The 528,799-nt window shown below is 53.7% G+C and overlaps 1 protein-coding gene and 2 pseudogenes across 1 annotated transcript; 1 reads left to right on the top strand and 2 right to left on the bottom strand.

Moving 5' to 3' along the window:
- Positions 1 to 50,254: 50,254 nt before the first annotated feature.
- LOC139255402 (F-box/WD repeat-containing protein 1A-like) lies at positions 50,255 to 492,180 on the bottom strand (annotated as a pseudogene).
- On the bottom strand, positions 334,995 to 337,864 carry LOC139260423 (uncharacterized; the record flags this gene model as incomplete). The annotated part of the gene is made up of 2 exons (XM_070876988.1): positions 334,995 to 335,114; positions 337,811 to 337,864. Coding segments are annotated over 2 exons (174 nt in total), but the record flags the coding sequence as incomplete, so codon positions are not given.
- LOC139260513 (U2 spliceosomal RNA) lies at positions 345,752 to 345,956 on the top strand (annotated as a pseudogene).
- Positions 492,181 to 528,799: the final 36,619 nt, after the last annotated feature.

The raw sequence follows: 528,799 nt of genomic DNA, 5'->3' as shown, positions 1-528,799 counted from the left end.
TAAGCAATGCCTCGATTTCAAAATTCTCATCCTTGATTTCAAATTCCTCCATGGCCCTCGCCCCTCCCTATTTCTGTAATTTCCTCCAGCCCCACAACCCCCTGAGATGTCTGTGTTCCTCTAATTCTGCCCTCCTGAGCATCCCTAATTATAATCACTCAACCATTGGTGGCTGTGCCTTCATCTGCCTGGGCCCTGAACTCTGGAACTCCCTCCTTAAACCTCTCCGTCTCTCAACCTCTCTCCCCTCTTTTAAGATGCTCCTCAAAACCTACTTCTTTGACCAAGCTTTTGGTCACCTGTCCTAATATCTTCTTAGAACATAAGAACATAAGAAATAGGAAGAGGAGTCGGCCATTTGACCCCTCGAGCCTGCTCCATCATTCAATAAGTTCATGGCTGATCTGATCATGGACTCAGCTCCACTTCCCTGCCCGCTCCCCATAACCCTTTATTCCTTTATCGCTCAAAAATCTGTCTATCTCTGCCTAAATATATTCAATGACCCAGCCTCCACAGCTCTCTGGGGCAGAGAATTCCATAGATTTAGAACCATCTGAGAGAAGAAATTTCACCTCATCTCAGTTTTAAATGGGCTTCCCGTTATTCTGAGATTATGTCCCCTAGTTTTAGTTTCCCCTATGAGTGGAAATATCCTCTCTGCATCTACCTTGTCGAGCCCCCTCATTATCTTTTAAGTTTCAATAAGATCACCTCTCATTCATCTGAACTCCAATGTGTTAAGGCCCAACCTACACAACCTGTCTTCATAAGTCAACCCTCTCAACTCCAGAATCAACCTAATGAACCTTCTCTGAACAGCCTCCAATGCAAGTATATCCTTCCTTAAATACGGAGACCAAAACTGTATGCAGTACTCTAGGTGTGGCCTCACCAATACCCTGTACAGTTGTAGCAGGAATTCTCTGCTTTTATGCTCCATCCCCATTCCATTTGCCTTCCTGATTACTTGCTGTATCTGCATACTAACTTTGTGTTTCATGCACAAGGACACCTGTCTGTACTGACACTTTGCAATTTTTCTCATTTAAATTAAAATTTGCTTTTCTATTATTTCTGCCAAAGTGGATAACCTCACATTTTCCCACATTATACTCCATCTGCCAAATTTTTGCTCACTCACTCAGCCTGTCTATATCCGTTTGCAGATTTTGCATGTCCTCTTCACAATTTGCTTTCCCACCCATCTGTGTATCATCAGCAAACTTAGCTACATTACACTCGGTCCCTTCATCCAAATCATTAATATAGATTGTAAATAGTTGAGGACCCAATGATCATTGCCTCACTCCATGAGTCACTGTTTGCCAACCGGAAAATGACCCATTTATCCCGACTCTCTGTTCTCTGTTAGTTAGCCAACCCTCTATCCATGCTAATATATTACCCTCAACCCCATGAACTTTTATCTCGTGCACCTTATGGAAATCCAAATACACCGCATCCACTGGTTCCCCATTATCCACCCTGTTCATTACATCCTCAAAGAACTCCAGCAAATTTGTCAAACAGGATTTCCCTTTCATAAAACCATGCTGACTCTGCTTGATTGAATCATGCTTTTCCAAATGTCCTACTACTGCTTCCTTAATAATGGACCCCAGCATTTTCCCAATGACAGATGTGAGGCTAACCGGTCTATAGTTTCCTGCTTTTTGTCTGTCTCCTTTTTTAAATAGGGCTCGGTGTCAAATTTTTTTGTTTTATAACACTCCTGTGAAGCACCTTGGGACATTTTACTACATTAAAGGCACTATATAAATATACCTTGTTGTTGTTGTTCTCTGCAATGTGCCTGTGATTCCCCGTCATGAGATGGCACTCTATTATTTTTCCACACGAGGCAATTAACATGCTTTCTGATTAAAAGTTATTTTTTTGTCTCAGTAATTCAATTTTCTATATCCAAAATATGGCATTAAACAGAATAATGACATATTTCACAACAAAAAGAAAGACTTGCATTTATATAGCACCTTCCTCATCATCATCATAGGCAGTCCTTCGAAATCGAGGAAGACTTGTTTCCACTCCAATCATGAGATATCAGATGGCTGAACAGTCCAATACGGGAATTACAGTCTGTCACAGGTGGGACAGACAGTTGAAGGAAAGGGTGGGTGGGACTGGTTTGCCGCATGCTCCTTCCGCTGCCTGCGCTTGCTTTCTGCATGCTGTCGGCGACGAGACTAGAAGTGCTAAGCACCCTCCCGGATGCTCTTCCTCCACTTAGTACGGACTTTGGCCAGGGATTCCCAAGTGCCGGTGAAAATGTTGCATTTTATGAAGGAGGCTTTGAGGGTGTTCTTGAAACATTTCCTCTGCCCACCTGGGGCTCGCTTGCGGTGTAGGAGTTCCGAGTAGAGCGCTTGCTTTGGGAGTCTTGTGTCAGGCATGCGAACGATGTGGCCTGCCCAGCGGAGCTGATCAAGTGTGATCAGTGCGTTGATGCTGGGGATGTTGGCCTGGTCGAGGACGCTAATGTTGGTGCGTCTGTCCTCCCAGGGGAGTTGCAGAATCTTGCGGAGACATCGTTGGTGGTATTTCTCCAGCGACTTGAGATGTCTGCTGTACATGGTCCATGTCTCTGAGCCATACAGGAGGGCGGGTATTACTACAACCCTGTAGACCATGAGCTTGGTGGCAGATTTGAGGGCCTGATTTTTGAACACTCTTTTCCTCAGGTGGCCGAAGGCTGCGCTGGCGCACTGGAGGCGGTGTTGAATCTCCTCATCAATGTCTGCTCTTGCTGATAATAGGCTCCCGAGGTATGGGAAATGGTCAACGTTGTCCAGGGCCACGCCGTGGATCTTGATGACTGGAGGGCAGTGCTGTGTGGTTGGGTCAGGTCAGTGGAGGACCTTTGTCTTACAGATGTTTAGTGTAAGGCCCATGCTTTCATATGCCTCAGTGAAGATGTTGACTATGACTTGGAGTTCAGTCTCTGAATGTGCGCAGACGCAAGCTTCATCCGCGTGCTATAGTTCAATGACAAAGGATGGGACGGTCTTGGACCTGGCCTGGAGACGGCGAAGGTTGAACAGGTTCCCACTGGTTCTGTAGTTTAATTCCACTCCAGTGGGGAGCTTGTTGAGTGTGGGGTGGAGCATGGCAGCGAGGAAGATTGAGAAGAGGGTTGGGGCGATGACGCAGCCCTGCTTTGACCCCGGACTGGACGTAGATTGGGCCTGTGGTGGCTCCGTTGGTCAGGATCACGGCCTGCATGTCGTCATGGAGCAGGCGGAGGATGGTGACAAACTTTTCGGGGCAGCCGAAATGGAGGAGGACGCTCCATAGACCCTCGCAGTTGATAGCGTCAAAGATCTTACATGACCAGCGAACATCCCAAAGGGCTTTATAGCCAATTAAAGTGCAGTCACTGTTGTAAGGTTGTAATTGAAGGCCTCAGCCTCTATCCAAAAGCCTGGACTTGGAGTTAAAAGAAAGAAAAGACAATTCAATGGATAAATATAATCATGTTATTTGTGTCAACTGTGGCTCATTGGGTTGCACTCTCACCTCTGAATCAAAAGGTTGTGGGTTCAAATCCCACTCCAGGGACTTGAGCATAAAATCCAGGCTGACACTCCCAGTAGAGTACTGAGGGCGCGCTGCACTGTTGGGGGGGCAGTACTGAGGGAGCTCTGCACTGTTGGAGGGGCAGTACTGAGGGAGTGCTGCATTGTCAGAGGGGCAGTACTGAGGGAGCGCTGCACTGTCAGAGGGGCAGTACTGAGGGAGCGCTGCAATGTCGGAGGGACAGTACTGAGGGAGCACTGCACTGTTGGAGGGGCAGTACTGAGGGAGTGCTGCACTGTTGTAGGGGCATAACTGAGAGAGTGCCGCACTGTCAGAGGAGCAGTACTGAGGAAGTGCTGCACTGTTGCAGGGTCAGTACTGAGGGAGCGCTGCACTGTCGGAGGGGCAATACTGAGGGAGCACTGCATTGTCACAGGTTTGTTTTTTGTATAGAAACATAGAAACATAGAAACATAGAAAATAGGTGCAGGAGTAGTCCATTCGGCCCTTCTAGCCTGCACCACAATTCAATGAGTTCATGGCTGAACATGCAACTTCAGTACCCCATTCCTGCTTTCTCACCATACCCCTTGATCCCCCTAGTAGTAGGGACTTCATCTAACTCCTTTTTGAATATATTTAGTGAATTGGCCTCAACAACTTTCTGTGATAGAGAATTCCACAGGTTCACCACTTTCTGGGTGAAGAAGTTTCTCCTCATCTCAGTCCTAAATGGCTTACCCCTTATCCTTAGACTGTGACCCCTGGTTCTGGACTTCCCCAACATTGGGAACATTCTTCCTGTATCTAACCTGTCTAAACCCATCAGAATTTTAATGTTTCTATGAGGTCCCCTCTCATTCTTCTGAACTCCAATGAATACAAGCCCAGTTGATTCAGTCTTTCTTGATAGGTCAGTCCTGCCATCCCGGGAACCAGCCTGGTGAACCTTCGCTGCACTCCCTCAATAGCAAGAATGTCCTTCCTCAGGTTAAGAGACCAAAACTGTACATAATACTCCAGGTGTGGCCTCACCAAGGCCCTGTACAACTGTAGCAACACCTCCCTGCCCCTGTACTCAAATCCCCTCGCTATGAAGGCCAACATGCCATTTGCTTTCTTAACCGCCTGCTGTGCCTGCATGCCAACCTTCAATGACTGATGTACCATGACACCCAGGTCTCGTTGCACCTCCCCTTTTCCTAATCTGTCACCATTCAGATAATAGTCTGTCTCTTTGTTTTTACCACCAAAGTGGATAACCTCACATTTATCCACATTATACTTCATCTGCCATGCATTTGCCCACTCACCTAACCTATCCAAGTCACTCTGCAGCCTCATAGCATCCTCCTCGCAGCTCACACTGCCACCCAACTTAGTGTCATCCGCAAATTTGGAGATACTACATTTAATCCCCTCGTCTAAATCATTAATGTACAGTGCAAACAGCTGGGGCCCCAGCACAGAACCTTGCGGTACCCCACTAGTCACTGCCTGCCATTCTGAAAAGTCCCCATTTACTCCTACTCTTTGCTTCCTGTCTGACAGCCAGTTCTCAATCCATGTCAGCACACTACCCCCAATCCCATGTGCTTTAACTTTGCACATTAATCTCTTGTGTGGGACCTTGTCGAAAGCCTTCTGAAAGTCCAAATATACCACATCAACTGGTTCTCCCTTGTCCACTCTGCTAGTTACATCCTCAAAAAATTCCAGAAGATTTGTCAAGCATGATTTCCCTTTCACAAATCCATGCTGACTTGGACCTATCATGTCACCTCTTTCCAAATGCGCTGCTATGACATCCTTAATAATTGATTCCATCATTTTACCCAGTACCGATGTCAGGCTGACCGGTCTATAATTCCCTGTTTTCTCTCTCCCTCCTTTTTTAAAAAGTGGGGTTACATTGGCTACCCTCCACTCGATAGGAACTGATCCAGAGTCAATGGAATGTTGGAAAATGACTGTCAATGCATCCGCTATTTCCAAGGCCACCTCCTTAAGTACTCTGGGATGCAGTCCATCAGGCCCTCGGGATTTATCGGCCTTCAATCCCATCAATTTCCCCAACACAATTTCCCGACTAATAAGGATTTCCCTCAGTTCCTCCTCCTTACTAGACCCTCTGACCCCTTTTATATCCGGAAGGTTGTTTGTGTCCTCCTTAGTGAATACCGAACCAAAGTACTTGTTCAATTGGTCTGCCATTTCTTTGTTCCCCGTTATGACTTCCCCTGATTCTGACTGCAGGGGACCTACGTTTGTCTTTACTATCCTTTTTCTCTTTACATATCTATAGAAACTTTTGCAATCCGTCTTAATGTTCCCTGCAAGCTTCTTCTCGTACTCCATTTTCCCTGACCTAATCAAACCCTTTGTCCTCCTCTGCTGAATTCTAAATTTCTCCCAGTCCCCAGGTTCGCTGCTACTTCTGGCCAATTTGCATGCCACTTCCTTGGCTTTAATACTATCCCTGATTTCCCTTGATAGCCACGGTTGAGCCACCTTCCTTTTTTTATTTTTACGCCAGACAGGAATGTACAATTGTTGTAGTTCATCCATGCGGTCTCTAAATGTCTGCCATTGCCCATCCACAGTCAACCCCTTAAGTATCATTCGCCAATCTATCCTAGCCAATTCACGCCTCATACCTTCAAAGTTACCCTTCTTTAAGTTCTGGACCATGGTCTCTGAATTAACTGTTTCATTCTCCATCCTCATGCAGAATTCCACCATATTATGGTCACTCTTCCCCAAGGGGCCTCGCACAATGAGATTGCTAATTAATCCTCTCTCATCAAACAACACCCAGTCTAAGATGGCCTCCCCCCTAGTTGGTTCCTCGACATATTGGTCCCTTCTGGACTCCATGAAATCCTCCTCCACCGTATTGCTTCCAGTTTAGTTAGCCCAATCTATGTGCATATTAAAGTCACCCATTATAACTGCTGCACCTTTATTGCATGCACCCCTAATTTCCTGTTTGATGCCCTCCCCAACATCACTACTACTGTTTGGAGGTCTATACACAACTCCCACTAACGTTTTTTGCCCTTTCGTGTTCTGCAGCTCTACCCATATAGATTCCACATCATCCAAGCTAATGTCCTTCCTAACTATTGCATTAATCTCCTCTTTAACCAGCAATGCTACCCCACCTCCTTTTCCTTTTATTCTATCCTTCCTGAATGTTGATTACCCCTCGATGTTAAGTTCCCAGCCCTGATCATCCTGGAGCCATGTCTCTGTAATCCAAATAACATCATATTTGTTAACATCTATTTGCACATTTAATTCATCCACTTTATTACGGATACTCCTTGCATTAAGACACAAAGCCTTCAGGCTTGTTTTTTTAACACCCTTTGTCCTTTTAGAATTTTGCTGTACAGTGGCCCTTTTTGTTCTTTGCCTTGGGTTTCTCTGCTCTCCACTTTTCCTCATCTCCTTTCTGTCTTTTGCTTTTGTCTCCTTTTTGTTTCCTCCGTCTCCCTGCATTGGTTCCCATCCCCCTGCCATATTAGTTTAACTCCTCCCCAACAGCACTAGCAAACACTCCCCCTAGGACATTGGTTCCAGTCCTGCCCAGGTGCAGACCGTTCGGTTTGTACTGGTCCCACCTCCCCCAGAACCGGTTCCAATGCCCCAGGAATTTGAATCCCTCCCTGCTGCACCACTGCTCAAGCCACGTATTCATCTGCGCTATTCTGCGATTTCTACTCTGACTAGCACGTGGCACTGGTTGTAATCCCGAGATTACTACTTTTGAGGTCCTACTTTTTAATTTAGCTCCTAGCTCCTTAAATTCGTTTCGTAGGACCTCATCCCTTTTTTTACCTATGTCGTTGGTACCAATGTGCACCACTACAACTGGCTGTTCTCCCTCCCTTTTTAGAATGTCCTGCACCCGCTCCGAGACATCCTTGACCCTTGCACCAGGGAGGCAACATACCATCCTGGAGTCTCGGTTGCGGCCGCAGAAACGCCGATCTATTCCCCTTAAAATTGAATCCCCTATCACTATCGCTTTCCCACTCTTTTTCCTGCCCTGCTGTGCAACAGAGCCAGCCACGGTGCCATGAACTTGGCTGCTGCTGCCCTCCCCTGATGAGTCATCCCCCTCAACAGTACTCAAAGCAGTTTATCTATTTTGCAGGGGGATGACCACAGGGGACCCCTGTACTACCTTCCTTGCACTACTCTTCCTGCTGGTCTTCAATTCCCTAGCTGGCTGTGGACACTTTACCTGCGGTAAGACCAACTCGCTACATGTGATACTCACGTCATTCTCAGCATCGTGGATGCTCCAGAGTGAATCTACCCTCAGCTCCAACTCCGCAACGCGGTCCGTCAGGAGCTGGAGGCGGATACACTTCTCGCACACGTAGTCGTCAGGGACACCGGAAGTGTCCCTGAGTTCCCACATGGTGCAGGAGGAGCATAACACGTGACCGAGCTCTCCTGCCATGACTTAACCCTTAGATAGGCAACAACAATGCTAAAGTTTACTCACTGTTATAGAAGAGAAAAAAGAAAAACTACTCACCAATCACAAGCCAATCACTTACCCCCTTAGCTGTGACGTCACCTTTCTCTTTCTTTCTACTTCTTTTTTGCTTTCTCCCTGTAGCTGCACAAGTCACGCCTTTTATAGGCCTCACCAACGCACCTCCTCGACGCTGCTCCCGACTGCCGCCGATGCTAAACCAAGGCCCTGTTTGCTCCCTCAGGTGGATGTAAAAGTTCCCATGGCTCTGTTTCAAAGAAGAGCGGGGGAGTTCTCTACTGTGTCCTGGCCAATATTTATCCCCCAATGAACATCACTAAAACAGATTATCTGGTCATTATCATATTGCTGTTTGTGGGAGCTTGCTGTTTGCAAATTGGCTGTCGCGTTTCCTTTATTACAACAGTGACTACACGCCAAAAGTACTTCATTGGCTGTAAAGTGTCACATCTTTGGAAAGCACACAATACACAACCTGTAAGATGGCTGCCAGTTCCGGAATCTTCTGACCTGCTGGTTAGGTGACCTGCTCTTTATTAAACAGCACTTGCTGCAGTAGCACAGCTGCCAACAGTGTGGAGCTACAGACATTACACTTCGGCAGCATCGGAGGTGCATGGAGAGGCGTGAGTTCCGGGGTCGGCGAGAGGCCTATAAAAGCCCAACGCGGCGGCAGTCGGGAGCAGCGCGAGGAGGTGCGTGGAGAGCCTTGTGCAGCTACAGGGAGAAGGCAAAAAAGAAGTAGAAAGAAACAGAAAGGTGACATCACAGCCAAGGGGGTAAGTGATTGGCTGGTGATTGGTGACTAGTTTTTCTTTTTTCTCTTCTATAACAGTGAGTAAACTTTAGCATTGTTGTTGCTTATCAAAGGGTTAAGTCATGGCAGGAGAGCTCGGTCACGTGTTATGCTCCTCCTGTATCATGTGGGAACTCAGGGACGACACCAGTGTTCCTGACAACTACGTGTGCGGGAAGTGTATCCGCCTCCAGCTCCTGACGGACCGCGTTGCGGAATTGGAGCTGAGGGTGGATTCACTCTGGAGCATCCACGATGCTGAGAATGACGTGAGTATCATGTGTAGCGAGTTGGTCGTACTGCAGGGAAAGGGTCCACAGCCAGATAGGGAATGGAAGGCCAGCAGGAAGAGCAGTGCAAGGATGGTAGTGCAGGGGTCCCCTGTGGTCATCCCCCTGCAAAACAGATACACTGCTTTGAGTACTGTTGAGGGGGATGACTCATCAGGGGAGGGCAGCAGCAGCCACGTTCATGGAACCGTGGCTGGCTCTGTTGCACAGCAGGGCAGGAAAAAGAGTGGGAGAGCAATAGTGATAAGGGGTTCAATTGTGAGGGGAATAGATAGGGGAATAGAGGGAAACAAAAAGGAGACAAAAGCAAAAGACAGAAAGGAGATGAGGAAAAGTGGAGGGCAGAGAAACCCAAGGCAAAGAACAAAAAGGGCCACTGTACAGCAAAATTCTAAAAGGATAAAGGGTGTTAAAAAAACAAGCCTGAAGGCTTTGTGTCTAAATGCAAGGAGTATCCGTAATAAGGTGGATGAATTAAATGTGCAAATAGATGTTAACAAATATGATGTGATTGGGATTACAGAGACGTGGCTCCAGGATGATCAGGGCTGAGAACTCAACATCCAGGGGTATTCAACATTCAGGAAGGATCGAATAAAAGGAAAAGGATGTGGGGTAGCATTGCTGGTTAAGGAGGAGATTAATGCAATAGTTAGGAAGGACATTAGCTTGGATGATGTGGAATCTATATGGGTAGAGCTGCAGAACACCAAAGGGCAAAAAACATTAGTGGGAGTTGTGTACAGACCTCCAAACAGTAGTAGTGATGTGGGGGAGGGCATCAAACAGGAAATTAGGGGTGCATGCAATAAAGGTGCAGCAGTTATAATGGGTGACTTTATTATGCACATAGATTGGGCTAACCAAACTGGAAGCAATATGGTGGAGGAGGATTTCCTGGAGTGCATAAGGGATGGTTTTCTAGATCAATATGTCGAGGAACCAACTAGGGGGGGGGCCATCTTAGACTGGGTGTTGTTTAATGAGAGAGGATTAATTAGCAATCTCGTATGCGAGGCACCTTGGGGAAGAGTGACCATAATATGGTGGAATTCTGCATGAGAGTGGAGAATGAAACAGTTAATTCAGAGACCATGGTCCAGAACTTAAAGAAGGGTAACTTTGAAGGTATGAGGCGTGAATTGGCTAGGATAGATTGGCGAATGATACTTAAGGGGTTGATAGTGGATGGGCAATGGCAGACATTTAGAGACGGCATGGATGAACTACAACAATTGTAATACCTGTCTGGCGTAAAAATAAAAAAGTGAAGGTGGCTCAACCGTGGCTATCAAGGGAAATCAGGGATAGTATTAAAGCCAAGGAAGTGGCATACAAATTGGCCAGAAATAGCAGCGAACCTGGGGACTGGGTGAAATTTAGAACTCAGCAGAGGAGGACAAAGGGTTTGATTAGGGCAGGGAAAATGGAGTACGAGAAGAAGCTTGCAGGGAACATTAAGACGGATTGCAAAAGTTTCTCGAGATATGTAAAGAGAAAAAGGTTAGTAAAGACAAATGTAGGTCCCCAGCAGGAAGTCATAACGGGGAACAAAGAAATGGCGGACCAATTGAACAAGTACTTTGGTTCGGTATTCACTAAGGAGGACACAAACAACCTTCCGGATATAAAAGGGGTCAGATGGTCTAGTAAGGAGGAGGAACTGAGGGAAATTCTTATTAGTCGGGAAATTGTGTTGGGGAAATTGATGGGATTGAAGGCCGATAAATCCCCAGGGCCTGATGGACTGCATCCCAGAGTACTTAAGGAGGTGGTCTTGGAAATAGCGGATGCATTGACAGTCATTTTCCAACATTCCATTGACTCTGGATCAGTTCCTATCGAGTGGAGGGTAGCCAATGTAACCCCACTTTCTAAAAAAGGAGGAAGAGAGAAAACAGGGAATTATAGACCGGTCAGCCTGACATCGGTACTGGGTAATATGATGGAATCAATTATTAAGGATGTCATAGCAGCGCATTTGGAAAGAGGTGACATGATAGGTCCAAGTCAGCATGGATTTGTGAAAGGGAAATCATGCTTGACAAATCTTCTGGAATTTTTTGAGGATGTTTCCAGTAGAGTGGACAAGGAAGAACCAGTTGATGTGGTATATTTGGACTTTCAGAAGGCTTTCGACAAGGTCCCACACAAGAGATTAATGTGCAAAGTTAAAGCACATGGGATTGGGGGTAGTGTGCTGACATGGATTGAGAACTGGTTGTCAGACAGGAAGCAAAGAGTAGGAGTAAATGGGGACTTTTCAGAATGGCAGGCAGTGACTAGTGGGGTACCGCAAGGTTCTGTGCTGGGGCCCCAGCTGTTTGCACTGTACATTAATGATTTAGACGAGGGGATTAAATGTAGTATCTCCAAATTTGCGGATGACACTAAGTTGGGTGGCAGTGTGAGCTGCGAGGAGGATGCTATGAGGCTGCAGAGTGACTTGGATAGGTTAGGTGAGTGGGCAAATGCATGGCAAATGAAGTATAATGTGGATAAATGTGAGGTTATCCACTTTGGTGGTAAAAACAGAGAGACAGTCTATTATCTGAATGGTGACAGATTAGGAAAAGGGGAGGTGCAACGAGACCTGGGTGTCATGGTACATCAGTCATTAAAGGTTGGCATGCAGGTACAGCAGGCGGTTAAGAAAGCAAATGGCATGTTGGCCTTCATAGCGAGGAGATTTGAGTACAGGGGCAGGGAGGTGTTGCTACAGTTGTACAGGGCCTTGGTGAGGCCACACCTGGAGTATTATGTACAGTTTTGGTCTCCTAACCTGAGGAAGGACATTCTTGCTATTGAGGGAGTGCAGCGAAGGTTCACCAGACTGATTCCCGGGCTGGCGGTACTGACCTATCAAGAAAGACTGGATCAACTGGGCTTGTATTCACTGGAGTTCAGAAGAATGAGAGGGGACCTCATAGAAACGTTTAAAATTCTGATGGGTTTCGACAGGTTAGATGCAGGAAGAATGTTCCCAATGTTGGGGAAGTCCAGAACCAGGGGTCACAGTCTAAGGATAAGGGGTAAGCCATTTAGGACCGAGATGAGGAGAAACTTCTTCACCCAGAGAGTGGTGAACCTGTGGAATTCTCTACCACAGAAAGTTGTTGAGGCCAATTCACTAAATATATTCAAAAAGGAGTTAGATGAAGTCCTTACTACTCGGGGGATCAAGGGGTATGGCGAGAAAGCAGGAATGGGGTACTGAAGTTGCATGTTCAGCCATGAACTCATTGAATGGCGTTACAGGCTAGAAGGGCCGAATGGCCTACTCCTGCACCTATTTTCTATGTTTCTGTGTTTCTATGTTTCTCTCTCCTTCATGAAGAAGTTATTTTCACAAACAATCATCAAACATAACTTGCATGGTTATACATGACAAAGGTTATAGCCTTATTTTGCCATATTTACAAATCAAGCTTAACCACTTGTTTTCTGTTTCGAAGAGGATACTTTCGCTCTCGAACCTTTCAAACATGGTGTTGAATTTAAACTCATTCGAGGCTGATCCTGAGGGAAGTTTTCCTCCAAGCGTTGCCCTTGATTTCCATTTGAACTCTCTCTAACTTCAGATTGGCTGTTTTCCTGACTCGGACTCAGACTTGAATTCTGACTTTCTCTTGGATTTGTTTCCAGTACATTGGATGTTGGATATGCTACTGGTGATGAGTCAGAAATAATTGAATCACTCCCACCTTCAACTACTTCCATGTCTGTGGATAACATATGATCAATATGAACAAAACTTACCTGTCCATTATCAAACATCTTGATCAAATATGTGCGAGGGCCACATATCTTCCCCACTCTTCCTGGTAACCACTTTACCCATTTATGGTGATGGTTCTTCACTCTCACCTTCTGATTTAATTTCACACTTCTCTCTTTTACTTTACTTCTATTATGATTCTCTTTCTGTCTTAATTGTGTCTCTTCTACGGACTGTGCCAAGTTTGGTTTTAACAACGAGAATCTGGTTCGCGGCTGTCGTTTGAGAAACAACTCTGCTGGTGTTCTACCAGTAGTTGTATGAGGAGTATTACGACACGGTGTTAGAAAATTAGCCAATTTGTGGTTCAATGACAACTGTGGTTTCTTTGGATTTGGATCTAACATTTGTTTGATGAGGGCACGTTTTACAATTTGTACAGTGCGCTCTGCTGCACCATTTGAGGCAGAGTGGTATGGTGGAACCTTGCTATGTTTCACACCATTTTTGATTGTGAATTGTGCAAATTGTTCTGAATGAAATTGTGGTCCATTATCCGAAACAATTTCTTCTGGGAGGCCAAATGAAGAAAATAATCTTCGCAAAATGTCTAATGATTTATTTGTTGTTATTTTCCACATTGGTAACACCCCGACCCACTTCGACTGGCTATCAATCACAATGAACAATTGTTGTCCTTCTAGCTCAGCAAAATCAATATGTAGCCTTTGCCACACCCTGGGAGGCCATTTCCATGGCTGTAATGGTACTGATGATGGTTGCTTGCTTACCGATTGACATGTCGTACACTGAATGATGATGTACTCTATATCTTTATTAAGACCTGGCCATCATAAGTAACTGCGTGCAAACTCTTGGTCAAGCACATTCCCAGGAAATGGTCATGGAGGTATCCTAATGATTTGGACCTGAATTTATTTGGTATAACCACTCTTGCACCCCGCATGATACAATCTTTATCGACCGATAATTCATTCCTACGAATGAAAAATGGATGAATATCTTTGTCTGATACCTGGTTTGGCCATCCGTTTACAATATAATCATACACCTTTGATATAACTGGGTCTCGTTTGGTTGCTCTACCAATCTCTTCAGCTGTAACTGGCAGTTCATTGATGTATGAAAAATAGAACATCTCTTCCCCATCAGGTGTAACTTGTGATGAGGAAGGCAATCTAGACATAGCATCAGCATTACTGTGATCAGCTGATCGTCTGTATTCAATATCACATGCATATGTTGACAAAATCAAAGCCCATCTCTGGATTCAGGCTGCAGCTAATGTTGGAACTGGGGACTTTGGATGGAGGATTGCTGTCAGGGGCTTATGGTCCGTAACGAGATTAAATTTACGACCATACAAGTATTTGCGGAACTTCTTGACCCAAAAAATTAATGCCAAAGCTTCCCTTTCGAGTTACACATAATTATGCTCACTGGCACTGAGAGTGCGTGAAGCAAAAGCAATTGGTCTCTCCTCCCCACGTGAGAGATCACTGCCCCAACTCCATATGGAGAGGCATCACATGCTAGCTTGATCTCCTTCGATATGTCATAATGAACTAACATGGTGCTCTCTACCAAGGTGCTTTTACACTCCTTGAATGATGTATTGCATTCTTCTGACCACTTCCAATGGACCTGTTTTTTCAATAGTTCATTCAGTAGACGTAATACTGTAGCCAAATTTGATAGGAACTTCCCATAATATTTCAAAAGACCCAAAAATGATCGAAGTTCAGTTACATTCTTGGGAGTGGGTGCATTTCTGATTGCATCCAATTTTTCCATGGTTGAATGTAAACCATCTTTGTCTACTCTGTATCCTAAGTACTCCACTGAGTTTTGAAATAACTCACACTTACGAGCAGTCACTCATACACTGTGCTTCTCTAGCCGTTTGAGGACTTCATTCAATATGTTATTATGAATTTGCCTATTTGGTGCTGAAATTAGTATGTCATCCAAATAACATACTACCCCTTCAATACCTTGCAAAATCTGGTTCATCACCCCTTGGAATATGGCAAGGGCCGAAGGCACTTTAAATGGTCACCTTTCAAATTGGTATAGGCTTAGATGAGTATTTATAGTCAAGCATGACTTGGACTCCTCATCTAGTTCAAGCTGTAAGTAAGCATTCGTCAGATCCAACTTTGATAAAATGTGACCCCCTGTCAGTGTTGTGAACAAATCTTCTATATTTGGCAATGTATTGGGGACATTACCCTCTAGAACCTGGTTTACGGTTACTTTATAATCACCACACAATCTTACCTTACCATCGGACTTAGGTACAACAACAATGGATGTAGCCCAATTACATCGATCTATCTTACAAATAATGTTCTCAGTCTCGTCTTTTGAGTTCGTGCTCAACTTTCTCCTTGAGTGCATATGGTGTCCTTCTGTACCCTGAAACTTGCCTTGAAGCTATGGATCGGACTGCCCGTAGAACACCTTCGGATAATTCTTGATGACATCATCCTTTGACGTAAATCTCGTTTTAACACAAAAAATCTCACTCCAATCCAGCTTCAGTGATCCCAACCAATTTCTTCCTAGTAAGGCAGGCTTGTCTCCTGCCACTACTATTAGAGGCAAGCTCTGAACTTGTTCCTTGTATTTCACGAGTACGGTGATACAACCTACCACAGGAATGTTCTCTCCCGAGTAGCCTCGCAGCTCTATATTCTCCAATGGGAAATCCCACAATTTGTTGAGGTATCGCAACTCCGGTACTACATTCACGGATGCACCAGTGTCGATTTCCATGGGTATCTTGAATCCTGCAAAATCTATGTGGATTATGACACTTTTCGAATCGCCGTCCATTAACCTCATCCTCCTGATGATGCTTAACTCTAACATCTCCTCGTCCTGTTGTTGTTCTTCCATGCTATGTAGTCTCTGGGAATTTTGCTGGTTTATGTGCTCTGCTGGTCGTTGCACATAAAACCAATGAGCTTTACAGAGTCGAGTTTGCTTGATGGCGAATTCGTTGGAGGTAGTGTACTGACGTGGATAGAGAACTGGTTGGCAGATAGGAAACAGAGAGTCGGGATAAACGGGTCCTTTTCAGAATGGCAGGCAGTGACTAGCTCAGTGCTGGGACCCCAGCTATTTACAATATACATTAATGATTTGGATGAAGGAATTGAGTGTAATATCTCCAAGTTTGCAGATGACACTAAGCTGGGTGATGGTGTGAGCTGTGAGGAGGACGCTAAAAGGCGGCAGGGTGACTTGGACAGGTTAGGTGAGTGGGCAAACGCGTGGCAGACAAAGTATAATGTGGATAAATGTGAGGTTATCCACTTTGGTGGCAAAAACACGAAGGCAGACTTTTATCTGAATGGCGGCAGATTAGGAAACTGGGAGGTCCAACCAGATCTAGGTGTCATGGCACATCAGTCATTGAAAGTTGGCATACAGTTACAGCAAGCTGTGAAGGAGGCATTTGAGTATAGGAGAAGGGAGGTCTTACTGCAGTTGTACAGGGCCTCACCTGGAATATTGTGTTCAGTTTTGGTCTCCTAATCTGAGGAAGGACGTTCTTGCTATTGAGGGAGTGCAACGAAGGTTCGCCAGACTGATTCCCGGGATGGCAGGACTGACATATGAGGAGAGACTAGATCGACTGGGCCTGTATTCACTGGAGTTTAGAAGGATGAGAGGGGATCTCATAGAAACATATAAAATTCTGACGGGACTGGACAGGTTAGATGCAGGAAGAATGTTCCCAATGTTGGGGAAGTCCAGAACCAGGGGACATAATCTAAGGATTAGGGGTAAGCCATTTAGGACTGAGATGAGGAGAAACTTCTTCACTCAGAGAATTGTGAACCTGTGGAATTCCCTACTGCAGAGCGTTGTTGATGCCAGTTCATTGGATATATTCAAGAGGGAGTTAGATATGGCCCTTACGGTTAAAGGGATCAAGGGGTATGGAGAAAGCGGGAAAGGGGTACTGAGGTGAATGATCAGCCATGATCTTATTGAATGGTGGTGCAGGCTCAAAGGGCCGAATGGCCTACTCCTGCACCTATTTTCTATGTTTCTATGTTTCTACTCATAGCCTTGAAAGTTGGTTTACCCTTCAGTCGGCATGCCTTCGCAAGATGCCCAGTTTTCCTGCAGGCGAAACATTCTGCATTCACATATGGACAACTTTGAGCAATGTGTTTCCCAGGCCGAAAGCAGGACGTCAATGCTCTGTTCCCATTTCCAGTTTCTGAGACTTTGGGGCCCCACCACCTTTTACTTTGAGCCTGCAGGCAATTCACCTCGGTTGTCTGATGACTGAAATTAGTATGAAATTCTTGGGAATATTGGTTGGCCATGCTCATCGACCTAGCTGTCTGACAAGCTAAATCAAAAGTCAAATTAAGCGTCGTCAATAACTTTCTTCTGATCGTATCATTTTTCATCCCACAAACAAAGCGGTCTCACAATGCTCGGTTCTGAAAGTCTCCGAAATTACAGTGAATGGATAGCTTTTTTAATGCTACAATGTACTCACTGATATTTTCTTCGGCCTTCTGATTTCGTATTCCAAAATGATAACTTTCAGCAATTTCTAATGGAATGGGGCTGCAATGTTGTTCTAACTTAGTTAGAATCTGTTTCAGCATTGTATCCTTTGGCTTGTCAGGCACAAGCAAATCTATCAGCATTTCATACAACTCGGGCCTGGCCTCAGTTAAGAATATAGCTCTTTTTCGTTCCAACACCGCCCGGTTATTGTCTTCATTATCAGGGATTTCAATGATATTATTTGCAGTGAAAAACATTTCTAGCCGATCCACATATGCTCTGAAACTTTCACGGTTGTGTTGAAATGCCCCCAAATGTCCTATAACTCCCATAGGGGCAGCAATTTTGACTCTGGCAGTTTAACCAACCGTGCTTGTAATTTACCTCGGATTTGTAACTGTTTCCAAAAACAGAGAAGCTTTCAAAGTCTCTCTGTCGGCTGGCTGAATCCTTCACCCAAAAAATTTCAGCTTTGTATTATCCGATTACATCCCATTCTCATCGCTAAATGTCATATCTTTGGAGTGCACACAAGACACAACCTGTAAGATGGTTGACAGTTCCGGAATCTTCTGATCTGCTGGTCAGGTGACCTGCTCTTTATTCAACAGCACTAGCTGCAGTAACACAGGCGTCCACAGTGTGGAGCTACAGATATAAGATTATGTGGTCATTATCACCTTGCTGTGTGCAAAATGGCTGCTGCGTTTCTGACATTGCAACAGTGACTACAGTCCAAAGGTACTTTATTGGCTGTAAAGTGCTTTGGGGCATTCTGAGGTCATGAAAGGCGCTATAGAAATGCAAGTGCAATGGGGACCCAGGAGGTAGTGATGGAGGAGCCTCAGCCCTTGCTCTTGTCCAACAGGTACGAGATTCTTACTCCCTGTGTGGACGAAAGCTGGGACTGCAGGGAGGATGAACAAACTGACCACAGCACCGTGGTACAGGAGGCCATTCAAGCTGGTGGAGTAAAAAGAAATGTTGTAGGGGAAGGGGACAGTATAGTTAGGGGGATAGAGCGGCTGAGAGCGTGAGTTCCGAAGGCTGTATTGCCTGCCCGGTGACAGGGTTAAGGACATCTCCTCTGGGCTGGAGAGGAACTTGGAGTGCGGGGGGAAGATCCAGTTGTCGTGGTCCACGTAGGTACCAACGACATAGGTAGGACAAAGAAGTTCTGCTGAGGGATTATGAGCAGCCTGGGACCAAATTAAAAAGCAGAACCACAAAGGTAATAATCTCTGGATTACTACCCGAGCCACGAGCAAATTTGTATAGGGTAAATAAGATCAGAGAGTTAAACATGTGGCTCAAAGACTGGTGTGGGAGAAATGGGTTTCAGTTCATGGGGCACTGGCATCAGTACTGGGGTAAGAGGGAGCTGTTCCGCTGCGACGGGCTTCACTTGAACCAGGCTGGGACTAGTGTCCTGGCGAACCGAATAACTAGGGCTGTAGAGAGGGCTTTAAACTAAATAGAAGTGAGAGGAAATTAAAAGCTCTTTATCTGAATGCACGTAGCTTTTGTAACAACATAGATGGGTTGACGGCACAAATAGATACAAATGGGTATGATCTGATAGCCATTACAGAGACGTAGTTGCAAGGTGACCAAGTCTGAGAACTGAATATTCAGGGGTATTTGACAATTTGGAAGGATAGGCAGAAAGAAAAAGGAGGTGTGGTTGCTCTGTTAATAAATGATGAGATCAGTGCAGTAGTGAGAAATGATATTGGCTCAGAAGATCAAGATGGTGAATGAGTTTGGGTGGAGATAAGGACTAATAAGTGGAAGAAGTCACTGGTGGGCATAGTCTAAAGGCCCCTTAACAGTAGCTACACTGTTGGACACAGTATAAATCAAAGTAATAATGGAGGCTTGTGATAAAGGAATGGCAATAATCATGGGCGATTTTAAACTTCATATTGATTGGACAAAGCAAATTGGCCAGGGTAGCCTTGAGGAGGAGTTCATAGAGTGTATCCGGGATAGTTTCCTTGAACAGTACGTTGCAGAACCAACCAGGGAGCAGGATATCTTAGATCTGGTATTGTATAATGAGACAGGATTAATAAATGACCTCGTAGTAAAGGATCCTCTAGGAAAGAGTGATCATAGCATGGTTGAATTTCAAATTCAGTTGAGAAAGTTGGGTCTCAAACTAGTGTCCTCAGCTTAAATAAAGTCGATTACAAAGGTATGAAGGCAGAGTTGGCTAAAGTGGACTGGGAAAATAGATTGAAGAGTGGGACGGTTGACAAACAGTGGCAGACATTTGTGGAGATATTTCATAACTCTCAACAAAAATATATTCCAGTGAGAAGGAAAGACTTTAAGAGAAAGGAAAACCATCCCTGGCTAACTAAGGAAGTAACGGATGGGATCAAATTGAAAACAAAGGCATACAATGTTGCGAAGATTAGTGGGAGGCCAGAGGATTGGGACCTTTTTTAGAAATCAACAAAGGATGACTAAAAAAATAATAGAGAGAGAAAAGATGGATTGTGAGAGTAAACTAGCAAGAAATATAAAAATAGATAGTAAGAGTTTCTACAGGTATACAAAAAGGAAGAGGGTAGCTAAAGTAAATGTTGGTCCCTTAGAGGATGAGACTGGGGAATTAATAATGGGGGACAGGGAAATGGCAGAGACTTTGAACAAATATTTTGTATCGGTCTTCATGGTAGAAGACACTAAAAGCATCCCAATAATGGATAATCAAGGGGCTATAGTGAGCGGGGAAGTTAAAACAATCACTATCACTAAAGAAAAATTACTTCGTAAAATAATGGAACTAAAGGTGGACAAGTCCCCTGGACCTGATGGCCTACATCCTAGGGCATTAAAAGAAGTGGTTGCAGAGATAGTGGATGCATTGGTTGTAATCTACCAAAATTCCCTGGAGTCTGGAGAGGTCCCAGCGGATTGGAAAACCGCAAATGTAACGCCCCTATTTAAAAAAGGAGGCAGACAGAAAGCAGGAAACTATAGACCAGTTAGCCTAACATCTGTCATTGAGAAAATACTGCAGTCCATTATTAAGGAAACAGCAGCAGGACATTTGGAAAATAATAACGGATGGAGAATGAAACAGTTAATTCAGCGACCATGGTCCAGAACTTAAAGAAGGATAACTTTGAAGGTATGAGGCGTGAATTGGCTAGGGTAGATTGGCGAATGGGGTTGAGTGTGGATGGGCAATGGCAGACATTTAGAGACTGCATGGATGAACTACAACAATTATACATCCCTGTCTGGCGTAAAAATAAAAAAGGGAAGGTGGCTCAACCGTGGCTATCAAGGGAAATCAGGGATAGTATTAAAGCCAAGGAAGTGGCATACAAATTGGCCAGAAATAGCAGTGAACCTGGGGACTGGGAGAAATTTAGAACTCAGCAGAGGAGGACAAAGGGTTTGATTAGGGCAGGGAAAATAAAGTACGAGAGGGCAGGGAACATTAAGACGGACTGCAAAAGTTTCTATAGATATGTAAAGAGAAAAAGGTTAGTAAAGACAATCGTAGGTTTCCTGCAGTCAGAATCAGGGGAAGTCATAACGGGGAACAAAGAAATGGCAGACCAATTGAACAAGTACTTTGGTTCGGTATTCACTAAGGAGGACACAAACAACCTTCCGGATATAAAAGGGGTCAGAGGGTCTAGTAAGAAGGAGGAACTGAGGGAAATCCTTATTAGTCGGGAAATTGTGTTGGGGAAATTGATGGGACGGAAGGCCGATAAATCCCCAGGGCCTGATAGACTGCATCCCAGAGTACTTAAGGAGGTGGCCTTGGAAATAGCGGATGCATTAAGTACTCTGGGATGCAGTCTATCAGGTACTTGGGGATTTATCGGCCTTCCGTCACATCATTTTCCAACATTCCATAGACTCTGGATCAGTTCCTATGGAGTGGAGGGTAGCCAATGTAACCCCACTTTTTAAAAAAGGAGGGAGAGAGAAAACAGGGAATTATAGACCGGTCAGCCTGACATCGGTAGTGGGTAAAATGATGGAATCAATTATTAAGGATGTCATAGCAGCGCATTTGGAAAGAGGTGACATGATAGGTCCAAGTTAGCATGGATTTGTGAAAGGGAAATCATGCTTGACAAATCTTCTGGAATTTTTTGAGGATGTTTCCAGTAGAGTGGACAAGGGAGAACCAGTTGATGTGGTATATTTGGACTTTCAGAAGGCTTTCGACAAGGTCCCACACAAGAGATTAATGTGCAAAGTTAAAGCACATGGGATTGGGGGTAGTGTGCTGACATGGATTGAGAACTGGTTGTCAGACAGGAAGCAAAGAGTAGGAGTAAATGGGGACTTTTCAGAATGGCAGGCAGTGACTAGTGGGGTACCGCAAGGTTCTATGCTGGGGCCCCAGCTGTTTACTGATTAATGATTTAGACGAGGGGATTAAATGTCGTATCTCCAAATTTGCAGATGACACTAAGTTGGGTGGCAGTGTGAGCTGCGAGGAGGATGCTATGAGGCTGCAGAGTGACTTGGATAGGTTAGGTGAGTGGGCAAATGCATGGCAGATGAAGTATAATGTGGATAAATGTGAGGTTATCCACTTTGGTGGTAAAAACAGAGAGACAGACTATTATCTGAATGGTGACAGATTAGGAAAAGGGGAGGTGCAATGAGCCCTGGGTGTTATGGTACATCAGTCATTGAAGGTTGGCATGCAGGTACAGCAGGCGGTTAAGAAAGCAAATGGCATGTTGGCCTTCATAGCGAGGGGATTTGAGTACAGGGGCAGGGAGGTGTTGCTACAGTTGTACAGGGCCTTGGTGAGGCCACACCTGGAGTATTGTGTACAGTTTTGGTCTCCTAACTTGAGGAAGGACATTCTTGCTATTGAGGGAGTGCAGCGAAGGTTCACCAGACTGATTCCCGGGATGGCGGGACTGACATATCAAGAAAGACTGGATCAACTGGGCTTGTATTCACTGGAGTTCAGAAGAATGAGAGGGGATCTCATAGAAACGTTTAAAATTCTGACGGGTTTAGACAGGCTAGATACAGGAAGAATGTTCCCAATGTTGGGGAAATCCAGAACCTGGGGTCACAATCTAAGGATAAGGGGTAAGCCATTTAGGACCGAGATGAGGAGAAACTTCTTCACCCAGAGAGTGGTGAACCTGTGGAATTCTCTACCACAGAAAGTTGTTGAGGCCAATTCACTAAATATATTCAAAAAGGAGTTTAATGTAATCCTTACTACTAGGGGGATCAAGTGGTATGGCGAGAAAGCAGGAATGGAGTACTGAAGTTGCATGTTCAGCCATGAACTCATTGAATGGCGGTGCAGGCTCGAAGGGCCGAATGGCCTACTCCTGCACCTATTTTCTATGTTTCTATGTTTCTATGTCAAGCAGAGTCAGCATGGTTTTATGAAAGGGAAATAACATTTGACAAATTTGCTGGAGTTCTTTGAGGATGTAACAAGCAAGTTTGCTGATGATACAAAGATGGATGGCAAAGCAAGTTGTGAGGAGGACACAAAGAATCTGCAAAGGGATATAGACAGGCTAAGTGAGTGGGCAAAAATTTGGCAGATGTCGTATAATGTGGGAAAATGTGAGCTTATCCACTTTGGCAGAAAAAATACAAAAGCTAATTATTATTTAAATGGAGATTACAAAATGCTGCAGTACAGAGAGACCTGGGGATCCTTGTGCATGAAACACAAAAAGTTAGTATGCAGGTACAGCAAGTAATCAGGAAGGCAAATGGAATGTTGGCCTTTATTGCAAGGGGGATAGAGTATAAAAGCAGAGAAGTCCTGCTACAACTATACAGGGCATTGGTGAGGCCACATCTGGGGTACTGCATACAGTTTTGGTCTCCGTATTTAAGGAAGGATATACTTGCATTGGAGGCAGTTCAGAGAAGGTTCACTAGGTTGGTTCCTGAGATGAGGGGTTGACTTATGAAGAAAGATCGAGCAGGTTAGACCTATACACATTAGAGTTTGGAAGAATGAGAGGTGATCTTATCGAAACATATAAGATACTGAGGGGTCTCAACAAGGTAGATGAAGAGAGGATGTTTCCACTCGTGGGGAAATCTAGAACTACCGGACATAGTTTAAAATAAGAGGTTGCCCATTTAGAACTGAGATGAGGAGGAATTTCTTCTCTCAGAGGGTTGTAAATCTGTTGCATTCTCTGCCCCAGAAAGCTGTAGAGACTGGGTCATTGAATATATTTTTGAACAATAAGGGAGTAAAAGGTTATGGGGAGTGGGCAGGAAAGTGGAGCTGAGTCCATGATCAGATCAGCCATGATCTTATTGAATGGAGGAGCAGGTTCGAGGGGCCAAATGGCCTACTCCTGTTCCTATTTCTTATGTTCTTAAGTCTGTCTTTCAAAGATGTTTGATTGGCTGCTCTCCGGACCTCCCGGCACTACTTGCATATTTAAGGAGGATAAAAAATTGCGACCACTGCCTCTGCTGTTTCCACCCTGACTTCCTCCAACAGGTGCACACCGCCAGTCTCGTATCCAGCTTGAATTTTACTCAGTTTCTCAGAAGCAATTCATTTTCTCCAGTTCGCTCTCACAATTGTTCTCTATCAAACAACAACATAAGGACAGCAGGAGGCCATTCAGCCCCTCGAGCCTGTTGCACCATTCAATGAGATGATGGCTGATCTGCAACCTAACTCTATCCCACCCGCCTTTTCCCCCCAACCCTTAATACCTTTGGTTAACAAAAATATTAGTAATCTCAGATTTAAAGTTATCAATTCACCTAGCATCAGTTGCTGCTTGTGGAAGAGAGTTCCAAACTTCTACCACACCTTGGGCTCAAATTTGGCCCTCCGTTTTTTTCGGTGTACTTACCTGAGGTGCGATAACTTTCTGCTCCCAAAACGGCGCTGAAAATGTAGTTCCGTATTTTCCCCACTCTGTGGCCTCTCCCATGGCTTTGCGTGATGTGGTCTGTCCATTAGGGGCAGAGCTAGGACCCTGCGCGAAAAACAGTGCCGGCAGCTCAACGCATGTGCACTGGAGGTTTCGCGCATGCGCAGTAGCTCCTGCCCCCGGCCGGAGGTCCCTCGGAGAAGTCCTCAGAGAAGTCCCTGGAAGAAGTTCCTCGGAGAAGTCCCTCGGAGAAGTCCAGTCCTCGGAGAAATCCTCGGAGAAGTCCTCGGAGAATTCCCTCGGAGAAGTCCCTCGGAGAAGTCCAGTCCTTGGAGAAATCCTCAGAGAAGTCTCTCGGAGGTGTCCATGGATAAGTCCCTCGGAGAAGTCGTCGGAGAATTCCAGTCTTCGGAGAAATCCTCGGAGAAGTGCCTCGGAGAAGTGCCTGGAGAAGTTCTCGGAGAAGTCCCTCGGCGGAGTCCCTGGAGAAGTCCCTCAGAGAAGTCCCTCAGTGAAGTCCTCGGAGTAGTCCCTCAGAGAAGTCCTGTCCTCGGAAAAGTCCCTCGGAGAAGTCCAGTCCTCAGAGAGAGAGTCAGTGCGTTCTCCCGCACCAGCCAGCCCGGCTCTCTGACTTCCCCGGCCAGGTAGGGCTTGAGTTTTATTTTTTATTTATTGATGGTTGTGCTTTGTTTTGATGGGGGGCGGTGGGGGGGGGGGGGGGGAGAGTTTTGATATGAAGGTAGGACTTAAGTTTTATTTTTTATTTATTATTGATGGTTTTTATGTTTCTTTAATGTTGTTGTGAAGGTGTTTAGTGCTTTGCAAGGTCCTCTGTGCTTCCCTTACCCCCTATCTCCGGCTACCTGCGCTGATTTCTTAACTCTCCCCAAGAATTTTCTGTGTGGCCACAAGTGGGCACATACGCTGGCCTAAGTTAGTTTGGAGCAACTATTAGTTGTCGAAACTAGCTTAAATGGCCAAAACAGGCGTAGGTGGCTGGTAATGCCCCCTTTTGAAAAAAAAACAAAACTAAATAAAATCCTAACTAACTCACTTACATTGGCGCAAATTGAATGTGCAGAATGGGGATTTTTAAGTTACTCCAGAAAAATCAAGTTGCTCCAAAAAAAACAGAGCAACTCCTGGGCAAATTTGGGCCCAATGTGTATAGAAGTGTTTCCTAATTTCACTCCTGAAAGATCTGGCTCTAATTTTGAAACTCTGCCCCCTCGTCCTAGACTCCCCAACCAGCGGAAATAGTTTCTCTCTATCCACCCATTCTCTTCCCCTTAATGTCCCGAAAACTTTGATCAAATCACCCCTTAACCAGGGAATACAACCCGAGTTTGTGTAAACTCTCCTTGTAACTTAATCCTTGGAGTCCAGGGGTCACAACAACAACTTGCATTTATATAGCGCCTTTAACATAGTGAAACGTCCCAATATTCTCCTCTAGTGCCCCTACACGCTCTCGTCACCCACATCTGTAAAATCTGATGCCAATTGTTCCTTTGATATCTCCGTCTTACCTTCATCATCTGCAATTAGACCCCCCTCTTCATCCACGAGAGTCCCACCCTCGCAGACCGTTTTATATGATTTAACCTCTTTATATGATCGGTTTTTCCCCCTTTTATCCATTTTCACCTCCCTGTTACACTTTCTATATTCCTTGTGACTTTCTGTAGTGATGTCAGGTGAAGTTTTATCCCATGCACGGCCTTTTTAAATATCAGTTTAGCTGTAATGTATTTATTTACAGAACTCTGTTCTTTAAGGCATCCTCGTTTTGCTTTGTAGGATTGTATTTATTTTGTACTATTTGAAGAGTTCTCACTGCCGTTCTGTTGATCTGTTTACGAACCTTTCTGCCATTCAACATGTGACAGACTCTCCTTTCATGGAGCTCTGCCTGTTTTTAGCTCTGCACCCTCATCGTTCACTCTTTATTCTCCTTTCTCTGTCCTCACATCGAAGTTGACTATGATGCAGTCGCTGTTCTCCTACTTTCACATCACTTTCTTTCATTCCCCAGAACTACATCAACCAACGCTTCTTGCTGTGTTGGACGACAAACCTGCTGACCGAGGAAGAACTCGAGGAAATCCTCCTCACTCTGACCACGCGCATTAACTTTATTCCTAGCTTGGGAATAGTCAAAATATTATTGCTCTGTGTAAACTGCCAATGAATTTCGATATAGATCAGGGGGAGATGGTGCATTGTGGTAGGATGAATAAGGAGGCCACATACTCCTTGGAAAATAAGGATCTAAATGGGGTCGAGAAGCAAAGGGGTCTGGGGGTACAGAGGGGTCTGAGGGTACAAAGGTGTGCGGGGTACAGAGGGATCTGGGGGTACAAAGTGATCCAGGGATACAGAGAGGTCTGGGGGTACAGAGGGGCCTGGGGGTACAGAGTGGCCTGGGGGTTCAGAGGTATGCGGGGGTACAGAGGGGTCTGGGGATACAGAGGTGTGCGGGAGTACAGAGGGGTCTGGGGGTACAGAGGGGTCTGGGGGTACAGAGGTGTGCGGGAGTACAGAGGGGTCTGGGGGTACAGAGGTATGCGGGGGTACAGAGGGGTCTAGGGGTACAGAGGAGTCTGGGGATACAGAGGTGTGCAGGAGTACAGAGGGGTCTGGGGGTACAGAGGTGTGCGGGAGTACAGAGGGGTCTGGGGGTACAGAGGTATGCGGGGGTACAGAGGGGTCTGGGGGTACAGAGGTGTGCAGGAGTACAGAGGGGTCTGGGGGTACAGAAAGGTATGGGGGTACAGAGGGGTCTGGGGGTACAGAGGTATGCGGGGGTACAGAGGGGTCTAGGGGTACAGAGGGGTCTGGGGGTACAGAGGTGTGCAGGAGTACAGAGGGGTCTGGGGGTACAGAGGTGTTCGGGAGTACAAAGGGGTCTGGGGGTACAGAGGTGTGCGGGAGTACAGAGGGGTCTGGGGGTACAGAGGGGTCTGGGGTACAGAGGCGTGCGGGAGTACAGAGGGGTCTGGGGGTACAGAGGGGTCTGGGGGTACAGAGGGGTCTGGGGTTACAGAGGCGTGCGGGAGTACAGAGGGGTCTGGGGGTACAGTAGTATGCGGGAATACAGAGGGGTCTAGGGGTACAGAGGGGTCTGGGGGTACAGAGGTGTGCAGGAGTACAGAGGGGTCTGGGGGTACAGAGGTGTGCGGGAGTACAAAGGTGTCTGGGGGTACAGAGGTATGCGGGGGTACAGAGGGGACTAGGGGTGCAGAGGGGTCTGGGGGTACATAGGCGTGCAGGAGTACAGAGGGGCCTGGGGGTACAGAGGGGTTGGGGGTACAGAGGTATGCGGGGGTACAGAGGGGTCTGGGGGTACAGAGGGGTCTGGGGTACAGAGGGGTCTGAGGGTACAGAGGTGTGCGGGAGTACAGAGGGGTCTGGGGGTACAGAGGGGTCTGGGGGTACAGAGGTGTGCGGGAGTACAGAGGGGTCTGGGGGTACAGAGGTGTGCAGGAGTACAGAGGGGTCAGGGGGTACAGAGGGGTCTGGGGGTACAGAGGGGTCTGGTGGTACAGAGCTGTGCGGGAGTACATAGGGGTCTGGGGGTACAGAGGTATGCTGGGGTACAGAGGGGTCTAGGGGTACAGAGGGGTCTGGGGGTACAGAGGTGTGCAGGAGTACAGAGGGGTCTGGGGGTACAGAGGTGTGCAGGAGTACAGAGAGGCCTGGGGGTGCAGAGATGTGTAGGGGTACAGAGGAGTCTGGGGGTGCAGAGGGGCCTGGGGGTACAGAGGTATGCGGGGGTACAGAGGGGTCTGGGGGTACAGAGGGGCCTGGGGGTACAGAGGGGTCTGGGGATACAGAGGTATGCGGGAGTACAGAGGGGTCTGGGGGTACAGAGGGGCCTGGGGTTACAGAGGGGCCTGGGGGTACAGAGGGGTCTGGGGATACAGATGTATGCGGGGGTACAGAGGGGTCTGGGGGTACAGAGGTGTGCGGGAGTACAGAGGGGTCTGGGGGTACAGAGGTGTGCAGGGGTACAGAGGGGTCTGGGGGTACAGAGGGGCCTGGGGGTACAGAGGGGTCTGGGGATACAGAGGTGTGCGGGAGTACAGAGGGGTCTGGGGGTACAGAGGGGTCTGGGGATACAGAGTTATGCGGGGGTACAGAGGGGTCTGGGGGTATAGAGGTATGCGGGAGTACAGAGGGGTCTGGGGGTACAGAGGTGTGCGGGGGTACAGAGGGGTCTGGGGGTACAGAGGTATGCGGGGGTACAGAGGGGTCTGGGGGTACAGAGGTGTGCGGGGGTACTGAGGGGTCTGGTGGTACAGAGCTGTGCGGGAGTACATAGGGGTCTGGGGGTACAGAGGTATGCTGGGGTACAGAGGGGTCTAGGGGTACAGAGGGGTCTGGGGGTATAGAGGTGTGCAGGAGTACAGAGGGGTCTGGGGGTACAGAGGTGTGCAGGAGTACAGAGGGGCCTGGGGGTGCAGAGATGTGTGGGGGTACAGAGGAGTCTGGGGGTGCAGAGGGGCCTGGGGGTACAGAGGTATGCGGGGGTACAGAGGGGTCTGGGGGTACAGAGGGGCCTGGGGGTACAGAGGGGTCTGGGGATACAGAGGTATGCGGGAGTACAGAGGGGTCTGGGGGTACAGAGGGGCCTGGGGGTACAGAGGGGCCTGGGGGTACAGAGGGGTCAGGGGATACAGAGGTATGCGGGGGTACAGAGGGGTCTGGGGGTACAGAGGTGTGCGGGAGTACAGAGGGGTCTGGGGGTACAGAGGTGTGCAGGGGTACAGAGGGGTCTGGGGGTACAGAGGGGCCTGGGGGTACAGAGGGGTCTGGGGATACAGAGGTGTGCGGGAGTACAGAGGGGTCTGGGGGTACAGAGGGGTCTGGGGATACAGAGTTATGCGGGGGTACAGAGGGGTCTGGGGGTATAGAGGTATGCGGGAGTACAGAGGGGTCTGGGGGTACAGAGGTATGCGGGGGTACAGAGGGGTCTGGGGGTACAGAGGTATGCGGGAGTACAGAGGGGTCTGGGGGTACAGAGATGTGCGGGGGTACAGAGGGGTCTGGGGGTACAGAGGAGCCTGGGGGTACAGGTACACAGATCACTGAAAGTAGCGACGCAGTTTAATAAGGCCATAAATAAATTCACACATTGCACCGGGGATAATTTCTGGAAGGGTGAATTGAAACGCAGAGAAGTTATGCTAAACTTGTATCGAAGCTTGGTTAAACCATACTTGGAGCACTGTGAACAGTTCTGGACTCCATAATACAGAAAGGAATACAGGTTCGGGATGGGAGACAGATTACACAGGGGAAGGGGGAGGGGGAGATAGATTGGGGCGGGGGAGGGGGAGATAGATTACGAAGGGAGAGGGGAAGGGTGCGGGGGAGAGAGATTACACAGGGGGAGGGGGAAGAGTCCTGAATATTGGACCGGTCAGGAAACTCCTCCAGCTCCCTGCAGGCTGTGACATAAATGAGATGTGCGGCTCAGGGGGCAGCACTCACACCTCGGAGTCAGAAGGTTGTGGATTCAAGCCCCAAGCCAGGGTCTTGAGCACATAAATCTAGGCTGACACTCCCAGTGCAGGACTGACTGAGGGGCAGTACTGTCAGAGGTGCCGTCTTTCGGATGAGACAGTAAACTGAGGTCCCGTCTGCCCTCTCAGGTGGATGTAAAAGATCCCATGGTACTATTTTGAAGAAGAGCAGGAGAGTTTTCCCTGGTGTCCTGGGGCCAATATTTATCCCTCAATCAACATAACAAAAAACAGATTATCTGCTCATTATCACATTGCTGTTTGTGGGAGCTTGCTGTGCACAAATTAGCAACTGTGTTTTCTACATTACAACAGTGGCTACACTTCAAAAGTATTTATTGGCTGTAAAGCGCTTTGGGACGTTCGGTGGTTGTGAAAGGCACAATGTAAATGCTAGTCTTTCTTTCTCAAACTAAGCCGGTGATACAACTTGTGTGGGCTAAGGACAAACTCCAGTGAATATTCAACAGAGTGCTGGCCCTCGGGGCCACATGATTCCATTGCAGTGGTTTTGTTTTTGGAGACGAGAAGCACTGAGCACAGCGTGTTACTGTGGTGAGGAAGGCCCCTGTTTAATAATTAGCTGTGCACCGGCCCGGCGAGCTTGTGGTCACTCAGACAGATCCTCGGCCAACTGCACAAACCATCTGTTTGCTGCTCACTGCCCGTTTAACAAAGTGTCGGTTCAGCTGGTGCCGGGATCGACATGATCGCTAGGACTTGGCACATCTATCTGTGTTGTGAATGGGCTGTGACTGTGCGAAGGACGGGCTCGCTGATCTATCCATTCCCAGCACCCCCCCCCGCAGGCCAGCAGGCCGCCTTAGATGAGATTTCGAACCTTATTCATCTGTTGTGTCCAGCCAGCTCTATATAGGGCCTGCGCTGCGTCCATTCAACCAGCCCCCGGGCCAGAGAATCCCATTGCAAACAAGCTTTCAAACCAAGCTTAAATAGGACACTGCCTGATCCATATTACCCTCCGTAAAATAAATGGCCACAATGAGCCTTCTTGCTGTAGTTGCTGGGCGTGCGGTGAGTGAGGAAGGGGGTTCGAGGAGGCGAGGAGGAGAAGGCGAGGAGGAGGGATTCGGGGAGGGGAGGGCGAGGAGGAGGGATTTGGGGATGCGAGGAGGAGGGGGAGGGGAGGGCTTCATGGAGGGTGGGGTTGGGGGAGGGTGGTGTTGGGGGAGGGGTTCATGGAGAGCGAGGGATTCGGAGTGGGGGAGGGATTCGGGGAGGAGAAGGGGTTCGGGGAGGGAGGGGAGCGTTAGGGAAGGCGTAAGGGGAAGCTTCGGGGAGGGGGATGGTTCGGGGAGGGGGATGGTTCGGGGAGTGTGGTGTTCGGGGAGGGGAGGGGAGGACGGGTAATTCGGGGAAGGGGGAGGGGAGGGGAGGGGAGGGGAGTTGGTGGGGTTCGGGGAGGGGGAGGGGACGGTTGGGGGAGGGTTCGGGGAGGGGATGGTGTTCTGAGAGGGGGAGGGGCAGTTGGGGTTCGGAGAGGGGGAGGGGAGGGGAGGAGGAGGTTTTGTGGGGTTCGGAGAGGGGGAGGGGAGGAGGTGGGGTGGGGTTCGGGGAGGGGTCGGGCGGGACGTTTGGGGAGGGGGAGAGATCGGGGAGGGGGTGGGGTTTGGGGAGGGGTAGGGCGGGATGTTCGAGGAGGGGGAGGGGAGTGAGAGGGTTCAGGGAGGAGTTCGGACAGGGGCTGGTGGAGGGGGAGGGGGAGGGGGAGGTGGTCGGGGAGGGGAGGAGTTAGGGGAGGGGGAGGGGTTAGGGGAGAGCAAAGGGTTCGGGGAGGGCAAAGGGGAGGGGTTTCGGGAGGGGAGGGGTTCGGTGAGTTTTTCGGGGAGGGTGGGGTTCGGGAAGTTCGAAGAGGGGGAGGGGAGGGAGAGTGTTCAGGGAGGGCTTCGGGGAGGGGGAGGGGGTTCGGCAAGGGGGAGGGGGCTCGGGGAGGTGGAGTGGTTCGGGGAGGGGGAGGGGTTCTGGAGGGGGAGAGGTAGATGGTTCGGGGAGGTGGAGAGCAGTAATTTTAAAGGAGGTGGGGAGGGAGAGGGTTCAGGGAGGGGGAAGGGTTTGGGGAGGGGGAGAGGTTTGAGGAGGGGTTCGGGGAGGGCAAGGGGGAGGGGAGGAAGATGGGTTCTGGGAGGGGGAGGGGAGGGTTCGAGGAAGTGCTCGTGGAGGGGGGGATTTGGAGAGGCGGAGGGGATGGTGGAGTTTGCAGGGGGGAGGAGTTTGGGGGCGCGGGAAGTTTAGAGAGGGGGCGGGGTTCTGGGAGGGTGGGGTTCGGGGAGGGGGAGGGGGTTCGGGGAGGGGGAGGGCAGGAATTTCAAAGAGGAGGAGGGGAGGGAGAGGGTTCAGGGAGGGGGAAGGGTTTGGGGAGGGGGAGAGGTTCGAGGAGGGGAAGGGCAGGAATTTCAAAGAGGAGGAGGGGAGGGAGAAGGTTCAGGGAGGGGAAGGGTTTGGGGAGGGGGAGAGGTTCGAGGAGGGGTTCGGGGAGGGCAAGGGGGAGGAGAAGGGGATGGGTTCTGGGAGGGGGAGGGTTCGAGGAAGTGTTTGGGGAGGGGAAGGGTTTGGGAATGGTGGAGTTCGTGGGGGGAGTTCTGGGGGGAGGAGATTGGGGGGCGGGAAGTTTAGAGAGGGGGGCGGGGTTCAGGGGAGGGTGGGGTTCGGGGAGGGGGAAGGGCTTCTGGGAAGGGGAGGGGGTTCGTGGAGGGCGAGGGGGTTCGTGGAGGGCGAGGGGGTTCGGCGAGGGCGAGGGGGTTCAGGAGGAAGTTCGAGGAGGGGGAGGGTTGGGAGAGGGTTAGGGGAAGGCGAGGGGGTTCGGGGAGGGAGAGAGGTTTGGGGAGGGCGAGGGGTTCGGGGAGGGCGAGGAGGTTCGGGGAGGGCGAGGGGGTTCGGGGAGGGAGAGAGGTTCGGGGAGGGAGAGAGGTTCGGGGAAGGCGAGGGGTTCGGGGAGGGCGAAGGGGCTCGGGGAAGGTGAGAGGCTCGGGAAGGGTGAGGGGTTCGGGGAGGAGGAGGTGTTCGGGGAGGGGGAGGGGGAGGGGTTCGGGGAGGGGGAGGGGTTCGGGGAGGGGAGGGGTTCGGGGTCCGGGGAGGGCGAGGGGTTCGGGGAGGGCGAGGGGTTCGGGGAAGGGGAGGGGTTCGGGGTTCGGGGAAGGGGCGCGGTGCGATCCCACCATTTGACAGTGTGTACGGTGCAGTGAGCAGTAACTGTCGATTCAGTCCCCCCACGATCCCAGTGGGGGCGTATTGCAGATAGAGGCCCACCCCTGCTCCCCCGGAGCTCAGCTCCTAGCGGGAGCACTGATCGGCAGCTGTATACTTAATGGAGTGCAAGAAAAATAAAGACTTGCATTTCTGTAGCGCCTTTCACGACCTCAGAATGTCCCAATGCGCTTTACAGCCAAATAAATATTTTTGAAGTGCAGTCACTGTTGCAATGTGGGAAACGCAGCAGCCAATTTTGCGCACAACAAACTCCCACAAACAGCAGTTTGATACTGATTAGGCAATCTGTTTTAATGATGTTGATTGAGGGATAAATGTTGGCCGCAGGATACTTTGTCCCCTACTCTTCTTCAAAATAGTGCCCAGGGGATCTTTTGAGTCCAATTGAAAGGCCTCGGTGTAACATTTCATCCGAAAGATGACACCTCCGACAGTGAGGCGCTCCTTCCGTACTGCCCCTCTGACAGTGCGGCACTCCCTCAGTGCGGCACTGGGGAGTGTCAGGCAGAATTTTAGTGCTTAACAACCTTCTGAGTGCTGGCCCACTGAGCCTCAGCTAACATTGACGATATGGAAACAATAAGTGTGCCACCCTGTCAGACTGTGACTCAGCCTGAGTTCTCCCACTGTCACATTGTTCACCAAGAGGAAGAAAGCTAAATAGCAAAACAATAAACTGCTCCCCCTCTCCCCCTCTCCCCTCTCCCCCTCTCCCCCTCTCCCCCTCTCCCCCTCTCCCCCTCTCCCCCTCTCCCCCTCTCCCCCTCTCCCCCTCTCCCCCTCTCCCCCTCTCTCCCTCTCTCCCCTCCCTCTCTCCCTCTCCCCTCTCCCCCTCTCTCCCTCTCTCCCTCTCCCCCTCTCTCCCTCTCCCCCTCTCCCCTCTCCCCCTCTCCCCCTCTCCCCCTCTCCCCCTCTCCCCCTCTCCCCCTCTCCCCCTCTCCCCCTCTCTCCCTCTCTCCCTCTCTCCCTCTCTCCCTCTCTCCCTCTCTCCCTCTCCCCCTCTCCCCCTCTCCCCCTCTCCCCCTCTCTCCCTCTCTCCCTCTCCCCCTCTCTCCCTTCTCCCTCTCTCCCTCTCTCCCTCTCTCCCTCTCTCCTTCTCTCCTTCTCTCCTGCAAAGGCAGCCCAGCCAAAACACATATCAATTTGTTTTATTACCGAGATAAGTGTCCTCTAAGACAATTTATTTGTGCAGAAATTAATTAGGAGTGAAACTAATTAAATTATTTGAGATTATTGCTCCAGATCAATTGATGTAATAATGGTGACTGCCTCCGGCCAAACAATTTCTCTTTTTTACTTCCGATGCCTGTTGCTATAAATCACCTTATATAACTTGTATTTTGTGTAAAACTTAATTAGAGTCAGAAATAAAACAATTTAAATTTCTTTTAGATTGTTACTCCTGGATCAATTGGTGTTTGGTGTTAATATTAGACAACACCCACAGCCTGGCAAGATTCCTATGCAGTGAGATTGAAAGTAATTAACTGCAGCAATGCTGGAAGCTGATTTATATTACTACAAAGACTGATTACAGATTGATTACTGTTGTGTTCATACTCTGTTTGTTTGATGCACGAACTCTCACTGGACGGGCATTAGGACCCTGCAGGAGCTATTCACACACTGTTGTAAACATGCTGGTTCATGCTGGTTTTGGGACACCATTTTGGGAGTTGCTATAAAGGACACAGGTAAGTTATATTTCTCCTGGCTATTTACGTACACAACATAATTTGGTGACGAGGATTAATCAAATTAACCTCCCTACCGCCGCCCCACCCCCCCACCCCCACCTCCGCCTTTCTTCTCCCACACCCGGGGACCCTCCAATCCCAAGACCGAGATGGATAAAAACCTTTTCGACATACATCACGGCGCGTGGGTTAGACAGCGACAACGTAACACCAGCTCACCACCGTGCAATATTATCCACTGCCTCGGCACTGAAGGCCAACGCATCATTGGCCAAATTGAAGACACAGAGTCCTACCACAAAGCAGTAAGCGTCCTAGAGAAATATTTTGGGCCAAAGAAAAGTATCATGATGGAGAGATACAAATTTTGTCAAGGGGGCAAGGGAACTGTTATGTTTAGAATAGCTCCACAAGACTGTATATCTTAAGCTCAAACTGTTGTGACCTTGGTCTCTTTAATGTAACTCCAGAGTGAGGAAGCATCATGGTCGACTGCCTTTTATACCTGCTTGCCCAGGGTGTGCAGGTGACCCTTGGATCTCCCACAGGTTCGCTCCCTGGTGGCAAGTCTTACACATTGGTAATGTTTACATACATAACATCATTCCCCCCCGAAGTCTTAGATACAAGTTATTTACAAGTTGAGGCGATCCAGGGCTCTGCGTTCCCGGGTTGATCGCCTGAGTTGAAGTCCTGACATGGGTGAGTCAGTCGGATCACTGCTGCACTGCTGTGTGGCTGGTCTGATTGGACTGTCGGGCATGGTGGGTTCATCCTCGTGGTTGACCGCGAGGTCAATTGCTGGTTGGGTGTGTGTTGGTGGATCAATGATGGTAATGTCCTCTTCAAACTGTTGTTGGTTGTCAGTGAATCGCAGTTTGGTCTGATCCAAGTGCTTTTTGCACGTTTGTCCATTCAAAAGTTTGACAACAAACACTCTATTCCCCTCATTGGCTGACACAGTGCCAGAAACCCATTTGGGACCATGACCATAATTAAGAACAAACATAGGGTCATTAACCTCAATGTCACGTGATACAGCCGCGCAATCGTGGTACACGTTATGCCGGTGACGCGGGGTTTTCTACATGATCATTGAGATCCGGGTGGACTAAGGAGAGCCTGGCTTTAAGTGCTCTCCTCATTAGCAATTCTGCGGGGGGAACCCCGGTAAGTAAGTGGGGTCGCAAGCAGTAGCTGAGCATAATCCGAGATAACCGGGTCTGCAGGGAACCGTCCGTCATGCGTTTCAAGCTCTGCTTGATGGTTTGGACTGCCCGTTCCACTTGACCATTGGATGCGGGCTTAAACGGTGCAGACCTGACATGCTTGATGCCATTGCAGGTCATGAACTCATTGAATTCCGAGCTGGTGAAGCATGGCCCATTGTCACTAACAAGGACGTCGGGCAAACCATGGGTGGCGAACATGGCCCGGAGGCTTTCAATGGTGGCAGTGGACGTACACGAAGACATTATTATACATACATTCCATTTAGAGTAAGCATCCACTGCTACTAGGAACATCTTTCCTAGAAAGGGGCCAGCGAAATCTACGTGGACCCTGGACCACGGTTTGGAGGGCCATGACCACAGACTCAGTGGAGCCTCCCTTGGTGCATTGCTCAACTGTGAGCAAGTGTTACATTGGTGTACGCATAACTCCAATTCCGAGTCAATGCCGGGCCACCAAACGTGTGACCTGGTGATAGCCTTCATCATGACTATGCCTGGGTGGGTACTCTGAAGTTCGCGTTTAAACGTTTCCCTGTCTTTTTTTGGCAAAATTACACGATTCCCCCATAAGAGACATTCCGAATGGATGGACATATCGTCCTTGCGTTGGTGGAACGGCTTAATTTCGTCTTGCATTTCCCCTGGGACCACCGACCAGCTCCCAGTGAGGATGCAGCTTTTTACTAGTGACAGCACCGGGTCCTGGCTGGTCCAGGTCCTGATCTAGCGAGCCGTGACAGGTGACCCCTCGCTCCCAAAAGCATCCATTACAAGGAGCAAGTCTACGGGTTCTGCCATTTCCATCCCGGTGCTGGGCAATGGTAGCCGACTGAGGGCATCCACACAGTTCTCAGTGCCTGGTCTGTGGCGGCTTACATAATCATACGCAGATAACGTTAGTGCCCATCTTTGGATGCGGGATGAAGCATTGGTGATAATACCTTTGCTTTCTGAGAACAACAAAATGAGCGGCTTGTGGTCGGTTTCGAGCTGGAGCCGGAGCCCAAATAGGTATTGGTACATTTTCTTAACCCCTATATGCATGCTAATGCTTCTTTCTCAATCATACTGTAGGCTCTTTCAGCCTTAGATAAACTTCTGGATGCCTATGCAACCGGTTGCAGTTTTCTTCACCCATTGGTTTGCTGTAACACACAACCGGCCCTGTACGAAGATGCAGCACAAGCTAGTACTACACGTTTACATGGGTCATACAATACAAGTAACTTGTTAGAATAAAGCAGGCTTCAGGCCTTCTCAAAGGCTATCTCTTGAGATTTACCCCAAACCCACTCGACACCCTTGCGTAGCAATAAATGCAATGGTCCCACCAAAGTGCTCAACCCCGGTAGAAAGTTACCAAAATAGTTGAGGAGTCCCAGGAACGAATGCAGCTCCATCACATTCTGTGGTCTGGGTGCATTCTTGATGGCCTCCATCTTGGAGTCCGTGAGTCTGATGCCGTCCGCCGCAATCTTTCTCCCCAAAAATTCGACCTCTGGCACCAGGAAAACACACTTGGAGCGTTTCAGCCTGAGTCCCACTCTGTCCAGTCGCTTTAGAACCTCTTCCAGGTTGTGCAGTGTTTGGTGATGTTGCAACCAGTGATCAGGATGTCATCTTGAAACACCACGGTGTGCGGAACTGATTTCAGCAGACTCTTCATGTTCCTCTGGAAGATGGCCGTCGCCGAGTGAATCCCAAAGGGGCCTCTGTGGTATATGAACAGTCCTTTGTGCGTGTTGATGCACATCAATTTTTTCGAAGGTTCAGCCAGCTCCTGTGTCATGTAAGCAGAGGTTAAATCCAGCTTGGTGAACAACTTCCCCCCTGCTAGTGTTGCGAACAGGTCATCCACTTTGGGTAGTGGGTACTGGTCCTGTAACGAAACTCGCTTGATTGTTACCTTGTAGTCTCCGCAGATTCTGACTGTCCCATCGCTTTTTAATACCTGGCCCACTCGTTGAACTTGACTGGTGATATGATCCCTTCTCATTGAAGTCTGTCCAGCTCGATCTCAACTTTCTCTCGCATCATGTATGGAACCGCTCGGGCCTTGTGATGAACGGGTCATGCATCAGGGACTACGTGGATCTGCACTTTGGAGCCTGTGAAGTTGCCGATGCCTGGCTCGAATAACGACGGGAATTTGTTTAGCACTTTCCACCGAAAGACAGTGCTTTGATGTTGTTCCAGTTCCATCGGATCTTTCCTAGCCAGCTTCTGCCGAATAGCGTTGGGCCATCGCCTGGTACAATCCATAGTGGTAAATCATGCACAGCTCCATCGTACAATACCTTCACTGCCACACTGCCAATGACCGGTATGAGCTCTTTGGTGTAAGTGCGCAACTTGATGTGGATCGGGCTTAGTTTTGGCCTTTGTCCCTTGTTGCCCCACAGTTTCTCAAAAGCTCTGGCTCATAATTGACTGACGTGCCCCTATGTCCAATTCCATGGAAACTGGAATGCTGTTTAATTTGACTTTTTACATTATCGGAGGGCTTATGGTGGTGAAGGTGTGTACCCCATACACTTCCTCTTCAGCCTCGGGTTGAGTTGCCTCTCTTACTCGTTCAGCGTGATTCACGCCGGATCGGTCATCTTCTGCCGACTCTGCCACGCGGTGAGTCGCAGCACGTCTGCACATTCGCTGGAGGTGCCCCATTGTTCCACAGCCCTTGCACATGTAGTGCTTGAATCGACATTGATGGGCTCGATGATTACCCCCGCAGGGCCAACATGGTGCTAATGGATTCGCCTTCACGCTCCACGGCGGACTCTAATCATCCTAGGTCTGGCCTCTGCAGGCGTGTCGGCCCTGCCATGTACAGTTCTGCCTGCTGAAGGTGTTATTTTATGCACAGTACTTGCCGGTGAGTTCCAATGGTGCAACGATATCTGTGTAGTATTATCGTTCGTGGACATGAAAGCCTGGGCTATCGTGATGGCCTTGCTCAGATCTAGGGGTTCGGCAGACAGCAGTTTGCGAAGAATGACCTCATGACCAATTCCAAGCACGAAAAAGTCCTACAACACTTTCCCCAAAAATCCAGCAAATACGCACGGTCCCGCAAGGCGTCTTAGGTCGGTGACATGGCTCGCCACGTCTTGGCCCTAGGAGCGATGGTGCATATAAAAGTGATACCTGGCCATCAAGATGCTTTCCTTCGGCTTGAGGTGTTCCCGAACCAGCGTGCACAGCTCTTCATATGTCTTGTCCGTTGGTTTCGTCGGTGCTAGGAGATTTTTGATGAGGCCATATATCGTGGACCCGCAGACGGTGAGGAGAATCGCCCTGCGCTTGACCGCGGTTTCTTCCTTTTTCAGCTCGTTGGCCATGAAGTACCGGTCAAGTCGCTCAAGGAAGGCTTCCCAATCATTACCCTCAAGAAATCTCTCAAGAATACCAACGGCAGCCATAACCGCGTGAAAATTCGTGATCTGTTACTCGTCGCCAATTGTAACATTTAGAATAACTCCACAAGACTGTATATCTTAAGCTCAAACTGTTTTGACTTTGGTCTCTCTAATGTAACTCCCGAGTGAGGAAGCAGCATGGTAGACTGCCTTTTATACCTGCTTGCCCAGGGTGTGCAGGTAACCCTTGGGTCTCCCACAGGTACGCCCCCTGGTGACAAGTCTTACACATTGGTAATGTTTACATACATAACAGGAACGGTGAACCAATCAAACAGTACATCGTTTCATTAACTGAACTTGCCGTGTAACTTTGGAGCACTCACAGAGGAAATGATCAGGGATCAAATTATTGAGAAAACAATGATTCCCGCATTCGGGAACACTTGCTAATGGAGGATGATAAATTAACATTGGACAAAGCAACTAATTTGTCAATCCAAATCGAATCAGTGCTTTCCGATTCAAAAGCGATCAGATCCCCTGCTCCCCCAGTGCAGCAGAATGCAGCTACAGCCCATGTGCAAGACGTTTGTCCAAAGCAGAAATCACAGCAGAGACCCAGGGCTAGTAATAAGCCACCCACTATGGATCACGGGCCTAACTTCCACTTCTTTAACTGTGGGGACAAATTACACTCAGCAAAGAGTCCTAACTGCCCTGCACATGGGAAGAAATGCACTGCATGTGGTAAAATGAACCATTTTGCTCGTGTCTGTCACAGCATATTCGACATGTGGACAACCCCGATAGCGATGGACCCAGTATGGTTTACAGTGTTACAGTGACAGTTCGCACTCGGTTCGGGCAAATTCAAGGACTGTGATGTAAACATTGACGGCACGCCCTGCTGCCTCCTCATTGACCTTGGAGCCAAAGTCTCCATATTGAGCGAGGCTGTGTACAAAACTCACTGTCAACTGCAGCCCGCAACTTCCATTCTAAATGCGTACTCCGACTCCAAATTTGAGGTACTTGGGGTCATAGCTGTCCTGATATACCACAAGGACAAAACTTTGGAAAACTTTTCCTTTCATGTTGCGAAGGGACGACGCCTCATGGATGTTGACTTTTTTGACAATCTTGGGTTCAAAGTTTATGACCCAACAGGCACACCTGTGTACACGGTGGACTTTGACAAACAGTATCCCTCAATCTTCACAGGGTTTGGAGTGACAACAAAATTCTGCCATCATCCCCGCATTGAACCTTCTGTCAAACTGGTTACGCAATGACTTCGCCTTCTCCCATTCGCGGTTTGCGACCAAGTATCCTCAGAATTAACGCAACTGGCCTCTCAGGGTGAGCATCGACTCCTCACCCTGGTTCTCGAACATAGTCAATGCTTGGTGTAAAAATGGGGAGATCCGCCTATGCACCAAACGGAAAGAGGTCAACAAGGCCATCATCCCAGACAAGTACCCTCTTCCTACCATCGACGAACTGTCTTCAGAATTCCACGGCTCATTAGTTTTCATGAAACTTGACATGCGCCGCAATTACCTGCAAATATCCCCAGCAGAGGATAGCAAACTGCTCAAGGCATTCACGACGCATGATGGTCTGTATCAGTATTGACGCATGCCCTACGGACTATCTTCCGCACCAAATGCATGTCAGAAGATTGTCACTACTATGTTAGCAGGCATGGAGGGAGCCCTCAATCTGCTTGACGATATCGTCGTCCAGCTACGCACAATGGAAGAACATGACCAGCGACTTCACGCAGTTATGGCTAGACTTGCTACACATAACATTATACTTAATGCCGATAAGTGCACATTCGCTGCTGGAGAAATAAACTTTGTGGGCTACAGAGTCGTAGCACAAGGTGTCAAGCCGATACTTGACAACATTGATGCAATGCAGTGAAAGCAGGAGGCTACCAATGTCAAAGAACTTTCATCATTCCTCGGCACTTGCAACTTCTATCCGAAGTTCGTCCCGCACTAAGTGCACATTGCCGAACCACTTCGCAAGTTGCTGCGCAAGGACGTCCCTTGGGAATGGACAGATTCCCAGGCTCAGGTATTCACCACACTCAAGGAGAAAATCACATCCCCTCCTTTCCTCGCGAATCTTTGATCCGAATGCCATTACGTACGTCATCACGGATGCATCAGGCACTGCCATGGGTGCTGTACTGTCGCAATCGATTGATGGCCTGGAACAGCCAGTAGCCTTCGCCTCTCGCATGCTCTCGTCTGTAAATACTCTACAGGGAAATGCGAAGCACTCACTTGCATCTACGCATGTGAACACTGGCACATCTACCTCTATGGCAGGAAATTTACCCTCTGTACGGATCACCAAACGCTAACTACGCTATTCACTACAACTGAATCTGGGCACAGACCACTATGAATCAGCCGATGGTCAGATCACCTTCATCAGTATAACTTTGATGTACAGTACATTGCTGGCAGTCGCAACCACGTAGCTGACATGCTCAGCCGCTCGACACCTGCTTCGGACTCTGGTCCTGACTTGTTCACAGATGACGACACATATGTCACGGCGATCATCACTCAGTCCATCAGGAACCTTGTCTCCTGCGACGGACTCAAAAACCGAATCACAGAGTGATGCTACACTCCAGCACTTCCTCCAGACTGAGTGGCCTAAGCAAATTCCGTAAGAGCTGAAAACCTTCCACAGACTTTGCGATGAATTTTCCGTTTGGAACGATGGTTGCCGAGCTCGTGGTGATAGAGCAGTAATTCCCAAGTCACCTCATCAGTCGCTTCTCTCATTGGCACATGATGGACACCCTGGCACAGTCCGCATGAAACATAGATGTCGCGATTCTGTATGGTGGCCTGGGATTGACACTTACGTCAAGGAGTTTGTTTCACACTGCAAAGTATGCAGTCTGAGCTAAAAGGCCACAAATATCCGACCAGCGCCAATGAAGCTCATTCCATGGCCACAAAGACCATGGCAACAACTTCAGTTGGATATCTTCGGTCCAGTTGAAGCAGTTCCACAGCACCAGCATTTCTTTGTTGTAGTACATGGCCTGCATTCCAAATGGCCAGAAATCGCTGCATGTTTAGTGACCTCCACAACGATCGTCACTACTCTGCAGCATATGTTCACAAAGTGGGGCCTCCCAGAGGTCATAATCACTGATAGTGGACCACAGTTTGTGTCCGACCAGTTCGCGGATTTCCTCATGGGTCCTTTTCAGAATGGCAGGCAGTGACTAGTGGAGTGCCGCAGGGCTCAGTGCTGGGACCCCAGCTATTTACAATATACATTAATGATTTGGATGAAGGAATTGAGAGTAATATCTCCAAGTTTGCAGATGACACTAAGCTGGGTGGCGGTGTGAGCTGTGAGGAGGATGCTAAAAGGCTGCAGGGTGACCTAGACAGGTTAGGTGAGTGGGCAAATGCATGGCAGATGCAGTATAATGTGGATAAATGTGAGGTTATCCACTTTGGTGGCAAAAACACGAAGGCAGAATATTATCGGAATGGCGGCAGATTAGGAAAAGGGGAGGTGCAACGAGACCTGGGTGTCATGGTACATCAGTCATTGAAAGTTGGCATGCAGGTACAGCAGGCGGTGAAGAAGGCAAATGGTATATTGGCCTTCATAGCTAGGGGATTTGAGTATAGGAGCAGGGAGGTCTTACTGCAGTTGTACAGGGCCTTGGTGAGGCCTCACCTGGAATATTGTGTTCAGTTTTGGTCTCCTAATCTGAGGAAGGACGTTCTTGCTATTGAGGGAGTGCAGCGAAGGTTCACCAGACTGATTCCTGGGATGGCAGGACTGACATATGGGGAGAGACTGGATCGACTGGGCCTTTATTCACTGGAGTTTAGAAGGATGAGAGGGGATCTCATAGAAACATAAAATTCTGATGAGACTGGACAGGTTAGACGCAGGAAGAATGTTCCTGATGTTGGGGAAGTCCAGATCCAGGGGACACAGTCTAAGGATAAGGGGTAAATCATTTAGGATTGAGATGAGGAGAAACTTCTTCACTCAGAGAGTTGTTAACCTGTGGAATTCCCTATCACAGAGAGTTGTTGATGCCGGTTCATTGGACATATTCAAGAGGGAGTTAGATGTGGCCCTTACGGCTAAAGGGATCAAGGGATATGGAGAGAAAGCAGGAAAGAGATACTGAGGTGAATGATCAGCCATGATCTTATTGAATGGTGGTGCAGGCTCGAAGGGCCGAATGGCCTACTCCTGCACCTATTTTGTATGTTTCTATATTACAATCCTCAAAGCAACGGAGGTGTTGAACGTTTATAACCATTTCATCAAAGAGGGTTTGAAAGCCAGCCTCACAGCAGGCCAAACATTCGCCGAAGTGGTTCAAACCATTCTCTGCACATACCATTCGACAAAGCACTCGCTAATGGGGAAGACACCCGCTGAGCTCATGATTGGGCTCGATGATGGAACTCGATGGAACGCTCGTAGACTGATCCCAACTCACAGGCCAACAGACCAGCAGGATGGGACAGAGGCACCGTTCTGTTTCCCAACCCAAAACCTCGATCAAACACCGCAAGCTCCACGCCGGTCTCAGCGTATCAGAACACGACCTGGCTATCTCAAGGACTTTGTCTCTTCATAAGCTGTGGTTTCGGGGGGTCGGGGGGCGAAATATGTTGTGTTCAACCTCGCACTGGCATTAGGGTCCTGCGGGAGCTATTCACACATTGCTGTAAACATGCTGGTTCATGCTGGTTTTGGGACACCATTTTGGGAGTTGCTATAAAGGACACAGTTAAGTTACATTTCTCCTGGCTCAGTTAGTCTGTTTATTTATGTACATAATTACTACACATCGATTCCATTATTCGATCCTGCCTTTCGTCTGTAACCAAGCAAAGTGAGGTGATGTTGTGCATGTGGTGGTCAGCCACCTTACTCTCGACCTCTCTGTTAACATGACCCACACAGATTAACCCAATGTTGCTTGCCTCCTGTGCTTCTTTATGCTAGCCACTGACTTCATCCCTCTCCCAAATTCTGTCTGAGACTGAACCAGACTGTTCACAACCTTAGTGTCATATTTGACCCAGAAATGAGCTTCCGACCACATATCCGCAGGATTACTAAGACCACCTATTTACACCGACATAACATCACCCATCTCCGCCCTTGCCTCAGCTCATCTGCTACTGAAGCCCTCATCCATGCCTTTGTTACCTTGAGACTTGACTAGTCCTGGCTGGTCTCCCACATTCTACCCTACGTAAACTAGAGCTCATCCAAAACTCGGCTGCCCCGTGTCCTAACTCGCACCAATTCCTGCTCACCCATCACCCCTGTGCTCACTGACATACATTGGTTCTGGTTCAGCAATGTCTCGATTTTAAAATTCTCATCCTTGTTTTCAAATCCCTCCATGGCCCTCGCCCCTCCCTATCTCTGTAATCTCCTCCAGCCCCACAACCCCCGAGATGTCTGCGCTCCTCTAATTCTCCCCTCTTGAGCATCCATCAACCATTTCTGGCCGTGCCTTCTGTTGCCTGGACCCCAAGCTCTGGAACTCCCTGCCTAAACCTCTCTGTCTCTCTACCTCTCCCTCCTCCTTTAAAACACTCCTTAAAACCTACCTCTTTGACCAAGCTTTTGGTCACCTGCGCTAATTTCTCCTTCTGTGACTCGGTGTCAAATTTTTTATGTATAATACTCCTGTGAAGCGCCTTGGGATGTTTCACTACATTAAAGGCGCTATATAAATGCAAGCTGTGCTGTTGTGTAGGAGAAAGACTTGCAATTGTACAGCTCCTCATCGCATTAGTCAAAAATTAGTCCAGAAACGCTTTGCATATAATTCATTAACTGATGGTTGTTACGTAGGCAAATGTGGCAGCCATGTTGAGCACAGCACGATCCAACAAACAGCACTGGGGTAAGTGAGCAGCTTACCCGTTCGTTGTGGATGTTGGTTGAAGGAGGAATGTTAGTCAAAGGATTATTTTTTTTTAATATGCATCAGAAGCAGCGCAACAAGCGGACGGGAGCTCGGTTTACCGTCTCCTGCGAAGTAGGGCGGGAGGAATTAGCAGCGTTCAAACAAAAAAGCGGGGTAACTGTGTAGAGAAATTGTCACTGCGGTCTTTGCAGAATAACCTCGGCAGCCAGTCAACAGGCTACGAGCAGGGCAGCATCTATACAAAGAGCAGGAGTGAGGCCCACTAATCGCCTCACTTGTCGATGGAGCAGGCTACCCTGTGAGTCGAGTGGTTTAATTAACCCCGCAGTATTAGTATTAGGCTGTCCCTCGTATCGAGGGTGACTTGCTTCCACACCAAGAAGGGATGAGTTCACAGGTGTTTCAATGAGGGACCTGACAATCTAGGTCCCGAACTACATACTAAAGGATGGAAGATGCCTGTGCATGGATTCTTTAAACATGGGGTGGCCGTTGCACACCAACCACCACACGGGCTTGACAGAGCCAGGTCTTGATCCAGTGGCAAGGTTAACCAAGACGACTGGAGACCAAGCTCTGCTGCACAGACCCAGTGTGCACACATGCTCCTACTATCCATAGATCGTAGTGTGGGTTGGCCCGTGCTGCCCCTGAGCCCTCGCCTCTACTGGGCCCCGAACCCTCCCCTCTCCTGGGCCCCGATCACAATGCTCCTGGGCCCCGATCTCTCACTGCTCCTCCGCCCCGATAAAAATAGAGCAGTCAGAAACAGGACATCTCCCGCAGTAAGGGCTAGGAGTTTGGCGCTCAGTCCAACATCTAATATTGTCTTGGCCTCTGGACAGACTCATCATTTCCTTCACCGGGTCATTCCTGCCTCTCTATTTTGGCCATCCCAGATGGACACTCACTGTTCTCTTGAGCATCACTGATTATAATCGCTCAACCATTGGTGGCCGTGCCTTCAGCTGCCTGGGGCCCAAGCTCTGGAACTCCCTCCCTAAACCTCTCTGCCTCTCTTTTCTCCTTTAAGACGTTCCTTAAAACCTACCTCTTTGACCAAGCTTTTGGTCACCTGCCGTAATTTCTTCTGTGGCTCAGTGTTAAATTTATTATTTTGTCTTAAAACACTCCTGTGAAGCGCCTTGGGTCGTTTTACTACGTTAAAGGTGCTATATAAATACAAGTTGTTGTTGCTGATGTTCAATGGTGCTGCTGGGATCTCTGTGCTGCCTGCTCCCTGTTTAATGAGAGTCTCAATACCGGACTGATAGTTATCTGTGGAGGAATTGGATGCAATTTATTTCTTTGGAGTTCCGTGCCAGTTGGTGCCAACAGTTCTTTAACAACAATTCACATGTCTGCAACAGCTTGACTGATAGAAAGATTATGGGTGCAGTTATCCAGCAGTGGCCACGGACAACCGGCTCTGTGTCAATAACCAGTCAGATCCAGAGCTGTGCCATCTCCAGCAAGGATACCTGCAGGCTAACATGCACTTGGGCGGGCGGGCGGCCGATGCAGTTCAATGCCGAGGTGGGAGGTAGTGCATTTGTAGATATATGAAATCGATGGGCAGGTAAAGACCAGCTTGTCCATCAAACCTGCCCAACATTCATGCTGCATGAAGAATTGTGACTTCCAACAGCAAGCCCCCCTTCCCCCCCCACCCCCTGACGTCCCACACCGAGGGTCCTTGAATGCAGGGAGCATGTAAATGAGGGGACCAAGGATGGAAGAAACCATGTCGGGATGGGAGGGGCAGTCTTTCCAGCAGCAAGACGTCCCCTCGTTGACATCATCTACAGCACCTTTCACGAGCACCGGACGTTCCAAAGCCCTTTACAGACAATTAAGTGCTTTTTTGAATGTAGTCACTGTTGTAATGTGGGAAACGCGGCAGCCAATTTGGGCACAGTAAGCTCCCACAAACAGCAATGTGGCAATGACCCACATAATCTGTTTTAGTGATGTTGGTTGAGGGATAAATATTGGCCACGACACTGAGGAGAACTCCCATGCTCTTCTTCGAAATAGTACCATGGGATCTTTTACATCCACCTGAGAGAGCAGTCAGGGCCTCAGTTTAACATTTCATCCCCAGCGCCCTGTGTTACTGACTGTATCTCTACTGATGTTAATCCAGCTCCCTCACACTGTCACTCAGTAACCCCTCTCCCCCAGTGCCCTGTGTTATTGACTGTATCTGTACTGATATTAATCCAGCTCCCTCACACTGTCACTCAGTAACCCCTCTCCCCCAGTGCCCTGTGTTATTGACTGTATCTGTACTGATATTAATCCAGCTCCCTCACACTGTCACTCAGTAACCCCTCTCCCCCAGCATCCTGTGTTACTGACTGTATCTGTACTGATATTAATCCAGCTCCCTCGCACTGTCACTCAGTAACCCCTCTCCCCCAGCGTCCTGTGTCACTGACTGTATCTGTACTGATATTAATCCAGCTCCCTCACACTGTCACTCAGTAACTCCTCTCCCCCAGTGCCCTGTGTCACTGACTGTATCTGTACTGATATTAATCCAGCTCCCTCACACTGTCACTCAGTAACTCCTCTCCCCCAGTGCCCTGTGTCACTGACTGTATCTGTACTGATGTTAATCCAGCTCCCTCACACTGTCACTCAGTAACCCCTCTCCCCCAGCGCCCTGTGTTATTGACTGTATCTGTACTGATGTTAATCCAGCTCCCTCACACTGTTACTGTAAGGGGAATGCTGAGGGTAATGTTTCAGGCAGTCATCATTAAAGGCAGTCCCTCGGGATCGAAGAAGACTTGCTTCCACTCTTAGCATGAGTTGTTAGGTGGCTGTACAGTCCAATACGAGAACCACAGTATCTGTCACAGGTGGGACAGACAGTCGTTGAGGGAAAGGGGGGTGGGATTGGTTTGCCGCACACTCCTTCTGCTGCTTGCGTTTGATTTCTGCATGCTCTCGGCAACGATACTCGAGGTGCTCAGCGCCCTCCTGGATGCACTTCCTCCACTTAGGGCGGTCTATTGCCAAGGACTCCCAGGTGTCAGTGGGAATGTTGCACTTTATCAGGGAGGCTTTGAGGGTGTCCTTGTAACGTTTCCTCTGCCCACCTTTAGCTCATTTGCCATGGACGAGTTCCGAGTAGAGCGCTTGCTTTAGGAGTCTCTTGTCTGGCTTGCACACTATGTGGCCTGCCCAGCGGAGCTGATCAAGTGTGGTCAATGCTTCAATGCTGGGGATGTTGGTCTGGACGAGGACGCTAATGTTGGTGCGTCTGTCCTCCCAGGGGATTTGTAGGATCTTGCAGAGATACATAGAAACATAGAAAATAGGTGCAGCAGTAGGCCATTCGGCCCTTCGAGCCTGCACCACCATTCAATAAGATCATGGCTGATCATTCACCTCAGTACCCCTTTCCTGCTTTCTCTCCATACCCCTTGATCCCTTTAGCAGTAAGGGCCATATCTAACTCCCTCTTGAATATATCCAATGAACTGGCATCAACAACTCTCTGCGGTAGGGAATTCCACAGGTTAACAACTCTCGGAGTGAAGAAGTTTCTCCTCATCTCAGTCCTAAATGGCTTACCCCTTATCCTTCGACTATGTCCCCTGGTTCTGGACTTCCCCAACATCAGAAACATTCTTCCTGCATCTAACCTGTCCGGTCCCGTCAGAATCTTGTAAGTTTCTATGAGATCCCCTCTCATTCTTCTAAACTCCAGTATATAAAGGCCCAGTTGATCCAATCTCTCCTCATATGTCAGTCCCGCCATCCCGGGAATCAGTCTGGTGAACCTTCACTGCACTCCATCAATAGCAAGAACGTCCTTCCTCAGATTAGGAGACCAAAATTGAACACAATATTCCAGGTGAGGCCTCACCAAGGCCCTGTACAACTGCAGTAAGACCTCCCTGCTCCTATACTCAAATCCCCGAGCTATGAAGGGCAACATACCATTTGCCTTCTTCATCGCCTGTTGTACCTGCATGCCAACTTTCAATGACTGATATACCATCACACCCAGGTCTCATTGCACCTCCCCCTTTTCTAATCTGCCGCCATTCAGATAATATTCTGCCTTCGTGTTTTTGCCCCCAAATTGGATAACCTCACATTTATTCACATTATATTGCATCTGCCATGCATGTGCCCACTCACCTAACCTGTCCAAATCACCCTGCAGCCTTTTAGTGTCCTCACAGCTCACACCGCCACCCAGTTTAGTGTCATCTGCAAACTTGGAGATATTACACTCAATTCCTTCATCTAAATCATTAATGTATATTGTAAATAACTGGGGTCCCAGCACTGGTAGTATTTCTTCAGCGACTTGAGGTGTCTACTGTACATGGTCCACGTCTCTGAGCCATACAGGAGGGCGGTTATTACTACGGCCCTGTAGACCATAAGCTTGGTGGCAGTTTTGAAGGACTGGTCTTCGAACTCTCTTTTCCTCAGGGCGGCCGAAGGCTGCACTGGCGCACTGGAGGCAGTGTTGGATCTTGTCGTCAATGCCTGCTCTTGTTGATAGGAGGCTCCCGAGATATGGGAAAGTGGTCCATGTTGTCCAGGGCCACGCCGTGGATCTTGATGTTTGGGGGGCAGTGCTGTGCGGCGAGGACAGGCTGGTGGAGGACCATTGTCTTACTAATGTTTAGCGTAAGGCCCATGCTTTCATACGCCTCGGTAAATGCGTCGACTATGTCCTGGAGTTCAGCCTCTGTGTGTGCACAGACGCAGGCGTCGTCCGCGTACTGAAGCTCAACGACAGAGTTGGGGTGGTCTTGGACCTGGCATGGAGACGGCGAAGGTTGAACAGGTTCCCACTGGTTCTGTAGTTCAGCTTCCCGGAGCAGTATGTCGGAGCCCAGTGACAGGAATGTTACAATGGAAGAGATGAGTGGGCAGCGTCACCTGTGGAAGTATGAGGGTGAGGCGGAGAGTTGTCTATCTGAAGGTGTAGGTAAAGCCCTGGGAAGCCGAACACTCTGACTCATCCTGTCCTGTCCGGTCGTTCAGGAAGTCCCAGATCCAGATCGTGTCATTGTGGGAACTGATCACAAAATCCGAAACTCTGAACTGCATACGGAAAACTCGGCCAGAATGTTCCTGGAATTGGAAACAAAAGATTAAACCCACAAGCAGTTATATTCTGAGCCATCCTCCCATGGACAGGGGAACATCTCCCATCAGGTGAAAGGGGAAAATCTCCCGGGGAAAGGGGAACATGTCCCGGGGAAAGGGGAACATGTCCCGGGGAAAGGGGAACAAGTCCCTCCCGGGGAAAGGGGAACATATCCCAGGGAAAGGGGAATGAGTCCCTCCCGGGGAAAGTGGAACACATCACAGGGAAAGAGGAACATGTCCTGTGGAAAGGGGAACATGTCCCAGGGAAAGGGGAACATGTCCCGGGGAAAGGGGAACATGTCCCAGGGAAAGGGGAACATGTCCCGGGGAAAGGGGAACATGTCCCAGGGAAAGGAGAACATGTCCCGGGGAAAGGGGAAAATGTCCCAGATAAGGGGAACATGACCCAGGGAAAGGGGAACATGTCCCAGAAAAGGGAACACGTCCCGGGGAAAGGGACACATGTCCCAGGGAAAGGGGAACATGTCCCAGGGGAAGGGGAACATGTTCCAGGAAAAGGGAAACATGTCCCGGGGAAAGGGGAACATGTCCCTCCCGGGGAAAGGGGAACATGTCCCTCCCGGGGAAAGGGGAACATGCCCCGGGGAAAGGGGAACATGTCCTTGGAAAGGGGAACGTGTCCTGGGAAAAGGGTTACATGTTCCAGGAAAAGGGAAACATGTCCCGGGGAAAGGGGAACATGACCCGGGGAAAGGGGAGCATGTCCCTCCCGGGGAAAGTGGAACATGTCCTGGGGAAAGAGGAACATGTCCCGGGGAAAGTTGAACATGTCCCGCGGAAACGTGAACGTGTCCCGGGGAAAGTGGAACATGTCCCGGGGAAAATGTAACATGTCCCGGGGAAAGGGGAACATGTCCCTCCCGGGGAAAGGGGAACATGTCCCGCCCGGGGAAAGGGGAACACGTCCCGGGGAAAGGGGAACATGTCCCTCCCGGGGAAAGGGGAACATGTCCCTCCCGGGGAAAGGGGAACATGTCCCGCCCGGGGAAAGGGGAACATGTCCCGGGGAAAATGGAACATGTCCCTCACGGGGAAAGGGGAACATGTCCCGCCCGGGGTAGGGGAACATGTCCCGGGGAAATTGCAACATGTCCCTCCCGGGGAAAGGGGAACATGTCCCGGGGAAAGGGTAACATGTCCCGGGGAAAGGGGAACATGTACCGGGGAAAGGGGAACATGTCCCGCTGGAGAAAGGGAAACAACTCCCTCTCGGGGAAAGGGGAACATGTACCGGGGAAAGACGAACATGTCCCGGGGAAAGAGTAACATATCCCAGGGAAAGGGTAACATGTCCCGGGGAAAGGGGAACATGTACCGGGGAAAGGGGAACATGTCCCGCTGGAGAAAGGGAAACAACTCCCTCTCGGGGAAAGGGGAACATGTACCGGGGAAAGACGAACATGTCCCGGGGAAAGAGTAACATATCCCAGGGAAAGGGAAACATGTACCGGAGAAATGGGAACATGTCCCGGGTAAAGGGTAACATTTCCCGCTGGAGAAAGGGGAACAACTTCCTCCCGGGGAAAGGGGAACATGTCCCGGGGAAAGGATAACATGTCCCAGGGAAAGGCGAACATGTCCCTCCCGGGGAAATTGGAACATGTCCCGGGGAAAGGGGAACATGTCCCCGGGAAAGGGAAACATATCCCGGGGAAAGGGGAACACGTCCAGGGGAAAGGGGAACATGTCCCTCCCGGGAGAAGGGGAACATTTCCCGGGGAAAGGGGAACATGTCCCTCCCGGTGAAAGGGGAACATGTTCCAGGGAAAGGGGAACATGTCCCGGGGAAAGGGGAACATGTCACGGGGAAAGGGGAACAAGTCCTGGAGAAAGGGGAACATGTCCCTCCCGGGGAAATGGGAACATGTCCTGGGGAATAGGGAACATGTCCCGGTGGAAAGGGGAACATGTCCCGGGGAAAGGGGAACATGTCCCGTGGAAAGGGGAACATGTCCCGGGGAAAGGGGAACATGTCCTGGGGAAAGGGGAACTTGTCCCGTGGAAAGGGGATCATGTCCCTCCCGGAGAAAGGGGAACATGTCCCGGGGAAAGGGGAACATATCCCGGGAGAAGAGGAACATTTCCCGGGGAAAGGGGAACACGTCCGGGGAAATGGGGAACATGGCCCGGCGAAAGGGGAATATGTCCGATGGAAAGTGGAAAATGTCCCTCCCGGGGAATGGGGAGCATATCCCTCCCAGGGAAAGGGGAAATGTTCCGGGGAAAGGGGAACATGTCCCAGGGAAAGGGGAACATATCCCGGGGAAAGGGTAATATATCCCGGGAAAAGGGGAACATGTCCTGGGGATAGTGGAACATATCCCGGGGAAAGGGGAACAAGTCCCAGGCAAAGGGGAACATGTCCCAGGGAAAGAGGAACATGTCCCGAGGAGAGGGTAAAATATCCCGGCGATTGGGTAACATATCCCAGGGAAAGAGGAACATGTTCCGGGGAAAGGGGAACATGTCCCAGGGAAAGGGGAACATGTCCCGAGGAAAGGGGAATGTTTAATGGGGAAATGGATACATATCCCGGGGAAAGGGGAATATGTCCCAGGGAAAGGGGAATATGTCCCTCCAAGGAAAAGGGGAACATGTCCCTCCAAGGGAAAGTGGAACACATCCCAGGGAAAGGGGAACATGTTCCGGGGGAAGGGGAGCATGTCCCTCCTGTGGAAAAGGGAACATGTCCCAGGGAAAGGGGAACATGTCCCAGTGAAAGGGGAACATGTCCTGGGGAAAGGAGAATATGTTCCAGGAAAGGGGAACATGTCCCGGGGAAAGGGGAACATGTCCCGGGGAAAGGGGAACATGTCCCAGTGAAAGGGGAACATGTCCTGGGGAAAGGAGAATATGTTCCAGGAAAGGGGAACATGTCCCGGGGAAAGGGGAACATGTCCCGGGGAAAGGGGAACATGTCCTTCCCAGGGAAAGGGGAACATGTCCCGGGAAAGTGGAACATGTCCCGGGGAAAGGGGATCATCTCCCTCCGGCGAAAGGGGAACGCGTATCGGGGAAAGGGTAACATATCCCGGGGAAAGGGTAACATGTCTCTCCCAGGGAAAGGGGAACATGTCCCGGGGAAAGTGGAAGATGTCCCGGGGAAAGGGGATCATCCATGTCCCGGGGAAAGGGGATCATCTCCCTCCGGGGAAAGGGGAACATGTATCGGGGAAAAGGTAATATATCCCGGGGAAAGGGGAACATGTCCCGGGGAAAGGGGAACATGTCCCAGGGAAAAGGGAACATTTCCCTCCTGGGGAAAGGGGAACATGTTCCGGGAAAAGGGGAACATGTCCCAGGAAAAGGGGAACATGTCCCGGGAAAAGGGGAACTTGTTCTGGGGAAAAGGAAACATGTAACGGGGAATGGGGAACATGTCCCGGGGAAAGGGGAACATGTCCCTCCCGGGGAAAGGGGAACATGTCCCGCCCGGGGAAAGGGGAACACGTCCCGGGGAAAGGGGAACATGTCCCTCCCGGGGAAAGGGGAACATGTCCCTCCCGGGGAAAGGGGAACATGTCCCGCCCGGGGAAAGGGGAACATGTCCCGGGGAAAATGGAACATGTCCCTCACGGGGAAAGGGGAACATGTCCCGCCCGGGGTAGGGGAACATGTCCCGGGGAAATTGCAACATGTCCCTCCCGGGGAAAGGGGAACATGTCCCGGGGAAAGGGTAACATGTCCCGGGGAAAGGGGAACATGTACCGGGGAAAGGGGAACATGTCCCGCTGGAGAAAGGGAAACAACTCCCTCTCGGGGAAAGGGGAACATGTACCGGGGAAAGACGAACATGTCCCGGGGAAAGAGTAACATATCCCAGGGAAAGGGTAACATGTCCCGGGGAAAGGGGAACATGTACCGGGGAAAGGGGAACATGTCCCGCTGGAGAAAGGGAAACAACTCCCTCTCGGGGAAAGGGGAACATGTACCGGGGAAAGACGAACATGTCCCGGGGAAAGAGTAACATATCCCAGGGAAAGGGAAACATGTACCGGAGAAATGGGAACATGTCCCGGGTAAAGGGTAACATTTCCCGCTGGAGAAAGGGGAACAACTTCCTCCCGGGGAAAGGGGAACATGTCCCGGGGAAAGGATAACATGTCCCAGGGAAAGGCGAACATGTCCCTCCCGGGGAAATTGGAACATGTCCCGGGGAAAGGGGAACATGTCCCCGGGAAAGGGAAACATATCCCGGGGAAAGGGGAACACGTCCAGGGGAAAGGGGAACATGTCCCTCCCGGGAGAAGGGGAACATTTCCCGGGGAAAGGGGAACATGTCCCTCCCGGTGAAAGGGGAACATGTTCCAGGGAAAGGGGAACATGTCCCGGGGAAAGGGGAACATGTCACGGGGAAAGGGGAACAAGTCCTGGAGAAAGGGGAACATGTCCCTCCCGGGGAAATGGGAACATGTCCTGGGGAATAGGGAACATGTCCCGGTGGAAAGGGGAACATGTCCCGGGGAAAGGGGAACATGTCCCGTGGAAAGGGGAACATGTCCCGGGGAAAGGGGAACATGTCCTGGGGAAAGGGGAACTTGTCCCGTGGAAAGGGGATCATGTCCCTCCCGGGGAAAGGGGAACATGTCCCGGGGAAAGGGGAACATATCCCGGGAGAAGAGGAACATTTCCCGGGGAAAGGGGAACACGTCCGGGGAAATGGGGAACATGGCCCGGCGAAAGGGGAATATGTCCGATGGAATGTGGAAAATGTCCCTCCCGGGGAATGGGGAGCATATCCCTCCCAGGGAAAGGGGAAATGTTCCGGGGAAAGGGGAACATGTCCCAGGGAAAGGGGAACATATCCCGGGGAAAGGGTAATATATCCCGGGAAAAGGGGAACATGTCCTGGGGATAGTGGAACATATCCCGGGGAAAGGGGAACAAGTCCCAGGCAAAGGGGAACATGTCCCAGGGAAAGAGGAACATGTCCCGAGGAGAGGGTAAAATATCCCGGCGATTGGGTAACATATCCCAGGGAAAGAGGAACATGTTCCGGGGAAAGGGGAACATGTCCCAGGGAAAGGGGAACATGTCCCGAGGAAAGGGGAATGTTTAATGGGGAAATGGATACATATCCCGGGGAAAGGGGAATATGTCCCAGGGAAAGGGGAATATGTCCCTCCAAGGAAAAGGGGAACATGTCCCTCCAAGGGAAAGTGGAACACATCCCAGGGAAAGGGGAACATGTTCCGGGGGAAGGGGAGCATGTCCCTCCCGTGGAAAAGGGAACATGTCCCAGGGAAAGGGGAACATGTCCCAGTGAAAGGGGAACATGTCCTGGGGAAAGGAGAATATGTTCCAGGAAAGGGGAACATGTCCCGGGGAAAGGGGAACATGTCCCGGGGAAAGGGGAACATGTCCCAGTGAAAGGGGAACATGTCCTGGGGAAAGGAGAATATGTTCCAGAAAAGGGGAACATGTCCCGGGGAAAGGGGAACATGTCCCGGGGAAAGGGGAACATGTCCTTCCCAGGGAAAGGGGAACATGTCCCGGGAAAGTGGAACATGTCCCGGGGAAAGGGGATCATCTCCCTCCGGCGAAAGGGGAACGCGTATCGGGGAAAGGGTAACATATCCCGGGGAAAGGGTAACATGTCTCTCCCAGGGAAAGGGGAACATGTCCCGGGGAAAGTGGAAGATATCCCGGGGAAAGGGGATCATCCATGTCCCGGGGAAAGGGGATCATCTCCCTCCGGGGAAAGGGGAACATGTATCGGGGAAAAGGTAATATATCCCGGGGAAAGGGGAACATGTCCCGGGGAAAGGGGAACATGTCCCAGGGAAAAGGGAACATTTCCCTCCTGGGGAAAGGGGAACATGTTCCGGGAAAAGGGGAACATGTCCCAGGAAAAGGGGAACATGTCCCGGGAAAAGGGGAACTTGTTCTGGGAAAAAGGAAACATGTAACGGGGAATGGGGAACATGTCCCGGGGAAAGGGGAACATGACCCTCCCAGGGAAAGGGAAACATGTCCCAGGGAAAGGGGAACATGTCCCGGGGAAAGGGGAACATGTCCCGGGGAAAGGGAACTTGTCCCGTGGAAAGGGGATCATGTCCCTCCCGGGGAAAGGGGAACATTTCCCGGGGAAAGGGGAACATATCCCGGGGAAAGTGGAAGATGTCCCGGGGAAAGGGGATCATCCATGTCCCGGGGAAAGGGGATCATCTCCCTCCGGGGAAAGGGGAACATGTATCGGGGAAAAGGTAATATATCCCGGGGAAAGGGGAACATGTCCCGGGGAAAGGGGAACATGTCCCAGGGAAAAGGGAACATTTCCCTCCTGGGGAAAGGGGAACATGTTCCGGGAAAAGGGGAACATGTCCCAGGAAAAGGGGAACATGTCCCGGGAAAAGGGGAACTTGTTCTGGGGAAAAGGAAACATGTAACGGGGAATGGGGAACATGTCCCGGGGTAAGGGGAACATGACCCTCCCAGGGAAAGGGAAACATGTCCCAGGGAAAGGGGAACATGTCCCGGGGAAAGGGGAACATGTCCCGGGGAAAGGGAACTTGTCCCGTGGAAAGGGGATCATGTCCCTCCCGGGGAAAGGGGAACATTTCCCGGGGAAAGGGGAACATGTGCTGGGGAAAGGGGAACATGTCCCTCCCGAGGAAAGGGAAACATGTAACGGGGAAAGGGGAACATGTCTTGGGGAAAGGGGAACATGTCCCTCCCAGGGAAAGGGAAACATGTCCTGGGGAATAGGGAACATGTCCCGTTGGAAAGGGGAACATGTCCCGGGGAAAGGGGAACATGTCCCGTGGAAAGGGGAACATGTCCTGGGGAAAGGGGAACTTGTCCCGTGGAAAGGGGATCATGTCCCTCCCGGGGAAAGGGGAACATGTCCCGGGGAAAGGGGAACATATCCCGGGAGAAGAGGAACATTTCCCGGGGAAAGGGGAACAAGTCCTGGAGAAAGGGGAACATGTCCCTCCCGGGGAAAGGGGAACATGTCCTGGGGAATAGGGAACATGTCCCGGTGGAAAGGGGATCATGTCCCGGGGAAAGGGGAACATGTCCCGTGGAAAGGGGAACATGTCCCGGGGAAAGGGGAACATGTAACGGGGAAAGGGGAACATGTCCCGGGAAAAGGGGAACATGTCCCTCCCAGGGAAAGGGAAACATGTCCTGGGGAATAGTGGAACATGTCCCGGTGGAAAGGGGAACATGTTCCGGGGAAAGGGGAACATGTCCCGTGGAAAGGGGAACATGTCCTGGGGAAAGGGGAACTTGTCCCGTGGAAAGGGGATCATGTCCCTCCCGGGGAAAGGGGAACATGTCCCGGGGAAAGGGGAACATATCCCGGGAGAAGAGGAACATTTCCCGGGGAAAGGGGAACACGTCCGGGGAAATGGGGAACATGGCCCGGCGAAAGGGGAATATGTCCGATGGAAAGTGGAAAATGTCCCTCCCGGGGAATGGGGAGCATGTCCCTCCCAGGGAAAGGGGAAATGTTCCGGGGAAAGGGGAATATGTCCCAGGGAAAGGGGAACATATCCCGGGGAAAGGGTAATATATCCCGGGAAAAGGGGAACATGTCCCGGGGAAAAGGGAAAACGTCCGGGGGAAAGGGTAACATATCCTGGGGATAGTGGAACATATCCCGGGGAAAGGGGAACAAGTCCCTGGCAAAGGGGAACATGTCCCAAGGAAAGGGGAACATGTCCCGGGGAAAGTGGAACATGTTCCTCCAGGGGAAAGGGGAAGATTTAACGGGGAAATGGGAACATATCCCAGGGAAAGGGGAACATGTCCCAGGAAAAGGGGAATATGTCCCTCCAAGGGAAAGTGGAACACGTCCCAGGGAAAGGGGAACATGTTCCGGGGCAAGGGGAGCATGTCCCTCCCGTGGAAAGGGGAACATGTACCAGGGAAAAGGGAACATGTCCCAGTGAAAGGGGAACATGTCCTGGGGCAAGGAGAACATGTCCCGGGGAAAGGGGAACATGTACCGGGGAAAGGGGAACATGTCCCAGGGAAAGTGGAACATGTTCCTCCCGGGGAAAGGGGAAGATTTAACGGGGAAATGGGAACATATCCCGGGGAAAGGGGAACATGTCCCAGGGAAAGGGGAATATGTCCCTCCAAGGGAAAGGGGAACACGTCCCTCCAAGGGAAAGTGGAACACGTCCCAGGGAAAGGGGAACATGTTCCGGGGCAAGGGGAGCATGTCCCTCCCATGGAAAGGGGAACATGTCCCAGGGAAAGGAGAATATGTCCCAGGAAAGGGGAACATGTCCCGGGAAAGTGGAACATGTCTCGGGGAAAGGGGATCATCCATGTCCCGGGGAAAGGGGATCATCTCCCTCCGGGGAAAGGGGAACATGTCCCGGGGAAAGGGGAACATGACCCTCCCAGGGAAAGGGAAACATGACCCTCCCGGGGAAATTGGAACATGTCCCGGGGAAATGGGAACATGTCCCGGGTAAAGGGTAACATTTCCCGCTGGAGAAAGGGGAACAACTTCCTCCCGGGGAAAGGGGAACATGTCCCGGGGAAAGGATAACATGTCCCAGGGAAAGGCGAACATGTCCCTCCCGGGGAAATTGGAACATGTCCCGGAGAAAGGGGAACATGTCCCCGGGAAAGGGAAACATATCCCGGGGAAAGGGGAACACGTCCAGGGGAAAGGGGAACATGTCCCTCCCGGGAGAAGGGGAACATTTCCCGGGGAAAGGGGAACATGTCCCTCCCGGTGAAAGGGGAACATGTTCCAGGGAAAGGGGAACATGTCCCGGGGAAAGGGGAACATGTCACGGGGAAAGGGGAACAAGTCCTGGAGAAAGGGGAACATGTCCCTCCCGGGGAAATGGGAACATGTCCTGGGGAATAGGGAACATGTCCCGGTGGAAAGGGGAACATGTCCCGGGGAAAGGGGAACATGTCCCGTGGAAAGGGGAACATGTCCCGGGGAAAGGGGAACATGTCCTGGGGAAAGGGGAACTTGTCCCGTGGAAAGGGGATCATGTCCCTCCCGGGGAAAGGGGAACATGTCCCGGGGAAAGGGGAACATATCCCGGGAGAAGAGGAACATTTCCCGGGGAAAGGGGAACACGTCCGGGGAAATGGGGAACATGGCCCGGCGAAAGGGGAATATGTCCGATGGAAAGTGGAAAATGTCCCTCCCGGGGAATGGGGAGCATATCCCTCCCAGGGAAAGGGGAAATGTTCCGGGGAAAGGGGAACATGTCCCAGGGAAAGGGGAACATATCCCGGGGAAAGGGTAATATATCCCGGGAAAAGGGGAACATGTCCTGGGGATAGTGGAACATATCCCGGGGAAAGGGGAACAAGTCCCAGGCAAAGGGGAACATGTCCCAGGGAAAGAGGAACATGTCCCGAGGAGAGGGTAAAATATCCCGGCGATTGGGTAACATATCCCAGGGAAAGAGGAACATGTTCCGGGGAAAGGGGAACATGTCCCAGGGAAAGGGGAACATGTCCCGAGGAAAGGGGAATGTTTAATGGGGAAATGGATACATATCCCGGGGAAAGGGGAATATGTCCCAGGGAAAGGGGAATATGTCCCTCCAAGGAAAAGGGGAACATGTCCCTCCAAGGGAAAGTGGAACACATCCCAGGGAAAGGGGAACATGTTCCGGGGGAAGGGGAGCATGTCCCTCCTGTGGAAAAGGGAACATGTCCCAGGGAAAGGGGAACATGTCCCAGTGAAAGGGGAACATGTCCTGGGGAAAGGAGAATATGTTCCAGGAAAGGGGAACATGTCCCGGGGAAAGGGGAACATGTCCCAGTGAAAGGGGAACATGTCCTGGGGAAAGGAGAATATGTTCCAGGAAAGGGGAACATGTCCCGGGGAAAGGGGAACATGTCCCGGGGAAAGGGGAACATGTCCTTCCCAGGGAAAGGGGAACATGTCCCGGGAAAGTGGAACATGTCCCGGGGAAAGGGGATCATCTCCCTCCGGCGAAAGGGGAACGCGTATCGGGGAAAGGGTAACATATCCCGGGGAAAGGGTAACATGTCTCTCCCAGGGAAAGGGGAACATGTCCCGGGGAAAGTGGAAGATGTCCCGGGGAAAGGGGATCATCCATGTCCCGGGGAAAGGGGATCATCTCCCTCCGGGGAAAGGGGAACATGTATCGGGGAAAAGGTAATATATCCCGGGGAAAGGGGAACATGTCCCGGGGAAAGGGGAACATGTCCCAGGGAAAAGGGAACATTTCCCTCCTGGGGAAAGGGGAACATGTTCCGGGAAAAGGGGAACATGTCCCAGGAAAAGGGGAACATGTCCCGGGAAAAGGGGAACTTGTTCTGGGGAAAAGGAAACATGTAACGGGGAATGGGGAACATGTCCCGGGGAAAGGGGAACATGACCCTCCCAGGGAAAGGGAAACATGTCCCAGGGAAAGGGGAACATGTCCCGGGGAAAGGGGAACATGTCCCGGGGAAAGGGAACTTGTCCCGTGGAAAGGGGATCATGTCCCTCCCGGGGAAAGGGGAACATTTCCCGGGGAAAGGGGAACATGTGCTGGGGAAAGGGGAACATGTCCCTCCCGAGGAAAGGGAAACATGTAACGGGGAAAGGGGAACATGTCTTGGGGAAAGGGGAACATGTCCCTCCCAGGGAAAGGGAAACATGTCCTGGGGAATAGGGAACATGTCCCGTTGGAAAGGGGAACATGTCCCGGGGAAAGGGGAACATGTCCCGTGGAAAGGGGAACATGTCCTGGGGAAAGGGGAACTTGTCCCGTGGAAAGGGGATCATGTCCCTCCCGGGGAAAGGGGAACATGTCCCGGGGAAAGGGGAACATATCCCGGGAGAAGAGGAACATTTCCCGGGGAAAGGGGAACAAGTCCTGGAGAAAGGGGAACATGTCCCTCCCGGGGAAAGGGGAACATGTCCTGGGGAATAGGGAACATGTCCCGGTGGAAAGGGGATCATGTCCCGGGGAAAGGGGAACATGTCCCGTGGAAAGGGGAACATGTCCCGGGGAAAGGGGAACATGTAACGGGGAAAGGGGAACATGTCCCGGGAAAAGGGGAACATGTCCCTCCCAGGGAAAGGGAAACATGTCCTGGGGAATAGTGGAACATGTCCCAGTGGAAAGGGGAACATGTTCCGGGGAAAGGGGAACATGTCCCGTGGAAAGGGGAACATGTCCTGGGGAAAGGGGAACTTGTCCCGTGGAAAGGGGATCATGTCCCTCCCGGGGAAAGGGGAACATGTCCCGGGGAAAGGGGAACATATCCCGGGAGAAGAGGAACATTTCCCGGGGAAAGGGGAACACGTCCGGGGAAATGGGGAACATGGCCCGGCGAAAGGGGAATATGTCCGATGGAAAGTGGAAAATGTCCCTCCCGGGGAATGGGGAGCATGTCCCTCCCAGGGAAAGGGGAAATGTTCCGGGGAAAGGGGAACATGTCCCAGGGAAAGGGGAACATATCCCGGGGAAAGGGTAATATATCCCGGGAAAAGGGGAACATGTCCCGGGGAAAAGGGAAAACATCCGGGGGAAAGGGTAACATATCCTGGGGATAGTGGAACATATCCCGGGGAAAGGGGAACAAGTCCCAGGCAAAGGGGAACATGTCCCAAGGAAAGGGGAACATGTCCCGGGGAAAGTGGAACATGTTCCTCCAGGGGAAAGGGGAAGATTTAACGGGGAAATGGGAACATATCCCAGGGAAAGGGGAACATGTCCCAGGAAAAGGGGAATATGTCCCTCCAAGGGAAAGTGGAACACGTCCCAGGGAAAGGGGAACATGTTCCGGGGCAAGGGGAGCATGTCCCTCCCGTGGAAAGGGGAACATGTACCAGGGAAAAGGGAACATGTCCCAGTGAAAGGGGAACATGTCCTGGGGCAAGGAGAACATGTCCCGGGGAAAGGGGAACATGTACCGGGGAAAGGGGAACATGTCCCAGGGAAAGTGGAACATGTTCCTCCCGGGGAAAGGGGAAGATTTAACGGGGAAATGGGAACATATCCCGGGGAAAGGGGAACATGTCCCAGGGAAAGGGGAATATGTCCCTCCAAGGGAAAGGGGAACACGTCCCTCCAAGGGAAAGTGGAACACGTCCCAGGGAAAGGGGAACATGTTCCGGGGCAAGGGGAGCATGTCCCTCCCATGGAAAGGGGAACATGTCCCAGGGAAAGGAGAATATGTCCCAGGAAAGGGGAACATGTCCCAGGGCTAAGTGGAACATGTCCCGGGGAAAGGGGAACATGTCCCTCCCGGGGAAAGGGGAACATGTCCCTCCCGGGGAAAGGGGAACATGTCCCGCCCGGGGAAAGGGGAACATGTCCCGGGGAAAATGGAACATGTCCCTCACGGGGAAAGGGGAACATGTCCCGCCCGGGGTAGGGGAACATGTCCCGGGGAAATTGCAACATGTCCCTCCCGGGGAAAGGGGAACATGTCCCGGGGAAAGGGTAACATGTCCCGGGGAAAGGGGAACATGTACCGGGGAAAGGGGAACATGTCCCGCTGGAGAAAGGGAAACAACTCCCTCTCGGGGAAAGGGGAACATGTACCGGGGAAAGACGAACATGTCCCGGGGAAAGAGTAACATATCCCAGGGAAAGGGTAACATGTCCCGGGGAAAGGGGAACATGTACCGGGGAAAGGGGAACATGTCCCGCTGGAGAAAGGGAAACAACTCCCTCTCGGGGAAAGGGGAACATGTACCGGGGAAAGACGAACATGTCCCGGGGAAAGAGTAACATATCCCAGGGAAAGGGAAACATGTACCGGAGAAATGGGAACATGTCCCGGGTAAAGGGTAACATTTCCCGCTGGAGAAAGGGGAACAACTTCCTCCCGGGGAAAGGGGAACATGTCCCGGGGAAAGGATAACATGTCCCAGGGAAAGGCGAACATGTCTCTCCCGGGGAAATTGGAACATGTCCCGGGGAAAGGGGAACATGTCCCCGGGAAAGGGAAACATATCGCGGGGAAAGGGGAACACGTCCAGGGGAAAGGGGAACATGTCCCTCCCGGGAGAAGGGGAACATTTCCCGGGGAAAGGGGAACATGTCCCTCCCGGTGAAAGGGGAACATGTTCCAGGGAAAGGGGAACATGTCCCGGGGAAAGGGGAACATGTCACGGGGAAAGGAGAACAAGTCCTGGAGAAAGGGGAACATGTCCCTCCCGGGGAAATGGGAACATGTCCTGGGGAATAGGGAACATGTCCCGGTGGAAAGGGGAACATGTCCCGGGGAAAGGGGAACATGTCCCGTGGAAAGGGGAACATGTCCCGGGGAAAGGGGAACATGTCCTGGGGAAAGGGGAACTTGTCCCGTGGAAAGGGGATCATGTCCCTCCCGGGGAAAGGGGAACATGTCCCGGGGAAAGGGGAACATATCCCGGGAGAAGAGGAACATTTCCCGGGGAAAGGGGAACACGTCCGGGGAAATGGGGAACATGGCCCGGCGAAAGGGGAATATGTCCGATGGAAAGTGGAAAATGTCCCTCCCGGGGAATGGGGAGCATATCCCTCCCAGGGAAAGGGGAAATGTTCCGGGGAAAGGGGAACATGTCCCAGGGAAAGGGGAACATATCCCGGGGAAAGGGTAATATATCCCGGGAAAAGGGGAACATGTCCTGGGGATAGTGGAACATATCCCGGGGAAAGGGGAACAAGTCCCAGGCAAAGGGGAACATGTCCCAGGGAAAGAGGAACATGTCCCGAGGAGAGGGTAAAATATCCCGGCGATTGGGTAACATATCCCAGGGAAAGAGGAACATGTTCCGGGGAAAGGGGAACATGTCCCAGGGAAAGGGGAACATGTCCCGAGGAAAGGGGAATGTTTAATGGGGAAATGGATACATATCCCGGGGAAAGGGGAATATGTCCCAGGGAAAGGGGAATATGTCCCTCCAAGGAAAAGGGGAACATGTCCCTCCAAGGGAAAGTGGAACACATCCCAGGGAAAGGGGAACATGTTCCGGGGGAAGGGGAGCATGTCCCTCCCGTGGAAAAGGGAACATGTCCCAGGGAAAGGGGAACATGTCCCAGTGAAAGGGGAACATGTCCTGGGGAAAGGAGAATATGTTCCAGGAAAGGGGAACATGTCCCGGGGAAAGGGGAACATGTCCCGGGGAAAGGGGAACATGTCCCAGTGAAAGGGGAACATGTCCTGGGGAAAGGAGAATATGTTCCAGAAAAGGGGAACATGTCCCGGGGAAAGGGGAACATGTCCCGGGGAAAGGGGAACATGTCCTTCCCAGGGAAAGGGGAACATGTCCCGGGAAAGTGGAACATGTCCCGGGGAAAGGGGATCATCTCCCTCCGGCGAAAGGGGAACGCGTATCGGGGAAAGGGTAACATATCCCGGGGAAAGGGTAACATGTCTCTCCCAGGGAAAGGGGAACATGTCCCGGGGAAAGTGGAAGATGTCCCGGGGAAAGGGGATCATCCATGTCCCGGGGAAAGGGGATCATCTCCCTCCGGGGAAAGGGGAACATGTATCGGGGAAAAGGTAATATATCCCGGGGAAAGGGGAACATGTCCCGGGGAAAGGGGAACATGTCCCAGGGAAAAGGGAACATTTCCCTCCTGGGGAAAGGGGAACATGTTCCGGGAAAAGGGGAACATGTCCCAGGAAAAGGGGAACATGTCCCGGGAAAAGGGGAACTTGTTCTGGGAAAAAGGAAACATGTAACGGGGAATGGGGAACATGTCCCGGGGAAAGGGGAACATGACCCTCCCAGGGAAAGGGAAACATGTCCCAGGGAAAGGGAAACATGTCCCGGGGAAAGGGGAACATGTCCCGGGGAAAGGGAACTTGTCCCGTGGAAAGGGGATCATGTCCCTCCCGGAGAAAGGGGAACATTTCCCGGGGAAAGGGGAACATATCCCGGGGAAAGTGGAAGATGTCCCGGGGAAAGGGGATCATCCATGTCCCGGGGAAAGGGGATCATCTCCCTCCGGGGAAAGGGGAACATGTATCGGGGAAAAGGTAATATATCCCGGGGAAAGGGGAACATGTCCCGGGGAAAGGGGAACATGTCCCAGGGAAAAGGGAACATTTCCCTCCTGGGGAAAGGGGAACATGTTCCGGGAAAAGGGGAACATGTCCCAGGAAAAGGGGAATATGTCCCGGGAAAAGGGGAACTTGTTCTGGGGAAAAGGAAACATGTAACGGGGAATGGGGAACATGTCCCGGGGAAAGGGGAACATGACCCTCCCAGGGAAAGGGAAACATGTCCCAGGGAAAGGGGAACATGTCCCGGGGAAAGGGGAACATGTCCCGGGGAAAGGGAACTTGTCCCGTGGAAAGGGGATCATGTCCCTCCCGGGGAAAGGGGAACATTTCCCGGGGAAAGGGGAACATGTGCTGGGGAAAGGGGAACATGTCCCTCCCGAGGAAAGGGAAACATGTAACGGGGAAAGGGGAACATGTCTTGGGGAAAGGGGAACATGTCCCTCCCAGGGAAAGGGAAACATGTCCTGGGGAATAGGGAACATGTCCCGTTGGAAAGGGGAACATGTCCCGGGGAAAGGGGAACATGTCCCGTGGAAAGGGGAACATGTCCTGGGGAAAGGGGAACTTGTCCCGTGGAAAGGGGATCATGTCCCTCCCGGGGAAAGGGGAACATGTCCCGGGGAAAGGGGAACATATCCCGGGAGAAGAGGAACATTTCCCGGGGAAAGGGGAACAAGTCCTGGAGAAAGGGGAACATGTCCCTCCCGGGGAAAGGGGAACATGTCCTGGGGAATAGGGAACATGTCCCGGTGGAAAGGGGATCATGTCCCGGGGAAAGGGGAACATGTCCCGTGGAAAGGGGAACATGTCCCGGGGAAAGGGGAACATGTAACGGGGAAAGGGGAACATGTCCCGGGAAAAGGGGAACATGTCCCTCCCAGGGAAAGGGAAACATGTCCTGGGGAATAGTGGAACATGTCCCGGTGGAAAGGGGAACATGTTCCGGGGAAAGGGGAACATGTCCCGTGGAAAGGGGAACATGTCCTGGGGAAAGGGGAACTTGTCCCGTGGAAAGGGGATCATGTCCCTCCCGGGGAAAGGGGAACATGTCCCGGGGAAAGGGGAACATATCCCGGGAGAAGAGGAACATTTCCCGGGGAAAGGGGAACACGTCCGGGGAAATGGGGAACATGGCCCGGCGAAAGGGGAATATGTCCGATGGAAAGTGGAAAATGTCCCTCCCGGGGAATGGGGAGCATGTCCCTCCCAGGGAAAGGGGAAATGTTCCGGGGAAAGGGGAACATGTCCCAGGGAAAGGGGAACATATCCCGGGGAAAGGGTAATATATCCCGGGAAAAGGGGAACATGTCCCGGGGAAAAGGGAAAACGTCCGGGGGAAAGGGTAACATATCCTGGGGATAGTGGAACATATCCCGGGGAAAGGGGAACAAGTCCCTGGCAAAGGGGAACATGTCCCAAGGAAAGGGGAACATGTCCCGGGGAAAGTGGAACATGTTCCTCCAGGGGAAAGGGGAAGATTTAACGGGGAAATGGGAACATATCCCAGGGAAAGGGGAACATGTCCCAGGAAAAGGGGAATATGTCCCTCCAAGGGAAAGTGGAACACGTCCCAGGGAAAGGGGAACATGTTCCGGGGCAAGGGGAGCATGTCCCTCCCGTGGAAAGGGGAACATGTACCAGGGAAAAGGGAACATGTCCCAGTGAAAGGGGAACATGTCCTGGGGCAAGGAGAACATGTCCCGGGGAAAGGGGAACATGTACCGGGGAAAGGGGAACATGTCCCAGGGAAAGTGGAACATGTTCCTCCCGGGGAAAGGGGAAGATTTAACGGGGAAATGGGAACATATCCCGGGGAAAGGGGAACATGTCCCAGGGAAAGGGGAATATGTCCCTCCAAGGGAAAGGGGAACACGTCCCTCCAAGGGAAAGTGGAACACGTCCCAGGGAAAGGGGAACATGTTCCGGGGCAAGGGGAGCATGTCCCTCCCATGGAAAGGGGAACATGTCCCAGGGAAAGGAGAATATGTCCCAGGAAAGGGGAACATGTCCCGGGAAAGTGGAACATGTCTCGGGGAAAGGGGATCATCCATGTCCCGGGGAAAGGGGATCATCTCCCTCCGGGGAAAGGGGAACATGTCCCGGGGAAAGGGGAACATGACCCTCCCAGGGAAAGGGAAACATGTCCCTCCCGGGGAAATTGGAACATGTCCCGGGGAAATGGGAACATGTCCCGGGTAAAGGGTAACATTTCCCGCTGGAGAAAGGGGAACAACTTCCTCCCGGGGAAAGGGGAACATGTCCCGGGGAAAGGATAACATGTCCCAGGGAAAGGCGAACATGTCCCTCCCGGGGAAATTGGAACATGTCCCGGAGAAAGGGGAACATGTCCCCGGGAAAGGGAAACATATCCCGGGGAAAGGGGAACACGTCCAGGGGAAAGGGGAACATGTCCCTCCCTGGAGAAGGGGAACATTTCCCGGGGAAAGGGGAACATGTCCCTCCCGGTGAAAGGGGAACATGTTCCAGGGAAAGGGGAACATGTCCCGGGGAAAGGGGAACATGTCACGGGGAAAGGGGAACAAGTCCTGGAGAAAGGGGAACATGTCCCTCCCGGGGAAATGGGAACATGTCCTGGGGAATAGGGAACATGTCCCGGTGGAAAGGGGAACATGTCCCGGGGAAAGGGGAACATGTCCCGTGGAAAGGGGAACATGTCCCGGGGAAAGGGGAACATGTCCTGGGGAAAGGGGAACTTGTCCCGTGGAAAGGGGATCATGTCCCTCCCGGGGAAAGGGGAACATGTCCCGGGGAAAGGGGAACATATCCCGGGAGAAGAGGAACATTTCCCGGGGAAAGGGGAACACGTCCGGGGAAATGGGGAACATGGCCCGGCGAAAGGGGAATATGTCCGATGGAAAGTGGAAAATGTCCCTCCCGGGGAATGGGGAGCATATCCCTCCCAGGGAAAGGGGAAATGTTCCGGGGAAAGGGGAACATGTCCCAGGGAAAGGGGAACATATCCCGGGGAAAGGGTAATATATCCCGGGAAAAGGGGAACATGTCCTGGGGATAGTGGAACATATCCCGGGGAAAGGGGAACAAGTCCCAGGCAAAGGGGAACATGTCCCAGGGAAAGAGGAACATGTCCCGAGGAGAGGGTAAAATATCCCGGCGATTGGGTAACATATCCCAGGGAAAGAGGAACATGTTCCGGGGAAATGGATACATATCCCGGGGAAAGGGGAATATGTCCCAGGGAAAGGGGAATATGTCCCTCCAAGGAAAAGGGGAACATGTCCCTCCAAGGGAAAGTGGAACACATCCCAGGGAAAGGGGAACATGTTCCGGGGGAAGGGGAGCATGTCCCTCCTGTGGAAAAGGGAACATGTCCCAGGGAAAGGGGAACATGTCCCAGTGAAAGGGGAACATGTCCTGGGGAAAGGAGAATATGTTCCAGGAAAGGGGAACATGTCCCGGGGAAAGGGGAACATGTCCCGGGGAAAGGGGAACATGTCCCAGTGAAAGGGGAACATGTCCTGGGGAAAGGAGAATATGTTCCAGGAAAGGGGAACATGTCCCGGGGAAAGGGGAACATGTCCCGGGGAAAGGGGAACATGTCCTTCCCAGGGAAAGGGGAACATGTCCCGGGAAAGTGGAACATGTCCCGGGGAAAGGGGATCATCTCCCTCCGGCGAAAGGGGAACGCGTATCGGGGAAAGGGTAACATATCCCGGGGAAAGGGTAACATGTCTCTCCCAGGGAAAGGGGAACATGTCCCGGGGAAAGTGGAAGATGTCCCGGGGAAAGGGGATCATCCATGTCCCGGGGAAAGGGGATCATCTCCCTCCGGGGAAAGGGGAACATGTATCGGGGAAAAGGTAATATATCCCGGGGAAAGGGGAACATGTCCCGGGGAAAGGGGAACATGTCCCAGGGAAAAGGGAACATTTCCCTCCTGGGGAAAGGGGAACATGTTCCGGGAAAAGGGGAACATGTCCCAGGAAAAGGGGAACATGTCCCGGGAAAAGGGGAACTTGTTCTGGGGAAAAGGAAACATGTAACGGGGAATGGGGAACATGTCCCGGGGAAAGGGGAACATGACCCTCCCAGGGAAAGGGAAACATGTCCCAGGGAAAGGGGAACATGTCCCGGGGAAAGGGGAACATGTCCCGGGGAAAGGGAACTTGTCCCGTGGAAAGGGGATCATGTCCCTCCCGGGGAAAGGGGAACATTTCCCGGGGAAAGGGGAACATGTGCTGGGGAAAGGGGAACATGTCCCTCCCGAGGAAAGGGAAACATGTAACGGGGAAAGGGGAACATGTCTTGGGGAAAGGGGAACATGTCCCTCCCAGGGAAAGGGAAACATGTCCTGGGGAATAGGGAACATGTCCCGTTGGAAAGGGGAACATGTCCCGGGGAAAGGGGAACATGTCCCGTGGAAAGGGGAACATGTCCTGGGGAAAGGGGAACTTGTCCCGTGGAAAGGGGATCATGTCCCTCCCGGGGAAAGGGGAACATGTCCCGGGGAAAGGGGAACATATCCCGGGAGAAGAGGAACATTTCCCGGGGAAAGGGGAACAAGTCCTGGAGAAAGGGGAACATGTCCCTCCCGGGGAAAGGGGAACATGTCCTGGGGAATAGGGAACATGTCCCGGTGGAAAGGGGATCATGTCCCGGGGAAAGGGGAACATGTCCCGTGGAAAGGGGAACATGTCCCGGGGAAAGGGGAACATGTAACGGGGAAAGGGGAACATGTCCCGGGAAAAGGGGAACATGTCCCTCCCAGGGAAAGGGAAACATGTCCTGGGGAATAGTGGAACATGTCCCAGTGGAAAGGGGAACATGTTCCGGGGAAAGGGGAACATGTCCCGTGGAAAGGGGAACATGTCCTGGGGAAAGGGGAACTTGTCCCGTGGAAAGGGGATCATGTCCCTCCCGGGGAAAGGGGAACATGTCCCGGGGAAAGGGGAACATATCCCGGGAGAAGAGGAACATTTCCCGGGGAAAGGGGAACACGTCCGGGGAAATGGGGAACATGGCCCGGCGAAAGGGGAATATGTCCGATGGAAAGTGGAAAATGTCCCTCCCGGGGAATGGGGAGCATGTCCCTCCCAGGGAAAGGGGAAATGTTCCGGGGAAAGGGGAACATGTCCCAGGGAAAGGGGAACATATCCCGGGGAAAGGGTAATATATCCCGGGAAAAGGGGAACATGTCCCGGGGAAAAGGGAAAACATCCGGGGGAAAGGGTAACATATCCTGGGGATAGTGGAACATATCCCGGGGAAAGGGGAACAAGTCCCAGGCAAAGGGGAACATGTCCCAAGGAAAGGGGAACATGTCCCGGGGAAAGTGGAACATGTTCCTCCAGGGGAAAGGGGAAGATTTAACGGGGAAATGGGAACATATCCCAGGGAAAGGGGAACATGTCCCAGGAAAAGGGGAATATGTCCCTCCAAGGGAAAGTGGAACACGTCCCAGGGAAAGGGGAACATGTTCCGGGGCAAGGGGAGCATGTCCCTCCCGTGGAAAGGGGAACATGTACCAGGGAAAAGGGAACATGTCCCAGTGAAAGGGGAACATGTCCTGGGGCAAGGAGAACATGTCCCGGGGAAAGGGGAACATGTACCGGGGAAAGGGGAACATGTCCCAGGGAAAGTGGAACATGTTCCTCCCGGGGAAAGGGGAAGATTTAACGGGGAAATGGGAACATATCCCGGGGAAAGGGGAACATGTCCCAGGGAAAGGGGAATATGTCCCTCCAAGGGAAAGGGGAACACGTCCCTCCAAGGGAAAGTGGAACACGTCCCAGGGAAAGGGGAACATGTTCCGGGGCAAGGGGAGCATGTCCCTCCCATGGAAAGGGGAACATGTCCCAGGGAAAGGAGAATATGTCCCAGGAAAGGGGAACATGTCCCGGGAAAGTGGAACATGTCTCGGGGAAAGGGGATCATCCATGTCCCGGGGAAAGGGGATCATCTCCCTCCGGGGAAAGGGGAACATGTCCCGGGGAAAGGGGAACATGACCCTCCCAGGGAAAGGGAAACATGTCCCTGGGAAAGGGGAACATGTCGCGGGGAAAGGGAACTTGTCCCGTGGAAAGGGGATCATGTCCCTCCCGGGGAAAGGGGAACATGTCCCGGGGAAAGGGGAACATGTGCTGGGGAAAGGGGAACATGTCCCTCCCGAGGAAAGGGAAACATGTAACGGGGAAAGGGGAACATGTCCCTCCCAGGGAAAGGGGAACATGTGCTGGGGAAAGGGGAACATGTCCCTCCCGAGGAAAGGGAAACATGTAACGGGGAAAGGGGAACATGTCCCGGTGGAAAGGGGAACATGTCCCTCCCGAGGAAAGGGAAACATGTAACGGGGAAAGGGGAACATGTCCCGTGGAAAGGGGAACATGTCCTGGGGAAAGGGGAACTTGTCCCGTGGAAAGGGGATCATGTCCCTCCCGGGGAAAGGGGAACATGTCCCGGGGAAAGGGGAATATATCCCGGGAGAAGAGGAACATTTCCCGGGGAAAGGGGAACAAGTCCTGGAGAAAGGGGAACATGTCCCTCCCGGGGAAAGGGGAACATGTCCTGGGGAATAGGGAACATGTCCCGGTGGAAAGGGGATCATGTCCCGGGGAAAGGGGAACATGTCCCGTGGAAAGGGGAACATGTCCCAGGGAAAGGGGAACATGTAACGGGGAAAGGGGAACTTGTCCCTCCCAGGGAAAGGGGAACATGTGCTGGGGAAAGGGGAACATGTCCCTCCCGAGGAAAGGGAAACATGTAACGGGGAAAGGGGAACATGTCCCGGTGCAAAGGGGAACATATCGCGGGGAAAGGGGAACACGTCCAGGGGAAAGGGGAACATGTCCCTCCCGGGAGAAGGGGAACATTTCCCGGGGAAAGGGGAACATGTCCCTCCCGGTGAAAGGGGAACATGTTCCAGGGAAAGGGGAACATGTCCCGGGGAAAGGGGAACATGTCACGGGGAAAGGAGAACAAGTCCTGGAGAAAGGGGAACATGTCCCTCCCGGGGAAATGGGAACATGTCCTGGGGAATAGGGAACATGTCCCGGTGGAAAGGGGAACATGTCCCGGGGAAAGGGGAACATGTCCCGTGGAAAGGGGAACATGTCCCGGGGAAAGGGGAACATGTCCTGGGGAAAGGGGAACTTGTCCCGTGGAAAGGGGATCATGTCCCTCCCGGGGAAAGGGGAACATGTCCCGGGGAAAGGGGAACATATCCCGGGAGAAGAGGAACATTTCCCGGGGAAAGGGGAACACGTCCGGGGAAATGGGGAACATGGCCCGGCGAAAGGGGAATATGTCCGATGGAAAGTGGAAAATGTCCCTCCCGGGGAATGGGGAGCATATCCCTCCCAGGGAAAGGGGAAATGTTCCGGGGAAAGGGGAACATGTCCCAGGGAAAGGGGAACATATCCCGGGGAAAGGGTAATATATCCCGGGAAAAGGGGAACATGTCCTGGGGATAGTGGAACATATCCCGGGGAAAGGGGAACAAGTCCCAGGCAAAGGGGAACATGTCCCAGGGAAAGAGGAACATGTCCCGAGGAGAGGGTAAAATATCCCGGCGATTGGGTAACATATCCCAGGGAAAGAGGAACATGTTCCGGGGAAAGGGGAACATGTCCCAGGGAAAGGGGAACATGTCCCGAGGAAAGGGGAATGTTTAATGGGGAAATGGATACATATCCCGGGGAAAGGGGAATATGTCCCAGGGAAAGGGGAATATGTCCCTCCAAGGAAAAGGGGAACATGTCCCTCCAAGGGAAAGTGGAACACATCCCAGGGAAAGGGGAACATGTTCCGGGGGAAGGGGAGCATGTCCCTCCCGTGGAAAAGGGAACATGTCCCAGGGAAAGGGGAACATGTCCCAGTGAAAGGGGAACATGTCCTGGGGAAAGGAGAATATGTTCCAGGAAAGGGGAACATGTCCCGGGGAAAGGGGAACATGTCCCGGGGAAAGGGGAACATGTCCCAGTGAAAGGGGAACATGTCCTGGGGAAAGGAGAATATGTTCCAGAAAAGGGGAACATGTCCCGGGGAAAGGGGAACATGTCCCGGGGAAAGGGGAACATGTCCTTCCCAGGGAAAGGGGAACATGTCCCGGGAAAGTGGAACATGTCCCGGGGAAAGGGGATCATCTCCCTCCGGCGAAAGGGGAACGCGTATCGGGGAAAGGGTAACATATCCCGGGGAAAGGGTAACATGTCTCTCCCAGGGAAAGGGGAACATGTCCCGGGGAAAGTGGAAGATGTCCCGGGGAAAGGGGATCATCCATGTCCCGGGGAAAGGGGATCATCTCCCTCCGGGGAAAGGGGAACATGTATCGGGGAAAAGGTAATATATCCCGGGGAAAGGGGAACATGTCCCGGGGAAAGGGGAACATGTCCCAGGGAAAAGGGAACATTTCCCTCCTGGGGAAAGGGGAACATGTTCCGGGAAAAGGGGAACATGTCCCAGGAAAAGGGGAACATGTCCCGGGAAAAGGGGAACTTGTTCTGGGAAAAAGGAAACATGTAACGGGGAATGGGGAACATGTCCCGGGGAAAGGGGAACATGACCCTCCCAGGGAAAGGGAAACATGTCCCAGGGAAAGGGGAACATGTCCCGGGGAAAGGGGAACATGTCCCGGGGAAAGGGAACTTGTCCCGTGGAAAGGGGATCATGTCCCTCCCGGAGAAAGGGGAACATTTCCCGGGGAAAGGGGAACATATCCCGGGGAAAGTGGAAGATGTCCCGGGGAAAGGGGATCATCCATGTCCCGGGGAAAGGGGATCATCTCCCTCCGGGGAAAGGGGAACATGTATCGGGGAAAAGGTAATATATCCCGGGGAAAGGGGAACATGTCCCGGGGAAAGGGGAACATGTCCCAGGGAAAAGGGAACATTTCCCTCCTGGGGAAAGGGGAACATGTTCCGGGAAAAGGGGAACATGTCCCAGGAAAAGGGGAATATGTCCCGGGAAAAGGGGAACTTGTTCTGGGGAAAAGGAAACATGTAACGGGGAATGGGGAACATGTCCCGGGGAAAGGGGAACATGACCCTCCCAGGGAAAGGGAAACATGTCCCAGGGAAAGGGGAACATGTCCCGGGGAAAGGGGAACATGTCCCGGGGAAAGGGAACTTGTCCCGTGGAAAGGGGATCATGTCCCTCCCGGGGAAAGGGGAACATTTCCCGGGGAAAGGGGAACATGTGCTGGGGAAAGGGGAACATGTCCCTCCCGAGGAAAGGGAAACATGTAACGGGGAAAGGGGAACATGTCTTGGGGAAAGGGGAACATGTCCCTCCCAGGGAAAGGGAAACATGTCCTGGGGAATAGGGAACATGTCCCGTTGGAAAGGGGAACATGTCCCGGGGAAAGGGGAACATGTCCCGTGGAAAGGGGAACATGTCCTGGGGAAAGGGGAACTTGTCCCGTGGAAAGGGGATCATGTCCCTCCCGGGGAAAGGGGAACATGTCCCGGGGAAAGGGGAACATATCCCGGGAGAAGAGGAACATTTCCCGGGGAAAGGGGAACAAGTCCTGGAGAAAGGGGAACATGTCCCTCCCGGGGAAAGGGGAACATGTCCTGGGGAATAGGGAACATGTCCCGGTGGAAAGGGGATCATGTCCCGGGGAAAGGGGAACATGTCCCGTGGAAAGGGGAACATGTCCCGGGGAAAGGGGAACATGTAACGGGGAAAGGGGAACATGTCCCGGGAAAAGGGGAACATGTCCCTCCCAGGGAAAGGGAAACATGTCCTGGGGAATAGTGGAACATGTCCCGGTGGAAAGGGGAACATGTTCCGGGGAAAGGGGAACATGTCCCGTGGAAAGGGGAACATGTCCTGGGGAAAGGGGAACTTGTCCCGTGGAAAGGGGATCATGTCCCTCCCGGGGAAAGGGGAACATGTCCCGGGGAAAGGGGAACATATCCCGGGAGAAGAGGAACATTTCCCGGGGAAAGGGGAACACGTCCGGGGAAATGGGGAACATGGCCCGGCGAAAGGGGAATATGTCCGATGGAAAGTGGAAAATGTCCCTCCCGGGGAATGGGGAGCATGTCCCTCCCAGGGAAAGGGGAAATGTTCCGGGGAAAGGGGAACATGTCCCAGGGAAAGGGGAACATATCCCGGGGAAAGGGTAATATATCCCGGGAAAAGGGGAACATGTCCCGGGGAAAAGGGAAAACGTCCGGGGGAAAGGGTAACATATCCTGGGGATAGTGGAACATATCCCGGGGAAAGGGGAACAAGTCCCTGGCAAAGGGGAACATGTCCCAAGGAAAGGGGAACATGTCCCGGGGAAAGTGGAACATGTTCCTCCAGGGGAAAGGGGAAGATTTAACGGGGAAATGGGAACATATCCCAGGGAAAGGGGAACATGTCCCAGGAAAAGGGGAATATGTCCCTCCAAGGGAAAGTGGAACACGTCCCAGGGAAAGGGGAACATGTTCCGGGGCAAGGGGAGCATGTCCCTCCCGTGGAAAGGGGAACATGTACCAGGGAAAAGGGAACATGTCCCAGTGAAAGGGGAACATGTCCTGGGGCAAGGAGAACATGTCCCGGGGAAAGGGGAACATGTACCGGGGAAAGGGGAACATGTCCCAGGGAAAGTGGAACATGTTCCTCCCGGGGAAAGGGGAAGATTTAACGGGGAAATGGGAACATATCCCGGGGAAAGGGGAACATGTCCCAGGGAAAGGGGAATATGTCCCTCCAAGGGAAAGGGGAACACGTCCCTCCAAGGGAAAGTGGAACACGTCCCAGGGAAAGGGGAACATGTTCCGGGGCAAGGGGAGCATGTCCCTCCCATGGAAAGGGGAACATGTCCCAGGGAAAGGAGAATATGTCCCAGGAAAGGGGAACATGTCCCGGGAAAGTGGAACATGTCTCGGGGAAAGGGGATCATCCATGTCCCGGGGAAAGGGGATCATCTCCCTCCGGGGAAAGGGGAACATGTCCCGGGGAAAGGGGAACATGACCCTCCCAGGGAAAGGGAAACATGTCCCTCCCGGGGAAATTGGAACATGTCCCGGGGAAATGGGAACATGTCCCGGGTAAAGGGTAACATTTCCCGCTGGAGAAAGGGGAACAACTTCCTCCCGGGGAAAGGGGAACATGTCCCGGGGAAAGGATAACATGTCCCAGGGAAAGGCGAACATGTCCCTCCCGGGGAAATTGGAACATGTCCCGGAGAAAGGGGAACATGTCCCCGGGAAAGGGAAACATATCCCGGGGAAAGGGGAACACGTCCAGGGGAAAGGGGAACATGTCCCTCCCTGGAGAAGGGGAACATTTCCCGGGGAAAGGGGAACATGTCCCTCCCGGTGAAAGGGGAACATGTTCCAGGGAAAGGGGAACATGTCCCGGGGAAAGGGGAACATGTCACGGGGAAAGGGGAACAAGTCCTGGAGAAAGGGGAACATGTCCCTCCCGGGGAAATGGGAACATGTCCTGGGGAATAGGGAACATGTCCCGGTGGAAAGGGGAACATGTCCCGGGGAAAGGGGAACATGTCCCGTGGAAAGGGGAACATGTCCCGGGGAAAGGGGAACATGTCCTGGGGAAAGGGGAACTTGTCCCGTGGAAAGGGGATCATGTCCCTCCCGGGGAAAGGGGAACATGTCCCGGGGAAAGGGGAACATATCCCGGGAGAAGAGGAACATTTCCCGGGGAAAGGGGAACACGTCCGGGGAAATGGGGAACATGGCCCGGCGAAAGGGGAATATGTCCGATGGAAAGTGGAAAATGTCCCTCCCGGGGAATGGGGAGCATATCCCTCCCAGGGAAAGGGGAAATGTTCCGGGGAAAGGGGAACATGTCCCAGGGAAAGGGGAACATATCCCGGGGAAAGGGTAATATATCCCGGGAAAAGGGGAACATGTCCTGGGGATAGTGGAACATATCCCGGGGAAAGGGGAACAAGTCCCAGGCAAAGGGGAACATGTCCCAGGGAAAGAGGAACATGTCCCGAGGAGAGGGTAAAATATCCCGGCGATTGGGTAACATATCCCAGGGAAAGAGGAACATGTTCCGGGGAAATGGATACATATCCCGGGGAAAGGGGAATATGTCCCAGGGAAAGGGGAATATGTCCCTCCAAGGAAAAGGGGAACATGTCCCTCCAAGGGAAAGTGGAACACATCCCAGGGAAAGGGGAACATGTTCCGGGGGAAGGGGAGCATGTCCCTCCTGTGGAAAAGGGAACATGTCCCAGGGAAAGGGGAACATGTCCCAGTGAAAGGGGAACATGTCCTGGGGAAAGGAGAATATGTTCCAGGAAAGGGGAACATGTCCCGGGGAAAGGGGAACATGTCCCGGGGAAAGGGGAACATGTCCCAGTGAAAGGGGAACATGTCCTGGGGAAAGGAGAATATGTTCCAGGAAAGGGGAACATGTCCCGGGGAAAGGGGAACATGTCCCGGGGAAAGGGGAACATGTCCTTCCCAGGGAAAGGGGAACATGTCCCGGGAAAGTGGAACATGTCCCGGGGAAAGGGGATCATCTCCCTCCGGCGAAAGGGGAACGCGTATCGGGGAAAGGGTAACATATCCCGGGGAAAGGGTAACATGTCTCTCCCAGGGAAAGGGGAACATGTCCCGGGGAAAGTGGAAGATGTCCCGGGGAAAGGGGATCATCCATGTCCCGGGGAAAGGGGATCATCTCCCTCCGGGGAAAGGGGAACATGTATCGGGGAAAAGGTAATATATCCCGGGGAAAGGGGAACATGTCCCGGGGAAAGGGGAACATGTCCCAGGGAAAAGGGAACATTTCCCTCCTGGGGAAAGGGGAACATGTTCCGGGAAAAGGGGAACATGTCCCAGGAAAAGGGGAACATGTCCCGGGAAAAGGGGAACTTGTTCTGGGGAAAAGGAAACATGTAACGGGGAATGGGGAACATGTACCGGGGAAAGGGGAACATGACCCTCCCAGGGAAAGGGAAACATGTCCCAGGGAAAGGGGAACATGTCCCGGGGAAAGGGGAACATGTCCCGGGGAAAGGGAACTTGTCCCGTGGAAAGGGGATCATGTCCCTCCCGGGGAAAGGGGAACATTTCCCGGGGAAAGGGGAACATGTGCTGGGGAAAGGGGAACATGTCCCTCCCGAGGAAAGGGAAACATGTAACGGGGAAAGGGGAACATGTCTTGGGGAAAGGGGAACATGTCCCTCCCAGGGAAAGGGAAACATGTCCTGGGGAATAGGGAACATGTCCCGTTGGAAAGGGGAACATGTCCCGGGGAAAGGGGAACATGTCCCGTGGAAAGGGGAACATGTCCTGGGGAAAGGGGAACTTGTCCCGTGGAAAGGGGATCATGTCCCTCCCGGGGAAAGGGGAACATGTCCCGGGGAAAGGGGAACATATCCCGGGAGAAGAGGAACATTTCCCGGGGAAAGGGGAACAAGTCCTGGAGAAAGGGGAACATGTCCCTCCCGGGGAAAGGGGAACATGTCCTGGGGAATAGGGAACATGTCCCGGTGGAAAGGGGATCATGTCCCGGGGAAAGGGGAACATGTCCCGTGGAAAGGGGAACATGTCCCGGGGAAAGGGGAACATGTAACGGGGAAAGGGGAACATGTCCCGGGAAAAGGGGAACATGTCCCTCCCAGGGAAAGGGAAACATGTCCTGGGGAATAGTGGAACATGTCCCAGTGGAAAGGGGAACATGTTCCGGGGAAAGGGGAACATGTCCCGTGGAAAGGGGAACATGTCCTGGGGAAAGGGGAACTTGTCCCGTGGAAAGGGGATCATGTCCCTCCCGGGGAAAGGGGAACATGTCCCGGGGAAAGGGGAACATATCCCGGGAGAAGAGGAACATTTCCCGGGGAAAGGGGAACACGTCCGGGGAAATGGGGAACATGGCCCGGCGAAAGGGGAATATGTCCGATGGAAAGTGGAAAATGTCCCTCCCGGGGAATGGGGAGCATGTCCCTCCCAGGGAAAGGGGAAATGTTCCGGGGAAAGGGGAACATGTCCCAGGGAAAGGGGAACATATCCCGGGGAAAGGGTAATATATCCCGGGAAAAGGGGAACATGTCCCGGGGAAAAGGGAAAACATCCGGGGGAAAGGGTAACATATCCTGGGGATAGTGGAACATATCCCGGGGAAAGGGGAACAAGTCCCAGGCAAAGGGGAACATGTCCCAAGGAAAGGGGAACATGTCCCGGGGAAAGTGGAACATGTTCCTCCAGGGGAAAGGGGAAGATTTAACGGGGAAATGGGAACATATCCCAGGGAAAGGGGAACATGTCCCAGGAAAAGGGGAATATGTCCCTCCAAGGGAAAGTGGAACACGTCCCAGGGAAAGGGGAACATGTTCCGGGGCAAGGGGAGCATGTCCCTCCCGTGGAAAGGGGAACATGTACCAGGGAAAAGGGAACATGTCCCAGTGAAAGGGGAACATGTCCTGGGGCAAGGAGAACATGTCCCGGGGAAAGGGGAACATGTACCGGGGAAAGGGGAACATGTCCCAGGGAAAGTGGAACATGTTCCTCCCGGGGAAAGGGGAAGATTTAACGGGGAAATGGGAACATATCCCGGGGAAAGGGGAACATGTCCCAGGGAAAGGGGAATATGTCCCTCCAAGGGAAAGGGGAACACGTCCCTCCAAGGGAAAGTGGAACACGTCCCAGGGAAAGGGGAACATGTTCCGGGGCAAGGGGAGCATGTCCCTCCCATGGAAAGGGGAACATGTCCCAGGGAAAGGAGAATATGTCCCAGGAAAGGGGAACATGTCCCGGGAAAGTGGAACATGTCTCGGGGAAAGGGGATCATCCATGTCCCGGGGAAAGGGGATCATCTCCCTCCGGGGAAAGGGGAACATGTCCCGGGGAAAGGGGAACATGACCCTCCCAGGGAAAGGGAAACATGTCCCTGGGAAAGGGGAACATGTCGCGGGGAAAGGGAACTTGTCCCGTGGAAAGGGGATCATGTCCCTCCCGGGGAAAGGGGAACATGTCCCGGGGAAAGGGGAACATGTGCTGGGGAAAGGGGAACATGTCCCTCCCGAGGAAAGGGAAACATGTAACGGGGAAAGGGGAACATGTCCCTCCCAGGGAAAGGGGAACATGTGCTGGGGAAAGGGGAACATGTCCCTCCCGAGGAAAGGGAAACATGTAACGGGGAAAGGGGAACATGTCCCGGTGGAAAGGGGAACATGTCCCGGGGAAAGGGGAACATGTCCCGTGGAAAGGGGAACATGTCCTGGGGAAAGGGGAACTTGTCCCGTGGAAAGGGGATCATGTCCCTCCCGGGGAAAGGGGAACATGTCCCGGGGAAAGGGGAATATATCCCGGGAGAAGAGGAACATTTCCCGGGGAAAGGGGAACAAGTCCTGGAGAAAGGGGAACATGTCCCTCCCGGGGAAAGGGGAACATGTCCTGGGGAATAGGGAACATGTCCCGGTGGAAAGGGGATCATGTCCCGGGGAAAGGGGAACATGTCCCGTGGAAAGGGGAACATGTCCCAGGGAAAGGGGAACATGTAACGGGGAAAGGGGAACTTGTCCCGGGAAAAGGGGAACATGTCCCTCCCAGGGAAAGGGAAACATGTCCTGGGGAATAGTGGAACATGTCCCGGTGGAAAGGGGAACATGTTCCGGGGAAAGGGGAACATGTCCCGTGGAAAGGGGAACATGTCCTGGGGAAAGGGGAACTTGTCCCGTGGAAAGGGGATCATGTCCCTCCCGGGGAAAGGGGAACATGTCCCGGGGAAAGGGGAACATATCCCGGGAGAAGAGGAACATTTCCCGGGGAAAGGGGAACACGTCCGGGGAAATGGGGAACATGGCCCGGCAAAAGGGGAATATGTCCGATGGAAAGTGGAAAATGTCCCTCCCGGGGAATGGGGAGCATGTCCCTCCCAGGGAATGGGGAAATGTTCCGGGGAAAGGGGAACATGTCCCAGGGAAAGGGGAACATATCCCGGGGAAAGGGTAATATATCCCGGGAAAAGGGGAACATGTCCCGGGGAAAAGGGAAAACGTCCGGGGGAAAGGGTAACATATCCTGGGGATAGTGGACCATATCCTGGGGAAAGGGGAACAAGTCCCAGACAAAGAGGAACATGTCCCAGGGAAAGGGGAACATGTCCCGGGGAAATTGGAACATGTTCCTCCAGGGGAAAGGGGAAGATTTAACGGGGAAATGGGAACATATCCCAGGGAAAGGGGAACATGTCCCAGGAAAATGGGAATATGTCCCTCCAAGGGAAAGGGGAACACGTCCCTCCAAGGGAAAGTGGAACACGTCCCAGGGAAAGGGGAACATGTTCCGGGGGAAGGGGAGCATGTCCCTCCCATGGAAAGGGGAACATGTCCCAGGGAAAGGGGAACATGTCCCAGTGAAAGGGGAACATGTCCCGGGAAAGTGGAACATGTCCCGGGGAAAGGGGATCATCCATGTCCCGGGGAAAGGGGATCATCTCCCTCCGGGGAAAGGGGAACATGTCCCGGGGAAAGGGGAACATGTCCCAGTGAAAGGGGAACATGTCCTGGGGCAAGGAGAACATGTCCCGGGGAAAGGGGAACATGTACCGGGGAAAGGGGAACATGTCCCAGGGAAAGTGGAACATGTTCCTCCCGGGGAAAGGGGAAGATTTAACGGGGAAATGGGAACATATCCCGGGGAAAGGGGAACATGTCCCAGGGAAAGGGGAATATGTCCCTCCAAGGGAAAGGGGAACACGTCCCTCCAAGGGAAAGTGGAACACGTCCCAGGGAAAGGGGAACATGTTCCGGGGGAAGGGGAGCATGTCCCTCCCATGGAAAGGGGAACATGTCCCAGGGAAAGGGGAACATGTCCCAGTGAAAGGGGAACATGTCCTGGGGAAAGGAGAATATGTCCCAGGAAAGGGGAACATGTCCCGGGAAAGTGGAACATGTCCCGGGGAAAGGGGATCATCCATGTCCCGGGGAAAGGGGATCATCTCCCTCCGGGGAAAGGGGAACATGTCCCGGGGAAAGGAGAACATGACCCTCCCAGGGAAAGGGAAACATGTCCCGGGGAAAGGGGAACATGTCCCGGGGAAAGGGAACTTGTCCCGTGGAAAGGGGATCATGTCCCTCCCGGGGAAAGGGGAACATGTCCCGGGGAAAGGGGAACATGTGCTGGGGAAAGGGGAACATGTCCCTCCCGAGGAAAGGGAAACATGTAACGGGGAAAGGGGAACATGTCCCGGGGAAAGGGGAACATGTCCCTCCCAGGGAAAGGGAAACATGTCCTGGGGAATAGGGAACATGTCCCGGTGCAAAGGGGAACATGTCCCGGGGAAAGGGGAACATGTACCGTGGAAAGGGGAACATGTCCTGGGGAAAGGGGAACTTGTCCCGTGGAAAGGGGATCATATCCCTCCCGGGGAAAGGGGAACATGTCCCGGGGAAAGGGGAACATATCCCGGGAGAAGAGGAACATTTCCCGGGGAAAGGGGAACAAGTCCTGGAGAAAGGGGAACATGTCCCTCCCGGGGAAAGGGGAACATGTCCTGGGGAATAGGGAACATGTCCCGGTGGAAAGGGGAACATGTCCCGGGGAAAGGGGAACATGTCCCGTGGAAAGGGGAACATGTCCCGGGGAAAGGGGAACATGTCCTGGGGAAAGGGGAACTTGTCCCGTGGAAAGGGGATCATGTCCCTCCCGGGGGAAGGGGAACATGTCCCGGGGAAAGGGGAACATATCCCGGGAGAAGAGGAACATTTCCCGGGGAAAGGGGAACACGTCCGGGGAAATGGGGAACATGGCCCTGCGAAAGGGGAATATGTCCGATGGAAAGTGGAAAATGTCCCTCCCGGGGAATGGGGAGCATGTTCCTCCCAGGGAAAGGGGAAATGTTCCGGGGAAAGGGGAACATGTCCCAGGGAAAGGGGAACATATCCCGGGGAAAGGGTAATATATCCCAGGAAAAGGGGAACATGTCCCGGGGAAAGGGGAACATGTCCCGAGGAAAGGGGAATGTTTAATGGGGAAATGGATACATATCCCGGGGAAAGGGGAATATGTCCCAGGGAAAGGGGAATATGTCCCTCCAAGGGAAAGGGGAACACGTCCCTCCAAGGGAAAGTGGAACACATCCCAGGGAAAGGGGAACATGTTCCGGGGGAAGGGGAGCATGTCCCTCCCGTGGAAAAGGGAACATGTCCCAGGGAAAGGGGAACATGTCCCAGTGAAAGGGGAACATGTCCTGGGGAAAGGAGAATATGTTCCAGGAAAGGGGAACATGTCCCGGGGAAAGGGGAACATGTCCCGGGGAAAGGGGAACATGTCCTTCCCAGGGAAAGGGGAACATGTCCCGGGAAAGTGGAACATGTCCCGGTGAAAGGGGATCATCTCCCTCCGGCGAAAGGGGAACGCGTATCGGGGAAAGGGTAACATATCCCGGGGAAAGGGTAACATGTCTCTCCCAGGGAAAGGGGAACATGTCCCGGGGAAAGTGGAAGATGTCCCGGGGAAAGGGGATCATCCATGTCCCGGGGAAAGGGGATCATCTCCCTCCGGGGAAAGGGGAACATGTATCGGGGAAAAGGTAATATATCCCGGGGAAAGGGGAACATGTCCCGGGGAAAGGGGAACATGTCCCAGGGAAAAGGGAACATTTCGCTCCCGGGGAAAGGGGAACATGTTCCGGGAAAAGGGGAACATGTCCCAGGAAAAGGTGAACATGTCCTGGGAAAAGGGGAACTTGTTCCGGGGAAAAGGAAACATGTAACGGGGAATGGGGAACATGTCCCGGGGAAAGGGGAACATGACCCTCCCAGGGAAAGGGAAACATGTCCCAGGGAAAGGGGAACATGTCCCGGGGAAAGGGGAACATGTGCTGGGGAAAGGGGAACATGTCCCTCCCGAGGAAAGGGAAACATGTAACGGGGAAAGGGGAACATGTCCCGGGGAAAGGGGAACTTGTCCCTCCCAGGGAAAGGGAAACATGTCCTGGGGAATAGGGAACATGTCCCGGTGGAAAGGGGAACATGTCCCGGGGAAAGGGGAACATGTCCCGTGGAAAGGGGAACATGTCCTGGGGAAAGGGGAACTTGTCCCGTGGAAAGGGGATCATGTCCCTCCCGGGGAAAGGGGAACATGTCCCGGGGAAAGGGGAACATATCCCGGGAGAAGAGGAACATTTCCCGGGGAAAGGGGAACAAGTCCTGGAGAAAGGGAAACATGTCCCTCCCGGGGAAAGGGGAACATGTCCTGGGGAATAGGGAACATGTCCCGGTGGAAAGGGGAACATGTCCCGGGGAAAGGGGAACATGTCCCGTGGAAAGGGGAACATGTCCCGGGGAAAGGGGAACATGTCCTGGGGAAAGGGGAACTTGTCCCGTGGAAAGGGGATCATGTCCCTCCCGGGGAAAGGGGAACATGTCCCGGGGAAAGGGGAACATATCCCGGGAGAAGAGGAACATTTCCCGGGGAAAGGGGAACACGTCCGGGGAAATGGGGAACATGGCCCTGCGAAAGGGGAATATGTCCGATGGAAAGTGGAAAATGTCCCTCCCGGGGAATGGGGAGCATGTTCCTCCCAGGGAAAGGGGAAATGTTCCGGGGAAAGGGGAACATGTCCCAGGGAAAGGGGAACATATCCCGGGGAAAGGGTAATATATCCCGGGAAAAGGGGAAAATGTCCCGGGGAAAGGGGAACATGTCCCGAGGAAAGGGGAATGTTTAATGGGGAAATGGATACATATCCCGGGGAAAGGGGAATATGTCCCAGGGAAAGGGGAATATGTCCCTCCAAGGGAAAGGGGAACACGTCACTCCAAGGGAAAGTGGAACACATCCCAGGGAAAGGGGAACATGTTCCGGGGGAAGGGGAGCATGTCCCTCCCGTGGAAAAGGGAACATGTCCCAGGGAAAGGGGAACATGTCCCAGTGAAAGGGGAACATGTCCTGGGGAAAGGAGAATATGTTCCAGGAAAGGGGAACATGTCCCGGGGAAAGGGGAACATGTCCCGGGGAAAGGGGAACATGTCCTTCCCAGGGAAAGGGGAACATGTCCCGGGAAAGTGGAACATGTCCCGGGGAAAGGGGATCATCTCCCTCCGGCGAAAGGGGAATGCGTATCGGGGAAAGGGTAACATATCCCGGGGAAAGGGTAACATGTCTCTCCCAGGGAAAGGGGAATATGTCCCGGGGAAAGTGGAAGATGTCCCGGGGAAAGGGGATCATCCATGTCCCGGGGAAAGGGGATCATCTCCCTCCGGGGAAAGGGGAACATGTATCGGGGAAAAGGTAATATATCCCGGGGAAAGGGGAACATGTCCCGGGGAAAGGGGAACATGTCCCAGGGAAAAGGGAACATTTCCCTCCAGGGGAAAGGGGAACATGTTCCGGGAAAAGGGGAACATGTCCCAGGAAAAGGGGAACATGTCCCGGGAAAAGGGGAACTTGTTCCAGGGAAAAGGAAACATGTAACGGGGAATGGGGAACATGTCCCGGGGAAAGGGGAACATGACCCTCCCAGGGAAAGGGAAACATGTCCCAGGGAAAGGGGAACATGTCCCGGGGAAAGGGGAACATGTCCCGGGGAAAGGGAACTTGTCCTGTGGAAAGGGGATCATGTCCCTCCCGGGAAAAGGGGAACATGTCCCGGGGAAAGGGGAACATGTGCTGGGGAAAGGGGAACATGTCCCTCCCGAGGAAAGGGAAACATGTAACGGGGAAAGGGGAACATGTCCCAGGGAAAGGGGAACATGTCCCTCCCAGGGAAAGGGAAACATGTCCTGGGGAATAGGGAACATGTCCCGGTGGAAAGGGGAACATGTCCCGGGGAAAGGGGAACATGTCCCGTGGAAAGGGGAACATGTCCTGGGGAAAGGGGAACTTGTCCCGTGGAAAGGGGATCATGTCCCTCCCGGGGAAAGGGGAACATGTCCCGGGGAAAGGGGAACATATCCCGGGAGAAGAGGAACATTTCCCGGGGAAAGGGGAACAAGTCCTGGAGAAAGGGGAACATGTCCCTCCCGGGGAAAGGGGAACATGTCCTGGGGAATAGGGAACATGTCCCGGTGGAAAGGGGAACATGTCCCGGGGAAAGGGGAACATGTCCCGGGGAAAGGGGAACATGTCCTGGGGAAAGGGGAACTTGTCCCGTGGAAAGGGGATCATGTCCCTCCCGGGGAAAGGGGAACATATCCCGGGAGAAGAGGAACATTTCCCGGGGAAAGGGGAACACGTCCGGGGAAATGGGGAACATGGCCCGGCGAAAGGGGAATATGTCCGATGGAAAATGGAAAATGTCCCTCCCGGGGAATGGGGAGCATGTCCCTCCCAGGGAAAGGGGAAATGTTCCGGGGAAAGGGGAACATGTCCCAGGGAAAGGGGAACATATCCCGGGGAAAGGGTAATATATCCCGGGAAAAGGGGAACATGTCCCGGGGAAAGGGGAAAACGTCCGGGGGAAAGGGTAACATATCCTGGGGATAGTGGAACATATCCCGGGGAAAGGGGAACAAGTCCCAGGCAAAGGGGAACATGTCCCAGGGAAAGAGGAACATGTTCCGGGGAAAGGGGAACATGTCCCAGGGAAAGGGGAACATGTCCCGAGGAAAGGGGAATGTTTAATGGGGAAATGGATACATATCCCGGGGAAAAGTGAATATGTCCCAGGGAAAGGGGAATATGTCCCTCCAAGGAAAAGGGGAACACGTCCCTCCAAGGGAAAGTGGAACACATCCCAGGGAAAGGGGAACATGTTCCGGGGGAAGGGGAGCATGTCCCTCCCGTGGAAAAGGGAACATGTCCCAGGGAAAGGGGAACATGTCCCAGTGAAAGGGGAACATGTCCTGGGGAAAGGAGAATATGTTCCAGGAAAGGGGAACATGTCCCGGGGAAAGGGGAACATGTCCCGGGGAAAGGGGAACATGTCCTTCCCAGGGAAAGGGGAACATGTCCCGGGAAAGTGGAACATGTCCCGGGGAAAGGGGATCATCTCCCTCCGGCGAAAGGGGAACGCGTATCGGGGAAAGGGTAACATATCCCGGGGAAAGGGTAACATGTCTCTCCCAGGGAAAGGGGAACATGTCCCGGGGAAAGTGGAAGATGTCCCGGGGAAAGGGGATCATCCATGTCCCGGGGAAAGGGGATCATCTCCCTCCGGGGAAAGGGGAACATGTATCGGGGAAAAGGTAATATATCCCGGGGAAAGGGGAACATGTCCCGGGGAAAGGGGAACATGTCCCAGGGAAAAGGGAACATTTCCCTCCCGGGGAAAGGGGAACATGTTCCGGGAAAAGGGGAACATGTCCCGGGAAAAGGGGAACTTGTTCCGGGGAAAAGGAAACATGTAACGGGGAATGGGGAACATGTCCCGGGGAAAGGGGAACATGACCCTCCCAGGGAAAGGGAAACATGTCCCGGGGAAAGGGGAACATGTCCCGGGGAAAGGGGAACATGTCCCGGGGAAAGGGAACTTGTCACGTGGAAAGGGAATCATGTCCCTCCCTGGGAAAGGGGAACATGTCCCGGGGAAAGGGGAACATGTGCTGGGGAAAGGGGAACATGTCCCTCCCGAGGAAAGGGAAACATGTAACGGGGAAAGGGGAACATGCCTCGGGGAAAGGGGAACATGTCCTGGGGAATAGGGAACATATTCCCGGTGGAAAGGGGAACATGTCCCGGGGAAAGGGGAACATGTCCCGTGGAAAGGGGAACATGTCCTGGGGAAAGGGGAACTTGTCCCGTGGAAAGGGGATCATGTCCCTCCCGGGGAAAGGGGAACATGTCCCTCCCGGGGAAAGGGGAACATATCCCGGGAGAAGAGGAACATTTCCCGGGGAAAGGGGAACAAGTCCTGGAGAAAGGGGAACATGTCCCTCCCGGGGAAAGGGGAACATGTCCTGGGGAATAGGGAACATGTCCCGGTGGAAAGGGGAACATGTCCCGGGGAAAGGGGAACATGTCCCGTGGAAAGGGGAACATGTCCCGGGGAAAGGGGAACATGTAACGGGGAAAGGGGAACATGTCCCGGGGAAAGGGGATCATCTCCCTCCGGCGAAAGGGGAACGCGTATCGGGGAAAGGGTAACATATCCCGGGGAAAGGGTAACATGTCTCTCCCAGGGAAAGGGGAACATGTCCCGGGGAAAGTGGAAGATGTCCCGGGGAAAGGGGATCATCCATGTCCCGGGGAAAGGGGATCATCTCCCTCCGGGGAAAGGGGAACATGTATCGGGGAAAAGGTAATATATCCCGGGGAAAGGGGAACATGTCCCGGGGAAAGGGGAACATGTCCCAGGGAAAAGGGAACATTTCCCTCCCGGGGAAAGGGGAACATGTTCCGGGAAAAGGGGAACATGTCCCAGGAAAAGGGGAACATGTCCCGGGAAAAGGGGAACTTGTTCTGGGGAAAAGGAAACATGTAACGGGGAATGGGGAACATGTCCCAGGGAAAGGGGAACATGTCCCTCCCAGGGAAAGGGAAACATGTCCTGGGGAATAGGGAACATGTCCCGGTGGAAAGGGGAACATGTCCCGGGGAAAGGGGAACATGTCCCTCCCGAGGAAAGGGAAACATGTAACGGGGAAAGGGGAACATGTCCCAGGGAAAGGGGAACATGTCCCTCCCAGGGAAAGGGAAACATGTCCTGGGGAATAGGGAACATGTCCCGGTGGAAAGGGGAACATGTCCCGGGGAAAGGGGAACATGTCCCGTGGAAAGGGGAACATGTCCTGGGGAAAGGGGAACTTGTCCCGTGGAAAGGGGATCATGTCCCTCCCGGGGAAAGGGGAACATGTCCCGGGGAAAGGGGAACATATCCCGGGAGAAGAGGAACATTTCCCGGGGAAAGGGGAACAAGTCCTGGAGAAAGGGGAACATGTCCCTCCCGGGGAAAGGGGAACATGTCCTGGGGAATAGGGAACATGTCCCGGTGGAAAGGGGAACATGTCCCGGGGAAAGGGGAACATGTCCCGGGGAAAGGGGAACATGTCCTGGGGAAAGGGGAACTTGTCCCGTGGAAAGGGGATCATGTCCCTCCCGGGGAAAGGGGAACATGTCCCGGGGAAAGGGGAACATATCCCGGGAGAAGAGGAACATTTCCCGGGGAAAGGGGAACACGTCCGGGGAAATGGGGAACATGGCCCGGCGAAAGGGGAATATGTCCGATGGAAAATGGAAAATGTCCCTCCCGGGGAATGGGGAGCATGTCCCTCCCAGGGAAAGGGGAAATGTTCCGGGGAAAGGGGAACATGTCCCAGGGAAAGGGGAACATATCCCGGGGAAAGGGTAATATATCCCGGGAAAAGGGGAACATGTCCCGGGGAAAGGGGAAAACGTCCGGGGGAAAGGGTAACATATCCTGGGGATAGTGGAACATATCCCGGGGAAAGGGGAACAAGTCCCAGGCAAAGGGGAACATGTCCCAGGGAAAGAGGAACATGTTCCGGGGAAAGGGGAACATGTCCCAGGGAAAGGGGAACATGTCCCGAGGAAAGGGGAATGTTTAATGGGGAAATGGATACATATCCCGGGGAAAAGTGAATATGTCCCAGGGAAAGGGGAATATGTCCCTCCAAGGAAAAGGGGAACACGTCCCTCCAAGGGAAAGTGGAACACATCCCAGGGAAAGGGGAACATGTTCCGGGGGAAGGGGAGCATGTCCCTCCCGTGGAAAAGGGAACATGTCCCAGGGAAAGGGGAACATGTCCCAGTGAAAGGGGAACATGTCCTGGGGAAAGGAGAATATGTTCCAGGAAAGGGGAACATGTCCCGGGGAAAGGGGAACATGTCCCGGGGAAAGGGGAACATGTCCTTCCCAGGGAAAGGGGAACATGTCCCGGGAAAGTGGAACATGTCCCGGGGAAAGGGGATCATCTCCCTCCGGCGAAAGGGGAACGCGTATCGGGGAAAGGGTAACATATCCCGGGGAAAGGGTAACATGTCTCTCCCAGGGAAAGGGGAACATGTCCCGGGGAAAGTGGAAGATGTCCCGGGGAAAGGGGATCATCCATGTCCCGGGGAAAGGGGATCATCTCCCTCCGGGGAAAGGGGAACATGTATCGGGGAAAAGGTAATATATCCCGGGGAAAGGGGAACATGTCCCGGGGAAAGGGGAACATGTCCCAGGGAAAAGGGAACATTTCCCTCCCGGGGAAAGGGGAACATGTTCCGGGAAAAGGGGAACATGTCCCGGGAAAAGGGGAACTTGTTCCGGGGAAAAGGAAACATGTAACGGGGAATGGGGAACATGTCCCGGGGAAAGGGGAACATGACCCTCCCAGGGAAAGGGAAACATGTCCCGGGGAAAGGGGAACATGTCCCGGGGAAAGGGGAACATGTCCCGGGGAAAGGGAACTTGTCACGTGGAAAGGGAATCATGTCCCTCCCTGGGAAAGGGGAACATGTCCCGGGGAAAGGGGAACATGTGCTGGGGAAAGGGGAACATGTCCCTCCCGAGGAAAGGGAAACATGTAACGGGGAAAGGGGAACATGTCTCGGGGAAAGGGGAACATGTCCTGGGGAATAGGGAACATATTCCCGGTGGAAAGGGGAACATGTCCCGGGGAAAGGGGAACATGTCCCGTGGAAAGGGGAACATGTCCTGGGGAAAGGGGAACTTGTCCCGTGGAAAGGGGATCATGTCCCTCCCGGGGAAAGGGGAACATGTCCCTCCCGGGGAAAGGGGAACATATCCCGGGAGAAGAGGAACATTTCCCGGGGAAAGGGGAACAAGTCCTGGAGAAAGGGGAACATGTCCCTCCCGGGGAAAGGGGAACATGTCCTGGGGAATAGGGAACATGTCCCGGTGGAAAGGGGAACATGTCCCGGGGAAAGGGGAACATGTCCCGTGGAAAGGGGAACATGTCCCGGGGAAAGGGGAACATGTAACGGGGAAAGGGGAACATGTCCCGGGGAAAGGGGATCATCTCCCTCCGGCGAAAGGGGAACGCGTATCGGGGAAAGGGTAACATATCCCGGGGAAAGGGTAACATGTCTCTCCCAGGGAAAGGGGAACATGTCCCGGGGAAAGTGGAAGATGTCCCGGGGAAAGGGGATCATCCATGTCCCGGGGAAAGGGGATCATCTCCCTCCGGGGAAAGGGGAACATGTATCGGGGAAAAGGTAATATATCCCGGGGAAAGGGGAACATGTCCCGGGGAAAGGGGAACATGTCCCAGGGAAAAGGGAACATTTCCCTCCCGGGGAAAGGGGAACATGTTCCGGGAAAAGGGGAACATGTCCCAGGAAAAGGGGAACATGTCCCGGGAAAAGTGGAACTTGTTCCGGGGAAAAGGAAACATGTAACGGGGAATGGGGAACATGTCCCGGGGAAAGGGGAACATGACCCTCCCAGGGAAAGGGAAACATGTCCCAGGGAAAGGGGAACATGTCCCGGGGAAAGGGGAACATGTCCCTCCCAGGGAAAGGGAAACATGTCCTGGGGAATAGGGAACATGTCCCGGTGGAAAGGGGAACATGTCCCGGGGAAAGGGGAACATGTCCCGTGGAAAGGGGAACATGTCCTGGGGAAAGGGGAACTTGTCCCGTGGAAAGGGGATCATGTCCCTCCCGGGGAAAGGGGAACATGTCCCGGGGAAAGGGGAACATATCCCGGGAGAAGAGGAACATTTCCCGGGGAAAGGGGAACAAGTCCTGGAGAAAGGGGAACATGTCCCTCCCGGGGAAAGGGGAACATGTCCTGGGGAATAGGGAACATGTCCCGGTGGAAAGGGGAACATGTCCCGGGGAAAGGGGAACATGTCCCGTGGAAAGGGGAACATGTCCCGGGGAAAGGGGAACATGTCCTGGGGAAAGGGGAACTTGTCCCGTGGAAAGGGGATCATGTCCCTCCCGGGGAAAGGGGAACATGTCCCGGGGAAAGGGGAACATATCCCGGGAGAAGAGGAACATTTCCCGGGGAAAGGGGAACACGTCCGGGGAAATGGGGAACATGGCCCTGCGAAAGGGGAATATGTCCGATGGAAAGTGGAAAATGTCCCTCCCGGGGAATGGGGAGCATGTTCCTCCCAGGGAAAGGGGAAATGTTCCGGGGAAAGGGGAACATGTCCCAGGGAAAGGGGAACATATCCCGGGGAAAGGGTAATATATCCCGGGAAAAGGGGAACATGTCCCGGGGAAAGGGGAACATGTCCCGAGGAAAGGGGAATGTTTAATGGGGAAATGGATACATATCCCGGGGAAAGGGGAATATGTCCCAGGGAAAGGGGAATATGTCCCTCCAAGGGAAAGGGGAACACGTCCCTCCAAGGGAAAGTGGAACACATCCCAGGGAAAGGGGAACATGTTCCGGGGGAAGGGGAGCATGTCCCTCCCGTGGAAAAGGGAACATGTCCCAGGGAAAGGGGAACATGTCCCAGTGAAAGGGGAACATGTCCTGGGGAAAGGAGAATATGTTCCAGGAAAGGGGAACATGTCCCGGGGAAAGGGGAACATGTCCCGGGGAAAGGGGAACATGTCCTTCCCAGGGAAAGGGGAACATGTCCCGGGAAAGTGGAACATGTCCCGGGGAAAGGGGATCATCTCCCTCCGGCGAAAGGGGAATGCGTATCGGGGAAAGGGTAACATATCCCGGGGAAAGGGTAACATGTCTCTCCCAGGGAAAGGGGAACATGTCCCGGGGAAAGTGGAAGATGTCCCGGGGAAAGGGGATCATCCATGTCCCGGGGAAAGGGGATCATCTCCCTCCGGGGAAAGGGAAAATGTATCGGGGAAAAGGTAATATATATTCCGGGGAAAGGGGAACATATCCCGGGAGAAGAGGAACATTTCCCGGGGAAAGGGGAACAAGTCCTGGAGAAAGGGGAACATGTCCCTCCCGGGGAAAGGGGAACATGTCCTGGGGAATAGGGAACATGTCCCGGTGGAAAGGGGAACATGTCCCGGGGAAAGGGGAACATGTCCCGTGGAAAGGGGAACATGTCCCGGGGAAAGGGGAACATGTCCTGGGGAAAGGGGAACTTGTCCCGTGGAAAGGGGATCATGTCCCTCCCGGGGAAAGGGGAACATGTCCCGGGGAAAGGGGAACATGTCCCAGGGAAAAGGGAACATTTCCCTCCCGGGGAAAGGGGAACATGTTCCGGGAAAAGGGGAACATGTCCCAGGAAAAGGGGAACATGTCCCGGGAAAAGGAAACATGTAACGGGGAATGGGGAACATGTCCCGGGGAAAGGGGAACATGACCCTCCCAGGGAAAGGGAAACATGTCCCAGGGAAAGGGGAACATGTCCCGGAGAAAGGGGAACATGTCCCGGGGAAAGGGAACTTGTCCCGTGGAAAGGGGATCATGTCCCTCCCGGGGAAAGGGTAACATATCCCGGGGAAAGGGTAACATGTCTCTCCCAGGGAAAGGGGAACATGTCCCGGGGAAAGTGGAAGATGTCCCGGGGAAAGGGGATCATCCATGTCCCGGGGAAAGGGGATCATCTCCCTCCGGGGAAAGGGGAACATGTATCGGGGAAAAGGTAATATATCCCGGGGAAAGGGGAACATGTCCCGGGGAAAGGGGAACATGTCCCAGGGAAAAGGGAACATTTCCCTCCCGGGGAAAGGGGAACATGTTCCGGGAAAAGGGGAACATGTCCCAGGAAAAGGGGAACATGTCCCGGGAAAAGGGGAACTTGTTCCAGGGAAAAGGAAACATGTAACGGGGAATGGGGAACATGTCCCGGGGAAAGGGGAACATGACCCTCCCAGGGAAAGGGAAACATGTCCCAGGGAAAGGGGAACATGTCCCGGGGAAAGGGGACCATGTCCCGGGGAAAGGGAACTTGTCCCGTGGAAAGGGGATCATGTCCCTCCCGGGAAAAGGGGAACATGTCCCGGGGAAAGGGGAACATGTGCTGGGGAAAGGGGAACATGTCCCTCCCGAGGAAAGGGAAACATGTAACGGGGAAAGGGGAACATGTCCCAGGGAAAGGGGAACATGTCCCTCCCAGGGAAAGGGAAACATGTCCTGGGGAATAGGGAACATGTCCCGGTGGAAAGGGGAACATGTCCCGGGGAAAGGGGAACATGTCCCGTGGAAAGGGGAACATGTCCCGGGGAAAGGGGAAGATATCCCGGGGAAAGGGTAACATGTCTCACCCAGGGAAAGGGGAACATGTCCCGGGGAAAGTGGAAGATGTCCCGGGGAAAGGGGATCATCCATGTCCCGGGGAAAGGGGATCATCTCCCTCCGGGGAAAGGGGAACATGTATCGGGGAAAAGGTAATATATATTCCGGGGAAAGGGGAACATATCCCGGGAGAAGAGGAACATTTCCCGGGGAAAGAGGAACAAGTCCTGGAGAAAGGGGAACATGTCCCTCCCGGGGAAAGGGGAACATGTCCTGGGGAATAGGGAACATGTCCCGGTGGAAAGGGGAACATGTCCCGGGGAAAGGGGAACATGTCCCGTGGAAAGGGGAACATGTCCCGGGGAAAGGGGAACATGTCCTGGGGAAAGGGGAACTTGTCCCGTGGAAAGGGGATCATGTCCCTCCCGGGGAAAGGGGAACATGTCCCGGGGAAAGGGGAACATGTCCCAGGGAAAAGGGAACATTTCCCTCCCGGGGAAAGGGGAACATGTTCCGGGAAAAGGGGAACATGTCCCAGGAAAAGGGGAACATGTCCCGGGAAAAGGAAACATGTAACGGGGAATGGGGAACATGTCCCGGGGAAAGGGGAACATGACCCTCCCAGGGAAAGGGAAACATGTCCCAGGGAAAGGGGAACATGTCCCGGAGAAAGGGGAACATGTCCCGGGGAAAGGGAACTTGTCCCGTGGAAAGGGGATCATGTCCCTCCCGGGGAAAGGGTAACATATCCCGGGGAAAGGGTAACATGTCTCTCCCAGGGAAAGGGGAACATGTCCCGGGGAAAGTGGAAGATGTCCCGGGGAAAGGGGATCATCCATGTCCCGGGGAAAGGGGATCATCTCCCTCCGGGGAAAGGGGAACATGTATCGGGGAAAAGGTAATATATCCCGGGGAAAGGGGAACATGTCCCGGGGAAAGGGGAACATGTCCCAGGGAAAAGGGAACATTTCCCTCCCGGGGAAAGGGGAACATGTTCCGGGAAAAGGGGAACATGTCCCAGGAAAAGGGGAACATGTCCCGGGAAAAGGGGAACTTGTTCCAGGGAAAAGGAAACATGTAACGGGGAATGGGGAACATGTCCCGGGGAAAGGGGAACATGACCCTCCCAGGGAAAGGGAAACATGTCCCAGGGAAAGGGGAACATGTCCCGGGGAAAGGGGACCATGTCCCGGGGAAAGGGAACTTGTCCCGTGGAAAGGGGATCATGTCCCTCCCGGGAAAAGGGGAACATGTCCCGGGGAAAGGGGAACATGTGCTGGGGAAAGGGGAACATGTCCCTCCAGAGGAAAGGGAAACATGTAACGGGGAAAGGGGAACATGTCCCAGGGAAAGGGGAACATGTCCCTCCCAGGGAAAGGGAAACATGTCCTGGGGAATAGGGAACATGTCCCGGTGGAAAGGGGAACATGTCCCGGGGAAAGGGGAACATGTCCCGTGGAAAGGGGAACATGTCCTGGGGAAAGGGGAACTTGTCCCGTGGAAAGGGGATCATGTCCCTCCCGGGGAAAGGGGAACATGTCCCGGGGAAAGGGGAACATATCCCGGGAGAAGAGGAACATTTCCCGGGGAAAGGGGAACAAGTCCTGGAGAAAGGGGAACATGTCCCGGGGAAAGGGGAACATATCCCGGGAGAAGAGGAACATTTCCCGGGGAAAGGGGAACACGTCCGGGGAAATGGGGAACATGGCCCGGCGAAAGGGGAATATGTCCGATGGAAAATGGAAAATGTCCCTCCCGGGGAATGGGGAGCATGTCCCTCCCAGGGAAAGGGGAAATGTTCCGGGGAAAGGGGAACATGTCCCAGGGAAAGGGGAACATATCCCGGGGAAAGGGTAATATATCCCGGGAAAAGGGGAACATGTCCCGGGGAAAGGGGAAAACGTCCGGGGGAAAGGGTAACATATCCTGGGGATAGTGGAACATATCCCGGGGAAAGGGGAACAAGTCCCAGGCAAAGGAGGACATGTCCCAGGGAAAGAGGAACATGTTCCGGGGAAAGGGGAACATGTCCCGAGGAAAGGGGAATGTTTAATGGGGAAATGGATACATATCCCGGGGAAAAGGGAATATGTCCCAGGGAAAGGGGAATATGTCCCTCCAAGGGAAAGGCGAACACGTCCCTCCAAGGGAAAGTGGAACACATCCCAGGGAAAGGGGAACATGTTCCGGGGGAAGGGGAGCATGTCCCTCCCGTGGAAAAGGGAACATGTCCCAGGGAAAGGGGAACATGTCCCAGTGAAAGGGGAACATGTCCTGGGGAAAGGAGAATATGTTCCAGGAAAGGGGAACATGTCCCGGGGAAAGGGGAACATGTCCCGGGGAAAGGGGAACATGTCCTTCCCAGGGAAAGGGGAACATGTCCCGGGAAAGTGGAACATGTCCCGGGGAAAGGGGATCATCTCCCTCCGGCGAAAGGGGAACGCGTATCGGGGAAAGGATAACATATCCCGGGGAAAGGGTAACATGTCTCTCCCAGGGAAAGGGGAACATGTCCCGGGGAAAGTGGAAGATGTCCCGGGGAAAGGGGATCATCCATGTCCCGGGGAAAGGGGATCATCTCCCTCCGGGGAAAGGGGAACATGTATCGGGGAAAAGGTAATATATCCCGGGGAAAGGGGAACATGTTCCGGGAAAAGGGGAACTTGTTCCGGGGAAAAGGAAACATGTAACGGGGAATGGGGAACATGTCCCGGGGAAAGGGGAACATGACCCTCCCAGGGAAAGGGAAACATGTCCCGGGGAAAGGGGAACATGTCCCGGGGAAAGGGGAACATGTCCCGGGGAAAGGGAACTTGTCACGTGGAAAGGGGATCATGTCCCTCCCAGGGAAAGGGGAACATGTCCCGGGGAAAGGGGAACATGTGCTGGGGAAAGGGGAACATGTCCCTCCCGAGGAAAGGGAAACATGTAACGGGGAAAGGGGAACATGTCTCGGGGAAAGGGGAACATGTCCCTCCCAGGGAAAGGGAAACATGTCCTGGGGAATAGGGAACATGTCCCGGTGGAAAGGGGAACATGTCCCGGGGAAAGGGGAACATGTCCCGTGGAAAGGGGAACATGTCCTGGGGAAAGGGGAACTTGTCCCGTGGAAAGGGGATCATGTCCCTCCCGGGGAAAGGGGAACATGTCACTCCCGGGGAAAGGGGAACATATCCCGGGAGAAGAGGAACATTTCCCGGGGAAAGGGGAACAAGTCCTGGAGAAAGGGGAACATGTCCCTCCCGGGGAAAGGGGAACATGTCCTGGGGAATAGGGAACATGTCCCGGTGGAAAGGGGAACATGTCCCGGGGAAAGGGGAACATGTCCCGTGGAAAGGGGAACATGTCCCGGGGAAAGGGGAACATGTCCCGGGGAAAGGGGAACATGTCCCGGGGAAAGGGGATCATCTCCCTCCGGCGAAAGGGGAACGCGTATCGGGGAAAGGGTAACATATCCCGGGGAAAGGGTAACATGTCACTCCCAGGGAAAGGGGAACATGTCCCGGGGAAAGTGGAAGATGTCCCGGGAAAAGGGGATCATCCATGTCCCGGGGAAAGGGGATCATCTCCCTCCGGGGAAAGGGGAACATGTATCGGGGAAAAGGTAATATATCCCGGGGAAAGGGGAACATGTCCCGGGGAAAGGGGAACATGTCCCAGGGAAAAGGGAACATTTCCCTCCCGGGGAAAGGGGAACATGTTCCGGGAAAAGGGGAACATGTCCCGGGAAAAGGGGAACTTGTTCCGGGGAAAAGGAAACATGTAACGGGGAATGGGGAACATGTCCCGGGGAAAGGGGAACATGACCCTCCCAGGGAAAGGGAAACATGTCCCAGGGAAAGGGGAACATGTCCCGGGGAAAGGGGAACATGTCCCAGGGAAAGGGAACTTGTCCCGTGGAAAGGGGATCATGTCCCTCCCGGGGAAAGGGGAACATGTCCCGGGGAAAGGGGAACATGTGCTGGGGAAAGGGGAACATGTCCCTCCCGAGGAAAGGGAAACATGTAACGGGGAAAGGGGAACATGTCCCGGGGAAAGGGGAACATGTCCCTCCCAGGGAAAGGGAAACATGTCCTGGGGAATAGGGAACATGTCCCGGTGGAAAGGGGAACATGTCCCGGGGAAAGGGGAACATGTCCCGTGGAAAGGGGAACATGTCCTGGGGAAAGGGGAACTTGTCCCGTGGAAAGGGGATCATGTCCCTCCCGGGGAAAGGGGAACATGTCCCGGGGAAAGGGGAACATATCCCGGGAGAAGAGGAACATTTCCCGGGGAAAGGGGAACAAGTCCTGGAGAAAGGGGAACGTGTCCCTCCCGGGGAAAGGGGAACATGTCCTGGGGAATAGGGAACATGTCCCGGTGGAAAGGGGAACATGTCCCGGGGAAAGGGGAACATGTCCTGGGGAAAGGGGAACTTGTCCCGTGGAAAGGGGATCATGTCCCTCCCGGGGAAAGGGGAACATGTCCCGGGGAAAGGGGAACATATCCCGGGAGAAGAGGAACATTTCCCGGGGAAAGGGGAACACGTCCGGGGAAATGGGGAACATGGCCCGGCGAAAGGGGAATATGTCCGATGGAAAATGGAAAATGTCCCTCCCGGGGAATGGGGAGCATGTCCCTCCCAGGGAAAGGGGAAATGTTCCGGGGAAAGGGGAACATGTCCCAGGGAAAGGGGAACATATCCCGGGGAAAGGGTAATATATCCCGGGAAAAGGGGAACATGTCCCGGGGAAAGGGGAAAACGTCCGGGGGAAAGGGTAACATATCCTGGGGATAGTGGAACATATCCCGGGGAAAGGGGAACAAGTCCCAGGCAAAGGGGAACATGTCCCAGGGAAAGAGGAACATGTTCCGGGGAAAGGGGAACATGTCCCAGGGAAAGGGGAACATGTCCCGAGGAAAGGGGAATGTTTAATGGGGAAATGGATACATATCCCGGGGAAAAGGGAATATGTCCCAGGGAAAGGGGAATATGTCCCTCCAAGGAAAAGGGGAACACGTCCCTCCAAGGGAAAGTGGAACACATCCCAGGGAAAGGGGAACATGTTCCGGGGGAAGGGGAGCATGTCCCTCCCGTGGAAAAGGGAACATGTCCCAGGGAAAGGGGAACATGTCCCGGGGAAAGGGGAACATGTCCTTCCCAGGGAAAGGGGAACATGTCCCGGGAAAGTGGAACATGTCCCGGGGAAAGGGGATCATCTCCCTCCGGCGAAAGGGGAACGCGTATCGGGGAAAGGGTAACATATCCCGGGGAAAGGGTAACATGTCTCTCCCAGGGAAAGGGGAACATGTCCCGGGGAAAGTGGAAGATGTCCCGGGGAAAGGGGATCATCCATGTCCCGGGGAAAGGGGATCATCTCCCTCCGGGGAAAGGGGAACATGTATCGGGGAAAAGGTAATATATCCCGGGGAAAGGGGAACATGTCCCGGGGAAAGGGGAACATGTCCCGGGAAAAGGGGAACATGTCCCAGGAAAAGGGGAACATGTCCCGGGAAAAGGGGAACTTGTTCCGGGGAAAAGGAAACATGTAACGGGGAATGGGGAACATGTCCCGGGGAAAGGGGAACATGACCCTCCCAGGGAAAGGGAAACATGTCCCAGGGAAAGGGGAACATGTCCCGGGGAAAGGGGAACATGTCCCGGGGAAAGGGAACTTGTCCCGTGGAAAGGGGATCATGTCCCTCCCGGGGAAAGGGGAACATGTCCCGGGGAAAGGGGAACATGTGCTGGGGAAAGGGGAACATGTCCCTCCCGAGGAAAGGGAAACATGTAACGGGGAAAGGGGAACATGTCCCGGGGAAAGGGGAACATGTCCCTCCCAGGGAAAGGGAAACATGTCCTGGGGAATAGGGAACATGTCCCGGTGGAAAGGGGAACATGTCCCGTGGAAAGGGGAACATGTCCTGGGGAAAGGGGAACTTGTCCCGTGGAAAGGGGATCATGTCCTTCCCGGGGAAAGGGGAACATGTCCCGGGGAAAGGGGAACATATCCCGGGAGAAGAGGAACATTTCCCGGGGAAAGGGGAACAAGTCCCGTGGAAAGGGGAACATGTCCCGGGGAAAGGGGAACATGTAACGGGGAAAGGGGAACATGTCCCGGGAAAAGGGGAACATGTCCCTCCCAGGGAAAGGGGAACATGTCCTGGGGAAAGGGGAACTTGTCCCGTGGAAAGGGGATCATGTCCCTCCCGGGGAAAGGGGAACATGTCCCGGGGAAAGGGGAACATATCCCGGGAGAAGAGGAACATTTCCCGGGGAAAGGGGAACACGTCCGGGGAAATGGGGAACATGGCCCGGCGAAAGGGGAATATGTCCGATGGAAAGTGGAAAATGTCCCTCCCGGGGAATGGGGAGCATGTCCCTCCCAGGGAAAGGGGAAATGTTCCGGGGAAAGGGGAACATGTCCCAGGGAAAGGGGAACATATCCCGGGGAAAGGGTAATATATCCCGGGAAAAGGGGAACATGTCCTGGGGAAAAGGGAAAACGTCCGGGGGAAAGGGTAACATATCCTGGGGATAGTGGAACATATCCCGGGGAAAGGGGAACAAGTCCCAGGCAAAGGGGAACATGTCCCAGGGAAAGGGGAACATGTCCCGGGGAAAGGGGAACATGTACCGGGGAAAGTGGAACATGTCCCAGGGAAAGTGGAACATGTTCCTCCAGGGGAAAGGGGAAGATTTAACGGGGAAATGGGAACATATCCCAGGGAAAGGGGAACATGTCCCAGGAAAAGGGGAATATGTCCCTCCAAGGGAAAGGGGAACACATCCCTCCAAGGGAAAGTGGAACACGTCCCAGGGAAAGGGGAACATGTTCCGGGGGAAGGGGAGCATGTCCCTCCCGTGGAAAGGGGAACATGTACCAGGGAAAAGGGAACATGTCCCAGTGAAAGGGGAACATGTCCTGGGGCAAGGAGAACATGTCCCGGGGAAAGGGGAACATGTACCGGGGAAAGGGGAACATGTCCCAGGGAAAGTGGAACATGTTCCTCCCGGGGAAAGGGGAAGATTTAACGGGGAAATGGGAACATATCCCGGGGAAAGGGGAACATGTCCCAGGGAAAGGGGAATATGTCCCTCCAAGGGAAAGGGGAACACGTCCCTCCAAGGGAAAGTGGAACACGTCCCAGGGAAAGGGGAACATGTTCCGGGGGAAGGGGAGCATGTCCCTCCCATGGAAAGGGCAACATGTCCCAGGGAAAGGGGAACATGTCTTGGGGAAATTGGAACATGTCCCGGGGAAAGTGGATCATCCATGTCCCGGGGAAAGGGGATCATCTCCCTCCGGGGAAAGGGGAACATGTACCAAGGAAAGGGGAACATGTCCCAGTGAAAGGGGAACATGTCCTGGGGAAAGGAGAATATGTCCCAGGAAAGGGGAACATGTCCCGTGGAAAGGGGAACATGTCCCAGGGAAAGGAGAACATGTCCCGGGGAAAGAGTAACATATCCCGGGGAAAGGGGAACATGTACCGGGGAAAGGGGAACATGTCCCAGGGAAAGTGGAACATGTTCCTCCCGGGGAAAGGGGAAGATTTAACGGGGAAATGGGAACATATCCCGGGGAAAGGGGAACATGTCCCAGGGAAAGGGGAATATGTCCCTCCAAGGGAAAGGGGAACACGTGCCTCCAAGGGAAAGTGGAACACGTCCCAGGGAAAGGGAAACATGTTCCGGGGGAAGGGGAGCATGTCCCTCCCATGGAAAGGGGAACATGTCCCAGGGAAAGGAGAATATGTCCCAGGAAAGGGGAACATGTCCCGGGAAAGTGGAACATGTCCCGGGGAAAGGGGATCATCCATGTCCCGGGGAAAGGGGATCATCTCCCTCCGGGGAAAGGGGAACGTGTATCGGGGAAAGGGTAACGTATCCCGGGGAAAGGGGAACATGTCTCGGGGAAAGGAGAACATGTCCCGGGGAAAAGGGAACATTTCCCTCCCGGAGAAAGTGGAACATGTCCCGGGAAAATGGGAACATGTCCTGGGAAAAGGGGAACATGTCCCGGGAAAAGGGGAACTTGTTCCGGGGAAAGGGGACCACGTCCAGGGGAAAGGGGAACATGTCCCTCCCGGGAGAAGGGGAACATTTCCCGGGGAAAGGAGGACATGTTCCTGGAAAAGGGGAATATGTCCGAGGGAAAGGGGAACATGTCCCGTGGAAAGGGGAACATGTCCTGGGGAAAGGGGAACTTGTCCCGTGGAAAGGGGATCATGTCCTTCCCGGGGAAAGGGGAACATGTCCCGGGGAAAGGGGAACATATCCCGGGAGAAGAGGAACATTTCCCGGGGAAAGGGGAACAAGTCCCGTGGAAAGGGGAACATGTCCCGGGGAAAGGGGAACATGTAACGGGGAAAGGGGAACATGTCCCGGGAAAAGGGGAACATGTCCCTCCCAGGGAAAGGGGAACATGTCCTGGGGAAAGGGGAACTTGTCCCGTGGAAAGGGGATCATGTCCCTCCCGGGGAAAGGGGAACATGTCCCGGGGAAAGGGGAACATATCCCGGGAGAAGAGGAACATTTCCCGGGGAAAGGGGAACACGTCCGGGGAAATGGGGAACATGGCCCGGCGAAAGGGGAATATGTCCGATGGAAAGTGGAAAATGTCCCTCCCGGGGAATGGGGAGCATGTCCCTCCCAGGGAAAGGGGAAATGTTCCGGGGAAAGGGGAACATGTCCCAGGGAAAGGGGAACATATCCCGGGGAAAGGGTAATATATCCCGGGAAAAGGGGAACATGTCCCGGGGAAAAGGGAAAACGTCCGGGGGAAAGGGTAACATATCCTGGGGATAGTGGAACATATCCCGGGGAAAGGGGAACAAGTCCCAGGCAAAGGGGAACATGTCCCAGGGAAAGGGGAACATGTCCCGGGGAAAGGGGAACATGTACCGGGGAAAGTGGAACATGTCCCAGGGAAAGTGGAACATGTTCCTCCAGGGGAAAGGGGAAGATTTAACGGGGAAATGGGAACATATCCCAGGGAAAGGGGAACATGTCCCAGGAAAAGGGGAATATGTCCCTCCAAGGGAAAGGGGAACACATCCCTCCAAGGGAAAGTGGAACACGTCCCAGGGAAAGGGGAACATGTTCCGGGGGAAGGGGAGCATGTCCCTCCCGTGGAAAGGGGAACATGTACCAGGGAAAAGGGAACATGTCCCAGTGAAAGGGGAACATGTCCTGGGGCAAGGAGAACATGTCCCGGGGAAAGGGGAACATGTACCGGGGAAAGGGGAACATGTCCCAGGGAAAGTGGAACATGTTCCTCCCGGGGAAAGGGGAAGATTTAACGGGGAAATGGGAACATATCCCGGGGAAAGGGGAACATGTCCCAGGGAAAGGGGAATATGTCCCTCCAAGGGAAAGGGGAACACGTCCCTCCAAGGGAAAGTGGAACACGTCCCAGGGAAAGGGGAACATGTTCCGGGGGAAGGGGAGCATGTCCCTCCCATGGAAAGGGCAACATGTCCCAGAGAAAGGGGAACATGTCTTGGGGAAAGGAGAATATGTCCCAGGAAAGGGGAACATGTCCCGGGAAAGTGGAACATGTCCCGGGGAAAGTGGATCATCCATGTCCCGGGGAAAGGGGATCATCTCCCTCCGGGGAAAGGGGAACATGTACCAGGGAAAGGGGAACATGTCCCAGTGAAAGGGGAACATGTCCTGGGGAAAGGAGAATATGTCCCAGGAAAGGGGAACATGTCCCGTGGAAAGGGGAACATGTCCCAGGGAAAGGGGAACATGTCCCGGGGAAAGAGTAACATATCCCGGGGAAAGGGGAACATGTACCGGGGAAAGGGGAACATGTCCCAGGGAAAGTGGAACATGTTCCTCCCGGGGAAAGGGGAAGATTTAACGGGGAAATGGGAACATATCCCGGGGAAAGGGGAACATGTCCCAGGGAAAGGGGAATATGTCCCTCCAAGGGAAAGGGGAACACGTCCCTCCAAGGGAAAGTGGAACAAGTCCCAGGGAAAGGGAAACATGTTCCGGGGGAAGGGGAGCATGTCCCTCCCATGGAAAGGGGAACATGTCCCAGGGAAAGGAGAATATGTCCCAGGAAAGGGGAACATGTCCCGGGAAAGTGGAACATGTCCCGGGGAAAGGGGATCATCCATGTCCCGGGGAAAGGGGATCATCTCCCTCCGGGGAAAGGGGAACGTGTATCGGGGAAAGGGTAACATATCCCGGGGAAAGGGGAACATGTCTCGGGGAAAAGGGAACATGTCCCGGGGAAAGGGGAACATTTCCCTCCCGGAGAAAGTGGAACAAGTCCCGGGAAAATGGGAACATGTCCTGGGAAAAGGGGAACATGTCCCGGGAAAAGGGGAACTTGTTCCGGGGAAAGGGAAACATGTAACGGGGAAAGGGGAACATGTCCCGGGGAAAGGGGAACATGTCCCTCCCAGGGAAAGGGAAACATGTCCCAGGGAAAGGGGAACATGTCCCGTGGAAAGGGAACTTGTCTCGTGGAAAGGGGAGCATGTCCCTCCCGGGGAAAGGGGAACATGTCCCGGGGAAAGGGTAACAGATCCCGATGAAAGTGGAACATGTCCCGGGGAAAGGGGAACATGTGCCGGGGAAAGGGGAACATGTCCCTCCCGGGGAAAGTGGAACATGTCCCGGGGAAAGGGAAACATATCCCGGGGAAAGGGGACCACGTCCAGGGGAAAGGGGAACATGTCCCTCCCGGGAGAAGGGGAACATTTCCCGGGGAAAGGAGGACATGTTCCTGGAAAAGGGGAATATGTCCGAGGGAAAGGGGAACATGTCCCGGGGAAAGGGGAACATGTCCCTCCCGGTGAAAGGGGAACATGTCCCAGGGAAAGGGGAACAAGTCCTGGGGAAAGGGAACATGTAACGGGGAAAGGGGAACAAGTCACAGGGAAAGGGGAACATGTCCCAGGGAAAGGGGAACATGTCCCTCCCGGGGAATAGGGAACATGTCCCGGGGAAAGGGGAACAAGTCCTGGGGAAAGGGGAACTTGTCCCGTGGAAAGGGGTCATGTCCCTCCCGGGGAAAGGGGAACATGTCCCGGGGAAAGGGGAACATATCAAGGGAGAAGAGGAACATTTCCCGGGGAAAGGGGAACACGTCCGGGGAAATGGGGAACATGGCCCGGCGAAAGGGGAATATGTCCGATGGAAAGTGGAAAATGTCCCTCCCGTGGAATGGGGAGCATGTCCCTCCCAGGGAAAGGGGAAATGTTCCGGGGAAAGGGGAACATGTCCCAGGGAAAGAACATATCCCGGGGAAAGGATAATATATCCCGGGGAAAGGGGAAAACGTCCGGGGGAAAGGGTAACATATCCTGGGGATAGTGGAACATATCTCGGGGAAAGGGGAACAAGTCCCAGGCAAAGGGGAACATGTCCCAGGGAAAGGGGAACATGTCCCAAGAGAGAGGGTAAAATATCCCGGCGAAAGGGTAACATATCCCAGGGAAAGAGGAACATGTTCCGGGGAAAGGGGAACATGTCCCAGGGAAAGGGGAACATGTCGCGGGGAAAGGGTAACATATCCCGGGGAAAGGGGAACATGTACCGGGGAAAGGGGAACATGTCCCAGGGAAAGTGGAACATGTTCCTCCCGGGGAAAGGGGAAGATTTAACGGGGAAATGGGAACATATCCCGGGGAAAGGGGAACATGTCCCAGGGAAAGGGGAATATGTCCCTCCAAGGGAAAGGGGAACACGTCCCTCCAAGGGAAAGTGGAACACGTCCCAGGGAAAGGGGAACATGTTCCGGGGGAAGGGGAGCATGTCCCTCCCTTGGAAAGGGGAACATGTCCCAGGGAAAGGGGAACATGTCCCAGTGAAAGGGGAACATGTCCTGGGGAAAGGAGAATATGTCCCAGGAAAGGGGAACATGTCCCGGGAAAGTGGAACATGTCCCGGGGAAAGTGGATCATCCATGTCCCAGGGAAAGGGGATCATCTCCCTCCGGGGAAAGGGGAACATGTACCAGGGAAAGGGGAACATGTCCCAGTGAAAGGGGAACATGTCCTGGGGAAAGGAGAATATGTCCCAGGAAAGGGGAACATGTCCCGTGGAAAGGGGAACATGTCCCAGGGAAAGGGGAACATGTCCCGGGGAAAGAGTAACATATCCCGGGGAAAGGGGAACATGTACCGGGGAAAGGGGAACATGTCCCAGGGAAAGTGGAACATGTTCCTCCCAGGGAAAGGGGAAGATTTAACGGGGAAATGGGAACATATCCCGGGGAAAGGGGAACATGTCCCAGGGAAAGGGGAATATGTCCCTCCAAGGGAAAGGGGAACACGTCCCTCCAAGGGAAAGTGGAACACGTCCCAGGGAAAGGGAAACATGTTCCGGGGGAAGGGGAGCATGTCCCTCCCATGGAAAGGGGAACATGTCCCAGGGAAAGGAGAATATGTCCCAGGAAAGGGGAACATGTTCCGGGAAAGTGGAACATGTCCCGGGGAAAGGGAATCATCCATGTCCCGGGGAAAGGGGATCATCTCCCTCCGGGGAAAGGGAAACATGTCCCAGGGAAAGGGGAACATGTCCCGTGGAAAGGGAACTTGTCTCGTGGAAAGGGGAGCATGTCCCTCCCGGGGAAAGGGGAACATGTCCCGGGGATAGGGTAACAGATCCCGATGAAAGTGGAACATGTCCCGGGGAAAGGGGAACATGTGCCGGGGAAAGGGGAACATGTCCCTCCCGGGGAAAGTGGAACATGTCCCGGGGAAAGGGAAACATATCCCGGGGAAAGGGGACCACGTCCAGGGGAAAGGGGAACATGTCCCTCCCGGGAGAAGGGGAACATTTCCCGGGGAAAGGAGGACATGTTCCTGGAAAAGGGGAATATGTCCGAGGGAAAGGGGAACATGTCCCGGGGAAAGGGGAACATGTCCCTCCCGGTGAAAGGGGAACATGTCCCAGGGAAAGGGGAACAAGTCCTGGGGAAAGGGAACATGTAACGGGGAAAGGGGAACAAGTCACAGGGAAAGGGGAACATGTCCCAGGGAAAGGGGAACATGTCCCTCCCGGGGAATAGGGAACATGTCCCGGGGAAAGGGGAACAAGTCCTGGGGAAAGGGGAACTTGTCCCGTGGAAAGGGGTCATGTCCCTCCCGGGGAAAGGGGAACATGTCCCGGGGAAAGGGGAACATATCAAGGGAGAAGAGGAACATTTCCCGGGGAAAGGGGAACACGTCCGGGGAAATGGGGAACATGGCCCGGCGAAAGGGGAATATGTCCGATGGAAAGTGGAAAATGTCCCTCCCGTGGAATGGGGAGCATGTCCCTCCCAGGGAAAGGGGAAATGTTCCGGGGAAAGGGGAACATGTCCCAGGGAAAGGAGAACATATCCCGGGGAAAGGATAATATATCCCGGGGAAAGGGGAAAACGTCCGGGGGAAAGGGTAACATATCCTGGGGATAGTGGAACATATCTCGGGGAAAGGGGAACAAGTCCCAGTCAAAGGGGAACATGTCCCAGGGAAAGGGGAACATGTCCCAAGAGAGAGGGTAAAATATCCCGGCGAAAGGGTAACATATCCCAGGGAAAGAGGAACATGTTCCGGGGAAAGGGGAACATGTCCCAGGGAAAGGGGAACATGTCGCGGGGAAAGGGTAACATATCCCGGGGAAAGGGGAACATGTACCGGGGAAAGGGGAACATGTCCCAGGGAAAGTGGAACATGTTCCTCCCGGGGAAAGGGGAAGATTTAACGGGGAAATGGGAACATATCCCGGGGAAAGGGGAACATGTCCCAGGGAAAGGGGAATATGTCCCTCCAAGGGAAAGGGGAACACGTCCCTCCAAGGGAAAGTGGAACACGTCCCAGGGAAAGGGGAACATGTTCCGGGGGAAGGGGAGCATGTCCCTCCCATGGAAAGGGGAACATGTCCCAGGGAAAGGGGAACATGTCCCAGGGAAAGGGGAACATGTCCTGGGGAAAGGAGAATATGTCCCAGGAAAGGGGAACATGTCCCGGGAAAGTGGAACATGTCCCGGGGAAAGGGGATCATCCATGTCCCGGGGAAAGGGGATCATCTCCCTCCGGGGAAAGGGGAACATGTCCCGTGGAAAGGGGAACATGACCCTCCCAGGGAAAGGGAAACATGTCCCGGGGAAAGGGGAACCTGTCCCGGGGAAAGGGGAACATATCCCGGGAGAAGAGGAACATTTCCCGGGGAAAGGGGAACAAGTCCTGGAGAAAGGGGAACATGTCCCTCCCGGGGAAAGGGGAACATGTCCTGGGGAATAGGGAACAAGTCCCGGTGGAAAGGGGAACATGTCCCGGGGAAAGGGGAACATGTCCCGTGGAAAGGGGAACATGTCCCGGGGAAAGGGGAACATGTCCTGGGGAAAGGGGAACTTGTCCCGTGGAAAGGGGATCATGTCCCTCCCGGGGAAAGGGGAACATGTTCCGGGGAAAGGGGAACATATCCCGGGAGAAGAGGAACATTTCCCGGGGAAAGGGGAACACGTCCGGGGAAATGGGGAACATGGCCCTGCGAAAGGGGAATATGTCCGATGGAAAGTGGAAAATGTCCCTCTCGGGGAATGGGGAGCATGTTCCTCCCAGGGAAAGGGGAAATGTTCCGGGGAATGGGGAACATGTCCCAGGGAAAGGGGAACATATCCCGGGGAAAGGGTAATATATCCCGGGAAAAGGGGAAAATGTCCCGGGGAAAGGGGAACATGTCCCGAGGAAAGGGGAATGTTTAATGGGGAAATGGATACATATCCCGGGGAAAGGGGAATATGTCCCAGGGAAAGGGGAATATGTCCCTCCAAGGGAAAGGGGAACATGTCCCTCCAAGGGAAAGTGGAACACATCCCAGGGAAAGGGGAACATGTTCCGGGGGAAGGGGAGCATGTCCCTCCCGTGGAAAAGGGAACATGTCCCTCCCGGGGAAAGGGGAACATGTCCCAGTGAAAGGGGAACATGTCCTGGGGAAAGGAGAATATGTTCCAGGAAAGGGGAACATGTCCCGGGGAAAGGGGAACATGTCCCGAGGAAAGGGGAATGTTTAATGGGGAAATGGATACATATCCCGGGGAAAAGGGAATATGTCCCAGGGAAAGGGGAATATGTCCCTCCAAGGAAAAGGGGAACACGTCCCTCCAAGGGAAAGTGGAACACATCCCAGGGAAAGGGGAACATGTTCCGGGGGAAGGGGAGCATGTCCCTCCCGTGGAAAAGGGAACATGTCCCAGGGAAAGGGGAACATGTCCCAGTGAAAGGGGAACATGTCCTGGGGAAAGGAGAATATGTTCCAGGAAAGGGGAACATGTCCCGGGGAAAGGGGAACATGTCCCGGGGAAAGGGGAACATGTCCTTCCCAGGGAAAGGGGAACATGTCCCGGGAAAGTGGAACATGTCCCGGGGAAAGGGGATCATCTCCCTCCGGCGAAAGGGGAACGCGTATCGGGGAAAGGGTAACATATCCCGGGGAAAGGGTAACATGTCTCTCCCAGGGAAAGGGGAACATGTCCCGGGGAAAGTGGAAGATGTCCCGGGGAAAGGGGATCATCCATGTCCCGGGGAAAGGGGATCATCTCCCTCCGGGGAAAGGGGAACATGTATCGGGGAAAAGGTAATATATCCCGGGGAAAGGGGAACATGTCCCGGGGAAAGGGGAACATGTCCCAGGGTAAAGGGAACATTTCCCTCCCGGGGAAAGGGGAACATGTTCCGGGAAAAGGGGAACATGTCCCAGGAAAAGGGGAACATGTCCCGGGAAAAGGGGAACTTGTTCCGGGGAAAAGGAAACATGTAACGGGGAATGGGGAACATGTCCCGGGGAAAGGGGAACATGACCCTCCCAGGGAAAGGGAAACATGTCCCAGGGAAAGGGGAACATGTCCCGGGGAAAGGGGAACATGTCCCGGGGAAAGGGAACTTGTCCCGTGGAAAGGGGATCATGTCCCTCCCGGGGAAAGGGGAACATGTCCCGGGGAAAGGGGAACATGTGCTGGGGAAAGGGGAACATGTCCCTCCCGAGGAAAGGGAAACATGTAACGGGGAAAGGGGAACATGTCCCGGGGAAAGGGGAACATGTCCCTCCCAGGGAAAGGGAAACATGTCCTGGGGAATAGGGAACATGTCCCGGTGGAAAGGGGATCATGTCCCTCCCGGGGAAAGGGGAACATGTCCCGGGGAAAGGGGAACATATCCCGGGAGAAGAGGAACATTTCCCGGGGAAAGGGGAACACGTCCGGGGAAATGGGGAACATGGCCCGGCGAAAGGGGAATATGTCCGATGGAAAATGGAAAATGTCCCTCCCGGGGAATGGGGAGCATGTCCCTCCCAGGGAAAGGGGAAATGTTCCGGGGAAAGGGGAACATGTCCCAGGGAAAGGGGAACATATCCCGGGGAAAGGGTAATATATCCCGGGAAAAGGGGAACATGTCCCGGGGAAAGGGGAAAACGTCCGGGGGAAAGGGTAACATATCCTGGGGATAGTGGAACATATCCCGGGGAAAGGGGAACAAGTCCCAGGCAAAGGGGAACATGTCCCAGGGAAAGAGGAACATGTTCCGGGGAAAGGGGAACATGTCCCAGGGAAAGGGGAACATGTCCCGAGGAAAGGGGAATGTTTAATGGGGAAATGGATACATATCCCGGGGAAAAGGGAATATGTCCCAGGGAAAGGGGAATATGTCCCTCCAAGGAAAAGGGGAACACGTCCCTCCAAGGGAAAGTGGAACACATCCCAGGGAAAGGGGAACATGTTCCGGGGGAAGGGGAGCATGTCCCTCCCGTGGAAAAGGGAACATGTCCCAGGGAAAGGGGAACATGTCCCAGTGAAAGGGGAACATGTCCTGGGGAAAGGAGAATATGTTCCAGGAAAGGGGAACATGTCCCGGGGAAAGGGGAACATGTCCCGGGGAAAGGGGAACATGTCCTTCCCAGGGAAAGGGGAACATGTATCGGGAAAGTGGAACATGTCCCGGGGAAAGGGGATCATCTCCCTCCGGCGAAAGGGGAACGCGTATCGGGGAAAGGGTAACATATCCCGGGGAAAGGGTAACATGTCTCTCCCAGGGAAAGGGGAACATGTCCCGGGGAAAGTGGAAGATGTCCCGGGGAAAGGGGATCATCCATGTCCCGGGGAAAGGGGATCATCTCCCTCCGGGGAAAGGGGAACATGTATCGGGGAAAAGGTAATATATCCCGGGGAAAGGGGAACATGTCCCGGGGAAAGGGGAACATGTCCCAGGGAAAAGGGAACATTTCCCTCCCGGGGAAAGGGGAACATGTTCCGGGAAAAGGGGAACATGTCCCAGGAAAAGGGGAACATGTCCCGGGAAAAGGGGAACTTGTTCCGGGGAAAAGGAAACATGTAACGGGGAATGGGGAACATGTCCCGGGGAAAGGGGAACATGACCCTCCCAGGGAAAGGGAAACATGTCCCAGGGAAAGGGGAACATGTCCCGGGGAAAGGGGAACATGTCCCGGGGAAAGGGAACTTGTCCCGTGGAAAGGGGATCATGTCCCTCCCGGGGAAAGGGGAACATGTCCCGGGGAAAGGGGAACATGTGCTGGGGAAAGGGGAACACGTCCCTCCCGAGGAAAGGGAAACATGTAACGGGGAAAGGGGAACATGTCTCGGGGAATCGGGGAACATGTCCCTCCCAGGGAAAGGGAAACATGTCCTGGGGAATAGGGAACATGTCCCGGTGGAAAGGGGAACATGTCCCGGGGAAGGGGGAACATGTCCCGTGGAAAGGGGAACATGTCCTGGGGAAAGGGAACTTGTCCCGTGGAAAGGGGATCATGTCCCTCCCGGGGAAAGGGGAACATGTCCCTCCCGGGGAAAGGGGAACATATCCCGGGAGAAGAGGAACATTTCCCGGGGAAAGGGGAACAAGTCCTGGAGAAAGGGGAACATGTCCCTCCCGGGGAAAGGGGAACATGTCCTGGGGAATAGGGAACATGTCCCGGTGGAAAGGGGAACATGTCCCGGGGAAAGGGGAACATGTCCCGTGGAAAGGGGAACATGTCCCGGGGAAAGGGGAACATGTAACGGGGAAAGGGGAACATGTCCCGGGGAAAGGGGATCATCTCCCTCCGGCGAAAGGGGAACGCGTATCGGGGAAAGGGTAACATATCCCGGGGAAAGGGTAACATGTCTCTCCCAGGGAAAGGGGAACATGTCCCGGGGAAAGTGGAAGATGTCCCGGGGAAAGGGGATCATCCATGTCCCGGGGAAAGGGGATCATCTCCCTCCGGGGAAAGGGGAACATGTATCGGGGAAAAGGTAATATATCCCGGGGAAAGGGGAACATGTCCCGGGGAAAGGGGAACATGTCCCAGGGAAAAGGGAACATTTCCCTCCCGGGGAAAGGGGAACATGTTCCAGGAAAAGGGGAACATGTCCCAGGAAAAGGGGAACATGTCCCGGGAAAAGGGGAACTTGTTCCAGGGAAAAGGAAACATGTAACGGGGAATGGGGAACATGTCCCGGGGAAAGGGGAACATGACCCTCCCAGGGAAAGGGAAACATGTCCCAGGGAAAGGGGAACATGTCCCGGGGAAAGGGGAATATGTCCCGGGGAAAGGGAACTTGCCCCGTGGAAAGGGGATCATGTCCCTCCCGGGGAAAGGGGAACATGTCCCGGGGAAAGAGGAACATGTGCTGGGGAAAGGGGAACATGTCCCTCCCGAGGAAAGGGAAACATGTCCCGGGGAAAGGGGAACATGTCCCGGGGAAAGGGGAACATGTCCTGGGGAAAGGGGAACTTGTCCCGTGGAAAGGGGATCATGTCCCTCCCGGGGAAAGGGGAACATGTCCTGGGGAAAGGAGAACATATCCCGGGAGAAGAGGAACATTTCCCGGGGAAAGGGGAACACGTCCGGGGAAATGGGGAACATGGCCCGGCGAAAGGGGAATATGTCCGATGGAAAATGGAAAATGTCCCTCCCGGGGAATGGGGAGCATGTCCCTCCCAGGGAAAGGGGAAATGTTCTGTGGAAAGGGGAACATGTCCCAGGGAAAGGGGAACATATCCCGGGGAAAGGGTAATATATCCCGGGAAAAGGGGAACATGTCCCGGGGAAAGGGGAAAACGTCCGGGGGAAAGGGTAACATATCCTGGGGATAGTGGAACATATCCCGGGGAAAGGGGAACAAGTCCCAGGCAAAGGGGAACATGTCCCAGGGAAAGAGGAACATGTTCCGGGGAAAGGGGAAAATGTCCCAGGGAAAGGGGAACATGTCCCGAGGAAAGGGGAATGTTTAATGGGGAAATGGATACATATCCCGGGGAAAAGGGAATATGTCCCAGGGAAAGGGGAATATGTCCCTCCAAGGAAAAGGGGAACACGTCCCTCCAAGGGAAAGTGGAACACATCCCAGGGAAAGGGGAACATGTTCCGGGGGAAGGGGAGCATGTCCCTCCCGTGGAAAAGGGAACATGTCCCAGGGAAAGGGGAACATGTCCCAGTGAAAGGGGAACATGTCCTGGGGAAAGGAGAATATGTTCCAGGAAAGGGGAACATGTCCCGGGGAAAGGGGAACATGTCCCGGGGAAAGGGGAACATGTCCTTCCCAGGGAAAGGGGAACATGTCCCGGGAAAGTGGAACATGTCCCGGGGAAAGGGGATCATCTCCCTCCGGCGAAAGGGGAACGCGTATCGGGGAAAGGGTAACATATCCCGGGGAAAGGGTAACATGTCTCTCCCAGGGAAAGGGGAACATGTCCCGGGGAAAGTGGAAGATGTCCCGGGGAAAGGGGATCATCCATGTCCCGGGGAAAGGGGATCATCTCCCTCCGGGGAAAGGGGAACATGTATCGGGGAAAAGGTAATATATCCCGGGGAAAGGGGAACATGTCCCGGGGAAAGGGGAACATGTCCCGGGAAAAGGGGAACATGTCCCAGGAAAAGGGGAACATGTCCCGGGAAAAGGGGAACTTGTTCCGGGGAAAAGGAAACATGTAACGGGGAATGGGGAACATGTCCCGGGGAAAGGGGAACATGACCCTCCCAGGGAAAGGGAAACATGTCCCAGGGAAAGGGGAACATGTCCCGGGGAAAGGGGAACATGTCCCGGGGAAAGGGAACTTTTCCCGTGGAAAGGGGATCATGTCCCTCCCGGGGAAAGGGGAACATGTCCCGGGGAAAGGGGAACATGTGCTGGGGAAAGGGGAACATGTCCCTCCCGAGGAAAGGGAAACATGTCCTGGGGAATAGGGAACATGTCCCGGTGGAAAGGGGAACATGTCCCGGGGAAAGGGGAACATGTCCCGTGGAAAGGGGAACATGTCCTGGGGAAAGGGGAACTTGTCCCGTGGAAAGGGGATCATGTCCCTCCCGGGGAAAGGGGAACATGTCCCGGGGAAAGGGGAACATATCCCGGGAGAAGAGGAACATTTCCCGGGGAAAGGGGAACAAGTCCTGGAGAAAGGGGAACATGTCCCTCCCGGGGAAAGGGGAACATGTCCTGGGGAATAGGGAACATGTCCCGGTGGAAAGGGGAACATGTCCCGGGGAAAGGGGAACATGTCCCGTGGAAAGGGGAACATGTCCCGGGGAAAGGGGAACATGTCCCAGGGAAAGTGGAACATGTTCCTCCCGGGGAAAGGGGAAGATTTAACGGGGAAATGGGAACATATCCCGGGGAAAGGGGAACATGTCCCAGGGAAAGGGGAATATGTCCCTCCAAGGGAAAGGGGAACACGTCCCTCCAAGGGAAAGTGGAACAAGTCCCAGGGAAAGGGAAACATGTTCCGGGGGAAGGGGAGCATGTCCCTCCCATGGAAAGGGGAACATGTCCCAGGGAAAGGAGAATATGTCCCAGGAAAGGGGAACATGTCCCGGGAAAGTGGAACATGTCCCGGGGAAAGGGGATCATCCATGTCCCGGGGAAAGGGGATCATCTCCCTCCGGGGAAAGGGGAACGTGTATCGGGGAAAGGGTAACATATCCCGGGGAAAGGGGAACATGTCTCGGGGAAAAGGGAACATGTCCCGGGGAAAGGGGAACATTTCCCTCCCGGAGAAAGTGGAACAAGTCCCGGGAAAATGGGAACATGTCCTGGGAAAAGGGGAACATGTCCCGGGAAAAGGGGAACTTGTTCCGGGGAAAGGGAAACATGTAACGGGGAAAGGGGAACATGTCCCGGGGAAAGGGGAACATGTCCCTCCCAGGGAAAGGGAAACATGTCCCAGGGAAAGGGGAACATGTCCCGTGGAAAGGGAACTTGTCTCGTGGAAAGGGGAGCATGTCCCTCCCGGGGAAAGGGGAACATGTCCCGGGGAAAGGGTAACAGATCCCGATGAAAGTGGAACATGTCCCGGGGAAAGGGGAACATGTGCCGGGGAAAGGGGAACATGTCCCTCCCGGGGAAAGTGGAACATGTCCCGGGGAAAGGGAAACATATCCCGGGGAAAGGGGACCACGTCCAGGGGAAAGGGGAACATGTCCCTCCCGGGAGAAGGGGAACATTTCCCGGGGAAAGGAGGACATGTTCCTGGAAAAGGGGAATATGTCCGAGGGAAAGGGGAACATGTCCCGGGGAAAGGGGAACATGTCCCTCCCGGTGAAAGGGGAACATGTCCCAGGGAAAGGGGAACAAGTCCTGGGGAAAGGGAACATGTAACGGGGAAAGGGGAACAAGTCACAGGGAAAGGGGAACATGTCCCAGGGAAAGGGGAACATGTCCCGTGGAAAGGGGAACACATCCCAGGGAAAGGGGAACATGTTCCGGGGGAAGGGGAGCATGTCCCTCCCGTGGAAAAGGGAACATGTCCCAGGGAAAGGGGAACATGTCCCAGTGAAAGGGGAACATGTCCTGGGGAAAGGAGAATATGTTCCAGGAAAGGGGAACATGTCCCGGGGAAAGGGGAACATGTCCCGGGGAAAGGGGAACATGTCCTTCCCAGGGAAAGGGGAACATGTATCGGGAAAGTGGAACATGTCCCGGGGAAAGGGGATCATCTCCCTCCGGCGAAAGGGGAACGCGTATCGGGGAAAGGGTAACATATCCCGGGGAAAGGGTAACATGTCTCTCCCAGGGAAAGGGGAACATGTCCCGGGGAAAGTGGAAGATGTCCCGGGGAAAGGGGATCATCCATGTCCCGGGGAAAGGGGATCATCTCCCTCCGGGGAAAGGGGAACATGTATCGGGGAAAAGGTAATATATCCCGGGGAAAGGGGAACATGTCCCGGGGAAAGGGGAACATGTCCCAGGGAAAAGGGAACATTTCCCTCCCGGGGAAAGGGGAACATGTTCCGGGAAAAGGGGAACATGTCCCAGGAAAAGGGGAACATGTCCCGGGAAAAGGGGAACTTGTTCCGGGGAAAAGGAAACATGTAACGGGGAATGGGGAACATGTCCCGGGGAAAGGGGAACATGACCCTCCCAGGGAAAGGGAAACATGTCCCAGGGAAAGGGGAACATGTCCCGGGGAAAGGGGAACATGTCCCGGGGAAAGGGAACTTGTCCCGTGGAAAGGGGATCATGTCCCTCCCGGGGAAAGGGGAACATGTCCCGGGGAAAGGGGAACATGTGCTGGGGAAAGGGGAACACGTCCCTCCCGAGGAAAGGGAAACATGTAACGGGGAAAGGGGAACATGTCTCGGGGAATCGGGGAACATGTCCCTCCCAGGGAAAGGGAAACATGTCCTGGGGAATAGGGAACATGTCCCGGTGGAAAGGGGAACATGTCCCGGGGAAGGGGGAACATGTCCCGTGGAAAGGGGAACATGTCCTGGGGAAAGGGAACTTGTCCCGTGGAAAGGGGATCATGTCCCTCCCGGGGAAAGGGGAACATGTCCCTCCCGGGGAAAGGGGAACATATCCCGGGAGAAGAGGAACATTTCCCGGGGAAAGGGGAACAAGTCCTGGAGAAAGGGGAACATGTCCCTCCCGGGGAAAGGGGAACATGTCCTGGGGAATAGGGAACATGTCCCGGTGGAAAGGGGAACATGTCCCGGGGAAAGGGGAACATGTCCCGTGGAAAGGGGAACATGTCCCGGGGAAAGGGGAACATGTAACGGGGAAAGGGGAACATGTCCCGGGGAAAGGGGATCATCTCCCTCCGGCGAAAGGGGAACGCGTATCGGGGAAAGGGTAACATATCCCGGGGAAAGGGTAACATGTCTCTCCCAGGGAAAGGGGAACATGTCCCGGGGAAAGTGGAAGATGTCCCGGGGAAAGGGGATCATCCATGTCCCGGGGAAAGGGGATCATCTCCCTCCGGGGAAAGGGGAACATGTATCGGGGAAAAGGTAATATATCCCGGGGAAAGGGGAACATGTCCCGGGGAAAGGGGAACATGTCCCAGGGAAAAGGGAACATTTCCCTCCCGGGGAAAGGGGAACATGTTCCAGGAAAAGGGGAACATGTCCCAGGAAAAGGGGAACATGTCCCGGGAAAAGGGGAACTTGTTCCAGGGAAAAGGAAACATGTAACGGGGAATGGGGAACATGTCCCGGGGAAAGGGGAACATGACCCTCCCAGGGAAAGGGAAACATGTCCCAGGGAAAGGGGAACATGTCCCGGGGAAAGGGGAATATGTCCCGGGGAAAGGGAACTTGCCCCGTGGAAAGGGGATCATGTCCCTCCCGGGGAAAGGGGAACATGTCCCGGGGAAAGAGGAACATGTGCTGGGGAAAGGGGAACATGTCCCTCCCGAGGAAAGGGAAACATGTCCCGGGGAAAGGGGAACATGTCCCGGGGAAAGGGGAACATGTCCTGGGGAAAGGGGAACTTGTCCCGTGGAAAGGGGATCATGTCCCTCCCGGGGAAAGGGGAACATGTCCTGGGGAAAGGAGAACATATCCCGGGAGAAGAGGAACATTTCCCGGGGAAAGGGGAACACGTCCGGGGAAATGGGGAACATGGCCCGGCGAAAGGGGAATATGTCCGATGGAAAATGGAAAATGTCCCTCCCGGGGAATGGGGAGCATGTCCCTCCCAGGGAAAGGGGAAATGTTCCGTGGAAAGGGGAACATGTCCCAGGGAAAGGGGAACATATCCCGGGGAAAGGGTAATATATCCCGGGAAAAGGGGAACATGTCCCGGGGAAAGGGGAAAACGTCCGGGGGAAAGGGTAACATATCCTGGGGATAGTGGAACATATCCCGGGGAAAGGGGAACAAGTCCCAGGCAAAGGGGAACATGTCCCAGGGAAAGAGGAACATGTTCCGGGGAAAGGGGAAAATGTCCCAGGGAAAGGGGAACATGTCCCGAGGAAAGGGGAATGTTTAATGGGGAAATGGATACATATCCCGGGGAAAAGGGAATATGTCCCAGGGAAAGGGGAATATGTCCCTCCAAGGAAAAGGGGAACACGTCCCTCCAAGGGAAAGTGGAACACATCCCAGGGAAAGGGGAACATGTTCCGGGGGAAGGGGAGCATGTCCCTCCCGTGGAAAAGGGAACATGTCCCAGGGAAAGGGGAACATGTCCCAGTGAAAGGGGAACATGTCCTGGGGAAAGGAGAATATGTTCCAGGAAAGGGGAACATGTCCCGGGGAAAGGGGAACATGTCCCGGGGAAAGGGGAACATGTCCTTCCCAGGGAAAGGGGAACATGTCCCGGGAAAGTGGAACATGTCCCGGGGAAAGGGGATCATCTCCCTCCGGCGAAAGGGGAACGCGTATCGGGGAAAGGGTAACATATCCCGGGGAAAGGGTAACATGTCTCTCCCAGGGAAAGGGGAACATGTCCCGGGGAAAGTGGAAGATGTCCCGGGGAAAGGGGATCATCCATGTCCCGGGGAAAGGGGATCATCTCCCTCCGGGGAAAGGGGAACATGTATCGGGGAAAAGGTAATATATCCCGGGGAAAGGGGAACATGTCCCGGGGAAAGGGGAACATGTCCCGGGAAAAGGGGAACATGTCCCAGGAAAAGGGGAACATGTCCCGGGAAAAGGGGAACTTGTTCCGGGGAAAAGGAAACATGTAACGGGGAATGGGGAACATGTCCCGGGGAAAGGGGAACATGACCCTCCCAGGGAAAGGGAAACATGTCCCAGGGAAAGGGGAACATGTCCCGGGGAAAGGGGAACATGTCCCGGGGAAAGGGAACTTTTCCCGTGGAAAGGGGATCATGTCCCTCCCGGGGAAAGGGGAACATGTCCCGGGGAAAGGGGAACATGTGCTGGGGAAAGGGGAACATGTCCCTCCCGAGGAAAGGGAAACATGTCCTGGGGAATAGGGAACATGTCCCGGTGGAAAGGGGAACATGTCCCGGGGAAAGGGGAACATGTCCCGTGGAAAGGGGAACATGTCCTGGGGAAAGGGGAACTTGTCCCGTGGAAAGGGGATCATGTCCCTCCCGGGGAAAGGGGAACATGTCCCGGGGAAAGGGGAACATATCCCGGGAGAAGAGGAACATTTCCCGGGGAAAGGGGAACAAGTCCTGGAGAAAGGGGAACATGTCCCTCCCGGGGAAAGGGGAACATGTCCTGGGGAATAGGGAACATGTCCCGGTGGAAAGGGGAACATGTCCCGGGGAAAGGGGAACATGTCCCGTGGAAAGGGGAACATGTCCCGGGGAAAGGGGAACATGTAACGGGGAAAGGGGAACATGTCCCGGGAAAAGGGGAACATGTCCCTCCCAGGGAAAGGGAAACATGTCCTGGGGAATAGTGGAACATGTCCCGGTGGAAAGGGAACATGTTCCGGGGAAAGGGGAACATGTCCCGTGGAAAGGGGAACATGTCCTGGGGAAAGGGGAACTTGTCCCGTGGAAAGGGGATCATGTCCCTCCCGGGGAAAGGGGAACATGTCCCGGGGAAAGGGGAACATATCCCGGGAGAAGAGGAACATTTCCCGGGGAAAGGGGAACACGTCCGGGGAAATGGGGAACATGGCCCGGCGAAAGGGGAATATGTCCGATGGAAAGTGGAAAATGTCCCTCCCGGGGAATGGGGAGCATGTCCCTCCCAGGGAAAGGGGAAATGTTCCGGGGAAAGGGGAACATGTCCCAGGGAAAGGGGAACATATCCCGGGGAAAGGGTAATATATCCCGGGAAAAGGGGAACATGTCCCGGGGAAAAGGGAAAACGTCCGGGGGAAAGGGTAACATATCCTGGGGATAGTGGAACATATCCCGGGGAAAGGGGAACAAGTCCCAGGCAAAGGGAAACATGTCCCAGGGAAAGGGGAACATGTCCCGGGGAAAGGGGAACATGTACCGGGGAAAGGGGAACATGTCCCAGGGAAAGTGGAACATGTTCCTCCAGGGGAAAGGGGAAGATTTAACGGGGAAATGGGAACATATCCCAGGGAAAGGGGAACATGTCCCAGGAAAAGGGGAATATGTCCCTCCAAGGGAAAGGGGAACACGTCCCTCCAAGGGAAAGTGGAACACGTCCCAGGGAAAGGGGAACATGTTCCGGGGGAAGGGGAGCATGTCCCTCCCGTGGAAAGGGGAACATGTACCAGGGAAAAGGGAACATGTCCCAGTGAAAGGGGAACATGTCCTGGGGCAAGGAGAACATGTCCCGGGGAAAGGGGAACATGTACCGGGGAAAGGGGAACATGTCCCAGGGAAAGTGGAACATGTTCCTCCCGGGGAAAGGGGAAGATTTAACGGGGAAATGGGAACATATCCCGGGGAAAGGGGAACATGTCCCAGGGAAAGGGGAATATGTCCCTCCAAGGGAAAGGGGAACACGTCCCTCCAAGGGAAAGTGGAACACGTCCCAGGGAAAGGGGAACATGTTCCGGGGGAAGGGGAGCATGTCCCTCCCATGGAAAGGGGAACATGTCCCAGGGAAAGGGGAACTTGTCCTGGGGAAAGGAGAATATGTCCCAGGAAAGGGGAACATGTCCCGGGAAAGTGGAACATGTCCCGGGGAAAGGGGATCATTCATGTCCCGGGAAAAGGGGATCATCTCCCTCCGGGGAAAGGGGAACATGTACCAGGGAAAGGGGAACATGTCCCAGTGAAAGGGGAACATGTCCTGGGGAAAGGAGAATATGTCCCAGGAAAGGGGAACATGTCCCGTGGAAAGGGGAACATGTCCCAGGGAAAGGGGAACATGTCCCGGGGAAAGAGTAACATATCCCGGGGAAAGGGGAACATGTACCGGGGAAAGGGGAACATGTCCCAGGGAAAGTGGAACATGTTCCTCCCGGGGAAAGGGGAAGATTTAACGGGGAAATGGGAACATATCCCGGGGAAAGGGGAACATGTCCCAGGGAAAGGGGAATATGTCCCTCCAAGGGAAAGGGGAACACGTCCCTCCAAGGGAAAGTGGAACACGTCCCAGGGAAAGGGAAACATGTTCCGGGGGAAGGGGAGCATGTCCCTCCCATGGAAAGGGGAACATGTCCCAGGGAAAGGGGAACATGTCCCAGTGAAAGGGGAACATGTCCTGGGGAAAGGAGAATATGTCCCAGGAAAGGGGAACATGTCCCGGGAAAGTGGAACATGTCCCGGGGAAAGGGGATCATCCATGTCCCGGGGAAAGGGGATCATCTCCCTCCGGGGAAAGGGGAACGTGTATCGGGGAAAGGGTAACATATCCCGGGGAAAGGGGAACATGTCCCGGGGAAAAGGGAACATTTCCCTCCCGGAGAAAGTGGAACATGTCCCGGGAAAATGGGAACATGTCCTGGGAAAAGGGGAACATGTCCCGGGAAAAGGGGAACTTGTTCCGGGGAAAGGGAAACATGTAACGGGGAAAGGGGAACATGTCCCGGGGAAAGGGGAACATGTCCCTCCCAGGGAAAGGGAAACATGTACCAGGGAAAGGGGAACATGTCCCGTGGAAAGGGAACTTTTCTCGTGGAAAGGGGAGCATGTCCCTCCCGGGGAAAGGGGAACATGTCCCGGGGAAAGGGTAACAGATCCCGATGAAAGTGGAACATGTCCCGGGGAAAGGGGAACATGTGCCGGGGAAAGGGGAACATGTCCCTCCCGGGGAAAGTGGAACATGTCCCGGGGAAAGGGAAACATATCCCGGGGAAAGGGGACCACGTCCAGGGGAAAGGGGAACATGTCCCTCCCGGGAGAAGGGGAACATTTCCCGGGGAAAGGGGGACATGTTCCTGGAAAAGGGGAATATGTCCGAGGGAAAGGGGAACATGTCCCGGGGAAAGGGGAACATGTCCCTCCCGGTGAAAGGGGAACATGTCCCGTGGAAAGGGGAACATGTCCTGGGGAAAGGGGAACTTGTCCCGTGGAAAGGGGATCATGTCCCTCCCGGGGAAAGGGGAACATGTCCCGGGGAAAGGGGAACATATCCCGGGAGAAGAGGAACATTTCCCGGGGAAAGGGGAACAAGTCCTGGAGAAAGGGGAACATGTCCCTCCCGGGGAAAGGGGAACATGTCCTGGGGAATAGGGAACATGTCCCGGTGGAAAGGGGAACATGTCCCGGGGAAAGGGGAACATGTCCCGTGGAAAGGGGAACATGTCCCGGGGAAAGGGGAACATGTAACGGGGAAAGGGGAACATGTCCCGGGAAAAGGGGAACATGTCCCTCCCAGGGAAAGGGAAACATGTCCTGGGGAATAGTGGAACATGTCCCGGTGGAAAGGGAACATGTTCCGGGGAAAGGGGAACATGTCCCGTGGAAAGGGGAACATGTCCTGGGGAAAGGGGAACTTGTCCCGTGGAAAGGGGATCATGTCCCTCCCGGGGAAAGGGGAACATGTCCCGGGGAAAGGGGAACATATCCCGGGAGAAGAGGAACATTTCCCGGGGAAAGGGGAACACGTCCGGGGAAATGGGGAACATGGCCCGGCGAAAGGGGAATATGTCCGATGGAAAGTGGAAAATGTCCCTCCCGGGGAATGGGGAGCATGTCCCTCCCAGGGAAAGGGGAAATGTTCCGGGGAAAGGGGAACATGTCCCAGGGAAAGGGGAACATATCCCGGGGAAAGGGTAATATATCCCGGGAAAAGGGGAACATGTCCCGGGGAAAAGGGAAAACGTCCGGGGGAAAGGGTAACATATCCTGGGGATAGTGGAACATATCCCGGGGAAAGGGGAACAAGTCCCAGGCAAAGGGAAACATGTCCCAGGGAAAGGGGAACATGTCCCGGGGAAAGGGGAACATGTCCCGGGGAAAGGGGAACATGTCCCAGGGAAAGTGGAACATGTTCCTCCAGGGGAAAGGGGAAGATTTAACGGGGAAATGGGAACATATCCCAGGGAAAGGGGAACATGTCCCAGGAAAAGGGGAATATGTCCCTCCAAGGGAAAGGGGAACACGTCCCTCCAAGGGAAAGTGGAACACGTCCCAGGGAAAGGGGAACATGTTCCGGGGGAAGGGGAGCATGTCCCTCCCGTGGAAAGGGGAACATGTACCAGGGAAAAGGGAACATGTCCCAGTGAAAGGGGAACATGTCCTGGGGCAAGGAGAACATGTCCCGGGGAAAGGGGAACATGTACCGGGGAAAGGGGAACATGTCCCAGGGAAAGTGGAACATGTTCCTCCCGGGGAAAGGGGAAGATTTAACGGGGAAATGGGAACATATCCCGGGGAAAGGGGAACATGTCCCAGGGAAAGGGGAATATGTCCCTCCAAGGGAAAGGGGAACACGTCCCTCCAAGGGAAAGTGGAACACGTCCCAGGGAAAGGGGAACATGTTCCGGGGGAAGGGGAGCATGTCCCTCCCATGGAAAGGGGAACATGTCCCAGGGAAAGGGGAACTTGTCCTGGGGAAAGGAGAATATGTCCCAGGAAAGGGGAACATGTCCCGGGAAAGTGGAACATGTCCCGGGGAAAGGGGATCATTCATGTCCCGGGAAAAGGGGATCATCTCCCTCCGGGGAAAGGGGAACATGTACCAGGGAAAGGGGAACATGTCCCAGTGAAAGGGGAACATGTCCTGGGGAAAGGAGAATATGTCCCAGGAAAGGGGAACATGTCCCGTGGAAAGGGGAACATGTCCCAGGGAAAGGGGAACATGTCCCGGGGAAAGAGTAACATATCCCGGGGAAAGGGGAACATGTACCGGGGAAAGGGGAACATGTCCCAGGGAAAGTGGAACATGTTCCTCCCGGGGAAAGGGGAAGATTTAACGGGGAAATGGGAACATATCCCGGGGAAAGGGGAACATGTCCCAGGGAAAGGGGAATATGTCCCTCCAAGGGAAAGGGGAACACGTCCCTCCAAGGGAAAGTGGAACACGTCCCAGGGAAAGGGAAACATGTTCCGGGGGAAGGGGAGCATGTCCCTCCCATGGAAAGGGGAACATGTCCCAGGGAAAGGGGAACATGTCCCAGTGAAAGGGGAACATGTCCTGGGGAAAGGAGAATATGTCCCAGGAAAGGGGAACATGTCCCGGGAAAGTGGAACATGTCCCGGGGAAAGGGGATCATCCATGTCCCGGGGAAAGGGGATCATCTCCCTCCGGGGAAAGGGGAACGTGTATCGGGGAAAGGGTAACATATCCCGGGGAAAGGGGAACATGTCCCGGGGAAAAGGGAACATTTCCCTCCCGGAGAAAGTGGAACATGTCCCGGGAAAATGGGAACATGTCCTGGGAAAAGGGGAACATGTCCCGGGAAAAGGGGAACTTGTTCCGGGGAAAGGGAAACATGTAACGGGGAAAGGGGAACATGTCCCGGGGAAAGGGGAACATGTCCCTCCCAGGGAAAGGGAAACATGTACCAGGGAAAGGGGAACATGTCCCGTGGAAAGGGAACTTTTCTCGTGGAAAGGGGAGCATGTCCCTCCCGGGGAAAGGGGAACATGTCCCGGGGAAAGGGTAACAGATCCCGATGAAAGTGGAACATGTCCCGGGGAAAGGGGAACATGTGCCGGGGAAAGGGGAACATGTCCCTCCCGGGGAAAGTGGAACATGTCCCGGGGAAAGGGAAACATATCCCGGGGAAAGGGGACCACGTCCAGGGGAAAGGGGAACATGTCCCTCCCGGGAGAAGGGGAACATTTCCCGGGGAAAGGGGGACATGTTCCTGGAAAAGGGGAATATGTCCGAGGGAAAGGGGAACATGTCCCGGGGAAAGGGGAACATGTCCCTCCCGGTGAAAGGGGAACATGTCCCAGGGAAAGGGGAACAAGTCCTGGGGAAAGGGAACATGTAACGGGGAAAGGGGAACAAGTCACAGGGAAAGGGGAACATGTCCCAGGGAAAGGGGAACATGTCCCTCCCGGGGAATAGGGAACATGTCCCGGGGAAAGGGGAACAAGTCCTGGGGAAAGGGGAACTTGTCCCGTGGAAAGGGGTCATGTCCCTCCCGGGGAAAGGGGAACATGTCCCGGGGAAAGGGGAACATATCAAGGGAGAAGAGGAACATTTCCCGGGGAAAGGGGAACACGTCCGGGGAAATGGGGAACATGGCCCGGCGAAAGGGGAATATGTCCGATGGAAAGTGGAAAATGTCCCTCCCGTGGAATGGGGAGCATGTCCCTCCCAGGGAAAGGGGAAATGTTCCGGGGAAAGGGGAACATGTCCCAGGGAAAGGGGAACATATCCCGGGGAAAGGGTAATATATCCCGGGGAAAGTGGAAAACGTCCGGGGGAAAGGGTAACATATCCTGGGGATAGTGGAACATATCTCGGAGAAAGGGGAACAAGTCCCAGGCAAAGGGGAACATGTCCCAGGGAAAGGGGAACATGTCCCAAGAGAGAGGGTAAAATATCCCGGCGAAAGGGTAACATATCCCAGGAAAAGAGGAACATGTTCCGGGGAAAGGGGAACATGTCGCGGGGAAAGGGTAACATATCCCGGGGAAAGGGGAACATGTACCGGGGAAAGGGGAACATGTCCCAGGGAAAGTGGAACATGTTCCTCCCGGGGAAAGTGGAAGATTTAACGGGGAAATGGGAACATATCCCGGGGAAAGGGGAACATGTCCCAGGGAAAGGGGAATATGTCCCTCCAAGGGAAAGGTGAACACGTCCCTCCAAGAGAAAGTGGAACACGTCCCAGGGAAAGGGGAACATGTTCCGGGGGAAGGGGAGCATGTTCATCCCGTGGAAAGGGGAACATGTCCCGGGGAAAGGGGAACATGTTCCAGTGAAAGGGGAACATGTCCTGGGGAAAGGAGAATATGTCCCAGGAAAGGGGAACATGTCCCAGGGAAAGGGGAACATGTCCCAGTAAAAGGGGAATATGTCCCAGAAAAGGGGAACATGTCCCGGGGAAAGGGGAACATGTCCCGGGGAAAGAGGAACATGTCCCGGGGAAAGGGGATCATCTCCCTCTGGGGAAAGGGGAACGTGTATCGGGGAAAGGGTAACATATCCCGGGGAAAGGGTAACATGTCTCTCCCAGGAAAGGGGAACATGTCCCGGGGAAAGTGGAACATGTCCCGGGGAAAGGGGATCATCCATGTCCCGGGGAAAGGGGGATCATCTCCCTCCGGGGAAAGGGGAACGTGTATCGGGGAAAAGGGAACATTTCCCTCCCGGGGAAAGGGGAACATGTCCCTGGAAAAGGGGAACATGTCCCGGGAAAAGGGAACTTGTTCCGGGGAAAAGGAAACATGTAACGGGGAAAGGGGAACATGTCCCGGGGAAAGGGGAACATGACCCTCCCAGGGAAAGGGAAACATGTCCCAGGGAAAGGGGAACATGTCCCGGGGAATAGGGGAACATGTCCCGGGGAAAGGGAACTTGTCCCGTGGAAAGGGGAACATGTCCCACCCGGGGAAAGGGGAACACGTCCCGGGAAAAGGGGAACATGTCTCGGGGAAAGGGGAACATGTCCCGCCCGGGGAAAGGGGAACATGTCCTGGGGAAATTGCAACATGTCCCGGGGAAAGGGTAACATATCCCGATGAAAGTGGAACATGTCCCGGGGAAAGGGGAACATGTGCTGGGGAAAGGGAAACATGTCCCTCCCGAGGAAAGGGGAACGTGTCGCGTGGAAAGGGGAAAATGTGCCGGGGAAAGGGAAACATGTCCCGGGGAACGGCGAACATGTCCCAGGGAAAGTGGAACATATCCCGGGGAAAATGGAACATGTCCCGGGGAAAGGGGAACATGTCCCGGGGAACGGCGAACATGGCCCAGGGAAAGTGGAACATATCCCGGGGAAAATGGAACATGTCCCGGGGAAAGGGGAACATGTCCCGGGGAACGGCGAACATGGCCCAGGGAAAGTGGAACATATCCCGGGGAAAATGGAACATGTCCCGGGGAAAGGGGAACATGTCCCGCCCAGGGAAAGGGGAACATGTCCCAGGGAAAAGGGAACATTTCCCTCCCGGGTAAAGGGGAACATGTCCCGGGAAAAGGGGAACATGTCCGGGGAAAGGGGAACTTGTTCCGGGGAAAAGGAAACATGTAACGGGGAAAGGGGAACATGTCCCGGGGAAAGGGGAACATGACCCTCCCAGGGAAAGGGAAACATGTCCCAGGGAAAGGGGAACATGTCCCGGGGAATAGGGGAACATGTCCCGGGGAAAGGGAACTTGTCCCGTGGAAAGGGGAACATGTCCCACCCGGGGAAAGGGGAACACGTCCCGGGAAAAGGGGAACATGTCTCGGGGAAAGGGGAACATGTCCCGCCCGGGGAAAGGGGAACATGTCCTGGGGAAATTGCAACATGTCCCTCCCGGGGAAAGGGGAACATGTCCCGAGGAAAGGGTAACATGTCCCGCGGAAAGGGTAACATGTCCCGGGGAAAGGGTAACATGTACCGGAGAAAGGGGAACATGTCCCGCTGGAGAAAGGGAAACAACTCCCTCTCGGGGAAAGGGGAACATGTCCCGGGGAAAGAGGAACATGTCCCGGAGAAAGGGTAACATATCCCAGGGAAAGAGGAACATGTACCGGAGAAAGGGGAACATGTCCTGGGTAAAGGGTAACATGTCCCGCTGGAGAAAGGGGAACAACTCCCTCCCGGGGAAAGGGGAACATGTCCCGGGGAAAGAGGAACATGTCCCGGAGAAAGGGTAACATATCCCAGGGAAAGAGGAACATGTACCGGGGAAAGGGGAACATGTCCCGGGGAAAGAGGAACATGTCCCGGGGAAAGGGTAACATATCCCAGGGAAAGGGAAACATGTACCGGAGAAAGGGGAACATGTCCTGGGTAAAGGGTAACATGTCCCGCTGGAGAAAGGGGAACATGTCCCGGGGAAAGGGGAACATGTCCCGGGGAAAGAGGAACATGTCTCGGAGAAAGGGTAACATATCCCAGGGAAAGAGGAACATGTACCGGGGAAAGGGGAACTTGTTCCGGGGAAAGGGAAACATGTAACGGGGAAAGGGGAACATGTCCCGGGGAAAGGGGAACATGTCCCTCCCAGGGAAAGGGAAACATGTACCAGGGAAAGGGGAACATGTCCCGTGGAAAGGGAACTTTTCTCGTGGAAAGGGGAGCATGTCCCTCCCGGGGAAAGGGGAACATGTCCCGGGGAAAGGGGAACATGTCCCTCCCGGGGAAAGTGGAACATGTCCCGGGGAAAGGGAAACATATCCCGGGGAAAGGGGACCACGTCCAGGGGAAAGGGGAACATGTCCCTCCCGGGAGAAGGGGAACATTTCCCGGGGAAAGGGGGACATGTTCCTGGAAAAGGGGAATATGTCCGAGGGAAAGGGGAACATGTCCCGGGGAAAGGGGAACATGTCCCTCCCGGTGAAAGGGGAACATGTCCCAGGGAAAGGGGAACAAGTCCTGGGGAAAGGGAACATGTAACGGGGAAAGGGGAACAAGTCACAGGGAAAGGGGAACATGTCCCAGGGAAAGGGGAACATGTCCCTCCCGGGGAATAGGGAACATGTCCCGGGGAAAGGGGAACAAGTCCTGGGGAAAGGGGAACTTGTCCCGTGGAAAGGGGTCATGTCCCTCCCGGGGAAAGGGGAACATGTCCCGGGGAAAGGGGAACATATCAAGGGAGAAGAGGAACATTTCCCGGGGAAAGGGGAACACGTCCGGGGAAATGGGGAACATGGCCCGGCGAAAGGGGAATATGTCCGATGGAAAGTGGAAAATGTCCCTCCCGTGGAATGGGGAGCATGTCCCTCCCAGGGAAAGGGGAAATGTTCCGGGGAAAGGGGAACATGTCCCAGGGAAAGGGGAACATATCCCGGGGAAAGGGTAATATATCCCGGGGAAAGTGGAAAACGTCCGGGGGAAAGGGTAACATATCCTGGGGATAGTGGAACATATCTCGGAGAAAGGGGAACAAGTCCCAGGCAAAGGGGAACATGTCCCAGGGAAAGGGGAACATGTCCCAAGAGAGAGGGTAAAATATCCCGGCGAAAGGGTAACATATCCCAGGAAAAGAGGAACATGTTCCGGGGAAAGGGGAACATGTCGCGGGGAAAGGGTAACATATCCCGGGGAAAGGGGAACATGTACCGGGGAAAGGGGAACATGTCCCAGGGAAAGTGGAACATGTTCCTCCCGGGGAAAGTGGAAGATTTAACGGGGAAATGGGAACATATCCCGGGGAAAGGGGAACATGTCCCAGGGAAAGGGGAATATGTCCCTCCAAGGGAAAGGTGAACACGTCCCTCCAAGGGAAAGTGGAACACGTCCCAGGGAAAGGGGAACATGTTCCGGGGGAAGGGGAGCATGTTCATCCCGTGGAAAGGGGAACATGTCCCGGGGAAAGGGGAACATGTCCCAGTGAAAGGGGAACATGTCCTGGGGAAAGGAGAATATGTCCCAGGAAAGGGGAACATGTCCCAGGGAAAGGGGAACATGTCCCAGTAAAAGGGGAATATGTCCCAGAAAAGGGGAACATGTCCCGGGGAAAGGGGAACATGTCCCGGGGAAAGAGGAACATGTCCCGGGGAAAGGGGATCATCTCCCTCTGGGGAAAGGGGAACGTGTATCGGGGAAAGGGTAACATATCCCGGGGAAAGGGTAACATGTCTCTCCCAGGAAAGGGGAACATGTCCCGGGGAAAGTGGAACATGTCCCGGGGAAAGGGGATCATCCATGTCCCGGGGAAAGGGGGATCATCTCCCTCCGGGGAAAGGGGAACGTGTATCGGGGAAAAGGGAACATTTCCCTCCCGGGGAAAGGGGAACATGTCCCTGGAAAAGGGGAACATGTCCCGGGAAAAGGGAACTTGTTCCGGGGAAAAGGAAACATGTAACGGGGAAAGGGGAACATGTCCCGGGGAAAGGGGAACATGACCCTCCCAGGGAAAGGGAAACATGTCCCAGGGAAAGGGGAACATGTCCCGGGGAAAGGGTAACATATCCCGATGAAAGTGGAACATGTCCCGGGGAAAGGGGAACATGTGCTGGGGAAAGGGAAACATGTCCCTCCCGAGGAAAGGGGAACGTGTCGCGTGGAAAGGGGAAAATGTGCCGGGGAAAGGGAAACATGTCCCGGGGAACGGCGAACATGTCCCAGGGAAAGTGGAACATATCCCGGGGAAAATGGAACATGTCCCGGGGAAAGGGGAACATGTCCCGGGGAACGGCGAACATGGCCCAGGGAAAGTGGAACATATCCCGGGGAAAATGGAACATGTCCCGGGGAAAGGGGAACATGTCCCGGGGAACGGCGAACATGGCCCAGGGAAAGTGGAACATATCCCGGGGAAAATGGAACATGTCCCGGGGAAAGGGGAACATGTCCCGCCCAGGGAAAGGGGAACATGTCCCAGGGAAAAGGGAACATTTCCCTCCCGGGTAAAGGGGAACATGTCCCGGGAAAAGGGGAACATGTCCGGGGAAAGGGGAACTTGTTCCGGGGAAAAGGAAACATGTAACGGGGAAAGGGGAACATGTCCCGGGGAAAGGGGAACATGACCCTCCCAGGGAAAGGGAAACATGTCCCAGGGAAAGGGGAACATGTCCCGGGGAATAGGGGAACATGTCCCGGGGAAAGGGAACTTGTCCCGTGGAAAGGGGAACATGTCCCACCCGGGGAAAGGGGAACACGTCCCGGGAAAAGGGGAACATGTCTCGGGGAAAGGGGAACATGTCCCGCCCGGGGAAAGGGGAACATGTCCTGGGGAAATTGCAACATGTCCCTCCCGGGGAAAGGGGAACATGTCCCGAGGAAAGGGTAACATGTCCCGCGGAAAGGGTAACATGTCCCGGGGAAAGGGTAACATGTACCGGAGAAAGGGGAACATGTCCCGCTGGAGAAAGGGAAACAACTCCCTCTCGGGGAAAGGGGAACATGTCCCGGGGAAAGAGGAACATGTCCCGGAGAAAGGGTAACATATCCCAGGGAAAGAGGAACATGTACCGGAGAAAGGGGAACATGTCCTGGGTAAAGGGTAACATGTCCCGCTGGAGAAAGGGGAACAACTCCCTCCCGGGGAAAGGGGAACATGTCCCGGGGAAAGAGGAACATGTCCCGGAGAAAGGGTAACATATCCCAGGGAAAGAGGAACATGTACCGGGGAAAGGGGAACATGTCCCGGGGAAAGAGGAACATGTCCCGGGGAAAGGGTAACATATCCCAGGGAAAGGGAAACATGTACCGGAGAAAGGGGAACATGTCCTGGGTAAAGGGTAACATGTCCCGCTGGAGAAAGGGGAACATGTCCCGGGGAAAGGGGAACATGTCCCGGGGAAAGAGGAACATGTCCCGGAGAAAGGGTAACATATCCCAGGGAAAGAGGAACATGTACCGGGGAAAGGGGAACTTGTTCCGGGGAAAGGGAAACATGTAACGGGGAAAGGGGAACATGTCCCGGGGAAAGGGGAACATGTCCCTCCCAGGGAAAGGGAAACATGTACCAGGGAAAGGGGAACATGTCCCGTGGAAAGGGAACTTTTCTCGTGGAAAGGGGAGCATGTCCCTCCCGGGGAAAGGGGAACATGTCCCGGGGAAAGGGTAACAGATCCCGATGAAAGTGGAACATGTCCCGGGGAAAGGGGAACATGTGCCGGGGAAAGGGGAACATGTCCCTCCCGGGGAAAGTGGAACATGTCCCGGGGAAAGGGAAACATATCCCGGGGAAAGGGGACCACGTCCAGGGGAAAGGGGAACATGTCCCTCCCGGGAGAAGGGGAACATTTCCCGGGGAAAGGGGGACATGTTCCTGGAAAAGGGGAATATGTCCGAGGGAAAGGGGAACATGTCCCGGGGAAAGGGGAACATGTCCCTCCCGGTGAAAGGGGAACATGTCCCAGGGAAAGGGGAACAAGTCCTGGGGAAAGGGAACATGTAACGGGGAAAGGGGAACAAGTCACAGGGAAAGGGGAACATGTCCCAGGGAAAGGGGAACATGTCCCTCCCGGGGAATAGGGAACATGTCCCGGGGAAAGGGGAACAAGTCCTGGGGAAAGGGGAACTTGTCCCGTGGAAAGGGGTCATGTCCCTCCCGGGGAAAGGGGAACATGTCCCGGGGAAAGGGGAACATATCAAGGGAGAAGAGGAACATTTCCCGGGGAAAGGGGAACACGTCCGGGGAAATGGGGAACATGGCCCGGCGAAAGGGGAATATGTCCGATGGAAAGTGGAAAATGTCCCTCCCGTGGAATGGGGAGCATGTCCCTCCCAGGGAAAGGGGAAATGTTCCGGGGAAAGGGGAACATGTCCCAGGGAAAGGGGAACATATCCCGGGGAAAGGGTAATATATCCCGGGGAAAGTGGAAAACGTCCGGGGGAAAGGGTAACATATCCTGGGGATAGTGGAACATATCTCGGAGAAAGGGGAACAAGTCCCAGGCAAAGGGGAACATGTCCCAGGGAAAGGGGAACATGTCCCAAGAGAGAGGGTAAAATATCCCAGCGAAAGGGTAACATATCCCAGGAAAAGAGGAACATGTTCCGGGGAAAGGGGAACATGTCGCGGGGAAAGGGTAACATATCCCGGGGAAAGGGGAACATGTACCGGGGAAAGGGGAACATGTCCCAGGGAAAGTGGAACATGTTCCTCCCGGGGAAAGTGGAAGATTTAACGGGGAAATGGGAACATATCCCGGGGAAAGGGGAACATGTCCCAGGGAAAGGGGAATATGTCCCTCCAAGGGAAAGGTGAACACGTCCCTCCAAGGGAAAGTGGAACACGTCCCAGGGAAAGGGGAACATGTTCCGGGGGAAGGGGAGCATGTTCATCCCGTGGAAAGGGGAACATGTCCCGGGGAAAGGGGAACATGTCCCAGTGAAAGGGGAACATGTCCTGGGGAAAGGAGAATATGTCCCAGGAAAGGGGAACATGTCCCAGGGAAAGGGGAACATGTCCCAGTAAAAGGGGAATATGTCCCAGAAAAGGGGAACATGTCCCGGGGAAAGGGGAATATGTCCCGGGGAAAGAGGAACATGTCCCGGGGAAAGGGGATCATCTCCCTCTGGGGAAAGGGGAACGTGTATCGGGGAAAGGGTAACATATCCCGGGGAAAGGGTAACATGTCTCTCCCAGGAAAGGGGAACATGTCCCGGGGAAAGTGGAACATGTCCCGGGGAAAGGGGATCATCCATGTCCCGGGGAAAGGGGGATCATCTCCCTCCGGGGAAAGGGGAACGTGTATCGGGGAAAAGGGAACATTTCCCTCCCGGGGAAAGGGGAACATGTCCCTGGAAAAGGGGAACATGTCCCGGGAAAAGGGAACTTGTTCCGGGGAAAAGGAAACATGTAACGGGGAAAGGGGAACATGTCCCGGGGAAAGGGGAACATGACCCTCCCAGGGAAAGGGAAACATGTCCCAGGGAAAGGGGAACATGTCCCGGGGAAAGGGTAACATATCCCGATGAAAGTGGAACATGTCCCGGGGAAAGGGGAACATGTGCTGGGGAAAGGGAAACATGTCCCTCCCGAGGAAAGGGGAACGTGTCGCGTGGAAAGGGGAAAATGTGCCGGGGAAAGGGAAACATGTCCCGGGGAACGGCGAACATGTCCCAGGGAAAGTGGAACATATCCCGGGGAAAATGGAACATGTCCCGGGGAAAGGGGAACATGTCCCGGGGAACGGCGAACATGGCCCAGGGAAAGTGGAACATATCCCGGGGAAAATGGAACATGTCCCGGGGAAAGGGGAACATATCCCGGGGAACGGCGAACATGGCCCAGGGAAAGTGGAACATATCCCGGGGAAAATGGAACATGTCCCGGGGAAAGGGGAACATGTCCCGCCCAGGGAAAGGGGAACATGTCCCAGGGAAAAGGGAACATTTCCCTCCCGGGTAAAGGGGAACATGTCCCGGGAAAAGGGGAACATGTCCGGGGAAAGGGGAACTTGTTCCGGGGAAAAGGAAACATGTAACGGGGAAAGGGGAACATGTCCCGGGGAAAGGGGAACATGACCCTCCCAGGGAAAGGGAAACATGTCCCAGGGAAAGGGGAACATGTCCCAGGGAATAGGGGAACATGTCCCGGGGAAAGGGAACTTGTCCCGTGGAAAGGGGAACATGTCCCACCCGGGGAAAGGGGAACACGTCCCGGGAAAAGGGGAACATGTCTCGGGGAAAGGGGAACATGTCCCGCCTGGGGAAAGGGGAACATGTCCCGGGGAAATTGCAACATGTCCCTCCCGGGGAAAGGGGAACATGTCCCGAGGAAAGGGTAACATGTCCCGCGGAAAGGGTAACATGTCCCGGGGAAAGGGTAACATGTACCGGAGAAAGGGGAACATGTCCCGCTGGAGAAAGGGAAACAACTCCCTCTCGGGGAAAGGGGAACATGTCCCGGGGAAAGAGGAACATGTCCCGGAGAAAGGGTAACATATCCCAGGGAAAGAGGAACATGTACCGGAGAAAGGGGAAAATGTCCTGGGTAAAGGGTAACATGTCCCGCTGGAGAAAGGGGAACAACTCCCTCCCGGGGAAAGGGGAACATGTCCCGGGGAAAGAGGAACATGTCCCGGAGAAAGGGTAACATATCCCAGGGAAAGAGGAACATGTACCGGGGAAAGGGGAACATGTCCCGGGGAAAGAGGAACATGTCCCGGGGAAAGGGTAACATATCCCAGGGAAAGGGGAACATGTACCGGAGAAAGGGGAACATGTCCTGGGTAAAGGGTAACATGTCCCGCTGGAGAAAGGGGAACAACTCCCTCCCGGGGAAAGTGGAACATGTCCCGGGGAAAGGGGAACATGTCCCAGGGCTAAGTGGAACATGTCCCGGGGAAAGGGGAACATGTCCCTCCCGGGGAAAGGGGAACATGTCCCGAGGAAAGGGTAACATGTCCCGCGGAAAGGGTAACATGTCCCGGGGAAAGGGTAACATGTACCGGGGAAAGGGAAACATGTCCCGCTGGAGAAAGGGAAACAACTCCCTCTCGGGGAAAGGGGAACATGTCCCGGGGAAAGAGGAACATGTCCCGGAGAAAGGGTAACATATCCCAGGGAAAGAGGAACATGTACCGGAGAAAGGGGAACATGTCCTGGGTAAAGGGTAACATGTCCCGCTGGAGAAAGGGGAACAACTCCCTCCCGGGGAAAGGGGAACATGTCCCGGGGAAAGAGGAACATGTCCCGGAGAAAGGGTAACATATCCCAGGGAAAGAGGAACATGTACCGGGGAAAGGGGAACATGTCCCGGGGAAAGAGGAACATGTCCCGGGGAAAGGGTAACATATCCCAGGGAAAGGGAAACATGTACCGGAGAAAGGGGAACATGTCCTGGGTAAAGGGTAACATGTCCCGCTGGAGAAAGGGGAACATGTCCCGGGGAAAGGGGAACATGTCCCGGGGAAAGAGGAACATGTCCCGGAGAAAGGGTAACATATCCCAGGGAAAGAGGAACATGTACCGGGGAAAGGGGAACTTGTTCCGGGGAAAGGGAAACATGTAACGGGGAAAGGGGAACATGTCCCGGGGAAAGGGGAACATGTCCCTCCCAGGGAAAGGGAAACATGTACCAGGGAAAGGGGAACATGTCCCGTGGAAAGGGAACTTTTCTCGTGGAAAGGGGAGCATGTCCCTCCCGGGGAAAGGGGAACATGTCCCGGGGAAAGGGTAACAGATCCCGATGAAAGTGGAACATGTCCCGGGGAAAGGGGAACATGTGCCGGGGAAAGGGGAACATGTCCCTCCCGGGGAAAGTGGAACATGTCCCGGGGAAAGGGAAACATATCCCGGGGAAAGGGGACCACGTCCAGGGGAAAGGGGAACATGTCCCTCCCGGGAGAAGGGGAACATTTCCCGGGGAAAGGGGGACATGTTCCTGGAAAAGGGGAATATGTCCGAGGGAAAGGGGAACATGTCCCGGGGAAAGGGGAACATGTCCCTCCCGGTGAAAGGGGAACATGTCCCAGGGAAAGGGGAACAAGTCCTGGGGAAATGGAACATGTAACGGGGAAAGGGGAACAAGTCACAGGGAAAGGGGAACATGTCCCAGGGAAAGGGGAACATGTCCCTCCCGGGGAATAGGGAACATGTCCCGGGGAAAGGGGAACAAGTCCTGGGGAAAGGGGAACTTGTCCCGTGGAAAGGGGTCATGTCCCTCCCGGGGAAAGGGGAACATGTCCCGGGGAAAGGGGAACATATCAAGGGAGAAGAGGAACATTTCCCGGGGAAAGGGGAACACGTCCGGGGAAATGGGGAACATGGCCCGGCGAAAGGGGAATATGTCCGATGGAAAGTGGAAAATGTCCCTCCCGTGGAATGGGGAGCATGTCCCTCCCAGGGAAAGGGGAAATGTTCCGGGGAAAGGGGAACATGTCCCAGGGAAAGGGGAACATATCCCGGGGAAAGGGTAATATATCCCGGGGAAAGTGGAAAACGTCCGGGGGAAAGGGTAACATATCCTGGGGATAGTGGAACATATCTCGGAGAAAGGGGAACAAGTCCCAGGCAAAGGGGAACATGTCCCAGGGAAAGGGGAACATGTCCCAAGAGAGAGGGTAAAATATCCCGGCGAAAGGGTAACATATCCCAGGAAAAGAGGAACATGTTCCGGGGAAAGGGGAACATGTCGCGGGGAAAGGGTAACATATCCCGGGGAAAGGGGAACATGTACCGGGGAAAGGGGAACATGTCCCAGGGAAAGTGGAACATGTTCCTCCCGGGGAAAGTGGAAGATTTAACGGGGAAATGGGAACATATCCCGGGGAAAGGGGAACATGTCCCAGGGAAAGGGGAATATGTCCCTCCAAGGGAAAGGTGAACACGTCCCTCCAAGGGAAAGTGGAACACGTCCCAGGGAAAGGGGAACATGTTCCGGGGGAAGGGGAGCATGTTCATCCCGTGGAAAGGGGAACATGTCCCGGGGAAAGGGGAACATGTCCCAGTGAAAGGGGAACATGTCCTGGGGAAAGGAGAATATGTCCCAGGAAAGGGGAACATGTCCCAGGGAAAGGGGAACATGTCCCAGTAAAAGGGGAATATGTCCCAGAAAAGGGGAACATGTCCCGGGGAAAGGGGAACATGTCCCGGGGAAAGAGGAACATGTCCCGGGGAAAGGGGATCATCTCCCTCTGGGGAAAGGGGAACGTGTATCGGGGAAAGGGTAACATATCCCGGGGAAAGGGTAACATGTCTCTCCCAGGAAAGGGGAACATGTCCCGGGGAAAGGGGATCATCCATGTCCCGGGGAAAGGGGGATCATCTCCCTCCGGGGAAAGGGGAAAGTGTATCGGGGAAAAGGGAACATTTCCCTCCCGGGGAAAGGGGAACATGTCCCTGGAAAAGGGGAACATGTCCCGGGAAAAGGGAACTTGTTCCGGGGAAAAGGAAACATGTAACGGGGAAAGGGGAACATGTCCCGGGGAAAGGGGAACATGACCCTCCCAGGGAAAGGGAAACATGTCCCAGGGAAAGGGGAACATGTCCCGGGGAAAGGGTAACATATCCCGATGAAAGTGGAACATGTCCCGGGGAAAGGGGAACATGTGCTGGGGAAAGGGAAACATGTCCCTCCCGAGGAAAGGGGAACGTGTCGCGTGGAAAGGGGAAAATGTGCCGGGGAAAGGGAAACATGTCCCGGGGAACGGCGAACATGTCCCAGGGAAAGTGGAACATATCCCGGGGAAAATGGAACATGTCCCGGGGAAAGGGGAACATGTCCCGGGGAACGGCGAACATGGCCCAGGGAAAGTGGAACATATCCCGGGGAAAATGGAACATGTCCCGGGGAAAGGGGAACATGTCCCGGGGAACGGCGAACATGGCCCAGGGAAAGTGGAACATATCCCGGGGAAAATGGAACATGTCCCGGGGAAAGGGGAACATGTCCCGCCCAGGGAAAGGGGAACATGTCCCAGGGAAAAGGGAACATTTCCCTCCCGGGTAAAGGGGAACATGTCCCGGGAAAAGGGGAACATGTCCGGGGAAAGGGGAACTTGTTCCGGGGAAAAGGAAACATGTAACGGGGAAAGGGGAACATGTCCCGGGGAAAGGGGAACATGACCCTCCCAGGGAAAGGGAAACATGTCCCAGGGAAAGGGGAACATGTCCCGGGGAATAGGGGAACATGTCCCGGGGAAAGGGAACTTGTCCCGTGGAAAGGGGAACATGTCCCACCCGGGGAAAGGGGAACACGTCCCGGGAAAAGGGGAACATGTCTCGGGGAAAGGGGAACATGTCCCGCCCGGGGAAAGGGGAACATGTCCCGGGGAAATTGCAACATGTCCCTCCCGGGGAAAGGGGAACATGTCCCGAGGAAAGGGTAACATGTCCCGCGGAAAGGGTAACATGTCCCGGGGAAAGGGTAACATGTACCGGAGAAAGGGGAACATGTCCCGCTGGAGAAAGGGAAACAACTCCCTCTCGGGGAAAGGGGAACATGTCCCGGGGAAAGAGGAACATGTCCCGGAGAAAGGGTAACATATCCCAGGGAAAGAGGAACATGTACCGGAGAAAGGGGAACATGTCCTGGGTAAAGGGTAACATGTCCCGCTGGAGAAAGGGGAACAACTCCCTCCCGGGGAAAGGGGAACATGTCCCGGGGAAAGAGGAACATGTCCCGGAGAAAGGGTAACATATCCCAGGGAAAGAGGAACATGTACCGGGGAAAGGGGAACATGTCCCGGGGAAAGAGGAACATGTCCCGGGGAAAGGGTAACATATCCCAGGGAAAGGGAAACATGTACCGGAGAAAGGGGAACATGTCCTGGGTAAAGGGTAACATGTCCCGCTGGAGAAAGGGGAACATGTCCCGGGGAAAGGGGAACATGTCCCGGGGAAAGAGGAACATGTCCCGGAGAAAGGGTAACATATCCCAGGGAAAGAGGAACATGTACCGGGGAAAGGGGAACATGTCCCGGGGAAAGGGGAACATGTCCCGGGGAAAGGGTAACATATCCCAGGGAAAGGGGAACATGTACCGGAGAAAGGGGAACATGTCCTGGGTAAAGGGTAACATGTCCCGCTGGAGAAAGGGGAACAACTCCCTCCCGGGGAAAGTGGAACATGTCCCGGGGAAAGGGGAACATGTCCCAGGGCTAAGTGGAACATGTCCCGGGGAAAGGGGAACATGTCCCTCCCGGGGAAAGGGGAACATGTCCCACCCGGGGAAAGGGGAACACGTCACGGGAAAAGGGGAACATGTCCCGGGGAAAGGGGAACATGTCCCGCCCGGGGAAAGGGGAACATGTCCCGGGGAAATTGCAACATGTCCCTCCCGGGGAAAGGGGAACATGTCCCGAGGAAATGGTAACATGTCCCGCGGAAAGGGTAACATGTCCCGGGGAAAGGGTAACATGTACCGGGGAAAGGGGAACATGTCCCGCTGGAGAAAGGGAAACAACTCCCTCTCGGGGAAAGGGGAACATGTCCCGGGGAAAGAGGAACATGTCCCGGAGAAAGGGTAACATATCCCAGGGAAAGAGGAACATGTACCGGAGAAAGGGGAACATGTCCTGGGTAAAGGGTAACATGTCCCGCTGGAGAAAGGGGAACAACTCCCTCCCGGGGAAAGGGGAACATGTCCCGGGGAAAGAGGAACATGTCCCGGAGAAAGGGTAACATATCCCAGGGAAAGAGGAACATGTACCGGGGAAAGGGGAACATGTCCTGAGGAAAGGGTAACATGTCCCGCGGAAAGGGTAACATGTCCCGGGGAAAGGGGAATATGTACCGGGGAAAGGGGAACATGTCCCGCTGGAGAAAGGGAAACAACTCCCTCTCGGGGAAAGGGGAACATGTCCCGGGGAAAGGGGAACATGTCCCGGGGAAATTGCAACATGTCCCTCCCGGGGAAAGGGGAACATGTCCCGAGGAAAGGGTAACATGTCCCGCGGAAAGGGTAACATGTCCCGGGGAAAGGGTAACATGTACCGGGGAAAGGGGAACATGTCCTGCTGGAGAAAGGGAAACAACTCCCTCTCGGGGAAAGGGGAACATGTCCCGGGGAAAGAGGAACATGTCCCGGAGAAAGGGGAACATGTCCTGGGTAAAGGGTAACATGTCCCGCTGGAGAAAGGGGAACAACTCCCTCCCGGGGAAAGTGGAACATGTCCCGGGGAAAGGGTAACATGTCCCAAGGAAATGCGAACATGTCCCTACCCGGGGAAAGTGGAACATGTCCCGGGGAAAGGGGAACATGTCCCGGGGAAAGGGAAACATATCCAGGGGAAAGGGGAACACGTCCAGGGGAAAGGGGAACATGTCCCTCCCGGGAGAAGGGGAACATTTTCCGGGGAAAGGGGAACATGTCCCTGGAAAAGGGGAATATGTCCGAGGGAAAGGGGAACATGTCCCGGGGAAATTGCAACATGTCCCTCCCGGTGAAAGGGGAAAATGTCCCAGGGAAAGGGGAACAAGTCCTGGGGAAAGGGAACATGTCCCGGGGAAAGGGGAACAAGTCCCAGGGAAAGGGGAACATGTCCCAGGGAAAGGGGAACATGTCCCTCCCGGGGAAAGGGGAACCCCTCCCGGGGAAAGGGGAACGTGTCCCGGGGAAAGGGGAACAAGTCCTGGAGAAAGGGGAACATGTCCCTCCCGGGGAAAGGGGAACATGTCCTGGGGAATAGGGAACATGTCCCGGTGAAAAGGGGAACATGTCCCGGGGAAAGGGGAACATGTCCCTCCCGGGGAAAGGGGAACATGTCCCGGGGAAAGGGGAACATATCCCGGGGAAAGGGAAACACGTCCGGGGAATTGGGGAACATGGCCCGGCGAAAGAGGAATATGTCCGAGGGAAAGTAAAAAATGTCCCTCCCAGGGAATGGGGAGCATGTTCCTCCCAGGGAAAGGAGAAAATGTTCCGGGGAAAGAGGAACATGTCCCAGGGAAAGAGGATCATATCCCGGGGAAAGGGTAACATATCCGGGGAAAATGGGAACATGTCCTGGGGAAAGGGGAAAACGTCCGGGGGAAAGGGTAACATATCCCGGGGAAAGGGTAACATATCCCGGGGATAGGGGAACATGTCCTGGGGAAAGGGGAACAAGTCCCAGGTAAAAGGGGAACATGTCCCAGGGAAAGGGGAACATGTCCCGCAGAAAGGGTAAAATATCCCGGCGAAAGGGTAACATATCCCAGGGAAATGGGAACATATCCCGGGGAAAGGGGAACATTTCCCAGGGAAAGGGGAATATGTCCCTCCAAGGGAAAGGGGAACACGTCCCTCCAAGGGAAAGTGGAACACGTCCCAAGAAAAGGCGAATATGTTCCGGGGGAAGGGAAGCATGTCCCTCCCATGGAAAGGGGAACATGTCCTGGGGAAAGGAGAATATGTCCCAGGAAAGGGGAACATGTCACGGGAAAGTGGAACATATCCCGGGGAAAGGGGATCATCTCACTCCGGGGAAAGGGGAACGTGTATCGGGGAAAGGGTAACATACCCCGGGGAAAGGGTAACATGCCTCTCCCAGGGAAAGGGGAACATGTCCCGGGGAAAGTGAAACATGTCCCGGGGAAAGGGGATCATCCATGTCCCGGGGAAAGGGGATCATCTCCCTCCGGGGAAAGGGGAACGTGTATCGGGGAAAGGGTAACATATCCCGGGGAAAGGGGAACATGTCCCGGGGAAATTGCAACATGTCCCTCCCGGGGAAAGGGGAACATGTCCCGAGGAAATGGTAACATGTCCCGCGGAAAGGGTAACATGTCCCGGGGAAAGGGTAACATGTACCGGGGAAAGGGGAACATGTCCCGCTGGAGAAAGGGAAACAACTCCCTCTCGGGGAAAGGGGAACATGTCCTGGGGAAAGAGGAACATGTCCCGGAGAAAGGGTAACATATCCCAGGGAAAGAGGAACATGTACCGGAGAAAGGGGAACATGTCCTGGGTAAAGGGTAACATGTCCCGCTGGAGAAAGGGGAACAACTCCCTCCCGGGGAAAGGGGAACATGTCCCGGGGAAAGAGGAACATATCCCGGAGAAAGGGTAACATATCCCAGGGAAAGAGGAACATGTACCGGGGAAAGGGGAACATGTCCTGAGGAAAGGGTAACATGTCCCGCGGAAAGGGTAACATGTCCCGGGGAAAGGGGAACATGTACCGGGGAAAGGGGAACATGTCCCGCTGGAGAAAGGGAAACAACTCCCTCTCGGGGAAAGGGGAACATGTCCCGGGGAAAGGGGAACATGTCCCGGGGAAATTGCAACATGTCCCTCCCGGGGAAAGGGGAACATGTCCCGAGGAAAGGGTAACATGTCCCGCGGAAAGGGTAACATGTCCCGGGGAAAGGGGAACATGTACCGGGGAAAGGGGAACATGTCCCGCTGGAGAAAGGGAAACAACTCCCTCTCGGGGAAAGGGGAACGTGTCCCGGGGAAAGAGGAACATGTCCCGGAGAAAGGGTAACATATCCCAGGGAAAGAGGAACATGTACCGGAGAAAGGGGAACATGTCCTGGGTAAAGGGTAACATGTCCCGCTGGAGAAAGGGGAACAACTCCCTCCCGGGGAAAGTGGAACATGTCCCGGGGAAAGGGTAACATGTCCCAAGGAAATGCGAACATGTCCCTACCCGGGGAAAGGGGAACATGTCCCGGGGAAAGGGGAACATGTCCCGGGGAAAGGGAAACATATCCCGGGGAAAGGGGAACACGTCCAGGGGAAAGGGGAACATGTCCCTCCCGGGAGAAGGGGAACATTTTCCGGGGAAAGGGGAACATGTCCCTGGAAAAGGGGAATATGTCCGAGGGAAAGGGGAACATGTCCCGGGGAAATTGCAACATGTCCCTCCCGGTGAAAGGGGAAAATGTCCCAGGGAAAGGGGAACAAGTCCTGGGGAAAGGGAACATGTCCCGGGGAAAGGGGAACAAGTCCCAGGGAAAGGGGAACATGTCCCAGGGAAAGGGGAACATGTCCCTCCCGGGGAAAGGGGAACCCCTCCCGGGGAAAGGGGAACGTGTCCCGGGGAAAGGGGAACAAGTCCTGGAGAAAGGGGAACATGTCCCTCCCGGGGAAAGGGGAACAAGTCCTGGGGAATAGGGAACATGTCCCGGTGAAAAGGGGAACATGTCCCGGGGAAAGGGGAACATGTCCCTCCCGGGGAAAGGGGAACATGTCCCGGTGAAAGGGGAACATATCCCGGGGAAAGGGAAACACGTCCGGGGAAATGGGGAACATGGCCCGGCGAAAGAGGAATATGTCCGAGGGAAAGTAAAAAATGTCCCTCCCAGGGAATGGGGAGCATGTTCCTCCCAGGGAAAGGGGAAAATGTTCCGGGGAAAGAGGAACATGTCCCAGGGAAAGAGGATCATATCCCGGGGAAAGGGTAACATATCCGGGGAAAATGGGAACATGTCCTGGGGAAAGGGGAAAACGTCCGGGGGAAAGGGTAACATATCCCGGGGAAAGGGTAACATATCCCGGGGATAGGGTAACATGTCCTGGGGAAAGGGGAACAAGTCCCAGGTAAAAGGGGAACATGTCCCAGGGAAAGGGGAACATGTCCCGCAGAAAGGGTAAAATATCCCGGCGAAAGGATAACATATCCCAGGGAAATGGGAACATATCCCGGGGAAAGGGGAACATTTCCCAGGGAAAGGGGAATATGTCCCTCCAAGGGAAAGGGGAACACGTCCCTCCAAGGGAAAGTGGAACACGTCCCAAGAAAAGGCGAACATGTTCCGGGGGAAGGGGAGCATGTCCCTCCCATGGAAAGGGGAACATGTCCCAGGGAAAGGGGAACATGTCCCAGTGAAAGGGGAACATGTCCTGGGGAAAGGAGAATATGTCCCAGGAAAGGGGAACATGTCCCGGGAAAGTGGAACATATCCCGGGGAAAGGGGATCATCTGACTCCGGGGAAAGGGGAACGTGTATCGGGGAAAGGGTAACATACCCCGGGGAAAGGGTAACATGCCTCTCCCAGGGAAAGGGGAACATGTCCCGGGGAAAGTGAAACATGTCCCGGGGAAAGGGGATCATCCATGTCCCGGGGAAAGGGGATCATCTCCCTCCGGGGAAAGGGGAACGTGTATCGGGGAAAGGGTAACATATCCCGGGGAAAGGGGAACATGTCCCGGGGAAAGAGGAACATGTCCCAGGGAAAGGGTAACATGTCCCAGGGAAAGGGGAACATGTACCGGAGAAAGGGGAACATGTCCTGGGTAAAGGGTAACATGTCCCGCTGGAGAAAGGGGAACAACTCCCTCCCGGGGAAAGTGGAACATGTCCCAGGGAAAGTGGAACATGTCCCGGGGAAAGGGGAACATGTCCCAGGGAAAGTGGAACATGTCCCGGGGAAAGGGGATCATGTCCCTCACGGGGAAAGGGGAACATGTCCCACCCGGGGAAAGGGGAACACGTCACGGGAAAAGGGGAACATGTCCCGGGGAAAGGGGAACATGTCCCGCCCGGGGAAAGGGGAACATGTCCCGGGGAAATTGCAACATGTCCCTCCCGGGGAAAGGGGAACATGTCCCGAGGAAAGGGTAACATGTCCCGCGGAAAGGGTAACATGTCCCGGGGAAAGGGTAACATGTACCGGGGAAAGGGGAACATGTCCCGCTGGAGAAAGGGAAACAACTCCCTCTCGGGGAAAGGGGAACATGTCCCGGGGAAAGAGGAACATGTCCCGGAGAAAGGGTAACATATCCCAGGGAAAGAGGAACATGTAACGGAGAAAGGGGAACATGTCCTGGGTAAAGGGTAACATGTCCCGCTGGAGAAAGGGGAACAACTCCCTCCCGGGGAAAGGGGAACATGTCCCGGGGAAAGAGGAACATGTCCCGGAGAAAGGGTAACATATCCCAGGGAAAGAGGAACATGTACCGGGGAAAGGGGAACATGTCCTGAGGAAAGGGTAACATGTCCCGCGGAAAGGGTAACATGTCCCGGGGAAAGGGGAACATGTACCGGGGAAAGGGGAACATGTCCCGCTGGAGGAAGGGAAACAACTCCCTCTCGGGGAAAGGGGAACATGTCCCGGGGAAAGGGGAACATGTCCCGGGGAAATTGCAACATGTCCCTCCCGGGGAAAGGGGAACATGTCCCGAGGAAAGGGTAACATGTCCCGCGGAAAGGGTAACATGTCCCGGGGAAAGGGGAACATGTACCGGGGAAAGGGGAACATATCCCGCTGGAGAAAGGGAAACAACTCTCTATCGGGGAAAGGGGAACATGTCCCGGGGAAAGAGGAACATGTCCCGGAGAAAGGGTAACATATCCCAGGGAAAGAGGAACATGTACCGGAGAAAGGGGAACATGTCCTGGGTAAAGGGTAACATGTCCCGCTGGAGAAAGGGGAACAACTCCCTCCCGGGGAAAGTGGAACATGTCCCGGGGAAAGGGTAACATGTCCCAAGGAAATGCGAACATGTCCCTACCCGGGGAAAGTGGAACATGTCCCGGGGAAAGGGGAACATGTCCCGGGGAAAGGGAAACATATCCCGGGGAAAGGGGAACACGTCCAGGGGAAAGGGGAACATGTCCCTCCCGGGAGAAGGGGAACATTTTCCGGGGAAAGGGGAACATGTCCCTGGAAAAGGGGAATATGTCCGAGGGAAAGGGGAACATGTCCCGGGGAAATTGCAACATGTCCCTCCCGGTGAAAGGGGAAAATGTCCCAGGGAAAGGGGAACAAGTCCTGGGGAAAGGGAACATGTCCCGGGGAAAGGGGAACAAGTCCCAGGGAAAGGGGAACATGTCCCAGGGAAAGGGGAACATGTCCCTCCCGGGGAAAGGGGAACCCCTCCTGGGGAAAGGGGAACGTGTCCCGGGGAAAGGGGAACAAGTCCTGGAGAAAGGGGAACATGTCCCTCCCGGGGAAAGGGGAACATGTCCTGCGGAATAGGGAACATGTCCCGGTGAAAAGGGGAACATGTCCCGGGGAAAGGGGAACATGTCCCTCCCGGGGAAAGGGGAACATGTCCCGGGGAAAGAGGAACATATCCCGGGGAAAGGGAAACACGTCCGGGGAAATGGGGAACATGGCCCGGCGAAAGAGGAATATGTCCGAGGGAAAGTAAAAAATGTCCCTCCCGGGGAATGGGGAGCATGTTCCTCCCAGGGAAAGGGGAAAATGTTCCGGGGAAAGAGGAACATGTCCCAGGGAAAGAGGATCATATCCCGGGGAAAGGGTAACATATCTGGGGAAAATGGGAACATGTCCTGGGGAAAGGGGAAAACGTCCGAGGGAAAGGGTAACATATCCCGGGGAAAGGGTAACATATCCCGGGGATAGGGGAACATGTCCTGGGGAAAGGGGAACAAGTCCCAGGTAAAAGGGGAACATGTCCCAGGGAAAGGGGAACATGTCCCGCAGAAAGGGTAAAATATCCCGGCGAAAGGGTAACATATCCCAGGGAAATGGGAACATATCCCGGGGAAAGGGGAACATGTCCCAGGGAAAGGGGAATATGTCCCTCCAAGGGAAAGGGGAACACGTCCCTCCAAGGGAAAGTGGAACACGTCCCAAGAAAAGGCGAACATGTTCCGGGGGAAGGGGAGCATGTCCCTCCCATGGAAAAGGGAACATGTCCCAGGGAAAGGGGAACATGTCCCAGTGAAAGGGGAACATGTCCTGGGGAAAGGAGAATATGTCCCAGGAAAGGGGAACATGTCCCGGGAAAGTGGAACATATCCCGGGGAAAGGGGATCATCTGACTCCGGGGAAAGGGGAACGTGTATCGGGGAAAGGGTAACATACCCCGGGGAAAGGGTAACATGCCTCTCCCAGGGAAAGGGGAACATGTCCCGGGGAAAGTGAAACATGTCCCGGGGAAAGGGGATCATCCATGTCCCGGGGAAAGGGGATCATCTCCCTCCGGGGAAAGGGGAACGTGTATCGGGGAAAGGGGACCAAGTCCCAGGGAAAGGGGAACATGTCCCAGGGAAAGGGGAACATGTCCAGAGGAAAGAGTAACATATCCCGGGGAAAGGGGAACATGTATCGGGGAAAGGGGAACATGTCCCAGTGAAAGTGGAACATGTCCTTCCCGGGGAAAGGGGAAGATTTAACGGGGAAATGGGAACATATCCCGGGGAAAGGGGAACATGTCCCGGGGAAAGGGGAACATGTCCCTCCCAGGGAAAGGGAAACATGTCCCAGGGAAAGGGGAACATGTCCCGTGGAAAGGGAACTTGTCCCGTGGAAAGGGGAGCATGTCCCTCCCGGGGAAAGGGGAACATGTGCCGGGGAAAGGGGAACATGTCCCTCCCGGGAGAAGGGGAACATTTCTCGGGGAAAGGGGGACATGTCCCTGGAAAAAGGGAATATGTCCGAGGGAAAGGGGAACATGTCCGAGGGAAAGGGTAACATGTCTCTCCCAGGGAAAGGGGAACATGTCCCGGGGAAAGTGAAACATGTCCCGGGGAAAGGGGATCATCCATGTCCCGGGGAAAGGGGATCATCTCCCTCCGGGGAAAGGGGAACGTGTATCGGGGAAAGGGTAACCTATCCCGGGGAAAGGGGAACATGTCCCGGGGAAAGAGGAACATGTCCCAGGGAAAGGGTAACATATCCCAGGGAAAGGGGAACATGTACCGGAGAAAGGGGAACATGTCCTGGGTAAAGGGTAACATGTCCCGCTGGAGAAAGGGGAACAACTCCCTCCCGGGGAAAGTGGAACATGTCCCAGGGAAAGTGGAACATGTCCCGGGGAAAGGGGAACATGTCCCAGGGAAAGTGGAACATGTCCCGGGGAAAGGGGATCATGTCCCTCCCGGGGAAAGGGGAACATGTCCCACCCGGGGAAAGGGGAACACGTCAAGGGAAAAGGGGAACATGTCCCGGGGAAAGGGGAACATGTCCCTCCCGGGGAAAGGGGAACATGTCCCGGGGAAATTGCAACATGTCCCTCCCGGGGAAAGGGGAACATGTCCCGAGGAAAGGGTAACATGTCCCGCGGAAAGGGTAACATGTCCCGGGGAAAGGGTAACATGTACCGGGGAAAGGGGAACATGTCCCGCTGGAGAAAGGGAAACAACTCCCTCTCGGGGAAAGGGGAACATGTCCCGGGGAAAGAGGAACATGTCCCGGAGAAAGGGTAACATATCCCAGGGAAAGAGGAACATGTACCGGAGAAAGGGGAACATGTCCTGGGTAAAGGGTAACATGTCCCGCTGGAGAAAGGGGAACAACTCCCTCCCGGGGAAAGGGGAACATGTCCCGGGGAAAGAGGAACATGTCCCGGAGAAAGGGTAACATATCCCAGGGAAAGAGGAACATGTACCGGGGAAAGGGGAACATGTCCTGAGGAAAGGGTAACATGTCCCGCGGAAAGGGTAACATGTCCCGGGGAAAGGGGAAAATGTACCGGGGAAAGGGGAACATGTCCCGCTGGAGAAAGGGAAACAACTCCCTCTCGGGGAAAGGGGAACATGTCCCGGGGAAAGGGGAACATGTCCCGGGGAAATTGCAACATGTCCCTCCCGGGGAAAGGGGAACATGTCCCGAGGAAAGGGTAACATGTCCCGCGGAAAGGGTAACATGTCCCGGGGAAAGGGGAACATGTACCGGGGAAAGGGGAACATGTCCCGCTGGAGAAAGGGAAACAACTCCCTCTCGGGGAAAGGGGAACATGTCCCGGGGAAAGAGGAACATGTCTCGGAGAAAGGGTAACATATCCCAGGGAAAGAGGAACATGTACCGGAGAAAGGGGAACATGTCCTGGGTAAAGGGTAACATGTCCCGCTGGAGAAAGGGGAACAACTCCTTCCCGGGGAAAGTGGAACATGTCCCGGGGAAAGGGTAACATGTCCCAAGGAAATGCGAACATGTCCCTACCCGGGAAAAGTGGAACATGTCCCGGGGAAAGGGGAACATGTCCCGGGGAAAGGGAAACATATCCCGGGGAATGGGGAACACGTCCAGGGGAAAGGGGAACATGTCCCTCCCGGGAGAAGGGGAACATTTTCCGGGGAAAGGGGAACATGTCCCTGGAAAAGGGGAATATGTCCGAGGGAAAGGGGAACATGTCCCGGGGAAATTACAACATGTCCCTCCCGGTGAAAGGGGAAAATGTCCCAGGGAAAGGGGAACAAGTCCTGGGGAAAGGGAACATGTCCCGGGGAAAGGGGAACAAGTCCCAGGGAAAGGGGAACATGTTCCAGGGAAAGGGGAACATGTCCCTCCCGGGGAAAGGGGAACCCCTCCCGGGGAAAGGGGAACGTGTCCCGGGGAAAGGGGAACAAGTCCTGGAGAAAGGGGAACATGTCCCTCCCGGGGAAAGGGGAACATGTCCTGGGGAATAGGGAACATGTCCCGGTGAAAAGGGGAACATGTCCCGGGGAAAGGGGAACATGTCCCTCCCGGGGAAAGGGGAACATGTCCCGGGGAAAGAGGAACATATCCCGGGGAAAGGGAAACACGTCCGGGGAAATGGGGAACATGGCCCGGCGAAAGAGGAATATGTCCGAGGGAAAGTAAAAAATGTCCCTCCCGGGGAATGGGGAGCATGTTCCTCCCAGGGAAAGGGGAAAATGTTCCGGGGAAAGAGGAACATGTCCCAGGGAAAGAGGATCATATCCCGGGGAAAGGGTAACATATCCGGGGAAAATGGGAACATGTCCTGGGGAAAGGGGAAAACGTCCGGGGGAAAGGGTAACTTATCCCGGGGAAAGGGTAACATATCCCGGGGATAGGGGAACATGTCCTGGGGAAAGGGGAACAAGTCCCAGGTAAAAGGGGAACATGTCCCAGGGAAAGGGGAACATGTCCCGCAGAAAGGGTAAAATATCCCGGCGAAAGGGTAACATATCCCAGGGAAATGGGAACATATCCCGGGGAAAGGGGAACATGTCCCAGGGAAAGGGGAATATGTCCCTCCAAGGGAAAGGGGAACACGTCCCTCCAAGGGAAAGTGGAACACGTCCCAAGAAAAGGCGAACATGTTCCGGGGGAAGGGGAGCATGTCCCTCCCATGGAAAAGGGAACATGTCCCAGGGAAAGAGGAACATGTCCCAGTGAAAGGGGAACATGTCCTGGGGAAAGGAGAATATGTCCCAGGAAAGGGGAACATGTCCCGGGAAAGTGGAACATATCCCGGGGAAAGGGGATCATCTGACTCCGGGGAAAGGGGAACGTGTATCGGGGAAAGGGTAACATACCCCGGGGAAAGGGTAACATGCCTCTCCCAGGGAAAGGGGAACATGTCCCGGGGAAAGTGAAACATGTCCCGGGGAAAGGGGATCATCCATGTCCCGGGGAAAGGGGATCATCTTTCTCCGGGGAAAGGGGAACGTGTATCGGGGAAAGGGGACTAAGTCCCAGGGAAAGGGGAACATGTCCCAGGGAAAGGGGAACATGTCCCGAGGAAAGAGTAACATATCCCGGGGAAAGGGGAACATGTATCGGGGAAAGGGGAACATGTCCCAGTGAAAGTGGAACATGTCCTTCCCGGGGAAAGGGGAAGATTTAACGGGGAAATGGGAACATATCCCGGGGAAAGGGAAACATGTCCCAGGGAAAGGGGAACATGTCCCGTGGAAAGGGAACTTGTCCCGTGGAAAGGGGAGCATGTCCCTCCCGGGGAAAGGGGAACATGTGCCGGGGAAAGGGGAACATGTCCCTCCCGGGAGAAGGGGAACATTTCTCGGGGAAAGGGGGACATGTCCCTGGAAAAAGGGAATATGTCCGAGGGAAAGGGGAACATGTCCGAGGGAAAGGGTAACATGTCTCTCCCAGGGAAAGGGGAACAAGTCCCGGGGAAAGTGAAACATGTCCCGGGGAAAGGGGATCATCCATGTCCCGGGGAAAGGGGATCATCTCCCTCCGGGGAAAGGGGAACGTATATCGGGGAAAGGGTAACATATCCCGGGGAAAGGGGAACATGTCCCGGGGAAAGAGGAACATGTCCCAGGGAAAGGGTAACATATCCCAGGGAAAGGGGAACATGTACCGGAGAAAGGGGAACATGTCCTGGGTAAAGGGTAACATGTCCCGCTGGAGAAAGGGGAACAACTCCCTCCCGGGGAAAGTGGAACATGTCCCAGGGAAAGTGGAACATGTCCCGGGGAAAGGGGAACATGTCCCAGGGAAAGTGGAACATGTCCCGGGGAAAGGGGATCATGTCCCTCCCGGGGAAAGGGGAACATGTCCCACCCGGGGAAAGGGGAACACGTCACGGGAAAAGGGGAACATGTCCCGGGGAAAGGGGAACATGTCCCTCCCGGGGAAAGGGGAACATGTCCCGGGGAAATTGCAACATGTCCCTCCCGGGGAAAGGGGAACATGTCCCGAGGAAAGTGTAACATGTCCCGCGGAAAGGGTAACATGTCCCGGGGAAAGGGTAACATGTACCGGGGAAAGGGGAACATGTCCCGCTGGAGAAAGGGAAACAACTCCCTCTCGGGGAAAGGGGAACATGTCCCGGGGAAAGAGGAACATGTCCCGGAGAAAGGGTAACATATCCCAGGGAAAGAGGAACATGTACCGGAGAAAGGGGAACATGTCCTGGGTAAAGGGTAACATGTCCCGCTGGAGAAAGGGGAACAACTCCCTCCCGGGGAAAGGGGAACATGTCCCGGGGAAAGAGGAACATGTCCCGGAGAAAGGGTAACATATCCCAGGGAAAGAGGAACATGTACCGGGGAAAGGGGAACATGTCCTGAGGAAAGGGTAACATGTCCCGCGGAAAGGGTAACATGTCCCGGGGAAAGGGGAAAATGTACCGGGGAAAGGGGAACATGTCCCGCTGGAGAAAGGGAAACAACTCCCTCTCGGGGAAAGGGGAACATGTCCCGAGGAAAGGGTAACATGTCCCGCGGAAAGGGTAACATGTCCCGGGGAAAGGGGAACATGTACCGGGGAAAGGGGAACATGTCCCGCTGGAGAAAGGGAAACAACTCTCTCTCGGGGAAAGGGGAACATGTCCCGGGGAAAGAGGAACTTGTCCCGGAGAAAGGGTAACATATCCCAGGGAAAGAGGAACATGTACCGGAGAAAGGGGAACATGTCCTGGGTAAAGGGTAACATGTCCCGCTGGAGAAAGGGGAACAACTCCCTCCCGGGGAAAGTGGAACATGTCCCGGGGAAAGGGTAACATGTCCCAAGGAAATGCGAACATGTCCCTACCCGGGGAAAGTGGAACATGTCCCGGGGAAAGGGGAACATGTCCCGGGGAAAGGGAAACATATCCCGGGGAAAGGGGAACACGTCCAGGGGAAAGGGGAACATGTCCCTCCCGGGAGAAGGGGAACATTTTCCGGGGAAAGGGGAACATGTCCCTGGAAAAGGGGAATATGTCCGAGGGAAAGGGGAACATGTCCCGGGGAAATTGCAACATGTCCCTCCCGGTGAAAGGGGAAAATGTCCCAGGGAAAGGGGAACAAGTCCTGGGGAAAGGGAACATGTCCCGGGGAAAGGGGAACAAGTCCCAGGGAAAGGGGAACATGTCCCAGGGAAAGGGGAACATGTCCCTCCCGGGGAAAGGGGAACGCCTCCCGGGGAAAGGGGAACGTGTCCCGGGGAAAGGGGAACAAGTCCTGGAGAAAGGGGAACATGTCCCTCCCGGGGAAAGGGGAACATGTCCTGGGGAATAGGGAACATGTCCCGGTGAAAAGGGGAACATGTCCCGGGGAAAGGGGAACATGTCCCTCCCGGGGAAAGGGGAACATGTCCCGGGGAAAGAGGAACATATCCCGGGGAAAGGGAAACACGTCCGGGGAAATGGGGAACATGGCCCGGCGAAAGAGGAATATGTCCGAGGGAAAGTAAAAAATGTCCCTCCCGGGGAATGGGGAGCATGTTCCTCCCAGGGAAAGGGGAAAATGTTCCGGGGAAAGAGGAACATGTCCCAGGGAAAGAGGATCATATCCCGGGGAAAGGGTAACATATCCGGGGAAAATGGGAACATGTCCTGGGGAAAGGGGAAAACGTCCGGGGGAAAGGGTAACATATCCCGGGGAAAGGGTAACATATCCCGGGGATAGGGGAACATGTCCTGGGGAAAGGGGAACAAGTCCCAGGTAAAAGGGGAACATGTCCCAGGGAAAGGGGAACATGTCCCGCAGAAAGGGTAAAATATCCCGGCGAAAGGGTAACATATCCCAGGGAAATGGGAACATATCCCGGGGAAAGGGGAACATGTCCCAGGGAAAGGGGAATATGTCCCTCCAAGGGAAATGGGAACACGTCCCTCCAAGGGAAAGTGGAACACGTCCCAAGGAAAGGCGAACATGTTCCGGGGGAAGGGGAGCATGTCCCTCCCATGGAAAAGGGAACATGTCCCAAGGAAAGGGGAACATGTCCCAGTGAAAGGGGAACATGTCCTGGGGAAAGGAGAATATGTCCCAGGAAAGGGGAACATGTCCCGGGAAAGTGGAACATATCCCGGGGAAAGGGGATCATCTGACTCCGGGGAAAGGGGAACGTGTATCGGGGAAAGGGTAACATACCCCGGGGAAAGGGTAACATGCCTCTCCCAGGGAAAGGGGAACATGTCCCGGGGAAAGTGAAACATGTCCCGGGGAAAGGGGATCATCCATGTCCCGGGGAAAGGGGATCATCTCCCTCCGGGGAAAGGGGAACGTGTATCGGGGAAAGGGGACCAAGTCCCAGGGAAAGGGGAACATGTCCCAGGGAAAGGGGAACATGTCCCGAGAAAAGAGTAACATATCCCGGGGAAAGGGGAACATGTATCGGGGAAAGGGGAACATGTCCCAGTGAAAGTGGAACATGTCCTTCCCGGGGAAAGGGGAAGATTTAACGGGGAAATGGGAACATATCCCGGTGAAAGGGGAACATGTCCCAGGGAAAGGGGAATATGTCCCTCCAAGGGAAAGGGGAACACGTCCCTCCAAGGGAAAGGGGAACACGTCCCGGGGAAAGGGGAACAAGTCCCGTGGAAAGGGGAACATGTCCCGGGGGACGTGGAACACGTCCAGGGGATATGGGAACATATCCCTCCCGGGGAAAGGGGAACATGTGCCGGGGAAAGGGGAACATGTCTCAGGGAAAGGGGAACATGTCCCAGGGAAAGGGGAACATGTCCCTCCCGGGGAAAGAGGAACATGTCCCGGGGAAATTGCAACATGTCCCGGGGAAAGGGGAACATGTCCCAGGGAAAGGGGAATATGTCCCTCCAAGGGAAAGGGGAACACGTCCCTCCAAGGGAAAGGGGAACACGTCCCGGGGAAAGGGGAACAAGTCCCGTGGAAAGGGGAACATGTCCCGGGGGACGTGGAACACGTCCAGGGGATATGGGAACATATCCCTCCCGGGGAAAGGGGAACATGTCCCGGGGAAAGGGAAACATATCCCGGGGAAAGGGGAACACGTCCAGGGGAAAGGGGAACATGTCCCTCCCGGGAGAAGGGGAACATTTTCCGGGGAAAGGGGAACATGTCCCTGGAAAAGGGGAATATGTCCGAGGGAAAGGGGAACATGTCCCGGGGAAATTGCAACATGTCCCTCCCGGTGAAAGGGGAAAATGTCCCAGGGAAAGGGGAACAAGTCCTGGGGAAAGGGAACATGTCCCGGGGAAAGGGGAACAAGTCCCAGGGAAAGGGGAACATGTCCCAGGGAAAGGGGAACATGTCCCTCCCGGGGAAAGGGGAACCCCTCCCGGGGAAAGGGGAACGTGTCCCGGGGAAAGGGGAACAAGTCCTGGAGAAAGGGGAACATGTCCCTCCCGGGGAAAGGGGAACATGTCCTGGGGAATAGGGAACATGTCCCGGTGAAAAGGGGAACATGTCCCGGGGAAAGGGGAACATGTCCCTCCCGGGGAAAGGGGAACATGTCCCGGGGAAAGAGGAAAATATCCCGGGGAAAGGGAAACACGTCCGGGGAAATGGGGAACATGGCCCGGCGAAAGAGGAATATGTCCGAGGGAAAGTAAAAAATGTCCCTCCTGGGGAATGGGGAGCATGTTCCTCCCAGGGAAAGGGGAAAATGTTCCGGGGAAAGAGGAACATGTCCCAGGGAAAGAGGATCATATCCCGGGGAAAGGGTAACATATCCGGGGAAAATGGGAACATGTCCTGGGGAAAGGGGAAAACGTCCGGGGGAAAGGGTAACATATCCCGGGGAAAGGGTAACATATCCCGGGGATAGGGGAACATGTCCTGGGGAAAGGGGAACAAGTCCCAGGTAAAAGGGGAACATGTCCCAGGGAAAGGGGAACATGTCCCGCAGAAAGGGTAAAATATCCCGGCGAAAGGGTAACATATCCCAGGGAAATGGGAACATATCCCGGGGAAAGGGGAACATGTCCCAGGGAAAGGGGAATATGTCCCTCCAAGGGAAAGGGGAACACGTCCCTCCAAGGGAAAGTGGAACACGTCCCAAGAAAAGGCGAACATGTTCCGGGGGAAGGGGAGCATGTCCCTCCCATGGAAAAGGGAACATGTCCCAGGGAAAGGGGAACATGTCCCAGTGAAAGGGGAACATGTCCTGGGGAAAGGAGAATATGTCCCAGGAAAGGGGAACATGTCCCGGGAAAGTGGAACATATCCCGGGGAAAGGGGATCATCTGACTCCGGGGAAAGGGGAACGTGTATCGGGGAAAGGGTAACATACCCCGGGGAAAGGGTAACATGCCTCTCCCAGGGAAAGGGGAACATGTCCCGGGGAAAGTGAAACATGTCCCGGGGAAAGGGGATCATCCATGTCCCGGGGAAAGGGGATCATCTCCCTCCGGGGAAAGGGGAACGTGTATCGGGGAAAGGGGACCAAGTCCCAGGGAAAGGGGAACATGTCCCAGGGAAAGGGGAACATGTCCCGAGGAAAGAGTAACATATCCCGGGGAAAGGGGAACATGTATCGGGGAAAGGGGAACATGTCCCAGTGAAAGTGGAACATGTCCTTCCCGGGGAAAGGGGAAGATTTAACGGGGAAATGGGAACATATCCCGGGGAAAGGGGAACATGTCCCAGGGAAAGGGGAATATGTCCCTCCAAGGGAAAGGGGAACACGTCCCTCCAAGGGAAAGGGGAACACGTCCCGGGGAAAGGGGAACAAGTCCCGTGGAAAGGGGAACATGTCCCGGGGGACGTGGAACACGTCCAGGGGATATGGGAACATATCCCTCCCGGGGAAAGGGGAACATGTGCTGGGGAAAGGGGAACATGTCTCAGGGAAAGGGGAACATGTCCCAGGGAAAGGGGAACATGTCCCTCCCGGGGAAAGAGGAACATGTCCCGGGGAAATTGCAACATGTCCCGGGGAAAGGGGAACATGTCCCAGGGAAAGGGGAATATGTCCCTCCAAGGGAAAGGGGAACACGTCCCTCCAAGGGAAAGGGGAACACGTCCCGGGGAAAGGGGAACAAGTCCCGTGGAAAGGGGAACATGTCCCGGGGGACGTGGAACACGTCCAGGGGATATGGGAACATGTCTCTCCCGGGGAAAGGGGAACATGTGCCGGGGAAAGGGGAACATGTCTCAGGGAAAGGGGAACATGTCCCGGGGAAAGGGGAACATGTCCCTCCCGGGGAAAGAGGAACATGTCCCGGGGAAATTGCAACATGTCCCGGGGAAAGGGGAACATGTCATAGGGAAAGTGGAACATGTCCCGGGGAAAGGGGAACATGTCCCGGGGAAAGGGGAACATGTCCCTCCCGGGGAAAGTGGAACATGTCCCGGGGAAAAGGGAACATGTATCGGGGAAAGGGGAACATGTCCCTCCCGGCGAAACGGGAACATGTCCCTCCCGGGGAAAGGGGAACATGCCCCGGGGAAATGGGAACATGTCCTTGGAAAGGGGAACATGTCCCGGGAAAAGGGGAACATGTTCCAGGAAAAGGGGAACATGTCCTGGGGAAAGGTGAACATGTCCCAGGGAAAGTGGAACATGTTCCGGGGAAAATGTAACATGTCTCGGGGAAAGGGGAACATGTCCCTCCCGGGGAAAGGGGAACATGTCCCGCCCGGGGAAAGGGGAACACGTCCCGGGAAAAGGGGAACATGTCCAGGGGAAAGTGGAACATGTCCCAGGAAAGGGGAACATGTCCCAGTGAAAGGGGAACATGTCCCAGTGAAAAGGGAACATGTCCTGGGGAAAGGAGAATATGTCCCAGGAAAGGGGAACATGTCCCGGGGAAAGGGGAACATGTCCCGGGGAAAGAGGAACATGTCCTGGGGAAAGGGGATCACCTCCCTCCGGGGAAAGGGGAACGTGTATCGGGGAAAGGGTAACATATCCCGGGGAAAGGGTAACATGTCTCTCCCAGGGAAAGGGGAACATGTCCCGGGGAAAGTGGAACATGTCCCGGGGAAAGGGGATCATCCATGTCCCGGGGAAAGGGGGATCATCTCCCTCCGGGGAAAAGGGAACGTGTATCGGGGAAAGGGTAATATATCCCGGGGAAAGGGGAACATGTCCCGGATAAAGGGGAACATGTCCCGGGGAAAAGGGAACATTTCCCTCCCGGGGAAAGGGGAACATGTCCCGGGAAAAGGGGAACATGTCCTGGGAAAAGGGAACTTGTTCCGGGGAAAAGGAAACATGTGCTGGGGAAAGAGGAACATGTCCCTCCCGAGGAAAGGGGAACGTGTCGCGGGGAAAGGGGAAAATGTGCCGGGGAAAGGGAAACATGTCCCGGGGAACGGCGAACATGGCCCAGGGAAAGTGGAACATATCCCGGGGAAAATGGAACATGTCCCGGGGAAAGGGGAACATGTCCCTCCCGGGTAAAGGCAAACATGTCCCGGGAAAAGGGGAACATGTTCGGGGAAAGGGGAACTTGTTCCAGGGAAAAGGAAACATGTAACGGGGAAAGGGGAACATGTCCCGGGGAAAGGGGAACATGACCCTCCCAGGGAAAGGGAAACATGTACCAGGGAAAGGGGAACATGTCCAGGGGAATAGGGGAACATGTCCCTCCCAGGGAAAGGGAAACATGTCCCAGGGAAAGGGAAACATGTCCCAGGGAAAGGGAAACATGTCCCAGGGAAAGGGGAACATGTCCCGGGGAATAGGGGAACATGTCCCGGGGAAAGGGAACTTGTCCCGTGGAAAGGGGATCATGTCCCTCCCGGGGAAACGGGAACATGTCCCGGGGAAAGGGTAACATATACCGATGAAAGTGGAACATGTCCCGGGGAAAGGGGAACATGTGCTGGGGAAAGAGGAACATGTCCCTCCCGAGGAAAGGGGAACGTGTCGCGTGGAAAGGGGAACATGTGCCGGGGAAAGGGAAACATGTCCCGGGGAACGACGAACATGGCCCAGGGAAAGTGGAACATATCCCGGGGAAAATGGAACATGTCCCGGGGAAAGGGGAACATGTCCCGCCTAGGGAAAGGGGAACATATCCCGGGGAAAGGGGAAAACGTCCGGGGGATAGGGGAACATGTCACTCCCGAGGAAAGGGAAACATGTCCCAAGGAAAGGGGAACATGTCCCGGGGAAAGGGTAAATTATCCCGGGGAAAGGGGAACATGTCCCGGGGAAAGGGGAAAACGTCCGGGGGAAAGGGTAACATTTCCCGGGGAAAGTGTAACAAAACCCGGGGATAGGGGAACATGCCCCAGGTAAAGGGGACCAAGTCCCAGGGAAAGGGGAACATGTCCCAGGGAAAGGGGAACATGTCCCGAGGAAAGTGTAACATATCCTGGGGAAAGGGGAACATGTATCGGGGAAAGGGGAACATGTCCCGGGGAAAGGAGATCATGTCCCAGTGAAAGTGGAACATGTCCTTCCCGGGGAAAGGGGAAGATTTAACGGGGAAATGGGAACATATCCCGGGGAAAGGGGAACATGTCCCAGGGAAAGGGGAATATGTCCCTCCAAGGGAAAGGGGAACACGTCCCTCCAAGGGAAAGGGGAACACGTCCCGGGGAAAGGGGAACAAGTCCCGTGGAAAGGGGAACATGTCCCGGGGGACGTGGAACACGTCCAGGCGATATGGGAACATATCCCTCCCGGGGAAAGGGGAACATGTGCCGGGGAAAGGGGAACATGTCTCAGGGAAAGGGGAACATGTCCCGGGGAAAGGGGAACATGTCCCTCCCGGGGAAAGGGGAACATGTCCCGGGGAAATTGCAACATGTCCCGGGGAAAGGGGAACATATCCCAGGGAAAGTGGAACATGTCCCGGGGAAAGGGGAACATGTCATAGGGAAAGTGGAACATGTCCCGGGGAAAGGGGAACATGTCCCTGGGAAAGGGGAACATGTTCCTCCCGGGGAAAGTGGAACATGTCCCGGGGAAAAGGGAACATGTCCCGGGGAAAGGGGAACATGTCCCTCCCGGGGAAAGGGGAACATGACCCTCCCGGGGAAAGGGGAACATGCCCCGGGGAAATGGGAACATGTCCTTGGAAAGGGGAACATGTCCCGGGAAAAGGGGAACATGTTCCAGGAAAAGGGGAACATGTCCTGGGGAAACGTGAATATGTCCCAGGGAAAGTGGAACATGTTCCGGGGAAAATGTAACATGTCTCGGGGAAAGGGGAACATGTCCCTCCCGGGGAAAGGGGAACATGTCCCGCCCGGGGAAAGGGGAACACGTCCCGGGAAAAGCGGAACATGTCCCGGGGAAAGGGGATCATCTCCCTCCGGGGAAAGGGGAACGTGTATCGGGGAAAGGGTAACATATCCCGGGGAAAGGGTAACATGTCTCTCCCAGGGGAAGGGGAACATGTCCCGGGGAAAGTGGAACATGTCCCAGGGAAAGGGGAACATGTCCCAGTGAAAGGGGAACATGTCCTGGGGAAAGGAGAATATGTCCCAGGAAAGGGGAACATGTCCCGGGGAAAGGGGAACATGTCCCGGGGAAAGAGGAACATGTCCCGGGGAAAGGGGATCATCTCCCTCCGGGGAAAGGGGAACGTATATCGGGGAAAGGGTAATATATCCCGGGGAAAGGGGAACATGTCCCGGATAAAGGGGAACATGTCCCGGGGAAAAGGGAACATTTCCCTCCCGGGGAAAGGGGAACATGTCCCGGGAAAAGGGGAACATGTCCCGGGGAAAGGGTAACATGTCTCTCCCAGGGAAAGGGGAACATGTCCCGGGGAAAGTGGAACATGTCCCGGGGAAAGGGGATCATCCATGTCCCGGTGAAAGGGGGATCATCTCCCTCCGGGGAAAAGGGAACGTGTATCGGGGAAAGGGTAATATATCCCGGGGAAAGGGGAACATGTCCCGGATAAAGGGGAACATGTCCCGGGGAAAAGGGAACATTTCCCTCCCGGGGAAAGGGGAACATGTCCCGGGAAAAGGGGAACATGTCCCGGGAAAAGGGAACTTGTTCCGGGGAAAAGGAAACATGTAACGGGGAAAGGGGAACATGTCCCGGGGAAAGGGGAACATGACCCTCTCAGGGAAAGGGAAACATGTCCCAGGGAAAGAGGAACATGTCCCGGGGAATAGGGGAACATATCCCGGGGAAAATGGAACATGTCCCGGGGAAAGGGGAACATGTCCCGCCCAGGGAAAGGGGAACATGTCCCAGGGAAAAGGGAACATTTCCCTCCCGGGGAAAGGGGAACATGTCCCGGGAAAAGGGAAACATGTTCGGGGAAAGGGGAACTTGTTCCGGGGAAAAGGAAACATGTAACGGGGAAAGGGGAACATGTCCCGGGGAAAGGAGAACATGACCCTCCCAGGGAAAGGGAAACATGTCCCAGGGAAAGGGGAACATGTCCCGGGGAATAGGGGAACATGTCCCGGGGAAAGGGAACTTGTCCCGTGGAAAGGGGATCATGTCCCTCCCGGGGAAAGGGGAACATGTCCCGGGGAAAGGGGAACATGTGCTGGGGAAAGGGGAACATGTCCCTCCCGAGGAAAGGGGAACGTGTCGCGTGGAAAGGGGAACATGTGCCGGGGAAAGGGAAACATGTCCCGGGGAACGGCGAACATGGCCCGGGGAAAGTGGAACATATCCCGGGGAAAATGGAACATGTCCCGGGGAAAGGGGAACATGTCCCGCCTAGGGAAAGGGGAACATATCCCGGGGAAAGAGGAAAACGTCCGGGGGATAGGGGAACATGTCACTCCCGAGGAAAGGGAAACATGTCCCAAGGAAAGGGGAACATGTCCCGGGGAAAGGGTAAATTATCCCGGGGAAAGGGGAACATGTCCCGGGGAAAGGGGAAAACGTCCGGGGGAAAGGGTAACATTTCCCAGGGAAAGTGTAACATATCCCGGGGATAGGGGAACATGCCCCAGGGAAAGGGGACCAAGTCCCAGGGAAAGGGGAACATGTCCCAGGGAAAGGGGAACATGTCCCGAGGAAAGGGTAACACATCCTGGGGAAAGGGGAACATGTATCGGGGAAAGGGGAACATGTCCCGGGGAAAGGGGAACATGTCCCGGATAAAGGGGAACATGTCCCGGGGAAAAGGGAACATTTCCCTCCCGGGGAAAGGGGAACATGTCCCGGGAAAAGGGGAACATGTCCCGGGGAAAGGGTAACATGTCTCTCCCAGGGAAAGGGGAACATGTCCCGGGGAAAGTGGAACATGTCCCGGGGAAAGGGGATCATCCATGTCCCGGGGAAAGGGGGATCATCTCCCTCCGGGGAAAAGGGAACGTGTATCGGGGAAAGGGTAATATATCCCGGGGAAAGGGGAACATGTCCCGGATAAAGGGGAACATGTCCCGGGGAAAAGGGAACATTTCCCTCCCGGGGAAAGGGGAACATGTCCCGGGAAAAGGGGAACATGTCCCGGGAAAAGGGAACTTGTTCCGGGGAAAAGGAATCATGTAACGGGGAAAGGGGAACATGTCCCGGGGAAAGGGGAACATGACCCTCTCAGGGAAAGGGAAACATGTCCCAGGGAAAGGGGAACATGTCCCGGGGAATAGGGGAACATGTCTCGGGGAAAGGGAACTTGTCCCGTGGAAAGGGGATCATGTCCCTCCCGGGGAAAGGGAAACATGTCCCGGGGAACGGCGAACATGGCCCAGGGAAAGTGGAACATATCCCGGGGAAAATGGAACATGTCCCGGGGAAAGGGGAACATGTCCCGCCCAGGGAAAGGGGAACATGTCCCAGGGAAAAGGGAACATTTCCCTCCCGGGGAAAGGGGAACATGTCCCGGGAAAAGGGGAACATGTTCGGGGAAAGGGGAACTTGTTCCGGGGAAAAGGAAACATGTAACGGGGAAAGGGGAACATGTCCCGGGGAAAGGGGAACATGACCCTCCCAGGGAAAGGGAAACATGTCCCAGGGAAAGGGGAACATGTCCCGGGGAATAGGGGAACATGTCCCGGGGAAAGGGAACTTGTCCCGTGGAAAGGGGATCATGTCCCTCCCGGGGAAAGGGGAACATGTCCCGGGGAAAGGGGAACATGTGCTGGGGAAAGGGGAACATGTCCCTCCCGAGGAAAGGGGAACGTGTCGCGTGGAAAGGGGAACATGTGCCGGGGAAAGGGAAACATGTCCCGGGGAACGGCGAACATGGCCCGGGGAAAGTGGAACATATCCCGGGGAAAATGGAACATGTCCCGGGGAAAGGGGAACATGTCCCGCCTAGGGAAAGGGGAACATATCCCGGGGAAAGAGGAAAATGTCCGGGGGATAGGGGAACATGTCACTCCCGAGGAAAGGGAAACATGTCCCAAGGAAAGGGGAACATGTCCCGGGGAAAGGGTAAATTATCCCGGGGAAAGGGGAACATGTCCCGGGGAAAGGGGAAAACGTCCGGGGGAAAGGGTAACATTTCCCAGGGAAAGTGTAACATATCCCGGGGATAGGGGAACATGCCCCAGGGAAAGGGGACCAAGTCCCAGGGAAAGGGGAACATGTCCCAGGGAAAGGGGAACATGTCCCGAGGAAAGGGTAACATATCCTGGGGAAAGGGGAACATGTATCGGGGAAAGGGGAACATGTCCCGGGGAAAGGGGAACATGTCCCGGGGAAAAGGGAACATTTCCCTCCCGGGGAAAGGGGAACATGTCCCGGGAAAAGGGGAACATGTCCCGGGGAAAGGGTAACATGTCTCTCCCAGGGAAAGGGGAACATGTCCCGGGGAAAGTGGAACATGTCCCGGGGAAAGGGGATCATCCATGTCCCGGGGAAAGGGGGATCATCTCCCTCCGGGGAAAAGGGAACGTGTATCGGGGAAAGGGTAATATATCCCGGGGAAAGGGGAACATGTCCCGGGGAAAATGGAACATGTCCCGGGGAAAGGGGAACATGTCCCGCCTAGGGAAAGGGGAACATATCCCGGGGAAAGAGGAAAACGTCCGGGGGATAGGGGAACATGTCACTCCCGAGGAAAGGGAAACATGTCCCAAGGAAAGGGGAACATGTCCCGGGGAAAGGGTAAATTATCCCGGGGAAAGGGGAACATGTCCCGCGGAAAGGGGAAAACGTCCGGGGGAAAGGGTAACATTTCCCAGGGAAAGTGTAACATATCCCGGGGATAGGGGAACATGCCCCAGGGAAAGGGGACCAAGTCCCAGGGAAAGGGGAACATGTCCCAGGGAAAGGGGAACATGTCCCGAGGAAAGGGTAACATATCCTGGGGAAAGGGGAACATGTATCGGGGAAAGGGGAACATGTCCCGGGGAAAGGGGAACATGTCCCAGGGAAAGGGGAACATGTCCCTCCCGGGGAAAGGGGAAGATTTAACGGGGAAATGGGAACATATCCCGGGGAAAGGGGAACATGTCCCAGGGAAAGGGGAATATATCTCTCCAAGGGAAAGAGGAACACGTCCCTCCAAGGGAAAGGGGAACACGTCCCGGGGAAAGGGGAACAAGTCCCGTGGAAAGGGGAACATGTCCCGGGGGAAGTGGAACACGTCCAGGGGATATGGGAACATATCCCTCCCGAGGAAAGGGGAACATGTGCCGGGGAAAGGGGAACATGTCTCAGGGAAATGGGAACATGTCCCAGGGAATGGGGAACATGTCCCTCCCGGGGAAAGAGGAACATGTCCCGGGGAAATTGCAACATGTCCCGGGGAAAGGGGAACATGTCCCAGGGAAAGTGGAACATGTCCCGGGGAAAGGGGAACATGTCCCGGGGAAAGGGGAACATGTCCCTCCCGGGGAAAGTGGAACATGTCCCGGGGAAAAGGGAACATGTCCCGGGGAAAGGGGAACATGTCCCTCCCGGGGAAAGGGGAACATGTCCCTCCCGGGGAAAGGGGAACATGCCCCAGGGAAAGGGGAACATGTCATTGGAAAGGGGAACATGTCCCGGGGAAAGGGGAACATGTCCCGGGGAAAATGTAACATATCTTGGGGAAAGGGGAACATGTCCCTACCGGGGAAAGGGGTACATGTCCCGCCCGGGGAAAGGGGAACATGTCCCGGGGAAATTGCAACATGTCCCTCCCGGGGAAAGGGGACCATGTCCTGAGGAAAGGGTAACATGTCCCGCGGAAAGGGTAACATGTCCCGGGGAAAGGGGAACATGTACCGGGGAAAGGGGAACATGTCCCGCTGGAGAAAGGGAAACAACTCCCTCTCGGGGAAAGGGGACATGTCCCGGGGAAAGAGGAACATGTCCTGGGGAAAGGGTAACATATCCCAGGGAAAGGGGAACATGTACCGGAGAAGGGGAACATGTCCTGGGTAAAGGGTAACATGTCCCGCTGGAGAAAGGGGAACAACTCCCTCCCGGGGAAAGTGGAAATGTCCCAGGGAAAGTGGAACATGTCCCGGGGAAAGGGGAACATGTCCCGGGGAAAGGGGAACATGTCCCAGGGAAAGTGGAACATGTCCCGGGGAAAGGGGAACATGTCCCTCCCGGGGAAAGGGGAACATGTCCCGCCCGGGGAAAGGGGAACACGTCCCGGGAAAAGGGGAACATGTCCCGGGGAAAGGGGAACATGTCCCGCCCGGGGAAAGGGGAACATGTCCCGCCCGGGGAAAGGGGAACATGTCCCGGGGAAATTGCAACATGTCCCTCCCGGGGAAAGGGGAACATGTCCCGCCCGGGGAAAGGGGAACACGTCCCGGGAAAAGGGGAACATGTCCCGGGGAAAGGGGAACATGTCCCGCCCGGGGAAAGGGGAACATGTCCCGCCCGGGGAAAGGGGAACACGTCCCGGGAAAAGGGGAACATGTCCCGCGGAAAGGGGAACATGTCCCACCCGGGGAAAGGGGAACATGTCCCGGGGAAATTGCAACATGTCCCTCCCGGGGAAAGGGGAACATGTCCCGAGGAAAGGGTAACATGTCCCGCGGAAAGGGTAACATGTCCCGGGGAAAGGGTAACATGTACCGGGGAAAGGGGAACATGTCCCGCTGGAGAAAGGGAAACAACTCCCTCTCGGGGAAAGGGGAACATGTCCCGGGGAAAGAGGAACATGTCCCGGAGAAAGGGTAACATATCCCAGGGAAAGAGGGACATGTACCGGAGAAAGGGGAACATGTCCCGCTGGAGAAAGGGAAACAACTCCCTCTCGGGGAAAGGGGACATGTCCCGGGGAAAGAGGAACATGTCCTGGGGAAAGGGTAACATATCCCAGGGAAAGGGGAACATGTACCGGAGAAGGGGAACATGTCCTGGGTAAAGGGTAACATGTCCCGCTGGAGAAAGGGGAACAACTCCCTCCCGGGGAAAGTGGAAATGTCCCAGGGAAAGTGGAACATGTCCCGGGGAAAGGGGAACATGTCCCGGGGAAAGGGGAACATGTCCCAGGGAAAGTGGAACATGTCCCGGGGAAAGGGGAACATGTCCCTCCCGGGGAAAGGGGAACATGTCCCGCCCGGGGAAAGGGGAACACGTCCCGGGAAAAGGGGAACATGTCCCGGGGAAAGGGGAACATGTCCCGCCCGGGGAAAGGGGAACATGTCCCGCCCGGGGAAAGGGGAACATGTCCCGGGGAAATTGCAACATGTCCCTCCCGGGGAAAGGGGAACATGTCCCGCCCGGGGAAAGGGGAACACGTCCCGGGAAAAGGGGAACATGTCCCGGGGAAAGGGGAACATGTCCCGCCCGGGGAAAGGGGAACATGTCCCGCCCGGGGAAAGGGGAACACGTCCCGGGAAAAGGGGAACATGTCCCGGGGAAAGGGGAACATGTCCCACCCGGGGAAAGGGGAACATGTCCCGGGGAAATTGCAACATGTCCCTCCCGGGGAAAGGGGAACATGTCCCGAGGAAAGGGTAACATGTCCCGCGGAAAGGGTAACATGTCCCGGGGAAAGGGTAACATGTACCGGGGAAAGGGGAACATGTCCCGCTGGAGAAAGGGAAACAACTCCCTCTCGGGGAAAGGGGAACATGTCCCGGGGAAAGAGGAACATGTCCCGGAGAAAGGGTAACATATCCCAGGGAAAGAGGGACATGTACCGGAGAAAGGGGAACATGTCCCGCTGGAGAAAGGGAAACAACTCCCTCTCGGGGAAAGGGGAACATGTCCCGGGGAAAGAGGAACATGTCCTGGGGAAAGGGTAACATATCCCAGGGAAAGGGGAACATGTACCAGAGAAAGGGGAACATGTCCTGGGTAAAGGGTAACATGTCCCGCTGGAGAAAGGGGAACAACTCCCTCCCGGGGAAAGTGGAACATGTCCCGGGGTAAGGGGAACATGTAACAGGGAAAGTGGAACATGTCCCGGGGAAAGGGGAACATGTCCCTCCCGGGGAAAGGGGAACACGTCCCGGGAAAAGGGGAACATGTCCCGGGGAAAGGGGAACATGTCCCGCCCGGGGAAAGGGGAACATGTCCCGCCCGGGGAAAGGGGAACACGTCCCGGGAAAAGGGGAACATGTCCCGGGGAAAGGGGAACATGTCCCGCCCGGGGAAAGGGGAACATGTCCCGGGGAAATTGCAACATGTCCCTCCCGGGGAAAGGGGAACATGTCCCGAGGAAAGGGTAACATGTCCCGCGGAAAGGGTAACATGTCCCGGGGAAAGGGTAACATGTACCGGGGAAAGGGGAACATGTACCGCTGGAGAAAGGGAAACAACTCCCTCTCGGGGAAAGGGGAACATGTCCCGGGGAAAGAGGAACATGTCCCGGAGAAAGGGTAACATATCCCAGGGAAAGAGGGACATGTACCGGAGAAAGGGGAACATGTCCTGGGTAAAGGGTAACATGTCCCGCTGGAGAAAGGGGAACAACTCCCTCCCGGGGAAAGTGGAACATGTCCCGGGGAAAGGGTAACATGTCCCAGGGAAATGCGAACATGTCCCTACCCGGGGAAAGTGGAACATGTCCCGGGGAAAGGGGAACATGTCCCGGGGAAAGGGAAACATATCCCGGGGAAAGGGGAACACTTCCAGGGGAAAGGGGAACATGTCCCTCCCGGGAGGAGGGGAACATTTTCCGGGGAAAGGGGAACATGTCCCTGGAAAAGGGGAATATGTCCGAGGGAAACAGGAACATGTCCCGAGGAAATTGCAACATGTCCCTCCCGGTGAAAGGGGAAAATGTCCCAGGGAAAGGGGAACAAGTCCTGGGGAAAGGGAACATGTCCCGGGGAAAGGGGAACATGTCCCAGGGAAAGGGGAACATGTCCCTCCCGGGGAAAGGGGAACCCCTCCCGGGGAAAGGGGAACGTGTCCTGGGGAAAGGGGAACAAGTCCTGGAGAAAGGGGAACATGTCCCTCCCGGGGAAAGGGGAACATGTCCTGGGGAATAGGGAACATGTCCCGGTGAAAAGGGGAACATGTCCCGGGGAAAGGGGAACATGTCCCTCCCGGGGAAAGAGGAACATGTCCCGGGGAAAGGGGAACATATCCCGGGGAAAGGGAAACACGTCCGGGGAAATGGGGAACATGGCCCGGTGAAAAGGGGAACTTGTCCCGGGGAATGGGGAACATGTCCCTCCCGGGGAAAGGGGAACATGTATCGGGGAAAGGGGAACATGTCCCAGTGAAAGTGGAACATGTCCTTCCCGGGGAAAGGGGAAGATTTAACGGGGAAATGGGAACATGTCCCGGGGAAAGGGGAACATGTCCCAGAGAAAGGGGAATATGTCCCTCCAAGGGAAAGGGGAACACGTCCCTCCAAGGGAAAGGGGAACACGTCCCGGGGAAAGGGGAACAAGTCCCGTGGAAAGGGGAACATGTCCCGGGGGACGTGGAACATGTCCAGGGGATATGGGAACATATCCCTCCCGGGGAAAGGGGAACATGTGCCGGGGAAAGGGGAACATGTCTCAGGGAAAGGGGAACATGTCCCAGGGAAAGGGGAACATGTCCCTCCCGGGGAAAGAGGAACATGTCCCGGGGAAATTGCAACATGTCCCGGGGAAAGGGGAACATGTCCCAGAGAAAGGGGAATATGTCCCTCCAAGGGAAAGGGGAACACGTCCCTCCAAGGGAAAGGGGAACACGTCCCGGGGAAAGGGGAACAAGTCCCGTGGAAAGGGGAACATGTCCCGGGGGACGTGGAACACGTCCAGGGGATATGGGAACATATCCCTCCCGGGGAAAGGGGAACATGTGCCGGGGAAAGGGGAACATGTCTCAGTGAAAGGGGAACATGTCCCCGGGAAAGGGGAACATGTCCCTCCCGGGGAAAGAGGAACATGTCCCGGGGAAATTGCAACATGTCCCGCGGAAAGGGGAACATGTCATAGGGAAAGTGGAACATGTCCCGGGGAAAGGGGAACATGTCCCGGGGAAAGGGGAACATGTCCCTCCCGGGGAAAGTGGAACATGTCCCGGGGAAAAGGGAACATGTCCCGGGGAAAGGGGAACATGTCCCTCCCGGGGAAACGGGAACATGTCCCTCCTGGGGAAAGGGGAACATGCCCCGGGGAAATGGGAACATGTCCTTGGAAAGGGGAACATGTCCCGGGAAAAGGGGAACATGTTCCAGGAAAAGGGGAACATGTCTTGGGGAAAGGTGAACATGTCCCAGGGAAAGTGGAACATGTTCCGGGGAAAATGTAACATGTCTCGGGGAAAGGGGAACATGTCCCTCCCGGGGAAAGGGGAACATGTCCCGCCCAGGGAAAGGGGAACACGTCCCGGGAAAAGGGGAACATGTCCCGGGGAAAGAGGAACATGTCCCGGGGAAAAGGGATCATCTCCCTCCGGGGAAAGGGGAACGTGTATCGGGGAAAGGGTAACATATCCCGGGGAAAGGGTAACATGTCTCTCCCAGGGAAAGGGGAACATGTCCCGGGGAAAGTGGAACATGTCCCGGGGAAAGGGGATCATCCATGTCCCGGGGAAAGGGGGATCATCTCCCTCCGGGGAAAAGGGAACGTGTATCGGGGAAAGGGTAATATATCCCGGGGAAAGAGGAACATGTCCCGGATAAAGGGGAACATGTCCCGGGAAAAGGGAACATTTCCCTCCCGGGGAAAGGGGAACATGTCCCGGGAAAAGGGGAACATGTCCCGGGAAAAGGGAACTTGTTCCGGGGAAAAGGAAACATGTAACGGGGAAAGGGGAACATGTCCCGGGGAAAGGGGAACATGACCCTCTCAGGGAAAGGGAAACATGTCCCAGGGAAAGGGGAACATGTCCCGGGGAATAGGGGAACATGTCCCGGGGAAAGGGAACTTGTCCCGTGGAAAGGGGATCATGTCCCTCCCGGGGAAAGGGGAACATGTCCCGGGGAAAGGGTAACATATCCCGATGAAAGTGGAACATGTCCCGGGGAAAGGGGAACATGTGCTGGGGAAAGAGGAACACGTCCCTCCCGAGGAAAGGGGAACGTGTCGCGGGGAAAGGGGAACATGTGCCGGGGAAAGGGAAACATGTCCCGGGGAACGGCGAACATGTCCCGGGGAAAGTGGAACATATCCCGGGGAAAGGGGAACATGTCCCGGGGAAAGTGGAACATATCCCGGGGAAAGGGGAACATGTCCCTCCCGGGGAAAGGGGAACATGTCCCGGGAAAAGGGGAACATGTTCGGGGAAAGGGGAACTTGTTCCGGGGAAAAGGAAACATGTAACGGGGAAAGGGGAACATGTCCCGGGGAAAGGGGAACATGACCCTCCCAGGGAAAGGGAAACATGTCCCAGGGAAAGGGGAACATGTCGCGGGGAATAGGGGAACATGTCCCGGGGAAAGGGAACTTGTCCCGTGGAAAGGGGATCATGTCCCTCCCGGGGAAAGGGGAACATGTCCCGGGGAAAGGGGAACATGACCCTCCCAGGGAAAGGGAAACATGTCCCAGGGAAAGGGGAACATGTCGCGGGGAATAGGGGAACATGTCCCGGGGAAAGGGAACTTGTCCCGTGGAAAGGGGATCATGTCCCTCCCGGGGAAACGGGAACATGTCCCGGGGAAAGGGTAACATATCCCGATGAAAGTGGAACATGTCCCGGGGAAAGGGGAACATGTGCTGGGGAAAGGGGAACATGTCCCTCCCGAGGAAAGGGGAACGTGTCGCGTGGAAAGGGGAACATGTCCCGGGGAAAGGGGAACATGTCCCGGGGAACGACGAACATGGCCCGGGGAAAGTGGAACATATCCCGGGGAAAATGGAACATGTCCCGGGGAAAGGGGAACATGTCCCGCCTAGGGAAAGGGGAACATATCCCGGGGAAAGGGGAAAACGTCCGGGGGATATGGGAACATATCACTCCCGAGGAAAGGGAAACATGTCCCAAGGAAAGGGGAACATGTCCCGGGGAAAGGGTAAATTATCCCGGGGAAAGGGGAACATGTCCCGGGGACCGGGGAAAACGTCCGGGGAAAAGGGTAACATTTCCCGGGGAAAGTGTAACATATCCCGGGGATAGGGGAACATACCCCAGGGAAAGGGGACCAAGTCCCAGGAAAAGGGGAACATATCCCAGGGAAAGGGGAACATGTCCCGAGGAAAGGGTAACATATCCTGGGGAAAGGGGAACATGTATCGGGGAAAGGGGAACATGTCCCGGGGAAAGGGGAACATGTCCCAGTGAAAGTGGAACATGTCCTTCCCGGGGAAAGGGGAAGATTTAACGGGGAAATGGGAACATATCCCGGGGAAAAGGGAACATGTCCCAGGGAAAGGGGAATATGTCCCTCCAAGAGAAAGGGGAACACGTCCCTCCAAGGGAAAGGGGAACACGTCCCGGGGAAAGGGGAACAAGTCCCGTGGAAAGGGGAACATGTCCCGGGGGACGTGGAACACGTCCAGGCGATATGGGAACATATCCCTCCCGGGGAAAGGGGAACATGTGCCGGGGAAAGGGGAACATGTCTCAGGGAAAGGGGAACATGTCCCGGGGAAAGGGGAACATGTCCCTCCCGGGGAAAGGGGAACATGTCCCGGGGAAATTGCAACATGTCCCGGGGAAAGGGGAACATATCCCAGGGAAAGTGGAACATGTCCCGGGGAAAGGGGAACATGTCATAGGGAAAGTGGAACATGTCCCGGGGAAAGGGGAACATGTCCCTGGGAAAGGGGAACATGTCCCTCCCGGGGAAAGGGGAACATGTCCCTCCCGGGGAAAGGGGAACATGCCCCAGGGAAATGGGAACATGTCCTTGGAAAGGGGAACATGTCCCGGGAAAAGGGGAACATGTTCCAGGAAAAGGGGAACATGTCCTAGGGAAACGTGAACATGTCCCAGGGAAAGTGGAACATGTTTCGGGGAAAATGTAACATGTCTCGGGGAAAGGGGAACATGTCCCTCCCGGGGAAAGGGGAACATGTCCCGCCCGGGGAAAGGGGAACACGTCCTGGGAAAAGGGGAACATGTCCCGGGGAAAGAGGAACATGTCCCGGGGAAAGGGGATCATCTCCCTCCGGGGAAAGGGGAACGTGTATCGGGGAAAGGGTAACATATCCCGGGGAAAGGGTAACATGTCTCTCCCAGGGAAAGGGGAACATGTCCCGGGGAAAGTGGAACATGTCCCAGGGAAAGGGGAACATGTCCCAGTGAAAGGGGAACATGTCCCAGTGAAAGGGAACATGTCCTGGAGAAAGGAGAATATGTCCCAGGAAAGGGAACATGTCCCGGGGAAAGGGGAACATGTCCCGGGGAAAGAGGAACATGTCCTGGGGAAAGGGGATGATCTCCCTCCGGGGAAAGGGGAACGTATATCGGGGAAAGGGTAATATATCCCGGGGAAAGGGGAACATGTCCCGGATAAAGGGGAACATGTCCCGGGGAAAAGGGAACATTTCCCTCCCGGGGAAAGGGGAACATGTCCCGGGAAAAGGGGAACATGTCCCGGGGAAAGGGTAACATGTCTCTCCCAGGGAAAGGGGAACATGTCCCGGGGAAAGTGGAACATGTCCCGGGGAAAGGGGATCATCCATGTCCCGGGGAAAGGGGGATCATCTCCCTCCGGGGAAAATGGAACGTGTATTGGGGAAAGGGTAATATATCCCGGGGAAAGGGGAACATGTCCCGGATAAAGGGGAACATGTCCCGGGGAAAAGGGAACATTTCCCTCCCGGGGAAAGGGGAACATGTCCCGGGAAAAGGGGAACATGTCACGGGAAAAGGGAACTTGTTCCGGGGAAAAGGAAACATGTAACGGGGAAAGGGGAACATGTCCCGGGGAAAGGGGAACGCGACCCTCTCAGGGAAAGGGAAACATGTCCCAGGGAAAGGGGAACATGTCCCGGGGAATAGGAGAACATGTCCCGGGGAAAGGGAACTTGTCCCGTGGAAAGGGGATCATGTCCCTCCCGGGGAAAGGGGAACATGTCCCGGGGAAAGGGTAACATATCCCGATGAAAGTGGAACATGTCCCGGGGAAAGGGGAACATGTGCTGGGGAAAGAGGAACATGTCCCTCCCGAGGAAAGGGGAACGTGTCGCGGGGAAAGGGGAAAATGTGCCGGGGAAAGGGAAACATGTCCCGGGGAACGGCGAACATGGCCCAGGGAAAGTGGAACATATCCCGGGGAAAATGGAACATGTCCCGGGGAAAGAGGGAACATGTCCCGCCCAGGGAAAGGGGAACATGTCCCAGGGAAAAGGGAACATTTCCCTCCCGGGGAAAGGGGAACATGTCCCGGGAAAAGGGGAACATGTTCGGGGAAAGGGGAAATTGTTCCGGGGAAAAGGAAACATGTAACGGGGAAAGGGGAACATGTCCCGGGGAAAGGGGAACATGACCCTCCCAGGGAAAGGGAAACATGTCCCAGGGAAAGGGGAACATGTCCCGGGGAATAGGGGAACATGTCCCGGGGAAAGGGAACTTGTCCCGTGGAAAGGGGATCATGTCCCTCCCGGGGAAAGGGGAACATGTCCCGGGGAAAGGGTAACATATCCCTCCCGAGGAAAGGGGAACGTGTCGCGTGGAAAGGGGAACATGTCCCGCCTAGGGAAAGGGGAACATATCCCGGGGAAAGGGGAAAACGTCCGGGGGATAGGGGAACATGTCACTCCCGAGGAAAGGGAAACATGTCCCAAGGAAAGGGGAACATGTCCCGGGGAAAGGGTAAATTATCTCGGGGAAAGGGGAACATGTCCCGGGGAAAGGGGAAAATGTCCGGGGGAAAGGGTAACATTTCCCGGGGAAAGTGTAACATATCCCGGGGATAGGGGAACATGCCCCAGGGAAAGGGGACCAAGTCCCAGGGAAAGGGGAATATGTCCCAGGGAAAGGGGAACATGTCCCGAGGAAAGGGTAACATATCCTGGGGAAAGGGGAACATGTATCGGGGAAAGGGGAACATGTCCCGGGGAAAGGGGAACATGTCCCAGGGAAAGTGGAACATGTCCCTCCCGGGGAAAGGGGAAGATTTAACGGGGAAATGGGAACATATCCCGGGGAAAGGGGAACATGTCCCAGGGAAAGGGGAATCTATCTCTCCAAGGGAAAGAGGAACACGTCCCTCCAAGGGAAAGGGGAACACGTCCCGGGGAAAGGGGAACAAGTCCCGTGGAAAGGGGAACATGTCCCGGGGGACGTGGAACACGTCCAGGGGATAAGGGAACATATCCCTCCCGGGGAAAGGGGAACATGTGCCGGGGAAAGGGGAACATGTCTCAGGGAAATGGGAACATGTCCCAGGGAAAGGGGAACATGTCCCTCCCAGGGAAAGAGGAACATGTCCCGGGGAAAGGGGAACATGTCCCGGGGAAAGGGGAACATGTCCCAGAGAAAGTGGAACATGTCCCGGGGAAAGGGGAACATGTCCCTCCCGGGGAAAGTGGAACATGTCCCAGGGAAAAGGGAACATGTCCCGGGGAGAGGGGAACATGTCCCTCCCGGTGAAAGGGGAACATGTCCCTCCCGGGGAAAGGGGAACATGCCCCAGGGAAAGGGGAACATGTCCTTGGAAAGGGGAACATGTCCCGGGGAAAGGGGAACATGTCCCGGGGAAAATGTAACATGTCTCGGGGAAAGGGGAACATGTCCCTACCGGGGAAAGGGGAACATATCCCGCCCGGGAAAAGGGGAACATGTCCCGGGGAAAGGGGAACATGTCCCGCCCGGGGAAAGGGTAACATGTCCCGGGGAAAATGGAACATGTCCCTCCCGGGGAAAGGGGTACATGTCCCGCCCGGGGAAAGGGGAACACGTCCTGGGGAAAGGGGAACATGTTCCAGGAAAAGGGTTACATGTCCCGGGGAAAGGGGAACATGTCCCGTGGAAATTGCAACATGTCCCTCCCGGGGAAAGGGGAACATGTCCCGAGGAAAGGGTAACATGTCCCGCGGAAAGGGTAACATGTCCCGGGGAAAGGGGAACATGTACCGGGGAAAGGGGAACATGTCCCGCTGGAGAAAGGGAAACAACTCCCTCTCGGGGAAAGGGGAACATGTCCCGGGGAAAGAGGAACATGTCCCGGAGAAAGGGTAAGATATCCCAAGGAAAGAGGAACATGTACCGGAGAAAGGGGAACATGTCCTGGGTAAAGGGTAACATGTCCCGCTGGAGAAAGGGGAACAACTCCCTCCCGGGGAAAGAGGAACATGTCCCGGAGAAAGGGTAACATATCCCAGGGAAAGAGGAACATGTACCGGGGAAAGGGGAACATGTCCTGAGGAAAGGGTAACATGTCCCGCGGAAAGGGTAACATGTCCCGGGGAAAGGGGAACATGTACCGGGGAAAGGGGAACATGTCCCGCTGGAGAAAGGGAAACAACTCCCTCTCGGGGAAAGGGGAACATGTACCGGGGAAAGGGGAACATGTCCTGAGGAAAGGGTAACATGTCCCGCGGAAAGGGTAACATGTCCCGGGGAAAGGGGAACATGTACCGGGGAAAGGGGAACATGTCCCGCTGGAGAAAGGGAAACAACTCCCTCTCGGGGAAAGGGGAACATGTCCCGGGAAAAGAGGAACATGTCCTGGGGAAAGGGGAACATGTCCCAGGGAAAGTGGAACATGTCCCGGGGAAAGGGGAACATGTCCCTCCCGGGGAAAAGGGAACATGTCCCGCCCGGGGAAAGGGGAACACGTCCCGGGAAAAGGGGAACATGTCACGGGGAAAGGGGAACATGTCCCGCCCGGGGAAAGGGGAACATGTCCCGGGGAAATTGCAACATGTCCCTCCCGGGGAAAGGGGAACATGTCCCGAGGAAAGGGTAACATGTCCCGCGGAAAGGGTAACAAGTCCTGGGGAAAGGGGAACATGTACCGGGGAAAGGGGAACATGTCCCGCTGGAGAAAGGGAAACAACTCCCTCCGGGGAAAGGGGAACGTGTATCGGGGAAAGGGTAACATACCCCGGGGAAAGGGTAACATGCCTCTCCCAGGGAAAGGGGAACATGTCCCGGGGAAAGTGAAACATGTCCCGGGGAAAGGGGATCATCCATGTCCCGGGGAAAGGGGATCATCTCCCTCCGGGGAAAGGGGAACGTGTATCGGGGAAAGGGTAACATATCCCGGGGAAAGGGGATCATGTCCCGGGGAAAGGGGAACATGTCCCGAGGAAAGTGTAACATATCCCGTGGAAAGGGGAACATGTATCGGGGAAAGGGAAACATATCCCGGGGAAAGGGGAACACGTCCAGGGGAAAGGGGAACATGTCCCTCCCGGGGAAAGGGGAACATGTCCCTCCCGGGGAAAGGGGAACATGTCCCGGGGAAATGGGAACATGTCCTTGGAAAGGGGAACATGTCCCGGGAAAAGGGGAACATGTTCCAGGAAAAGCGGAACATGTCCCGGGGAAAGGGGAACATGACCCGGGGAAAGGGGAACATGTCCCTCCCGGGGAAAGTGGAACATGTCCTGGGGAAAATGTAACATGTCTCGGGGAAAGGGGACCAAGTCCCGAGGAAAGGGTAACATATCCCGGGGAAAGGCGAACATGTATCGGGGAAAGGGGAACATGTCCCAGTGAAAGTGGAACATGTCCTTCCCGGGGAAAGGGGAAGATTTAACGGGGAAATGGGAACATATCCCGGGGAAAGGGGAACATGTCCCAGGGAAAGGGGAATATGTCCCTCCAAGGGAAAGAGGAACACGTCCCTCCAAGGGAAAGGGGAACACGTCCCGGGGAAAGGGGAACAAGTCCCGTGGAAAGGGGAACATGTCTCAGGGAAAGGGGAACATGTCCCAGGGAAAGGGGAACATGTCCCTCCCGGGGAAAGAGGAACATGTCCCGGGGAAATTGCAACATGTCCCGGGGAAAGGGGAACATGTCCCAGGGAAAGTGGAACATGTCCCTGGGAAAGGGTAACATGTACCGGGGATAGGGGAACATGTCCCGCTGGAGAAAGGGAAACAACTCCCTCTCGGGGAAAGGGGAACATGTACCGGGGAAAGAGGAACATGTCCCGGAGAAAGGGTAACATATCCCAGGGAAAGAGGAACATGTACCGGAGAAAGGGGAAATGTCCTGGGTAAAGGGTAACATGTCCCGCTGGAGAAAGGGGAACAACTCCCTCCCGGGGAAAGGGGAACATGTCCCGGGGAAAGAGGAACATGTCCCGGAGAAAGGGTAACATATCCCAGGGAAAGAGGAATATGTACCGGGGAAAGGGGAACATGTCCTGAGGAAAGGGTAACATGTCCCGCGGAAAGGGTAACATGTCCCGGGGAAAGGGGAACATGTACCGGGGAAAGGGGAACATGTCCCGCTGGAGAAAGGGGAACAACTCCCTCCCGGGGAAAGTGGAACATGTCCCAGGGAAAGTGGAACATGTCCCGGGGAAAGGGGAACATGTCCCAGGGAAAGTGGAACATGTCCCGGGGAAAGGGGAACATGTCCCTCCCGGGGAAAGGGGAACATGTCCCGCCCGGGGAAAGGGGAACACGTCCCGGGAAAAGGGGAACATGTCCCGGGGAAAGGGGAACATGTCCCGCCCGGGGAAAGGGGAACATGTCCCGGGGAAATTGCAACATGTCCCTCCCGGGGAAAGGGGAACATGTCCCGAGGAAAGGGTAACATGTCCCGCGGAAATGGTAACATGTCCCGGGGAAAGGGGAACATGTACCGGGGAAAGGGGAACATGTCCCGCTGGAGAAAGGGAAACAACTCCCTCTCGGGGAAAGGGGAACATGTCCCGGGGAAAGAGGAACATGTCCCGGAGAAAGGGTAACATATCCCAGGGAACGAGGAACATGTACCGGAGAAAGGGGAACCATGTCCTGGGTAAAGGGTAACATGTCCCGCTGGAGAAAGGGGAACAACTCCCTCCCGGGGAAAGTGGAACATGTCCCGGGGAAAGGGTAACATGTCCCAGGGAAATGCGAACATGTCCCTACCCGGGGAAAGTGGAACATGTCCCGGGGAAAGGGGAACATGTCCCGGGGAAAGGGAAACATATCCCGGGGAAAGGGGAACACGTCCAGGGGAAAGGGGAACATGTCCCTCCCGGGAGAAGGGGAACATTTTCCGGGGAAAGGGGAACATGTCCCTGGAAAAGGGGAATATGTCCGAGGGAAAGGGGAACATGTCCCGGGGAAATTGCAACATGTCCCTCCCGGTGAAAGGGGAAAATGTCCAGGGGAAAGGGGAACAAGTCCTGGGGAAAGGGGAACATGTCCCAGGGAAAGGGGAACATGTCCCTCCCGGGGAAAGGGGAACATGTCCCGGTGAAAAGGGGAACATGTCCCGGGGAATGGGGAACATGTCCCTCCCGGGGAAAGGGGAACATGTCCCGGGGAAAGGGGAACATATCCCGGGGAAAGGGAAACACGTCCGGGGAAATGGGGAACATGGCCCGGCGAAAGAGGAATATGTCCGAGGGAAAGTAAAAAATGTCCCTCCCGGGGAATGGGGAGCATGTTCCTCCCAGGGAAAGGGGAAAATGTTCCGGGGAAAGGGGAACATGTCCCAGGGAAAGAGGATCATATCCCGGGGAAAGGGTAACATATCCGGGGAAAATGGGAACATGTCCTGGGGAAAGGGGAAAACGTCCGGGGGAAAGGGTAACATATCCCGGGAAAAGGGTAACATGTCCCGGGGATAGGGGAACATGTCCTGGGGAAAGGGGAACAAGTCCCAGGTAAAAGGGGAACATGTCCGAGGGAAAGGGGAATATGTCCCTCCAAGGGAAAGGGGAACACGTCCCTCCAAGGGAAAGTGGAACACGTCCCAAGAAAAGGCGTACATGTTCCGGGGGAAGGGGAGCATGTCCCTCCCATGGAAAGGGGAACATGTCCCAGGGAAAGGGGAACATGTTCCAGTGAAAGGGGAACATGTCCTGGGGAAAGGAGAATATGTCCCAGGAAAGGGGAACATGTCCCGGGAAAGTGGAACATGTCCCGGGGAAAGGGGATCATATCCCTCCGAGGAAAGGGGAACGTGTATCGGGGAAAGGGTAACATACCCCGGGGAAAGGGTAACATGCCTCTCCCAGGGAAAGGGGAACATGTCCCGGGGAAAGTGAAACATATGCCGGGGAAAGGGGATCATCCATGTCCCGGGGAAAGGGGATCATCTCCCTCCGGGGAAAGGGGAACGTTTATCGGGGAAAGGGTAACATATCCCGGGGAAAGGGAACATGTATCGGGGAAAGGGGACCAAGTCCCAGGGAAAGGGGAACATGTCCCAGGGAAAGGGGAACATGTCCCTCCCAGGGAAAGGGGAAGATTTAACGGGGAAATGGGAACATATCCCGGGGAAAGGGGAACATGTCCCAGGGAAAGGGGAATATGTTCCTCGAAGGGAAAGGGGAACACATTCCTCCAAGGGAAAGGGGAACACGTCCCGGGGAAAGGGGAACAAGTCCCATGGAAAGGGGAACATGTCCCGGGGGACGTGGAACACGTCCAGGGGATATGGGAACATATCCCTCCCGGGGAAAGGGGAACATGTGCCGGGGAAATTGCAACATGTCCCGGGGAAAGGGGAACATGTCCCAGGGAAAGTGGAACATGTCCCGGGGAAAGGGGAACATGTCCCAGGGAAAGGGGAACATGTCCCGGGGAAAGGGGAACATGTCCCGCCCGGGAAAAGGGGAACATGTCCCGGGGAAATTGCAACATGTCCCTCCCGGGGAAAGGGGAACATGTCCCGAGGAAAGGGTAACATGTCCCGCGGAAAGGGTAACATGTCCCGGGGAAAGGGTAACATGTACCGGGGAAAGGGGAACATGTCCCGCTGGAGAAAGGGAAACAACTCCCTCTCGGGGAAAGGGGAACATGTCCCGGGGAAAGAGGAACATGTCCCGGAGAAAGGGTAACATATCCCAGGGAAAGAGGAACATGTACCGGGGAAAGGGGAACGTGTATCGTGGAAAGGGTAACATATCCTGGGGAAAGGGAACATGTATCGGGGAAAGGGGACCAAGTCCCAGGGAAAGGGGAACATGTCCCAGGGAAAGGGGAACATGTCCCTCCCAGGGAAAGGGGAAGATTTAACGGGGAAATGGGAACATATCCCGGGGAAAGGGGAACATGTCCCAGGGAAAGGGGAATATGTCCCTCGAAGGGAAAGGGGAACACGTCCCTCCAAGGGAAAGGGGAACACGTCCCGGGGAAAGGGGAACAAGTCCCGTGGAAAGGGGAACATGTCCCGGGGGACGTGGAACACGTCCAGGGGATATGGGAACATATCCCTCCCGGGGAAAGGGGAACATGTGCCGGGGAAAGGGGAACATGTCTCAGGGAATGGGGAACATGTCCCAGGGAAAGGGGAACATGTCCCTCCCGGGGAAAGAGGAACATGTCCCGGGGAAATTGCAACATGTCCCGGGGAAAGGGGAACATGTCCCAGGGAAAGTGGAACATGTCCCGCGGAAAGGGTAACATGTCCCGGGGAAAGGGTAACATGTACCAGGGAAAGGGGAACATGTCCCGCTGGAGAAAGGGAAACAACTCCCTCTCGGGGAAAGGGGAACATGTCCCGGGGAAAGAGGAACATGTCCCGGAGAAAGGGTAACATATCCCAGGGAAAGAGGAACATGTACCGGAGAAAGGGGAACATGTCCTGGGTAAAGGGTAACATGTCCCGCTGGAGAAAGGGGAACAACTCCCTCCCGGGGAAAGGGGAACATGTCCCGGGGAAAGAGGAACATGTCCCGGAGAAAGGGTAACATATCCCAGGGAAAGAGGAACATGTACCGGGGAAAGGGGAACATGTCCTGAGGAAAGGGTAACATGTCCCGCGGAAAGGGTAACATGTCCCGGGGAAAGGGGAACATGTACCGGGGAAAGGGGAACATGTCCCGCTGGAGAAAGGGAAACAACTCCCTCTCGGGGAAAGGGGAACATGTCCCGGGGAAAGAGGAACATGTCCTGGGGAAAGGGTAACATATCCCAGGGAGAGGAGAACATGTACCGGAGGAAGGGGAACATGTCCTGGGTAAAGGGTAACATGTCCCGCTGGAGAAAGGGGAACAACTCCCCCCCGGGGAAAGTGGAACATGTCCCAGGGAAAGTGGAACATGTCCCGGGGAAAGGGGAACATGTCCCAGGGAAAATGGAACATGTCCCGGGGAAAGGGGAACATGTCCCTCCGGGGAAAGGGGAACATGTCCCGCCCGGGGAAAGGGGAACACGTCCCGGGAAAAGGGGAACATGTCCCGGGGAAAGGGGAACATGTCCCGCCCGGGGAAAGGGGAACATGTCCCGAGGAAAGGGTAACATGTCCCGCGGAAAGGGTAACATGTACCGGGGAAAGGGTAACATGTACCGGGGAAAGGGGAACATGTACCGCTGGAGAAAGGGAAACAACTCCCTCTCGGGGAAAGCGGAACATGTCCCGGGGAAAGAGGAACATGTCCCGGAGAAAGGGTAACATATCCCAGGGAAAGAGGAACATGTACCGGAGAAAGGGGAACATGTCCTGGGTAAAGGGTAACATGTCCCGCTGGAGAAAGGGGAACAACTCCCTCCCGGGGAAAGTGGAACATGTCCCGGGGAAAGGGTAACATGTCCCAGGGAAATGCGAACATGTCCCTACCCGGGGAAAGTGGAACATGTCCCGGGGAAAGGGGAACATGTCCCGGGGAAAGGGAAACATATCCCGGGGAAAGGGGAACACGTCCAGGGGAAAGGGGAACATGTCCCTCCCGGGAGAAGGGGAACATTTTCCGGGGAAAGGGGAACATGTCCCTGGAAAAGGGGAATATGTCCGAGGGAAAGGGGAACATGTCCCGGGGAAATTGCAACATGTCCCTCCCGGTGAAAGGGGAAAATGTCCCAGGCAAAGGGGAACAAGTCCTGGGGAAAGGGAACATGTCCCGGGGAAAGGGGAACAAGTCCCAGGGAAAGGGGAACATGTCCCAGGGAAAGGGGAACATGTCCCTCCCGGGGAAAGGGGAACCCCTCCCGGGGAAAGGGGAACATGTCCCGGGGAAAGGGGAACATATCCCGGGGAAAGGGAAACACGTCCGGGGAAATGGGGAACATGGCCCGGCGAAAGAGGAATATGTCCGAGGGAAAGTAAAAAATGTCCCTCCCGGGGAATGGGGAGCATGTTCCTCCCAGGGAAAGGGGAACATGTCCCAGGGAAAGGGGAATATGTCCCTCGAAGGGAAAGGGGAACACGTCCCTCCAAGGGAAAGGGGAACACGTCCCGGGGAAAGGGGAACAAGTCCCGTGGAAAGGGGAACATGTCCCGGGGGTCGTGGAACACGTCCAGGGGATATGGGAACATATCCCTCCCGGGGAAAGGGGAACATGTGCCGGGGAAAGGGGAACATGTCTCAGGGAATGGGGAACATGTCCCAGGGAAAGGGGAACATGTCCCTCCCGGGGAAAGAGGAACATGTCCCGGGGAAATTGCAACATGTCCCGGGGAAAGGGGAACATGTCCCAGGGAAAGTGGAACACGTCCCGGGGAAAGGGGAACATGTCCCAGGGAAAGGGGAACATGTCCCGGGGAAAGGGGAACATGTCCCGCCCGGGGAAAGGGGAACATGTTCCGGGGAAATTGCAACATGTCCCTCCCGGGGAAAGGGGAACATGTCCCGAGGAAAGGGTAACATGTCCCGCGGAAAGGGTAACATGTCCCGGGGAAAGGGTAACATGTACCGGGGAAAGGGGAACATGTCCCGCTGGAGAAAGGGAAACAACTCCCTCTCGGGGAAAGGGGAACATGTCCCGGGGAAAGAGGAACATGTCCCGGAGAAAGGGTAACATATCCCAGGGAAAGAGGAACATGTACCGGAGAAAGGGGAACATGTCCTGGGTAAAGGGTAACATGTCCCGCTGGAGAAAGGGGAACAACTCCCTCCCGGGGAAAGGGGAACATGTCCCGGGGAAAGAGGAACATGTCCCGGAGAAAGGGTAACATATCCCAGGGAAAGAGGAACATGTACCGGGGAAAGGGGAACATGTCCTGAGGAAAGGGTAACATGTCCCGCGGAAAGGGTAACATGTCCCGGGGAAAGGGGAACATGTACCGGGGAAAGGGGAACATGTCCCGCTGGAGAAAGGGAAACAACTCCCTCTCGGGGAAAGGGGAACATGTCCCGGGGAAAGAGGAACATGTCCTGGGGAAAGGGTAACATATCCCAGGGAGAGGAGAACATGTACCGGAGGAAGGGGAACATGTCCTGGGTAAAGGGTAACATGTCCCGCTGGAGAAAGGGGAACAACTCCCCCCCGGGGAAAGTGGAACATGTCCCAGGGAAAGTGGAACATGTCCCGGGGAAAGGGGAACATGTCCCAGGGAAAATGGAACATGTCCCGGGGAAAGGGGAACATGTCCCTCCGGGGAAAGGGGAACATGTCCCGCCCGGGGAAAGGGGAACATGTCCCGAGGAAAGGGTAACATGTCCCTCCCGGGGAAAGGGGAACATGTCCCGAGGAAAGGGTAACATGTCCCGCGGAAAGGGTAACATGTCCCGGGGAAAGGGTAACATGTACCGGGGAAAGGGGAACATGTACCGCTGGAGAAAGGGAAACAACTCCCTCTCGGGGAAAGCGGAACATGTCCCGGGGAAAGAGGAACATGTCCCGGAGAAAGGGTAACAAATCCCAGGGAAAGAGGAACATGTACCTGAGAATGGGGAACATGTCCTGGGTAAAGGGTAACATGTCCCGCTGGAGAAAGGGGAACAACTCCCTCCCGGGGAAAGTGGAACATGTCCCGGGGAAAGGGTAACATGTCCCAGGGAAATGCGAACATGTCCCGACCCGGGGAAAGTGGAACATGTCCCGGGGAAAGGGGAACATGTCCCGGGGAAAGGGAAACATATCCCGGGGAAAGGGGAACACGTCCAGGGGAAAGGGGAACATGTCCCTCCCGGGAGAAGGGGAACATTTTCCGGGGAAAGGGGAACATGTCCCTGGAAAAGGGGAATATGTCCGAGGGAAAGGGGAACATGTCCCGGGGAAATTGCAACATGTCCCTCCCGGTGAAAGGGGAAAATGTCCCAGGGAAAGGGGAACAAGTCCTGGGGAAAGGGAACATGTCCCGGGGAAAGGGGAACAAGTCCCAGGGAAAGGGGAACATGTCCCAGGGAAAGGGGAACATGTCCCTCCCGGGGAAAGGGTAACCCCTCCCGGGGAAAGGGGAACATGTCCCGGGGAAAGGGGAACATATCCCGGGGAAAGGGAAACACGTCCGGGGAAATGGGGAACATGGCCCGGCGAAAGAGGAATATGTCCGAGGGAAAGTAAAAAATGTCCCTCCCGGGGAATGGGGAGCATGTTCCTCCCAGGGAAAGGGGAAAATGTTCCGGGGAAAGGGAAACATGTCCCAGGGAAAGAGGATCATATCCCGGGGAAAGGGTAACATATCCGGGGAAAATGGGAACATGTCCTGGGGAAAGGGGAAAACGTCCGGGGGAAAGGGTAACATATCCCGGGGAAAGGGTAACATATCCCGGGGATAGGGGAACATGTCCTGGGGAAAGGGGAACAAGTCCCAGGTAAAAGGGGAACATGTCCCAGGGAAAGGGGAACATGTACCGCAGAAAGGGTAAAATATCCCGGCGAAAGGGTAACATATCCCAGGGAAATGGGAACATATCCCGGGGAAAGGGGAACATGTCCCAGGGAAAGGGGAATATATCCCTCCAAGGGAAAGGGGAACACGTCCCTCCAAGGGAAAGTGGAACACGTCCCAAGAAAAGGCGTACATGTTCCGGGGGAAGGGGAGCATGTCCCTCCCATGGAAAGGGGAACATGTCCCAGGGAAAGGGGAACATGTCCCAGGAAAGGGGAACATGTCCCGGGAAAGTGGAACATGTCCCGGGGAAAGGGGATCATCTCCCTCCGGGGAAAGGGGAACATGTCCCGGGGAAAGTGAAACATGTCCCGGGGAAAGGGGATCATCCATTTCCCGGGGAAAGGGGATCATCTCCCTCCGGGGAAAGGGGAACGTGTATCGGGGAAAGGGTAACATATCCCGGGGAAAGGGGAACATGTCCCGGGGAAAGGGGACCAAGTCCCAGGGAAAGGGGAACATGTCCCAGGGAAAGGGGAACATGTCCCGAGGAAAGGGTAACACATCCCGTGGAAAGGGGAACATGTATCGGGGAAAGGGGAACATGTCCCAGGGAAAGTGGAACATGTCCCTTCCGGGGAAAGGGGAAGATTTAACGGGGAAATGGGAACATATCCCGGGGAAAGGGGAACATGTCCCAGGGAAAGGGGAATATGTCCCTCCAAGGGAAAGGGGAACACGTCCCTCCAAGGGAAAGGGGAACACGTCCCGGGGAAAGGGGAACAAGTCCCATGGAAAGGGGAACATGTCCCGGGGGAAGTGGAACACGTCCAGGGGATATGGGAACATATCCCTCCTGGGGAAAGGGGAACAACTCCCTCTCGGGGAAAGGGGAACATGTCCCGGGGAAAGAGGAACATGTCCCGGAGAAAGGGTAACATATCCCAGGGAACGAGGAACATGTACCGGAGAAAGGGGAACCATGTCCTGGGTAAAGGGTAACATGTCCCGCTGGAGAAAGGGGAACAACTCCCTCCCGGGGAAAGTGGAACATGTCCCGGGGAAAGGGTAACATGTCCCAGGGAAATGCGAACATGTCCCTACCCGGGGAAAGTGGAACATGTCCCGGGGAAAGGGGAACATGTCCCGGGGAAAGGGAAACATATCCCGGGGAAAGGGGAACACGTCCAGGGGAAAGGGGAACATGTCCCTCCCGGGAGAAGGGGAACATTTTCCGGGGAAAGGGGAACATGTCCCTGGAAAAGGGGAATATGTCCGAGGGAAAGGGGAACATGTCCCGGGGAAATTGCAACATGTCCCTCCCGGTGAAAGGGGAAAATGTCCAGGGGAAAGGGGAACAAGTCCTGGGGAAAGGGGAACATGTCCCAGGGAAAGGGGAACATGTCCCTCCCGGGGAAAGGGGAACCCCTCCCGGGGAAAGGGGAACATGTCCCGGTGAAAAGGGGAACATGTCCCGGGGAAAGGGGAACATGTCCCTCCCGGGGAAAGGGGAACATGTCCCGGGGAAAGGGGAACATATCCCGGGGAAAGGGAAACACGTCCGGGAAAATGGGGAACATGGCCCGGCGAAAGAGGAATATGTCCGAGGGAAAGTAAAAAATGTCCCTCCCGGGGAATGGGGAGCATGTTCCTCCCAGGGAAAGGGGAAAATGTTCCGGGGAAAGGGGAACATGTCCCAGGGAAAGAGGATCATATCCCGGGGAAAGGGTAACATATCCGGGGAAAATGGGAACATGTCCTGGGGAAAGGGGAAAACGTCCGGGGGAAAGGGTAACATATCCCGGGGAAAGGGTAACATATCCCGGGGATAGGGGAACATGTCCTGGGGAAAGGGGAACAAGTCCCAGGTAAAAGGAGAACATGTCCCAGGGAAAGGGGAACATGTACCGCAGAAAGGGTAAAATATCCCGGCGAAAGGGTAACATATCCCAGGGAAATGGGAACATATCCCGGAGAAAGGGGAACATGTCCCAGGGAAAGGGGAATATATCCCTCCAAGGGAAAGGGGAACACGTCCCTCCAAGGGAAAGTGGAACACGTCCCAAGAAAAGGCGTACATGTTCCGGGGGAAGGGGAGCATGTCCCTCCCATGGAAAGGGGAACATGTCCCAGGGAAAGGGGAACATGTCCCAGTGAAAGGGGAACATGTCCTGGGGAAAGGAGAATATGTCCCAGGGAAAGGGGAACATGTCCCGGGAAAGTGGAACATGTCCCGGGGAAAGGGGATCATCTCCCTCCGGGGAAAGGGGAACATGTCCCGGGGAAAGTGAAACATGTCCCGGGGAAAGGGGATCATCCATTTTCCGGGGAAAGGGGATCATCTCCCTCCGGGGAAAGGGGAACGTGTATCGTGGAAAGGGTAACATATCCCGGGGAAAGGGGAACATGTCCCGGGGAAAGGGGACCAAGTCCCAGGGAAAGGGGAACATGTCCCAGGGAAAGGGGAACATGTCCCGAGGAAAGGGTAACATATCCCGTGGAAAGGGGAACATGTATCGGGGAAAGGGGAACATGTCCCAGGGAAAGTGGAACATGTCCCTTCCGGGGAAAGGGGAAGATTTAACGGGGAAATGGGAACATATCCCGGGGAAAGGGGAACATGTCCCAGGGAAAGGGGAATATGTCCCTCCAAGGGAAAGGGGAACACGTCCCTCCAAGGGAAAGGGGAACACGTCCCGGGGAAAGGGGAACAAGTCCCATGGAAAGGGGAACATGTCCCGGGGGAAGTGGAACACGTCCAGGGGATATGGGAACATATCCCTCCTGGGGAAAGGGGAACATGTGCCGGGGAAAGGGGAACATGTCTCAGGGAAAGGGGAACATGCCCCGGGGAAAGGGGAACATGTCCCTCCCGGGGAAAGAGGAACATGTCCCGGGGAAATTGCAACATGTCCCGGGGAAAGGGGAACATGTCATAGGGAAAGTGGAACATGTCCCGGGGAAATGGGAACATGTCCCGGGGAAAGGGGAACATGTCCCTCCTGGGGAAAGTGGAACATGTCCCGGCGAAAAGGGAACATGTCCCGGGGAAAGGGGAACATGTCCCTCCCGGGGAAAGGGGAACATGCCCCGGGGAAATGGGAACATGTCCTTGGAAAGGGGAACATGTTCCGGGAAAAGGGGAACATGTTCCAGGAAAAGGGGAACATGTCCTGGGGAAAGGGGAACATGACCCGGGGAAAGGGGAACATGTCCCTCCCGGGGAAAGTGGAACATGTCCTGGGGAAACGTGAACATGTCCCAGGGAAAGTGGAACATGTTCCGGGGAAAATGTAACATGTCTCGGGGAAAGGGGACCAAGTCCCAGGGAAAGGGGAACATGTCCCAGGGAAAGGGGAACATGTCCCGAGGAAAGGGTAACATATCCCAGGGAAAGGGGAACATGTATCGGGGAAAGGGGAACATGTCCCAGTGAAAGTGGAACATGTCCTTCCCGGGGAAAGGGGAAGATTTAACGGGGAAATGGGAACATATCCCGGGGAAAGGGGAACATGTCCCAGGGAAATGGGAATATGTCCCTCCAAGGGAAAGGGGAACACGTCCCTCCAAGGGAAAGGGGAACACGTCCCGGGGAAAGGGGAACAAGTGCCGTGGAAAGGGGAACATGTCCCGGGGAAAGGGGAATATGTCATAGGGAAAGTGGAACATGTCCCGGGTAAAAGGGAAACATGTCCCGCAGAAAGGGTAAAATATCCCGGCGAAAGGGTAATATATCCCAGGGAAAGGGCAACATGTTCCGGGGAAAGGGGAACGTGTCCCAGGGAAAGGGGAACATGTCGCGGGGAAAGGGGAACATATCCCGGGGAAAGGGGAACATGTACCGGGGAAAGGGGAACATGTCCCAGGGAAAGGGGAATATGTCCCTCCAAGGGAAAGGGGAACATGTCCCTCCAAGGGAAAGTGGAACACGTCCCAGGGAAAGGGGAACATGTTCCGGGGGAAGGGGAGCATGTCCCTCCCATGGAAAGGGGAACATGTCCCAGGGAAAGGGGAACATGTCCCAGTGAAAGGGGAACATGTCCTGGGGAAAGGAGAATATGTCCCAGGAAAGGGGAACATGTCCCGGGAAAGTGGAACATGTCCCGGGGAAAGGGGATCATCTCCCTCCGGGGAAAGGGGAACGTGTATCGGGGAAAGGGTAACATACCCCGGGGAAAGGGTAACATGTCTCTCCCAGGGAAAGGGGAACATGTCCCGGAGAAAGTGAATCATGTCCCGGGGAAAGGGGATCATCCATGTCCCGGGGAAAGGGGATCATCTCCCCCCGGGAAAAGGGGAACGTGTATCGGGGAAAGGGTAACATATCACGGGGAAAGGGGAACATGTCCCGGGGAAAGGGGAACATGTCCCGGGGAAAAGGGAACATTTCCCTCCAGGAGAAAGTGGAACATGTCCCGGGAAAATGGGAACATGTCCTGGGAAAAGGGGAACATGTCCCGGGAAAAGGGGAACTTGTTCCGGGGAAAGGGAAACATGTCCCAGGGAAATGGGAATATGTCCCTCCAAGGGAAAGGGGAACACGTCCCTCCAAGGGAAAGGGGAACACGTCCCGGGGAAAGGGGAACAAGTCCCGTGGAAAGGGGAACATGTCCCGGGGGACGTGGAACACGTCCAGGGGATATGGGAACATATCCCTCCCGGGGAAAGGGGAACATGTGCCGGGGAAAGGGGAACATGTCTCAGGGAAAGGGGAACATGTCCCGGGGAAAGGGGAACATGTCCCTCCCGGGGAAAGGGGAACATGTCCCGGGAAAATTGCAACATGTCCCGGGGAAAGGGGAACATATCCCAGGGAAAGTGGAACATGTCCCGGGGAAAGGGGAATATGTCATAGGGAAAGTGGAACATGTCCCGGGGAAAGGGGAACATGTCCCTGGGAAAGGGGAACATGTCCCTCCCGGGGAAAGTGGAACATGTCCCGGGGAAAAGGGAACATGTCCCGGGGAAAGGGGAACATGTCCCTCCCGGGGAAAGGGGAACATGTCCCTCCCGGGGAAAGGGGAACATGCCCCGGGGAAATGGGAACATGTCCTTGGAAAGGGGAACATGTCCCGGGAAAAGGGGAACATGTTCCAGGAAAAGGGGAACATGTCCTGGGGAAACGTGAACATGTCCCAGGGAAAGTGGAACATGTTCCGGGGAAAGGGGAACATGTCTCGGGGAAAGGGGAACATGTCCCTCCCGGGGAAAGGGGAACATGTCCCGCCCAGGGAAAGGGGAACACGTCCCGGGAAAAGGGGAACATGTCCCGGGGAAAGGGGAACATGTCCCGCCCGGGGAAAGGGGAACATGTCCCGGGGAAAATGGAACATGTCCCTCCCGGGGAAAGGGTAACATGTCCCGACGGGGAAAGGGGAACATGTCCCGGGGAAATTTCAACATGTCCCTCCCGGGGAAAGGGGATCATGTCCCGAGGAAAGGGGAACATGTCCCGCGGAAAGGGTAACATGTCCCGGGGAAAGGGGAACATGTACCGGGGAAAGGGGAACATGTCCCGCTGGAGAAAGAGAAACAACTCCCTCTCGGGGAAAGGGGAACATGTCCCGGGGAAAGAGGAACATGTCCCGGGGAAAGGGTAACATATCCCAGGGAAAGGGGAACATGTACCGGAGAAAGGGGAGCATGTCCCGGGTAAAGGGTAACATGTCCCGCTGGAGAAAGGGGAACAACTCCCTCCCGGGGAAAGTGGAACATGTCCCGGGGAAAGGGTAACATGTCCCAGGGAAATGCGAACATGTCCCTACCCGGGGAAAGTGGAACATGTCCCGGGGAAAGGGGAACATGTCCCGGGAAGAAGGAAACATATCCCGGGGAAAGGGGAACATATCCAGGGGAAAGGGGAACATGTCCCTCCCGGGAGAAGGGCAACATTTTCCGGGGAAAGGGGAACATGTCCCTGCAAAAGGGGAATATGTCCGAGGGAAAGGGGAACATGTCCCTCCCGGGGAAAGGGGAACGTGTCCCGGGGAAAGGGGAACAAGTCCTGGAGAAAGGGGAACATGTCCCTCCCGGGGAAAGGGGAACATGTCCTGGGGAATAGGGAACATGTCCCGGTGGAAAGGGGAACATGTCCCGGGGAAAGGGGAACATGTCCCTCCCGGGGAAAGGGGAACATGTCCCGGGGAAAGGGGAACATATCCCGGGGAAAGGGAAACACGTCCGGGGAAATGGGGAACATGGCCCGGCGAAAGGGGAATATGTCCGAGGGAAAGTAAAAAATGTCCCTCCCGGGGAATGGGGAGCATGTCCCTCCCAGGGAAAGGGGAAAATGTTCCAACGAAAGGGGAACATGTCCCAGGGAAAGGGGATCATATCCCGGATAAAGGGTAACATATCCGGGGAAAAGGGGAACATGTCCTGGGGAAAGGGGAAAACGTCCGGGGGAAAGGGTAACATATCCCGGGGAAAGGGTAACATATCCCGGGGATAGGGGAACATGTCCTAGGGAAAGGGGAACAAGTCCCAGGTAAAAGGGAAACATGTCCCGCAGAAAGGGTAAAATATCCCGGCGAAAGGGTAATATATCCCAGGGAAAGGGCAACATGTTCCGGGGAAAGGGGAACGTGTCCCAGGGAAAGGGGAACATGTCGCGGGGAAAGGGGAACATATCCCGGGGAAAGGGGAACATGTATCGGGGAAAGGGGAACATGTCCCAGGGAAAGGGGAATATGTCCCTCCAAGGGAAAGGGGAACATGTCCCTCCCGGGGAAAGTGGAACATGTCCCGGGGAAAAGGGAACATGTCCCGGGGAAAGGGGAACATGTCCCTCCCGGGGAAAGGGGAACATGTCCCTCCCGGGGAAAGGGGAACATGCCCCGGGGAAATGGGAACATGTCCTTGGAAAGGGGAACATGTCCCGGGAAAAGGGGAACATGTTCCAGGAAAAGGGGAACATGTCCTGGGGAAACGTGAACATGTCCCAGGGAAAGTGGAACATGTTCCGGGGAAAGGGGAACATGTCTCGGGGAAAGGGGAACATGTCCCTCCCGGGGAAAGGGGAACATGTCCCGCCCAGGGAAAGGGGAACACGTCCCGGGAAAAGGGGAACATGTCCCGGGGAAAGGGGAACATGTCCCGCCCGGGGAAAGGGGAACATGTCCCGGGGAAAATGGAACATGTCCCTCCCGGGGAAAGGGTAACATGTCCCGCCCGGGGAAAGGGGAACATGTCCCGGGGAAATTTCAACATGTCCCTCCCGGGGAAAGGGGATCATGTCCCGAGGAAAGGGGAACATGTCCCGCGGAAAGGGTAACATGTCCCGGGGAAAGGGGAACATGTACCGGGGAAAGGGGAACATGTCCCGCTGGAGAAAGAGAAACAACTCCCTCTCGGGGAAAGGGGAACATGTCCCGGGGAAAGAGGAACATGTCCCGGGGAAAGGGTAACATATCCCAGGGAAAGGGGAACATGTACCGGAGAAAGGGGAGCATGTCCCGGGTAAAGGGTAACATGTCCCGCTGGAGAAAGGGGAACAACTCCCTCCCGGGGAAAGTGGAACATGTCCCGGGGAAAGGGTAACATGTCCCAGGGAAATGCGAACATGTCCCTACCCGGGGAAAGTGGAACATGTCCCGGGGAAAGGGGAACATGTCCCGGGAAGAAGGAAACATATCCCGGGGAAAGGGGAACATATCCAGGGGAAAGGGGAACATGTCCCTCCCGGGAGAAGGGCAACATTTTCCGGGGAAAGGGGAACATGTCCCTGCAAAAGGGGAATATGTCCGAGGGAAAGGGGAACATGTCCCTCCCGGGGAAAGGGGAACGTGTCCCGGGGAAAGGGGAACAAGTCCTGGAGAAAGGGGAACATGTCCCTCCCGGGGAAAGGGGAACATGTCCTGGGGAATAGGGAACATGTCCCGGTGGAAAGGGGAACATGTCCCGGGGAAAGGGGAACACGTCCGGGGAAATGGGGAACATGGCCCGGCGAAAGAGGAATATGTCCGAGGGAAAGTAAAAAATGTCCCTCCCGGGGAATGGGGAGCATGTTCCTCCCAGGGAAAGGGGAAAATGTTCCGGGGAAAGGGAAACATGTCCCAGGGAAAGAGGATCATATCCCGGGGAAAGGGTAACATATCCGGGGAAAATGGGAACATGTCCTGGGGAAAGGGGAAAACGTCCGGGGGAAAGGGTAACATATCCCGGGGAAAGGGTAACATATCCCGGGGATAGAGGAACATGTCCTGGGGAAAGGGGAACAAGTCCCAGGTAAAAGGGGAACATGTCCCAGGGAAAGGGGAACATGTACCGCAGAAAGGGTAAAATATCCCGGCGAAAGGGTAACATATCCCAGGGAAATGGGAACATATCCCGGGGAAAGGGGAACATGTCCCAGGGAAAGGGGAATATATCCCTCCAAGCGAAAGGGGAACACGTCCCTCCAAGGGAAAGTGGAACACGTCCCAAGAAAAGGCGTACATGTTCCGGGGGAAGGGGAGCATGTCCCTCCCATGGAAAGGGGAACATGTCCCAGGGAAAGGGGAACATGTCCCAGGAAAGGGGAACATGTCCCGGGAAAGTGGAACATGTCCCGGGGAAAGGGGATCATCTCCCTCCGGGGAAAGGGGAACATGTCCCGGGGAAAGTGAAACATGTCCCGGGGAAAGGGGATAATCCATTTCCCGGGGAAAGGGGATCATCTCCCTCCGGGGAAAGGGGAACGTGTATCGGGGAAAGGGTAACATATCCCGGGGAAAGGGGAACATGTCCCGGGGAAAGGGGACCAAGTCCCAGGGAAAGGGGAACATGTCCCAGGGAAAGGGGAACATGTCCCGAGGAAAGGGTAACACATCCCGTGGAAAGGGGAACATGTATCGGGGAAAGGGGAACATGTCCCAGGGAAAGTGGAACATGTCCCTTCCGGGGAAAGGGGAAGATTTAACGGGGAAATGGGAACATATCCCGGGGAAAGGGGAACATGTCCCAGGGAAAGGGGAATATGTCCCTCCAAGGGAAAGGGGAACACGTCCCTCCAAGGGAAAGGGGAACACGTCCCGGGGAAAGGGGAACAAGTCCCATGGAAAGGGGAACATGTCCCGGGGGAAGTGGAACACGTCCAGGGGATATGGGAACATATCCCTCCTGGGGAAAGGGGAACAACTCCCTCTCGGGGAAAGGGGAACATGTCCCGGGGAAAGAGGAACATGTCCCGGAGAAAGGGTAACATATCCCAGGGAACGAGGAACATGTACCGGAGAAAGGGGAACCATGTCCTGGGTAAAGGGTAACATGTCCCGCTGGAGAAAGGGGAACAACTCCCTCCCGGGGAAAGTGGAACATGTCCCGGGGAAAGGGTAACATGTCCCAGGGAAATGCGAACATGTCCCTACCCGGGGAAAGTGGAACATGTCCCGGGGAAAGGGGAACATGTCCCGGGGAAAGGGAAACATATCCCGGGGAAAGGGGAACACGTCCAGGGGAAAGGGGAACATGTCCCTCCCGGGAGAAGGGGAACATTTTCCGGGGAAAGGGGAACATGTCCCTGGAAAAGGGGAATATGTCCGAGGGAAAGGGGAACATGTCCCGGGGAAATTGCAACATGTCCCTCCCGGTGAAAGGGGAAAATGTCCAGGGGAAAGGGGAACAAGTCCTGGGGAAAGGGGAACATGTCCCAGGAAAAGGGGAACATGTCCCTCCCGGGGAAAGGGGAACCCCTCCCGGGGAAAGGGGAACATGTCCCGGTGAAAAGGGGAACATGTCCCGGGGAAAGGGGAACATGTCCCTCCCGGGGAAAGGGGAACATGTCCCGGGGAAAGGGGAACATATCCCGGGGAAAGGGAAACACGTCCGGGAAAATGGGGAACATGGCCCGGCGAAAGAGGAATATGTCCGAGGGAAAGTAAAAAATGTCCCTCCCGGGGAATGGGGAGCATGTTCCTCCCAGGGAAAGGGGAAAATGTTCCGGGGAAAGGGGAACATGTCCCAGGGAAAGAGGATCATATCCTGGGGAAAGGGTAACATATCCGGGGAAAATGGGAACATGTCCTGGGGAAAGGGGAAAACGTCCGGGGGAAAGGGTAACATATCCCGGGGAAAGGGTAACATATCCCGGGGATAGGGGAACATGTCCTGGGGAAAGGGGAACAAGTCCCAGGTAAAAGGGGAACATGTCCCAGGGAAAGGGGAACATGTACCGCAGAAAGGGTAAAATATCCCGGCGAAAGGGTAACATATCCCAGGGAAATGGGAACATATCCCGGAGAAAGGGGAACATGTCCCAGGGAAAGGGGAATATATCCCTCCAAGGGAAAGGGGAACACGTCCCTCCAAGGGAAAGTGGAACACGTCCCAAGAAAAGGCGTACATGTTCCGGGGGAAGGGGAGCATGTCCCTCCCATGGAAAGGGGAACATGTCCCAGGGAAAGGGGAACATGTCCCAGTGAAAGGGGAACATGTCCTGGGGAAAGGAGAATATGTCCCAGGGAAAGGGGAACATGTCCCGGGAAAGTGGAACATGTCCCGGGGAAAGGGGATCATCTCCCTCCGGGGAAAGGGGAACATGTCCCGGGGAAAGTGAAACATGTCCCGGGGAAAGGGGATCATCCATTTTCCGGGGAAAGGGGATCATCTCCCTCCGGGGAAAGGGGAACGTGTATCGTGGAAAGGGTAACATATCCCGGGGAAAGGGGAACATGTCCCGGGGAAAGGGGACCAAGTCCCAGGGAAAGGGGAACATGTCCCAGGGAAAGGGGAACATGTCCCGAGGAAAGGGTAACATATCCCGTGGAAAGGGGAACATGTATCGGGGAAAGGGGAACATGTCCCAGGGAAAGTGGAACATGTCCCTTCCGGGGAAAGGGGAAGATTTAACGGGGAAATGGGAACATATCCCGGGGAAAGGGGAACATGTCCCAGGGAAAGGGGAATATGTCCCTCCAAGGGAAAGGGGAACACGTCCCTCCAAGGGAAAGGGGAACACGTCCCGGGGAAAGGGGAACAAGTCCCATGGAAAGGGGAACATGTCCCGGGGGAAGTGGAACACGTCCAGGGGATATGGGAACATATCCCTCCTGGGGAAAGGGGAACATGTGCCGGGGAAAGGGGAACATGTCTCAGGGAAAGGGGAACATGCCCCGGGGAAAGGGGAACATGTCCCTCCCGGGGAAAGAGGAACATGTCCCGGGGAAATTGCAACATGTCCCGGGGAAAGGGGAACATGTCATAGGGAAAGTGGAACGTGTCCCGGGGAAATGGGAACATGTCCCGGGGAAAGGGGAACATGTCCCTCCTGGGGAAAGTGGAACATGTCCCGGCGAAAAGGGAACATGTCCCGGGGAAAGGGGAACATGTCCCTCCCGGGGAAAGGGGAACATGCCCCGGGGAAATGGGAACATGTCCTTGGAAAGGGGAACATGTTCCGGGAAAAGGGGAACATGTTCCAGGAAAAGGGGAACATGTCCTGGGGAAAGGGGAACATGACCCGGGGAAAGGGGAACATGTCCCTCCCGGGGAAAGTGGAACATGTCCTGGGGAAACGTGAACATGTCCCAGGGAAAGTGGAACATGTTCCGGGGAAAATGTAACATGTCTCGGGGAAAGGGGACCAAGTCCCAGGGAAAGGGGAACATGTCCCAGGGAAAGGGGAACATGTCCCGAGGAAAGGGTAACATATCCCAGGGAAAGGGGAACATGTATCGGGGAAAGGGGAACATGTCCCAGTGAAAGTGGAACATGTCCTTCCCGGGGAAAGGGGAAGATTTAACGGGGAAATGGGAACATATCCCGGGGAAAGGGGAACATGTCCCAGGGAAATGGGAATATGTCCCTCCAAGGGAAAGGGGAACACGTCCCTCCAAGGGAAAGGGGAACACGTCCCGGGGAAAGGGGAACAAGTCCCGTGGAAAGGGGAACATGTCCCGGGGAAAGGGGAATATGTCATAGGGAAAGTGGAACATGTCCCGGGTAAAAGGGAAACATGTCCCGCAGAAAGGGTAAAATATCCCGGCGAAAGGGTAATATATCCCAGGGAAAGGGCAACATGTTCCGGGGAAAGGGGAACGTGTCCCAGGGAAAGGGGAACATGTCGCGGGGAAAGGGGAACATATCCCGGGGAAAGGGGAACATGTACCGGGGAAAGGGGAACATGTCCCAGGGAAAGGGGAATATGTCCCTCCAAGGGAAAGGGGAACATGTCCCTCCAAGGGAAAGTGGAACACGTCCCAGGGAAAGGGGAACATGTTCCGGGGGAAGGGGAGCATGTCCCTCCCATGGAAAGGGGAACATGTCCCAAGGAAAGGGGAACATGTCCCAGTGAAAGGGGAACATGTCCTGGGGAAAGGAGAATATGTCCCAGGAAAGGGGAACATGTCCCGGGAAAGTGGAACATGTACCGGGGAAAGGGGATCATCTCCCTCCGGGGAAAGGGGAACGTGTATCGGGGAAAGGGTAACATACCCCGGGGAAAGGGTAACATGTCTCTCCCAGGGAAAGGGGAACATGTCCCGGAGAAAGTGAATCATGTCCCGGGGAAAGGGGATCATCCATGTCCCGGGGAAAGGGGATCATCTCCCCCCGGGAAAAGGGGAACGTGTATCGGGGAAAGGGTAACATATCACGGGGAAAGGGGAACATGTCCCGGGGAAAGGGGAACATGTCCCGGGGAAAAGGGAACATTTCCCTCCAGGAGAAAGTGGAACATGTCCCGGGAAAATGGGAACATGTCCTGGGAAAAGGGGAACATGTCCCGGGAAAAGGGGAACTTGTTCCGGGGAAAGGGAAACATGTCCCAGGGAAATGGGAATATGTCCCTCCAAGGGAAAGGGGAACACGTCCCTCCAAGGGAAAGGGGAACACGTCCCGGGGAAAGGGGAACAAGTCCCGTGGAAAGGGGAACATGTCCCGGGGGACGTGGAACACGTCCAGGGGATATGGGAACATATCCCTCCCGGGGAAAGGGGAACATGTGCCGGGGAAAGGGGAACATGTCTCAGGGAAAGGGGAACATGTCCCGGGGAAAGGGGAACATGTCCCTCCCGGGGAAAGGGGAACATGTCCCGGGAAAATTGCAACATGTCCCGGGGAAAGGGGAACATATCCCAGGGAAAGTGGAACATGTCCCGGGGAAAGGGGAATATGTCATAGGGAAAGTGGAACATGTCCCGGGGAAAGGGGAACATGTCCCTGGGAAAGGGGAACATGTCCCTCCCGGGGAAAGTGGAACATGTCCCGGGGAAAAGGGAACATGTCCCGGGGAAAGGGGAACATGTCCCTCCCGGGGAAAGGGGAACATGTCCCTCCCGGGGAAAGGGGAACATGCCCCGGGGAAATGGGAACATGTCCTTGGAAAGGGGAACATGTCCCGGGAAAAGGGGAACATGTTCCAGGAAAAGGGGAACATGTCCTGGGGAAACGTGAACATGTCCCAGGGAAAGTGGAACATGTTCCGGGGAAAGGGGAACATGTCTCGGGGAAAGGGGAACATGTCCCTCCCGGGGAAAGGGGAACATGTCCCGCCCAGGGAAAGGGGAACACGTCCCGGGAAAAGGGGAACATGTCCCGGGGAAAGGGGAACATGTCCCGCCCGGGGAAAGGGGAACATGTCCCGGGGAAAATGGAACATGTCCCTCCCGGGGAAAGGGTAACATGTCCCGACGGGGAAAGGGGAACATGTCCCGGGGAAATTTCAACATGTCCCTCCCGGGGAAAGGGGATCATGTCCCGAGGAAAGGGGAACATGTCCCGGGAAAAGGGGAACATGTTCCAGGAAAAGGGGATCATGTCCCGAGGAAAGGGGAACATGTCCCGCGGAAAGGGTAACATGTCCCGGGGAAAGGGGAACATGTACCGGGGAAAGGGGAACATGTCCCGCTGGAGAAAGAGAAACAACTCCCTCTCGGGGAAAGGGGAACATGTCCCGGGGAAAGAGGAACATGTCCCGGGGAAAGGGTAACATATCCCAGGGAAAGGGGAACATGTACCGGAGAAAGGGGAGCATGTCCCGGGTAAAGGGTAACATGTCCCGCTGGAGAAAGGGGAACAACTCCCTCCCGGGGAAAGTGGAACATGTCCCGGGGAAAGGGTAACATGTCCCAGGGAAATGCGAACATGTCCCTACCCGGGGAAAGTGGAACATGTCCCGGGGAAAGGGGAACATGTCCCGGGAAGAAGGAAACATATCCCGGGGAAAGGGGAACATATCCAGGGGAAAGGGGAACATGTCCCTCCCGGGAGAAGGGCAACATTTTCCGGGGAAAGGATGTCCCTCCCGGGAGAAGGGCAACATTTTCCGGGGAAAGGGGAACATGTCCCTGCAAAAGGGGAATATGTCCGAGGGAAAGGGGAACATGTCCCTCCCGGGGAAAGGGGAACGTGTCCCGGGGAAAGGGGAACAAGTCCTGGAGAAAGGGGAACATGTCCCTCCCGGGGAAAGGGGAACATGTCCTGGGGAATAGGGAACATGTCCCGGTGGAAAGGGGAACATGTCCCGGGGAAAGGGGAACATGTCCCTTCCGGGGAAAGGGGAACATGTCCCGGGGAAAGGGGAACATATCCCGGGGAAAGGGAAACACGTCCGGGGAAATGGGGAACATGGCCCGGCGAAAGGGGAATATGTCCGAGGGAAAGTAAAAAATGTCCCTCCCGGGGAATGGGGAGCATGTCCCTCCCAGGGAAAGGGGAAAATGTTCCAACGAAAGGGGAACATGTCCCAGGGAAAGGGGATCATATCCCGGATAAAGGGTAACATATCCGGGGAAAAGGGGAACATGTCCTGGGGAAAGGGGAAAACGTCCGGGGGAAAGGGTAACATATCCCGGGGAAAGGGTAACATATCCCGGGGATAGGGGAACATGTCCTAGGGAAAGGGGAACAAGTCCCAGGTAAAAGGGAAACATGTCCCGCAGAAAGGGTAAAATATCCCGGCGAAAGGGTAATATATCCCAGGGAAAGGGCAACATGTTCCGGGGAAAGGGGAACGTGTCCCAGGGAAAGGGGAACATGTCGCGGGGAAAGGGGAACATATCCCGGGGAAAGGGGAACATGTATCGGGGAAAGGGGAACATGTCCCAGGGAAAGGGGAATATGTCCCTCCAAGGGAAAGGGGAACATGTCCCTCCCGGGGAAAGTGGAACATGTCCCGGGGAAAAGGGAACATGTCCCGGGGAAAGGGGAACATGTCCCTCCCGGGGAAAGGGGAACATGTCCCTCCCGGGGAAAGGGGAACATGCCCCGGGGAAATGGGAACATGTCCTTGGAAAGGGGAACATGTCCCGGGAAAAGGGGAACATGTTCCAGGAAAAGGGGAACATGTCCTGGGGAAACGTGAACATGTCCCAGGGAAAGTGGAACATGTTTCGGGGAAAGGGGAACATGTCTCGGGGAAAGGGGAACATGTCCCTCCCGGGGAAAGGGGAACATGTCCCGCCCAGGGAAAGGGGAACACGTCCCGGGAAAAGGGGAACATGTCCCGGGGAAAGGGGAACATGTCCCGCCCGGGGAAAGGGGAACATGTCCCGGGGAAAATGGAACATGTCCCTCCCGGGGAAAGGGTAACATGTCCCGCCCGGGGAAAGGGGAACATGTCCCGGGGAAATTTCAACATGTCCCTCCCGGGGAAAGGGGATCATGTCCCGAGGAAAGGGGAACATGTCCCGCGGAAAGGGTAACATGTCCCGGGGAAAGGGGAACATGTACCGGGGAAAGGGGAACATGTCCCGCTGGAGAAAGAGAAACAACTCCCTCTCGGGGAAAGGGGAACATGTCCCGGGGAAAGAGGAACATGTCCCGGGGAAAGGGTAACATATCCCAGGGAAAGGGGAACATGTACCGGAGAAAGGGGAGCATGTCCCGGGTAAAGGGTAACATGTCCCGCTGGAGAAAGGGGAACAACTCCCTCCCGGGGAAAGTGGAACATGTCCCGGGGAAAGGGTAACATGTCCCAGGGAAATGCGAACATGTCCCTACCCGGGGAAAGTGGAACATGTCCCGGGGAAAGGGGAACATGTCCCGGGAAGAAGGAAACATATCCCGGGGAAAGGGGAACATATCCAGGGGAAAGGGGAACATGTCCCTCCCGGGAGAAGGGCAACATTTTCCGGGGAAAGGGGAACATGTCCCTGCAAAAGGGGAATATGTCCGAGGGAAAGGGGAACATGTCCCTCCCGGGGAAAGGGGAACGTGTCCCGGGGAAAGGGGAACAAGTCCTGGAGAAAGGGGAACATGTCCCTCCCGGGGAAAGGGGAACATGTCCTGGGGAATAGGGAACATGTCCCGGTGGAAAGGGGAACATGTCCCGGGGAAAGGGGAACACGTCCGGGGAAATGGGGAACATGGCCCGGCGAAAGAGGAATATGTCCGAGGGAAAGTAAAAAATGTCCCTCCCGGGGAATGGGGAGCATGTTCCTCCCAGGGAAAGGGGAAAATGTTCCGGGGAAAGGGAAACATGTCCCAGGGAAAGAGGATCATATCCCGGGGAAAGGGTAACATATCCGGGGAAAATGGGAACATGTCCTGGGGAAAGGGGAAAACGTCCGGGGGAAAGGGTAACATATCCCGGGGAAAGGGTAACATATCCCGGGGATAGAGGAACATGTCCTGGGGAAAGGGGAACAAGTCCCAGGTAAAAGGGGAACATGTCCCAGGGAAAGGGGAACATGTACCGCAGAAAGGGTAAAATATCCCGGCGAAAGGGTAACATATCCCAGGGAAATGGGAACATATCCCGGGGAAAGGGGAACATGTCCCAGGGAAAGGGGAATATATCCCTCCAAGCGAAAGGGGAACACGTCCCTCCAAGGGAAAGTGGAACACGTCCCAAGAAAAGGCGTACATGTTCCGGGGGAAGGGGAGCATGTCCCTCCCATGGAAAGGGGAACATGTCCCAGGGAAAGGGGAACATGTCCCAGGAAAGGGGAACATGTCCCGGGAAAGTGGAACATGTCCCGGGGAAAGGGGATCATCTCCCTCCGGGGAAAGGGGAACATGTCCCGGGGAAAGTGAAACATGTCCCGGGGAAAGGGGATAATCCATTTCCCGGGGAAAGGGGATCATCTCCCTCCGGGGAAAGGGGAACGTGTATCGGGGAAAGGGTAACATATCCCGGGGAAAGGGGAACATGTCCCGGGGAAAGGGGACCAAGTCCCAGGGAAAGGGGAACATGTCCCAGGGAAAGGGGAACATGTCCCGAGGAAAGGGTAACACATCCCGTGGAAAGGGGAACATGTATCGGGGAAAGGGGAACATGTCCCAGGGAAAGTGGAACATGTCCCTTCCGGGGAAAGGGGAAGATTTAACGGGGAAATGGGAACATATCCCGGGGAAAGGGGAACATGTCCCAGGGAAAGGGGAATATGTCCCTCCAAGGGAAAGGGGAACACGTCCCTCCAAGGGAAAGGGGAACACGTCCCGGGGAAAGGGGAACAAGTCCCATGGAAAGGGGAACATGTCCCGGGGGAAGTGGAACACGTCCAGGGGATATGGGAACATATCCCTCCTGGGGAAAGGGGAACAACTCCCTCTCGGGGAAAGGGGAACATGTCCCGGGGAAAGAGGAACATGTCCCGGAGAAAGGGTAACATATCCCAGGGAACGAGGAACATGTACCGGAGAAAGGGGAACCATGTCCTGGGTAAAGGGTAACATGTCCCGCTGGAGAAAGGGGAACAACTCCCTCCCGGGGAAAGTGGAACATGTCCCGGGGAAAGGGTAACATGTCCCAGGGAAATGCGAACATGTCCCTACCCGGGGAAAGTGGAACATGTCCCGGGGAAAGGGGAACATGTCCCGGGGAAAGGGAAACATATCCCGGGGAAAGGGGAACACGTCCAGGGGAAAGGGGAACATGTCCCTCCCGGGAGAAGGGGAACATTTTCCGGGGAAAGGGGAACATGTCCCTGGAAAAGGGGAATATGTCCGAGGGAAAGGGGAACATGTCCCGGGGAAATTGCAACATGTCCCTCCCGGTGAAAGGGGAAAATGTCCAGGGGAAAGGGGAACAAGTCCTGGGGAAAGGGGAACATGTCCCAGGAAAAGGGGAACATGTCCCTCCCGGGGAAAGGGGAACCCCTCCCGGGGAAAGGGGAACATGTCCCGGTGAAAAGGGGAACATGTCCCGGGGAAAGGGGAACATGTCCCTCCCGGGGAAAGGGGAACATGTCCCGGGGAAAGGGGAACATATCCCGGGGAAAGGGAAACACGTCCGGGAAAATGGGGAACATGGCCCGGCGAAAGAGGAATATGTCCGAGGGAAAGTAAAAAATGTCCCTCCCGGGGAATGGGGAGCATGTTCCTCCCAGGGAAAGGGGAAAATGTTCCGGGGAAAGGGGAACATGTCCCAGGGAAAGAGGATCATATCCTGGGGAAAGGGTAACATATCCGGGGAAAATGGGAACATGTCCTGGGGAAAGGGGAAAACGTCCGGGGGAAAGGGTAACATATCCCGGGGAAAGGGTAACATATCCCGGGGATAGGGGAACATGTCCTGGGGAAAGGGGAACAAGTCCCAGGTAAAAGGGGAACATGTCCCAGGGAAAGGGGAACATGTACCGCAGAAAGGGTAAAATATCCCGGCGAAAGGGTAACATATCCCAGGGAAATGGGAACATATCCCGGAGAAAGGGGAACATGTCCCAGGGAAAGGGGAATATATCCCTCCAAGGGAAAGGGGAACACGTCCCTCCAAGGGAAAGTGGAACACGTCCCAAGAAAAGGCGTACATGTTCCGGGGGAAGGGGAGCATGTCCCTCCCATGGAAAGGGGAACATGTCCCAGGGAAAGGGGAACATGTCCCAGTGAAAGGGGAACATGTCCTGGGGAAAGGAGAATATGTCCCAGGGAAAGGGGAACATGTCCCGGGAAAGTGGAACATGTCCCGGGGAAAGGGGATCATCTCCCTCCGGGGAAAGGGGAACATGTCCCGGGGAAAGTGAAACATGTCCCGGGGAAAGGGGATCATCCATTTTCCGGGGAAAGGGGATCATCTCCCTCCGGGGAAAGGGGAACGTGTATCGTGGAAAGGGTAACATATCCCGGGGAAAGGGGAACATGTCCCGGGGAAAGGGGACCAAGTCCCAGGGAAAGGGGAACATGTCCCAGGGAAAGGGGAACATGTCCCGAGGAAAGGGTAACATATCCCGTGGAAAGGGGAACATGTATCGGGGAAAGGGGAACATGTCCCAGGGAAAGTGGAACATGTCCCTTCCGGGGAAAGGGGAAGATTTAACGGGGAAATGGGAACATATCCCGGGGAAAGGGGAACATGTCCCAGGGAAAGGGGAATATGTCCCTCCAAGGGAAAGGGGAACACGTCCCTCCAAGGGAAAGGGGAACACGTCCCGGGGAAAGGGGAACAAGTCCCATGGAAAGGGGAACATGTCCCGGGGGAAGTGGAACACGTCCAGGGGATATGGGAACATATCCCTCCTGGGGAAAGGGGAACATGTGCCGGGGAAAGGGGAACATGTCTCAGGGAAAGGGGAACATGCCCCGGGGAAAGGGGAACATGTCCCTCCCGGGGAAAGAGGAACATGTCCCGGGGAAATTGCAACATGTCCCGGGGAAAGGGGAACATGTCATAGGGAAAGTGGAACGTGTCCCGGGGAAATGGGAACATGTCCCGGGGAAAGGGGAACATGTCCCTCCTGGGGAAAGTGGAACATGTCCCGGCGAAAAGGGAACATGTCCCGGGGAAAGGGGAACATGTCCCTCCCGGGGAAAGGGGAACATGCCCCGGGGAAAGGGTAACATGTCCCAGGGAAATGCGAACATGTCCCTACCCGGGGAAAGTGGAACATGTCCCGGGGAAAGGGGAACATGTCCCTCCCGGGGAAAGGGAAACATGTCCCTCCCGGGGAAAGGGGAACATGCCCCGGGGAAATGGGAACATGTCCTTGGAAAGGGGAACATGTCCCGGGAAAAGGGGAACATGTTCCAGGAAAAGGGGAACATGTCCTGGGGAAACGTGAACATGTCCCAGGGAAAGTGGAACATGTTCCGGGGAAAGGGGAACATGTCTCGGGGAAAGGGGAACATGTCCCTCCCGGGGAAAGGGGAACATGTCCCGCCCAGGGAAAGGGGAACACGTCCCGGGAAAAGGGGAACATGTCCCGGGGAAAGGGGAACATGTCCCGCCCGGGGAAAGGGGAACATGTCCCGGGGAAAGGGGAACATGTCCCGGGGAAAATGGAACATGTCCCTCCCGGGGAAAGGGTAACATGTCCCGCCCGGGGAAAGGGGAACATGTCCCGGGGAAATTTCAACATGTCCCTCCCGGGGAAAGGGGATCATGTCCCGAGGAAAGGGGAACATGTCCCGCGGAAAGGGTAACATGTCCCAGGGAAAGGGGAACATGTACCGGAGAAAGGGGAGCATGTCCCGGGTAAAGGGTAACATGTCCCGCTGGAGAAAGGGGAACAACTCCCTCCCGGGGAAAGTGGAACATGTCCCGGGGAAAGGGTAACATGTCCCAGGGAAATGCGAACATGTCCCTACCCGGGGAAAGTGGAACATGTCCCGGGGAAAGGGGAACATATCCAGGGGAAAGGGGAACATGTCCCTCCCGGGAGAAGGGCAACATTTTCCGGGGAAAGGGGAACATGTCCCTGCAAAAGGGGAATATGTCCGAGGGAAAGGGGAACATGTCCCTCCCGGGGAAAGGGGAACGTGTCCCGGGGAAAGGGGAACAAGTCCTGGAGAAAGGGGAACATGTCCCTCCCGGGGAAAGGGGAACATGTCCTGGGGAATAGGGAACATGTCCCGGTGGAAAGGGGAACATGTCCCGGGGAAAGGGGAACGTGTCCCGGGGAAAGGGGAACATATCCCGGGGAAAGGGAAACACGTCCGGGGAAATGGGGAACATGGCCCGGCGAAAGGGGAATATGTCCGAGGGAAAGTAAAAAATGTCCCTCCCGGGGAATGGGGAGCATGTCCCTCCCAGGGAAAGGGGAAAATGTTCCGGGGAAAGGGGAACATGTCCCAGGGAAAGGGGATCATATCCCGGATAAAGGGTAACATATCCGGGGAAAAGGGGAACATGTCCTGGGGAAAGGGGAAAACGTCCGGGGGAAAGGGTAACATATCCCGGGGAAAGGGTAACATATCCCGGGGATAGGGGAACATGTCCTAGGGAAAGGGGAACAAGTCCCAGGTAAAAGAGAAACATGTCCCGCAGAAAGGGTAAAATATCCCGGCGAAAGGGTAATATATCCCAGGGAAAGGGCAACATGTTCCGGGGAAAGGGGAACGTGTCCCAGGGAAAGGGGAACATGTCGCGGGGAAAGGGGAACATATCCCGGGGAAAGGGGAACATGTATCGGGGAAAGGGGAACATGTCCCAGGGAAAGGGGAATATGTCCCTCCAAGGGAAAGGGGAACATGTCCCTCCAAGGGAAAGTGGAACACGTCCCAGGGAAAGGGGAACATGTTCCGGGGGAAGGGGAGCATGTCCCTCCCATGGAAAGGGGAACATGTCCCAGGGAAAGGGGAACATGTCCCAGTGAAAGGGGAACATGTCCTGGGGAAAGGAGAATATGTCCCAGGAAAGGGGAACATGTCCCGGGAAAGTGGAACATGTCCCGGGGAAAGGGGATCATTTCCCTCCGGGGAAAGGGGAACGTGTATCGGGGAAAGGGTAACATACCCCGGGGAAAGGGTAACATGTCTCTCCCAGGGAAAGGGGAACATGTCCCGGAGAAAGTGAATCATGTCCCGGGGAAAGGGGATCATCCATGTCCCGGGGAAAGGGGATCATCTCCCCCCGGGGAAAGGGGAACGTGTATCGGGGAAAGGGTAACATATCCCGGGGAAAGGGGAACATGTCCCGGGGAAAGGGGAACATGTCCCGGGGAAAAGGGAACATTTCCCTCCCGGAGAAAGTGGAACATGTCCCGGGAAAATGGGAACATGTCCTGGGAAAAGGGGAACATGTCCCGGGAAAAGGGGAACTTGTTCCGGGGAAAGGGAAACATGTAACAGGGAAAGGGGAACATGTCCCGGGGAAAGGGGAACATGTCCCTCCCAGGGAAAGGGAAACATGTCCCAGGGAAAGGGGAACATGTCCCGTGGAAAGGGAACTTGTCCCGTGGAAAGGGGAGCATGTCCCTCACGGGGATAGGGGAACATGTGCCGGGGAAAGGGGAACATGTCCCTCCCGGGAGAAGGGGAACATTTCTCGAGGAAAGGGGGACATGTCCCTGGAAAAAGGGAATATGTCCGAGGGAAAGGGGAACATGTCCGAGGGAAAGGGGAACATGTCCCTCCCGGTGAAAGGGGAACATGTCCCAGGGAAAGCGGAACAAGTCCCGGGGAAAGGGAACATGTCCCGGGGAAAGGGGAACAAGTCCCAGGGCAAGGGGAACATGTCCCAGGGAAAGGGGAACATGTCCCTCCCGGGAAAAGGGGAACATGTCCCAGGGAAAGGGGAACTTGTCCCGTGGAAAGGGGATCATGTCCCTCCCGGGGAAAGGGGAAAATGTTCCGGGAAAAGGGGAACATGTCCCAGGGAAAGAGGATCATATCCCGGGGAAAGGGTAACATATCCGGGGAAAATGGGAACATGTCCCGGGGAAAGGGGAACATATCCCGGGGAAAGGGAAACACGTCCGGGGAAATGGGGAACATGGCCCGGCGAAAGGGGAATATGTCCGAGGGAAAGTAAAAAATGTCCCTCCCGGGGAATGGGGAGCATGTCCCTCCCAGGGAAAGGGGAAAATGTTCCGGGGAAAGGGGAACATGTCCCAGGGAAAGAGGATCATATCCCGGGGAAAGGGTAACATATCCAGGGAAAATGGGAACATGTCCTGGGGAAAGGGGAAAACGTCCGGGGGAAAGGGTAACATATCCCGGGGAAAGGGTAACATATCCCGGGGATAGGGGAACATGTCCTGGGGAAAGGGGAACAAGTCCCAGGTAAAAGGGGAACATGTCCCAGGGAAAGGGGAACATGTCCCGCAGAAAGGGTAAAATATCCCGGCGAAAGGGTAACATATCCCAGGGAAATGGGAACATATCCCGGGGAAAGGGGAACATGTCCCAGGGAAAGGGGAATATGTCCCTCCAAGGGAAAGGGGAACACGTCCCTCCAAGGGAAAGTGGAACATGTCCCAGGAAAAGGGGAACATGTTCCGGGGGAAGGGGAGCATGTCCCTCCCATGGAAAGGGGAACATGTCCCAGGGAAAGGGGAACATGTCCCAGTGAAAGGGGAACATGTCCTGGGGAAAGGAGAATATGTCCCAGGAAAGGGGAACATGTCCCGGGAAAGTGGAACATGTCCCGGGGAAAGGGGATCATCTCCCTCCGGGGAAAGGGGAACGTGTATCGGGGAAAGGGTAACATACCCCGGGGAAAGGGTAACATATCTCTCCCAGGGAAAGGGGAACATGTCCCGGGGAAAGTGAAACATGTCCCGGGGAAAGGGGATCATCCATGTCCCGGGGAAAGGGGATCATCTCCCTCCGGGGAAAGGGGAACGTGTATCGGGGAAAGGGTAACATATCCCGGGGAAAGGGGAACATGTCCCGGGGAAAGGGGACCAAGTCCCAGGGAAAGGGGAACATGTCCCAGGGAAAGGGGAACATGTCCCGAGGAAAGGTTAACATATCCCGTGGAAAGGGGAACATGTATCGGGGAAAGGGGAACATGTTCCAGGGAAAGTGGAACATGTCCCTCCCGGGGAAAGGGGAAGATTTAACGGGGAAATGGGAACATATCCCGGGGAAAGGGGAACATGTTCCAGGGAAAGGGGAATATGTCCCTCCAAGGGAAAGGGGAACACGTCCCTCCAAGGGAAAGGGGAACACGTCCCGGGGAAAGGGGAACAAGTCCCGTGGAAAGGGGAACATGTCCCGGGGGAAGTGGAAAACGTCCAGGGGATATGGGAACATATCCCTCCCGGGGAAAGGGGAACATGTGCCGGGGAAAGGGGAACATGTCCCGGGGAAAGGGGAACATGTCCCAGGGAAAGTGGAACATGTCCCGGGGAAAGGGGAACATGTCATAGGGAAAGTGGAACATGTCCCGGGGAAAGGGGAACATGTCCCGGGGAAAGGGGAACATGTCCCTCCCGGGGAAAGTGGAACATGTCCCGGGGAAAAGGGAACATGTCCCGGGGAAAGGGGAACATGTCCCTCCCGGGGAAAGGGGAACATGCCCCGGGAAAATGGGAACATGTCCTTGGAAAGGGGAACATGTCCCGGGAAAAGGGGAACATGTTCCAGGAAAAGAGGAACATGTCCCGGGGAAAGGGGAACATGACCCGGGGAAAGGGGAACATGTCCCGGGGAAAATGTAACATGTCTCGGGGAAAGGGGAACATGTCCCTCCCGGGGAAAGGGGAACATGTCCCGCCCGGGGAAAGGGGAACATGTCCCGGGGAAAGGGGAACATGTCCCGGGGAAAGGGGAACATGTACCGGGGAAAGGGGAACATGTCCCGCCCGGGGAAAGGGGAACATGACCCGGGGAAATTGCAACATGTCCCGGGTAAAGGGTAACATGTCCCGGGGAAAGTGGAACAACTCCCTCCCGGGGAAAGGGGAACATGTCGCGGGGAAAGGGGAACATGACCCTCGCGGGGAAAGGGTAACATGTCCCGGGGAAAGTGGAACATGTCCTGGGGAAAATGTAACATGTCCCAGGGAAAGGGGAACATGTTGTGCCCGGGAAAAGGAGAACACATCCCGGGGAAAGGGGAACATGTTCCAGGAAAAGGGTTACATGTCCCGGGGAAAGGGGAACATGACCCGGGGAAAGGGGAACATGTCCCTCCCGGGGAAAGGGAAACATGTTCCGCCCGGGGAAGGGGGAACACGTACCGGTGAAAGGGGAACATGTCCCGGGGAAAGTGGAACATGTCCCGGGGAAAATGGAACATGTCCCGGAGAAAGGGGAACATGACCTTCCCGGGGAAAGGGGAACATGTCCCGGGGAAAGGGGAACATGACCCGGGGAAAGGGGAACATGTCCCTCCCGGGGAAAGTGGAACATGTCCAAGGGAAAGGCGAACATGTCCCTCCCGGGGAAAGTGGAACATGTCACGGGGAAAGGGGAACATGTCCCGGGGAAAGGGAAACATATCCCGGGGAAAGGGGAACACGTCCAGGGGAAAGGGGAACATGTCCCTCCCGGGAGAAGGGGAACATGTCCCGGGGAAAGGGAAACATGTCCCTCGCGGGAAAAGGGAAACATTTCCCGGGGAAAGGGGAACATGACCCGGGGAAAGGGGAACATGTCCCTCCTGGGGAAAGTGGAACATGTCCAAGGGAAATAGGAACATGTCCCGGGGAAAGGGGAACATGTCCCAGGGAAAGGGGAACATGTCCCTCCCGGGGAAAGGGGAATGTGTCCCGGGGAAAGGGGAACATGTCCCTCCCGGGGAAAGGGGAACATGTCCCGCCCAGGGAAAGGGGAACACGTCCCGGGAAAAGGGGAACATGTCCCGGGGAAAGGGGAACATGTCCCGCCCGGGGAAAGGGGAACATGTCCCGGGGAAAATGGAACATGTCCCTCCCGGGGAAAGGGTAACATGTCCCGCCCGGGGAAAGGGGAACATGTCCCGGGGAAATTTCAACATGTCCCTCCCGGGGAAAGGGGATCATGTCCCGAGGAAAGGGGAACATGTCCCGCGGAAAGGGTAACATGTCCCGGGGAAAGGGGAACATGTACCGGGGAAAGGGGAACATGTCCCGCTGGAGAAAGAGAAACAACTCCCTCTCGGGGAAAGGGGAACATGTCCCGGGGAAAGAGGAACATGTCCCGGGGAAAGGGTAACATATCCCAGGGAAAGGGGAACATGTACCGGAGAAAGGGGAGCATGTCCCGGGTAAAGGGTAACATGTCCCGCTGGAGAAAGGGGAACAACTCCCTCCCGGGGAAAGTGGAACATGTCCCGGGGAAAGGGTAACATGTCCCAGGGAAATGCGAACATGTCCCTACCCGGGGAAAGTGGAACATGTCCCGGGGAAAGGGGAACATGTCCCGGGAAGAAGGAAACATATCCCGGGGAAAGGGGAACATATCCAGGGGAAAGGGGAACATGTCCCTCCCGGGAGAAGGGCAACATTTTCCGGGGAAAGGGGAACATGTCCCTGCAAAAGGGGAATATGTCCGAGGGAAAGGGGAACATGTCCCTCCCGGGGAAAGGGGAACGTGTCCCGGGGAAAGGGGAACAAGTCCTGGAGAAAGGGGAACATGTCCCTCCCGGGGAAAGGGGAACATGTCCTGGGGAATAGGGAACATGTCCCGGTGGAAAGGGGAACATGTCCCGGGGAAAGGGGAACATGTCCCTCCCGGGGAAAGGGGAACATGTCCCGGGGAAAGGGGAACATATCCCGGGGAAAGGGAAACACGTCCGGGGAAATGGGGAACATGGCCCGGCGAAAGGGGAATATGTCCGAGGGAAAGTAAAAAATGTCCCTCCCGGGGAATGGGGAGCATGTCCCTCCCAGGGAAAGGGGAAAATGTTCCAACGAAAGGGGAACATGTCCCAGGGAAAGGGGATCATATCCCGGATAAAGGGTAACATATCCGGGGAAAAGGGGAACATGTCCTGGGGAAAGGGGAAAACGTCCGGGGGAAAGGGTAACATATCCCGGGGAAAGGGTAACATATCCCGGGGATAGGGGAACATGTCCTAGGGAAAGGGGAACAAGTCCCAGGTAAAAGGGAAACATGTCCCGCAGAAAGGGTAAAATATCCCGGCGAAAGGGTAATATATCCCAGGGAAAGGGCAACATGTTCCGGGGAAAGGGGAACGTGTCCCAGGGAAAGGGGAACATGTCGCGGGGAAAGGGGAACATATCCCGGGGAAAGGGGAACATGTATCGGGGAAAGGGGAACATGTCCCAGGGAAAGGGGAATATGTCCCTCCAAGGGAAAGGGGAACATGTCCCTCCCGGGGAAAGTGGAACATGTCCCGGGGAAAAGGGAACATGTCCCGGGGAAAGGGGAACATGTCCCTCCCGGGGAAAGGGAAACATGTCCCTCCCGGGGAAAGGGGAACATGCCCCGGGGAAATGGGAACATGTCCTTGGAAAGGGGAACATGTCCCGGGAAAAGGGGAACATGTTCCAGGAAAAGGGGAACATGTCCTGGGGAAACGTGAACATGTCCCAGGGAAAGTGGAACATGTTCCGGGGAAAGGGGAACATGTCTCGGGGAAAGGGGAACATGTCCCTCCCGGGGAAAGGGGAACATGTCCCAGGGAAAGGGGATCATATCCCGGATAAAGGGTAACATATCCGGGGAAAAGGGGAACATGTCCTGGGGAAAGGGGAAAACGTCCGGGGGAAAGGGTAACATATCCCGGGGAAAGGGTAACATATCCCGGGGATAGGGGAACATGTCCTAGGGAAAGGGGAACAAGTCCCAGGTAAAAGGGAAACATGTCCCGCAGAAAGGGTAAAATATCCCGGCGAAAGGGTAATATATCCCAGGGAAAGGGCAACATGTTCCGGGGAAAGGGGAACGTGTCCCAGGGAAAGGGGAACATGTCGCGGGGAAAGGGGAACATATCCCGGGGAAAGGGGAACATGTATCGGGGAAAGGGGAACATGTCCCAGGGAAAGGGGAATATGTCCCTCCAAGGGAAAGGGGAACATGTCCCTCCAAGGGAAAGTGGAACACGTCCCAGGGAAAGGGGAACATGTTCCGGGGGAAGGGGAGCATGTCCCTCCCATGGAAAGGGGAACATGTCCCAGGGAAAGGGGAACATGTCCCAGTGAAAGGGGAACATGTCCTGGGGAAAGGAGAATATGTCCCAGGAAAGGGGAACATGTCCCGGGAAAGTGGAACATGTCCCGGGGAAAGGGGATCATTTCCCTCCGGGGAAAGGGGAACGTGTATCGGGGAAAGGGTAACATACCCCGGGGAAAGGGTAACATGTCTCTCCCAGGGAAAGGGGAACATGTCCCGGAGAAAGTGAATCATGTCCCGGGGAAAGGGGATCATCCATGTCCCGGGGAAAGGGGATCATCTCCCCCCGGGGAAAGGGGAACGTGTATCGGGGAAAGGGTAACATATCCCGGGGAAAGGGGAACATGTCCCGGGGAAAGGGGAACATGTCCCGGGGAAAAGGGAACATTTCCCTCCCGGAGAAAGTGGAACATGTCCCGGGAAAATGGGAACATGTCCTGGGAAAAGGGGAACATGTCCCGGGAAAAGGGGAACTTGTTCCGGGGAAAGGGAAACATGTAACAGGGAAAGGGGAACATGTCCCGGGGAAAGGGGAACATGTCCCTCCCAGGGAAAGGGAAACATGTCCCAGGGAAAGGGGAACATGTCCCGTGGAAAGGGAACTTGTCCCGTGGAAAGGGGAGCATGTCCCTCACGGGGAAAGGGGAACATGTGCCGGGGAAAGGGGAACATGTCCCTCCCGGGAGAAGGGGAACATTTCTCGGGGAAAGGGGGACATGTCCCTGGAAAAAGGGAATATGTCCGAGGGAAAGGGGAACATGTCCGAGGGAAAGGGGAACATGTCCCTCCCGGTGAAAGGGGAACATGTCCCAGGGAAAGCGGAACAAGTCCCGGGGAAAGGGAACATGTCCCGGGGAAAGGGGAACAAGTCCCAGGGCAAGGGGAACATGTCCCAGGGAAAGGGGAACATGTCCCTCCCGGGAAAAGGGGAACATGTCCCAGGGAAAGGGGAACTTGTCCCGTGGAAAGGGGATCATGTCCCTCCCGGGGAAAGGGGAAAATGTTCCGGGAAAAGGGGAACATGTCCCAGGGAAAGAGGATCATATCCCGGGGAAAGGGTAACATATCCGGGGAAAATGGGAACATGTCCCGGGGAAAGGGGAACATATCCCGGGGAAAGGGAAACACGTCCGGGGAAATGGGGAACATGGCCCGGCGAAAGGGGAATATGTCCGAGGGAAAGTAAAAAATGTCCCTCCCGGGGAATGGGGAGCATGTCCCTCCCAGGGAAAGGGGAAAATGTTCCGGGGAAAGGGGAACATGTCCCAGGGAAAGAGGATCATATCCCGGGGAAAGGGTAACATATCCGGGGAAAATGGGAACATGTCCTGGGGAAAGGGGAAAACGTCCGGGGGAAAGGGTAACATATCCCGGGGAAAGGGTAACATATCCCGGGGATAGGGGAACATGTCCTGGGGAAAGGGGAACAAGTCCCAGGTAAAAGGGGAACATGTCCCAGGGAAAGGGGAACATGTCCCGCAGAAAGGGTAAAATATCCCGGCGAAAGGGTAACATATCCCAGGGAAATGGGAACATATCCCGGGGAAAGGGGAACATGTCCCAGGGAAAGGGGAATATGTCCCTCCAAGGAAAAGGGGAACACGTCCCTCCAAGGGAAAGTGGAACACGTCCCAGGAAAAGGGGAACATGTTCCGGGGGAAGGGGAGCATGTCCCTCCCATGGAAAGGGGAACATGTCCCAGGGAAAGGGGAACATGTCCCAGTGAAAGGGGAACATGTCCTGGGGAAAGGAGAATATGTCCCAGGAAAGGGGAACATGTCCCGGGAAAGTGGAACATGTCCCGGGGAAAGGGGATCATCTCCCTCCGGGGAAAGGGGAACGTGTATCGGGGAAAGGGTAACATACCCCGGGGAAAGGGTAACATATCTCTCCCAGGGAAAGGGGAACATGTCCCGGGGAAAGTGAAACATGTCCCGGGGAAAGGGGATCATCCATGTCCCGGGGAAAGGGGATCATCTCCCTCCGGGGAAAGGGGAACGTGTATCGGGGAAAGGGTAACATATCCCGGGGAAAGGGGAACATGTCCCGGGGAAAGGGGACCAAGTCCCAGGGAAAGGGGAACATGTCCCAGGGAAAGGGGAACATGTCCCGAGGAAAGGTTAACATATCCCGTGGAAAGGGGAACATGTATCGGGGAAAGGGGAACATGTTCCAGGGAAAGTGGAACATGTCCCTCCCGGGGAAAGGGGAAGATTTAACGGGGAAATGGGAACATATCCCGGGGAAAGGGGAACATGTTCCAGGGAAAGGGGAATATGTCCCTCCAAGGGAAAGGGGAACACGTCCCTCCAAGGGAAAGGGGAACACGTCCCGGGGAAAGGGGAACAAGTCCCGTGGAAAGGGGAACATGTCCCGGGGGAAGTGGAAAACGTCCAGGGGATATGGGAACATATCCCTCCCGGGGAAAGGGGAACATGTGCCGGGGAAAGGGGAACATGTCCCGGGGAAAGGGGAACATGTCCCAGGGAAAGTGGAACATGTCCCGGGGAAAGGGGAACATGTCATAGGGAAAGTGGAACATGTCCCGGGGAAAGGGGAACATGTCCCGGGGAAAGGGGAACATGTCCCTCCCGGGGAAAGTGGAACATGTCCCGGGGAAAAGGGAACATGTCCCGGGGAAAGGGGAACATGTCCCTCCCGGGGAAAGGGGAACATGCAACGGGAAAATGGGAACATGTCCTTGGAAAGGGGAACATGTCCCGGGAAAAGGGGAACATGTTCCAGGAAAAGAGGAACATGTCCCGGGGAAAGGGGAACATGACCCGGGGAAAGGGGAACATGTCCCGGGGAAAATGTAACATGTCTCGGGGAAAGGGGAACATGTCCCTCCCGGGGAAAGGGGAACATGTCCCGCCCGGGGAAAGGGGAACATGTCCCGGGGAAAGGGGAACATGTCCCGGGGAAAGGGGAACATGTACCGGGGAAAGGGGAACATGTCCCGCCCGGGGAAAGGGGAACATGACCCGGGGAAATTGCAACATGTCCCGGGTAAAGGGTAACATGTCCCGGGGAAAGTGGAACAACTCCCTCCCGGGGAAAGGGGAACATGTCGCGGGGAAAGGGGAACATGACCCTCGCGGGGAAAGGGTAACATGTCCCGGGGAAAGTGGAACATGTCCTGGGGAAAATGTAACATGTCCCAGGGAAAGGGGAACATGTTGTGCCCGGGAAAAGGAGAACACATCCCGGGGAAAGGGGAACATGTTCCAGGAAAAGGGTTACATGTCCCGGGGAAAGGGGAACATGACCCAGGGAAAGGGGAACATGTCCCTCCCGGGGAAAGGGAAACATGTTCCGCCCGGGGAAGGGGGAACACGTACCGGTGAAAGGGGAACATGTCCCGGGGAAAGTGGAACATGTCCCGGGGAAAATGGAACATGTCCCGGAGAAAGGGGAACATGACCTTCCCGGGGAAAGGGGAACATGTCCCGGGGAAAGGGGAACATGACCCGGGGAAAGGGGAACATGTCCCTCCCGGGGAAAGTGGAACATGTCCAAGGGAAAGGCGAACATGTCCCTCCCGGGGAAAGTGGAACATGTCACGGGGAAAGGGGAACATGTCCCGGGGAAAGGGAAACATATCCCGGGGAAAGGGGAACACGTCCAGGGGAAAGGGGAACATGTCCCTCCCGGGAGAAGGGGAACATGTCCCGGGGAAAGGGAAACATGTCCCTCGCGGGAAAAGGGAAACATTTCCCGGGGAAAGGGGAACATGACCCGGGGAAAGGGGAACATGTCCCTCCTGGGGAAAGTGGAACATGTCCAAGGGAAATAGGAACATGTCCCGGGGAAAGGGGAACATGTCCCAGGGAAAGGGGAACATGTCCCTCCCGGGGAAAGGGGAATGTGTCCCGGGGAAAGGGGAACATGTCCCTCCCGGGGAAAGGGGAACATGTCCCGCCCAGGGAAAGGGGAACACGTCCCGGGAAAAGGGGAACATGTCCCGGGGAAAGGGGAACATGTCCCGCCCGGGGAAAGGGGAACATGTCCCGGGGAAAATGGAACATGTCCCTCCCGGGGAAAGGGTAACATGTCCCGCCCGGGGAAAGGGGAACATGTCCCGGGGAAATTTCAACATGTCCCTCCCGGGGAAAGGGGATCATGTCCCGAGGAAAGGGGAACATGTCCCGCGGAAAGGGTAACATGTCCCGGGGAAAGGGGAACATGTACCGGGGAAAGGGGAACATGTCCCGCTGGAGAAAGAGAAACAACTCCCTCTCGGGGAAAGGGGAACATGTCCCGGGGAAAGAGGAACATGTCCCGGGGAAAGGGTAACATATCCCAGGGAAAGGGGAACATGTACCGGAGAAAGGGGAGCATGTCCCGGGTAAAGGGTAACATGTCCCGCTGGAGAAAGGGGAACAACTCCCTCCCGGGGAAAGTAGAACATGTCCCGGGGAAAGGGTAACATGTCCCAGGGAAATGCGAACATGTCCCTACGCGGGGAAAGTGGAACATGTCCCGGGGAAAGGGGAACATGTCCCGGGAAGAAGGAAACATATCCCGGGGAAAGGGGAACATATCCAGGGGAAAGGGGAACATGTCCCTCCCGGGAGAAGGGCAACATTTTCCGGGGAAAGGGGAACATGTCCCTGCAAAAGGGGAATATGTCCGAGGGAAAGGGGAACATGTCCCTCCCGGGGAAAGGGGAACGTGTCCCGGGGAAAGGGGAACAAGTCCTGGAGAAAGGGGAACATGTCCCTCCCGGGGAAAGGGGAACATGTCCCGGGGAAAGGGGAACATATCCCGGGGAAAGGGAAACACGTCCGGGGAAATGGGGAACATGGCCCGGCGAAAGGGGAATATGTCCGAGGGAAAGTAAAAAATGTCCCTCCCGGGGAATGGGGAGCATGTCCCTCCCAGGGAAAGGGGAAAATGTTCCAACGAAAGGGGAACATGTCCCAGGGAAAGGGGATCATATCCCGGATAAAGGGTAACATATCCGGGGAAAAGGGGAACATGTCCTGGGGAAAGGGGAAAACGTCCGGGGGAAAGGGTAACATATCCCGGGGAAAGGGTAACATATCCCGGGGATAGGGGAACATGTCCTAGGGAAAGGGGAACAAGTCCCAGGTAAAAGGGAAACATGTCCCGCAGAAAGGGTAAAATATCCCGGCGAAAGGGTAATATATCCCAGGGAAAGGGCAACATGTTCCGGGGAAAGGGGAACGTGTCCCAGGGAAAGGGGAACATGTCGCGGGGAAAGGGGAACATATCCCGGGGAAAGGGGAACATGTATCGGGGAAAGGGGAACATGTCCCAGGGAAAGGGGAATATGTCCCTCCAAGGGAAAGGGGAACATGTCCCTCCCGGGGAAAGTGGAACATGTCCCGGGGAAAAGGGAACATGTCCCGGGGAAAGGGGAACATGTCCCTCCCGGGGAAAGGGAAACATGTCCCTCCCGGGGAAAGGGGAACATGCCCCGGGGAAATGGGAACATGTCCTTGGAAAGGGGAACATGTCCCGGGAAAAGGGGAACATGTTCCAGGAAAAGGGGAACATGTCCTGGGGAAACGTGAACATGTCCCAGGGAAAGTGGAACATGTTCCGGGGAAAGGGGAACATGTCTCGGGGAAAGGGGAACATGTCCCTCCCGGGGAAAGGGGAACATGTCCCGCCCAGGGAAAGGGGAACACGTCCCGGGAAAAGGGGAACATGTCCCGGGGAAAGGGGAACATGTCCCGCCCGGGGAAAGGGGAACATGTCCCGGGGAAAGGGGAACATGTCCCGGGGAAAATGGAACATGTCCCTCCCGGGGAAAGGGTAACATGTCCCGCCCGGGGAAAGGGGAACATGTCCCGGGGAAATTTCAACATGTCCCTCCCGGGGAAAGGGGATCATGTCCCGAGGAAAGGGGAACATGTCCCGCGGAAAGGGTAACATGTCCCGGGGAAAGGGGAACATGTACCGGGGAAAGGGGAACATGTCCCGCTGGAGAAAGAGAAACAACTCCCTCTCGGGGAAAGGGGAACATGTCCCGGGGAAAGAGGAACATGTCCCGGGGAAAGGGTAACATATCCCAGGGAAAGGGGAACATGTACCGGAGAAAGGGGAGCGTCCCGGGTAAAGGGTAACATGTCCCGCTGGAGAAAGGGGAACAACTCCCTCCCGGGGAAAGTGGAACATGTCCCGGGGAAAGGGTAACATGTCCCAGGGAAATGCGAACATGTCCCTACCCGGGGAAAGTGGAACATGTCCCGGGGAAAGGGGAACATGTCCCGGGAAGAAGGAAACATATCCCGGGGAAAGGGGAACATATCCAGGGGAAAGGGGAACATGTCCCTCCCGGGAGAAGGGCAACATTTTCCGGGGAAAGGGGAACATGTCCCTGCAAAAGGGGAATATGTCCGAGGGAAAGGGGAACATGTCCCTCCCGGGGAAAGGGGAACGTGTCCCGGGGAAAGGGGAACAAGTCCTGGAGAAAGGGGAACATGTCCCTCCCGGGGAAAGGGGAACATGTCCTGGGGAATAGGGAACATGTCCCGGTGGAAAGGGGAACATGTCCCGGGGAAAGGGGAACATGTCCCTCCCGGGGAAAGGGGAACATGTCCCGGGGAAAGGGGAACATATCCCGGGGAAAGGGAAACACGTCCGGGGAAATGGGGAACATGGCCCGGCGAAAGGGGAATATGTCCGAGGGAAAGTAAAAAATGTCCCTCCCGGGGAATGGGGAGCATGTCCCTCCCAGGGAAAGGGGAAAATGTTCCGGGGAAAGGGGAACATGTCCCAGGGAAAGGGGATCATATCCCGGATAAAGGGTAACATATCCGGGGAAAAGGGGAACATGTCCTGGGGAAAGGGGAAAACGTCCGGGGGAAAGGGTAACATATCCCGGGGAAAGGGTAACATATCCCGGGGATAGGGGAACATGTCCTAGGGAAAGGGGAACAAGTCCCAGGTAAAAGGGAAACATGTCCCGCAGAAAGGGTAAAATATCCCGGCGAAAGGGTAATATATCCCAGGGAAAGGGCAACATGTTCCGGGGAAAGGGGAACGTGTCCCAGGGAAAGGGGAACATGTCGCGGGGAAAGGGGAACATATCCCGGGGAAAGGGGAACATGTATCGGGGAAAGGGGAACATGTCCCAGGGAAAGGGGAATATGTCCCTCCAAGGGAAAGGGGAACATGTCCCTCCAAGGGAAAGTGGAACACGTCCCAGGGAAAGGGGAACATGTTCCGGGGGAAGGGGAGCATGTCCCTCCCATGGAAAGGGGAACATGTCCCAGGGAAAGGGGAACATGTCCCAGTGAAAGGGGAACATGTCCTGGGGAAAGGAGAATATGTCCCAGGAAAGGGGAACATGTCCCGGGAAAGTGGAACATGTCCCGGGGAAAGGGGATCATTTCCCTCCGGGGAAAGGGGAACGTGTATCGGGGAAAGGGTAACATACCCCGGGGAAAGGGTAACATGTCTCTCCCAGGGAAAGGGGAACATGTCCCGGAGAAAGTGAATCATGTCCCGGGGAAAGGGGATCATCCATGTCCCGGGGAAAGGGGATCATCTCCCCCCGGGGAAAGGGGAACGTGTATCGGGGAAAGGGTAACATATCCCGGGGAAAGGGGAACATGTCCCGGGGAAAGGGGAACATGTCCCGGGGAAAAGGGAACATTTCCCTCCCGGAGAAAGTGGAACATGTCCCGGGAAAATGGGAACATGTCCTGGGAAAAGGGGAACATGTCCCGGGAAAAGGGGAACTTGTTCCGGGGAAAGGGAAACATGTAACAGGGAAAGGGGAACATGTCCCGGGGAAAGGGGAACATGTCCCTCCCAGGGAAAGGGAAACATGTCCCAGGGAAAGGGGAACATGTCCCGTGGAAAGGGAACTTGTCCCGTGGAAAGGGGAGCATTTCCCTCACGGGGAAAGGGGAACATGTGCCGGGGAAAGGGGAACATGTCCCTCCCGGGAGAAGGGGAACATTTCTCGGGGAAAGGGGGACATGTCCCTGGAAAAAGGGAATATGTCCGAGGGAAAGGGGAACATGTCCGAGGGAAAGGGGAACATGTCCCTCCCGGTGAAAGGGGAACATGTCCCAGGGAAAGCGGAACAAGTCCCGGGGAAAGGGAACATGTCCCGGGGAAAGGGGAACAAGTCCCAGGGCAAGGGGAACATGTCCCAGGGAAAGGGGAACATGTCCCTCCCGGGAAAAGGGGAACATGTCCCAGGGAAAGGGGAACTTGTCCCGTGGAAAGGGGATCATGTCCCTCCCGGGGAAAGGGCAAAATGTTCCGGGAAAAGGGGAACATGTCCCAGGGAAAGAGGATCATATCCCGGGGAAAGGGTAACATATCCGGGGAAAATGGGAACATGTCCCGGGGAAAGGGGAACATATCCCGGGGAAAGGGAAACACGTCCGGGGAAATGGGGAACATGGCCCGGCGAAAGGGGAATATGTCCGAGGGAAAGTAAAAAATGTCCCTCCCGGGGAATGGGGAGCATGTCCCTCCCAGGGAAAGGGGAAAATGTTCCGGGGAAAGGGGAACATGTCCCAGGGAAAGAGGATCATATCCCGGGGAAAGGGTAACATATCCGGGGAAAATGGGAACATGTCCTGGGGAAAGGGGAAAACGTCCGGGGGAAAGGGTAACATATCCCGGGGAAAGGGTAACATATCCCGGGGATAGGGGAACATGTCCTGGGGAAAGGGGAACAAGTCCCAGGTAAAAGGGGAACATGTCCCAGGGAAAGGGGAACATGTCCCGCAGAAAGGGTAAAATATCCCGGCGAAAGGGTAACATATCCCAGGGAAATGGGAACATATCCCGGGGAAAGGGGAACATGTCCCAGGGAAAGGGGAATATGTCCCTCCAAGGGAAAGGGGAACACGTCCCTCCAAGGGAAAGTGGAACATGTCCCAGGAAAAGGGGAACATGTTCCGGGGGAAGGGGAGCATGTCCCTCCCATGGAAAGGGGAACATGTCCCAGGGAAAGGGGAACATGTCCCAGTGAAAGGGGAACATGTCCTGGGGAAAGGAGAATATGTCCCAGGAAAGGGGAACATGTCCCGGGAAAGTGGAACATGTCCCGGGGAAAGGGGATCATCTCCCTCCGGGGAAAGGGGAACGTGTATCGGGGAAAGGGTAACATACCCCGGGGAAAGGGTAACATATCTCTCCCAGGGAAAGGGGAACATGTCCCGGGGAAAGTGAAACATGTCCCGGGGAAAGGGGATCATCCATGTCCAGGGGAAAGGGGATCATCTCCCTCCGGGGAAAGGGGAACGTGTATCGGGGAAAGGGTAACATATCCCGGGGAAAGGGGAACATGTCCCGGGGAAAGGGGACCAAGTCCCAGGGAAAGGGGAACATGTCCCAGGGAAAGGGGAACATGTCCCGAGGAAAGGTTAACATATCCCGTGGAAAGGGGAACATGTATCGGGGAAAGGGGAACATGTTCCAGGGAAAGGGGAACATGTCCCAGGGAAAGGGGAACTTGTCCCGTGGAAAGGGGATCATGTCCCTCCCGGGGAAAGGGGAAAATGTTCCGGGAAAAGGGGAACATGTCCCAGGGAAAGGGGAATATGTCCCTCCAAGGGAAAGGGGAACACGTCCCTCCCGGGGAAAGGGGAAGATTTAACGGGGAAATGGGAACATATCCCGGGGAAAGGGGAACATGTTCCAGGGAAAGGGGAATATGTCCCTCCAAGGGAAAGGGGAACACGTCCCTCCAAGGGAAAGGGGAACACGTCCCGGGGAAAGGGGAACAAGTCCCGTGGAAAGGGGAACATGTCCCGGGGGAAGTGGAAAACGTCCAGGGGATATGGGAACATATCCCTCCCGGGGAAAGGGGAACATGTGCCGGGGAAAGGGGCACATGTCCCGGGGAAAGGGGAACATGTCCCAGGGAAAGTGGAACATGTCCCGGGGAAAGGGGAACATGTCATAGGGAAAGTGGAACATGTCCCGGGGAAAGGGGAACATGTCCCGGGGAAAGGGGAACATGTCCCTCCCGGGGAAAGTGGAACATGTCCCGGGGAAAAGGGAACATGTCCCGGGGAAAGGGGAACATGTCCCTCCCGGGGAAAGGGGAACATGCCCCTGGAAAATGGGAACATGTCCTTGGAAAGGGGAACATGTCCCGGGAAAAGGGGAACATGTTCCAGGAAAAGAGGAACATGTCCCGGGGAAAGGGGAACATGACCCGGGGAAAGGGGAACATGTCCCGGGGAAAATGTAACATGTCTCGGGGAAAGGGGAACATGTCCCTCCCGGGGAAAGGGGAACATGTCCCGCCCGGGGAAAGGGGAACATGTCCCGGGGAAAGGGGAACATGTCCCGGGGAAAGGGGAACATGTACCGGGGAAAGGGGAACATGTCCCGCCCGGGGAAAGGGGAACATGACCCGGGGAAATTGCAACATGTCCCGGGTAAAGGGTAACATGTCCCGGGGAAAGTGGAACAACTCCCTCCCGGGGAAAGGGGAACATGTCGCGGGGAAAGGGGAACATGACCCTCGCGGGGAAAGGGTAACATGTCCCGGGGAAAGTGGAACATGTCCTGGGGAAAATGTAACATGTCCCAGGGAAAGGGGAACATGTTGTGCCCGGGAAAAGGAGAACACATCCCGGGGAAAGGGGAACATGTTCCAGGAAAAGGGTTACATGTCCCGGGGAAAGGGGAACATGTCCCTCCCGGGGAAAGGGAAACATGTTCCGCCCGGGGAAGGGGGAACACGTACCGGTGAAAGGGGAACATGTCCCGGGGAAAGTGGAACATGTCCCGGGGAAAATGGAACATGTCCCGGAGAAAGGGGAACATGACCTTCCCGGGGAAAGGGGAACATGTCCCGGGGAAAGGGGAACATGACCCGGGGAAAGGGGAACATGTCCCTCCCGGGGAAAGTGGAACATGTCCAAGGGAAAGGCGAACATGTCCCTCCCGGGGAAAGTGGAACATGTCACGGGGAAAGGGGAACATGTCCCGGGGAAAGGGAAACATATCCCGGGGAAAGGGGAACACGTCCAGGGGAAAGGGGAACATGTCCCTCCCGGGAGAAGGGGAACATGTCCCGGGGAAAGGGAAACATGTCCCTCGCGGGAAAAGGGAAACATTTCCCGGGGAAAGGGGAACATGACCCGGGGAAAGGGGAACATGTCCCTCCTGGGGAAAGTGGAACATGTCCAAGGGAAATAGGAACATGTCCCGGGGAAAGGGGAACATGTCCCAGGGAAAGGGGAACATGTCCCTCCCGGGGAAAGGGGAATGTGTCCCGGGGAAAGGGGAACAAGTCCTGGAGAAAGGGGAACATGTCCCTCCCGGGGAAAGGGGAACATGTCCTGGGGAATAGGGAACATGTCCCGGTGGAAAGGTGAACATGTCACTGGGAAAGGGGAACATGTCCCGGGGAAAGTGTAACATGTCCCAGGGAAAGGCGAACATGTCCCGGGGAAAGGGTAACATGTCCCGGGGAAAGTGTAACATGTCCCAGGGAAAGGCGAACATGTCCCGGGGAAAGGGTAACATGTCCCGGGGAAAGGGGAACATGTCCCGCTAGAGAAAGGGGAACAACTCCCTCCCGGGGAAAGGGGAACATGTCCCTCCCGGGGAAAGTGGAACATGTCCCGGGGAAAGGGGAACATGTCCCTCCTGGGGAAAGGGGAACATGTCCCTCCCGGGGAAAGGGGAACATGCCCCGGGAAAATGGGAACATGTCCTTGGAAAGGGGAACATGTCCCGGGAAAAGGGGAACATGTTCCAGGAAAAGGGGAACATGTCCCGGGGAAAGGGGAACATGACCCGGGGAAAGGGGAACATGTCCCTCCCGGGGAAAGTGGAACATGTCCTGGGGAAACGTGAACATGTCCCAGGGAAAGTGGAACATGTTCCGGGGAAAATGTAACATGTCTCGGGGAAAGGGGAACATGTCCCTCCCGGGGAAAGGGGAACATGTCCCGCCCGGGGAAAGGGGAACACGTCCCGGGAAAAGGGGAACATGTCCCGGGGAAAGGGGAACATGTCCCGCCCGGGGAAAGGGGAACATGTCCCGGGGAAAGGGGAACATGTCCCTCCCGGGGAAAGGGGATCATGTCCCGAGGAAAGGGGAACATGTCCCGCGGAAAGGGTAACATGTCCCGGGGAAAGGGAAACATGTACCGGGGAAAGGGGAACATGTCCCGCTGGAGAAAGAGAAACAACTCCCTCTCGGGGAAAGGGGAACATGTCCCGGGGAAAGAGGAACATGTCCCGGGGAAAGGGTAACATATCCCAGGGAAAGGGGAACATGTACCGGAGAAAGGGGAACATGTCCCGGGTAAAGGGTAACATGTCCCGCTGGAGAAAGGGGAACAACTCCCTCCCGGGGAAAGTGGAACATGTCCCGGGGAAAGGGTAACATGTCCCAGGGAAATGCGAACATGTCCCTACCCGAGGAAAGTGGAACATGTCCCGGGGAAAGGGGAACATGTCCCGGGAAAAGGGAAACATATCCCGGGGAAAGGGGAACATGTCCAGGGGAAAGGGGAACATGTCCCTCCCGGGAGAAGGGGAACATTTTCCGGGGAAAGGGGAACATGTCCCTGGAAAAGGGGAATATGTCCGAGGGAAATGGCAACATGTTCCGGGGAAAGCGGAACATGTCCCTCCCGGGGAAAGGGGAACGTGTCCCGGGGAAAGGGGAACAAGTCCTGGAGAAAGGGGAACATGTCCCTCCCGGGGAAAGGGGAACATGTCCTGGGGAATAGGGAACATGTCCCGGTGGAAAGGGGAACATGTCCCGGGGAAAGGGGAACATGTCCCTCCCGGGGAAAGGGGAACATGTCCCGGGGAAAGGGGAACATATCCCGGGGAAAGGGAAACACGTCCGGGGAAATGGGGAACATGGCCCGGCGAAAGGGGAATATGTCCGAGGGAAAGTAAAAAATGTCCCTCCCGGGGAATGGGGAGCATGTCCCTCCCAGGGAAAGGGGAAAATGTTCCGGGGAAAGGGGAACATGTCCCAGGGAAAGGGGATCATATCCCAGGGAAAGGGTAACATATCCGGGGAAAAGGGGAACATGTCCCTCCCAGGGAAAGTGGAACATGTCCAAGGGAAATAGGAACATGTCCCGGGGAAACGGGAACACCTCCCGGGGAAAGGGGAACATGTCCCGGGGCAAATGTAACACGTCCCGCGGAAAGGGGAACATGTCCCGGGGAAATGGGAACACGTCTCGGGAGAAGGGGAACATGTCCCTCCCGGGAGAAGGGGAACATTTTCCAGGGGAAAGGGGAACATGTTCCAGGAAAAGGGGAACATGTCCCGGTGAAAGGGGAATATGACCCGGGGAAAGGGGAACATGTCCCTCCCGGGGAAAGTGGAACATGTCCTGGGGAAAGAGGAACTTGTCCCGGGGAAAGCGGAACATGTCCCTCCCGGGGAAAGGGCACCATGTCCCGCCCGGGGAAAGGGGAACACGTCCCGGGGAAAGTGGAACATGTCCCGGGGAAAGTGGAACATGTCCCTCCCGGGGAACGGGGAACATGTCCCGAGGAAAGGGGAACATGTCCCGGGGAAAGGGGAACATGTCCCGCTAGAGAAAGGGGAACATATCCCGAGGAAAGGGGAACATGTTCCAGGAAAAGGGGAATATGACCCGGGGAAAGGGGAACATGTACCGGAGAAAGGTGAACATGTCCCGGGTAAAGGGTAACATGTCCCGGGGAAAGTGGAACAACTCCCTCCCGGGGAAAGTGGAACATGTCACGGGGAAAGGGGAACATGTCCCGGGGAAAGGGAAACATATCCCGGGGAAAGGGGAACACGTCCAGGGGAAAGGGGAACATGTCCCTCCCGGGAGAAGGGGAACATGTCCCGGGGAAAGGGGAACATGTCCCTCGCGGGAAAAGGGAAACATTTCCCGGGGAAAGGGGAACATGACCCGGGGAAAGGGGAACATGTCCCTCCCGGGGAAAGTGGAACATGTCCAAGGGAAATAGGAACATGTCCCGGGGAAAGGGGAACATGTCCCAGGGAAAGGGGAACATGTCCCTCCCGGGGAAAGGGGAATGTGTCCCGGGGAAAGGGGAACAAGTCCTGGAGAAAGGGGAACATGTCCCTCCCGGGGAAAGGGGAACATGTCCTGGGGAATAGGGAACATGTCCCGGTGGAAAGGTGAACATGTCACTGGGAAAGGAGAACATGTCCCGGGGAAAGTGTAACATGTCCCAGGGAAAGGCGAACATGTCCCGGGGAAAGGGTAACATGTCCCGGGGAAAGGGGAACATGTCCCGCTAGAGAAAGGGGAACAACTCCCTCCCGGGGAAAGGGGAACATGTCCCTCCCGGGGAAAGTGGAACATGTCCCGGGGAAAGGGGAACATGTCCCTCCTGGGGAAAGGGGAACATGTCCCTCCCGGGGAAAGGGGAACATGCCCCGGGAAAATGGGAACATGTCCTTGGAAAGGGGAACATGTCCCGGGAAAAGGGGAACATGTTCCAGGAAAAGGGGAACATGTCCCGGGGAAAGAGGAACATGACCCGGGGAAAGGGGAACATGTCCCTCCCGGGGAAAGTGGAACATGTCCTGGGGAAACGTGAACATGTCCCAGGGAAAGTGGAACATGTTCCGGGGAAAATGTAACATGTCTCGGGGAAAGGGGAACATGTCCCTCCCGGGGAAAGGGGAACATGTCCCGCCCGGGGAAAGGGGAACACGTCCCGGGAAAAGGGGAACATGTCCCGGGGAAAGGGGAACATGTCCCGCCCGGGGAAAGGGGAACATGTCCCGGGGAAAGGGGAACATGTCCCTCCCGGGGAAAGGGGATCATGTCCCGAGGAAAGGGGAACATGTCCCGCGGAAAGGGTAACATGTCCCGGGGAAAGGGAAACATGTACCGGGGAAAGGGGAACATGTCCCGTTGGAGAAAGAGAAACAACTCCCTCTCGGGGAAAGGGGAACATGTCCCGGGGAAGAGGAACATGTCCCGGGGAAAGGGTAACATATCCCAGGGAAAAGGGAACATGTACCGGAGAAAGGGGAACATGTCCCGGGTAAAGGGTAACATGTCCCGCTGGAGAAAGGGGAACAACTCCCTCCCGGGGAAAGTGGAACATGTCCCGGGGAAAGGGTAACATGTCCCAGGGAAATGCGAACATGTCCCTACCCGGGGAAAGTGGAACATGTCCCGGGGAAAGGGGAACATGTCCCGGGAAAAGGGAAACATATCCCGGGGAAAGGGGAACATGTCCAGGGGAAAGGGGAACATGTCCCTCCCGGGAGAAGGGGAACATTTTCCGGGGAAAGGGGAACATGTCCCTGGAAAAGGGGAATATGTCCGAGGGAAATGGCAACATGTTCCGGGGAAAGGGGAACATGTCCCTCCCGGGGAAAGGGGAACGTGTCCCGGGGAAAGGGGAACAAGTCCTGGAGAAAGGGGAACATGTCCCTCCCGGGGAAAGGGGAACATGTCCTGGGGAATAGGGAACATGTCCCGGTGGAAAGGGGAACATGTCCCGGGGAAAGGGGAACATGTCCCTCCCGGGGAAAGGGGAACATGTCCCGGGGAAAGGGGAACATATCCCGGGGAAAGGGAAACACGTCCGGGGAAATGGGGAACATGGCCCGGCGAAAGGGGAATATGTCCGAGGGAAAGTAAAAAATGTCCCTCCCGGGGAATGGGGAGCATGTCCCTCCCGGGGAAAGGGGAATGTGTCCCGGGGAAAGGGGAACAAGTCCTGGAGAAAGGGGAACATGTCCCTCCCGGGGAAAGGGGAACATGTCCTGGGGAATAGGGAACATGTCCCGGTGGAAAGGTGAACATGTCACTGGGAAAGGGGAACATGTCCCGGGGAAAGTGTAACATGTCCCAGGGAAAGGCGAACATGTCCCGGGGAAAGGGTAACATGTCCCGGGGAAAGGGGAACATGTCCCGCTAGAGAAAGGGGAACAACTCCCTCCCGGGGAAAGGGGAACATGTCCCTCCCGGGGAAAGTGGAACATGTCCCGGGGAAAGGGGAACATGTCCCTCCTGGGGAAAGGGGAACATGTCCCTCCCGGGGAAAGGGGAACATGCCCCGGGAAAATGGGAACATGTCCTTGGAAAGGGGAACATGTCCCGGGAAAAGGGGAACATGTTCCAGGAAAAGGGGAACATGTCCCGGGGAAAGAGGAACATGACCCGGGGAAAGGGGAACATGTCCCTCCCGGGGAAAGTGGAACATGTCCTGGGGAAACGTGAACATGTCCCAGGGAAAGTGGAACATGTTCCGGGGAAAATGTAACATGTCTCGGGGAAAGGGGAACATGTCCCTCCCGGGGAAAGGGGAACATGTCCCGCCCGGGGAAAGGGGAACACGTCCCGGGAAAAGGGGAACATGTCCCGGGGAAAGGGGAACATGTCCCGCCCGGGGAAAGGGGAACATGTCCCGGGGAAAGGGGAAAGGGGAACATGTCCCTCCCGGGGAAAGGGGATCATGTCCCGAGGAAAGGGGAACATGTCCCGCGGAAAGGGTAACATGTCCCGGGGAAAGGGAAACATGTACCGGGGAAAGGGGAACATGTCCCGCTGGAGAAAGAGAAACAACTCCCTCTCGGGGAAAGGGGAACATGTCCCGGGGAAAGAGGAACATGTCCCGGGGAAAGGGTAACATATCCCAGGGAAAGGGGAACATGTACCGGAGAAAGGGGAACATGTCCCGGGTAAAGGGTAACATGTCCCGCTGGAGAAAGGGGAACAACTCCCTCCCGGGGAAAGTGGAACATGTCCCGGGGAAAGGGTAACATGTCCCAGGGAAATGCGAACATGTCCCTACCCGGGGAAAGTGGAACATGTCCCGGGGAAAGGGGAACATGTCCCGGGAAAAGAGAAACATATCCCGGGGAAAGGGGAACATGTCCAGGGGAAAGGGGAACATGTCCCTCCCGGGAGAAGGGGAACATTTTCCGGGGAAAGGGGAACATGTCCCTGGAAAAGGGGAATATGTCCGAGGGAAATGGCAACATGTTCCGGGGAAAGGGGAACATGTCCCTCCCGGGGAAAGGGGAACGTGTCCCGGTGAAAGGGGAACAAGTCCTGGAGAAAGGGGAACATGTCCCTCCCGGGGAAAGGGGAACATGTCCTGGGGAATAGGGAACATGTCCCAGTGGAAAGGGGAACATGTCCCGGGGAAAGGGGAACATGTCCCTCCCGGGGAAAGGGGAACATGTCCCGGGGAAAGGGGAACATATCCCGGGGAAAGGGAAACACGTCCGGGGAAATGGGGAACATGGCCCGGCGAAAGGGGAATATGTCCGAGGGAAAGTAAAAAATGTCCCTCCCGGGGAATGGGGAGCATGTCCCTCCCGGGGAAAGGGGAATGTGTCCCGGGGAAAGGGGAACAAGTCCTGGAGAAAGGGGAACATGTCCCTCCCGGGGAAAGGGGAACATGTCCTGGGGAATAGGGAACATGTCCCGGTGGAAAGGTGAACATGTCACTGGGAAAGGGGAACATGTATCGGGGAAAGTGTAACATGTCCCAGGGAAAGGCGAACATGTCCCGGGGAAAGGGTAACATGTCCCGGGGAAAGGGGAACATGTCCCGCTAGAGAAAGGGGAACAACTCCCTCCCGGGGAAAGGGGAACATGTCCCTCCCGGGGAAAGTGGAACATGTCCCGGGGAAAGGGGAACATGTCCCTCCTGGGGAAAGGGGAACATGTCCCTCCCGGGGAAAGGGGAACATGCCCCGGGAAAATGGGAACATGTCCTTGGAAAGGGGAACATGTCCCGGGAAAAGGGGAACATGTTCCAGGAAAAGGGGAACATGTCCCGGGAAAGGGGAACATGACCCGGGGAAAGGGGAACATGTCCCTCCCGGGGAAAGTGGAACATGTCCTGGGGAAACGTGAACATGTCCCAGGGAAAGTGGAACATGTTCCGGGGAAAATGTAACATGTCTCGGGGAAAGGGGAACATGTCCCTCCCGGGGAAAGGGGAACATGTCCCGCCCGGGGAAAGGGGAACACGTCCCGGGAAAAGGGGAACATGTCCCGGGGAAAGGGGAACATGTCCCGCCCGGGGAAAGGGGAACATGTCCCGGGGAAAGGGGAACATGTCCCTCCCGGGGAAAGGGGATCATGTCCCGAGGAAAGGGGAACATGTCCCGCGGAAAGGGTAACATGTCCCGGGGAAAGGGAAACATGTACCGGGGAAAGGGGAACATGTCCCGTTGGAGAAAGAGAAACAACTCCCTCTCGGGGAAAGGGGAACATGTCCCGGGGAAAGAGGAACATGTCCCGGGGAAAGGGTAACATATCCCAGGGAAAGGGGAACATGTACCGGAGAAAGGGGAACATATCCCGGGTAAAGGGTAACATGTCCCGCTGGAGAAAGGGGAACAACTCCCTCCCGGGGAAAGTGGAACATGTCCCGGGGAAAGGGTAACATGTCCCAGGGAAATGCGAACATGTCCCTACCCGGGGAAAGTGGAACATGTCCCGGGGAAAGGGGAACATGTCCCGGGAAAAGGGAAACATATCCCGGGGAAAGGGGAACATGTCCAGGGGAAAGGGGAACATGTCCCTCCCGGGAGAAGGGGAACATTTTCCGGGGAAAGGGGAACATGTCCCTGGAAAAGGGGAATATGTCCGAGGGAAATGGCAACATGTTCCGGGGAAAGGGGAACATGTCCCTCCCGGGGAAAGGGGAACGTGTCCCGGGGAAAGGGGAACAAGTCCTGGAGAAAGGGGAACATGTCCCTCCCGGGGAAAGGGGAACATGTCCTGGGGAATAGGGAACATGTCCCGGTGGAAAGGGGAACATGTCCCGGGGAAAGGGGAACATGTCCCTCCCGGGGAAAGGGGAACATGTCCCGGGGAAAGGGGAACATATCCCGGGGAAAGGGAAACACGTCCGGGGAAATGGGGAACATGGCCCGGCGAAAGGGGAATATGTCCGAGGGAAAGTAAAAAATGTCCCTCCCGGGGAATGGGGAGCATGTCCCTCCCGGGGAAAGGGGAATGTGTCCCGGGGAAAGGGGAACAAGTCCTGGAGAAAGGGGAACATGTCCCTCCCGGGGAAAGGGGAACATGTCCTGGGGAATAGGGAACATGTCCCGGTGGAAAGGTGAACATGTCACTGGGAAAGGGGAACATGTCCCGGGGAAAGTGTAACATGACCCAGGGAAAGGCGAACATGTCCCGGGGAAAGGGTAACATGTCCCGGGGAAATTGGAACATGTCCCGCTAGAGAAAGGGGAACAACTCCCTCCCGGGGAAAGGGGAACATGTCCCTCCCGGGGAAAGTGGAACATGTCCCGGGGAAAGGGGAACATGTCCCTCCTGGGGAAAGGGGAACATGTCCCTCCCGGGGAAAGGGGAACATGCCCCGGGAAAATGGGAACATGTCCTTGGAAAGGGGAACATGTCCCGGGAAAAGGGGAACATGTTCCAGGAAAAGGGGAACATGTCCCAGGGAAAGAGGAACATGACCCGGGGAAAGGGGAACATGTCCCTCCCGGGGAAAGTGGAACATGTCCTCGGGAAACGTGAACATGTCCCAGGGAAAGTGGAACATGTTCCGGGGAAAATGTAACATGTCTCGGGGAAAGGGGAACATGTCCCTCCCGGGGAAAGGGGAACATGTCCCGCCCGGGGAAAGGGGAACACGTCCCGGGAAAAGGGGAACATGTCCCGGGGAAAGGGGAACATGTCCCGCCCGGGGAAAGGGGAACATGTCCCGGGGAAAGGGGAAAGGGGAACATGTCCCTCCCGGGGAAAGGGGATCATGTCCCGAGGAAAGGGGAACATGTCCCGCGGAAAGGGTAACATGTCCCGGGGAAAGGGAAACATGTACCGGGGAAAGGGGAACATGTCCCGCTGGAGAAAGAGAAACAACTCCCTCTCGGGGAAAGGGGAACATGTCCCGGGGAAAGAGGAACATGTCCCGGGGAAAGGGTAACATATCCCAGGGAAAGGGGAACATGTACCGGAGAAAGGGGAACATGTCCCGGGTAAAGGGTAACATGTCCCGCTGGAGAAAGGGGAACAACTCCCTCCCGGGGAAAGTGGAACATGTCCCGGGGAAAGGGTAACATGTCCCAGGGAAATGCGAACATGTCCCTACCCGGGGAAAGTGGAACATGTCCCGGGGAAAGGGGAACATGTCCCGGGAAAAGGGAAACATATCCCGGGGAAAGGGGAACATGTCCAGGGGAAAGGGGAACATGTCCCTCCCGGGAGAAGGGGAACATTTTCCGGGGAAAGGGGAACATGTCCCTGGAAAAGGGGAATATGTCCGAGGGAAATGGCAACATGTTCCGGGGAAAGGGGAACATGTCCCTCCCGGGGAAAGGGGAACGTGTCCCGGGGAAAGGGGAACAAGTCCTGGAGAAAGGGGAACATGTCCCTCCCGGGGAAAGGGGAACATGTCCTGGGGAATAGGGAACATGTCCCAGTGGAAAGGGGAACATGTCCCGGGGAAAGGGGAACATGTCCCTCCCGGGGAAAGGGGAACATGTCCCGGGGAAAGGGGAACATATCCCGGGGAAAGGGAAACACGTCCGGGGAAATGGGGAACATGGCCCGGCGAAAGGGGAATATGTCCGAGGGAAAGTAAAAAATGTCCCTCCCGGGGAATGGGGAGCATGTCCCTCCCGGGGAAAGGGGAATGTGTCCCGGGGAAAGGGGAACAAGTCCTGGAGAAAGGGGAACATGTCCCTCCCGGGGAAAGGGGAACATGTCCTGGGGAATAGGGAACATGTCCCGGTGGAAAGGTGAACATGTCACTGGGAAAGGGGAACATGTATCGGGGAAAGTGTAACATGTCCCCGGGAAAGGCGAACATGTCCCGGGGAAAGGGTAACATGTCCCGGGGAAAGGGGAACATGTCCCGCTAGAGAAAGGGGAACAACTCCCTCCCGGGGAAAGGGGAACATGTCCCTCCCGGGGAAAGTGGAACATGTCCCGGGGAAAGGGGAACATGTCCCTCCTGGGGAAAGGGGAACATGTCCCTCCCGGGGAAAGGGGAACATGCCCCGGGAAAATGGGAACATGTCCTTGGAAAGGGGAACATGTCCCGGGAAAAGGGGAACATGTTCCAGGAAAAGGGGAACATGTCCCGGGGAAAGGGGAACATGACCCGGGGAAAGGGGAACATGTCCCTCCCGGGGAAAGTGGAACATGTCCTGGGGAAACGTGAACATGTCCCAGGGAAAGTGGAACATGTTCCGGGGAAAATGTAACATGTCTCGGGGAAAGGGGAACATGTCCCTCCCGGGGAAAGGGGAACATGTCCCGCCCGGGGAAAGGGGAATACGTCCCGGGAAAAGGGGAACATGTCCCGGGGAAAGGGGAACATGTCCCGCCCGGGGAAAGGGGAACATGTCCCGGGGAAAGGGGAACATGTCCCTCCCGGGGAAAGGGGATCATGTCCCGAGGAAAGGGGAACATGTCCCGCGGAAAGGGTAACATGTCCCGGGGAAAGGGAAACATGTACCGGGGAAAGGGGAACATGTCCCGTTGGAGAAAGAGAAACAACTCCCTCTCGGGGAAAGGGGAACATGTCCCGGGGAAAGAGGAACATGTCCCGGGGAAAGGGTAACATATCCCAGGGAAAGGGGAACATGTACCGGAGAAAGGGGAACATGTCCCGGGTAAAGGGTAACATGTCCCGCTGGAGAAAGGGGAACAACTCCCTCCCGGGGAAAGTGGAACATGTCCCGGGGAAAGGGTAACATGTCCCAGGGAAATGCGAACATGTCCCTACCCGGGGAAAGTGGAACATGTCCCGGGGAAAGGGGAACATGTCCCGGGAAAAGGGAAACATATCCCGGGGAAAGGGGAACATGTCCAGGGGAAAGGGGAACATGTCCCTCCCGGGAGAAGGGGAACATTTTCCGGGGAAAGGGGAACATGTCCCTGGAAAAGGGGAATATGTCCGAGGGAAATGGCAACATGTTCCGGGGAAAGCGGAACATGTCCCTCCCGGGGAAAGGGGAACGTGTCCCGGGGAAAGGGGAACAAGTCCTGGAGAAAGGGGAACATGTCCCTCCCGGGGAAAGGGGAACATGTCCTGGGGAATAGGGAACATGTCCCGGTGGAAAGGGGAACATGTCCCGGGGAAAGGGGAACATGTCCCTCCCGGGGAAAGGGGAACATGTCCCGGGGAAAGGGGAACATATCCCGGGGAAAGGGAAACACGTCCGGGGAAATGGGGAACATGGCCCGGCGAAAGGGGAATATGTCCGAGGGAAAGTAAAAAATGTCCCTCCCGGGGAATGGGGAGCATGTCCCTCCCGGGGAAAGGGGAATGTGTCCCGGGGAAAGGGGAACAAGTCCTGGAGAAAGGGGAACATGTCCCTCCCGGGGAAAGGGGAACATGTCCTGGGGAATAGGGAACATGTCCCGGTGGAAAGGTGAACATGTCACTGGGAAAGGGGAACATGTCCCGGGGAAAGTGTAACATGTCCCAGGGAAAGGCGAACATGTCCCGGGGAAAGGGTAACATGTCCCGGGGAAAGGGGAACATGTCCCGCTAGAGAAAGGGGAACAGCTCCCTCCCGGGGAAAGGGGAACATGTCCCTCCCGGGGAAAGTGGAACATGTCCCGGGGAAAGGGGAACATGTCCCTCCTGGGGAAAGGGGAACATGTCCCTCCCGGGGAAAGGGGAACATGCCCCGGGAAAATGGGAACATGTCCTTGGAAAGGGGAACATGTCCCGGGAAAAGGGGAACATGTTCCAGGAAAAGGGGAACATGTCCCGGGGAAAGGGGAACATGACCCGGGGAAAGGGGAACATGTCCCTCCCGGGGAAAGTGGAACATGTCCTGGGGAAACGTGAACATGTCCCAGGGAAAGTGGAACATGTTCCGGGGAAAATGTAACATGTCTCGGGGAAAGGGGAACATGTCCCTCCCGGGGAAAGGGGAACATGTCCCGCCCGGGGAAAGGGGAACACGTCCCGGGAAAAGGGGAACATGTCCCGGGGAAAGGGGAACATGTCCCGCCCGGGGAAAGGGGAACATGTCCCGGGGAAAGGGGAACATGTCCCTCCCGGGGAAAGGGGATCATGTCCCGAGGAAAGGGGAACATGTCCCGCGGAAAGGGTAACATGTCCCGGGGAAAGGGAAACATGTACCGGGGAAAGGGGAACATGTCCCGTTGGAGAAAGAGAAACAACTCCCTCTCGGGGAAAGGGGAACATGTCCCGGGGAAAGAGGAACATGTCCCGGGGAAAGGGTAACATATTCCAGGGAAAGGGGAACATGTACCGGAGAAAGGGGAACATGTCCCGGGTAAAGGGTAACATGTCCCGCTGGAGAAAGGGGAACAACTCCCTCCCGGGGAAAGTGGAACATGTCCCGGGGAAAGGGTAACATGTCCCAGGGAAATGCGAACATGTCCCTACCCGGGGAAAGTGGAACATGTCCCGGGGAAAGGGGAACATGTCCCGGGAAAAGGGAAACATATCCCGGGGAAAGGGGAACATGTCCAGGGGAAAGGGGAACATGTCCCTCCCGGGAGAAGGGGAACATTTTCCGGGGAAAGGGGAACATGTCCCTGGAAAAGGGGAATATGTCCGAGGGAAATGGCAACATGTTCCGGGGAAAGGGGAACATGTCCCTCCCGGGGAAAGGGGAACGTGTCCCGGGGAAAGGGGAACAAGTCCTGGAGAAAGGGGAACATGTCCCTCCCGGGGAAAGGGGAACATGTCCTGGGGAATAGGGAACATGTCCCGGTGGAAAGGGGAACATGTCCCGGGGAAAGGGGAACATGTCCCTCCCGGGGAAAGGGGAACATGTCCCGGGGAAAGGGGAACATATCCCGGGGAAAGGGAAACACGTCCGGGGAAATGGGGAACATGGCCCGGCGAAAGGGGAATATGTCCGAGGGAAAGTAAAAAATGTCCCTCCCGGGGAATGGGGAGCATGTCCCTCCCAGGGAAAGGGGAAAATGTTCCGGGGAAAGGGGAACATGTCCCAGGGAAAGGGGATCATATCCCAGGGAAAGGGTAACATATCCGGGGAAAAGGGGAACATGTCCTGGGGAAAGGGGAAAACGTCCGGGGGAAAGGGTAACATATCCCGGGGAAAGGGTAACATATCCCGGGGATAGGGGAACATGTCCTAGGGAAAGGGGAACAAGTCCCAGGAAAAGGGGAACATGTCCCAGGGAAAGGGGAACATGTCCCGCAGAAAGGGTAAAATATCCCAGCGAAAGGGTAACATATCCCAGGGAAAGGGCAACATGTTCCGGGGAAAGGGGATAATGTCCCAGGTAAAGGGGAACATGTCGCGGGGAAAGGGTAACATATCCCGGGGAAAGGGGAACATATCCCAGGGAAAGGGGAATATGTCCCTCCAAGGGAAAGGGGAACACGTCCCTCCAAGGGAAAGTGGAACACGTCCCAGGGAAAGGGGAGCATGTTCCGGGGGAAGGGGAGCATGTCCCTCCCATGGAAAGGGTAACATGTCTCTCCCAGGGAAAGGGGAACATGTCCCGGAGAAAGTGAAACATGTCCCGGGGAAAGGGGATCATCCATGTCCCGGGGAAAGGGGATCATCTCCCTCCAGGGAAAGGGGAACGTGTATCGGGGAAAGGGTAACATATCCCGGGGAAAGGGGAACATGTACCGGAGAAAGGGGAACATGTCCCGGGTAAAGGGTAACATGTCCCGCTGGAGAAAGGGGAACAACTCCCTCCCGGGGAAAGTGGAACATGTCCCGGGGAAAGGGTAACATGTCCCAGGGAAATGCGAACATGTCCCTACCCGGGGAAAGTGGAACATGTCCCGGGGAAAGGGGAACATGTCCCGGGAAAAGGGAAACATATCCCGGGGAAAGGGGAACATGTCCAGGGGAAAGGGGAACATGTCCCTCCCGGGAGAAGGGGAACATTTTCCGGGGAAAGGGGAACATGTCCCTGGAAAAGGGGAATATGTCCGAGGGAAATGGCAACATGTTCCGGGGAAAGGGGAACATGTCCCTCCCGGGGAAAGGGGAACGTGTCCCGGGGAAAGGGGAACAAGTCCTGGAGAAAGGGGAACATGTCCCTCCCGGGGAAAGGGGAACATGTCCTGGGGAATAGGGAACATGTCCCGGTGGAAAGGGGAACATGTCCCGGGGAAAGGGGAACATGTCCCTCCCGGGGAAAGGGGAACATGTCCCGGGGAAAGGGGAACATATCCCGGGGAAAGGGAAACACGTCCGGGGAAATGGGGAACATGGCCCGGCGAAAGGGGAATATGTCCGAGGGAAAGTAAAAAATGTCCCTCCCGGGGAATGGGGAGCATGTCCCTCCCGGGGAAAGGGGAATGTGTCCCGGGGAAAGGGGAACAAGTCCTGGAGAAAGGGGAACATGTCCCTCCCGGGGAAAGGGGAACATGTCCTGGGGAATAGGGAACATGTCCCGGTGGAAAGGTGAACATGTCACTGGGAAAGGGGAACATGTCCCGGGGAAAGTGTAACATGTCCCAGGGAAAGGCGAACATGTCCCGGGGAAAGGGTAACATGTCCCGGGGAAAGGGGAACATGTCCCGCTAGAGAAAGGGGAACAACTCCCTCCCGGGGAAAGGGGAACATGTCCCTCCCGGGGAAAGTGGAACATGTCCCGGGGAAAGGGGAACATGTCCCTCCTGGGGAAAGGGGAACATGTCCCTCCCGGGGAAAGGGGAACATGCCCCGGGAAAATGGGAACATGTCCTTGGAAAGGGGAACATGTCCCGGGAAAAGGGGAACATGTTCCAGGAAAAGGGGAACATGTCCCGGGGAAAGAGGAACATGACCCGGGGAAAGGGGAACATGTCCCTCCCGGGGAAAGTGGAACATGTCCTGGGGAAACGTGAACATGTCCCAGGGAAAGTGGAACATGTTCCGGGGAAAATGTAACATGTCTCGGGGAAAGGGGAACATGTCCCTCCCGGGGAAAGGGGAACATGTCCCGCCCGGGGAAAGGGGAACACGTCCCGGGAAAAGGGGAACATGTCCCGGGGAAAGGGGAACATGTCCCGCCCGGGGAAAGGGGAACATGTCCCGGGGAAAGGGGAACATGTCCCTCCCGGGGAAAGGGGATCATGTCCCGAGGAAAGGGGAACATGTCCCGCGGAAAGGGTAACATGTCCCGGGGAAAGGGAAACATGTACCGGGGAAAGGGGAACATGTCCCGCTGGAGAAAGAGAAACAACTCCCTCTCGGGGAAAGGGGAACATGTCCCGGGGAAAGAGTAACATGTCCCGGGGAAAGGGTAACATATCCCAGGGAAAGGGGAACATGTACCGGAGAAAGGGGAACATGTCCCGGGTAAAGGGTAACATGTCCCGCTGGAGAAAGGGGAACAACTCCCTCCCGGGGAAAGTGGAACATGTCCCGGGGAAAGGGTAACATGTCCCAGGGAAATGCGAACATGTCCCTACCCGGGGAAAGTGGAACATGTCCCGGGGAAAGGGGAACATGTCCCGGGAAAAGAGAAACATATCCCGGGGAAAGGGGAACATGTCCAGGGGAAAGGGGAACATGTCCCTCCCGGGAGAAGGGGAACATTTTCCGGGGAAAGGGGAACATGTCCCTGGAAAAGGGGAATATGTCCGAGGGAAATGGCAACATGTTCCGGGGAAAGGGGAACATGTCCCTCCCGGGGAAAGGGGAACGTGTCCCGGGGAAAGGGGAACAAGTCCTGGAGAAAGGGGAACATGTCCCTCCCGGGGAAAGGGGAACATGTCCTGGGGAATAGGGAACATGTCCCAGTGGAAAGGGGAACATGTCCCGGGGAAAGGGGAACATGTCCCTCCCGGGGAAAGGGGAACATGTCCCGGGGAAAGGGGAACATATCCCGGGGAAAGGGAAACACGTCCGGGGAAATGGGGAACATGGCCCGGCGAAAGGGGAATATGTCCGAGGGAAAGTAAAAAATGTCCCTCCCGGGGAATGGGGAGCATGTCCCTCCCGGGGAAAGGGGAATGTGTCCCGGGGAAAGGGGAACAAGTCCTGGAGAAAGGGGAACATGTCCCTCCCGGGGAAAGGGGAACATGTCCTGGGGAATAGGGAACATGTCCCGGTGGAAAGGTGAACATGTCACTGGGAAAGGGGAACATGTATCGGGGAAAGTGTAACATGTCCCAGGGAAAGGCGAACATGTCCCGGGGAAAGGGTAACATGTCCCGGGGAAAGGGGAACATGTCCCGCTAGAGAAAGGGGAACAACTCCCTCCCGGGGAAAGGGGAACATGTCCCTCCCGGGGAAAGTGGAACATGTCCCGGGGAAAGGGGAACATGTCCCTCCTGGGGAAAGGGGAACATGTCCCTCCCGGGGAAAGGGGAACATGCCCCGGGAAAATGGGAACATGTCCTTGGAAAGGGGAACATGTCCCGGGAAAAGGGGAACATGTTCCAGGAAAAGGGGAACATGTCCCGGGAAAGGGGAACATGACCCGGGGAAAGGGGAACATGTCCCTCCCGGGGAAAGTGGAACATGTCCTGGGGAAACGTGAACATGTCCCAGGGAAAGTGGAACATGTTCCGGGGAAAATGTAACATGTCTCGGGGAAAGGGGAACATGTCCCTCCCGGGGAAAGGGGAACATGTCCCGCCCGGGGAAAGGGGAACACGTCCCGGGAAAAGGGGAACATGTCCCGGGGAAAGGGGAACATGTCCCGCCCGGGGAAAGGGGAACATGTCCCGGGGAAAGGGGAACATGTCCCTCCCGGGGAAAGGGGATCATGTCCCGAGGAAAGGGGAACATGTCCCGCGGAAAGGGTAACATGTCCCGGGGAAAGGGAAACATGTACCGGGGAAAGGGGAACATGTCCCGTTGGAGAAAGAGAAACAACTCCCTCTCGGGGAAAGGGGAACATGTCCCGGGGAAAGAGGAACATGTCCCGGGGAAAGGGTAACATATCCCAGGGAAAGGGGAACATGTACCGGAGAAAGGGGAACATATCCCGGGTAAAGGGTAACATGTCCCGCTGGAGAAAGGGGAACAACTCCCTCCCGGGGAAAGTGGAACATGTCCCGGGGAAAGGGTAACATGTCCCAGGGAAATGCGAACATGTCCCTACCCGGGGAAAGTGGAACATGTCCCGGGGAAAGGGGAACATGTCCCGGGAAAAGGGAAACATATCCCGGGGAAAGGGGAACATGTCCAGGGGAAAGGGGAACATGTCCCTCCCGGGAGAAGGGGAACATTTTCCGGGGAAAGGGGAACATGTCCCTGGAAAAGGGGAATATGTCCGAGGGAAATGGCAACATGTTCCGGGGAAAGGGGAACATGTCCCTCCCGGGGAAAGGGGAACGTGTCCCGGGGAAAGGGGAACAAGTCCTGGAGAAAGGGGAACATGTCCCTCCCGGGGAAAGGGGAACATGTCCTGGGGAATAGGGAACATGTCCCGGTGGAAAGGGGAACATGTCCCGGGGAAAGGGGAACATGTCCCTCCCGGGGAAAGGGGAACATGTCCCGGGGAAAGGGGAACATATCCCGGGGAAAGGGAAACACGTCCGGGGAAATGGGGAACATGGCCCGGCGAAAGGGGAATATGTCCGAGGGAAAGTAAAAAATGTCCCTCCCGGGGAATGGGGAGCATGTCCCTCCCGGGGAAAGGGGAATGTGTCCCGGGGAAAGGGGAACAAGTCCTGGAGAAAGGGGAACATGTCCCTCCCGGGGAAAGGGGAACATGTCCTGGGGAATAGGGAACATGTCCCGGTGGAAAGGTGAACATGTCACTGGGAAAGGGGAACATGTCCCGGGGAAAGTGTAACATGACCCAGGGAAAGGCGAACATGTCCCGGGGAAAGGGTAACATGTCCCGGGGAAATTGGAACATGTCCCGCTAGAGAAAGGGGAACAACTCCCTCCCGGGGAAAGGGGAACATGTCCCTCCCGGGGAAAGTGGAACATGTCCCGGGGAAAGGGGAACATGTCCCTCCTGGGGAAAGGGGAACATGTCCCTCCCGGGGAAAGGGGAACATGCCCCGGGAAAATGGGAACATGTCCTTGGAAAGGGGAACATGTCCCGGGAAAAGGGGAACATGTTCCAGGAAAAGGGGAACATGTCCCAGGGAAAGAGGAACATGACCCGGGGAAAGGGGAACATATCCCTCCCGGGGAAAGTGGAACATGTCCTCGGGAAACGTGAACATGTCCCAGGGAAAGTGGAACATGTTCCGGGGAAAATGTAACATGTCTCGGGGAAAGGGGAACATGTCCCTCCCGGGGAAAGGGGAACATGTCCCGCCCGGGGAAAGGGGAACACGTCCCGGGAAAAGGGGAACATGTCCCGGGGAAAGGGGAACATGTCCCGCCCGGGGAAAGGGGAACATGTCCCGGGGAAAGGGGAAAGGGGAACATGTCCCTCCCGGGGAAAGGGGATCATGTCCCGAGGAAAGGGGAACATGTCCCGCGGAAAGGGTAACATGTCCCGGGGAAAGGGAAACATGTACCGGGGAAAGGGGAACATGTCCCGCTGGAGAAAGAGAAACAACTCCCTCTCGGGGAAAGGGGAACATGTCCCGGGGAAAGAGGAACATGTCCCGGGGAAAGGGTAACATATCCCAGGGAAAGGGGAACATGTACCGGAGAAAGGGGAACATGTCCCGGGTAAAGGGTAACATGTCCCGCTGGAGAAAGGGGAACAACTCCCTCCCGGGGAAAGTGGAACATGTCCCGGGGAAAGGGTAACATGTCCCAGGGAAATGCGAACATGTCCCTACCCGGGGAAAGTGGAACATGTCCCGGGGAAAGGGGAACATGTCCCGGGAAAAGGGAAACATATCCCGGGGAAAGGGGAACATGTCCAGGGGAAAGGGGAACATGTCCCTCCCGGGAGAAGGGGAACATTTTCCGGGGAAAGGGGAACATGTCCCTGGAAAAGGGGAATATGTCCGAGGGAAATGGCAACATGTTCCGGGGAAAGGGGAACATGTCCCTCCCGGGGAAAGGGGAACGTGTCCCGGGGAAAGGGGAACAAGTCCTGGAGAAAGGGGAACATGTCCCTCCCGGGGAAAGGGGAACATGTCCTGGGGAATAGGGAACATGTCCCAGTGGAAAGGGGAACATGTCCCGGGGAAAGGGGAACATGTCCCTCCCGGGGAAAGGGGAACATGTCCCGGGGAAAGGGGAACATATCCCGGGGAAAGGGAAACACGTCCGGGGAAATGGGGAACATGGCCCGGCGAAAGGGGAATATGTCCGAGGGAAAGTAAAAAATGTCCCTCCCGGGGAATGGGGAGCATGTCCCTCCCGGGGAAAGGGGAATGTGTCCCGGGGAAAGGGGAACAAGTCCTGGAGAAAGGGGAACATGTCCCTCCCGGGGAAAGGGGAACATGTCCTGGGGAATAGGGAACATGTCCCGGTGGAAAGGTGAACATGTCACTGGGAAAGGGGAACATGTATCGGGGAAAGTGTAACATGTCCCCGGGAAAGGCGAACATGTCCCGGGGAAAGGGTAACATGTCCCGGGGAAAGGGGAACATGTCCCGCTAGAGAAAGGGGAACAACTCCCTCCCGGGGAAAGGGGAACATGTCCCTCCCGGGGAAAGTGGAACATGTCCCGGGGAAAGGGGAACATGTCCCTCCTGGGGAAAGGGGAACATGTCCCTCCCGGGGAAAGGGGAACATGCCCCGGGAAAATGGGAACATGTCCTTGGAAAGGGGAACATGTCCCGGGAAAAGGGGAACATGTTCCAGGAAAAGGGGAACATGTCCCGGGGAAAGGGGAACATGACCCGGGGAAAGGGGAACATGTCCCTCCCGGGGAAAGTGGAACATGTCCTGGGGAAACGTGAACATGTCCCAGGGAAAGTGGAACATGTTCCGGGGAAAATGTAACATGTCTCGGGGAAAGGGGAACATGTCCCTCCCGGGGAAAGGGGAACATGTCCCGCCCGGGGAAAGGGGAATACGTCCCGGGAAAAGGGGAACATGTCCCGGGGAAAGGGGAACATGTCCCGCCCGGGGAAAGGGGAACATGTCCCGGGGAAAGGGGAACATGTCCCTCCCGGGGAAAGGGGATCATGTCCCGAGGAAAGGGGAACATGTCCCGCGGAAAGGGTAACATGTCCCGGGGAAAGGGAAACATGTACCGGGGAAAGGGGAACATGTCCCGTTGGAGAAAGAGAAACAACTCCCTCTCGGGGAAAGGGGAACATGTCCCGGGGAAAGAGGAACATGTCCCGGGGAAAGGGTAACATATCCCAGGGAAAGGGGAACATGTACCGGAGAAAGGGGAACATGTCCCGGGTAAAGGGTAACATGTCCCGCTGGAGAAAGGGGAACAACTCCCTCCCGGGGAAAGTGGAACATGTCCCGGGGAAAGGGTAACATGTCCCAGGGAAATGCGAACATGTCCCTACCCGGGGAAAGTGGAACATGTCCCGGGGAAAGGGGAACATGTCCCGGGAAAAGGGAAACATATCCCGGGGAAAGGGGAACATGTCCAGGGGAAAGGGGAACATGTCCCTCCCGGGAGAAGGGGAACATTTTCCGGGGAAAGGGGAACATGTCCCTGGAAAAGGGGAATATGTCCGAGGGAAATGGCAACATGTTCCGGGGAAAGCGGAACATGTCCCTCCCGGGGAAAGGGGAACGTGTCCCGGGGAAAGGGGAACAAGTCCTGGAGAAAGGGGAACATGTCCCTCCCGGGGAAAGGGGAACATGTCCTGGGGAATAGGGAACATGTCCCGGTGGAAAGGGGAACATGTCCCGGGGAAAGGGGAACATGTCCCTCCCGGGGAAAGGGGAACATGTCCCGGGGAAAGGGGAACATATCCCGGGGAAAGGGAAACACGTCCGGGGAAATGGGGAACATGGCCCGGCGAAAGGGGAATATGTCCGAGGGAAAGTAAAAAATGTCCCTCCCGGGGAATGGGGAGCATGTCCCTCCCGGGGAAAGGGGAATGTGTCCCGGGGAAAGGGGAACAAGTCCTGGAGAAAGGGGAACATGTCCCTCCCGGGGAAAGGGGAACATGTCCTGGGGAATAGGGAACATGTCCCGGTGGAAAGGTGAACATGTCACTGGGAAAGGGGAACATGTCCCGGGGAAAGTGTAACATGTCCCAGGGAAAGGCGAACATGTCCCGGGGAAAGGGTAACATGTCCCGGGGAAAGGGGAACATGTCCCGCTAGAGAAAGGGGAACAGCTCCCTCCCGGGGAAAGGGGAACATGTCCCTCCCGGGGAAAGTGGAACATGTCCCGGGGAAAGGGGAACATGTCCCTCCTGGGGAAAGGGGAACATGTCCCTCCCGGGGAAAGGGGAACATGCCCCGGGAAAATGGGAACATGTCCTTGGAAAGGGGAACATGTCCCGGGAAAAGGGGAACATGTTCCAGGAAAAGGGGAACATGTCCCGGGGAAAGGGGAACATGACCCGGGGAAAGGGGAACATGTCCCTCCCGGGGAAAGTGGAACATGTCCTGGGGAAACGTGAACATGTCCCAGGGAAAGTGGAACATGTTCCGGGGAAAATGTAACATGTCTCGGGGAAAGGGGAACATGTCCCTCCCGGGGAAAGGGGAACATGTCCCGCCCGGGGAAAGGGGAACACGTCCCGGGAAAAGGGGAACATGTCCCGGGGAAAGGGGAACATGTCCCGCCCGGGGAAAGGGGAACATGTCCCGGGGAAAGGGGAACATGTCCCTCCCGGGGAAAGGGGATCATGTCCCGAGGAAAGGGGAACATGTCCCGCGGAAAGGGTAACATGTCCCGGGGAAAGGGAAACATGTACCGGGGAAAGGGGAACATGTCCCGTTGGAGAAAGAGAAACAACTCCCTCTCGGGGAAAGGGGAACATGTCCCGGGGAAAGAGGAACATGTCCCGGGGAAAGGGTAACATATTCCAGGGAAAGGGGAACATGTACCGGAGAAAGGGGAACATGTCCCGGGTAAAGGGTAACATGTCCCGCTGGAGAAAGGGGAACAACTCCCTCCCGGGGAAAGTGGAACATGTCCCGGGGAAAGGGTAACATGTCCCAGGGAAATGCGAACATGTCCCTACCCGGGGAAAGTGGAACATGTCCCGGGGAAAGGGGAACATGTCCCGGGAAAAGGGAAACATATCCCGGGGAAAGGGGAACATGTCCAGGGGAAAGGGGAACATGTCCCTCCCGGGAGAAGGGGAACATTTTCCGGGGAAAGGGGAACATGTCCCTGGAAAAGGGGAATATGTCCGAGGGAAATGGCAACATGTTCCGGGGAAAGGGGAACATGTCCCTCCCGGGGAAAGGGGAACGTGTCCCGGGGAAAGGGGAACAAGTCCTGGAGAAAGGGGAACATGTCCCTCCCGGGGAAAGGGGAACATGTCCTGGGGAATAGGGAACATGTCCCGGTGGAAAGGGGAACATATCCCGGGGAAAGGGGAACATGTCCCTCCCGGGGAAAGGGGAACATGTCCCGGGGAAAGGGGAACATATCCCGGGGAAAGGGAAACACGTCCGGGGAAATGGGGAACATGGCCCGGCGAAAGGGGAATATGTCCGAGGGAAAGTAAAAAATGTCCCTCCCGGGGAATGGGGAGCATGTCCCTCCCAGGGAAAGGGGAAAATGTTCCGGGGAAAGGGGAACATGTCCCAGGGAAAGGGGATCATATCCCAGGGAAAGGGTAACATATCCGGGGAAAAGGGGAACATGTCCTGGGGAAAGGGGAAAACGTCCGGGGGAAAGGGTAACATATCCCGGGGAAAGGGTAACATATCCCGGGGATAGGGGAACATGTCCTAGGGAAAGGGGAACAAGTCCCAGGAAAAGGGGAACATGTCCCAGGGAAAGGGGAACATGTCCCGCAGAAAGGGTAAAATATCCCAGCGAAAGGGTAACATATCCCAGGGAAAGGGCAACATGTTCCGGGGAAAGGGGATAATGTCCCAGGTAAAGGGGAACATGTCGCGGGGAAAGGGTAACATATCCCGGGGAAAGGGGAACATGTCCCAGGGAAAGGGGAATATGTCCCTCCAAGGGAAAGGGGAACACGTCCCTCCAAGGGAAAGTGGAACACGTCCCAGGGAAAGGGGAGCATGTTCCGGGGGAAGGGGAGCATGTCCCTCCCATGGAAAGGGTAACATGTCTCTCCCAGGGAAAGGGGAACATGTCCCGGAGAAAGTGAAACATGTCCCGGGGAAAGGGGATCATCCATGTCCCGGGGAAAGGGGATCATCTCCCTCCAGGGAAAGGGGAACGTGTATCGGGGAAAGGGTAACATATCCCGGGGAAAGGGGAACATGTACCGGAGAAAGGGGAACATGTCCCGGGTAAAGGGTAACATGTCCCGCTGGAGAAAGGGGAACAACTCCCTCCCGGGGAAAGTGGAACATGTCCCGGGGAAAGGGTAACATGTCCCAGGGAAATGCGAACATGTCCCTACCCGGGGAAAGTGGAACATGTCCCGGGGAAAGGGGAACATGTCCCGGGAAAAGGGAAACATATCCCGGGGAAAGGGGAACATGTCCAGGGGAAAGGGGAACATGTCCCTCCCGGGAGAAGGGGAACATTTTCCGGGGAAAGGGGAACATGTCCCTGGAAAAGGGGAATATGTCCGAGGGAAATGGCAACATGTTCCGGGGAAAGGGGAACATGTCCCTCCCGGGGAAAGGGGAACGTGTCCCGGGGAAAGGGGAACAAGTCCTGGAGAAAGGGGAACATGTCCCTCCCGGGGAAAGGGGAACATGTCCTGGGGAATAGGGAACATGTCCCGGTGGAAAGGGGAACATGTCCCGGGGAAAGGGGAACATGTCCCTCCCGGGGAAAGGGGAACATGTCCCGGGGAAAGGGGAACATATCCCGGGGAAAGGGAAACACGTCCGGGGAAATGGGGAACATGGCCCGGCGAAAGGGGAATATGTCCGAGGGAAAGTAAAAAATGTCCCTCCCGGGGAATGGGGAGCATGTCCCAGGGAAAGGGGATCATATCCCAGGGAAAGGGTAACATATCCGGGGAAAAGGGGAACATGTCCTGGGGAAAGGGGAAAACGTCCGGGGGAAAGGGTAACATATCCCGGGGAAAGGGTAACATATCCCGGGGATAGGGGAACATGTCCTAGGGAAAGGGGAACAAGTCCCAGGAAAAGGGGAACATGTCCCAGGGAAAGGGGAACATGTCCCGCAGAAAGGGTAAAATATCCCAGCGAAAGGGTAACATATCCCAGGGAAAGGGCAACATGTTCCGGGGAAAGGGGATAATGTCCCAGGTAAAGGGGAACATGTCGCGGGGAAAGGGTAACATATCCCGGGGAAAGGGGAACATGTACCGGGGAAAGGGGAACATGTCCCAGGGAAAGGGGAATATGTCCCTCCAAGGGAAAGGGGAACACGTCCCTCCAAGGGAAAGTGGAACACGTCCCAGGGAAAGGGGAACATGTTCCGGGGGAAGGGGAGCATGTCCCTCCCATGGAAAGGGTAACATGTCTCTCCCAGGGAAAGGGGAACATGTCCCGGAGAAAGTGAAACATGTCCCGGGGAAAGGGGATCATCCATGTCCCGGGGAAAGGGGATCATCTCCCTCCAGGGAAAGGGGAACGTGTATCGGGGAAAGGGTAACATATCCCGGGGAAAGGGGAACATGTCCCGGGGAAAGGGGAACATGTCCCGGGGAAAAGGGAACATTTCCCTCCCGGAGAAAGTGGAACATGTCCCGGGAAAATGGGAACATGTCCTGGGAAAAGGGGAACATGTCCCGGGAAAAGGGGAACTTGTTCCGGGGAAAGGGAAACATGTAACAGGGAAAGGGGAACATGTCCCGGGGAAAGGGGAACATGTCCCTCCCAGGGAAAGGGAAACATGTCCCATGGAAAGGGGAACATGTCCCGTGGAAAGGGAACTTGTCCCGTGGAAAGGGGAGCATGTCCCTCCCGGGGAAAGGGGAACATGTGCCGGGGATGGGGAACATGTCACTCCCGGGAGAAGGGGAACATTTCTCTGGGAAAGGGGGACATATACCTGGAAAAGGGGAATATGTCCGAGGGAAAGGGGAACATGTCCGAGAGAAAAGGGAAACATGTCCCTCCCGGTGAAAGGGGAACATGTCCCAGAGAAAGCGGAACAAGTCCCGGGGAAAGGGAACATGTCCCGGGGAAAGGGGAACAAGTCCCAGGGAAAGGGGAACATGTCCCAGGGAAAGGGGAACATGTCCCTCCCGGGGAAAGGGGAACATGTCCCGGGGAAAGGGGAACAAGTCCTGGAGAAAGGGGAACATGTCCCGGGGAATAGGGAACATGTCCCGGGGAAAGAGGAACATGTCCCAGGGAAAGTGGAACATGTTCCGGGGAAAATGTAACATGTCTCGGGGAAAGGGGAACATGTCCCTCCCGGGGAAAGGGGAACATGTCCCGCCCGGGGAAAGGGGAACACGTCCCGGGAAAAGGGGAACATGTCCCGGGGAAAGGGGAACATGTCCCGCCCGGGGAAAGGGGAACATGTCCCGGGGAAAGGGGAACATGTCCCTCCCGGGGAAAGGGGATCATGTCCCGAGGAAAGGGGAACATGTCCCGCGGAAAGGGTAACATGTCCCGGGGAAAGGGAAACATGTACCGGGGAAAGGGGAACATGTCCCGCTGGAGAAAGAGAAACAACTCCCTCTCGGGGAAAGGGGAACATGTCCCGGGGAAAGAGTAACATGTCCCGGGGAAAGGGTAACATATCCCAGGGAAAGGGGAACATGTACCGGAGAAAGGGGAACATGTCCCGGGTAAAGGGTAACATGTCCCGCTGGAGAAAGGGGAACAACTCCCTCCCGGGGAAAGTGGAACATGTCCCGGGGAAAGGGTAACATGTCCCAGGGAAATGCGAACATGTCCCTACCCGGGGAAAGTGGAACATGTCCCGGGGAAAGGGGAACATGTCCCGGGAAAAGAGAAACATATCCCGGGGAAAGGGGAACATGTCCAGGGGAAAGGGGAACATGTCCCTCCCGGGAGAAGGGGAACATTTTCCGGGGAAAGGGGAACATGTCCCTGGAAAAGGGGAATATGTCCGAGGGAAATGGCAACATGTTCCGGGGAAAGGGGAACATGTCCCTCCCGGGGAAAGGGGAACGTGTCCCGGGGAAAGGGGAACAAGTCCTGGAGAAAGGGGAACATGTCCCTCCCGGGGAAAGGGGAACATGTCCTGGGGAATAGGGAACATGTCCCAGTGGAAAGGGGAACATGTCCCGGGGAAAGGGGAACATGTCCCTCCCGGGGAAAGGGGAACATGTCCCGGGGAAAGGGGAACATATCCCGGGGAAAGGGAAACACGTCCGGGGAAATGGGGAACATGGCCCGGCGAAAGGGGAATATGTCCGAGGGAAAGTAAAAAATGTCCCTCCCGGGGAATGGGGAGCATGTCCCTCCCGGGGAAAGGGGAATGTGTCCCGGGGAAAGGGGAACAAGTCCTGGAGAAAGGGGAACATGTCCCTCCCGGGGAAAGGGGAACATGTCCTGGGGAATAGGGAACATGTCCCGGTGGAAAGGTGAACATGTCACTGGGAAAGGGGAACATGTATCGGGGAAAGTGTAACATGTCCCAGGGAAAGGCGAACATGTCCCGGGGAAAGGGTAACATGTCCCGGGGAAAGGGGAACATGTCCCGCTAGAGAAAGGGGAACAACTCCCTCCCGGGGAAAGGGGAACATGTCCCTCCCGGGGAAAGTGGAACATGTCCCGGGGAAAGGGGAACATGTCCCTCCTGGGGAAAGGGGAACATGTCCCTCCCGGGGAAAGGGGAACATGCCCCGGGAAAATGGGAACATGTCCTTGGAAAGGGGAACATGTCCCGGGAAAAGGGGAACATGTTCCAGGAAAAGGGGAACATGTCCCGGGAAAGGGGAACATGACCCGGGGAAAGGGGAACATGTCCCTCCCGGGGAAAGTGGAACATGTCCTGGGGAAACGTGAACATGTCCCAGGGAAAGTGGAACATGTTCCGGGGAAAATGTAACATGTCTCGGGGAAAGGGGAACATGTCCCTCCCGGGGAAAGGGGAACATGTCCCGCCCGGGGAAAGGGGAACACGTCCCGGGAAAAGGGGAACATGTCCCGGGGAAAGGGGAACATGTCCCGCCCGGGGAAAGGGGAACATGTCCCGGGGAAAGGGGAACATGTCCCTCCCGGGGAAAGGGGATCATGTCCCGAGGAAAGGGGAACATGTCCCGCGGAAAGGGTAACATGTCCCGGGGAAAGGGAAACATGTACCGGGGAAAGGGGAACATGTCCCGTTGGAGAAAGAGAAACAACTCCCTCTCGGGGAAAGGGGAACATGTCCCGGGGAAAGAGGAACATGTCCCGGGGAAAGGGTAACATATCCCAGGGAAAGGGGAACATGTACCGGAGAAAGGGGAACATATCCCGGGTAAAGGGTAACATGTCCCGCTGGAGAAAGGGGAACAACTCCCTCCCGGGGAAAGTGGAACATGTCCCGGGGAAAGGGTAACATGTCCCAGGGAAATGCGAACATGTCCCTACCCGGGGAAAGTGGAACATGTCCCGGGGAAAGGGGAACATGTCCCGGGAAAAGGGAAACATATCCCGGGGAAAGGGGAACATGTCCAGGGGAAAGGGGAACATGTCCCTCCCGGGAGAAGGGGAACATTTTCCGGGGAAAGGGGAACATGTCCCTGGAAAAGGGGAATATGTCCGAGGGAAATGGCAACATGTTCCGGGGAAAGGGGAACATGTCCCTCCCGGGGAAAGGGGAACGTGTCCCGGGGAAAGGGGAACAAGTCCTGGAGAAAGGGGAACATGTCCCTCCCGGGGAAAGGGGAACATGTCCTGGGGAATAGGGAACATGTCCCGGTGGAAAGGGGAACATGTCCCGGGGAAAGGGGAACATGTCCCTCCCGGGGAAAGGGGAACATGTCCCGGGGAAAGGGGAACATATCCCGGGGAAAGGGAAACACGTCCGGGGAAATGGGGAACATGGCCCGGCGAAAGGGGAATATGTCCGAGGGAAAGTAAAAAATGTCCCTCCCGGGGAATGGGGAGCATGTCCCTCCCGGGGAAAGGGGAATGTGTCCCGGGGAAAGGGGAACAAGTCCTGGAGAAAGGGGAACATGTCCCTCCCGGGGAAAGGGGAACATGTCCTGGGGAATAGGGAACATGTCCCGGTGGAAAGGTGAACATGTCACTGGGAAAGGGGAACATGTCCCGGGGAAAGTGTAACATGACCCAGGGAAAGGCGAACATGTCCCGGGGAAAGGGTAACATGTCCCGGGGAAATTGGAACATGTCCCGCTAGAGAAAGGGGAACAACTCCCTCCCGGGGAAAGGGGAACATGTCCCTCCCGGGGAAAGTGGAACATGTCCCGGGGAAAGGGGAACATGTCCCTCCTGGGGAAAGGGGAACATGTCCCTCCCGGGGAAAGGGGAACATGCCCCGGGAAAATGGGAACATGTCCTTGGAAAGGGGAACATGTCCCGGGAAAAGGGGAACATGTTCCAGGAAAAGGGGAACATGTCCCAGGGAAAGAGGAACATGACCCGGGGAAAGGGGAACATGTCCCTCCCGGGGAAAGTGGAACATGTCCTCGGGAAACGTGAACATGTCCCAGGGAAAGTGGAACATGTTCCGGGGAAAATGTAACATGTCTCGGGGAAAGGGGAACATGTCCCTCCCGGGGAAAGGGGAACATGTCCCGCCCGGGGAAAGGGGAACACGTCCCGGGAAAAGGGGAACATGTCCCGGGGAAAGGGGAACATGTCCCGCCCGGGGAAAGGGGAACATGTCCCGGGGAAAGGGGAAAGGGGAACATGTCCCTCCCGGGGAAAGGGGATCATGTCCCGAGGAAAGGGGAACATGTCCCGCGGAAAGGGTAACATGTCCCGGGGAAAGGGAAACATGTACCGGGGAAAGGGGAACATGTCCCGCTGGAGAAAGAGAAACAACTCCCTCTCGGGGAAAGGGGAACATGTCCCGGGGAAAGAGGAACATGTCCCGGGGAAAGGGTAACATATCCCAGGGAAAGGGGAACATGTACCGGAGAAAGGGGAACATGTCCCGGGTAAAGGGTAACATGTCCCGCTGGAGAAAGGGGAACAACTCCCTCCCGGGGAAAGTGGAACATGTCCCGGGGAAAGGGTAACATGTCCCAGGGAAATGCGAACATGTCCCTACCCGGGGAAAGTGGAACATGTCCCGGGGAAAGGGGAACATGTCCCGGGAAAAGGGAAACATATCCCGGGGAAAGGGGAACATGTCCAGGGGAAAGGGGAACATGTCCCTCCCGGGAGAAGGGGAACATTTTCCGGGGAAAGGGGAACATGTCCCTGGAAAAGGGGAATATGTCCGAGGGAAATGGCAACATGTTCCGGGGAAAGGGGAACATGTCCCTCCCGGGGAAAGGGGAACGTGTCCCGGGGAAAGGGGAACAAGTCCTGGAGAAAGGGGAACATGTCCCTCCCGGGGAAAGGGGAACATGTCCTGGGGAATAGGGAACATGTCCCAGTGGAAAGGGGAACATGTCCCGGGGAAAGGGGAACATGTCCCTCCCGGGGAAAGGGGAACATGTCCCGGGGAAAGGGGAACATATCCCGGGGAAAGGGAAACACGTCCGGGGAAATGGGGAACATGGCCCGGCGAAAGGGGAATATGTCCGAGGGAAAGTAAAAAATGTCCCTCCCGGGGAATGGGGAGCATGTCCCTCCCGGGGAAAGGGGAATGTGTCCCGGGGAAAGGGGAACAAGTCCTGGAGAAAGGGGAACATGTCCCTCCCGGGGAAAGGGGAACATGTCCTGGGGAATAGGGAACATGTCCCGGTGGAAAGGTGAACATGTCACTGGGAAAGGGGAACATGTATCGGGGAAAGTGTAACATGTCCCCGGGAAAGGCGAACATGTCCCGGGGAAAGGGTAACATGTCCCGGGGAAAGGGGAACATGTCCCGCTAGAGAAAGGGGAACAACTCCCTCCCGGGGAAAGGGGAACATGTCCCTCCCGGGGAAAGTGGAACATGTCCCGGGGAAAGGGGAACATGTCCCTCCTGGGGAAAGGGGAACATGTCCCTCCCGGGGAAAGGGGAACATGCCCCGGGAAAATGGGAACATGTCCTTGGAAAGGGGAACATGTCCCGGGAAAAGGGGAACATGTTCCAGGAAAAGGGGAACATGTCCCGGGGAAAGGGGAACATGACCCGGGGAAAGGGGAACATGTCCCTCCCGGGGAAAGTGGAACATGTCCTGGGGAAACGTGAACATGTCCCAGGGAAAGTGGAACATGTTCCGGGGAAAATGTAACATGTCTCGGGGAAAGGGGAACATGTCCCTCCCGGGGAAAGGGGAACATGTCCCGCCCGGGGAAAGGGGAATACGTCCCGGGAAAAGGGGAACATGTCCCGGGGAAAGGGGAACATGTCCCGCCCGGGGAAAGGGGAACATGTCCCGGGGAAAGGGGAACATGTCCCTCCCGGGGAAAGGGGATCATGTCCCGAGGAAAGGGGAACATGTCCCGCGGAAAGGGTAACATGTCCCGGGGAAAGGGAAACATGTACCGGGGAAAGGGGAACATGTCCCGTTGGAGAAAGAGAAACAACTCCCTCTCGGGGAAAGGGGAACATGTCCCGGGGAAAGAGGAACATGTCCCGGGGAAAGGGTAACATATCCCAGGGAAAGGGGAACATGTACCGGAGAAAGGGGAACATGTCCCGGGTAAAGGGTAACATGTCCCGCTGGAGAAAGGGGAACAACTCCCTCCCGGGGAAAGTGGAACATGTCCCGGGGAAAGGGTAACATGTCCCAGGGAAATGCGAACATGTCCCTACCCGGGGAAAGTGGAACATGTCCCGGGGAAAGGGGAACATGTCCCGGGAAAAGGGAAACATATCCCGGGGAAAGGGGAACATGTCCAGGGGAAAGGGGAACATGTCCCTCCCGGGAGAAGGGGAACATTTTCCGGGGAAAGGGGAACATGTCCCTGGAAAAGGGGAATATGTCCGAGGGAAATGGCAACATGTTCCGGGGAAAGCGGAACATGTCCCTCCCGGGGAAAGGGGAACGTGTCCCGGGGAAAGGGGAACAAGTCCTGGAGAAAGGGGAACATGTCCCTCCCGGGGAAAGGGGAACATGTCCTGGGGAATAGGGAACATGTCCCGGTGGAAAGGGGAACATGTCCCGGGGAAAGGGGAACATGTCCCTCCCGGGGAAAGGGGAACATGTCCCGGGGAAAGGGGAACATATCCCGGGGAAAGGGAAACACGTCCGGGGAAATGGGGAACATGGCCCGGCGAAAGGGGAATATGTCCGAGGGAAAGTAAAAAATGTCCCTCCCGGGGAATGGGGAGCATGTCCCTCCCGGGGAAAGGGGAATGTGTCCCGGGGAAAGGGGAACAAGTCCTGGAGAAAGGGGAACATGTCCCTCCCGGGGAAAGGGGAACATGTCCTGGGGAATAGGGAACATGTCCCGGTGGAAAGGTGAACATGTCACTGGGAAAGGGGAACATGTCCCGGGGAAAGTGTAACATGTCCCAGGGAAAGGCGAACATGTCCCGGGGAAAGGGTAACATGTCCCGGGGAAAGGGGAACATGTCCCGCTAGAGAAAGGGGAACAGCTCCCTCCCGGGGAAAGGGGAACATGTCCCTCCCGGGGAAAGTGGAACATGTCCCGGGGAAAGGGGAACATGTCCCTCCTGGGGAAAGGGGAACATGTCCCTCCCGGGGAAAGGGGAACATGCCCCGGGAAAATGGGAACATGTCCTTGGAAAGGGGAACATGTCCCGGGAAAAGGGGAACATGTTCCAGGAAAAGGGGAACATGTCCCGGGGAAAGGGGAACATGACCCGGGGAAAGGGGAACATGTCCCTCCCGGGGAAAGTGGAACATGTCCTGGGGAAACGTGAACATGTCCCAGGGAAAGTGGAACATGTTCCGGGGAAAATGTAACATGTCTCGGGGAAAGGGGAACATGTCCCTCCCGGGGAAAGGGGAACATGTCCCGCCCGGGGAAAGGGGAACACGTCCCGGGAAAAGGGGAACATGTCCCGGGGAAAGGGGAACATGTCCCGCCCGGGGAAAGGGGAACATGTCCCGGGGAAAGGGGAACATGTCCCTCCCGGGGAAAGGGGATCATGTCCCGAGGAAAGGGGAACATGTCCCGCGGAAAGGGTAACATGTCCCGGGGAAAGGGAAACATGTACCGGGGAAAGGGGAACATGTCCCGTTGGAGAAAGAGAAACAACTCCCTCTCGGGGAAAGGGGAACATGTCCCGGGGAAAGAGGAACATGTCCCGGGGAAAGGGTAACATATTCCAGGGAAAGGGGAACATGTACCGGAGAAAGGGGAACATGTCCCGGGTAAAGGGTAACATGTCCCGCTGGAGAAAGGGGAACAACTCCCTCCCGGGGAAAGTGGAACATGTCCCGGGGAAAGGGTAACATGTCCCAGGGAAATGCGAACATGTCCCTACCCGGGGAAAGTGGAACATGTCCCGGGGAAAGGGGAACATGTCCCGGGAAAAGGGAAACATATCCCGGGGAAAGGGGAACATGTCCAGGGGAAAGGGGAACATGTCCCTCCCGGGAGAAGGGGAACATTTTCCGGGGAAAGGGGAACATGTCCCTGGAAAAGGGGAATATGTCCGAGGGAAATGGCAACATGTTCCGGGGAAAGGGGAACATGTCCCTCCCGGGGAAAGGGGAACGTGTCCCGGGGAAAGGGGAACAAGTCCTGGAGAAAGGGGAACATGTCCCTCCCGGGGAAAGGGGAACATGTCCTGGGGAATAGGGAACATGTCCCGGTGGAAAGGGGAACATGTCCCGGGGAAAGGGGAACATGTCCCTCCCGGGGAAAGGGGAACATGTCCCGGGGAAAGGGGAACATATCCCGGGGAAAGGGAAACACGTCCGGGGAAATGGGGAACATGGCCCGGCGAAAGGGGAATATGTCCGAGGGAAAGTAAAAAATGTCCCTCCCGGGGAATGGGGAGCATGTCCCTCCCAGGGAAAGGGGAAAATGTTCCGGGGAAAGGGGAACATGTCCCAGGGAAAGGGGATCATATCCCAGGGAAAGGGTAACATATCCGGGGAAAAGGGGAACATGTCCTGGGGAAAGGGGAAAACGTCCGGGGGAAAGGGTAACATATCCCGGGGAAAGGGTAACATATCCCGGGGATAGGGGAACATGTCCTAGGGAAAGGGGAACAAGTCCCAGGAAAAGGGGAACATGTCCCAGGGAAAGGGGAACATGTCCCGCAGAAAGGGTAAAATATCCCAGCGAAAGGGTAACATATCCCAGGGAAAGGGCAACATGTTCCGGGGAAAGGGGATAATGTCCCAGGTAAAGGGGAACATGTCGCGGGGAAAGGGTAACATATCCCGGGGAAAGGGGAACATGTCCCAGGGAAAGGGGAATATGTCCCTCCAAGGGAAAGGGGAACACGTCCCTCCAAGGGAAAGTGGAACACGTCCCAGGGAAAGGGGAGCATGTTCCGGGGGAAGGGGAGCATGTCCCTCCCATGGAAAGGGTAACATGTCTCTCCCAGGGAAAGGGGAACATGTCCCGGAGAAAGTGAAACATGTCCCGGGGAAAGGGGATCATCCATGTCCCGGGGAAAGGGGATCATCTCCCTCCAGGGAAAGGGGAACGTGTATCGGGGAAAGGGTAACATATCCCGGGGAAAGGGGAACATGTACCGGAGAAAGGGGAACATGTCCCGGGTAAAGGGTAACATGTCCCGCTGGAGAAAGGGGAACAACTCCCTCCCGGGGAAAGTGGAACATGTCCCGGGGAAAGGGTAACATGTCCCAGGGAAATGCGAACATGTCCCTACCCGGGGAAAGTGGAACATGTCCCGGGGAAAGGGGAACATGTCCCGGGAAAAGGGAAACATATCCCGGGGAAAGGGGAACATGTCCAGGGGAAAGGGGAACATGTCCCTCCCGGGAGAAGGGGAACATTTTCCGGGGAAAGGGGAACATGTCCCTGGAAAAGGGGAATATGTCCGAGGGAAATGGCAACATGTTCCGGGGAAAGGGGAACATGTCCCTGGAAAAGGGGAATATGTCCGAGGGAAATGGCAACATGTTCCGGGGAAAGCGGAACATGTCCCTCCCGGGGAAAGGGGAACGTGTCCCGGGGAAAGGGGAACAAGTCCTGGAGAAAGGGGAACATGTCCCTCCCGGGGAAAGGGGAACATGTCCTGGGGAATAGGGAACATGTCCCGGTGGAAAGGGGAACATGTCCCGGGGAAAGGGGAACATGTCCCTCCCGGGGAAAGGGGAACATGTCCCGGGGAAAGGGGAACATATCCCGGGGAAAGGGAAACACGTCCGGGGAAATGGGGAACATGGCCCGGCGAAAGGGGAATATGTCCGAGGGAAAGTAAAAAATGTCCCTCCCGGGGAATGGGGAGCATGTCCCTCCCGGGGAAAGGGGAATGTGTCCCGGGGAAAGGGGAACAAGTCCTGGAGAAAGGGGAACATGTCCCTCCCGGGGAAAGGGGAACATGTCCTGGGGAATAGGGAACATGTCCCGGTGGAAAGGTGAACATGTCACTGGGAAAGGGGAACATGTCCCGGGGAAAGTGTAACATGTCCCAGGGAAAGGCGAACATGTCCCGGGGAAAGGGTAACATGTCCCGGGGAAAGGGGAACATGTCCCGCTAGAGAAAGGGGAACAGCTCCCTCCCGGGGAAAGGGGAACATGTCCCTCCCGGGGAAAGTGGAACATGTCCCGGGGAAAGGGGAACATGTCCCTCCTGGGGAAAGGGGAACATGTCCCTCCCGGGGAAAGGGGAACATGCCCCGGGAAAATGGGAACATGTCCTTGGAAAGGGGAACATGTCCCGGGAAAAGGGGAACATGTTCCAGGAAAAGGGGAACATGTCCCGGGGAAAGGGGAACATGACCCGGGGAAAGGGGAACATGTCCCTCCCGGGGAAAGTGGAACATGTCCTGGGGAAACGTGAACATGTCCCAGGGAAAGTGGAACATGTTCCGGGGAAAATGTAACATGTCTCGGGGAAAGGGGAACATGTCCCTCCCGGGGAAAGGGGAACATGTCCCGCCCGGGGAAAGGGGAACACGTCCCGGGAAAAGGGGAACATGTCCCGGGGAAAGGGGAACATGTCCCGCCCGGGGAAAGGGGAACATGTCCCGGGGAAAGGGGAACATGTCCCTCCCGGGGAAAGGGGATCATGTCCCGAGGAAAGGGGAACATGTCCCGCGGAAAGGGTAACATGTCCCGGGGAAAGGGAAACATGTACCGGGGAAAGGGGAACATGTCCCGTTGGAGAAAGAGAAACAACTCCCTCTCGGGGAAAGGGGAACATGTCCCGGGGAAAGAGGAACATGTCCCGGGGAAAGGGTAACATATTCCAGGGAAAGGGGAACATGTACCGGAGAAAGGGGAACATGTCCCGGGTAAAGGGTAACATGTCCCGCTGGAGAAAGGGGAACAACTCCCTCCCGGGGAAAGTGGAACATGTCCCGGGGAAAGGGTAACATGTCCCAGGGAAATGCGAACATGTCCCTACCCGGGGAAAGTGGAACATGTCCCGGGGAAAGGGGAACATGTCCCGGGAAAAGGGAAACATATCCCGGGGAAAGGGGAACATGTCCAGGGGAAAGGGGAACATGTCCCTCCCGGGAGAAGGGGAACATTTTCCGGGGAAAGGGGAACATGTCCCTGGAAAAGGGGAATATGTCCGAGGGAAATGGCAACATGTTCCGGGGAAAGGGGAACATGTCCCTCCCGGGGAAAGGGGAACGTGTCCCGGGGAAAGGGGAACAAGTCCTGGAGAAAGGGGAACATGTCCCTCCCGGGGAAAGGGGAACATGTCCTGGGGAATAGGGAACATGTCCCGGTGGAAAGGGGAACATGTCCCGGGGAAAGGGGAACATGTCCCTCCCGGGGAAAGGGGAACATGTCCCGGGGAAAGGGGAACATATCCCGGGGAAAGGGAAACACGTCCGGGGAAATGGGGAACATGGCCCGGCGAAAGGGGAATATGTCCGAGGGAAAGTAAAAAATGTCCCTCCCGGGGAATGGGGAGCATGTCCCTCCCAGGGAAAGGGGAAAATGTTCCGGGGAAAGGGGAACATGTCCCAGGGAAAGGGGATCATATCCCAGGGAAAGGGTAACATATCCGGGGAAAAGGGGAACATGTCCTGGGGAAAGGGGAAAACGTCCGGGGGAAAGGGTAACATATCCCGGGGAAAGGGTAACATATCCCGGGGATAGGGGAACATGTCCTAGGGAAAGGGGAACAAGTCCCAGGAAAAGGGGAACATGTCCCAGGGAAAGGGGAACATGTCCCGCAGAAAGGGTAAAATATCCCAGCGAAAGGGTAACATATCCCAGGGAAAGGGCAACATGTTCCGGGGAAAGGGGATAATGTCCCAGGTAAAGGGGAACATGTCGCGGGGAAAGGGTAACATATCCCGGGGAAAGGGGAACATGTCCCAGGGAAAGGGGAATATGTCCCTCCAAGGGAAAGGGGAACACGTCCCTCCAAGGGAAAGTGGAACACGTCCCAGGGAAAGGGGAGCATGTTCCGGGGGAAGGGGAGCATGTCCCTCCCATGGAAAGGGTAACATGTCTCTCCCAGGGAAAGGGGAACATGTCCCGGAGAAAGTGAAACATGTCCCGGGGAAAGGGGATCATCCATGTCCCGGGGAAAGGGGATCATCTCCCTCCAGGGAAAGGGGAACGTGTATCGGGGAAAGGGTAACATATCCCGGGGAAAGGGGAACATGTACCGGAGAAAGGGGAACATGTCCCGGGTAAAGGGTAACATGTCCCGCTGGAGAAAGGGGAACAACTCCCTCCCGGGGAAAGTGGAACATGTCCCGGGGAAAGGGTAACATGTCCCAGGGAAATGCGAACATGTCCCTACCCGGGGAAAGTGGAACATGTCCCGGGGAAAGGGGAACATGTCCCGGGAAAAGGGAAACATATCCCGGGGAAAGGGGAACATGTCCAGGGGAAAGGGGAACATGTCCCTCCCGGGAGAAGGGGAACATTTTCCGGGGAAAGGGGAACATGTCCCTGGAAAAGGGGAATATGTCCGAGGGAAATGGCAACATGTTCCGGGGAAAGGGGAACATGTCCCTCCCGGGGAAAGGGGAACGTGTCCCGGGGAAAGGGGAACAAGTCCTGGAGAAAGGGGAACATGTCCCTCCCGGGGAAAGGGGAACATGTCCTGGGGAATAGGGAACATGTCCCGGTGGAAAGGGGAACATGTCCCGGGGAAAGGGGAACATGTCCCTCCCGGGGAAAGGGGAACATGTCCCGGGGAAAGGGGAACATATCCCGGGGAAAGGGAAACACGTCCGGGGAAATGGGGAACATGGCCCGGCGAAAGGGGAATATGTCCGAGGGAAAGTAAAAAATGTCCCTCCCGGGGAATGGGGAGCATGTCCCAGGGAAAGGGGATCATATCCCAGGGAAAGGGTAACATATCCGGGGAAAAGGGGAACATGTCCTGGGGAAAGGGGAAAACGTCCGGGGGAAAGGGTAACATATCCCGGGGAAAGGGTAACATATCCCGGGGATAGGGGAACATGTCCTAGGGAAAGGGGAACAAGTCCCAGGAAAAGGGGAACATGTCCCAGGGAAAGGGGAACATGTCCCGCAGAAAGGGTAAAATATCCCAGCGAAAGGGTAACATATCCCAGGGAAAGGGCAACATGTTCCGGGGAAAGGGGATAATGTCCCAGGTAAAGGGGAACATGTCGCGGGGAAAGGGTAACATATCCCGGGGAAAGGGGAACATGTACCGGGGAAAGGGGAACATGTCCCAGGGAAAGGGGAATATGTCCCTCCAAGGGAAAGGGGAACACGTCCCTCCAAGGGAAAGTGGAACACGTCCCAGGGAAAGGGGAACATGTTCCGGGGGAAGGGGAGCATGTCCCTCCCATGGAAAGGGTAACATGTCTCTCCCAGGGAAAGGGGAACATGTCCCGGAGAAAGTGAAACATGTCCCGGGGAAAGGGGATCATCCATGTCCCGGGGAAAGGGGATCATCTCCCTCCAGGGAAAGGGGAACGTGTATCGGGGAAAGGGTAACATATCCCGGGGAAAGGGGAACATGTCCCGGGGAAAGGGGAACATGTCCCGGGGAAAAGGGAACATTTCCCTCCCGGAGAAAGTGGAACATGTCCCGGGAAAATGGGAACATGTCCTGGGAAAAGGGGAACATGTCCCGGGAAAAGGGGAACTTGTTCCGGGGAAAGGGAAACATGTAACAGGGAAAGGGGAACATGTCCCGGGGAAAGGGGAACATGTCCCTCCCAGGGAAAGGGAAACATGTCCCATGGAAAGGGGAACATGTCCCGTGGAAAGGGAACTTGTCCCGTGGAAAGGGGAGCATGTCCCTCCCGGGGAAAGGGGAACATGTGCCGGGGATGGGGAACATGTCACTCCCGGGAGAAGGGGAACATTTCTCTGGGAAAGGGGGACATATACCTGGAAAAGGGGAATATGTCCGAGGGAAAGGGGAACATGTCCGAGAGAAAAGGGAAACATGTCCCTCCCGGTGAAAGGGGAACATGTCCCAGAGAAAGCGGAACAAGTCCCGGGGAAAGGGAACATGTCCCGGGGAAAGGGGAACAAGTCCCAGGGAAAGGGGAACATGTCCCAGGGAAAGGGGAACATGTCCCTCCCGGGGAAAGGGGAACATGTCCCGGGGAAAGGGGAACAAGTCCTGGAGAAAGGGGAACATGTCCCGGGGAATAGGGAACATGTCCCGGGGAAAGAGGAACATGTCCCTCCCGGGGAAAGGGGAACACGTCCTTCCCGGGAGAAGGGGAACATTTTCCGGGGAAAGGGGAACATGTCCCTGGAAAAGGGGAATATGTCCGAGGGAAATGGCAACATGTTCCGGGGAAAGGGGAACATGTCCCTCCCGGGGAAAGGGGAACGTGTCCCGGGGAAAGGGGAACAAGTCCTGGAGAAAGGGGAACATGTCCCTCCCGGGGAAAGGGGAACATTTCCTGGGGAATAGGGAACATGTCCCGGTGGAAAGGGGAACATGTCCCGGGGAAAGGGGAACATGTCCCTCCCGGGGAAAGGGGAACATGTCCCGGGGAAAGGGGAACATATCCCGGGGAAAGGGAAACACGTCCGGGGAAATGGGGAACATGGCCCGGCGAAAGGGGAATATGTCCGAGGGAAAGTAAAAAATGTCCCTCCCGGGGAATGGGGAGCATGTCCCTCCCAGGGAAAGGGGAAAATGTTCCGGGGAAAGGGGAACATGTCCCAGGGAAAGGGGATCATATCCCAGGGAAAGGGTAACATATCCGGGGAAAAGGGGAACATGTCCTGGGGAAAGGGGAAAACGTCCGGGGGAAAGGGTAACATATCCCAGGGAAAGGGTAACATATCCCGGGGATAGGGGAACATGTCCTAGGGAAAGGGGAACAAGTCCCAGGAAAAGGGGAACATGTCCCAGGGAAAGGGGAACATGTCCCGCAGAAAGGGTAAAATATCCCAGCGAAAGGGTAACATATCCCAGGGAAAGGGCAACATGTTCCGGGGAAAGGGGATAATGTCCCAGGTAATGGGGAACATGTCGCGGGGAAAGGGTAACATATCCCGGGGAAAGGGGAACATGTACCGGGGAAAGGGGAACATGTCCCAGGGAAAGGGGAATATGTCCCTCCAAGGGAAAGGGGAACACGTCCCTCCAAGGGAAAGTGGAACACGTCCCAGGGAAAGGGGAACATGTTCCGGGGGAAGGGGAGCATGTCCCTCCCATGGAAAGGGTAACATGTCTCTCCCAGGGAAAGGGGAACATGTCCCGGAGAAAGTGAAACATGTCCCGGGGAAAGGGGATCATCCATGTCCCGGGGAAAGGGGATCATCTCCCTCCAGGGAAAGGGGAACGTGTATCGGGGAAAGGGTAACATATCCCGGGGAAAGGGGAACATGTCCCGGGGAAAGGGGAACATGTCCCGGGGAAAGGGGAACATGTCCCGGGAAAAGGGGAACTTGTTCCGGGGAAAGGGAAACATGTAACAGGGAAAGGGGAACATGTCCCGGGGAAAGGGGAACATGTCCCTCCCAGGGAAAGGGAAACATGTCCCAGGGAAAGGGGAACATGTCCCGTGGAAAGGGAACTTGTCCCGTGGAAAGGGGAGCATGTCCCTCCCGGGGAAAGGGGAACATGTACCGGGGATGGGGAACATGTCACTCCCGGGAGAAGGGGAACATTTCTCTGGGAAAGGGGGACATATACCTGGAAAAGGGGAATATGTCCGAGGGAAAGGGGAACATGTCCGAGAGAAAAGGGAAACATGTCCCTCCCGGTGAAAGGGGAACATGTCCCAGAGAAAGCGGAACAAGTCCCGGGGAAAGGGAACATGTCCCGGGGAAAGGGGAACAAGTCCCAGGGAAAGGGGAACATGTCCCAGGGAAAGGGGAACATGTCCCTCCCGGGGAAAGGGGAACATGTCCCGGGGAAAGGGGAACAAGTCCTGGAGAAAGGGGAACATGTCCCGGGGAATAGGGAACATGTCCCGGGGAAAGAGGAACATGTCCCTCCCGGGGAAAGGGGAACATGTCCCAGGGAAAGGGGAACATGTCCTGGGGAAAGGGGAACTTGTCCCGTGGAAAGGGGATCATGTCCCTCCCGGGGAAAGGGGAACATATCCTGGGAGAAGAGGAACATTTCCCAGGGAAAGGGGAACACGTCCGGGGAAATGGGGAACATGGCCCGGCGAAAGGGGAATATGTCCGATGGAAAGTGGAAAATGTCCCTCCCGGGGAATGGGGAGCATGTCCTGGGGAATAGAGAACATGTCCCGGTGGAAAGGTGAACATGTCACGGGGAAAGGGGAACATGTCCCGGGGAAAGTGTAAGATGTCCCAGGGAAAGGCGAACATGTCCCTCCCGGGGAAAGGGGAACATGTCCTGGGGAAAGGGTAACATGTCCCTCGCGGGAAAAGGGAAACATATCCCGGGGAAATGGGAACACGTCTTGGGAGAAGGGGAACATGTCCCGGGGAAAGAGGAACATGACCCGGGGAAAGGGGAACATGTCCCTCCCGGGGAAAGGGTAACATGTCCCAGGGAAACGTGAACATGTCCCTCCCGGGGAAAGGGGAACATGTCCCGGGGAAAGGGGAACATGTCCCTCGCGGGAAAAGGGAAACATTTCCCGGGGAAAGGGGAACATGTTCCAGGAAAAGGGGAACATGTCCCGGGGAAAGGGGAACATGACCCGGGGAAAGGGGAACATGTCCCTCCCGGGGAAAGTGGAACATGTCCAAGGGAAATAGGAACATGTCCCGGGGAAACGGGAACACCTCCCGGGGAAAGGGGAACATGTCCCGGGGCAAATGTAACATGTCCCGGGTAAAGGGGAACATGTCCCTCGCGGGAAAAGGGAAACATTTCCCGGGGAAAGGGGAACATGTTCCAGGAAAAGGGGAACATGTCCCAGGGAAAGGGGAACATGACCCGGGGAAAGGGGAACATGTCCCTCCCGGGGAAAGTGGAACATGTCCAAGGGAAATAGGAACATGTCCCGTGGAAACGGGGACACCTCCCGGGGAAAGGGGAACATGTCCCGGGGCAAATGTAACACGTCCCGCGGAAAGGGGAACATGTCCCGGGGAAATGGGAACACGTCTCGGGAGAAGGGGGACATGTCCCTCCCGGGAGAAGGGGAACATTTTCCAGGGGAAAGGGGAACATGTTCCAGGAAAAGGGGAACATGTCCCGGTGTAAGGGGAATATGACCCGGGGAAAGGGGAACATGTCCCTCCCGGGGAAAGTGGAACATGTCCTGGGGAAAGAGGAACTTGTCCCGGGGAAAGTGGAACATGTCCCTCCCGGGGAAAGGGGAACATGTCCCGCCCGGGGAAAGGGGAACACGTCCCGGGGAAAGTGGAACATGTCCCGGGGAAAGTGGAACATGTCCCTCCCGGGGAACGGGGAACATGTCCCGAGGAAAGGGGAACATGTCCCGGGGAAAGGGGAACATGTCCCGCTAGAGAAAGGGGAACAACTCCCTCCCGGGGAAAGGGGAACATGTCCCTCGCGGGGAAAGGGAAACATATCCCAGGGAAAGGGGAACACGTCTCGGGAGAAGGGAAACATGTCCCTCCCGGGAGAAGGGGAACATTTCCCGAGGAAAGGGGAACATGTTCCAGGAAAAGGTGAACATGACCCGGGGAAAGGGGAACATGTACCGGAGAAAGGTGAACATGTCCCGGGTAAAGGGTAACATGTCCCGGGGAAAGTGGAACAACTCCCTCCCGGGGAAAGGGGAACATGTCGCGGGGAAAGGGGAACATGACCCTCGCGGGGAAAGGGAAACATATCCCGGGGAAAGGGGAACACGTCCTGGGGAAAGAAGAACATGTCCCGGGGAAAGGGGAACAACCCCCGGGGAAAGGGTAACATGTCCCAGGGAAAGGGGAACATGTCCCTCCCGGGGAAAGGGGAACATGTCCCGGGGAAAGGGGAACAAGTCCTGGAGAAAGGGGAACATGTCCCGGGGAATAGGGAACATGTCCCGGGGAAAGAGGAACATGTCCCTCCCGGGGAAAGGGGAACATGTCCCAGGGAAAGGGGAACATGTCCTGGGGAAAGGGGAACTTGTCCCGTGGAAAGGGGATCATGTCCCTCCCGGGGAAAGGGGAACATATCCTGGGAGAAGAGGAACATTTCCCAGGGAAAGGGGAACACGTCCGGGGAAATGGGGAACATGGCCCGGCGAAAGGGGAATATGTCCGATGGAAAGTGGAAAATGTCCCTCCCGGGGAATGGGGAGCATGTCCTGGGGAATAGAGAACATGTCCCGGTGGAAAGGTGAACATGTCACGGGGAAAGGGGAACATGTCCCGGGGAAAGTGTAAGATGTCCCAGGGAAAGGCGAACATGTCCCTCCCGGGGAAAGGGGAACATGTCCTGGGGAAAGGGTAACATGTCCCTCGCGGGAAAAGGGAAACATATCCCGGGGAAATGGGAACACGTCTTGGGAGAAGGGGAACATGTCCCGGGGAAAGAGGAACATGACTCGGGGAAAGGGGAACATGTCCCTCCCGGGGAAAGGGTAACATGTCCCAGGGAAACGTGAACATGTCCCTCCCGGGGAAAGGGGAACATGTCCCGGGGAAAGGGGAACATGTCCCTCGCGGGAAAAGGGAAACATTTCCCGGGGAAAGGGGAACATGTTCCAGGAAAAGGGGAACATGTCCCGGGGAAAGGGGAACATGACCCGGGGAAAGGGGAACATGTCCCTCCCGGGGAAAGTGGAACATGTCCAAGGGAAATAGGAACATGTCCCGGGGAAACGGGAACACCTCCCGGGGAAAGGGGAACATGTCCCGGGGCAAATGTAACATGTCCCGGGTAAAGGGGAACATGTCCCTCGCGGGAAAAGGGAAACATTTCCCGGGGAAAGGGGAACATGTTCCAGGAAAAGGGGAACATGTCCCAGGGAAAGGGGAACATGACCCGGGGAAAGGGGAACATGTCCCTCCCGGGGAAAGTGGAACATGTCCAAGGGAAATAGGAACATGTCCCGTGGAAACGGGGACACCTCCCGGGGAAAGGGGAACATGTCCCGGGGCAAATGTAACACGTCCCGCGGAAAGGGGAACATGTCCCGGGGAAATGGGAACACGTCTCGGGAGAAGGGGGACATGTCCCTCCCGGGAGAAGGGGAACATTTTCCAGGGGAAAGGGGAACATGTTCCAGGAAAAGGGGAACATGTCCCGGTGTAAGGGGAATATGACCCGGGGAAAGGGGAACATGTCCCTCCCGGGGAAAGTGGAACATGTCCTGGGGAAAGAGGAACTTGTCCCGGGGAAAGTGGAACATGTCCCTCCCGGGGAAAGGGGAACATGTCCCGCCCGGGGAAAGGGGAACACGTCCCGGGGAAAGTGGAACATGTCCCGGGGAAAGTGGAACATGTCCCTCCCGGGGAACGGGGAACATGTCCCGAGGAAAGGGGAACATGTCCCGGGGAAAGGGGAACATGTCCCGCTAGAGAAAGGGGAACAACTCCCTCCCGGGGAAAGGGGAACATGTCCCTCGCGGGGAAAGGGAAACATATCCCAGGGAAAGGGGAACACGTCTCGGGAGAAGGGAAACATGTCCCTCCCGGGAGAAGGGGAACATTTCCCGAGGAAAGGGGAACATGTTCCAGGAAAAGGGGAACATGACCCGGGGAAAGGGGAACATGTACCGGAGAAAGGTGAACATGTCCCGGGTAAAGGGTAACATGTCCCGGGGAAAGTGGAACAACTCCCTCCCGGGGAAAGGGGAACATGTCGCGGGGAAAGGGGAACATGACCCTCGCGGGGAAAGGGAAACATATCCCGGGGAAAGGGGAACACGTCCTGGGGAAAGAAGAACATGTCCCGGGGAAAGGGGAACAACCCCCGGGGAAAGGGTAACATGTCCCGGGGAAAGTGGAACATGTCCCGGGGAAAATGTAACATGTTCCAGGGAAAGGGGAACATGTCCCTCACGGGGAAAGGGGAACATGTTGTGCCCGGGAAAAGGAGAACACATCCCGGGGAAAGGGGAACATGTCTCGGGGAAAATGGAACATGTCCCGGGGAAAGGGGAACATGACCTTCCCGGGGAAAGGGGAACATGTCCCGGGGAAAGGGAAACATGTTCCGCCCGGGGAAGGGGGAACACGTCCCGGTGAAAGGGGAACATGTCCCGGGGAAAGTGGAACATGTCCCGGGGAAAATGGAACATGTCCCGGGGAAAGGGGAACATGACCTTCCCGGGGAAAGGGGAACATGTCCCGGGGAAAGGGGAACATGACCCGGGGAAAGGGGAACATGTCCCTCCCGGGGAAAGGGGAACATATCCCGGGGAAATGGGAACACGTCTTGGGAGAAGGGGAACATGTCCCGGGGAAAGAGGAACATGACCCGGGGTAAGGGGAACATGTCCCTTCCGGGGAAAGGGTAACATGTTGTAGGGAAAGGCGAACATGTCCCTCCCGGGAAAAGGGGAACATGTCCCAGGGAAAGGGGAACATGTCCCTCGCGGGAAAAGGGAAACATTTCCCGGGGAAAGGGGAACATGTTCCAGGAAAAGGGGAACATGTCCCGGGGAAAGGGGAACATGACCCGGGGAAAGTGGAACATGTCCCGGGGAAAATGGAACATGTCCCGGGGAAAGGGGAACATGACCTTCCCGGGGAAAGGGGAACATGTCCCGGGGAAAGGGGAACATGACCCGGGGAAAGGGGAACATGTCCCTCCCGGGGAAAGTGGAACATGTCCAAGGGAAAGGCGAACATGTCCCTCCCGGGGAAAGTGGAACATGTCACGGGGAAAGGGGAACATGTCCCGGGGAAAGGGAAACATATCCCGGGGAAAGGGGAACACGTCCAGGGGAAAGGGGAACATGTCCCTCCCGGGAGAAGGGGAACATGTCCCGGGGAAAGGGGAACATGTCCCTCGCGGGAAAAGGGAAACATTTCCCGGGGAAAGGGGAACATGTTCCAGGAAAAGGGGAACATGTCCTGGGGAAAGGGGAACATGACCCGGGGGAAGGGGAACATGTCCCTCCCGGGGAAAGTGGAACATGTCCAAGGGAAATAGGAACATGTCCCGGGGAAAGGGGAACATGTCCCAGGGAAAGGGGAACATGTCCCTCCCGGGGAAAGGGGAACGTGTCCCGGGGAAGGGGAACAAGTCCTGGAGAAAGGGGAATATGTCCCTCCCGGGGAAAGGGGAACATGTCCCTCCCGGGGAAAGGGGAACATGTCCCGCCCGGGGAAAGGGGAACATGTCCCGGGGAAAATGGAACATGTCCCTCCCGGGAAACGGGGAACATGTCCCGAGGTAAGGGGAACATGTCCTGGGGAATAGGGAACATGTCCCAGTCGAAAAGTGAACATGTCACGGGGAAAGGGGAACATGTCCCGGGGAAAGTGTAACATGTCCCAGGGAAAGGCGAACATGTCCCTCCCGGGGAAAGGGGAACATATCCCGGGGAAATGGGAACACGTCTTGGGAGAAGGGGAACATGTCCCGGGGAAAGAGGAACATGACCCGGGGAAAGGGGAACATGTCCCTTCCGGGGAAAGGGTAACATGTTGTAGGGAAAGGCGAACATGTCCCTCCCGGGAAAAGGGGAACATGTCCCAGGGAAAGGGGAACATGTCCCTCGCGGGAAAAGGGAAACATTTCCCGGGGAAAGGGGAACATGTTCCAGGAAAAGGGGAACATGTCCCGGGGAAAGGGGAACATGACCCGGGGAAAGTGGAACATGTCCCGGGGAAAATGGAACATGTCCCGGGGAAAGGGGAACATGACCTTCCCGGGGAAAGGGGAACATGTCCCGGGGAAAGGGGAACATGACCCGGGGAAAGGGGAACATGTCCCTCCCGGGGAAAGTGGAACATGTCCAAGGGAAAGGCGAACATGTCCCTCCCGGGGAAAGTGGAACATGTCACGGGGAAAGGGGAACATGTCCCGGGGAAAGGGAAACATATCCCGGGGAAAGGGGAACACGTCCAGGGGAAAGGGGAACATGTCCCTCCCGGGAGAAGGGGAACATGTCCTGGGGAAAGGGGAACATGTCCCTCGCGGGAAAAGGGAAACATTTCCCGGGGAAAGGGGAACATGTTCCAGGAAAAGGGGAACATGTCCTGGGGAAAGGGGAACATGACCCGGGGGAAGGGGAACATGTCCCTCCCGGGGAAAGTGGAACATGTCCAAGGGAAATAGGAACATGTCCCGGGGAAAGGGGAACATGTCCCAGGGAAAGGGGAACATGTCCCTCCCGGGGAAAGGGGAACGTGTCCCGGGGAAGGGGAACAAGTCCTGGAGAAAGGGGAACATGTCCCTCCCGGGGAAAGGGGAACATGTCCCTCCCGGGGAAAGGGGAACATGTCCCGCCCGGGGAAAGGGGAACATGTCCCGGGGAAAATGGAACATGTCCCTCCCGGGAAACGGGGAACATGTCCCGAGGTAAGGGGAACATGTCCTGGGGAATAGGGAACATGTCCCAGTCGAAAAGTGAACATGTCACGGGGAAAGGGGAACATGTCCCGGGGAAAGTGTAACATGTCCCAGGGAAAGGCGAACATGTCCCTCCCGGGGAAAGTGGAACATGTCACGGGGAAAGGGGAACATGTCCCGGGGAAAGGGAAACATATCCCGGGGAAAATGGAACATGTCCCGGGGAAAGGGGAACATGTCCCTCCCGGGGAAAGGGGAACATGTCCCGGGGAAAATGGAACATGTCCCTCCCGGGGAACGGGGAACATGTCCCGAGGAAAGGGGAACATGTTCCGGGGAAAGGGTAACATGTCCCGGGGAAAGGGGAACATGTCCCGCTAGAGAAAGGGGAACAACTCCCTCCCGGGGAAAGGGGAACATGTCCCTCGCGGGGAAAGGGAAACATATCCCGGGGAAAGGGGAACACGTCTCCGGAGAAGGGAAACATGTCCCTCCCGGGAGAAGGGTAACATTTCCCGAGGAAAGGGGAACATGTTCCAGGAAAAGGGGAACATGACCCGGGGAAAGGGGAACATGTACCGGAGAAAGGGGAACATGTCCCGGGTAAAGGGTAACATGTCCCGGGGAAAGTGGAACAACTCCCTCCCGGGGAAAGGGGAACACGTCCTGGGGAAAGGGGAACATGTTCCAGGAAAAGGGTTACATGTCCCGGGGAAAGGGGAACATGACCCGGGGAAAGGGGAACATGTCCCTCCCGGGGAAAGGGAAACATGTTCCGCCCGGAGAAGGGGGAACACGTCCCGGGGAAAGGGGAACATGTCCCGGGGAAAGTGGAACATGTCCCAGGGAAAATGGAACATGTCCCGGGGAAAATGGAACATGACCTTCCCGGGGAAAGGGGAACATGTCCCTCCCGGGGAAAGGGGAACATGCCCTGGGGAAAGGGGAACATGTCCTTGGAAAGGGGAATATGTCCCGGGAAAAGGGGAACATGATCCGGGGAAAGGGAAACATGTCACTCCCGGGGAAAGTGGAACATGTCCTGGGGAAAATGGAACATGTCCCGGGGAAAATGTAACATGTCCCGGGGAAAGGGGAACATGTCCCTCCCGGGGAAAGGGGAACATGTCCCTCCCGGGGAAAGAGGAACATGTCCCGCCCGGGGAAAGTGGAACATGTCCCGGGGAAAGGGGAACATGTCCCTCCCAGGGAAAGGGGAACATGTCCCAGGGAAAGGGGAACAAGTCCTGGGGAAAGGGGAACACGTCCAGGGGAAAGGGGAACATGTCCCTCCCGGGAGAAGGGGAACATTTCCCGGGGAAAGGGGAACATGTCCCTGGAAAAGGGGAATATGTCCGAGGGAAAGGGGAACATGTCCCGGGGAAAGGGGAACATGTCCTGGGGAAAGGGAACATGTAACGGGGAAAGGGGAACATGTCCCGGGGAAAGGGGAACATGTCCCTCCCAGGGAAAGGGGAACATGTCCCGGGGAAAGGGTAACATATGCCGGGGAAAGGGGAACATGTCCCGGGAAAAGGGGAACATGTCCCTGGAAAAGTGGAAATTGTTCCAGGGATAGGGAAACATGTAACGGGGAAAGGTGAACACCTCCCGGGGAAAGGTGAACATGTCCCGGGTAAAGTGGAACATGTCCCTCCCGGGGAAAGGGGAACATGTCCTTCCCGGGGAAAGGGTTACATGTCCCGGGGAAAGGGGAACATGTCCCGCTAGAGAAAGGGGAACAACTCCCTCCCGGGGAAAGGGGAACATGTCCCTCGCGGGGAAAGGGAAACATATCCCGGGGAAAGGGGAACACGTCTCGGGAGAAGGGAAACATGTCCCTCCCGGGAGAAGGGGAACATTTCCCGGGGAAAGGGGAACATGTCCCTGGAAAAGGGGAATATGTCCGAGGGAAAGGGGAACATGTCCCGGGGAAAGGGGAACATGTCCTGGGGAAAGGGAACATGTAACGGGGAAAGGGGAACATGTCCCGGGATAAAGGGGAACATGTCCCTCCCAGGGAAAGGGGAACAAGTCCTGGGGAAAGGGGAACACGTCCAGGGGAAAGGGGAACATGTCCCTCCCGGGAGAAGGGGAACATTTCCCGGGGAAAGGGGAACATGTCCCTGGAAAAGGGGAATATGTCCGAGGGAAAGGGGAACATGTCCCGGGGAAAGGGGAACATGTCCTGGGGAAAGGGAACATGTAACGGGGAAAGGGGAACATGTCCCGGGGAAAGGGGAACATGTCCCTCCCAGGGAAAGGGGAACATGTCCCGGGGAAAGGGTAACATATGCCGGGGAAAGGGGAACATGTCCCGGGAAAAGGGGAACATGTCCCTGGAAAAGTGGAAATTGTTCCAGGGATAGGGAAACATGTAACGGGGAAAGGTGAACACCTCCCGGGGAAAGGTGAACATGTCCCGGGTAAAGTGGAACATGTCCCTCCCGGGGAAAGGGGAACATGTCCTTCCCGGGGAAAGGGTTACATGTCCCGGGGAAAGGGGAACATGTCCCGCTAGAGAAAGGGGAACAACTCCCTCCCGGGGAAAGGGGAACATGTCCCTCGCGGGGAAAGGGAAACATATCCCGGGGAAAGGGGAACACGTCTCGGGAGAAGGAAACATGTCCCTCCCGGGAGAAGGGGAACATTTCCCGGGGAAAGGGGAACATGTCCCTGGAAAAGGGGAATATGTCCGAGGGAAAGGGGAACATGTCCCGGGGAAAGGGGAACATGTCCTGGGGAAAGGGAACATGTAACGGGGAAAGGGGAACATGTCCCGGGATAAAGGGGAACATGTCCCTCCCAGGGAAAGGGGAACATGTCCCGGGGAAAGGGTAACATATCCCGGGGAAAGGGGAACATGTCCCGGGAAAAGGGGAACATGTCCCGGGAAAAGGGGAACATGTCCCTGGAAAAGTGGAAATTGTTCCGGGGAAAGGGAAACATGTAACGGGGAAAGGGGAACATGTCCCGGGGAAAGGGAACTTGTCCTTGGAAAGGGGAGCATGTCCCTCCCGGGGAAAGGGAACATGTCCCGGGGAAAAGGTAACATATCCCGATGAAAGTGGAACATGTCCCGGGGAAAGGGGAACATGTGCCGGGGAAAGGGGAACATGTCCCTCCCGAGGAAAGGGGAACATGTCCCGGGGAAAGGGGAACATGTGCCGGGGAAAGGGAAACATGTCCCGGGGAACGGCGAACATGTCCCGGGGAAAGTGAAACATATCCCGGGGAAAATGGAACATGTCCCGGGGAAAATGGAACATGACCTTCCCAGGGAAAGGGGAACATGTCCCTCCCGGGGAAAGGGGAACATGCCCTGGGGAAAGGGGAACATGTCCTTGGAAAGGGGAACATGTCCCGGGAAAAGGGGAACATGATCCGGGGAAAGGGAAACATGTCCCTCCCGGGGAACGGGGAACATATCCCGAGGAAAGGGGAACATGTCGCGGGCAAAGGGTAACATGTCCCGGGGAAAGGGGAACTTGTCCCGCTAGAGAAAGGGGAACAACTCCCTCCCGGGGAAAGGGGAACATGTCCCTCGCGGGGAAAGGGAAACATATCCCGGGGAAAGGGGAACACGTCTCGGGAGAAGGGAAACATGTCCCTCCCGGGAGAAGGGGAAAATTTCACGAGGAAAGGGGAACATGTTCCAGGAAAAGGGGAACATGACCCGGGGAAAGGGGAACAAGTACCGGAGAAAGGTGAACATGTCCCGGGTAAAGGGTAACATGTCCCGGGGAAAGTGGAACAACTCCCTCCCGGGGAAAGGGGAACATGTCGCGGGGAAAGGGGAACATGACCCTCGCGGGGAAAGGGTAACATATCCCGGGGAAAAGGGAACACGTCCTGGGGAAAGGGGAACATGTTCCAGGAAAAGGGTTACATGTCCCGGGGAAAGGGGAACATGACCCGGGGAAAGGGGAACATGTCCCTCCCGGGGAAAGGGAAACATGTTCCGCCTGGGGAAGGGGGAACACATCCCGGGGAAAGGGGAACATGTCCCGGGGAAAGTGGAACATGTCCCGGGGAAAATGGAACATACCCCGGGGAAAATGGAACATGACCTTCCCGGGGAAAGGGGATCATGTCCCTCCCGGCGAAAGGGGAACATGCCCTGGGGAAAGGGGAACATGTCCTTGGAAAGGGGAACATGTCCCGGGAAAAGGGGAACATGATCCGGGGAAAGGGAAACATGTCCCTCCCGGGGAAAGTGGAACATGTCCTGGGGAAAGAGGAACATGTCCCGGGGAAAGGTGAACACCTCCCGGGGAAAGGTGAACATGTCCCGGGGAAAGTGGAACATGTCCCGGGGAAAATGTAACATGTCCCGGGGAAAGGGGAACATGTCCCTCCCGGGGAAAGGGGAACATGTCCCTCCCGGGGAAAGGGGAACATGTCCCGCCCGGGGAAAGGGGAACACGTCCCGGGGAAAGGGTAACATGTCCCGGGGAAAGGGGAACATGTCCCTCCCGGGGAAAGGGGAACATGTCCCGCCCGGGGAAAGGGGAACATGTCCCGGGGAAAGGGGAACATGTCCCGGGGAAAATGGAACATGTCCCTCCCGGGGAAAGGGGAACATGTCCCGCCGGGGAAAGGGGAACATGTCCTGGGGAAATTGCAACATGTCCCTCCCGGGGAAAGGGGAACATGTCCCGAGAAAAAGGTAACATGTCCCGGGGAAAGGGTAACATGTACCGGGGAAAGGGGAACATGTCCCGCTGGAGAAAGGGAAACAACTCCCTCTCGGGGAAAGGGGAACATGTACCGGGGAAAGGGGAACATGTCCCGGGGAAAGGGTAACATATCCCAGGGAAAGGAGAACATGTACCGGAGAAAGGGGAACATGTCCCGGGTAAAGGGTAACATGACCCGCTGGAGAAAGGGGAACAACTCCCTCCCGGGGAAAGCGGAACATGTCCCGGGGAAAGGGGAATACGTCCAGGGGAAAGGGGAACATGTCCCGGGGAAAGGGGAACATGTCCCTCCCGGTGAAAGGGGAACATGTCCCAGGGAAAGGGGAACAAGTCCTGGGGAAAGGGGAACACGTCCAGGGGAAAGGGGAACATGTCCCTCCCGGGAGAAGGGGAACATTTCCCGGGGAAAGGGGAACATGTCCCTGGAAAAGGGGAATATGTCCGAGGGAAAGGGGAACATGTCCCGGGGAAAGGGGAACATGTCCTGGGGAAAGGGAACATGTAACGGGGAAAGGGGAACATGTCCCGGGGAAAGGGGAACATGTCCCTCCCAGGGAAAGGGGAACATGTCCCGGGGAAAGGGTAACATATCCCGGGGAAAGGGGAACATGTCCCGGGAAAAGGGGAACATGTCCTGGGAAAAGGGGAACATGTCCCTGGAAAAGTGGAAATTGTTCCGGGGAAAGGGAAACATGTAACGGGGAAAGGGGAACATGTCCCGGGGAAAGGGAACTTGTCCTTGGAAAGGGGAGCATGTCCCTCCCGGGGAAAGGAAACATGTCCCGGGGAAAAGGTAACATATCCCGATGAAAGTGGAACATGTCCCGGGGTAAGGGAAACATGTGCCGGGGAAAGGGGAACATGTCCCTCCCGAGGAAAGGGGAACATGTCCCGGGGAAAGGGGAACATGTGCCGGGGAAAGGGAAACATGTCCCGGGGAACGGCGAACATGTCCCGGGGAAAGTGAAACATATCCCGGGGAAAATGGAACATGTCCCGGGGAAAATGGAACATGACCTTCCCAGGGAAAGGGGAACATGTCCCTCCCGGGGAAAGGGGAACATGCCCTGGGGAAAGGGGAACATGTCCTTGGAAAGGGGAACATGTCCCGGGAAAAGGGGAACATGATCCGGGGAAAGGGAAACATGTCCTTCCCGGGGAACGGGGAACATATCCCGAGGAAAGGGAAACATGTCGCGGGCAAAGGGTAACATGTCCCGGGGAAAGGGGAACTTGTCCCGCTCGAGAAAGGGGAACAACTCCCTCCCGGGGAAAGGGGAACATGTCCCTCGCGGGGAAAGGGAAACATATCCCGGGGAAAGGGGAACACGTCTCGGGAGAAGGGAAACATGTCCCTCCCGGGAGAAGGGGAAAATTTCAAGAGGAAAGGGGAACATGTTCCAGGAAAAGGGGAACATGACCCGGGGAAAGGGGAACATGTACCGGAGAAAGGTGAACATGTCCCGGGTAATGGGTAACATGTCCCGGGGAAAGTGGAACAACTCCCTCCCGGGGAAAGGGGAACATGTCGCGGGGAAAGGGGAACATGACCCTCGCGGGGAAAGGGAAACATATCCCGGGGAAAGGGGAACACGTCCTGGGGAAAGGGGAACATGTTCCAGGAAAAGGGTTACATGTCCCGGGGAAAGGGGAACATGACCCGGGGAAAGGGGAACATGTCCCTCCCGGGGAAAGGGAAACATGTTCCGCCTGGGGAAGGGGGAACACATCCCGGGGAAAGGGGAACATGTCCCGGGGAAAGTGGAACATGTCCCGGGGAAAATGGAACATACCCCGGGGAAAATGGAACATGACCTTCCCGGGGAAAGGGGATCATGTCCCTCCCGGGGAAAGGGGAACATGCCCTGGGGAAAGGGGAACATGTCCTTGGAAACGGGAACATGTCCCGGGAAAAGGGGAACATGATCCGGGGAAAGGGAAACATGTCCCTCCCGGGGAAAGTGGAACATGTCCTGGGGAAAGAGGAACATGTCCCGGGGAAAGGTGAACACCTCCCGGGGAAAGGTGAACAAGTCCCGGGGAAAGTGGAACATGTCCCGGGGAAAATGTAACATGTCCCGGGGAAAGGGGAACATGTCCCTCCCGGGGAAAGGGGAACATGTCCCTCCCGGGGAAAGGGGAACATGTCCCGCCCGGGGAAAGGGGAACACGTTCCGGGGAAAGGGTAACATGTCCCGGGGAAAGGGGAACATGTCCCTCCCGGGGAAAGGGGAACATGTCCCGCCCGGGGAAAGGGGAACATGTCCCGGGGAAAGGGGAACATGTCCCGGGGAAAATGGAACATGTCCCTCCCGGGGAAAGGGGAACATGTCCCGCCGGGGAAAGGGGAACATGTCCCGGGGAAATTGCAACATGTCCCTCCCGGGGAAAGGGGAACATGTCCCGAGAAAAGGGTAACATGTCCCGGCGAAAGGGTAACATGTACCGGGGAAAGGGGAACATGTCCCGCTTGAGAAAGGGAAACAACTCCCTCTCGGGGAAAGGGGAACATGTACCGGGGAAAGACGAACATGTCCCGGGGAAAGGGTAACATATCCCAGGGAAAGGGGAACATGTACCGGAGAAAGGGGAACATGTCCCGGGTAAAGGGTAACATGACCCGCTGGAGAAAGGGGAACAACTCCCTCCCGGGGAAAGGGGAACATGTCCCGGGGAAAGGGGAACATGTTCCGGGGAAAGGGGAATACGTCCAGGGGAAAGGGGAACATGTCCCGGGGAAAGGGGAACATGTAACGGGGAAAGGGGAACATGTCCCGGGGAAAGGGAACTTGTCCTTGGAAAGGGGAGCATGTCCCTCCCGGGGAAAGGGAACATGTCCCGGGGAAAAGGTAACATATCCCGATGAAAGTGGAACATGTCCCGGGGTAAGGGAAACATGTGCCGGGGAAAGGGGAACATGTCCCTCCCGAGGAAAGGGGAACATGTCCCGGGGAAAGGGGAACATGTGCCGGGGAAAGGGAAACATGTCCCGGGGAACGGCGAACATGTCCCGGGGAAAGTGAAACATATCCCGGGGAAAATGAAACATGTCCCGGGGAAAATGGAACATGACCTTCCCAGGGAAAGGGGAACATGTCCCTCCCGGGGAAAGGGGAACATGCCCTGGGGAAAGGGGAACATGTCCTTGGAAAGGGGAACATGTCCCGGGAAAAGGGGAACATGATCCGGGGAAAGGGAAACATGTCCTTCCCGGGGAACGGGGAACATATCCCGAGGAAAGGGAAACATGTCGCGGGCAAAGGGTAACATGTCCCGGGGAAAGGGGAACTTGTCCCGCTAGAGAAAGGGGAACAACTCCCTCCCGGGGAAAAGGGAACATGTCCCTCGCGGGGAAAGGGAAACATATCCCGGGGAAAGGGGAACACGTCTCGGGAGAAGGGAAACATGTCCCTCCCGGGAGAAGGGGAAAATTTCACGAGGAAAGGGGAACATGTTCCAGGAAAAGGGGAACATGACCCGGGGAAAGGGGAACATGTACCGGAGAAAGGTGAACATGTCCCGGGTAATGGGTAACATGTCCCGGGGAAAGTGGAACAACTCCCTCCCGGGGAAAGGGGAACATGTCGCGGGGAAAGGGGAACATGACCCTCGCGGGGAAAGGGAAACATATCCCGGGGAAAGGGGAACACGTCCTGGGGAAAGGGGAACATGTTCCAGGAAAAGGGTTACATGTCCCGGGGAAAGGGGAACATGACCCGGGGAAAGGGGAACATGTCCCTCCCGGGGAAAGGGAAACATGTTCCGCCTGGGGAAGGGGGAACACATCCCGGGGAAAGGGGAACATGTCCCGGGGAAAGTGGAACATGTCCCGGGGAAAATGGAACATACCCCGGGGAAAATGGAACATGACCTTCCCGGGGAAAGGGGATCATGTCCCTCCCGGGGAAAGGGGAACATGCCCTGGGGAAAGGGGAACATGTCCTTGCAAAGGGGAACATGTCCCGGGAAAAGGGGAACATGATCCGGGGAAAGGGAAACATGTCCCTCCCGGGGAAAGTGGAACATGTCCTGGGGAAAGAGGAACATGTCCCGGGGAAAGGTGAACACCTCCCGGGGAAAGGTGAACAAGTCCCGGGGAAAGTGGAACATGTCCCGGGGAAAATGTAACATGTCCCGGGGAAAGGGGAACATGTCCCTCCCGGGAAAAGGGGAACATGTCCCTCCCGGGGAAAGGGGAACATGTCCCGCCCGGGGAAAGGGGAACACGTTCCGGGGAAAGGGTAACATGTCCCGGGGAAAGGGGAACATGGCCCTCCCGGGGAAAGGGGAACATGTCCCGCCGGGGAAAGGGGAACATGTCCCGGGGAAATTGCAACATGTCCCTCCCGGGGAAAGGGGAACATGTCCCGAGAAAAGGGTAACATGTCCCGGGGAAAGGGTAACATGTACCGGGGAAAGGGGAACATGTCCCGCTGGAGAAAGGGAAACAACTCCCTCTCGGGGAAAGGGGAACATGTACCGGGGAAAGACGAACATGTCCCGGGGAAAGGGTAACATATCCCAGGGAAAGGGGAACATGTACCGGAGAAAGGGGAACATGTCCCGGGTAAAGGGTAACATGACCCGCTGGAGAAAGGGGAACAACTCCCTCCCGGGGAAAGGGGAACATGTCCCGGGGAAAGGGGAACATGTTCCGGGGAAAGGGGAATACGTCCAGGGGAAAGGGGAACATGTCCCGGGGAAAGGGGAACATGTCCCTCCCGGTGAAAGGGGAACATGTCCCAGGGAAAGGGGAACAAGTCCTGGGGAAAGGGGAACACGTCCAGGGGAAAGGGGAACATGTCCCTCCCGGGAGAAGGGGAACATTTCCCGGGGAAAGGGGAACATGTCCCTGGAAAAGGGGAATATGTCCGAGGGAAAGGGGAACATGTCCCGGGGAAAGGGGAACATGTCCTGGGGAAAGGGAACATGTAACGGGGAAAGGGGAACATGTCCCGGGGAAAGGGGAACATGTCCATCCCAGGGAAAGGGGAACATGTCCCGGGGAAAGGGTAACATATCCCGGGGAAAGGGGACCATGTCCCGGGAAAAGGGGAACATGTCCCGGGAAAAGGGGAACATGTCCCTGGAAAAGTGGAAATTGTTCTGGGGAAAGGGAAACATGTAACGGGGAAAGGGGAACATGTCCCGGGGAAAGGGAACTTGTCCTTGGAAAGGGGAGCATGTCCCTCCCGGGGAAAGGGAACATGTCCCGGGGAAAAGGTAACATATTCCGATGAAAGTGGAACATGTCCCGGGGAAAGGGGAACATGTGCCGGGGAAAGGGGAACATGTCCCTCCCGAGGAAAGGGGAACATGTCCCAGGGAAAGGGGAACATGTGCCGGGGAAAGGGAAACATGTCCCGGGGAACGGCGAACATGTCCCGGGGAAAGTGAAACATATCCCGGGGAAAATGGAACATGTCCCGGGGAAAATGGAACATGACCTTCCCAGGGAAAGGGGAACATGTCCCTCCCGGGGAAAGGGGAACATGCCCTGGGGAAAGGGGAACATGTCCTTGGAAAGGGGAACATGTCCCGGGAAAAGGGGAACATGATCCGGGGAAAGGGAAACATGTCCCTCCCGGGGTACGGGGAACATATCCCGAGGAAAGGGGAACATGTCACGGGCAAAGGGTAACATGTCCCGGGGAAAGGGGAACTTGTCCCGCTAGAGAAAGGGGAACAACTCCCTCCCGGGGAAAGGGGAACATGTCCCTCGCGGGGAAAGGGAAACATATCCCGGGGAAAGGGGAACACGTCTCGGGAGAAGGGAAACATGTCCCTCCCGGGAGAAGGGGAAAATTTCACGAGGAAAGGGGAACATGTTCCAGGAAAAGGGGAACATGACCCGGGGAAAGGGGAACATGTACCGGAGAAAGGTGAACATGTCCCGGGTAAAGGGTAACATGTCCCGGGGAAAGTGGAACAACTCCCTCCCGGGGAAAGGGGAACATGTCGCGGGGAAAGGGGAACATGACCCTCGCGGGGAAAGGGAAACATATCCCGGGGAAAGGGGAACACGTCCTGGGGAAAGGGGAACATGTTCCAGGAAAAGGGTTACATGTCCCGGGGAAAGGGGAACACATCCCGGGGAAAGGGGAACATGTCCCTCCCGGGGAAAGGGAAACATGTTCCGCCTGGGGAAGGGGGAACACATCCCGGGGAAAGGGGAACATGTCCCGGGGAAAGTGGAACATGTCCCGGGGAAAATGGAACATACCCCGGGGAAAATGGAACATGACCTTCCCGGGGAAAGGGGATCATGTCCCTCCCGGGGAAAGGGGAACATGCCCTGGGGAAAGGGGAACATGTCCTTGGAAAGGGGAACATGTCCCGGGAAAAGGGGAACATGATCCGGGGGAAGGGAAACATGTCCCTCCCGGGGAAAGTGGAACATGTCCTGGGGAAAGAGGAACATGTCCCGGGGAAAGGTGAACACCTCCCGGGGAAAGGTGAACATGTCCCGGGGAAAGTGGAACATGTCCCGGGGAAAATGTAACATGTCCCGGGGAAAGGGGAACATGTCCCTCCCGGGGAAAGGGGAACATGTCCCGCCCGGGGAAAGGGGAACACGTCCCGGGGAAAGGGTAACATGTCCCGGAGAAAGGGGAACATGTCCCTCCCGGGGAAAGGGGAACATGTCCCGCCCGGGGAAAGGGGAACATGTCCCGGGGAAAGGGGAACATGTCCCGGGGAAAATGGAACATGTCCCTCCCGGGGAAAGGGGAACATGTCCCGCCGGGGAAAGGGGAACATGTCCCGGGGAAATTGCAACATGTCCCTCCCGGGGAAAGGGGAACATGTCCCGAGAAAAGGGTAACATGTCCCGGGGAAAGGGTAACATGTACCGGGGAAAGGGGAACATGTCCCGCTGGAGAATGGGAAACAACTCCCTCTCGGGGAAAGGGGAACATGCACCCGGGAAAGACGAACATGTCCCGGGGAAAGGGTAACATATCCCAGGGAAAGGGGAACATGTACCGGAGAAAGGGGAACATGTCCCGGGTAAAGGGTAACATGACCCGCTGGAGAAAGAGGAACAACTCCCTCCCGGGGAAAGGGGAACATGTCCCGGGGAAAGGGGAACATGTTCCGGGGAAAGGGGAATACGTCCAGGGGAAAGGGGAACATGTCCCGGGGAAAGGGGAACATGTCCCTCCCGGTGAAAGGGGAACATGTCCCAGGGAAAGGGGAACAAGTCCTGGGGAAAGGGGAACACGTCCAGGGGAAAGGGGAACATGTCCCGGGGAAAATGTAACATGTCCCGGGGAAAGGGGAACATGTCCCTCCCGGGGAAAGGGGAACATGTCCCTCCCGGGGAAAGGGGAACATGTCCCGCCCGGGGAAAGGGGAACACGTCCCGGGGAAAGGGTAACATGTCCCGGGGAAAGGGGAACATGTCCCTCCCGGGGAAAGGGGAACATGTCCCGCCCGGGGAAAGGGGAACATGTCCTGGGGAAAATGGAACATGTCCCTGCCGGGGAACGGGGAACATGTCCCGAGGAAAGGGGAACATGTTCCGGGGAAAGGGTAACATGTCCCGGGGAAAGGGGAACATGTCCCGCTAGAGAAAGGGGAACAACTCCCTCCCGGGGAAAGGGGAACATGTCCCTCGCGGGGAAAGGGAAACATATCCCGGGGAAAGGGGAACACGTCTCGGGAGAAGGGAAACATGTCCCTCCCGGGAGAAGGGGAACATTTCCCGGGGAAAGGGGAACATGTCCCTGGAAAAGGGGAATATGTCCGAGGGAAAGGGGAACATGTCCCGGGGAAAGGGGAACATGTCCTGGGGAAAGGGAACATGTAACGGGGAAAGGGGAACATGTCCCGGGGAAAGGGGAACATGTCCCTCCCAGGGAAAGGGGAACATGTCCCGGGGAAAGGGTAACATATCCCGGGGAAAGGGGAACATGTCCCAGGAAAAGGGGAACATGTCCCGGGAAAAGGGGAACATGTCCCTGGAAAAGTGGAAATTGTTCCGGGGAAAGGGAAACATGTAACGGGGAAAGGGGAACATGTCCCGGGGAAAGGGAACTTGTCCTTGGAAAGGGGAGCATGTCCCTCCCGGGGAAAGGGAACATGTCCCGGGGAAAAGGTAACATATCCCGATGAAAGTGGAACATGTCCCGGGGAAAGGGGAACATGTCCCTGGAAAAGTGGAAATTGTTCCGGGGAAAGGGAAACATGTAACGGGGAAAGGGGAACATGTCCCGGGGAAAGGGAACTTGTCCTTGGAAAGGGGATCATGTCCCTCCCGGGGAAAGGGGAACATGTCCCGGGGAAAGGGGAACATGTGCCGGGGAAAGGGGAACATGTCCCTCCCGAGGAAAGGGGAACATGTCCCGGGGAAAGGGGAACATGTGCCGGGGAAAGGGAAACATGTCCCGGGGAACGGCGAACATGTCCCGGGGAAAGTGAAACATATCCCAGGGAAAATGGAATATGTCCCGGGGAAAATGGAACATGACCTTCCCAGGGAAAGGGGAACATGTCCCTCCCGGGGAAAGGGAAACATGCCCTGGGGAAAGGGGAACATGTCCTTGGAAAGGGGAACATGTCCCGGGAAAAGGGGAACATAATCCGGGGAAAGGGAAACATGTCCCTCCCGGGGAAAGTGGAACATGTCCTGGGGAAAGAGGAACATGTCCCGGGGAAAGGTGAACACCTCCCGGGGAAAGGTGAACATGTCCAGGGGAAAGTGGAACATGTCCCGGGGAAAATGTAACATGTCCCGGGGAAAGGGGAACATGTCCCTCCCGGGGAAAGGGGAACATGTCCCTCCCGGGGAAAGGGGAACATGTCCTGCCCGGGGAAAGGGGAACACGTCCCGGGGAAAGGGTAACATGTCCCGGGGAAAGGGGAACATGTCCCTCCCGGGGAAAGGGGAACATGTCCCGCCCGGGGAAAGGGGAACATGTCCCGGGGAAAGGGGAACATGTCCCGGGGAAAATGGAACATGTCCCTCCCGGGGAAAGGGGAACATGTCCCGCCGGGGAAAGGGGAACATGTCCCGGGGAAATTGCAACATGTCCCTCCCGGGGAAAGTGGAACATGTCCCGAGAAAAGGGTAACAAGTCCCGGGGAAAGGGTAACATGTACCGGGGAAAGGGGAACATGTCCCGCTGGAGAAAGGGAAACAACTCCCTCCCGGGGAAAGGGGAACATGTACCGGGGAAAGACGAACATGTCCCGGGGAAAGGGTAACATATCCCAGGGAAAGGGGAACATGTACCGGAGAAAGGGGAACATGTCCCGGGTAAAGGGTAACATGACCCGCTGGAGAAAGGGGAACAACTCCCTCCCGGGGAAAGGGGAACATGTCCCGGGGAAATGGGAACATGTTCCGGGGAAAGGGGAATACGTCCAGGGGAAAGGGGAACATGTCCCGGGGAAAGGGGAACATGTCCCTCCCGGTGAAAGGGGAACATGTCCCAGGGAAAGGGGAACAAGTCCTGGGGAAAGGGGAACACATCCAGGGGAAAGGGGAACATGTCCCTCCCGGGAGAAGGGGAACATTTCCCGGGGAAAGGGGAACATGTCCCTGGAAAAGGGGAATATGTCTGAGGGAAAGGGGAACATGTCCCGGGGAAAGGGGAACATGTCCCGGGGAAGGGGGAACATGTCCCTCCCAGGGAAAGGGGAATATGTCCCGGGGAAAGGGTAACATATGCCGGGGAAAGGGGAACATGTCCCGGGAAAAGGGGAACATGTCCCTGGAAAAGTGGAAATTGTTCCGGGGATAGGGAAACATGTAACGGGGAAAGGTGAACACCTCCCGGGGAAAGGTGAACATGTCCCGGGTAAAATGGAACATGTCCCGGGGAAAATGTAACATGTCCCGGGGAAAGGGGAACATGTCCCTCCCGGGGAAAGTGGAACATGTCCCGGGGAAAATGTAACATGTCCCGGGGAAAATGGAACATGCCCCTCCCGGGGAAAGGGGAACATGTCCCGCCGGGGAAAGGGGAACATGTCCCGGGGAAATTGCAACATGCCCCTCCCGGGGAAAGGGGAACATGTCCCGAGAAAAGGGTAACGTGTCCCGGGGAAAGGGGAACATGTCCCGAGAAAAGGGTAACATGTCCCGGGGAAAGGGTAACATGTACCGGGGAAAGGGGAACATGTCCCGCTGGAGAAAGGGAAACAACTCCCTGTCGGGGAAAGGGGAACATGTAACCGGGAAAGACGAACATGTCCCGGGGAAAGGGGAACATGTCCCAGGGAAAGGGGAACATGTACCGGAGAAAGGGGAACATGTCCCGGGTAAAGGGTAACATGACCCGCTGGAGAAAGGGGAACATGTCCCTCCCGGGGAAAGTGGAACATGTCCAAGGGAAAGGCGAACATGTCCCTCCATGGGAAAGTGGAACATGTCACGGGGAAAGGGGAACATGTCCCGGAGAAAGGGGAACATGTCCCTCCCGGGGAAAGGGGAACATGTCCCGCCCGGAGAAAGGGGAACATGTCCCGGGGAAAGGGGAACATGTCCCGGGGAAAATGGAACATGCCCCTCCCGGGGAAAGGGGAACATGTCCCTCCCGGGGAAAGGGAAACATGTTCCGCCCGGGGAAGGGGGAACACGTCCCGGGGAAAGGGGAACATGTCCCGGGTAAAGGGTAACATGACCCGCTGGAGAAAGGGGAACATGTCCCTCCCGGGGAAAGTGGAACATGTCCAAGGGAAAGGCGAACATGTCCCTCCATGGGAAAGTGGAACATGTCACGCGGAAAGGGGAACATGTCCCGGGGAAAGGGGAACATGTCCCTCCCGGGGAAAGGGGAACATGTCCCGGGGAAAGGGGAACATGTCCCTCCCGGGGAAAGGGGAACATGTCCCGCCCGGGGAAAGGGGAACATGTCCCGGGGAAAGGGGAACATGTCCCTCCCGGGGAAAGGGGAACATGTCCCGCCCGGGGAAAGGGGAACACGTCCCGGGGAAAGGGTAACATGTCCCGGGGAAAGGGGAACATGTCCCTCCCGGGGAAAGGGGAACATGTCCCGCCCGGAGAAAGGGGAACATGTCCCGGGGAAAGGGGAACATGTCCCGGGGAAAATGGAACATGCCCCTCCCGGGGAAAGGGGAACATGTCCCGCCGGGGAAAGGGGAACATGTCCCGGGGAAATTGCAACATGCCCCTCCCGGGGAAAGGGGAACATGTCCCGAGAAAAGGGTAACGTGTCCCGGGGAAAGGGGAACATGTCCCGAGAAAAGGGTAACATGTCCCGGGGAAAGGGTAACATGTACCGGGGAAAGGGGAACATGTCCCGCTGGAGAAAGGGAAACAACTCCCTGTCGGGGAAAGGGGAACATGTAACCGGGAAAGACGAACATGTCCCGGGGAAAGGGGAACATGTCCCTGGAAAAGTGGAAATTGTTCCGGGGATAGGGAAACATGTAACGGGGAAAGGTGAACACCTCCCGGGGAAAGGTGAACATGTCCCGGGTAAAGTGGAACATGTCCCGGGGAAAATGTAACATGTCCCGGGGAAAGGGGAACATGTCCCTCCCGGGGAAAGGGGAACATGTCCCTCCCGGGGAAAGGGGAACATGTCCCGCCCGGGGAAAGGGGAACACGTCCCTCCCGGGGAAAGGGGAACACGTCCCTCCCGGGGAAAGGGGAACATGTCCCGCCCGGGGAAAGGGGAACACGTCCCTCCCGGGGAAAGTGGAACATGTCCTGGGGAAACGTGAACATGTCCCAGGGAAAGTGGAACATGTTCCGGGGAAAATGTAACATGTCTCGGGGAAAGGGGAACATGTCCCTCCCGGGGAAAGGGGAACATGTCCCGCCCGGGGAAAGGGGAACACGTCCCGGGAAAAGGGGAACATGTCCCGGGGAAAGGGGAACATGTCCCGCCCGGGGAAAGGGGAACATGTCCCGGGGAAAGGGGAACATGTCCCTCCCGGGGAAAGGGGATCATGTCCCGAGGAAAGGGGAGCATGTCCCGCGGAAAGGGTAACATGTCCCGGGGAAAGGGTAACATGTCCCGGGGAAAGGGGAACATGTCCCTCCCGGGGAAAGGGGAACATGTCCCGCCCGGGGAAAGAGGAACATGTCCCGGGGAAAATGGAACATGCCCCTCCCGGGGAAAGGGAAACATGTTCCGCCCGGGGAAGGGGGAACACGTCCCGGGGAAAGGGGAACATGTCCCGGGTAAAGGGTAACATGACCCGCTGGAGAAAGGGGAACATGTCCCTCCCGGGGAAAGTGGAACATGTCCAAGGGAAAGGCGAACATGTCCCTCCATGGGAAAGTGGAACATGTCACGGGGAAAGGGGAACATGTCCCGGGGAAAGGGGAACATGTCCCTCCCGGGGAAAGGGGAACATGTCCCGGGGAAAGGGGAACATGTCCCTCCCGGGGAAAGGGGAACATGTCCCGCCCGGGGAAAGGGGAACATGTCCCGGGGAAAGGGGAACATGTCCCTCCCGGGGAAAGGGGAACATGTCCCGCCCGGGGAAAGGGGAACACGTCCCGGGGAAAGGGTAACATGTCCCGGGGAAAGGGGAACATGTCCCTCCCGGGGAAAGGGGAACATGTCCCGCCCGGAGAAAGGGGAACATGTCCCGGGGAAAGGGGAACATGTCCCGGGGAAAATGGAACATGCCCCTCCCGGGGAAAGGGGAACATGTCCCGCCGGGGAAAGGGGAACATGTCCCGGGGAAATTGCAACATGCCCCTCCCGGGGAAAGGGGAACATGTCCCGAGAAAAGGGTAACGTGTCCCGGGGAAAGGGGAACATGTCCCGAGAAAAGGGTAACATGTCCCGGGGAAAGGGTAACATGTACCGGGGAAAGGGGAACATGTCCCGCTGGAGAAAGGGAAACAACTCCCTGTCGGGGAAAGGGGAACATGTAACCGGGAAAGACGAACATGTCCCGGGGAAAGGGGAACATGTCCCAGGGAAAGGGGAACATGTACCGGAGAAAGGGGAACATGTCCCGGGTAAAGGGTAACATGACCCGCTGGAGAAAGGGGAACATGTCCCTCCCGGGGAAAGTGGAACATGTCCAAGGGAAAGGCGAACATGTCCCTCCATGGGAAAGTGGAACATGTCACGGGGAAAGGGGAACATGTCCCGGGGAAAGGGAAACATATCCCGGGGAAAGGGGAACACGTCCAGGGGAAAGGGGAACATGTCCCTCCCGGGAGAAGGGGAACATGTCCCGGGGAAAGGGGAACATGTCCCTCGCGGGAAAAGGGAAACATTTCCCGGGGAAAGGGGAACATGACCCGGGGAAAGGGGAACATGTCCCTCCTGGGGAAAGTGGAACATGTCCAAGGGAAATAGGAACATGTCCCGGGGAAAGGGGAACATGTCCCTCCCGGGGAAAGGGGAATGTGTCCCGGGGAAAGGGGAACAAGTCCTGGAGAAAGGGGAACATGTCCCTCCCGGGGAAAGGGGAACATGTCCTGGGGAATAGGGAACATGTCCCGGTGGAAAGGGGAACATGTCCCGGGGAAAGGGAAACATATCCCGGGGAAAGGGGAACATGTCCCGGGGAAAGTGTAACATGTCCCAGGGAAAGGTGAACATGTCCCGGGGAAAGGGTAACATGTCCCGGGGAAAGGGGAACATGTCCCGCTAGAGAAAGGGGAACAACTCCCTCCCGGGGAAAGGGGAACATGTCCCGGGGAAAGGGGAACATGTTCCGGGGAAAGGGGAATACGTCCAGGGGAAAGGGGAACATGTCCCGGGGAAAGGGGAACATGTCCCTCCCGGTGAAAGGGGAACATGTCCCAGGGAAAGGGGAACAAGTCCTGGGGAAAGGGGAACATGTCCAGGGGAAAGGGGAACATGTCCCTCCCGGGAGAAGGGGAACATTTCCTGGGGAAAGGGGAACATGTCCCTGGAAAAGGGGAATATGTCCGAGAGAAAGGGGAACATGTACCCGGGGAAAGGGGAACATGTCCTGGGGAAAGGGAACATGTAACGGGGAAAGGGGAACATGTCCCGGGGAAAGGGGAACATGTCCCTCCCAGGGAAAGGGGAACATATCCCGGGGAAAGGGGAACATGTCCCGGGAAAAGGGGAACATGTCCCAGGAAAAGGGGAACATGTCTCTGGAAAAGTGGAAATTGTTCCGGGGAAAGGGAAACATGTAACGGGGAAAGGGGAACATGTCCCGGGGAAAGGGGAACATGTCCCGGGGAAAGCGAACTTGTCCTTGGAAAGGGGAGCATGTCCCTCCCGGGGAAAGGGAACATGTCCCGGGGAAAAGGTAACATATCCCGATGAAAGTGGAACATGTCCCGGGGAAAGGGGAACTTGTGCCGGGGAAAGAGGAACACGTCCCTCCCGAGGAAAGGGGAACATGTCCCGGGGAAAGGGGAACATGTGCTGGGGAAAGGGAAACATGTCCCGGGGAACGGCGAACATGTCCCGGGGAAAGTGAAACATATCCCGGGGAAAATGGAACATGTCCCGGGGAAAGGGGAACATGTCCCGGGGAAAGGGGAAAACTTCCGGGGGATAGGGGAACATGTCACTCCCGAGGAAAGGGGTACATGTCCCAAGGAAAGGGGAACATGTCCCGGGGAAAGGGGAAAACTTCCGCGGGAAAGGGTAACATATCCCGGGGAAAGGGCAACATATCCCTGGGATAGGGGAACATGTCCCGGGGAAAGGGGAACATGTCCCAGGGAAAGGGGAACATGTCCCGAGGAAAGGGTAACATATCCCGGGGAAAGGGGAACATGTCCCGGTAAGAAAGGGGAACATGTCCCAGGGAAAGTGGAACATGTCCCTCCCGGGGAAAGGGGAAGATTTAATGGGGAAATGGTAACATATCCCGGGGAAAGGGGAACATGTCCCAGGAAAAGTGGAACATGTCCCGGTAAGAAAGGGGAACATGTCCCAGGGAAAGTGGAACATGTCCCTCCCGGGGAAAGGGGAAGATTTAACGGGGAAATGGTAACATATCCCGGGGAAAGGGGAACATGTCCCAGGAAAAGTGGAACATGTCCCGGGGAAAGGGGAACATGTCCCAGGGAAAGGGGAACATGTCCCGGGGAAAGGGGAACATGTCCCTCCAAGGGAAAGGGGAACACGTCCCTGCAAGGGAAAGGGGAACTCATCCTGGGGAAAGGGGAACAAGTCCCGTGGAAAGGGGAACATGTCCCGGGGTAAGTGGAACACGTCCGGGGGATAAGGGAACATATCCCTCCCGGGGAAAGGGGAACATGTGCTGGGGAAAGGGGAACATGTCTCAGGGAAAGGGGAACATGTCCCGGGGAAAGGGGAACATGTCCCTCCCGGGGAAAGGGGAACATGTCCCAGGAAAAGTGGAACATGTCCCGGGGAAAGGGGAACATGTCCCAGGGAAAGTGGGACATAGAAACATAGAAACATAGAAACATAGAAAATAGGTGCAGGAGTAGGCCATTCGGCCCTTCTAGCCTGCACCGCCATTCAATGAGTTCATGGCTGAACATTCAACTTCAGTACCCCATTCCTGCTTTCTCGCCATGTCCCGGGGATAGGGGAACATGTCCCGGGGAAAGGGGAACATGTCCCTCCCGGGGAAAGGGAAACATGCCCCTCCCGGGGAAAGGGGAACATGCCCCGGGGAAAGGGGAACATGTTCCAGGAAAAGGGGAACATGTCCCGGGGAAAGGGGAACATGACCCGGGGAAAGGGGAACATGTCCCTCCCAGAGAAAGGGAAACATGTCCCGAGAAAAGGGGATCATGTCCCTCCCGGGGAAAGGGTAACACGTCTCGGGGAAAGGGGAACATGACCCGGGGAAAGGGGAACTTGTCCCGGGGAAAGGGGAACAAGTCCCGGGGAAAGGGGAACATGTCCCTCGCGGGGAAAGGGGAACATGTCCCGGGGAAAGGGAAAAATGTGCTGGGGAAAGGGGAACATGTCCCGGGGAAAGTGGAACATGTCCCGGGGAAAGGGGAACATGTCCCGGGGAAAATGGAACATGTCCCGGGGAAAGGGGAACATGACCTTCCCGGGGAAAGGGGAACATGTTCCGGGGAAAGGGGAACATGACCCGGGGAAAGGGGAACATGTCCCTCCCGGGGAAAGTGGAACATGTCCAAGGGAAAGGCGAACATGTCTCTCCCGGGGAAAGTGGAACATGTCACGGGGAAAGGGGAACATGTCCCGGGGAAAGGGAAACATATCCCGGGGAAAATGGAACATGTCCCTCCCGGGGAAAAGGGAACATGTCCCTCCCGGGGAAAGTGGAACATGTCCCGGGGAAAATGGAACATGTCCCTCCCGGGGAAAGGGGAACATGTCCCTCCCGGGGAAAGTGGAACATGTCCTGGGGAAAGAGGAACTTGTCCCGGGGAAAGGGGAACATGTCCCTCCCGGGGAAAGTGGAACATGTCCTGGGGAAAGAGGAACTTGTCCCGGGGAAAGGGGAACATGACCCTCCCGGGGAAAGTGGAACATGTCCTGGGGAAAGAGGAACTTGTCCCGGGGAAAGGGGAACATGTCCCTCCCGGGGAAAGGGGAACATGTCCCACCCGGGGAAAGGGGAACACGTCCCGGGGAAAGGGAAACATATCCCGGGGAAAGGGGAACACGTCCAGGGGAAAGGGGAACATGTCCCTCCCGGGAGAAGGGGAACATGTCCCGGGGAAAATGGAATATGTCCCTCGCGGGAAAAGGGAAACATTTCCCGGGGAAAGGGGAACATGACCCGGGGAAAGGGGAACATGTCCCTCCCGTAGAAAGGGGAACATGTCCCAGGGAATTGCAACATGTCCCGGGGAAAGGGGAACATGTCCCAGGAAAAGTGGAACATGTCCCGGGGAAAGGGGAACATGTCCCAGGGAAAATGGGACATGTCCCGGGGAAAGGGGAACATGTCCCGGGGAAAGGGGAACATGTCCCTCCCGGGGAAAGGGGAACATGCCCCTCCCGGGGAAAGTGGAACATGCCCCGGGGAAAGGGGAACATGTTCCAGGAAAAGGGGAACATGTCCCGGGGAAAGGGGAACATGACCCGGGGAAAGGGGAACATGTCCCTCCCAGAGAAAGGGAAACATGTCCCGAGGAAAGGGGATCATGTCCCTCCCGGGGAAAGGGTAACACGTCCCGGGGAAAGGGGAACATGTCCCGGGGAAAGGGGAACTTGTCCCGGGGAAAGGGGAACAAGTCCCGGGGAAAGGGGAACATGTCCCTCGCGGGGAAAGGGGAACATGTCCCGGGGAAAGGGGAAAATGTGCTGGGGAAAGGGGAACATGTCCCCGGAAAAGGAGAACATGTCCCAGGCAAAGGGGAACATGTCCCGGGGAAAGTGGAACATGTCCCTGGGAAAGGGGAACAAGTCTCGGGTAAAATGGAACATGTCCCGGGGAAAGGGGAACATGACCTTCCCGGGGAAAGGGGAACATGTCCCGGGGAAAGTGTAACATGTCCCAGGGAAAGGCGAACATGTCCCTCCCGGGGAAAGGGTAACATGTCCCTCGCGGGAAAAGGGAAACATATCCCGGGGAAATGGGAACACGTCTTGGGAGAAGGGGAACATGTCCCGGGGAAAGAGGAACATGACCCGGGGAAAGGGGAACATGTCCCTCCCGGGGAAAGGGTAACATGTCCCAGGGAAAGGCGAACATGTCCCTCCCGGGGAAAGGGGAACATGTCCCGGGGAAAGGGGAACATGTCCCTCGCGGGAAAAGGGAAACATTTCCCAGGGAAAGGGGAACATGTTCCAGGAAAAGGGGAACATGTCCCGGGGAAAGGGGAACATGACACGGGGAAAGGGGAACATGTCCCTCCCAGGGAAAGTGGAACATGTCCAAGGGAAATAGGAACATGTCCCGGGGAAACGGGAACACCTCCCGGGGAAAGGGGAACATGTCCCGGGGCAAATGTAACATGTCCCAGGGAAAGGGAAACATGTCCCTCCCGGGGAAAGGGGAACATGTGCCGCCCGGGGAAAGGGGAACACGTCCCGCGGAAAGGGGAACATGTCCCGGGGAAATGGGAACACGTCTCGGGAGAAGGGGAACATGTCCCTCCCGGGAGAAGGGGAACATTTTCCAGGGGAAAGGGAAACATGTTCCAGGAAAAGGGGAACATGTCCCGGTGAAAGGGGAACATGACCCGGGGAAAGGGGAACATGTCCCTCCCGGGGAAAGTGGAACATGTCCTGGGGAAAGAGGAACTTGTCCCGGGGAAAGGGGAACATGTCCCGGGGAAAGGGGAACATGTACCCGGGAAAGGGGAACATGTCCCAGGGAAAGTGGAACATGTTCCTCCAAGGGAAAGGGGAACACGTCCCTCCAAGGGGAAGTGGAACACGTCCCAGGGAAAGGGGAACATGTTCCGGGGGAAGGGGAGCATGTCCCTCCCGTGGAAAGGGGAACATGTCCCAGGGAAAGGGGAACATGTCCTGGGGAAAGGAGAATATGTCTCAGAAAAGGGGAACATGTCCCGGGGAAAGGGGAACATGTCCCGAGGAATGAGGAACATGTCCCGGGGAAAGGGGAACATGTCCCTCCCAGGGAAAGGGGAACATGTCCCGGGAAAGTGGAACATGTCCCGTGGAAAGGAGATCATCTACCTCCGGGGAAAGGGGAACGTGTAACGGGGAAAGGGTAACATATCCCGGGGAAAGGGTAACATGTCGCTCCCAGGGAAAGAGGAACATGTATCGGGGAACGTGGAACATGTCCCGGGGAAACGGTATCATCCATGTCCCGGGGAAAGGGGATCATCTCCCTCCGGGGAAAGGGGAACGTGTATCGGGGAAAGGGTAACATATCCCGGGGAAAGGGGAACATGTCCCGGGGAAAGGGGAACATGTCCCGGGGAAAAGGGAACATTTCCCTCCCGGAGAAAGTGGAACATGTCCCGGGGAAAGGGGAACATGTCCTGGGAAAAGGGGAACATGTCCCTCCCGGGAAAAGGGGAACATGTCCCGGGGAAAGGGGAACATATCCCGGGGAAAGGGTAACATGTCGCTCCCAGGGAAAGGGGAACATGTCCCGGGGAAAGTGGAACATGTCCCGGGGAAACGGGATCATCCATGTCCCGGGGAAACGGGATCATCTCCCTCCGGGGAAAGGGGAACATGTATCGGGGAAAGGGTAACATATCCCGGGGAAAGGGGAACATGTCCCGGGGAAAGGGGAACATGTCCCGAGGAAAAGGGAACATTTCCCTCCCGGAGAAAGTGGAACATGTCCCGGGGAAAGGGGAACATGTCCCTGGAAAAGTGGAAATTGTTCCGGGGAAAGGGAAACATGTAACGGGGAAAGGGGAACATGTCCCGGGGAAAGGGGAACATGTCCCTCCCAGGGAAAAGGAAACATGTCCCAGGGAAAGGGGAACATGTCCCGGGGAAAGGGAACTTGTCCTTGGAAAGGGGAGCATGTCCCTCCCGGGGAAAGGGAACATGTCCCGGGGAAACGGGATCATCCATGTCCCGGGGAAACGGGATCATCTCCCTCCGGGGAAAGGGGAACGTGTATCGGGGAAAGGGTAACATATCCCGGGGAAAGGGGAACATGTCCCGGGGAAAGGGGAACATGTCCCTGGAAAAGTGGAAATTTTTCCGGGGAAAGGGAAACATGTAACGGGGAAAGGGGAACATGTCCCGGGGAAAGGGGAACATGTCCCTCCCAGGGAAAAGGAAACATGTCCCAGGGAAAGGGGAACATGTCCCGGGGAAAGGGAACTTGTCCTTGGAAAGGGGAGCATGTCCCTCCCGGGGAAAGGGAACATGTCCCGGGGAAAAGATAACATATCCCGGGGAAAGGGGAACATGTCCCGGGGAAAGGGGAACATGTGCCGGGGAAAGGGGAACATGTCCCTCCCGAGGAAAGGGGAACATGTCCCGGGGAAAGGGGAACATGTGCCGGGGAAAGGGAAACATGTCCCGGGGAATGGCGAACATGTCCCGGGGAAAGTGAAACATATCCCGGGGAAAATGGAACATGTCCCGGGGAAAGGGGAACATGTCCCGGGGAAAGGGGAAAACGTCCGGGGGATAGGGGAACATGTCACTCCCGAGGAAAGGGGAACATGTCCCAAGGAAAGGGGAACATGTCCCGGGGAAAGGGTAACATATCCCGGGGAAAGGGGAACATGTCCCGGGGAAAGGGGAAAACTAAAAACTTCCGGGGGAAAGGGTAACATATCCCGGGGAAAGGGTAACATGTCCCAAGGAAAGGGGAACATGTCCCGGGGAAAGGGGAACATATCCCGGGGAAAGGGGAACATGTCCCGGGGAAAGGGGAAAACTAAAAACTTCCGGGGGAAAGGGTAACATATCCCGGGGAAAGGGTAACATGTCCCGGGGAAAGGGGAACATGTCCCAGGGAAAGGGGAACATGTCCCGGGTAAAGGGAACTTGTCCTTGGAAAGGGGAGCATGTCCCTCCCGGGGAAAGGGAACATGTCCCGGGGAAAAGATAACATATCCCGGGGAAAGGGGAACATGTCCCGGGGAAAGGGGAACATGTGCCGGGGAAAGGGGAACATGTCCCTCCCGAGGAAAGGGGAACATGTCCCGGGGAAAGGGGAACATGTGCCGGGGAAAGGGAAACATGTCCCGGGGAACGGCGAACATGTCCCGGGGAAAGTGAAACATATCCCGGGGAAAATGGAACATGTCCCGGGGAAAGGGGAACATGTCCTGGGGAAAGGAGAATATGTCTCAGAAAAGGGGAACATGTCCCGGGGAAAGGGGAACATGTCCCGAGGAATGAGGAACATGTCCCGGGGAAAGGGGAACATGTCCCTCCCAGGGAAAGGGGAACATGTCCCGGGAAAGTGGAACATGTCCCGTGGAAAGGAGATCATCTACCTCCGGGGAAAGGGGAACGTGTAACGGGGAAAGGGTAACATATCCCGGGGAAAGGGTAACATGTCGCTCCCAGGGAAAGAGGAACATGTATCGGGGAACGTGGAACATGTCCCGGGGAAACGGTATCATCCATGTCCCGGGGAAAGGGGATCATCTCCCTCCGGGGAAAGGGGAACGTGTATCGGGGAAAGGGTAACATATCCCGGGCAAAGGGGAACATGTCCCGGGGAAAGGGGAACATGTCCCGGGGAAAAGGAACATTTCCCTCCCGGAGAAAGTGGAACATGTCCCGGGGAAAGGGGAACATGTCCTGGGAAAAGGGGAACATGTCCCTCCCGGGAAAAGGGGAACATGTCCCGGGGAAAGGGGAACATATCCCGGGGAAAGGGTAACATGTCGCTCCCAGGGAAAGGGGAACATGTCCCGGGGAAAGTGGAACATGTCCCGGGGAAACGGGATCATCCATGTCCCGGGGAAACGGGATCATCTCCCTCCGGGGAAAGGGGAAAATGTATCGGGGAAAGGGTAACATATCCCGGGGAAAGGGGAACATGTCCCGGGGAAAGGGGAACATGTCCCGAGGAAAAGGGAACATTTCCCTCCCGGAGAAAGTGGAACATGTCCCGGGGAAAGGGGAACATGTCCCTGGAAAAGTGGAAATTGTTCCGGGGAAAGGGAAACATGTAACGGGGAAAGGGGAACATGTCCCGGGGAAAGGGGAACATGTCCCTCCCAGGGAAAAGGAAACATGTCCCAGGGAAAGGGGAACATGTCCCGGGGAAAGGGAACTTGTCCTTGGAAAGGGGAGCATGTCCCTCCCGGGGAAAGGGAACATGTCCCGGGGAAACGGGATCATTCATGTCCCGGGGAAACGGGATCATCTCCCTCCGGGGAAAGGGGAACGTGTATCGGGGAAAGGGTAACATATCCCGGGGAAAGGGGAACATGTCCCGGGGAAAGGGGAACATGTCCCGAGGAAAAGGGAACATTTCCCTCCAGGAGAAAGTGGAACATGTCCCGGGGAAAGGGGAACATGTCCCGGGAAAAGGGGAACATGTCCCTGGAAAAGTGGAAATTTTTCCGGGGAAAGGGAAACATGTAACGGGGAAAGGGGAACATGTCCCGGGGAAAGGGGAACATGTCCCTCCCAGGGAAAAGGAAACATGTCCCAGGGAAAGGGGAACATGTCCCGGGGAAAGGGAACTTGTCCTTGGAAAGGGGAGCATGTCCCTCCCGGGGAAAGGGAACATGTCCCGGGGAAAAGATAACATATCCCGGGGAAAGGGGAACATGTCCTGGGGAAAGGGGAACATGTGCCGGGGAAAGGGGAACATGTCCCTCCCGAGGAAAGGGGAACATGTCCCGGGGAAAGGGGAACATGTGCCGGGGAAAGGGAAACATGTCCCGGGGAATGGCGAACATGTCCCGGGGAAAGTGAAACATATCCCGGGGAAAATGGAACATGTCCCGGGGAAAGGGGAACATGTCCCGGGGAAAGGGGAAAACGTCCGGGGGATAGGGGAACATGTCACTCCCGAGGAAAGGGGAACATGTCCCAAGGAAAGGGGAACATGTCCCGGGGAAAGGGTAACATATCCCGGGGAAAGGGGAACATGTCCCGGGGAAAGGGGAAAACTAAAAACTTCCGGGGGAAAGGGTAACATATCCCGGGGAAAGGGTAACATGTCCCAAGGAAAGGGGAACATGTCCCGGGGAAAGGGGAACATATCCCGGAGAAAGGGGAACATGTCCCGGGGAAAGGGGAAAACTAAAAACTTCCGGGGGAAAGGGTAACATATCCCGGGGAAAGGGTAACATGTCCCGGGGAAAGGGGAACATGTCCCAGGGAAAGGGGAACATGTCCCGGGGAAAGGGAACTTGTCCTTGGAAAGGGGAGCATGTCCCTCCCGGGGAAAGGAAACATGTCCCGGGGAAAAGATAACATATCCCGGGGAAAGGGGAACATGTCCCGGGGAAAGGGGAACATGTGCCGGGGAAAGGGGAACATGTCCCTCCCGAGGAAAGGGGAACATGTCCCGGGGAAAGGGAAACATGTCCCGGGGAACGGCGAACATGTCCCGGGGAAAGTGAAACATATCCCGGGGAAAATGGAACATGTCCCGGGGAAAGGGGAACATGTCCCGGGGAAAGGGGAAAACTTCCGGGGGATAGGGGAACATGTCACTCCCGAGGAAAGGGGTACATGTCCCAAGGAAAGGGGAACATGTCCCGGGGAAAAGGGAAAACTTCCGCGGGAAAGGGTAACATATCCCGGGGAAAGGGCAACATATCCCTGGGATAGGGGAACATGTCCCGGGGAAAGGGGAACATGTCCCAGGGAAAGGGGAACATGTCCCGAGGAAAGGGTAACATATCCCGGGGAAAGGGGAACATGTCCCGGTAAGAAAGGGGAACATGTCCCAGGGAAAGTGGAACATGTCCCTCCCGGGGAAAGGGGAAGATTTAATGGGGAAATGGTAACATATCCCGGGGAAAGGGGAACATGACCCAGGAAAAGTGGAACATGTCCCGGTAAGAAAGGGGAACATGTCCCAGGGAAAGTGGAACATGTCCCTCCCGGGGAAAGGGGAAGATTTAACGGGGAAATGGTAACATATCCCGGGGAAAGGGGAACATGTCCCAGGAAAAGTGGAACATGTCCCGGGGAAAGGGGAACATGTCCCAGGGAAAGGGGAACATGTCCCGGGGAAAGGGGAACATGTCCCTCCAAGGGAAAGGGGAACACGTCCCTGCAAGGGAAAGGGGAACTCATCCTGGGGAAAGGGGAACAAGTCCCGTGGAAAGGGGAACATGTCCCGGGGTAAGTGGAACACGTCCGGGGGATAAGGGAACATATCCCTCCCGGGGAAAGGGGAACATGTGCTGGGGAAAGGGGAACATGTCTCAGGGAAAGGGGAACATGTCCCGGGGAAAGGGGAACATGTCCCTCCCGGGGAAAGGGGAACATGTCCCAGGAAAAGTGGAACATGTCCCGGGGAAAGGGGAACATGTCCCAGGGAAAGTGGGACATAGAAACATAGAAACATAGAAACATAGAAAATAGGTGCAGGAGTAGGCCATTCGGCCCTTCTAGCCTGCACCGCCATTCAATGAGTTCATGGCTGAACATTCAACTTCAGTACCCCATTCCTGCTTTCTCGCCATGTCCCGGGGATAGGGGAACATGTCCCGGGGAAAGGGGAACATGTCCCTCCCGGGGAAAGGGAAACATGCCCCTCCCGGGGAAAGGGGAACATGCCCCGGGGAAAGGGGAACATGTTCCAGGAAAAGGGGAACATGTCCCGGGGAAAGGGGAACATGACCCAGGGAAAGGGGAACATGTCCCTCCCAGAGAAAGGGAAACATGTCCCGAGAAAAGGGGATCATGTCCCTCCCGGGGAAAGGGTAACACGTCTCGGGGAAAGGGGAACATGACCCGGGGAAAGGGGAACTTGTCCCGGGGAAAGGGGAACAAGTCCCGGGGAAAGGGGAACATGTCCCTCGCGGGGAAAGGGGAACATGTCCCGGGGAAAGGGAAAAATGTGCTGGGGAAAGGGGAACATGTCCCGGGGAAAGTGGAACATGTCCCGGGGAAAGGGGAACATGTCCCGGGGAAAATGGAACATGTCCCGGGGAAAGGGGAACATGACCTTCCCGGGGAAAGGGGAACATGTTCCGGGGAAAGGGGAACATGACCCGGGGAAAGGGGAACATGTCCCTCCCGGGGAAAGTGGAACATGTCCAAGGGAAAGATGAACATGTCTCTCCCGGGGAAAGTGGAACATGTCACGGGGAAAGGGGAACATGTCCCGGGGAAAGGGAAACATATCCCGGGGAAAATGGAACATGTCCCTCCCGGGGAAAAGGGAACATGTCCCTCCCGGGGAAAGTGGAACATGTCCCGGGGAAAATGGAACACGTCCCTCCCGGGGAAAGGGGAACATGTCCCTCCCGGGGAAAGTGGAACATGTCCTGGGGAAAGAGGAACTTGTCCCGGGGAAAGGGGAACATGTCCCTCCCGGGGAAAGTGGAACATGTCCTGGGGAAAGAGGAACTTGTCCCGGGGAAAGGGGAACATGACCCTCCCGGGGAAAGTGGAACATGTCCTGGGGAAAGAGGAACTTGTCCCGGGGAAAGGGGAACATGTCCCTCCCGGGGAAAGGGGAACATGTCCCACCCGGGGAAAGGGGAACACGTCCCGGGGAAAGGGAAACATATCCCGGGGAAAGGGGAACACGTCCAGGGGAAAGGGGAACATGTCCCTCCCGGGAGAAGGGGAACATGTCCCGGGGAAAATGGAATATGTCCCTCGCGGGAAAAGGGAAACATTTCCCGGGGAAAGGGGAACATGACCCGGGGAAAGGGGAACATGTCCCTCCCGTAGAAAGGGGAACATGTCCCAGGGAATTGCAACATGTCCCGGGGAAAGGGGAACATGTCCCAGGAAAAGTGGAACATGTCCCGGGGAAAGGGGAACATGTCCCAGGGAAAATGGGACATGTCCCGGGGAAAGGGGAACATGTCCCGGGGAAAGGGGAACATGTCCCTCCCGGGGAAAGGGGAACATGCCCCTCCCGGGGAAAGTGGAACATGCCCCGGGGAAAGGGGAACATGTTCCAGGAAAAGGGGAACATGTCCCGGGGAAAGGGGAACATGACCCGGGGAAAGGGGAACATGTCCCTCCCAGAGAAAGGGAAACATGTCCCGAGGAAAGGGGATCATGTCCCTCCCGGGGAAAGGGTAACACGTCCCGGGGAAAGGGGAACATGTCCCGGGGAAAGGGGAACTTGTCCCGGGGAAAGGGGAACAAGTCCCGGGGAAAGGGGAACATGTCCCTCGCGGGGAAAGGGGAACATGTCCCGGGGAAAGGGGAAAATGTGCTGGGGAAAGGGGAACATGTCCCCGGAAAAGGAGAACATGTCCCAGGCAAAGGGGAACATGTCCCGGGGAAAGTGGAACATGTCCCTGGGAAAGGGGAACAAGTCTCGGGTAAAATGGAACATGTCCCGGGGAAAGGGGAACATGACCTTCCCGGGGAAAGGGGAACATGTCCCGGGGAAAGTGTAACATGTCCCAGGGAAAGGCGAACATGTCCCTCCCGGGGAAAGGGTAACATGTCCCTCGCGGGAAAAGGGAAACATATCCCGGGGAAATGGGAACACGTCTTGGGAGAAGGGGAACATGTCCCGGGGAAAGAGGAACATGACCCGGGGAAAGGGGAACATGTCCCTCCCGGGGAAAGGGTAACATGTCCCAGGGAAAGGCGAACATGTCCCTCCCGGGGAAAGGGGAACATGTCCCGGGGAAAGGGGAACATGTCCCTCGCGGGAAAAGGGAAACATTTCCCAGGGAAAGGGGAACATGTTCCAGGAAAAGGGGAACATGTCCCGGGGAAAGGGGAACATGACACGGGGAAAGGGGAACATGTCCCTCCCAGGGAAAGTGGAACATGTCCAAGGGAAATAGGAACATGTCCCGGGGAAACGGGAACACCTCCCGGGGAAAGGGGAACATGTCCCGGGGCAAATGTAACATGTCCCAGGGAAAGGGAAACATGTCCCTCCCGGGGAAAGGGGAACATGTGCCGCCCGGGGAAAGGGGAACACGTCCCGCGGAAAGGGGAACATGTCCCGGGGAAATGGGAACACGTCTCGGGAGAAGGGGAACATGTCCCTCCCGGGAGAAGGGGAACATTTTCCAGGGGAAAGGGAAACATGTTCCAGGAAAAGGGGAACATGTCCCGGTGAAAGGGGAACATGACCCGGGGAAAGGGGAACATGTCCTTCCCGGGGAAAGTGGAACATGTCCTGGGGAAAGAGGAACTTGTCCCGGGGAAAGGGGAACATGTCCCGGGGAAAGGGGAACATGTACCCGGGAAAGGGGAACATGTCCCAGGGAAAGTGGAACATGTTCCTCCAAGGGAAAGGGGAACACGTCCCTCCAAGGGGAAGTGGAACACGTCCCAGGGAAAGGGGAACATGTTCCGGGGGAAGGGGAGCATGTCCCTCCCGTGGAAAGGGGAACATGTCCCAGGGAAAGGGGAACATGTCCTGGGGAAAGGAGAATATGTCTCAGAAAAGGGGAACATGTCCCGGGGAAAGGGGAACATGTCCCGAGGAATGAGGAACATGTCCCGGGGAAAGGGGAACATGTCCCTCCCAGGGAAAGGGGAACATGTCCCGGGAAAGTGGAACATGTCCCGTGGAAAGGAGATCATCTACCTCCGGGGAAAGGGGAACGTGTAACGGGGAAAGGGTAACATATCCCGGGGAAAGGGTAACATGTCGCTCCCAGGGAAAGAGGAACATGTATCGGGGAACGTGGAACATGTCCCGGGGAAACGGTATCATCCATGTCCCGGGGAAAGGGGATCATCTCCCTCCGGGGAAAGGGGAACGTGTATCGGGGAAAGGGTAACATATCCCGGGGAAAGGGGAACATGTCCCGGGGAAAGGGGAACATGTCCCGGGGAAAAGGGAACATTTCCCTCCCGGAGAAAGTGGAACATGTCCCGGGGAAAGGGGAACATGTCCTGGGAAAAGGGGAACATGTCCCTCCCGGGAAAAGGGGAACATGTCCCGGGGAAAGGGGAACATATCCCGGGGAAAGGGTAACATGTCGCTCCCAGGGAAAGGGGAACATGTCCCGGGGAAAGTGGAACATGTCCCGGGGAAACGGGATCATCCATGTCCCGGGGAAACGGGATCATCTCCCTCCGGGGAAAGGGGAACATGTATCGGGGAAAGGGTAACATATCCCGGGGAAAGGGGAACATGTCCCGGGGAAAGGGGAACATGTCCCGAGGAAAAGGGAACATTTCCCTCCCGGAGAAAGTGGAACATGTCCCGGGGAAAGGGGAACATGTCCCTGGAAAAGTGGAAATTGTTCCGGGGAAAGGGAAACATGTAACGGGGAAAGGGGAACATGTCCCGGGGAAAGGGGAACATGTCCCTCCCAGGGAAAAGGAAACATGTCCCAGGGAAAGGGGAACATGTCCCGGGGAAAGGGAACTTGTCCTTGGAAAGGGGAGCATGTCCCTCCCGGGGAAAGGGAACATGTCCCGGGGAAACGGGATCATCCATGTCCCGGGGAAACGGGATCATCTCCCTCCGGGGAAAGGGGAACGTGTATCGGGGAAAGGGTAACATATCCCGGGGAAAGGGGAACATGTCCCGGGGAAAGGGGAACATGTCCCTGGAAAAGTGGAAATTTTTCCGGGGAAAGGGAAACATGTAACGGGGAAAGGGGAACATGTCCCGGGGAAAGGGGAACATGTCCCTCCCAGGGAAAAGGAAACATGTCCCAGGGAAAGGGGAACATGTCCCGGGGAAAGGGAACTTGTCCTTGGAAAGGGGAGCATGTCCCTCCCGGGGAAAGGGAACATGTCCCGGGGAAAAGATAACATATCCCGGGGAAAGGGGAACATGTCCCGGGGAAAGGGGAACATGTGCCGGGGAAAGGGGAACATGTCCCTCCCGAGGAAAGGGGAACATGTCCCGGGGAAAGGGGAACATGTGCCGGGGAAAGGGAAACATGTCCCGGGGAATGGCGAACATGTCCCGGGGAAAGTGAAACATATCCCGGGGAAAATGGAACATGTCCCGGGGAAAGGGGAACATGTCCCGGGGAAAGGGGAAAACGTCCGGGGGATAGGGGAACATGTCACTCCCGAGGAAAGGGGAACATGTCCCAAGGAAAGGGGAACATGTCCCGGGGAAAGGGTAACATATCCCGGGGAAAGGGGAACATGTCCCGGGGAAAGGGGAAAACTAAAAACTTCCGGGGGAAAGGGTAACATATCCCGGGGAAAGGGTAACATGTCCCAAGGAAAGGGGAACATGTCCCGGGGAAAGGGGAACATATCCTGGGAAAGGGGAACATGTCCCGGGGAAAGGGGAAAACTAAAAACTTCCGGGGGAAAGGGTAACATATCCCGGGGAAAGGGTAACATGTCCCGGGGAAAGGGGAACATGTCCCAGGGAAAGGGGAACATGTCCCGGGTAAAGGGAACTTGTCCTTGGAAAGGGGAGCATGTCCCTCCCGGGGAAAGGGAACATGTCCCGGGGAAAAGATAACATATCCCGGGGAAAGGGGAACATGTCCCGGGGAAAGGGGAACATGTGCCGGGGAAAGGGGAACATGTCCCTCCCGAGGAAAGGGGAACATGTCCCACCCGGGGAAAGGGGAACACATCCCGGGGAAAGGGAAACATATCCCGGGGAAAGGGGAACACGTCCAGGGGAAAGGGGAACATGTCCCTCCCGGGAGAAGGGGAACATGTCCCGGGGAAAATGGAATATGTCCCTCGCGGGAAAAGGGAAACATTTCCCGGGGAAAGGGGAACATGACCCGGGGAAAGGGGAACATGTCCCTCCCGTAGAAAGGGGAACATGTCCCAGGGAATTGCAACATGTCCCGGGGAAAGGGGAACATGTCCCAGGAAAAGTGGAACATGTCCCGGGGAAAGGGGAACATGTCCCAGGGAAAATGGGACATGTCCCGGGGAAAGGGGAACATGTCCCGGGGAAAGGGGAACATGTCCCTCCCGGGGAAAGGGGAACATGCCCCTCCCGGGGAAAGTGGAACATGCCCCGGGGAAAGGGGAACATGTTCCAGGAAAAGGGGAACATGTCCCGGGGAAAGGGGAACATGACCCGGGGAAAGGGGAACATGTCCCTCCCAGAGAAAGGGAAACATGTCCCGAGGAAAGGGGATCATGTCCCTCCCGGGGAAAGGGTAACACGTCCCGGGGAAAGGGGAACATGTCCCGGGGAAAGGGGAACTTGTCCCGGGGAAAGGGGAACAAGTCCCGGGGAAAGGGGAACATGTCCCTCGCGGGGAAAGGGGAACATGTCCCGGGGAAAGGGGAAAATGTGCTGGGGAAAGGGGAACATGTCCCCGGAAAAGGAGAACATGTCCCAGGCAAAGGGGAACATGTCCCGGGGAAAGTGGAACATGTCCCTGGGAAAGGGGAACAAGTCTCGGGTAAAATGGAACATGTCCCGGGGAAAGGGGAACATGACCTTCCCGGGGAAAGGGGAACATGTCCCGGGGAAAGTGTAACATGTCCCAGGGAAAGGCGAACATGTCCCTCCCGGGGAAAGGGTAACATGTCCCTCGCGGGAAAAGGGAAACATATCCCGGGGAAATGGGAACACGTCTTGGGAGAAGGGGAACATGTCCCGGGGAAAGAGGAACATGACCCGGGGAAAGGGGAACATGTCCCTCCCGGGGAAAGGGTAACATGTCCCAGGGAAAGGCGAACATGTCCCTCCCGGGGAAAGGGGAACATGTCCCGGGGAAAGGGGAACATGTCCCTCGCGGGAAAAGGGAAACATTTCCCAGGGAAAGGGGAACATGTTCCAGGAAAAGGGGAACATGTCCCGGGGAAAGGGGAACATGACACGGGGAAAGGGGAACATGTCCCTCCCAGGGAAAGTGGAACATGTCCAAGGGAAATAGGAACATGTCCCGGGGAAACGGGAACACCTCCCGGGGAAAGGGGAACATGTCCCGGGGCAAATGTAACATGTCCCAGGGAAAGGGAAACATGTCCCTCCCGGGGAAAGGGGAACATGTGCCGCCCGGGGAAAGGGGAACACGTCCCGCGGAAAGGGGAACATGTCCCGGGGAAATGGGAACACGTCTCGGGAGAAGGGGAACATGTCCCTCCCGGGAGAAGGGGAACATTTTCCAGGGGAAAGGGAAACATGTTCCAGGAAAAGGGGAACATGTCCCGGTGAAAGGGGAACATGACCCGGGGAAAGGGGAACATGTCCCTCCCGGGGAAAGTGGAACATGTCCTGGGGAAAGAGGAACTTGTCCCGGGGAAAGGGGAACATGTCCCGGGGAAAGGGGAACATGTACCCGGGAAAGGGGAACATGTCCCAGGGAAAGTGGAACATGTTCCTCCAAGGGAAAGGGGAACACGTCCCTCCAAGGGGAAGTGGAACACGTCCCAGGGAAAGGGGAACATGTTCCGGGGGAAGGGGAGCATGTCCCTCCCGTGGAAAGGGGAACATGTCCCAGGGAAAGGGGAACATGTCCTGGGGAAAGGAGAATATGTCTCAGAAAAGGGGAACATGTCCCGGGGAAAGGGGAACATGTCCCGAGGAATGAGGAACATGTCCCGGGGAAAGGGGAACATGTCCCTCCCAGGGAAAGGGGAACATGTCCCGGGAAAGTGGAACATGTCCCGTGGAAAGGAGATCATCTACCTCCGGGGAAAGGGGAACGTGTAACGGGGAAAGGGTAACATATCCCGGGGAAAGGGTAACATGTCGCTCCCAGGGAAAGAGGAACATGTATCGGGGAACGTGGAACATGTCCCGGGGAAACGGTATCATCCATGTCCCGGGGAAAGGGGATCATCTCCCTCCGGGGAAAGGGGAACGTGTATCGGGGAAAGGGTAACATATCCCGGGGAAAGGGGAACATGTCCCGGGGAAAGGGGAACATGTCCCGGGGAAAAGGGAACATTTCCCTCCCGGAGAAAGTGGAACATGTCCCGGGGAAAGGGGAACATGTCCTGGGAAAAGGGGAACATGTCCCTCCCGGGAAAAGGGGAACATGTCCCGGGGAAAGGGGAACATATCCCGGGGAAAGGGTAACATGTCGCTCCCAGGGAAAGGGGAACATGTCCCGGGGAAAGTGGAACATGTCCCGGGGAAACGGGATCATCCATGTCCCGGGGAAACGGGATCATCTCCCTCCGGGGAAAGGGGAACATGTATCGGGGAAAGGGTAACATATCCCGGGGAAAGGGGAACATGTCCCGGGGAAAGGGGAACATGTCCCGAGGAAAAGGGAACATTTCCCTCCCGGAGAAAGTGGAACATGTCCCGGGGAAAGGGGAACATGTCCCTGGAAAAGTGGAAATTGTTCCGGGGAAAGGGAAACATGTAACGGGGAAAGGGGAACATGTCCCGGGGAAAGGGGAACATGTCCCTCCCAGGGAAAAGGAAACATGTCCCAGGGAAAGGGGAACATGTCCCGGGGAAAGGGAACTTGTCCTTGGAAAGGGGAGCATGTCCCTCCCGGGGAAAGGGAACATGTCCCGGGGAAACGGGATCATCCATGTCCCGGGGAAACGGGATCATCTCCCTCCGGGGAAAGGGGAACGTGTATCGGGGAAAGGGTAACATATCCCGGGGAAAGGGGAACATGTCCCGGGGAAAGGGGAACATGTCCCTGGAAAAGTGGAAATTTTTCCGGGGAAAGGGAAACATGTAACGGGGAAAGGGGAACATGTCCCGGGGAAAGGGGAACATGTCCCTCCCAGGGAAAAGGAAACATGTCCCAGGGAAAGGGGAACATGTCCCGGGGAAAGGGAACTTGTCCTTGGAAAGGGGAGCATGTCCCTCCCGGGGAAAGGGAACATGTCCCGGGGAAAAGATAACATATCCCGGGGAAAGGGGAACATGTCCCGGGGAAAGGGGAACATGTGCCGGGGAAAGGGGAACATGTCCCTCCCGAGGAAAGGGGAACATGTCCCGGGGAAAGGGGAACATGTGCCGGGGAAAGGGAAACATGTCCCGGGGAATGGCGAACATGTCCCGGGGAAAGTGAAACATATCCCGGGGAAAATGGAACATGTCCCGGGGAAAGGGGAACATGTCCCGGGGAAAGGGGAAAACGTCCGGGGGATAGGGGAACATGTCACTCCCGAGGAAAGGGGAACATGTCCCAAGGAAAGGGGAACATGTCCCGGGGAAAGGGTAACATATCCCGGGGAAAGGGGAACATGTCCCGGGGAAAGGGGAAAACTAAAAACTTCCGGGGGAAAGGGTAACATATCCCGGGGAAAGGGTAACATGTCCCAAGGAAAGGGGAACATGTCCCGGGGAAAGGGGAACATATCCCGGGGAAAGGGGAACATGTCCCGGGGAAAGGGGAAAACTAAAAACTTCCGGGGGAAAGGGTAACATATCCCGGGGAAAGGGTAACATGTCCCGGGGAAAGGGGAACATGTCCCAGGGAAAGGGGAACATGTCCCGGGTAAAGGGAACTTGTCCTTGGAAAGGGGAGCATGTCCCTCCCGGGGAAAGGGAACATGTCCCGGGGAAAAGATAACATATCCCGGGGAAAGGGGAACATGTCCCGGGGAAAGGGGAACATGTGCCGGGGAAAGGGGAACATGTCCCTCCCGAGGAAAGGGGAACATGTCCCGGGGAAAGGGGAACATGTGCCGGGGAAAGGGAAACATGTCCCGGGGAATGGCGAACATGTCCCGGGGAAAGTGAAACATATCCCGGGGAAAATGGAACATGTCCCGGGGAAAGGGGAACATGTCCCGGGGAAAGGGGAAAACGTCCGGGGGATAGGGGAACATGTCACTCCCGAGGAAAGGGGAACATGTCCCGGGGAAAGGGGAACATGTCCCGGGGAAAGGGTAACATATCCCGGGGAAAGGGGAACATGTCCCGGGGAAAGGGGAAAACTAAAAACTTCCGGGGGAAAGGGTAACATATCCCGGGGAAAGGGTAACATGTCCCAAGGAAAGGGGAACATGTCCCGGGGAAAGGGGAACATATCCCGGGGAAAGGGGAACATGTCCCGGGGAAAGGGGAAAACTAAAAACTTCCGGGGGAAAGGGTAACATATCCCGGGGAAAGGGTAACATGTCCCGGGGAAAGGGGAACATGTCCCAGGGAAAGGGGAACATGTCCCGGGTAAAGGGAACTTGTCCTTGGAAAGGGGAGCATGTCCCTCCCGGGGAAAGGGAACATGTCCCGGGGAAAAGATAACATATCCCGGGGAAAGGGGAACATGTCCCGGGGAAAGGGGAACATGTGCCGGGGAAAGGGGAACATGTCCCTCCCGAGGAAAGGGGAACATGTCCCGGGGAAAGGGGAACATGTGCCGGGGAAAGGGAAACATGTCCCGGGGAACGGCGAACATGTCCCGGGGAAAGTGAAACATATCCCGGGGAAAATGGAACATGTCCCGGGGAAAGGGGAACATGTCCTGGGGAAAGGAGAATATGTCTCAGAAAAGGGGAACATGTCCCGGGGAAAGGGGAACATGTCCCGAGGAATGAGGAACATGTCCCGGGGAAAGGGGAACATGTCCCTCCCAGGGAAAGGGGAACATGTCCCGGGAAAGTGGAACATGTCCCGTGGAAAGGAGATCATCTACCTCCGGGGAAAGGGGAACGTGTAACGGGGAAAGGGTAACATATCCCGGGGAAAGGGTAACATGTCGCTCCCAGGGAAAGAGGAACATGTATCGGGGAACGTGGAACATGTCCCGGGGAAACGGTATCATCCATGTCCCGGGGAAAGGGGATCATCTCCCTCCGGGGAAAGGGGAATGTGTATCGGGGAAAGGGTAACATATCCCGGGGAAAGGGGAACATGTCCCGGGGAAAGGGGAACATGTCCCGGGGAAAAGGAACATTTCCCTCCCGGAGAAAGTGGAACATGTCCCGGGGAAAGGGGAACATGTCCTGGGAAAAGGGGAACATGTCCCTCCCAGGAAAAGGGGAACATGTCCCGGGGAAAGGGGAACATATCCCGGGGAAAGGGTAACATGTCGCTCCCAGGGAAAGGGGAACATGTCCCGGGGAAAGTGGAACATGTCCCGGGGAAACGGGATCATCCATGTCCCGGGGAAACGGGATCATCTCCCTCCGGGGAAAGGGGAAAATGTATCGGGGAAAGGGTAACATATCCCGGGGAAAGGGGAACATGTCCCGGGGAAAGGGGAACATGTCCCGAGGAAAAGGGAACATTTCCCTCCCGGAGAAAGTGGAACATGTCCCGGGGAAAGGGGAACATGTCCCTGGAAAAGTGGAAATTGTTCCGGGGAAAGGGAAACATGTAACGGGGAAAGGGGAACATGTCCCGGGGAAAGGGAACTTGTCCTTGGAAAGGGGAGCATGTCCCTCCCGGGGAAAGGGAACATGTCCCGGGGAAACGGGATCATCCATGTCCCGGGGAAACGGGATCATCTCCCTCCGGGGAAAGGGGAACGTGTATCGGGGAAAGGGTAACATATCCCGGGGAAAGGGGAACATGTCCCGGGGAAAGGGGAACATGTCCCGAGGAAAAGGGGAACATGTCCCTGGAAAAGTGGAAATTTTTCCGGGGAAAGGGAAACATGTTACGGGGAAAGGGGAACATGTCCCGGGGAAAGGGGAACATGTCCCTCCCAGGGAAAAGGAAACATGTCCCAGGGAAAGGGGAACATGTCCCGGGGAAAGGGAACTTGTCCTTGGAAAGGGGAGCATGTCCCTCCCGGGGAAAGGGAACATGTCCCGGGGAAAAGATAACATATCCCGGGGAAAGGGGAACATGTCCCGGGGAAAGGGGAACATGTGCCGGGGAAAGGGGAACATGTCCCTCCCGAGGAAAGGGGAACATGTCCCGGGGAAAGGGGAACATGTGCCGGGGAAAGGGAAACATGTCCCGGGGAATGGCGAACATGTCCCGGGGAAAGTGAAACATATCCCGGGGAAAATGGAACATGTCCCGGGGAAAGGGGAACATGTCCCGGGGAAAGGGGAAAACGTCCGGGCGATAGGGGAACATGTCACTCCCGAGGAAAGGGGAACATGTCCCAAGGAAAGGGGAACATGTCCCGGGGAAAGGGTAACATATCCCGGGGAAAGGGGAACATGTCCCGGGGAAAGGGGAAAACTAAAAACTTCCGGGGGAAAGGGTAACATATCCCGGGGAAAGGGTAACATGTCCCAAGGAAAGGGGAACATGTCCCGGGGAAAGGGGAACATATCCCGGAGAAAGGGGAACATGTCCCGGGGAAAGGGGAAAACTAAAAACTTCCGGGGGAAAGGGTAACATATCCCGGGGAAAGGGTAACATGTCCCGGGGAAAGGGGAACATGTCCCAGGGAAAGGGGAACATGTCCCGGGGAAAGGGAACTTGTCCTTGGAAAGGGGAGCATGTCCCTCCCGGGGAAAGGAAACATGTCCCGGGGAAAAGATAACATATCCCGGGGAAAGGGGAACATGTCCCGGGGAAAGGGGAACATGTGCCGGGGAAAGGGGAACATGTCCCTCCCGAGGAAAGGGGAACATGTCCCGGGGAAAGGGGAACATGTGCCGGGGAAAGGGAAACATGTCCCGGGGAACGGCGAACATGTCCCGGGGAAAGTGAAACATATCCCGGGGAAAATGGAACATGTCCCGGGGAAAGGGGAACATGTCCCGGGGAAAGGGGAAAACGTCCGGGGGATAGGGGAACATGTCACTCCCGAGGAAAGGGGAACATGTCCCAAGGAAAGGGGAACATGTCCCGGGGAAAGGGTAACATATCCCGGGGAAAGGGGAACATGTCCCGGGGAAAGGGGAAAACTAAAAACTTCCGGGGGAAAGGGTAACATATCCCGGGGAAAGGGTAACATGTCCCAAGGAAAGGGGAACATGTCCCGGGGAAAGGGTAACATAGCCCGGGGAAAGGGGAACATGTCCCGGGGAAAGGGGAAAACTAAAAACTTCCGGGGGAAAGGGTAACATATCCCGGGGAAAGGGTAACATGTCCCGGGGAAAGGGGAACATGTCCCAGGGAAAGGGGAACATGTCCCGAGGAAAGGGTAACATATCCCGGGGAAAGGGGAACATGTCCCGGTAAGAAAGGGGAACATGTCCCAGGGAAAGTGGAACATGTCCCTCCCGGGGAAAGGGGAAAATTTAACGAAGAAATGGTAACATATCCCGGGGAAAGGGGAACATGTCCCAGGGAAAGGGGAATATGTCCCTCCAAGGGAAAGGGGAACACGTCCCTCCAAGGGAAAGGGGAACTCATCCTGGGGAAAGTGGAACAAGTCCCGTGGAAAGGGGAACATGTCCCGGGGAAAGTGGAACACGGCCGGGGGATAAGGGAACATATCCCTCCCGGGGAAAGGGGAACATGTGCTGGGGAAAGGGGAACATGTCTCAGGGAAAGGGGAACATGTCCCCGGGAAAGGGGAACATGTCCCTTCCGGGGAAAGGGGAACATGTCCCAGGGAATTGCAACATGTCCCGGGGAAAGGGGAACATGTCCCAGGAAAAGTGGAACATGTCCCGGGGAAAGGGGAACATGTCCCAGGGAAAGGGGAACATGTCCCTCCCGGGGAAAGGGGAACATGTCCCTCCCGGGGAAAGGGGAACATGCCCCGGGGAAAGGGGAACATGTTCCAGGAAAAGGGGAACATGTCCCAGGGAAAGGGGAACATGACCCGGGGAAAGGGGAACATGTCCCTCCCAGAGAAAGGGAAACATGTCCCGAGGAAAGGGGATCATGTCCCTCCCGGGGAAAGGGTAACACGTCCCGGGGAAAGGGGAACATGTCCCGGGGAAAGGGGAACAAGTCCCGGGGAAAGGGGAACATGTCCCTCGCGGGGAAAGGGGAACATGTCCCGGGGAAAGGGGAAAATGTTCTGGGGAAAGGGGAACATGTCCCCGGAAAAGGAGAACATGTCCCAGGCAAAGGGGAACATGTCCCGGGGAAAGGGGAACATGTCCCGGGGAAAGGGGAACATGAGCCGGGGAAAGGGGAACATATTCCGGGGAAAGTGGAACATGTCCGGGGAAAGTGGAATATGTCCCAGGGAAAGGGGAACACGTCCCGTTGAAAGGGGAACATGTCCCGGGGAAAGGGGAACATATCCCGGGGAAAGTGGAACATGTCCCGGGCAAAGGGGAACATGTCCCAGGGAAAGGGGAACACATCCCGTTGAAAGGGGAACATGTCCCGGGCAAAGGGGAACATGTCCTTCCCAGAGAAAGGGAAACATGTCCCGAGGAAAGGGGATCATGTCCCTCCCGGGGAAAGGGGAACACATCCCGGGGAAAGGGGAACATGTCCCGGGGAAAGGGAAACATGTCCCTCCCATGGAAAGGGGAACATGTCCCGGGGAAAGGGGAACATGTCCCAGGGAAAGGGGAACACATCCCGTTGAAAAGGGAACATGTCCCGGGGAAAGGGGAATATGTCCCAGGGAAAGGGGAACATGTCCCAGGGAAAGGGGAACACATCCCGTTAAAAGGAGAACATGTCCCAGGGAAAGGGGAACAAGTCCCTCCCAGGGAAAGGTGAACGTGTCCTGGGTAAAGGGGAACATGTCACGGGGAAAATGCAACATGTCCCGGGAAAAGGGGAACATGTCCCGGGAAAATGGGAACATGTCCCGGGGAAAGGGGAACACGTTCCGGGGAAAGGGGAACATGTCCCGGGGAAAGTGGAACATGTCTCTTCCGTGGAAAGGCGAACATGTTCCGGAGAAAGGGGAATATGTCCCTCCCAGAGAAAGGGAAACATGACCTGGGAAAAGGGGACCAAATTCCGGGGAAAGTGGAACATGTCTCAGGTGCAGCCGCTCCGTGTCTCGCCCCCTCGCCCCCTCACCCCTCCACACCCCCCTGCCTGTCTGCAACCGCTCCGTGTCTCACCCCCTCACCCACCCCCGCCTACACCCCCCTGCCTGTCTGCAACCGCTCCGTGTCTCACCCCCTCGCCCCCCCCCCACACCCCCCTGCCTGTCTGCAACCGCTCCGTGTCTCACCCCCTCACCCACCCCCCCCTACACCCCCCTGCCTGTCTGCAACCGCTCCGTGTCTCGCCCCCTGGCCCCCCCCCAAAACCCCCCTGCCTGTCTGCAACCGCTCCGTGTCTCGCCCCCTCGCCCCCCCCCACACCCCCCTGCCTGTCTGCAACCGCTCCGTGTCTCGCCCCCTCGCCCCCCCCCACACCCCCCTGCCTGTCTGCAACCGCTCCGTGTCTCGCCCCCTCACCCCCCTACAGCCCCCTGCCTGTCTGCAACCGCTCCGTGTCTCGCCCCCTCGCCCCCCCCCCCACACCCCCCTGCCTGTCTGCAACCGCTCCGTGTCTCGCCCCCTCGCCCCCCCGGAAAAAGGGGAACATGTCCCGGGAAAGGGTAACATGTCCCAGGGAAATGGGAACATGTCACTTCTGCGAAAAGCGGAACATGTCCCAGGGAAAAGGGGAACATGTACCTCCCGGGAAAAGGGGAACATGTCCCGGGGAAAGGGGAACATGTCCCTCCCGGGGAAAGGCGAACATGTCCCGGGGAAAGGGGAACATATTCCGGGGAAAGTGGAACATGTCCGGGGAAAGTGGAATATGTCCCAGGGAAAGGGGAACACGTCCCGTTGAAAGGGGAACATGTCCCGGGGAAAGGGGAACATATCCCGGGGAAAGTGGAACATGTCCCGGGCAAAGGGGAACATGTCCCAGGGAAAGGGGAACACATCCCGTTGAAAGGGGAACATGTCCCGGGCAAAGGGGAACATGTCCTTCCCAGAGAAAGGGAAACATGTCCCGAGGAAAGGGGATCATGTCCCTCCCGGGGAAAGGGGAACACATCCCGGGGAAAGGGGAACATGTCCCGGGGAAAGGGAAACATGTCCCTCCCATGGAAAGGGGAACATGTCCCGGGGAAAGGGGAACATGTCCCAGGGAAAGGGGAACACATCCCGTTGAAAAGGGAACATGTCCCGGGGAAAGGGGAATATGTCCCAGGGAAAGGGGAACATGTCCCAGGGAAAGGGGAACACATCCCGTTAAAAGGAGAACATGTCCCAGGGAAAGGGAAACAAGTCCCTCCCAGGGAAAGGTGAACGTGTCCTGGGTAAAGGGGAACATGTCACGGGGAAAATGCAACATGTCCCGGGAAAAGGGGAACATGTCCCGGGAAAATGGGAACATGTCCTGGGGAAAGGGGAACACGTTCCGGGGAAAGGGGAACATGTCCCGGGGAAAGTGGAACATGTCTCTTCCGTGGAAAGGCGAACATGTTCCGGAGAAAGGGGAATATGTCCCTCCCAGAGAAAGGGAAACATGACCTGGGAAAAGGGGACCATGTCCCGGGGAAAGTGGAACATGTCTCAGGTGCAGCCGCTCCGTGTCTCGCCCCCTCGCCCCCTCACCCCTCCACACCCCCCTGCCTGTCTGCAACCGCTCCGTGTCTCACCCCCTCACCCACCCCCCCCACACCCCCCTGCCTGTCTGCAACCGCTCCGTGTCTCACCCCCTCACCTACCCCCCCCTACACCCCCCTGCCTGTCTGCAACCGCTCCGTGTCTTGCCCCCTCGCCCCCCCCACACCCCCCTGCCTGTCTGCAACCGCTCCGTGTCTCGCCCCCTCACCCCCCTACATCCCCCTGCCTGTCTGCAACCGCTCCGTGTCTTGCCCCCTCGCCCCCCCCCACACCCCCCTGCCTGTCTGCAACCGCTCCGTGTCTCGCCCCCTCACCCCCCTACATCCCCCTGCCTGTCTGCAACCGCTCCGTGTCTCGCCCCCTCGCCCCCCCACACCCCCCTGCCTGTCTGCAACCGCTCCATGTCTCGCCCCCTCGCCCCGCCCCCCTACACCCCCCTGCTTGTCTGCAACCGCTCCGTGTCTCGCCCCCCACCCACCCCCCCTACACCCCCCTGCCTGTCTGCAACCGCTCCGTGTCTCGCCCCCTCGCCCACCCCCACACCCCCCTGCCTGTCTGCAACCGCTCCGTGTCTCGCCCCCCCCCCACACCCCCCTGCCTGTCTGCAACCGCTCCGTGTCTCGCCCCCCACCCACCCCCCCTACACCCCCCTGCCTGTCTGCAACCGCTCCATGTCTCACCCCCTCACCCCCCCCCACACCCCCCTGCCTGTCTGCAACCGCTCCGTGTCTCGCCCCCTCACCCACCCCCCTACACCCCCCTGCCTGTCTGCAACCGCTCCGTGTCTCGCCCCCTCGCCCACCCCCCACACCCCCCTGCCTGTCTGCAACCGCTCCGTGTCTCGCCCCCCACCCACCCCCCTACACCCCCCTGCCTGTCTGCAACCGCTCCGTGTCTCACCCCCTCACCCCCCCCCACACCCCTCTGCCTGTCTGCAACCGCTCCGTGTTTCGCCCCCTCGCCCCCCCCCACACCCCCCTGCCTGTCTGCAACCGCTCCGTGTCTCGCCCCCTCGCCCACCCCCCTACACCCCCCTGCCTGTCTGCAACCGCTCCGTGTCTCGCCCCCTCGCCCCCCCCCCCCACACCCCCCTGCCTGTCTGCAACCGCTCCGTGTCTCGCCCCCTCGCCCCCCCCCCACACCCCCCTGCCTGTCTGCAACCGCTCCGTGTCTCGCAGCCTCGCCCCCCCCGCCCCCTCCCCCCTCGCCCGCCTGCAGCTGTTCCGTGTCTCGCCCCCCACCCACCCCCCTCCCCTGCCCCCGCCCCCGGCGACCGTCCATACCAAGCGGTTCCTGTGCCCCGGCCCGACACCACCAGGCTGTGCAGACACAGCGTGCCGGTGGGAGCTCGCGGATCCATCACAGCCTCCAGCTCCCACACCTCGATCTTCCTGTTTAAACACAGAAACAAAATCAGCGTGGAGGCTGAAAGAGACGGCCAAGATGGCTGCCTCCTTTGCAACAGTTATTGCAATTCAATGACGCATCAAAAAAAGAAAGACCTGCATTTATATAGCGCCTTTCACGACCACCTGGCGTCCCAAAGTTATTTACAGCCAATTAAATACTTTTGTCATGTAATCACTGTTGTAATGTGGGAAACATGACAACAATCTTGCACACAGTAAGCTCCCACACACAGCAATGTGATAATCACCAGATAATCAGTTTTAGTGATGTTGATTGAGGGATAAGTATTGACCCAGGACACCGGGGATAACTCCCCTGCTCTTCTTCAAATAGTGCCTTGGGATCTTTTACATCCACCTGAGAGGGCAGACAGGGCCTCGGTTTAATGTCTCATCCGAAAGACGACACCTCCGACAGTGCAGCACTCTCTCCGCACTGCATTGGGAGTGTCAGCCTAGATTTTGTTTGTGCTCCAATCCTTGGAGCAGGACTTGAACCCACAACCTTCTGACTCAGAGGCGAGAGTGCTGCCCACTGAGCCACAGCTGGCACACAACGTGCAAAGCTTTTTGAAATATTTCTGTAACATAGAAATAAAGAACTTGCATTTCTCTAGTGCCTTTCATGACCTCTGGATATCCAAAAATGCTTCACAGCCAATGAAGTACACGGCAGCCAAATTGTGCACAAGGTCCCACAAACAGCAATAAATGATCGGCTAATCTGTTTTAGTGATGTTGGTTGAGGAATAAATACTGGCCAGGACACCAGGGAGAACTTCCCTTCTCTTTTTCCAATAATGGCCATGGGATCTTTTATATCCACCTGAGAGGGCAGACGGAGCCTCGGTTTAATAGTGTATCTGAAATAGAGCGCCTCTGACAGTGCGGAACTGGGAGTCAGCCTGCATTATTACATATTAATTCTTTATTCATTCATGGGATGTGGGCATCGCTGGCAAGGCCAGCAGTTATTGCCCATCCCTAGCAGTTTGGTACAACTGAGTGTCTTGCTGGACCATTTCAGAGGGCAGTTAAGAGTCAACCACATTGCTGTGGGTCTGGAGTCTCATGTAGGCCAGACCGGGTAAGGACGGCAGATTTTCTTCCCTAAAGGACATTAGTGAACCAGATGGGTTTTTACGACAATCTGCTAGTTTTACGGTCACCATTATTGATATTAGCTTTTTAAAAAATTCCAGATTTATTTAATTAACGGAATTTAAATTCCACAGCGGCCCGGGTGGGATTTGAACCCATGTCTCAGGATCAATAGGTGATGTGCTCAAGGCTCTGGAGAGGAACTCGAGCTCACTGGCACAGAGGAGAGAGTGCTGCCTGGGCCAGTCCAAGCTCTTTCTCTCCTGTCTCAGATCTCCGATGTCAAAGAACAACGCCAGTCAAACACTCGAGCCAAAGTGACTAACCTGTCCAACCCCAGCTGGAGGTGGAGAGACACTTGATTATATCACACCAATCACTAACCAACAGACCATCGTTTATGGTTAAAAAAAATACCACGCCATTTGTAATATCTGTCCCGGTGAGGATGCTCACAGAATTGTAGAGCTGTTGGGTTGGGAGTGGCTTAGCCAGTCACGTAATGTTCACAAGACTCAATAAAACCCCAGCCAGTTGGGTTCAGGGGATCCACGATGAGGCAGGTGGTTGTGAGCCTAGTGGATGAACTGGTAATGTCTAGTATGATTGTTAAACCTTTCGCTAATAAACCAACGCGTTCTTAAGAGCAATGTGTTGCTTTGAATTCTTAAGCAAAGAACCCATGGAGTATATACATTACAAGGTTTGCCACAGAGAGTGGAGAGTGTTCAGGAGCAGGAAATCCAGCCGATCTCCTCTTCCCGAGTGTGTAATCTGACCTGCTCCACGGCCTGCTCCGATGGTGCTCGCAGAGCCCATAATCCCTTGAATCAGGTACAGCAGGAGCAGCAAAGCCGGGATGAAGGAGCAGCGAGAAATTGTACAGGGATGTGATCGGGGCCCAGGAGAGGCGTGAGTTCGGGGCCAGGGGCCCAGGGGCAGCACAGGCCAGCCCACACTGCGATATGTGTGCGCACTATGTCCTTCAGCAGAGCTGGTCTCCAGTTGTATAGAAATATAGAAATATAGAAAATAGGTGCAGGAGTAGGCCATTCGGCTCTTCTAGCCTGCACCGCCATTCAATGAGTTCATGGCTGAACATTCAACTTCAGGACCCCATTCCTGCTTTCTCGCCATACCCCTTGATCCCCCTAGTAGTAAGGACTTCAGCTAACTCCTTTTTGAATATATTTAGTGAATTGGCCTCAACAACTTTCTGTGGTAGAGAATTCCACAGGTTCACCACTCTCTGGGTGAAGAAGTTTCTCCTCATCTCGGTCCTAAATGGCTTACCCCTTATCCTTAGACTGTGACCCCTGGTTCTGGACTTCCCCAACATTGGGAACATTCTTCCTGCATCTAACCTGTCTAAACCCGTCAGAATTTTAAACGTTTCTATGAGGTCCCCTCTCATTCTTCTGAACTCCAGTGAATACAAGCCCAGTTGATTCAGTCTTTCTTGATAGGTCAGTCCCACCATCCCGGGAATCAGTCTGGTGAACCTTCGCTGCACTCCCTCAATAGCAAGAATATCCTTCCTCAAGTTAGGAGACCAAAACTGTACACAATACTCCAGGTGTGGCCTCACCAAGGCCCTGTACAATTGTAGCAACACTTCCCTGTCCCTGTACTCAAATCCCCTCGCTATGAAGGCCAACATGCCATTTGCTTTCTTAACCGCCTGCTGTACCTGCATGCCAACCTTCAATGACTGATGTACCATGACACCCAGGTCTCGTTGCACCACCCCTTTTCCTAATCTGTCACCATTCACATAATAGTCTGTCTTTCTGTTTTTACCACCAAAGTGGATAACCTCACATTTATCCACATTATACTTCATCTGCCATGCATTTGCCCACTCACCTAACCTTTCCAAGTCACTCTGCAGCCTCATAGCATCCTCCTCGCAGCTCACACTGCCACCCAACTTAGTGTCATCCGCAAATTTGGAGATACTACATTTAATCCCCTCATCTAAATCATTAATGTACAATGTAAACAGCTGGGGCCCCAGCACAGAACCTTGCGGTACCCCACTAGTCACTGCCTGACATTCTGAAAAGTACCCATTTACTCCTACTCTTTGCTTCCTGTCTGACAACCAGTTCTCAATCCATGTCAGCACACTACCCCCAATCCCATGTGCTTTAACTTTGCACATTAATCTCTTGTGTGGGACCTTGTCAAAAGCCTTCTGAAAGTCCAAATATACCAAATCAACTGGTTCTCCCTTGTCCACTCTACTGGAAACATCCTCAAAAAATTCCAGAAGATTTGTCAAGCATGATTTCCCTTTCACAAATCTATGCTGACTTGGACCTATCATGTCACCTCTTTCCAAATGCGCTGCTATGACATCCTTAATAATTGATTCCATCATTTTACCCACTACTGAGGTCAGGCTGACCGGTCTATAATTCCCTGTTTTCTCTCTCCCTCCTTTTTTAAAAAGTGGGGTTACATTGGCTACCCTCCACTCGATAGAAACTGATCCAGAGTCAATGGAATGTTGGAAAATGACTGTCAATGCATCCGCTATTTCCAAGGCCACCTCCTTAAGTACTCTGGGATGCAGTCCATCAGGCCCTGGAGATTTATCGGCCTTCAATCCCATCAATTTCCCCAACACAATTTCCCGACTAATAAGGATTTCCCTCAGTTCCTCCTCCTTACTAGAGCCTCTGACCACTTTTATATCCGGAAGGTTGTTTGTGTCCTCCTTAGTGAATACCGAACCAAAGTACTTGTTCAATTGGTCTTCCATTTCTTTGTTCCCCATTATGACTTCCCCTGATTCTGACTGCAGGGGACCTATGTTTGTCTTTACTCACCTTTTTCTCTTTACATATCTATAGAAACTTTTGCAATCCGTCTTAATGTTCCCTGCAAGCTTCTTCTCGTACTCCATTTTCCCTGCCCTAATCAAACCCTTTGTCCTCCTCTGCTGAGTTCTAAATTTCTCCCAGTCCCCAGGTTCGCTGCTATTTCTGGCCAATTTGTATGCCACTTCCTTGGCTTTAATACTATCCATGATTTTCCTTGATAGCCACGGTTGAGCCACCTTCCCTTTTTTATTTTTACGCCAGACAGGAATGTACAATTGTTGTAGTTCATCCATGCGGTCTCTAAATGTCTGCCATTGCCCATCCACAGTCAACCCCTTAAGTATCATTCGCCAATCTATCCTAGCCAAGTCACGCCTCATACCTTCAAAGTTACCCTTCTTTAAGTTCTGGACCATGGTCTCTGAATTAACTGTTTCATTCTCCATCCTAATGCAGAATTCCACCATATTATGGTCACTCTTCCCCAAGGGGCCTCACACAACGAGATTGCTAATTAATCCTCTCTCATTACACAACACCCAGTCTAAGATGGCCTCCCCACTAGTTGGTTCCTCGACATATTGGTCTAGAAAACCATCACTTATGCACTCCAGGAAATCCTCCTCCACCGTATTGCTTCCAGTTTTGTTAGCCCAATCTATGTGCATATTAAAGTCACCCATTATAACTGCTGCACCCTTATTGCATGCACCCCTAATTTCCTGTTTGATGCCCTCCCCAACATCACTACTACTGTTTGGAGGTCTGTACACAACTCCCACTAACGTTTTTTGCCCTTTGGTGTTCTGCAGCTCTACCCATATAGATCCATATCATCCAAGATAATGTCCTTCTTAACTATTGCATTAATCTCCTCCTTAACCAGCAATGCTACCCCACCTCCTTTTCCTTTTATTCTATCCTTCCTGAATGTTGAATACCCCTGGATGTTGAGTTCCCAGCCCTGATCATCCTGGAGCCATGTCTCTGTAATCCCAATCACATCATATTTGTTAACATCTATTTGCACAGTTAATTCATCCACCTTATTACGGATACTCCTTGCATTAAGACACAAAGCCTTCAGGCTTGTTTTTTTAACACCCTTTGTCCTTTTAGTATTTTGCTGTACTGTGGCCCTTTTTGTTCTTTGCCTTGGGTTTCTCTGCCCTCCACTTATCCTCATCTCCTTTCTGTCTTTTGCTTTTGTCTCCTTTTTGTTTCCCTCTGTCTCCCTGCATTGGTTCCCATCCCCCTTCCATATTAGTTTAACTCCTCCCCAACAGCACTAGCAAACACTCCCCCTAGGACATTGGTTCCGGTCCTGCCCAGGTGCAGACCGTCCGGTTTGTACTGGTCCCACCTCCCCCAGAACCGGTTCCAATGCCCCAGGAATTTGAATCCCTCCCTGCTGCACCACTGCTCAAGCCACGTATTCATCTGCACTATCCTGCGATTCCTACTCTGACTATCACGTGGCACTGGTAGCAATCCCGAGATTACTACTTTTGAGGTCCTACTTTTTAATTTAGCTCCTAAAGTACTTCATTGGCTGAAAAGCGCTTTGAGATGTCCGGTGGTCGTGAAAGGCGCTATATAAATTGTCTTGGTCAATCCTTGCTACTGCACAAGACCGAGCTCTGTCAAGCACGTGTGGTGGCTGGTGTGCAACGGCCACCACACGTTAAAAAAATCCACACTCAGGCATCTTCCACCCTTCAACATGTAGTTCATGACCTGGAATTTAGGTCCTTGTTGAAACACCTGTGAACTTTTTGACGTGGAAGCAAGTCATCCTCGATTCGAGGGACTGCCTATGATGATGATGATGACTCTGACTTGCGTGACTTAGGGCCACACTGGTGCGTTTATACAACACATTATGGAGTGCGTTTGCTCGTTATGCAGCCCTGAAACACAAACCCTTGGAAAACCGCGAAGGTCCCACAACGACATCCTTTGGCAGGGTGTGGATGTGGAAAGCACTGCTCCTGTCGATTAGCACAGAACGGCGCACTTAGGACCTCTTCACCACCAGCAGCCTTCGCCAATCTTCACAGGGATGATAAATGCTTTGGAAGAGATGCTGACGCCTGTTCATTACTGTGGAAAATTAAGACGGTCACAAGCTGAGCTTGCCACGGACCAGTGCGAGACCTGTTGCTAAGTTAATGATGTCATAATCAGCTACCTCCCATTGTTAAGCTAATCAGGTCTCTGAATCGGGCTATGGTTGTTACCTCTGTGATGGATAGGATTCTCCAGCATTGCCTTTTCTCCCTCCGCCGCTTTTTTCTTCTCCCGATTGTGACGCTGGCCTGGTGCTGTGTGTGTTACACTCCGCATGGGTGTGAGAACATAAGAATAGGGAGCAGGAGTCGGCCATTCGGCCCCTCGAGCCTGCTCCGTCATTCAATGAGATCACGGCTGATCTTCGACCTCAACTCCACTTTCCCACACTGTCCCCATATCCCTTCATTCCCTTAATATTCAAAAATCTATTGATCTCTGCCTTGAACACACTCAAAGACTGAGCATCCACAGCCCTCTGGGGCAGAGAATTCCAAAGATTCACCATCCTCTGAGTGAAGAAATTTCTCCTTATCTCAGTCCTAAAAGGCTATCCCCTAATTCTGAGACTGTGAGCCCTGGTTCTAGATTCCCCAGCAAGAGGACACATCCTCCCTGCATCTACCCTGTCAAGCCCTGTAAGAATTTTGTATGTTTTAATGAGATCACCTCTCATTCTTCTAAACTCCAGAGAATATAGGCCTAGTCTACTCAATCTCTCCTCATAGGACAATCCCCCATCCCAGGAACCAATCTGCTGAACCTTTGTTGCACTACCTCCATGGCAAGTATATCCTTCCTTAGGTAAGGAGGCCAAAACTGCCATCTTGCTACATCGAATCTTGCAGTACAGAAGGAGGCCATTCGGCCCATCGTGCCTGTCCCGGCTCTGTGACACAGCGATCCAATTAGTCCCACACCTCCTCGCTCTTACCCACAGCCTGAAAATGTTCTCCCCTTCAAGTATTTATCCCATTCCCTTTTGAAAGTTTTGAAATCTGCTTCCAGCTCCCTTTCAGGCAGCACGTTCCAGATCACGACAACTCATTCATCTCGGCAGTGAATGATGGCCGAGAGTGTTCAAATCACACTCCAGAGACTTGAGCACAAAAATCCAGGCTGACTCTCCCAGTGCAGTATTGAGGGAGTGCTGCACTGTCGGAGGGGAAGTACTGAGGGAGTGCTGCACTGTTGGAGGGGCAGTACTGAGGAAGTGCTGCACTGTGGGAAAGGCAGTACTGAGGGAGCGCTGCACTGTCGGAGGGGCAGTACTGAGGGAGTGCTGCACTGTGGGAGGGGCAGTACTGAGGGAGCGCTGCATTGTCGGAGGGGCAGTACTGAGGGAGTGCTGCATTGTCGGAGGGGCAGTACTGAGGGAGTGCTGCATTGTCGGAGGTGCCGTCTTTCAGATGAGGCCCCATCTGCTCTCTCAGGTGGATGTAAAAGATCCCATGGCACTATTTTCAAGAAGAGCAGGGGAGTTATGCTTGGTGTCCTGGCAAATATTTAGTCCTCATTCAACAGCACTAAAACAGATTATCTGGTTATTATCACATTGCTGTTTGTGGGAGCTTGCTGTGCACAAATAGGCTGCCGCGATTCCTACATTACAACAGTGACTACAAGTTTTGGAAAGTACTTCATTGGCTGTAAAGCGCTTTGGGACGTCTGGTGTGTGTGAAGGTGCGGTCGAAATGCAAGTCTTCGGGGAGGATTTTCTGTTGTCTAACGCCTCAGTTAGTGGCCAGAGGGGGCGTTAATGGAAGCGTTGGAGCTTATCGACCGGGAGCGCAGCATTTATCGCCCTGACTGAACATTCATTCGAGGCTCACCAGTAGCACCCAGCTACTGACGATCACTTTGATCATGACGTATTCCTGGTGCAATGCCCACACTTGCGGCCCGGTCGAAATTCGGTGCGGCCACCTCCTTGAGCGCCCGCCAATAACACCGTCTGGAAAAACAGTGGGTCCAGGCTTGCAGAGCCATTAACTGGGGGCTACTTAAAGGGATGAGGAAGCACTTCCCTCAGGAGGTCACAGTCGGTGTAACATTTACACACAGCACGGTGCGTGAGCCTCTGAGTTTGCAGTGGCAGACAAACACAACAGTGGGGGGAAAATGTACCGACCAAACTTTCGTTACTGGTGTTCCCCCCCCCCCCCCCCCCCCCGCCGCCCCCCAGCTCTGGTGTTCAATGGTTGGTTTATCGCCCCGTCAGCTCTTCGACCGATTCTGACCAATTTCTGGGCGGGAGGCGCAAACCTATTCAAGGCGCAAAAATTCCCGCTCCGCCTGGATTACTGCCCCAACAGAGGCGCGGCTGAATTTCTCCTCCTTTCTTTCTTAAAAGAGCCATCGCAGCCCTGACCAACCCTACTTTCTCGCCGTGTCCGCAGACTCACAGCAGGCGGGGGGGCGGTCACTGAACAGTGATCATGCATGGGAACCTGGGCTGGTCTCGGGTAGATTGAAGTCACTTGTTCTTTTCCCCAGAGAATAGCAGACGGGTGGAACACACTGCTGGCTATTGTCTTCGCCCCTTCAACTGAGAGCTGGAGCCTTTCGTGGATATTAAGGGCAACTGACCTCAGGTGGGTATATGGAACTACGATGCAGATCCGCCATGGTCTCAGTGAATGCTGGAGCAGGCTCGAGGAGCTGAATGGCTGACTCCTGTTTCTACATTCTTGGGAGGGATGGGGATTATCTCATACAGGAGCTAAATGCCAAGTAACATAAGTCATGGTCATTGTGGTCTCATGGACTGGTTATGATCCCAAAGCGCTTTGCAACCAATGAAGTACTTGTTGAAGTGTCGTCACTGTTGTAATGTGGGAAACGCGGGAGGCAGTTTGCAGGGAAGAGAGGACTCACACTTATCACCCACTGTGAAGCTGTGGTAAGCACAGGACACTCCCTGCAATCACGCCTCTGCTAAAGGGCATCTTGTGCCCTGAGCCTGACTCCAACACACCGTGTCATGGCTCCCTGAGTTCCAGTGTGCCCTGACGCGGTCTGGTCGCTTCAGCTCGCTGCCCGAGTGTTCAATCACCCTGGTTACACCACTGGTCACATTCGGCATGGGGTCAAAGGTCACTGAGCTTCTCCAGGGTCAGGGAAGTTCTGTGGAGGCCAGCCACAATGCATGGAGTGGGCTGCATGGCTGGCTGAACGTGATGGGTTGTACGGGATGGACTGCACAGGATGGGTTGGACGGGATGGGTTGCACAGGTGGGTTGCATGGGATGGGTTGCACGGAATGGGTTGAACGGGATGCGTTGCATGGGTGGGTTGGACGGGGCGGGTTGCACGGAATGGGCTGCACGGGATGCGTTGCATGGGTGGGTTGGACGGGGTGGTTTGCACGGGTGGGTTGCACGGAATGAGTTGCATGGGATGGGTTGCACAGGCGGGTTGCATGGGTGGGTTGCATGGGATGGGCTGCATGGATGAGTTGCATGGGTGGATTGTATGGGTGGGTTGCACGGGGTGGGTTGTATGTGGGGTTGCACAGGTGGGTTGCACAGGATGGGTTGCACGGGTGGGTTGTGTGTGTGGGCTGCACAGGTGGGTTGCACGGGATGGGTTGCATGGGTGGGTTGCACGGGCGGGTTGTATGGGTGGGTTGTATGGGTGGGTTGCACGGGTGGACTGCACGGGTGGGCTGCACGGGTGAGCTCAGCTTGAAGTTATTTTCCAAATCAGGGTCTTTGATCATATTGGCAAACATTGTTCATGCAGCAAAAGCATTAGTTTTGGGAGAGAGCCGGTGTACATCCAAGAGACTAAATCGCCCGTCCCCCAGACACAGATGGACAGCGATTCCCTGCGGGTAACAGCGGGCGAGGGATAGGCCCCGCTAACCATTCTCTTGCTATCGAAGCAGATGCAGCGCACCAGCTCCTCGTGGCCCTCCAGGAGCCGCAGGTACGCACCACACTCAATGTCCCACAGTCTGTGGGGCCAAAACAGGAGGGAGTTAACATCCGTTCAGCTGCCCCACACTTCCAATTAACAGTCCCCGGGACAACAGCACAGCCCCAGTCCCTGAACTCCAGCCCCAGTCCCTGGTACAGCAGTTACAGAGTACTACGCAGGATATACGGCACAGAAACAGCCCATTCGGCCCAACCAGTCCACGCCGGTGTTTATTCTCTCACACACACTCTCTCATTCTCCCTCTCACACGCTCACCCTCTTTCTCTCTCACACACTCTTTCTCACTCTCTCTCTCTCTCTCTCTCTTTCTCACACAGTCTCACTCTTTCTCACACTCTCTCTCACACACTCACACATTCTCTCTCTCACACTCTCACTCTCTCTCACACACTCTCACTCTCTCTCACACTCTCTCTCTCTCACTCTCCATGAGCTGTAAGTGCCCTACATGCACATCACTCGGTTTTCAATACAGTTTAATGGTGGGTGTTTACAATCTTCATCCTCTCACCAGCTGAACTGTGAAAAGGCCCAGCAGTACAAACATTGGGAAGGTTTGTCTAGACTTGGGGTGTATTTGGAAAGGGATTTTATAGCTATATACTTGGGTGAAGTAGTGATGGGCACAGGTCTGTCACTGACAGTAACAGGGCCAATATAAGGTGATGGATCGAGTGTCACACAGTATTACCCAGGATATACGGCACAGAAACAGGCCATTCGGCCCAGCCAGTCCATGCCGGTGTTTATTCTCCACTCGAGCCTCCTCTAGTCTTTCCTCATCTAAATCTATCAGCATAACCCTCTATTCCCTTCTCCCTCATATGCTTGTCTAGCCTCCCCTTAAATGCATCTGTACTATTCGCTTCAACCACTCCCTGTGGTAGTGAGTTCCACATTCTCACCACTCTCTGGGTAAAGAAATTTCTCCTGAATTCCCAATTGGATTTCTTGGTGACTATCTTATATTGATGGCCTTAGTTATGCTCTTCCCCACAAGTAGAAGCATTCTCTCTGTATCCACTCTATCAAAACCTTTCATCATTTTAAAGACCTCTATTAGGTTACCCCTCAGCCTTCTATTTTCCAAGAGAAAAGAGACCCAGCTTGTTCATCCTTTCCTGATATGTATACCCTCGCATTTCTGGTATCATCCTTGTAAATTTTCTCTGCACCTTCTCCAGTGCCTCTATATCCTTTTTATAATATGGCGACCAGAACTGTATAAAAAGAATATAGAAGCATATTAGGACAAGAGCCCCAATACAGAAAAGAGAGCTTGCATTTCTATAGCGCCTTACATGACCACCGGATGTCCCAAAACGCTTTACAGCCAATGAAGTACTTTTTGAAGTGTAGTCACTGTTGTAATGTGGGAAATGTGGCAGCCAATTTGTGCACAGCAAGCTCCCACAAATAGCAATGTGATAATGAGCAGATAATCTGTTTTAGTGATGTTGATTGAGGGATAAATATTGACCCCAGGACACCGGGGATAACTCCACTGCTCTTCTTCAAAATAGTGCCATGGGATCTTTTACATCCACCTGAGAGAGCAAACGGGGCCTCGGTTTAACGTCTCATCTGAAAGACGACACCTCCGGCAGTGCAGCGCTCCCTCAGTACTGCCCCTCCGACAGTGTGGCACTCCCTCAGTACTGCCTCTCCAACAGTGCAGCGCTCCCTCAGTACTGCCCCTCCGACAATGCGACGCTCCCTCAGCCCTGCACTGGGAGTGACAGTCTGGATTTTATGCTCAAGTCCCTGGAGTGGGACTGGAATCCACACCCCTCTGACTCAGAGCCGAGGTGTGCCAAGTGTGAAGTGTAAGTACTGGCCCAGCACTGGTATCTTGGGTGTCACTGCTAGTTCAGCTGCGTGGATATGCGATCTCATTGCGGATAATGCCACAATTTCATGATCAAACATGTTTGGTTAAATTGATACATTAACACGTTCCCTTCTATTCAGACAGGGTTACAAAACACACAAGTTAACAGACCTTGGTGATTTTACACAGATTACTTAACTGGACAAGGAAGTGGTGGAGTGAAGCTCAGCGAATGGTGTTATCCGATGATCCGCTGACAAGCAGCCTGACCCTTTACAGTAAACAGGCAATGCCAAGCTTGTGCCCATTTAGTGTCCGTACAAATTCACACGTGCTCCTGTTCCAAATCTAGTATCAGTGGGAAGGGGAGAAAGGCTTTCAGTTATTCTTCATCAGAACATAAGGCACAATAAGTAATTAGCAAGCTATTCATTTGGAGAATGAGAGAGAGTTACAGGCTGGAATCTAATCGAGGGATTCGGGGGGTTTATATATAGAATAACAGATACCCGGGAGTGAGTTACAGGCTGGAATCTAATCGAAGGGTTCGGGGGGTTTATATATAGAATAACAGATACCTGGGAGTGAGTTACAGGCTGGAATCTAATCGAGGGGTTCGGGGGGTTTATATATAGAATAACAGATACCCGGCAGTGAGTTACAGGCTGGAATCTAATCGAGGGGTTCGGGGGTTTATATATAGAATAATAGATAACCGGGGGTGAGTTACAGGCTGGAATCTAATCGAGGGGTTCGGGGGGTTTATATATAGAATAACAGATACCCGGCAGTGAGTTACAGGCTGGAATCTAATCGAGGGGTTCGGGGGTTTATATATAGAATAACAGATAACCGGGGGTGAGTTACAGGCTGGAATCTAATCGAGGGGTTCGGGGGGTTTATATATAGAATAACAGATACCTGGGAGTGAGTTACAGGTTGGAATCTCATCGAGGGGTTCGGGGGTTTATATATAGAATAACAGATACCTGGGAGTGAGTTACAGGCTGGAATCTAATCGAGGGGTTCGGGGGTTTATATATAGAATAACAGATAACCGGGAGTTTAATCGATGTGTTTAGATGCTGTTATACTCTACCAGCCGATGCTCAGCTGTAGATTATTGCCATGTGGGCCCCGAGTTGAGGTCTAGCCAGGTGTATTCGTTAAGGTAAAGGTAAGTGTGGACTATCGGGTCTGGGGCCTTCAGCACCCCTGAGAGCAGCTGTTAGTGTGGACACCGGCCGTCACTCCTCTCCATGGCCTTTCGCAGGTGAATGCTGGCAGAAGATCACAGCAGAGTCACTCTGTGTGCTTGTGGGCACTGGGAGACTACGGTGCATGAATGACATGGGATTGCACCTGAGGAGAGGGGCTGATTACAGCAGAGAGCACAGTAATCCTCGGAAGGGTAATGAGGCTAATGAGAGCATTCGACAAGTTCACCCTCTGGAACGGACCCCGCAGAGCTGGCTCTCATTAACCCAATCAAACAATGCCGGCAACCTGCAGCAAAAGGCAAACGCAAAACACCTTCGCGAGTGTGACTGGCAGAGCGCTGGGCGAGATCGGTCCCAGCTCAGGCACGTGGCAGCAAAGGTCCTTTGGTCCACCCGCTGTCGGGGTCTACATGACAGGAGACCGGGGGAGTCACCAACCAGCCCCACTGGGCCTGGGTCCATCGCAGCAACACGGCCAGGGACTGAGGGGCGAGGGACATGCTGGGACTGAGGGGCTGAGGGACTGAGGGCCATGCTGGGACTGAGGGACTGAGGGACATGCTGGGACTGAGGGAATGAGGGACTGAGAGACTGAGGGACTGAGGGACATGCTGGGACTGAGGAACATGCTGGGACAGAGGGTCTGAGAGACTGAGGGACTGAGAGACTGAGGAACTGAGGGACATGCTAGGACTGAGGAACATGCTCGGGCTGAGGGACTGAGGGAATGAGGGACTGAGAGACTGAGGAACATGCTGGGACTGAGGAACATGCTGGGACTGAGGGACTGAGGGAATGAGGGACTGAGAGACTGAGGGACATGCTGGGACTGAGGGACATGCTGAGACTGAGGGACTGAGAGACTGAGGGACTGAGAGACAGTGGGACTGAGGGACTGAGGGATTGAGAGACTGAAGGACTGAGCGATTGAGGGGCTGAGGGACTGAGGGACTGTAGGACTGAGACTGAGGGACTGAGGGAATGAAGGACTGAGAGACTGAGGGTCTGAGGGACATGCTGGATCTGAGGGGCTGAGTGACTGAGGGACATGGTGGAACTGAGGGACCGAGGAACCGGCTGGGACTGGGACTGAGAGACTGAGGGACTGTGGGACTGAGGGATTGTGGGACTGAGGGACTGAGAGACTGGGGGACTGTGAGACTGAGGGACTGAGTGACAGAGGGACTGGGGGACTGAGGGACTGAGGGACTGAGGGATTGAGAGACTGAAGGACTGAGGGATTGAGGTGCTGAGGACTGTAGGACTGAGAGACTGAGGGACTGAGGGAATGAAGGACTGAGAGACTGAGGGACTGAGGGACTGGGGGACTGGAGAAATGAGGGACTGAGGGAATGAAGGACTGAGAGACTGAGGGTCTGAGGGAGATGCTGGGTCTGAGGGGCTGAGGGACTGAGGGACATGGTGGAACTAAAGGACTGAGGAACAGGCTGAGACTGAGGGACTGAGAGAGTGTGGGACTGAGGGACTGAGGGATTGAGGGACTGAGGGACTGAGAGACTGGGGGACTGTGAGATTGAGGGACTGAGTGACAGTGGGACTGGGAGACTGAGGGACTGGGGGATTGAGGGATTGAGGGACTGAGGGATTGAGAGACTGAAGGACTGAGGAATTGAGGGGCTGAGGGACTGAGGGACTGTTGGACTGAGAGACTGAGGGACTGAGGGAATGAAGGACTGAGAGACTGAGGGACTGGGGGACTGGGGAACTGAGGGACTGAGGGAATGAAGGACTGAGAGACTGAGGGTCTGAGGGACATGCTGGGACTGAGGAACATGCTGGGACAGAGGTCTGAGAGACTGAGGGACTGAGAGACTGAGGAACTGAGGGACATGCTAGGACTGAGGAACATGCTCGGACTGAGGGACTGATGGAATGAGGGACTGAGAGACTGAGGAACATGCTGGGACTGAGGAACATGCTGGGACTGAGGGACTGAGGGACATGCTGGGACTGAAGGACATGCTGAGACTGAGGGACTGAGAGACTGAGGGACTGAGAGACTGAGGGACTGAGGGATTGAGAGACTGAAGGACTGAGGGATTGAGGGGCTGAGGGACTGAGGGACTGTAGGTCTGAGACTGAGGGACTGAGGGAATGAAGGACTGAGAGACTGAGGGACTGAGGGACATGGTGGAACTGAGGGACCAAGGAACCGGCTGGGACTGAGGGACTGAGAGACTGAGGGACTGTGGGACTGAGGGACTGAGGGATTGAGGGGCTGAGGGACTGAGAGACTGGGGGACTGTGAGACTGAGGGACTGAGTGACAGAGGGACTGGGGGACTGAGGGACTGAGGGATTGAGAGACTGATGGACTGAGGGATTGAGGTGCTGAGGACTGCAGGACTGAGAGACTGAGGGACTGAGGGTATGAAGGACTGAGAGACTGAGGGACTGAGGGACTGGGAGACTGGAGAAATGAGGGACTGAGGGAATGAAGGACTGAGAGACTGAGGGTCTGAGGGAGATGCTGGGTCTGAGGGGCTGAGGGACTGAGGGACATGGTGGAACTAAAGGACCGAGAAACAGGCTGGGACTGAGGGACTGAGGGACTGTGGGACTGAGGGACTGAGGGATTGAGGGACTGAGGGACTGAGAGACTGGGGGACTGTGAGATTGAGGGACTGAGTGACAGAGGGACTGGGGGACTGAGGGACTGGGGGATTGAGGGATTGAGGGACTGAGGGATTGAGAGACTGAAGGACTGAGGAATTGAGGGGCTGAGGGACTGAGGGACTGTTGGACTGAGCGACTGAGGGACTGAGGGAATGAAGGACTGAGAGACTGAGGGACTGGGGGACTGGGGAACTGAGGGACTGAGGGAATAGAATCATAGACATAGAAAATAGGTGCAGGAGTAGGCCATTCGGCCCTTCTAGCCTGCACCGCCATTCAATGAGTTCATGGCTGAACATGCAACTTCAGTATCCCATTCCTGCTATCTCACCATACCCCTTGATTCCCCTAGTAGTAAGGACTTCATCTAACTCCCTTTTGAATATATTTAGTGAATTGGCCTCAACAACGTTCTGTGGTAGAGAATTCCACAGGTTCACCACTCTCTGGGTGAAGAAATTCCTCCTCATCTCGGTCCTAAATGGCTTCCCCCTTATCCTTAGACTGTGTCCCCTGGTTCTGGACTTCCCCAACATTGGGAACATTCTTCCTGCATCTAACCTGTCTAACCCCGTCAGAATTTTAATCGTTTCTATGAGGTCCCCTCTCATTCTTCTGAACTCCAGTGAATACAAGCCCAGTTGATCCAGTCTTTCTTGATAGGTCAGTCCCGCCATCCCGGGAATCAGTCTGGTGAACCTTCGCTGCACTCCCTCAATAGCAAGAATGTCCTTCCTCAGGTTAGGAGTCCAAAACTGTACACAATATTCCAGGTGTGGCCTCACCAAGGCCCTGTACAATTGTAGCAACACCTCCCTGCCCTTGTACTCAAATCCCCTCGCTATGAAGGCCAACATGCCATTTGCTTTCTTAACCGCCTGCTGTACCTGCATGCCAACCTTCAATGACTGATGTACCATGACACCCAGGTCTCGTTGCACCTCCTCTTTTCCTAATCTGTCACCATTCAGATAATAGTCTGTCTCTCTGTTTTTACCACCAAAGTGGATAACCTCACATTTATCCACATTATACTTCATCTGCCATGCATTTGCCCACTCACCTAACCTATCCAAGTCGCTCTGCAGCCTCATAGAATCCTCCTTGCAGCTCACACTGCCACCCAACTTAGTGTCATCTGCAAATTTGGAGATACTACCTTTAATCCCCTCGTCTAAATCATTAATGTACAGTGTAAACAGCTGGGGCCCCAGCACAGAACCTTGCGGTACCCCACTAGTCACTGCCTGCCATTCTGAAAAGTACCCATTTACTCCTACTCTTTGCTTCCTGTCTGACAACCAGTTCTCAATCCATGTCAGCACACTACCCCCAATCCCATGTGCTTTAACTTTGCACATTAATCTCTTGTGTGGGACCTTGTCGAAAGCCTTCTGAAAGTCCAAATATACCACATCAACTGGTTCTCCCTTGTCCACTCTACTGGAAACATCCTCAAAAAATTCCAGAAGATTTGTCAAGCATGATTTCCCTTTCATAAATCCATGCTGACTTGGACCTATCATATTATCTCTTTCCAAATGCACTGCTATGACATCCTTAATAATTGATTCCATCATTTTACCCACTACCGATGTCAGGCTGACCGGTCTGTAATTCCCTGTTTTCTCTCTCCCTCCTTTTTTAAAAAGTGGGGTTACATTGGCTACCCTCCACTCCATAGGAACTGATCCAGAGTCAATGGAATGTTGGAAAATGACTGTCAATGCATCCACTATTTCCAAGGCCACCTCCTTAAGTACTCTGGGATGCAGTCCATCAGGCCCAGAGGATTTATCGGCCTTCAATCCCATCAATTTCCCCAACACAATTTCCCGACTAATAAGGATTTCCCTCAGTTCCTCCTCCTTACTAGACCCTCCGACCCCTTTTATATCCGGAAGGTTGTTTGTGTCCTCCTCAGTGAGTACCGAACCAAAGTACTTGTTCAATTGGTCCGCCATTTCTTTGTTCCCCGTTATGACTTCCCCTGATTCTGACTGCAGGGGACCTACGTTTGTCTTTACTAACCTTTTTCTCTTTACATATCTATCGAAACTTTTGCAATCCGTCTTAATGTTCCCTGCAAGCTTCTTCTCGTACTCCATTTTCCCTGCCCTAATCAAACCCTTTGTCCTCCTCTGCTGAGTTCTAAGGGCTTGAGGGACTGAGAGACTGGGGAACTGTGAGACTAAGGGACTGAGTGACAGAGGGACTGGGAGACTGTGGGAGTGGGGGATTGAGGGACTGAGGGACTGGGAGACTGAGGGATTGATAGACTGAGGGGCTGAGGGATTGTGGGACTGAGGGACTGTGGGACTGAGAGACTGAGGGACTTGAGGGACTGGGGGACTGAGGGAATGAAGGACTGAGAGACTGAGGGACTGTGGGACTGAGAGACTGAGAGACTGAGAGACTGAGGGACTGAGAGACTGGGGGACTGGGGGACTGAGAGAATGAAGGACTGAGAGACTGAGGGGCTGAAGGACATGCTGGGACTGAGGGTCTGAGGGAATTAGGGACATGCTGGGACTGAGGTACCGAGGGACATGCTGGGACTGAGGGACTGAGGGAATGAGGGACTGAGGGACTGAGAGACTGAGGGACCGAGGGACATGCTGGTAATGAGGGACTGGGAGACTGAGGGACTGAGAATTTGAGGGACTGAGGGATTGAGGGACTGAGAGATTGAGGGACTGAGAGACTGAGGGACTGGGAAACTGAGCGAATGAGGGACTGTGGGGCTGAGGGAATGAGGGACTGAGGAACCGACGGACTGAGGGACTGAGGAACTCTGGAATTGATGGGCTGAGGGACTGAGAAACTGAGGGCCTGAGAGACTGAGGGATTGAGAGGCTGAGGGACTGGGGGACTGGGGAAAGAGGGATATTCTGGGACTGAGGGACTGAGGGACTAAGAAACTGAGGGACTGAGGGACCGTGGGACTGTGGGACTGACAGCCTGAGGGACTGAGAGAATGAGGGACTGAGGGACTGAGAGACTGAGGATCTGAGAGACTGATGGTCTGAGAGACTGAGGAACTGAGGGACTGGGGGCCCGTGGGAATGAGGGACTGAAGGACTGAGGTACTGAGAGACTGAGGGACTGAGGGACTGAGGGACTGAGGGACTGGGGAACTGGGGAAAGAGGGATATGCAGGGACTGAGGGACTGAGGGACTGAGTGACTGAGTGACTGAGGGACTGAGGGACTGAGAGACTGAGGGACTGTGTGACTGATGCCTGAGGGACTGGGGGAGTGAGTGACTGAGGGAATGAGTGACTGAGAGACTGAGGAACTGAGGGACTGAGGGACCGTGGGACCGAGGGAATGAGGGATTGGGGATTGATAGGCTGAGGGACTGAGAGACTGAGAGACTGCGGGATTGTGGGATTGTGGGACTGAAGGACTGAGGGACTGAGAGACTGAGGGACTGGGGTCTGGGAAAGGGGGATATGGTGGGACTGAGGGACTGAGTTACTGAGGGACTGAGGGACTGAGGGGCTGAGGGACTGCAGGACTGGGGAACTGAGGGACTGAAGGGCTGAGAGACTGAGGGCTGCGGGACATGCTGGGACTGAGGGACTGAGAGACTTAGGGACATGCTGGGACTGAGGGACTGTGGACTGTGAGACTGAGGGACTGGGGGATTGAGGGACTGAGGGACTGGGGGAATAAGGGACTGAGGGACTATGGGACTGAGGGAATGAGGGACTGAGGAACTGAGGGACTCTGGGATTGAGGGTCTGAGGAACTAAGGACTGAGGGACTGGGGGACTGTGAGACTAAGGGACTGAGTGACAGAGGGACTGGGAGACTGTGGGAGTGGGGGATTGAGGGACTGAGGGACTGGGAGACTGAGGGATTGATAGACTGAGGGGCTGAGGGATTGTGGGACTGAGGGACTGTGGGACTGAGAGACTGAGGGACTTGAGGGACTGGGGTACTGAGGGAATGAAGGACTGAGAGACTGTGGGACTGAGAGACTGAGAGACTGAGGGACAGAGGGACTGAGGGTCTGGGGGACTGAGGGACTGAGGGACTGAGGGACTGGGGGACTGAGGGAATGAAGGACTGAGAGACTGAGGGGCTGAAGGACATGCTGGGACTGAGGGGCTGAGGGAATAAGGGACATGCTGGGACTGAGGTACCGAGGGACATGCTGGGACTGAGGGACTGAGGGAATGAGGGACTGAGGGACTGAGGGACCGAGGGACATGCTGGTAATGAGGGACTAAGGGACTGGGAGACTGAGGGACTGAGGATTTGAGGGACTGAGGGATTGAGGGACTGAGAGATTGAGGGACTGAGAGACTGAGGGACTGGGGAACTGAGGGAATGAGGGACTGTGGGGCTGAGGGAATGAGGGACTGAGGAACTGACGGACTGAGGAACTCTGGAATTGATAGGCTGAGGGACTGAGAAACTGAGAGCCTGAGAGACTGAGAGATTGAGAGGCTGAGGGACTGTGGGACTGGGGAAAGAGGGATATTCTGGGACTGAGGGACTGAGGGACTAAGAAACTGAGGGACTGAGGGACCGTGTGACTGTGAGACTGACGGCCTGAGAGAATGAGGGACTGAGGGACTGAGAGACTGAGGATCTGAGAGACTGAGGGTCTGAGAGACTGAGGAACTGAGGGACTGGGGGACCGTGGGAATGAGGGACTGAAGGACTGAGGTACTGAGAGACTGAGGGACTGAGGGACTGGGGGACTGAGGAACTGAGGGAATGGGGTTTGGGGAAAGAGGGATATGCAGGGACTGAGGGACTGAGAGACTGAGGGACTGTAAGGCTGAGGGACTGAGGGACTGGGGGACTAAGGGACTGAGGTATTGAGGGACTGGGAGACTGAAGGATTGAGAGACTGAGGGACTGGGGAACTGAGGGGCTGAGGGAATGAAGGACTGAGACACTGAGGGACTGAGGGACTGCGGGACTGGGCAATTGAGGGACTGAGGGAATGAAGGGCTGAGAGACTGAGGGAATGAGGGACTGAGAGACTGAGGGACCGAGGGACATGTTGGGACTGAGGACTGAAGGACATGCTGGGACTGAGGGACTGAGAGACTAAGGGATATGCTGGGACTGAGGGACTGTGAGACTGAGGGACTGGGGGATTGAGGGACTGAGGGACTGGGGGACTGAGGGACCGAGAGACTGAGTGACTGGGGGACTGAGGGACTGAGGAACTGGGTGACTGAGGGACTAAGGATTTGAGGGAATGAGAGATTGAGGGACAGAGGGACTGAGGGACTGAGAGTTTGATGGACTGAGGGACTGAGAGACTGCAGGGTTGAGGGATTGAGAGACTGAAGGACTGGGGGACTGAGGGAATGAGGGACTGAGGGACTATGGGATTGAGGGAATGAGGGACTGAGGGACTATGGGATTGAGGGAATGACTGACTGAGGGACTCTGGGATTGAGGGACTGAGGAACTGAGGACTGAGGGACTGAGGAACTGGGGGATTGAGGGAATGAGGGACTGAGGAACTGAGAGACTGAGGGACTTAGAGATTGAGGGACTGAGAGACTGCAGGACAGAGGGACTGAGAGACTGAGGGACTGGGGGACTGAGGGAATTAGGGACTAAGGGACTGTGGGACTGAGGGACTGAGGGACTGAGTGACTCTGGGATTGATGGGCTGAGGGACTGAGGAACTGAGAGACTGAGGGACTTAGAGATTGAGAGACTGGGGGACTGAGGGACTGAGAGACTGTAAGATTGAGGGACTGAGATACTGGGGGACTAAGGGACTGTGGTATTGAGGGACTGAGGGACTGAGAGACTGAGGGATTGAGAGACTGAGGGACTGGGGGACTGAGGGACTGAGGGAATGAAGGACTGAGACACTGAGGGACTGAGGGACTGCGGGACTGGGGAACTGAATGACTGAGGGAATGAAGGGCTGAGAGACTGAGGGCTGAGGGACATGCTGGGACTGAGGGGCTGAGGGACTGAGGGACATGCTGGGACTTAGGTACTGAGGGACATACTGGGACTGAGGTACTGAGGGAATGAGGGACTGAGAGACTGAGGGACCGAGGGTCATGTTGGGACTGAGGACTGAGGGACATGCTGGGACTGAGGGACTGAGAGACTAAGGGACATGCTGGGACTGAGGGACTGTGGACTGTGAGACTGAGGGACTGGGGGATTGAGGGACTGAGGGACTGGGGGACTGAGGGACTGAGTGACTAGGGGATTGAGGGACTGAGGGACAGGGAGACTGAGGGACTGAGGATTTGAGGGACTGAGGGATTGAGGGACAGAGGAACTGAGAGTTTGATCGACTGAGGGACTGAGAGACTGCAGGACTGAAAGACTGAGGGACTGGGGGACTGAGGGAATGAGGGACTGAGGGACTGAGGGACTGAGGGACTCTGGGATTGAGGGTCTGAGGAACTAAGGACTGAGGGACTGGGGGACTGTGAGACTAAGGGACTGAGTGACAGAGGGACTGGGAGACTGTGGGAGTGGGGGATTGAGGGACTGAGGGACTGGGAGACTGAGGGATTGATAGACTGAGGGGCTGAGGGATTGTGGGACTGAGGGACTGTGGGACTGAGAGACTGAGGGACTTGAGGGACTGGGGGACTGAGGGAATGAAGGACTGAGAGACTGAGGGACTGTGGGACTGAGAGACTGAGAGACTGAGGGACTGACGGACTGAGGGACTGGGGGACTGAGGGACTGAGGGACTGGGGGACTGAGGGACTGAGGGAATGAAGGACTGAGAGACTAAGGGGCTGAAGGACATGCTGGGACTGAGGGGCTGAGGGAATAAGGGACATGCTGGGACTGAGGTACCGAGGGACATGCTGGGACTGAGGGACCGAGGGACATGCTGGTAATGAGGGACTGAGGGACTGGGAGATTGAGGGACTGAGGATTTGAGGGACAGAGGGATTGAGGGACTGAGAGATTGAGGGACTGTGAGACTGAGGGACTGGGGAACTGAGGGAATGAGGGACTGTGGGGCTGAGGGAATGAGGGACTGAGGAACTGACGGACTGAGGGACTGAGGAACTCTGGAATTGATGGGCTGAGGGACTGAGAAACTGAGGGCCTGAGAGACTGAGGGATTGAGAGGCTGAGGGACTGGGGGACTGGGGAAAGAGGGATATTCTGGGACTGAGGGACTCAGGGACTAAGAAACTAAGGGACTGAGGGACCGTGAGACTGTGGGACTGACGGCCTGAGGGACTGAGAGAATGAGGGACTGAGGGACTGAGAGACTGAGGATCTGAGAGACTGAGGGTCTGAGAGACTGAGGAACTGAGGGACTGGGGGACCGTGGGAATGAGGGACTGAAGGACTGAGGTACTGAGAGACTGAGGGACTGAGGGACTGGGGGACTGAGGGACTGAGGGAATGGGGGATTGGGGAAAGAGGGATATGCAGGGACTGAGGGACTGAGAGACTGAGGGACTGAGGGACTGAGAGACTGAGGGACTTAGAGACTGTGGGACTGTGGGACTGAATGCCTGAGGGACTGGGGGACTGAGTGACTGAGGGAATGAGTGACTGAGAGACTGAGGAACTGAGGGACTGAGGGACCGTGGGACCGAGGGAATGAGGGACTGGGGGATTGATAGGCTGAGGGACTGAGAGACTGAGAGACTGCGGGATTGTGGGACTGTGGGACTGAAGGACTGAGGGACTGAGAGACTGAGGGACTGGGGGACTGGGAAAGGGGGATATGGTGGGACTGAGGGACTGAGTTACTGAGGGACTGAGAGACTGAGGGACTGTAAGACTGAGGGACTGGGGACTAAGGGACTGAGGTATTGAGGGACTGGGAGACTGAAGGATGGAGAGACTGAGGGACTGGGGAACTGGGGGACTGAGGGGCTGAGGGAATGAAGGATTGAGACACTGAGGGGCTGAGGGAATGCGGGACTGGGGAACTGAGGGACTGAGGGAATGAAGGGCTGAGAGACTGAGGGGCTGAGGGTCATGCTGGGACTGAGGGGCTGAGGGACTGAGGGACATGCTGGGACTTAGGTACTGAGGGACATGCTGGTACTGAGGTACTGAGGGACATGCTGGGACTGAGAGACTGAGGGACCGAGGGACATGTTGGGACTGAGGACTGAGGGACATGTTGGGACTGAGGGACTGAGAGACTAAGGGATATGCTGGGACTGAGGGACTGTGGGACTGTGAGACTGAGGGACTGGGGGATTGAGGGACTGAGGGACTGGGGGACTGAGGGACCGAGAGACTGAGTGACTGGGGGACTGAGGAACTGAGAAACTTGGTGACTGAGGGACTAAGGATTTGAAGGAATGAGGGATTGAGTGACAGAGGGACTGAGGGACTGAGAGTTTGATGGACTGAGGGACTGAGAGACTGCAGGACTGAGGGATTGAGAGACTGAAGGACTGGGGGACTGAGGGAATGAGGGACTGAGGGACTTAGAGATTGAGGGACTGAGAGACTGCAGGACAGAGGGACTGAGGGACTGAGGGACTGAGAGACTGAGGGACTGGGGGACTGAGGGAATTAGGGACTAAGCGACTGTGGGACTGAGGGACTGAGGGACTCTGGGATTGATGGGCTGTGGGACTGCGGGACTGGGGAACTGAATGACTGAGGGAATGAAGGGCTGAGAGACTGAGGGCTGAGGGACATTCTGGGACTGAGGGGCTGAGGGACTGAGGGACATGCTGGGACTGAGGGACTGAGAGACTAAGGGACATGCTGGGACTGAGGGACTGTGGACTGTGAGACTGAGGGACTGGGGGATTGAGGGACTGAGGGACTGGGGGACTGAGGGACTGAGAGACTGAGTGACTAGGGGATTGAGGGACTGAGGGACTGGTAGACTGAGGGACTGAGGATTTGAGGGACTGAGGGATTGAGGGACTCCTCTCCTCTCAACCATCATTGCTCCAAGGAGAACAACCCCAGCTTCTATAGTCTATCAACATAACTTTGAAGTGGAGCAGAGGAGGTTCTCCCCGGTATCCTGGGGCCAACATTTATCCCTCAACCAACATCACTAAAACATTATCTGGGTCATTATCACATTGCTGTTTGTGGGAGCTTGCTGTGCATAAATTGGCTGCTGGGTTTCCTACATTGCAACAGTGACCATACTTCAAATAGTACTTCATTGGCTGTAAAGCGCTTTGCGACGTCCTGAGGCAATATAAATGCAAGTCTTCCTTTATTCTGATGCTTCCCACGGCAGCACTCAGTGTCAGGGCATGGATGAGAATTGGCCTTTTGGCACCGGTGGAACTGAACACCAGGAAGATATAAGGGAGTGAAGGGTTATGGGGAGCAGGTGCGGAAGAAAAAAGTCACCTCCATGGAGTTGGCTTCGGCATCAAGGATGAGCTGGTGGACCGTCTCAGAGACTCCCCCTGCGGGATAAGGGAGCGTCTTATGACTCAGCGGCTCATCCTATCACAGACCCAGTGCACCACAGTTATAGAAACATAGAAAATAGGTGCAGGAGTAGGCCATTCGGCCCTTCGAGACTGCACCACCATTCAACAAGATCATGGCTGATCATTCACTTCAGTACCCCTTTCCTGCTTTCTCTCCATACCCCTTGATCCCTTTAGCTGCATCTAGCTCCCTCTTGAAGATATCCAACGAACTGGCATCAACAACTCTCTGCAGTGGGGACGTCCACAGGTTAACAACTCTCTGAGTGAAGAAGTTTCTCCTCATCTCAGTCCTAAGTGGCTTACCCCTTATCCTTAGACTGTGTCCCCTGGTTCTGGACTTCTCCAACATTGGGAACATTCTTCCTGCATCTAACCTGTCCAGTCCCATCAGAATTTTATATGTTTCTATGAGATCCCCTCTCATACTTCTAAACTCCAGTGAATACAGGCCCAGTCGATCCAGTCCCTCCTCATATGTCAGTCCCGCCATCCCGGGAATCAGTCTGGTGAACCTTCGCTGCACTCCCTCTGTTACATATATGGACTTGTATTTATCCTGTACAGCCACCAGAGGGCTCATATCCCAGAGTCCCAAGGGATCACATAATCCCATGGGAGCACAGGTATTTTAGGAGGCTTCACAGGTTGGAGAGGCACTCTGGAGACCTGCAATAAAAGACTAAGGTCACACTTTACTTTGAACTCAGAGTGTTCAGTCTGACTCTTTCTCCATACACACCAACTGGTGACAAGATACAGATAGCGAACCCAAAGATGCAGAGAACAGTGGGCATCCTGGAGAAATTTTCGGAGAGAGAAGATTGGGAAACTTTTGTTGAGCGACTCGACCAATACTTCGTAGCCAACGAGCTATATGGGGAAGAGAGTGCTGCCAAACGAAGGGCGATCCTCCTCACCGTCTGTGAGGCACCAACATATGTCCTCATGAAGAATCTGCTCACTCCAGCGAAACTCACGGAGAAATCGTACGACAATTTGTGCACACTGGTCCGAGAGCATTTGAACCCGAAGGAAAGTATTCTGATGGCGAGGTACCAACAAAAGTTCTGAAGGCCAGGAAGTGGCGAGTTATGTCGCTGAGCTGAGACGCCTTGCAGGACATTGCGAATTTGAAGGACATTTGGAGCACATGCTCAGGGACTTTTTCGTACTTGGCATTGGCCATGAAACCATACTTTGCAAACTTTTCACTGTAGAGACCCCAACCTTGAGTAAGGCCATAGCGATAGCCCAGACGTTCATTGCCACCAGTGACAATACTAAGCAAATCTCTCAGCACACAAGTGCTGCTACAAGTACTGTGAACAAAGTGATGTTGTTTTCGAATCGTAACGTACAGGGCAGGTCACACATACCTGCAGCTACACGTCTGCAGATGTCTCAGATTCCACTATCAAGGGTGATGAATGCAAGGCCATTAACACCTTGTTGGCGCTGCGGGGGTGATCAACGTTTCCATTCATGCCGATTCAAAGGATACGTTTGCAAGGGCTGTGGAACAATGGGACACCTCCAACGAGTGTGCAAGCGACCTGCTAAACCTGTTAAACCTGCAAACCACCATGTTGCAGAGGAAGACAGATCCACGGAGGATCACGATGAACCAGAGCCTCAGATAGAGGAGGCAGAGGTACATGGGGTGCACACATTCACCACAAATTGTCCCCCGATAATGCTGAATGTTGAACTAAATGGACTCCCGGTGTCAATGGAGCTGGACACAGGCACGAGCCAGTCCACCATGGGCAAAAAGACTTTCGAAAGGTTGTGGTGCAACAAGGCCTCAAGGCCAGTCTTAACTCCAGTTCGCACGAGAATAAGAACTTACACTAAAGAACTGATTCCTGTAATCAGCAGTGCTACCGTAAAGGTCTCCTACGATGGAGCGGTGCACAAGCTACCACTCTGGGTGGTACTGGGCGATGGTCCCACGCTGCTCAGCAGGAGCTGGCTGGGAAAGATACGCTGGAACTGGGACAACGTCCGAGCACTATCGCCCGCTGACGACAATTCATGTGCCCAGGTCTTAACAAATTTCCTTCGCTGTTCAAAACAGGCATCGGGAAATTCCAAGGAGCAAAAGTGTAGATCCACCTAATTCCGGTGGAGCGACCCATCCATCACAAGGCCAGAGCAGTACCGTACATGATGAGAGAAAGGGTAGAGATCGAGCTAGACCGGCTGCAACGAGAGGGCATCATTTCACCGATCGAGTTCAGCGAGTGGGCCAGTCCTATTGTCCCAGTCCTCAAGGGAGACAGCACCGTCAGAATCTGTGGCGATTGCAAAGTAACTATCAATCGTTTCTCCCTGCAGGACCAATACCCACTACCAAAGGCCGATGACCTCTTTGCAACGCTGGTAGGAGGAAAGACGTTCACGAAGCTGGATCTGACTTCAACCTACATGACGCAGGAATTGGAGGAATCATCGAAGGTCCTCACACACAAAGGTCATTTTGTTTATAAAAGATGCCTGTTTGGAATCCGATCGGCGGCGGCGATATTCCAGAGAAACATGGAAAGCTTACTGAAGTCGGTCCCACACATCGTGGTCTTCCAGGGCAACATCTTGGTCGAGCATCTGCAGAACTTGGAGGAGGCTCTTAGTCGACTCAACTGCGTGGGGCTCAGGTTAAAACGCTCGAAGTGTGTTTTCCTGGCGCCTGAAGTGGAGTTCCTGGGAAGGAGGATTGCAGCGGACAGCATCAGGCCCATCAACGTGAAGACAGAGGCAATCGAGAATGCACCAAGGCCACAGAACGGCACAGTGTCATTTCTGGGACTCCTGAACTACTTTGGTAACTTCTTACCGGGTCTCAGCACACTGTTAGAACCACTGCATGTCTTACTACGAAAAGAAGACGAATGGGTTTGGGGCAAAAGCCAAGAAAATGTCTTTGCAAAAACGAGAAAATTGTTATGCTCAAACAAATTGCTTGTGTTGTATGATCCATGTAAGCGTTTGGTACTAGCATGTGATGCGTCGTCATATGGCGTCGGGTGTGTATTGCACCAAGCTAATGATTTCGGGAAACTGCAACCGGTTGCTTATGCATCCAGGAATCTGTCTAAGGCTGAGAGAGCCTACAGCATGATTGAAAAAGAAGCATTAGCGTGTGTCTATGGGGTAAAGAAAATGCATCAATATCTGTTTGGGCTAAAATTCAAATTGGAAACTGAACATAAGCCACTTATATCCCTATTCTCCGAGAATAAAGGAATAAATACCAACGCATCGGCCTGCATCCAGAGATGGGCGCTCACGTTGTCCGCATTCAAGTACGCCAGCCGCCACAGGTCAGGCACAGAAAACTGCGCCGATGCTCTCAGTAGGCTGCCATTGCCCACCACGGGGGTGGAAATGGCGCAGCCCGCAGATCTAGCCATGGTTATGGAAGCATTTGAGAGTGAGCAATCACCTGTCACTGCCCGGCAGATCAAAACCTGGACAAGCCAGGAGCCCTTATTATCTCTAGTCAAAAGCTGTGTGTTTCACGGGAGTTGGCCCAGTGTCCCAGTGGAAATGCAGGAAGAGATAAAGCCATTCCAGCAGCTATAAATGAAATGTCTATACAGGCAGACTGCCTTCTGTGGGGCAATCGAGTAGTGGTCCCCAAGAAGGGCAGAGACACCTTCATCAATGACCTCTACAGTACCCACCCAGGCAATGTAATGATGAAAGCGATAGCCAGATCCAACGTGTGGTGGCCCGGTATCGATGCGGACTTAGAGTCCTGTATTCACAGATGTAATACATGCTCACAGTTAAGCAATGTACCCAGGGAGACGCCACTAAGTTTATGGTCTTGGCCCTCCAAACCGTGGTCTAGGGTACACGTCGACTATGCAGGCCCGTTCTTGGGTAAAATGTTCCTTGTGGTTGTAGACGCGTACTACAAGTGGATTGAATGTGAGACAATGTCGGCTAGCACATCCGCTGCCACCACTGAAAGCCTGCGGGCCATGTTTGCCACTCACGGCCTACCCGATGTCCTGGTGAGTGACAACGGGCCATGTTTTACCAGTGCCGAGTTCAAAGAATTCATGACCCGTAACGGGATCAAACATGTCACATCTGCCCCGTTTAAACCAGGGTCTAATGGTCAGGCAGAGAGAGCAGTGCAAATCATCAAGCAAGGCTTGAAGAAGGTAACTGAAGACTCACTGCAGATTCGCATATCCCGAGTCCTGCTTAGCTACCGCACGAGACCCCACTCGCTCACTGGGATCCCACCTGCTGAACTGCTCATGAAAAAAGTACTCAAGGCAAGGCTCTTGTTAGTTCACCCTGATCTACATGAACAGGTAGAGAGCAGGCAGCTTCAACAAAGTGCTTACCATGATAGCGTAAATGTGTCACGCGAGATTGAAGTCAACGATCCTGTATTTGTATTAAATTATGGACAAGGTCCGAAGTGGCTTCCCAGCACTGTCATGGCCAAAGAGGGGAGCAGGGTGTTTCAGGTCAAACTTTCAAATGGACTCATTCACCGGAAACACTTGGACCAAATCAAACTCAGATTCACGGACTATCCTGAGCAACCCACCTTGGACCCTACCTTTTTTGGTCCCCCAACATACACACCAGTGGCAACTGACACCACGGTTGACCACAAAGCAGAACCCATCATCCACAGCAGCCAGCAGCCAGCAGGACCCAACACACCAGGCAGCCCAGCAAGGCCAGCTGCACAGCAGCCCAGCGAGGGCCCAACAAATGATTCAACAACACCAGCTTTCACACCGAGATGATCAACCAGGGCAAGAAGGGCACCAAATCGACTCACATTGTAAATAGTTACACCATTGACTTTGGGGGGGGAATGTTGTTATATATGTGGACTTGTATTTACTCTGTGCAGCCACCAGAGGGCTCATTCCCCCAGAGAACAGGTATTTAAGAAGGCTTCACAGGTTGGAGAAGCACTCTGGAGACCTGCAATAAAAGTCTAAGGTCATACTTTACTTTGAGCTCACAGTGTTCAGTCTGACTCTTTCTCCATACACAACACCCTCAATAGCAAGAACGTCCTTCCTCAGATTAGGAGACCAAAACTGTACACAATATTCCAGGTGAGGCCTCACCAAGGCCCTGTACAACTGCAGTAAGACCTCCCTGCTCTCGGCCTTTTGGCTAAGATCATGCGTAACTGACCTGACAGGGGAGTAACCACCATAACCCCAAGGTGGTTCTCCCTGGATCAGGAAGGTATATGCTTGCTTTTTTGGAAATAGGAGGTGGGTGGGGTGGCTTGACCCATCCACCTCCATGGCACGAACCTGGTATTGCAGTACTTCCAGGAACGGTGCAGTGGCTCTAGGCCTTTTGGCTAAGAGCATTGGCGCAGAGTGATCCTTGGCGTGTGCAAGGTGACCTCTGGCGTTTGTGATTTGACAAAGAATTGGAACGATTGGCTACGAATTAAAAAAAAAAAAAGACCTCCCTGCTCCTATACTCAAATCCCCTAGCTATGAAGGCCAACATACCATTTGCCTTCTTCACCGCCTGCTGTACCTGCATGCCAACTTTCAATGACTGATGTATCATGACACCCAGGATTCATTGCACATCCCCTTTTCCTAATCTGCTGCCATTCAGATAATATTCTGCCTTCATGCTTTTGCCACCAAAGTGGATAACCTCACATTTATCCACATTATACTGCATCTGCCATGCATTTGCCCACTCACCTAACCTGTCCAAGTCACCCTGTAGCCTCTTAGCATCCTCCTCACAGCTCACACCGCCACCCAGCTTAGTATCATCTGCAAACTTGAAGACATTACACTCAATTCCTTCATCTAAATCATTGATGTATATTGTAAATAGCTGGGGTCCCAGCACTGAGCCCTGCGGCACCCCACTAGTCACTGCCTGCCATTCTGAAAAGGACCCGTTTATCCCGACTCTCTGCTTCCTGTCTACCAACCAGTTCTCTATCCACGTCAATACATTACCCACAATACCATGTGCTTTGATTTTGCACACTAATCTCTTGTGTGGGAACTTGTCAAAAGCCTTTTGAAAGTCCAAATACACCACATCCACTGGTTCTCCCTTGTCCACTCTACTAGTTACATCCTCAAAAAATTCTGGAAGATTTGTCAAGCATGATTTCCCTTTCATAAATCCATGCTGACTTGGACCGATCCTGTCACTGCTTTCCAAATGCGCTGCTATTCATCTTTAATAATTGATTCGAACATTTTCCCCACTACTGATGTCAGGCTAACCGGTCTATAATTATTCACCTTCTCTCTCTCTCCTTTCTTAAAAAGTGGTGTTACATTAGCTACCCTCCAGTCCATAGGAACTGATCCAGAGTCGATAGACTGCTGGAAAATGATCACCAATGCATCCACTATTTCTAGGGCCATTTTCTTAAGTACTCTGGGATGCAGACTATCAGGCCCTGGGGATTTATCGGCCTTCAATCCCATCAATTTACCTAACACAATTTCCTGACTGATAAGGATTTCCTTCAGTTCCTCCTTCTCGCTAGACCCTTGGTCCCCTAGTATTTCCGGAAGGTTATATGTGTCTTCCTTCGTGAAGACAGAACCAAAGAATTTGTTCAATTGGTCTGCCATTTCTTTGTTCCCCATTATGAATTCACCTGATTCTGACTGCAAAGGACCTACGTTTGTTTTCATTAATCTTTTTCTCTACACATATCTATAGAAGCTTTTGCAGTCAGTTTTTATGTTCCCAGCAAGCTTCCTCTCATAGTCTATTTTCCCCCTTCTAATTAAACCCTTTGGTCTCCTCTGCTGAATTCTAAATTTCTCCCAGTCCTCAGGTTTGCTGCTTTTTTTGGCCAATTTATATGCTTCTTCTTTGAAAAGACAAGAGCAACTTTCAATTGGACTACATCGGATACATGGCACAGAAACAGGCCATTCGGCCCAAGCAGTCCGTGCCGGCGTTTATGCTCCATTCGAGCCTCCTCCCACCCCTCTTCATCTCACCCTACCAGCATATCCTTCTATTCCCTTCTCCCTGATGTGTTTATCCAGCATTGCCTTAAATACATTGATACTCTTCAACCCCTCCCTGTGGCAGCGAGTTCCACATTCTCACCACTCTCTGGGTAAAGAAGTTTCTCCTGAATTCCCAATTGGATTTCTTGGTGACTATCTTATATTGATGGCCTCCAGTTATACTCCACTTCACAAGTGGAAATATTCTCTCTGTATCCACTCGATCAAAACCTTTCATAAATTTAAAAATCTCTATTCGGTAACTCCTCAGCCTTCTTTTTTCAAGAGAAAAGAGACCCAGCTTGTTCATCCCTTCCTGGTTGAATACTTGAAAAGGAAATATTTGCAGGGCTACGAGCATTGCTCTGTCAAAGAGCCAGCACAGGCACAATGTGCCGAATGACCTTCTGCACAGAATGATTCTATGATTGTACAAGAGACACTCATGCTCCCGTCTCACACCCCCATCGCACACACAAAGTACAGCACATCCTCTCAACATCTGGCCCTCCAGGAGTTAGCGTTCTCCAAATGCTTCCATATCGGTGATGCTGAGAGATGTAAAGTTTGGGTCTGATACAGCCCGATTACCCACCCCGTAACCCTGGATGTGCAATCAGCCCCTCTTTGCACCGGAATACAAACCGTGCTGGAAGCCCTTCGAGTTCCATCATAACCGGCTCGGCCTGTCTCTGTGCATCGATCTTACCATCGTCTCTGCTGCCCTGGCCTCTCCCATCCAGTCTCTCCCCAGCTGCGAAACCCACAGTCCGACACTCCCCTGTACTCCTCATGCTGTTGTGTCAGCCATGGCACAGCGGGCAGCATTTGGCCTGTGAGTCAGCAGTTGTGCGTTCAAGTCCCACTCCACCGGCTTGAGTCCACAATCCAGTCTGACACTCCCAATGCAGTACTGAAGGAGCGGCGCACTGTCGAAGGGGCAGTACCGAGTGAGCGCTGCACTGTCAAAGGGGCAGTACTGAGGGAGTGCCTCACTGTCAAAGGGGCAGTACCGAGCGAGCGCTGCACTGTCAAAGGGGCAGTACTGAGGGAGTGCCTCACTGTCAAAGGGGCAGTACCGAGCGAGCGCTGCACTGTCAAGGGGCAGTACTGAGGGAGCGCCTCACTGTCAAAGGGGCAGTACCGAGGGAGCGCTGCACTGTCAAAGGGGCAGTACTGAGGGAGCGCCTCACTGTCGGATGGGCAGTACTGAGGGAGCGCCTCACTGTCAAAGGGGCAGTACTGAGGGAGCGCTGCACTGTCGAAGGGGCAGTACTGAGGGAGCACCACACTGTCAAAGGGGCAGTACTGAGGGAGCGCCTCACTGTCGGATGGGCAGTACTGAGGGAGCGCTGCACTGTCGAAGGGGCAGTACTGAGGGAGCACCACACTGTCGAAGGGGCAGTACTGAGGGAGCGCTGCACTGTCGAAGGGGCAGTACTGAGGGAGCACCACACTGTCAAAGGGGCAGTACTGAGGGAGCGCCTCACTGTCGGATGGGCAGTACTGAGGGAGCGCTGCACTGTCAAAGGGGCAGTACTGAGGGAGCGCTGCACTGTCAAAGGGGCAGTACCGAGCGAGCGCTGCACTGTCAAAGGGGCAGTACTGAGGAAGCGCCGCACTGTCGGAGGGGCAGTACTGAGGGAGCGCTGCACTGTCGGAGGGGCAGTACTGAGGGAGCGCTGCACTGTCGGAGGGGCAGTACTGAAGGAGCGGCGCACTGTCGGAGGGACAGTACTGAGGGAGCACCACACTGTCGGAGGGGCAGTACTGAGGGAGCACCACACTGTCGGAGGGGCAGTACTGAAGGAGCGGCGCACTGTCGGAGGGACAGTACTGAGGGAGCACCACACTGTCGGAGGGGCAGTACTGAGGGAGCGCTGCACTGTCGAAGGGGCAGTACTGAGGGAGCGCTGCACTGTCGGAGGGGCAGTACTGAGGGAGCGCTGCACTGTCGGAGGGGTAGTACTGAGGGAGCACCACACTGTCGGAGGGACAGTACTGAGGGAGCGCTGCACTGTCGGAGGGACAGTACTGAGGGAGCACCACACTGTCGGAGGGACAGTACTGAGGGAGCACCACACTGTCGGAGGGGCAGTACTGAGGGAGCACCACACTGTCGAAGGGGCAGTACTGAGGGAGCACCACACTGTCGAAGGGGCAGTACTGAGGGAGCGCTGCACTGTCAAAGGGGCTGTACTGAGGGAGCACCACACTGTCGAAGGGGCAGTACTGAGGGAGCGCTGCACTGTCAAAGGGGCAGTACTGAGGGAGAGAATTAGGGACTGAGGGACTGTGGGACTGAGGGAATGAGGAACTGAGGGACTGAGGGACTCTGGGATTGATGGGCTGAGGAACTGAGGAACTGAGAGACTGAGGGAGTGAGAGACTGAGGGACTGGGGGACTGGGGACTGAGGGACTGAGGGACTGAGAGGCTGAGGTACTGTGGGACTGAAAGGCTGAAGGATATGCTGGGACTGAGGAATATGGTGGGAAGGTGGGATTGAGTCCTGTAACAAGGTACGGGCTAGTCGAGTCAAGCTTTTCCTGTTCCGTTCATAAACTGATTGTGCTGAAGTCAGTGCTTGTCCACTGAAGGCCGAGATTCCACTGACAGCACACCCAGATACCCAGCCTGAGAAATAAATCCACTATATCTCAATGGTTCTGTCCCCAGAGGCTGACACGATATATTTGTCATCAAAATCCACCCCGTTGCCAGCTGACCCACCAGGACCCTGGTCAGGGCAATGTCGCTGGGTGAGGCCAAGGCCCAGTGGGGCGATGGAGCGATCCTTGGAGCAGGTCACCATCCCGCAGCAAAAGCCCAGTGCAGCACTGCCTCGCAGTGGTGAATCAGTGTGTTCAGCATCTCCCCCGTCGATCCAACCCACACTCTGTCACACAGGGATCTGTTACCGAGCAGCGGCCAGCCTGGACACGTATATCGTCCTAATGCCCCCCTACCCCTGCCTGAAGGGGGCAGCTCAGGCTGGGGCTTTCGGTTATACCGGTGCCGGCAGCTCTCCAGCATCTTCCCAACACACCCCAACCCCATCCCCATATCCGCAATCCCACTGACCCATATCCCCAACCCCACCTACCCATCTTCTCCCCATATCCCGGAACCCCACCTACCCTTCTCCCCATATCCCGGAACCCCACCTCCCCATCTTCTCCCCATATCCCCCAACCCCACCTCCCCACCTTCTCCCCATATCCCGGAACCCCACCTACCCTTCTCCCCATATCCCGGAACCCCACCTACCCATCTTCTCACCATATCCCCCAACCCCACCTCCCCACCTTCTCCCCATATCCCGGAACCCCACCTACCCTTCTCCCCATATCCCGGAACCCCACCTACCCATCTTCTCCCCATATCCCCCAACCCCACCTCCCCACCTTCTCCCCATATCCCGGAACCCCACCTACCCTTCTCCCCATATCCCGGAACCCCACCTACCCACCACACTGTCGAAGTGGCAGTACTGAGGGAGCGCCGCACTGTCGGAGGGACAGTACTGAGGGAGCGCCGCACTGTCGGAGGGGCAGTACTGAGGGAGCACCAAACTGTCGAAGGGGCAGTACTGAGGGAGCGCCACACTGTCAAAGGGGCAGTACTGAGGGAGCGCCGCAATGTCGGAGGGACAGTACTGAGGGAGCGCCGCACTGTCGAAGGGGCAGTACTGAGGGAGAGCCGCACTGTCGAAGGGGCAGTACTGAGGGAGCGCCTCACTGTCGGAGGGGCAGTACTGAGGGAGCCCCGCACTGCTGGAGGGGCAGTACTGAGGGAGCGTCGCACTGTCGGAGGTGCCGTCTTTCGGATGAGGCATTAAACCGAGAGTGAAAGGTGAGAGTTCACACTCAGTGTTCCTGAGGTGACCTGTTGATCTACTTTTTATGGGAGGCTCATATGGGAGATCGCGAGCTCCTGGACAAGAATAGTGAACTTGCGGCTGAGAATCTCGGAGAATCGTGGGCTTCTCACTGGGAAAAGCTTGCACAGATAACTGTGGGATTTGGGGAGAATCTATTGGTAATGCAGTTGGAATTGTTGTAAAGAGAGGGAGCGATATGAGCAGAGAGCAGGTTGATGCCTGGGCCATTCCGAGGTCCCATGTCACATGTGCAGCTGGCCGTTTCTCTCGCTTTGGTCCCAGCCGATGTTTCAGGCATTGGTCAATGACCCGCGGTAATAGCCCCACATTTCTTCCGCAACATTTCACCTGCACTTGCCTTGAAGGAGCCTCGCTCAACCTTGCCCATTCTCCTTCAACCTACCTTGAGCTTAAAAGCAGCGGCGGTGTGCGGTGCAGGAGCAGCGTGGAGGCATACCACACATCAGGGTGAAGCGCAGGCTGGTGCAGGAGGGTTACGGCAGTGAAGAGCGATGTCATCAAAGTCCAGGTCGGTGATTAGAGCATGGGCAGATACAGCAGGAAAGGCGAGAGACTGTGAAGGTATGTGATCGAGGCCTAGGAGAGGCATGAGTTTGGGGCCCAGAAGAGGCGAGGGCCCAGGGCCAGCACGGGCCAGCCCACACTGCGATAAGTGTGCGCACTAGGTCCGTGCAGCAGAGCTGGTCTCCAGTTAGTCTTGGGTAATGCTTGCCACTGGACCAAGACCTCGCTCTGTCAAGCCCATGTGGTGGCTGGTGTGCAATGGCCACCCGACGTTAACAAATTCCAAGCATAGGCATCTTCCACCTTTAAACATGCAGTTCAGGACCTGAAATATTAGGTCCTTCATTGGAACACCTGTGAATGCATCCTTTATTTGGCATGGAAGCAAGTCATCCTTGTTTCGAGGGACCGCCTATGATGATGAGACACTGAATCACCCAGGAGGTGTGACAGTACTGGTGGTGGGGAGGTTTAGGTGTGACAGTACTGGTGGAGGGGAGCTTTAGGTGTGACACGACTTGTGATGGGGAGGTGTAGGTGTGACAGTACTGGTGGTGGGGAGGGTTAGGTGTGACAGTACTGGTGCTGGGGAGGTGTAGGTGTGACAGTACTGGTGGAGGGGAGGTTTAGGTGTGACAGTACTGGTGGTGGGGAGGTTTAGGTCTGACACGACTGGTGGTGGGGAGGTTGGAGGTGTGACAGTACTGGTGGTGGGGAGGTTTAGGTGTGACACGACTGGTGGTGGGGGGGTTGGAGGTGTGGCAGAACTGGTGGTAGGGAGGTTGGAGTTGAGACAGTACTGGTGGTGGGGAGGTTGGAGGTGTGACAGTACTGGTGGTGGGAAGGTTGGAGGTGTGACAGTACTGGTAGTGGGGAGGTTGGAGGTGTGACAGTACTGGTGGTGGGAAGGTTTGAGGTGTGACAGTACTGGTGGTGGGGAGGTTGGAGGTGTGACAGTACTGGTGGTGGGGAGGTTGGAGGTGTGACAGTACTGGTGGTGGGGAGGTTTAGGTGTGACAGTACTGGTGGTGGGGAGTGTTTGCTAGTGCTGTTGGGGAGGAGTTAAACTAATATGGCAGGGGGATGGGAACCAATGCCGAGAGACAAAGGGAAAGAAAAAGGAGGCAAAAGCAAAAGACAGAAAGGAGATGAGGAAAAGTGGAGGGCAGAGAAACCCAAGGCAAAGAACAAAAAGGGCCACTGTACAGCAAAATTCTAAAAGGACAAAGGGTGTTAAAAAAACAAGCCTGAAGGATTTGTGTCTTAATGCAAGGAGTATCCGCAATAAGGTGGATGAATTAACTGTGCAAATAGATGTTAACAAATGTGATTGGGATTAAGGAGACGTGGCTCCAGGTTGATCAGGGCTGGGAACTCAACATCGAGGGGTATTCAACATTCAGGAAGGATAGAATAAAAGGAAAAGGAGGTGGGGTAGCATTTCTGGTTAAAGAGGAGATTAATGCAATAGTTAGGAAAGACATTAGCTTGGATGATGTGGAATCTATATGGGTAGAGCTGCAGAACACCAAAGGGCAAAAAACGTTAGTGGGAGTTGTGTACAGACCTCCAAACAGTAGTAGTGATGTTGAGGAGGGCATCAAACAGGAAATTAGGGGTGCATGCAATAAAGGTGCAGCAGTTATAATGGGTGACTTTAACATGCATATAGATTGGGCTAGCCAAACTGGAAGCAATACGGTGGAGGAGGATTTCCTGGAGTGCATAAGGGATGGTTTTCTAGACCAATATGTCGAGGAACCAACTAGGGGGGAGGCCATCTTAGACTGGGTGTTGTGTAATGAGAGAGGATTAATTAGCAATCTCATTGTGCGAGGCCCCTTGGGGAAGAGTGACCATAATATGGTGGAATTCTGCATTAGGATGGAGAATGAAACAGTTAATTTAGAGACCATGGTCCAGAACTTAAAGAAGGGTAACTTTGAAGGTATGAGGCGTGAATTGGCTAGGATAGATTGGCGAATGATACTTAAGGGGTTGACTGTGGATGGGCAATGGCAGACATTTAGAGACCGCATGGATGAACTACAACAATTGTACATTCCTGTCTGGCGTAAAAATAAAAAAGGGAAGGTGGCTCAACCGTGGCTATCAAGGGAAATCAGGGATAGTATTAAAGCCAAGGAAGTGGCATACAAATTGGCCAGAAATAGCAGCGAACCTGGGGACTGGGAGAAATTTAGAACTCAGCAGAGGAGGACAAAGGGTTTGATTAGGGCAGGGAAAATGGAGTACGAGAAGAAGCTTGCAGGGAACATTAAGGCGGATTGCAAAAGTTTCTACAGATATGTAAAGAGAAAAAGGTTAGTAAAGACAAACGTAGGTCCCCTGCAGTCAGAATCAGGGAAAGTCATAACGGGGAACAAAGAAATGGCAGACCAATTGAACAAGAACTTTGGTTCGGTATTCACTAAGGAGGACACAAACCACCTTCCGGATATAAAAGGGGTCAGAGGGTCTAGTAAGGAGGAGAAACTGGGGAAAATCTTTATTAGTCGGGAAATTGTGATGGGGAAATTGATGGGATTGAAGGCCGATAAATCCCCAGGGCCTGATGGACCACATCCCAGAGTACTTAAGAAAGTGGCCTTGGAAATAGCGGATGCATTGGCAGTCATTTTCCAACATTCCATTGACTCTGGATCAGTTCCTATCGAGTGGAGGCAAGCCAATGTAACCGCACTTTTTAAAAAAGGAGGAAGAGAGAAAAGAGGGAATTATAGACCGGTCAGCCTGACCTCAGTAGTGGGTAAAATGATGGAATCAATTCTTAAGGATGTCATAGCAGCGCATTTGGAAAGAGGAGACATGATAGGTCCAAGTCAGCATGGATTTGTGAAAGGGAAATCATGCTTGACAAATCTTCTGGAATTTTTGAGGATGTTTCCAGTAAAGTGGACAAGGGGGAACCAGTTGATGTGTTGTATTTGGACTTTCAGAAGGCTTTTGACAAGGTCCCACACAAGAGATTAATGTACAAAGGTAAAGCACATGGGATTGGGGGTAGTGTGCTGAAGTGGATTGAGAACTGGTTGTCAGACAGGAAGCAAAGAGTAGGAGTAAATGGGTACTTTTCAGAATGGCAGGCAGTGACTAGTGGGGTACCGCAAGGTTCTGTGCTGGGGCCCCAGCTGTTTACATTGTACATTAATGATTTAGACGAGGGGATTAAATGTACGATCTCCAAATTTGCGGATGACACTAAGTTGGGTGGCAGTGTGAGCTGCGAGGAGGATGCTATGAGGCTGCAGAGCGACTTGGATAGGTTAGGTGAGTGGGCAAATGCATGGCAGATGAAGTATAATGTGGATAAATGTGAGGTTATCCACTTTGGTGGTAAAAACAGAGAGACAGACTATTATCTGATTGGTGACAGATTAGGAAAAGAGGAGGTGCAACGAGACCTGGGTGTCATGGTACATCAGTCATTGAAGGTTGGCATGCAGGTACAGCAGGCGGTTAAGAAAGCAAATGGCATGTTGGCCTTCATAGCGAGGGGATTTGAGTACAGGGGCAGGGAGGTGTTGCTACAGTTGTACAGGGCCTTGGTGAGGCCACACCTGGAGTATTGTGTACAGTTTTGGTCTCCTAACTTGAGGAAGGACATTCTTGCTATTGAGCGAGTGTAGCGAAGATTTTCCAGACTGATTCCCGGGATGGTGGGACTGACCTATCAAGAAAGACTGGATCAACTGGGCTTGTATTCACTGGAGCTCAGAAGAATGAGAGGGGACCTCATCGAAACGTTTAAAATTCTGACGAGTTTAGACAGGTTCGATGCAGGAAGAATGTTCCCAATGTTGGGGAAGTCCAGAACCAAGGGTCACAGTCTCAGGATAAGGGTAAGACATTTAGGACCGAGATGAGGAGAGACTTCTTCACCCAGAGAGTGGTGAACCTGTGGAATTCTCTACCACAGAAAGTAGTTGAGGCCAATTCACTAAATATATTCAAAAGGGAGTTAGATGAAGTCCTTACTACTAGGGGGATCAAGGGATATGGCGAGAAAGCAGAAAGGGGGTACTGAAGTTGCATGTTCAGCCATGAACTCATTGAATGGCGGTGCAGGCTAGAAGGGCTGAATGGCCTTCTCCTGCACCTATTTTCTTTGTTTCTATGTTTCTATGTTTACGTGTGACAGTACTGGTGGTGGGGAGGTTGGAGGTGTGACAGTACTGGTGGTGGGGAGGTTTACGTGTGACAGTACTGGTGGTGGGGAGGTTGGAGGTGTGACAGTACTGGTGGTGGGGAGGTTGGAGGTGTGACAGTACTGGTGGTGGGGAGGTTTACGTGTGACAGTACAGGTGGTGGGGAGGTTTAGGTGTGACAGTACTGGTGGTGGGGAGGTTGGAGGTGTGACAGTACTGGTGGTGGGGAGGTTTAGGTGTGACAGTACTGGTGGTGGGGAGGTTGGAGGTGTGACAGTACTGGTGGTGGGGAGGTTGGAGGTGTGACAGTACTGGTGGTGGGGAGGTTGGAGGTGTGACAGTACTGGTGGTGGGGAGGTTGAAGGTGTGACAGTACTGGTGGTGGGGAGGTTGGAGGTGTGACAGTACTGGTGGTGGGGAGGTTGGAGGTGTGACAGTATTGGTGTTGGGGAGGTTTAGGTGTGACAGTACTGGTGGTGGGGAGGTTGGAGGTGTGACAGTACTGGTGGTGGGGAGGTTGGAGGTGTGACAGTACTGGTGGTTAGGAGGTTTGAGGTGTGACAGTACTGGTGGTGGGGAGGTTGGAGGTGTGACAGTACTGGTGGTGGGGAGGTTTAGGTGTGACAGTACTGGTGGTGGGGAGGTTTAGGTGTGACAGTACTGGTGGTTGGGAGGTTTTGGTGTGACAGTACTGGTGGTGGGGAGTGTTTGCTAGTGCTGTTGGGGAGGAGTTAAACTAATATGGCAGGGGGATGGGAACCAATGCCGAGAGACAAAGGGAAAGAAAAAGGCGGCAAAAACAAAAGACAGAAAGGAGATGAGGAAAAGTGGAGGGCAGAGAAACCCAAGGCAAAGAACAAAAAGGGCCACTGTACAGAAAAATTCTAAAAGGACAAAGGGTGTTAAAAAAACAAGCCTGAAGGCTTTGTGTCTTAATGCAAGGAGTATCCGCAATAAGGTGGATGAATTAACTGTGCAAATAGATGTTAACAAATGTGATTGGGATTACGGAGACGTGGCTCCAGGATGATCAGGGCTGGGAACTCAACATCGAGGGCTATTCAACATTCAGGAAGGATAGAATAAAAGGAAAAGGAGGTGGGGTAGCATTGCTGGTTAAAGAGGAGATTAATGCAATAGTTAGGAAAGACATTAGCTTGGATGATGTGGAATCTATATGGGTAGAGCTGCAGAACACCAAAGGGCAAAAAACGTTAGTGGGAGTTGTGTACAGACCTCCAAACAGTAGTAGTGATGTTGGGGAGGGCATCAAACAGGAAATTAGGGGTGCATGCAATAAAGGTGCAGCAGTTATAATGGGTGACTTTAATATGCATATAGATGGGGCTAGCCAAACTGGAAGCAATACGGTGGAGGAGGATTTCCTGGAGTGCGTAAGGGATGGTTTTCTAGACCAATATGTCGAGGAACCAATTAGTGGGGAGGCCATCTTAGACTGGGTGTTGTGTAATGAGAGAGGATTAATTAGCAATCTCATTGTGCGAGGCCCCTTGGGGAAGAGTGACCATAATATGGTGGAATTCTGCATTAGGATGGAGAATGAAACAGTTAATTTAGAGACCATGGTCCAGAACTTAAAGAAGGGTAACTTTGAAGGTATGAGGCGTGAATTGGCTAGGATAGATTGGCGAATGATACTTAAGGGGTTGACTGTGGATGGGCAATGGCAGACATTTAGAGACCGCATGGATGAACTACAACAATTGTACATTCCTGTCTGGCGTAAAAATAAAAAAGGGAAGGTGGCTCAACCGTGGCTATCAAGGGAAATCAGGGATAGTATTAAAGCCAAGGAAGTGGCATACAAATTGGCCAGAAATAGCAGCGAACCTGGGGACTGGGAGAAATTTAGAACTCAGCAGAGGAGGACAAAGGGTTTGATTAGGGCAGGGAAAATGGAGTACGAGAAGAAGCTTGCAGGGAACATTAAGGCGGATTGCAAAAGTTTCTACAGATATGTAAAGAGAAAAAGGTTAGTAAAGACAAATGTAGGTCCCCTGCAGTCAGAATCAGGGAAAGTCATAACGGGGAACAAAGAAATGGCAGACCAATTGAACAAGTACTTTGGTTCGGTATTCACTAAGGAGGACACAAACCACCTTCCAGATATAAAAGGGGTCAGAGGGTCTAGTAAGGAGGAGAAACTGGGGAAAATCTTTTTTAGTCGGGAAATTGTAATGGGGAAATTGATGGGATTGAAGGCCGATAAATCCCCAGGGCCTGATGGACTACATCCCAGAGTACTTAAGAAGGTGGCCTTGGAAATAGCGGATGCATTGACAGTCATTTTCCAACATTCCATTGACTCTGGATCAGTTCCTATCGAGTGGAGGGTAGCCAATGTAACCGCACTTTTTAAAAAAGGAAGAAGAGAGAAAACAGGGAATTATAGACCGGTCAGCCTGACCTCAGTAGTGGGTAAAATGATGGAATCAATTCTTAAGGATGTCATAGCAGCGCATTTGGAAAGTAGAGACATGATAGGTCCAAGTCAGCATGGATTTGTGAAAGGGAAATCATGCTTGACAAATCTTCTGGAATTTTTTGAGGATGTTTCCAGTAAAGTGGACAAGGGGGAACCAGTTGATGTGATGTATTTGGACTTTCAGAAGGCTTTCGACAAGGTCCCACACAAGAGATTAATGTACAAAGGTAAAGCACATGGGATTGGGGGTAGTGTGCTGACGTTGATTGAGAACTGGTTGTCAGACAGGAAGCAAAGAGTAGGAGTAAATGGGTACTTTTCAGAATGGCAGGCAGTGACTAGTGGGGTACCGCAAGGTTCTGTGCTGGGGCCCCAGCTGTTTACATTGTACATTAATGATTTAGACGAGGGGATTAAATGTACTATCTCCAAATTTGCGGATGACACTAAGTTGGGTGGCAGTGTGAGCTGCGAGGAGGATGCTATGAGGCTGCAGAGTGACTTGGATAGGTTAGGTGAGTGGGCAAATGCATGGCAGATGAAGTATTATGTGGATAAATGTGAGGTTATCCACTTTGGTGGTAAAAACAGAGAGACAGACTATTATCTGAATGGTGACAGATTAGGAAAAGAGGAGGTGCAACGAGACCTGGGTGTCATGGTACATCAGTCATTGAAGGTTGGCATGCAGGTACAGCAGGCGGTTAAGAAAGCAAATGGCATGTTGGCCTTCATAGCGAGGGGATTTGAGTACAGGGGCAGGGAGGTGTTGCTACAGTTGTACAGGGCCTTGGTGAGGCCACACCTGGAGTATTGTGTACAGTTTTGGTCTCCTAACTTGAGGAAGGACATTCTTGCTATTGAGGGAGTGCAGCGAAGATTTTCCAGACTGATTCCCGGGATGGTGGGACTGACCTATCAAGAAAGACTGGATCAACTGGGCTTGTATTCACTGGAGCTCAGAAGAATGAGAGGGGACCTCATCGAAACGTTTAAAATTCTGACGAGTTTAGACAGGTTCGATGCAGGAAGAATGTTCCCAATGTTGGGGAAGTCCAGAACCAGGGATCACAGTCTCAGGATAAGGGTAAGCCATTTAGGACCGAGATGAGGAGAGACTTCTTCACCCAGAGAGTGGTGAACCTGTGGAATTCTCTACCACAGAAAGTAGTTGAGGCCAATTCACTAAATATATTCAAAAGGGAGTTAGATGAAGTCCTTACTACTAGGGGGATCAAGGGGTATGACGAGAAAGCAGGCAGGGGGTACTGAAGTTGCATTTTCAGCCATGAACTCATTGAATGGCGGTGCAGGCTAGAAGGGCTGAATGGCCTTCTCCTGCATCTTTTTTCTTTGTTTCTATGTTTCTATGTTTACGTGTGACAGTACTGGTGGTGGGGAGGTTGGAGGTGTGACAGTACTGGTGGTGGGGAGGTTGGAGGTGTGAGTACTGGTGGTGGAGAGGTTGGAGGTGTGACAGTACTCGTTTTGGGGAGGTTGGAGGTGTGACAGTACTGGTGGTGGGGCGGTTGGAGGTGTGGCAGTACTGGTGGTGGGGAGGTTGGAGGTGTGACAGTACTGGTGGTGGGGAGGTTGGAGGTGTGACAGTACTGGTGGTGGGGAGGTTGGAGGTGTGACAGTACTGGTGGTGGGGAGGTTGGAGGTGTGAGTACTGGTGGTGGAGAGGTTGGAGGTGTGACAGTACTCGTTTTGGGGAGGTTGGAGGTGTGACAGTACTGGTGGTGGGGCGGTTGGAGGTGTGGCAGTACTGGTGGTGGGGAGGTTGGAGGTGTGACAGTACTGGTGGTGCGGAAGTTGGCGGTGTAATAGTACTGGTGATGGGGAGGTTGGAGGTGTGGCAGTACTGGTGGTGGGGAGGTTGGAGGTGTGACAGTACTGGTGGTGCGGAAGTTGGCGGTGTGACAGTACTGGTGATGGGGAGGTTGGAGGTGTGAGAGTACTGGTGGTGGGGAGGTTGGAGGTGTGGCAGTACTGGTGATGGGGAGGTTGGAGGTGTGACAGTACTGGTGATGGGGAGGTTGGAGGTGTGGCAGTACTGGTGGTGGGGAGGTTGGAGGTGTGGCAGTACTGGTGGTGGGGAGGTTGGAGGTGAGACAGTACTGGTGGTGGGGAGGTTGGAGGTGTGACAGTACTCGTGGTGGGGAGGTTGGAGGTGAGACAGTACTGATGGTGGGGAGGTTGGAGGTGAGACAGTACTGGTGGTGGGGAGGTTGGAGGTGAGACAGTACTGGTGGTGGGGAGGTTGGAGGTGTGACCGTACTGGTGGTGGGGAGGTTTACATGTGACAGTACTGGTGGTGAGGAGGTTGGAGGTGTGACAGTACTGGTGGTGGGGAGGTTTAGGTGTGACAGTACTGGTGGTGGGGTGGTTTACATGTGACAGTACTGGTGGTGGGGAGGTTGGAGGTGTGTCAGTAATGGTGGTGGGGAGGTTTAAGTGTGACAGTACTGATGGTGGTGAGGTTGGAGGTGTGACAGTACTGGTGGTGGGGAGGTTGGAGGTGTGACAGTACTGGTGGTGGGGAGGTTGGAGGTGTGTCAGTAATGGTGGTGGGGAGGTTGGAGGTGTGTCAGTAATGGTGGTGGGTAGGTTGGAGGTGTGACAGTACTGGTGGTGGGGAGGTTTAGGTGTGACAGTACTGGTGGTGGGGAGGTTGGAGGTGTGACAGTACTGGTGGTGGGGAGGTTTAGGTGTGACAGTACTGGTGGTGGGGAGGTTGGAGGTGTGACAGTACTGGTGGTGGGGAGGTTTAGGTGTGACAGTACTGGTGGTTGGGAGGTTTAGGTGTGACAGTACTGGTGGTGGGGAGTGTTTGCTAGTGCTGTTGGGGAGGAGTTAAACTAATATGGCAGGGGGGTGGGAACCAATGCCGAGAGACAGAGGGAAAGAAAAAGGAGGCAAAAGCAAAAGACAGAAAGGAGATGAGGAAAAGTGGAGGGCAGAGAAACCCAAGGCAAAGAACAAAAAGGGCCACTGTACAGCAAAATTCTAAAAGGACAAAGGGTGTTAAAAAAACAAGCCTGAAGGCTTTGTGTCTTAATGCAAGGAGTATCCGCAATAAGGTGGATGAATTAACTGTGCAAATAGATGTTAACAAATGTGATTGAGATTACGGAGACGTGGCTCCAGGATGATCAGGGCTGGGAACTCAACATCGAGGGGTATTCAACATTCAGGAAGGATAGAATAAAAGGAAAAGGAGGTGGGGTAGCATTGCTGGTTAAAGAGGAGATTAATGCAATAGTTCGGAAAGACATTAGCTTGGATGATGTGGAATCTATATGGGTAGAGCTGCAGAACACCAAAGGGCAAAAAACGTTAGTGGGAGTTGTGTACAGACCCCCAAACAGTAGTAGTGATTTTGGGGAGGGCATCAAACAGGAAATTAGGGGTGCATGCAATAAAGGTGCAGCAGTTATAATGGGTGACTTTAATATGCATATAGATGGGGCTAGCCAAACTGGAAGCAATACGGTGGAGGAGGATTTCCTGGAGTGCATAAGGGATGGTTTTCTAGACCAATATGTCGAGGAACCAACTAGTGGGGAGGCCATCTTAGACTGGGTGTTGTGTAATGAGAGAGGATTAATTAGCAATCTCATTGTGCGAGGCCCCTTGGGGAAGAGTGACCATAATATGGTGGAATTCTGCATTAGGATGGAGAATGAAACAGTTAATTTAGAGACCATGGTCCAGAACTTAAAGAAGGGTAACTTTGAAGGTATGAGGCGTGAATTGGCTAGGATAGATTGGCGAATGATACTTAAGGGGTTGACTGTGGATGGGCAATGGCAGACATTTAGAGACCGCATGGATGAACTACAACAATTGTACATTCCTGTCTGGCGTAAAAATAAAAAAGGGAAGGTGGCTCAACCGTGGCTATCAAGGGAAATCAGGGATAGTATTAAAGCCAAGGAAGTGGCATACAAATTGGCCAGAAATAGCAGCGAACCTGGGGACTGGGAGAAATTTAGAACTCAGCAGAGGAGGACAAAGGGTTTGATTAGGGCAGGGAAAATGGAGTACGAGAAGAAGCTTGCAGGGAACATTAAGGCGGATTGCAAAAGTTTCTACAGATATGTAAAGAGAAAAAGGTTAGTAAAGACAAACGTAGGTCCCCTGCAGTCAGAATCAGGGAAAGTCATAACGGGGAACAAAGAAATGACAGACCAATTGAACAAGTACTTTATTTCGGTATTCACTAAGGAGGACACAAACAACCTTCCGGATATAAAAGGGGTCAGAGGGTCTAGTAAGGAGGAGGAACTGGGGGAAATCTTTATTAGTCGGGAAATTGTGATGGGGAAATTGATGGGATTGAAGGCCGATAAATCCCCAGGGCCTGATGGACTACATCCCAGAGTACTTAAGAAGGTGGCCTTGGAAATAGTGGATGCATTGACAGTCATTTTCCAACATTCCATTGACTCTGGATCAGTTCCTATCGAGTGGAGGGTAGCCAATGTAACCGCACTTTTTAAAAAAGGAGGAAGAGAGAAAACAGGGAATTATAGACCGGTCAGCCTGACCTCAGTAGTGGGTAAAATGATGGAATCAATTCTTAAGGATGTCATAGCAGCACATTTGGAAAGAGGTGACATGATAGGTCCATGTCAGCATGGATTTGTGAAAGGGAAATCATGCTTGACAAATCTTCTGGAATTTTTTGAGGATGTTTCCAGTAAAGTGGACAAGGGAAAACCAGTTGATGTGGTATATTTGGACTTTCAGAAGGCTTTCGACAAGGTCCCAAACAAGAGATTAATGTGCAAAGTTAAAGCACATGGGATTGGGGGTAGTGTGCTGAAGTGGATTGAGAACTGGTTGTCAGACAGGAAGCAAAGAGTAGGAGTAAATGGGTACTTTTCAGAATGGCAGGCAGTGACTAGTGGGGTACCGCAAGGTTCTGTGCTGGGACCCCAGCTGTTTACATTGTACATTAATGATTTAGACGAGGGGATTAAATGTCCTATCTCCAAATTTGCAGATGACACTAAGTTGGGTGGCAGTGTGAGCTGCGAGGAGGATGCTTTGAGGCTGCAGAGCGACTTGGATAGGTTAGGTGAATGTGCAAATGCATGGCAGATGAAGTATAATGTGGATAAATGTGAGGTTATCCACTTTGGTGGTAAAAACAGAGAGACAGACTATTATCTGAATGGTGACAGATTAGGAAAAGAGGAGGTGCAATGAGACCTGGGTGTCATGGTACATCAGTCATTGAAGGTTGGCATGCAGGTACAGCAGGCGGTTAAGAAAGCAAATGGCATGTTGGCCTTCATAGCGAGGGGATTTGAGTACAGGGGCAGGGAGGTGTTGCTACAATTGTACAGGGCCTTGGTGAGGCCACACCTGGAGTATTGTGTGCAGTTTTGGTCTCCTAACTTGAGGAAGGACATTCTTGCTATTGAGGGAGTGCAGCGAAGATTCACCAGACTGATTCCCGATATGGTGGGACTGACCTATCAAGAAAGACTGGATCAACTGGGCTTGTATTCACTGGAGTTCAGAAGAATGAGAGGGGACCTCATCGAAACGTTTAAAATTCTGACGGGTTTAGACAGGTTCGATGAAGGAAGAATGTTCCCAATGTTGGGGAAGTCCACAACCAGGGGCCACAGTCTCAGGATAAGGGTAAGACATTTAGGACCGAGATGAGGAGAGACTTCTTCACCCAGAGAGTGGTGAACCTGTGGAATTCTCTACCACAGAAAGTAGTTGAGGCCAATTCACTAAATATATTCAAAAGGGAGTTAGATGAAGTCCTTACTACTAGGGGGATCAAGGGATATGGCGAGAAAGCAGGAATGGGGTACTGAAGTTGCATGTTCAGCCATGAACTCATTGAATGGCGGTGCAGGCTAGAAGGGCTGAATGGCCTACTCCTGCACCTATTTTCCAGGTTTCTATGTTTCTATGTTTACGTGTGACAGTACTGGTGGTGGGGAGGTTGGAGGTGTGACAGTACTGGTGGTGGGGAGGTTGGAGGTGTGACAGTACTGGTGTTGGGGAGGTTGGAGGTGAGACAGTACTGGTGGTGGGGAGGTTGGAGGTGAGACAGTACTGGTGGTGGGGAGGTTGGAGGTGAGACAGTACTGGTGGTGGGGAGGTTGGAGGTGTGACAGTACTGGTGGTGGGGAGGTTGGAGGTGTGACAGTACTGGTGGTGGGGAGGTTGGAGGTGTGACAGTACTGGTGGTGGGGAGGTTGGAGGTGTGGCAGTACTAGTGGTGGGGAGGTTGGAGGTGTGGCAGTACTGGTGGTGGGGAGGTTGGAGGTGTGACAGTACTGGTGGTGGGGAGGTTGGAGGTGTGAGTACTGGTGGTGGAGAGGTTGGAGGTGTGACAGTACTCGTGTTGGGGAGGTTGGAGGTGTGACAGTACTGGTGGTGGGGAGGTTGGAGGTGTGGCAGTACTGGTGGTGCGGAAGTTGGCGTTGTGACAGTACTAGTGGTGGGGAGGTTGGAGGTGTGGCAGTACTGGTGGTGGGGAGGTTGGAGGTGTGACAGTACTGGTGGTGGGGAGGTTGGAGGTGTGAGTACTGGTGGTGGAGAGGTTGGAGGTGTGACAGTACTCGTGTTGGGGAGGTTGGAGGTGTGACAGTACTGGTGGTGGGGAGGTTGGAGGTGTGGCAGTACTGGTGGTGGGGAGGTTGGAGGTGTGGCAGTACTGGTGGTGGGGAGGTTGGAGGTGTGACAGTACTGGTGATGGGGAGGTTGGAGGTGTGGCAGTACTGGTGGTGGGGAGGTTGGAGGTATGGCAGTACTGGTGGTGGGGAGGTTGGAGGTGAGACAGTACTGGTGGTGGGGAGGTTGGAGGTGTGACAGTATTGGTGGTGGGGAGGTTGGAGGTGTGACAGTACTGGTGGTGGGGAGGTTGGAGGTGTGACAGTACTGGTGGTGGGGAGGTTTACGTGTGACAGTACTGGTGTTGGGGAGGTTGGAGGTGAGACAGTACTGGTGGTGGGGAGGTTGGAGGTGAGACAGTACTGGTGGTGGGGAGGTTGGAGGTGAGACAGTACTGGTGGTGGGGTGGTTTACATGTGACAGTACTGGTGGTGGGGAGGTTGGAGGTGTGTCAGTAATGGTGGTGGGGTGGTTTACATGTGACAGTACTGGTGGTGGGGAGGTTGGAGGTGTGCAGTAATGGTGGTGGGGAGGTTGGAGGTGTGACAGTACTGTTGGTGGGGAGGTTGGAGGTGTTACAGTACTGATGGTGGTGAGGTTGGAGGTGTGACAGTACTGGTGGTGGGGAGGTTTAGGTGTGACAGTACTGGTGGTGGGGAGGTTTAGGTGTGACAGTACTGGTGGTGGGGAGGTTGGAGGTGTGACAGTCCTTGTGGTGGGGAGGTTGGAGGTGTGACAGTACTGGTGTTGGGGAGGTTTAGGTGTGACAGTACTGGTGGTGGGGAGGTTTAAGTGTGACAGTACTGGTGGTGGGGAGGTTGGAGGTGTGACAGTACTGGTGTTGGGGAGGTTTAGGTGTGACAGTACTGGTGGTGGGGAGGTTTACGTGTGACACGACTGGTGGTGGGGAAATTTAGGTGTGACAGTACTGGTGGTGGGGAGGTTGGAGGTGTGACAGTACTGGTGGTGGGTAGGTTGGAGGTGTGACAGTACTGGTGGTGGGGAGGTTTACGTGTGACACGACTAGTGGTGGGGAAGTTTAGGTGTGACAGTACTGGTGGTGGGGAGGTTGGAGGTGTGGCAGTACTGGTGGTGGGGAGGTTGGAGATGAGACAGTACTGGTGGTGGGGAGGTTGGAGGTGTGGCAGTACTGGTGGTGGGGAGGTTGGAGGTGTGGCAGTACTGGTGGTGGGGAGGTTGGAGATGAGACAGTACTGGTGGTGGGGAGGTTGGAGGTGTGACAGTACTGGTGTTGGGGAGGTTGGAGGTGAGACAGTACTGGTGGTGGGGAGGTTGGAGGTGAGACAGTACTGGTGGTGGGGAGGTTGGAGGTGAGACAGTACTGGTGGTGGGGAGGTTGGAGGTGTGACAGTACTGGTGGTGGGGAGGTTGGAGGTGTGACAGTACTGGTGGTGGGGAGGTTGGAGGTGTGACAGTACTGGTGGTGGGGAGGTTGGAGGTGTGACAGTACTGGTGGTGGGGAGGTTGGAGGTGTGAAAGTACTGGTGGTGGGGAGGTTGGAGGTGTGACAGTACTGGTGGTGGGGAGGTTGGAGGTGTAACAGTACTGGTGGTGGGTAGGTTAGAGGTGTGACAGTACTGGTGGTGGGGAGGTTTAGGTGTGACAGTACTGGTGGTGGGAAGGTTTCGGTGTGACAGTACTGGTGGTGGGGAGGTTTAGGTGTGACAGTACTTGTGGTGGGGAGGTTTAGGTGTGACAGTACTGGTGGTGGGGTGGTTTACATGTGACAGTACTGGTGGTGGGGAGGTTGGAGGTGTGACAGTACTGGTGGTGGGGAGGTTGGAGGTGTGACAGTACTGGTGGTGGGGAGGTTGGAGGTGTGACAGTACTGATGGTGGTGAGGTTGGAGGTGTGGCAGTACTGGTGGTGGGGAGGTTGGAGGTGTGTCAGTAATGGTGGTGGGGTGGTTTACATGTGACAGTACTGGTGGTGGGGAGGTTGGAGGTGTGACAGTACTGGTGGTGGGGAGGTTGGAGGTGTGACAGTACTGATGGTGGGGAGGTTGGAGGTGTGACAGTACTGGTGGTGGGGAGCTTTACATGTGACAGTACTGGTGGTGGGGAGGTTGGAGGTGTGACAGTACTAGTGGTGGGGAGGTTGGAGGTGTGGCAGTACTGGTGGTGGGGAGGTTGGAGGTGTGACAGTACTGGTGGTGGGGAGGTTGGAGGTGTGAGTACTGGTGGTGGAGAGGTTGGAGGTGTGACAGTACTGGTGATGGGGAGGTTGGAGGTGTGGCAGTACTGGTGGTGGGGAGGTTGGAGGTGTGGCAGTACTGGTGGTGGGGAGGTTGGAGGTGAGACAGTACTGGTGGTGGGGAGGTTGGAGGTGTGACAGTATTGGTGGTGGGGAGGTTGGAGGTGTGACAGTACTGGTGGTGGGGAGGTTGGAGGTGTGACAGTACTGGTGGTGGGGAGGTTTACGTGTGACAGTACTGGTGTTGGGGAGGTTGGAGGTGAGACAGTACTGGTGGTGGGGAGGTTGGAGCTGAGACAGTACTGGTGGTGGGGAGGTTGGAGGTGAGACAGTACTGGTGGTGGGGTGGTTTACATGTGACAGTACTGGTGGTGGGGAGGTTGGAGGTGTGCAGTAATGGTGGTGGGGAGGTTGGAGGTGTGACAGTACTGGTGGTGGGGAGGTTGGAGGTGTTACAGTACTGATGGTGGTGAGTTTGGAGGTGTGACAGTACTGGTGGTGGGGAGGTTTAGGTGTGACAGTACTGGTGGTGGGGAGGTTTAGGTGTGACAGTACTGGTGGTGGGGAGGTTGGAGGTGTGACAGTCCTTGTGGTGGGGAGGTTGGAGGTGTGACAGTACTGGTGTTGGGGAGGTTTAGGTGTAACAGTACTGGTGGTGGGGAGGTTTAAGTGTGACAGTACTGGTGGTGGGGAGGTTGGAGGTGTGACAGTACTGGTGTTGGGGAGGTTTAGGTGTGACAGTACTGGTGGTGGGGAGGTTTACGTGTGACACGACTGGTGGTGGGGAAATTTAGGTGTGACAGTACTGGTGGTGGGGAGGTTGGAGGTGTGACAGTACTGGTGGTGGGTAGGTTGAAGGTGTGACAGTACTGGTGGTGGGGAGGTTTACGTGTGACACGACTGGTGCTGGGGAAGTTTAGGTGTGACAGTACTGGTGGTGGGGAGGTTGGAGGTGTGACAGTACTGGTGGTGGGTAGGTTGGAGGTGTGACAGTACTGGTGGTGGGGACGTTGGTGGTGTGACAGTACTGGTGGTGGGGAGGTTTCGGTGTGACAGTACTGGTGGTGGGGAGGTTTAGGTGTGACAGTACTGGTGGTGGGGAGGTTGGTGGTGTGACAGTACTGGTGGTGGGGAGGTTTACGTGTGACAGTACTGGTGGTGGGGAGGTTGGAGGTGTGACAGTTCTGGTGGTGGGGAGGTTGGAGGTGTGACAGTACTGGTGGTGGGGAGGTTGGAGGTGTGGCAGTACTGGTGGTGGGGAGGTTGGAGGTGTGACAGTACTGGTGTTGGGGAGGTTGGAGGTAAGACAGTACTGGTGGTGGGGAGGTTTACGTGTGACAGTACTGGTGGTGGGTAGGTTGGAGGTGTGACAGTACTGGTGGTGGGGAGGTTGGAGGTGTGACAGTACTGGTGGTGGGGAGGTTGGAGGTGTGACAGTACTGGTGGTGGGTAGGTTGAAGGTGTGACAGTACTGGTGGTGGGGAGGTTTACGTGTGACACGACTGGTGGTGGGGAAGTTTAGGTGTGACAGTACTGGTGGTGGGGAGGTTGGAGGTGTGACAGTACTGGTGGTGGGTAGGTTGGAGGTGTGACAGTACTGGTGGTGGGGACGTTGGTGGTGTGACAGTACTGGTGGTGGGGAGGTTTCGGTGTGACAGTACTGGTGGTGGGGAGGTTTAGGTGTGACAGTACTGGTGGTGGGGAGGTTGGTGGTGTGACAGTACTGGTGGTGGGGAGGTTTACGTGTGACAGTACTGGTGGTGGGGAGGTTGGAGGTGTGACAGTACTGGTGGTGGGGAGGTTGGAGGTGTGACAGTACTGGTGGTGGGGAGGTTGGAGGTGTGGCAGTACTGGTGGTGGGGAGGTTGGAGGTGTGACAGTACTGGTGTTGGGGAGGTTGGAGGTAAGACAGTACTGGTGGTGGGGAGGTTTACGTGTGACAGTACTGGTGGTGGGTAGGTTGGAGGTGTGACAGTACTGGTGGTGGGGAGGTTGGAGGTGTGACAGTACTGGTGGTGGGGAGGTTGGAGGTGTGACAGTACTGGTGTTGGGGAGGTTGGAGGTAAGACAGTACTGGTGGTGGGGAGGTTTACGTGTGACAGTACTGGTGGTGGGTAGGTTGGAGGTGTGACAGTACTGGTGGTGGGGAGGTTGGAGGTGTGACAGTACTGGTGTTGGGGAGGTTGGAGGTAAGACAGTACTGGTGGTGGGGAGGTTTACGTGTGACAGTACTGGTGGTGGGTAGGTTGGAGGTGTGACAGTACTGGTGGTGGGGAGGTTGGAGGTGTGACAGTACTGGTGGTGGGGAGGTTGGAGGTGTGACAGTACTGGTGGTGGGTAGGTTGGAGGTGTGACAGTACTGGTGGTGGGGAGGTTGGAGGTGTGACAGTACTCGTGTTGGGGAGGTTGGAGGTGTGACAGTACTGGTGGTGGGGAGGGTGGAGGTGTGACAGTACTGGTGGTGGGGAGGTTGGAGGTGTGGCAGTACTGGTGGTGGGGAGGTTGGAGGTGTGACAGTACTGATGGTGGGGAGGTTGGAGGTGTGACAGTACTGGTGGTGGGGAGGTTGGAGGTGTGACAGTAATGGTGGTGGGGTGGTTTACATGTGACAGTACTGGTGGTGGGGAGGTTGGAGGTGTGCAGTAATGGTGGTGGGGAGGTTTAAGTGTGACAGTACTGGTGGTGGGGAGGTTGGAGGTGTGACAGTACTGGTGGTGGGGAGGTTGGAGGTGTGACAGTACTGATGGTGGGGAGGTTGGAGGTGTGACAGTACTGGTGGTGGGGAGCTTTACGTGTGACAGTACTGGTGGTGGGGAGATTGGAGGTGTGACAGTACTGGTGGTGGGGAGGTTTAGGTGTGACAGTACTGGTGGTGGGGAGGTTGGAGGTGTGACAGTACTGGTGGTGGGGAGGTTTAGGTGTGACAGTACTGGTGGTGGGGAGGTTGGAGGTGTGACAGTACTGGTGGTGGGGAGGTTGGAGGTGTGACAGTACTGGTGGTGGGGAGGTTGGAGGTGTGACAGTACTGGTGGTGCGGAGGTTTAAGTGTGACAGTACTGGTGGTGGGGAGGTTGGAGGTGTGACAGTACAGGTGGTGGGGAGGTTTACGTGTGACACGACTGGTGGTGGGGAAGTTTAGGTGTGACAGTACTGGTGGTGGAGAGGTTTAGGTGTGACAGTACTGGTGGTGGGGAGGTTGGAGGTGTGACAATACTGGTGGTGGGGAGGTTTAGGTGTGACAGTACTGGTGGTGGGGAGGTTGGAGGTGTGACAGTACTGGTGGTGGGTAGGTTGGAGGTGTGACAGTACTGGTGGTGGGGAGGTTTACGTGTGACAGTACTGGTGGTGGGTAGGTTGGAGGTGTGACAGTACTGGTGGTGGGGAGGTTTAGGGGTGACAGTACTGGTGGTGGGGAGGTTCGAGGTGTGACAGTACTGGTGGTGGGGAGGTTGGAGGTGTGACAGTACTGGTGGTGGGGAGGTTGGAGGTGTGGCAGTACTGGTGGTGGGGAGGTTGGAGGTGTGACAGTACTGGTGTTGGGGAGGTTGGAGGTAAGACAGTACTGGTGGTGGGGAGGTTTACGTGTGACAGTACTGGTGGTGGGTAGGTTGGAGGTGTGACAGTACTGGTGGTGGGGAGGTTGGAGGTGTGACAGTACTGGTGGTGGGGAGGTTGGAGGTGTGACAGTACTGGTGTTGGGGAGGTTGGAGGTAAGACAGTACTGGTGGTGGGGAGGTTTACGTGTGACAGTACTGGTGGTGGGTAGGTTGGAGGTGTGACAGTACTGGTGGTGGGGAGGTTGGAGGTGTGACAGTACTGGTGTTGGGGAGGTTGGAGGTAAGACAGTACTGGTGGTGGGGAGGTTTACGTGTGACAGTACTGGTGGTGGGTAGGTTGGAGGTGTGACAGTACTGGTGGTGGGGAGGTTGGAGGTGTGACAGTACTGGTGGTGGGGAGGTTGGAGGTGTGACAGTACTCGTGTTGGGGAGGTTGGAGGTGTGACAGTACTGGTGGTGGGTAGGTTGGAGGTGTGACAGTACTGGTGGTGGGGAGGTTGGAGGTGTGACAGTACTCGTGTTGGGGAGGTTGGAGGTGTGACAGTACTGGTGGTGGGGAGGTTGGAGGTGTGACAGTACTGGTGGTGGGGAGGTTGGAGGTGTGGCAGTACTGGTGGTGGGGAGGTTGGAGGTGTGACAGTACTGATGGTGGGGAGGTTGGAGGTGTGACAGTACTGGTGGTGGGGAGGTTGGAGGTGTGACAGTAATGGTGGTGGGGTGGTTTACATGTGACAGTACTGGTGGTGGGGAGGTTGGAGGTGTGCAGTAATGGTGGTGGGGAGGTTTAAGTGTGACAGTACTGGTGGTGGGGAGGTTGGAGGTGTGACAGTACTGGTGGTGGGGAGGTTGGAGGTGTGACAGTACTGATGGTGGGGAGGTTGGAGGTGTGACAGTACTGGTGGTGGGGAGCTTTACGTGTGACAGTACTGGTGGTGGGGAGATTGGAGGTGTGACAGTACTGGTGGTGGGGAGGTTTAGGTGTGACAGTACTGGTGGTGGGGAGGTTGGAGGTGTGACAGTACTGGTGGTGGGGAGGTTTAGGTGTGACAGTACTGGTGGTGGGGAGGTTGGAGGTGTGACAGTACTGGTGGTGGGGAGGTTGGAGGTGTGACAGTACTGGTGGTGGGGAGGTTGGAGGTGTGACAGTACTGGTGGTGCGGAGGTTTAAGTGTGACCGTACTGGTGGTGGGGAGGTTGGAGGTGTGACAGTACAGGTGGTGGGGAGGTTTACGTGTGACACGACTGGTGGTGGGGAAGTTTAGGTGTGACAGTACTGGTGGTGGAGAGGTTTAGGTGTGACAGTACTGGTGGTGGGGAGGTTGGAGGTGTGACAATACTGGTGGTGGGGAGGTTTAGGTGTGACAGTACTGGTGGTGGGGAGGTTGGAGGTGTGACAGTACTGGTGGTGGGTAGGTTGGAGGTGTGACAGTACTGGTGGTGGGGAGGTTTACGTGTGACAGTACTGGTGGTGGGTAGGTTGGAGGTGTGACAGTACTGGTGGTGGGGAGGTTTAGGGGTGACAGTACTGGTGGTGGGGAGGTTCGAGGTGTGACAGTACTCGTGTTGGGGAGGTTGGAGGTGTGACAGTACTGGTGGTCGGGAGGTTTAGGTGTGACAGTACTGGTATTGGGGAGGTTGGAGGTGTGACAGTACTGGTGGTGGGGAGGTTTAGGTGTGACAGTACTGGTGGTGGGGAGGTTGGAGGTGTGACAGTACTGGTGGTGGGGAGGTTGGAGGTGTGACAGTACTCGTGTTGGGGAGGTTGGAGGTGTGACAGTACTGGTGGTGGGGAGGTTGGAGGTGTGACAGTACTGGTGGTGGGGAGGTTTAGGTGTGACAGTACTGGTGGTGGGGAGGTTGGAGTTGTGACAGTACTGGTGGTGGGGAGGTTGGAGGTGTGACAGTACTGGTGGTGGGTAGGTTGGAGTTGTGACAGTACTGGTGGTGGGGAGGTTGGAGGTGTGACAGTACTGGTCGTGGGGAGGTTGGAGGTGTGACAGTACTGGTGTTGGGGAGGTTGGAGGTGTGACAGTACTCGTGTTGGGGAGGTTGGAGGTGTGACAGTACTGGTGGTGGGGAGGTTGGAGGTGTGACAGTACTGGTGGTGGGGAGGTTGGAGGTGTGGCAGTACTGGTGGTGGGGAGGTTGGAGGTGTGACAGTACTGGTGGTGGGAAGGTTTAGGTGTGACAGTACTGGTGGTGGGGAGGTTGGAGGTGTGACAGTACTGGTGGTGGGAAGGTTTAGGTGTGACAGTACTGGTGGTGGGGAGGTTGGAGGTGTGTCAGTAATGGTGGTGGGGAGGTTTAGGTGTGAGAGTACTGGTGGTGGGGAGGTTGGAGGTGTGGCAGTACTGGTGGTGGGGAGGTTGGAGGTGTGGCAGTACTGGTGGTGGGGAGGTTGGAGGTGTGACAGTACTGATGGTGGGGAGGTTGGAGGTGTGACAGTACTGGTGGTGGGGAGGTTGGAGGTGTGACAGTCCTGGTGGTGGGGAGGTTGGAGGTGTGAGTACTGGTGGTGGTGAGGTTGGAGATGTGACAGTACTGGTGGTGGGGAGGTTGGAGGTGTGACAGTACTGGTGGTGGGGAGGTTGGAGGTGTGACAGTACTGATGGTGGGGAGGTTGGAGGTGTGACAGTACTGGTGGTGGGGAGGTTGGAGGTGTGACAGTACTGGTGGTGGGGAGGTTGGAGGTGTGTCAGTAATGGTGGTGGGGTGGTTTACATGTGACAGTACTGGTGGTGGGGAGGTTGGAGGTGTGCAGTAATGGTGGTGGGGAGGTTGGAGGTGTGACAGTACTGGTGGTGGGGAGGTTGGAGGTGTGACAGTACTGATGGTGGGGAGGTTGGAGGTGTGACAGTACTGGTGGTGGGGAGGTTGGAGGTGTGACAGTACTGATGGTGGGGAGGTTGGAGGTGTGACAGTACTGGTGGTGGGGAGGTTGGAGGTGTGACAGTACTGGTGGTGGGGAGGTTGGAGGTGTGACAGTACTGATGGTGGGGAGGTTGGAGGTGTGACAGTACTGGTGGTGGGGAGCTTTACGTGTGACAGTACTGGTGGTGGGGAGGTTGGAGGTGTGACAGTACTGATGGTGGTGAGGTTGGAGGTGTGACAGTCCTGGTGGTGGGGAGGTTTAGGTGTGACAGTACTGGTGGTGGGGAGGTTGGAGGTGTGACAGTACTGGTGGTGGGGAGGTTGGAGGTGTGACAGTACTGGTGGTGGGGAGATTTAAGTGTGACAGTACTGGTGGTGGGGAGGTTGGAGGTGTGACAGTACTGGTGGTGGGGAGGTTTACGTGTGACACGACTGGTGGTGGGGAAGTTTAGGTGTGACAGTACTGGTGGTGGAGAGGTTTAGGTGTGACAGTACTGGTGGTGGGGAGGTTGGAGTTGTGACAGTACTGGTGGTGGGGAGGTTTAGGTGTGACAGTACTGGTGGTGGGGAGGTTGGAGGTGTGACAGTACTGGTGGTGGGTAGGTTGGAGGTGTGACAGTACTGGTGGTGGGGAGGTTTACGTGTGACAGTACTGGTGGTGGGTAGGTTGGAGGTGTGACAGTACTGGTGGTGGGGAGGTTGGAGGTGTGACAGTACTGGTGGTGGGGAGGTTTAGGTGTGACAGTACTGGTGGTGGGGAGGTTGGAGGTGTGACAGTACTGGTGGTGGGGAGGTTGGAGGTGTTACAGTACTGATGGTGGTGAGGTTGGAGGTGTGACAGTACTGGTGGTGGGGAGGTTTAGGTGTGACAGTACTGGTGGTGGGGAGGTTTAGGTGTGACAGTACTGGTGGTGGGGAGGTTGGAGGTGTGACAGTCCTTGTGGTGGGGAGGTTGGAGGTGTGACAGTACTGGTGTTGGGGAGGTTTAGGTGTGACAGTACTGGTGGTGGGGAGGTGTAAGTGTGACAGTACTGGTGGTGGGGAGGTTGGAGGTGTGACAGTACTGGTGTTGGGGAGGTTTAGGTGTGACAGTCCTGGTGGTGGGGAGGTTTACGTGTGACACGACTGGTGGTGGGGAAATTTAGGTGTGACAGTACTGGTGGTGGGGAGGTTGGAGGTGTGACAGTACTGGTGGTGGGTAGGTTGGAGGTGTGACAGTACTGGTGGTGGGGAGGTTTACGTGTGACACGACTGGTGGTGGGGAAGTTTAGGTGTGACAGTACTGGTGGTGGGGAGGTTGGAGGTGTGGCAGTACTGGTGGTGGGGAGGTTGGAGATGAGACAGTACTGGTGGTGGGGAGGTTGGAGGTGTGGCAGTACTGGTGGTGGGGAGGTTGGAGGTGTGGCAGTACTGGTGGTGGGGAGGTTGGAGATGAGACAGTACTGGTGGTGGGGAGGTTGGAGGTGTGACAGTACTGGTGTTGGGGAGGTTGGAGGTGAGACAGTACTGGTGGTGGGGAGGTTGGAGGTGAGACAGTACTGGTGGTGGGGAGGTTGGAGGTGAGACAGTACTGGTGGTGGGGAGGTTGGAGGTCTAACAGTACTGGTGGTGGGGAGGTTGGAGGTGTGACAGTACTGGTGGTGGGGAGGTTGGAGGTGTGACAGTACTGGTGGTGGGGAGGTTGGAGGTGTGACAGTACTGGTGGTGGGGAGGTTGGAGGTGTGAAAGTACTGGTGGTGGGGAGGTTGGAGGTGTGACAGTACTGGTGGTGGGGAGGTTGGAGGTGTAACAGTACTGGTGGTGGGTAGGTTGGAGGTGTGACAGTACTGGTGGTGGGGAGGTTTAGGTGTGACAGTACTGGTGGTGGGAAGGTTTCGGTGTGACAGTACTGGTGGTGGGGAGGTTTAGGTGTGACAGTACTGGTGGTGGGGAGGTTTAGGTGTGACAGTACTGGTGGTGGGGTGGTTTACATGTGACAGTACTGGTGGTGGGGAGGTTGGAGGTGTGACAGTACTGGTGGTGGGGAGGTTGGAGGTGTGACAGTACTGGTGGTGGGGAGGTTGGTGGTGTGACAGTACTGATGGTGGTGAGGTTGGAGGTGTGGCAGTACTGGTGGTGGGGAGGTTGGAGGTGTGTCAGTAATGGTGGTGGGGTGGTTTACATGTGACAGTACTGGTGGTGGGGAGGTTGGAGGTGTGTCAGTAATGGTGGTGGGGAGGTTTAAGTGTGACAGTACTGGTGGTGGGGAGGTTGGAGGTGTGACAGTACTGGTGGTGGGGAGGTTGGAGGTGTGACAGTACTGGTGGTGGGGAGCTTTACATGTGACAGTACTGGTGGTGGGGAGGTTGGAGGTGTGACAGTACTAGTGGTGGGGAGGTTGGAGGTGTGGCAGTACTGGTGGTGGGGAGGTTGGAGGTGTGACAGTACTGGTGGTGGGGAGGTTGGAGGTGTGAGTACTGGTGGTGGAGAGGTTGGAGGTGTGACAATACTCGTGTTGGGGAGGTTGGAGGTGTGACAGTACTGGTGGTGGGGAGGTTGGAGGTGTGGCAGTACTGGTGGTGGGGAGGTTGGAGGTGTGGCAGTACTGGTGGTGCGGAAGTTGGCGGTGTGACAGTACTGGTGATGGGGAGGTTGGAGGTGTGGCAGTACTGGTGGTGGGGAGGTTGGAGGTGTGGCAGTACTGGTGTTGGGGAGGTTGGAGGTGAGACAGTACTGGTGGTGGGGAGGTTGGAGGTGAGACAGTACTGGTGGTGGGGAGGTTGGAGGTGAGACAGTAATGGTGGTGGGGTGGTTTACATGTGACAGTACTGGTGGTGGGGAGGTTGGAGGTGTGTCAGTAATGGTGGTGGGGTGGTTTACATGTGACAGTACTGGTGGTGGGGAGGTTGGAGGAATGCAGTAATGGTGGTGGGGAGGTTGGAGGTGTGACAGTACTGGTGGTGGGGAGGTTGGAGGTGTTACAGTACTGATGGTGGTGAGGTTGGAGGTGTGACAGTACTGGTGGTGGGGAGGTTTAGGTGTGACAGTACTGGTGGTGGGGAGGTTTAGGTGTGACAGTACTGGTGGTGGGGAGGTTGGAGGTGTGACATTCCTTGTGGTGGGGAGGTTGGAGGTGTGACAGTACTGGTGTTGGGGAGGTTTAGGTGTGACAGTACTGGTGGTGGGGAGGTTTAAGTGTGACAGTACTGGTGGTGGGGAGGTTGGAGGTGTGACAGTACTGGTGTTGGGGAGGTTTAGGTGTGACAGTACTGGTGGTGGGGAGGTTTACGTGTGACACGACTGGTGGTGGGGAAATTTAGGTGTGACAGTACTGGTGGTGGGGAGGTTGGAGGTGTGACAGTACTGGCGGTGGGTAGGTTGGAGGTGTGACAGTACTGGTGGTGGGGAGGTTTACGTGTGACACGACTGGTGGTGGGGAAGTTTAGGTGTGACAGTACTGGTGGTGGGGAGGTTGGAGGTGTGACAGTACTGGTGGTGGGTAGGTTGGAGGTGTGACAGTACTGGTGGTGGGGACATTGGTGGTGTGACAGAACTGGTGGTGGGGAGGTTTCGGTGTGACAGTACTGGTGGTGGGGAGGTTTAGGTGTGACAGTACTGGTGGTGGGGTGGTTGGTGGTGTGACAGTACTGGTGGTGGGGAGGTTTACGTGTGACAGTACTGGTGGTGGGGAGGTTGGAGGTGTGACAGTACTCGTGTTGGGGAGGTTGGAGGTGTGACAGTACTGGTGGTGGGGAGGTTTAGGTGTGACAGTACTGGTGGTGGGGAGGTTGGAGGTGTGGCAGTACTGGTGGTGGGGAGGTTGGAGGTGTGACAGTACTGGTGGTGGGGAGGTTGGAGGTGTGGCAGTACTGGTGGTGGGGAGGTTGGAGGTGTGACAGTACTGGTGGTGGGGAGGTTGGAGGTGTGGCAGTACTGGTGGTGGGGAGGTTGGAGGTGTGACAGTACTGATGGTGGGGAGGTTGGAGGTGTGACAGTACTGGTGGTGGGGAGGTTGGAGGTGTGACAGTAATGGTGGTGGGGTGGTTTACATGTGACAGTACTGGTGGTGGGGAGGTTAGAGGTGTGCAGTAATGGTGGTGGGGAGGTTTAAGTGTGACAGTACTGGTGGTGGGGAGGTTGGAGGTGTGACAGTACTGGTGGTGGGGAGGTTGGAGGTGTGACAGTACTGATGGTGGGGAGGTTGGAGGTGTGACAGTACTGGTGGTGGGGAGCTTTACGTGTGACAGTACTGGTGGTGGGGAGGTTGGAGGTGTGACAGTACTGGTGGTGGGGAGGTTTAGGTGTGACAGTACTGGTGGTGGGGAGGTTGGAGGTGTGACAGTACTGGTGGTGGGGAGGTTTAGGTGTGACAGTACTGGTGGTGGGGAGGTTGGAGGTGTGACAGTACTGGTGGTGGGGAGGTTGGAGGTGTGACAGTACTGGTGGTGGGGAGGTTGGAGGTGTGACAGTACTGGTGGTGCGGAGGTTTAAGTGTGACAGTACTGGTGGTGGGGAGGTTGGAGGTGTGACAGTACAGGTGGTGGGGAGGTTTACGTGTGACACGACTGGTGGTGGGGAAGTTTAGGTGTGACAGTACTGGTGGTGGGGAGGTTGGAGGTGTGACAGTACTCGTGTTGGGGAGGTTGGAGGTGTGACAGTACTGGTGGTGGGGAGGTTTAGGTGTGACAGTACTGGTGGTGGGGAGGTTGGAGGTGTGACAGTACTGGTGGTGGGGAGGTTGGAGGTGTGACAGTACTCGTGTTCGGGAGGTTGGAGGTGTGACAGTACTGGTGGTGGGGAGGTTGGAGGTGTGACAGTACTGGTGGTGGGGAGGTTTAGGTGTGACAGTACTGGTGGTGGGGAGGTTGGAGGTGTGACAGTACTGGTGGTTGCGAGGTTGGAGGTGTGACAGTACTGGTGGTGGGTAGGTTGGAGTTGTGACAGTACTGGTGGTGGGGAGGTTGGAGGTGTGACAGTACTGGTGGTGGGGAGGTTGGAGGTGTGACAGTACTGGTGTTGGGGAGGGTGGAGGTGTGACAGTACTCGTGTTGGGGAGGTTGGAGGTGTGACAGTACTGGTGGTGGGGAGGTTGGAGGTGTGACAGTACTGGTGGTGGGGAAGTTGGAGGTGTGGCAGTACTGGTGGTGGGGAGGTTGGAGGTGTGACAGTACTGGTGGTGGGAAGGTTTAGGTGTGACAGTACTGGTGGTGGGGAGGTTGGAGGTGTGACAGTACTGGTGGTGGGAAGGTTTAGGTGTGACAGTACTGGTGGTGGGGAGGTTGGAGGTGTGTCAGTAATGGTGGTGGGGAGGTTTAGGTGTGACAGTACTGGTGGTGGGGAGGTTGGAGGTGTGGCAGTACTGGTGGTGGGGAGGTTGGAGGTGTGGCAGTACTGGTGGTGGGGAGGTTGGAGGTGTGACAGTACTGATGGTGGGGAGGTTGGAGGTGTGACAGTACTGGTGGTGGGGAGGTTGGAGGTGTGACAGTCCTGGTGGTGGGGAGGTTGGAGGTGTGAGTACTGGTGGTGGGGAGGTTGGAGATGTGACAGTACTGGTGGTGGGGAGGTTGGAGGTGTGACAGTACTGGTGGTGGGGAGGTTGGAGGTGTGACAGTACTGATGGTGGGGAGGTTGGAGGTGTGACAGTACTGGTGGTGGGGAGGTTGGAGGTGTGACAGTACTGGTGGTGGGGAGGTTGAAGGTGTGTCAGTAATGGTGGTGGGGTGGTTTACATGTGACAGTACTGGTGGTGGGGAGGTTGGAGGTGTGCAGTAATGGTGGTGGGGAGGTTGGAGGTGTGACAGTACTGGTGGTGGGGAGGTTGGAGGTGTGACAGTACTGATGGTGGGGATGTTGGAGGTGTGACAGTACTGGTGGTGGGGAGGTTGGAGGTGTGACAGTACTGATGGTGGGGAGGTTGGAGGTGTGACAGTACTGGTGGTGGGGAGGTTGGAGGTGTGACAGTACTGATGGTGGGGAGGTTGGAGGTGTGACGGTCCTGGTGGTGGGGAGGTTTAGGTGTGACAGTACTGGTGGTGGGGAGGTTGGAGGTGTGACAGTACTGGTGGTGGGGAGGTTGGAGGTGTGACAGTACTGGTGGTGGGGAGGTTTAAGTGTGACAGTACTGGTGGTGGGGAAGTTGGAGGTGTGACAGTACTGGTGGTGGGGAGGTTTACGTGTGACACGACTGGTGGTGGGGAAGTTTAGGTGTGACAGTACTGGTGGTGGGGAGGTTGGAGGTGTGACAGTACCGCTGGTGGGTAGGTTGGAGGTGTGACAGTACTGGTGGTGGGGAGGTTTACGTCTGACAGTACTGGTGGTGGGGAGGTTGGAGGTGTGACAGTACTGGTGGTGGGGAGGTTGGAGGTGTGACAGTACTGGTGGTGGGGAGGTTTAGGTGTGACAGTACTGGTGGTGGGGAGGTTGGAGGTGTGACAGTACTGGTGGTGGGGAGGTTTAGGTTTGACAGTACTGGTGGTAGGGAGGTTGGAGGTGTGACAGTACTGGTGGTGGGGAGGTTGGAGGTGTGACAGTACTGGTGGTGGGAAGGTTTAGGTGTGACAGTACTGGTGGTGGGGAGGTTGGAGGTGTGACAGTACTGGTGGTGGGGAGGTTGGAGGTGTGACAGTACTGGTGGTGGGGAGGTTGGAGGTGTGACAGTACTGGTGGTGGGGAGGTTTAGGTTTGACAGTACTGGTGGTAGGTAGGTTGGAGGTGTGACAGTACTGGTGGTGGGGAGGTTGGAGGTGTGACAGTACTGGTGGTGGGGAGGTTTAGGTGTGACAGTACTGGTGGTGGGGAGGTTGGAGGTGTGACAGTACTGGTGGTGGGGAGGTTGGAGGTGTGACAGTACTGGTGGTGGGGAGGTTGGAGGTGTGACAGTACTGGTGGTGGGGAGGTTGGAGGTGTGACAGTACTGGTGGTGGGGAGGTTGGAGGTGTGTCAGTAATGGTGGTGGGGTGGTTTACATGTGACAGTACTGGTGGTGGGGAGGTTGGAGGTGTGCAGTAATGGTGGTGGGGAGGTTTAAGTGTGACAGTACTGGTGGTGGGGAGGTTGGAGGTGTGACAGTACTGGTGTTGGGGAGGTTTAGGTGTGACAGTACTGGTGGTGGGGAGGTTTAGGTGTGACAGTACTGGTGGTGGGGAGGTTGGAGGTGTGACAGTACTGGTGGTGGGGAGGTTTAGGTGTGACAGTACTGGTGGTGGGGAGGTTGGAGGTGTGACAGTACTGGTGGTGGGTAGGTTGGAGGTGTGACAGTACTGGTGGTGGGGAGGTTTACGTGTGACACGACTGGTGGTGGGGAAGTTTAGGTGTGACAGTACTGGTGGTGGAGAGGTTTAGGTGTGACAGTACTGGTGGTGGGGAGGTTGGAGGTGTGACAGTACTGGTGGTGGGTAGGTTGGAGGTGTGACAGTACTGGTGGTGGGGAGGTTTAGGTGTGACAGTACTGGTGGTGGGTAGGTTGGAGGTGTGACAGTACTGGTGGTGGGGAGGTTGGAGCTTTGACAGTACTGGTGGTGGGGAGGTTGGAGTTGTGACAGTACTGGTGGTGGGGAGGTTGGAGGTGTGACAGTACTGGTGGTGGGGAGGTTGGAGGTGTGACAGTACTGGTGGTGGGGAGGTTGGAGGTGTGTCAGTACTGGTGGTGGGGAGGTTGGAGTTGTGACAGTACTGGTGGTGGGGAGGTTGGAGGTGTGACAGTACTGGTGGTGGGGAGGTTGGAGTTGTGACAGTACTGGTGGTGGGGAGGTTGGAGGTGTGTCAGTACTGGTGGTGGGGAGGTTGGAGTTGTGACAGTACTGGTGGTGGGGAGGTTGGAGGTGTGACAGTACTGGTGGTGGGGAGGTTGGAGGTGTGACAGTACTGGTGGTGGGGAGGTTGGAGTTGTGACAGTACTGGTGGTGGGGAGGTTGGAGGTGTGTCAGTAATGCTGGTGCGGTGGTTTAAGTGTGACAGTACTGGTGGTGGGGAGGTTGGAGGTGTGCAGTAATGGTGGTGGGGAGGTTTAAGTGTGACAGTACTGGTGGTGGGGAGGTTGGAGGTCTGCAGTAATGGTGGTGGGGAGGTTTAGGTGTGACAGTACTGATGGTGGGGAGGTTGGAGGTGTGACAGTCCTGGTGGTGGGGAGGTTTAGGTGTGACAGTACTGGTGGTGGGGAGGTTGGAGGTGTGACAGTACTGGTGGGGGGGAGGTTTAGGTGTGACAGTACTGGTGGTAGGGAGGTTGGAGGTGTGACAGTACTGGTGGTGGGTAGGTTGGAGGTGTGACAGTACTGGTGGTGGGGAGGTTTAGGTGTGACAGTACTGGTGGTAGGGAGGTTGGAGGTGTGATAGTACTGGTGGTGGGGAGGTTTACGTGTGACACGACTGGTGGTGGGGAAGTTTAGGTGTGACAGTACTGGTGGTGGAGAGGTTGGAGGTGTGACAGTACTGGTGGTGGGGAGGTTTAGGTGTGACAGTACTGGTGGTGGGTAGGTTGGAGTTGTGACAGTACTGGTGGTGGGGAGGTTGGAGGTGTGACAGTACTGGTGGTGGGGAGGTTGGAGGTGTGACAGTACTGGTGGTTAGGAGGTTTGAGGTGTGACAGTACTGGTGGTGGGGAGGTTTGGGTGTGACAGTACTGGTGGTGGGGAGGTTGGAGGTGTGACAGTACTGGTGGTGGGTAGGTTGGAGGTGTGACAGTACTGGTGGTGGGGAGGTTTACGTGTGACAGTACTGGTGGTGGGTAGGTTGGAGGTGTGACAGTACTGGTGGTGGGGAGGTTGGAGGTGTGACAGTACTGGTGGTGGGGAGGTTGGAGGTGTGACAGTACTGGTGGTGGGTAGGTTGGAGTTGTGACAGTACTGGTGGTTAGGAGGTTTGAGGTGTGACAGTACTGGTGGTGGGGAGGTTGGAGGTGTGACAGTACTGGTGGTGGGTAGGTTGGAGGTGTGACAGTACTGGTGGTGGGGAGGTTTACGTGTGACAGTACTGGTGGTGGGTAGGTTGGAGGTGTGACAGTACTTGTGGTGGGGAGGTTGGAGGTGTGACAGTACTGGTGGTGGGGAGGTTTAGGTGTGACAGTACTGGTGGTAGGGAGGTTGGAGGTGTGACAGTACTGGTGGTGGGGAGGTTGGAGTTGTGACAGTACTGGTGGTGGGGAGGTTGGAGGTGTGACAGTACTGGTGGTGGGGAGGTTGGAGGTGTGACAGTACTGGTGGTTAGGAGGTTTGAGGTGTGACAGTACTGGTGGTGGGGAGGTTTGGGTGTGACAGTACTGGTGGTGGGGAGGTTGGAGGTGTGACAGTACTGGTGGTGGGTAGGTTGGAGGTGTGACAGTACTGGTGGTGGGGAGGTTTACGTGTGACAGTACTGGTGGTGGGTAGGTTGGAGGTGTGACAGTACTGGTGGTGGGGAGGTTGGAGGTGTGACAGTACTGGTGGTGGGGAGGTTGGAGGTGTGACAGTACTGGTGGTGGGTAGGTTGGAGTTGTGACAGTACTGGTGGTTAGGAGGTTTGAGGTGTGACAGTACTGGTGGTGGGGAGGTTGGAGGTGTGACAGTACTGGTGGTGGGTAGGTTGGAGGTGTGACAGTACTGGTGGTGGGGAGGTTTACGTGTGACAGTACTGGTGGTGGGTAGGTTGGAGGTGTGACAGTACTGGTGGTGGGGAGGTTGGAGGTGTGACAGTCCTGGTGGTGGGGAGGTTGGAGGTGTGACAGTACTGGTGGTGGGGAGGTTGGAGGTGTGACTGTACTGGTGGTGGGGAGGTTGGAGGTGTGACAGTACTGGTGGTTGGGAGGTTGGAGGTGTGACAGTACTGGTGTTGGGGAGGTTTAGGTGTGACAGTACTGGTGGTGGGGAGGTTTAGGTGTGACAGTACTGGTGGTGGGGAGGTTTAGGTGTGACAGTACTGGTGGTGGGGAGGTTGGAGGTGTGACAGTACTGGTGGTGGGTAGGTTGGAGGTGTGACAGTACTGGTGGTGGGGAGGTTTACGTGTGACACGACTGGTGGTGGGGAAGTTTAGGTGTGACAGTACTGGTGGTGGAGAGGTTTAGGTGTGACAGTACTGGTGGTGGGGAGGTTGGAGGTGTGACAGTACTGGTGGTGGGTAGGTTGGAGGTGTGACAGTACTGGTGGTGGGGAGGTTTAGGTGTGACAGTACTGGTGGTGGGTAGGTTGGAGGTGTGACAGTACTGGTGGTGGGGAGGTTGGAGCTGTGACAGTACTGGTGGTGGGGAGGTTTAGGTGTGACAGTACTGGTGTTGGTTAGGTTGGAGTTGTGACAGTACTGGTGGTGTGGAGGTTGGTGGTGTGACAGTACTGATGGTGGGGAGGTTGGAGGTGTGACAGTACTGGTGGTGGGGAGGTTGGAGGTGTGACAGTACTGGTGGTGGGGAGGTTGGAGGTGTGACAGTACTGGTGGTGGGGAGGTTGGAGGTGTGCAGTAATGGTGGTGGGGAGGTTTAAGTGTGACAGTACTGGTGGTGGGGAGGTTGGAGGTGTGACAGTACTGGTGGTGGTGAGGTTGGAGGTGTGACAGTACTGGTGGTGGGGAGGTTGGAGGTGTGACAGTACTGATGGTGGGGAGGTTGGAGGTGTGACAGTACTGGTGGTGGGGAGGTTTACGTGTGACACGACTGGTGGTGGGGATGTTTAGGTGTGACAGTACTGGTGGTGGAGAGGTTGGAGGTGTGACAGTACTGGTGGTGGGTAGGTTGGAGGTGTGACAGTACTGGTGGTGGGGAGGTTTAGGTGTGACAGTACTGGTGGTAGGGAGGTTGGAGGTGTGACAGTACTGGTGGTGGGTAGGTTGGAGGTGTGACAGTACTGGTGGTGGGGAGGTTGGAGGTGTGACAGTACTGGTGGTGGGGAGGTTTACGTGTGACACGACTGGTAGTGGGGAAGTTTAGGTGTGACAGTACTGGTGGTGGGTAGGTTGGAGGTGTGACAGTACTGGTGGTGGGGAGGTTTAGGTGTGACAGTACTGGTGGTAGGGAGGTTGGAGGTGTGACAGTACTGGTGGTGGGGAGGTTTAGGTGTGACATTACTGGTGGTAGGGAGGTTGGAGGTGTGACAGTACTGGTGGTGGGTAGGTTGGAGGTGTGACAGTACTGGTGGTGGGGAGGTTTAGGTGTGACAGTACTGGTGGTAGGGAGGTTGGAGGTGTGACAGTACTGGTGGTGGGGAGGTTTACGTGTGACACGACTGGTAGTGGGGAAGTTTAGGTGTGGCAGTACTGGTGGTGGAGAGGTTGGAGGTGTGACAGTACTGGTGGTGGGGAGGTTTAGGTGTGACAGTACTGGTGGTAGGGAGGTTGGAGGTGTGACAGTACTGGTGGTGGGTAGGTTGGAGTTGTGACAGTACTGGTGGTGGGGAGGTTGGAGGTGTGACAGTACTGGTGGTTAGGAGGTTTGAGGTGTGACAGTACTGGTGGTGGGGAGGTTGGAGGTGTGACAGTCCTGGTGGTGGGGAGGTTTAGGTGTGACAGTACTGGTGGTGGGGAGGTTGGAGGTGTGACAGTACTGGTGGTGGGGAGGTTTAGGTGTGACAGTACTGGTGGTAGGGAGGTTGGAGGTGTGACAGTACTGGTGGTGGGTAGGTTGGAGTTGTGACAGTAGTGGTGGTTAGGAGGTTTGAGGTGTGACAGTACTGGTGGTGGGGAGGTTTAGGTGTGACAGTACTGGTGGTGGGGAGGTTTAGGTGTGACAGTACTGGTGGTGGGGAGGTTTACGTGTGACAGTACTGGTGGTGGGGAGGTTTAGGTGTGACAGTACTGGTGGTGGGGAGGTTTTGGTGTGACAGTACTGGTGGTGGGGAGTGTTTGCTAGTGCTGTTGGGGAGGAGTTAAACTAATATGGCAGGGGGGTGGGAACCAATGCCGAGAGACAGAGGGGAAGAAAAAGGAGGCAAAAGCAAAAGACAGAAAGGAGATGAGGATAAGTGGAGGGCAGAGAAACCCAAGGCAAAGAACAAAAAGGGCCACTGTACAGCAAAATTCTAAAAGGACAAAGGGTGTTAAAAAAACAAGCCTGAAGGCTTTGTGTCTTAATGCAAGGAGTATCCGCAATAAGGTGGATGAATTAACTGTGCAAATAGATGTTAACAAATGTGATTGAGATTACGGAGACGTGGCTCCAGGATGATCAGGGCTGGGAACTCAACATCGAGGGGTATTCAACATTCAGGAAGGATAGAATAAAAGGAAAAGGAGGTGGGGTAGCATTGCTGGTTAAAGAGGAGATTAATGCAATAGTTAGGAAAGACATTAGCTTGGATGATGTGGAATCTATATGGGTAGAGCTGCAGAACACCAAAGGGCAAAAAACGTTAGTGGGAGTTGTGTACAGACCTCCAAACAGTAGTAGTGATGTTGGGGAGGGCATCAAACAGGAAATTAGGGGTGCATGCAATAAAGGTGCAGCAGTTATAATGGGTGACTTTAATATGCATATAGATGGGGCTAGCCAAACTGGAAGCAATACGGTGGAGGAGGATTTCCTGGAGTGCATAAGGGATGGTTTTCTAGACCAATATGTTGAGGAACCAATTAGTGGGGAGGCAATCTTAGACTGGGTGTTGTGTAATGAGAGAGGATTAATTAGCAATCTCATTGTGCGAGGCCCCTTGGGGAAGAGTGACCATAATATGGTGGAATTCTGCATTAGGATGGAGAATGAAACAGTTAATGTAGAGACCATGGTCCAGAACGTAAAGAAGGGTAACTTTGAAGGTATGAGGCGTGAATTGGCTAGGATAGATTGGCGAATGATACTTAAGGGGTTGACTGTGGATGGGCAATGGCAGACATTTAGAGACCGCATGGATGAACTACAACAATTGTACATTCCTGTCTGGCGTAAAAATAAAAAAGGGAAGGTGGCTCAACCGTGGCTATCAAGGGAAATCAGGGATAGTATTAAAGCCAAGGAAGTGGCATACAAATTGGCCAGAAATAGCAGCGAACCTGGGGACTGGGAGAAATTTAGAACTCAGCAGAGGAGGACAAAGGGTTTGATTAGGGCAGGGAAAATGGAGTACGAGAAGAAGCTTGCAAGGAACATTGAGGCAGATTGCAAAAGTTTCTACAGATATGTAAAGAGAAAAAGGTTAGTAAAGACAAACGTAGGTCCCCTGCAGTCAGAATCAGGGGAAGTCATAACGGGGAACAAAGAAATGGCAGACCAATTGAACAAGTACTTTATTTCGGTATTCACTAAGGAGGACACAAACAACCTTCCGGATATAAAAGGGGTCAGAGGGTCTAGTAAGGAGGAGGAACTGGGGGAAATCTTTATTAGTCGGGAAATTGTGATGGGGAAATTGATGGGATTGAAGGCCGATAAATCCCCCGGGCCTGATGGACCACATCCCAGAGTACTTAAGAAGGTGGCCTTGGAAATAGTGGATGCATTGACAGTCATTTTCCAACATTCCATTGACTCTGGATCAGTTCCTATCGAGTGGAGGGTAGCCAATGTAACCGCACTTTTTAAAAAAGGAGGAAGAGAGAAAACAGGGAATTATAGACCGGTCAGCCTGACCTCAGTAGTGGGTAAAATGATGGAATCAATTCTTAAGGATGTCATAGCAGCGCATTTGGAAAGAGGTGACATGATAGGTCCATGTCAGCATGGATTTGTGAAAGGGAAATCATGCTTGACAAATCTTCTGGAATTTTTTGAGGATGTTTCCAGTAAAGTGGACAAGGGAAAACCAGTTGATGTGGTATATTTGGACTTTCAGAAGGCTTTCGACAAGGTCCCAAACAAGAGATTAATGTGCAAAGTTAAAGCACATGGGATTGGGGGTAGTGTGCTGAAGTGGATTGAGAACTGGTTGTCAGACAGGAAGCAAAGAGTAGGAGTAAATGGGTACTTTTCAGAATGGCAGGCAGTGACTAGTGGGGTACCGCAAGGTTCTGTGCTGGGGTACCAGCTGTTTACATTGTACATTAATGATTTAGACGAGGGGATTAAATGTCCTATCTCCAAATTTGCAGATGACACTAAGTTGGGTGGCAGTGTGAGCTGCGAGGAGGATGCTATGAGGCTGCAGAGCGACTTGGATAGGTTAGGTGAGTGGGCAAATGCATGGCAGATGAAGTTTAATGTGGATAAATGTGAGGTTATCCACTTTGGTGGCAAAAACAGAGAGACAGACTATTATCTGAATGGTGACAGATTAGGAAAAGAGGAGGTGCAACGAGACCTGGGTGTCATGGTACATCAGTCATTGAAGGTTGGCATGCAGGTACAGCAGGCGGTTAAGAAAGCAAATGGCATGTTGGCCTTCATAGTGAGGGGATTTGAGTACAGGGGCAGGGAGGTGTTGCTACAATTGTACAGGGCCTTGGTGAGGCCACACCTGGAGTATTGTGTGCAGTTTTGGTCTCCTAACTTGAGGAAGGACATTCTTGCTATTGAGTGAGTGCAGCGAAGATTCACCAGACTGATTCCCGATATGGTGGGACTGACCTATCAAGAAAGACTGGATCAACTGGGCTTGTATTCACTGGAGTTCAGAAGAATGAGAGGGGACCTCATCGAAACGTTTAAAATTCTGACGGGTTTAGACAGGTTAGATGAAGGAAGAATGTTCCCAATGTTGGGGAAGTCCACAACCAGGGGCCACAGTCTCAGGATAAGGGTAAGACATTTAGGACCGAGATGAGGAGAGACTTCTTCAACCAGAGAGTGGTGAACCTGTGGAATTCTCTACCACAGAAAGTAGTTGAGGCCAATTCACTAAATATATTCAAAAGGGAGTTAGATGAAGTCCTTATTACTAGGGGGATCAAGGGGTATGGCGAGAAAGCAGGAAGGGGGTACTGAAGTTGCATGTTCAGCAATGAACTCATTGAATGGCGGTGCAGGATAGAAGGGCTAAATGGCCTACTCCGACACCTATTTTCTAGGTTTCTATGTTTCTATGTTTATGTGTGACAGTACTGGTGGTGGGGAGGTTGGAGGTGTGACAGTACTGGTGGTGGGGAGGTTGGAGGTGTGACAGTACTGGTGTTGGGGAGGTTTAGGTGTGACAGTGCTGGTATTGGGGAGGTTGGAGGTATGACAGTCCTGGTGGTGGGGAGGTTGGAGGTGTGACAGTGCTGGTGGTGGGGAGGTTTAGGTGTGACATTGCTGGTAGTGGGGAGGTTGGAGGTGAGACAGTACTGGTGGTTCGGAGGTTCGATGTGTGACAGTACTGGTGGTGGGGAGGTTGGAGGTGTGACAGTATTGGTGGTGGGGAGGTTGGAGGTGTGACAGTACTGGTGGTGGGGAGGTTGGAGGTGTGACAGTCCTGGTGGTGGGGAGGTTGGAGGTGTGACAGTACTGGTGGTGGGGAGGTTTAGGTGTGACATTGCTGGTAGTGGGGAGGTTGGAGGTGAGACAGTACTGGTGGTTCGGAGGTTCGATGTGTGACAGTACTGGTGGTGGGGAGGTTGGAGGTGTGACAGTATTGGTGGTGGGGAGGTTGGAGGTGTGACAGTACTGGTGGTGGGGAGGTTGGAGGTGTGACAGTCCTGGTGGTGGGGAGGTTGGAGGTGTGACAGTACTGGTGGTGGGGAGGTTGGAGGTGTGACTGTACTGGTGGTGGGGAGGTTGGAGGTGTGACAGTACTGGTGGTTGGGAGGTTGGAGGTGTGACAGTACTGGTGTTGGGGAGGTTTAGGTGTGACAGTACTGGTGGTGGGGAGGTTTAGGTGTGACAGTACTGGTGGTGGGGAGGTTTAGGTGTGACAGTACTGGTGGTGGGGAGGTTGGAGGTGTGACAGTACTGGTGGTGGGTAGGTTGGAGGTGTGACAGTACTGGTGGTGGGGAGGTTTACGTGTGACACGACTGGTGGTGGGGAAGTTTAGGTGTGACAGTACTGGTGGTGGAGAGGTTTAGGTGTGACAGTACTGGTGGTGGGGAGGTTGGAGGTGTGACAGTACTGGTGGTGGGTAGGTTGGAGGTGTGACAGTACTGGTGGTGGGGAGGTTTAGGTGTGACAGTACTGGTGGTGGGTAGGTTGGAGGTGTGACAGTACTGGTGGTGGGGAGGTTGGAGCTGTGACAGTACTGGTGGTGGGGAGGTTTAGGTGTGACAGTACTGGTGTTGGTTAGGTTGGAGTTGTGACAGTACTGGTGGTGTGGAGGTTGGTGGTGTGACAGTACTGATGGTGGGGAGGTTGGAGGTGTGACAGTACTGGTGGTGGGGAGGTTGGAGGTGTGACAGTACTGGTGGTGGGGAGGTTGGAGGTGTGACAGTACTGGTGGTGGGGAGGTTGGAGGTGTGCAGTAATGGTGGTGGGGAGGTTTAAGTGTGACAGTACTGGTGGTGGGGAGGTTGGAGGTGTGACAGTACTGGTGGTGGTGAGGTTGGAGGTGTGACAGTACTGGTGGTGGGGAGGTTGGAGGTGTGACAGTACTGATGGTGGGGAGGTTGGAGGTGTGACAGTACTGGTGGTGGGGAGGTTTACGTGTGACACGACTGGTGGTGGGGATGTTTAGGTGTGACAGTACTGGTGGTGGAGAGGTTGGAGGTGTGACAGTACTGGTGGTGGGTAGGTTGGAGGTGTGACAGTACTGGTGGTGGGGAGGTTTAGGTGTGACAGTACTGGTGGTAGGGAGGTTGGAGGTGTGACAGTACTGGTGGTGGGTAGGTTGGAGGTGTGACAGTACTGGTGGTGGGGAGGTTGGAGGTGTGACAGTACTGGTGGTGGGGAGGTTTACGTGTGACACGACTGGTAGTGGGGAAGTTTAGGTGTGACAGTACTGGTGGTGGGTAGGTTGGAGGTGTGACAGTACTGGTGGTGGGGAGGTTTAGGTGTGACAGTACTGGTGGTAGGGAGGTTGGAGGTGTGACAGTACTGGTGGTGGGGAGGTTTAGGTGTGACATTACTGGTGGTAGGGAGGTTGGAGGTGTGACAGTACTGGTGGTGGGTAGGTTGGAGGTGTGACAGTACTGGTGGTGGGGAGGTTTAGGTGTGACAGTACTGGTGGTAGGGAGGTTGGAGGTGTGACAGTACTGGTGGTGGGGAGGTTTACGTGTGACACGACTGGTAGTGGGGAAGTTTAGGTGTGGCAGTACTGGTGGTGGAGAGGTTGGAGGTGTGACAGTACTGGTGGTGGGGAGGTTTAGGTGTGACAGTACTGGTGGTAGGGAGGTTGGAGGTGTGACAGTACTGGTGGTGGGTAGGTTGGAGTTGTGACAGTACTGGTGGTGGGGAGGTTGGAGGTGTGACAGTACTGGTGGTTAGGAGGTTTGAGGTGTGACAGTACTGGTGGTGGGGAGGTTGGAGGTGTGACAGTCCTGGTGGTGGGGAGGTTTAGGTGTGACAGTACTGGTGGTGGGGAGGTTGGAGGTGTGACAGTACTGGTGGTGGGGAGGTTTAGGTGTGACAGTACTGGTGGTAGGGAGGTTGGAGGTGTGACAGTACTGGTGGTGGGTAGGTTGGAGTTGTGACAGTAGTGGTGGTTAGGAGGTTTGAGGTGTGACAGTACTGGTGGTGGGGAGGTTTAGGTGTGACAGTACTGGTGGTGGGGAGGTTTAGGTGTGACAGTACTGGTGGTGGGGAGGTTTACGTGTGACAGTACTGGTGGTGGGGAGGTTTAGGTGTGACAGTACTGGTGGTGGGGAGGTTTTGGTGTGACAGTACTGGTGGTGGGGAGTGTTTGCTAGTGCTGTTGGGGAGGAGTTAAACTAATATGGCAGGGGGGTGGGAACCAATGCCGAGAGACAGAGGGGAAGAAAAAGGAGGCAAAAGCAAAAGACAGAAAGGAGATGAGGATAAGTGGAGGGCAGAGAAACCCAAGGCAAAGAACAAAAAGGGCCACTGTACAGCAAAATTCTAAAAGGACAAAGGGTGTTAAAAAAACAAGCCTGAAGGCTTTGTGTCTTAATGCAAGGAGTATCCGCAATAAGGTGGATGAATTAACTGTGCAAATAGATGTTAACAAATGTGATTGAGATTACGGAGACGTGGCTCCAGGATGATCAGGGCTGGGAACTCAACATCGAGGGGTATTCAACATTCAGGAAGGATAGAATAAAAGGAAAAGGAGGTGGGGTAGCATTGCTGGTTAAAGAGGAGATTAATGCAATAGTTAGGAAAGACATTAGCTTGGATGATGTGGAATCTATATGGGTAGAGCTGCAGAACACCAAAGGGCAAAAAACGTTAGTGGGAGTTGTGTACAGACCTCCAAACAGTAGTAGTGATGTTGGGGAGGGCATCAAACAGGAAATTAGGGGTGCATGCAATAAAGGTGCAGCAGTTATAATGGGTGACTTTAATATGCATATAGATGGGGCTAGCCAAACTGGAAGCAATACGGTGGAGGAGGATTTCCTGGAGTGCATAAGGGATGGTTTTCTAGACCAATATGTTGAGGAACCAATTAGTGGGGAGGCAATCTTAGACTGGGTGTTGTGTAATGAGAGAGGATTAATTAGCAATCTCATTGTGCGAGGCCCCTTGGGGAAGAGTGACCATAATATGGTGGAATTCTGCATTAGGATGGAGAATGAAACAGTTAATGTAGAGACCATGGTCCAGAACGTAAAGAAGGGTAACTTTGAAGGTATGAGGCGTGAATTGGCTAGGATAGATTGGCGAATGATACTTAAGGGGTTGACTGTGGATGGGCAATGGCAGACATTTAGAGACCGCATGGATGAACTACAACAATTGTACATTCCTGTCTGGCGTAAAAATAAAAAAGGGAAGGTGGCTCAACCGTGGCTATCAAGGGAAATCAGGGATAGTATTAAAGCCAAGGAAGTGGCATACAAATTGGCCAGAAATAGCAGCGAACCTGGGGACTGGGAGAAATTTAGAACTCAGCAGAGGAGGACAAAGGGTTTGATTAGGGCAGGGAAAATGGAGTACGAGAAGAAGCTTGCAAGGAACATTGAGGCAGATTGCAAAAGTTTCTACAGATATGTAAAGAGAAAAAGGTTAGTAAAGACAAACGTAGGTCCCCTGCAGTCAGAATCAGGGGAAGTCATAACGGGGAACAAAGAAATGGCAGACCAATTGAACAAGTACTTTATTTCGGTATTCACTAAGGAGGACACAAACAACCTTCCGGATATAAAAGGGGTCAGAGGGTCTAGTAAGGAGGAGGAACTGGGGGAAATCTTTATTAGTCGGGAAATTGTGATGGGGAAATTGATGGGATTGAAGGCCGATAAATCCCCCGGGCCTGATGGACCACATCCCAGAGTACTTAAGAAGGTGGCCTTGGAAATAGTGGATGCATTGACAGTCATTTTCCAACATTCCATTGACTCTGGATCAGTTCCTATCGAGTGGAGGGTAGCCAATGTAACCGCACTTTTTAAAAAAGGAGGAAGAGAGAAAACAGGGAATTATAGACCGGTCAGCCTGACCTCAGTAGTGGGTAAAATGATGGAATCAATTCTTAAGGATGTCATAGCAGCGCATTTGGAAAGAGGTGACATGATAGGTCCATGTCAGCATGGATTTGTGAAAGGGAAATCATGCTTGACAAATCTTCTGGAATTTTTTGAGGATGTTTCCAGTAAAGTGGACAAGGGAAAACCAGTTGATGTGGTATATTTGGACTTTCAGAAGGCTTTCGACAAGGTCCCAAACAAGAGATTAATGTGCAAAGTTAAAGCACATGGGATTGGGGGTAGTGTGCTGAAGTGGATTGAGAACTGGTTGTCAGACAGGAAGCAAAGAGTAGGAGTAAATGGGTACTTTTCAGAATGGCAGGCAGTGACTAGTGGGGTACCGCAAGGTTCTGTGCTGGGGTACCAGCTGTTTACATTGTACATTAATGATTTAGACGAGGGGATTAAATGTCCTATCTCCAAATTTGCAGATGACACTAAGTTGGGTGGCAGTGTGAGCTGCGAGGAGGATGCTATGAGGCTGCAGAGCGACTTGGATAGGTTAGGTGAGTGGGCAAATGCATGGCAGATGAAGTTTAATGTGGATAAATGTGAGGTTATCCACTTTGGTGGCAAAAACAGAGAGACAGACTATTATCTGAATGGTGACAGATTAGGAAAAGAGGAGGTGCAACGAGACCTGGGTGTCATGGTACATCAGTCATTGAAGGTTGGCATGCAGGTACAGCAGGCGGTTAAGAAAGCAAATGGCATGTTGGCCTTCATAGTGAGGGGATTTGAGTACAGGGGCAGGGAGGTGTTGCTACAATTGTACAGGGCCTTGGTGAGGCCACACCTGGAGTATTGTGTGCAGTTTTGGTCTCCTAACTTGAGGAAGGACATTCTTGCTATTGAGTGAGTGCAGCGAAGATTCACCAGACTGATTCCCGATATGGTGGGACTGACCTATCAAGAAAGACTGGATCAACTGGGCTTGTATTCACTGGAGTTCAGAAGAATGAGAGGGGACCTCATCGAAACGTTTAAAATTCTGACGGGTTTAGACAGGTTAGATGAAGGAAGAATGTTCCCAATGTTGGGGAAGTCCACAACCAGGGGCCACAGTCTCAGGATAAGGGTAAGACATTTAGGACCGAGATGAGGAGAGACTTCTTCAACCAGAGAGTGGTGAACCTGTGGAATTCTCTACCACAGAAAGTAGTTGAGGCCAATTCACTAAATATATTCAAAAGGGAGTTAGATGAAGTCCTTATTACTAGGGGGATCAAGGGGTATGGCGAGAAAGCAGGAAGGGGGTACTGAAGTTGCATGTTCAGCAATGAACTCATTGAATGGCGGTGCAGGATAGAAGGGCTAAATGGCCTACTCCGACACCTATTTTCTAGGTTTCTATGTTTCTATGTTTATGTGTGACAGTACTGGTGGTGGGGAGGTTGGAGGTGTGACAGTACTGGTGGTGGGGAGGTTGGAGGTGTGACAGTACTGGTGTTGGGGAGGTTTAGGTGTGACAGTGCTGGTATTGGGGAGGTTGGAGGTATGACAGTCCTGGTGGTGGGGAGGTTGGAGGTGTGACAGTGCTGGTGGTGGGGAGGTTTAGGTGTGACATTGCTGGTAGTGGGGAGGTTGGAGGTGAGACAGTACTGGTGGTTCGGAGGTTCGATGTGTGACAGTACTGGTGGTGGGGAGGTTGGAGGTGTGACAGTATTGGTGGTGGGGAGGTTGGAGGTGTGACAGTACTGGTGGTGGGGAGGTTGGAGGTGTGGCAGTACTGGTGGTTGGGAGGTTGGATGTGTGACAGTACTGGTGGTGGGGAGGTTGGAGGTGTGACAGTACTGGTGGTGGGGAGGTTTAGGTGTGACAGTACTGGTGGTGGGGAGGTTTACATGTGACAGTACTGGTGGTGGGGAGGTTGGAGGGGTGACAGTACTGGTGGTGGGGAGGTTGGAGGTGTGACAGTACTGGTGGTGGGGAGGTTTACATGTGACAGTACTGGTGGTGGGGAGGTTGGAGGGGTGACAGTACTGGTGGTGGGGAGCTTTACGTGTGACAGTACTGGTGGTGGGGAGGTTTACATGTGACAGCACTGGTGGTGGGGAGGTTGGAGGTGTGACAGTACTGGTGGTGGGGAGGTTGGAGGTGTGACAGTGCTGGTATTGGGGAGGTTGGAGGTGTGACAGTACTGGTGGTGGGGAGGTTGGAGGTGTGACAGTACTGGTGGTGGGGAGGTTGGAGGTGTGCAGTAATGGTGGTGGGGAGGTTTAAGTGTGACAGTACTGGTGGTGGGGAGGTTGGAGGTGTGACAGTACTGGTGGTGGTGAGGTTGGAGGTGTGACAGTACTGGTGGTGGGGAGGTTGGAGGTGTGACAGTACTGATGGTGGGGAGGTTGGAGGTGTGACAGTACTGGTGGTGGGGAGGTTTATGTGTGACACGACTGGTGGTGGGGATGTTTAGGTGTGACAGTACTGGTGGTGGAGAGGTTGGAGGTGTGACAGTACTGGTGGTGGGTAGGTTGGAGGTGTGACAGTACTGGTGGTGGGGAGGTTTAGGTGTGACAGTACTGGTGGTAGGGAGGTTGGAGGTGTGACAGTACTGGTGGTGGGTAGGTTGGAGGTGTGACAGTACTGGTGGTGGGGAGGTTGGAGGTGTGACAGTACTGGTGGTGGGGAGGTTTACGTGTGACACGACTGGTAGTGGGGAAGTTTAGGTGTGACAGTACTGGTGGTGGGTAGGTTGGAGGTGTGACAGTACTGGTGGTGGGGAGGTTTAGGTGTGACAGTACTGGTGGTAGGGAGGTTGGAGGTGTGACAGTACTGGTGGTGGGGAGGTTTAGGTGTGACATTACTGGTGGTAGGGAGGTTGGAGGTGTGACAGTACTGGTGGTGGGTAGGTTGGAGGTGTGACAGTACTGGTGGTGGGGAGGTTTAGGTGTGACAGTACTGGTGGTAGGGAGGTTGGAGGTGTGACAGTACTGGTGGTGGGGAGGTTTACGTGTGACACGACTGGTAGTGGGGAAGTTTAGGTGTGGCAGTACTGGTGGTGGAGAGGTTGGAGGTGTGACAGTACTGGTGGTGGGGAGGTTTAGGTGTGACAGTACTGGTGGTAGGGAGGTTGGAGGTGTGACAGTACTGGTGGTGGGTAGGTTGGAGTTGTGACAGTACTGGTGGTGGGGAGGTTGGAGGTGTGACAGTACTGGTGGTTAGGAGGTTTGAGGTGTGACAGTACTGGTGGTGGGGAGGTTGGAGGTGTGACAGTCCTGGTGGTGGGGAGGTTTAGGTGTGACAGTACTGGTGGTGGGGAGGTTGGAGGTGTGACAGTACTGGTGGTGGGGAGGTTTAGGTGTGACAGTACTGGTGGTAGGGAGGTTGGAGGTGTGACAGTACTGGTGGTGGGTAGGTTGGAGTTGTGACAGTAGTGGTGGTTAGGAGGTTTGAGGTGTGACAGTACTGGTGGTGGGGAGGTTTAGGTGTGACAGTACTGGTGGTGGGGAGGTTTAGGTGTGACAGTACTGGTGGTGGGGAGGTTTACGTGTGACAGTACTGGTGGTAGGGAGGTTGGAGGTGTGACAGTACTGGTGGTGGGGAGGTTTAGGTGTGACATTACTGGTGGTAGGGAGGTTGGAGGTGTGACAGTACTGGTGGTGGGTAGGTTGGAGGTGTGACAGTACTGGTGGTGGGGAGGTTTAGGTGTGACAGTACTGGTGGTAGGGAGGTTGGAGGTGTGACAGTACTGGTGGTGGGGAGGTTTACGTGTGACACGACTGGTAGTGGGGAAGTTTAGGTGTGGCAGTACTGGTGGTGGAGAGGTTGGAGGTGTGACAGTACTGGTGGTGGGGAGGTTTAGGTGTGACAGTACTGGTGGTAGGGAGGTTGGAGGTGTGACAGTACTGGTGGTGGGTAGGTTGGAGTTGTGACAGTACTGGTGGTGGGGAGGTTGGAGGTGTGACAGTACTGGTGGTTAGGAGGTTTGAGGTGTGACAGTACTGGTGGTGGGGAGGTTGGAGGTGTGACAGTCCTGGTGGTGGGGAGGTTTAGGTGTGACAGTACTGGTGGTGGGGAGGTTGGAGGTGTGACAGTACTGGTGGTGGGGAGGTTTAGGTGTGACAGTACTGGTGGTAGGGAGGTTGGAGGTGTGACAGTACTGGTGGTGGGTAGGTTGGAGTTGTGACAGTAGTGGTGGTTAGGAGGTTTGAGGTGTGACAGTACTGGTGGTGGGGAGGTTTAGGTGTGACAGTACTGGTGGTGGGGAGGTTTAGGTGTGACAGTACTGGTGGTGGGGAGGTTTACGTGTGACAGTACTGGTGGTGGGGAGGTTTAGGTGTGACAGTACTGGTGGTGGGGAGGTTTTGGTGTGACAGTACTGGTGGTGGGGAGTGTTTGCTAGTGCTGTTGGGGAGGAGTTAAACTAATATGGCAGGGGGGTGGGAACCAATGCCGAGAGACAGAGGGGAAGAAAAAGGAGGCAAAAGCAAAAGACAGAAAGGAGATGAGGATAAGTGGAGGGCAGAGAAACCCAAGGCAAAGAACAAAAAGGGCCACTGTACAGCAAAATTCTAAAAGGACAAAGGGTGTTAAAAAAACAAGCCTGAAGGCTTTGTGTCTTAATGCAAGGAGTATCCGCAATAAGGTGGATGAATTAACTGTGCAAATAGATGTTAACAAATGTGATTGAGATTACGGAGACGTGGCTCCAGGATGATCAGGGCTGGGAACTCAACATCGAGGGGTATTCAACATTCAGGAAGGATAGAATAAAAGGAAAAGGAGGTGGGGTAGCATTGCTGGTTAAAGAGGAGATTAATGCAATAGTTAGGAAAGACATTAGCTTGGATGATGTGGAATCTATATGGGTAGAGCTGCAGAACACCAAAGGGCAAAAAACGTTAGTGGGAGTTGTGTACAGACCTCCAAACAGTAGTAGTGATGTTGGGGAGGGCATCAAACAGGAAATTAGGGGTGCATGCAATAAAGGTGCAGCAGTTATAATGGGTGACTTTAATATGCATATAGATGGGGCTAGCCAAACTGGAAGCAATACGGTGGAGGAGGATTTCCTGGAGTGCATAAGGGATGGTTTTCTAGACCAATATGTTGAGGAACCAATTAGTGGGGAGGCAATCTTAGACTGGGTGTTGTGTAATGAGAGAGGATTAATTAGCAATCTCATTGTGCGAGGCCCCTTGGGGAAGAGTGACCATAATATGGTGGAATTCTGCATTAGGATGGAGAATGAAACAGTTAATGTAGAGACCATGGTCCAGAACGTAAAGAAGGGTAACTTTGAAGGTATGAGGCGTGAATTGGCTAGGATAGATTGGCGAATGATACTTAAGGGGTTGACTGTGGATGGGCAATGGCAGACATTTAGAGACCGCATGGATGAACTACAACAATTGTACATTCCTGTCTGGCGTAAAAATAAAAAAGGGAAGGTGGCTCAACCGTGGCTATCAAGGGAAATCAGGGATAGTATTAAAGCCAAGGAAGTGGCATACAAATTGGCCAGAAATAGCAGCGAACCTGGGGACTGGGAGAAATTTAGAACTCAGCAGAGGAGGACAAAGGGTTTGATTAGGGCAGGGAAAATGGAGTACGAGAAGAAGCTTGCAAGGAACATTGAGGCAGATTGCAAAAGTTTCTACAGATATGTAAAGAGAAAAAGGTTAGTAAAGACAAACGTAGGTCCCCTGCAGTCAGAATCAGGGGAAGTCATAACGGGGAACAAAGAAATGGCAGACCAATTGAACAAGTACTTTATTTCGGTATTCACTAAGGAGGACACAAACAACCTTCCGGATATAAAAGGGGTCAGAGGGTCTAGTAAGGAGGAGGAACTGGGGGAAATCTTTATTAGTCGGGAAATTGTGATGGGGAAATTGATGGGATTGAAGGCCGATAAATCCCCCGGGCCTGATGGACCACATCCCAGAGTACTTAAGAAGGTGGCCTTGGAAATAGTGGATGCATTGACAGTCATTTTCCAACATTCCATTGACTCTGGATCAGTTCCTATCGAGTGGAGGGTAGCCAATGTAACCGCACTTTTTAAAAAAGGAGGAAGAGAGAAAACAGGGAATTATAGACCGGTCAGCCTGACCTCAGTAGTGGGTAAAATGATGGAATCAATTCTTAAGGATGTCATAGCAGCGCATTTGGAAAGAGGTGACATGATAGGTCCATGTCAGCATGGATTTGTGAAAGGGAAATCATGCTTGACAAATCTTCTGGAATTTTTTGAGGATGTTTCCAGTAAAGTGGACAAGGGAAAACCAGTTGATGTGGTATATTTGGACTTTCAGAAGGCTTTCGACAAGGTCCCAAACAAGAGATTAATGTGCAAAGTTAAAGCACATGGGATTGGGGGTAGTGTGCTGAAGTGGATTGAGAACTGGTTGTCAGACAGGAAGCAAAGAGTAGGAGTAAATGGGTACTTTTCAGAATGGCAGGCAGTGACTAGTGGGGTACCGCAAGGTTCTGTGCTGGGGTACCAGCTGTTTACATTGTACATTAATGATTTAGACGAGGGGATTAAATGTCCTATCTCCAAATTTGCAGATGACACTAAGTTGGGTGGCAGTGTGAGCTGCGAGGAGGATGCTATGAGGCTGCAGAGCGACTTGGATAGGTTAGGTGAGTGGGCAAATGCATGGCAGATGAAGTTTAATGTGGATAAATGTGAGGTTATCCACTTTGGTGGCAAAAACAGAGAGACAGACTATTATCTGAATGGTGACAGATTAGGAAAAGAGGAGGTGCAACGAGACCTGGGTGTCATGGTACATCAGTCATTGAAGGTTGGCATGCAGGTACAGCAGGCGGTTAAGAAAGCAAATGGCATGTTGGCCTTCATAGTGAGGGGATTTGAGTACAGGGGCAGGGAGGTGTTGCTACAATTGTACAGGGCCTTGGTGAGGCCACACCTGGAGTATTGTGTGCAGTTTTGGTCTCCTAACTTGAGGAAGGACATTCTTGCTATTGAGTGAGTGCAGCGAAGATTCACCAGACTGATTCCCGATATGGTGGGACTGACCTATCAAGAAAGACTGGATCAACTGGGCTTGTATTCACTGGAGTTCAGAAGAATGAGAGGGGACCTCATCGAAACGTTTAAAATTCTGACGGGTTTAGACAGGTTAGATGAAGGAAGAATGTTCCCAATGTTGGGGAAGTCCACAACCAGGGGCCACAGTCTCAGGATAAGGGTAAGACATTTAGGACCGAGATGAGGAGAGACTTCTTCAACCAGAGAGTGGTGAACCTGTGGAATTCTCTACCACAGAAAGTAGTTGAGGCCAATTCACTAAATATATTCAAAAGGGAGTTAGATGAAGTCCTTATTACTAGGGGGATCAAGGGGTATGGCGAGAAAGCAGGAAGGGGGTACTGAAGTTGCATGTTCAGCAATGAACTCATTGAATGGCGGTGCAGGATAGAAGGGCTAAATGGCCTACTCCGACACCTATTTTCTAGGTTTCTATGTTTCTATGTTTATGTGTGACAGTACTGGTGGTGGGGAGGTTGGAGGTGTGACAGTACTGGTGGTGGGGAGGTTGGAGGTGTGACAGTACTGGTGTTGGGGAGGTTTAGGTGTGACAGTGCTGGTATTGGGGAGGTTGGAGGTATGACAGTCCTGGTGGTGGGGAGGTTGGAGGTGTGACAGTGCTGGTGGTGGGGAGGTTTAGGTGTGACATTGCTGGTAGTGGGGAGGTTGGAGGTGAGACAGTACTGGTGGTTCGGAGGTTCGATGTGTGACAGTACTGGTGGTGGGGAGGTTGGAGGTGTGACAGTATTGGTGGTGGGGAGGTTGGAGGTGTGACAGTACTGGTGGTGGGGAGGTTGGAGGTGTGGCAGTACTGGTGGTTGGGAGGTTGGATGTGTGACAGTACTGGTGGTGGGGAGGTTGGAGGTGTGACAGTACTGGTGGTGGGGAGGTTTAGGTGTGACAGTACTGGTGGTGGGGAGGTTTACATGTGACAGTACTGGTGGTGGGGAGGTTGGAGGGGTGACAGTACTGGTGGTGGGGAGGTTGGAGGTGTGACAGTACTGGTGGTGGGGAGGTTTACATGTGACAGTACTGGTGGTGGGGAGGTTGGAGGGGTGACAGTACTGGTGGTGGGGAGCTTTACGTGTGACAGTACTGGTGGTGGGGAGGTTTACATGTGACAGCACTGGTGGTGGGGAGGTTGGAGGTGTGACAGTACTGGTGGTGGGGAGGTTGGAGGTGTGACAGTGCTGGTATTGGGGAGGTTGGAGGTGTGACAGTACTGGTGGTGGGGAGGTTGGAGGTGTGACAGTACTGGTGGTGGGGAGGTTGGAGGTGTGACAGTACTGGTGGTGGGGAGGTTTACATGTGACAGTACTGGTGGTGGGGAGGTTGGAGGAGTGACAGTACTGGTGGTGGGGAGCTTTACGTGTGACAGTACTGGTGGTGGGGAGGTTTACATGTGACAGCACTGGTGGTGGGGAGGTTGGAGGTGTGACAGTACTGGTGGTGGGGAGGTTGGAGGTGTGACAGTGCTGGTATTGGGGAGGTTGGAGGTGTGACAGTACTGGTGGTGGGGAGGTTGGAGGTGTGACAGTACTGGTGGTGGGGAGGTTGGAGGTGTGACAGTACTGGTGGTGGGGAGGTTTACATGTGACAGTACTGGTGGTGGGGAGGTTGGAGGGGTGACAGTACTGGTGGTGGGGAGCTTTACGTGTGACAGTACTGGTGGTGGGGAGGTTTACATGTGACAGCACTGGTGGTGGGGAGGTTGGAGGTGTGACAGTACTGGTGGTGGGGAGGTTGGAGGTGTGACAGTGCTGGTATTGGGGAGGTTGGAGGTGTGACAGTACTGGTGGTGGGGAGGTTGGAGGTGTGACAGTACTGGTGGTGGGGAGGTTGGAGGTGTGACAGTACTGGTGGTGGGGAGGTTGGAGGTGTGACAGTACTGGTGGTGGGGAGGTTTACATGTGACAGTACTGCTGGTGGGGAGGTTGGAGGTGTGACAGTACTGGTGGTGGGGAGGTTGGAGGTGTGACAGTACTGGTGGTGGGGAGGTTTAAGTGTGACAGTACTGGTGGTGTAGAGGTTGGAGGTGTGACAGTACTGGTGGTGGGGAGGTTTAGGTGTGACAGTACTGGTGGTGGGGAGGTTTAGGTGTGACAGTACTGGTGGTGGGGAGGTTTAGGTGTGACAGTACTGGTGGTGGGGAGGTTTAGGTGTGACAGTACTGGTGGTGGGGAGGTTTAGGTGTGACAGTACTGGTGGTGGGGAGGTTGGAGGTGTGTCAGTAATGGTGGTGGGGAGGTTTAGGTGTGACAGTACTGGTGGTGGGGAGGTTGGAGGTGTGACAGTACTGGTGGTGGGGAGGTTGGAGGTGTGACAGTACTGGTGGTGGGGAGGTTGGAGGTGTGACAGTACTGGTGGTGGGGAGGTTGGAGGTGTGACAGTACTGGTGGTTGGGAGGTTTAGGTGTGACAGTACTGGTGGTGGGGAGTGTTTGCTAGTGCTGTTGGGGAGGAGTTAAACTAATATGGCAGGGGGGTGGGAACCAATGCCGAGAGACAGAGGGAAAGAAAAAGGAGGCAAAAGCAAAAGACAGAAAGGAGATGAGGATAATTGGAGGGCAGAGAAACCCAAGGCAAAGAACAAAAAGGGCCACTGTACAGCAAAATTCTAAAAGGACAAAGGGTGTTAAAAAAACAAGCCTGAAGGCTTTGTGTCTTAATGCAAGGAGTATCCGCAATAAGGTGGATGAATTAACTGTGCAAATAGATGTTAACAAATGTGATTGAGATTACGGAGACGTGGCTCCAGGATGATCAGGGCTGGGAACTCAACATCGAGGGGTATTCAACATTCAGGAAGGATAGAATAAAAGGAAAAGGAGGTGGGGTAGCATTGCTGGTTAAAGAGGAGATTAATGCAATAGTTAGGAAAGACATTAGCTTGGAAAATGTGGAATCTATATGGGTAGAGCTGCAGAACACCAAAGGGCAAAAAATGTTAGTGGGAGTTGTGTACAGACCTCCAAACAGTAGCAGTGATGTTGGGGAGGGCATCAAACAGGAAATTAGGGGTGCATGCAATAAAGGTGCAGCAGTTATAATGGGTGACTTTAATATGCATATAGATTGGGCTAGCCAAACTGGAAGCAATACGGTGGAGGAGGAATTCCTGGAGTGTATAAGGGATGGTTTTCTAGACCAATATGTCGAGGAACCAACTAGTGGGGAGGCCATCTTAGACTGGGTGTTGTGTAATGAGAGAGGATTAATTAGCAATCTCATTGTGCGAGGCCCCTTGGGGAAGAGTGACCATAATATGGTGGAATTCTGCATTAGAATGGAGAATGAAACAGTTAATTTAGAGACCATGGTCCAGAACTTAAAGAAGGGTAACTTTGAAGGTATGAGGCGTGAATTGGCTAGGATAGATTGGCGAATGATACTTAAGGGGTTGACTGTGGATGGGCAATGGCAGACATTTAGAGACCGCATGGATGAAGTACAACAATTGTACATTCCTGTCTGGCGTAAAAATAAAAAGGGAAGGTGGCTCAACCGTGGCGATCAAGGGAAATCAGGGATAGTATTAAAGCCAAGGAAGTGGCATACAAATTGGCCAGAAATAGCAGCGAACCTGGGGACTGGGAGAAATTTAGAACTCAGCAGAGGAGGACAAAGGGTTTGATTAGGGCAGGGAAAATGGAGTACGAGAAGAAGCTTGCAGGCGGATTGCAAAAGTTTCGACAGATATGTAAAGAGAAAAAGGTTAGTAAAGACAAACGTAGGTCCCCTGCAGTCAGAATCAGGGGAAGTCATAACGGTGAACAAAGAAATGGCAGACCAATTGAACAAGTACTTTATTTCGGTATTCACTAAGGAGGACACAAACAACCTTCCGGATATAAAAGGGGTCAGAGGGTCTAGTAAGGAGGAGGAACTGGGGGAAATCTTTATTAGTCGGGAAATTGTGATGGGGAAATTGATGGGATTGAAGGCCGATAAATCCTCAGGGCCTGATGGACTACATCCCAGAGTACTTAAGAAGGTGGCCTTGGAAATAGTGGATGCATTGACAGTCATTTTCCAACATTCCATTGACTCTGGATCAGTTCCCATCGAGTGGAGGGTAGCCAATGTAACCGCACTTTTTAAAAAAGGAGGAAGAGAGAAAACAGGGAATTATAGACCGGTCAGCCTGACCTCAGTAGTGGGTAAAATGATGGAATCAATTCTTAAGGATGTCATAGCAGCGCATTTGGAAAGAGGTGACATGATAGGTCCATGTCAGCATGGATTTGTGAAAGGGAAATCATGCTTGACAAATCTTCTGGAATTTTTTGAGGATGTTTCCAGTAAAGTGGACAAGGGAAAACCAGTTGATGTGGTATATTTGGACTTTCAGAAGGCTTTCGACAAGGTCCCAAACAAGAGATTAATGTGCAAAGTTAAAGCACATGGGATTGGGGGTAGTGTGCTGAAGTGGATTGAGAACTGGTTGTCAGACAGGAAGCAAAGAGTAGGAGTAAATGGATACTTTTCAGAATGGCAGGCAGTGACTAGTGGGGTACCGCAAGGTTCTGTGCTGGGGTCCCAGCTGTTTACACTGTACATTAATGATTTAGACGAGGGGATTAAATGTACTATCTCCAAATTTGCAGATGACACTAAGTTGGGTGGCAGTGTGAGCTGCGAGGAGGATGCTATGAGGCTGCAGAGCGACTTGGATAGATTAGGTGAGTGGGCAAATGCATGGCAGATGAAGTTTAATGTGGATAAATGTGAGGTTATCCACTTTGGTGGTAAAAACAGAGAGACAGACTATTATCTGAATGGTGACAGATTAGGAAAAGAGGAGGTGCAACGAGACCTGGGTGTCATGGTACATCAGTCATTGAAGGTTGGCATGCAGGTACAGCAGGCGGTTAAGAAAGCAAATGGCATGTTGGCCTTCATAGCGAGAGGATTTGAGTACAGGGGCAGGGAGGTGTTGCTACAATTGTACAGGGCCTTGGTGAGGCCACACCTGGAGTATTGTGTACAGCTTTGGTCTCCTAACTTGAGGAAGGACATTCTTGCTATTGAGGGAGTGCAGCGAAGATTCACCAGACTGATTCCCGGGATGGTGGGACTGACCTATCAAGAAAGACTGGATCAACTGGGCTTGTATTCACTGGAGTTCAGAAGAATGAGAGGGGAACTCATCGAAACGTTTGAAATTCTGACGGGTTTAGACAGGTTAGATGAAGGAAGAATGTTCCCAATGTTGGGCAAATCCACAACCAGGGGCCACAGTCTCAGGATAAGGGTAAGACATTTAGGACCGAGATGAGGAGAGACTTCTTCACCCAGAGAGTGGTGAACCTGTGGAATTCTCTACCACAGAAAGTAGTTGAGGCCAATTCACTAAATATATTCAAAAGGGAGTTAAATGAAGTCCTTACTACTAGGGGGATCAAGGGGTATGGCGAGAAAGCAGGAAGGGGGTACTGAAGTTGCATGTTCAGCAATGAACTCATTGAATGGCGGTGCAGGATAGAAGGGCTGAATGGCCTACTCCTGCACCTATTTTCTAGGTTTCTATGTTTCTATGTTTATGTGTGACAGTACTGGTGGTGGGGTGGTTGGAGGTGTGACAGTATTGGTGGTGGGGAGGTTTAGGTGTGACAGTACTGGTGGTGGGGAGGTTTAGGTCTGACAGTACTGGAATTGGGGAGGTTGGAGGTGTGACAGTACTGGTGTTGGGGAGGTTTAGGTGTGACAGTACTGGTATTGGGGAGGTTGGAGGTGTGACAGTCCTGGTGGTGGGGAGGTTGGAGGTGTGACAGTGCTGGTGGTGGGGAGGTTTAGGTGTGACATTGCTGGTAGTGGGAGGTTGGAGGTGAGACAGTACTGGTGGTGGGGAGGTTGGAGGTGTGACAGTATTGATGGTGGGGAGGTTGGAGGTGTGACAGTACTGGTGGTGGGGAGGCTTAGGTGTGACAGTACTGCTGGTGGGGAGGTTTAGGTGTGACAGTACTGGTGGTGGGGAGGTTTAGGTGTGACAGTACTGGTGGTGGGGAGGTTGGAGGTGTGGCAGTACTGGTGGTGGGGAGGTTGGAGGTGTGACAGTACTGGTGGTGGGGAGGTTGGTGGTGTGACAGTACTGGTGGTGGGGAGGTTTACGTGTGACAGTACTGGTGGTGGGGAGGTTTACGTGTGACAGTACTGGTGGTGGGGAGGTTGGAGGTGTGACAGTACTGGTGGTGGGGAGGTTGGAGGTGTGACAGTCCTGGTGGTGGGGAGGTTGGAGATGTGACAGTACTGGTGGTGGGGAGGTTGGAGGTGTGACAGTACTGGTGGTGGGGAGGTTTAGGTGTGACAGTACTGGTGGTGGGGAGGTTTACGTGTGACAGTACTGGTGGTGGGGAGGTTGGAGGTGTGACAGTCCTGGTGGTGGGGAGGTTGGAGATGTGACAGTACTGGTGGTGGGGAGGTTGGAGGTGTGACAGTACTGGTGGTGGGGAGGTTTAGGTGTGACAGTACTGGTGGTGGGGAGGTTTAGGTGTGACAGTACTGGTGGTGGGGAGGTTGGAGGTGTGACAGTACTGGTGGATGGGAGGTTTAGGTGTGACAGTACTGGTGGTGGGGAGGTTGGAGGTGTGGCAGTACTGGTGGTGGGGAGGTTGGAGATGTGACAGTACTGGTGGTGGGGAGGTTGGAGGTGTGGCAGTACTGGTGGTGGGGAGGTTGGAGATGTGACAGTACTGGTGGTGGGGAGGTTGGAGGTGTGACAGTACTGGTGGTGGGGAGGTTGGAGGTGTGACAGTACTGGTGGTGGGGAGGTTGGAGGTGTGACAGTACTGGTGGTGGGGAGGTTGGAGGTGTGACAGTACTGGTGGTGGGGAGGTTGGAGGTGTGACAGTACTGGTGGTGGGGAGGTTGGAGGTGTGACAGTACTGGTGGTGGGGAGGTTTACGTGTGACAGTACTTGTGGTGGGGAGGTTGGAGGTGTGACAGTACTGGTGGTCGGGAGGATATAAGAAAGGAGTCTGCAAATGGATAGGTTGCGGAGCAATGTGAAAGCTTCCTGCAGGAGATGGGCGTCCGAGAATATCATTTCTCAGCCACTGGGTGACACGTGGGTTAAACTTACATATACTTGCATTGGAGGCAGTTCAGAGAATGTTCACTAGGTTGATTCCTGACATGATGGGGTTGTCTTCTGAGGAAAGGTTGAGCAGGTTGGGCCTGTACTCATTGGAGTTTGGAAGAATGAGGTGATCTTATTGAAATGTATAAGATTCTGAGGGGGCTCGACAGGGTGGATGCAGAGAGGACGTTTCCCCTCCTGGGGGAATCTAGAACTAGAGGCTATAGTTTAAGCATAACACGCCGTCCATTTAAGATCGCGATGAGGAGGAATTTCTTCTCTCAAAGGGTTGTAAATCTGTGGAATTCTCTGCCTCAGAGAGCTGTGGTGGCTGGGTCATTGAATAAATTCAAGGAGGAGATGGACAGATTTTTGATCTACAAGGGAGTTAAGGTTGATGGGGAGTGGGCAGGGAAGTGGAGTTGAGGCCAATATCAGGTCAGCCATGATCTTCTTAAATGGCGGAGCAGGCTCGAGTGGCCGTATGGCCAACTCCTGCCCCTATTTCTTATGTTCTTATGTAAAGGAATCCCTTCCTTTCCCTCCAGTTAGAATCGTCGACATTCATTCACAGCCATGCCTGGGATTCAGGCCACTGAAGCTAGTTACTGTGAGAGACATGGGGCTTGGGGCTTGAGAGGACCTGGATGGTGAAACTGTTCTTCCATTCCTCCTTGACCTTGTGGACTTATCCAATCCCAACTAGACTGATGTACGGATGCTAAAACTGGCCTCAATGGGCTAGGAAGTGAGGGCACGGGGGGAATACCCAAGGGTTACCACGCTTGATCACCACACACTGACCCTTGCTGGATGATGCGTGACTGTGGGGATAGCAATGGGCTTTGCTGTAATGCTCTCCAGCCAGCCGATACCTAATAGAGATCCTGCAAATCCCCTGGGAGGACAGACGCACCAACATTAGCGTCCTCGACCAGGCCAACATCACCAGCATTGAAGCACTGACCACACTTGATTAGCTTCGCTGGGCAGGCCACATTGTCCGCATGCCAGACACGAGAATCCCAAAGCAAGCACTCTACTCGGAACTCCTTCACGGCAAACGAGCCAAAGGTGGGCAGAGGAAGGACACCCTCAAAGCCTCCCTGATAAAGTGCAACATCCCCACTGACACCTGGGAGTTGCTGGCCAAAGATCGCCCTAAGTGGAGGAAGTGCATCCGGAGGGTGCTGAGCACCTCGAGTCTCATCACCGAGAGCATGCATAAATCAAGCGCAGGCAGAAAGAGCGTGCGGCAAACCAGTCCCACCCACCCTTTCCCTCAACGATTATCTGTCCAACCTGTGACAGGGACTGTGGTTCTCGTATTGGACTGTTCAGCCACCTAAGGACTCATTTTAAGAATGGAAGCAAGTCTTCTTCGATTCCAAGGGACTGCCTATGATGAATAAAGGTCTTTAAAATCATGAAAGGTTTTGAGTACAGGGGCAGGGAAGTGTTACTACAGTTGTACAGGGCCTTGGTGAGGCCACACCTGGAGTATTGTGTACAGTTTTGGTCTCCTAACTTGAGGAAGGACATTGTTGCTATTAAGGGAGTGCAGCAAAGGTTCACCAGACTGATTCCCGGGATGGCGGGACTGACCTATCAAGAAAGACTGGATCAACTGGGCTTGTATTCACTGGAGTTCAGAAGAATGAGAGGGGATCTCATAGAAACGTTTAAAATTCTGAAGGGTTTAGACAGGTTAGATGCAGGAACATTGTTCCCAATGTTGGGGAAGTCCAGAACCAGGGGCCACAGTCTAAGGGTAAGAGGTAAGCCATTTAGGACCAAGATGAGGAGAAACTTCTTCACCCAGAGAGTGGTGAACCTGTGGAATTCTCTACCACAGAAAGTTGTTGAGGCCGATTCACTAAATATATTCAAAAAGGAGTTAGATGTAGTCCTTACTACTAGGGGGATCAAGGGGTATGGCGAGAAAGCAGGAATGGGGTACTGAAGTTGCATGTTCAGCCATGAACTCATTGAATGGTGGTGCAGGCTAGAAGGGCCGAATGGCCTACTCCTGCACCTATTTTCTATGTTTCTATGTTTCTATGTTTCTATGATAGAATGGATACAGAGAGAATGTTTTCACTTGTGGGGAAGAGCATAACTAGAGGCCATCAATATAAGATAGTCACCAAGAAATCCAATAGGGAATTCAGGAGAAACTTCTTTACCCAGAGAGTGGTGAGAATGTGGAACTCGCTGCCACAGGGAGGGGTTGAAGCGCATATTATAGATGCATTTAAGGGGAGACTAGACAAGTGTATGAGGGAGAAGGGAATAGAGGATTATACAGATAGATTTAGATGAGGAAAGACGGGAGGAGGCTCGAGTGGAGCATAAACGCTGGCATGGACTGGTTGGGCCGAATGGCCTGTTTCTGGGCCGTATATCTGATGTAATCCTCTGTAAGCCCCTTGTGCAGGCTGATAAAGGAAAACTAGGATAAGGCACTGATGGTTGTTAGCTCCCATGGAATAGTATCTGGAGAGGAGGGAAGTCATGAGACTAGTTCAGATTAAGGCCCCTTGGGCAATTTAATAGAATCTTAGAATGATGAAGCACAGAAGGACGCCATTCGGCCCATCGTGCCTGTGCTGGCTCTTTGGTAGAGTGATCCAATCAGTCCCATTCCCCCTGTTGTTTCCCCAAAGCCCTGCACATTTTTCATTTTTAAATATTTATCCAATTCCCTTTTGAAAGTTACTATTGAATCTGCTCCCACCATTCTTTCAGACAGCACTGGAACTCGCTGCGTAAAAACATTCTCCTCATCTCCCCCTCTGGTTCTTTTGCCAATTACAGTGTATCTTAAACCTGTGTCTGCTGGTTACCGACCCTCCTGCCACTGGAAACAGTTTCTTGATGAGATCTCATCGTTGCAAGAGAACAAACGTGCTGATTTCCAATTACAGGAGGGGTGTCAGAACAATGCCTGTAGCCCTGGGGAAACTGGTCCTTAAAGCTCAGCCAAAGGGCCCAATCGCTGCTTATATTCCTTATTGTCTATTTAATTGCCGGGAGGTTTGGAAAGGGCTGTTCTGAGCGCTGTTGCCTCATTGCTGGATCAATCCTGCACCAGAACACCCAGACCTGCCCATATCAGCAGCCCGAGATATCTGGCAATCACTGGGAAAAAGGACAAAACTTCACGGTGGTCCCTGGGGTGCCACGGATAACAAAATCATTGGATATCCCTGGAACACAGTATCTGGCCCTCTCCTACATAAATGAAAGGAAAAGGCAGAAAAGAAAGAGAAACTTGCATTTCTTTAGCACCTTTTATAACCTCAGGACATCCCAAAGTACTTTTGGAGTGTGGTCACTGTTGTAATGTGGGAAACGCGGCAATCAATTTGCGCACAGCAAGCTCCCACAAACAGCAATGTGATAATGACTAATCTGTTTGTAATGTTTGTTGAGGGATAAATATTGGCCAGGACACCAGGGAGAACTCTCCTGCTCTTCTTGAAATAGTGCTGTGGGATCTTTTATGTCCACCTGAGAGGGCAGACGGGGCCTCGGTTTAACGTCTCATCCGAAAGATGGCACCTCCGACAGTGCAGTGCTTCCACAGTACTGTCCCTCCGACAGTACGGCACTCTCTCAGTACTGCCTCTCCGACATTGCAACTGTCCCTCAGTACTGCCCCTCCCATAGCGCAGCACTCACTCAGTACTGCCCCTCCGACAGTGCGGCGCCCCCTCAGTATTGCCCCTCCGGCAGTGCAGCGCTCCCTCAGTACTGCCCCTCCGACAGTGCGGCGCCCCCTCAGTATTGCCCCTCCGGCAGTGCAGCGCTCCCTCAGTACTGCCCCTCCGGCAGTGCAGCGCTCCCTCAGTACTGCCCCTCCGGCAGTGCAGCGCTCCCTCAGTACTGCCCCTCCGACAGTGCAGCACTCCCTCAGTACTGCCCCTGTGACAGTGCAGCACTCCCTCAGTACCGCCCCTCCGACAGTGCAGCGCTCCCTCAATACTGCCCCTCCAACAGTACAGCACTCCCTCAGTACCGCCCCTCCAACAGTGCAGCACTCCCTCAGTACCGCACTGGAGTATCAGTCTGGATTATGTGCTGACGTCTCTGCAGTATTTTTCAAAAGCACATTTCGATAAAACTCCCCTCAGATGCTCTCTGTAAAAAGAGGCCCCAAATCTAACGAGGCGATCACAACGAATTCTCAAACCCGTTCAATGTTGCTGAGTTAGAATTGTCACGGTGACCTAACTCGATGTGCTGCACGATCTTGGGATACAGGGCTCTGTAGAAGGAATTGGGAGGTGTCCCACTATCTGCAGGTTTTAGCTTAAACAAATACTGATCCCTGGAAGAGAGATCGGAAGATGGAGATAAGACAAGTGTAGCAGATTTGGACATTTCGCTGCTCCCTTAAAAAACTGGAGTGCCTATTGACAACCCTGTGCTAGCCAATGTGTGGGAGGTGGGGCGAGAACACAGCAAACAAGAGTATTTTACCGCAAGCAAAGTTGATTCACTCAACAGTCTATTTCAAAAGTGCCTTTGCGAACTACAGCAAACAGAACTCAGGACCAAAACTACAGCCAGTCTCCCGATAACAGCAGGAAATTTCTCCAGCACAATGGGAGGATAGTTACATAAGATGAGTGAGGTGCATCAAATCAATCCCAGTCGCTGACAGCAGTGAGGTCTCCAGGCGGGACTGATGGGAGAATTACCCAATCATCACAATCATGACCAGCAATAGTGGTGCCTCAATCCAAACAATTTCTCTACCCAAATATAGTCTAGCCGGTTACCTCAGATCATATCATTCATTTTGAGCTCGGGTGATTCTTTAACCTAATGGTTTTCAATCTTAAATGAATGCACACACTCCCTGTAAATACTGACACACTCCACGGGGACCCCCTGTAATTACTGACACACTCCTGGGGACCCCCTGTAATTACTGACACACTCCCCAGGGACCCCTGTAAATACTGACACACTCCCCGGGGACCCCCTGTAATTACTGACACACTCCCAGGGACCCCCTGTAAATACTGACACACTCCCCGGGGACCCATTGTAAATACTGACACACTCCCGGGGACCCCCCGTAAATACTAACACACTCCCGGGACACCCTGTAATTACTGACACACTCCCGGGGACCCCCTGTAATTACTGACACACTCCCAGGGACCCCCCGTAAATACTAACACACTCCCGGGACACCCTGTAATTACTGACACACTCCCGGGGACCCCCTGTAAATACTGACACACTCCCCGGGGACCCACTGTAAATACTGACACACTCCCGGGGACCCCCCGTAAATACTAACACACTCCCGGGGACCCCCTGTAATTACTGACACACTCCCGGGGACCCCCTGTAAATACTGACACACTCCCGGGGACCCCCGTAAATACTAACACACTCCCGGGGACTCCCTGTAAATACTGACACACTCCCAGAGACTCCCCCCTGTAAATACTGACACACGCCCGGGGACCCCCTGTAAATACTGACACACTCCTGGGGACCCCCTGTAAATACTGGCACACTCCCGGGGAGCCCTGTATCTACTGACACACTCCCGGGAAGCCCCTATAAATACTGACACACTCCCGGGGACCCCCTGTAAATACTGACACACTCCCGGCGACCCCCTGTAAATACTAACACACTCCCGGGACACCCTGTAAATACTGACACACTCCCAGAGACTCCTCCCTGTAAGTACTGACACACTCCTGGGGACCCCTTGTAATTACTGACACACTCCCAGGGACCCCCTGTAAATACTGACACACTCCCGGGGACCCCTTGTAATTACTGACACACTCCCAGGGACCCCCTGTAAATACTGACACTCTCCCGGGGATCCCCTGTAAATACTGACACACTCCTGGGGACCCCCTGTAAATACTGGCACACTCCCGGGAGCCCTGTATCTACTGACACACTCCTGGGGAGCCCCTATAAATACTGACACACTCCTGGGGACCCCCTGTAAATACTGACACAATCCCGGGGACCCCCTGTAAATACTAACACACTCCCGGGGCACCCTGTAAATACTGACACACTCCCTGAGACTCCTCCCTGTAAATACTGACGCACTCCTGGGGACCCCCTGTAAATACTGACACAATCCCGGGGACCCCCTGTAAATACTAACACACTCCCGGGGCACCCTGTAAATACTGACACACTCCCTGAGACTCCTCCCTGTAAATACTGACACACTCCTGGGGACCCCCTGTAAATACTGACACACTCCCGGGGACCCCCTGTAAATACTAACACACTCCCGGGACACCCTGTAAATACTGACACACTCCCAGAGACTCCTCCCTGTAAGTACTGACACACTCCTGGGGACCCCTTGTAATTACTGACACACTCCCAGGGACCCCCTGTAAATACTGACACACTCCCGGGGACCCCTTGTAATTACTGACACACTCCCAGGGACCCCCTGTAAATACTGACACTCTCCCGGGGATCCCCTGTAAATACTGACACACTCCTGGGGACCCCCTGTAAATACTGGCACACTCCCGGGAGCCCTGTATCTACTGACACACTCCTGGGGAGCCCCTATAAATACTGACACACTCCTGGGGACCCCCTGTAAATACTGACACAATCCCGGGGACCCCCTGTAAATACTAACACACTCCCGGGGCACCCTGTAAATACTGACACACTCCCTGAGACTCCTCCCTGTAAATACTGACACACGTTGGGGACCCCCTGTAAATACTGACACACTCCTGGGGAGCCCCTATAAATACTGACACACTCCTGGGGACCCCCTGTAAATACTGACACAATCCCGGGGACCCCCTGTAAATACTAACACACTCCCGGGGCACCCTGTAAATACTGACACACTCCCTGAGACTCCTCCCTGTAAATACTGACACACGTTGGGGACCCCCTGTAAATACTGACACACTCCCGGGGACCCCCTGTAAATACTGACACACTCCCAGGGACCCCTTGTAAACACTGACACACACCACCAGGCTTGCCTATTCCTAGTTCTGAAGGTCGATGTTAGCTACCCAGAGAAGAGGAGGAGCTGTCACAGCACACATGGAGCTTGTCGAGCGACTCAGATGGTGCTTGCTGCCCCTTGCCCCAACACCTCCTTACCAGCCTCTCTGTTCTGCACGTCTTTTCCAAAGGGTATCTGTGCAGACCATCCGCTCGATCAGCTTCTTCCAGAGCATCCCATTGGAGGTGACGTGGAGCCAGTCTCTGGGCACCTGCTCCGTTGCCCACAGCAACTGTGCGCATAAGTACAACAGGATGTTCTCCCCGATGTGCTCCAGACCCCTCGCTGCCAGACAAAAGCAGGAAACCGGGAATCAAACATTATCTCTCTAATGTATTTGCTTCACGGGTTCTTTGCTTGAGAATTCATTGCAACACATTGCTATTAAGAACTAGTTGGTTCATTAGCAAAAGGTTTAACAATCACACTACATATTACCAATTCATCCACCAGGCTCTCAACCATCTGCCTCATTGTGCATCCCCTGAACCCAACTGGCTGGGGTTTTATTGAGTCTTGTGAACATCATGTGACTGGCTAAGCCCCTCACAACTCAACAGCTCTACAACTATTTTAGTTGATCTGTAAATCAAATGCCACCTTATTAAGGGGCACTAAAACCGACAAATAAACAAATTAACGTTTGACCATCAACTTAAATTAAAATTTAGTTGCTGGGGTTGATGATGCACTCCAGTCCCTCCGGTGCCCACCTCTCGCGGAAGGCCGCGAGCGAACCGGTGGACACCGTGTGCTCCATCTCCAGGGACACCCTGGCTCGGATGTAACCACGGAAGAGAGGCAGGCAGTCGGGCTGAATGACCCCCTCGACCGCCCACTGCCTGGACCGGTTCATGGCCACCTTGGCCATGCCCAGGAGTAGTCCTATGAGGAGGCCTTCCGACCTGCCCGCTCCCCTCCGCACAGGATGCCCAAAGATCAGGAGCGTGGGACTGAAGTGCAACCAGAATGTGAGGAGCAGCCCCTTCAATAATGGAAGAGGGGCTGCAACCTCACACACTGAACATAGACGTGGAACACAGACTCAACAGCTCTACAAACCTGTCAGCATGCTCACCGGTACATTACAAGCTCCAATTACTGTCGCTCTGCTTCCTGTCTCCCCCCTCGCCCCCAGCCCCACCTGACTCCTCGCCAGAGACCCAGCATGCGGGCTCCCGCTGGTTCAGTGTCCACGAGTGCGCGGTGAGGGTATCGCTGGACGCCCAATCCCGCCCGCGCTCACTCACACACACACAAGCCTTAAGATGGCAGAGCACTCCGGAACTCTAGTCAGGTGACCTGTTCCCTCTTTATTTGTACACAGCACTGGCTGCAGTGCCACAGTAGTCCACAGGTGGAGCCATATATATTACAGGGAGGAGGCCATTCGGCCCCTCGAGCCTGTTCCGCCATTCAATCAGATCATGGTTGACCTGCTACCTCTTCTCCATTTACCCATCCTGGTACCATCCCAGTAAATCTCCTCTGCACCCTCTCAAAGGCCTTAGCATTCACCCTAACGTGTAGTGCCCAGTACTGGATTCAGTACTGCAGCTGAGGCCGAACCAGTCTCCCCGGTAATGGGAGCCGCACTGCCATTTTAGCAGGACTCCAAGCACGGTGCACTGGCAGAAAAAGCTGCCCATGGCATCGTGCAGTGGGAGCAAGATTTGTTCAGCTGAATTTCACCATCGGTGGGTGGCGGGGAGTGGGGGGGAACAGGGGCGGATTAACCATGGGGAGGATTAACCATGGGGAGGATTAACCGTGGGGCGGATTAACCGCGGGGCGAATTAACCACGAGGCAGATTAACCACGAGACGGATAAACCGCGAGGCGGATTAACCGCAGGGCGGATTAGCCACGGAGCGAATTAACCGCAGGGCGGATTAACCGCAGGGCGGATTAACCGCGGGGCGGATTAACCACGAGGCAGATTAACCACGAGGCGGATAAACCGCGAGGCGGATTAACTGCAGGGTGGATTAGCCACGGAGTGAATTAACTGCGGGGCGGATTAACTGCAGGGCGGATTAACCACGGGGCGGATGGGGCTGCAGCCCCAGGCCCACCAAATAAATGTAGGGAAAAAAATACAAGGCCTCCCAAATAGACAGAATAGAATCGACAATAAGAGAGGAAAAACAAGACTGAGGAAAATAGATTCACTTGTTTATACCTATTACAGATGTACCTATATACACGAATGTACCTATATACACAAGTGCACTATATACACTAATGCACCGATATACAGAAGTACCTATATACACTAATGTACCGATATACACTAATGTACCTATATACAGAAGTACCTATATACAGAAGTACCTATATACACTACTGTACTGATATACACTAATGTACCTATATAGAAACATAGAAACATAGAAAATAGGTGCAGAAGTAGGCCATTCGGCCCTTCTAGCCTGCACCGCCATTCAATGAGTTCATGGCTGAACATGCAACTTCAGTACCCCATTCCTGCTTTCTCGCCATACCCCTTGATCCCCCTAGTAGTAAGGACTTCATCTAACTCCTTCTTGAATATATTTAGTGAATTGTCCTCAACAACTTTCTGTGGTAGCGAATTCCACAGGTTCACCACTCTCTGGGTGAAGAAATTCCTCCTCATCTCGGTCCTAAATGGCTTACCCCTTATCCTTAGACTGTGTCCCCTGGTTCTGGACTTCCCCAACATTGGGAACATTCTTCCTGCATCTAACCTGTCTAACCCCATCAGAATTTTAAATGTTTCGATGAGGTCCCCTCTCATTCTTCTGAACTCCAGTGAATACAAGCCCAGTTGATCCAGTCTTTCTTGATAGGTCAGTCCCACCATCCCGGGAATCAGTCTGGTGAACCTTCGCTGTACTCCCTCAATAGCAAGAATGTCCTTCCTCAGGTTAGGAGACCAAAACTGTACACAATACTCCAGGTGTGGCCTCACCAAGGCCCTGTACAACTGTAGCAACACCTCCCTGCCCCTGTACTCAAATCCCCTCGCTATGAAGGCCAACATGCCATTTGCTTTCTTAACCGCCTGCTGTATCTGCATGCCAACCTTCAATGACTGATGTACCATGACACCCAGGTCACTTTGCACCTCCCCTTTTCCTAATCTGTCACCATTCAGATAATAGTCTGTCTCTCTGTTTTTACCACCAAAGTGGATAACCTCACATTTATCCACATTATACTTCATCTGCCATGCATTTGCCCACTCACCTAACCTATCCAAGTCGCTCTGCAGTCTCATAGCATCCTCCTCGCAGCTCACACTGCAATCCAACTTAGTGTCATCCGCAAATTTGGAGATACTACATTTAATCCCCTCGTCTAAATCATTAATGTACAGAGTAAACAGCTGGGGCCCCAGCACAGAACCTTGTGGTACCCCACTAGTCACTGCCTGCCATTCTGAAAAGTCCCCATTTACTCCTACTCTTTGCTTCCTGTCTGACAACCAGTTCTCAATCCATGTCAGCACACTACCCCCAATCCCATGTGCTTTAACTTTGCACATTTGTATCTATACAACTATATACTAATGTACCTATACACACAAATGTACCGATATACAGAACAGAATATGTACTAGATTGTTTTATTTCACATGTTATTGAGAGAAATTTACATATATGTATCGGAATCTAGCATTGCAATGTTACCAGAACCAGAATATATACATACTTGATACAGAATATCTGCTTTTGTTGTTGAATACACTGGCCCATGTTTCCATACTCAGAATCAGAATCACATCCGGAATGTAATGAACATGAACAAACAGAACTATTGGCCCATGTGGACCAGTTTGCCCCCGGCCCATTAGGCCCTGAATCCAGCCGTGGGGAGGTGGGAAAACATCGGCGGTGTGTGCTCTGATGACGCACTTAGGATGGATCGGCAGCAGTGGAGTGGTGGGGGATGGTGGGGAGGGGGGAGCGGGTCACCGCCGGGATACCACGGGAGCGGAATTCTCAAAATGGCGGCCATTACACGAAAAATCGGCGGCCATTCCACCCCACAACGTGACAGGCATTAAGGAAAGGGGCGATTTCAGCCCCTATGCCTCTACTAATAAAGTCAAGGGTCCCATATGCTGAAAGAATTATTCAGCTTTCACTGTCGAAAGGAAAGCACAATCCAAAACGCTTTAAGAATCTAGGGAAGAGATATTTAATAATTCATTAGAAAAAGGTGTAGTGCCAGAGGACTGGCAGATAGCTAACATAATATCTATATTTAAGAAAGGGTATAGAACATGTCCAGGGATAGAACATTGACCAGTCAGCTTAACATCGGTGGCAGGAAAAATAATGGAATCCTGACTAAAGGAGAAAATAAAAGAACATCTAGAAACCAAAAATATAATAATGAATAGTCAGCATGGATTTCAGAAGGGAAAGTATTGCTTGACCAACCTCATTGAACTTTTAGAAGAGGTAACAGAGAGAGTAGACAAGGGTAATGCAGTAGATGTAATTTATCTAGATTTTCAAAAGGCCTTCGATAAGGTACTCCATAATAGACTGATGAACAAGGTCAGAGAATGTGGAGTCAGGGGACAAGTAGCAGAATGGATCGCTAGCTGGCTTCAAGACAGAAAGCAGAGAGTGGGAGTAAAGGGTAACTATTCACAGTGGCAGAAGGTGGGTAATGGTGTTCCACAAGGATCAGTGCTGGGACCACTGTTGTTTACTATATATATTAACGATTTAGACTTTGGAATCAAAAACACAATTTCTAAATTTACGGATGACACCAAATTGAGGGGATAGTCAATACTGAGGAGAACTGCAACAAATTACAGGAGGACATTAATAAACTTGCAGAATGGGCATGTCTTTGGCAAATAAAGTTCAACACAGATAAATGTGAGGTATTACATTTTGGTAGGAAGAATAGGGAGGTCACTTATTACTTGGAGGGTGAGAGTCTGGATGGGGTAGAGGAACAAAGGGATCTCGGAGTACAAATACACAAATCACTAAATGTAGCAACACAGGATAGCAAGGCCATAAAAAAGCAAACCAAGCACTAGGGTTTATTGAAAAGTAGGGAAGTTATGCTAAACCTGTATCGAACCTTGGTTAGACCAAACTTGGAGTACTGCATACAGTTCTGGTCGTCATATTATAAAAAGGATATAGAGGCACTGGAGAAGGTGTAGAGAAGATTTACAAGGATGAGACCAGAAATGTGAGGATATACATATCAGGAGAGGATGAACAGGCTGAGTCTCGTTTCTCTTGAAAAACGAAGGCTGTGAGGGGTGACCTAATAGAGGTCTTTAAAATGATGAAAGGTTTTGATCGAGTGGATACAGAGAGAATGTTTCCTCTTGTAAGGAAGAGCATAACTAGAGGCCAACAATATAAGTTAGTCACCAAGAAATCCAATTGGGAATTCAGGAGAAATTTCTTTACCCAGAGAGTGGTGAGAATGTGGAACTCACTGCCACAGGGAGTGGTTGAGGTGAATAGTACAGATGCATTTAAGGGGAGGCTAGACAAGCATATGAGGGAGAAGGGAATAGAGGGTTATGCTGATAGATTTAGATGAGGAAAGACTGGAGGAGGCTCGAGTGGAGCATAAACACCGGCATGGACTGGCTGGGCCGAATGGTCTGTTTCTGTGCTGTGGGTGTGTGAGAGGGAGAGGAAGAGAGTGAGAGAATGAGAGAGAGTGCAAGAGAGTGAGAGAGTGAGAGAGTGTGAGAGAGAGTGAGACTGTGTGAGAGAGAGAGAGAGAGAGAGAGAGTGAGAGAGAGTGTTTGAGAGAGAGAGAGGGTGAGAGTGTGAAAGGGAGAATGAGAGAGTGTGTGTGAGAGAGAGTGAGAGGGAATGTGAGTGAGAGAGAATGAGAGAGAGAGAGAGAGAGAGACTGTGAGAGTGTGTGTGAGAGAGAGTGAGAGAGAGTGTGTGAGAGGGAGAGGGAGAGAGTGAGAGAATGAGAGAGAGTGTGTAAGAGAGAGAGTGTGTAAGAGAGAGAGTGAGAGAGTGAGTGAATGAGAGAGTGTGTGAGAGAGAGAGTGAGAGCATGTGATACAGAGTGTGTGTGTATGAGAGAGAGACTGAGTGAGTGTGAGCTGGAGAGAAAGTGAGGGAGAGTGAGAGAGAGAGTGAGGGAGAGTGAGAGCAGAGAGAGAAAGAGAGAGAGAGAAAGAGTGAGAGAGATGATGAGAGAGTGAGTGACGGAGTAAAACAGAGAATGAGAGTGAGAGAATGGGAGAGAGTGAGAGAGAGAGGATGAGAGTGAGAAAGCAAGAGTTAGAGAGTGAGAGAAAGAGAGGTGGAGTGAGAGAGAGAGCGAGATGGAGAGAGAGATGGTGGGAGAGAGATGGTGGGAGAGAGTGAGAGAGAGAGGAATAAAATGACGAAAGAGAAGAGACTTCCATCTGAGGGAAGTGGGCTGGATTAGGGGTGTTAGATTAGATAGCGCCTCTCCATTCTGCTAAAGCTGCTACCTTTCCAGGAATTGAATTAATTGATAAACTGCACAGAGTTAATGCCAAAGAATGAGAATGAGCAACAAAAGAGGCCTGTCCGATCTGGGGCCTCATAAGCTGCAGACTATCTATAACTCGGCATCAGAGAGGAGCCTTGCGGGAGGCTTAAGTGAATAATTGAAGAATTTGCAGGAGTTTACAGAACCCGTGACTTTTTATAAATTAATTTGATTCTGATTGTTAAATCACATTTCATAAATTGCAGCGCTGAAAATGAATAGTTATCGTGCCAAGGCAGAGCACGCTTGATGCAAAAATTCCCTTCAGTCAGAAATAGCTCTCACAGGGAGGGGTAGGGGAGAGGGGTCACTGCCATGTGACTAAAACAGAGGTGCATTGTGAGCAGAATGGGGGCAGTGCCTTCACCGTCTGCCCACTACACACAACAACAACAACTTGTATTTATATAGCGCCTTTAACCTAATAAAATGTCCCAAGGTGCTTCACAGGAGCGTTATCAGAAAAAGAAATCTGACACCGAACCACATAAGGAGATGTTAGGGCAGATAACCAAAAGCTTGGTCAAAGAAGTAGGTTTTATGGAGAGGCAGAGAGGTTTAGGGAGTGAATTACAGAGCTTAGAACCTCGGCAGCTGAAGGCAAGGCCAGCAAATGGTGGAACAATGAAATTCACAGATTTTCAAAAGGCCAGAATAGGCGGAGCGCAGATGTCTAGGGGAATTATAGGGCAGGGGAGATTTTAGAGATAGTGAGGGCCAGGCCATGGAGGAATTTGAAAAGAGGGATGAGAATTTTAAAATTAAGGCATTGCTTAACTGGGAGCCAATGTAGGTCAGCGAGCACAGGGGGTGATGGGTGAGCGGGACTCGGTGCGAGTTAGGACATGGACAGTGAGCACGGGGGTGATGGGTGAGCAGGACTTGGTGCGAGTTAGGACAAGGGGCAGCGAGCACAGGGGGTGATGGTAACGCGGGACTCGATGTGAGTCAGGACACGGACAGTGAGCACAGGGGGTGATGGGTGAGCGGGACTTGGTGCGAGTTAGGACAAGGGGCAGCGAGCACAGGGGGTGATGGGTGAGCGGGACTCGATGTGAGTCAGGACATGGACAGTGAGCACAGGGGGTGATGGGTGAGCGGGACTGGGTGAGAGTTAGGACACAGACAGTGAGCACAGGGGGTGATGCGTGAGCGGGACTCGGTGAGAGTTAGGACACAGACAGTGAGCACTGTGGGTAATGGGTGAGCAGTACTCGGTGCGACTTAGGACATAGACAGTGAGCACTGTGGGTAATAGGTGAGCGATACTCGGTGCGAGTTAGGACACAGACAGTGAGCACAGTGGGTGATGGGTGAGCGGGACTCGTGAGAGTTAGGACACAGACAGTGAGCACAGTGGGTGATGGGTGAGCGGGACTCGGTGCGAGTTAGGACACAGACAGTGAGCACAGTGGGTGATGGGTGAGCGGGACTCGGTGCGAGTTAGGACATGGGGAGTGTGTTGGAATAGTCAAGTCTAGAGCTGATAAAGGCCCGGATGAGGGCTTCAGCAGCAGATAAGTTGAGATAAGGGCAGAGACGGGCGATATTACGAAGGTGGAAATGGATATAAGGTAGGAAGCTCAAAAAAGACACCAAGGTTGTGAACAGACTTGGTCAGCCTTCATCATCATCATTATCATAGGCAGTCCTTCGAAATCGCGGAAGACTTGCTTCCACTCTAAAAGTGAGTTCTCAGGTGACTGTCCAATATGGGAATTACAGCCTCTGTCACAGGTGGGACAAACAGTGGTTGAAGGAAAGGAAGGGTGGGGAGTCTGGTTTGCCGCACGCTCTTTCCACTGCCTGCGCTTGATTTCTGCATGCTCTCGGCGATGAGACTCGAGGTGCTCAACGCCCTCCCGGATGCACTTCCTCCACTTAGGGCGGTCTTTGGCCAGGGACTCCCAGGTGTCGGTGGGGATGTTACACTTTATCAGGGAGGCTTTGAGGGTGCCCGTGAAACGTTTCCTCTGCCCAGCTGGGGCTCGCTTGCTGTGTAGGAGTTCCGAGTAGAGCACTTGCTTTGGGAGTCTCGTGTCGTGCATGTGAACGATGTGGCCCGCCCAACGGAGCTGGTCGAGTGTGGTCAATGCTTCAATGCTGGAAATGTTGGCCTGATCGAGAACACTGACGTAAGTGTGTCTATCCTGCCAATGGATATGCAGGATCTTGCGGAGGCAGCATTGGTGGTACTTCTCCAGTGCTTTGAGGATCCTGCTGTTCATAGTCCTTGTCTCTGAGCCATATAGGAGGGCGCGTATCACTACTACCCTGTAGACCATAAGCTTGGTGCCGGGTTTGAGATTCTGGTCTTCAAACACTCTCTTCCTCAGGCGACCAAAGGCTGTATTGGCACACTGAAGGCAGTGTTGGACCTCGTCGTCGATGTCTGCCCTTGTTGACAGTAGGCGCCCGAGGTATGGAAAATGGTCCACGTTGTCCAAGGCTTTGTCATGGATTTTGATAATCGGGGGCGGGGGGGCGGGGGGTAGTGCTGTGTGGCAGGGGTAGGTTGGTAGAGGACCTTTGTATTGTGTTCCTAACACAGATGAGGCTGCACACAGGGAGGTTCGAGTAACAGTGACCTCATTATTAAGACACTCCAGAGTGAGGAACAGGCCTTAAGGGCCGGCTTATATACAGTGCTCCCAAGGGATGCTGGGATCCCTTGGGACTTCAGGGGATGCGCTCCCTGGTGGCGGAACATGGGAGTGCATGCTTTACAGATACACAACATCACTCACCCCCAAAGTCAAAGTGAAAGCTATTTACAAGGTGAGGCGGTCGGGAGCCGTTCTTTCCCTGGTGGACCACCTCGGTACAAATATCTGTTCTGGTGTGTTGGCTGTGCCCTCACTGGGCTGGCGTGTTGTTGGCCCTGCAGGGCTGCTGGGTGAGCCTGGCCTTGTTGGGCGTGATGGGTTCAATTTCCTGATCATGCAGGTTGGGGTGAACCAGCGAGAGTCTGGTTTTAAGTGTCCTTTTCATGAGTAGCTCAGCCGGGGGCACCCCTGTGAGTGAGTGGGGTCTCGTGCGGTAGTTGAGCAGTACGCGGGACAGGCGGGTTTGGAGTGGGCCTTCTGTGACTCGTTTAAGGCTCTGTTTGATTGTTTGTACTGCCCACTCTGCCTGTCTATTGGAGGCTGGTTTAAACGGGGCCGAGGTGACATGTTTGATCCCATTGCGGGTCATGAATTCTTTAAATTCGGCACTGGTGAAACATGGCCCGTTGTCCATGACCAGTATGTCAGGCAGGCCTTGGGTGGCAAACATGGCCCTCAGGCTTTGAATGGTGGCGGTGGTGGTGCTTCCCGATATTATTTCACATTCAATCCACTTTGAAAAAGCATCCACCACCACCAGAAACATTTTACCGAGAAACGGGCCCGCATAGTCGACATGGATCCTCGACCATGGTCTGGCGGGCCAGGACCACAAACTAAGTGGTGCCTCTCTGGGCGCGTTGCTCAACTGAGCACACATGCGGCATTGCTGCACACAGGACTCTAAAACAGAGTCGATACCGGGCCACCACACGTGGGATCTGGCTATCGCTTTCACCATTACTATACCCAGTTGTGTGCTGTGGAGATCCAAGATGAACGTCTCCCTGCCCTTTTTTGGTAGCACTACGCGGTTACCCCACAACAGGCAGTCTGCCTGAATGGACAGCTCGTCCTTTCACCGCTGGAACGGCTTGATTAGCTCTTGCATTTCAACGGGGATGCTGGCCCAGCTCCCATGCAGTGCACAGTTTTTTTATTAGGGACAGCAGAAGATCTTGGCTGGTCCAAGACCTAATCTGGCGGGCCATGACAGGTGATTTATCATTTTCAAACGCTTCCATGACCATCAACAAGTCTGCGGGCTGCGCCACCATCAATAAGTTTGCAGGCTGCGCCATTTCCACCCCCGTGGTGGGCAATGGTAGCCGACTGAGAGCATCCGCACAGTTCTCGGTGCCTGGCCTGTGGCGGATGCCCACCTTTGTATGTGGGCTGAGGCATTAGTATTTAGCCCCTTGTTTTCAGCGAACAGGGATATGAGGGGCTTGTGATCGGTTTCCAGCTCAAATTTGAGGCCAAACAGGTACTGATGCATTTTCTTTACCCCGAACACACACGCTAATGCCTCTTTCTCAATCATGCTGTAGGCCCTTTCGGCCTTAGACAAGCTCCTGGAGGCATAGGCAACAGGTTACAACTTCCCCGCAACGTTAGCTTGTTGTAATACACACCCGACTCCGTACGATGATGCATCACAGGCTAGCACAAGTCTTTTACACGGGTTATACAATACAAGCAGCTTGTTGGAGCATTAAATGTTTCTGGCTTTCTCAAAAGAAATTACTTGTTTTTTTTCCCCATACCCAGTTCTCAGCTTTACGCAATAACACATGTAGGGGCTCTAAAAGGGTGCTTAATCCCAGTAGGAAGTTACCAAAATAGTTGAGGCGTCCCAGGAACGACCACAGCTCCGACGTTCTGTGGCCTGGGCGCGTTCCTGATAGCCTCTGTCTTGGCATCTGTAGGCCGAATGCCGTCCGCCACGATCTTTCTCCCAAAAAACTCCACTTCTGTTGACCTCTTCAGTCGCAGCCCTACGCGATCCAGTTGCTGGAGGACCTCCTCCAGGTTTTGTAGGTGCTCGGCGGTGTCCCGACCCGTGACCAATATGTCGTCCTGAAAAACCACCATGCGTGGTACCGACTTGAGTAGGCTCTCCATGTTTCTCTGGAAGATCGCTGCAGCCGATCGAATTCGAAACGGGCATCTGTTGTAGATGGACAGTCCCTTGTGCGTGTTGATGCAGGTGAGGCCCTTCGAAGACTCCTCCAGCTCCTGCATCATGTAGGCCGAAGTCAGGTCAAGCTTGGTGAACGTCTTGCCTCCTGTCAGCGTCGCAAATAGGTCGTCTGCCTTAGGTAGCGGGTATTGGTCCTGTAGCGAGAAACGATTAATAGTTACTTTATAATGGCCGCAAATCCTGACCGTGCCATCACTTTTGAGTACTGGAACAATTGGGCTGGCCCACTCGCTGAATTCCACTGGGGAGATGATGCCCTCGCGTTGCAGCCTGTCCTGCTCGATTTGCACTCTCTCCCTCATCATGTGAGGTACCGCTCGCGCCTTGTGGTGAATGGATCGTGCCTCTGGGATCAAGTGGATCCGCACCTTCACCCCGGAAAAGTTTCCAACGCCTGGCTCAAAAAGGGAAAGAAATTTGTTCAGAGCCTGGATACATGAGGCCTTATCAACATGTGATAGTGCTCGGATGTCATCCCAGTTCCAGCGGATTTTGCCCAGCCAGCTCCTTCCAAGCAGTGTGGGGCCATCGCCGGGACAATCCAGAGTAGCAGTTCATGCACCATGCCCTCGTAGGTGACCTTGACCATGGCGCTGCCCAGGACAGTGATGAGCTCTTTGGTGTACGTTCTCAGTTTCGTGTGGATGGGGCTCAGGGCTGGTTGCACCACAGTCTCTCAAACATCTTTTTACTCATGATGGATTGGCTAGTGCCAGTGGCCAGTTCCATGGCTACGGGTAAGCCATTCAATTTTATATTCAGCATTATATGTGGACATTTCATCAAAAATGTTTGCACCCCGTGTACTTCAGCATCCGCCTCCTCTCTCTGAGGCTCAAAATTGCTTTGATCCACCATGGACCGATCTTCCTCTGCCACGTAGTGGTTAGCAGGTTTTGCAGAGCTTGGAGCTCGTTTGCAAGCTCGTTGGAGGTGCCCCATTGTGCCACAGCTCTTGCAAACATGAAGTGAAGTGGCATGAATAGGCTGAATGGAAGCCTCCACAACGCCAACAAGGTGTGAATTGCCTTGCATTCATCATTTAGTGCGGACTCTGAGTCATCTGTGTCACCTGAGGCCTGTTGGCAGTTGCAGACTCGTGGTTTCTGTCCTGTACATTTCTGCTCACAAACACAGTTCCAGTTAATTTATAAACATTGCTAGCACTTGTGTGCTGAGAGATTTGTTTGGTGTTATCACTGGTGGACATAAACGCCTGTGCTATCGCAATGGCCTTACTGAGGGTCGGTGTCTCTTCAGTCAAAGGTTTTTGTAGGATGGTCTTGTGGCCAATGCCCAGTACAAAAAAGTCTCTGAGCATCTGCTACAGGTAGCCATAAAACCCACATTGTCCTGCAAGTCACCTTAGCTAGGCGACGTAGCTCGCCACTTCCTGACCTTCAGATCGCTGGCACATGTAGAGCCGATACCTCGCCATCAGCACGCTCTCACTCGAGTTAAGATGCTCCCGAACCAGTGTACACAGCTCCTCATATGACTTATCTGTGGGTTTCACCGGAGGCAGAAGATTCTTCATGAGGCTGTAGGTTGGTGCCCTGCAGACCGTGAGGAGAACCGCTTTCCTTTTTGCAGCGCTTTCTTCTCCGTCCAGCTCGTTGGCTACAAAGTACTGGTCGAGCCATTCGACATCGGCTTCCCAGTCCTCACCCTCCGAGAACTTCTCCAGGATGCCCACAGTTTACTGCATCTTTGCGTTGGATTCGTATACTCGTCGCCAGTTATTGTGTTCCTAACACAGATGAGACTGCACATAGGGAGGTTAAAGTAACAGTGATCTCAATCTTTATTAAGACACTCCAGAGTGAGGAACAGGTTTTAGGGGCCGGATTATATACAGTGCTCCCAAGGGATGCTGGGATCCCTTGGGACTTCAGGGGATGTGCTCCCTGGTGGCGGAACATGGGAGTGCATGCTTTACAGATACACAACACTTTGTCTTACAGATGTTTAGTGTAAGGCCCATGCTCTCGTATGCTTTGGTGAAGGTGTTGACAATAGTTTGGAGTTCGGCCTCCGAGTGTACGCAAATGCAAGCGTCCGTCCATGTACTGTCGTTCGATGACAAAGGATGGGATGACCTTGGATCTAGCCTGGAGGCGACGAAGGTTGAATAGGTTCCCATTGGTTCTGTAGATTAGCTCCACTCCAGCGGGGAGCTTGTTAAGGGTGAAATGCAGCATTGCAGCAAGTAAAATCGAAAAGAGCATTGGTGCGATGACGCAGCCCTGCTTGACCTCAGTGCGGACGTGGATTGGCTCTGTGGTGGATCCATTTGTCAGGATCATGGCTTGCATGTTATTGTGGAGCAGGCGGAGGATGGCGACAAACTTTTGAGGGCAGTAGAATTTGAGGAGGACGCTCCATAATCCCTCATGGTTGACAATGTCAAAGCCTTTGTGAGGTCAAAGAAGGCCATGTACAAGGAGGGTCGGTACTGTTCCCTGCATTTCTCTTGCAGTTGTTGCGCAGTGAAGATCATGTCCGTTGTACCCCGTAGTCCGCATTGCGACTCTGGGAGCAGCTCTTCAGCCACAGGGAGAAGACGATTGAGGAGAATTCTTGCGATGACGTTCCCTGTGGCCAACAGCAGGGAGATTCCTTTGTAGTTACCGCAGTCGGACTTGTCCCCTTTTTTGAAGATTGTCACAATTATAGCATCTCTGAGATCTCCTGGCATCTCTCCTCCTTCCAGATAAGAGAAATTAGGTCATGTATTCGTGCCAATAGTGCTTCTCCGCCATACTTTAGTGCGTCAGTGTGAAAGGCAGAGTCTCAATTAAGGAGACCTTCGAAGTGCTCCTTCCAGCGGGCACTGACTGTCTCGGCATCCTTAATGAGTGTCTCCCCGTTCTTGGCCAGCAGTGGGATGGGGCCGTGGGTGCTTGGGCCGTAGGTGGTCTTCACTGCGCTGAAGAATCCTCGCACTTCATGGTTGTAGGCCAGCTACTGGATCTCTTGGGCTTTCTCCACCCACCATTTGTTCTTTAGGTCGCAGGTTTTTTGTAGTTTGCAGCCTGAGACAGTTGCCGGGAGGAGAGATGGAATCAGTGGAAAGGGAACGGAGGTTGTGGTGTGAACTAAAGACAATGGCTTCAGGCTTCCTGATGTTTAATTGGAGGGAATTTCTACTGATCCAGTGCTGGATGTCGGATAAGCATAGAGACAGTGGCAAGTTCGAGAGAGGTGGAGGAGAGGTCGAACTGGGTATCATCAGCGGATATGTGAAAACAGCAACTTTTATTTATATAGTGCCTTCACCGCAGTAAAACGTCCCAAGGTGCTTCACAGCAGTGTTATCTGACAAAAATTTGACACCAAGCCACATAAGTAGAAATTAGGGCAGGTGACCAAAAGCTTGGTCAAAGAGGTCGGTTTTAAGGAGCGTCTTAAAGGAGGAAAGAGAGGTAGAGAGGCGGAGAGGTTTAGGGAGGGAGTGCCAGAGCTTGGGGCCCAGGCAACAGAAAGCACGGCCACCGATGGTTGAGCGATTATAATCAGGGATGCTCAAGAGGGCAGAATTCGAGGAGCGCAGACATCTCAGGGGGTTGTGAGGCTGAAGGAGATTACAGAGATAGGGAGGGGTGAGGCTACGGAAGGATTTGTAAACAAGGATGAGAATTTTGAAATCGAGATGTTGCTTAATTGGAAACCAATGTAGGTCAGCGAGCACAGGGGGTGATGGGTGAGCGGGACTCAGTGCGAGTTAGGACATGGGGTAGCAGAGTGTTAGATCATATGATATGATATAATTGGCATCACAGAGACATGGCTGCAGGGTGACCAAGGCTGGGAACTCAACATCCAGGGGTATTTAACATTCAGGAAGGATAGACAGAGAGGAAAAGGAGGTGGGATAGCATTGCTGGTTAAAGAGGAAATTAACGCAATAATAAGGAAGGACATTAGCTTGAATGATGTGGAATCTGTATGGGTGGAGCTGCGGAATACCAAAGGGCAGAAAACGCTAGTGGGAGTTGTATACAGACCACCAAACATTAGTCGTGAGGTTGGGGATGCGTGCAATAAAGGTACAGCAGTTATCATGGACGACTTTAATCCACATATAGATTGGGCTAACCAAACTGTTAGCAATACGGTGGAGGAGGATTTCCTGGAGTGTATTAGGGATGGTTTTCTAGACCAATATGTTGAGGAGCCAACTGGAGGGCTGGCCATTCTAGACTGGGTGATGTGTAATGAAGAAAGGACTAATTAGCAATCTTGTTGTGTGAGGCCCCTTGGGGAAGAGTGACCATAATATGGTAGAATTCTTGATTAAGATGGAGAGTGACACAGTTAATTCAGAGAATAGGGTCCTGAACTTAAGGAAAGGCAACTTTGATCGTATGAGACGTGAACTGGCTAGAAATGACTGACGAATGATACTTGAAAGATTGATGGTGGATAGGTAATGGCAAACATTTAAAGAGCACATGGATGAACTTCAACAATTGTACATCCCTGTCTGGGGTAAAAATAAAATGGGGAACGTGGCTCAACCGTGGCTAACAAGGGAAATTAAGGATAGTGTTAAATCCAAGGAAGAGGCATATAAACTGGCCAGAAAAAGCAGCAAACCTGAGGACTGGGAGAAATTTAGAATTCAGCAGAGGAGGACAAAGGGTTTAATTAGAAGGGGGAAAATAGAGTATGAGAGGAAGCTTGCTGGGAACATAAAAACTGACTGCAAAAGCTTCTATAGATATGTAAAGAAAAAAGATTAGTGAAGACAAACGTAGGTCCCTTGCAGTCAGATTCAGGTGAATTTATAATGGGGAACAAAAAAATGGCAGATCAGTTGAACAAATACTTTGGTTCTGTCTTCACGAAGGAAGACACAATTAACCTTCCGGAAATACTAGGGGACCGAGGGTCTAGAGAGAAGGAGGAACTGAAGGAAATCCTTATTAGGCAGGAAATTCTGTTAGGAAAATTGATGGGATTGAAGGCCGATAAATCCCCGGGGTGTGATAGTCTGCATCCCAGAGTACTTAAGGAAGTGGCCCTATAAATAGTGGATGCATTGGTGGTCATTTTCCAACAGTCTATCGATTCTGGATCAGTTCCTATGGACTGGAGGGTAGCTAATGTAACACCACTTTTTAAAAAAGGAGGGAGAGAGAAAACAGGTAATTATAGACCAGTTGGCCTGACATCAGTAGTGGGGAAAATGTTGGAATCAATTATTAAAGATGAAATAGCAGCACATTTGGAAAGCAGTGACAGGATCGGTCCAAGTCAGCATGGATTTATGAAGGGGAAATCATGTTTGACAAATCTTCTAGAATTTTTTGAGGATGTAACTAGTAGAGTGGACAAGGGAGAACCAGTGGATGTGGTGTATTTGGACTTTCAAAAGGCTTTTGACAAGGCCCCACACAAGAGATTGGTGTGCAAAATTAAAGCACATGGTATTGGGGGTAATGTACTGACATGGATAGAGAACGGGTCGGCAGACAGGAAGCAGAGAGTCGAGATAAACGGGTCCTTTTCGGAATGGCAGGCAGTGACTAGTGGGGTGCTGCAGGGCTCAGTGCTGGGACCCCAGTTATTTACAATATACATCAATGATTTAGATGAAGGAATTGAGTGTAATATCTCCAAGTTTGCAGATGACACTAAGCTGGGTGGCGGTGTGAGCTGTGAGGAGGACGCTAAGAGGCTGCAGGGTGACTTGGACAGGTTAGGTGAGTGGGCAAATGCATGGCAGATGCAGTATAATGTGAATAAATGTGAGGTTGTCCACTTTGGGGGAAAACACAAAGGCAGAATATTATCTGAATGGCGGCAGATTAGGAAAAGGGGAGGTGCAATGAGACCTGGGTGTCATGGTACATCAGTCATTGAAAGTTGGCATGCAGGTACAGCAGACGGTGAAGAAGGCAAATGGTATGTTGGCCTTCATAGCTAGGGAATTTGAGTATAGGAGCAGGGAGGTCTTACTGCAATTGTACAGGGCCTTGGTGAGGCCTCACCTGGAATATTGTGTTCAGTTTTGGTCTCCTAATCTGAGGAAGGACATTCTTGCTATTGAGGGAGTGCAGCGAAGGTTCACCAGACTGATTCTTGGGATGGCAGGACTGACATATGGGGAGAGACTGGATCGACTGGGCCTGCATTCACTGGAGTTTAGAAGGATGAGAGGGGATCTCATAGAAACATATAAAATTCTGACGGGACTGAACAGGTTAAATGTAGGAAGAATGTTCCCGATGTTGCAGAAGTCCAGAACCAGGGGACACATCCAAAGGATAAAAGGTAAGCCATTTAGGACTGAGATGAGGAGAAACTTCTTCACTCAGAGAGTTGTTAACCCGTGGAATTCTCTACCGCAGAGAGTTGTTGATGCCAGTTCATTGAATATATTCAAGAGGGAATTAGATATGGCCCTTACGGCTAAAGCGTGTAGAGTTGCAAAATTCGGGGGAACACCCCCGCACCCCCCTCCCCGCGCCACCCAGCGCCCGCCCCCCCCCCCCCCCCCTCAGTGTTTGGACTCATTGGAAAGGAAATTTAATTTGTAACTATCTACCAGAAAGTTTGAGATCCTAAAGTGCACCTGGAAGAAACTGCGAATTTTAATCGAATTTGGGATTTTACAAGGCAGATTGGGTCTGTGTGGGCAGGGCTAAGGACAAAAGGAACTATACTTCAAAGAGGCCAGTTTGAGTATTGAAGCTGTCCGGGGTATTGAAGCTAAAGCAAATTGTCTGGAGAATTGTGGATACTCGAAAACCCTTCTCCCTAGGTGACATTAACATAGCAACAATTAACCCAGAGATAGCTCACCAGCATCCTGACCTGGAAAACCATTCCAGCATATACATAATAACAATGGCATATCCAGCACACATGGAAAACCCAAGCACAGACAGAAATTGCAAATACCAAAGCTAATATTTCCATCAAGGAAACAGATTTAAAAGATCGACACATTCGAGACAGGTTAACATTTAATGAGCCTGCCAAAATATGACAAAGAAATATCAAGTCCGCCAAAATTAAACAAAGACTCAGAGCTGATTTGGCGCGAAGATTAGAACAGCTCCAAAGGTATAACTGGGCCCTGCTTTAACAAAGGGTATGCTGTGCAATGCTATGGTATGCTATGCTATGTATCAGAGGGAGAAAGGAGAGAGACCACTGCAGCAGTTGTTACTAGCTTCTCCAGCCTCGACGTCCTGCAACCGAAAAGGAAGGAAGAACATTACCATCGCGGCAGCAACCGACCACAGCCAACGTGGTACTACCAAAACCACCGCGATCCACCAACTTCGAAACAAAACTCCGCAACGAAGAACCCGAAGAATCGAAAGTTTCCACTCTACCACCTAGGCCTGACTACCAACAGGTAAAAACATTACCTAAAGAGACTTCGAACCTATTTCTCACAAAAGAAAGTGGGTACTTACCCCATAGATCCAAAACGCGCCCTACCATATCAGCGGACACCACCCAACTGAAGATTGCGCAGTAAGAAGTCTTCTACGATGTTCAGGGTATGGCAAGCAGAACCTACAGAATCCAGCGAACCCCGAAATCGCGAACCACCGCCAACTACCAGTAAAGGATTGGTGAGCATAATCCCTGTTTGCCCTGGAGTTTAACCTAGTCAGTGTTAGGCATTGGGAGGTGGGAGATGTATTATTCACTGTAACCCCTTTGAATGTGTGATGTACTGTTCTTTGCTTGATTATAAGTTTGACATTGTATTTTCTTGCATTTAATAAAATTGAAGTTCTTTTGCACCAAACCAGTTGTCTCTTGCACTTGATCACATCCACCAAATAAATCCAGAGTCTAGAACCCAGGGAGTGGGAGCAATTCGAACTCAGAAGGTCAGAGGTGAACCTGAACCCACACACCACCCCTACAGAAATGGCGACCACAGCAGGACTCTGGTTTAAGGGATGTAATGCAGAGAGTGCTGTTTTGGAAGAAAGAACCAAGATGGCAGAGAGGATTTCCTCCTATGTGTACAAGAAAGTGAATGTCACTAAAGAATGGGTGCTTGATCTGTTGCACGCTAAACGTCCGGGAGACGCTGCGGCCCAGTGGACAGCAAGCAAGGATCATAAAGAATCGGTAGAATAGGCAATTTGTTTTGGTCTGTCTACAGCGACAGGTCCAACTCCTAGATAAAACCATCGAGTCACTGCAGGCAGAACTATGGGAATGTGCAGAGACATCACATGAAAGGGCTATGGCAGGAGGAAGGGTATGGGGAGAACTCCGTAAGCTGAAGCATGGAAAGGCGCAGCTAATAGAGAGGTTCAAGAACAGCCAGGACTATTTTCAGTGTCAGGTTACCGAGGTTAGGAATAATGAAAAGATACTGCGGGAGGAAAATACTCGCCTTACCCTTCAAGTAAAAGATTTGGAGGAGAAGTTAAGGGACATACAGGCAGCTTATAAAGTAGTCAGCACTAATGAGTTTGAGTCGGGAGACCACGGTCCCTGCCAGCAACAAATCAAGAGTTTAACTCTTGCTCTGTCCAAGGCAAAAGGCATGGCATACCTAATAAGCTCGGGTACAGCCCAGGTAAACTTGGAAGAGAAGGAGGAAACTGTTCAACCACCACCTGTGGCGCCGGTGACTATACCGGCTCGGCAGCAGGAGGGGCGAACAAGTTGCGGGGTGGACTGGGATAACAGACCATCACCTGTGGCACCGAGGTTCAGCTCGGTTTGGCAGCAGGGAGCGGTGGACAAGCCAGAGCAGGAAGAGCCAGAGCCGGGGCCGATGTGCCCGGTCCGGCAACAGAAGTTCGGCCCGCCCACCGGTGCTGGGGGTCAGGGACCCCTGGAAAGTCAATTTGTGGGTCCTCACACTACCCAACAACTTAGGGCTATGATAAGCCACCTGGGAAAGCTCACTCCAAAGGGAGACCCCTCGGTCAATTTATGAAAGTGGAACAGGCAGGGGATATTAACGGATGTGATGATGCTGAGATAGCAAAAATGCTTCTCTTCTCACTGGACGGCAAGCTGTACCAGTTCCTCTCTGCCGAGAGCAAAAGGGGGCAGAGGACATGTGCCGCCGTCCAGGAAGACATTCTAGAAGCTATGGCCTGTAATGACGGGAGTCCCTTCTCCAGAGTGGAGAAGACAGTGCAACTCACAGGGGAAACCCCACCGGCTTTCGCAGACAGACTGTGGCCTGTGTACCAGAGCGTCTGTGGAGGGGACCTCAACTGGAATCACCTAAGCCGGGACGAGAGAGCCCACTGGCTCCGAAACCTGGTGGCAAATAAGAGCAAAGGCTGAGGCCTGGTTTGACCTGAGAGATCCCCAGGCCACCGAACAGGGAGTGGTCAGGCAACTGATCCTAGCCGACTGGAACGGCAAGGGGATGGAAGAGCACCCACCCAAGGGAAGGGCCCACGAAATCAGACCTAGTCAAGATAAGAGGGAATGACACCACGATGGGGACAACCCCTCCAATACAAAATGTACCTGTTTTGGGTGCGGAAAGAGTGGGCACTGGAGAAAGGATTGTAGAAATCCATGGAAAAGTAGCACAGGGAAGAATTCTCTAGTTCCTGCCCAAACGACCGAGACTGAGAAGCCAGTCCCTCCCCACACGTTTGATACATTCATGACTGCGCTCCGAACAATGCTAGATGGCCCTGGGATGGTAACCGCCGTCACTGGTACCGAAATCTCAACTGTCCCATCCCATCCAAAACAGTGACTAGGACAGGCACAGCCTGTTCACCTGTGTTCCCTCGAGTATGATGCGTGGGGGAGACCGACCGTTCAGATGGAAGTGGAAAAGGTAAAGGGGACTTATCTGCTGGATACCGGTGCATCATGCACCCTTGTCTATGCAGCTAACCCCGCCACCTCACTTCTGTCTAGCAGAGTCCCTTACAGCTTGGTGGGTTTTACAGTTGCCGAGCAGGCTGGCTCATTCTCCGTTCCGCTCTCTATTCGTTTGGGAACACTCCGCACCAAGTGGACTTGTGTCCTATTGAAGTGGGAACAGGAAGGGAGGGGGATCCTGGGGGCTGACTTCATTCTAGGCCACGGGATGCTAGTGGATTTAAGAAATCACTGTCTTTGGGGGTCAGCCTGTACGGGACAGGAGAGTGAGGTGGTGGTTATCCCAGAAAAACGGGGAAAAGGAACGGTGTGCACCATGAAGCCAAAGGAAGGTTACGACCTTGAATCACTGGTCAGCAATACTCCGATGGAGTACCAAGAGTATGTGAGGGCGCACCTTGCAGCTTTTGCCACTCACAAACACGACTGTGGAAGGATAAGCGGGGTCGAGGTTAGCATAGATGGGGACTCTATGACCCAACCACAGAAACAGTATAACTTCCCCAGGGAGGCAGAGGCAGACATGGAAACAGCCTTTGGTTCTTTGGTTAAACAGGGGGCATTGAGACCAATAGCTACCCATGTGAACTCTCCATTGTAGCCAGTTAAGAAACCAGAAGTATTCCAGCCTCCACAACCACCTTCACAGTGCTGGATATTTCCAATGGGTTTGGTCTATCTCTTTAAGAAGGGAAGATCAGTACAAGTTTGTTTTTACCTTTAAAGGACAGCAATACACTTGGAATTGTTTCCCTCAGGGCTTCCACAACAGCCCTAGCATTTTCCACCAATGCTTGGCCAACTGTTTAAAGAGCTTCAGCAGACCCCAGCAGCTGGTACAGTATGTGGATGACCTGCTCCTGTTCACAGATGAGGGGGAGGAGCATGGCCCACTGCTGGCTGAACTGCTGGAGCTGCTGAAAGAAGAGGGGTTTAAAGTGAACCCCAAGAAGGCACAGATCGGCCAGAAGGAAGTCAAATTCCTGGGACTGGCTGTGCGCACTGGGGAGAGAGCCATTGACAAAGCTAGAAGGGAAGCAGTGCAGAAGTTACCCGCCCCCAACAGTGACAGGAGTAAGATCTTTTCTAGGGCTAACCGGGTACTGCAGAGACTTCATTGAGGATTATGCAGCCACAGCAGCCCCTCTGCTCCGACTCCTACACAAGGGAGTGGAGTGGGACTGGGACAAAGGTTGCGAGGCAGCATTTATCCAATTCAAGAAAGACCTGCAGACTGCGTCAGCTCTAGGGGCCATAGATGGGGGTCGAGAGTTTTTCCTGGAGATAGCAGCCAGTGGGGACAGCCTGAGCGCAGTACTCCTCCAAGAGCAACACGGCCGGCTGAGACCAGTGGTCTACTCCTCCAGGATACTCACGGACGTGGAGAAGGGATACACCAACTGTGAGCAGCACCTCCTAGCCACTCACTGGGCTGTGAAAAGATCACTGATCTTCACAGGGAGGGGGGCGGGGGGGTCCCCTATCACACTCCTTACCCACCCAAATGCTCTGGACGGGAGAATCAAGGACGGGACAGTGAGCAGTGCCCGCATTGCTCGCTGGACCCTGCTCCTCACCCAAATGGACCTAAGGGTAAAGGGTCTCTGCGAGCCAAAGCTCGCAGCCAACATGATCGATCCAGGGACAGCCCACCGGTGTTCCGTAGAAGAGGTATGGGAAATTAACATAGGTTTTTGGGCCAGGTTACACCCCATAGGCCGAGAGATACACTCACAGGCTGCGGAGTGTATGACGCAAATGCAGGCATTGCCCAGGCGATTAAACTCCCCAGTACTATGAGTGCTCAGCACGCTGAACTGTCAGCGGCGGTGTACGTGGTCACATACCCCGAAGAATTCCCTGCCCCATACACGATTTGCTCGGACAGAATGTTCATATGCAATTCGTGTACGAAGTACCTGGCTATCTGGTCCCGTCGTGATACTCCTCCGCAGACGGGAGACCCCTGGCAATTAAGCCCCTACTGGAAAAGATCATGACAGCCTTTGGGAAGGAAGGAAAGGTCTACATACATAAAGTGAAGGCACATTCCACCACTGAACCACGTAGTGAGGGAAACCAGCAGGCTGACATGTTGGCCAAGCAAGGTGCCCGCACGGGCAAGCTCTGGGATCTGTACAACCCAGGACCCATCGCAGCAGTCAGAGGCAGGATTGGGACGATAGGGAGGGCAGGGGTAGCATTGCCCCCGGACCTAAAAATGGTTCAGACCCAAGACCCCGTCCTCAAAACTGGCCTGAACATGCTAGCTAAAGGGGAAAGGATAGACGGCCTGTACGGTACAGCAACTATTGCCACTAAAGAAGGCATGCTGTTTAGGGAGGAGCAATGGGTGGTACTGCAACAACACCGGAGAGAATTCCTCCAGCTGGTCCACGAGGGTCCAGGAGCAGGACATCCCGGACCTGAGACCACTTGGCAACGAGTGGAACAGGCAGGGTGGTGGCCAGGACTCGGAACACATCCGCGAGTTCTGCGCCAGCTGTCTGGTGTGCGCGGCCAACAACCCCGACCCCCAGAAAATAAAGGTGTCTATGGGACATATCAGGAGGGTGGAGGGGTCCTGGCAGTCAATCCAGGTCGATTGCATCGGGCCCCTACCCACTGCCCAGGGAGGTTACAAGCACTGCCTAGTGTTGGTGGATGCATTCACCAAATGGGTGGAAGCCTTCCCATGCCGAACAGCCACTGCCCTGGGAAGGGAGGTGTTCTCCTGATGAGGACTATCCCAGTACGTGGAGTCCGACCAAGGGAGTCACTTCATCGGGCAGGTGATGCAGGAGACCCTTAAGGTGCTCGGCATCGAGTGGAAATGGCATGTTGCCCATAACCCGCAGTCATCCGGGCCTGTGGAGCGTTTAAACCGCACCATCAAAGAAAGGCTGCGCAAAGAGATGGGGGACTCACCCAAAGGGTGGGTAGAGGTCCTACCACTGGTCCCCATGGGGATCTGGACCAGCCAGTCAAAGAGCACGGGGTACTCCCCGTACGAGCTCATAACCGGCAGAGCCATGAGAACCCGCACCAATGTGTTAGCCCCGGGACTCACGGAAGGTCAGCTTAGGGAAGCGAACTGGGACAGCTTTGTCAGGAATCTGTTTGAACACCTTAAACAGATTCACTGGCAGGCTGCTAACAACATGGGAAAACAGCATCGGAACAACCGACTGCTGCTAGAACCCCGCAAGCACCACGAGTGGGAGATAGGGGACCAGGTTATGGTGAGAAACTACGCTAGAGTAGGGGTCTTTGAGGCACTGTACATGGGACTGTACCACACTGTCGACAAGGCAAACCCCATGGTCTATGCCATAAAATTGCCCCACCGAACAAATTGGTTTCACATAAACAAGTGCAAACTTTTCAACCCCAGGACAGCAGCTAAGCATAAGGGACAGCCAGGAAAGGTGAACCGTGCTAAAGATAGGGACCCTCAGCCAGTAGTCTCCGACTGTGGAGATCCCACAGGGGACGTGGCAGACCCACAGACTGTGCCTAGAGGAGCGGTGGACTGTGTTACTGGAGGGGCTAGCTCCCCAAACATTTGGGACTTGGACGCATCCCCAGCAGTCAGAGCCTTGAGAAGGACTCCCCGCACACCACGGCCTAAGACACCGTGGTCACCAGCACCCCAATTCAAATGGTTCAGCCCCGGAAGAGGGACCAGCCGCAAAGGGGTACCTAAGATCAGGGACCAGCCCGTGAGCAGGGACCCCCAGCCGGTAGCCTTGAGCGACGAGGGACCCCCAGAAGAGATAGTGGTGGACCAGCCACCAATTGGGAGTCCCCAGCCCGCAGCCCTCGACCAAGCAGAATCCCCAGGAGACGAGATGAACTGGGTAGCCACCTCCAAAGGAGCGGTGTGCTGTAGCACCAGAGGGGACGTTCCCCCGATAGTGTGGGACTCAGACCCACCTCCGATCAGGACACTCCGGATCCTGCGGTACAGGCTGACTTACTACCGGCCCCGTGGAAACCCAGAGGCCCAAGAAGAAAGGATAAGAACAGGAATTAACCTGGCCACCCGGAGACGGATGGCAGATGTACAGAAATAGCATGATATGAGTTAAAGTGTGTTTAATAAGAATATAGTGTAGTGTAGATTATGCGTGTAATGATTTCAGGTCACTACGACCGAAAAGAAACCACACGTATGGCAGGAGTGAAATGAGTGGAATAGGATAATAATGTTTTGATGAATATAGAATGTAAGAGTTTCAGCCGATAGCCGGTGACTAAATAGTGACATATGTACTAGTTATTGGGGAAAGGAATAGACTCCATCTTGTAGGCAGTTAAAGAGGCACTACAAGAACGATAAGAGTAAGATGAGACAAAAGTTGAATACAGACATCAGTTCCTACGGGAACTGGAAAAGACAGCCAGTTGATTAAAGACTTAATTGTGTTCTCCGAAAAGAAATGAGCCCAAATTGGAACTCGATCATCTTTTGTCAAGCCAGAGAGCTTTTCTCAGGGCTGGACAATCTGTTTTATGTGCCCCTACAGGAAGGAGAACAACATGAGAAGGGTCCTGATAAGGATGAGCAGCGGTGGCCGAGGAGACGTGGAAGAATCTCTCATTTAAGGGTGCTCAGGAGAGAGAGAGCACTGATCGTGACCACAGGGGGCAGCACACCGGGTGTGGCAGAGCTCGCCGTTTATGCCCATGAAGGGAGGTGGCCAGGGTGGCTGGGGTCCAATTCCACTCGCTACTCCAGCCAGGAAGGGTTTACCTATGGGGAGGCGTCCATTCCATGCCTCAGGATACAGGTCGTTGCTGCACGGGTCAGTTTTACGGAGGGAAAACGTGTGTGTTTGACTTGTAAAGGGCAGATTCCCCTGGGTAGATGGTGGTGGCTCAGGAGGCTGAGCAAGGACACGGGGGACCAGGAGTCTGACTGGGAAAGACTCGGTAATGACACATACCGTACCATCACGGGGACACGGGGAGGAGTGAAGGTGTGTTAGAACAAGTGGTGGGAGTCTGAACAGGGAATTTACATCTGCATGTGGGGGTCAGAGGAGACCTGTCCCACAGGCTTATCAATCGCCTTCGCCAGGCAATGGCAAGATGACGGGGAAGGGATGGGGTGGGATTCCAGCCTACACAGGTGTGCGGTTCCACACTCCCCACTCCCAATTAACTCTATCGAACTTAGAGCACACATTAAGAAACCCCTGCCCATGACCCCGCCAATGCGAACAATAATAGAAAGGTGTCCTACCACCACTAAGGGACCAGGGAACGGATTAGTATTGGTACCGACCAAAAAGTTATTATACTGGGGGTACACTATGCAGTAACTTCAGTTATCTTCAACCTTACCTGCATGGTGCCCGAAGGAAACAGAACAGCTATACCAGGCCCTACTTAGAGAAATGTTCAAGAAATTTTACGAGTTAGACTTTGGCAATGTAGACAAAGCAGATCTATACAGCCTATACGCTAAGGACACGATGGGCACAGGGAGACCTAGAAGGGGAACCTTGAACGACATTTTTACTGCATATAATACTGGATCCTCTGTGATAAATAGCCTAGATGATATAGAATTGCAAATGCAGAAAATTGGTCTAAAGAACCAACTGAGAAAGATCCTAAAAGAGGAAAACACAGTAGTAGGCTCCGAGCTACACGAGGACCAGGCTATGACAGTCCATTTAAAAGAAATTGTGACGAAGCTGGAAAAACATGCAGAAATAGTGAATGCACTCATATGGGAGGACAGGAATGCTTTGGACCAAGCTGCACAGAACGAGGTGTGCATGCTGTATGGGGCAAGGTTGTTGGGCGAGGGACAAGGTTTAGTCCCCTCCTGGATCAGCAACAAGCACCTCACAGCCCTCCACCCGTACAATAATTCACTAAGCCCATGCCAGCTCCGCCTAGCTTCTGAAGCCTACCCTGTCCCAGTAGATTGCGGGCGTTCTAATCACACCATCATGGGGATAGTACTAAGGATGCCGGTCATGGCTGGGACAGCCCGACCCGCACCGGTATACAGGGTGGAGAACATTGGAGTCATTCAAGGAGGGACACACGTTCGTTTCACAGTGGTTCCACCCTATGTCATAAAGTGGGAGCACGCTATGACGGGTACTGACCTCTCCGGGTGCCGGAGCCGGGGTGCACACATAATACTGTGTCCCCAGCACTTGAACGCCTATTCTAAACCAAAGTGCGGGTTTAAAGCTGCTGGTGCACAGCCTATTAACTGCACCATGGAAGTAATGGCACAAGTCCATGTTCTTCCACAAGTAGCATACATAAGGGCTGGGACATATTGTGTCACCACCAGTGCGCCCCATTACCAACATGGACACTTCTGGTGTCTGGTGAGTGACAGCAGTTTTTGCTTTAAACCTGAGGCTTCAGTTCAAGTGGCCCAGGAACGGATTGTCCCCATTCCTGAACCCTCCACTGTTCACCTCACTGTGAAGGAAAACATTACAAACCTGCAGGATTATGTTACACATTTTGGCTATGAAATTCCTCCTCTACCCGAACATCTTACCACTCTACTAGAAGCTGTAGTAATCTTACAAAAACATTTCTACACTCTAGAACAGAAAATTGAGATAGGGAGAAAAATTCTAGAAATCACAATTCCGCCTTGGTGGGACATTTTCAGAAATATAGAAGTTCCAGCTGGGATCCGAATCGCTTCCCACATTTTGGTTGTCTGTCAACTCACGATTATTCTTTACTTGTGGTGTCTCACTTGCCGAGTGAAATGCAGAGGCCGTCAGGTCAGGCACCAAAGGGTGCTGCACGCTCCCTGGCCAAACTTGGGGATCGCGCAGGGAGGAGTCACACCATATTACCATGTTTAATTTGTTTTAATTTTTACCTGCTGTAACAACACAGAGATTGAGTGTTGTAAGAATGTTACTTAAAAATGTGTTTGACTATGTACCTTTATTTTTACTGTAAAAGCAGAGTGATGGAGGGGTATTGGAACCCCTCTATGCTGTAACAGAATTGGAATGACTGTATTTGCCTGTAAACTGCATTGCATTTCAAAGGGGGATGCACGTTAAAGTTTTAGCTAGGTAAATACAGGGAAGTTTAACTCTCGGGAGATCAGGAATTTTGCTCACCTAGCATGACACTCAAGTATGTAGAGTATCACAGGGGGGACTGCAGAGTTGCAAAATTCGGGGGAACCCTCCCTCCACCAGTGTTTGGACTCATTGGAAAGGAAATTTAATTTGGAACTATCTACAAGAAAGCTTGAGATCCTAAAGTGCACATGGAAGAAACTACGAACTATAATCGAATTTGGGATTTTACAAGGCAGATTGGGTCTATGTGGGAAGGGCTAAGGACTAAAGGAACTATCCTTCAAAGAAGCCAGTTTGAGTATTGAGGCTATCTCGGGTATTGAAGCTAAAGCAAATTGTCTGGAGAATTGTGGATACTCAAATACCCTTCTCCCCAGGAGACATTAACATAGCAACAATTAACCCAGAGATAGCTGACCATCATCCTGACCTGGAAAACCATTCCAGCACATACACAATAACAATGGCATATCCAGCCCGCATGGAAAACCCAAGCACAGACAGACATTGCAAATAGCAAAGCTAATATTTCCATCAAGAAAACATCGACACATCCGAGACAGGCTAACATTTAATGAGCCCGTCAAAATATGACAAAGAAATATCAAGCCCGCCAAAATTAAACAAAGACTCAGGGCTGATTTGGCGCGAAGATTAGAACAGCTCCAAAGGTATAACTGGGCCCTGCTTTAACAAAGGGTATGCTGTGCAATGCTATGGTATGCTATGCTATGCATCAGAGGGAGAAAGGAGAGAGACCACTGCAGCAGTTGTTACTAGCTTCTCCAGCCTCGACGTCCTGCAACCAAAAAGGAAGGAAGAACATCACCATCGCGGCAGCAACCGACCACAGCCAACGTGGTACTACCAAAACCACCGCGATCCACCAACTTCGAAACAAAACTCCGCAACGAAGAACCCGAAGAATCGAAAGTTTCCACTCTACCACCTAGGCCTGACTACCAACAGGTGAAAACATTACCTAAAGAGACTTCGAACCTATTTCTCACAAAAGAAAGTGGGTACTTACCCCATAGATCCAAAACGCGCCCTACCATATCAGCGGACACCACCCAACTGAAGATTGCGTAGTAAGAAGTCTTCTATGATGTTCAGGGTATGGCAAGCAGAACCTACAGAATCCAGCGAACCTCGAAATCGCGAACCACCGCCAACTACCAATAAAGGATTGGTGAGCATAGTCCCTGTTTGCCCTGGAGTTTAACCTAGTCAGTGTTAGGCATTGGGAGGTGGGAGATGTATTATTCACTGTAACCCCTTTGAATGTGTGATGTACTGTTCTTTACTTGAGTGATTATAAGTTTGACATTGTATTTTCTTGCCTTTAATAAAATTGAAGTTCTTTTACACCAAACCAGCTGTATCTTGCACTTGATCACATCCGCCAAATAAATCCAGCGTCTAGAACCCAGGGAGTGGGAGCGATTCGAACCGCTCAGAAGGTCAGAGGTGGACCTGACCCCACACACCACCCCCTACAAGGGATCCAGGGGTATGGAGAGAAAGCAGGAAAGGGGTACTGAGGTGAATGATCAGCCATGATCTTATTGAATGGTGGTGCAAACTCGAAGGTCAGAATGGCCTACTCCTGCACCTATTTTCTATGTTTCTATGTTTCTATCACCTCTAGTTTACATAGGGTAGAATGTGGGAGGCCAACTAGGAGCGTTTTGGAATAGTCACGTCTAGAGGTAACAGAGACATGGATGAGGGTTTCAGCAGCGGATGAGCTGAGGCAAGGGCGGAGATGGGCGATGTTACGGAGGTGGAAATAGACGGTGTTGAAGGGCATTTCCATAGAGCAAAGGCACCTGTGGTATAATGTTAGAATTAAATATATGCGTGTAAAATAGTGGCAAGATATATATAAAGATGGCTGCCAGTGATTCAGCAAAGCACTAAGGGAGTGTAACTAGCAGAATTGACCACATTCCTAGTTACTGATAACTGTCGTTCCTCACACAGGAATACACAGAAAAGACAAACTCAGCAGATGTCTTTAATCAACAGACCTCCAGGCCCCAGACAAGATGTCCCGGTAGAATGATAGAACAATAGTACTCCTGTTACAGGATTAAGATAAGGAAACTACACAGAGACAGCACCCAAGGACAGTAAGATAAGGGAGGCCTGGACAATGTCACAAGACCATGAGTAACCCTTAGTAACACACGAGGCGATCACGATGGCACCTGATGTTTGGAGACCAATTCTATTGGCCTAATTGAATCTATATGTTATCTATAATCAATGTGATTGGATATGTCCAGCCGAAATGGGCTGAAGTAGCTGTAGTAAACTGTTGTAAAACATATAAATATCCATGAAATCTTCTGTTCGGTGGAGAGAAGTGCCTGGATGAACCAGTGGCTTCATCTCCCCACCGGCGTAATAAACCGTTTTGATGTATGGTACCGACCCAGAGTGACGAGTGATTCTTCCAGAAAACATTCGCACTTACAGTGGCGTAGCCGGTAGGATATTGCAGAGGTCGTTGGGACACTCCTGGAGAATCCGGGTGAGTATAAGTCTGTGTAAAACTAGCGGAGTGCTGGAGGTGAACGCACAGGTTGATCGACACGGATGGATGGTCCAGTATCTCACACAGCTAGCCTGAGCCTGAATTAAGAGGACTTAGTCCCACGTGACAGCCAGGATCAAGTAGGCATAGAGAACCCCCTGAGACCGTAGGTTGTGAGACGAGCGACACCTCCTGGACCCAGTAAGGGAATTGGCAGTCGATCCCGGGGGGTAAGGGACCAGGTGGTGTCCGGAGGCCGATGCAATATCTAACCTGCGAGAGGGGTCGGATCAACACGCAAAACAGTGGTAGGTAGTCGTTAAGGAGGCATAGGTCACTGCGGGAATTGCTTAAAGGTGCTTTAAGAATTGTCTAAGTTTGTGTAATAACAGACTTGTGACCTGACAGTAGCTAGAGACGGTCTACTACAAGTTGCGCTGAGCAAAAGTGGAACTCTGAGAGTAAGATTCCTAACGAGCTAATCATACCCAATTTGGCCAATGTAACAACAAAACTTGAGTGGGGACCCTTCGGGTCCCTTACCCGCCACTTGACGGAGAAACAGAAAAAGATGATAGCCCGAATGATTACATCAGACTGGAGACCCCATAACTCGCCGGAAGAACAGCGAGAGTGGTGGAAACAGGAAAAGAAAGATAAAGACGAAAAAGCCTTGGTCCTGATCCTCCGGGCCCATGTAATACTGACAGGAAAAGTAAACCAATATATAAAAAATAAAAGGGAGCAGGTAAATGTCACGTCCGGTCGGATTGTCTTGCCAACTCTAGCAAAGGGCGTGGACGCACCACCTAGTGACGAAGACATTGATTGGGGATTCCCAGACGAGGGGACGGATGGGCATGATCGGGTCGGAGGGGATGCCCTGCCCCCTCCATATGCCCCGACGTACCCAGCCAAAGCAGCCCCGATAAAACTAGAGTACATACCAGGGACCCCAGCGCAGCGCCCTGGACAAGGAGGACCGAGACGAGCCGCTCGACCCCCACAAGTAAAAATGACATACATCTCCCTATCTCCCGGAGATACAATGCAGCTGCTAGGCAAATTACCCGTCCTGGTGCCCCGGAGTAGCAATGTGGCTTTCTGGCAAAAAAATCAAAGAAATGCGCATTTGCCACCAACTCCACAGTCGGGATGTAGCGGGATTAGTTAGGACCAAGATGCCCGAAAACTACTGGGCGCGGTTACCTGCGGCTTATAGGGATGGGGTTTGGTGTGAGGACCTGTGCACTGACCAGCAACAGCAGGAAATAGACATAGAAGCATTTAAAGTAGAAGTTACAACAGCTTTATGGCAGGTCCCCGCGAAATGGAATTCGATAATAGGTGTAACACAAAAGGAAGGCGAAGGAGCACAGGGATATGGAACGAGGAAATTTGAAGCCTTCTTAACACATAGTGGAGTGCCAAATGTAGACAGGCAGAACCCAGCCTTCGTACAGCTGTATAAAGATGGGTTAAGCCCCGCACATCAAATTATACTGAAAACAGGGCGAGTGGCATTTAACAATTATGACGATCTGGGAAACTGGGCCACCGCGGAAGATAATCAGCAGAAATCTAAAGTGGCAGCCAACACCACAGAAACCTGTGTAGCAGCTGTCACAAAGGCACCGGAAGTGTGTTTTAATTGCCAAAAACCGGGACACCACCGTGCGGAGTGCCGTGTAGATTACAAAGTCCCACAGCGAGAGATTCGCCAAAAGTGCCGGAACTGTAGTAAACTGGAACATGAGATGAAGGATTGTTGGGCAGAAGGAGGGGGACGGGAGGGACAGGGACCCTACCCGGTACGGAGAAAAGAACAGGGATCTGACGAGAAAACGGTGGATGCTAGTAAACTGGGAAACCAGCAGCTGTTGGACATTATACAGCAGCTAACCCGGCAACAGACACGGCCCCAATGAATCGCAGCGGCCCCCAACCAGGGATACAGCCCTCATATGTGGGTCAACACATCATTAGGGGGCCGGCGATGCGACATGTTAATAGATACAGGTGCATCGGTGTCCCTGAACAACCTTGACCTAGCCACAACCCGACGATCAATTACTGTACAGGGAGTGGGAGCGAGCCAAGCCGTTGCATATCAAAGTGAATATCAATTACTAGATGTAGGCGGGATTATGTTACTGGTACAGTTATGGATATGTCCAAACCCGGAGGGTACTATATTAGGAATGGATTTGTTGAATGAGTTAGGCACGATAGTAGACGACCGAAATAGACAAGTAATTTGGACTGCGAGAAAGGAACATAAAGACAAAATCATCGGAAAATGTGTCCCGGTGAGGAATGTAACCACCGTAGGTAGTGCGGCCAAGTTAACTAGGGACTGGACTAAAGATGGGATGTTAGGATTAATATAGAAACATAGAAACATAGAAAATAGGTGCAGGAGTAGGCCATTCGGCCCTTCTAGCCTGCACCGCCATTCAATGAGTTCATGGCTGAACATGCAACTTCAGTACCCCATTCCTGCTTTCTCGCCATACCCCTTGATCCCCCTAGTAGTAAGGACTTCAGCTAACTCCTTTTTGAATATATTTAGTGAATTGGCCTCAACAACTTTCCGTGGTAGAGAATTCCACAGGTTCACCACTCTCTGGGTGAAGAAGTTTCTCCTCATCTCGGTCCGAAATAGCTTACCCCTTATCCTTAGACTGTATCCCCTGGTTCTGGACTTCCCCAACATTGGGAACATTCTTCCTGCATCTAACCTGTCTAAACCCGTCAGAATTTTAAACGTTTCTATGAGGTCCCCTCTCATTCTTCTGAACTCCAGTGAATACAAGCCCAGTTGATCCAGTCTTTCTTGATAGATCAGTCCCGCCATCCCGGGAATCAGTCTGGTGCACCTTCGCTGCACTCCCTCAATAGCAAGAATGTCCTTCCTCAGGTTAGGAGACCAAAACTGTACACAATACTCCAGGTGTGGCCTCACCAAGGCCCTGTACAACTGTAGCAACACCTCCCTGCCCCTGTACTCAAATCCCCTCGCTATGAAGGCCAACATGCCATTTGCTTTCTTAACCGTCTGCTGTACCTGCATGCCAACCTTCAATGACTGATGTACCATGACACCCAGGTCTCATTACACCTCCCCTTTTCCTAATCTGTCACCATTCAGATAATAGTCTGTCTCTCTGTTTTTACCACCAAAGTGGATAACCTCACATTTATCCACATTATACTTCATCTGCCATGCATTTGCCCACTCACCTAACCTATCCAAGTCGCTCTGCAGCCTCATAGCATCCTCCTCGCAGCTCACACTGCCACCCAACTTAGTGTCATCTGCAAATTTGGAGATACTACTTTTAATCCCCTCGTCTAAATCATTAATGTAAACAGCTGGGGCCCCAGCACAGAACCTTGCTGTGCCCCACTAGTCATTGCCTGCCATTCTGAAAAGTCCCCATTTACTCCTACTCTTTGCTTCCTGTCTGACAACCAGTTCTCAATCCATGTCAGCACACTACCCCCAATCTCATGTGCTTTAACTTTGCACATTAATCTCTTGTGTGGGACCTTGTCGAAAGCCTTCTGAAAGTCCAAATATACCACATCAATTGGTTCTCCCTTGTCCACTCTACTGGAAACATCCTCAAAAAATTCCAGAAGATTTGTCAAGCATGATTTCCCTTTCACAAATCCATTCTGACTTGGACATATCATGTCACCTCTTTCCAAATGCACTGCTATGACATCCTTAATAATTGATTCCATCATTTTACCCACTACCGATGTCAGGCTGACTGGTCTATAATTCTCTGTTTTCTCTCTCCCTCCTTTTTTAAAAAGTGGGGTTACATTGGCTACCCTCCACTCCATAGGAACTGATCCAGAGTAAATGGAATGTTGGAAAATGACTGTCAATGCATCCGCTATTTCCAAGGCCACCTCCTTAAGTACTCTGAGATGCAGTCCATCAGGCCCTGGGGATTTATCGGCCTTCAATCCCATCAATTTCCCCAACACAATTTCCCGACTAATAAGGATTTCCCTCAGTTCCTCCTCCTTACTAGACCCTCTGACCCCTTTTATATCCGGAAGGTGGTTTGTGTCCTCCTTAGTGAATACCGAACCAAAGTACTTGTTCAATTGGTCTGCCATTTCTTTGTTCCCCGTTATGACTTCCCCTGATTCTGACTGCAGGGGACCTACGTTTGTCTTTACTAATCTTTTTCTCTTTACATATCTATAGAAACTTTTGCAATCCGTCTTAATGTTCCCTGCAAGCTTCTTCTCGTACTCCATTTTCCCTGCCCTAATCAAACCCTTTGTCCTCCTTTGCTGAGTTCTAAATTTCTCCCAGTCCCTAGGTTCGCTGCTATTTCTGGCCAATTTGTATGCCACTTCCTTGGCTTTAATACTATCCCTGATTTCCCTTGATAGCCACGGTTGAGCCACCTTCCCTTTTTTATTTTTACGCCAGACAGGAATGTACAATTGTTGTAGTTCATCCATGCGGTCTCTAAATGTCTAAATATGTTAAGCTCTGCCTGATATCTGGGTGAAAGACAAACAGGACTGCGGACTCATTAATATATTACCAGAGAAGATTATAGGGCCAACTCACCCTCCCCACAAGCAGTACCTGATTAAACCTGAAGCCATACGGGCCACTGAGATCATCATAAAAGACCTGGTAGAACAAGGTATATTAAGACAAACAGTATGGATCACGAACTCCCCAATGTGGCCGGTGAAAAAGCCCGACAATAGCTACCGATTAACCATGGACTATACAGCCCTGAATAAAGTGACTCCCAAAAGGCCAGAAGGCCACGATCTTTAACGGCCTGAGTCCAGAACACAAGGTCTTTACTGTTCTCGACATTGCTAATGGATTCTGGTCGATCCCATTGTATCCCGAGTCCCAGGAAAAGTTTGCCTTCACTTCCCAGGGCAAGCAGTACACATGGACTCGACGCCCTCAAGGATTCCACAATAGTCCAAACATTTTCCATCGAGTCATGAGCCTTGGATCTAATACCGTACAACAGTACGATCCTACAATACATGGACGACATTCTCATAGCCTCGTCAAATGACCGAGAGCATCTGGGCGCCCTAACAGCGGTTTTGAGAATGTTAGGGAAAGCAGGGTTTAAGATAAATCCGAGGAAAGCACAAATGGGACAGACTAAAGTACGATACTTGGGGCACGACATTAATCAAGGAACTCAGACTCTCCCGGTCGATCGAAAAGTGGCGATTGCCGACATGCCTCGACCTACCACGGTGCGGGGCGTACGGCGGGTGATGGGGCTGTTCAACTATTGTAGGAGTTTCATTCCCCGGTTCGCAACAATTGCAGAACCCATTCAGCATTTAGTCAAGGGTGGAAAACCCGGAACAGATCAGGTAGAATGGGGAGTGGAACAGGAAGAAGCTTATAAACAATTAAAGGCTGGGCTGCTGTCAGCCCCTGCTCTAAAGTTACCACCAGACATGTCCAAACCATTCCACGTGTATTACAATCTGGAGGAGGGCTTTTACAGTGACCCAAGGAAAGGGGGGTGCAATGAGACCTGTAGCATATTACTCCACACAGGAGTCCCCGGTAGTAAAGGGACTCCATCGATGAGTAGCGGCCCTCGATTGTGCAGCATGGGCTGCAATAGTATGTGAGTCTGTGACAATGTCCGGACAGTTGGCTATACACACTAAGCATACGATAGTGGAATTGCTGAACACCGGAGGGTAAAAACAGTGTCAGATGCCCGATGGGCTACGTGGGAAACAGTATTGATACCCAAAGATCAATCAGAACGGATAATAAAAGATGTAGGGTTTCACCCAGCCGAAGGAATGGTGACTGAAGGCGAGCCCCACCAGTGTCAGATAGAGATAGATCAGGGAGAGGAGGGAGAAATAGCCGATGACCCCCTGGCCGACCCCGACCTGACCCTTTACATCGACGGATCCCGTCGGTACATCAACGGACAGTTTCGAACTGGATGGGCTGTGGTAGATCAAGACGGAACCACACTCTTGCGAGGAGGCTTGGAAGGGACAGTATCAGCTCAGGTAGCCGAACTCGTGCCGCTAACAGAAGCCTTGAAACTAGCGGAGGGAAAGCGCGTGAATGTCTTCACAGACAGTCGATACACGTTTGGGGTAGTTCACGACTATATGACAGCCTGGAATAGACGGGGATATATCACAGAAGATCGAAAGCAAAGAGCAACGGGGAAACATGCTAGCAGACCAAGCAGCCCGAAGCGCTGGGGAAGAGGCTGAGCCTCAGACTCTCTCAGTAGCCGCGATAGGGCCAGAGGAACTGAATATTCAGAAAGTGCAGGAGGGAAGTAGCCCAGAAGAACAGTCCAAGTGGGAACAACAAGGGGCGGTAAAGGGGGGAGATGGTGTATGGAGAAAGGGAAAACAGGTAGTGGTCCCACCATCTATCCAGACTGAGCGACTCAAACTACACCATGAACCGGATCATACCGAGCAGGATGGGACATTAAGTCGTTTAACAAAGGACTGGTGGTGGGCCGGAATAGGACGAGACGTAGCGAAGCTTTGCCAGCGCTGCTTGATATGCGCGCAGCATAATCCCGGAAAACCTATAAACGTTAAATTGGGACATCAGCCGCGTCCTAAAGGCCCGTGGGAAAACTTACAGATTGATTTCACCGGACCGTTACCCAACAGCAGGGGGAAGAAATATTGTTTGGTAATCATCGATCAGTTCACCAGATGGGTGGAGGCATTCCCCACTCGGGATTGTGGGGCTACCACCATGGCCTGTATTCTTGCCTTCGACATAATCCCACACTGGGGAGTACCCCTCCAAATTGATTCTGACCAAGACACACACTTTACAGGACAGGTCATGAAATGGGCGTGCAGACAATTAGGGATTCGGCAACGGTTCAATATCCCCTATCACCCCCAAAGTTCAGGGATGGTGGAACGCATGAATCGTACTCTTAAGACGGAAATTGCTAAGGCAATAGCTGAGACAGGAAAGGGATGGGTGGATGTTCTACCCTGTATATTAATGAGGCTTAGGGTCACCCCAAATCAAACGGGTCTGACCCCTTTCGAGCTAATGACCGGTAGAGCTATGAAACTCCCTGAGAATGTAACAGTGGGAGGGGAAGATATGGGACCCTTACGAGATCGATTAAACAATATGTTAAACAATTAGATTCACAGTTAAAAAAATTGCAACAGGAGGTGAGGGACCAGCAGACCAAATGAGACCTAGAGACCCAAGACCAGGGCACGACCGAACTGAACCTGCCACAGGTAGGGGATAAAGTCCTGGTACAAATCATTCCTGAACGCACGGGATTTTCCCCAAGGTGGATGGGGCCTTATGACATAATCTTAACTAGTGACACATGTGCGTGTGTTGATATGAAAGGAAAGGGCTGGTGGAAACACTGGTCCCAGTTGAAGAAATATAACTAAAACCATGTCGGACCCCGAAATAGTACCCCTCAGGGAGACCGCCTGGTATGCTGCTAAATATCAGGAGTGGCAAAACACATTAAAGGATGGAATGTTTGCAGGCATAATGGTGGCCCTAATATTGGTAGGAGTATGGATGGTATTTAGATGACTTACTGAGCAAGCTCAAGCCTTAGTATAGGACCGACGACCATACAGACGAGGACAGGTAGTGATAGAGATGGTACGGCTATAAAAAGTATGGATAACCTAAACTTCACCTCTAATTTTACAGAGCAATCTCAGCGTGAACAAATCAGTACCTAATACCTGGTGACGACCAGGCTATCTGTTTAAAGTTTTCAAATAAACCACCCACCGAGATGGAATTGCAGTGGCCATTTCAGCTCTGCAGCATGATACTAGGGATCTCGACACTCGTACAAGCGTCAGATAACTCGGATGGACTACGAGGGATGCAGCAAACGCAGGAAAGACATACTTACCCGAACTATGGGATCTTGTTTATTTTAACTGATGGAATATGCATCCCAGCAGCCAAAGACTGGAGCAAGGACAGAACGTATTTTAATGCTTGGCTGCAGGTACACTCCAGCAAAGACACAGTATGCATCCACTGCTCCACTGATACCAGGGTCAACTGTATCAGAAGGGAGGAGGCCAGGGGACCCGATAAGTGTACTTTCGAGATCATTTGTGCGCCCCCTGTCAAGCCCCAGCCGGCGGGCACTTACAGAAAGGGGGTGGGGGTGTGTGGCTATTATGAGGAGGTAGGGGCAGCCGCTGTATCTTTGTACGTATGTTTTTCACCTCCTCCGACGTTGCGCCCCATGGCGACCTCCACCTCATCCGAAATCTTACCAAGCCCCTCAATCACAATGGGACCGCAGAACGGGATTGTATTACTTAACAAAGGTGAACTATTATATGATAATGTTAAGCATGAAATTGTGCCGGTTCTGATCAATATCTCAGGCATATTGTAAGGAACAGGCAAGGAATATGTATAGTGTATTAAGTAAAGTTGTAATGCAGCAGGCTGCCGATGCCATGGGCGCCAGTAGGTTCCTGGGACAAGAGCAGATGCAAAGGAATAAGAGAGGAATAGTTAACAATGCTGCTATCGGCTTTAATACCGGGACCTCCATAGTAAACTCACTGGATATACAAGGGCTGAATGAAAAGGTGGAACAACTTAAAGGGGTGATGAGGGAACTACTAGAGCGGCAGAGCAGAATCAGAAAGACCAAGCCGATGTAGGAAGGGAAGGCATGGAACTACAGCTAGATGGAATTTCAATAATCGAGACACATGCCAAAACAATTAATTGCCTAATTGACAGAGAAAAGGAAGATGCCGGAAAGCTCCGACGGAGCAACTCTGTCACGCTTACGGTTTATGGATGGAGGGACAGATACGACACAATCTCGATAAGATCCAAAGGGGGGAGGTACCAGACTGGATAGACAGCTCACAACTGGCTCAGCTAGCCAAGCTGAAGGGGACACTGGATAACTGCACTCTGAAGGGACTAACCAGAGTATACCCAGCGATCCCAAACTGCCAAATGGGCACAGCTGCGGAAGTGGGGATTGTCTTGATGCTCCCTATAGTCGCACGAGACTCAGGTCTGTCTCCCCTTTATCAACTGGAGAATATCGGGATCGTACGCGGCACTGCCTCCCTCCGTTACTACTTAACCGCAGTCTCCGTGATCCATAGAGATAACACGCTATACGGTTTCTCCCTGACATGGTGCAAACAGAGGGGCGAGATCACGGTGTGCCCCCACTCGGTGGGACAGGGAGAACTAGATGAGTGTGGTTTTAATCGAACTGATGGATGCGTTCTGGAAATAGTACCTGCCCCCACACATTTTGCCCGGGCCGGGTATGGAGGCAAAGGGAGACACTGTGTCTCCACCACGGAACGTTCATTTCAGTATAAAGGCTTGCAATGCCAGATCCTGCAACCAAGCTTCTGTTTTCCACCCCTACGACCCGTTACTATAGGGCAAGCCCGCATTATCCATGTTAGACAGCGAGGTACCAAAATCATTAACGTTACCGATCAGCTCCATGATCACCTGCAGGACTATGACGAGCCAGAGCAGGCCCCTATACACCATTTAGTGGAAGTGTTAAGGGAACTAAGACTCAGAGTAGGCCAGTCTGTCAAACTCTACCACCAACTACAGATGAAGATTAAAATAGTGGAGAAAGACACCGACACAGAGTTGCAGGATGAGAGTTGGTGGAGGAGGGTGAATGTCAACATCCACCCCTGGAGCCGAATAATATCACATATACTGGTCGGGATACGGCTAGTCTTAGCATTAACATGGGGTGTCATGGCTTGCCTGTCCTGCAGATACTTTGCACAACAATGGAGGTTTATCACCAGAGCTCAGATAAGCAAGGAAGTCCGTGTGACAGACGAGAAGGGAAATTCGAACTATATCAATTTGATCTAAGCAACTGGGACTCCTGAAATCACATGACTGGCCAGCACGTTGAGGCAGGGAATACCAGGTGATACAAAAACATAAATAATATAAATTAGTGTCTGTTTAAGGAGCTAGGATTAGCCCCTTTACCGAAAGGGGGGATTGTTGAAGGGCGTTTCCATAGAGCAAAGGCACCTGTGGCATAAGGTTAGAATTAAATATGTGTGTGTAAAATGGTGGCAGGATATATATAAAGATGGCTGCTAGTGATTCAGCAAGCACTAAGGGAGTGTAGCTAGCAAAATTGACCACATTCCTAGTTACTGGTAACTGTCGTTCCTCACACAGAAATACACAGAAAAGACAAACTCAGCAGATGTCTTTAATCAACAGACCTCCAGGCCCCAGACAAGATGTCCCGGTAGAATGATAGAACAATAGTACTCCTGTATCAGGATTAAGATAAGGAAACTACACAGAGACAGCACCCAAGGACAGTAAGATAAGGGAGGCCTGGACAATGTCACAAGACCATGAGTAACCCTTAGTAACACACGAGGCGATCACGTTGGCACCTGATGTTTAGAGACCAATTCTATTGGCCTAATTGAATCTATATGTAATCTATAATCAATGTGATTGGATATGTCCAGCCGAAATGGGCTGAAGTAGCTGTAGTAAACTATTGTAAAACATATAAATATCCATGAAATCTTCTGTTCGGTGGAGAGAAATGCTTGGATGAACCAGTGGCTTCATCTCCCCACCGGCATAATAAACCGTTTTGATGTATGGTACCGATCCAGAGTGACAAGTGATTCTTCCAGAAAACATTCGGTCTTAGTTTTGCTGCAGATATGTGGCCACGTTGTGTTGCTGGATAATGTCACCGAGGGGCAGCATGTAAACGCAAAACAAGAGGGGCCCAAGGATAGATCCTTGGGGTCACCAGGTGACAGTGCGGGATCGGGAAGCTATTGCAGGTGATCCTATGGTTACAGTTGGAACGATAGGTTCAGGGAGGTTGGAGATGGAGCAGTAGTTTGCAAGGATGGAAGGGTCGGACGAGGGTTGTTTTTTTGAGGAGAGGGGTGCTGGTGGCAGATTTGAAGGAAAGGGGGACAGTACCTGAGGAGAGAGAACCATTAACAATATCCATCAACATGTGGGCAAGGAAGGAAAGCTGCATGGTCAGTGATTTAGCAGAAATAGGGTCGAGAGAGCAGGCGGTTGGTCTCATTGACAAGGTGAGCTTTGAAAGGGCAAGAGGGAAGATAGGAGAGAAATTAGAGAAATATACAAATTTAGGGTTAGGGCAGGGGAAACACGAAGATGAGATGAGATCCGGAGGGCAGTGAGAGCAGAAGCTGTTGAATGGATGTTCTTGATCTTTTTGACAAAGAAGTTCATGAGCTCCTCACATTTATTGTTGGTGAGGGAGGGGGAGGCAGGGAGGGTGGATTGAGGAGATGGTTAGTGGTGGAGAAGGGACGCTTGGTGTTATTTTTGCTGTCCTGGATGGTCTTAGATTAGTGGCCAGTTTTAGTGATGGAGAGCAGGAACTGGTGCTACTTTATATGATCTCACCAAATCTGGTGATGGATGATTAGATCATTTGTCCGCCAAAGACGTTGAAGTCTGCGTCCCTTGGACTAAAGGGATCGGAGATGAGGGCTATACCAGGGGGAATGACTAGGGTGAGAGCATGTAATTATTTTAGTGGGGACAAGGACATTGAAGCTGGTGGAGTGGGTGTGATTTAGTAAGTCAATAGCTGCAGAGATGTCATGGAGAATAGTAAGCCAAAGGCCAGGTAGTTGGGAATTAGAATGTGCAGTGGTTCGGGACTTGAGGAAGAGTTTCTTCCAGGGCGGAATACGAAAAGAAATGGGTTAAGGAGGGGGAAGGGGAATAAGGGTAGAGATTGATATAAGGAAATGGTCAGACACTGCCTTATCGCAGGTAAGGTATGATTTAGGTATAAGGGACGGGGAGCAGGGGAAGCGCATGGGGAATGTATGCCAGTCCCAGGCGGTCTTTCAGGAGCTGCGCTTGAATTGGAAACCACGTTCTGAGGACCCCTTCAGCCCAAACACCCCCACCAGTAGGTTGACCTCAAGGTCGACTGCTGAAGGGAGTCCCAGCGTAACAATCAACTCATCGCATCTCAACTCAACCCAACACAACTTATCTCAACTCATCTCAATTCAACTCATGTCAACCCAACCCAACTCATCACACCTCATCTCAATCCAACTCATCGCATCTCAACTCATCCCAACACAACTCATCTCAACTCATCTCAACCCAACCCAAACCAACTCATCCCAACCCAACTCATTGCATCTCAACTCATCCCAACACAACTCATCTCAACCCAACCCAAACCAAATCACCTCAACTCATCTCACCCCATCTCAACTCAACCCAACACAACACATCTCAACTCATCTCAACTCATCCCAACCCAACTCATCTCAACTCATCTCAACTCATCTCAACCCAACCCAACTCAACTAAATTCATCGCATCTCAACTCATCCCAACACAACTCATCCCAACTCATCTCAACTCATCTCAACCCAACCCAACTCAACTCAACTCATCTCATCTCAACTCTCAACTCTTCTCAACACATCTCAACTCATCTCAATCCAACTCAACTCCACCCAACTCAACTCATCTCAACCCAATTCATCTCAACCCAACTCATCTCAACCTATCTCATCTCATCTCATCTCAACTCAACTTAACCCAACTCAACCCAACTCAACTCAACCCATCTCATCTCATCTCATCTCAACTTAACTTAACCCAACTCATCTCAACCCAACTCAACACAATTCTACAGATAACCCTCTGCCTGAACCAACTGATGCTGCCATGAACCATAGCCATGAACCAGAGCCCCTAGCCATGAACCCTAGCCCCAAGCCATGAACCCAAGCCCCTAGCCATGAACCCCAGCCCCAAGTCATTAGCCCCAGCCCCTAGTCATGAACCCCAGCCCCTCGCCATGAACTCTAGCCATGAACCCCAGCCCCAAGCCATGAACCCTAGCCATGAACCCCAGCCCCTAACTATGAACCCCAGCCCCAAGCCATGAACCCGAGCCATGAACCCCAGCCCCTAGCTATGAACACTAGCCATGAACCCCAGCCCCTAGCCATGAACCCTAGCCATGATCCCCAGCCCCTAGCTATGAACTCTAGCCATGAACCCCAGCCCCAAGCTATGAACCCCAGCCCCAGGTCATGAACCCTAGCCATGATCCCCAGCCCCAAGCCATGAACCCTAGCCATGAACTGCAGCCCCTAGCCATGAACCCTAGCCATGAACCCCAGCCCCTAGCCATGAACCCTAGCCATGAACCTGTCAAAATCTCGACCTCAGAAAAGAATGACTCCGACACTTATAGCTCCGATAGAAGTTTCCCTTTTAATTTACTTGCTCGCAAGGGGTAGGTTTCACTCAGTCAAGGGCACCTCCGCAATGGTACAGCTTCACAAGATATTTATACAGTAAAACCCAAGTTCTGGCCTCTCCCTGTGTATTGCTCTGTCTCACAGTCAGTGAATACAGATAAAGAGTTAATGGTGTCAAGATATTTCCTTTTGTCAGGGTTATCAGAAAGCCAAACGGCCATTACTCCATGAGTCATAGGTAATGGGCTATCACCTGTCTTGTATTGTGTCAGGATTATCCAATTTCCTGGTCAGTTTACCTGTTTGCTTCAAATGGATGAGGTAAAGGAAAGAGATAATGGCTAGAAGATAAGGGTGGGGTGACATGGAACTCCTGTAGTGTAGACAATAGGAGAGCACCATGGGGGGGTTACTTGTCTCAGCATGACTTGTCTCCTAGCTGTCTGATGGCCATCAGCCATCTAACAGCAGGTTTGGCTGTTTATACAAGCTGGCTGCTAAAATGCAGAAAGTTCTGGAAGGGCCAGGACTCCATTTTAATCAAAAGGCACACAAATACCGTATGGTATCAGCTTAGATAAAAATACATTTCCACAAACCCCAGCCCCTTGCTATGACCACTAGCCATGAACCCCAGCCCCTAGCCATGAACCCCAGCCCCAAGCCATGAATCCTAGCCTTGAACGCCAGCCCCTAGCCATGAACCCCAGCCCCTAGCCATAAATCCCAGCCCCGAGCTTTGAACACCAGCCCCTAGCTATGAACCCCAGCCCCTAGCCATGAACCCCAGCCCCTAGCTATGAACCCCAGCCCCTAGCCATGAACCCCAGCCCCGAGCTATGAACCCCAGCCCCTAGCCATGAACTCCAGCCCCGAGCTATGAACCCCAGCCCATAGCCATGAAACCCAGCCCCTAGCCATGAACCCCAGCCCCTAGCCATGAACCCCAGCCCCTAGCTATGAACCCTAGCCCATAGCCATGAACCCCATCCCCTAGCCATGAACCCCAGCCCCTAGCTATGAACCCCAGCCCCTAGCCATGAACTCCAGCCCCTAGCTATGAACCCCAGCCCCTAGCTATGAACCCCAGCCCATAGCCATGAACCCCAGCCCCTAGCTATGAACCCTAGCCCATAGCCATGAACCCCAGCCCCTAGCCATGAACCCCAGCCCCTAGCTATGAACCCCAGCCCCTAGCCATGAACTCCAGCCCCTAGCTATGAACCCCAGCCCCTAGCTATGAACCCCAGCCCATAGCCATGAACCTCAGCCTCTAGCTATGAACCCTAGCCCATAGCCATGAACCCCAGTCCCTAGCCATGAACCCCAGCCCCTAGCCATGAACCCCAGTCTCTAGCTATGAACCCCAGCCCATAGCCATGAACCCCACCCCTAGCCATGAACCCCAGCCTCTAGCCATGAACCCCAGCCCCTAGCTATGAACCCTAGCCCATAGCCATGAACCCCAGCCCCTAGCCATGAACCCCAGCCCCGAGCCTTGAACCCCAGCCCCTAACCATGAACCCTAGCCTTGAACCCCAGCCCCTTGCCATGAACCCTAGCCTTGAACCCCAGCCCCTAGCCATGAACCCCAGCCCCTAGCCATGAACCCCAGCCCCTAGCCATGAACCCCAGCTCCTAGCCATGAACTGCAGCCTCTAGCTATGAACCCCAGCCCCTAGCCACGAACCCTAGCCTTGAACCCCAGCCCCTAGCCATGAACCCTAGCCATGAACCCCAGCCTCTAGCTATGAACCCCAGCCCCTAGCCACGAACCCTAGCCTTGAACCCCAGCCCCTAGCCATGAACCCTATCCATGAACCCCAGCCCCTAGCCTTGAACCCCAGCCCCTAGCCATGAACCCTAGCCTTGAACCCCAGCCCCTAACCATGAACCCTAGCCTTGAATGCCAGCCCCTAGCCATGAACCCCAGCCCCTAGCCATGAACCCCATCCCCTAGCCATGAACCCCAGCCCCTAGCCATGAACCCCATCCCCTAGCCATGAACCCCAGCCCCTAGCCACGAACCCTAACCCCTAGCTATGAACTCTAGCCATGAACCCCAGCCAATGGCCCCAGCTGCTTGACAGGGAATGATACTGATTGCCCTTTCTATGACCTCAGGCCCCTCACTACGAGTGCCCTTCTTTCACACACTAATATATGAAACATTGTAATAAACAGGAACCCCATTGTAAGGTCTGTAATACAACATACTCTCTTCATCGAACATGACCACAAAAAGACAGTATGCCTCTTGTACAACACAGTTATAGAGACTTTAACTGAGGGCTCAGGCGGAATAGAGTGAGTGAATCATTCTGAGAGGGCAGTAGTGTGAGAGAGAGCAAGCGAGTGAGGGAGTGAGAGAGAGTGAGAATGAGTGAGAGATTGAGAAGTGTATCTAACCCATGCTGTACCTGCCCTGGGAGTGTTTGATGGAACAGTGTAGAGGGAGCTTTACTCTGTATCTGTTGAAAGTTGGCATGCAGGTACAGCAGGCGGTGAAGAAGGAAAATAGCATGTTGGCCTTCATTATAGCGAGAGGATTTGAGTATAAGAGCAGGTAGGTCTTACTGCAGTTGTACAGGGTCTTGGTGAGGCCACACCTTGAATATTGTGTACAGTTTTGGTCTCCTAATCTGAGGAAGGACATTCTTGCTATTGAGGGAGTGCAGTGAAGGTTCATCAGACTGATTGCTGGGATTGCAGGACTGACATATGCAGAAAGATTGGATCGACTAGGCTTATATTCACTGGAATTTAGAAGAATGAGAGGGAATCTCATAGAAACATATAAAATTCTGACAGGATTGGACAGGTTAGATGCAGGAAGAATGTTCCCGATGTTGGGGAAGTCCAGACCAGGGGTCACAGTCTAAGGATAAGGGGTAAGCCATTTAGGACTGAGATGAGGAGAAACTTCTTCACTCAGAGAATTGTGAACCTGTGGAATTCTCTACCACAGAAAGTTGTTGATGCCAGTTCGTTAGATATATTCAAAGGGAGTTAGATGTGGCCCTTACGGCTAAAGGGATCAAGGGGTATGGAAAGAAAGCAGGAATGGGGTACTGAAGTTGCATGATCAGCCTTCATCATATTGAATGATGGTGGAGGCTCGAAGGGCCGAATGGCCTACTCCTGAACCTATTTTCTATGTTTCTATGTTTCTATGTTTCTAACTCGTGCTGTACCTGCCCTGAGAGTGTTTGATGGGACAGTGTAGAGGGAGCTTTACTCTGTATCTAACCCGTGCTGTACCTGCACTGGGAGTGTTTGATGGGACAGTGTAGAGGGAGCTTTACTCTGTGTCTAACCCGTGCTGTACCTGCCCTGGGAATGTTTGATGGGACAGTGTAGAGGGAGCTTTACTCTGTATCTAACCCGTGTTGTACCTGCCCTGGGTGTGTTGATAGGACAGTGTAGAGGGAGCTTTACACCCGGAGTTGCCATCGAGGCTATAAAAAGGGGCAATTTTGCCCCACATGTCTCCGGATCATATAATCATAGAATAGTTACAGCACCGAAGGAGGCCATTTGGCCCGTCGAGTCTGTGCTGGCTTTCTGCAAGAGCACTTCAGCCAGTCCCACTACCCGCCCTTTCCCCATAGCCCTGCAATTTTTTCCTTCAGGTACTTATCTGACTCCCTTTTGAAAGCCACGATTGAGTCTGCCTCCACCGCCCTCTCAGGCAGCGCATTCCAGATCCTAACCACTCGCTGCGTAAATGTTGCCTTTGGTTCTTCTGACAATCGCCTTAAATCTGTGTCCTCTGGTTCTTGACCCTTCCACCAGTGGGAACAGTTTCTCTCTATCTACTCTGTCCAGACTCCTCATGATTTTGAACACCTGTATCAAATCGCCTCTCAATCTTCTCTGCTCCAAGGAGAACCACAGCTTCTCCAGTCTATCCACGTAACTGAAGTCCCTCATCCCTGGAACCATTGCTGTAAATCTTTTCTGCACCCTCTCGAAGGCCTTCACATCCTTCCTAAAGTGCGTTGCCCAGAATTGGACACAATCATTAGTCCAGGCCTCTGGATTACGAGCCCAGTAACATAACCATTAGACCACCGTACCCCACAAAATCAACAATGTGTTAGAGGACAGAATTGGAGGAACGCAGAGATCTCAGAGAGTTGTGGGTCTGGAGGACTTTACAGAGATAGGGAGGGGCAAGGTCATAGAGGGATTTTAAAATAGAGGCGTTGCCAGATCGGGATCAATGTAGGTCAGCGAGGGTGATGGGTGAGCGGGACTCAGTGCGAGTTAGGACACGGGGCAGCAGAGTTTTGGATGAGCACAAATTTAAGGAGGGTAGAAGGTTGGCCAGGAGTGCGTTGGGATAGTCGAGTCTGGTGGTAACAAAGGGGGTGGATGAGGGTTCCAGCAGCGGATGAGCTGAGGCAGGGGCGGAGACGGGCGATGTTACGGAGGTGGGAGTACCAGTCTTGGAGATGGTATGTTGTCGGAAGCTGATCTCAAGGTCAAAGGCTGCGAATGGTCTGGTTCAGCCTCTGTCGGTGGACAGGGAGAGGGACGGAGTCAGTGACTGGGGAACGCAATTTGCGACGGGGACCGAAGACAATGGCTTCGGTCTTCCCAATATTTAGCTGGAGGAAATTTCTGCTCATCCAGTGCTGGATGTTAGACAAGCAGTGTGACAAATCAGAGACTGTGGGGGGGTGGAGAGAGGTAGTGGTGAGATAGAGCTGGGTGTCGGCAGCGTACATGTGGAGGGGATGAGGAGAGGGACCAATACAGTTGAAGCAAAGGGCAGTCTGCACCTTCCCCAGCACATAGCTCTCCGAGGGCCTCTAATGGCAGCAACCTGCAACTTCAATAACAACAACTCCCCATTTATATAGCGCCTTTAATAACAACATAAGAATTAGGAGCAGGAGTAGGCCTTTCGGCCCCTCGAGCCTGCTCCGTCATTCAATGAGATCATGGTTGATCGTCTACCTCAACTCCACCTTCCTGCACTGTCCCCATATCCCTCGATTTCCATAATATGCAGTATAATGTAGTTAGACATCCCAAAGTGCTTCACAGGAGCATCATCAGATCAAATTTGACACTGAGCCACGTAAAGAGATACTGGGATAGATGACCAAAAGCTGGGTCAAAGAAATAGGTTTAAAGCAGCGTCTTAAAGGGAGGAGAGAGAGGTGGGGAGGTTTCGGGAGGGAATTCCAGAGCTTGGGGCCCAGGCAGCTGAAGGCACGGCCACCAATGGTGGAGCAAAGGGAGTGGGAGTTGGACACGAGGCCAGAATTGGAGGAGCGCAGAGATCTCGGAGGGTTGTAGGGCTGGAGGAAGTTCAGAGGTAGGAAGGATATGTGAATATTTCAATGCCGTAAATTCGAGGACAGATGAACCCTCAAAATACCTGTTTGATGGTTGACAAACACAAGAGCAACTACCCTGGGCAGGGCAGGGCAGTGAGGAAATCTCTGCAGCATTAGCGTCAGGTAGCAGTTAACGTGGCCATGTTAGTGATGACACGTTCAGGAGATCAGATGCTGCACAAACTCCACCTGGTTGGCCTCCGACCACTCCTGGAAATGCTTCATGTACACCTCTTGCTCCTGCTCGTAGATGGCCGACAGCTTGCGCTAACTGGGGATGGTCACGCTGGGGGCACTTAAGGAGAACTTCGTCTGAAAGAAATACGCAACAAAACCATTTACAGCAGCTAGAGAATTACACACAGTCGGGAGTTACAGGATGGCTCTGAATCAAAGGGTTTGAGCAGCTTCATATACAGAATCACACAGAGTGAGATACATCCAATCAACAGGTTCGATGGTTTACACACAGAACGAGATGATTTGCTTAGCTTCACATTTCCAGCTGTGGCTCAGTGAGTACCTCTCTTGCCAGTGAGTCAGAAGGTTGTGGGTTCAAGTCCCACTCCAAGGATTTGAGCACAGAATCCAGGTTGACACTCCAGTGCAGTAGTGAGGGAGTGCCGCACTATCAGAGAGGTAGTGCGGAGGGAGTGCCGCACTGTTGGAGGGACAGTACTGAGGGAGTGCTGCACTGTCGGAGATGCCACCTTTTGGATGAGATGTTAAACCAAGGCTCCATCTGCCATCTCAGTTGGATGTAAAAGATCCCATGGCACCATTTTGAAGAAGAGCAGGGGAGTTCTCCCTGGTGTTCTGGGCAATATTTATCCCTCAATCAACATCGTCAGACAGATTATCTGGTCATTATCTCATTGCTGTGTGTGGGAGCTTGCTGTGTGCAAATTGGCTGCTGCGTTTCCCACATTACAACAGTGACTACACTTCAAAAGTACTTCATTGGCTGTAAAGCGCTTTGAGATGTCCTGAAGTGGTGAAAGGCACTATATAAATGCAAGTTCTTCCTTATTTTAAAGTTGTAAACATGGTGAAGCATCTTGCTGACACTTGTGCAACACTCAATATCATCAATCAATTCCTCATTATATTTTCAAATTAACAAGAGACTGTTTCTCAAAGAAAGAGCAATGTCTATTCTGGGGTCCCAGTCAGTTGTGACCCAGGGATGCTGTCATCGGGAGCCTCAACAGATGACAATCTCACAGCAAGGGAGCGCCCCACATCAGGCTGCAATCCGACTTCTGCTTTCACACTCAGTCCTGTCTCAATAACGTCTGACAAAGGATTCAAATATTTGGAGTTGCACAGCATCTCATGCGGAATTTTAGAAGAAAGACTTGCATTTATATAGCGCCTTTCACAACCACAGGACGTCTCAAAGCGCTTTACAGCCAATTAAATTCTTTCTGAAGTATAGTCACTGTTGTAATGTGGGAAACACAGCAGCCAATTTACGCACAGCAAGCTCCCACAGATAGTAATGTGATAGTGAGCAGATAATCTGTTTTAGTGATGTTGATTGAGGGATAAATATTGGCCCCATGACACTGGGGATAACTCCCCTGCTCTTCTTCGAAATAGTGCCATGGGATCTTTTACATCCATCTGAAGGGCAGATGGGGCCTCAGTTTAACGTCTCATCTGAACGACGGCACCTCCGACAGTGCAGCGCTCCCTCAGTACTGCCCCTCCAACAGGGCGGCGCACCCTCAGTACTGCCCCTCCGACAGTGCAGCACTCCCTCCGTACTGCCCCTCCGACAGTGCAGCATTCCCTCAGTACTGCCCCTCCGACAGTGCAGCGCTCCCTCAGTACTGCCCCTCCGACAGTGCGGCACTCCCTCAGTACTGTCCCTCCGACAGTGCAGCACTCCCTCAGTACTGCCCCTCCGACAGTGCAGCACTTCCTCAGTACAGCCCCTCCGACAGTGCAGCGCTCCCTCAGTACTGCCCCTCCGACAGAGCGGCGCTCCCTCAGTACTGCCCCTCCGACAGTGCAGCGCTCCCTCAGTACTGCCCCCCCGACAGTGCAGCACTCCCTCAGTACTGCCCCTCCGACAGTGCAGCACTCCCTCAGTACTGCCCCTCCGACAGTGCAGCACTCCCTCAGTACTGCCCCTCCGACAGTGCAGCGCTCCCTCAGCACTGCCCCTCCGACAGTGCAGCGCTCCCTCAGCATTGCACTGGGATTTCTGTGCTCAAGTCCCTGGAGAGCGGCTCGAACCCACGACCTTCTGACTCCGAGGCGAGAGTGCTGCCCACTGAGCCACGGCTGACACTATAAGGATCGATAGATGATGATTTTCTGCAAACTGTTCTCAATTTGGCCAAAAGTGGCAGCCACTTTGAAGCAGCAAGTGGCCAAACATAGCGACCAAGGAATCAACGGGTATCTTGTCTCTGGCTGTGTTGGTTCAGGGAAGTTTAACCAGAGCATCTTCAATGGATCTTTTACTCTCCACCTGAACCTCAGTTTACCATCACTTCTGACAGTGCAGCACTGTGAGTGCCTGCCGTGATTGTGATCAGGTCCTGCAGTGGGGCTTGAATCCAGCAACTCCTGACTCTGGGGTGAGATTGCCACCAACATCGTCAATCTGTCACTCCATTTGATCTTCATCAGGGGACATAAGAACAGGAGGCCATTCGGCCCCTCGAGCGCACTCCGCCATTCAATGGGATCATAAGAACATAGAATTAGGAGCAGTAGTCGGCCATTCGGCCCCTTGAGCCCGCTCCACCATTCAATAAGATCATGGCTGATCTTCTACCTCAACTCCATTTTCTCGTCTGATCCCCAAATCCCTTGATTCCCCTAGACTCCAAAATTTATCAATCTCAGTCTTGAATATACTCAACAACTCAGCATCCACAGCCCTCTGGGATAGAGAACTCGCAAGATTCACAAGTTACAACCCTCTGAGTGAAGAAATTTCTTCTCATCTCAGTCCTCAATGGCTGACCCCTTATCCTAAGACTGTGCCCCCTAGCCACCGATTCATGGCTGATCTACCTAACTGCGACCTAACTCCATATACCTGCCTTTGCCCCCTATCCCTTAATACCTTTGGTTAACAAAATTCTATCAGTCTCAGATTTAAAATTAATAACTGACCTAGCCTTTTGCAGAAGAGAGTTCCAAACCTCTACCACCCTTTGAGTGTAGAAGTGTTTCCCAACTTCACTCCTGAAAGGCCTGGCTCCAATTTTTAAGCTGCGTTTAAGTTTTAGGGACATTTAATGGAATGAATATCCCATCTCTATGCCAACAGTTAATTATTGGCTGGGTGCTAAAAATTCAGAGTGTAATTGGAGTTTAGATTGTGTGAATTACCTGGGAGTGACATGGCTGGAGATTACAGCATTTGATCATTTGCTGAAAGATGCATTGGGAGAGGTGGGTCATGAAAGTATCTCCCAGTGGGTGATGCTCAGAATGGAGGCAGGAGGTGATTTGGGGACCATCGCCCCTTCACCTCCAGCCTTTGACAGAATGGACCCTCCAATTACGACCCATTTGGCTGTGCGATGCTGATGGGATCCCGTGAAGAGGAAGAAATATTTGCATTTATCTTGTATTCTGATGCCACTGAAATGCCTAAACCGCTTGTCACTGAGTGCATTTTGGAGTGCAGTGATTGTTGTCAAGTGTGTGGCGGCCATGTTGTGCACAGGGAGATCCCACAAACAGTACGTCAACTCCATTTACCAGCATTTGCTCCCTAACCCCTGGATACCCTCGCCCAACAACAATCTATCGCTCTCGGTGCTGAAAGCTCCAACTGACCCCCAGTCTGTTAAGGGGAGAGAGTTCCAGATTCCCACCACCCTTTGTGTGAACAAATGCTTCCTGATTGCGCTCCTGAACTGCCTGGCTCTGATTTTAAGATTGTTATTCCTCCTTGTTCTGGATTCATCTATCAGAAGAAATAGTTTCTCTCTACCTATCCAATCAAATCGCTTTATAATTTTAAGCACCTCAGTCAGATCACCCTTCAACCAACAACAACAACAACTTGTATTTATATAACACCTTTCACATAGTGAAACATCCCAAGGCACTTCACAGGAGTGCTATGAGATAAAAAATTTGACACCGAGCCTCGTAAGTAGAAATTAGGGCAGGTGCTTGGTCAAAGAGATAGATTCTAAGGAGTGTCTTTAAGGAGGAAAGAGAGGTGGAGAGGTTTAGGGGGGAGTTCCAGAGTTTGGGGCCTAGGCAACAGAAGACATAGCCACCAATGGTTGAGCGATTACAATCAGGGACGCTCAAGAGGGCAGAATTAGAGGAGCGCTGATATCTCTGGGGGTTGTGGGGCTGGAGGAGATTACAGCGATAGGAAGGGGTGAGGCCATGGAGGGATTTGAAAATAAGGATGAGAATTTTGAAATCGAGGCGTTACTTAACCGGAAGCCAATGTAGGCCGGCAAGCACAGGGGGTGATGGGTGAGCGGGACTCGGTGTGAGTTAGGACATGGGGCACCGAGCACAGGGATGATGGGCGAGCGGGACTTGATGCGAGTTAGGACACGGGGTAGCAAGCACAGCGGGGATCGTTGTTTTAGAGCAGTGTAGTTTCATCATTCCTGGAATAAGGAGAGACGATGATTAGGGTCCCTGCTCCTGATCACTGTCAAATAACTCCCTGCGGGAAAGTGGAGACATCAGGTGAGGATAGGCTGAGATGGACCCACAGCCAAATAACCTGTGGACACTCTCTGCCTGGGGTGACACGTGAGGAATAGCTGCTCGGGTGCACTAACAGTAGGCTGCTTCGACCCATGGAACTGCATGAGTCAGCGGTCCAGGACAGGGGTGGGGCGACGGGACCTGGAGGGACATGGACAGCCGACATCAATCATAGAATCGCACAGCACAGAAGGCCATCATGCCTGTGAAAGAGCGATCCAATTAGTCCCGCTCCCCCCTGCACATTTCCCACAGCCCTGCAAACGTTTTCTTTTCAAGTATTTATCCAATTCCCTTTTGAAAGTTACTACTGAATCTGCTCCCACCGCCCTTTCAGGCAGCTTGTTCCAGATCACAACAACTCGCTGTGTAAAAACATTCTCCTCATCTCCCCCTCTGGTTCTTTTGCCAATCACCTTAAGTCTGTGTCCTCTGGTTCCCGACCCTCCTGCCACTGGAAACTGTTTCTCCTTATTTACTCAATCAAAACTCCTCATAATGATACACACCCTCAAATATTAACACCACCGCTGTGACCACCTGGAAATACTCGCTGCTCTCCTGGGCACCTCCTGTGGCAGCATCTTAGAGACAGTGTCAGCTATCCAGTGCAATGCAATGCAATGATTGTACACCTTCATAATTTCGAACACCTCTATTAAACCTCCCCTGAGCCTTCTCTGCTCCAAGGAGAACAACCTCAGCTTCTCCAGTCTCCCCACATAACTGAAGTCCCTCATTCCCTGTACCATTCTGGTCAATCTTCTCTGCACCCTCTGAAAGGCTGTGACATTAATATACATATATTGGACAGGCCACATTGTTTGCATGCCTGACACAAGACTCCCAAAGCAAGCACTCTACTCGGAACTCCCACACGGCGAGCGAGCGAGCACCAGGTGGGCAGAAGAAACGTTTCAAGGACACCCTCAAAACTTCCTTGATAAAGTGCAACATCCCCACCAACACCTGGGAATCCCTGGCCAATGATCGCTCTAATTGGAGGAAGTGCATGCCGGAGGGCGCTGAGCACCTCGAGTCTCGTCGCCGAGAGCACGCAGAAATTAAGCGCAGACAGCGGAAGGAGGGTGCAGCAAACCAGTCCCACCCTCCCCTTCCCTCAACGAATATCTGTCCCACCTGTGACAGGGACTGTGGTTCTCGTATTGGACTGTTCAGCCACCTGAGAACTCACTTTTAGAGTGGAAGCAAGTCTTCCTCGATTTCGAGGGACTGCCTATGATGATGATTATATATATGTACATAAATGTAATGCATCCAGCCTGCGACCATCACACACCAAATGTTACACGTTTTAACAAATGTAAAAAGAAATGGACAAGCACCTCCTAATTTGCAATTGAACTCTGACTGACCTCAATTTGTGGCTTGAAGCAGACAACTGTGCCTGAGCAGCAGAATGATACACTGCGTATCACATGGCTAAACGCTCCCGCCCTTATAAAACAAGGCATGATCCTCCTCAACGGCGAGCAATGCCACGGGGGCGGGGGGCGGGGGGGTTGCTCAGCTTATATAAATACATGCACAGAAATTAAACAAACTTACAGCGGATTTATGGGGTGGTCTTGTGCCCTTCGGGTCCTGAGGAACCTGCCTTAGCTCAAGCCCTTATAGCAGGAATGCGCATTCACACAACGGCCTGAAGAGTGAGCGCAAGGCACCAACAAATCATCGCAGTGCAGACCAACGTCCAACACAAAGCAACAACAACAAACCCATCCTTCAAAGCGACTGGTGACCTGACTTGCACGCCTTCATTCACTGCCTTTGGTAAGTAAGTTCAGTAAAGTGGGTTGAATCTGTATTAATGGCATGTTAGCCATAATGAGGTTTAAATCCAGCCCTCTGGTACGATTCCCCATTAGAACCTCTCACAGTAAAACGTTTAATGAATTATTCGCCCATCAAAAAACTCCATGACAGCACTAATTACGCGTCAATTTCCCTCTGCTCGGGTAAAATATGGCGCTGGGGTTGCTCAGGGAGTGCGAAATGTCTCTTAATTTTCACAGAGAGCCTGCCAAACACACTGCCATTTCATTTCTCAAAGCTCCCAAGCAAGATTTAACTTTCTCATTTACTTAATTATTGTACAAGACATCATTTCCAAGGACCCAGCAACGCTGTGCGAACTTGTGTGCAGGTGATGGATGGCTGCAGTGAAAACTTAATAACTTCAGCCCCTGGCAAACCACAAGATAAATACAAGGGGAACAGGCGGTGTGAGATATCGCAGTGAGCAATGCCTTGATGGTTTGGTAAACAGCATCCAATCAACCAGCAGTCACTGGGCTGCTTGGCATTGGCTCGTCACTTCCAAACGGCGTGTTACAGCTCCCCGACATCACACACGGCCCAACCAGAGTGGGCAACACCACTGGGGTCCTGCCGTACACAGGCAGCCCTCCTCAAAACTGGCCACCATGTTGTATTGGGAGTGATGTCTTACACACACACACACACACAGTGCTGGGACACTCAGTCCTGTTATACACACAATCAGGGCATTCACTCCTGTGAACAAATATTTTGTATCAGTCTTTATGGTAGAAGACACTAAATGTATCCCAATAGTGGGTGGTCAAGGGGCTATAGGAGGGAGGAACTTAATACAATCACTATCACTAAGGAGGTGGTGCTCAGTAAGATAATGGGACTAAAGGCAGATAAATCCCCTGGACCTGATGGCTTGCATCCTAGGGTCTTAAGAGAAGTAGCGGCAGGGATTGTGGATGCATTGGTTGTAAATTAACAAAATTCTATGATTCTGGTGAGGTCCCAGCAGAATGGAAAACTGCAAATGTAACACCCCTATTTAAAAAAGGAGGCTGACAGAAAGCAGGAATCTATAGACCAGTTAGCCTAACATCTGTGGTTGGGAAAATGTTGGAGTCCATTATTAAAGAAGTAGTAGCAGGACATTTGGAAAAGCATAATTTGGTCAGGCAGAGTCAGCATGGATTTATGAAGGTGAAGTCATGTTTGACAAATTTGCTGGAATTCTTTGAGGATGTAATGAACAGGGTGGATAAAGGGGAACCAGTGGGTGTGGTGTATTTGGATTCCAGAGGCATTTGACAAAGTGGCACATAAAAGGTTACTGCACAAGATAAAAGTTCATGTGGTTGGGGGTAATATATTAGCATGGATAGAGGATTGGCTAACAAACAGAAAACAGAGAGTCGGGATAAATGGTTCATTCTCGGGTTGACAACTAGTAGGGTGCTGCAGGGATCGGTGCTGGGACCCCAACTATTTACAATCTATATTGGAAGAAAGGACTGCAGCCAAGTTTGCTGATGATACAAAGATGGGAGGAAAAGCAATGTGTGAGGAGGACACAAAAAATCTGCAAAAGGACATAGACAGGCTAAGAATTTGCAGCTGCAGTATAATGTTGGAAAGTGTGAGGTCATGCACTTTGGCAGAAAAAAAATCAAAGAGCAAGTTATTATTTAAATGGAGAAAGATTGCAAAGTGCTGCAGTACAGCGGGACCTGGGGATACTTGTGCATGAAATACAAAAGGATAGTATGCAGGTACAGCAAGGATCAGGAAGGCCAATGGAATCTTGGCCTTTATTGCAAAGGGGATGGAGTATAAAAGCAGGGAAGTTTTGCTACAGTTATACAGGATATTGGTGAGGCCACACCTGGAATACTGCGTACAGTTGGTTTCCATATTTACGAAAGGATATACTTGCTTTGGAGGCAGTTCAGAAAAGGTTCACTAGGTTGATTCCAGAGATGAGGGGATTGACTAATGAGGAAAGGTTGAGTAGGTTGGGCCTCTACTCACTGGAATTCAGAAGAATGAGAGGTGATCTTATCCAAACGTATAAAATTATGAGGGGGCTTGACAAGGTGGATACAGAGAGGATGTTTCCACTCAAAGGGGAAACTAAACCTAGGGGACATAGTCTCAGAATAAGGGACCGCCCATTTAAAACTGAGATGAGGAGGAATTTCTTCTCTCAGAGGGTTGTGAATCTGTGGAATTCTCTGCCCCAGAGAGCTGTGGAAGCTGGGTCATTGAATATATTTAAGGTGGAGATAGAAATACAAGTCCTTCCTTTCTTGAAAGGCGGGAGATGCATGTTAAAGTTTTACTTTTTAACTCCAATAAATCCAGAGCATTGGCCGCATTGAGCGGGGTGCGGTGCTGTGACGATCGGTGTGAGGGTCTCTGTGCTGTGACGATCGGTGTGAGGGTCTCTGGGCTGTGATGATCGGTGTGAGGGTCTCTGGGCTGTGACGATCGGTGTGAGGGTCTCTGTGCTGTGACGATCGGTGTGAGGGTCTCTGGGCTGTGATGATCGGTGTGAGGGTCTCTGGGCTGTGATGATCGGTGTGAGGGTCTCTGTGCTATGATGATCGGTGTGAGGGTCTGTGGGCTGTGACGATCGGTGTGAGGGTCTCTGGGCTGTGACGATCGGTGTGAGGGTCTCAGGGCTGTGACAATCAGTGTGAGGGTCTCTGGGCTGTGACGATCAGTGTGAGGGTCTCTGGGCTGTGATGATCGGTGTGAGGGTCTGTGGGCTGTGATGATCGGTGTGAGGGTCTGTGGGCTGTGATGATCGGTGTGAGGGTCTCTGGGCTGTGATGATCGGTGTGAGGGTCTGTGGGCTGTGATGATCGGTGTGAGGGTCTCTGGGCTGTGACGATCGGTGTGAGAGTCTCGGGGCAGTGATGATCGGTGTGAGGGTCTCTGGGCAGTGATGATCGGTGTGAGAGTCTCGGGGCGGTGATGATCGGTGTGAGGGTCTCTGGGCTGTGACGATCGGTGTGAGGGTCTCGGGGCGGTGATGATCGGTGTGAGGGTCTCTGGGCTGTGACGATCGGTGTGAGAGTCTCGGGGCGGTGATGATCGGTGTGAGGGTCTGTGGGCTGTGACGATCGGTGTGAGGGTCTCTGGGCTGTGACGATCGGTGTGAGGGTCTCGGGGCGGTGATGATCGGTGAGAGAGTCTCTGGGCGGTGACGATCGGTGTGAGGGTCTCTGGGCAGTGACGATCGGTGTGAGGGTCTCTGTGCTGTGATGATCGGTGTGAGGGTCTCTGGGCAGTGATGATCGGTGTGAGGGTCTCTGGGCAGTGATGATCGGTGTGAGGGTCTCGGGGCGGTGATGATCGGTGTGAGGGTCTCTGGGCAGTGACGATCGGTGTGAGGGTCTCTGTGCTGTGATGATCGGTGTGAGGGTCTCTGGGCAGTGACGATCGGTGTGAGGGTCTCTGTGCTGTGATGATCGGTGTGAGGGTCTCTGGGCGGTGATGATCGGTGTGAGGGTCTCTGGGCTGTGATGATCGGTGTGAGGGTCTCTGGGCGGTGATGATCGGTGTGAGGGTCTCTGGGCTGTGATGATCGGTGTGAGGGTCTCTGGGCTGTGACGATCGGTGTGAGGGTCTCTGGGCTGTGACGATCGGTGTGAGAGTCTCGGGGCGGTGATGATCGGTGTGAGGGTCTCTGGGCTGTGATGATCGGTGTGAGGGTCTCTGGGCTGTGATGATCGGTGTGAGGGTCTCTGTGCTGTGACGATCGGTGTGAGGGTCTCTGGGCTGTGACGATCGGTGTGAGGGTCTCTGGGCTGTGATGATCGGTGTGAGGGTCTCTGGGCTGTGACGATCGGTGTGAGGGTCTCTGGGCTGTGACGATCGGTGTGAGGGTCTCTGTGCTGTGACGATCGGTGTGAGGGTCTCTGGGCAGTGACAATCGGTGTGAGGGTCTCTGGGCTGTGACGATCGGTGTGAGAGTCTCTGGGCAGTGACGATCGGTGTGAGGGTCTCTGGGCTGTGACGATCGGTGTGAGGGTCTCTGGGCAGTGACGATCGGTGTGAGGGTCTCTGTGCTGTGACGATCGGTGTGAGGGTCTCTGGGCTGTGACGATCGGTGTGAGGGTCTCTGGGCTGTGACGATCGGTGTGAGGGTCTCTGGGCAGTGACGATCGGTGTGAGAGTCTCGGGGCGGTGATGATCGGTGTGAGGGTCTCTGGGCTGTGACGATCGGTGTGAGGGTCTCTGGGCAGTGACGATCGGTGTGAGGGTCTCTGGGCTGTGACGATCGGTGTGAGGGTCTCTGGGCTGTGACGATCGGTGTGAGGGTCTCTGGGCTGTGACGATCGGTGTGAGGGTCTCTGGGCTGTGACGATCGGTGTGAGAGTCTCGGGGCGGTGATGATCGGTGTGAGGGTCTCTGGGCTGTGACGATCGGTGTGAGGGTCTCTGGGCAGTGACGATCGGTGTGAGGGTCTCTGGGCTGTGACGATCGGTGTGAGAGTCTCGGGGCGGTGATGATCGGTGTGAGGGTCTCTGGGCTGTGACGATCGGTGTGAGGGTCTCTGGGCTGTGATGATCGGTGTGAGAGTCTCTGGGCTGTGACGATCGGTGTGAGGGTCTCTGGGCTGTGACGATCGGTGTGAGGGTCTCGGGGCTGTGACAATCAGTGTGAGAGTCTCGGGGCGGTGATGATCGGTGTGAGGGTCTCTGGGCTGTGACGATCGGTGTGAGAGTCTCGGGGCGGTGATGATCGGTGTGAGGGTCTCTGGGCTGTGACCATCGGTGTGAGGGTCTCTGGGCTGTGACGATCGGTGTGAGAGTCTCGGGGCGGTGATGATCGGTGTGAGGGTCTCTGGGCTGTGACCATCGGTGTGAGGGTCTCTGGGCTGTGACGATCGGTGTGAGAGTCTCGGGGCGGTGATGATCGGTGTGAGGGTCTCTGGGCTGTGACCATCGGTGTGAGGGTCTCTGGGCTGTGACGATCGGTGTGAGGGTCTCTGGGCTGTGATGATCGGTGTGAGGGTCTCTGGGCTGTGATGATCGGTGTGAGGGTCTCTGGGCTGTGACGATCGGTGTGAGGGTCTCTGGGCTGTGACGATCGGTGTGAGGGTCTCTGGGCTGTGATGATCGGTGTGAGGGTCTCTGGGCTGTGATGATCGGTGTGAGGGTCTCTGGGCAGTGACGATCGGTGTGAGGGTCTCTGTGCTGTGATGATCGGTGTGAGGGTCTCTGGGCTGTGACGATCGGTGTGAGGGTCTCTGGGCTGTGACCATCGGTGTGAGGGTCTCGGCGCGTGTCCAATTGGCTTTGTGACCAGGTGTAGCAAGGGGATGCTGCGTATGTCCCGTGCCACACTGTACTTAATGCACTCCCAATGAAGCGGGGGATGGGGGTGCAAAACTGCAGAGGGATATAGACAGGTTAAGTGAGTGGGCAAACATTTGGCAGATGGAGTATAATTTGGGAAAATGTGAGATTATCCACTTTGGCAGAAAAAATAAAAAAGCAAATTATAATTTAAATGGAGAAAAATTGCAAAGTGCTGCAGTACAGAGAGACCTGGGGTCCTTGTGCATGAAACACAAAAAGTTAGTGTGCAGGTACAGCAAGTAATCAGGAAGGCAAATGGAATGTTGGCCTTTATTGCAAGGGGGATAGAGTATAAAAGCAGAGAAGTCCTGCTACAACTGTACAGGGTATTGGTGAGGCCACATCTAGAGTAGTGCACACAGTTTTGGTCTCAGTATTTAAGGAAGGATATACTTGCATTGAAGGCTGTTCAGAGAAGGTTCTCTAGGTTGATTCCGGAGATAAGGGTGTTGACTTATGAAGAAAGGTTGAGCAGGTTGGGCTTGTACTCATTGGAGTTTAGAAGAATGAGAGGTGATCTTATTGAAACGTATAAGATTCTGAGGGGGCTCGACAAGGTAGAGAGGATATTTCCCCTTGTGGGGGAATCTAGAACTAGGGGGCATAGTCTCAGAATAAGGGGTCGCCCATTTAAAACTGAGATGAGGAGGAATTTCTTCTCTCAGAGGGTTGTAAATCTATGGAATGCTCTGCCCCAGAGAGCTGTGGAGGCTGGGGTCATTGAATATATTTAAGATGGAGATAGACAGATTTTTGAGTGATAAGGGAGTGAAGGGTTATGGGGAGCGGGCAGGGAAGTGGAACTGAGTCCATGATCAGATCAGTCATGATCTTATTGAATGGCGGAGCAGACTCGAGGGGCCAAATGGCCGACTCCTGTTCCTATTTCTTATGTTCTTATGTTTTTATGTAATTGTGACGTCCAACAACAAGAAGAAAACCCACACTAGGCTGATTCTCAAATAGACAGCTGGTGAGAGATGCATGCTTTGTGGAAGGAAGGGAACGCGAGAGAGAGGGAGAGAGAGAGAGAGAGAGATGGGGAAAGAAAAGCTAAAATAAAAAATGCAAATGCATGGTTTTGGAGGCTGGTGAGTGCCTTGGCTTTGCTAATCTTTCCTCTGGGACCATAGTGCTGTTGTAATCCAATTATACCAGCATAAGCAATTTGTTAGACACTCTACATAATGTAGCAATTTCCCGATAAGCTCAGACTTGTAATAACAGCAGCAAGCCCTTGCATAAATCTGCCTGAATCAAGGGGGTTTTGAGACAAGCGACTGGGGGCCCGGAACCCATGGCATCAGCAGTTTCTCAGCTGGATGTGTTCTGCTCCTTAAATCAGCACCAACAACAGCTCTCGGCTGCTTATCATTCAGGACCGACTGTGGGCCTCTTCAGTTGGAGAAATCGGCAGCATTCTCCCAATGTTGGGTCCATTGGTTCCCCGGTGCAGGGCGTTACCATTAGATTACAGACCCCTCGCTCCCATCACCTGCCGGATGTGGACGTTCGAGGGTAAGAGAAGGAAGCAAGGCTTGCATCTCCACAGTGCCTTTCATAACCTCAGGTCGGCCCAAAGCACTTTACAGCCAATGAAGTACTTTTGGAGTGCAATCAATGTTGTAATGCGGGAAATGCGGCAAACAATGTGCGCACAGCAAGCTCCCACAAACAGCAATGTGATAATAACCAGTTAATCTGTTTTAGTGATGTTGGTTGAGGGATAAATATTGGCCCCAGGGCAACAGGGAGAACTCCCCTGCTCTTCTTCGAAATAGGATCTTTTATCCCTGCAATGTATTTGCTTCGTGGGTTCTTTGCCGAAGAATTCACAGCAACACATTGCTATTAAGAACTAGTTGGTTTATTAGCAAAAGGTTTAACAGTCACACTACATATTATCGGTTCATCCACCAGGCTCACGCCTACCTGCCTCGTTGTGAATTCCCTGAACCCAACTGGCTGGGGTTTTATTGAGTCTTGTGAACATCACATGACTAGCTACTAGCTAAGCCACTCCCAACTCAACAGCTGCACAAACCTGTGAGCATACTAACCGGGCCATACATAGAAGCATAGAAAATAGGTGCAGGAGTAGGCCATTCGGCCCTTCGAGCCTGCACGACCATTCAATAAGATCATGCTGATCATTCACCTCAGTACCCCTTTCCTGCTTTCTCTCCATACCCCTTGATCCCTTTAGCCGAATGGGCCATATCTAACTCCCTCTTGAATATATCCAATGAACTGGCATCAACAACTCTCTGCGGTAGGGAATTCCACAGGTTAACAACTCTCTGAGTGAAGAAGTTTCTCCTCATCTCAGTCCTAAATGGCCTACCCCTTATCCTAAGACTATGTCCCTGGTTCTGGACTTCCCCAACATCGGGAACATTCTCCAGCATCTAACCTTTCCCATCCCGTCAGAATCTTATACGTTTCTATGAGATCCCCTCTCATCCTTCTAAACTCCAGTGTATAAAGGCCCAGTTGATCCAGTCTCTCCTCATATGTCAGTCCAGCCATCCCTGGAATCAGTCTGGTGAACCTTCGCTGCACTCCCTCAATAGCAAGAACGTCCTTCCTCAGATTAGGAGACCAAAACTGAACACAATATTCCAGGTGAGGCCTCACTAAGGCCCTGTACAACTGCAGTAAGACCTCCCTGCTCCTATACTCAAATCCCCTAGCTATGAAGGCCAACATGCCATTTGCCGCCTTCACCGCCTGCTGTACCTGCATGCCAACTTTCAATGACTGATGAACCATGATACACAGGTCTCGTTGCACCTCCCCTTTTCCTAATCTGCCGCCATTCAGATAATATTCTGCCTTCGTGTTTTTGCCACCAAAGTGGATAACCTCACATTTATCCACATTATACTGCATCTACCTCACATTTATCCACATTATACTGCATTACATTACAACATCCACCTGAGGGAGCAGACGGGGGCTCGGTTTAAAGTCTCATCTGAAAGACGTCACCTCCGACAGTGCAGCACTCCCTCAGTACTGCCCCTCTGACAGAGCAGCATTCCTTCAGTACTGCCCCACCAACAGTGCAGCATTCCCTCAGTACTGCCCCTCCAACAGTGCGGCGCTCCCTCAGTACCGCCCCTCCGACAGTGCAGCACTCCCGCAGTACCGCCCCTCCGACAGTGCAGCACTCCCTCAGTACTGCGCTGGGAGTGTCAACCTGGATTCATGTGCTCGAGTCCCTGGTGTGGGACTTGAACCCCCAACCTTCTGACTCAGGGGTGAGAGTGCTACCCACTGAGCCACAGCTGACAGCTTCATTCCAGGGGCCATTTATTCAAGAACTGAGGCAGGATATGGCGGGAGCAGTACCCGCAACGAGAATGCAGAGAATGGACACTCCCAAACCTGAGCTTTTGTCGCACTTTCAGCTTTAGCGGTCTCCATCAGCCATGGTCTCACGCCCCCGGACCCTCGCTGAGCAACGGCCTCACGCCCCCGGACCCTCGCTGAGCAACAGCCTCACGCCCCCGGACCCTCGCTGAGCAATGGCCTCATGCCCCCAGACAATCACTGAGCAACGGCCTCACGCCCCCGGACCCTCGCTGAGCAACGGCCTCACGTCCCCGGACCCTCGCTGAGCAACAGCCTCATGCCCCCGGACCCTCACTGAGCAACGGCCTCACGCCCCCGGACCCTCATTGAGCAACGGCCTCACGCCCCCGGACCCTCGCTGAGCAACAGCCTCATGCCCCCGGACCCTCACTGAGCAACGGCCTCACGCCCCCGGACCCTCGCTGAGCAACGGCCTCATGCCCCCGGACCCTCACTGAGCAACGGCCTCACGTCCCCGGACCCTCGCTGAGCAACAGCCTCATGCCCCCGGACCCTCACTGAGCAACGGCCTCACGCCCCCAGACCCTCGCTGAGCAACGGCCTCACGTCCCCGGACCCTCGCTGAGCAACGGCCTCACGCCCCTGGACACTCATTGAGCAAAGGCCTCACGCCCCCGGACAATCACTGAGCAACGGCATGGTTATAAATCCAGTCAGAACCAGAGCGAATGTTGCAAGGTCAAGCCCACCCTTCAACAATGTCACCTGTCTGTTCCCCATTAACATATTGCGCTGAAACTCTGCCCAGCTTCTGGCGGAAGCTTTCTGTGCCAATTAAAATGGCTGCCTCAGTCACAAGATCCCGCTGGTCTTGGACTCGGCCCCTTTCAACAACAACAGCTTGCATTTCTATAGCGCCTTCAACAACAACAACAGCTTGCATGTATATAGCGCCTTCAACAACAACAACAGCTTGCATGTATATAGCGCCTTTAACAACAACAACAGCTTGCATTTCTATAGCGCCTTCAACAACAACAACAGCTTGCATTTCTATAGCGCCTTCAACAACAACAACAGCTTGCATGTATATAGCGCCTTTAACATAGTGAAACGTCCCAAGGCGCTTCATAGGAGCAATAATCAAATAACATTTGACACGAGCCGCATAAGATGATATTAGGACAGGTGAGGTTCAAAGAGGCAAGTTTTAAGGAGCGTCTAAAGGAGGAATTAAGAGGTGGAGAGGTTTAAGGAAGCAATTCCAGAGCTTGGGGCCCAGGCAGCTGAAGGTAGAGCGATTATAATCGGCGGATGTGTGAGAGGCCAGAATTGGAGGAGCACAGACATCTTGAAAGGTTGTAGAGCTGGAAGAGGTTACAGAGATAGGGAGGGTAGTAGGGATTGGAGGAAGTTACGGAGATAGGGAGGGGTGTAGGGACTGGAGGGGTTACAGAGATAGAGAGGGGTGTAGGGACTGGAGGGGTTACAGGGATAGCGAGGTGTGTAGGGGGCTGAAGGGGTTTACAGAGATAGGGAGAGGTGTAGGGCTGGAGGAGGTTACAGAGATAGGGAGGGGTGTAGGGACTGGAGGGGTTACAGGGATAGCGAGGGGTGTAGGGGGCTGGAGGAGGTTACAGAGATAGGGAGAGGTGTAGGGACTGGAGGGGTTACAGAGATAGCGAGGGGTGTAGGGGGCTGAAGGGGTTTACAGAGATAGAGAGAGGTGTAGGGCTGGAGGAGGTTACAGAGATAGGGAGGGGTGTAGGGGCTGGAGGAGGTTACAGGGATAGGGAGGGGTGTAGGGGCTGAAGGGGGTTACAGGGATAGGGAGAGGTGTAGGGGCTGGAGGAGGTTACAGGGATAGGGAGAGGTGTAGGGGCTGGAGGAGGTTACAGGGATAGGGAGAGGTGTAGGGGCTGGAGGAGGTTACAGGGATAGGGAGAGGTGTAGGGCTGGAGGAGGTTACAGAGATATGGAGGGGTGTAGGGCTGGAGGAGGTTACAAGGATCGGGAGGGGTCTGGGGCTGGAGGGGATTAGAAAGATAACAAGGGGTGTAAGAGCTGGAGGAGGTTACAGAGATAGGGAGGGGTGTAGGGGCTCGGGAGGTTACAGAGATGGGGAGGTGTTAGGTATGTAAACATTATAACTGTGTAAGACTTGCCACCAGAGGATGCACCTGTTGGAGATCCAAGGGTCACCTACACACCTCATGCAAGCGAGTATAAAAGGTTGTCTGCCATCCTGCTTAGGCATTCTGGAGTTTTATTAAAGAGACTAAGGTCACATCAGTTTAAGCTTACAGTACTCAGTCTTGTGGAGTTATTCTAAACATAACAATTGGCGATGAGTAACAGATCACGAACTTTCACGTGGTTCTTCAGCGATTTGTAGAGGGTGATGATTGGGAAGCCTTCATTGAATGTCTCGAATAGTACTTTTGGATACGGACAAAAAAGCGATCAAGCGCAGGACAATTCTCCTCACCGTGTGTGGGTCTACAACATACGGACTCATCAAGCATCTGTTAGCACTGGAAAAACCAACGGAAAAGACATATGCAGAGTTGTGTACGCTGGTTCGGGAACACCTCTAGCCGAAGGAGAGCATTTTAATGGCCAGGTATCGCTTCTATACGCACCATCGCTCCGAGGGCCAGGACGTGCCGACCTAAGACACCTTGCGGGACCTTGCGATTTTGCTGGATATTTGGGGGAAATGTTGCGGGACTTTTTCGTGCTTGGAATCAGCCACGAGGCCATTCTTCGCAAGCTGCTGTCTGCAAAATCCCCAGACCTGAACAAGGCCATCACCATAGCCCAGGCTTTCATGTCCACGAACGATAATACTAAACTGATATCTTCTTAGCATCGAAGCAAGTACTGTGCATAAAATGACACCGGTAGCAGGCAGAACTGTACATGGCAGGGCCTACACGTCTGCAGCTGCAAGACCTAGGATGACTCAGAGTCCGCCATCGGGTGTGAATGCAAATCTATTAGCACCATGTTGGCGCCGCGGGGGTAATCATAGAGTCCATCAATGTTGATTCAAGCACCACGTGTGCAAACAATGTGAAACAATGGGGCACCTCCAGCGAATGTGCAAACGTGCTGCGATTCACCACGTGGCAGAGTCGGCAGAAGATGGTCGATCCGAAGCGGGTAACGCAGAACGAGTAAGAGAGGCGACTCAACCCGAGGCCGAGGAAGAAGTGTATGAGGTACACACCTTCACCACCAAGAGCCCTCCTATAATGCTGAAAATCAAATTAAATGGCATTCCAGTTTCCATGGAGTTGGACATAGGGCGAGTCAGTCAATTATGAGCCAGAAGGCTTTTGAGAAACTGTGGGGCAACAAGTCACAAAGGTCCAAACTGAGCCCAGTTTATACAAAGCTGCGCACTTACACCAAAGAGCTCATACCACTCATTGGCAGTGCGGCAGTGAAGGTATCGTACGATGGAGCTGTGCATCACTTATCACTGTGGTTTGTACCAGGCGATGGCCCAACGCTGTTCATTAGAAGCTGGCTAGGAAAGATTCGATGGAACTGGGATGACATCAAAGTACTATCTTCGGTGGATGACGCCTCGTGTGCTCAAGTGCTGAGCAAATTTCCGTCACTATTTGAACCCAGCATCAGCAACTTCACAGGCGTCAAGGTGCAGACCCATCTAGTCCCTGATGCACAGCCTGTTCATCACAAGGCTCGAGTGGTTCCATATATGATGAGGGAGAAAGTCGAGATCGAACTGGACAGACTTCAACGAGAGGGAATCATATCGCCAGTTGAGTTCAACGAGTGGGCCTGTCCGATTGTTCCGGTGTTGAAAAGCGATGGCACGGTCAGAATCTGCGGAGACTACAAGGTAACGATCAACCAAATCTCATTATAAGACCAGTACCTGCTACCCAAGGTGGATGACCTGTTCGCAACATTCGCAGGGGGGAAGTCGTTCACCAAAATGGATCTAACCTCTGCTTACATGACACAGGAACTGGCTGAATCTTCGAAAAGATTGACGTGCATTAACACGCACAAAGGACTATTTATATACCACAGATGCCTTTTTGGGATTCGCTTGGCTGCTGCCATTTTCCAGAGGAACATGGAGAGTCTGCTGAAATCGGTTCAGCACACTGTTGTGTTTCAAGACGACATCCTGATCACCGGTCATGACACCATTGAAAACCTGGACAACCTGGAAGAGGTTCGAAGTCGACTAGACAGAGTGGGACTCAGGCTGAAATGCTCCAAGTGTGTTTTCCTGGCACCAGAGGTCGAATTTTTGGGGAGAAAGATTGAGGCAGACGGCATCAGACCCACGGACTCAAAGACAGAGGCCATCAAGGACACACCCAGACCACAGAATGTGATGGAACTGCGGTCGTTCCTGGGACTCCTCAACTATTTTAGTAACTTTCTACCCCGGTTGAGCACTTTGCTGGAACCATTGACATGTGAGGGTGATGACTGGGTTTGGGGTAAATCTCAAAAGACAGCCTTTGAGAAGGCCAGAAACCTGCTATGTTCAACAAGTTACTTGAATTGTATGACCCGTGCAAACGTTAATGCTAGCTTTTGATGCATCTTCGTACGGGTTCGGGTTTGTGTTACAACAAACCAATGTATCGGGCAAACTTCAACCGGTTGCATATGCGTCTAGATGTTGATCTAAGGCTGAAAGAGCCTACAGTGTGGTCGAGAAAGAGGCGTTAGCATGTGTATACGGGGTTAAGAAAATGCCCCAATACGTATTTGGACTCCGGATCGAGCTTGAAACTGACCACAAACCGCTCATTTCACTGTTTGCAGAAAGCAAAGGTATAAACACCAATGCTTCGTCCCACATCCAAAGATGGGCACTAACATTGTCTGCCTATGACTATGTTATCCGCCACAGACCAGGCACAGAGAACTGTGCTGATGCCCTCAGTCGGCTACCATTGCCCACTACCGGGGTGGAAATGGCGCAATCCACAGATTTGCTTCTGGTCATGGATGTTTTTGAGAGCGAGGGGTCACCTGTCATGGCTCGGCAGATCAGGACCTGGACCAGCCAGGATCCTGTGCTATAATAAAAAGTTGCGTCCTCAATGGGAGCTGGTCGGCTGTTCCCTGGGAAATGCAAGATGAAATTAAGCCGATTCACTGACGTAAAGATGAAATGTCCATCCAGTCGAATTGTCTCTTATGGGGTAATCGCGTGGTTTTGCCAAAAAAGGCAGGGAAACGTTTATACATGACCTACACAGTACCCACACAGGCATAGTCATGATGAAGGCTATCGCCAGGTCGCACGTTTGGTGGCCCGGCATTGACTCGGATTTGGAGTCATGCATACACCAATGCAACACTTGCTCACAGTTGAGCAATGCACTAAGGGAGGCTCCACTGAGTCTGTGGTCATGGCCCTCCAAACCGTGGTCCAGGATCCACATAGATTTTGCTGGCCCCTTTCTAGGAAAGATGTTTTTAGTAGTAGTGGATGCTTACTCTAAATGGATTGAATGTGTAAACATGTCACCTGCACGTCCACTGCCACCATTGAAAGCCTCCGGGCCATGTTCACCACCCATGGCTTGCCCAACGCCCTTGTCAGTGACAATGGACCGTGTTTCACCAGCTTGGAATTCAACGAGTTTATGACCCGCAATGGCATTAAACATGTCAGGTCTGCGCCGTTTAAGCCCGCATCCAACGGTCAAGCGAAACGGGCAGTCCAAACTATCAAGCAGAGCTTGAAATGCATGACGGACGGCTTCCTGCAGACCTGCTTATCTCGGGTTCTGCCCAGCTACCGGACGCGACCTCACTTGCTTACCGGGGTTTCCCCGGCAGAATTGTTAATGAAAATAGAACTCAAAACCAGGCTCTCCCTAGTCCACCCGGATCTTAATGATTATGTGGAAACCCAGCGTCACCGGCAAAACATGTACCACGATCGCACGGCTGTTTCATGTGACATTAATGTAAACGTCTCTGTGCTTGTCCTTAACTACGGTCATGGTCCCAAATGGGTTGCTGGCACTGTCTTGGCCAAGGAGGGGAATAGAGTGTTTATTGTCAAACTATGTAATGGACAAAACTGCGATTTACTGACAACCAAGAACAACTTGAAGAGGACATCACCATCATCGATCCACCAACACAGACCCAACCAGCAATCGACCTCGCTGTCAATCAAGAGGATGAACCCACCATTCCCAACAGTCCGGTCAGACCAGCCATGCCGCAGTGCAGCAATGGTCCGACCAACTCACCCATGCCAGGGTTCGAACTCAGGAGTTCAACCAGGGAGCGAAGGGCCCCGGACCCACCTCAACTTGTAAATAACTTGTGTCAAAGAACTTGGGGGGGGGGGGGGGGGAGTGATGTTATGTATGTAAACATTATGACTGTGTAAGGCTTGCCACCAGAGGGTGCACCTGTTGGAGACCCAAGGGTCACCTTCACACCTCATGCAAGGGAGTATAAAAGATTGTCTGCCATGTTGCTTCGACACTCTGAAGTTTTATTAAAGAGACTAAGGTCACATCAGTTTAAGCTCACAGTACTCAGTCTTGTGGAGTTTTACTAAACATAACAGGAGAGGTGTAGGGGCTGGTGGAGGTTACAGAAATAGGGAGGGTGTAGGGGCTGGAGGGGCTTACGGAGATAGGGAGGGGTGTAGGGCTGGAGGAGGTTATAGAGATAGGGAGGGGTGTAGGGGCTGGAGGGGGTTACAGAGATAGGGAGGGGTGTAGGGGCTGGAGGAGGTTGCAGAGATAGGGAGGGGTGTAGGGCTGGAGGAGGTTATAGAGATAGGGAGGGGTGTAGGGGCTGGAGGGGGTTACAGAGATAGGGAGGGGTGTAGGGGCTGGAGGGGGTTACAGAGATAGGGAGGGGTGTAGGGGCTGGAGGGGGTTACAGAGATAGGGAGGGGTGTAGGGGCTGGAGGAGGTTACAGAGATAGGGAGGGGTGTAGGGGCTGGAGGGGGTTACAGAGATAGGGAGGGATGTAGGGCTGGAAGAGGTTACAGAGCTAGGGAGGGATGTAGGGCTGGAGGAGATAGGGAAGGATCTGAAAACAAGGATGAAAATGGAGACGTTTTCAGACCATTCCCAGCTGCGTTACCCTCTATGTACATTTGTGGACAATTGCTGAGAAAGATATTGGCCGCAATATATCCTAGATGCTCAGTTCCTTACTGTGTCTGCTTGGCTGTGTTGGTACCGCTCTGGGCTCTGTGTCAGAGGTCCATGGGTTCAAGCCCCACTCCAGGCCCTCAGTATATAATGCAGGTGGCGCAGTACCAACCGAGTGTGGCATTGCTGCAGGTACGTTCCTCGGAGGAGACATTAAACCGCTGTCTGTCTGTTCCGCTAACTAACTATCCCATGGTGGTATCTCAGGATGACCAGGGAGTCCTCCTGGTATCCTGGCAACATTTCGCCCTCGACCCAATGCCACAAAGAAATCGATCTCGCTGTGCACAAAATGCCGGCTGCAACTGCCAACAGAACAGCAGTCACAGCACAGCAAGGTCACTGATAGTGTGTGAGGTGCTTTTCACATCTGCCTCAGCTGTGATAACTGCCCTGGGAGTGTTTGATGGGACTATGTATCTAACCCCATGCTGTACCTGCCCTGGGAGTGTTTGATGGGACTATGTATCTAACCCCATGCTGTACCTGCCCTGGGAGTGTTTGATGGGACAGTGTAGAGGGAGCTTTACTCTGTATCTAACCCCATGCTGTATCTGCCCTGGGAGTGTTTGATGGGACTCTGTATCTAACAGCATGCTGTACCTGCCCTGGGAGTGTTTGATGGGACAGTGTAGAGGGAGCTTTACTCTGTATCTAACCCATGCTGTACCTGCCCTGGGAGTGTTTGATGGGTCAGTGTAGAGGGAGCTTTACTATGTATCTAACCCCGTGCTGTACCTGCCCTGGGAGTGTTTGATGGGACAGTGTAGAGGGAGCTTTACTATGTATCTAACCCCATGCTGTACCTGCCCTGGGAGTGTGTGAGTGTGGATATAGGGTGAGGACAGGATCGACTGTGTTATAACGCCTCACCACACCCACAGTCAAATAACCAGCTGACCATCATTGCCTTATCACAGATAGAAAATAGTTACTTGGGGTAAGATTCAGGAGTGCCCCAGAGAGGGAATGTCAGCCGTGGCTCAGTGGGCAGCACCCTCGGCACTCAGCCAGAAGGTTATGAGTTCAAGTCTCACTCCAGAGACTTGAGCACATAAATCCAGGCTGACACTCCAATACAGTGCTGAGGGAGTGCTGCACTGTCGGAGGGGCAGTGCTGAGGGAGCACTGCACTGTTGGAGGGGCAGTACTGAGGGAGTACCGCACTGTCGGAGGGGCAGTACTGAGGGAGTGCTGTACTGTCAGAGGGGCAGTACTGAGGGAGAACTGCACTGTCGGAGGGGTAGTACTGAGAGCATTATCGGAGGGGCAGTCTTTCAGATGAGATGTTAAACCGAGGCCCCGTCTGCCCTTTCAGATGGACGTAACAGATCCCACGGCACTATTTCGAAGAAGAACAGGGGAGTTATCCCCGGTATCCTGGGGCCAATATTTATTCCTCAATCAACGTAACAAAAACAGATGATCTGGGTCATTATCGCATTGCTGTTTGTAGGAGCTTGCTGTGCACAAATTGGCTGCTCGTTTCCCACATTACAACAGTGACTACACTTCAAAAAGTGCTTCATTGGCTGTCCGGTGGTTGTGAAAGGTGCTATATAAATGCAAGTGTTTCTTTTTGCTGTTCCCCAGTAAAGGAGTGTGTCCCCCAGTGAGGGAGCCAGCGCCTTCTGGGGGGCAGTGAATTGAAGGGTGAATGAAAGTGAGCACGGGGGGATCGATGTGGCACTGCCCCCCTGGGCTGTCCCGTTCCCCCTCCCGTGCCGTTCCCCCAGGCCCTGCCGTTTCCCCGCCCGCCAGGCTCTCCCGCTCCCCCCCCCGGGCCCTGCCGTTTCCCCTGCTCCTGTTTCCCCCCCGGGCTATCCCGTTCCCCCACTGACCCTGTCATTCCCTGCCCCCCCGGGGCCCTGCCGTTCCCCCCTCCCCCCCAGGCTTTCCCGTTCCCCCCTTGGCCCTGCCATTCCCCCCGTTCCCTGGGCCCTGCCATTCCACCCCCCACCCACCCCAGTCTGTCTGTGTGTGTCCCCCCCCGCCACCCCCGGGCCCTGCCATATCCCCCCGGGCCCTGCCGTCCCCCCCAGTCCTGATTGAGACAGGGAGATGCTGCCAGGCTCTGTGTGTGTGTGTGTGTCAGGCCCTGTCCTCATACTCGGAGACTGATGAAAGCAAATTAGGACAATCAATTGCGCTGATCGCCATGGTTTGGGCTCGGACGGACAATATGGCAGCGGGTAATCCATCATCGGGCCGGTGTCAAATTAAGTCAGCAGTATGGAAAGCTGGGGGCAGGGCGGTAAGCTGATGGCTAATCGCACTGCTGTAAAATCAATGCGCTGGATATTATTCTGTGATCGACCGTGTAATGAGCGGCTCCAGAGGCAGCGGGCCTGATGTACGACAGGGCCAGCTGCTCTCGCTCCCTCTCCCGACTACACACTACATCACGCCAGGCCTGCTACAGCACATATAGCCTCCCATCACAACAAAAGCCGCACAAACCAACGAACAACAAACAAAAAGGGAGCAGGGAGGGAGGAGGAGAAAGCAGCGCTGAAATCTAGTGTGTGTAAGATGCAGGAGGCTGCGGAGGGGGCGGTGTGAGGGAGCGGGCGTTAAATGAGCTGCCAAGCTCAGGGTGCGCACGTCTCAATCAGTCTTTGTTTTACAATGGGGGGGGGGTCCCCTCTGCCCAGCTCAGCTGGCAAACACTGTGTGCAAACACTGCTGCACTGGCCCCGTGGTAAAGAGCTGGGGCTGAAGGCTGTACTCAGTGTAGGGGAATGCTACAGTAACCCTATTGATTCACAGATCCCCGCTCCAATTACATCTCTCACAGTGCTTCGTCCACCTGTGATGAAAGTAGGCTCAAGTCGTCCCCCTGCTACACCTGGGCTGAGAAGCAGCTTACAGGCCATCACCCGGAAAGCTCCTGTACAAAAGAAACCCTTCTTGTGGGAACGCGGGTGAAGGTGACTGGCTGGGTGGCATATTCTGCGCCCCCCTCCCCGGGCACCGCTAACCCGATCTCACACCGCCTTCCCTGCTGAGGGGCAAAGAGAACCAAGACAGGCCTCAATTCCTTGAGTACAGACACCCGGGAGTGAGTTACAGGCTGGAATCTAATCGAGGGGTTCGGGGGGTTTATATATAGAATAACAGTTACCCGGGAGTGAGTTACAGGCTGGAATCTAATCGCGGGGTTCGGGGGGTTTATATATAGAATAACAGATACCCGGGAGTGAGTTACAGGCTGGAATCTAATCGCGGGGTTCGGGGGGTTTATATATAGAATAACAGATACCCGGGAGTGAGTTACAGGCTGGAATCTAATCGCGGGGTTCGGGGGGTTTATATATAGAATAACAGATACCCGGGAGTGAGTTACAGGCTGGAATCTAATCAAGGAATTCAGGGGGGGTTATATATAAAATAACAGATACTTGGGAGTGAGTTACAGGCTGGAATCTAATCCAGGGGTTCTGGAGGGTTTATATTTAGAATAATGGATATTCTTTATATAAATGTAACCAGCGAGCTGCGGTACACTGCACTGGGGTCCAGCGAGCTGCGATACACTGCACTGGGGTCCAGCGAGCTGCGATACACTGCACTGGGGTCCAGCGAGCTGCGATACACTGCACTGGGGCCCAGCTAGCTGTGATACACTGCACTGGGGCCCAGCGAGCTGCGATACACTGCACTGGGGTCCAGCAAACTGCAATACACTGCACTGGGGTCCAGCGAGCTGCGATACACTGCACTGGGGCCCAGCGAGCTGCGATACACTGCACTGGGGTCCAGCGAGCTGCGATACACTGCACTGGGGCCCAGCGAGCTGCGATACACTGCACTGGGGTCCAGCGAGCTGTGATACACTGCACTGGGGCCCAGCGAGCTGCGATACACTGCACTGGGGTCCAGCGAGCTGTGATACACTGCACTGGGGCCCAGCGAGCTGCGATATACTGCACTGGGGTCCAGCGAGCTGCGATACATTGCACTGGGGCCCAGTGAGCTGCGATACATTGCACTGGGGTCCAGCCAGCTGTGATATACTGCACTGGGGTCCAGCAAGCTGCGATACACTGCACTGGGGTCCAGCGAGCTGTGATACACTGCACTGGGGCCCTGCAAGCTGCGATACACTGCACTGGGGTTCAGCGAGCTGCGATACACTGCACTGGGACCCAGCGAGCTGCGATACACTGCACTGGGGCCCTGCGAGCTGCGATACACTGCACTGGGGTTCAGTGAGCTGCAATACACTGCATTGGGGCAGCATGAGCTGCTCGAAACAAAGAAAATTAGGAAAATAGGCTTGTGTTTCAGTGATCACCATAAAGCAGCTCTGTGTCTGCACACTGTGAGCGGGTGACAGCCTTTATCTATCACTTCCAAAGGAAACTAGCAATACACAGGCCTTCCAATTACCTCAACCACTTGGGGACATCATTAGCTGGGATGATCAGTAGTTTAGATAATGGAAGGTTGCTTTTACAATTACCATATATCAGAGGTTAACCTCGAGTTAAACTAAAAGCAGATTTGGCAGATCTGAAGTTGACTCCAGTGTTAAATGAGCAGCCGGCTGTCTGTGCACCCGGGTCCAAATACAACTCAAACTGATCAGATGCAAGGCTCTCTGACTGTAAGGGAAGAAGTTCAGTGAGATTCAAGTAGTCGCAGCTCAGAACCTGTGACTGAGATCTGCAACGTAAAGCTGTTCACAGCGTGAAGGCAATCGGCATAGGACAGAGAGAGAGTGTGTAGAGAGAGCTTTACTCTGTATCTAACCCGTGCTGTACCTGCCCTGGGAGTGTTTGATGGGACAGTGTATAGGGAGCTTTGCTCTGTATCTAACCCGTGCTGTACCTGCCCTGGGAGTGTTTGATGGGCAGTGTAGAGGGAGCTTTACTTTGTATCTAACCCGTGCTGTACCTGCCCTGGGAGTGTTTGATGGGCAGTGTAGAGGGAGCTTTACTTTGTATCTAACCCGTGCTGTACCTGCCCTGAGAATGTTGATGGGACAGTGTAGAGGGAGCTTTACTCTGTATCTAACCCGTGCTGTACCTGCCCTGGGAGCGTTTGATGTTTACACTGTGGGAAATTGCTCCATTCCCCTGCATTAACTCTACTCATTTAGATGAGCAGAAATTCATGTAAAAAGCTATTAACACAGCCTTCCTCGTCCAGGCCAACATCCCCAGCATTGAAGCACTGACCACACTCCGATCAGCTCCGCTGGGCAGGCCACATTGTTCGTATGCCAGACACGAGACTCCCAAAGCAAGCGCTCTACTTGGAACTCCTTCACGGCAAACGAGCCAAAGGTGGGCAGAGGAAACGCTACAAGGACACCCCCAAAGCCTCCCTGATAAAGTGCGACATCCCCACTGACACCTGGGAGTCCCTGGCCCAAGACCGCCCTAAGTGGAGGAAATGCATCCGGGAGGGCGCTGAGCACCTCGAGTCTCGTCGCCGAGAGCATGCAGTAATCAAGCGCAGGCAGCAGAAAGAGCGTGCGGCAAACCAGTCCCACCCACAATTCCTTTAACGACTGTCTGTCCCACCTGTGACGGGGACTGTGGTTCCCGTATTGGATTGTTCAGCCACCAAAGAACTCACTTCAGGAGTGGAAGCAAATCTTCCTCGATTCCGAGGGACTGCCTATGATGATGATGATTAAATTGTGCAGGTTTTTTGTAAAGAAACTGGCCAAGTGACATCATGTGGTTCAACCTCCAAACAGCACGAACCGTTATTGGGTGCTGCATGCATGATGTGGAGACCATGGTGATGAATGCTTACAGATATCCTGTGGGCAAGGTAGGAGAAATGGACTTACTGACATTGTCCGTGGTTCTGGCATAGTTGATCACCAGCGTGCACATATTGACAAGTACAGCTTCAAGCAGCGCTTGAATACCATTGGTCAGCTTTAACAGCATCGGGCGCAGTGCGAGTGTCACAGATTCCGACACTGTGCCTGCAGGGACTATATCGGTTGGTGATCCAGAGGCTGTGCCTGCAGGGATTATATCGGTTGGTGATCCAGAGGCTGTGCCTGCAGGGATTATATCGGTTGGTGATCCAGAGGCTGTGCCTGCAGGGACTATATCGGTTGGTGATCCAGAGGCTGTGCCTGCAGGGATTATATCGGTTGGTGATCCAGAGGCTGTGCTTGCAGGGATTATATCGGTTGGTGATCCAGAGGCTGTGCCTGCAGGGATTATATCGGTTGGTGATCCAGAGGTGTGCCTGCAGGGATTATATCGGTTGGTGATCCAGAGGCTGTGCTTGCAGGGATTATATCGGTTGGTGATCCAGAGGCTGTGCCTGCAGGGATTATATCGGTTGGTGATCCAGAGGCTGTGCCTGTAGGGATTATATCGGTTGGTGATCCAGAGGCTGTGCCTGCAGGGATTATATCGGTTGGTGATCCAGAGGCTGTGTCTGCAGGGATTATATCGGTTGGTGATCCAGAGGCTGTGCCTGCAGGGATTATATCGGTTGGTGATCCAGAGGCTGTGCCTGCAGGGATTATATCGGTTGGTGATCCAGAGGCTGTGCCTGCAGGGATTATATCGGTTGGTGATCCAGAGGCTGTGTCTGCAGGGATTATATCGGTTGGTGATCCAGAGGCTGTGTCTGCAGGGACTATAGCGGTTGGGGATCACGACACTGTGCTCGCACACTGCAGCACTGAGCTCAGGCACGCCAGCAATGGCTTGCACCCTGAGCCGTGTTGTAAATATCAACACGCTGTGAGGAGGCCCTACACTTAATCATAGAATCGTGGAATAATACAGCACAGAAGGAGGCCATAGTGCTCATGGGATTGGGGGTAATATATTAGTATGAATTGAGGATTGGTTAATGGACAGAAAACAGAGAGGAGGAATAAACGGGTCATTTTTGGGTTGGCAGACTGTAACTACTAGGGTACCGCAAGGATCAGTGCTTGGGCCTCAGCTATTCACAATCTATATCAATGATTTGGATGAGGGGACCAAATGTAATATATCCAGGTTTGCTGATGATACAAAGCTAGGTGGGAATGTAAGTTGTGAGGAGGATGCAAAGAAACTTCAAGGGGATATAGACAGGCTAAGTGAGTGGGCAAGATGATGGAAAATGGAAAATAAAGTCATCCACATTTGTAGGAAAAATAGAAAAGCAGAGTATTTTTTAAATGGTGAGAGATTGGAAAATGTTGGTGTTCAGAGGGACCTGGGTGTCCCTGTACACGAATCACTGAAAGTTAACATGCAGGTAAAGCAAGCAATTAAGAAAGCAAATGGTATATTACATAGAAACATAGAAACATAGAAAATAGGTGCAGGAGTAGGCCATTCGGCCCTTCGAGCTTGCACCACCAATCAATAAGATCATGGCTGATCATTCACCTCAGTACCCCTTTCCTGCTTTCTCTCCATACCTCTTGATCCCTTTAGCCATAAGGGCCATAGCTAACTCCCTCTTGAATATATCCAATGAACTGGCATCAACGACTCTCTGCAGTAGGGATTTCCACAGGTTAACAACTCTCTGAGTGAAGAAGTTTCTCCTCATCTCAGTCCTAAATGGCTTACTCCTTATCCTTAGACTGTGTCCCCTGGTTCTGGACTTCCCCAACATTGGGAACATTCTTCCTGCATCTAATCTGTCCAGTCCCGTCAGAATGTTATATGTTTCTATGAGATCCCCTCTCATCCTTCTAAACTCCAGTGAATACAGGCCCAGTCGATCTAATCTCTCCTCATATGTCAGTCCCGCCATCCCGGGAATCAGTCTGGTGAACCTTCGCTGCACTCCCTCAATAGCAAGAACGTCCTTCCTCAGATTAGGAGACCAAAACTGAAAACAATATTCCAGGTGGAGCCTCACCAAGGCCGTGTACAACTGCAGTAAAACCTCCCTGCTCCTATACTCAAATCCCCTAGCTATGAAGGCCAACATACCATTTGCCTTTTTCACCACCTGCTGTACCTGAATGCCAGCTTTCAATGACTGATGTACCATAACACCCAGGTCTCGTTGCACCTCCCCTTTTCCTAATCTGCCGCCATTCAGATAATATTATGCCTTCGTGTTTTTGCCACCAAAGTGGATAACCTTACATTTATCCACATTATACTGCATCTGCCATGCACTTGCCCACTCACTTAACCTGTCCAAGTCCCCCTGCAGCCTCTTAGTGTCCTCCTCACAGCTCACACCACCACCCAGCTTAGTGTCATCTGCAAACTTGGAGATATTACACTCAATTCCTTCATCTAAATCATTAATGTATATTTTAAATAACTGGGGTCCCGGCACTGAGCCCTGCGGCACCCCACTAGTCACTGCCTGCCATTCTGAAAAGGACCCGTTTATCTCGACTCTCTGCTTCCTGTCTGCCAACCAGTTCTCTATCCACGTCAGTACATTACCCCCAATACCATGTGCTTTAATTTTGCACACCAATCTCTTGTGTGGGACCTTGTCAAAAGCCTTTTGAAAGTTCAAATACACCACATCCACTGGTTCTCCCTTGTCCACTCTACTAGTTACATCCTCAAAAAATTCTAGAAGATTTGTCAAGCATGATTTCCCTTTCATAAATCCATGCTGACTTGGACTGATCCTGTCACTGCTTTCCAAATGCGCTGCTATTTCATCTTTAATAATTGATTCCAACATTTTCCGCACTACTGATGTCAGGCTAACCGGTCTATAATTACCCTTTCTCTCTCCCTCCTTTTTTAAAAAGTGGTGTTACATTAGCTTCCCTCCAGTCCATAGGAACTGATCCAGAGTCGATAGACTGTTGGAAAAAGATGACCAATGTATCCACTATTTCTAGGGCCACTTCCTTAAGTACTCTGGGATGCAGACTATCAGGCCCCAGGGATTTATCGGCCTTCAATCCCATCAATTTCCCCAACACAATTTCCCGCCTAATAAGGATTTCCTTCAGTTCCTCCTTCTCATTGGACCCTCGGTCCCCTAGTTTGTTGGCCTTTATCACAAGAGGATTTGAGTATAAGAGTAAAGACGTCTTACTGTAATTATATAGGGGCCTGGAGAAACCACACTTGCAGTATTGTGCACAGTTCTGGTCACCTTACCCAAGGAAGGATATATTTGCCATAGAGCGAGTGCAACGAAGGTTCACCAGACTGATTCCTGGGATGGGGGGATTGTCCAATGAGGAGAGATTGAGCTGATGAGGCCTATACTCTCTGGAGTTTAGAAGAATGAGAGTTGATCTCATTGAAATTATTGTGTTCCTAATACGGATGAGACTGCACACAGGGAGGTTAAAGTAACAGTGACCTCAGTCTTTATTAAGACACTCCAGAATGAGGAGTAGGCCTTAGGGGCCGGCTTATATACAATGCTCCCAAGGGATGCTGGGATCCCTTAGGACTTCAGGGGATGCACTCCCTGGTGGCGGTACACGGGATTGCATGCTTTACAGATACACAACATCACTCGCCCCCAAAGTCAAAGTGAAAACTATTTACAAGGTGAGGCGGTCGGGCGCCTTTCTTTCCCTAGTGGACCGCCTCGGTACAAATGTCTGTTCTGGTGTGTTGGCTGTACCCTCGCTTGGCTGGCATGTTGTTGGTCCTGCAGGGCTGCTAGGTGAGCCTGGCCTTGCTGGGCTGTTGGGCGTGATGGGTTCAATTTCCTGGTCCGGCATGGTGTCGTTGATCCTTTGGGTGTGTGTTGTGGGATCGGAAAAGGTGGTGTCTGCTGTGGGTTGTTCAGGGCAGTCTGTGAATTGCAGTCTCGTTTGGTCCAGGTGCTTTCTGCAAATGTGTCCATTGTCTAGTTTGACTATAAACACCCTACTCCCTTCTTTAGCTATCACCGTGCCCGCGATCCACTTGGGACCATATCCATAGTTTAGCACATACACAGGGTCATTCAGATCAATTTCCCGTGACACAGTGGCGCGACCATCGTTTACATTTTGTTGCTGCCGCCGGCTCTCTACCTGATCATGCAGGTTGGGGTGAACCAGCGAGACTCTGGTTTTAAGTGTCCTTTTCATGAGTAGCTCAGCAGGGGGCATCTCTGTGAGTGAGTGGGGTCTCGTGCGGTAGCTGAGCAGTACTCGGGACAGGCGGGTTTGGAGTGAGCCTTCTGTGACTCGTTTAAGGCTCTGTTTGAATGTTTGTACTGCCCACTCTGCCTGCCCACTGGAGGCTGGTTTAAACGGGGCCGAGGTGACATGTTTGATCCCATTGCGGGTCATGAATTCTTTAAATTCGACACTGGTGAAACATGGCCCGTTGCTACTGACTAGTATGTCAGGCAGGCTGTGGGTGACAAACATGGCCCTCAGGCTTTCAATGGTGGCGGTGGTGGTGCTTCCCGACATTATTTCACGCTCAATCCATTTTGAAAAAGCATCCAACACCACCAGGAACATTTTACCAAGAAACGAGCCCGCATAGTCGACATGGATCCTCGACCATGGTCTGGAGGGCCAGGACCACAAACTTAGTGGTGCCTCTCTGGGCACGTTGCTCAACTGAGCACATACGCTGCATTGCCGTACACAGGACTCTAAGTCAGAGTCGATACCAGGCCACCACACGTGGGATCTGGCTATCGCTTTCATCATTACTATACCTGGGTGTGTGCTGTGGAGATGAACGTCTCCCTGTCCTTTTTGGGTAGCACTCGCCTGTTACCCCACAACAGGCAGTCTGCCTGAATGGACAGCTCGTCCTTTCGCCGCTGGAATGGCTTGATTAGCTCTTGCATTTCAATGGGGATGCTGGCCCAGCTCCCATGCAGTACAGTTTTTTACTAGGGACAGCAGAGGATCTTGGCTGGTCCAAATCCTAATCTGGCGGGTTGTGACAGGTGATTTATCATTTTCAAACGCTTCCTTGACGATCAACAAGTCTGCGGGCTGTGCCACCATCAACAAGTTTGCAGTCTGCGCCATTTCCACCCCCGTGGTGGGCAATGGCAGCCGACTGAGAGCATCCGCACAGTTCTCGGTGCCTGGCCTGTGGCGGATGGCATAGTTATTATCTGATAGCTCAAGTGCCCACCTTTGTATGTGGGCTGAGGCACTAGTATTTATCCCCTTGTTTTCAGCGAACAGGGATATGAGGGGCTTGTGATCGGTTTCCAGCTCAAATTTGAGGCCAAACAGGTACTGATGCATTTTCGTTACCCTGAACACACACACTAATGCCTCTTTCTCAATCATGCTGTTGGCCCTCTCAGCCTCAGACAAGCTCCTGGAGGTATAGGCGACAGGTTGCAACTTCCCTGCAACGTTAGCTTGTTGTAATACACACCCGACTCCGTACGATGATGCATCACATGCTAGCACAAGTCTTTTACACGGGTTATACAATACAAGCAGCTTGTTGGAGCATAAAATGTTTCTGGCTTTCTCAAAAGCAATTACTTGTTTTTTTCCCCATACCCAGTTCTCACCTTTATGCAATAACACATGTAAGGGCTCTAAGAGGGTGCTTAACCCCGGTAGGAAGTTACCAAAATAGTTGAGGAATCCCAGGAATGACCGCAGCTCCGTGATGTTCTGTGGCCTAGGCGCGTTCCTGATAGCCTCTGTCTTTGCGTTTGTGGGCCGAATGCCATCCGCCGCGATCTTTCTCCCCAAAAACTCTATTTCTGTTGCCATGGCGATGCATTTCGACCTCTTCAGCCGCAGCCCTACGCGATCCAGTCGCTGGCGGACCTCCTCCAGGTTTTGTAGGTGCTCGGCGGTGTCCCGACCTATGACCAATATGTCGTCCTGAAAAACCACCATATGTGGTACCGACTTGAGTAGGCTCTCCATGTTTCTCTGGAAGATCGCTGCAGCCGACCGAATTCCAAACGGGCATCTGTTGTAGATGAACAATCCCTTGTGCGTGTTGATGCAGGTGAGGCCCTTCGAAGACTCTTCCAGCTCCTGCGTCATGTAGGCCGAAGTCAGGTCGAGCTTGGTGAACGTCTTGCCTCCTGCCAGCGTCGCAAATAGGTCGTCTGCCTTAGGTAGCGGGTATTGATTCTGTAGCGAGAAATGATTAATAGTTACATTATAATCGCCGCAAATCCTGACCATGCCATCACTTTTGAGTACTGGAACAATCGGGCTGGCCCACTCGCTGAATTCCACTGGGGAGATGATGCCCTCGCGTTGCAGCCTGTCCAGCTTGATTTCCACTCTCTCCCTCATCATGTGAGGTACAGCTCGCGCTTTGTGGTGAATGGGTCATGCCTCTGGGACCAAGTGGATCCGCATCTTTGCCCCGGAAGAGTTTCCAATGCCTGGCTCAAAAAGGGAAGGAAATTTGTTGAGAACCTGGGTACATGAGGCCTCATCGACATGTGATAGCGCTCGGATGTCATCCCAGATCCAGTGGATTTTGCCCAGCCAGTTCCTTCCAAGTAGTGTGGGGCCATCGCCCGGGACAATCCAGAGTGGCAGTTCGTGCACCGTGCTCTCATAGGTTACCTTGACGATAGCGCTGCCCAGGACAGTGATGAGCTCTTTGGTATACATTCTCAGTTTTGTTTGGATGGGGCTCAGGGCTGGTCTGAGTGTCTTGTTGCACCACAGTCTCTCAAACATCTTTTTACTCATGATGGATTGGCTAGCGCCAGTGTCCAGTTCCATGGCTACGGGTAAGCCATTCAATTTTATATTTAGCATTATAGGTGGACGTTTCATCGGAAATGTGTGCACCCCGTATACTTCAGCATCTGCCTCCTCTCTCTGAGGCTCGAAATTGCTTTGATCCACCATGGACCGATCTTCCTCTGCCACGTGGTGGTTAGCAGGTTTTGCAGAGCTTGCAGCTCGTCTGCAAGCTCATTGGAAGTGCCCCATTGTTCCACAGCTCTTGCAAACATACCGTTTGAAGCGGCATGAATAGACTGAATGGAAGCCTCCACAACGCCAACAAGGTGTGAATTGCCTTGCATTCATCCTTTGTTGCGGACTCTGAGTCATCTGGGTCACGTGAGGCCTGCTGGCAGTTGTAGACTCGTGGTTTCTGCCCTGGACATTTCTGCTCGCAAACACAGTTCCAGTTAAGTTATGAACATTGCTAGCACTTGTGTGCTGAGAGATTTGTTTGGTGTTATCGCTGGTGGACATAAACGCCTGTGCTATCGCAATGGCCTTACTGAGGGTCGGTGTCTCTACAGTCAAAAGTTTTCGAAGGATGGTCTTGTGGCCAATGCCCAGTACAAAAAAGTCTTTGAGCATCTGCTCCAGGTAGCCATCAAATTCACATTGCCCTGCAAGTCGCCTTAGCTCGGCAACGTAGCTCGCCACTTCCTGACCTTCAGATCGTTGACACATGTAGAACCAATACCTCGCCATCAGCACGCTCTCCCCCGGGATAAGATGCTCCTGAACCGGTGTACACAGCTCCTCATACAACTTATCTGTGGGTTTCACTGGAGCCAGAAGATTCTTGATAAGGCTGTAGGTCGTTGCCTACAGAAAGTGAGGAGGACCGCTCTCCTTTTTGCAGCGCTTCCTTCTCCGTCCAGCTCGTTGGCTACAAAGTACTGGTCTAGTCGTTTGACATAGGCTTCCCAGTCCTCACCCTCCGAGACCTTCTCCAGGATGCCCACAGTTTGCTGCATCTTTGCGTTGGATTCGTATACTCGTCGTCAGTTATTGTGTTCCAAACACAGATGAGACTGCACACAGGGAGGTTAAAGTAACAGTGACCTCAGTCTTTATGAAGACACTCCAGAGTGAGAAGCAGGCCTTCAGGACCAGCTTCTATACAGTGCTCCCAAGGGATGCTGGGATCCCTTGGGACTTCAGGGGATGCGCTCCCTGGTGGCGGAACATGGGAATGCATGCTTTACAAATACACAACAGAAACATACAAAATTCTTATCGGGCTTGACAGGTTAGATGCAGGGAGTATGTTTTCTCCTGGCTGGGGAAACTAGAACCAGGGGTCACAGTCTCAGAATAAGAGGTCAGACATTGAGGACTGAGATGAGTAGAAATTTCTTCATGGAAGTTGGTGAATCTTTGGAATTCTCTACCCCAGAGGACTGTAGAGGCTCAGTCGTTGAGTATATTCAAGACAGAAATCGATAGATTTTTGAATATTTAGGGACTCAAGGGATAAGGGGATAAGGTGGGAAAATGGAGTTGAGGTAGAAGATCAGCCATGATATTATTGAGTGGCAGAGCGGGCTCGAGGGGCCGAATGGCCTACTCCTGCTCCTATTTCTTATGCTCTTATGTGCTGCCATACTGGGTGTCTCATAACACTCCTGTGACGCATCTTGGGACATTTCACCACATTAAAGGCGCTATATAAATAAAAGTTGTTGTTGCTGTATCTCTCGGCAGATGGCGCCAGTCAGCTCCCTCATTGGCAGGAAACAGATTGTGCAGCACAAATGGACACAGGTCTCACCAGGGCACAGTGGATTTGCTTGTATCACAAACTTCATTCACACACAGACGTGCAGCCAGTCTCCATGTACACCCACCTATCCTGCTAATCCATTGGCTGGATAGGCGCACCAACATCAGCATTCTCTCTCAGGCCAACATTCCCAGCATCGAAGCACTGACCACGTCCGTTGGGCGGGCTACATTGTTTGCATGCCTGACATGAGACTCCCGAAACAAGCCCTCTACTCCGTGCTCCGTCACGGCACGTGAGCTCAGGTGGGCAAAGGAAACGCTTCAAGGACGCCCTCAAAGCCTCCTTGACAAAGTGCAACATCCCCACCGGCACCTGGGAATCCCTGGCCCAAGACTACTCAAAGTGGAGGAGAAGCATCCGGGAAGGCGCCAGACACTATGAGTCTCTTCGCCAGGAGCACGCAGAAGCTAAGTACAAACAGCGGAAGGAGCGTGCGACAACCCAGGCACCCCACCCACCCATCCCTCTGCTCACCTGCCCCACCTGTGACAGAGACTGTAGGCCCCGCATCGGACTCATCAGTCACCTCAGAACTCATGTTAGTGTGGAAGCAAGTCATCCTCCACTCCGAGGGACTGCCTAAGAAGCAGACGCCCGCTGCACCCCAGGAACCTGGGGAATGTGCAAGTGCACAGGCAGCGGCAGGGGACTGCGCTGGAAAAATGCAAGCTCGTCTTTTCTCTTTCTGTAACTGCACTCGCCATCCCACCAGCGAGCAAACGTTTCACAACTGGGAAGGAACGGGGACCGAGGGGTTGGACTCAGCCCTTGGTGCAGAATGACAAACAGGTGGCTACCTGAACTGCGAACAGATGCACGGAGAGCAGCACTGGGGATGCCTGGGCGGCACTGGACATGATGGATACCGACATCTCCCACCTGCAAGCACACTGAGCGAGGCTAACGGTGATTAATACCGCAGGTCAGCGGCACAGCCATCAGCTGCTGTAGCCTTCCACCGCAGCACTCAGGTCTGTACCGCACACATCCAACCTTCTCCTCTCTGCCTCATCACTGACACTGTGACACGTGCTCCTCTCAACTTTCTGTACCCTTGTCACTCCCCATCTGCACATGTCCTGTCCCATACACTGTATCCCTCCCTACGCCCTCACAGTGCGGAGATAGGGGGCCATCGCAATGTGCTGAGAGCTCAGACACCCGCCTGCCTGCTTCCTGCCCTTTATCTCCATCCTCACTGACCTACCCCGGCCCCCTATGCAATGAATTAAAAATCCTCTCAACAACAACTTGCATGTATATAGCGCCTTTAACCTAATGCCCCAGTGTGACAGTTTTCAGTATTTTTTTTTATATTCGTTCCCAGGATGTGGGCATCGCTGGCAAGGTCGGCATTTATTGCCCATCCCTAATTGCTGTTAAGGAGGGAGTTCCGGAATTTTGACCCAGCGACGATGAAGGAACGGCCGATATATTTCCAAGTCAGGATGGTGTGTGACTTGGAGGGGAAGGTAGAGGTGGTGGTGTTCCCATGCGCCTGCTGCCCTGGTCCTTCTAGGTGGTAGAGGTCGTGGGTTTGGGAGGTGCTGCCGAAGAAGCCTTGGTGAGTTGCTGCAGTGCATCTTGTAGATGGTGCACACTGCAGCCACGGTGCGCCGGTGGTGGAGGGAGTGAATGTTTACGGTGGTGGATGGGGTGCCAATCAAGAGGGCTGCTTTGTCCTGGATGGTGCCGAGCTTCTTGACTGTTGTTGGAGCTGCAACTCATCCAGACAGATCTCATACTCTTCTCTGTGGTACCAAGATGCTTGCTGTGGCTAAACCACACAGGGCAATAGGAAAGGAGCAAGGGGGAGTGGGACTAATTGGATCGCTCGTTCACAGAGCCGGCACGGGCACGATGGGCCGAATGGCCTCCTACTGTGCTGTACCATTCTATTCTGTCTGCTCCTTGGAAGAGATGGTTAGGGGGAGATTTAACAAAGGTGCTCAAGCTCATGAGGGGTTTTGATCGAGTAAATAAGGAGAAACTGTTTCCAGTGACAGGAGGTCCAGTGACCAGAGCACACAGATTTAAAGCAATTGGAAAATTGGAAAAAGAACCAGAGGGAGAGACGAGGAGAATGTTTTACGCGGCGAGTTGTTGTGATCTGGAACGCGCTGCCTCAAAGGGCGGTGGGAGCAGATTCAATGATTCCAAAGGGAATTGGATAAATACTTGAAGGGGAAACATTTGCAGGATGGGGAAAGAGCAGGAGGGAATGGGACTAATTGGATTGCTCTCTCACAGAGCCGGCACAGGCACGATGAACCCCTGCAGTATCATTCTATGAGTCTATGTGACGACAGACATGAGATGCTAATTTTGCTGACCAGCTACTTAATTGATTTTTTTTTTTAAACAATTCTCTTGGCAACATGCCGGACAGAGCGGGTGCAAAGCCCCACACTTGGTGTTCTTAAAGGATTTAAAGGTGGCGGCGGGAATGAATTGGTTGCTTCACAATAAATACCAGCCGGTTTGCCCTGTGGTCGCGCTCTCTCGCCTCGGAAGGTTGTCGGCTCAAGCCAGAAGTTCAGGACATGAGCCCAGAATGCAGGCTGACACTCCGGGAGCCAGAACTGTCAGAGGGGCCGCCTCCTGGACGAGCCGTTAAGCCCGAGGCCCCATCTGCTCTCTCAGCTGGGTGTGAAAGATCCCACGGCACTCCTGGTAGAACAGCAGAGTTCCCATTGATTGGACCAATAATCCCTCCCTCAAATCTGCCACCAAGCTCATGGTCTACAGGGCTGTAGTAATACACGCCCTCCTGTATGGCTCAGAGACATGGACTATGTACAGTAGACACCTCAAGTTGCTGGAGAAATACCACCAACGATGTCTCCGCAAGATCCTACAAATCCCCTGGGAGGACAGACACACCAACGTTAGCGTCCTCGACCAGGCCAACATCCTCAGCATTGAAGCACTGATCACACTCGACCAGCTCCGCTGGGTGGGCCACATTGTTTGCATGCCAGACACGAGACTCCCAAAGCAAGCGCTTTACTTGGAACTCCTTCACGACAAACGAGCCAAAGGTGGGCAGCGGAACTGTTACAAGGACACCCTCAAAGCCTCCCTGATAAAGTGCAACATCCCCACTGACACCTTGGAGTCCCTGGCCAAAGACCACCCTAAGTGGAGGAAGTGCATCCAGGAGGACACTGAGCACCTCGAGTCTCATCGCCGAGAGCACGCAGAAATCAAGCGCAGGCAGTGGAAAGAGCATGCGGCAAACCAGTCCCATCCTCCCTTACCCTCAATGACTATCTGTCCCACCTGTGACAGAGACTGTGGTTCTGGTATTGGACTGTACAGCCACCTAAGAACTCATGCTAAGAGTGGAAGCAAGTCTTCCTCGATTCCGAGGGACTGCCTATGATGAATCTCTCCCTCAACCAAAGACAGATTGGCTCACCGTGCATCTTGATGCTCCCTGCTCAGATCCCGCTAGGATCGCGAGCTCCTGAAGTTATTTATAAGCATAAGCGCACTGCATATTTCACACCATTAAATAAATAATGATCAATTTCTGTCAAATGTGCCGTTTCTTATTCCCTGACAGAGTGTATCAAATAATGAAAGCTCGCTGTAAATTTGATTTTTTTTTCGTTCCTGAGTTTCGACCATGCCTGATTCAGGTCATTTTCTCACAATTCAATAAATCTCCACTCCAGGATGGTTGTAAAACTTAATTACTTTTCAAAAAAAAAATCAAGACGGGTAATTTTCATATCCTTTTCTAATTTCCCCTGGACTCGCTTTCTTCCCTCACTGGGTCTGTTCTGGTACCCACAGAGACCCACCACTCTGGGGTAGAGCGGGGGGGGAGATCAGAACCTCACACCAACTCCCTGCATCGATACAGCACCATTAATGCAGTAAAACGTCCCAAAGTGCGTCACAGGAGTGATTCTCAAACAAAATTTGACACCGAGCCCCATAATGAGATATTAGGGCAGGAGTTTGGTCAAAGGGGTCGGTTATAAGGAGCATCCTGAAGGAGGAAAGAGGGACTGAGAGGTTTAGAGAGGGAATTCCAGAGCTTGGGGCCCAAGCAGCTGAAGGCACGGCCACCAATGGTGGGGCAATTAAAATCGTGGATGCGCAAGAGGCCAGAATTAGAGGAGCGCAGAGAGCTCGGGGGGTTGTAGGGCTGGAAGAGGTTGCAGAGATAGGGAGGGGTGTAGGGGCTAGAGGAGGTTACAGAGATAGGGAGGGGGTGTAGGGGCTGGAGGAGATTACAGAGATAGGGAGGGGGTGTAGGGGCTGGAGGAGGTTACAGAGATAGGGAGGGGGTGTAGGGGCTGGAGGAGGTTACAGAGATAGGGAGGGGTGTAGCGACTGGAGGAGGTTACAGAGATAGGGAGGGGACGAGGCCATAGAGGGATTTGAAACCAAGGCCCTGTCCTGTCTGCTATCTCAGGTGGATGTAAAAGATCCCATGATAGTATTTCAAAGAAGAGCATGGGAGTTATCCCCGGTGTCATGGGGCGAATATTTATCCCTCAAGCAACATCACTAAAACAGATTATCTGGTCATTATCACATTGCTTTTGTGGGAGCTTGCTGTGCACAAATTGGCTGCCGTGTTTCCCACATTACAACAGTGATTATACTCCAAAAAGTACTTCATTGGCTGTAAAGTGCTTTGAGAAGTCCGGTGATTGTGAAAGGCTCTATATAAATGCAAGTTTTTCTTTCAATGCCAATGGGTTTAAGAGAGGGAGATCCAACCAGAATTCCGACTCCTGATGGAACTCAGTCATAGCGGCTGGAAAGCGTGTGGACCTGCAGTGAGCACGGGCTCAGCTGGGATGTCCCTCATAGGTGATGAGCCTGCTAACACACATTGTTCAAAAACACGCGCACAGAAAGGCCGCAGTGGTGCAGTACAGTGGAAGGTGAACTTGGTAAGGGTGTGCTTGCCGAGGCAACGATCAGAGTAAAGCTCCCTCTACACTGTTCATCAAACACTCCCAGGGCAGGTACAGCACGGGTTAGATACAGAGTAAAGTTCCCTCTACACTGTCCCATCAAACACTCCCAGGGCAGATACAGCACGGGTTAGATACAGAGTAAAACTCCCTGTGCACTGTCCCATCAAACACTCCCAGGGCAGATACAGCACGGGGTTAGATACAGAGTAAAACTCCCTGTACACTGTCCCATCAAACACTCCCAGGGCAGGTACAGCACGGGTTAGATACAGAGTAAAGCTCCCCTTATACTGTCAGCAGGGCACAGCTGTGATGTACTGATATACCGGAGAGGAAGGTTCCACACTGGGCTGGCGAACTCAGAATAAAGAGCCCTGTGATGTCAGCGGTGGAGTTCGGCTTGGAGGGGAGGTGCTGCCTTCGTGTGGTGTCGAGCGGAGGTGAAGAAGTTGCCAAGGTGAGTAGATGTCAGCTGGAGCCATGGAAAGTGATCCTTCTGATGGGGAGGACTGTTCCTCACCCCACACACACGTTCAGGATGTACTGTTGCCTGGGAAGTGAGCTAGAATGTTAGCGTAATGCCACCTCCACAAATCACAGTTTGCTGCTTCTGCTCGGGGACTATATCGGTCGTGAATCGGTAACTGGTGAGGCACAGGGGGCGGAAGTTCATTCCAGGCCACCAGCGAGATACAGCTGCAAGAAAAAAAAGTTTAAATCAATTTGCTGAAAATCAACGCGAGTTCTCCATCGCAGAGCAGAACTGTAGTTCAGTGGGGTGCTGACATAGACCTGGATCTTGAGCTCACGTCCATTACGCCTACACTTGCCCGCACACTTTCTGTGGGCTTTTGCACTCCGGTGTGCGGTAATCGGAGAGCCATTTGGGCGCCGTGCCCTCTACAGGGGATCTGGGGCCTGTGTGAACAGGACAAACAACAGCGTGTCTCCTCAATTAATCAGATTGAAGAATCCTTACTGAGTCACGTTGAGTCCAGACCAGGAAGTGTAAGTTACAATAGTTCATTCAGTGTCAAATTATGTACAGAAAGCAAAATAAAGAGAGAAGGATGGGATTAAGAGAGATACAAATGACAGAAAGAAAGTTAAAAAATAGTTTTATTTATATTTTTTTTTAAATCTCCAACAATAATTAAAATCTGGGGGAATGAGACTCCACACTTGTCAAAGTGAATTTTCAAGGCCAGAGAGGTTGTTTGGTAGTAATTAAGACTTATCACACCATTAAACATTCACTTACACTGGAATGGACAAGCCCTAACTTTTTCTGCCGGTGTTTAGTGGGTAACTATATCACAAGTACAGCCATTTGTTTGAAATCTGAGGCTCTCGCGAGTTGCTGTTATTGACAGGTTTCTGGAGGAGCAGGGCAACTTCCTGCGTTCTGTGTTTAACTGCACATGTGTGGATGGCGGAGGTAAACGTTCGATTTACTCCGTAATAATGGTGAGCACTGAGAGCCTCATTATTAATCCTTCCACAAATCTGGGCCAATCTATTCTTTTACTTAACTGTGTCAGCTCCCGTACATGTACAGTACACAGCGGGTAAAGGGGAACGATTTACTACCGTCTGGGACTGTACACCCCATGTGTGTCTCAGTACCCCCTGTACATGTACAGTACACAGCGGGTATAAGTGAAATAATGCTGGTCCCCTTCACAGTAATGCTGATCACACTAATTAATGATTCCCTCCTGTCTGGGACTGTATGGCCTGTGTTTGTGTCTCAGTGCCCCCTGTACATGTACAGTACACAGTGGGTAAGGGGAACGATTCACTCCTGTCTGGTACTGTACACCCCGTGTGTGTCTCAGTACCCCCTGTACATGTACAGCACACAGCGGGTATGAGTGAACAATTCACTCCCGTCTGGGACTGTACATCCCGTGTGTGTCTCAGTACCCCCTGTACATGTACAGTACACAGCGGGTAAAGGGGAACGATTTACTCCCGTCTGGTACTGTACACCCCGTGTGTGTCTCAGTACCCCCTGTACATGTACAGCACACAGTGGGTAAGGGGAACGATTCACTCCTGTCTGGTACTGTACACCCCATGTGTGTCTCAGTACCCCCTGTACATGTACAGTACACAGCGGATAAAGGGGAACGATTTACTACCGTCTGGTACTGTACACCCCGTGTGTGTCTCAGTACCCCCTGTACATGTACAGTACACAGCGGGTAAAGGGGAACGATTTACTATCGTCTGGTACTGTACACCCCGTGTGTGTCTCAGTACCCCCTGTACATGTACAGTACACAGCGGGTATAAGTGAAATAATGCTGGTCCCCTTCACAGTAATGCTGATCACACTAATTAATGATTCCCTCCTGTCTAGGACTGTATGGCCTGTGTTTGTGTCTCAGTGCCCCCTGTACATGTACACATAGGAGGTAAAGTGGAATGATTCCCTCCTGTCTGGGACTGTTTGTGTGTCTCAGTACCCCCTGTACATGTACAGCACACAACGGGTATAAGTGAACGATTCGCTCCCGTCTGGGACTGTTCACCCCGTGTGTGTCAGTGTCTCCTGTACATGTTCAGCACACAGTGGGTAAAGTGGAACGATTCACTCCCGTCTGGGACTGTACTGTGTGTGTTTGTCTCAGTGCCAGCTCCTGTACATTTACAGCACACAGTGGGTCTAAGTGAAATAATGTTGGTCCCCTTCACACTAATGCTGATCACACTAATTAATGATTCACTCCTGTCTGGGACTGTACGGCCCATGTGTGTCTCAGTGCCAATTCTGGAGCTATACATTAAAGAGTCATAGAATTTTACAGCAGAGAAGGAGGCTAATCGGGCCATCATGCCTGTACTCTATTCACTGAGTCCCATTTCCCCATAACGTTTAAAATTGTTATTTTGCAAATATTTATCTACTTTTCTTCTAAAATTAATAGTGGATTCTGCTTTCCGCACAATTTGTGGTCGGGTATTCCATGTCCTAACAACCCTTACCACAAAGCGTGTCTGCCAGCGCTCCCTATGTTCTTTTGCAGATGACTGTAACTTGATGCCCACTAGCATTGCATCGAGCAGTGGATATAATTGTTCCCAATTTACCTCAGCAAGGTCCCTCATCACTTTGAATACCTCCCTCAGATCTCCTCTTAGCTTTCTTTGTTAAAGATAAAGAGTCCCAGTTTCCCCGATTTTTCCTTTTACCAAAACCTCTCATCTCTGTTTTCTTAGTCGGTCTTGTCCATCCTCTCCGTGGTTTGACATCCTGCTTAAAATGAAGTTCCCAAAACTCGACACAATTACACAGATCGTCACTGTAATATATTTGCTTCAAGGGTTCTTTGCGTAAGTATTCATAGCAATGCATTGCTATTTACCAGTTCATCCACCAGGCTCACAACCACCTGCCTCATCGTGGATCCCCCGAACCCAACTGGCTGGGGTTTTATTGAGTCTTGTGAACATCACGTGGCAGGCTGAGCCCCTCACAACTCAACAGCTCTACAACTATTTTAAATTAACAGATAAATCCACGTTCCCCCTTATTAAAGGGACACCATAAGCCACAAATTAACAATAAAACTTTAAAGGAACCTTAAACAGTCAAATTAAAATTTGGTTGCCGGGGGTGATGATGCACTCCAGTCCCTCCGGTGTCCACCTCTCGCAGAAGGCCGCGAGCGTACCGGTGGACACCGCGTGCTCCATCTCCAGGGACACCCTGGCTCGGATGTAACCGCGGAAGGGAGGCAGGCAGTCGGGCTGAATGACCCCCTCGACCGCCCGCTGCCTGGACCGGCTGATGGCACCCTTGGCCGTGCCCAGGAGTAGCAACAGCTCCACAAACCCGTGAGCATACTCACAGGTGCACACATTGCTATTACAGCACTGAAACAAACCATTCGGCCCAACTGGTCTACAGCAGGGTTTATCTTCCACACGAGCTTCACTGCCAGTAACTAGTCATTTACAAAGGTTTAGCACCAACCCTTTGCTTTTGTATTCCAATTTATAAAGCTCGGGATCCCATAAGCTGTTTTTCTTTACAGCTTTCCCATGAGTACGGAAGATTAAGGCGTGATCTAATTGAGATGTGTAAGATATTTAAAGGAGTGGATAGCGTAGGTAGAAATAAACTATTTCCTCTGGTGGGGGGAGTCCAGAACAAGGGGGAATAATCTTAAAATTAGAGCCAGGCCGTTCAGGGGTGATGTCAGGAAACACTTGTTCACACAAAGGGTGGTGGGAATCTGGAACTCTCTCCCCCAAAAGGCAGTTGAGGCTGGGTGTCAATAGAAAATATCAAAACTGCGTTCAATAGATTATTGTTGGGCACGGTATTAAGGGTTATGGAACCAAGGTGGGTAAATGGAGTTGTGGTACAGATCAGCCATGGCGGAGCAGGTTTGAGGGGTTGAACGGCCTCCTCCTGTTCCGATAGTGCTCAAGTTGCACTCCCACTTTTAAAGATGTGCGTATGTGAGCCCCCCCCCCCCGGTGCACAATAGGTAACAGAGATATGGCTCGTGTGGGCCTCAGGGTCAGGTGGTGAACCTGTGCACTCTAGCCTAGAGAAGCCAGGCACGTGGGGCCCGGCAAGGAGCAGATACTGAAGAGCAGGATGAGTTGTAATGACTGAAGAAGGAGCAGCGATCCTGTGTGTTGGGGTGTGGGAGGGGGAGAGTGTAGAACCCTGACCTGCCTGCACCCATACTATGAGGATAACTGTTGAGCAAATGGAATCGAAGTGTGGGAGAAGCCATGTCTTCGCACTGATACCACAAGTCATCATAACAACAGGGACAGAGTTCATAACCACGCACTGCCCCCAGCTACCGAATGCCAGGTGTTTAAATGTCCGTGCGGAATTTCTATTTGACTGTCAGGGTTTTTAAACAAACAACGAGTTGTGGTGCTAATTTCAGTTAAACATCACAGCTAAAACTGTGAGCATGAAACCAGGCTGTGGCTTAAAGCACCCATCCTTGATCAGACTGGATGGGGAGTCTAGAACCAGGGGTCACAGTCTCAGAATAAGGGGTCAGACATTTAGGACTGAGATGAGGAGCAATTTCTTCACTCAGAGGGTGGTGAATCTTTGGAATTCTCTGCCCCAGAGGGCTGTGGAGGCTCAGTCGTTGAGTAAATTCAAGGCAGAGATCGATAGATTTTTGGATATTAAGGCAATCAAGTGATATAGGGATAGTGCAGGAAAGTGGAGTTGAGATGGAAGATCAGCTATAATCTTATTGAATGACAGAGCAGGCTTGAGGGACTGAATGGCCGACTCCTGCTCCTAATGTTCAGACAGCCCCAGGTTTGAAATCCAATCTGTGAAGAGATAGCTGCCCTCAGCTGGGCTCGACACCGGGCTCAGGGGAACCTCGACACTGGGTACAGGGGGGAGCCTCGACACCTCGTACAGGGGGAGCCTCGACACCTGGTACAGGGGGAGCCTCGACACCGGGCTCAAGGGAGCCTCGACACCGGGCTCAGGGGGAGCCTCGACACAGTACGTGGAAGCCTCAACACTGGGTGCAGGGGGAGCCTCGACACTGGATACAGGGGGAGCCTCGACATCGGCTGCAGGGGAGCCTCGACACTGGCTGCAGGGGGAGCCTCGACACCGGCTGCAGGGGGAGCCTCGACACCAGCTGCAGGGGGAGCCTCGACACCAGGCCCAAGGGGAACCTTGACACCGGGCTATAGGGGGAGCCTTGACACCGGCTACAGAGGGAGCCTCGACACTGTGCGGGGGGAGCCTCGACACCGGGCTCAGGGGGAGCCTCGACATCGGGCTCAGGGGGGGCCTCGACATCGGGCTCAGGGGGAGCCTCGACACCGGGTACAGGGGGAGCCTCGACACCGGGTACAGGGGGAGCCTCGACACCAGCTATCGAGGGAGCCTCGACACCGGGTACAGGGGGAGCCTCGATACCAGCTATCGAGGGAGCCTCGACACCGGGGCCCCTTTTAAAAATAATTCTATAAGATATCACAAAGATGGTAAAAGTTGAATTGGACATTAGTGTCTGTCTCCCCCAGAAGCCCATTACATTCACAGCGCAGGATGGATTTAACACGCCACGCTAATTAGATTTCGCACACACTGGATAATTAGAGAAAAACTTATTAAAAAATAATGATATCCGTAAGCGGCTATCTGCCTATTGAACCCTCCTATTCCTGGCTAGTTGTGGCCCGATCTTGTTGTGTCAACCTCAAACTGGTCCTGGTGAGAACACCATGCTTCACAAGAATATGGTTAATCGATCGTGGGCCGGGTTGTCAGCTTAAATGTAGAACACAGTAAAAGCGATTGATTGCGATCATTTCCCTATTTACTGATGTTATAAATCTGCACTGACAATGCAAATCCAGCATCATGTTAGCCCCAGTATCACTCGGGAGAGAAGCAGACACGATTCACGACCATCTCCCCCACAGCTCACCGGGCTTGTGGGCCTCGTGTCCATTCCACTTCCGCCCCCCCAGCCGCCTCCAAGAATGGAACCCAACTTGGAGATGTGCTGTTGAAACATACAGAATTCTGATGGGGATTGACAGGGTAGATGCTGAGAGGCTGTTTCCCCGGGCTGTGGAATCCGGAACTAGGGGTCACAGTCTCAGGATAAGGGGTCAGCCATTTAAGACTGAGATGAGGAGGAATTTCTTAACTCGGAGGGTGGTGAATCTTTGGAATTTTCTGCCCCAGAGGGCTGTGGAAGCTCCGTCGTTGAGAATATTAAAGACTGAGAGCGATAGATTTTTGGACTTTAGGGTAATCAAAGGAAAAGGGGATTGGGTGGGAAAGTGGAGTTGAGGGCGAAGATCAGCCATGATCTTATTGAATATTGGGGCAGTCTCAAAGGGATGAAAGGCCTATTCCTGCTCCTATTTCTTATGTTCTTATTAATATAAACCTGATATTACCAAGTGGTGGGAGCTTGTAGGGTCTGCGGGATTAAATGGGAGTACACTACAACAGAGTGATTTATTTGGGAATTCGGAGCAGAGGGGGAAGGAGTTGTTACTTTTGCCTACACTACTTGTAGTGCTTTGCGTTACAGGTAGATATTTAATTTCAGTGCCCATAACTTAATCTAGAATAAATAAGTAGTCAAGAAACTAAACTGTAAACAATGTTCCATTAAGACACAAAAACCCCACAGGAGAAGTGGTCCAACCGTGGCTAACAAGAGAAGTTAAGGATAGTATTAGATCAAAGGAAGAGGCTTGTAATGTTGCCACAAAGAGCAGTAAGCCTGAGGTTTGGGAGGATTTTAGAATTCAGCAAAGGAGGACCAAGAAATTGATGAAGAAAGGGAAAATAGAACATGAGAGTAAACTAGTGAGAGACATAAAAACAGACAGTAAAAGTTTCTATAGGTATGTAAAAAGGAAAAGATTAGCGAAAGTAAATGTGGGTCCCTTACAGGCTGAGACAGGAGAAATTATAATGGGGAATAAGGAAATGGCAGAGAAATTAAACAAATACTTTGTGTCTGTCTTCACGGAAGAAGACGCAAAAAACTTCCGAAAATAGTGGAGAACCAAGGATCTAGCGGGAATGAGGAACTGAAGGAAATTAGTATTAGTAAAAAAATAGTACTGGAGAAATTAATGAGACTGAAAGCTGATAAATCCCCTGGACCTGATGGCCCACATCCTAGGGTTTTGAAAGAGGTGGCTATAGAGATAGTGGATGCATTGGTTGTCATCTTCCAAGATTCCATAGATTCTAGAATGGTTCCTGCAGATTGGAAGATAGCCAATGTAACCCCACTATTTAAGAAAGGAATGGGAGAAAAAACGGGCAACTACAGACCAGTTAGCCTGACATCAGTAGTAGGGAAAATGCTAGAATCTATTATTAAGGACATGGTAATAGGGCATTTCGAAAATAATAACAGGACTGGGCAGAGTCAACAAGGATTTATGAAAGGGAAATCATGTTTGACAAATCTGTTGAGTTTTTTTGAGGTTGTGACTAGCAGAATAGATAAGGGGGGACCAGTGGATGTGGTGTATTTGGATTTTCAGAAGGCATTCGATAAGGTGCCACACAAGAGGTTATTGATTTTAAGGTGATGTCCCCTTGTTCTGGACTGCCCCCACCAGAGGAAATTGTTTCTCTCTCATCACAGGAAGTCCCTCAAAATCGAGGAAGACTTGCTTCCACTCTAAAAGTGAGTTCTCAGGTGACTGTACAGTCCAATACGGGAATTACAGTCTCTGTCACAGGTGGTTGAAGGAAAGGGTGGGTGGTACAGGTTTGCCGTATGCTCTTTCCGCTGCCTGCGCCTGATTTCTGCATGCTCTCGACGACGAGACTCGAGGTGCTCAGCGCCCTCCCGGATACATTTCCTCCACTGAGGGTGATCTTTGGCCAGGGATTCCCAGGTGTCGGTGGGGATGTTGCATTTTATCAAGGAGGCTTTGAGGGTGTCCTTGAAACGTTTCCTCTGCCCACCTGGGGCTCGCTTGCCATGTAGGAGTTCCGAGTTAAGCGCTTGCTTTGGGAGTCTTGTGTCGGGCATGTGAACAATGTGGCCCACCCAACAGAGCTGGTCAATTGTGGTCAATGCTTCGATGCTGGGGATGTTGGCCTGGTCGAGAACGCTAATGTTGGTGCGTCTATCCTCCCAGTGGATTTACAGGATCTTGCGGAGACATAATTACTGGTATTTCTCCAGCGATTTGAAGTGTCTATTGTACATGGTTCACATCTCTGAGCCATACAGGAGGACGGGTATCACTATTGCCCTTTAGACCATAAGCTTGGAGCCAGATTTGAGGGTCTGATCTTCGTATACTCTCTTCCTCAGGCGACCGAAGGCTGCGCTGGTGCACTGGAGACGGTGTTGGACCTCATCGTCACTGTCTGCCCTTGCTGATAGTAGGCTCCTGAGGTATGGGAAGAGCTTTGATGCTGGGGATGTTGGCTTGATCGAGAACGCTAATGTTGGTGCGTCTATCCTCCCAGGGGATTTGCAGGATCTTGTGGAGACATCATTGGTGGTATTTCTCCAGCGATTTGAGGTGTCTATTGTATATAGTCCATACTGAGCCATACTGGAGGGCGGGTATCACTACTGCCCTGTAGACCATAGGCTTGGTGCCAGATTTGAGGTCCTGGTCTTCGATTACTCTCTTCCTCAGGCAACCGAAGGCTGCGCTGGCGTCCACATTATCCAAGGCCGCACCATGGATTTTGATAACCGCGGGCAATGCTGTGTGGCGGGGTCAGGTTGGTGGAGGACCTTTGTCTTATGGATGTTTAGTGTAAGGCCCATGTCATGTATCTTACATTATTATATATAACTGTATCCTAACATGCTATACATGACTGTAATAAGATATGACCTGTAACCACCAGCATACCTTACCACCAGGGGTGCACTTGCAAGAGACAGGTATATAAGGACAGGTCTCAGGCAAGTGCAGTATTCCAGAGCTGTGAAATAAAGGTGCAGGTCCAGAGTGACCTTGACTTCACTACATGCCTCGTGTGAATCTGTACTGAGGGGACAGGACTTTATAGTGGCGACGAGTTACAGGATTACAGAATCCACAGAATGGCGAACAACGGATCAGATGAAAAGTACAATGCGGGAGACAATTGGGAGGACTTTATAGAAAGGCTCCAGCAAAGCTTTGTAACCAAAGACTGGTTAGGCGACAATAAGGCAGACAAGAGAAGAGCCCCTCTCTTGACCAGCTGTGGCTCGAAAACATACGCTTTAATGAAGGATCTGCTGGCACCCGAGAAACCAGCAAGCAAGTCGTTTGAAGAATTGAGCACACTGGTAAGAGACCACCTGAAGCCAGCGAGCAGCCTACACATGGCCAGACACAGGTTCTACAACTACAGGCGCTGTGTGGGCCAGAGCATACCCGACTTCATGGCGGAACTTCAGAGGTTGGCTAGTTTATGTGAGTTCTCCGATGAACTGAGGAGAGAAATGCTGAGAGACTTTTTCATTGAAGGAATAGGCCACGCAGGCATATTCCGAAAGCTCATAGAGACCAAGAACCTGACCTTAGAGGCAGCAGCACTGGTTGCACAGACATTCTTGGTAGGGGAAGATGAAACGAGATTAATTTACAATGCAGGTACGACAACTAACGAAATATTGGAAAAAGAAGTTCACAGCACTAAACAAGCTGCTACCCCCACATGCAGACAAAACCGGGAGAACAGGTTCTCGACAGCAGGCAGAAGCCATCAAGGGCCACAGGAATGGCTGTTCACACCTCATTAACCCACAATGTGAGCAATCAACTACAAACTGAGAGAAGCTCAAGAGAGATCAGCCAGACGCAGCTCATTCTTTGGGAACTCTTTGAAGAATGGAACAGGTCTGTGCTGGAGGTGTGGGGGTGGGCACTCGGCAAGAGGATGTCGATTTCAGCAGGCTGTTTGCAGAAATTGTGAATATACAGGGCATTTGGCCCGCATGTGCAAAAAAATGGCAGCTCGGCTGGTATACGAATCGGATGGGTCGGAAAGCGGACCAGAAGATGGTGGGGACAGTACCCGGGACAACGGTGTACAGCGGGTCAACACGATCAATGGCCGCTGCTCCTACAACAGGACGCCTCCTATAATGATGAGGATCCTACTCAACGGGATATCTGTCAACATGGAGCTGGATATGGGAGCAAGTCAATCTCTCATGGGAGCTCAACAATTTGAACAACTGTGGCCGCATAAAAGAGACAGACCAAAACTCACAAGGGTCGACACCAAACTAAGGACATATACCAAAGAAATCGTACCAGTCCTCGGCAGCGCCATGCTCTCTGTCACACACAAAGGGACAGTGAACCGACTTCCCCTGTGGATTGTCCCCGGAGACCCCCCAGCACTGCTGGGGAGAAGCTGGCTGGAAAAACTAAACTGGAACTGGGATGATGTCCATGCCATGTCATTAGAGGAACGGACCTCCTGCTCAACAGTTATAAAGCGATTTGAACATCTCTTTCAGCCAGGTGTGGGCACTTTCAAAGGGGCCAAAGTCAAAATCTACATCACACAGGATGCTAGACCAGTCCATCACAAGGCCAGAGCTGTACCCTATGTGATGAGGGAAAAGATTGAACACGAACTAGACAGGCTTCTGCGGGAAGGCATTATATCACCTGTGGAATTTAGCGACTGGGCAAGTCCCATCGTCCCAGTCATGAAACCCGATGGATCTGTACGAATCTGTGGGGACTACAAATCTACCATAAACAGAGTCTCCCTACAGGACCAATACCCGCTGTCCAGAGCGGAGGACTTATTTGTCACATTGGCTGGAGGTAAACTTTTCTCAAAATTAGACCTCACATCTGCGTATATGACACAAGAATTGACCAAGGAATCCAAGCTCCTCACCACCATCAACACACATCGAGGCCTTTTCATGTACAATCGATGCCCATTCAGCATCAGGTCCGCAGCTGCCATATTCCAGCGCAACATGGAGAATCTGTTCAAGTCCATCCCGGGGACGGTTGTATTTCAAGACGACATACTTATCACGGGCAGGGACACCGACTCACATCTCCGTAATTTGGAGGAAGTACTAAAGCAGTTGGATCGGGTAGGCCTACGAGTCAAGAAATCCAAGTGTCTGTTTCTCGTACTCGAGGTTGAATTTTTGGGCAGAAGGATTGCCGCTGAAGGAATCCGCCCAACATTGTCCAAAACAGAAGCAATTCGCCTGGCACCCAGGCCCCAGAATGTCTCAGAACTGCGTGCCTTTCTCGGGCTACTCAATTACTTTGGGAACTTTATGCAGAACTTAAGCTCGCTGCTGGAGCCTCTCCATGTGCTACTCAGGAAGGGGTGCGATTAGTTTCAATAAGGCACGCAACCTTCTGTGTTCCAACAGTGTTTTGACTTTCTTTGACCCAGGTAAAAAGCTAGTTCTTACATGCGATGCATCAGCGTATGGGGTCGGGTGCGTTTTGCAACATGTCAATAGTGCGGGCAAATTACAACCCATAGCTTATGCCTCCAGGTCACTTTCGCGGGCGGAGCGTGGGTACGGAATGGTAGAGAAGGAGGCGCTCGCGTGCGTGTACGGTGTCAAAAAGATGCACCAATACCTTTTCGGGGCCAAGTTCACGTTAGAAACCGACCACAAGCCCCTCACGTCCCTCCTATCCGAGAGCAAGGCAATAAACGCCAACGCCTCGGCGCGAATTCAACGGTGGGCACTCATGCTGGCGTCATAAGGCACAGACCAGGCACAGACAACTGTGCCGACGCGTTCAACAGGCTACCCCTGGCGACCACGGAAGGGTCTGACGAACAGGACTGTGAGATAGTCATGGCAATCAATGCCTTTGAGTCCACAGGTTCACCCATGACGGCTCGCCAAATCAGAGCCAGCGACCCCACATTATCTTTAGTAAAAAGATGTGTCCTAACCGGCGACTGGGCAGAGGCTCGCGATGCCTGCCCCGAGGAATTAAAACCCTTTCACAGGCGCATGCATGAGCTCTCACTACAAGCAGACTGCCTGATGTGGGGCAGCCGAGTAGTCATGCCTTTGCGAGGCAGAGAGGCATTTGTCCGGGAGCTCCACCGCGAGCACCTGGGGATCGTTCTCATGAAGGCCATAGCCAGATCCCACGTCTGGTGGTCTGGTATTGACGCGGACTTGGAGCTCTGCTTCCGAAGGTGCACCATTTGTGCCCAACTCAGCAATGCCCCCAGGGAGGCTCCACTGAGCCCCTGGCCCTGGCCCACCAAACCGTGGTCGCGGGTGCACGTAGACTATGTGGGCCCATTCATGGGCAAAATGTTCCTCGTAGTTGTAGATGCATTTTCAAAGTGGATCGAATGCACCATTTTAAACTCGAGCACAACCTCCACCACTGTGGAGAGCCTTGCAACCATGTTTGCAACGCACGGAATCCCTGACATATTGGTCAGTGACAATGGTCCGTGATTCACCAGCGCAGAATTCCAAGACTTTATAATTGACCACGGCATAAATCATGTCAAGATGGCACCATTCAAGCCGGCCTCCAACGGCCAGGCGGAGAGAGCAGTGCAAATCATTAAACAAGGCATGCTTAAAATCCAAGGTCCCACGCTGCAGGGTCGCCTGTCGTGACTGCTGCTGGCATACAGATCTCATCCGCACTCACTAACTGGGATCCTCCCTGCGCAACTGTTGATGAAAAAGGACTTTAAAAACAAGGCTCTCAGTAATCCTCCCAGACATGCACGAAATCGTTGAGGCAAAGCACCGTAAGCTGACTGAGTACCATGACAGAAATTCGAGAGGGAGATGGAATGAGATAGGGGACAAAGTGTTTGTACTAAACTATGGCAGGGGTCCCAAATGGCTTGCAGGGACAGTAACGAGCAAGGAAGGAAACAGGCTACTGGTAGTAGAAATGGACAATGGCAAAACCTGCCGGAGGCATGTAGACCAAGTCAAAAGCAGATTTACCAACAACACTGCGGGACCAGAGGCAGACTACAATGTGGAACTCGCACCACACCTGGTGGACAGACAGAGGGAACAACCTGAGGAAAGGGCAATCCCAACAGACAGCCCAGGCGAGTCAACAACAATCACACCAATCGAAACAGACAGCCCAGGCGAGATACCAGCAACCACACTCAAAGAAAAACAGACACCAAGGCAAACAACTGAACCACAACTCAGACGCTCCATGCAAGAGCGTAGACCACCTGAGAGACTGAACCTATAAAGACAATAAGAGCTTGGGGGAGGGTGATGTCATGTATCTTGCATTATTATATATAACTGTATCCTAACATGCTATACATGACTGTAATAAGATATGACCTGTAACCAGCAGCATACCTTACCACCAGGGGTGCACTTGCAAGAGACAGGTATATAAGGACAGGTCTCAGGCAAGTGCAGCATTCCAGAGCTGTGAAATAAAGGTGCAGGTCCAGAGTGACCTTGACTTCACTACATGCCTCGTGTGAATCTGTACTGAGGGGACAGGACTTACAGCCCATGCTTTCGTACGCCTAGGTGAAGGTGTTGACGCTGGTTTGGAGTTCAGCCTCTGAATGTGCGCAGACGCAAGCGTTGTCCGCGTACTATAGTACTCCCCCCACCAGAGGAAACTGTTTCTCTCAATCTATCCTGTCAAATGTTTTTATCATATTAAACTCCTTGATTAGGTCACTCTTTAATCTTCTAAACTGGTGGGAAAGCTGTAAAAAAAAAAGCTTACAGGATCCCAAGCTTTATAAAGTGGAGTACAGAATTGTGTGTAAGGTTGTTGTGTGTTTGGGGAAGGGGGAGGTTATGGGGGGACGGGGGAGCTTAATCGGAACAATCCATTGATTATTTGGCCCATCATATTCTAAGGTTAAGCCCCCCTTCAGGGGGCTCTGATTATTCCCCTTGCAATTCGGACCCCCGCCCGGGCTGGTGCCTTGAAGAGAGGAAGAATGAAAAGCAAAGGAGTTACATATAAAAATTCTCAATGAACGCTGAGGATTCTCAATGGATTACAACCTCCATTAATCAAGATGGAAAGTTTATTTTTCTGTCGCTCTCTCTCTCTCTCTCTCTCTGCTTGTGTCAGAGTAATCTGTCTTAGTTTGCTCATTGCTGACACATCTCCAAATGGACGCAAGATGGTTAGAATCTGGCAGGTGTTCCCTCACAGGATGGGTTCTATCTGCACTGCCCAGCAGTGACAGCTTAAACAACTGCAGCTCAGTCACTTAACTTGCTGCGGCACCCCCTGGGGCAGTGGGAGGGGGGTGGGAGGACTCTGGCCTGCTCTCTCCTGTAACCCGTCTAACCTACACTCTCATCGCAGCTGGCCTCTCCCTTCCAGGTTGTGGGGTTCAGGTCTGAAGCTGATGTTTGAGGTGTCATGCGCAGAATTAAAAGGGGAGAGAGTTTAATGGGGTGGGTGGGGAGTCCTGAACTTCCTTGCCTCTCCCAGGCCTCTCTCATGCCTTCAGACCGCAGGGTTCCAGGCACACAACGGGCTCAATGGGACGGCGTCCAGCACTAAAGCGGAGCTGGCCTTACAATGTGTAAAGCACTTCACAGGCTGTGTGCTCTCCGACACGATCCATCACTGTCCATTTCTCTGGGCGGGCAAGTGTGCTGCCACAAAGAGACGGCCGTGGACACACTCTGACCCCTGGTCAATTGCTCCGGACAATCAGTCCCCCTCTCAATAATACCTCCATTAGCGCTACATCCAGCACATGTGCCATTGTCCTGCTCCAACCGTGGGACACGGACATCAAACTAAAAGACAACGGCCATTCACAGCATCTTTTCACCAGCGCTTTCAGTGAAAGGGATTTATTTACTTAAGCAGCTGCTTGTGTTGAGTGTGTGTGAGTGAGTATGAGTGTCCTCAAAGCCTCCTTGAAAAAGTGCAACATTCTCACTGACACCTGGAATCCCTGGCTCAAGACCGGTCTTGGGCCAGGGATTCCCAGGTGTCAGTGGGGATGTTGCACAGTGGAGGAACAGCATCCGGGAAGGTGCCGAACACTTTGAGTCTCTTCGCCGAGAGCAAGCTGAAGCCAAGTGCAAATGGCGGAAGGAGCGCACGGCAACCCAGGCACCCCACCCTCCCGTCCCTCCAACCACCGTCTGCCCCACCTGTGACCGAGACTGTAGGTCCCGCATCGGACTCATCAATCACCTGAGAACTCACTGTTAGAGTGGAAGCAAGTCACCCTCGACTCTGAGGGACTGCCTGTGTGTGTGAGAGAGAGAGAGCGAGAGGTGTCTGCATGTGTGTCAGTCTGTGTGTGTGTGAATCTGTGTGTGTGTCAGTCTATGTGAATGTGAGTGTGTGTTGAAGCTGTTTCTTTACACAAACCACTGGCTGGAATCTAATCGAGGGGTTCGGGGGGTTTATATATAGAATAACAGATACCCAGGAGTGAGTTACAGGCTGGAATCTAATCGAGGAGTTCGGGGGGTTTATATATAGAATAACAGATACCCGGGAGTGAGTTACAGGCTGGAATCTAATCGAGAGGTTCGAGGGGTTTATATATAGAATAACAGATACCCGGGAGTGAGTTACAGGCTGGAATCTAATCGAGAGGTTCGAGGGGTTTATATATAGAATAACAGATACCCGGGAGTGAGTTACAGGCTGGAATCTAATCGAGGGGTTCGGGGGGTTTATATATAGAATAACAGATACCCGGGAGTGAGTTACAGGCTGGAATCTAATCGAGGGGTTCGGGGGGTTTATATATAGAATAACAGATACCCGGGAGAGAGTTACAGGCTGGAATCTAATCGAGGGGTTCGGGGGGTTTATATATAGAATAACAGATACCCGGGAGTGAGTTTAAAGCTGGAATCTAATCGAGGGGTTCGGGGGGTTTATATATAGAATAACGGATACCCAGGAGTGAGTTACAGGCTGGAATCTAATCGAAGGGTTCGGGGGGTTTATATATAGAATAACGGATACCCGGGAGTGAGTTACAGGCTGGAATCTAATCGAGGGGTTCGGGGGGTTTATATATAGAATAACGGATACCCGGGAGTGAGTTACAGGCTGGAATCTAATTGAGAGGCTTGAGTGCTGACTGGGCAGGATGTGTTTGAATTGTGCACAAGTAATCTGATAGTGTAATTCCCATTATTACAGTAAAGGCCGGTGCCTATGGTGCTCAGTGAATCCACACACACAAGAGGAGCGAGTGTTACAGCCTCACAATTACTTGTTTTGTCGATTTACTCCCCTTTCGCCCTGAACTCACTGACCTCCACGTTCTCCCACCCGTGCCCCATCCCCCGCCCACGTGACTGCTCCTCCTGTCTGAGCCACCACCGTGGCTGTCATCGTGCTATTTGACCTTGGGGTTTGTCACGACCAAAGCAGAGCTTGCTCTTGACTGGACATTCACGTACTCTGACTTCCCAGCTCGGGTGACTGGGAACTGAACAGGACCCCATGCCGACAATTGCCCCTCTCAACCCTCCGGGGCCGTCAAGGCTAATTGTGGGATGCTTCCTGCCCCCCGGGATCATCCACCCCCACATCAGTCCCGGCTGTTCTGTACAGATTGCCTGCAGCCTGCGCCAGTCAACGGAGCCGCTGTGGGAGCGATTGGCTACTTACTGCCCGGCATCGCTTTGTTGTCTCATCAATTCCAACAGTGACCACACTTCAAAAGTACTTAATTGGCTGTATTGCACTTTGGGATGTCCTGAGGTCGTGAGAGGCACTGTGTTGGTACAGCTTTAAACAATAACAAGGTCCTTAAAGCCTCCCTCTCTAACCAAGTGTTTGGTCCTGTCCTCATATCCCTGTATGTGTCTCGGTGTCCATTTTTGTTTGCAATTGGTCCTGTGAAACGCCTTGCGATGGTTAATATGTTAAAGGTGCTATATAAATGCAAGTTGTTGTTCTTGTAGCTTTAAAAGCCCAGTATTGTGGTTTAATGAGCCCCAGTTCAGCTCTCTCTCTCTGTTGGTGAGGTGTGTCACGAGGAGACCCAGATCCAATAGCTTCTCCTTTACACGGAGAACACAGATGGGTTTTCGTACCCAGGGAGTGACAAGAATGTGGAAGTCACTAGCACAACAACAACTTGTATTTATATAGCGCCTTTAACGTAGTGAAATGTCCCACGGCGCTTCACAGGAGGATTATGCGATAAAAATCTGACACCGAGTAGAAATTAGCGCAGGTGACCAAAAGCTTGGTCAAAGAGATAGAGCATCTTAAAGGAGGAGAGAGAGGTAGAGAGATGGAGAGGTTTAGGCAGGGAGTTCCAGAGCTTGGGGCCCAGGCAGCTGAAGGCACGGCCACCGATGGTTGAGCGATTATAATCAGGGATGCTCAGGAGGGTAGAATTAGAGGAGTGCAGACATCTCGGGGAATTGTGAAGCTGGAGGAGATTACAGAGATAGGGAGGGGCAAGAGCCATGGAGGGATTTGAAAACAAGGATAAGAATTTTGAAATCGAGGCGTTGTTTAACCGGAAGCCAATGTAGGTCAGCGAGCACAGGGGTGATGGGTGAGTGGGACTTGGTGCGAGTTTTGGATCACCTCTAGTTTATGTAGGATAGAATGTGGGAGGCCAGCCAGGAGTGCGTTGGAATAGTCAAGTCTGGAGGTAACAAGGGCACGGATGAGGGCTTCAGCAGCTACTGCCATAAAGAGTAGGTGAGGCGAATAGAATAGATACATTTAAGGGGAAGCTGGATAAACACATGAGGGAGAAAGGAATAGAAGGAGAGGGTGATAGGGTGAGATGAAGAGGGGTGGGAGGAGGCTGGTGTGGAGCATAAACACTGCACGGAGCAGTTAGGCCGAATGGTCTGTTTCTGTGCTGTACACTCGATGTAATGCTTTTCAATCAGTTTGTATTGTTATTGCTTAATATTAAATGGGGCGGGAATAACTGGAACAGAAAGTGCTCTGCCCATGGACTCCCCCTTCTCCTTTAAACGACCCTGGGTGGTGCACTGTCTCATTCCCCGCAGTGTAAATCAGCTCAAGTACTTTCCCGTTCAGGTTGCAGGGGTGAGTGGTGAGGACACAACACAGCAAGACAGCCTTTGAGGATTCCCCTTTTCTCTCTCTTTTCACAAGGCACTTTTCACCCACTAGTAACCTCTGACATGACTTTTACCCCCGACGAGTTTAGCAACATCATAAAACGTGGCAGGGACAACAATTACAGCCAGCTCTGCCGCCCCCCACCCCCACTGTCTCTCTGCCCTGAATGGTGGGAGGGGCAGATTAAAGACTGCACAGTTGCCCGACCTTTTCAAAGCGACGTTATAATCAAGTTGAGGACACTCCCATACACCTGCACCCTGGCACTCCCAGCAAACCGGCCTGTCACGGTCTGTGCACATCCATCTCCCATCCTGCTGATGTGGCATCGCTCACCTCCTGCATCTCTCACAGGCGAATGGGGGTGGGACGGGCGGGGGGGGCTAGAGAATGATCACCGCTGGACACTCTGCCCAACAATGGGAATCTCCATCCTTACAACATTTGGTTTCTGCCAAAACAAACAGATGGAACCTCATTGCATATCAATCAGCCCCCATGCACTGCCTTTCTTCCTCTACTCACGCAGGAGCGGCGGGCTGACCTCTGAACTCCACCGCCAGGGGCTCAACACCAGTAAAAGGCTCCTGCGACCTGCGGGTTTTGTGAAACAGGATGGGCCAACATAACGGTGGGCTGCTTTGTCGCCAATTTGCGCACAGCAAGCTCCTGCACACTGCAATGAAATAATGATCAGACAATAAGTTTTAGTGATGTTAGTTGAGGGGTAAATATTTGCCCAGGACACCGGGGATAATGCCCCTGCTCTTCTTCCAAATACTGGCCATGGGATCTTTTACATCCACCTGAGAGGGCAGTCAGTGTCTCGATTTGACATCTCATCCGAAAGGGCGCACTTCCCACAGTGCAGCACTCCCTCAGTACTGCCCCTCTGACAGTGCAGCACTCCCTCAGTCCTGCCCCTCCAACAGTGTGGTACTCCCTCAGTCCTGCCCCTCCAACAGTGCAGCACTCCCTCAGTACTGTCCCTCTGACAGTGCAGTACTCCCTCAGTACCGCCCCTCCGACAGTGCAGCGCTCCCTCAGTACTGTCCCTCCGACAGTGCAGTACTCCCTCAGCACTGCCCCTCCGACAGTACGGTGCTCCCTCAGTACTGCCCCTCCAACAGTGCGGCACTCCCTCAGAAATGCCCCTCCAACAGTGCGGCACTCCCTCAGTACTGCCCCTCCTACAGTGTGGTGCTCCCCCAGTACTGCCTCTCCGACAGTGCAGTACTCCCTCAGTACTGCCCCTCCGACAGTGCAGCGTTCCCTCAGTACTGCCCCTCCGACAGTGCAGCACTCCCTCAGTACCGCACTGGAGTGTCAGCCTGGATTTTTGTGCTGCAGTACCTAGAGTGGGACTTGAACCCCTGACCTTGTGACTCAGAGACAAGAGTGCTGCCCACTGAGCCATGGCTGGAACTGAGCCTGTGTGATGCCCCATGTAAAAGTAGTCGGTTGCTGCCTGAATATTGGACCACACCCAGTTTCAAGTATTAGTTGCTCTCTGGTGGCATTATACACTGGGAGACAGGGTGCAGCAAGGTCAGAGGGCAGGGGTTAATTGGACCAAAACAAACATAATTCCTTATTTTTGTAGTTCCATTAATAATTCCTATGCCCATAAATATACAATGGCAACTTTCTATATAAACTTGTAGTTACACGCTCCCAGCTGTGGGGGTGCTTGTAAGATGAGGAATGATCATGGCTTGGAATTTCCTTGGAGTTGCCACCGCTCTACACCGTAACTTTGCCGAATATCCCGTTTTACACGGCACACTTCCAGCGACTGTACGGCGAAATATCAGGACCAGCTCTGTCCATGCCGGGTCAGTGGGTGATCGCGGGGTCAGTGGGGTCGTCGAGGGGTCAGTGGGTGATCGCGGGGTCAGTGGGGTCGTCGAGGGGTCAGTGGGTGATCGCGGGGTCAGTGGGTGATCGCGGGGTCAGTGGGGTCGTCGAGGGGTCAGTGGGTGATCGCGGGGTCAGTGGGTGATCGCGGGGTCAGTGGGGTCGTCGAGGGGTCAGTGGGTGATCGCGGGGTCAGTGGGTGATCGCGGGGTCAGTGGGGTCGTCGAGGGGTCAGTGGGTGATCGCGGGGTCAGTGGGTGATCGCGGGGTCAGTGGGTGATCGCGGGGTCAGTGGGGTCGTCGAGGGGTCAGTGGGTGATCGCAGGGTCAGTGGGTGATCGCGGGGTCAGTGGGGTGATCGTGGGGTCAGTGGGGTCGTCGAGGGGTCAGTGGGTGATCGCAGGGTCAGTGGGTGATCGCGGGGTCAGTGGGTGATCGCGGGGTCAGTGGGTGATCACGGGGTCAGTGGGTGATCGCAGGGTCAGTGGGTGATCGCGGGGTCAGTGGGTGATCGAGGTGTCAGTGGGTGATTGAGGTGTCAGTGGGTGATTGAGGTGTCAGTGGGTGATTGAGGTGTCAGTGGGTGATCGCGGGGTCAGTGGGTGATCGAGGGGTCAATGGGAGATCACCGGGTCAGTGGGTGATCGCGGGGACAGTGGGTGATCGCGGGGTCAGTGGGTGATCGCGGGGTCAGTGGGTGATCACGGGGTCAGTGGAGTCGTCGAAGGGTCAGTGGGTGATCGCGGGGTGAGTGGGTGATCGCAGGGTCAGTGAGGTCGTCGAGGGGTCAGTGGATGATCGCGGGGTCAGTGGGTGATCAAGGGGTCAGCGGGTGATCGCGGGGACAGTAGGTGATCGAGGGGTCAGTGGGTGATCAAGGGGTCAGCGGGTGATCGCGGGGACAGTAGGTGATCGAGGGGTCAGTGGGTGATCGAGGGGTCAGTGGGTGATCGCGGGGTCAGTGGGGTCGTCGAGGGGTCAGTGGGTGATCGCGGGATCAGTGGGTGATCGAAGGGTCAGTGGGTGATCGTGGGGTCAGTGGGTGATCGAGGGGTCAGCGGGTGATCGCGGGGTCAGTGGGTGATCGAGGGGTCAGTGGGTGATCGTGGGGTCAGTGGGTGATCGCGGGGTCAGTGGGGTCGTCGAGGGGTCAGTGGGTGATCGCGGGGTCAGTGGGTGATTGCGGGGTCAGTGGGGTCGTCGAGGGGTCAGTGGGTGATCGCGGGGTCAGTGGGTGATCGCGGGGTCAGTGGGTGATCGCGGGGTAAGTGGGTGATCGCGGGGTCAGTGGGGTTGTCGCGGGGTCAGTGGGTGATCGCGGGGTCAGTGGGTGATCGCGAGGTCAGTGGGTGATTGCGGGGTCAGTGGGGTCGTTGCGGGGTCAGTGAGTAATCGCGGGGTCAGAGGGGTCGTCGCTGGGTCATTGGGTGATCGCTGGGTTAGTGGGGCCGTCGAGGGGTCAGTGGGGAATCGCGGGGTCAGTGGGTGATCACGGTGTCACTGGGGTCGTCACGGGGTCAGTGGGTGATCGCGGGGTCAGTGGGTGATCGCGGGGTCAGTGCGTGATTGCGGGGTCAGTGGGGTCGTTGCGGGGTCAGTGAGTAGTCGCGGGGTCAGTGGGGTCGTCGCGGGGTCACTGGGTGATTGCTGGGTCAGTGGGGTCAGTGGGGAATCGCGGGGTCAGTGGGTGATCACGGGGTCAGTGGGGTCGTCGCGGGGTCGGAGGGAGATCGCGAGGTCACAGGGGTCGTCACAGGGTCAGTGGGTGATCGCGGGGTCAGTGAGTGATCGCGGGGTCAGTGGAGTCGTCGTGGGGTCAGTGGGGAATCGCGGGGTCAGTGGGTGATCGCGGGGTCAGTGGGTGATCGCGGGGTCAGTGGGTGATCGCGGGGTCAGTGGGTCGTCGCAGGGTCAGTGGGTGATCGTGGGGTCAGTGGGTGATCGCGGGGTCAGTGGGGTCGTCGTGGAGTCAGTGGGGAATCGCGGGGTCATTGGGTGATCGCGGGGTCAGTGGGGTGATCGTGGGGTTAGTGGGGTCGTCGCGGGGTCAGTGGGTGATCGTGGGGTCAGTGGATGATCACGGGGTCAGTGGATGATCGCGGGGTCACTGGGTGATCGCGGGGTCAGTGGGTCATCGCGGGGTCAGTGGGTGATCGTGGGGTCAGTGGGTGATCGCGGGGTCAGTGGGTGATCGCGGGGTCAGTGGGTGATCGCGGGGTCAGTGGGGTCGTCGAGGGGTCAGTGGGTGATCGCGGGATCAGTGGGTGATCGAAGTGTCAGTGGGTGATCGCGGGGTCAGTGTGTGATCGAGGGGTCAGCGGGTGATCGCGGGGACAGTAGGTGATCGAGGGGTCAGTGGGTGATCGCGGGATCAGTGGGGTCGTCGAGGGGTCAGTGGGTGATCGCGGGGTCAGTGGGTGATCGCGGGGTCAGTGGGTGATCGCGGGGTCAGTGGGGTCGTCGAGGGGTCAGTGGGTGATCGCGGGGTCAGTGGGTGATCGCGGGGTCAGTGGGTGATCGCGGGGTCAGTGGGGTTGTCGCGGGGTCAGTGGGTGATCGCGGGGTCAGTGGGTGATCGCGGGGTCAGTGGGTGATTGCGGGGTCAGTGGGGTCGTTGCGGGGTCAGTGAGTAATCGCGGGGTCAGAGGGGTCGTCGCGGGGTCATTGGGTGATCGCTGGGTCAGTGGGGCCGTCGAGGGGTCAGTAGGGAATCGCGGGGTCAGTGGGTGATCACGGTGTCACTGGGGTCGTCACGGGGTCAGTGGGTGATCGCGGGGTCAGTG

The sequence above is a fragment of the Pristiophorus japonicus genome, chromosome 3 (assembly GCF_044704955.1).
Source record: "Pristiophorus japonicus isolate sPriJap1 chromosome 3, sPriJap1.hap1, whole genome shotgun sequence".
In the NCBI taxonomy this organism is placed as follows: Eukaryota; Metazoa; Chordata; class Chondrichthyes; family Pristiophoridae; genus Pristiophorus; species Pristiophorus japonicus.
This window is presented reverse-complemented; position numbering and strand designations above follow the sequence as displayed.